At 44.0% G+C, this 542,023-nt stretch overlaps 2 protein-coding genes and 1 pseudogene across 2 annotated transcripts; all 3 read left to right on the top strand.

Moving 5' to 3' along the window:
* On the top strand, positions 59,863 to 243,179 carry ATP10A (ATPase phospholipid transporting 10A (putative)). The gene is made up of 21 exons (XM_018065847.1): positions 59,863 to 60,311; positions 136,739 to 136,943; positions 183,607 to 183,692; positions 192,071 to 192,177; positions 192,539 to 192,670; positions 194,184 to 194,314; positions 195,858 to 196,110; positions 202,954 to 203,171; positions 204,528 to 204,722; positions 206,499 to 207,066; positions 214,794 to 214,897; positions 214,976 to 215,102; positions 216,612 to 216,796; positions 227,948 to 228,257; positions 230,934 to 231,010; positions 234,420 to 234,545; positions 238,389 to 238,589; positions 240,901 to 240,981; positions 241,060 to 241,164; positions 241,553 to 241,740; positions 241,884 to 243,179. Exons 1-21 carry the CDS (start codon positions 59,863 to 59,865, stop codon positions 242,500 to 242,502), a joined length of 4,467 nt encoding a protein of 1,488 aa, XP_017921336.1. The 3' UTR covers positions 242,503 to 243,179.
* On the top strand, positions 244,443 to 348,770 carry LOC102191179 (annotated as a pseudogene).
* LOC102190462 (GPN-loop GTPase 1-like) lies at positions 350,043 to 351,748 on the top strand. Its single transcript, XM_005694915.3, is given in 1 exon segment — positions 350,043 to 351,748. A coding segment is annotated over 1 exon segment (1,125 nt). The 5' UTR covers positions 350,043 to 350,046; the 3' UTR covers positions 351,172 to 351,748.

Genomic DNA, 542,023 nt, shown 5'->3' with positions numbered 1-542,023 from the left:
AAGAGGGGCTGGACCCTTTCCCTCATTCTCCCAAGAGGAAGAAGCTTATTAAATGTCTTGAAATGGGCTGAGGAGACCCATCTGATCTGCATTGGCCTCTTGTCTTTACTCATCTTCTCTAAGCTGCAGTTCGTCCAGCCTCACCTTGGGATGTTCTCTGTTCTCATTTCACTGGCTACTGAAAAATTCTGAGGCTAATGTAGCTACACAATAATAGCTACAACTGCCTCTTCCACAGGCAGTTCATGGTCTTCCCACTTTTCACACTGTCCCCATCTTGCTCTTGCCCTTGACTTATATTAGTGCTGCTAATCCACTGAAACTTTGTCATATTATCAAGCCACCCTGCAATCTCAAAAACAGCATCTACTCTCTCCCCGGAATAGAGACCCTCAAGCAGGCACAATGGCTCTCAATTCTCAGAACCTCCTCAGGCATCACAGTGAGTACGGGAATTGACCCGTTTTTCTTTCTATATGCTCTGGGACTGAGGGTCACTGGGGGATGGGAACTAATTTTCTCAGTGAGCCTAGCTTCTCCAGCTGGTCTGTCAGAGTGCTACAGAATTTTATAATACCTTCTTACTTACATGAAGAACAGGAACAACTCTTTATCTGTCTGGCCAAGAGGAAGCCTGGGAAATTGTTGTTGTTGTTTTTTACATGCTCTATGTAAACCAATTAAATATGGGAGACCTAATCATCAGCAAGTTAATCTTCTAACTTTTAGGTAGAATTAACATGAGTGATTTGTAAATTCATTCTATATGTATTCAACATGGAGCAATGCTAGATAAATGCATTTAAAGACCTTCTTATTCATGCCTACATGTGTCCATAGAATTTTTTTTATTATAGTAAACATGCCTATTCATACCTTCCACAAAACAACATGCTGTATGGGGCACTGTGTCATGTACCAGACCACACATCATTTATCATCAAGTCTAGCAAGACTGACATGATCCTGTTTCAACCCAAGGGCAGCTTTTGGGGTTAAGGGCCAAGGAGTCCTAAAAAAAATTTAGCAATTTAGTCTATGAAAACAGCAGAAGAAGAGAATGAGAACATAATTAAAAGTCCTGTGTGCATCTCCATAAAACAAGGTCTCACACTGGGCTGGGCTTCCATGGATACCCAGCCTTAAGCTGTATCTCTCAGGGGTAAACTCTCAGTCAGGAAAAAGCCTGGGAGACAAGAGTTTCTGACCTCTATCACTGAGCTCATCCTATAAACCGCTTTCTCTTGCCTCTTTCTTTCCCTGCCTTCACTTGCCACTGCTTATGCCTTCTTAGCAGTATAAAGAACGACAACGATTAAGAGCACAGCTTCTAGAGACAGACATCTTGATTCCAGTTCCAGCTTGACCGCTTATTAGCTATGAGAACTGGTCATGTTACTTAGTTTCCCTTTGTGTTTTCTCATCTGTGAATAAAATGAGGATGCTATCCACCCCATTGGGCTATTGTGGGAGACTAAATAAAATCCATATGTTAAGTCCTAATGCTGGGAAACAATAATTATTACTTATCATTATTTTCCCTCTATTTTGTCTTCCCACTCTCTATTAGTTAGCTCAGCTACTGGAACAAAAACACCGCAGACTTGGTGGCTTAAACAATAGACATTTACTTCTCATAGTTCTGGAGGCTAGAAGTCTAAGATCATGGTGTCAGCAGGGTAGGTTTCATTCTGAAGTGCTTTTCTCTTGTCTTGTCAGCAGCTGGTCTTGTGTGTTTTCCCATGACCTCTTCTTTGCCTGCACACTGGATCAAGTGAGAAAGTGATTGATCCCTGATATTTCTCCTTATAGGCAGTCCTATGAGAGCACCACCCTTACGACCTCATTTAACCATAATTGGTTCCTGAGAGGCCTTTTCTCCAAGACAGACACACTGGTGTTAGAGTGTCAACATATGGATTTGAGGGGCACACAAACATTCACATATAACTATTCCTCCCCATGTCCACACTCAATTTCTTCGTTTACCCCCACTTCCTATACCTAAAGTCAAAACTAATTTACTAAATGGCTAGAAACTCTTGGTAAAAATTACCACACAGGTCAAAATCTCTGATGCAATAGAATGCTAGGTATTTCACAGTTTCTACCTTTTGTTAAAAGATATCCTCTGGGTTGGTCATGAGCTTGTGTTCTAGTTAGTAATGAAGAATCGTTTGCAGCACTTACCTATTTTGCAAACGACACTGCCTAAGACACTACCCCAAAACTCAGTGGCTACAAATAATAAGTGTGTCTTGTTCATACAGCTGGAATCAGGTACAGCTCAGAGACTTAGCCCGTGTGATTCTCCTGGCCTCAACTGGCCTCTCTTGTCTGCTGGGAGTAGATTGCCTCTTGGCTGGGGTTCTTTCTGGGCTTCATCTGGCTGGAGCAACTCATCTCTCCCGGTCTCATTTTCCATGTCTCTCACATCCTCCCAGCAGGTTTCCCCAGACATTTTCTTCCTGGAGGTGCAGCAGTAAGCCCATCTCCAGTCCTGGGAACAGACAACAGAAGGAAACACTTGCCGTGTCCTGGGAAGAATGAGGCATTATAGCCATTTTGCAACCTACCCCACCAAAGAGCATTTCACTACCTCTACCTCTCTGCTCCTTTTCACTTTAAAAATTCATAAGTTTACATTAGAGAGGGTATGTGATTACACATCGTGTGTGTTGGTGGAAAAGGTTTTATGTAACTCACCAAACTACCTTTTGAACACACAGACCATATTTTTGTAAATGAGACCATGGTGCCTATAAGAAAAAAGTCTTTCTTCATAAGGGTAGTGTGTGTATTTTGGTTCTTTGAGATTGGGTTGGTTTTTTTGTTAGGAAACATATTTAGAGAACGAGAATAATTTAACTTCATTTCTTACTGTTTCTCAAACTGAGAAACTTTTTTCTGGTATGCTGTATATCTCACAGAAGAGAGTATACGAATCTACATTATATGGCTGAAAAGTATCAAAAGCTCTTCTTGATGTATTGTTAATACATTCTAATCCTCTTCTAGTTTAACTTAGTACCCAGTTGTGGCTGAGAGTGAGGGAATATGATTCGGGGAAATTGAACTGTGAGGTGCTGCCACCTTGTGTGCTGTGCCTATCAGCATCGTTACTTCCCATTCTCATCTCTAGAATACTAACCAGAAAAAAAAAAATACTGCAATGGAGACATATTGTCCTTTTAAAGGAGGGGTTTCCTAATCCTTTTTGTGCTTGTGGAACTCTTCAGGAACCTATGGACCTCTCTTTAGAATAATGTTTTTAAACTATGAAATAAAATGATAGACTTAGAAACTCTAAATATAGGATTAATGAAGAATGTGTAATAAACTAGCATGTATACTTCATTAATAGGGCTTCCCTGGTGGCTCAGACGGTAAAGAATCTGCCAGCAATGCCGAAGACCCAGGTTTGATCCCTGGGTCAGGAAGATCATAGTAACCAGAAGATTTATATGGCAAAACCAATACAATATTATAAAGTAATTAGCCTCCAATTAAAATAAATTAATTTAAACTTTAAAAGATAAATAAAATAAATGCTCCCATGAAGTAAAAAAAAGAAAAGAAAGAAAATGACAAATGTACCATAAACCAGCGTGTATACTTCTTCATTAATAAGTAAATCTAGTGGCCAGTCTAATAACTACTGTGATCTCAAATAAGTAAATAGAGTAAATACATTTGAGATATTGATAAACATGTAATGTGATTTGAAGATGTGTGTCACAGGCTAATGCTATTATGGTTTGTTGCTTGTATTATACTTGAAGGAAATGCTAAACTATAGTTAAAAATTATTAGAAAATATTTTTATTTTTTCCTAAGTTGACAGACCACTTGAGTTCAAGCCATGGCCCATTTTGGATACAGAGACCCCAAATTAATCATTCCTGACTCTTAATATAGTTAATATTTGATCACTAAATAAGGAAATATTAGACATCAAAACTTCCAAAAACAAATTTTCATTAAGAACCTACAAGTCTATAGAAGTCTTCTTTGAATAAGGTATTTTTAAAGAAACAAAGAGTTATTTTTTTCCTCATAAGTATTATTTTCCTACGCCATGCTATAATCCGCATTTCTATAGTATAGGATATTTCTAATACTTTTATGCATGCATGTGTGTGCTCTCAGTTGTGTCTGATTCTTTGTGACCCTATGGACTGTAGCCTGCCAGGTTCCTCTGTCCATGGGATTTTTCAGGCAGGAATACTAGAGCTGGATGCCATTTCCTCATCCAGGGCATCTTCCCGACCCAAGAATTGAACCTGTGTCTCCCACTTCTCCTGCATTACAGGTGGATTCTTTTCCTGTAGGTCTACAAAATAGATGCTAGGTTTTATTTGATTTCGTAAGAAACTGACTACCTGGATTCTGATCCAAGACTTGTCTTTAATTGATTCAATGACCTTGCACATTTCTCTCCTTTGCCTCCCTCTTTCCTTCCTCCATTCCTCCCTTGCTTGTTCTCTGCTACCTTCCTTCCTTTTTCTTCCCTCCTTACTTTTCCCTGTTTCTTTGCTCCTCTCTCCCTCCTCCCTCTTCCTTTTTCTTTCTCTCTCCTCTTTATTTTGCCTTCAACAAACTTTTAATAAGAGACAAACAGGTGCTAAGAATTGTGCTAAACAGTGTGTGATGATCTAAGGGGCTTCACAGTTAATTATAACAGAGCATGATCCAGAGGCAGATTAACCACACACCTAAAGCAGCTTAAGCTTCTGTGTACAGCCACTCTCCTCTATATCTGCAAGGTCTGCGTCTGTAGATTGAACTCAGAGCAGATTGAAAATATTCAGGAGAAAAATCTCTTCAGAAAGTTCCAAAAAGCATAACTTGAATTTGCCATACTCTGCCAACTAATGATATAGTATTTGCGATCTATTTACAAGTATTTACATGGTAGTTATATTTCATTAGGTATTATAAATAATCTGGAGATGATTTAAAGTATACAGGAGGATGTGTGCAGGTTATATGCAAATACTACACCATTTTATATAAGGAACTTGAGCGTCTGTGGATTTTGGCATCTGTCAGGGGTTCTATAATTTGTTCCCCTCAGACACAGAAGGATGGCTGTCCTACTTTAATGGTTCCAAGGAGACTTGGCTGTGATTTTACATGTTTCTATAGTTTTATAAAATTTATAAAGTGAGAAATTTAAAGCACAATCAGTTAAAACCACTGTCTCTTTGAATCTCTACTTCCACTCATGTTCATTGCTTTATTTATTTTTTTTTAATTTTTTATTTTTTTTTAAATTTTAAAATCTTTAATTCTTACATGCGTTCCAAACATGAACCCCCCTCCCACCTCCCTCCCCACAACATCTCTCTGGGTCATCCCCATGCACCTGCCCAAGCAAGCTGCACCCTACGTCAGACATGGACTGGCGATTCAATTCTTACATGACAGTATACAAGTTAGAATTCCCATTCTCCCAAATCATCCCACCCTCTCCCTCTCCCTCTGAGTCCAAAAGTCCGTTATACACATCTGTGTCTTTTTTCCTGTCTTGCATACAGGGTCGTCATTGCCATCTTCCTAAATTCCATATATATGTGTTAGTATACTGTATTGGTGTTTTTCTTTCTGGCTTACTTCACTCTGTATAATTGGCTCCAGTTTCATCCATCTCATCAGAACTGATTCAAATGAATTCTTTTTAACGGCTGAGTAATACTCCATTGTGTATATGTACCACAGCTTCTTATCCATTCATCTGCTGATGGACATCTAGGTTGTTTCCATGTCCTGGCTATTATAAACAGTGCTGCGATGAACATTGGGGTACATGTGTCTCTTTCAATTCTGGTTTCCTCGGTGTGTATGCCCAGAAGTGGGATTGCTGGGTCATAAGGTAGTTCTATTTGCAATTTTTTAAGGAATCTCCACACTGTTCTCCATAGTGGCTGTACTAGTTTGCATTCCCACCAACAGTGTAGGAGGGTTCCCTTTTCTCCACACCCTCTCCAGCATTTATTGCTTGCAGATTTTTGGATCGCAGCCATTCTGACTGGTGTGAAGTGGTACCTCATTGTGGTTTTGATTTGCATTTCTCTAATAATGAGTGATGTTGAGCATCTTTTCATGTGTTTGTTAGCCATCCGTATGTCTTCTTTGGAGAAATGTCTATTTAGTTCTTTGGCCCATTTTTTGATTGGGTCGTTTATTTTTCTGGAATTGAGCTGCAGAAGTTGCTTGTATATTTTTGAGATTAGTTGTTTGTCAGTTGTTTCATTTGCTATTATTTTCTCCCATTCAGAAGGCTGTCTTTTCACCTTGCTTATATTTTCCTTTGTTGTACAGAAGCTTTTAATTTTAATTAGATCCCATTTGTTTATTTTTGCTTTTATTTCCAGAATTCTGGGAGGTGGATCATAGAGGATCCTGCTGTGATTTATGTCTGAGAGTGTTTTGCCTATGTTCTCCTCTAGGAGTTTTATAGTTTCTGATCTTACATTTAGATCTTTAATCCATTTTGAGTTTATTTTTGTGTGCGGTGTTAGAAAGTGATCTAGTTTCATTCTTTTACAAGTGGTTGACCAGTTTTCCCAGCACCACTTGTTAAAGAGATTGTCTTCACTCCATTGTATATTCTTGCCTCCTTTGTCAAAGATAAGGTGTCCATATGTGTGTGGATTTATCTCTGGGCTTTCTATTTTGTTCCATTGATCTATATGTCTGTCTTTGTGCCAGTACCATACTGTCTTGATGACTGTGGCTTTGTAGTAGAGCCTGAAGTCAGGCAAGTTGATTCCTCCAGTTCCATTCTTCTTTCTCAAGATTGCTTTGGCTATTCGAGGTTTTTTGTGTTTCCATACAAATCTTGAAATTATTTGTTCTAGTTCTGTGAAAAATGTGGCTGGTAGCTTGACAGGGATTGCATTAAATTTGTAAATTGCTTTGGGTAGTATACTCATTTTCACTATATTGATTCTTCCGATCCATAAACATGGTATATTTCTCCATCTATTAGTGTCCTCTTTGATTTCTTTCATCAGTGTTTTATAGTTTTCTATATATAGGTCTTTAGTTTCTTTAGGTAGATATATTCCTAAGTATTTTATTCTTTTCGTTGCAATGGTGAATGGAATTGTTTCCTTAATTTCTTTTTCTACTTTCTCATTATTCGTGTATAGGAATGCAAGGGATTTCTGTGTGTTGATTTTATATCCTGCAACTTTACTATATTCATTGATTAGGTCTAGTAATTTTCTGGTGGAGTCTTTAGGGTTTTCCATGTAGAGGATCATGTCATCTGCAAACAGTGAGAGTTTTACTTCTTCTTTTCCAATTTGGATTCCTTTTATTTCTTTTTCTGCTCTGACTGCTGTGGCCAAAACTTCCAGAACTATGTTGAATAGTAGCGGTGAAAGTGGACACCCTTGTCTTGTTCCTGACTTTAGGGGAAATGCTTTCAATTTTTCACCATTGAGGATAATGTTTGCTGTGGGTTTGTCATATATTGCTTTTATTATGTTGAGGTATGTTCCTTCTATTCCTGCTTTCTGGAGAGTTTTTATCATAAATGGATGTTGAATTTTGTCAAAGGCCTTCTCTGCATCTATTGAGATAATCATATGGTTTTTATTTTTCAATTTGTTAATGTGGTGAATTACATTGATTGATTTGTGGATATTGAAGAATCCTTGCATCCCTGGGATAAAGCCCACTTGGTCATGGTGTATGATCTTTTTAATGTGTTGTTGGATTCTGATTGCTAGAATTTTGTTGAGGATTTTTGCATCTATGTTCATCAGTGATATTGGCCTGTAGTTTTCCTTTTTTGTGACATCTTTGTCAGGTTTTGGTATTAGGGTGATGGTGGCCTCATAGAATGAGTTTGGCAAGTTTACCTTCCTCTGCAATTTTCTGGAAGAGTTTGAGGAGGATAGGTGTTAGCTCTTCTCGAAATTTTTGGTAGAATTCAGCTGTGAAGCCGTCTGGACCTGGGCTTTTGTTTGCTGGAAGATTTCTGATTACCGTTTCAATTTCTGTGCTTGTGATGGGTCTGTTAAGATTTTCTATTTCTTCCTGGTTCAGTTTTGGAAAATTGTATTTTTCTAAGAATTTGTCCATTTCTTCCACGTTGTCCATTTTATTGGCATACAACTGCTGATAGTAGTCTCTTATGATCCTTTGTATTTCTGTGTTGTCTGTTGTGATCTCTCCATTTTCATTTCTAATTTTATTGATTTGATTTTTCTCTCTTTGCTTCTTGATGAGTCTGGCTAATGGTTTGTCAATTTTATTTATCCTTTCAAAGAACCAGCTTTTGGCTTTGTTAATTTTTGCTATGGTCTCTTTTGTTTCTTTTGCATTTATTTCTGCCCTAATTTTTAAGATTTCTTTCCTTCTACTAACTCTGGGGTTCTCCAACTCTTCCTTTTCTAGTTGCTTTAGTTGCAGAGTTAGGTTATTTATTTGACTTTTTTCTTGTTTCTTGAGGTATGCCTGTATTGCTATGAACTTTCCTCTTAGCACTGCTTTTATAGTGTCCCACAGGTTTTGGGTTGTTGTGTTTTCATTTTCATTAGTTTCTATGCATATTTTGATTTCTTTTTTGATTTCTTCTGTGATTTGTTGGTTATTCAGAAGTGTGTTGTTCAACCTCCATATGTTGGAATTTTTAATAGTTTTTCTCCTGTAATTGAGATCTAATCTTAATGCATTATGGTCAGAAAAGATGCTTGGAATGATTTCGATTTTTTTGAATTTATCAAGTTTAGATTTATGGCCCAGGATGTGATCTATCCTGGAGAAGGTTCCATGAGCACTTGAAAAAAAAGTGAAATTCATTGTTTTGGGGTGAAATGTCCTATAGATATCAATTAGGTCTAACTGATCTAATGTATCATTTAAAGTTTGCGTTTCTTTGTTAATTTTCTGTTTAGTTGATCTGTCCATAGGTGTGAGTGGGGTATTAAAGTCTCCCACTATTATTGTGTTATTGTTGATTTCCCCTTTCATACTTGTTAGCATTTGTCTTACATATTGCGGGGCTCCTATATTGGGGGCATATATATTTATAATTGTTATATCTTCTTCTTGGATTGTTCCTTTGATCATTATGTAGTGGCCTTCTTTGTCTCTTTTCACAGCCTTTGTTTTAAAGTCTATTTTATCGGATATGAGTATTGCCACTCCTGCTTTCTTTTGGTCTCTATTTGCGTGGTATATCTTTTTCCAGCCCTTCACTTTCAGTCTGTATGTGTCCCTTGTTTTGAGGTGGGTCTCTTGTAAGCAGCATATAGAGGGGTCTTGTTTTTGTATCCATTCGGCCAGTCTCTGTCTTTTGGTTGGGGCGTTCAACCCATTTACGTTTAAGGTAATTATTGATAAGTGTGATCCCGTTACCATTTACTTTATTGTTTTGGGTTCGAGTTTATACACCCTTTTCATGTTTCCTGTCTAGAGAATATCCTTTAGAATTTGTTGGAGAGCTGGTTTGGTGGTGCTGAATTCTCTCAGCTTTTGCTTGTCTGTAAAGCTTTTGATTTCTCCTTCGTATTTGAATGAGATCCTTGCTGGGTACAGTATTCTGGGCTGTAGGTTATTGTCTTTCATCACTTTAAGTATGTCTTGCCATTCCCTCCTGGCCTGAAGAGTTTCTATTGAAAGATCAGCTGTTATCCTAATAGGAATCCCCTTGTGTGTTATTTGTTGTTTTTCCCTTGCTGCTTTTAATATTTGTTCTTTGTGTTTGATCTTTGTTAATTTGATTAATATGTGTCTTGGGGTGTTTCGCCTTGGGTTTATCCTATTTGGAACTCTCTGTGTTTCTTGGACTTGGGTGATTATTTCCTTCCCCATTTTAGGGAAGTTTTCAACTATTATCTCCTCAAGGCTTTTCTCATGATCTTTCTTTCTGTCTTCTTCTTCTGGGACTCCTATGATTCGAATGTTGGAGCGTTTCATATTGTCCTGGAGGTCTCTGAGATTGTCCTCATTTCTTTTAATTCGTTGTTCTTGTTTCCTCTCTGATTCATTTATTTCTACCATTCTATCTTCTATTTCACTAATCCTATCTTCTGCCTCCGTTATTCTACTAATTGTTGCCTCCAGAGTGTTTCTGATCTCATTTATTGCATTATTCATTATATTTTGACTCTTTTTTATTTCTTCTAGGTCCTTGTTAAACCTTTCTTGCATCTTCTCAATCCTTGTCTCTAGCCTATTTATCTGTGATTCCATTTTGATTTCAAGATTTTGGATCATTTTCACTATCAATATTCGGAATTCCTTCTCCGGTAGATTCCCTACTTCTTCCACTTTTGTTTGGTTTGGTGGGCAACTCTCCTGTTCCTTTACCTGCTGTGTATTCCTCTGTCTCTTCATCTTGGTTATATTGCTGCGTTTGGGGTGGCCTTTTTATATTCTGGGAATTTGTAGAGTTCTCTTTATTATGGAGCTTCCTCACTTTGGGTGGGGTTCTATCAGTGGCTTGTCAAGGTTTCCTGGTTAGGGAGGCTTGTGTTGGAGTTTTGGTGGGTGGAGCTGGGTTTCTTCTCTCTGGAGTGCAATGGAGTGACCCGTAATGGGTTACGAGACATCAAAGGTTTGGGGATAATTTTGAGCTGCCTGTATATTGAAGCTCAGGGGAGTGTTCCTGTGTTGCTGGAGAATTTGCGTGGTATGTCTTGTTTTGGAATTTGTTGGCCCTTAGGTGGAACTTGGTTTCGGTGTAGGTATGAAGGCATTAGATGGGCTCCTATTGCTTAATGTTCCCTGAATTCAAGAGTTCTCTAATGTTTTCAGGCTTTGGATTTAAGCCTCCTGCTTCTGGTTTTCAGTTTTATTTTTACAGTAGCCTCTAGACTTCTCCATCTATACAGCACTGATGATAAAACATCTAGGTTAAAGATGAAAAGTTTCTCCACATTGAGGGACACTCAGAGGGGTTCACTGAGTTATAAGGAGAAGAGAAGATGGAGGGGGTAGTTAGAGGTAACTGGAATGAGATGCGGTGAGATCAAAAGAGAAGAGAGCAAGCTAGCCAGTAGTCACTTCCTTATGTGCGCTCTATAGTCTGGACCGCTCAGAGGTATTTACAGAGTTATACGGGGAAGAGGAGAGGGAGGAAGTAGACAGAGGTGACCAGGAGGATCAGAGAGAGGAATGAGTAGGAGAGAGACAAATCCTGCCAGTAACCTGTTCCTTAGGTGTTCTCCACTGTCTGGAACACACAGAGATTCACAGAGTTGGATAGAGGAGAGATGGGGGAGAAAAGAGACAGAGGCCACCTGGTGGAGAAAAACGAGAGTCCAGAGGAGGAGAGAGTGGTCAGGCCAGTAATCTCGCTCTCAGGTAAACTGGGATAGTGAAGTTTGGGTTTTTAAATGTACAAAATTGACCACAAAAACCTAAGAGCAAAGATTAAAAATCTAGAGTAGAGGTTGGATTTTCAAAGATACAATATAAGAGAGAAGCAGAAGGAAAAAGGAAGAAAGAAAGAAAAAAAAAAGAAAGAAAGAAAAAGAATTATTAAAAAACAAATAAACAAACAAACAATCAAGAAAAAAAAAAAAGCCATCAACAACCATCCAAAGACTGTATATGGTGTTTGCCTTTAAAAAAAAAAAAAAAAGTCTTTTTAAAACAAACAAACAAACAAAAATATAGTAATAATAGGTTATAGAAATAAAAATTAGAGGGGAAATAGAAGACTTAACAATTAAAAAAAAGTTAGAAAAAAAAGCAAAAAAAAAAAAAAAAAGGAATGATTTTAAAAATATCTGGCCCTTTCTGGTGTAATGGGCCATGTGGGATCACTTCCAAGGTGGTTCCCTCTGTTTAACTTCTTCTGTTTGCTGGCTTTTTACTCTCGCTAGTTCAGTTGCGCTGTGGGGAGGGGGGCTGCTGCTAACAAATAGCACTGTCGTGTGCACGCAGTATCTCTGCCCAGCTTGACCTGTCCTTTCTCGTGGCGCACAAACCGCTCCAGCTCTAGGATGCTCAGCCGGGAACCGTCTGGGGCCGGCCCTAGGCTGCGTGCACTTCCCCGGTCCAAGCCGCTCAGGTTCGGCGCTCAGGCAGCCCTCAGAGTTACAGATTCGGCTGGAAATGCGCTTTGTGCCCTTCCCAGATCCGAGTAGCTCAGGAGTTTGGCGAGCGCGATCGCCGCGGCTTGTCACCTTTTCTGCCGCTGCTGCTCAGCTTTCTGGGCGGACCGCTGGCGCACCCCGTGCGGTAGATTGTGACTGTCCAGCACCCCCAGAAGTCTTAGCAAAGGAGCTTGCTTGCAGTTAGGTCCCGAGTCTGCAATTGCCCCTTTCCAGTCCTTACGACTCTGGCTGCCTGTCCCCGGCGGGGGATGGTCTGCAGCCGGCTTTTCCCGTTCCGTCCTTTGTTCTGTGCTCGGTCCTGGCGGTGTCTTATGTTTGAGCTTTTCGCGTGGTAGCTATCCCACAGTCTGGTTTGCTAGCCCACGTTAGATCGTTCTGGTTGCGCGTGGGGCGTTCCTGCTCGATTCTTACAAAGCGCTGCAGCCCGCGCCTCCCGCGCGTCCCTGCCCTGCCCCCACTTCCCAGTGGCGGATGCAGGCGTCTGTGCTGCTTTTCCGCTGGGGGAGTTACTGTTGGGCTTGTAATCTGTTGGTTTTAATTATTTATCTATTTTTCCTTCCTGTTATGTTGCCCTCTGTGTTTCCAAGGCTCGCCACAGACTCGGCAGGGAGAGTGTTTCCTGGTGTTTGGAAACCTCTCTTCTTAAAATTCCCTTCTCGGGACAGGCTTCCCTTCCCGGGACGGAGCTCCCTCCCCACCTCCTTTGTCTCCTTTTCGTCTTTTATATTTTTTCCTACCTGTTTTTGAAGACAATGATCTGCTTTTCTGGTTGCCTGATGTCCTCTGCCAGCCTACAGAAGTTGTTTTGTGAAGTTTGCTCGGCTTTGAAATGTTCTTTTGAGGAATTTGTGAGGGAGAAAGTGGTCTTGCCGTCCTATTCTTCCGCCATCTTTCCCTCTCCCCCCCAGACCTAGGTTTCCAATCAGAGCCCTGAAGCATTTAGGGTTGACCAGCCTCATGAAAATAGGCAGGCATCGGCAGACCACCCTCCCCTGTACTCCTGGTTCACGGCATCCCACAAGCCCGTCTTAGGCCAAGACCTAACTCTAATCATTTCTGGCTTTATCACTGTCCCTTTGTGGCTCTCCAGCTGAAACCGTGTAACTCAGATTGGGACAGGAGCCCATAGGCCTTTAACTGAGATTGGTTTAACTGTGTCCTAGTTTCAGGACTTAATGAAACTCAGGTTCTTGATGTCTTCTCACAGAAAGAAGTCAGTGAGAGACAAAGTGACAGATAAGAAATTGATTTAATTAGAAACACACTCCATAAACAGAGTTGGGTCATCTCCAAAGGCAAGAGTGGCCAGTAAGGACAATTTCTATGATCAATACAGATGGCGAACAAACACATGAAAAGATGCTCAACATCACTCATCATCAGAGAAATGCAAGTCAAAACCACAATGAGGTACTATTTCACGCCAGTCAGAATGGCTGCGATCCAAAAGTCTACAAGCAATAAATGCTGGAGAGGGTGTGGAGAAAAGGGAACCCTCTTACACTGTTGGTGCGAATGCAAACTAGTACAGCCACTATGGAGAACAGTGTGGAGATTCCTTAAAAAACTACAAATAGAACTACCTTATGACCCAGCAATCCCACTGCTGGGCATATACACTGAGAAAACCAGAATTGAAAGAGACATGTGTACCCCAATGTTCATCACAGCACTGTTTATAATAGCCAGGACATGGAAGCAACCTAGATGTCCATCAGCAGATGAATGGATAAGAAAGCTGTGGTACATATACACAATGGAATATTACTCAGCCATTAAAAAGAATACATTTGAATCAGTTCTAATGAGGTGGATGAAACTGGAGCCTATTATACAGAGTGAAGTAAGCCAGAAAGAAAACACCAATACCATATACTAACACTTCCCTGGTGGCTCAGAGGTTAGAGTGTCTGCCTCCAATGCAGGAGACCTGGGTTCGATCCCTGGGTCGGGAAGATCCCCTGGAGAAGGAAATGGCAACCCACTCCAGTACTCTTGCCTGGAGAATCCCCTGGACGGAGGAGCCTGGTAGGCTACAGTCCACGGGGTCGCAAAGAGTCGGACACGACTGAGTGACTTCACCTTCATCCAACACATATATATGGAATTTAGAAAGATGGTAACAATAACCCTGTATGCAAGACAGCAAAAGAGACACAGATGTATAGAACAGTCTTTTGGACTCTGTGGGAGAGGGCGAGGGTGGGATGATTCGGGAAAATAGCATTGAAACATGTAATTATCATATGTGAAACAAATCACCAGTCCAGGTTCGATGCATGATACAGGGTGCTCAGGGCTGGTGCACTGGGATGACCCAGAGGGATGGTACGGGGAGGGAGGTGGGAGGGGGTTCAGGATGGGGAACACATGTACACCCATGGCGGATTCATGTCAATGTATGGCAAAATCAATATAATATTGTAAAGTAAAAAAAAATTAAATTAAAATCCATGTAAATGGAAAAAACTTACATGTGCTTTGTTTTTGTAGATAAATGCCTAGAAGTGAAATATGACTTTAAAGGGTGAACATGTGTATGATACTTGGTCCATTTTGCCAAATTATTTCCCAGAAATATAATCTTTTAATGATCTACAACCACACAAACAGGATATGAAGCTACTGTTTTATCTTTCCTACACTCCTTGCTAGTGCTGGCTCTTATCTCATTTTTCCCCATCAATATTTGACATCTGCAAGATGCTTATCTTTCTTATTTGCATCTTTATATTTGAATAGATATTTCTTTATATTCGTCAGACTACTCTTTACCTTTTGTGTGTTTTGTTCATTTTCTATTCACTAATAGTAGGAATATTCAGCATTTTCCTTGATTTCTACTAAAATTTTTTTGGATAAAACTTACCTTCTACTCTCCCCCTTCAAATTCACATGCCTGCAATGTGGGAGACCCAGGTTCAATCCATGGGTCAGGAAGATTCCCTGGAGAAGGGAATGGCTACCCACTCCAGTATTCTTGCCTGGAGAATTTCACAGACAGAGGAGTTTGGCAGCTATAGTCCATGGGATAGCAAAGAGTCAGACACAATTGAGTGACTAACACTTTTAACCTGTACCAGTCTTTGCTCGCTCTTCTCAGAGGCCTTTAAGCTAACCCTGGCATTACTGAATTAGGTCCGGCTGCTGGCCACTCAAAAGTCAACACAAAACAGAGACAATACTGGTAGAAAGAAGAGTGGTTTTTAACCAAAGCCAGCAATCTAGGGGAGATTGTGGGCTCAGAGCTCCCCAGCAATCGCTTCTGAAGATTCTGCTCAGCCATGAACATTCTTAAAAGGAAAAAGAGAAGTTATCTCAGTTAATTATTGAGATGGGGGTCACAGTCATCGCCACCCCTACTGTGTATACGCTGGTAAGCGGGCTGTCAACTTCTTGTGATTTTTCATTAGATGCCATCTAGTTCAATTTGTTCACAATATTACTGAAGGGGAAGCTAGGGAAGAAATCTGGTCATCTGTTAAGTACTTATTCTTCATTTCTGCTTCTTTGATCTAGAGAAAGAACCAACAAGTTAGGCAAGGGGCAGTGTAATCACAAGATCTGAAAGGTGTGCTTGGGCCTCAGAGGAGTAGAGCATGGCCGGGGCGTGGGCTGCTGGTTTAAGGTTAATTACAATATAGCTCTGCTAAAGTGACAAGAAGACAGGCTTCCTGATGAGGGAGGTTTCCTGCAAAGAGCTCTTTCCTTTCCAAAGCTGTTTGCACTGAGGGTAAGCAGTACCTTTCTGAAGAAGGCAGGGGTGCAGACAGTTGTAAGGTGACAATTCCGTAAGTTCTGTACACTATGAGACTTCTTGCCCAGGTCTCCACGCCACAGCCCCTGCAGCTATCACTCCAGCATCTCCATCCATGACAACTCCCCATGTAGCAGAGAAGGCTGTGCCACTCACCCGTGTCCAGTTATAAAAGCTAAACCAAAGACCCATCTGAAATATTTTAAATTTATTTATGTATTTTAAATGAAACAAAGATGAATATTTTTAATGATAAAAGGTAACAGTAATAATTCACCAGGAAGATAGACATCATAAACCATTAGACAGCTTAACAACAAAGAAACGGATATATAAAACAAAAATCAGAAGAAATATAAGGGAAAAGAAAAAATATATAATCATAGTGAGACATAGTCATAGACTCATCTAAAATATTATCTTTCACAAATCAAAACTATAATAAGGTACCACCTCATACCAGTCAGAATGGCCATCAGTAAAAAAATTTATAAATAACCCATGTTGGATAGGGTGTGAAGAAAAGGGAACCCTCCTACACTGTTGGTGGGAGTGTTAATTGGTATGACCTTTATGGGAAAAGGTATAGAGGTTCCTTAAAAACTTTGGCCACCTGAGGCAAAGAGCTGACTCATTTGAAAAGACCCTGATGTTGGGAAAGATTGAAGGTGGGAGGAGAAGGAGACAACAGAGGATGAGATGGTTGGATGGCATCACCAACTCAATGGACATGAGTTGGGTAAACTTTGGGAGTTGATGATGGACAGGGAGGTCTGGTGTGCTGCAGTCCATGGAGTCAGAAAAAGTAGGACATGACTGAGCAACTGAACTGAACTGAACTGAAAAAACTAAACATAGAGTTGCCATATGGTCTACAGAAAATTGAAGATACCAAGGGAATATTTCATGCAAATATGGGTACAATAAAGGATAGAAACAGTAAGAACTTAACAGAAGCATAAGAGGTTAAGAAGAGGTGACAAAAATACACAGAAGGATTGTACAAAAAGGTCTTAATGACCCAGATAATCACGATGGTGTAGTTACTCACCAAGAGACAGACATCCTTGAATGTAAAGTCAAGTGGTCCTTAGGAAGCATCGCTATGAACAAAGCTAGTGGAGCCAATGTAACTCCAGCTGAGCTATTTCAAATCCTGAAAGATGATGCTGCTAAAGTGCTGCATTCAGTATGCCAGCAAATTTGAAAAACACAGCAGTGGCCACAGAACTGAAAAGTTCAGTTTTCATTCAATCCTAAAGAAGGGCAATGGCAAAGAATATTCAAACCACCACACAATTGCATTCATTTCACATTCTAGCAAAGCTATGCCCCAAATCCTTCAAGCTAGGCTTCAGCTGTACATGAACTGTGAACTTCAAGCTGGATCTAGAAAAGACAGAGGAACCAGAGATCAAATTGCCGACATCCATTGGCTCATAGAGAAGGCAAGAGAATTAAAAACAAACAAACAAATCTACTTCTCCTTCATTGATTATGTTAAAGACTTTCACTGTGTGGATCACAACAAACTGTGGAAAACTCTTAGAGAGGGCAATACCAGAGACCACCTTACCAATCTCCTGAGAAACCTGTATGCAGGCCAAGAAGCAACAGTTAGAACCAGACATGGAACAATGGACTCGTTCAAAATTGGGGAAAGAGTACGACAAGGCTATATATTGTCACCCTGCTTGTTTCACTCCTATGCAGAGTATATCCTTTGAAATTCCAGGCTGGATGAAGCACAAGCCAGGATGAAGATTACCAGGAGAAAGATCAACAACCTCAGATATCCAGATAATACCACTATCATAGCAGAAAGCAGAGAGGAACTAAAGAGACAATTGATGAAGGTGAAAGTGGAGAGTGAAAAAGCTGGCTTAACGACTCAACATTCAGAAAATAAAGATCATGGCATCTGATCCCATCACGTCATGGCAAATAGATGGGGAAACAAGGGAAACAGTGCCAGAATTTATCTTGTTGGGTTCCAAAATCACTGTGGACAGTGACTGCAGCCATGAAATTAAAAGACACTTGCTCCTTGGATAAAAAGCTATGACAAACCTAGACAGCATATTAAAAAGCAGAAGTATCACTTTGTTGATAAAGGTCTGCATAGTCAAAGCTATGGTTTTTCCAGTAGTCATGTACGGATGTGAGAGTTGGATCCTAAAGAGGGCTGAATGCCAAAATATTGATACTTTCAAATTGTGGTGCTGAAGAAGTCTCGAGAGTCCCTTGGACAGCAAGGAGATAAGACCAGTCAATCCCAAAGAAAATCAACCCTAAATACTCATTGGAAGGACTGATGCTGAAGCTGAAGCTCTAATACTTTGGCCACCTGATATGAAGAGCCAACTCACTGGAAAAGACTCTGATGCTGGGAAAGATTGAAGGCAGGAAGAGAAGGGGATGACAGGATGAGGTGGTTAGATGTCCTCACCAACACGATGGACATGAGTTTGAAAAAACTCCATGAGATGGTGAAGAACAGGGAAGCCTGGTGTGCCGCAGTCCATGGAATTATAAAGAGATGGACACGACTTAGTGACTGAACAATATGATTCAGTAATCCCCCTCTGGGGCATATATATGGATGAAATTGTAATTCAAAAATTACATGCACCCCTATATTCACAGCAGCACTATTTATAATATCCAAGACACGGAAATGACCCAAATGTCCGTGGACAGATGAACGGATAAAGGAGATATGGTACATATATACAATTTACTCAGCCATAGAAAGTAGTGAAATAATGCCATTTGCAGGGACATGGGTGGACCTCTAGATCATCATGCCAAGTAAAGCAAGTCAGAAGGAGAAAGATAAATACCACATGATATCATCTATGTGTGGAGTCTAATCTATGGCACAATGAACCTATCTATGGAACAGAAACAAACTCACAGACATGGAGAACAGACATGTGGTTGTCAAGGGGGAGAGAGGAGAGGAGAGGATGGATTGGGAATTTGGGGTTAGCTGATGCAGATTATTAGGTATAGGATGGAGAAACAGCAAGGTCCTACTGCACAGGGAACTGTTGCGGGGAGGGGAGCCCCTTTGAGGGCCTGAGACTTGTCTAACATTCAGAAATGTACTGTCCAAGGAGACGCTCATGTTAACAAAGCAAGAGACTTCACTGGGAAGGGGTACGCAGGTGGAGAACTGGGGAGAAAGGGAAGCCGGGAGAACTGCTCTGCCATGTGACTCGCAGTCTCGGGCTTTATGGTGATGGGATCAGCTTCTGGCTTGTCTCTGGCCCGTCATTCTGACATAGAGTCCTTCCTGGTGGTGCACATATCCCCCAACAAGATGGGTTCCAGCGAGGACGATTCTGGGAAGTTGCTGGGACATATGGAATGGCGTCTCCTCCCTTCTTTGGACTTTTCATGAGTTCTTCCAGTTGGTGGTAGCTTGTTAGTTCCATATTCCTTACCAGGACCTCCTGTTTACTCATGCAAATGTTTACTATGGAGCGTGGCCTGGTCAGGGGGTTTCAGTCAATGTGTCCCTTGGCAAAACTACATTCAATATTCTGTGATAAACTGTAATGGAAATGAATATGAAAAAGACTGTGTATGTGTATAACTGGATCACTTTGCTGTACAGCAGAAATTAACACAACTTGTATGTCAATTGTATTTCAATTAAAAAAAATTAAAATAAAATAATATATCACCCTTCAATAGCTGATAAGTCCCCTGAAGCCTGCCAAAGGCTTCTTTCCTGCTCACATGAATGAAGCTGTTGCTGCTGGTGCTGCCTCTATAAACCGAGTCAAGGGTCTCTGTCAGGACATTCTGAATTTTAATTCTTAGTGTCAGCTGCTGGGACCATTTATCCTAAGGACCTCCTCTTCAAAATTCCCTGAGGTGGCACCAGCTACTTCAGTGCTTGGCAGCTGAAGCAAGGAACCAACAAAGTTCTGTGAGTTGACAGGCTCAATTTTGTAGGGTAAGTCTCTCCAATGTCCATACCAGGAATGAAATGTTTTTGCCTCAGTTTGGTACAAGCCAATTTGTTTGATTGGGGCACCCTGTTGGAGAAGGGAAGTGTTGTTGGATTCTACTTGACTTGGGAACTGGTTTGCTGGTTTCAGTTTTGATTTTGTGATACATCAATATTAGGATATGTTTGTGCTGCGGGGGTTAGAATGTGCTTGTCTTTTGTCTTTTAGTATTATTAAACTTATAAACAGGGCTTCCCTGTTTATAGGGCTCACCAGTAAAGAATCCACTTGCAATGCAGCAGATGCAAGTTTGATCCCTGGGTTGGGAAGATCCCCTGGAGAAGGAAATGGCAACCCATTGCAGTATTCTTGCTTGGAGAGTCCATTGGCAGAGGAGCCTGGTGGGCTACAGTCCATGGATCACAAAAGAGTCAGCCACAACTTAGCAACTAAACCACAAACTTATAAAAATGGGAAATACTCCATCTACCCCAAAGGAGAGCCCTTTGAGGAGTATATGAAATAAATGGGCAAAATAGCCATGAACTTTTGACTAAGAGACATGATACACTATTGTAACAGGGAGTTAGGATTAGAAGAGTGACGGCCCCTGAATGGTCACTAAATTAGTGTATGATCTCACAATTAGAAGTGCTTTGGAAAAGAGCAGAGGAAAGAGATGAGAGTCCGTATGTAGTGTTTACGCTAGCGAATCAGGAGGAAAAGAAGTCAGAGGGCTGCCACCTTATGGGGCAGAAGTCTGAAAGGAAACCTGAAGGGGAAGCTGTTTGACAAGGGGAAGAGGGAGAAAGTGAGCACGGACATACTATTTCAGATTCTAAACCCTGGCCTGCTGCTGAGCAAGCAGGCTACACCAGCCCTTGTCCCAGCTGCTCCCTCCATGTATTCACTCCTTTCACCTCCTGTTTCACCGACCTGTGGGAACTGACTAGAAGTTTCTATGTTAACCCTGAGCACAGGGGCCTGGTTTAATAGCACCATCTAAGACTCTGATGCTGGGAGGAATTGAGGGCAGGAGAAGAAGGGGACAACAGAGGATGAGATGGCTGGATGGCATCACTGACTCGATGGACGTGAGTCTGAGTGAACTCCAGGTGTTGGTGATGGACAGGGAGGCCTGGAGTGCTGCGATTCATTGGGCAGCAGAGAGTCGGACACGACTGAGCCACTGAACTGAACTAACTGAAGGCACATCAGGGCCCCCAGTTTCGACCAGGAACCACTTCTGCAGCAGAGCAATTTCCCTTTTGCCAGGGTTCTGTTAGAGACCGAGGGACTGCCTTGGACTTGAAGCATCCCATTCTAATTTCCCCTAAGGAGCCTCGGGTAACAGACAGTGAGGAGCAAGTTGACTGACTTTTTAATAGGTACGAATAGCACATATTATGTGGTAAACACCAAAGTGGCACAGAAAACATCTCAGTCTATTCTGGTAATGAGAGTGCATGGAGAAGTTCAAAAGTGTTTGTTCTTACAACTTCTAGAATGCCAACAAGGGGACCTCACCCTGAAATATAGCTTCTTATACATGCAAGAGTATCCAGTCCCTGTGGGGACAAGATCCTTTGTAAATTAGATGCTCAAGTAATTTTTTTCCCAGAACAGTTTGACATGATAGTCTCACCAGAGGACACTTTAAGCCTACAAATGGTGGTCATGGAAATCCCAGAGAAGGAAACAAAGTCATCCTAGGAGAAACTTGCCTGCATATTTGAGATACAAATGGCCTATCTGGTCTTCTCATGAATCTTCACCTCTGCCATTTTTTTTAAATGCAAAGAGGGTAAATTAGAAATGGACTCATCAAGGGTAAGAAGAAATCCTAATTCTCTTTTCTGTAAATATTTAGCCATCTAAACAAGTAAGCTTGATTTGTTTCATTTGCCAGAAAACTAATTTTAATCCAACTTCTTTTGTAAACTGGTGGGTTTTACATTGCTATACCTGACTCAGGACTGAAATTTTGAAATAAGAACAATGAGGTATCTCTGTTTCTTTATGTTTGTATATGTCTTTGTCTTTGCATAACATTGCTGAGGCTACTTATAAATGAGCTCTATTTAATTGGCTTAAAGAAAAGTTCACTTCAGTTCCATTCAGTCACTCAGTTATGTTCAACTCTTCGAAACCCCGTGGACTGCAGCACGCCAGGATTCCCTGCCCATCACCAACTCCCAGAGCTTACTCAAACTGATGTCTAAGTCAGTGATGACATCCAACCGTCTCATCCTCTGTCGTCTCCTTCTCCTCCTGCCTTCAATCTTTCCCAGCATCAGGGTCTTTTCCAATGAGTCAATTCTTTGCACCAAGTGGCCAATCACTACCTTAGATGACCTGATTGTAAGCCATTCTTCAGCTTCCTAGGAGGCTCATGTGGGCCCTTGGGGTGATGGTAAGGATTAGAGAGGGTCTGCTATGCAGCCCACCCAGACAAGAGGTTGCAAATCAAACAATTCTAAATACAAGAGAAATCAAGCTAAGCTGGTTTCAGATTCATGTGAACTGGGAAATATTCAGTATTAAATAAATACCTGGTATCAATATTTAAGTTTGTTGACCTAATTGGTATACAACTGTCTTTAGAGTCATCTATATTAAGTAAAAGACTTTCACTGCACCTAGGTTTAATAGAAGTTAAATGAAATCTTGTTATATCTGTAACAAAATTTTCACAGGAAAAATAACTTGGTATGTTGAAACTTTAAAGTAAATGTAAGTGAGATAAGAGATTTTTCATAAGCTCTATAGGAATAATTATGTTTTGAAAATTATTTAAAATAACCTCTCTAGATTTTGGTAACTATTACTTGCTTCTTGGTTTTAAGAGTTTGGGATTCTAATTTAAATATTTAAGTAAAGCTACTGAAAATAATAAGACATTTCACTATACAGTAGGAAAGTGTCATACATGTTTTGAGTAAAAGGAATTTTATGCATGGTCAGTCTGAGATTGGATTAAGCTTAACTGAGTAAATGAATTGTTAAAAGTAAGCTGGTACAAAACTTGAATTTGGCTTTCTTTTCTGTTAAGGGGACAGTTCAGTTCAGTTCAGTCGCTCAGTCGTGTCTGACTCTCTGTGACCCCATGAATTGCAGCACGCCAGGCCTCCCTGTTCATCACCATCTCCCAGAGTTCACTCAGACTCACGTCCATCGAATCTGTGATGCCATCCAGCTATCTCATCCTCGGTCATCCCCTTCTCCTGCTGCCCCCAATCCCTCCCAGCATCAGAATCTTTTCCAATGAGTCAACCCTTTTCATGATGTGGCCAAAGTACTGGAGTTTCAGCTTTAGCATCATTCTTTCCAAAGAAATCCCAGGGTTGATCTCCTTCAGAATGGACTGGTTGGATATCCTTGCAGTCCAACGGACTCTCAAGAGTCTTCTCCAACACCACAGTTCAAAAGCATCAATTCTTCGGCGCTCAGCCTTCTTCACAGTCCAACTCTCACATCCATACACGACCACAGGAAAAACCATAGCCTTGACTAGACGGACCTTTGTCGGCAAAGTAATGTCTCTGCTTTTGAATATACTATCTGGGTTGGTCATACTTTTCTTCCAAGGAGTAAGTGTCTTTTAATTTCATGGCTGCAGTCACCATCTGCAGTGACTTTGGAGCCCCCCAAAATAAAGTCTGACACTGTTTCCACTGTTTCCCCATCTATTTCCCATGAAGTGATGGGACCAGATGCCATGATCTTCGTTTTCTGAATGTTGAGCTTTAAGCCAACTTTTTCGCTCTCCTCTTTCAGTTTCATCAAGAGGCTTTTTAGCTCCTCTTCACTTTCTGCCATTAAGGGTGGTGTCATCTGCATATCTGAGGTTATCGATATTTCTCCCAGCAATCTTGATTCCAGCTTGTGCTTCTTCCAGCCCAGCGTTTCTCATGATGTACTCTGCATATAAGGTAAATAAGCAGGGTGACAATATACAGCCTTGACGTACTCCTTTTCCTATTTGGAACCAGTCTGTTGTTCCATGTCCAGTTCTAACTGTTGCTTCCTGACCTGCATACAGATTTCTCAAGAATTAAGGGGACAAGTTTTCTCAAAATGTTGAACTGCCTTTAATAACAGATTTTAAGTTTCTTTACCTTTTAAGCGATTAGTTCTGTATTTGCCTTTGAAATCTTTTGTTGCCACTTTGGCTAATTAAGTAACAACTGTTTCACTGTGACCTATGTTCTTATCTGATTGAGTGTTCTAGGTCCTTTTGATATTTGGCCGGGGGGGGGGGGGGGGTTGAGGGGGGTACAAAACTTCCTAAATCAATTCTGTTGAAGTTCTTTGGGCTTCTAGCTGAAGTTGGAAGGCTTCAAAGGGCTCCTGAAACATCCCAAAGAAAGAAAGGCTCATTGGTATGTTAAATTACATGGGAAGTATTGTCAAATGAGTGTATTATATTAGGTTACATTGTATAGTAAATGTTACTAATATAGATATTCTTGAAGTTATATAAAGTTTCTAAAATTTGTACATGTCCTGATATAATGTTATAATTGTTATCTTGAAAGGTTAAGCTCCTTTGCCAAGAAGAATTGTAATCAGATCTTTAACCCTCCCTTTAAGAAACAAATATAAGTTTCTCATGCTAAGTCACTTTAGTCATGTCCGACTCTGTACGACCCCAGAGACGGCAGCCTACCAGGCTCCCCCATCCCTGGGATTCTCCAGGCAAGAACCCTGGAGTGGGTTGCCATTTCCTTCTCCAATGCATTAAAGTGAAAGTGAAAGTGAAGTCATGTCCGACTATTCATGACCCCACAGACTGTAGCCTACCAGGCTCCTCCATCCATGGAATTTACCAAGCAAGAGTACTGGAGTGGGGTGCCATTGCCTTCTCCTAGCCTTTAGATAATACCAGTGGACTGAGTAACAATAGAAAAAACTAATGGGAAGCCTGATTACTTCATCCAGATCAATGGGAATTAGCTACATGCAACTGAGTGAACTGACAAATAGGTTTTATAACTTACTGACTTTGGGAAATATACTAACCTTAATGTTCGTTTTCCAGAAAAAAAAAAAAAAAAAACAACCCTTTCTCTTATGCTGTAACCTGCATTGATAAAGTGTGTCCTTATAAACAAAGATGAAACATTGATCTTTTTCTATCTGACCATGCCAAATTTGGATCAGCTTCTCAGCTGGCTCACCTGCGGGCTTGATATTTTGCATATATGTTATGCACATGGATATATGGCAGGTGTCTGTAAGATATATACCCTCTTTCCTTACAAAGTGATGATTGGGAGGTTTTTTTGGCCTACAGGCCACTTGCTTTTTTCTGCTAGGAGCATTTCTAATGTCACAAGTGGAGTTAACAAATGAAGAGAAAGCACTGGGACCAGGCCAGTCTGCACCCCGTGCACTGGCCAGTCTGCCAGACCCTCGGAGAGCCTGGCTGCAGCCCTGAGGACTGGGCGGGTCGGCTCCTGGGGCCAGCGGGGAGCCTCCAGCCAGAAGGGCCCGGGCCAGCAAGGGAGCCTCCCACGGGAAGGTCAGTGGGGGAGCCCCACTCTGTGGTGACAAGGAGGACAGACACCAAGAGCCTGGGGGGAGTCCGGAGGCTGTCTTGATGGTAAGCAGCCCGCTGCATCACCGGTGTTTCTCGGGCTGTTTGAGCTCTTGGCAAGTGTGTGCTGTGAAGTCCACAGAGGTCACTGTTAGGTCTGAGCCATGCACCCCTCTAGTCAAGGTATGGAGCCAACTTCTCCAGGGCCAGCAGGACGGCTTCCTCCTTATTTATGAAAGTGAAAGTCACTCAGTTGTGTCGGACTCTCTGCGACCCCATGGACTATACAGTCCGCAGAATTCTCCAGGCCAGAATACTGGAGCGGGTATCCCTTCCCTTCTCCAAGGGAATCATCCCAACCAAGGAATAAACCCAGGTCTCCTGCATCACCGATGGAGTCTTTACCAGCTGAGCCACAAGGGAAGCCCATGCTTACTTATGGACTCAGATGATTCGGTCATGCCCACCCAGAGTGATCCCCTTTTCACTAATGCAAAGTGAGCTGATTCAGTTCAGTTCAGTTCACTTCAGTTACTCAGTCGCCAGGCTTCCCTGTCCATCACCAACTCCTGGAGTCCACTCCAACCCATGTCCATTGAGTTGGTGATGTCATCCAATCACCTCACCCTGTGTCATCCCCTTCTCCTCCTGCCTTCAGTCTTTCCCAGCTTCAGGGTCTTTTCCAGTGAGTCAGTTCTTTGCATCAGGTGGCCAAAGTATTGGAGCTTCAGCTTCAACATCATTCCTTCCAATGAACACCCAGGAATAATCTCCTGTAGGACAGACTGGTTGGATCACCTTGCGTCCAAGGGACTCTCAAGAGTCTTCTCCAGCACCACAGTTCAAAAGCATCAATTCTTCTGAGCTCAGTTTTCTTTACAGTCCAACTCTCACATCCATACATGACTAATGGAAAAACCATACCCTTGACCTTTGTTGAGAAAGTAATATCTCTGCTTTTTTTAGGGGCCTTGATTACATTCGCAAACTCTGTGTCATGTCATGCCGCGTCACACAGGTGCAGAGTGGCAGCCCATAGTGTTCCCCCGTGTGGCCCCGCCCCAGGGGAGGGCGTCCTGTAGAACACGTCGTGTAAAACACGCGTCCCTGGGGGACCGCTTCGGAGCCCCGCCCACCACACACCGCCTCACTGGTCTCCAGCTCCTGCCAGGGCCAAGGCTGACAGCGGCTCCTCTTCCGCTCTCAGGTGCCTGCAAGCAGGCCATCCTTCCTGCTTGAAAACAAAGACAGTCACGTGGGTGTTCAATGTGCAGACACTCAGAGCCTGTGTGGCCCCCACGTGTCACCTGTCGATAGACAGGAGGAGCAAGTCCAAACGCACACACGCCCCCGTCCTGCACAGTCTGCACCAGCCTGCCCTCCGCCCCCTCCTGAGGCCCCTGCAGGCTGAGCCCCAGCGCTGGCTGTGAGAGCCGAGCTGGGTCCGCACAGCTGCGGGCTGTGCGCTCTCCACCCCGGCCCGTCCACGCTGAGTAGGCTGTCCTCCCCGCTGAGCACTGAGGGTGGATCTCTTCCCCGCCTCTGTCAGGCCACGCGCCAGACACGAGAGAGGCAGCTGTCCTGAGACAGGAGGGCGGGAACAGGAGCTCTGGCGCTAGAGGTGGCGATGCAGATGCCAGAGGGAGCTGCAGCGAGATCTGAGCCCTGCCGATGGTTCACCGAAGACCCAGAAGAACAGCGGCAGGTGTGATTGAATATTCCTGTTCAGAGCCTCCCAGCCGTCTCCAAGGCAGCATGCACTTTTAATCCATCATTTCTATTAAGCAATGTCTGCATGTGGCAAAGGAAAAAATCACGTGATTCGATAGGGCCCACAGTCAAAGTCTTTCCTTCCTCGGACCACACTCCGTGGGGTGAGCACTGGTTGCTGGTTTTCAGGTCTTCAGAGGGATCACCCTTTATGTCGTTTTTGCTGTAAATCCTCAGAGATTTCCTCAGTGCCGGCTTCCAGATCTGCAACTTGGTATTCAGCCATTTCCTCCACCCCCTGTATTATCCTCATCTTTTATTATTAATGTATTATCCTCATCTTTTATTTACAATGTTTCTAAATTCCAAGGACTCATTCACGTTCTCCCATGATCCTTTCTCATAGCAATCTATTGTCATTTTAAAGCTGTATCTGCCTATAACAGTTACATATGCATTCTATATGTATATGCAACATGCATGTATATTGAATGCACACGTTATTATACTATATGCATATGTAGTTATGTGTGATTTATGCCTTCGTTTTCTATATACATATTATCTATGTGTATGTATACTTATACACATATTCAGTTCAGTTCAGTCACTCAATCGTGTCCAACTCTTTGTGACCCTATGAATCGCAGCACGCCAGGCCTCCCTGGCCATGACCATCTCCCAGAGTTCACTCAGACTCCCTCCATCGAGTTGGTGATGCCATCCAGCCATCTCATGCTCTGTTGTCCCCTTTTCCTCCTGCCCCCAAATTCCTCCCAGCATCAGAATCTTTTCCAATGAGTCAACTCTTCACATGAGGTAGCCCTTCCAAAGAAATCCCAGGGCTGATCTCCTTCAGAATGGACTGGTTGGATCTCCTTGCAGTCCAAGGGACTCTCAAGAGTCTTCTCCAACACCACAGTTCAAAAGCATCAATTCTTCGGTGCCCAGCTTTCTTCACAGTCCAACTCTCACATCCACACATGGCCACTGGAAAAACCATAGCCTTGACTAAACGGACCTTTGTTGGCAAAGTGATGTCTCTGCTTTTCAATGTGTTATCTAGGTTGGTCATAACTTACATCTATGTAATATGCTATGTACATGCACTCAATTAATAGTTGTATCCGATTACACACAATCGTCTATGTATTTTCTTCAGCTCTTTGGCTTCTCTGTCCTGCGTAATCAGCTTGTACATCTCACTTTCTCTGCAGTTGATAGTTTTCCTCACCTGTGGGGTTTCCTCTGCAGGGAGGCCTTCGGGGTTAGTACAGGTGGAGGTGGACAGGACAGACCCTCCAGGCTGGCCAGCCAAAGGCACTAGTATGTGGGCTGCTGCAGCCAGTTCCAGAAGGGCTGATCTTTGCGCTCACCAAGAGCCCGCCAGGACCAAGGCCTCAGCTAAGGGTCCCCTGCCTCACTGTTTAGGAGCAAAGGGTAGAAAGTAAGGACTCAGTGCTGCAGTGATCCCACAGAGTGATTCCCTGGAGCCCGCCACCGCCCCCGCCTCTATGCCTGGAGACCCTGCTCTCTCCTCCCCTCCAGCGGGGACAGCGCCTGCTGACCTTCAGCTATTACTACTTGGATCCTAGTTTGTAACCTCTTCCTGCTCAAACAATCTGACCCCACCTACGTTCTATCTCTCAAGATTGCCTCAAAATTCACAGCCACTGATGCCTCCTTCCCTGTGTTCCTGCATTTTTGTATTTTCTTACTTTTCAAAACTGTCTTTCCTGTCCTTTCAGTGGAACTCCCGCAGGAGGGGCAGAGCTGCCTGGGCCACACCTGCGGCACCAACCTCATCATGTCCTGCCAAGGCTGTCACCACCTTCTCTCAAGACGGACAGCACAAAGACCTGGACTTAGACGCTGCCTGAGGACTGAACGTTCTCATGCAATAGGAGAGTGGCGTTGCCATGCTTTCTCAAGGGGAGCAGAACCCAGGCCCCATTGTCAGATATTCTGATTCAGTTGATCAGGATGCGTTCAGGACTTCAGCAAGGGCACCTGGTCATCTGATGGCAAGGCTCAGAATAGCTTCAGGGAACCAGGCTATCCTGGAGATGGGTGATCTGGGTTTGACCCTCCTCCGTTACTTATTGGCCTTGAGAGAGTCAGTCCCGCTCCTCAAGCTGTATACAGAGGGAAGAGCAGCCCCTCCCTCCTAGCTTGAGTGGATAAGTAAGTGGCAAAGTGCAGCAGAGGACCAAGCAGAGCAGGAAGAAGCCCCTGAGGTACCAGTATAGCCCAGCTCCTGATCCCGTGGGGCTGGGAAGGGGAACGTCCGCTGGTGGCCCTGGACTGCAGCCTCTCAAGTGGTGGAGTTCAAGCTGCACCACACAGGCAGTGTCTTCATGAAACGTTGGAACATGAGGACAATCAAGTTCTTCACAAAGGGACTCGGGATCAATGCCACTTGGATCTTCCTGACAAATTTCCCAGGTCATTCTGGCTGATTCCTCCTTGGATGGCAGGCATCTTGCTGTCAGTCCTTTCAGCAGAATACCCATCTCTCACGTGCTCAGATAATTTGCAGTTGCTACCTACCATTCTGAGGAAAACTCCCTAGGTGCATTAGAACTATACATGATGAGGCCATCCAGCCTTTGATGAGGTTGGCTGCTTGTTTGGATGGAGAGACCATCTGCCTGAGGTGTGCGTCACCCTCACTCACACGCATGTGCATATGCTTGTCTAAGTGCCTTAGTATAACACAAGGAAGAACAAATCTGACTCCGTATTAGATTTGCTTCATTTATCCTGTTTGTATTCTATTGCTTCTGCTTCAAGTTAATCACTAAATGAACGTTGCCTATTTCCTGAAATATACAGGGTAACCCATTCTCAAGGTTCTGACCTGTGAGGATATAATGTTGTCCATTTATTTAGAAATAAAAAGTTGCAAAACAGAGAATAATATTTGTCTTGTTGGAGGTTTACAGGAACATCATGACCTGACCTAATGACAGCTTCCAGGACAAAGGATTCCTATAGTAAGAAGTTTGCACCAACCAGCCACACCCCTCTCTCACCTTGCCTTTTAAAATGCTTTGCTGAAACTCTTCAGGAGTTTGGAGTTTGGGGAGGCATAAGCCACCTATTCTCCTTGGTTGGCCCTGTGATAAAACTTTCTCTTCTCCAAACTCTGACATTTTCATTTGCTTGGCCTCACTGTGTGTCAGGTAACAGTGTGATGGTGTGCCCTTGATGGCACCTCACTTCTATTCAGAACCAAATAATCTTCCTTAACTACCTGTTCTTGGTAATAGGCATTTTCATTTTCTGTGCAGAAGAAACAAATAGCTACAGTGTTACTAACACTCATCTGCTATTAGAGACTTAGTAAGAATAGCACCTTCATCTTGAGGCAGACTTCCATGGTATTTCCAAAGATTTTGAAGTAAACTCTGAATGCTGAGTGCAAACTGAAGCCATACACAGGCTCTTACTCTCCTTTGAAAGATGAGAAGACATCAGTTGGTGATAAATCAAGTGATTAAAATGAAGTGGAAAAAGTTTGCCTTTCTGATCTAACATGAAGGTCAGTGGTTGGAAAAGAAAGCTTATTTGGAATATCAGAGAAGATGGGTCAGAGTTCATCTTGATAAATTTCAAAGGAAAAAAAAATGACCTTGATTTAAACTGTCAGTATATAGCTCTTCAAAAGAGAAGGGAGATTGTTTCAAAATACACCCTTCTTTCTTTGATCCTGCAGTGGAGCTGAAAGATGAAATACATCATAATAAAATGGATGTCAGTTTAAAAAATGTCTAGAAATCATGACTTTATCAGAGACAGGGAAGAAGGAAGGAAGGAAAAAGGGGAAAGGGAACTCACATTGAGTGTGGGGATTCTGAGAATCAAGAGTATTTCCTTCTAGCACACATGCAGGAACATGGAACTATGAAAAAACTACAATAATATGGAACTGTTTGTTTCCAACTCATATTTTCTGTCATTGCATTTCATATTTTAATGAACTTTTAGGAAAAAATTGAGTTTTGCGTTTCTCTTTTTCAAATCCTATGACCTCCCCTGCCACCACCCCCAGTGAATCTGGACGGTGAACAAAGCAGGGCTTCACCAGGAACACCAAGGCATCCTCCTCAGCCACAGGGTGCAGGGGTGCCAGAATAGCCCAGTCCCCTGTACCATGTATGGGACCCTGGTTTCATAGGTCACAGGCACCCTGGCTACCTTCTGTCCACCCCTGAGAGCGCTCCTGCTCCACTAGCCCCAAGGCTAAGAATGCGACCAAGGGAGGCTGCTCTCCCTGCATGAGAGTTTTGGTGTAGCTGAGTGCAGATCCTGAAGGCTTTTCACAATTCTTTTCCCATAGAAAACCGCTTCTCAGTACTCTGCTCTAACATTCTTAAATACACACGTTTGTCTGTTGATTTAGGGGGAAGCGCCTCACTCTGCTACATTGTTTTCTCCTCTTCGCTACCATACCTGGACTCAGTCTCCGAGGGCTCCTGGCTCTCCTAGCCATTGTTCTCCTGATCCAGTAAATGTTTGTTGCATATAATAACAGCAATAATACACGCTTCTTCAGATATAACAATGTATAAAGATAGCTATATACATGACCAGGTGGGATTTATCCCAGGTAGTCAAGACTGGTTCCAACACTAGAAAATCAGTTAATGTAATTCCTCACACCAAGAGATAAAAGAAGAAAAACTCATGTGACATCAATAGATGCAGAAAAAGCATTTGACAAACTCCAACACCTACTAGTAATAATAATTTAAAAAAACTTTCAGTGAACTAGGAATAGAGGAAAAGTTCTGCAACTGGATGAAGAACATCTACCAAAAATCCACAACAAATATTGTACTTACTAGGGAGAGACTAGAAGCCTTCCCAGGGAGACGAGGAACAAGGCAAGGTTGTTCCCTCTCACCATGTTTTTCAACAACACACTGGAGTTCTAGCTAGAACAATAATACAAGAAAAGAAAATACATACAGATTGGAACAAAGAAATAAAACTGTCTTTGTCTGCAGATGACAGTATCATCTATGCGGAAATTCTGACAGAATTGACAAAACTACTTCTGGATTAATACGTGCTTGCAGCAAGCTAACACACAGAAGTTGATTGCTCTCCTATATACTGGCAATGACCAAGTGAAACTCACATCATTTCGATTTGAGCTCCTAGTGCTTGAATTAAGATGCAGCTTCTCTTCATTTTCCAGTCACGGTGTTTCGTTTCTCTCTGTCCACTGCTCTCTACCCTGTCCCGTCCTCCAGCGCAGGCCAGGAGCCGAGGGCGCAAGGATGAGCGGCCCTGCGGCCTTCCCACCCACTCCCCCGGCAAGCAGCGTCCATCAGCAGGAACTACACACGGTGCTCACTTGGTCACCATCCGCCCGGAAAAGAGCTCCAAGTCAGGCAGTGATTTACTTATTACAGTCTCTAATGAAATGTGCCCTTTTATGATCAGTAAGTAGCATATCTTAGTAAAGTGCAATATATGTTTATAGTCTGAAGCACTGTATTTTCTCCTAGGAGACCAAGGTATTAAAAATGACATATTTTCCTCTAACTCTACAGAAGTTAAAAAAAAAAAAAAAAAAAAAAAGTGGATTCCTTTTGGGGAAAAAAAAAAAAGGACCCTGAGAATTTTAAGGTATAGAAGATGACATTTCTAAAAAGAATGTAGTTTTTAATCATACTAAAAGAGAATTAGATGTAACATGGAAAAATAAACAATTTGCTTGGTACCTGGATCGGGCCACAAGTTCTACATGCTGAGGGCCTAATTCTTTAGAATCATTACATTATTATAAAGAACACAGGTTAGATATAAAGTTACTCATTTAAGTTTATTTTAAAGAAGTCCAGACTAAATTTTCCTACTTTGGGCATGTACCATGAGAACTTTGAGTGTGAGTCTCAAAGGACTCTGAATTATTGGTGACATTTTAAATATTGTTTTTAACTAAAACAATATAGAATAGCTTAATCTATCTGAAATTGTTGTTTAGTCGCTAACTTGCCTCTGACTCTTTTGAGACCCCTTTAACTCCTCTGTAGCCCACCAGACTCCTCTGTCCATGGGATTCTCCAAGCAAAAATACTGGAGTGGGTTGCCATGCCCTCCTCCAGGGGATCTTCCCCACCCAGGGATCGAACCCCAGTTTCCTGCATTGCAGGCAGATTCTCTTTTGTCTGAGCCACCATTACTTGCTGTTTAGCTGACATGTATTTTAGACTAAGGAAATGATATTAGATAAAAAGCAAATTTGAGCAACTTTCTTATTTGAGTTCAAAATAGGTCATAAAGTAGTGGAGACAGCTTACAACATCAACAGTGCATTTGGCCCAGGAACTGCTAACAAATGTACCATGTAGTGATGGTTTGAGAAGTTTTGCGACGAACAGGATAGCCTTGAAGATAAGGAGCATAGTGGCTAGCCATCAGAGGTTGACAGTGACCAAATGAGAGCAATCATCAAAGCTGATCCTCTTTCAACTATGCAAGAAGTTGCCAAAGAACTCAATGTCAATCATACTATGGTTGTTTGGCATTTCAAGAAAATTGGAAAGGTGAAAAAGCTTGATAAGTGCCTCATGAGCTGACAAAAAAAGAAAATCATTGTTTTAAGTTGCCTTCTCTTATTCTATGCAACAACAGTGAATCATTTCTTAATCAGACTGTGATGTGTGATGAAAACTCGATTTTATATGACAACCGGTGATGATCAGCTCAATGGTTGGACAGAAAAGAAGCTCCAAAGCACTTCCCAAAGCTAAACTTGGAGCAAAAAATGGGCACAATCGCTGTTTGGTGATCTGCTGCCCATCTGCTCCACGGCAGCTTTCTAAGTCCCAGTGAAACTATTACATCTGAGAAGTATGCTCAGCAAATCAATGAGCTGCACCCAAAACTGCAATGCCTGCAGTCAACATTGGTCAACAGAAAGGGTCCAATTCTCTATGACAATGCCTGAATGCATGTCACACAAGCAACACTTCAAGAGTTGAATGTATAGGGCTAACAAGTTTTGCTGCACCTGCCATATTCACCTGATCTCTCACCAACCAACTACCACTTCTACAAGTGTCTTGAAAACTTTCTGCAGGGAAAGCACTTCCACAACCATCAGAAGGCATAAGGTGCTTTCTAAGAGTTCTTTGAATCCAGAAGCATGGATTTTTATGCTACAGAAATAAACAAACTTATTTCTCATTAGCAAAAATGTGTTGATTATAATGGTTCCTATTTTGATTAATAAAGACATGTTAGAGCCTAGCTATAATGATTTAAAATTCATGGCCCAAAACTGAAATTGTATTTGGACCAAACTAATATTATAAACCTTCCTTCTTTAAAGTAGGGTGGTATTGGAAAATGAAAGGGCAGCAGGACAATGAATCAGCATAAAGTCCTGAACCAAGGGGTGGGCCTTAGAAAGCATCACTATGAACAAAGCTAGTGGAGGTGATGGAATTCCAGTTGAGCTACTTCAAATCCTGGAAGATGATGTTATGAAAGTGCTGCATTCAATATGCCATCACTTTTGGAAAACTCAGCAGTGGCCACAGAACTGGAAAAGGTCAGTTTTCATTCCAATTCCAAAGAAAGGCAATGCCAAAGAATGCTCAAACTACCGCACAATTGCACTTATCTCACATGCTACTAAAGTAATGCTCAAAATTCTCCAAGCCAGGCTTTAGCAATACGTGAACCGAGAACTTCCTGATGTTCAAGCTGGTTTTAGAAAAGGCAGAGGAACCAGAGATCAAATTGCCAACATCCGCTGGATCATGGAAAAAGCAAGAGAGTTCCAGAAAAACCTCTATTTCTGCTTTATTGACTATTCCAAAGCCTTTGACTGTGTGGATCACAATCAACTGTGGAAAATTCTGAAAGAGATGGGAATACCAGACCACCTGACCTGCCTCTTGAGAAATGTGTATGCAGGTCAGGAAGCAACAGTTAGAACTGGACATGGAACAACAGCCTGGTTCCAAATAGGAAAAGGAGTACGTCAAGGCTGTATATTGTCACCCTGCTTATTTAACTTCTATGCAGAGTACATCATGAGAAACACTGGGCTGGAAGAAGCACAAGCTGGAATCAAGATTGCTGGGAGAAATATCAATAACTTCAGATATGCAGATGACACCACCCTTATGGCAGAAAGTGAAGAGGAGCTAAAAAGCCTCTTGATGAAAGTGAAAGAGGAGAGTGAAAAAGTTGGTTTAAAACTCAACATTCAGAAAACGAAGATCATGGCATCCAGTCCCATCACTTCATGGGAAATAGATGGGAAAACAGTGGAAATAGTGTCAGACTTTGTTTTGGGGGGCTCCAAAATCACTGCAGATGGTGATTGCAGCCATGAAATTAAAAGACGCTTACTCCTTGGAAGGAAAGTTATGACCAACCTAGATAGCATATTCAAAAGCAGAGACATTACTTTGCCGACTAAGGTCCGTCTAGTCAAGGCTTTGGTTTTTCCTGTGGTCATGTATGGATGTGAGAGTTGGACTGTGAAGAAAGCTGAGCACCGAAGAATTGATGCTTTTGAACTGTGGTGTTGGAGAAGACTCTTGAGAGTCCCTTGGACTGCAAGGAGATCCAACCAGTCCATTCTAAAGGAGATCAGTCCTGGGTGTTCTTTGGAAGGAATGGTGCTAAAGCTGAAACTCCAATATTTTGGCCACCTCATGGTAAGAGTTGACTCATTGGAAAAGACTCTGATGCTGGGAGGGATTGGGGGCAGGAGGAGAAGGGGACAACAGAGGATGAGATGGCTGGATGGCAACACCGACTCTATGCACATGAGTCTGAGTGAACTCCGGGAGTTGGTGATGGACAGGGAGGCCTGGCGTGCTGCAATTCAAAGAGTGCTGGGCTTTCAAAGAGTCAGACATGACTGAGCAACCGAACTGACTGAAGGACAAATGGAAAAACAGAGAATACTCTAAAAATGACTTCATAAGCCAGTAAGTAGAAGAATTCTCAAATGTTGTGACAGCTGGATAGCTATTTAAACAAGTAAAATGGGACCTATGTCTCACTCTCTACATCAGACTATACTACACATGTAACAAATTTACATGTAGAGTTTTCAAACTATTTAAGTTCTCAAAGAGAACAAGCGTAAACCTCTTTATCAGCTGGAGTAAGAATACCTCCCCAATTATGACTCAAAATTCAAAATGTAGAAGCAATGAAAGAAAATACCAAAAACCTTATGAAAAACCAAGATATATAGAGTGAAAATAGCCCTTAACCATATTAAAAGATGGGCTTCCCAGGTGGTGCTAGGGGTAAGGAACCTACCTGCCAATGCAGGAGACAAGAGATGCAGGTTCAATCCCTAGGTTGGGAAAATCCCCTGGAGGAGAAAATGGCAATGCCCTCCAGTATTCTTGCCCAGAGAATCCCATGGACAGAGCAGCCTGGTGGGCTACAGTCCATCAGGTTGCAAAAAGTCAGACAGGGCTAAAGCGACTTAACACACACAGCACATATGAAAGGATGGCCAACCTCACTCAAAAAGGAGAAATACAGGGAATGTGTGTGTGTGGAGGGTAACAGTGGTGCAATGGGTGAAGGGGGTCAACAGGCACAAACTTCCTGTTACAAAATATATAAGCCCTGGGGGTATGATACACAGCATGATGACTATGGTCAATAGTACTGTATTGCATATTTGAAAGTTGCTAAGAGTATATCTCAAAAGTTTACAAAAAATGTAATTATATCTGATGATAGATGTTAACTAGACTTATAGTGATGATCATTTTATAATATATACAAATATAAAATCATTGTATTATACACCTGAAGCTAACGTAACATTATATGTCAATTATATCTCAAGTGAAAAAAAAGAATTTGGAAAAGACATGCAAATAACATATTTTGAGATACAAGTTATTAATAGGGTTTGAATTCTAGGTAGTTGAGTTAAAATAACTAATGTAAAGATTATTTATATTGAGATAAATGTTGACATTCAAGTTCAAGATTTCACTTATATCATTAATCTGTATTTCTCTACAAAAGATTGTGTTTATCATATAAACATGATCAATTTCAATGAATTAGGAAAGCTGAAACATGCAACTCTAAAACTATACTGAATATATAATATAATCTTTCTTCAAACCAAGAGATATGTTTTCAAACAGAGGGAACTTTTTTTATTGTTCTGATTCCAACCTAAGCAGGGGTTGTTTCTAACAGGAGCAGTGAAGATTAGGCAAACACACCACCAGTGTCTTTACTTCACTCAAACTGGACTTCCCTAGTTGATCATGGAACATTTAGTATTGCTGAATCTGGATTCAACTGCAGAAACTTTTCCAACCTAGTGTTCAAGTGAGTCCCAACAATTCATCCCTTAGCACCTATTGCCATTCTCTGCTTTTGCAAATACAATCTTTAAATAGGAGAAGAAATCATAAATTGTCAGTGTATAAGCATTTAAGACCTCATAATTCTGAACAAAAGAAAAAACTAGGAGAAATACAAATGAAAACTAAGTTGACAGGAAGCAGCAAGGTCCTGTTATATAGCACGGGGAACTGTATTCAGTAACCTATGATAAACCATAATGAAAAATAATGTTTAAAAGAAAGAATGTGTATATACAGAGTAAGTCCCTTACACGTGAATGAGCTCAGTTCCAACAGCACATTTGTTAAGTCCAACGAAATTAGCTTAGGTATCCAGCTAACACAATCAGCTATATAGTACTATACTATAACAGGTTTACAATACTTTTCATACAAATAATACATAAAAACAGACACTGAAAATAAAGAAAACATTTCTAATTTTACAGTACAGTGCCTTGAAAAGTACAAGAGTACTGCAAATGGTACACAGGGCATAGCATCAAATGAACAGGCAAGAAGAGTTAGTGACTGGAGGAGGGAGAGGAGGTGGGAGATGCGAGAGCTGAAGGGTCACCAGCAGTTGGAGACGGGGGGCGATCTCCAGTGTCACACATGCCTGATGCTGATGACGCACATGTTCCTGTCTTTGAAAGTTCACAACTTAAATGTTTAATGTAGGGGACTTACTCTGTGTGTAACTGAGTCACTTTGCTGTACGGCAATAATTAACACAGCATTGTAAATCAACTATACTTCAATTTTAAAGTATTTTAGTAACTAACATATTTTTAAATTATTATTTTTTTGGTTGTGCTGGGGCTTTGTTGCAGGCACAGGCTTTCTCACCGTGGTGGCTTCTTGTTGCAGAGCACGTGCTCTAGGCACAGGGGCTGCAGTAGTTTCAGCATGCAGGCCCAGGAGTTGTGGCACACAGGCTTAGTTGCTCTGCGGCATGTGAGATCCTCCCAGACCAGGGATCAAACCTGTGTCCCCTGCATTGGCAGGCAGATTTTTATCCACTCTACCACCAGGGAAGTCCAAAAAAAATTAAATTGAGATACCATTTCTCATCTACTAAGTTGAGAAAAATACAAAAGATGGACAACAAATTGCTGGAATGACCACGAGGAAGCAGGCCCTCTCAAATATTCGGGATGTAATGCAATACAGGGAAATTTGGCAATCTGGAGCAAAATGACATATGTATTTACTCTTGATTCTACAATCACACTTCTCAGAATCTAAAGACACAGTTGCAAAAATGTGAAAAGATGTAGGCCAAAGGGTATTCATTGTAGCAAAGGACCAGAAATAGCCCACATGTCAAAGTAGCAGGATTGAATATACTATGTATACCCTGAAATAGTAAAAAAGAAAGAGGGCTCTGGGCAGTGGCTGTATTAGGGTGGTTAAATTATTCTCCTGACTTTCATATTGATTTAAGTAATTTTTCATCATAAAATCTTAAATACTATCCCTGCTTTGTTCCTCAGATTAGCCATGGAGGAAGGTCAATAGACCAGTTTCCTACTACTGAAGCGAGAGCCTACAGGTGGCCCATGCTTGTTCAGGCCCTTGCCTTCTATTTGGGAATATAGATGTTTCTAAATGTCTTCTATTTGGTAATATAGATGTTTCTAATATGGATGTTTCTAAACTTTGAAAGGCATTGTTGTATAAGACTTACCACCTGGCTGCATTACAGAGAAATATTTCATTGCCATCACAATTCTTTTCCACTCTTTAAATTTATGAGTCTGGCAGCCCTTCAGGCTTCCATAGGCAGTCTCCACTTCAGCTGGCATTGTCCCTAGATGCCTGCACACAGCCATGTGAATGTTGTTGCTATCGCTTGAGATACCTCTTGCCTTCTCAGCACTTCACATCCCCCAAGTCTGTTTCTGTGTCCCTAGGCAGCACTGCTCATGGGGCAAGGGTGCCAGAAATTCAGCAGGATTGTTAGATGTCATGTCACAAGAAAATACACATTCCAGTCATTTAGCACCAGAAAGCAACCTTGTAAATAAAAAGAACTAAGGGAGATTGTGTTTAGAAATAACAAGCATTAGGGAAATTGTTAACTGCTACTCATATGGGAGGTATGTTACATTAAAATCCCAGCCACATAGTTTCACCATTCCAAGACTTAATCCCTATAAAATCTGGCTTGGCTCAGAGCTTGGTCCACCCAATTTGTAACTGGTATGAATAAACACTTCCATGCTAGCCTAAATACATTTCCCTTATGCTACCTAACCCTTTATTTCTTCCCCAACTCAACAGAAGTAAATTGAAGGTAACGATTTTATTATCCTGTAGAAAATTCCCATCTAACTCATTAAAAAATATATATAAATGTATATATATATATATATCTTGGCCAGATGAACTGGTACATATTTCTCTGCACTGAAGATGTAAGAAAGATTCTAGAAGTGTAATAAAATTTGCCTTCTTCCATCCAAGATGAAAGCTCTTTGCACTCAGTGCCCAGGACTGTGAGGCAGCAATTAAACTTGCTGGTCATTTGGTCCAAGTTGGTCGATCCCAACCCGTAGGAGGGTGGCTGACTAAAAAGATACCAAACCCGGGATCTTCCTCTGTGAGCTTCTATCTCTGCAGCAGTTTCTCAGGATAAACTCTACCTTCAAACATGGAAGGGTCATCACGGGAGCAGAGAGAGGACATAGGCAAGGAGGTGGCTTTGGCTGTATCTCAAACCCTCCTTCTCATTCTAGAAGACCAAGAAGATCCACAGTTCTGACTTACAGAAAGAGTCATACATCAAAGCCCACCCACCTCCCCCGAGATAGAAAGGATGTGTATTTTCAAAACAAAAATACAGTGAACTAAGGTTAAAAATGATAAGGCACTGGAATTACCAAGAGGTATAGCAAACCACAAGATAACCAAAGAAGAACTCAGCTTTCTAAAACTCGAAACAGTAAACACTAGGAAATGTTACGTGCAAATTAGAACTTAGGTATTTAAGAAATCTGCTTAAGGTATTGGAAAATGTTCCAAAATGAAAGAAAAAAGTACCAAAGTCAGCTTTAAAGCATCAGAAGAAAGAAGCTAGCTGAGAAATCAACCGTGGGTAAAGCAAGAAGATAGTGAGTATCTGGAATGATGAGATCCATTTGGAAAAAAATGGCTACTGGTCATAAAAATGCATGTTAAGGCAACAAAAAGAAATGTATAACTAATAAATTAAAATATATATAAAGATAAAAATAGCAGGCTTTCAAGTGCCATGGAAGCTGGTTCTCTAGCGTATGTAAGTAGGCTCCACACCCCTTACCCTACACCAAGCAAGACAGAGCTCCCAGCTGCTGCACGGAAGAGGGAAATGGGGTAAGACTGAGTGGGAAAGAAACAGAACGAGGCTCCTGGGGAAGAGGAGTGGAGGGACTCGATGGGAGGTTTGAAACTTCCCCTCACTCATGTTGCCCCATGTTCCCCACCACCACCATCTCCCGTGCTGCTGTGTTCTCTGCCTTTCCTGACGGATGGGAAGGAGCAAGCCCTTTACATCCTAACAGACACCTGCGCGGTGAGACAGCATGCTGATATTAACCAGGGCATCCGCATGGTGAGATAGCATGATGATGTTAACAGGGTGTCCGCATGGTGAAAGAGCGTGATGATGTTAACAGGACATCCGCATGGTGAGATAGCATGTTGATGTTAACCAGGGCATCCACATGGTGAGAGAGCGTGTTGATGTTAACAGGGTGTCCGCATGGTGAAAGAGCGTGTTGATGTTAACCGGGGCATCCGCATGGTGGGACAGCGTGCTGATGTTGCTAGAAGGGCAACAAAGACCTAGCACTTATGTTCTGCAAACAGACTTCTGTGGCAGAGAAACGATCTGGTAGAGACCTCAGGGAAGCTCATTATGAAAAGTCATTGCTCTTTCACAATCCATCGCAGGCTTGACACAGACACCAGAGCCAAGAGGAGGAGGTGGGAGGAGAGGCCACAGTGTCTGGCCAAGGGGCATGGGGTGCAGGGAGCTCCTTCAGACCTTCTCTCGCTGGCTTCTTCCTGTCCTGACTTTTCCCCTTTTATTCAGACTTTCCTCACCTCTGTGTTCTGCTATCTCTCGGTCCTTTGACAGACAATATCATGTTGATGTGTGTGTGTGTGTATGTTTGCACACACATGTATGTGTTTAACAGCTTCTCAGCTTCTCATGCCTTTTTCCAACTGTCTCCCTTATTCACTCAGCAAATATTTATTGACATCATACTCTGTGCCTGTCATGGTTCTAGATGCCAGAGCTAGAGCCGTGAACATCAGACAGAGATTTCAGCCTCCTGTCTGCACAGACTTTATGTCCAAATAGGCAGGGGGCAGTGCAGAAAGGGCACACGATCAAACAGAAGCCGCGCACAAACCGCAACAACAGGTGACAAAGACGCCTTTGAAGTAAACCCAGGAGAGTGACTAGAGAGATGGCAGAGGGGATCAGGCAGGCGGAGGTGCGGGTGAAGGGACGGTCCCACCAGGACAATCCCAAAGTCAATAGAAGGTTTCAAATAGAAGGGTAACCTCATCTAACACACAAAGATCTTTCTGTGAAAATAGACCAGAGCGGTGGTTTCTGGGCCATCTGGCAGCAGGAGGCTAAGGCAGCATCTTCAGGGAGAAAAGGTGGCTTGGACAGGAATGCTGCAGGAAGGATGGCACAGGTGAGGAGAGCTGCTTAAGCTGTATTCTGAGGGGAGAACTTGTAGGCTGGGTAGCCAACTCTGTCTCTCCCCGAGCTCTTACTTGTGTTTTACTTTCTCAAAGTTTCTCTTTGTTAACTTTTAAAAAACAAAGATCTGAACTAAATGTTGTGCATTGATTAGTCTTTCTGGAGGTTTCATACTTTAATTTTAAATGCTTCTTTTGAGCATATTATAATTAACTAAGAATAAGAAATAAGCCTTCTTATGTCTGTGACATAACTGCTTTTTTTATTTCTATCTGTTGCTCAGTTTCTTTGATCAGTGTGCCAACAGCCGTTTTTCTTATTTTCCGTTCCTAATGAATGCACCTTTCTTTTCAGCATAAAGACATGAAAGATATTTTTATAGCTGCATGTTAAGGAAGTAAAAGGAAACGTAAGAGATGTGGGTGCAATCCCTGGGTCAGGAAGATCTCCTGGAGGAGGGCAAGGCAACTCACTCCAGTACTCTTGCCTGGAGAATCCTATGGACAGAGGAGCCTGGCGGACCTTAGTCCTTCAGTTCACAAAGAGTCTGACATGACCAAAACGACTCAGCCTGCAGGCAAGGAAGTGAGTGCAGCGACCGCTGCAGCTGCAGGGGACACCCCATCACACAGGCTGCAGCAGCCAAGTATCACTTCCCACACCTCACTGTACCATCAAGGCTCTTTGGAGAAATGGTTACTCCAGGGCTAAGGTAGGAAATGTACGAGATGAGTCTGGAATGCCATATTATCCAGGAGATGAGGGAAACTGCTAAGCACAACTGAAGTTACATCAAAAAGACTCAGAAATCAGCCTGAAGAATCCTCACGGACCAAATGGCTATCTGTAGTGATTGAACAACATCAGATATGTTGACATCTGTGAGTTAATTATGACACAAAACAAAAATACCAGATTGGTCATCAGAGGAGGATGCTATGGATCCAGCAAACTGTTCTGTCAGTTAGTTAATAGCACTAAAAAATATATAAGAAAAAGATTGACTTGAATGTCAATGTATTGAGAGGTCCTTGGGAAAGCTGATATAACTTACTTCACTGACAGGGGTAGTTAAACAGAGTTTGATTGCTGAGAAGACTCACAGAACCCAGTGGAAATGCTTGCAAATCTACAAGCTATTGCGGAAGAATCCAATGTATTTCATCTAACGCTACAGTGAGGACAGGTATCACTGATACATTTTGTCCCCCTGCAAGGCATCCAGAAAGATTAGCAGCAGTCTATGCCCCCTCTGAAAGGGCTACAGTCAGCACACCTTCACCATGTGATCAGGAAGCAGAAGGCTGGAGAGGCAAGTGCTAAGCCTGCTGACAAAGCAGAGCAAAGATGTCAGATTGGGAGGGTTAAGTGTAAAAGACCCCAGAGACCATGGTCGGGGGCAGAGGCTGACGACTATTCCATCATATGGAACTGTATTTCACTGCATGTCACATTGTGAGGTTTTCCAGTTTTTAGCTATTTTGAATAGAGTTTTAATCAACAAGTCTTTTTTGTGTGCACATATTCTCATTTCTTTAGGGTAAATGCCCAGGGTTAGAGTTGCCAAACACAGATGTTTTATGTATAATTATGGCTGATTCACGTTGAGGTTTGAAGAACACAGAAAAGTTCTGTAAAGCGATTATTCTTTCAGTAAAAAAATAAATTAATTTTCAAAACTGATCAAGTATTATTCCCAAGCGGTTGTCCTGGTTTTGCACCCCCTCCAGCGATGGTGGGGAGTCCAGCTGCCCAGCCTCGCGTTGTGCTGCCATGCCTTTCATGCGAGCCATCCTGGTGAGCGTGCAGTTGTACCACCTGGGCCTGGAGTTTTCTTTATGAGAACTTAATACCTTTCTTCAGTTTATACAGACATATTTGGGGTTCTTACTCATCTTGTATTAGTTTTGGAAAATTGTTTTCCAAGGAAATTATTCATTTCATCTAATCTGTTGACTATACTGGCATACAGTTATTTGCAATGTTTCCTCATCACTCTTTTAATGCCTGGATGTTTGTAGTGATAATGTAATCCTATTTAACGTCTGTTTTCTGTGCTATCATTGTTGTATATTTTAAATTCACTAAAGTTATAAACTTCGCAATAAATTGGTATCAGGTTTGCTTAAACAATAGTTTGCCTTCTAAAGATATTAAGAAATAAAGACTATTATGGAGTCTTGAGCATTTTGCATTTATTATACCCAATATATTTCATTGCCTTCTGCTGATTTGGATTTCCATCTGGTTCACTTCCCTTTAGGCTGAAAAATTCCTTTTAGTTTCTCTCTTTTTTAATTCAGGTGAGCCAGTGATGAATTCTTTAGGCTTTTGTTTATCTTAAACTCTGTTTATTGCCCCTATATTTTGACAGACTTCTGCTGGATATAGAATTCTGAATTGAGGGTGTTGGGTTTTTTTCTTTTTTTCCTTTCAGTGCTTTAGAATATTTATCTCCTGGTCTCCATTTTTCTAAAGAGAAGTATCTGTCTTTCATATCACACCTGTGTTTGTAATGCGTGTTTTTCTCTGGCTGCTTTCAAGATTTTAAAGATCTTTTTTTCTTGATTTTCAGTTTAACTCTGATGCCTAGTTATATTTTTCTTTTACGCCTCCTGCCTAGAGTTTTCTGAGCATCTTGTAAGCCCATGGAAGCTTATGCTTTTACCAGATTTGAGAAATATCTGGCCATAAATTTCTCAAATATTTTTCTTGCCCAATTTTCTTTCTGTCATTTTCTGAAATTCCAGTTATACATGTATTAGGCCACTGAATATTGTCCTAAAGATTAATGACACTGTACTTACTTTTAAAATCAATTTTTCTCTGTTATTCAGGTCAGGATAATTTATATTTACCTACGTCTGTATGTGCTGAGAACACTTCTGTCATTGTTAGTCTTCTGTTAAGCTCATCCAGTAAAATTTTCATTTCACATTCAAATACCATGGTTGAGGTTTTTTCTTCCACATCTACCGCTTCCCCTGTAGGTGTCAAACACCTCACCTCTGTTTTGGAAGGGCATACACATGACCTGTGCTATTTAACAGGATGAAAATCTGCTAGAACAGCTCTGAGCAAGCTCAACTTAGTAGTTGGACATAGGGAAAAACATTTTGCTGGGAAACTTATGATAGCGATTGAGCATAGCAAGTCTATACATCAAGGCAAAGAGCAAAATGCTGTTCAGTGGCATAGGGCACATATATGTTCTTCCAAAACACAGGTGAGGTTTTCGGTACCTGCAGGGGCAGCAGTGGGTGTGGAAGAGAAACTTCAGCTGGAGCATTTGAACGTGGCTGGAAGGAGATGATGCACTCTGGTCTGTCTCCCTGTTCAACAGGGGCCCCAGAGGATGGAGACAAAGCCCCACTCCAGCGTTTGTCTACTAGTATATCAACCACTGTTTGTTGCTTGTTTGCAACAAAATTAGGAAAAAAATGTGATGTCAACGTACTGCTTTCTTCATTGAGCAGGTTTTGTCTAATTAACAGTGAACCAGTTGATCTAGAACACACTTTAAGAAGCACAATGTGTCCTTGTAATCTTGATGGTTATAACAGTGTGTGATACATAGTAGGTGCTTAATAATTATTTATTCACTTTATGAAACAGTTTTCTGCATGAACTGGTTGATTTTTAGATTAATCATAAGAGGATTCAGGCCTTGTTGGGAAAGTAGTTCTCTTATAAGACAATCATTTTCTCTCAACAATTCCTTCACCAGTAAAGCAGCATATTACTTTCTGTATCTGACTTGAGATCCTGAATGTGGGAGATGTGGGTTCAATCCCTGGGTCAGGAAGACCCTCTGGAGAAGGGAATGGCAACCCTTTCCAGTATTCTTTGCATGGAGAATTCCGTGGAGAGAGGAGCCTGGCAGGCTACAGTCCCTGGGATCGAAAAGTGTTGGACATGACTGAGCGACTAACACTTTCACTTTTCATTGATCAGTCAACCTATTATCTATTTGGATCTAATGATCAGTCAAGTTATTATCTATCATAAAGATAATATGCTATTTATCCAAGCTTGAATTTGGTTAATCTACAATGTAAAATTTGGTGTCCTTTCTTTCTTCATTGCCTGCCCATCCTCTTATGGCCCAGTCAAAGCAAGCATTTACTCAGTAAATTGGTCTCACCTCTTCGGGGTTGCTATGGGTTAAATTGTGTCCTCCATCCCTGTCCCTAATTTAAATGCTGAAGCCCTAACTCACAGTAACACAGAATGTAACCTAATTTGAAAATAGCCGTTGCAGTGTAATTAGTTAAGATGAAGTCATACTAAAGAGGGTGGCCCTCACCCAAGATGGCTCCTGTCTTTATAAAAAGGGGAAGTTTGGAGACAGATGTGCACACAAGGAGAACACCATGCGAAGATGAAGGCAGAGTCTACAAGACGAGGAGTGTCAGAGAAGGCCAGAGCGCCGGCAGCAGCTGGGGGAGGCGGGGTCAGAGTCCCCCTCACAGGGCTCAGACGGAACTGATGCCGGACTTTCAGTCAGACTGGGAGATAGTACAACATCTTTCTGTACCCCAGGTTGGGGTGCTTTTTACAACAGTCTCAGCAAATTGATACATTTAGTTCAGATTTTTGTATTTTAAAAGTTCAAAAACAGAAACTGAGAAAGCAAAACAAGTGTAAGAAAATAATAGAGGAAGTTGTACTATACTCTTCAGTATTAACATCTTATATAGTACAATATCACAACCAGAAAATTAGCATGAATAGAATTCATTAACTTTATTCAAATTTCACCATGCCTTCATGTTTTACACGTACTCATGCGTGTGCATGTACGTATGTGTCTTTAATTCTATGCTATTTCATTGCATGTGTTCTGTTCAGTTCACTTCAGTTGCTCAGTCATGTCCAACTCTTTGCGACCCCTTGGACTGTAGCACATCAGGCCTCCCTGTCCATCACCAACTCCCGGAGCTTGCTCAAACTCATGTCCATTGAGTCAGTGATGCCATCCCACCATCTCATCCTCTATCGCCCCCTTCTCCTCCTGCCTTCAGCCTTTCCAGCATCAGGGTTTTTCCAGTGGAAAGCTGCACGTGTAGATTCATGTTTTCACTGCTACAGTCAAGATGCAGAATAGGTGCATCATGAGGACCCCTATGGATACCCTTTTCTAGCCAAAGCCACTTTCCTTCCTGCCTCGCAAACTACTGGCAAACACATTGGTTCTCCATCTCTAGTATTTCATCATCTCAAAAATGGAATGGAATCACACAGTATATAACGTTTTTCTTTGAGCAGAGAAAGGTTTATTTCAGAGCTGAGCAAGGGGAATGGGGGAGATCCTACTCAAAAGGCCCAAACTTCAGTAGGTACCCTGTAGAGATTGGCCCTGTTTTCACTATACATGATTCTCTTGAGATCCATCCAAGCAGTCATGTGCATCAATAGCTTATTTCTTTTATTGCTGAGCAATTAAATCCACGATGCAGAGGTACCATCATTTGTTTATCCATTCACCTGTTACAGGAATTTGGTTTGCTTCCAGTTTCCAGCTATTATGAATAAAGTTGCTGCTGTGAATATTTGTGTGCAGGTTTTATGTGAATGCAAGTTTTAACTTACTGGGGATAAATGCCTAAGAGAGAAATTGCTGAACTGCAGGGTAAGCACTTGTTTTGTTTTCTAAGAAATTGCTTTATTACATATAAAATGTGCCAAGCAATAATTTTGCTCAGTATCACTCATATTTTTGCTCTGTAAAAACAGTGATGTTCTGTATTCAGTCTTCTGAACCTACTATTTCCCTTAACATTAGGCTTCAAAGATTTCTCTACTTTATTTCACATATCTGCAGTTTATTTATTTTCTTAGCCCTGCCGTTTTTCACTTTGTGGCTATATTACTGTCCATAGTCAGTGGTGGAACAAGTTGCTTCAATTGTGAGCAAAGACACCATTTATAAATGAAATGTTCACTAGCAATTTTTTTTTTGATTCATTCATAGAGATCAGGGTGCTGGAATTTAAGGACTTTGAATGTGAAAATCCCAGATGAAATACCAAATCACTAATCAAAATGGATGTTCCAATATATAAACCCGCAAGTGACATTTAACAGTTCCTTCTAAGGAGAATATGGAGAAAAGGGAGCCCCACTACACTATTGGGGGGAATGTAAGCTGGTGCACCCATTATGGAGAACAGCATGCATATTCTTAAAAAACTAAAAATAGAGTTACCATGGGCTTCCCAGGTAGCTCAGCTGGTAAAGAGTCCATCTGCAATGCAGAAGACCCCAGTTTGATTCCTGGGCCAGGAAGATCCCCTGGAGAAAGGATTGGTTACCCATTCCAGTATTCTTGGGGTTCCCTGGTGGCTCAGACAGTAAAGAATCAACTGCAATGTGAGAGACCTGGGATCAATCCCTGGGTTGGGAAGATACCTTGGAGGAGGGCATGGCAACCCTCTCCAGTATTCTTGCCTGGATAATTCCCATGGACAGAAGAGCCTGGTGGGCTACAGTCCATGGGATCACAGAGAGTCAGACTCGATTGAGTGGCTAAGCACAGCATAGCACAGAGTTACCACACGATTGAGCAATCCCACTCCTGCGCCTTTATCTGCAGAAAAGTTTAATTCAAAAAGACACGTGAACCCCAATTTTAATTGCAGTGCTTTACAATAGGAAGCAACCTAAATGTTGCTAACCCTAAATGTCCATTGACAGAAGAATGGGTAAAGGACATATGGTACATATATAATGGAATATTACTCAGCCATGAAAAGACGGGTTACAATGCCATTTGCAAAAACAAGGATGAACCTAGAAATAGCACAGGGAACTATGTTAAATATCTTGTAATAACTTTTAAATGGAAATGAATCAGGAAAAAAATACATAACCGAATCACTTTGCCGTATACTTGAAGCTAACACAACATTGCAAATTAAGTATGTGTGCGTGCATACTAAGTCACTTCATTAGTGTCCAACTCTTTGTGACCCTATGAACTGTAGCCCGTCAGCCTCCTGTGCCCATGGAATTCTCCAGGCAAGAATACTGGAGTGGGTTGCTATGCCTTCCTCCAGGGAATCTTTCTGACTCAGGGATAGAACACATGTCTCTCTTGTTTCCTGCATTGGCAGGCGGGTTCTTTACCACTAGCATCAAATGGTATACTTTAATTTAAAAAATACTGATCCTCAAACATTTTAAGAATTGTTTGGCGTTAACTTTTGTCACTCACTTGTGTCCAGCTCTTTGAGACCCCATGGACTGCAGCATACCAGGCTTCCCTGTCCATCACCAACTCCTGGAGCTTGCTCAAACTCATGTCCATCGAGTCAGTGATGGACTCACTATCCAACCATCTCACCCTCTGTCATCCCCTTCTCCTCCTGCCTCAATCTTTCCCAGAATCAGGGTCTTTCCCAATGAGTCAGTTCTTCACATCAGGTGGCTGAAGTATTGGAGCTTTGCTTACTTCATTATTTATCTTCAGTTTGTCAAGTTGGAAAAAAAATCAAACTCCAGTTGGAGTTAGTTTGAAAACTGCACAAAATCAACAAGTTAATTTGAGAGGTGCATCAAGGGATATGGCATATCTATATTTATTTGGATCTTTCTGTATCACCTCTGTGAAAGGTCACATTGACCACATTCCAAATGTTCACATGTTCTTTATCTCTGACATGGGAATGAAAATCCTTCTGCCTCAGGGCAGGAGGATGGAGATAAAGTCTAGGAAGTGAGCAAAACAGGCTGAGCAGGTGGTACCTGCTCCCCAAACATTAACCATTATTGCTGCTATTGTTGGGGTTTGTTGCACTTATTTGCTTATGTTTCAAGCTGATTTTTAATATTTTTCATTCAGTTCAGTTCAGTCCCTAGTCATGTCCGACTCTTTGTGACTCCATGGACTGCAGCACATCTGGCCTCCCTGTCCATCAGAAACTCCCAGAGCCTACTCAAATTCAAGTCCATCACATCGGTGATGCCATACAACCATCTCATCCTCTGTTGTTCCCTTCTCTGACTGCCCTCAATCTTTCCCAGCATCAGGGTTTTTTAAAATGAGTCAGTTCTTCACATCAGGTGGCCAAAGTGTTGGAGTCTCAGCTTCAGCATCAGTCTTTCCAATGAATATTCAGGACTGATTTCTTTTAGGATTGACTGCTTTGACCTCCTTGCAGTCCAAAGGACTCTCAAGAATCTTCTCCAACACCACAGTTCAAAAGCATCAACTCTTCAGTGCTCAACTTTCTTTATAGTCCAACTCTCACATTCATACATAACTATTGGAAAAACCATAGCTTTGACTAGACAAACCTTTGTTGGCAAAGTAATGTCTCTGCTTTTTAATATGCTGTCTAGGTTGGTCATAGCTTTTCTTCCAAGGAGCAAGGATCTTTTAATTTCATGGCTGCAGTCACCATCTGCAGTGATTTTGGAGCCCCCCAAAATAAAGTCTCTCACCATTTCCATTGTTTCCCCATCTATTTGCCATGAAGTGATGGGAACAGATGCCATGATCTTAGTTTTCTGAATGTTGAGTTTTAAGCCAACTTCTTCACTCTCCTCTTTCACTTTCATCAAAAGGCTCCTTAGTTCTTTGCTTTCTGCCATAACAGTGGTGTCATCTGCATATCTGAGGTTATTGATATTTCTCCTGGCAATCTTGATTCCAGCTTGTGCTTCATCCAGTCCAGTGTTTCTCATGATGTACTTTGCATATAAGTTAAATAAGCAGGGTGACAATATACAGCCTTGATGTACTCCTTTCCCAGTTTGGAACTTGTTCCATGTCCAGTTTTAACTGTTGCATCTTGACCTGCATACAGATTTCTCAGGAGTCAGGTAAGGTGGTATTCCTATCTCTTTTAGAATTTTCCACAGTTTGTTGTGATCCACACAGTCACAGGCTTTGACGTAGTCAATAAAGCAAAAGTAGATGTTTTTCTGTAACTCTCTTGCTTTTTCTGATGGTCCAGCAGATGTTTGCAATTTGATCTATGGTTCCTCTACCTTTTCTAAATCCAGCTTGAACATCTTAAAGTTCACGGTTCACATATTGCTGAAGCCTGGCTTGGAGAATTTTGAGCATTATTTTACTAGTGTGTGAGATGAGTGCAATTGTGTGGTAGTTTGAGTATTCTTTGGCATTTCCTTTCTTTGGGATTGGAATGAAAACTGACATTTTCCAGTCCTGTAGCTACTGCTGAGCTTTCCACATGTGCTGGCATATTGAGTGCAGCACTTTCACAGCATCATCTTTTAGGATTTGAAATAGCTCAGCTGGAATTCCATCACCTCCACTAGCTTTGTTCATAGTGATGCTTCCTAAGGCCCACCCTACCTCACATTCCAGGATGTCTGGCTCTAGGTGAATGATCACACTATGGTGGTTATCTGTGTCATCAAGATCTTTTTTGTACAGTTCTTTGGGGTATTCTTGCCACCTCTTCTTAATGTCTTCTGTTTCTGTTAGGTCAATACCATTTCTGTCCTTTATTGAGCCCATCTTTGCATGAAATATTCCCTTGGTATCTCTCATTTTCTTGAAGAGATCTCTAGTCTTTCCCATTCTATTGTTTTCCTCTATTTCTTTTCATTGATCATCGAGGAAGCCTTTATTATCTCTCCTCGCTATTCTTTGGAACTCTGCATTCAAATGGATATACCTTTCCTTTTTCCCTTTGCCTTTAGCTTCTCTTTTCACAGCTATTTGTAATGCCTCGTCAGACAGCCATTTTGCTGTTTTGCATTTCTTTCCCGCAGGGACAGTCTTGATCCCTGTCTCCTGTACAATGTCACGAACCTCATTCCATAGTTCATCAGGCACTCTATCAGATCTAATCCGTTGAATCTATTTCTCACTTCCACTGTATAATCATAAGGGATTTAATTTAGGTCATACCTGAATGGTCTGGTGGTTTTCCCTACTTACTTAACTGAAGTCTGAATTTGGCAATAAGGAGTTCATGATCTGAGCCAGTCAGCTCCCAGTCTTGTTTTTGCTGACTGTCAGAGCTTCTCCATCTTTGTCCGCAAAGAATATAATCAATCTGATTTCAGTAATGACCGTCTGGTAATATCCATGTGTAGAGCTGTCTCTTGTGTTGTTGGAAGAGGCTGTTTGCTATGATCAGTGTGTTCTCTTGACAAAACTCTGTTAGCCTTTTACCTGCTTCATTTTGCACTCCAAGGACAAATGTGCCTGTTACTCCAGGTAGCTTTTGACTTCTTAGTTTTGCATTCCGTCCCCTGTAATGAAGAGGACATCTCTTTTGGGTGTTAGTTGTAGAAAGTCTCGTAAGTCTTCATATTATTCATTAGGTATCTTATATTTATCCTAAAGATAATGTCTATTGGTGATTCGTAACATTTTCAAATTGGCTTTTACTTATACATGAGAAACCTACTGATTATATATTTTTATCTTTGGGTGCAAACTGTGATGTTGCAAAGATCATAAACTGTGCCTTTTTCTTTTCCAAAGTTTATACCTATACCTAGTGCTATAGGGTGTATGCATACATACATACAGTTGTGTCCAACTGTTTGCAATGCTGTGGACCATTGCCCACCAGACTCCTCTGTCCACGGAATTCTCCAGGCAAGAATACTGGCGTGGGTTGCTATGCTTCTCCTCAGGGGATCTTCCCCATTCAGGGATTAAAGCCCATGTCTCCTACTTTGGCAGGTGGGTTCTTTACCACTAGTGCCACCTTTGAAGCCCAGTACTATAGGGCAATAAACTGTAAATAAACTATAGATAGTTGCTTTGCAGTTCTACTTTCTGATTTTAACTTCTTTTTCTAGCCTTATTGTTGTTTAGTCTCATAAGTCATGACTCTTTCTGACCCCATGGAGTGTGGCAGACCAAGCGTTCCTGTCCTTCACTATCTCCTAGAGGTTGGTCAAACTCATGTACATTGAGTCAGTGATGCCATCCAACCATCTCATCCACTGTTGTCCCCTTCTCCTCCTGCCTTCAATCTTTCCCAGCATGAGGGTCTTTTCAAATGAGTCAGTTTTGTGCATTAAGTGGTCAAAATACTGGAGCTTCAGCTTCAGCATCAGTCCTTCCAACGAATATTCCTTTAGAATTTTCTGGTTTGATCTCTGTACAGTCTAAGGGACTCTGAAGAGTCTTCTCCAGCACTACAGTTTTATAGCATCAATTCTTCCCCACTCAGCCTTCTTTATGGTCCAACTCTCACATAGTCACATAGCTTTGACTATATGGACCTTTGTTGGCAAATATTTTTCTGCACTATCTAGGTTTTATAACAGCTTTTCTTTCAAAGAACAAGAGTCTTTTAATTTCATGGCTGCAGTCACCATCTGCAGTGATTTTAGAGCCCAAGAAAATAAAATTTGTCACTGTTTCCCCTTTTTGCTCATCTTTTGGCCATGAAGTGATGGTGCCAGATGTCATGATCTTAGTTTTTTGAATGTTGAGTTTTAAAACAGCATTTTCACTCTCCTCTTTCATGTTCATCAAGATACTCTTTGGTTCCTCTTTGCTTTCTGCCATTGGAGTGGTATCATGTGAATATCTGGGATTGTTATTTTTCCTGGCAGTCTTGATTCCAGCTTGGGATTCATCCAGTCTGGCATATCACATGATATACTCTCCATATAAGTTAAATAAACAGGCTGATAATGTATAGCCCTGTTGTACTCTTTTCCCAATTTTGAACCAGTCAGTTGTTCCATGCTCAGTTCTATTTTTTCGTGACCTGATACAGATATTGCAGGAGACAGGGATGGTCTGGTATTCCCATATCTTTAAGAATTTTACACAGTTTGTGGGGATTCACATAGTCAAAAGTTTTAGCATAGTCACTGAAGCAGAAGTGGATGTGTTTCTGGAATGCCCTTGCTCTTTTTATGATCCAGCAGATATGAGCAATTTGACTTCTGGTTCCTCTTCCTTTTCTATATCTAGCTTGTACATCTGGAAGTTCTTGGTTCATATATTGCTGAAGTCTAGCTTGAAGGATTTTGAGTGTTACCTTACTAGCATCTGAAATGGGCGCAATTGTGCAGAAGTTTGAACATTCTTTAACATTGCCTTTCTTCAGGTTTGGAATGAAAACTGACCTCTTCCTGTCTTGGGGCTACTGCTAAGTTTCCCAACTTTGCTGACATATTGAGTGCAGCATTTTAACAGCATCATCTTTTAGGATTTGAAATAGCTCAGCTGGAGTTCCATCACCTCCACTAGCTTTGTTTTCAGTAATGCTTTGTTTGTAGTAATGCTTCATAAGGCCAACTTGACTTCACACTCCAGCCTTGTTGAACAAATTTAAAAGGTGTTAGTATTTTTTTTATACTATATTATGAATAAAAGTTAATCTATTTTGAAGTTTCAGCAGAGTTTGTCTGTTAGATGTTCTTCCTTGGGTGCTTTCGCAGGATGGATTTCTGAGGACAGTTTCGAGATCTTCTGGGGCTGATTAATATATTCAAAATGTTTTCTTGCAAACCATGTAACCCACAAGAGATTGATTTCCAAAATATACAAGAAGTTCATAGAGCTCAATATAAAAACAACAAACAACCCAATAAAAATATAGGCAGAAGATCTATGTGTATCTTTCTGCAGAGAAGACCTACAGATGGCCTAGAGACACATGCAAAGATGCTCAGCATGGCTAGTTGTTGCTGTTGTTCAGCCATTCACATTCCAGGGAGGTTCTCTTCACGTGGGCTATTTCCAGATTTCAGGTGTCAACATGTCCTTCTTGCATTGACTGTTTCTCAAGTAAGTTTAATTCAAAATAACCGATGTGCCAAAGTGGCATATTCTGCTCCCTCTCATCCCCAAGTAATTAACAACTAAACTCTTAAGTGTTACTCTTGGTTCACCTCACTTTCCTCATCCAAACTTCCAAACTCTTGGCCAAGCAATAAGCTCCACCCAGAAGACACGCTTGCTATTTTCCTGCTGTCCCTCCACTGCCTGGGTCTAAGCCACCTCCTAGTGAATCGACTGTCCTGCCTGCTCCCTCGGGGCTTGTAACTCATCTTCCATCTTTCAAAACGGAAAATCAGACTCTTTTGTTTCATGCCTCTGCTTGGGGCACGCTGTGACTTCCTGCTGGCCTTGAAGCAAATCCAGAGAAATCCATCCCTTCCAAAAGCCCAGGTTCAGCCTTGCTGTCCTCACCCACACCTCCTCTGTGACCTGATGTCCCCTGCTGGGCCTTCTGCTGAGCTGGTCCGTGTGCACTGGGTCACCCTGCCTGCTGAACCCTGGTTCCCGGACGGGCAGCCACCTACAGCGCCGCCCCCATCTAGGCTCCTCCTGCTTCAGGAACTCAGATTTCCAGCTGCACACCCCCAACTCCCTTCTCCCTTGCAGACCCCACCCAGGCCACCAGCAGAGCCCGCTTGCCTGAGCAGCCATGTCGCTGCCTCCACCTTGGCCACCCCCACCCAAGTCACCTCGAAGGTCACTGCCATGGCCTCTGACAGCCTCTCTGCTGCTTCCACCCCTTTGCGTCCTCTTCACACAAATGCCAATGATCTTTGCAAAGTTGAATCCAGTCCCATTAGGCTCCAGCCAATTCCCCTTCTCACTCAGCTAAAAGGCAGAATGCTCACCAGGGTCCTCAGCGCCCGCAGCAACCCAGTCCCTGGCATCACCAGGGCCCACCTGCGGGGTGTGGAACCCACTTTGTCCTGCACTTGGTGTCTCCTCCCCCAGACATCCATGTGGTGTCTTTCCTTGCCTCTCCTCGGGCTGCCTGGAGAAGGTCGCTCCGACAGCCCTAGCTGCAGGGAGCCGAGCACGCCACCTGTGGGTTCGCTGTGCCCGTCATGTCCCGTGCCGCCAGGTGAACCCAGCTTTCTGAGAGCAGGACTTAGTGGTGTGCCCAGAGTCTTCTTTAGGGGCTGACTCTGTCATAGGATACAGGTTCCAATACATGTGTGTGGGGTAGGGTTTTGTGACACCAGCCGGGTGTCCGAGAGTTCAACTCGATTCTGACACCATCTGCCTGGAGGGAATATGTGATCCCACAGGGCAAGGGCTCAGTCTCACAAGACCGTCCGCGCTTCAGACTCCAATCTCAAGTTCCCGTTTGTCAGCTGTGCTCCTGACAACAGCTCAGGTGCAGATTCTAGCCACAGACTGGCAGTTCAGTTGATTTGCTTGAGTGGCTCAAGAACTCCTTGAGTTCCACTGATTTGCTAGAGTGGCTCACAGAACTCAGGAAAACATTTTACTTACTAATTACCAGTTTATTATAATCAGATATAACTCAGGAATAGCCAGGTGGAAGAGGCACCGGGCAAGGTGTGGAGGAAGCACTGATCCACGCCCTTTTAAAGCCTTCGATGCTCCCAGAACCTCCACATGATCACCGTCTTAGAAGCTCCCCAAACCCAGTCCTTTGGGTTTTTACGGCAGTTTCATCACAGAGTCATGATTAAAACCTTAGGTTATTGGCGATTGATTCAACCCCCAGGCTCCCTCCCCTCCTCATAGGTCAGGGGGTGGAGCTGAATGTTCCAACCTCTAATCACAGGGATGGTTCCCTGGCAACCAGCCTCCATCCTCAAGGGCTTTCCAAAAGTCACTTAAGTAACATCAGCCCAGGTGTGGTTGAAAGGGGCTTGTTATGGATATCAAGACACATTGATAGCTCTTATCAATAAGGAAATCCTAAGGGATTTAGAAACTGTGTGCCAGGAATGGAGACAAAGGCCAAATGGTGTGGTCTTGTTGTTGTAGCAGACCAGGCCTCCCCGTTCCTCACCATCTCCAAAAGTTTGCCCAAGTTCATGTCTGTCGCATCGGTGATGCCATCCGTGGTACCATCACAGTATCACACTGCCTCTTCTACTAGAATGTTAGATTCATAAGACAATTCTCCCCGTGGCCTCAGTGTCTAGAACAATGCCAGGCACACACAAGGTGATGAAGAAGTATTTGCTGAGTGAGGACAATGAAAGACACTTTCCAGGGCCAACAACAGGGCCTCCTTAGAGCTTGAGGTCCAGACGGCCATCCCAGGAGTCCATCCAGGCCTCGTCCTGGCCTAGGAAGCTGAGTCTGAGAGTTCAGCTGACAGAAGATATCTGAGCCCATAACCCCTGCAGAGCCACCTATGAGAGGCTTATATACCACTGCACACATGTCAGAACAGAAGTAATTCCATGAGGTTTAGTGGATCACGCAGTGTGGAAACCTTCCAGGAGACCACATGAGCTAGGCCTTAATGGAAATACTGAAATGGGATTGATGAAGAGAGGTGGGAGAGGTTCCAGGCCTTCGGAGCAGTGTGACTCACAGAATCTTGGAACCTTAGAGTGGAATGTAGATGGGGATGAAGAAGGCCTGTTCTGAGGAGGGTAAGGAGACCTCTCCCTTGGGCCTGGTGGGGACGAGGGTGGGGCAGAGTCAAATCAGCAAGTTGGTGCCAGTTCCCCTAAGGGCCTCAAGAAACCTCTGCCTGAGGAGCCGGCCTTTGACTCTGTCAGCTCCCGGGTAAGGAAATAAAGCGAAGTAGTCAGAGAGGTCAAGTAACTGCTTTGGCCCCCTGGGGACTAACTGTAGCCTGGAGACTGGAAAGCAGGGAGGGCTGGGAAGTAAAGAGGGCCAGCAGGCTCTGGGACCTCGGCAAGCTGGGGGATGGAGGAAAATGCGGATTCGTGAGTTAATCACTGGAGACCCTGGAAGCTGTGGTTCTTGGTGGGCTGTTAATATTCAATTTGAGATGCCACTGGCCCACTGTGAGAGCTGATTTCTTTCTCGGAAAATGCAGGCACTTCAGTCAAGCTTTCTCTAATCTGGGCCTCTACACATCTACCCAGCAATGGAGGCAGGGAAGAGCCTTGATCTGTGACACAGACTTTCTTAATATCTGTCCCTCTACCTCCCTCAAGCTGGAGTCTAGTAAATACTGTGCTCCATGCCAAGGTTCCCTGTAGAGGTGTGAGCCCCTGGCCTGGCTGGCTGGAGTGTAGGCCAGGGTCTAGAGGTGAGGACCATCCAGACAGAGGGGCATGGGGAAGAGGTAAGTGATCTACACAAAGCCAGGAACGTGATTTGTCAGCAGGCACCCAAGGGAGGAACCCAGGCTGGGCCAGGCTGCTGAGTTGGTTCCCCGGGAGATGACAGAGCGCTCCGGCACAGGGAGAGACGTGAGGCGCTGGCTTGCAGGAGGAGGAGGAGGCGAACAGTTCCCTGAGTCCAGACAGGCAGCACCCAAACGTGCTCAGCTTGTTGTAGGAAAGGGGACCCCTTCCAGGGCCCGAAACTGGACTCTTGTCTAACACTCAGAAATGAATTGTCGGAGGAGACACATGTACTGACAAAGCAAGAGGTTTTATTGGGAAAGGGTGGAGAGCAGGAGGGTAAGGGAACCCAGGAGAGTCTCGGGTTTTATGGTGATGGGATTAGTTTCTGGGTTGTCTTCAGCCAATCATTCTGACTGAGTCCTTCCTGGTGGTGCACACCTTGTTCAGCCAAGATGAATGCCAGAGAGAAGGATTCTGGGAGGTGGTCAGACAAGTGGTGTCTCCTTTTGACCTTTCCCGAACTGTTCTGGTTGGTGGAGGCTTATTAGTTCCCTGTTCCTTACCAGGACCTCCTGTGGTAAAACAACTCATGCAAATAGTTACTATGGTGCCTGGCCAGGGTGGGCGGTTGCAGTGTGCTTCCCCTGACAGTCTCACCCGAATTCCCAGCCATGGTCTGCTGGGCAAGACATCCCTGCTTCTCACACTTGTGCTTTTAAAGGGGAAGACAGAGCCAGGGTCATCTTTGACCTGCGGGCTTGCCCGCTTGGGCCGCCGGACCTTATGCTGGCGCGGCCCCGCCCCAGGCGGCCCTCGCTGGCGCCTGGGGTCCTGCAGGGCGCCTTCTGACACTCCAGCCACTTCTGTCACAGCCGCCTGGGCCCTCCCCTCCCAGCAACCAATGCCCTGTCGTTGTCCGGGTCAGAGAGGCCACTTCAGAGCCAGAGCACAGAAGGTGTATTTTCGCCCTCACTGTTTACCAGAAAGGAAAAGAGACTGAAATAGAGCAAACCAGCCTCCCTTTGCTCAGCGAAATATTCCTCCCTTCAATTAAGGGGGAAAAAAAAGAATCCTATTTAGGGAAGTAAGGAAAGGCAGCGATGGTCATGGAAGTTCAGTCTAGTTCGCGCAAGAGGTTAGTGTAAACGGGCAGGGTAGCGAGGAGTTGTACAGCCAAAGAAGAATCCTCTCGGGGTCCCGGGGACAGATATCCTCGGTAAATGAGCTTTAAAACTCGGAGCATCGGTATGCTCTGGCCCATGTGCCTTTTGATTCTAGCTGGTTCCAGGAGGCGGTGCCAGCCGGGCCCCCAGACCATTCCCGGAGGGCCGCGGTGCCTCCCACACCCCGCCGTCTCCCGTCTCCTCTGGGGGCGGGGGCGCTTGCCGAGTCCGGGGCCCGCACTGATGCTTCCGGGAAACGAAACTAAGCCGCTCCGAAGTTTCTACCTCGGCCTCGGCTTTTGGTTTCCCGCTCTCCGCGGGGTCCCAGGCGGGGCGCGGGGCGGGGCCGGGAGTGTCCGGGCGGAAAGGCCGAGGCGGGCGCGAGGGCGCGGGGCCCGGGCGGCGGGCGGGGCGGGGCGGGGCGGGGCGGGGCGGCCGCTGACCGCGCTCCCGTGCGTCCCGCAGGCGGGGAGCCCGCGCCGCCGCGCCCGGGCCGCCGGCGATGATCACCTAGGAGGCTGGCGCGGGCGGGCGCGAGCGACGGAGCAGCAGGGCGCGGCGACACGCGGCCATGGAGCGGGAGCCGGCGGCGGCGGCGGCCGAGGAGCCCGGGCCCCCGGGACGGCGGCGGCGCCGGGAGGGCCGGATGCGCACCGTGCGCTCCAACCTGCAGCCGCCGCCGGGCGCCGAGGAGCCGGCGGGCAAGGGCGCTCCGCGGCGCCGGCTGCGCGGGGGCGCCCAGCACCTGGCGGACAACAGGCTCAAGACCACCAAGTACACTCTGCTGTCCTTCCTGCCCAAGAACCTGTTCGAGCAGTTCCACCGTCTGGCCAACGTGTACTTCGTGTTCATCGCGCTGCTCAACTTCGTGCCCGCGGTGAACGCCTTCCAGCCCGGCCTGGCGCTGGCGCCCGTGCTCTTCATCCTGGCTGTGACGGCCTTCAAGGACCTGTGGGAGGACTACAGCCGCCACCGCTCCGACCACGAGATCAACCACCTGGGATGCCTCGTCTTCAGCAGGTGAGCCGAGCGCGCTGCGCGGGGCGGGAGACCGAGGACGGCCGATGCACTCCGGGCGGGCGGAGGGTCGAGCCTCGGGGGGCTGCGGCCCGGAGCGCGGAGACCTGGAAGCCCTCGCAGAGGTCCCGGCGTGGGGTCCGCAGTCCCTGAGTGTCCCTCAGACGTCGCGTCTGAGCCTAGCGATCCCCGGGCTGGCATCCCGCGGCCGCCGGGCGTCCTCTTCCCTCGCGGCTCCTGCTTTCTTAGTAAAAAGGAGGGAAATTCCCTGGCGCCCCAGCTTCAAGTCCCAGCCCCAATCTTGTCCAGGCTCCGAAGGCCAGAGTGTTGAACGACTTAAGCAACCTACACAGGAATGATGTAAAGCTCGGTCTCAGATAACATCTCCTCTTGGGACAACAGAGTGAAACTGCCACTAAGTTCTGACATGCCAGGCACACATCAGATAAAAGGGCAGCGCCGTCCATTCCCTTTGTGAGCTGGGAGCCGGCCACCCAGCCGGGTGCCATCCCACGGAGCTGACTGTATAGTTTTAAAAAATTAACCCGTTTCCAGATGGAAAGACTGAAACCTTGAGTAGTTTTTCGAGTCTTGTGCGCAGTTAGACCCAGCGAGTGTACTTCTCTGGGTTCCTGCTCCTTCTGTCTCCCTGCACCTCCCTAAAGTTTTGGACCCTCAGGAGAGACCTGTCTGGGACGCTGCAGTCTCTTCTCTCCCTACACTCTCAAACCCCGAGAGCGCCTTGACCGCAGACCCATCTCGGAGCTGTGTCTGGTGTTAAGAGTCCACCTCACGGCCACACCCGTCCGGAAGACAGATGACCTCGCTCCCTGTCCAGAGCCGAGCCACTGTTTCCGTGCTGCCTTTCCTCAGCCTCTGTGTCCGGGCTGGTCCGGACCTCGGAGGTGAAGGCTGTTAGGCTTGGTCAGCCTCCAGGAAGCCCCTTGTACTCTCCCGGTTTTTCCTGCCTTTTGGGTTCGCTTTGAAGAATGCCTTTGAGTAACTCTGACCCTCCCGGCAACATTGATTGTTGTTTTACAAATTACCCTTGTTTTACAAATGAGTGACCGGGAAGTTCAGAGAAGTAACTTGCCCAAGTCCACACATTTCTATGTAGTGCTGCTAAAGTTTGATCCAGGTCTTCCCAACTTCATAGCTTTTACAGTATTCTGGTGCTTATGTTTTTTAAAGTTATATAAGGATCGCCTGAGAAGCTTATTAAAAATAACAATTTAATCGTGGGAATTAAAAAACTGAACAAACCAACAATTCTCAGGCTCCATCCAAACACATCTGACTGACTCATCTGGGTCTGGGCCTGGGGGTCTGAGTATTTAATGAGCACAGAGGTGTTACTTCTGTCACGGCCCACGTTTGAGTGATGCTGCCTGCTTGCTGTCAGGGGTGCCCGTTGGCGAGTCAGCAAGTGTGATGCGATGGGCAGGGCCGCGGGATTTCCTGGCTCCTGTTCCCCCGGCAGCTGGGGAGGGCGGGGGCACCCTAACCCAGAGGCCCTCAGTGCCAGCCTGCTGTGCTCTGTGTACCGCGGTATACTCCGCGAGACCCGGTGGGGCCCCAGGTTCTGTCTTTACACGTGTACCACTTCCTGTTCTTCCTCAGCTGCTACTCCTGTAGCCAGAAATACTTAGGCCTCCGGAAACCATTTATTTTCAGCTGACAAAGTCAATTGACCCTTATAACTACCGTCACCTCCAACATGCCCATGATCCCCCGCATTCCCCTCCTAGTGGAATCCCAGAGCGATCTCTGGTCTCCGTGACCTCGAAGGGCTTCCTGGAATTCGGAACCCTTCCCCTTCCCTGTGGACCCGCCTGTTCACGTTCTCTTTCCCTGACCTGGGTTCTCAAAAGGTCCTTGGTGGGGGTGGTGGGGAGGCCTCTGGGACAATGGTACTTTCAGGCCCCAGCGCCTCCCGGCTCCCAAGTTAAATTCCTTGAATGCTTTCTGGGGAGAGAATGGGCCTCCTTCCTGCGGAGGTTCTGTGGGTGTGAGACTGTGTCAGTTGTGCGCAGAGAGGAGGCCGTCTGCGGGAGAAACTCCTTCAGGCCCCAAAGTTTGGGATGGCAGTTTTCAGTTGTGAGTCATTTTATGTCTGAACCTCCCTGTCCTCCCCACCGTCAGGCTGGAGTTTGTTCAGGGTCTTTGGTAGCCACAGGGACAGGGACCCAATGCGATGCGCAGCTGGGATCTGTCCTGTGCGATGTCATTGCTTTGGTGGACATGGAGTGGGCCTTCTGTAAATGGTGTCTGTGCAGCGAGAGCAGACTTGAGTTGGAGAGGTGTGCCACTGTCTCTGGACAGTGGCTTATCTGGGATGCCCCATGTGTCCTGACTGCAGTGTGCAGTGAATTAGTTACTTGTACCATTATTTATGTGGTATGTCCCCATATCAGGGTCTTCCTTGATGGTTCAGTGGTAAAGAAAACACCTGCTATGCAGGAGACGTGGGTTCAGTCCCCCCAACTGGGAAGATGCTCTGGAGAAGGGAGTGGGAACCTACTCCAGTATTCTTGCCTGGACAATCCCATGGAGAGAGCAGCCTGGAGGGCTACAGTCCAAAGGCTTACAGAGAGTCGGAAATGACTGAGCACACACATGTGTCCCCATTACAGAGCCCTTCCTGCGTCAGGCTTCCTGGAAGTGTGGGTTCCTGGGTCCTCCCATACCACTCCCCGATCCTGAGCTGCTGAGCCTCTGGAGGTGGGAGAACTGGTGATCTGGGTTTGCACACACAGACTTGCGCAGAGGTCCTCTGTCTCCGTGGCCTGAGCCCATGGCATCATCTGGATCTCAGGCTGTGTTTGGGAAAACCCTCCTGAGCCACCGCAGTGGAACGAGAGCACAGAGGCTGGTGCTTGGGGCTCCGGTCCTGCCTGTGGCCCCAGCCCCGAGAAGACCAGGCGGCGTGGGATGGGGCAGGCACCGAAGTCCTTTTTGATCACACAGACCTTCCTGTGAGGGTGACGGCTGGCTGGTGAAGCCATCTCCTTCTGGGCACAGGTGGAAAGAAGAGGGTTACAGTCCCATCCCCCTTCCCTCCGGACGTGGCCTCAGATTTCTCCTGCTGTAGGGCTTGGACCGCGCTTTAGCCTCCAGGCCTGAGTGAGCCTCCCGCGGGGTCAGGCCTGGTGCCCCTGGGGCTGGGGAAGGGGGCAGCAAGTGACCGCGGGGCGCAAGGCTGGTGGGGCTGACGGGGGGTGGGGGGCAGGGACAGGGCGAAGAGCCAGCCAGGAGGAGGGCAGGGGTTCTAGTGGAGGGAAGGCAGAGCCTGTGATCAGAAGAGGGGTCAGGGGACACTGGAGAAGAAATGTTCCTGAGAGGGCATTTGCCCGAGAGAGGGGATGAGTGGAAGCCCAGGGTTCCAGGGCTTACCCACCTGTTCAGCCTCAGAGCAAGGGGGTTGCCGGTTAAAAGGAGCAAACCTCACCCCTGCCGCTGGAACCGAGTGAGCCTCAGCGGGGTGCAGGCTGAGGTGGGGGTCCCAGGCGGACGAGGCCCTGCCTGGCCCAAACTCTGCACGAGCCCCTGCCTCACCTGCACCCCGTTTCTAGCGTGTCAGTGGGTCCTGGCCCAGGTCCACACACCCCTCACGCCCCTGATCCTGTGGACCTGGAGGAGCCGGCACCTTGTCCTGTGGTCCTCACCTTCCGCCCAGCCCTACCTGCGTTCTTGGGTAACGTTTTCCCTTTTGCTTCTCTCCGCTTTGTGATGACTCAAACCTGGGTACCTTCCAGCGTCTGCCTCCAGGACGATGGCAGCAGCAGCATTTCTGCCTGAATTAGCCCGTGGTGACTTTTCCCTGAAGGTTTTGAGCTTCTGGGGCTCTGGCCCTTTGGTGTCTTGCCATCATCTTTTGGGAAAACAGTCAGGGCATGCCCTCATGCTTCTCTTGGAATTTAACTGTTTTCCCGTCCCTTTCCTTTGACTCTCACTTGACTTTCCCAGCTCACCAGGGGCACCTGTTCAGCCTGCTTACCCTGGGCTTCGCGGCTTCTTTTGTCAGAAGATCCTGAAAGGGACCCAACAGAGTTCCCCCATTGTTTCTGTCCATTTATCTTGTCTCGAACTTCCTTTCCTCCCTTTTCTGGAGAGTCCAGCTTCTTCCTCACCAACGGCAGAAACGTTTTGCCCCTGGGAAGCACAGCACCTTTGTCTTATTTGGAATGAAATATTTGAAGAAGCAGGTATACGAGACCAGTACAAGGCCCCGGGGGACAGGGATGCACCAGAACTACATAAGTCTTCTTGACGCAGGGATATCTGTCTGGTGTGCTAGGTGGGGGGACTCTTGAGGAATATTTGGACATTGCCATTCACGTGGTTTTTGGAAATAATTTTTCTTTGGATACTTTTTATCATAAATGGGGTCCAATTATAGGAAAAGAACCCTTCTTTCCCTAGAAACTTGTTTGCCCTCTGGAGATAGTCCTGTTCGAGGGAAGGTCCTTTTTATAGTTGTTAATGTGAGCCAACTGCTTTAGTGTGCAGTTGCACCATAACCTCCTGATATCCTGTTTTCGTACCTTCGTTTCACAGGTGAGGAAACTGAGCTTCAGGGCTTGATAGCTGCCTTAGGGCCGCCTGCTGGAAGATGGCAGAGCCATGGCCTGAGTCCAGGCTCATCCTGCTCTGACTCTCAGTTCATAGTTTTCTTGTGCTCGCCATCTCCACCCCCAAGAGCAGTATGCGTCATTTGAAAAGAAAAAAAACTTTACAATTTAACTCATCTCACAGTATTTTCTAATTTCCCTGATGGTTTCTTCTTTGACTCATTTTATTTAGGAGTGTTTTAATTTCCACATATTGGTAACTTCCCCCAATTTTTTTGTTTTTGTTTCCATTTTCATTCCATTCGCACAGATATAGAACAGTACATAGATAAGGAACCTTTGTGTCTCCATCACCTAGTATAATAGTTAGCACCTCATGACAGCACTGTTTCTCTGTATCCCACTCACTCCCTTCCCCCTTTTATACTGAAGCACATTCCAGACTTCAGGACATTTCTTCTGTAATATTTCAGCATTTATTTTTAGAAAAACTAGAACTTAAAAAAAAAAACCCTAAACTATCACACCTAAAGAATTAATTTTAATTCCTTAATATTATTAAATACCAAACCTGTATTCAAATTTCCACTTGTCTCATAAATGCCATATTTCTTTTTTTCGATTTGTGTGTTTGAATCAGGTCTCATTGCAATTGGCTGATCTGTCGCTGAGATCTCCTTTACTTCTAATTCCCTAGTAATTCCCTTTCTCTCGCTCTTCTTCCCCTTGCAACCTGCGTTATTTATCCTGGGGGGCTTCCCATAGCTTGAATATTGCTGATTTCTGTGGATCAGGTAACACATTCCTTTCCACTGTAATTCTTGTGAGGGGGTAGGTGGGTCTTGATGCTTTATCAGAGTTTCATCAGTTTTGATTTTTGAGGAGGAGCGATCGAACTGCACCTAGAGGTGGTGCACTTCCCTCTTAAGGGACATAGAGTTCCTTGGTCCATCTTTTTGTGATGTCAGCAGCCGTGGCGATCATTGACTACCTCCATTAATTTGCTGGAGGTTATGAACTGATGCTGGGCCTAATTCTTTCATTTATTAAATATTATTCATAATACTTTCATAAAAAGATACTTCCCTTCATCTACTATCTGGTTTCCCAGTGGTATAGCTCATAGAGAGAGATGTTTGATTTGGATCACTCACATCTTCCATTGGGAATTAATTGGCTTTTTAAAATGTTTATAAACTTTTTATTTTGAAATACTTTCAGACTTTATAAACAAGTTGCAAAAGTAGTATATCCTTAACCAACATTCCTCTTATTTTAATGTTTCACTTAGCTGTGTTACAGTGGTCAAAACTAAGAAATTAACATCAGCAAAAAGCTGTTAAATTAAAAAAATATGTATTTTTTATTGAAGAAATTAAAAGATGCTTACTCCTTGGAAGAAAAGTTATGACCAACCTAAATAGCATATTCAAAGGCAGAGACATTACTTTGCCAATTAAGGTCCGTCTAGTCAAGGCTCTGGTTTTTCCTGTGGTCATGTATGGATGTGAGAGTTGGACTGTGAAGAAGGCTGAGCACCGAAGAATTGATGCTTTTGAACTGTGGTGTTGGAGAAGACTCTTGAGAGTCCCTTGGACTGCAGGGATATCCAACCAATCCATTCTGAAGGAGATCAGCCCTGGGATTTCTTTGGAAGGAATGATGCTAAAGCTGAAACTCCAGTACTTTGGCCACCTCATGCGAAGAGTTGACTCATTGGAAAAGACTCTGATGCTGGGAGGGATTTGGGGCAGGAGGAGAAGGGGACAACAGAGGATGAGATGGCTGGATGGCATCACCGACTGGATGGACGTGAGTCTGAGTGAACTCTGGGAGTTGGTGATGGATAGGGAGGCCTGTCTTGCTACGACTCATGGGATCGCAAAGAGTTGGACACGACTGAGCGACTGAACTGAACTGAACTGATAGCTGACTTAAAATGTTTTGGGTGCACAACAAGATAATTTCGTTATACAAACATACATATGTTATTTTTGAAATTATTTTCCATCAAAATATTGACTATAGTTCCCTATGGTATACGGTAAACCTTTGTTGCTTCTTGCATATCTATTTTTTAATAAGAAATCTAGCATTCTATTCATACTAAGTCAAACAAGTGGAATCAAAATGTTGTAATTTTTTTAGTTAGGCAAAAATCCGTATGTTTTGTAAAATATATATATTATACACATTTATATATGTATAGAAAAGCTTTTCTACTACACTTGATAAAGTTTTGAGAAAGAACATCAAAAAAAAAGGAGATGGAGAAATCAGAGAACATGAACTAAATGAATAAGAGCACTGAATATGAAATATAAAAAGTAAAACAAGCTAGATAAAATTAGAAGATCATCATATAGTCTAGTTATTTTTAAGCATGACTGCTCACTGGAAACATCTGGAGCTGTGGAGAAAAAAGCAATACTTGAGCATTTGTATTTTTCAAAAAACTTCAAGATAATTCTGATATGCATCTGGATTTTAAAAAAGGATTACAGGTGTTTCTGTTAGATCCTAGTTTTGATGGTATGCAGTTCTATTATATTTCTGTTGACCAATCATGATAAAATGGTATTATGTGAGTAACAGTTACATAATCACAATAGTAAAAGGTATTTATCAGTTTTCACAATCAATAGCCAGAGAAAAAGTAGAAGATAATTACGATTGCAAGCCATAATGGGAATATGACCAGCTTAACAATGTGAAATAGTCACATACAGTTTGGAGGAGGGGTCAAGCAGAGCGGCGTGGCAAGCGGAAGTGCACACAGGTGCGCGTTTTCGTCCAGCCAGCCAGTCTGTGTTTTTTGGTTGATGCGCTTAATCCATTTTAAAGTAATTATTGATATGTATGATCCTATTACCATTTTCTGAATTGTTTTGGGCTTATTTTCTGCAGGTCTTTTCCTTCCCTTTTGTTCCTGCCTAGCGAAGTTCCTTTAGCATTTGTTGTAAAGCTAGTTTGGTGGTGCTGAATTCTCTTAACTTCTGCTAGTCAGGAAAGCTTTGATTTCTCCATCAAATCTGAATGAGAGTCTTGCTGGGTAGAGTGTTCTTGGTTGTAGTTTCTTCCCTTTCATCACTTTAAATATACCCTTCTGGCCTGTAGAGTTTCTGTTGAGAAACTCTGGCTTATAGAGTTTTCTGTTGAGAAATGAGCTGATAGCCTGATGGGAGTTCCCTTGTATGTTATTTGTCGTTTTTCCCTTGTTGCTTTTAATATTTTATCTTCGTCTTTAATTTTTGTCAGTTTGATTATTATGTGTCTCGGTGTGTTCCTCCTTGGGTTTATCCTGCCTGGGACTCTCTGTGCTTCCTGGACTTGGTTGACTATTTCTTTTCCCATGTTTGGGAAGTTTTCAGCTATTATCTCTTCAAATATTTTCTCAGGTCCTTTCTCTCTCTCCCCTCCTTCTGGGACCCCTATAATGTGAATGTTGTACTTTTAATGTTGTCCAGAGGTCTCTTAGGCTGTTTTCATTTCTTTCCATTCTTTTTTCTGTATTCTGTTCTGTGGCAGTGATTTCCACCATTCTGCCCTCCAGGTCATTTATACATTCTTCTGCCTCAGTAAATCTGTTACTGATTCCTTTAGTGTATTGCTCATCTCTGTTTGTTCTTTAGTTCTTCCAGGTCTTTGGTAAACATTTCTTATATCTTCTCCATTCTTTTTCTGAGATCCTGGATCATTTTCACTATCATTATTCTGAATTTTTTTCTGGAAGATTTCCTGGCTCCACTTTATTAGTTTTTTTTTTAGAGTTTTATCTGGTTTCTTCATTTGGAACATAATCATTTGCCTTTTTGTTTTGTTTAACTGTCTCTGATTGTGGATTTTGTTCTGGAGTCTGCAGGACTGTAGTTCTTTCTTCTTCTATCTACAAGCTCAGTCTTAAACCACACTTCTCCATCCAAAGAGGACTTGTTATTTTTTTCCAGTTTATTGAGATGTAGTTGAAATACAGCACTGTGTAAGTTTAAGGTGTGTAGCATAATTTGATTTACATATATTGTGAAATAATTACCATAACAAGTTTAGTTACTATCCATCATCTCAGTTCAGTTCATTTCACTTGCTCAGCTGTGTCCTATTCTTTGTGACCGCATCCATCATCTCATATAGACACAAAAAAAAGCAAAAAAGAATTTTTTTTCCTTTGTTAAGAACTCTTAGAATTTACTCTCTGAGCAGCTTTCAAGTATGCCTTACAGCAGTGCTAACTGTAGTCCTCATGTTAGCACTCTATTCCCAGTACTTATTTTTCTCATAACTGGAAGCTTCGATCACCTTAATCCATTTCTCCCACCCACACCTCTGGTAACCACTAATCTGATCTCTCTTACTATGAGATTTTTTTTTTTTTTTTTCAGATTCCACATGTGAGTTCATACAGTGTTTGTATTTCTTTGTCTGACATTTCATTTAGCATAATACCCCCATGGTCCATTTTTGTTATTGCAAATGGCAGGATTTCATATTTTTATGACTGAGTAGTATTCCATTGTGTGTATGTACCACTTCTTCTTTGTCCATTCATTGGTCGGTGGACATAGGTTATTTCCGTATTTTGGCAATTGTAAATAATGGTGCTGTGAACATTTGTTGTTGTTGTTGTTCAGTCGCTCAATCATGTCCTACTCTTTGCAACTTGATGACCTGTAGCACCCCAGGTTTCACTGTCCTTGACCATTTCAGAGTTTGCTCAAACTCATATCCATTGAGTTGGTGATGCCATCCAACTATCCCTCCTCTTCTGTCATCCCTTTCTTCTCCTGCCTTCTCCGGTCTTTTCCAATGAGTCAGCTTCGCCTTAAGCATCAGTCCTTCCAATGAATATTTAGGGTTGATTTCTTTTAGGATTGACAGGTTTGGTCTCCTTGCAGTCCAAGGGACTCACAAGAATCTTCTATAGCACCACAGTTCAAAAGCATCAAGGTAGGGGTATGGGCATAAGGTGCAGAAGTTTCTTTGACATAGTGTTTTCATTTCCTTTGTTAATATTCCCTGAAATGGAATTGTTAGCTTGTGTGGTAGTTCTGTCATTAATTTTTTGACGAATTTCCATACTGTTTTCCCATAGTGGCTGCACCAGTTTACACTCCTAGCACATTGTACAAAGTTTACTTTTTGTCTTCATCCTCACCATTTGTTATCACTCTTTGTCTTTTTTGATAATAGCCATTCTAACAGGTGTGAGGTGATAATCTCATAGTGGTTTTGATTTGCATTTCCCTGATGATTAGTGATGTCAAGCAACTTTTCATGTATCTATCGCTATTTGTATATCTTTGAGAAAATGTCTATTCAGGTATTTTTTTCTCCATTTTAAAATTTGATTCGTGGTCTTATTATTTTTAATAGAATTCTTTGGTAGCTTTCAATATGGGTGTGAGAGCTGAACTGTGAAGAAAGCTGATCACCGAAGAATTGATGCTTTTGAACTGTTGTGTTGGAGAAGACTCTTGAGAGTCCCCTGGACAGCAAGGTGATCCAACCAGTCCATCCTAAAGGAAATCAGTCCTGAATATTCATTGGAAGGACTGATGCTGAAGCTGAAACTCCAGTACTTTGGCCACCTGATGAGAAGAACTGACTCATTTGAAAAGACCCTGATGCTGGGAATGATTGAGGGTGGAAGGGGAAGGGGACAGCAGAGGATGAGATGATTTGATGGCACCACTGACTCAGTGGACATGAGTTCAATTAAGCTCCAGGAGTTGTTGGTGGACAGGGAGGCATGGTGTATTGCAGTCCATGGGGTTGCAAAGAGTCAGACACGACTGAGCGGCTGAGCTGAACTGAGTGGCTTTAGATGCCCAATATGTCTGTTCTGTTTTGTTGTGCTGTGGCCTGGCTGGATCCTCATCTGAAGGTCTTTCATTTTTGTGAGTATCTATTCTAGTTTTCATCCTTTCTGGAAGGAGTCAGGTGTCTCATCTGTGGGATGTGTTTGCAAGTATTCCATTATCACAATGACTGCCAGTCTTCCTAGGACTTGGTGTTCCTGGGCCAGCGTGGCGTATGGCATGTGCTGCCCTTGCCTCTGGATTGTCAACACCACTAAGAACCACCCTGTCCTCAAGACCAGTCAGGCCCATTGAAAAGCACTTTCGGAAGACATTTGTAAAAATGATTTTCTTTCTTTGTTTTACTTTTGGCTCTGCTGGGTCTTCACTGCTTTCACGGCCTTTCTCCAGTTATGGAGAGCCAGGGCTACGTGTTAGTTGCAGTGTGTGGGCTTCTTACCGTGGCTTCTCTTTGGTGCAGGGCGCAGGCTGTGAGGCATGTGGGCTTTAGCAGCTGTGGCTCCTGGGTTTTAGAGCACAGGCTCGGTGGTTATGGCGCATGGGCTTCGTTGCTCTGTGGTTGTACGATCTTCCTGGATCAGGGATTGAACCTGTGTCTCCTGCATTGGCAGGTGGATTCTTTAACCACTGGCTACCAGGGAAGCCAGACTGGTTTCAAATAGGAAAAGGAGTACGTCAAGGCGGTATATTGTCACCCTGCTTATTCGACTTATGTGCAGAGTACATCATGAGAAAAGCTGGACTGGAAGAAGCACAAGCTGGAATCAAGATTGCCAGGAGAAATATCAATAACCTCAGATATACAGATGACACCACTTGTATGGCAGAAAGTGAAGAGGAACTAAAAAAGCCTCTTGATGAAAGTGAAAGAGAAGAGTGAAAAAGTTGGCTTAAAGTTCAGCACTCAGAAAACTAAGATCATGGCATCTTGTCCCATCACTTCATGGGAAATAGATGGGGAAACAGTGGAAACAGTGTCAGACTTTATTTTTCTGGGCTCCAAAATCACTGCAGATGGTGATTGTAGCCATGAAATTAAAAGACACTTACTCCTTGAAAGGAAAGTTATGACCAACCTAGATAGCATATTCAAAAGCAGAGACATTACTTTGCCAACAAAGGTCCATCTAGTCAAGGCTATGGTTTTTCCTGTGGTCATGTATGGATGTGAGAGTTGGACTGTGAAGAAAGCTGAGCGCCGAAGAATTGATGCTTTTGAACTGTGGTGTTAGAGAAGACTCTTGAGAGTCCCTTGGACTGCAAGGAGATCCAACCAGTCCATTCTAAAGGAGATCAGTCCTGGGTGTTCTTTGGAAGGAATGATGCTGAGGGTGAAACTCCAGTACTTTGTCCATCTCATGGGAAGAGTTGACTCATTGGAAAAGATTCTGATGCTGGGAGGGATTAGGGACAGGAGGAGAAGGGGACAACAGAGGATGAGATGGCTGGATGGCATCACTGACTCGATGGATGTGAGTTTGAGTGAACTCTAGGAGTTGGTGACAGACAGGGAGCCCTGGCGTGCTGCAGTTCATGGGGTTGCAGAGTCGGACACGACTGAGTGACTGAACTGAACTGAACTGAACCAGGGAAGCCCTAGGGGACATTTTAAAGACAAAACCTATTCACATTTCTGGATTCCTTGACTTGGGAAGATTCAGGGGACCTGTGTGTCTGCCAGAGTCCCTCCCTTCACAGTGGGGTGGTCCAGCTTCTTGCTGAATTTCCATAAGGAGGGAGCCCAAAGTCTTGATTTGCACAAGACTTACCTTGCTATATATAGTGCACTGAGACTTTACAGGAAAATGGAGAAGCTATTTTGGTCTTTGGTTTTTTAGAATACACTTAGCTTGGCTTTCTATGTTTACTTATTTCGGATTTTCCCAGGGCACAGTTAGTATGCGTTGCCCCCCAATATACCCTCTGGTTATTCTTCCATTGGGGATAATGTATGTTGAAGTCCTTTGCCCAGAAAACTATTTTCATTAGGTAGTGATAAATTCCTTTGCCCATTTAAATTCAATCAGAGGCAACTGAAACCCCCTCAATGAGGTGATTCCCTCTCTAGCAGTAAAGTGCTGGGCAGGTGCATCCCTCTCTGGCTCAGTCTCCTGCTTTAAACAAGAGGGCAGACAGTGGCTGCTGGTCTGCGGTGGGGAGTGAGACACTGTATGAAAAGGCAGAGCCAAGGCCGGACAGGCGGGCCAGCGTTTGACACGGTTAGCTGCAGCTCAGCATTACAGTTGGGGCTTCCCTGCTGGCTCAGTGGTGAAGAATCCGCCTGCAGTGTGGGAGACCTGGGTTTGATCTCTGGGTTGGGAAGATGCCCTGGAGAAGAGAAAGGCTTCCCACTCCAGTATTCTGGCCTGGAGAATTGCATGGACTGTATAGTCCATGAGGTCGCAAAGAGTCGGACACGACTGAGCGACTTTCTCTTTCAGTGTTACGGTTGTTACAACTGCTACCGATGGTCATTGTTGCTAAGATCTTTTGGTCAAAATTCTCTTTTTTGTTTTTAATTGAAGTATAGTTGATTTACCATGTTGTATTCACTTTCATATATATGTATACATTCTTTTAACAATTTTTCTTAATGATATTTTACACTGAAGTAGATATACTTTTAGTCAAAACAAACACCTTCCTCATTTAGTCTGTGTAGTTTTATCCTCAGTAAATGGACCGATTTTTGAAAGCATATTCAAATACTGGAAGTAGCTTGCAGACTCCTATTGCTAACTTCATCAGTTCAGTTCAGTCGCTCAGTCGTGTCCGACTCTTTGCGACCCCATGGATTCCTGGTAATTTTGGGATGCTCCTGGTGGCTCAGGTATCTTCTTAGAAATACAGTTCATTGAAGAGGCCCTATAGGGACATGGTGATGTTAAGGCATTATTTGTTCAGATTAATAATTCAAAGGCAGTATATAAATCCTTTGGATGTAGTAACAAACCCTTTTTTAAAATTTTAAAGACATCAAATGAATTAAATTTGTTGACCTATTTGGTGATGTCTTTGAATTTCTCATTTTTGCTTATCAACCCTTAAATAAAAGACAAAACAAAACAGCAACAATTACAGTAGGTCCTGGGTTTTCCAAAGGAGAACAAGTCTTGAGCAGCCAGTGTGGCTTTCTCCAATGACATGCTTGCGGGAAGAAGAGGACTTTATGACCCTTTCTGACATCCCAGAGCTTAGAAGGATAGGAACATCCAGTTAGCTCAGGATCTGCCTTGATTTTTCTTCTGCATTAGGTTTCCCTGTTTCAGAAACTGACTTTCGCAGAAAGGCGCCAGGGTGTTCTAAGACAGGAAGGTGGGCTGAGTCTTCAAAGGCTGCCCCTTCCAAAGCCCTCTGGGTCCCTGAGCACCCCACCCCCATCTCCCTGCCTGTGTTTCTTCTTTGCCTTATCAGTGCTTTTCTGATGGCAACTTCTGTCCCTAAAGGACTCCAGTACATGAGAGCTGAATGAAATGGGGGGAAGCTCCAGCTGTCAGCGGGCACTTTTCAGGCCTTTTCTGTCCCACCCTGTGTTTTTGTGTGCTTCTCTGACAGCTAGAGAAAAGCAAGTTCAGGAGAGTTTAGTTTGGGTTCCAAGTTCTCTCCTTTGTCTTGGGACTCTTGGTGGCGTCGGTCAGCTGCAGATGGAGACAGGGCACGGCACACGCCCACGGATCTGTCCTGAGCTGCCCAGCCTTCCTGTCCTGCCAGCCTCCTTTGGGTGGTGCCAAGAGGCAGGGTCCCATCCAGACAGTGAGCAGGCAGAGGAGGGTGTCCCGGGCGTGCAGAGGGCGTGGCCCCTTCCCAGTCCCGCTGTTCTTCCAGCTCCGGCAGATACTCAGACGGGCCTCGCCCCTCACCCTCGGCCAAGTGGGAGTCATTTTCATTTCAGTCACAGAATCCATCCGCTCTCTCTGACCTAGTTGTCTTCAGGCCCGGTGGCTCAGGAAACCTGTTACTCAGAAAGCTCGAAGTGAATCTGAGGCAGAGACAGAGCAGGCAGAGAGTGAGCCAGGACGGAGGCAGTGTCCTTTAGGGATGCTCTCAGCTTTCGTCTTTCTGAGCAAAGAAGCCATCTGCAAACGCGTCCAAGCGGTTTGTTCTCTCTTCATTTGACAGCCTCAGGGTGCCCATGGCGTGTGTCTACTTTCTGAAAGAGTACTTGTATTATATAGCATGATAGTTTCGTAGATATGTCTTGCTTCTCATGACTAATTGGTGATTACCTGGGCCCTCACCTTTCATACTGCAGTTATCATTCTTTTATTGTCTGTCTATATTTTGCTGTGATACATTTTAGTCAGATCAGATGTGTGGACCATTCCCTGGCATAGTAACATTTTCCACTTAAAGTGTTTTTTTTTTTTTTTTTTTTTTAAGAAAGAAAAACTGTTGCTGTAAGTGGGGTGCACAGTCTGGCTCACTCCGTTGGTCTGGCTGCTGTGTTGCCGTCTCTGCAGGCCGCCCCGCGCCCACGCTCTGGCCCTTCACCCTGGCCGAGCCTGGGCTCTGCCGCAGGACGGTCCTTTGCTTCTGTGCACACTCCCTGGGGTGCCCTGCTTCTGGCCTGACTGTCCCCTCTGCCTCATTGATTCCTCTGTGCCTTCACGGGAGCTCCTGCACAGTGCTGCGGGCAGGGGGGTGCCCCGAGTGTGTCATTCTTGACTCTGATCCCAGTCACTGTGGACGGTGACATCCCTCCTTTTTCGGGCCTTTGCTATCCTTGTCTTTTTATTGACCGTATGCAGAAGCCTTGACATTGGGGCCTTGCACCCTGTGAGGGCGATGACTCCTCTGGACCAGCCAGTTCCTAGAGCGAGAGACTGGCCTGTGAGTGTGTGTTTCGTATGCAAAGTAACAATCCAGAGCCCACGCCCTACACGCCCTTTTTAAGAATAACCGTTGATTTATTTGACTCTGGCCCACAGGGTCTCGGTTGCCTGGTGTCTGGGACCTTTCCTGGCGGTGCACCGACTCTCTGATCAAGGCATGCGGCTTTAGCTGCTCCACGACATTTGGGATCTTAGTTCCCTGACGAGGCATCAAACCCGCATCCCTTGCACTGCAAGGTGGATTCTTAGCCACTGGACCACCAAGGAGTCCCTCTGCACACCCTGTTATGAGGCTGCCATGCAGACGGCTGGGGACCTACGCCCCAGAGCCAGTGATGTTGTTCTGGAGCTTGGTTACCCTGCCTGGCTCCGCCCTTCCCACGGAAACCACAGTGAAGGCTCTTGCCCGTGTTTCCCCCTCGCTCTTCTGCCTCTTGACTTCCCCGGTGCTTTCCCCACGGCTCCTCCTCTTGGGAACTGTGAGAGATAAAGTCCTTTTTCACTGGCAGTATCTCCTGGCCCACTGGCCTCCACACCTGAATAGCAGTGACCCTGCCTTAAAGCCTGTCTCCTTGCAGCCACTGTCTCTGGCCCCCTTTAACTTCCTTGTCATGTGCGCTCGACTTCTTCTCCTTAAATCGTCACTCCTGCTCGGTCCCCACCTCTCCCACGGTCTCGCCTCTTGGAACCTCTTGGTGAATCCCAGCATTACGTGCACCAGTGTGCTGAGCTGCAGCGCTGGCCCCTGTGTGGAGGCTACCGGTCTGCACTTGTAGCCCCAACCCCGGCCCTGTCGCCACCCTGGCCCTTTTCTGCAGGGCATGGGGAGCACTCCCTGCTGCTGCTCTTCGCCCGTGCAGCAGGGGCCCCTGCTCTGTGCCCTGCCTCCCTGCACGTGCTCTGCCCTGCTCTCGGGGCAGGTTGGGCGGCAGCCAGGCCTCTCCGTCCTTGCAGTGCTGCGGTGATGGGGCCTCAGTGTCTCTGATCTGACGAGTGGACTACTCCTCAGGATACCCGAGTATCTTCACAATAAATGCCTGTTGGTAGAATAACAGCCCCCTAGAGATGCATACATCCTGATCCCCAGAATCTAGGCTACATAGTGCAAGAGAATGAAGGTAGGTTGCAGATGTAATTAAGGTTGTGAATTGGCTAACCTTAGGATGCGGAGAGTCTTTCTGATTATTAGGGTGAGCCCTTAGTCTCATCACCACTCCTTAAAGGTACTGTAGAAGGAGAGGGCAGGGAGCTGCAGTGTTTGAGGGACCCGACTTGCTGCTGTTCGCTTTGACGATGGAGGGGAGAGCCCCGGCTTGAAGAGGTAGTTGGCCTCAGGGGGCTGGAAATGCAAAGGCACTGTGCCTGCCTGGCCCTCCTGCTGGAGCACAGCCCTCCCAAGACTTTGGTTTTATCCCCTAAGACCCAGGTCAGACTCCTGACCTCTAGAACTGTAAGATAACACTCTGGTGTTGATTTAGGCCGCTGAGTCCTGGTGATTTGTCACAGCAGCCACAGGAAATGAATGCATTTCTGTGGACAAGAGGATCTGGCAAACACCAGGTTCTTGAACCACTGCCTTTTGTGTCTTGCTGTTGATTTATCTAGTTTCAGGTAAAAACATCTGTGGTCATTTGAATCACTGAGAATATCTGACAATTTGCTGAGTGTGGCATGAAGACATGGTAGAATGGAAAATACGTATTTACTTATTTTTTCAGTTGAAATATTTAGTGATAAGACATTACACATGTCTCTAGCACTGTATACTTTTCAGAAATTTTTATGAATTTGTGTGGGAAGTTGCCAGCCAGCCCTGGCAGTGCAGTACTGGTAAATTCTTCAATGACACCCTGAGGAAATGGTAGCCCCGAGGGGGAGGCCTTGGCTCAGAGGGGATACACCTCAGGGGTGGGACAGATGGCCCTGGATCCCAGGTGGCACTACCAAGGGCTACCTACCGTGTGCTGGCGACGTGCTACCCTATATGAGCGTCCAGCGCCACCTTCATCTTGTGTAGGGTATGGATCAGGCTGCAGTTGTTTAGTTATTTCAGGTTTTTGAGAAAGTGTCGGAAACCAGAGAGTTATCCTGACATATGCCAGGGCCCAGAATTTACCAAGGGTTAATGACCAAGAGCATGTATGCTTTTTTAGAAAAGTTTAAGTGTTGTAATGGACATTCTTTTTAGTGTAACTGGTTCATTTGAGCAGTAATCTCCAAACATTTTTGATCTCACACCCTTATAAGTAGCAAACACTTGTCTGTGTGTACGGAAGGTAAACTTATTAACGTAAAAATCATAGACAGGCAATGCAATGCATGAATACATAGAGGAATGGATATATAGTAGTAAGGTAAAGAGCAATTACAATAGAAACTGTGGTATTCTTTGCCCCCAGTGATGGTGTGCTTTTGTGCATGAGCGCTGCCTGGAGTTTCCTCTTGTGGCTTCCTGTCTGTCTTAGTTCACTTGAGAGTATCACATGCGTTCAGATGTGCAGTCCAGTTCATTCTTGGGATTTCTCACATTTATCGAGGGCCATTGAGGGAGCTTCAAAGAGCCTCAGGCCCCACAGAAGGACAGTCCATCCGTGAATGCTGTGGGTTCTGTGGTGGTTGTGGCCCATGAGATGCTGGGTGTCTGGTCTCGTCCACTTCCTGGGGCGCAGACGGCTTGCCAGGTGACACTGGCCCGTCTGAGCCATGCTGCTCGGGCACCAGCCACCTGCCCTCCAGTGTTCTCTTTTCTGTGCTTTACCTTTAAAAAGCGCTTTTATTGTGATGAAATACATATGACATTTATCGTTTTAACCATTTCTAAGTGTACAGTTCAGTGGCGTTGATTACATTCACATTGTTGTGCGACCATCGTTACTACCTGCAGAAATTTTTTGTCTTCCCAAGCTGAAATTCTCCTCATTAAATAATAACTCATTCCTGCCTCCTGCAGCCCTTGTAGCCCACCAGTCTACTTTCTGTCTCTTTGACCTCTCATGACTGAAATCATACAGTGTTTGTCCTTTGTGTCTGGCTTATTTCACTTTGGCATAATGTCTTCAGGATTCATCCACATTGTGGCACGCATCAGAACACCCTTGCTTTCGGAGGCTGAGTGATATTGAGGGGCTATGTGTAGGCCCCATGGTGTTCTTTCATTCAGCTGGTTGGGTTGCTGCTACCTTTAGGTTTTTGGGAGTAATGCTGCTGTAAACATGGCTGTATAACCTTGAGCATCTCGTGCTTGACTTTCATGGGGGCAGTTTGCATGGATTTCGTTTGGATGCCCCGGTTTCCCGTGGTTGTTTTCATGTATTCAGGGTGGTGCAGTCAGGGTAGCACGAGCTGCAGGCCTTTTTCCCATTAGGTTTTGGGTGCTCCTGTGAGCTAAGGAGACTGCTTCAGCCCCTGACCTTCAGGTGGTGCTCCCACAGCCGGGTCTTCAGGAGCCTGACCCACGTGTCCACAGCACACTTGTCTGCCCACAGCGCACCTGCAGGCTTGGGGTGCTGCTGCCAGCTTGTCCTGGGTCCAGTGTTTCCTCTTGCTTCTGTCGCCTGGATATCATCATGCCCTTTATCTTTTTTTTTTTTTTTAATTAAAAAGAAATGGAATGCTTCGCAAAGTTGCATGTCATCCTTGTGCAGGGGCCATGCTGATTTCCTCTGGTCATCCCAGTTTTAGTATATGTGCCGAGGTGAGAGCCTGCCTTTTATCTTTGAGCTCGAGAACCCTCTCTGCTGCAGGGGGCTCTGCCTGCTGCCCTGCACAGCTGAGGGCTGGCTGCAGCACAGGTCACTGTTGCTGGTTCGCGGGGCGCCGTCTGCCGTCGGTGCGAGAAGGGCCTGCTGACTTCACAGGCTTGAGTGGGCCTAGCCGCCGCCTTTGCCACCTGTCTCACTCCACTTCTCTCTACTGGTGTTCAAAATCCCTACCTGTTTACAATGGTTCCCTGAGGTCAGAAACCGGGCGTCGTACAGCTCCTGAGAATCACCGGCCAAGGTCTTGCTCGCTGAGTCCCACTCTGTCACATGGAGGTCCCCCACCTCCCTGCATTGGGGGCTTTCTCCTGGGTCACTTTTGCCCCTTTAAAGGGGCCCTTATTCTGGACTGTGTCCCTTTTGGTCAGATCAGAGGCTTGTAGTGACTGGTGCCTGGAGGAAGGCGGGGAGAGCCCAGTGGACCTGCAATCTCGCTGAAGACAGGGAGGGGCTAAGATTGACCTGTGTCCGAGAGGCCGTCACACCATCCCTGCGCAGTTCCGTGTCTTGTTTTACAGATGGGCTAAGCCCGTCCCCAGAGGAGGAGGCTGCGGGTCCACAGCGCTGGTGGCTTCGCTGCAGGAGCGGGGCCCGCACGCCTGCCCTGTCCTCACACGTCGCCCTGCGGGGCGGTCAGGCCTGGACAGGGAGCCCCACCCGCAATAAGAGTCCGGGGAGTAGGGGGCATGGTGAGCGGATGGTGGGCTGTGCCAGCAAACTCACTGCATGGTTGTGAAGCCCCCCTGAAAGAGGCTGCTTTTAACCTTCTTTAACTAATAAGTAACTTCTCACTTTACCTACCTCTCCACAGTTTTTAGAAACATAAGTGTTTTTTAAAAAGAGAACAGCTTATTTTCCTTTTTGATTACCTAAGAAATTAATATATCCCTTTGAAAATAGGACATCATAAAAACAAATGTATTAGGGATGTGGATGGGTAGAAAAATATCTCTTAAGCTTCATTACCCTTATCAGGACCCTCAGTTTAGACCCTAAAAGTTCTATCATAATTTAACTTGGAGTTGGAGTTTATTAACCCTCCTTTTTGTAGAGGGTCCAGCTGGCTAGAGATGGGATGTACAGAGAAACTGAGATTTCTTTTATCTCAAGGTCATTTTCACTGAATGGGAAATTCAGTGAGTGGGCGAGGCCCACTCAAGGCCTGTGAAGTCAGCAGGCCCTTCTTGCACCTATGACAACAAATACACACAAGCGTGCACCTGTGCACACACACATGTGCGTGCACATCAGCTCTTTTAGGCAGCTGTGAATGAAGATAGCTTCTTTGAACATGCTTCCCTAAGCCCTGACCCCACAGGTCCCCGTCTACTCAGATCTCATGCTGGCATCCACAGTAGAAAAGGCCCTTCGAGGATGTTTAAGAAGAACTCATCTCCCAAACAAAGATAGGTGCCGGGCCCCCCACATGACACTCCCAGGTCTCAGCTCTCAGAGTCAGCCGCATCAAGGCCACAGCTCCTACCCCAGACCCACGAATTCCAGAAGCGATTTCTGGATGCCTTTTCTAGTTGATACCAGAAACTCTAAACTCACAAGCACTCAAGGGACACTATCAGAAAGGGCTGGAGTCTCCTTTTCACTTATCTCCTCCATCCTTGGGCTTTAAAGCACGGTTTTGAAGCATTTGTCTAAAACAACAATGTAACTCCCTCTGCCAAACTATGATAAAGCCCACCGCATTAGAAATGTGTTCAAGACAAATCAAGTGAGGGTGACACCTGACTTTCCTACCACTCAAATGAAATGAAGGCACTAAAATGTGAGAGACAAATGACGCAGAGCGCACAGGGATCAAAAACGCCTTTGCCGCACACATTGACATCATGTTTACTATTTCCCATCGGTCGCATGTCATAACATTACAATTTGAATGCTTTCAAATATGGAGAGAATTTTCCATTCAGTGAAAATGACCTTGAGATAAAAGAAATCTCAGTTTCTGTACATCCCACCTCTAGCCAGCTGGACCCTCTACAAAAAGGAGGATTAATAAACTCCAACTCCAAGTTAAACTACAATAGAATTTTTAGGGTCTAAACTGAGGGTCCTGATAAGGGTAATGAAGCTTAAGAGATATTTTTTTACCCATCCACATCCCTAATATATTTGTTTTTATGATGTCCTATTTTCAAAGAGATATATTAATTTCTTAGGTAATCAAAAAGGAAAATAAGCTGTTCTCTTTTTAAAAAACACTTATGTTTCTAAAAACTGTGGAGAGGTAGGTAAAGTGAGAAGTTACTTATTAGTTAAAGAAGGTTAAAAGCAGCCTTTTTCAGGGGGGCTTCACAATCATGCAGTGAGTTTGCTGGCACAGCCCACCATCCGCTCACCATGCCCCCTACTCCCCGGACTCTTATTGCGGGCGGGGCTCCCTGTCCAGGCCTGACCGCCCCACAGGGTGATGCGTGAGGACCGGGCAGGCACGTGGGCCCCGCTCCTGCAGCGAAGCCACCAATGCTGTGGACCCGCAGCCTCCTCCTCTGGGGACGGGCTTAGCATTCTGAGTTGGGCACTGAGTTGGGAACATCAGTCTATGTAACGGCAAAGTTCATCAGCTTCTTAGAGAAGGTATTCCCTTCCCTGCCATTTAATTGCATTTCTGTCTGCTCACTTGGAAGAGAGTTTCCTTCTTTCTCCAGTTTTCTGTTCTGAAATAGATGTCTGCAAAGGCGTGGCCCACTGGACTTCTCTACACGTGCTGATGTGGGTGTGGGTGGTGAGGAATGACTCAGATGCTTGGGCCACACTGAGGGCTGATGTGGCTGGGGGCAGGCCTTCTGCCCCTCAGGTTCACACCTCTCTGGCGTGAGTGTGGAGAAGGTTGTGTGAACAAGAGTTTGCACAGTTTTACTTTGTACCTCCACTCCAACTTTAAACTGGCACCTCCTGCAGCTGTTTAGAGCACTAGATTTTCAAATTCTGGACGGTAGAGGAAGGCAATTTTAAGAGTTAAATAAAACTACTTGATAATAGAGTTAGACTTTAGCTGTAAAAGAGACCTTTTAAAATCAGAGATGACGTTTGTGTCTGAGGCCTTAAAGATTATTGACAATTTTATATATAGATTATGTAAATTCTATTCATTACAATATGAAAATGATGTATTTCTTATAGAAATATCCCCCAAATACAACTAAATTGATGTTTTAGTTTCTCACTGTTCATTAATTATGAAAACAAAAATTGAAAAACAGAGACTTCTGGTTCCAGAACAAGATGGTGTGGATTCACTTTTCCTAACTCATCTCCTGCAACCAAATCCTGGAAATAATTCAACAGACCACAGTCAAAGAACACTAGGAACTGAAAGAAAGCAGACTGGCTGGGGACCTAAGAGCTTGAAGAATGGGAATCCTCAGTGAATTCTCCAGGTCTCCCTTTTATTGCCCATGTACTTCAGCCTGGGCATGGAGATTCCTGTAACCAGAACTGCCAACAAGTATAGACAAAGTGGAAAAGGCTCTGTTTGCCCACAGGTAAGCCCAGTGGACACCTAAGTGAGCCCCATCCCATACAAGGCACACGAAGGCACTGAAGGTGCCTACCGGAGCAGTGTTGGCATAGCTTGGGATGCCCTGTTCTTTACCTAGTCATATAAGGAGAGCCAGGCTACTCACCCGCACCAGTGGGAATCAGCCCAGCGAGGCCCTTCCACTCCCTTATCCCACATCAAAAATCCCAGAGTTAGCATCATACCCACAGTGAAATACTGATGCCTCCCCTCCAAAGAATGAGGACAAGAATGTCTGCTTCAACACTAATACTTGATACAGTACTAGAAGTTCTTGACACTGCAGTAAGATTCAAGAAGCAAAATGCGTACAGGTTGGAAAGAAATAATAAAACGTAATTTGCAGAAAATGTAAGTACCTATATAGAAAATACTAAGGAATATACTACCAAATGGGATGAGGTCAATCCTCATCCCAGATCCCCAGAAGGGTAGTAGTAAAGAATGTGCTTACCATCGGACAGTTGTACTCATCTCCCGTGCTAGTAAGGTTTACTTAAAATGTTGCATGCTAGGGTTCAGGATTATGCAAACCAAAAAATTCCAGATGTCCAAGCTGGATTTAGAAAAGGAAGAGGAACTAGAGATCAAATTCAATATTTGCTGGATCATAGAGAAAGCTAGGGAATTCCAGAAAAACATCTACCTCTGTTTCACTGACTATGCCAAAGCTTTTGACTGTGTAATAATAAACTGTGGAAAGCTCTTAAAAAGACCACCTTACCTGTCTCCTGAGAAACATGTATGTGGGTCAAGAAGCAACAGTGAGAACCCTGATGGAACACAGAACAACTGACTGGCTCAAGATTGAGAAAGGAGTACCACAGGGCTGACTGCCGTCACCAGTTTGTTTATATGCTGAGCTCATCATGAGAAGTGCCAGGCTGAATAAGTTAGAAGCTGGAATCAATATAGGCAGGAAAACCATCAACAACCTCAGATATGTGGATGATACTACTATAATGGCAGAAAGAGAAGACTAACTAAAGAGCCTCTTGATGAGGGTGAAGGAGGAGAGTAAAAGAGCCAGCTTAAAACTAAATGTTAAAAACAAAAACAAAAACAAAAACCAACCAAGATCATGGCATCTGGTCCCATTGCTTCATGGCAAGTAGAGGGGAGAAGGTGGAAGCAGTGACAGATTTCCTCTTCTTGGAGTGTAGAATCACTGTGGGTGGTGACTGCAGCCATGAAATGAGGAGACGTTTGCTTCTTGACAGGAAAGCCACGACAAACCTAGACAGTGTGCTGAAAAGCAGAGACATTGCTCTGTTGACAAAGGTCTGTATAGTCAAGACTATAGTCTTCCAGTGTCACAAACAGCTGTGAGAGCTGGATCATAAAGGAAGCGGAGCACTGAGGAACTGATGCCTTTGAACTATGGTGATGGAAAAGACTCCTGAGAGTTTCTTGGACAGCAAAGAGATGAAACCAGTCAATCTTAAGGGAAATCCACCCTGAATTACTCATTGGAAGGGCTGATGCTGAAGCTGAAACTCCAGTATTTTGGTCGTCTGATGAGAACAGCTGACTCATTGGAAAAGTCTCTCATGCTGGGAAAGATTGAGGGCAGAAGAAGAGGGCATCAGAGGATGAGATGGTTGGATGGCATCACCAATGCAATGGACATGAACTTGAGCAAACTTTGGGAGATGGTGAGGGACAGAGAGGCCTGCTGTGCTGCAGTCCATGGGGTCACAGAGTTGGACATGACTGAGCGACTGACAACAAAAACAATACTACCAAAACCAAATCAAACCAAACCCAACAAACAACAAAATGGTGTCTTAGAACTAATAAAGGAGCTCATGAAGATTGCAGCATATAAGACAAACATACACAAATCAATTATATTTCTACATACTGACCATGAACAAATCATAAGCACAATACCATTTATAATTTCTCCAAAGAAAAGGAAATGCTTTGATATAAATTTAACAAAGCTCATATAAGATCTGTATGCTAAAAATTGCAGAGTGCTAATGAAAGAAATGAAAAGAGATCTGGGTAAATGTGGAGACCATTCATGCTCATGAATTGAAGAAAGCACCATTATAGAGATATCAGTTATACCTACATTTATCTTTAGATTTAACACAATTCCTATCAAAATATCAGTGAAGTTTTTGTAGACATGAGCAAGCTTATTCTGATAAAAACCAGGTTGTAGAATAGCCAGGACAGTTTTGCAAAAGAATAAAATGGGAAGAATTCACTCTTCCCAATATCACTGTTTGGTATAGAGCTACAGAATTCAAGATAGTTTGGTATTGGCAAAGCGATAGTCACCAAAGGAACAGAGTAGAGATCTCAGAAATAAACTGACACAAATTAATTAATTTTTGACAAAGAACCAAAAGCAATTCAATGGAGAAAGTACAGCCTTTTAAAAAATTGTGTAGGGACAATTCAATAGCCATAGGTGAAAAAAAAAAAAAAAAAAAAAGAAAGAAAGGAAAAAACTCTGAGGTTGCCTTATACCTCAGGCAACAATTTACTCCAAAACAGTTATAGATTTAAATGTGATACTGTAAAACTTCCAGAAGAAAATATTAAAAAAATTTTTTTTCAGTACCTAGGACTAGACACAAAATTCTTAGACTTGATACCAGGAGCATCATCCATAAAAGGAGAAGTTGATAAATTGGACCTCATCAAAATTAAAAACATTTGCTGTGAGAAAGACCCTGTTAAGAAAAAAGGAAGACAGATTACAGACTGGGAGAGAATGTTTGCAGATCACATACTCAACAAAGCGCTTGTGTTCAGAATACACGAACTCCAAAAATTGAACGTTAAAAAATCTGATTTGAAAGTGGGCAGAACTTGAGGAGATATTTCACTGGAGAAGATATGCAGATGGCAGTAATGCACATGGAACAGATACCCGCATGGAAAATGTTCAGCATTGTTAGATAATAGAGAAATGCACATTCAGACCACCAGGAGATATTATTCAGACCACCAGACTGCACATCTGCCAGAATGGCAAAAACAAAAATGGTGATAGCACCAAATGTTGCCACAGATGTGGAGAAACTGGATCTCTCAAATATTGCTGGTGGGATTGTAAAATACACCCACTTTGGGAAATAGCTCTTAAAACCATAAATAGAATTTCTTTATGATCCCATTTCTCTTGGGCACTTACCCCAGAGAAATGAGAGCTTATTTTCACACAGAAACCTGTACACAAGTGTACCTAACAGCTTTATTCATAATAGTCCAAACTGGAAATAACCCAGATGTTTAGTGAGTGAATATTTAAACTGTGTTCCATCCACACCTTGGAATGCTACTCAGCAGTAAAATGGAATGAACTATTCATACATAACTACTTGAAAGGGCCTCAAGAACATTTTATGGAGTGCAAAAAGCTGATTTCAGAAGGAAACGTGCTGCACAGTCCCATTTATGCACCATTTGTCAGATAACATAATTATGGAACAGATTAGAGGTTGTCAGGGTTAGGAATGGGGAGGGTGTATGTGACTACAAAGAGGTAGCTTGAGGGAGTCTGGTGTCTTGATGTGTTTGTAAGAGGTTACGATTGGAAAATCACACAGAAGTACTCATACACCCACCAGAGCACTTAAAAGTGGTAAAACCTGTATAAGCTCTGTAGGTTATATCCTTGTCAGTTTCCTCATTCCGGTGTTGTATTCTGGTTATGCAGGAACGCAGGCTCTTAACATGGGGAGGCTGACTGAACTGGGCACGGGCCCTCCATCTACATTTCTTTGCAACTTCTTGTGACTCTAATATTAATATTAAGATAAAAAGTTTGAAAATGATTATTTTGTTATTAAGTACTATGATTATTGAATATGGAAAGGAGACACAGAAATTCAGGCCCTGTCCCTCGGTTGCTCTGTCACCGCAGGGGAGTGGGGGACGTGCTGCCTCCTCCTGGCGGTGTCCGGCAGTGCGCGTCCCAAAGGAGATGGAGCGCCGGGGGATCAGCTTCTCTGACAGGTGTGCGTACAACTGTATACCACTTGTGAATAACTAATAAATTTGGGCTTCCCTGATTGTTCAGTTGGTAAAGAATCCTCCTTCAATGCAGGAGACCCCTGTTCGATTCCTGGGTTGAGAAGATCCCCTTGGGGAAGCAATAGGCTACCTACTCCAGGATTCTTGGGCTTCCCTGTGGTTCAGCTGGTAAAGAATCCACCTGCAATGCGGGAGGCCTGGGTTCGATCCCTGGGCTGGGAAGATCCCCTGGAGAAGGGAAAGGCTGCCCACTCCAGTATTCTGGCCTGGAGAATTCCCTGGACTATATAGTCCATGGGGTCGCAAAGAGTTGGACATGGCTGAGAGACTTGCAGTTTCACTTTTCAAGGACAAAGAATCTTGCTCTTATTCCAGACCTGACTTTGAGGTGACTTAGTTCTCTGGTTACAAGGAAAATATAAAACACTTAGGGCTATTAGCTTCCATTAATGCCTGGAAATAGCTCCTAGGATTTTATCTCAGTGCCCTCTTATCTTACTGTTATGAGTAATTCGGATAATGCCGTTGGAAGGGATGTATTAATGCACACACCCTGGATTTGCTTATTAACCCTGTCTCAGTCCTGGGGGTGTCCCCACCATTTGCCTTTGAGATCACGATTGTGACAGGATATTGAGGGACAGCCAGTGTCTTCTAGAAAGAATGGGTCTTGGATAAAAACATACCATTTGTCACAGTTGGCACCTAAGTAAATACACATTTTTAACATATATACTGCAGAGGAATACTACACTGCTTGGGATGTTCCTAAAATTAACAAGCTTTCAGCCAGAGACATTCACTCCCAAGAGACAAGACATCCTGAACAGGGGCTGATGTTTTGCAGTCCTGTGGAAAGGGGAGAAAGTTCTCAATAGGAAATGCCTCCCAAAGCACCTTGATTGCTAACTGTAAAGAAAGGCTACTTCTAGAACATCTTGGAGGCCTGCCCAGCATTTCCCTGTTTGCTCAGGGGAAATAGGTTTTAAGGATGTGTTGTATCATTAATTAAGATATCATTAATTAAGAGTATTAACTCTCAAAGGGACGCTTCCTTGAAGAGGCCACAAGGGACACCATTGCAGAGGCATTTAAAGCTGCAGAAAATTGAAACTTGATCTATGTTTTACTAACAACCCCTGTTGTTGGATTAATAAGATTATCTGGAGGGGGAGGGAGGGATTGGGAATTTGGGATTAGCAGATGCAAACCATTATATATTAAATGGATAAATAGCAAGATCCTACTGTATAGCAGATGTTGTTGTTGTCCAGTCGCCCAGTCGTGTCCGACTCTGTGATCCTGTGGACTGCAGCATGCCAGGCCTCTCTCTCCCTCATCATCTCCTGACGTTTGCCCAAGTTCATGTTCATTGTATCAGTGCTGCCATCCAGCCATCTCATCCTCTGATGCCCTCTTCTCCTTCTGCCCTCAATCTTTCCCGGCATCATGGACTTTTCTAATGAGTCAGCTGTTCACATCAGATGACCAAAATACTGGAGTTTTAACTTCAGCATCAGCCCTTCCAATGAGTATTCAGGGTTTATTTCCCTTAAGATTGACTGGAGGAGGGAATGGCAAACCTCCCCAGTGTACTTGCCATACAAACCTCATAAACTATATAAAAGGACTATATAGAAAAGGGAACCATATTCAGCATCCTGTGATAAACCATAATGGAAAAAATAGGGAAAAGTATATATATTATATATATATTTATTTATATATATGTATAACTCAATCACCTTCTGTACAGCAGAAATTAACACATTATTAATCAACTATACTTCAATAAAGTAATTTTTAAAAATGTTATCTGTGCTAGAATGGAGATTGAAGGGCAGCCTTGAGCACAGAGCTGAGACCTGAGGCTCTTTGGAACACTGTATCATTTGGTTCAAGCCAGAGCTGCCTTGAGCTTTCACACTGTGGCTTGGGAATGTGTCGCCCAAGCCAGGCCTGGCTCTGCTGGGGAGTGACTCTGTCACAGGCCTGTTTGGAACTGCCAGTTCCAGGCTCTGGCTCTGGAAGGAAACTGAGGCTTGTGTGGGAGCTGAACTTGTTTGGGGCCCTGGGCATGTATTCCGTGCTTGCCTGCTGTGGGCAGCTGACTTGACATGAGAAGAAGAGTGCATTCCAAGTTGTCTGGTAGGCCTCTGAGAGTCTTATCGCTGAGTCATAAGCACTTTGAGTGTGTTGGTTTCATGCTGAGGAGTGAGTCTCCCAGTTTCTGTTATGTCTGAATCAGGCCAATTAAGAACCTACCAAACCTCAGGAAAACTGGAATGAAGTGAAAGGACCTTCCATGGGACCAGTTACATGGACCTTGGATGTAGAGTGAAGATGATCTGTCTGCTTCTCTGATGCCTACCCAGGAAAGTTAAACATGTGCGCCATCTGGCCTTTGACATCATCAGGGTTCTTCTCTTTTATTGGTTATATCCATCCACCCTTCCCCAAGTAGCATTTTAGTTGTTGTTGTTTGGTCGCTCAGTCGTGTCTGACCCTTTGTGACTCCATGGACTGTAGCACACCAGGCTTCTCTGTCCTTCACTATCTCTCAGGGTTTCTTAATGTCCATTGTATCAGTGATGCCATGCAACCATCTCATCCTCTGTCATCCCCTTCTCCTCCTGCCTTCAGTCTTGCCCAGCATCAGGGTCTTTTCCAATGAGTCAGTTCTTCACATCATGTGGGCAAAGTATTGGAGTTTCAGCTTCAGCATCAGTCCTTCCAATGAATATTCAGGACTGATTTCCTTTAGGATTGACTAGCTGGATCTCCTTGCAGTCCAATCTCATCCTCTGTCGTCCCCTTCTCCTCCTGCCCTCAATCCCTCCCAGCATCAGAGTCTTTTCCAATGAGTCAACTCTTCCCATGAGGTGGCCAAAGTGCTGGAGTTCCAGCTTTAGCATCATTCCTTCCAAAGAAATCCCAGGGCTGATCTCCTTCAGAATGGACTGGTTGGATCTCCTTGCAGTCCAAGGGACTCTCGAGAGTCTTCTCCAACACCACAGTTCAAAAGCATCAATTCTTCGGTGCTCAGCTTTCTTTATAGTCCAACTCTCACATCCATACATGACTGCTGAAAAAATCATAGCTTTGACTATACAGACTTCTGTTGGCAAACTGATGTTTCTGCTTTTTAATATGTTGTCTAGGTTTGTCATAGCTTTTCTTCCAAGTAGCAAGCATCTTTTAATTTCATGGCTGCAGTCACCATCCACAGTGATTTTGGAGCCCAAGAAAATAAAGTCTGTCACTGTTTCCATTTTTCCCGCCACCTATTTGCCGTGAAGTGATGGGACCAGATGCCATGATCTTCGTTTTTTGAATGTTGTTTTAAGCCAGCTTTTTCACTCTCCTCTCACTTTCACCAAGAGGCTTTTTTTAGTCCCTCTTTGCTTTCTGCCATAAGGGTGGTGTCATCTGAGGTTATTGATATTTCTCCTGTCAATCTTGACTCCAGCTTGTGCTTCATCCAGCCTGGCATTTTTGCATGATGTACTCTGCATATAAGTTAAATAAGGAGGGTGACAATATACAGCGTGGACATACTCCTTTCCCAACTCTGAACCAGTCCGCTGTTCCATGTCTGGTTCTAACTGCTGCTTCTTCACCTGCATACAGGTTTCTCAGGAGGCAGGTAAGGTGGTCTAGTTTTCCAATCTCTTTAGGAATTTTTCACAGTTTGTTGTGATCCACACAGTCAAAGGCTTTAGCATAGTCAATGAAGCAGAAATAGACTTTTTCCTGGAATTGCCTTGCACTTTCTATGATCCAACGGATGTTGGCCATTTGATCTCTGGTTTCTCTGCCTTTTCTAAATCCAGCTTGTACATCTGGAAGTTCTCAGTTAATGAACTGTTGAAGCCTAGCTTGAAGGATTTGAGCATGACCTTGCTGGCTTGTGAAATGAGTGCAATTGTGAGGTAGTTTGAACATTCTTTGGCATTGCCCTTCTTTGGGATTGGAATGAAAACTGACCTTTTCCAGTCCTGTGGTCACTGCTGGGTTTTCAAAATTTGCTGACCTATTGAGTGCAGCACTAAAACGGCATCATCTTTTAGGATTTGAAATAGCTCAGCTGGAATTCCATCACTTCCACTAGCTTTGTTCGTAGTAATGCTTCCTAAGGCCCACTTGATTTTGCACTCCAGGATGTCTGGCTCTAGATGAGTGATCACACCATCGTGGTTGTCCGGGTCATCAATACCTTTTTTGTATAGTTCTTCTGTGTATTCATGCTACTTCTTAATCTCTTCTGCTTCTGTCAGGTCCATACCATTTCTGTTCTTTATTGCGTCTTAGTACTTCTACATATTTTTCTTACACTCAGTAAATTTTACTTAAGGGTAACTGGATGACAAAATAATTCTTCTCTATAACCACCATTTCTCTGAAAGTTGAAGGCTATTTCATAGCTAAGGAAATTTATCGAAGTTAAAAAACTCAGTATGTTTGAGTTTTTAATATGAGTCTTACATCTGTATACATTAAGTGAGTGAAGTGCATTAATTCATTCAAATTACCTCTCTCAAATCTCTGGGGGGTGGTGAGCCCTCCTGGGGAGACTGTTCAATCACTGGAGAGATGCTTTTTCTGAGTGTGTTTGCTTCCCTAGGTGAATTTTTCCTCTTCTCCACTCCCCCTTTAGTGCCCTGGTTTGCAACCATCGCAAGCTTTGGGTCTCCTGTAAGGATTATCAGTGGAAAAGAAGCTTGCTTCCTGCTGGCTTATTCTTCTGATGACAGACTAGAACGAGGTATATCAAGGAAGGCAGTAGCAACTGAAAGGTACTTTCTCTAGAAGGCAGCTGGATCTGTAGTGTTTGTATTCAGAGGCATAAGCAGACGCAGTTTTAGCTTGGCTGCATTTGGGGCATAATGACAAAGTGATGTGGCATGTCACAGAAACACTGGGACAACTTCTGCCGCAGCTATGGCTGGAACCCCAGAGCAGTAGTTTCAGAGTGTGGTCCCTGGGCCAGCATCTTCAACATCACCTTGGAACTTGTTAGAGGTGCACATCCTAATGCCCTGTCCTCCAGCAGCTGCACCAGACTCGCCATCTGTGTGCTTGGTGCTGCCGCCTGCTGGGTTGGTGCATGGGCACCGGACACTGGTGCCCTCAGCTGTCTCCTTCCTTCTGACCTCCACATGGCCCAAGGGCAGTGCCCTCGCCAGGCTCTTCCTTCCAAGAGCGTCGTCAGCTAGTTCAGCCCTCCCTGCCCAGCTTACCTCCTGCCCGGCTCCCCTTTTAAGCAGGCCTGCTCTGTGACTCCCCCTTCAGTTTGCCCGAAGCCTGCCCCGCATCCTCAGCTGTTTCCTAGAAGTCCGCCCCGCTCCCCACTACTGACTGGCAGCCAACGTGATTTCCACCCAACTCCCTGTGAAGGTGTGTAGTTCCTAGGTCTTAGAGCTTAAAGAACAATGCAGTTTATGCCTTTCCTTCTTGTCCCTCAAGTCAGCATCATTGTCTGCACGTACAAAGCTCCATTCCAGGCGCTCTGTCGACATGAAGGTGAGACATTGCCCTCTGTCTTTAAGGGGCTTATAGCCAAGCCAGAGGAACAAGTGCTCACAGAGATGGCTTTGTTACATGTGTGGTTCTTTGCAGGTGACTCTGCCCTCACTCTACTCTTCTGAGTGTCAGGGATTATGATGGACCAGTTTCCTAGTGTTGCTATGGAGACCAGCTCCTGTGAGCCAATACTTCCAATGTAGGTGAGACAGTTCCTGGCACACGGTGGCACTGATTTATTATGCAGTTGTCTGAGAGGACGGGGACGATGATCAGCCCTGGTGGCACTGCCTGAGAAGACTTCTGGAAGTGGGGTTTGCACGGGGCCTTGAGGTTGTCTCAGTGTTTGAATAGATAGGTTCGAGCTTAATAAAATGTGTCTGAACTTGGTTGTCTTACGTTAGTGATGTCTATAGCGGTTCAGCCGACACCACAAATGTTAAACGCTGCTTTTTTAATGTTGGCACTGCCACCTCTGTGGTCAGGGCGTATTTCTTTTGCCACCACGCTTACAGGGTTGCTGATTCAGACAACCCTCTGGAGGGAGGTTAGAAAAGGAATAAAATTAGCAGAGGGTGCAAAAAGAGAGGCAGAAGTGAAGTGACGCAGTGGGAAAGGTGGGGCCAGAATAACGTAAGGGGTTTCAGGGAAGAAGGTGAGAAGAGACTGGGAAGGCAGGAGGGTGAGGTGGACTTGAACCCAGGATTCTGGATTGTGCTCATGCCTCAGAGGCTGCACTGATTCCTGCAGCCCAGGAAGCAGCTGCCTGTGCTCGTGACTGAGAACCGTGTCCCTGTCCTGACGCGTAGGGTCCACTTTGGGGGCTTGTTGCCCCTGTGGGGATCGAGGAGGCCATGGAAGAGGGGGGCCTCTTTTTATTTATTTTTAAAATTTTGACTGTGAAGTGAAAATAAATATAGCAGTACTCCACTGGCAACTGACTCTTCAGAAAATTGGGGATCCCATGGGAAAGCCAGCCTGAACTGGCCTTTAGCCGTCCCCCTTGGCTGATGTGAGACTGGAGTGTCCAGAGACACGGCTGTCCCGTCAGTGAGGTCTGAGAGGAGCACAGCCGTCATGCCCGGGTGCTTTGTGCTCTAGTTTCCTCTCTCTAGGCACACTAGCGGGTGCCCGTTTTTGTTTTACTTCCTGCTTTACATATAGTGTATGAAAGAGTGACTCTGATGCAAAGGAACTGTGCTTGGAAGAACCCTGGAACCCATGCAAAGTCGTTCCCATGATTGTGAAACAAGAAATGGAACCTGCCCATCTGCAACCTGGGCTATAGAGATGCTGGTGTGCGATCCCCCTGAGGGACCCAGTGTCCCCTCTCTGTGACATCTGTGCCTGCAGAAACGGACTCTGTCCACCCGGGAAGTGTGCGCGGCTCCATACTGTGGCTGCGGAGTCCAGACACAAACCGGGTGGCTTAGAACGATGGAAACTCACCCCCTCACACTCCAGGGGCCAGAGGCATGAAACAGAGCTGTTGGCGTGCCGGGCTCCCTCTGGAGCCTCCAGAGAGGGCCTTGCCTCTGCAGTTCCTAGTGGCTGCCGGCCATCCCTGGTTTGCCGTTTTTGTAGCTGCACAGCTGCAGCTTCTGTCTTCATCTTACCAGGGCTGTCTTCTTCCTGCGTGAGTCTCTCTGTCTTTGTTTCCTTTACAAAGGACAGCAGTCAGTGGATCCGTGCCCACCCTATTCCAGTGTGGCCTCATGTTAACTTATAAAGACCCTATTTCCAAATAACGTCAGGCTCTGAGGTTCTGAGTGGACGTGGCTTTGAGAACACTGTTTATTGCAGCGTAATTGCCATAGTCACTCACTGACACTTCTGAGTCTCTGTGGGCACGGTTTGCTGGTTTTTGTTTGTAAAGGATTCCATCTGAGTGATGAATGTGTGAGTGCTTTGTCACTCAGTCATATTCAACTCTTGGCAACCCTAAGGACTGTAGCCTGCCAGGCCCCACTGTCCATGGGATTCTCCAGGCAAGGATACGGGAGTGGGGAGCCATTCCCTTTTCCAGGGGATCTTCCCAACCCAGGGACTGAACCTGGGTCTCCTGCCTTGCAGGTGGATTCTTTACCTTCTGAGCCACCAGGGAAGCCCTTGGGTGGTGGATAATGAGTTGTGAAGAGCTGAGTGTGGTGTGGCTCTTTGGAGATCCCTGCTGGTGCTGGTATTCCGGGTCTTCACCTGAGCAGGCCGTGAGGCGGTGCCTGCAGGCGCCTCTGTCAGTGCAGGGAGAGTCTGCCTCACAGTTCTTGGCTCCCCACACCTGGCACCGTGCCTGGCATGTCGTATGGCTCGGAGCTTGTAGATAAATAGAAACTCAGAAAACACGGTACTTTAATCCATATGGTATTTGGAAAAAAATCCTTGAAGACACTCTGATTGCCAAGTATTTCGAGGATGTTGCTGGGTCAGCTTTGCTTTCGCATCTCTACACACTGACGTGTGTTTTTAGAGAACTCCTGAAAGTGGTTCCCTCCCCTATTAGGAGGTGCCCGCCCACAGCATTCCCTGGGAAAATGTCATCACGGAGATTAACTGTGTCCATGAATAAATCTGGCATTTTTTGGAGGGTGTATAAACACATGGAACTTGCTGCAGTTATAGTCATGACCCAACTGTGTGTAATTGCAGTGAGTACCTTATATGGGCGGGTCCCCACAGCCTGAGCCACAGGCAGCTTTGGAATGAGCTGGGCTTCCAGGGGCGGGGTGGGTGTGGGCAGGGCCTCCAGATGTCCAGACACCCTGGAGGGTGGTGGGTCCGGCCAAGGATGCAGCCTGTCTTCAGGAAGTAGGGGTGGTGGGCGGGGGAGAGTCTGGTTGCATTTCACTGTGAATTCGTCATGCACCCAGTTACAGTTTTGGCTTCAAGTGACTTTGCTGGATGGTTGGATGCAGGGAGTCTGGCACATGGGGAACCCTTGAAGCTGGAGGAGGGTGGAGGCTCCTTTGAGAGCACTGTCAGCCTGGCTCCTTGTTTTCTGGTATCTTTTGTACATCTGAGGAAATGGATTCCTTAGATTTAAAATGTTGACTCCTGTAAGCTCTTAGATACTGAAGGTCTTACCAGGTGACAAGCTTCCATAACGAATTTTTTCAAAAGCATAAGAGCTGGACCATAAAGAAGGCAGAGCACTGAAGAACTGATGCTTTTGAACTGTGGTGCTGAAGAAGACTCTTGAGAGTCCCTTGGAGTGCCTGGAGATCATACCAGTCCATCCTAAAGAAAATCAACCCTGAATACTCATTGGGAGGACTGATGCTGAAGCTGAAGCTCCAATACGTCGGCCACCTGATGCGAAGAGCCGGTTCATTGGAAAAGACTCTGTTGCTGGGAAAGATTGAAGGCAGGAGGAGAAGGGGACGACAGAGGATGAGATGGTCAGACAATGTCACCAATGCAATGGACATGAACTTGGGCAAACTTGGGGATGGTGGGGGCCAGGGAGGCCTGCTGTGTGCAGTCCATGGGATCACACAACTTGGCGATTGAACAACAACAGTGAAAACAAAAAGAGATACTCTTACAGTGTCTTGCCTTCCTGGGTGTGGGAAAATTACAGACAGAGTTCTTAGAGGACCAGGGACCCTCAACCCATGAAGAGAGAAGTGGACAGGTCCCACAGAATGATACCCGTGAGCAGAGCAGAGGTGTGGCGTCTGGGGACGTGTGCTGAGCTGAGGTGACGGAGGATCGGTGCGTGGAGGCGGCACTGCCCTCAGCGGCAGTTAAGCCCCTCGGTGCGACTGCGCTGTGGACGGGGACGGGCTCCCTCGTGCCCCTCTGCGTCATGGGCGGTCGCGGCCCCGCTGGTTTCCCTCTCCGTGCCCCTCACCTGATGGGTGGGTCCCGGCCCCCCGGGTGCCCCTCTCTGCGCCCCTCACCTGATGGGTGGGTCCCGGCCCCCCCGGGTGCCCCTCTCTGCGCCCCTCACCTGATGGGTGGGTCCCAGCCCCGGGGGTTTCCGTCCCCACGCCCCTCACCTGACCTCTTCATCCCCTGACTCAGCCGCCCTCCGCCTCTGTCCTCGGCGCACAGCACACACCCTCCATCCGGCAGCTCATCACAGTGATGCATAAAACCTGCCGACCTCGCAGGCTTCTGTGCATAAGCCCCTCACCTCGCCCGCACCCGAGGAATCCCTGGCGCCCCCTGCAGCCCTCTCCCCCAGCTGCTGCCTCCCCCTCCTGTCATCCCCCACCAACATCTGACCACACAGCCCGCGTCGGCTTCCAGGCTGGGCCCGCTTCCAGGCTCCAGCATTACGTCCTCGCGGAGCCCTCCTTGCCCCTGCCCCTGCCCTGTTTATCCCGACACCTCTCATGCGTGCACACGCTGCCTGTCTGGATCTTTGGTGTTTGGTAGCACACCCACCCCCGCCCCCTCGCCCTGGCCCTTAGAGTGTGAACTCCACAGGGTCCAAAGAAGAAAGAGCTCGGCTGGCCCCTTGAGGGGAATATGCCTGCCTCCCAAAATACAGTATATTTTAAAGAACAAATAATGGCAGAATGCTCATTAACCATTGCCTCACTTATTTAAGACTATTTTAATGGGTGCCCCATTTTTACTCGTGCACATATGTATGTGTTTGTATGGTAAAAACTCTTGTCAAAGTGGGTTTAGAGGGAACATATCTCAACGTAATTAAAGCTATTGAAAATTAAAGCTATGAAAAGCTATAGCCAAAATAATACTCAACAATGAAAAGCTGAAATCCTTCCTGCTGAAATCTGGAAAAGACAACTATGCCCAGTCTTACTTCTTGTGTTTAGCACAGTATTGGAAGTCCTAGTCACTGCAGTCAGGCGAGAAAAAGAGAAAAGTATCCACATTGGAAGAGAATAGGTAAAGTTGTCATATGTATATGACATAATGCTATATATAGAAAACTGAAGACTCCACACAGAAGCTATTAGAACTGATAAATTCTGCAAGGTAGTAGGATACAAGATTAAAACACAGAAATCCGTTGCATTTTTTTTTCCCCACTAATAAAGCATCAGTAAGAAGAAGGGAAAAAAAAAAAAATCCCTTTTAAGATAATATAAAAAAATACCTCTGAATAAATCTAACCAAGGAAGTGAAAGACTTCTATGCTGAGAACTATAAGACGTTAATAAAAAAAAAAATGAACATGATTCAAAGAAATGGAAATATAGCCCATGTTCTTGGGTTGAAAGAATTAATATTGTTAAAATGGCCATACTATCCAAAGCAGTCTACAGATTTAATGTGATCTCTATTAAATTATCCATGAAGTTTTTCACAGAACTAGCAAACAATCTCAATTTATATGGAACCACAAAAGACTCAGAATTACCAAAGCAATGCTGAGAAAAAAGAACAAAGCTGGAGGCATAACCCTTCTAGATTTCAGACAATACTTCAGAGCTGCAGTAATCAAAACAATGTGGTACTGGCTCAAAATCAGACATAAGGATCAATGAAACAGAATAGAGAGCCCAGAAATAAACCCACACCCATACAGTCATCTCATCTTCCACAGGAGAGGCAACAATACACAGTGAAGAAAAGGCAGTTTCTTCATGTAAATAATGGAGTTAGAACACTCCCTTCTTATACAAAAATAAAATGGCTTAAAGAGTTAAATATAAGACATGACATGAATATTCACTGGAAGGACTGATGCTGAAGCTGAAACTCCAGGATTTTGCCACTTGATGCAGAAAGAGTCAACTCATTGGAAAAGACCCTGATGCTGGGAAGATTGAGGGCAGGAGGAGAAGAGAATGACAGAGGATGAGATGGTTGGATGCCATCACCGACTCGATGGACATGGGTTTGAGCAAGCTCTGAGAGTTGGTGACGGACAGGGGAGCCTGGCATGCTGCAGTCCATGGGGTCGCAAAGAGCCAGACACGACTGAGTGGCTGAACAAAGAACAACTACTACATGATAAAGCTCCCAGAAGACAATATAGGCAAAACATTTTCTGACACAAACCATACCGAAGTTTTCTTAGGTCAGTCTCCAAGACGAAGAAAGCAAAAATAAACAAACGGGACATAATCAAACCTATAAGCTGTGTACAGCAAAGGAAAAGTGAAAGTGAAGTTGCTCAGTCGTGTCCGACTCTTTGCGACCCTGTGGACAGTAGCCTGCACCAGGCTCCTCCGTCCACGTCTAGGCAAGAGTACTGGAGTGGGTTGCCATTTCTTTCTCCAGGGAATCTTCCCGACCCAGGGATTGAAACCAGTTCTTCCCCATTGTAGACAGACGCTTTACTGTCTGAGCCACCTGGGAAGCAAAGGAAGCCATAAGCAAAACGAAAAGACAGTGGGGGAAAATATTTTTGAACAATGTGACCGATTTGGGCTTAATTTACAAAATATACAAATAAATCGTACAATAGAATATTTAAAAAAAATCAGCCCAGTCAAAAAATGAGCAGGCCTGAATAGACATTTCTCCAAAGAAGACATGCAGATGACCAATAGGCATATGAAAAGATACTCAACATCATTGCTTATTAGGGAAATACAAGTCAAAACTGCAATGCATTATCACCTCACACCAGTCATAATGACCATCATCAAAAAGTCTGTAAGTAATAAATGCTGGGTGTGGGTGCAACAAAGGGTGTGGAGCAAAGGGAACCCTCCTGCACTGTTGGTGGGAATATAAATTCATACAGCCACAATGGAGGACCGTGGGAGGTTCTGTAAAAGACTAAAAACAAGAGTTGCTATATGATCCAGCAGTCCCACTCCTGGGCATATCTGGAGAAAACTCTAATTTGAAAAGATCCATGCACCCTCGTGTTCATAGCAGCATCTTTTACAATAGCTGAGATACTTCCTACATGACCCTAGTGGTAAAGAACCTGCCCGCCAATGCAAAAGATACAAGGGACACTACACAGATTCAATCCCTGGGTCAGGAAGATCCCCTGGAGGAGGACACAGCAACCCACTCCAGTATTCTTGCTTGGAGAATCCTATGGACAGAGGAGCCTGACAGAGGAGCCTACTGTCTATAAGATTGCAAAACATGATGGAAGCAACTGAGCATGCAGGCAACACGTGGAAGCGACCTAAGTGTTTATCAGCAGGTGAATGGATAAGGAAAATGTGGTATATATACACAGTGGGATGTATTCAGCCATAAAAAGAATGAAATGTGCCACTTACAGCAACATGGATGAACCTAGAGATTATCATACTAAGTAAATCAGACATAGAAAGACAAATAGATGACATCACTTACATTTGGTATCTAAAATATGATACAAATGAACTTGTTTACAAAACAGAAAGACTCACAGTCACAGAAAACAAACTATAGTTACCAAAGAGGGAAGGAAGGGAAGGGATAAATTAAGGGTTTGGAATTAACATATGCACACTACTGTATATAGTGTGCATATGTTAACTATTAGTGCACAGGAAACTATATTCAATATCTTATAATGACCTATAATGGAAAAGAATCTGAAAAATATGAATATATATATATAAAAAACTGAATAACTTTGCTGTATACCTAAAACTAACACAACATTGTAAGTCAACTCTACTTCAGTAAAAACGAGGAGTATATTATTTAATGTCCATGTATGTTTGTGTTTTCCAACTTTGCATCAGTTATTGATTTTTAAGTTCATTCCATTGTAATTAGAAAACATAGTTGGTGTGATATCTATCCTTTGAATGAACTGAGTGTCGTTTCATGGTCTGGTCTGTGATCCGTGCTGTAGAGTGTCCCACGTGCATTGGGAAGACGTGTATCCTGCTGTCGTTGGGTGGCGTGTTCTGTAGTTGTCTCAGAGATCTAGCTCATTTATACTAGAGTCAAGTCTTCTATTTCCTTGCTGGTTTTCTGCTAGTTCTATTGACTATTGAAATAAGGTGTTGGAGTCTCCAACTCTTAACTGTTGGTATATTTCATCCTTCACTTCTATTAGTTTTTGCTTCATGAGTTTTGGACCTTGTAGTTAGGAGGATTTAAATTTGTTATTGTATGACTTCGTGACAAACTAACCCTTTTATCATTATAAAATATCCTTTAGGTTTAGCACCAATTTTTGTTTTAAGTTTTGTAGTCTAATATTTGTATAGCTAATCCAACTCTCTTTTGAGTACCATTTCCAAGTTACACATTGTCTGTGACTGTTTCGTACTCCTGTGGCAGAGTTAAGTTGATGGGAAAGAGATCTTACAGCCTGCAAAGCCTAGCAAATTTACTCTCACGTCCCTTGCAGAAGAAGTTTGCCAACCTCTGAAATGTGATAAATTAAGTAGCTATTTAAAATTTTTTTTGACATAGGAAAAGATCATAAAAGGAGTCAGCTTAAATTTTGCTTATTGCCATGTGGTTACTTTCAGAGCTCTTGTTGGTTTACGGTTGCTAAGTTGTCTCTGACTCTTTGTGACCCCGTGGACTGCAGCACGCCAGGCTTCTCTGTCCTTCACTATCTCCAAGAGGTTGCTCAAACTCATGTCCATTGAATCAGTGATGCCATCCAACCTTCTCATCCTCTATTGTCCCCTTTTCCTTCTGCCTTCAATCTTTCCCAGCATCAGGGTCTTTTCCAATGAGTCAGCTCTTTACATCAGGTAGCCAAGTATTGGAGCTTCACCTACAGCATCAGTCCTCCCATAGCTCTGATGTGTAGAATAAATTCATTGGAATGTTTGGATTGTGAGCTGTGTTATGCTGTGGCAATTTTTTTTTTTTTTTGCCGATTACCTTATAGAAATTAAGGATCAGTGATAGCTTAATTAGTTCAAGCAATATCTTTTTGTGCTCTGAATAAATTATATAGTTAGTTCCTTGAAAAAATATTATACTTGGAAACAATTAGTTCAGTCCCTTAAGGTTAAGCATTTGACATATTGTGTTTTGAATTTCTGACTCTAAGGAGGAGGAAGGCCTGTGCAAAGGCACTGACCCTAAAGGAGGACTCCTGGAAGAATTCTTCAGGATTCAGTGACTTTGCCTAATTTACGGTGAAAAGCAAAAATGAGTATGTTATTCCATCTAACGGAATGTACATTACAGGTAGAACTTTATCATCACTGTAGTGTTTCATTTAATTACAAAATTAAAAAAGACGCTTCAAATTCTTTAGCATCCTTCTTCTAAAGAGCCCTGTTTGGTCTTGTTCTCATTTTAGAGATAAGGACTCTGACCCTGGGAAAGATTAAATAATGTACACCCACCTAGATTTCCATCTGTGACTAGGTAAACTGATGGTTGAACCACAGCAATGAACAGTGTCATTCTTGCTATAACCTGGGTGGATTTAGAGAGATTGGAGAAAAGAAAAAGCTGATAGTGTGTGTGCATTTGGGCAGTTGTTCTTGCAAAGTAAATTATTTTATTAATTGTTTTTAGATACTTTTGTAAGATTATGTTAAGTGTAATTTCATTTCCCAAAATTAATAGTATTTTCATTTCAATAGTCTTCATGCTTTCAAAGTTGGATATTGATCTGTTAAGCTAATATATTTAGATAAGGACTTACTTTCCAATGGGATATGGACTACATTGTTTGTTAAAAGAATGAGGGAAGATTGCATTATATGATAGATTACATAGACTAGTAGATCTATCAGATTATATCTTTCAGATCTATCAGATTATCTATCAGATCTATCAGATTATCAGATTCTAAGGTGGAAGCTACAACAGAAATTCTCACACCCATTTTTATGGTAGGCTCTTCTGTCTAATGAGAATGATGCTTTAAAATGTGGAGAACTTAAATCTTTCCACATCTCAAAAATTCATATAGATAATACAAAAATACCAATTTTTCTCATTTAAAAAAATTGTTGTACTGCCATATCATTTCAGAAATGTGAAGCACAATAACTGATGTAGCAGGTTAGTGAGAGTAACCAAATCTGTAGCATGGTTGATGGTTACCTTTTAAATAGATATTAAAAGCATGGCAGTATTTTTGAAAATATAATACCAATGTATATTCTTAAAAAAACTTTGTATTTTTAAAGAAAATTCTGTATTTAGTTCATTCTTATTGTGCCCATCATTTACATAAATTTGAACTTTTGTCTTATATAAAACAAATTTATTCTTTGAAGTGAAGTGAAAGTCACTCAGTCGTGTCTGACTCTTTGCGACCCCATGGACTATACAGTCCATGGAATTCTCCAGGCCAGAATACTGGAGTGGGTAGCCTTTCCCTTCTCCAGTGGATCTTCCCAACCCAGGGATCAAACCAGGATCTCCTGCATTGCAGGTGGATTCTTTACCAACTGAGCTACCAGAGAAGCTCTTATTTTTATATTCTTTCGGCACAGTCAGAAAGGAAAAACTTTGAGTTCATTTAGTTTTTCGTATTTTTCCCCGTTTGTTTCAAACCAAAACCAGAAAAGCAATGTAAGATCTAGTTATTTTATTCATCATAAATTTTATTGCTCTGCAAGTTTTGTTCACCAACTTCAAACGTTTTAAATTCTAAATTTTAACAAAGATTGATAATAAAGGAACAGGTATATCTCACTTTTAGAAATATTTTAAGTTTTCTTGTAAGTTATTTACTTAAGTCATTCTAGATCCTCCATGATGGAAATTTCTGATTTAAAAAGATTTACATAATTTCCCTTCTTATCTTAAAACTCCTTCCATAAGACACGAATGTCAGAGTAAGCCTCAAATTGTCAAGCTACAATTGGAAAGATAAAGTTTGCTTACATTTGCAAGAGTTGGAACTGAAATGACCATCAATTTAAAGCATAAAGGTAAACAGACTAAAACAAAATGTGTTATCCTCAGCAGGGAAGCTTGTTGCTTGATAAAGTTAACATTTTCCTCTAAAGTGGCTAATAAATAAAACCAGCCTCTTAACATTTCAGACATAGTATCATTTTCATGGAAAAAGGTATTTTTCACATGTATAGAATATCTGATTATTACAGTAAGCTTAATAAAGGATGTTTGCAGAATTCACTCCTGAGTTTAGTTTTGGTCCATGTCCTGTAATAACCAGGAGAGATGACCTGGTGTGTTGAGTGAGAGTTGGAAGATGTGGACTCTAAGATTCTTTGCCATCGAGGACTCTACAGTGTAAAGAGCATCTGCTAATAGATAGCAGAGTTGGTGCACTGATGTTTTCCATCTTCTTCCTCCCAGCCACTCCTGAGTGTGAGAGGAGCTGGTTGGCAGGGCGGAGGGGAGTGCCCAGGAGGAGGATGTGTCCCCGGGAGGTGCCGAGCCTGCAGGCCCCAAGATGCTGTGATGGATGGCTCTGCGCTGCAGCGGCCAGCTGGCCCCTGGTTCCCATTTAGGTAGTACTAGCTGCATTTCCTGACAAAGTAGACATCGATGTTTTTATAAATTTTTGACCGCTGAGGGCAGTGGTTATTGTTGTCCAAGGTTTGAGACCTTGGCACTCCCATGAAACTGGTGTTCACTCTGTAGATGCTATTTTATTTTATTTTTTTCAGTTTTTAAAAAATTATTTTTATTTTATTTTATTTTTACTTTATAATGCTGTATTGGTATTTTAGAAGAGTCCGAAAGAGAACCTTGAGCAGGTTGCAGAGCCACAACCTCTCCTTGGTGCGATGAGAAACCAGTGCCGTTATGAAATGAGGAAACAGGCCTACATGTGCAAAAGTGGCTGCAGTGTGTGGCGGTCTTGTCACCTCTCTTGGTCCCCTCCGTGGTGTGCCACACAGATTTCTCCTGGTTTGGAATTCGAGGTTATGTTCGCTCATTTTGCATGTTGATCATCAGCTGATCAGTAGCCTCAGTTAATTGGGTTAGGTGAATAGGCATGCATTTCCATTCTGGTTTTTGTTTTGGTGGGGCACAGCTGCCTGTGTTGTATGGTATGTAACTTTCTGAGTGCCCACTGGTTTAATGTCAACTTGGTGGTGGGTGCAAGGGTGGAGAGAGTTCAAAGTCATCAAGCAGATTTTAGCAAACAGCAGAAAATTTCATTGGAATATCCTTTTTTCTTGAAAAGACATTCTAGCGTTTTGGGAGCACCTTCTTATATACTGTTCTATACAAGCCAGGTGGACATTGTGTTTGGGACGAATACACCTCCCACCACCTGTGGAGATATTTGTGCACAGATGTTTGGCTTTTAAACAGTAGTTGCAGACCCTGAGAAACTTCACAATGCCGGGCTGTGTGGCTGGCTCTGCCTATATCTACTGTCTTTCCTCAAATTTGGAAATACGGAAGTTTCCTCCTTTTATACACAAAATGCGTTCTCAAACCAGAAATAGTTCCACAGTGGCTTAATTTACATTTAAGAAGGCTTATTCATTTATCTTTTGAAATAACAGACTCCCTTCTCCCAGTATGAAGACGTGGAAGCCTTGGGTTACAGGGAAATAGGTATTTTCTACAGATGCTTAAAAAAATTCACAGGAAAATGAGGCCTGGGTTGGTGTGGTGGTGCTGAGGAAAAGGGCAGATGAGGATTCAGACTGCAGACTCGGAAGAGTTGCTGAGCAGCCGTCACCGTTGACGCCAGGCCACGCATGGGCACTGCTTCTGGTGCAGGAGGATTTCCACCCGGCCTGATGGTCCTTCTGCGCGAAGGGTTTCTGTTTCTTTTCCCAGAGTATAGATCTGCCTGAGATGAACTCTTTCCACTTTTCTACGTCTGAAAAAGTCTTCATTTCATTTTTGTTTTCAAAATATGTTTTCACACAGTATAGATGGACAGGTTTTTTCTTTCAGTACTTTGAAAGTGTAGTTTCACTGTCTTTTCTTGCTTCAGTGTTTGCAGTGACAAGGTTATCATTGTATATAATGCATTTTTTCTCTTTTTATGATTCTGTCACTGCTTTTTAAGCAGTTTGAATAGATTTGCCTGGGGCACTGTTTTCTTCGTGTTTCTTGTGTTTGGGATTTATCTAGTGTTTTGAACCTGTGAGTTATAGTTTTCATCAAATGTGGACAATGTTTAATCGTTATTTCTTCGTTTGTTTTTCTCTGTCTCCCTCACCCTGCCCCGACTCTATTTCAGGCAACTGTAAGTTTCTGCAGGAGTCAGACATGACTTAGTGACTAAACCACCACTATAAGTTTCCCAGAGCTAACTGGTGCTCTTTTTTATATCCTCCCATCTCTTATTTTTTCGTTGTATAGTTTCTATTTCTGTGTCTTTGGGTTCATTAATTCTTTTTCATTTATGATGTGGGATCTGCCATTTATCTCATCCAATGGTCTTTTCACGTCAGGCTGTAGTTTCAAGTCTAGAATTTGATTTGGGTCTTTGTTTTTAAAATATGTTCCCAATGTCTTAACAGTTTCATCTTTCCTCTAGTTTCTTGAACACGCAGATGAGTTGTCACAGCTGTGTTAATGTCGTGCTCATTCTATCATCTGTATCATTTCTGCATCTGATTTCATTGCTTGGTTTTTATCTTTTGTGACTGGTTTTATTTTTCTTCTTCTTTGCACACCTGTGGTTTTTCACCAGGTCCTGTTGTGAATCTCATTTTATAAGCCGTTGGACACTTTTGTTCATTTCGAACTAAGACTTTCTACCCCAGCTGGTGACAGCAAGGACTGTTCCTGGACCACTTGGAGCTTCTTGGAGATCCTTCTCTGCTTTTTTGCAGGTAGTTCTTTCGCTGGCCCTGGGTCATTTCCTTAGCAGAAGCCTCAGGGGACACTCCGTTGACCTCCCGAGCAGCTGGCCTCTGAGCAGCCCTCTCTGCGCTCTGCCCTCACACTGCCATAGCCTTTCTCTCCCAGGACCCTCAGCTCTGTCCCCCACTGCCCTGGGGAGACCGAGGTCTCTGCCTGGTTCCCCATCTTGTCTGCAACCCCACCCTTCAGACAATAAAGTGGGCAGGCATGGGGCTCACCTTGACTATTCCTCTCTCACAGCTTCTTTCGGTCCAGTGCCTGAAAACCAGTTTTTAAAATTGTATTTTGTCCCAGCTGCTTCTTTGTTTCGAACAGGAGAGTAAATCCTATACCTTTATTCCACTTGGTAAGAAGTAGAAGTGGACGATCATTTTTGGAGATGGAATTATACTTGTCTTTTCTAAAATTCCAGTGCAGAGATTAATAGTGTGTTTTGCTGCTGTTGCACAGCCAGAGAGCAAATAGTACAAGGTCTCAGAGCAGCATATTCCCCTGTGTTCAAAGAAAAATAAAGACAGCCCAGTATTCAAAAAATAGCTTGTTTTAATTTTAAGTGGAACAGAATGAGTATTTTTTCCTCAGTGTTCAAGTCAGATTGATTGTAGATAAATCAGAAGGCTTTGATATCATTAGCAAGGCATTCTTGCCAGCCTGGGGACAAATACAAGTGTTCTTGGAAAAGGTTTGTGGGTGTGCTTAGGGCTTCCTTGTTATTTTCCCTCCCTTTGAATGGATAAAGAAGCTTATTTATTTTTATAGTAATGTTTCCTCAAAGTGATTGTTAGCAACAGTAGAACATAACACTCTACATTTCAAAGCAGGAACACTTTGAGCTTTGCACTTGGCCCAGGGCATGATATCCAAATTACAGAAGTGTTTAACATGGTAAGAAGCTGAGTGAGGTTCCTGTTTCCTGACTTGTTTTTTAAGTGTGGTTGATACCATGCTCTTGTTAGAGGATAGTCAGAAACTGAGGACACTGGTGGGTTTTTAAACCGCCTCCTGTGTGTCAGTGTCTGCGCACGCCGGGTGGGCACTGTGGCTGTCACGCTGCCTCCTGTAACGGTTTGCTCTGCGTGCTGGGCACGTGTGTCTGCTCCAGAGGCGCCCCGCAGGGTGCTGTGCGCCCGTGCGATTGGCATCTTCCAGGCATCCTCAGGGTGGAGGCCAGGCCTGGGCAGGCCCGCGGAGGCTGGCGGGCGTTCCTCCGGCCGAGGTGCATCCAGGACCCATGTGCACTCTGCCTGCATTCCCGACGCTTGTGACGTCTCCGTGTCCCTGTGTCTCTTCCTCCCCACAGTCTCTCAAGTGCCTTTTGATTTTCTTTCTGATAAAACTTCAGAGGGCTTTCCCACTGATGCTTTGCTCTTGCCACAAACACTTGAGAAGTGGGAGGGGTGGTCGTGGGTACCATCCTGCCTTTCGGAGCTGGCGTGGTCTCTCGGGGGCGAGTCACTAGGGGGCTCCGGCAGCCCCGCCATGAGCATTGTCTTCCTCCTGTCTCTTCCCTGTCTGTCTCCATCTCCTGTCTCTCTGTTTCTGCCCCTCCTTTCTTCCCCTAGCCCTGCCTTGTGTCTTGGGGGGATGCTTTGCTGTCTCTCTGCCCAGGACCTGGCCAGCCAGCAGAGTTTTCCTCTGGCCTTCTCCCTCTTCATCCCCAGCCCCGTGTCTGCGGAGAGCAAGCAAGAGCCCGGGCACTCCTTGTCTGCCTGGGACAGCCTGGCAGCTCTGCTCCGGGTCCACACAGTGTCCCTGATGCTGACCTGCCCCAGCTCCTGGGTCCCACACAAACTGATCCCTCTGGGAGCTAATCTCACTGGACCCCATTGCCTGGTGGCCTCAGGGTGTTAATGGGTTGTAATGAACACAGAAGAGTGAAATTCCTGCTGATGTGGTCTCAGGGCCCTGTGACACCTGCTGGATGACATAGGTCCTCCACCTCATGTAGACACTCACTGTCATCACGGCTAGGAGACTTCTGACTTCAGTGCAGTTCACTCAGTCAGTCGTGTCCAACTCTTTGCGACCCCATGGACTGCAGCACGCCCGGCCTTCCTGCCCATCACCAACTCCCAGAGCCTACCCAAGCTCACATACATTGAGTCGGTGATGCCATCCAACCACCTCATCCTCTGTCATCCCCTTCTCCTCCCACCTTCAATGTTTCCCAGCATCAGGGTCTTTTCCAATGAGTCAGTTAGTTCTTCGAATCAGGTGGCCAAAGTACTGGAATTTCAGCTTCAGCATCAGGCTTTCTAATGACTTCAGGTCAGGGTCATTGATGCTTCTCTGCTTCTGTGAGGCTGCGGTTAAAGGGAGGGCTGTGCTGCACTCGGCTTCCAGACGTAACTGTGGTGCATCTTTGCGCAACTCTGGCTTTAAGGAAGAATTGCTGACCACCCAATGGTTGCCCCCTGGATCCCAGGAATGGTACTTTCTATGGAAGGCTTTTCCATCTGAGCCGAGCAGGCCTTGCCTTGTAAGACCTGGCCAGGACTGTTTGCACTGTTTTCAGACTGGCACAAACATTGCTTGCTGTAGGCAGGTAAAGCCCCGTGGACATAGAAGTTGAATTTAGATTGGCTGCTGTTTTCTTTGGGCATCTTTCATCGTGTATTTTTAAAAAGTATTTATTTGTGTTTGGCTGCATTGGATCTTAGCCGCAGCACACAGGACCTTTGCTGTGGTGCAGGGGCACACGGGCTTTGTTGCTTTCTGGCATGTGGGATCTTAGTTTCCCAATCAGGGATCGAACCTGCGTCCCCTGCATTGGAAGGCAGATTCTTAACCACTGGACCACCAGGGAAGTCCCCATCATGTATTTTTAACTTGCAAAACAGTCTGTGCTGAGAGCTCTGTTGGCATTGTTACACTTTGAAAACAAGCAAATATATATATATATACACACATACATATATGCATTTCCAGAACATCTTTCATTTGAAGAAACCATACAATATGCAGGTGAGAGGACTTGTCTGTCCTTGAACTGCCTGCGAGCAACCTTGAATTCCAAGCAGCGCACACTGATCGGGCTTGAGTCCTCCATTTGGTGATATTCCCTCCCTACCCTCCCCGCCCCGCTGTCCTGTTGGGTGAGCACAGACAGGAAATCAAGGAAATGTGAACTGGGTCCTTGGACTTTTGGCAGTGGGTCTCATTAGAAGTTGAACAGGGGATGAGTTCAGGAATGATTTTCTGGGCCTGACCTCCTCGTTTCTCAGCACCACCCCCCACCGTAACGCTTACAGGGCTTACAGAGAATTAGTATAAAGTGATGGGGAAACTGCCATCGAGCCTTCATCTCTAGTTGATAACTAGTTGAAGACTAGGCTCTAAATACACATTGTCATTTTTGGGGAAAAAAGTTACTTCAAAAATTAATTTCTTGCGTCAGGGGTTTACCGTACATGCCCTGGATCTGCTTGAAGTGCAAACAGTCTGCAGAGCGGGTGGCCCTGAGGCAGACCGCTCCTGTGTCAGCGGCCAGCCCAGATCTAACCACCCAGCTAGCAGCTCAGTGATGGCGGAGCTGAGAATGCAGGCCTGGGAAAGGGGGCCTGCCTGCTCTCCTTTCCTCATTTCTATTTCAGGATTTTTAGCAACAAGTCCTCGGACTTCCCTGGTGGCTTAGACGGTAAAGAATCCGCCTGCAGTGTGGGAGACCCAGATTCAATCCCTGGGTCGGGAAGATGCCCTGGAGGAGGGCATGGCAACCCACTCCAGTACTCTTGCCTGGAGAATCCCTGGACAGAGGAGCCTGGTGGGCTATAGTCCATAGGGTGGCAGGGGCAGACACGACTGATTGACTAATGCTTTCACTTTCCTAATGCTTAAATTAGAACGTGCTGCTCAAGTTAAATATGAACGGAGGTCGAGGAGACATCTTCCTGCCTCTCCACATCCGGGTGATGAGCACTGTTCTCCGCACGTGGTGCGTCTGTGGGACTGTGTGTGAGTCTGAGGGTTTCCCAAGAAGGAAGGGATAATGAGTGCAAATAAAAATGGTGAAAGCAGATATTTAATTATGTCCTACTTGAAGATAGACTTTACCATGAAAAAATAAAAAGCCATTCTTGTGTATATGCGCCTTGTGTTAATGTTAACTCGCAGCACATTTGTGTTCATTTGATTTTTCTCTTGTCTTTGGTTTTAAAAGAAATGTCATAATTTTGAGAAAGTCAGAGTGAAGTACGAGTCTTCATCCCTCTGCTGTGCAGCGATGGTCCCTGATGCCCTCCCATCCTGCTCCCGCTAGACTCTCTGGGAGGTGCAGGCCTTACAGACCGCCTCCTAAACCCATCTCTTGGGGGCTCCTCCCCTGTGACATGGGACCCACCCCATCCCGCACTCAGCAAGGCTCTCTTGGGGGCTCCTCCCCTGTGACGTGGGGCCCACCCCATCCCGCACTCAGTGAGGCGCTCTTGGGGGCTCCTCCACTGTGACATGGGATCCACCCCATCCTGCACTCAGTGAGGCGTTCTTGGGGGCTCCTCCACTGTGACGTGGGGCCCACCCCATCCCGCACTCAGTGAGGCGCTCTTGGGGGCTCCTCCCCTGTGATGTGGGGCCCACCCCATCCCGCACTCAGCGAGGCGCTCTTGGGGGCTCCTCCCCTGTGATGTGGGGCCCACCCCATCCCGCACTCAGCGAGGCTCTCTTGGGGGGTGGTCCCACTTCCCTGCTCCCCACTCTCCCATCTTGGCTGCCCAAAGTGCTCTTACTTCAGAGTGCAGACTGTCTCAGTGCTCAGGAAGCTTGTGCGGGGCCCTGGCTTCAGAGGACACGAGCAGGCACTCTCCCATGCAGCCGTCACGCCTCCCTTCCCTGCCACTGTCCCGCCTTCTGTAAGGACATTGTTGCCCACTGCCGCCCTCTCTGCACAGCCACATCTCGTGGCCTGTCAGTGAGCATCTCACGTCCTCCCACACATCCATCTTCCCCAAACCCAGGAAAGTCTAAGCTGATGTGAGTGCTCATGAATCCCCCAACCTTTAATCCTGAAACCAAATGCCAGCTCATCCAAGCAACTTCTCCTAGGTTCCCCCAAAGAATAGATAGCGTTTGACATAAAAATACCATAGTCTCAGGCTGGTAACCCAATAGGGGAAAATCCTGGCATAAAAATGCCTGAATTGGGAGTCACTAGTTCCTTATACAAATGGCAACCCACTCCAGTATTCTTGCCTGGAGAATCCCAGGGACGGGGGAGCCTGGTGGGCTGCCGTCTGTGGGGTTGCACAGAGTTGGACATGACTGAAGCAACTTAGCAGCAGCAGCAGCAGCAGTTGCTTATACAAGCAGTCTTCTCCTCTGGGGTTCAGGAGACAAATAGGAGAATGTTTCCATGGGAGTTGGTGGATCAGTTGTGCTGCAGTGTAGGTATCCCTCACTTTTTGAAAACTTATGTCCTAAGATAGTTGCTTCTTCATTTATGCCATTTCGGATCAGGAAAGGACACATAGGAATACCCTACTTTTAGATAGTGGGGGCAGTCTCCTTCCTTTTTTTGCTCATTTCACCATTAATTTATACTAGCTGCTTCATTCAGAATTCCCTGTAGCACAGTAAGACTATAGTGATACCTTGAAGAAAGCAAATGCTACAATGAGAAGAGACCCTATAACTGGGAAGTAACCTTGCCACCCAGGGGTGACTCATGGTGGAGTTATTTTCATATTGCGAAACAAAGGCCTTGTTCACATAGTACAGCAGGGAAACCAACAGTTAGATTAGGGACTGTCTGCTCTCAGCCTGCTGATATATTTGGCACTTGAGAAAGTAAATAGAACACATTTAACTTGCTGTTGCTGCTGCTGCTAAGTTGCTTTAGTCGTGTCCGACTCTGTGCGACCCCATAGACGCCAGCCCACCAGGCTCCCCCGTCCCTGGGATTCTCCAGGCAAGAACACTGGAGTGGGGTGCCATCGCCTTCTCCGATTTAACTTGCAGTATTATTTCAATAGTGATTGCATACTGCTCTTTTTCTTGGTAGTATGTTCTACTGTGGCCTTCCTCAAAGAAATCATTCAGTTGCACTTTTCACCTTCACCTCCACTATTAGCAAATTTGTGAAGACGTCACTTCAGAGTCCCAGCTGGCACCAGTAAGAGTTTTTCTCTTAAAAATATTTGGTTAATTAGGACTTCATTTAAAACCATCGCCCCACAAGGAAGGCTTGACCGCTGCAAGACTCTCAGAGCATTCATCCGTCCATCAGCAAAGCCAGCTCCACCCCTTGAGAGACCAGGCTCTGGCGGGGTGAGTAGTCGTCAGTGCGAGGGCCAGCCTGCTCTGTGCCCATGGCTGGCCGGAGGGTGAGGTGCCTGCGGGCAGCCTGCTCTGTGCCCATGGCCAGCTGCAGTGGGTGAGGAGCCTGCGGGCAGCCTGCTCTATGCCCGCGGGCAGCCTGCTCTATGCCCACGGCTGGCCGGAGCGTGAGGCACCTGCGGGTAGCCTGCTCTATGCCCATGGGCATCCTGCTCTATTCCCACGGCTGGCCGGAGGGTGAGGAGCCTGCGGGTAGCCTGCTCTATGCCCATGGGCATCCTGCTCTATTCCCACGGCTGGCCGGAGGGTGAGGCCCCTGCGGGCAGCCTGCTCTGTGCCCATGGCCGGCTGCAGTGGGTGAGGCACCTGCGGGCAGCCTGCTCTATGCCCACGGGCAGCCTGCTCTATTCCCACGGCTGGCCGGAGGGTGAGGAGCCTGCGGTTATCCTGCACTGTGCCCGCGGCTGGCAGGAGGGTGAGGCACCTGCGGGCAGCCTACACTGTGCCTGCCGCTGGCTGCAATGGGTGAGGAGCCTGTGGGCAGCCTGCTCTGTGCCCGCGGCCGGCTGGAGGGTGAGGAGCCTGTGGGCAGCCTGCTCTGTGCCCGCGGCTGGCTGCAGTGGGTAAGGAGCCTGCCCACCAGCCCTACCCACTGTGGGTGCTCCGAGCCCAGGTTCTTGGTCCCCTCGAGTGTCCAAGGTGCTCGGTGGGGGAGAAAAGATGGCATTTGGACCGATTCTTCCTGAAATATGTGACAATTCCACCACGTTAAGAAACAAGTAATGGGTGTTTCCCTGATCTCACAGACGAGGTGGCCCTTCTTTGAAACTCCTGAGCGCTTTTCCTTTGTCCGCCTTCTGTTACCTCCTGAAAGCTTACCTCCTAGCCAGGGTAGGGGCGTCTGTCTGATGGAGACTTGGATGCCTTGAAGGGTGGGCCTCAGTGGAAATGGGCCATTTAGATGCAATGAGAAAACACATTCTGTTCCTGCAGTTCTCCTGGTTTGGGGTCAGGGGCTTTCTTGGTTGGGGGGAGGGCAGAAAGTGCGTCAGGCCGGCTGTTCCTTCTGTATTATTAAATAATTAGAAGATAATTATATTTAGCGGTTTTCAGTTGCTTCTTCTCAAAGCAGTAAAGGGATTTTCTAAGAATTCAGGTAAGTGTCTTGGGAAAGCTATTTGAAACAATTAGCAGATGTGCTTGTCATCTTTGATTCTGAAATACCTTTCCCTCCAGTCTCTGCTTGGGAATTAAGGGTTTTGCAGGTTCTCTTTTTTCATTTTTAGTAAACTTAGAAACTTGTTTTCATGAAGCACATTGTGAAATGTTTGCCGATTCCTAGAGCTCGGTGAGTTTTGGAAAGGGTGGTAGTCCAACCTTCCTTTTGTAGCCTATGGATTTAGTGTTTCTTTGCGTCCTTTTCAGTCTGTGATCCCAGGAGGTGCTTGAGTGGGACGCGGCCCATGGGTGTTGAGCTCCAAGACTTTGACTTTTATCTGGGAGCTGCTCTTAAGTTTATGCATTATATTTCCCATCAAAATCTGTAAGTAGGCAGCTCATTGCTGTTCTAACCCCAAAATAGCACAAAAGTACATATTGGGTGTGCTGTACGGGGTGGGACCATTTTTGGTGAATGCTACTATTGAAACATTATGATAAAATGCTTTTTGTTCAGGAGGCAGCATCTCTTCTGCTGTATTGGAACCCTTGTACGGCAGGAGGAGCTCAGGGCAGTGCAGCGGGGGCCCCGGGGTCAGTGTGTGCTGGGCCTTGGCAGATGGCATCTGCACTGAGTCCTAGGACTCCACCGGCCGTTCTAAACTAGCTGGAGAAGTCCCACCGAGCGAACATCCAGCAGGTTCCTGTGGGCCTGTGCCTGGATGTGGAGGTTGAGTCCCTCGCAACTTTTTCCCGCATCTCATCACTGTTAGCTTGCCACACCTGCTGCGGGTGCCTGATAAGATTTCAAAAGAGAACTTTACTTTTCCCCCATTTCCCTCTTTCTGCTTTCCACACCCAAGATGTATTACAATTTGAGCAAATCTAAGAAGCCAGTACTTAAAATTGCTGGTATTTTTATAACATACTTCTAAAGGATATACCACATGTATTATTTAACTGTTTACACACTTTTTTTTGTTTTTTTTTACTCTATATTTACTGTTCAAAAGTGTGTACTGGAAAAAATCTGGTTTGATTCCCGAGGACAGTTCTGAGAGGTGACTCGCCTGTGTCATTAGCCATATTTCACAGATAATATGACTTACCTTCATGTTCATAGTAGTCGGGTGGCTAATCCAGGCACATGCACTCATTGGAGACAGAGGCAGGTTTGAACACTTCAGTCTTTGTAAACCTCAGGCTCTTTCTATTCGACTTCCACACATGCCAGCTGTCCTTTAGTATTTCTGTGTGTACCCACACACGTGTAGGACTGTGCACCCCCACACCTACAGACACACCACACACACGTCCTGCTCACCCACGTCTCGGGGCAGGGCAGCGTGAAGACAGAGCAGCCGTGTGGGTGCTGTTAAGGTGCACGTGGGCCCGCCTCCGGGCAGTCTGCGCCCCCAGTCTGCACTCGCAGAAGCCAGGACTGTGGGGGTCTGGGAATTGCCTTGTGTGGTCCAGGCTGAGAACACTTCCTCCTTGGGCTTTCCGAGTCACTGCTGGGTTTATCGAGCACCGCTGCTGTGCTTACTGTGGCTTGTCTTGGCCTTGCAGGCAGGACAGCAGCACTTTGGAACCTCAGGGTCACATCTTTATGGAATAGGTGCTGGGGACAAGGGCCCTTGAGAGTGGGGACTGAACTTCACCCACCAGGGGATACATTGTGGCCAAATCCTTATTCCCACCGACTATCTGAGGCAAGGCAGCTTGGGCTGTTTGTGTGGGTTTCATGGCAATGGCCAGTACTCCAGTACTCTTGCCTGGAAAATCCCATGGACGGAGGAGCCTGGTGGGCTGCAGTCCATGGGTCGCTAAGAGTTGGACACGACTGAGCGACTTCACTTTCACTTTTCACTTTCATGCGTTGGAGAAGGAAATGACAACCCACTCCAGTGTTCTTGCCTAGTGGATCTCAGGGACGGGGAGCCTGGTGGGCTGCCATCTATGGGGTCGCTCAGAGTCGGACACGACTGAAGTGACTTAGCAGCAGCAGCAGCATCACTCTCTTTCAGGAACTCTCCAGGTGGGCGCGTTGCTCTAGGGGTGCAGTCCTCATGTCTGAGGAGCAGAGAGGAAGCATGCGGATGTCCAGAGGGCATGAGGGCGTCTCAGGCCCCTCGCTCCCTGTCGCACCTCGTCCCCTAGCACAGAGCACAGCAGAACCAGCAGACGCAGAGTAAGTGAACAGCGAGTGAGCAAGTGAAAGGAAGGTTACCCAGTGGGTCAGGTGCAGTACAGGGTTCGAGGGACCATGCGGCAGATGTACCTGAGAGACAGGAAGTGGAGGGGAAGCACAGGCTACAGAGGCTTGGCCCGGTCACCTTCCCACACCATTGACTCCCCTTGACCACAGGCTGCTGTGTCTAGGGTCAGGGGGGGATTGTGTTCCTGTGGCTCAGTCTTGTCATGTGTCAGAAACTGTCTCCCTCACAAGGGTCCCTTGGCCATGAGGGCGTCAGATGGGAGCTGACTTCCTGGCACATCCCACTGAATAGTGGCCACACCCTCCTCACATTTAAAGTGAAGTCGCTCAGTCGTGTCCGACTCTTTGCGACCCCATGGACTGTAGCCTACCAGGATCCTCTGTCCATGGGATTCTCCAGGCAAGAGTACTGGAGTGGGTTGCCATTTCCTTCTCCAAGGGATCTTACCAACCCAGGGATGGAACCCAGGTCTCCCACTTTACCATCTGAGCCACCAGGGAAGTCCCATCACATATAAAATGCACTTTTACCTGACGCCTGTTCGTGACTTGTTTCAGGCAGCATAAAGCATTTGCTTTAGGACCTAAACACATCCAGTTTCTAATCCGCAGGACCTGTGGGATTTTCATGGCACAGCACAGTTAAGGTGGCTCATCAGATGACCTGCAGATAAGGAGATTATCTTGGCTTTTCTGGGTGGACCCATTATAATCCCAGGGATCCTAAGGTGGAAGAAAAAGTCAGGAGAGAGCCAGAGAGATGGAACTCAGTGATTCCCCTTGGCCTTGAAGGTGGAGGAGAGGTCACAGGCCAAGGAGGGTGTGGCTCTGGAGACTTGAAAAGGCAGGGAGACGGGTTCACCCCAGGAGCCTCCAGAACGGGAGGCGGCCCTGCTAATGCCTCGGCTCTAGCTCAGTGAGCTCAGTGCTGGGATTCTGACCTCCAGGTGACAAATTTGTGAGGCTTTAAGCCACTTTGTTTGTGTTAATATGTTACTGCTGCCAGAAGAAACTAGTTCTTGCTCCCAGGCTGTGACTCAGGGCATCCACACGACCCCGGCTGCAGTGAGAGAGGCGGCCTCCCTGTTCCCAGCCTGGTGGTCAAGGAGCAGAGCCCAGCTCTGTGTTGCAATGTTAAACCAGCGTGGCCTGAGCTGCAGAGATGGGCATATGTGATGTCTGTGTGGTGCACTTTGCCCGATTTCTGTTCTGTTCTCAGAGAACAAGCATCCAGATGGAGAGTTCCCAAATAACTTTTGGCCCAAAAGCAACATCTTACTGACTTGAAACAGGAAAATAACTTTGAAAGTCTCCCTGATGAACAAAGACGCCGTTGTGTGTGGTACTAGCCAGAGTCAGCCACGCGCCCCGGTCATGTGGCGCACGTGTTCCTGGTGCTGGTATAGGAGCGTGCCTGAGATCCCTCCCTTTGGAACACAGGGAGGGTCTTAGCCTTTGGCCCGGGCAAGTGGTGCTGCTCACCAGGAATGGAGGTGCGCTGCCGCGTGGCCTCTGTATCCAACATGTGGGGTTCAGAGGTCAGTAAGGGGGTGTTCCCCGTGGCTGTTGGAGGTGCCTCTTCTGCCTGGTGGTGCAAAAGGGCCGCAGCTGGGTTCACCGTAGGTGCAGCTATGGCAGGGTCCTTATAGAACAGAGCGATGGGATTTCCTTAGAAGAAGCTGTTCTTTTTAAAGTGAGCACGTTGAGGCCTGATGAATGGGGAACTAAGGGTGAGAGGCGTTGGCTGCCTGGGAGGTGAGTCTGAGCCAGCATTCCGAGGCTCCTCTGGAGACTTGCGCCCTGCGGAGCTGAGCTCAGTTCTGCACCCACTCTCCAGCCCCACAGTACAAACGTCGCCACTGTTGTCCCTCCTCTGCAGATGAGGACCCAGGCTCAGACACGCACCTGGTGGCACAACGCGAGAAGCTGACCCTGGGCTCCAGAAGCTGCGGGCTGAGTGGCCTAAGATCCCGGTGTGCACAGGATGGTACATGTGGCCGGATGCCCCCAGAGCACCTCTGTGCCCCTGGGGTCGCGGCACTCACCGGACTGCCCTCCCTGGCTGAGGGGAAGCCATCACCCCAAAGAGTTTTCGTTTGTTAAAATAAGTTCCCTAAGAGGGGACAGCTTTTCCCTTCACTCAGAGTGACGACTACACCCTCCTGTGTGTGGCCAAAGCTCTAAGGGGGCAGGGTGAGGATGGTGTGTCACCAAGTTACTCAGATCACAAGTGCGGACTCTACTTCTGTAAAAGCGCGTAGGCTCTGCTGTTGTTGAGATGCTAGGAATAAAATAAAACTGAAAAGTAAAGAGTTCAGTAAGGTGAGAGATAGTTAAAATAGACATGTAGTGGTGTTTGAAATAAAATGAACTGTATTCGGACACGTAGGAAGTCTCCCCAGCATCGCAGAGGGGCTGCCTGACACGTTCCCTGCGCGCTGACAGGGTCTGGGGCGGCCCTCGGGGGTGCCTGGTGCGGGTGCCAGCCAGTGTCAGGACACACCCGCTGAGCGGGGTTTTGTCTCCCTGATCTGGAGACTGTTCTCTTGGTGGGTGTTGGTCATCAGTCCCCTGTGGCCCAGGAGACCTGGAAGCTGTCTTCCCAGATAGGAATTACATTCTGTGGGAAGGAGAAAAGCCTTTCTCCTCCTGCCGATGGGAATCTGCTGTGTCCTGAGCTGCCCCCTCTGTGCCCGGCGCCTGCTGAGGGATGTCCGCAGGCGGGGGCAGCGGGTCGGCCCTTCTCCTGACAGTGACCTGCTCAGAGGTGTGCCTGGGCCTGGAGGTGCCTGTCGTAGCTTTCCTGGCAGCTGCTCGTGCCGGCGAGAAGCCTAATTCACAGGTGTGTGCCCTGTGAATTTTTTCCTGAAAAATGACATTTCCGAGTTACTAAAGTTTCAAGGGCCACTGAAGGAGTTAGGCGTCTGTCTAAGGTGAGTTTGAGTGAGTGCTGCTGCTCTTTCCACCCAGGAGGGCATTGTCCTGGGGCCCAGTTGGCACATCCCAGGGGCAGCAGGTGGGTTCCCGGCAGAGGACGCCTGTGCAGGGCACGTGTAGCTACAGCCACACCCAGGATGCCTGCCAGGCCGGGGGGCACATGCCCCCTGGAGAGAACTAGGGCGGTCTGCAGAAGGGTGAGTGCAGACCCTCTCTGAGGTGAGCCAGCCCCACATGTGCAGGGTCGGAGCCCCTACCCTGCCTTGGGAGCCCCGCGAGCTGGGTGTGGCCATATGCACATATGGGATCTGACGGCCGTGGTTGTGGCCATGTGGGTGAAGGAGCCTGTGACACTGTTCTTTGTGCATGTTCTTTGGCTCCAACACAAACCCTTTCCACAGGTCAAATTTTTCCCAGCGGATTTCATGACACGTGACTTCAGTTAAGGAATAACATGGCTAAAGAAACATTTCCGGTAATATTGGGCAGTAATATTAGTGCTGGTACTTATCTGGCAGTCTTTGGGAAAATAAGTATTACTATCAATAGTGGTAAAAATAATGACGTATTATTAAAGCCAAAATCAGAAATCGAATTCAATGATATTTAGACTGTTAGAGGGATAAGCAAAAATCCAAAAACATTAACATGATTTCTTTTCCTGTTTACAAGCCCTTTCAACCCCATATCGCTGAGGTAGGTTGCGGGAAGACCCATCTGTCCTTCATCTCAGGAAGCTCCATTGGGAGCACAAATTTGCCCCGGTTGCGTGTTCAGGACTGGACCAGCCGGTGGTTCTTCTGCTGCACGGCCAGTGGGGGTCACCCTGAGGTGCTCGGCCTCGTGGGGTGAGCTCAGCCGTGTGATGCTGAGGCACTGCTGAGGTGGGGGGACCCCCGGCTGGTTCAGCTCCTTGGAGGGGGTGTGCTTCTCAACTTTGCCCGTTTGTGTAGCATCCATCAAAAGATATTCTGAATGTAACACGTAACCTATTCAATTTCCCGAAAAAGAAAAAGAAAAAATTTTTTAAAATAAAGATAGACAAGATGTGTGTGTGTCTGTGTGTGTGTGTGTGTGTGTGTGTGTGTGTGTGTGTGTGTCTGGCTGTTTGCAACCCCTTGGACTATAGCCCGCCAGGCTCCTCTGGGCAAGAATACTGGAGTGGGTTGTCATGCCCTCCAGAGGATCTTCCTGACCCAGGGGTCGAACCTTCATCTCCTGTGTCTCCTACATTGGCAGGTAGATTCTTTATCATTTGTGCCACTTAATTGAGTAATTCCCATTTCTGAGCATTTTTGCCCCTAGTAACCTTAAACTGGAAAGCACAGGTTACTTTAGCTTCAGGCCTCCTTTCTCTGTGTGGTTTCGGAGCAGCTCTTCCCTCTTCTAGCCATGAATCTCGGGGTGTTGGCCTCACCCCTTTTGACTCTCAGCATCTTCGTTCTTAAAGTGGGAGCAGCCTGCCTCCTCAGGGCTCTGCAAGCACGTCTGGTGACAGAGACTCTGCACCTGTGGCACAAGGAGAAGGGCACCGATGGCATGGCTGAGCTCACTATGTGTTGCCCGAGGAGGGGGTTAAGTCTGTTCTGAGTTCCAGCACTGTTGATCGTTTTCAGAAAACTATTGGGTGAAGTCAGTTTCCTGAGGTTACTGCCACCATTATTGCGCCGTTCCTGGAGGCAATTGGGATTGGACTCCCAACCTGTGAGTTCTAGAGGTGTCTTCCATCACACAAACTTCATCAGAAGAAATGTCACTGGAGCGTAGTCCATATTTTAACACCCCTTCTGTTCCGGCGCTGAATCTTCTGAAGGACAGAGCTTGTTTGAGGTCATTCACTGTGCTTGCCATGACTGAGGGACATCTGCAATAAACAGATTGTGGAGAAATGTTACTGTGATGCTTTTTAGGAGAACTTTATGTGGAGAAGAGGTTGCTTGTGTGATTCCTCATTCCCCTTGGCAGGAGAACTAGCCTTGGTGTTGGTCAGGGAATGACCCGAAGGTCTGTGCTTCTCCGTAAGCCCTGGGAGGACTCCCAGCAATACAGCGGGAGCAGACACCCCCGACACCATACCCCAGCAGGTGGGAAAACTTCTGTAGCCTCTAGTCCCTTCAGAATGTCAAACGAGGGGACTTGTCGTGAGTAAACTCCTCATATTCAAAATTCAGATTCAGAGGAGCGGGGGCTCTGGCGAATCGGGGACCTGAAGTCAAACGCGTCTCCCATCCAGCCTGCGTGCTGGCTGGGTGGCCACGGGCCTCTGCATGCCTGGACCGGCCTGGGTCCATCCGGGTCCACGGAGAGCAGCCCAGGCTCTGCCGTAGGCACTTGGAGAAGAGCAACCATGAGCCCTGAGTGGGTCCCACAGGGCTGAGCATCTCGGAGAAAGCCTGAGCCCGCGGAGCTGCGGGCCCTCAGCGGGGATGGTGGCATGGTGTGTGCAGGGGGAGAGCTGACACTGGCCTCAGGCTGGTTCTCACTCACCCTGAGCCTGCGGGGCTGTTGGCCCTCAGCGGGACGGTGGCAGTGGTGTGTGCAGGAGGAAAAAAAACTACGTGGACAGACTTGGTCCATTCGGGCAGGTACGCTGACTCACCCAGTGCTCATTTCCCCATCCTCCATGTGTAGCTGGAATGCAGCGACTTAGGAAGTGGCAGAACCCACATGCTATGGCTTGAACTGTATCCCCAGAACCTCCCATGTTGAAGTCCTAAGCCCGTTATCTCAGAATATCCCTGGGCTAGGAAATGACAGTTGCAAACGTAATCAGTTCAGGTCATTAGGACAGGCCCTAATATAACATAATTGGTGTCCCAGTAAAAAAAGATAAATTTAGACCCAGAGACACACAGGGGAGAACGTCTCAGGACGATGGAGGCAGAGACTGGAGTGATGTTTCTACAAGCCAAGAATCACCAAAGACTTCCAGAAAACCAGCAGAAGCTAAGGGATGGACAGGGGGCAGGTGACAGAGTCTCTCTCACAGCCTTGGATGGAGCCAACCAGGGAGAGCTGACACCGGCCCCAGGCTGGTTCTCACTCACCCTGAGGCTGGGAGGAGGCTGGAGGGAGCTTCGTGCCCCCTGCTCTCCTGGGGCCTGCCTCACTGTCAGCAATGAGGACCTGCCGTCATTTTAGCAAGTAGAGCAGAGCCCAAACACGCCAACCAAGAACAGTGACCGTTCCTTCGCAGGGGCCTAGTGACCAGGGAGAGGACGGTGGTTTGAGCAGAGGGAACTCATACCCAGAGAAACAGCTGCTGAGGAAGGGACCACAAAGAATGACTCACAGGAGCTTAGGGAGCAGTGAACCTTCAGAGGGGAACTGGGGAGGACAGAGCTGAAAATAGGGACAAATCCTGTAAAAGTACCTAGGAGTGAACTGCACAAGAAGGCTCAAAACCTGCATGAAGACAACGGCAATATCTCTTTGAAGGATGTATTCAGTAAGCCCGCAGGAGGCTTCCCGTCGCCGTGGGTGGGAGAGTGAGTTCTCCAAGAAGAGGGTGCGTGTGTGTATGTGTGTGTGTGTGAGGGAGTCTGCCTGCAAGGTTCTCTTGGAATTGAATAAAATGGCTTTAGAGTTTATAATGCCCCGATATAGCCAAGGCTTTATTTATTCATTTGCCACCTGGCATGTGGGATCCTAGTCCCTGACCAGGGAATGAACCTGCGTTCCTTGCATCAGGAGCGCAGAGTCCTGACCCCTGGACGACCAGGGAAGTTCCAAGATATTTTTAGAAAGATGAAGCAGGAGGGACTTTTCCCATGGTTGGTGGAACCAGGGCTGCAGCGTGAAGCTCTCTGCGACCTGCAGGGGCCGGCACAGCCAAGGCAGGAAGCACGCGGCCTCACCAGCATGGCAGCCAGGGCCTGCCAGAGGGCTGCGTCCATGCAGGCGAGGGGGGCTCTCGGGGGTGCTGACCCCGCACACTGTGCAGTGGATCCCAGCGTCAGAGTGTGGACAGGAGAGAGATCGGATGAACCCCTGACACATGGCATTACATGTGAGCATTGTAGAGTGGGCATTGAAGTTCAGTGGGAAAGGATTGTTTAGTAAATAGTGCTTATCAGGTTGTCTGACTGGAGGAAACAGCCTTGAGACCCTCAGATTGTACCATATGAAAATGAAGATCAGTTTGTTTGAACACTTGGATATTAAACAAGAAAAGAACACTGCATTCACTCACTAAAACTGAAGAAGTAGTATGTCCAGTCTAGGAGCATGGGGGACTTTCTCAACGGGCCTAGAAAACTCACACATTTAACTATATACAAATTAAAACTTATATGACAAAATATACACAAGCAAACATTTTTAAAAAGTTGTTACAGAAAATTGTTTTCTAGGTAAAAGAAAAAGGGTTAATACTTTTAATACAAAAGCTCTCACAAATTAAGTTGTCAAGAATAGTATACAATAGGAAAAACAGCTGGAAAATAGGCAGTGAATTGCCAGAAGAGCAGGTTATGGGAGGCAGGCGGGAGCTATAAAAAGGTAATGTGTCCTGTCTGCCTATTAGACTGGCAAGGAGGCTGCAAAGGAAGAGAACGCAGCAGCTACTCTTTCCAGAAATGAGGGAGCGGGTACTCTTGGCTACCAGTGGGGAAATATGGATTGTTTTAGCCTCTTATGAAAATTGTTAAAAAACACCAAATCTCTCCCAGCTTTAAGGCATCAGCTGAAAGAATGTGGACAGTTTGCCCATTTTGTGAGAATGTCATACCAACCAGTGAATTAATGTAGAAGAAATGACCTTGGAAACTCTACAGGTTCCCCCAAAGTATTTTACATGCTTTACAAATGGGCAGTATTACTATTGAGATGAAGAGTCTTGCTCCCCACGGTCCTGATGTCTCCTGAGCTATTCTGAGACTGTCTCATGAAACTCAGAAAAGATTGCAATAGAAATGACTTGTCCAAGAAAAGTTTTGTAACTCAAGAGGTTGAGTTAAGAGGTTCCTAAGTGGTCTTGTTTTTTAGGCATCACTTTGCTGTCACAAGCTGGCACATCCCCTGGGAAAATTCCTTCCTTCCGGGTATGCTGTGTGACATTGCAGTGAATGATCGCATGGTCCCAGCATAGTCCAGTGTGGACTGGGAAAGTCAGCAGTCTTCACTCTAAAGAAGCCAGAGGCCCTGTAATCCAGGGCAAGAACAGCCAGCATCCTCTGACGTTTAGTACGAAATTCTAAATCCATTAGCATGTCTCACCGAAGGAGCAGCTGTTTCGGTTTAGGGTGGAAAGGACACATTCTGGACGTTACGCAACAGATTTGGGTCGAGTTCCCGCCGCAGAGTTTGCCACTTTTGCTTCAGTGCGGAGTCCTCACCCATATGGTTTCCAAAATATGTTGGTTCTGTAAGGGTTTACTTAATAACCCACTTTCCTGCATGCCCATCCGGGTGCCCGAAAGCAGTGGTCCTCCACCTGGGTGGTGTCTTCCCGGAAGAGCTAGGCTGATGGGATCTGTGGTGAGAGCCTCTGTGCAGATGGCCCTCTGTGGAAGGAACAGTCTGGCCCCAGACGCCAGGGGAACTGAAGCTTTGAAGCCATTGTCTCTCTCATTCTGGGCTCTTCCCTTCTCTGCCTGTTGTGTAATTGTTACGCACCAGGGTTCTTGGCCTCCTTGATCAATAGAAATTGATCCGAGACCAGACAGGAAATTCAGCAAAGACTTTATTGGGCCCCACTAGGGGAACGGCAAGCTGGCTCTTTATGTGGTGTGTTCAGGGGTATGGCTAAAGGGGTGGCTTAGGTGGTTTGCCCATCTTTGCTCCCACCCCCTGCTTTTGCTCCTGGCTCTTTGAAAGTGGCAGTTGTGAGTTTTGTGTTTTTTTTGTCTTTTTATATCTTGTCCATAATTTGCCCCAACTGCATGTATGTGGTTATTTTTAGTCCCTTATAGTTTCTTTTATTTTATAGCTCAAGGAGACATTTGTCCAGGTTCAGGTACTGCAGCAGAGGGTCCCAGGCTCCAGGCCTGTCTCATAAAGAGTCTATAATAAATTTGGGGTAATTTCAGAATATTGAGGGGTCTTTTTAAAGTGCTGTGAAAATTGTCTCTGTCTTTCTTTCTCCACGTCCCAGTGCCCACTCTCCCACACCGCCTTATTTGTCCACAATCTGAATAATGAATCCAGGGAAGGTTTTCTTATCCTCAAGGCACCAGGCCTTGGCACAATTATTCCATGAGATTCTTGGATCTCTTGCTGTGAACCTCCCATTGAGGGCTTGCTTCATGCTGTTTTCTCATTCATTCTGTTGCTTAAAAAAGCGTTAAAAAGTGTTGAGTAGCTCTCTCCTTTGAGAGCCAAAGTAGTTCTTTCCGAGGGCCATGGTTGGGAGACGTCGGCCTAGTTGGATTGTGTGTTTGGTTAGTTCTCTGGTTTTCTCTTTTTCTTGAAAATGTGTTCTGTGGAACTTTCTAGATACTTTACATTTGATTCTACCTCGACCTTGAACCATTTGGAGGAAAAGAACATGCATTCAACTGCATGCATGCATGATGACATTTCTGGCCAACTCTGTTTCTGTTGGCTTAGTCAATAAAGGACAACCTTAATTGGAACTTGCCTTTCTCACACATGGGATGTTTCAGCAGTAGGAGATGTGGTAAGCTGAGAGACCTGAGGCACTCTGACGTTTGGAAAGAGCGTTCTCTTTACAAAGGCTGTTCCGTGCAAGTGCCTCATACAGGATGCTGCGAGCCACCCGCCGTACTTTCTCTGTGACTCTGCAGTGAGCACTGCCCATACGGCGCCCCACGCCCCATTCCTTAACTGGTCTGAGAAGTTGCATCTTTCTAAGTTAACAAAACAAAATCCCAGCTCTTGCTTTAGTTACAAACAACAAAATAAATGTTAAGTGTAACTTTTCTGTTCATTTGTAGTGTATCTGATTTTATTAGTTAAAAAAAAAAATCCCTTCAAAAGTAACAATAGGGAGAAAATCACACCAAAATCACACAAAACTCCAACCGTGGGCCTGACCTGAGGCCTGAGGCTGACCTTGCTTTCTGCTGTGCTTCTTACTGGGGTGGGGTGGGGGGGGTGCTTTCTTCCGTGACGAAGGATGTGTGCCTGGGCACCCTCTATGGAGACCCTGGCCTCGTGCCAGGTGTCACAATTAGCTAGATCCTTCCGGAACCAGCTGCTTAGTACCACGTGCAAGTATTTTTGAGGGAGGGATTTTGCAAAAAAAGGGTGGGCGCCTTTGTGTAGAAGAAACTCACACTGGGGAACTGCTCTATTTGAAAGAGCTCTGTTGGTCCGCAGCCCATAGCCTCGCTGCCAGCAGTGTGAAGTGTGCCCTGCCCAGGGCAGGAGTGCCTGTCAGAGCCGCCACATCATCTGGAGCCGTGAGAGTGACTCTCTACCCAGCTCTGCTCACAGCCTGCCCACCGCCCTCAGCCCCAGGGGGACGCACAGGGGGTCCTGCCCACCAGCCGCATTGAGCACCGAGCCACCCCTCTGTTTGCCCAGGCTCATTGAGGCACACTGCCCAGTTTTAGCCAAGACGACAACATTGTGACTTTTGACTTTGGACACGGCCCCGCTGGTTGTTTGCAAATAGGCAGGTGCTTTGGCAGATAGACTGAAATGTTACTGGGTGGGGTGGTCAGACACCACATGCATCTGAAACCATCTGCCTGTCCACCCCCTTTCAAGCATAACAATATTTTATTGTGTTGGCCAAAAAGTTCCTTTGATATTTCAACTACAAATAAAAGACACATTTTTCATTTTCACCAAGACCTTTATTGAAAGTCTTCACCATTTTGCTCCACTACTTTTTCTGCTGTTTTTCAGACAACATCATAATTCCATCTTCCCAAAACTTTTTATCTTTCTGAGCAAAGAACTGTTCCAAGTGCCTTTTACAGTCTTCCAGGGAATTGAAATTGTTTCCATTAAAGAGAATTTTATAAAGACCAAAATAAATGAACATCAGAAAGTGCAACGTCTGGTGAATACTGCAGATGAATCAGAACTTCCCAGCCAAGCTGTAACAATTTTTGCCTGGTCATCAAAGAAACATGCAGTCTTGTGTTATCCTGATGGAAGATTATGTGTTTTCTGTTAACTGTTTCTGGACACTTTTATTTGAGTGCTGCCTTCAGTTCGTCTGATTGGGAACAGTATTTCTTGGGATTAATCATTTGGTTTTCCGGAAGGAGCTTGTAATAGAGGACTTGCCTTCTAATCCCTCCATATGCACAACATCACCTTCTTTGGATGAAAATCGGCCTTAGATGTGGTTGGTGGTGGTTCATTTCGCTAGCCCCATGGTCTCTTCCATTTCACATTACTGTGAAGTATCCAGTTTGCATTGCCTGTCATAATTTGTTTTAAAAACGAACATTTTTGGGACCATTAAGTGGAGAATCACATGTGGAAATATGGTCAAGATTTTTTTGATTAACTTGTGTGGAACTCAGACATCAAAGAGATGAACACAACCATGCTGTTGTAAATGATTTTCAATACTTGATTTGGATATTTTGAGTATGTCAGCTTCTCTCACACATGGTATAACATTGATTGTTCTCAGGGTTCTCATTGATTTGACCTCTGTCAGCTTCAACTGGTCTACCTGACCGTGGAGCATCATCCAGTGAGAAAGCTCCAGCACAAAACTTCACCAGCCACTTCTGACGTGTTTGATCAGTCACAGGACCTTCTCCATACACTGCACGAATCTTTCTTCTTTTAGCATTTCAGTTGCGTTTCTACCTTTCTTGAAATAATAAGCGTAATATGCCAGAAAAGTTGCTTTTTTCTTCCATCTTCATTGTTAAAATGGCTACATGAAAAATCAGTTTTGATAAGTTTTTTTAATTGCATGCTAATATGACAGCTGTCATAATTCGATCTTAACCTTTTGGACAACCCAGTATTTTCAGATCATATTGGTTTCTGTGCTGTATAATTTAAAAGAGAAGAAAAAAATGAGCTTTTGGCATAGAATTTTGCCAAATTGTCTTCCTTAAGCCACCCGATTGGGCTTCTCAGGTGGCTCAGTGGATAAAGAATCCATCTGCAATGCAGGAGATGCAGAAGACACGGGTTTGATCCCAGGATTGGGAAGATTGCCTCTAAGAGGGCACGGCAACCCACTCCAGTATTCTTGCCTGGAAAATCCCTAGCGGGCTGTGGTCCATAGGGTCGCAAAAAGTTGGATACGACTTAAGCGACGTAGCACACACGCAAGCAGCCCACACAATTGGGTGTATTTTCAAAAGGCCTCTGGGGCCCTGGAGGTGGGCAGATGTGGTCCTCACTGTGCCTCTTTCTGGGTGTGACTTTAGACAGGCCAGTCTCTCCATCCATGAGTGAGTATTAGGGCTCACTACCTTCTGAATGAGGACTGTGTGTGTCAATAAGTGCCCTGCATGCTGCTTGCTCCTGGTGGGGGCTGCACTTGGTGGGGGCTCCCCTCCCCTCCCACTGTTCTATTGTTAACATGATGTTAACATCATATGTTTGTGCTGACGGAAACCTGGTCTTGGCCTCTAGCTGGCGTTGGCTAAAAGTCTTGTCCCAAGCCTTTAAGCATTTGTGAACCTTGTAGAAATGGCCCACTTCTGGAAAACATTTCCCCATCTTGCAAGAGACTGAACTCTCACATAGCCAGGCAGGAAACATGCTTGAGTGGTAAACAGGTTTGGACAGGGAACAAGAAGGACCAGGGGTGTTTGGAACGGTGGCCTTTGATCTTAGGGGCTATGCCATACTCAAGTGTGTGCCACTGGAGGTTGAGGCACGAAAAAGGGAAGAAAAATACAGTGACCGTGAGCACACATTGGGTGACTGTTTGTCCAGGTACGATCACTTGGCAGTGGACAATGCAGCCTCTGAACCCCTGCCCGTGGCAGTGGGTGGGCTCCGGGGTCTTGGGTGCGTGTTCATCCCTGGGCTTCCAGCCCCCTCCCTCTGCCGGCCCTGCCTGCCTGCCCAGCCCCCTGCTGGCTTCCCCTGATGGACATTCCCTCCCTCCTCACTCCTGTCTGAGCTGATACTTATAACTGTTCTTTCTAGCCAGCTCTCTCCCCTGTAAACACCCTCATGGTGCCCATGGGTGGGGGTCCTTTCATCTTCATGCGAGAACCCCGAGGGCCTGTCTCTATCTCCCTTGGTCTTCAGAGCATCTCCCACCAGCACACCGCCACACCCGCCAGCACTTAGACTCAGAATTGCTCCCAGCTGGACTGTGTTCCATCCCGTAGCATGCCCACGCCAAGGTGAGGTCACTGGTCACAGCAAGGCTGGAGACCTGGACACCCCGGACTGACTCTTCTAATCATTTGTGGTGTCCAGTCATCACTTGTACAGTCAGACTCCCTTGCCAGATCTCTCTTTCCTGTTTCTGTGTCCCATGTCTCGTGATCTCTTTTGCTATCCCTTGCCTTAGCTTTGGTTTGGTCACTGCCCTTCTAGCCTCTCCCTAAATTCCACTCTTTAGTATAAGTAGTCCTCTTGGGGTGGGGTATGGGTTACCCTAAGATTTTTTTCATCCTTCAGGAGATAAATTCAGATTTTCCCTCTTCCAGTAGGCACTCCCAGATTGCCTAATCAAAACAAGTGTTCTTCCTCTCAGCCTTGAATTGTACTTAAAAATACAAGAATTGTACTTTCCTCTTTAATCCCTTGTTTTCAAGAGGATCTGCTCAAATCTTAAAAACCCTCCCATCTCTTCTTTTTCTTCCTCATTCTTTCCTGCCCATCCAAACCCAAGACACACTTCTTCATTGGTTGGTCTTGTTCAGGGAGAGACAAGTTTAGGGGAGGGAGACATCAAGGGAGGTGAGTGAGATGTGCTTTACTACCCCTGTACCCCCATCGCCAGCCCCTGAGCAGCATGTGGGCATGGTGAGGTAGAAAGGAGGTGGGGAGTTCCCATGTGTGGTTGTGAAAAGTATATGCAATTGAATTAAAGCCAGTATTTCTTGAAAATGAGAAAGGCTATGGTAAGATATGGCCACATAAAGTCAGACAGTGTGTCAGAAAGTCAAATACGTATCCAAGTTATAAGCATTACAGACTTCTCATTCATTTCCTAAATTACTGAGAAGTGGAAGAAGCAGGCATCTCCAACAGTAAGATGTCCTGGGAAGTGGGCTCCATGTATGCGGCATGGGTATTTCATGGAGACGTTTAGAACAGTGGGCAGCCTGCCTCCTGGCTCCAACTGGAATGGTCATGTCTTGTTACAAGGGAGGAGTCACCTGCTATGGGCAGAATCAGAAATCATCTTCCCCTCGCTCCTCCTTCCAGCCAGGAGGATGCGTATGTTCGTAAATCCATAGGCTGGGTTGGAGAGCAGGACAATGGCAACCCAGTTATTGTCAGGACTGTCCTTGTAGACGGAGGGGCAGTGGGTTACCAGGGATGTTAACTGGTTTCTCAAATTTGGAATCTATTGTCACCTTAAAAAAAAAAAACCAAAAGATATTCTTTTGCTGTTAGGGAAAATAGAACTCTAATAACCTAAATGCAAATTCATTTGAAAACAACACAGTAAAAATCAAAGTAAAGTTCCCTCAATTCCTACAAGTGGCTTAAAAAAAAACTTTATCAGTTTGGTTTTATTCCTTCTCTGCATTGTTACCAAGTCCAAGCTCATACTGCTTGCCACGGGACGGGCCATCAAACTGAGGAATGAATTGCTGTTGTTTGCAAAGCAGGCAGACCAAGGAGGTGACAGACTCCTGCTCCAAAGAACCATTTTGCCTGAGTTAGAAGTGAGGCTTCTTTTATGCTAAACAAGGAAGTAAAGTCAAACATTTCCTGGTCCTGTCAACCTCTCAAGGGGAGGTGTTTGTTTCTTTCTCCCTGTAGTCATTCACAGGTGGGCCTAGTCAGGATGTTTCCTGTGAGCAAAACAAAGGTATTTTAGCTTAATGCTCACATCTGGGAAGCAGGGTTTCCAGAGGTGGACGATTATCATTTAAGCTTACAGGCAACATCTGTTTAGTGGTTAACTTGAAGCAACAGCAACAGAATACAAAAGTTAAAGCAACAGATCACTATGGAGTCAGATTTGTTTTGCACATTACAGTTGAAGAGATTTATAAATACACTGTTGAAAAACCTTAGCCATTGCAGAGACAGGACCACAACTGGAGAGGGGCCATGAGTGAGGCTGAACTGGTGGGAGTTTTGATACATTTCAAAGCATGAATTATTAACAGTAGGTTTCTGAGCAGGAGTCCTTGAATCCAACGAGCTACATGAAAGTAACAAAGCATCTTCAGGCAAAAACATGCTTTTCAACTGCTTAAAATAATTCCTGTAAATCCTGTAACTCAGTTATCTCCTCTTATTGGAATTATTTTCTTAGTAATCTTAAAAACACAACTAGTACAAATAAATAGATTATCAGCCTAAACAACAGATCAAAAAAGATGAAGTGAGCTTAGAATTTTGTTTACTGCTTGTCTTTAAATAAAATTTGTCACTAGTCACTTTAATATTTCCTTATTTCTTCACCCCTGCATTGTACTGTTTTGCACAAAAAAGGCTCAGATAAGAACTGCAAAGCTCAGCAGGACTGATAATAAACAGGGTTAACTGATTTTCCCAGAAGAGGAAAGCTAATCATAGAACAGATCTTGGAAATTATTTAACACTTCACTTTACAGCTGAGCAAATAAGAGGCCAAGAGGTGAGGGCTTTGGTGCAGAAAAACCAGCGGCAGTGTGTCCCTTGAAAAGACTCAGGCCCCGTTTCAGCTCGGTCCCCTCCCCCCACTCCCCACCCCATCTCAGAAGAATTACAGTTTCCCACCAGTGGCCCTTAACTCTTGAACCCTTGGGGGCAGACCCCTCAGGACACCTGAGCAAGGCACTCAGCTGATCGGAAGGGCGGTTGTCATTCCCGTGGAGGGTCCCACTCTGTGTTTGAAATGGGATGATGTGGACTACATGTTTTCAGGTTTCCTGTCTTGATGTGTTATGCATACCCTCTGTTGGCTCCTTCTACTGTTGTTGGATTTTAAGCAGCTTTGCTCTGCATTATTTTCCTGTGAGATAGATAGTCTTTTTCTCAGTTGGGCGCCCCCTGATATCTCCGTCTTTTTCTCAGGTATTCTGAAGCTGAGTGTGGTTTTCTGGTTGGCTGCACCCTGCAAGGACCGCACCTCCGGGCAGGGAGCCGTCTCTAGCTCCTGCCTCTGTGCAGAAGATGGGGATTGTCTGCATTAGCTTTCTTCTGCTGTGTGACGAGTTACTATAAACCCAGCAACTGGAGACAACTTCGCTGTGTGCTGTTAGAGTTTCTGGGAGCAGGATGCAGGCACGTGCTGGCCGGGTACTCTGCCCTGGGCCTCGCCCGGCTGCGGTCCAGGTGTTGGCCTGACATGTCTCGTCTGAGGCCTGGTCCTCTTCCAGGCTCACTAGATCCTTGGAGTTTCACTCAGGTGCTGGTGGGCCTGGCCCCTGCTCTTGCTGGCTGAACACCAGCGCCCCCCTGGCTCTGGCCACGTGGCCCCTCCGTTGCTTGCTGCAGTTATGCGTCTGACTCGCCATCTCTGCTTGAGGTCCAGTGTACAGGGGTCCTATTGTTCCGTCAGGCCCACTCGATGGCCTCCCTGCTAATGAGCTCGTAGCCCACTGATGGGACACCTTCACTGCGCGTGTAGGAGTGACTCCTGCTGCACCCCAGCTGACTCGGGGGGACCGGCAGGGCACGCCCACCAGGGCTGGGGGTCTGGGGGCCATCTCAGAATCCCGCCAGCCGATGAGGCAGCCCCTGTGCTCCGTGCAGGAGTAACATCGGGCACGCTGTACGGGGCCACTTGTGCAGTAAGGTGCTGTAAGCAGATGCATAGTGTCTAAACCTTGTGTCTCGGGTGGATGCCCTGGCCGCTGGCAGTGTGCAGGTGCCTGCCTGGTGGAGGTTAGAATCCAGGAGTCCACAGGGCTCCCATGGGTGGTGTACACGCCTGAGACTTTTCCTGTACAGAAGGTGGCTGCGTGTCCTGTCCGCCTGACAGCGTCCACTGTGGCCTGAGGAAACAGAAGCTGGTCCTAAAGCATTTGGATGCTGCTTCTGGCATCAGTGCTCTTAGGAGGCCGTGTTGCTCTATCACTGGGGTTCGTTTCTGTCTTCCCTGCGGTGCTTCTCCTGTGCACAGGGGGGCCTGTGGGGGCAGGGGCCTGTGCAGGAGGCTCCCGGGGCGACGCCCTGGGTCCCCTGGCCCCTGCTGCCCCCCTTCCTGCTCTCCCAGCTCGGGGCGCCCCTCCAGCAGGAGTCAGGGGATGGACGTTGTCAGGTGCTGGTCCGCTCGCGCTACGGTGACAATGCACAGACGGGGCGGCTCACACACCAGAAGTTTATTCTCGTCCCATCTGGAGCTGGGCATCCCAGATAAGGCGCTGATAGGACCTCTCCCTGGCTCGTCCACAGCGGCCTCTCTGTGTGCTCATGTGGTCCCCCGCACGCACATGCCTAGTGTCTCCCCCTCTTAGAAGTGCCCTGTGACCTCATTTAGACTCAGTCACCTCTTTTAACGACCGTATGTCCAAATACAGTTGCTGGGGCTGCTTACATATAATATGTATGTTATATGTATGGTATCTGTTATATATGTGTAGACATATACATGTAATATGTAACATAGTATATACGTTATACAGTGTATGTTACTATATGATGTGTATATATACCTATAATGAAAATGAGTAAGAGTGACATAGGCAGGGATGTTACCAGGTCAGCATGGGGTGCAGGCTTGGTGCTGGAGCTCCCACTGGAGCAGTCGGTGGGGCCGTGGGGCTTGCATGAGGAGTCTTGGTCTGCCGAGGAGAACAGGCTCTGTGCCATATTCGGCCCCAGGTGCCTTCCCGGGTCCCTGTGAGCTGCAGGGCTTCTCTCCTTCAGGCCCAGAGCGGCCTGCTGCTGCTCACTTTGCTCTCATGCCTGTAGGCGTGGGGGCCACTCCTGCCAGGACGGGCACTGAGGTCTCGCCGTTGCTGTTTCCAGGACGGGGGTGGTGAGGGCTCCTCCAGACTCAAAGCCTCCACAGTAACTTTGAGAAGTTGCTGTTTTAAAGACGTGCTCTGCTGGAGTGGGAAAGCTAACGTTCTAAGATTTCAAGGCAGATGGACAGTGACTTCGCGTTTGATGAGTTCTGTAAATGGAGCGTGGTGAAGATAAACTGAGCCGGACAGGCCCCCCCGCCCCCCTGCCTCCCCTGGCCGCCTGTCCCCAGAGCAGGGGCCAGGTCTCCCGGCAGCTGCTGTCACTCTGGGCCGCCCAGCTCGCTTGGAGTGTACTGTTGCCTCAGGAACTGCACAGGGACATAGCTTCTGGATACTTTCTTCAGGAAAGGACACAGGCCCTTCAGATGCCTCTGTGCCTTCTGTGGGAAGCCGACAAAGGGTCCTGAGGTGGAAGAAAAACTAAGGAGCTAATGTTAGAATGTTTCTAATGGTAGAAAGTCAAAGTCTGACCTTCAGAAGAGAAAATAGGAACACAGATGATGTTTCATCTCTCAGTCCACTGGAAGGTGGTCAGACTGTGACAGCTAGCGAGCAGTGCCCTCGGGTGGGCTGGGGGACTGTCCAGCTGGGGGATGCTCATCTGAACAGTGTCCTGGCCTTGGAGGGGGTGCTGGCCCCAGAGCCCCATTGGGGGCTGCAGGCCACAACCCCCAGGGGGCGCTGTCTAGTGCTTTGCTCTTGCATTTGGCTTTTACTTTTTTTGATTTCAACAGTCATGTTTCCAAAAGTAAAAGCCATTAAGTAATAAACATGTACAAGAAATTACAAGAAATGAGTTTCGTAAGTTGCAAAATAATATCTTACAATTTAGATAAGCTGGTCAAGTATTATTTGAATACACACCATGTTTGATAGGAGAAGGCAATGGCACCCCACTGCAGTAGTCTTGCCTGGAAAATCCATGGACGGAGGAGCCTGGTGGGCTGCAGTGCACGGGGCCGCTAAGAGTCAGACATGACTGAGTGACTTCACTTTCACTTCTTACTTTCATGCATTGGAGAAGGAAATGGCAACCCACTCCAGTGTTCTTGCCTGGAGAATCCCAGGGACAGGGAAGCCTGGTGGGCTGCCATCTATGGGGTCACACAGAGTCGGACATGACTGAAGTGACTTAGCAGCAGCAGCAGCATGTTTGATAAAATTGTATTACGTCTCTTCCTCTTTTAATATTTGTATGTACACCTTGCATTTAGTTCTGAGGACAAAGTTGTATCTAATTTGTCTTTGTTGGCTCTGTAGCAACCAAACTACTGTGCTCCTGAATTAGAGGAATGCAAGAAAACAGAGGCTTTACAACAGCTTCTTCAGTTTTCAGCACCTGGGGCAGCTGATGCTAGGAGCCCCTGGACGTTTGCCATGGGTGCCCTCAGAATAAAATAGAAGTCTGACACTCAGGACTGGTCGCCAGAGCTCAGGAGTCGGGTGAGACCCAGACTCACTGCTGAATTGGTCTCTGGGAACTCAGCTGAGGAAGGTTACTTTATGAGAGGGGCCAGTGAGAGGGTGAGTGTGCAAGTGGAATGTGTTTTAGGGTTCTTTATTTTCCTGACAATATAGCCCAGAGGATTTTCTGATGCAGTTTCCTCATGAAGAATGACATCTTGAGATAGAGTCTTGGTTCTCTGCTTATTTATAAATGTGGACAAGATTGCCTCCAACGAACTCTTGAAATGTCCTTTGTAGGATTAATGAGCTCAATTTTCCAGAATAAAAAATCTAAGCAGAAATATACACATAATGTTTTTATCCTGCTATCTATTAACCATGGTAACTGACAGATGCTGAAAGCTGACTGTAGCGGCAGTGTTCCCAGTGATTATCCACTTCATCTTGAGTGACATGGGGAGGATCCGTTTGTGTGGGCTCCATCCTGCAGATGGTGCAGAGATTCTCCTATCTGTCTCTGTGACTTTGTCTTGTGTTGGGACCTCATAAAAGTGACATTGTGTAATAGCTGTCCTTTTCTGACTGACTTAGTTCACTTGGCATAATGACCTCCGAGTTCATCCATTTTGTAATGAGTCAGAATTTCCTTCTTTTTCATGGCTGAATAATATTCCACTATATTCCCTTGTGGCTCAGCTGGTAAATCTGCCTGCAATGTGGGAGACCTGGGTTCAGTCTCTGGGTTGGGAAGATTCCCTGGAGAAGGAAAGGCTACTCACTCTAGTATTCTGGCCTGGAGAATTCCATGGGCCACAAAGCGTCAGATAGGACTGAGTGACTTTCATTTCACTTCATGTGGGTTTATGACATTTTGGTCATCTCTTCATCTATTGTTGGGCATTTGGGTTGTTTCTACCTTTACGCTACAGGGAGTAATGCTTCTATGAACATGGGTAGGCAAATACCTATACAAGTCCCTGATTTTAGTTCTTTAGAGGTACATACCTAGGAGTGGAAAATTTAGTCATTTTATTTTTTTAAATTAAGTAATTAGTTTTGACCAGGTAATGGCAGTGGGATCCCAGTTCCTTGACCATGGACTGAACATGCAGCCTCTGCAGGGAAAGTGCTGAGTCCTAAGCACTGGACCACCAGGGAAGTCCCCAGGTTAACCATTTTAAAGTGAATAATTCAGTAGCATTTTGTATGTTTAGCGTTGTGCAACCATGACCACTACCTAGTTCCAGAACGTTTTAATCACCCCAAATGGAAACCTGTACCTAGTAAATAACTTCTCCTCATCTCCCTAACCCCTAGACGGTGGCAACCACGAACCCATATTCTATCGCCATGGATGCCTGTTCGAGGTACTTCATGTAATTGGAGTTACGCTGGTTGTGGCCTTCAGTTATCTTCAAGTGCTTCTCTTCAAAATAATTACTTTTTGGTCCCCCTGGGTCTTTGTTGCTGTGTGCAGACTTTCTGTAGTTGCGTCCGCGGGAGACGAAGATGTTCTTCATTGCGGTACATGAGCTTCTTGTTATAGAGCACAGAAAACTCGTCATGGCGCACTGGCCTAGGTTGCTCTGTGGCATGTGGAATCTTCTTGGACCAGGGATTGAACCCGTGCCCCCTGCACTAGCTGGCGGATTCTTACCTGCTGTGCCAGCAGGGGGCTCCTCAGCACTTCTTATTATGGAAAATTTCCACATGCGGAGGGTGGCACAGAGCGTTCACCGACCCGCCAACCAGATGTGGTCTCAGTCAGCTGCCGCCAACCATGTTAACAGCTGTGTCTTTGCCAGGGAGGAGGAGCAGTACGTGAACCGGTTCTGGAAGGAGATCCGCGTGGGAGACTTCGTGCGCCTCCGCTGCAATGAGACCATCCCCGCGGACATCTTGCTGCTGTCCTCCAGCGACCCTGACGGGCTGTGCCACATCGAGACAGCCAACCTGGATGGGGAGACCAACCTGAAGCAGCGCCAGGTGGTCCGAGGCTTCTCTGAGCTCGTAAGTGACCTGGTGCCTCCCGGGAACCGCATGCCGCTGTGTCTCCCGCGTGGGCCTCCATGCCTCTGGGCGCGTTCGTTTCCTGTGAGAGCAGGTCCGCGCCTGGGGCGGGGCCGAGGGTCTGGGCGTTCACTTCCGGTGAGAGCAGGTCCGCGCCTGGGGCGGGGCCGAGGGTCTGGGCGTTCACTTCCGGTGAGGGCAGGTCCGCGCCTGGGGTGGGGCGAGGGTCTGGGCGTTGGCTTCCGGTGAGAGCAGGTCCGCGCCTGGGGCGGGGGCCGAGGGTCTGGGGCGGGGGCCGAGGGTCTGGGCCGAGGGTCTGGGCGTTGGCTTCCGGTGAGGGCAGGTCCGCGCCTGGGGTGGGGCTGAGGGTCGGTGGCCCGCGACCCGCCGCCCGCCAGAGCCGCGACTGCCGGGGGTCGGGGAGCAGGCTGGCTCTGTGACTCTGGGTCCACTGTCCATGTCTCAGACTTGGAATGGCCTTCACCACTGGGAACACTTGGGCCTGGCCAACTGTTGGTGCTTATCTGCCTGTTGCTTTTGTTCTGACACAGCAGAAGTAGCGACCTGGCCGCAGCACGTGGCTTAGGATTCCTCTCCTCAGGGTTGTGTCTGAGGTCACCCGCATCCACCCGGGTCCATCTGCGTCACCGTCTCTGACTGGATCCTGTCTGGGAGGAGCGTCAGTCCAGCTCAGAAATTCTAGGCCTGTGAGGACTGAGAGGTAGAACCGGGGGCCGGGCCCAGCCCCGGTACCCAGCCGTAGCCCGTGGCGGAAAGCTCAGAGCCCTCAGGAGGCTCCCTCTGTCGCCCCGCAGGCCTGTGCAGAGGAGACAGGGCCCGACCTCAGGGGCCGTCAGGGAGCATGATCAGGATCATGGCGGCCCTTGTTCTGACACCGCGCTGCCTGTCTCTGCATGTGGCCTTGCCATCAAGGAAGGAAAGGTTAAGAAGCACCTGAGAGGATGTGCTCCTGCGTTTCAGGAAGAGCGCCACTGTGGGGCGTGGGGGTGGGGGGGGGGTCTCTTCCTCTGTCGTTGTCCTGTCTTCGTGAGCTACTACAGGGGAGCCAGGCCTTAGACTCAGCACCGAGGGGTTCTGGAGCAGTCGGCTTGTCTTATAGCCTGAGGTGTCCCTGGGGCAGTGTTGGCATCTGAAGTGCAGTGTTCATCGTGCAGGGTGGCTGCAGGGCATCCCTGGCTTCCTCTGTGAGTGTCCGTGCTGTTTGCCCTTGGTTCCTGTGCCCACCTTGACACACTTGCAAAGGGCCAGATGGCCTCCCACACCTTGGGGCCCCCGCCAGCCCTGGTGGCAGGACTTTCTGAACCTGACACTTGCTCACCTCCTGTGGACCCTGACTTCCTCACCGTGTCCGGACTGTTGTGCCCTTCCTTCCATCCACCACCCTGATTTCCTCGTTTCAGGTTCTTTTTGTGCCAAGAATGGTTTTGTGAGTTGCTTCAAATCTTTCTTGCAATGAGGCAAAGCGTACATAAACATCAAAAATGGTATTTTTAAGAACAGGATTGTCTCCTCCCAGATCAGAAGAGTTGATGGCAGGGCTTGCTGGGGACCCTTGGGGCCCAGCACTGGCCTGTCCAGTGTGCTTTAGCTTCCTCATTGATCGTGCTCCAGGGTTTGGTAGTAAGTGCGCAGGGCGAGTTTCCCCCTGCCCCATATTCCCCCAGGCCCCATGTGCCTCTGCTCTGAGGCCACCTGACTCCCAGGCCTAACCCAGGTCCCCAAAGCCCGCAGTTCCTGAGCCCACTCCAGGCTCCAGCCCAGCGTGGGAACCACCCCTGAGGTCAGCAAGGATGGGCTTGGATTGGAGGGAGGCGGTGACGACACAGTCTCCAGCTCCATCCTGGAGAAGCGGCCAGCGTGTGCAGAAGGTGCATGTAACATAAACAGATGCACCTGAGCATCTAATGGATGAAAGCTCAGACACTGTGGGATGATCTGGTGAAACTGCAGAACTGGAGAGCAGAATGGATCTGTTTGGATGGCGAGAGGGACAGAGCCAGGTAGGTGCATCTCCTTGGTCAGCTCTCCCGAGTGACTTTCTTGTTTCCCATCATCTGGTTTGTTCAGCTGCTAAACTCAGTGATATCTAAAAGCCTCCTCAACCCACTTTTTTCCCAAATGAAAGCTGGAACACCTTACTGCTCACTGGTGCTTTGTACAAATGTGTAATTTGTAAGATGGATTGGATGTTGAAATTCCAGGATGGCCACAGACAGATGCATCCTTGACCTACCTGCGTATGGCCTGTGTGTGCCTGCGGAGGCCAGTGGACCTGAGCCATAACCTGATCAAAATGGCCAAAATTAGGAACCTAAACCATTTTGATTTATTTAAAAAAAAATTCTTTATTAGCACCCAGATTCTTCAATATGCACACTCTAGTCCCTGTTATTAGTATATTTTTCCCCTTTTCTGTTTTTTTCTCCCCTTCTTTCCCTAATGTCCAGAGGCATTTTTCTGGTACCTGAATTTTTTTTTTTATACAGTATTATTCTGAAATATATGAACTTCCCCATGGAAGCCTGACAATTGGAAAACCAAGGTTCAGCTGTAACACTACAATGTCAGGAACATTTCAGTCCCGTATATTGAGGTGAGGTTTTCACAGATGGAGTCAGCTGGCGTCTCAGGCAGGTGAAAAGCATATTCCTGTCCAATACACAGTAATACTGTCCCAGGTTGATGACAGCTCTGTTAGAAGTGGAGGCCCCTAGGGGAGCTTAAATTAGAGCTATTTGAAAAACTTAGGTGAAGAATAAGAGAGGGCCTTGACAATCATGCAGGGTCTGGGTGCATCCACCAGGGTCTAGTGAGGAGGCAGAAACCACACCTGATTAAGGGCAAGTTTGATGTAAAGACAAAATTCCCCATGAGTGTTGCACAGTAAGAAGTAAAGTGACTCCCCAGAATGTAGAAGGGCTGACAGAACAGCCAGCAGTCCTGGGGCTGAGACAGCGTCCAGGGAAGAGGCCCTGAAGCTGAGCCTTGCTCTCATGGCCGAGTTCGTGGCCGTCCCTTGTAGGATGGTAGGAAAGCTACTGAGGCTGTCCCGGGGGTCAGCCCTCACGGGGGTAGGGAAGCCTTCTGCTGAGAGGTGCTGGGCATGGTAACTTTGGGATGCCAGGGCAGGTGCCATCCTCTGAAAGGTGCTGGGCATGATAACTTCAAGATGCTGAGGCAGGTGCCATCACTGAGAGGTGCTGGGCATGGTAACTTTGGGATGCTGGGGCAAGTGCCATCGCTGAGAGGTGCTGGGCATGGTAACTTTGGGATGCTGGGGCAGGTGCCATCGCTGAGAGGTGCTGGGCATGATGGCTTTGAGATGCCGGGCAGGTACCATCACTGAGAGGTGCTGGGCATGATGCCTTTGAGATGCCGGGCAGGTACCATCACTGAGAGCTGCTGGGCAGGATGCCTTTGAGATGCCAGGGCAGGTGCCATCACTGAGAGGTGCTGGGCATAATGCTTTTGGGATGTCTGGCAGGTGCCATCGCTGAGAGATGCTGGGCATGATGCCTTTGGGATGCCGGGCAGGTGCCATCGCTGAGAGATGCTGGGCATGATGCTTTTGAGATGCCGGGCAGGTGCCATCACTGAGAGGTGCTGGGCATGATGCCTTTGAGATGCCGGGGCAGGTACCATCACTGAGAGGTGCTGGGCATGATGCCTTTGGGATGCTGGGGCAGGTGCCATCACTGAGAGGTTCTGGGCATGGTAACTTTGGGATGCCGGGGCAGGTGCCATCGCTGAGAGGTGCTGGGCATGATGACTTTGAGATGCTGGGCAGGTGCCATTGCTGAGAGATGCTGGACATGATGCTTTTGAGATGCCGGGGCAGGTGCCATCACTGAGAGGTGCCAGACATGATGCCTTTGGGATGCCGGGGCAGGTGCCATCGCTGAGAGATGCTGGGCATGATGCCTTTGGGATGCCAGGGCAGGTGCCATCACTGAGAGGTGCTGGGCATGATGACTTCACGATGCCGGGGCAGGTGCTGCTGGAGTTGGGTGCTGAGGATGCCCCCCTCTGTGTGTGACTCCCGCTGCTGCTGTGAACGACCACCAGAGGTGACTCTCTGGACAGCAGTCCTGGGGGTCCCAGGCCTGTGCATGAGAGGGGCTCAGGATGGGGTACAGGGGGCAGCAGAGCAGGCTCCGGCCCCGGTCCCCCCGGCTGAGAGTCCCAGAGGACAGATGCAGTGAGTGGATGGCCAGCACCGCTCCAGTCCTGACGATGAGAGAGTGGCTCCTCTTCCCACCTTTTCCAGTTTCTGAAGTCGTTTATGAAGAGCTTGTTTGCCAGGAAAGATGCTGAGAAAGAGAGAAGTGGTCCACATGCTGCAGGGTCTGGGCATTTAAGGCGGTGGGCCCAGCCCCAAGAGGACCCAGGCCTGCTCGCCAACAGACGCTTGACACTGAGCAGTGAGGAGACACCCTTGAGGGGATGGGCTGGGAAAGAGCCTTCCAGAAGGCCAAGGAGGCATTCAGAAAGAGGCTGTGAACCACATTCTGAAGGCGAGGATGGGAGGGAGGGTCTGGGAGCCAGGGAGTGCTTTAGGCAGTGACACAGGTCAGATGATGTCTCAGAGGTGGACACAGCATTGTATTTACTGAAGAGTGTTCACCAAATCGTACAGAATTCAGAGGCTGGAAGCCTAGCATGATGACAGTGAGGTGGGGTGCACGTGTGGCCTGCCCAAATCCCCGGGTCACAGGACAGGGCACCCAGACACCTCCAGCCACCCAGCCGTCTCGGCTCTGGAGAAGGAAGCGTAGATATTGGCAATTCAAACCGAACATTTGGTTTAATGTTGGCGTCATGGAAGTTGCCTTGTGGTTAGGACTCCGTGCTTTCACTGCAGACAGCCCGGTGGTTCAGTCCCTGGTTGGGGAACTAAGATCCTGCAAACCAAAAATGAAAAAAAAAGAAGTTTGGGTCAAACTGTCAAATTGGCATTATCCACGAAATAAAAGGGACTCCAAGGCTGACCAGGAGAAGGCAATGGCACCTCACTCCGGTACTCTTGCCTGGGAAGTCCCATGGACGGAGGAGCCTGGTGGGCTGCAGTCCATGGGATCGCTAAGAGTCGGACACGACTGAGGGACTTCCCTTTCACTTTTCACTTTCATGCATTTGAGAAGGAAATGGCAACCCACTCCAGTGTTCTTGCCTGGAGAATCCCGGGGATGGGGGAGCCTGGTGGGCTGCCGTCTATGGGGTTGCACAGAGTTGGACACGACTGAAGCGACTTAGCAGCAGCAGCAGCAGCAGCAGCAAGGCTGACCGTGAGCTGTCCCAGCAACTCACATTTGTTCCAGCTTCCTGGGAGTCAGACTTTACTGTGCCTCTCCCGTTCATAGTAGTGCAAACATTTCCAAATCATATTTTTAAATACAAATTGTGAGGTAATGATGTTTTACACTTTTATAGACAAGAAACAGAACGGGACATCAGGAGGTTCTACCAAGGCCCGCTCCTCCTCCACTGCTTGACTGGGGAGAGCCTGGCGCCCCTGGGTCTGGCCACATGGGCTGCTCCAGGCCCGTCTGTTCCGGGCGTCTGTTCCTCCATCCTGCACGTTCATTCAGGTCTTGCAGTCCTGCCCGTGCAACTGCATCTGCACAGTCACTTCTGCAAAACGAGGAATTCCTTAGGCTGATGATTTCACAGTGATCATTTTTTTTAACAGATTCACTTTTGTGATGTTTCATTCTTGTAGCAAACATTTCCTGAGCACCTACTACATGTTTAATGCCATTCTAGGCACCCATCAAAATAGGCAAACCTTTTTCCCCTCGTGGTGAATAAGGAAATCGTGCAGAGGTGGACCAGAGCTACTACCGGGGATAAAGCAGCAGTCAGGGCCCTGCATGCCCAGTGGTGGAGTTTGGCAGAGGGTGGGGCCCCAAGGCACGGAAGGCATATGGGAGTCAGGGAGGGGCTGTCCAGGAGGGGACTTCGTGTGGGCTAGTTTCCTGGGAAAAACGTTCCTCTGGTTTGTCTCTTGGATGGATTGTTGCCCACACCCACGGGGCCATCTGCTTCCTGCAGCGTGGAGCGCTGATTGCGAGAGCTGTAGGAAGAGCTGAACCCACGAGCCTGCCCAAGTTCGCTCTGCCCAGGCGTGTGTGGGTGTGTGCATATGTGTGTGCATGTGTGCCTGGCACGTGCTCCTGATGACATCAGTGTGGAATTTCCTAGGCTGGAGAAAGTCTGAGAAGCACTACCTTAAAAAGTAGTGCTTTTAAAGTATACGTATACTTAAATATACATGTATCCATCCTCCCCCTAATGTCCAGACTGGCAGGATCCTAATCCTAAATCAGTGACATGGCTTTCCTTCCATTTATGCACATAGATTCGTCTAAAATCCCACCAGCATTGGGTGCCGGACTCTCTTAGGTAGTGACAAAGCTGAGTTTCCTTTAGGAGGGAGAGGCAGTCCTCCCCCAAGCTACTTGATAAAATTCAAGGAGCTGAGAAGGATAACCAAAATTCCAAATATGAGGAAACAAAATTAATATTTTTTGTTTCTACCTACACATGCTCCCCAAATTATCTCTATGGTAGGAAAACTAGGGGTGAAAGGGGGTTTGTGATATAGTTCTTGCAAGAAAGTTTCTTTTTCCTTAAGCTTTTCCAATAGTCTTCAAATTAGCTACATTCTCTGCTGTGAGACTGAAGAAGGAAACCATCTGTCATCAAACTGGAAAACAAAGACAGCTGGCTGGCTGTGTTAATTGGATCAGTTGATATCAAGACTTAACAAAAAGATTCATGGTTTTCTTTTACCATGAAGTGTAGTCATTAAGCTCATAATTTATTCTATGGGACATTTTTTTTAAAATGCTTGTCTATAAGTTGAGCTTTATTTTTATTTTTTTGAAAACTTTTTATTTTGTATTAGGCTGTAGCTGATTAAGTATTGTGATAGTTTCAGGTGAACTGTGAAGGGAACTCAGCCATATATATACAAGTATCCATTCTCCCCCAAACTCCCCTCCCATCCAGGCTGCCACGTAACATTGAGCGGATTCCATGTACAGTAGGTCCTTGTCAGTTATCCTTTTTAAGTATAGCAGTGTGTCTATGTCCATCCCAAACTCCCTAACTATCTCTCTGCCCATCCTTTATGCTGGCAACTGTAAGTTCTCTAAGTCTGTGAGTCCCTTTCTGTTTTGTAAGTAAGTGATTTGTGTCATTTCTTTTTAGATTCCACACATAAAAAGGATGTTGTATGATATTTGTCCTTCTCTGTCTGACTTCACTCAGTATGCCAATCTCTAGGTCCATCCATGTTGTTGCAAATGGTATTATTTCATTCTTTTTAATGGCTGAGCAATATTCCATTATATATATGTACTGTGGGACATTTTTATTCTCAAATTTAACATGCACATACTTTTGTTAAAGGGCATTAAATAGGTAAGAGGAAAGACTTTGAGAAAGAAAATTATTTTGAGAATAACTATATTTGGACTCAAATTTTAATTCTAGCAAGTATGGATATATTCAAAGCAATTCAGTTAGGTAGGTACTATAATTATCTGAGACATGCCATGTTTTACAGTATCAACTGTATTTGATTAATGGGGAATGTCAATTTGATTGTCTAATAAGATGCTTTGGTTTCTAATCCTGGTGGCTTTGCCATGGATTTTTTAACTTGAACCTGTGGTCTAACAAAGCAGACTTTACAGAGAGTGAAGCACTGTAATCTTAATGAAAACAGCTGAATGCCAGGAAATTGATAATATTATGCTTATGTGGAAGATTAATCGTAAAAGATCTTATTACAGTATATAAAAACTTCAACCTTGTGTTCATTTAAGTTTGTGTGTTTTGTATGGTTGGAAGTAGTTATTTCTTATTCTGGGAAAATGATAACTAAAGCTATAAGGTTTTCGTTCTATTTATGGTGGTGTATGGTGTGTATGGTGAAGTGTTTTTTGTGTTTTCATTGAAAAAATAATTTAATCTTTTTTCAGTTTTTCTAAATGTAGTTGAATTACATCAGTGATTGAAAGAAGTTTGAGGCTGTGTATGTATGTTTCTGGAGCAGGAATTACTTTACCAACAGCAGCTGGCAATGTGAGATCTTCCCAGTTGTCATAAGTTCCTCCTCATAAATGAATATGGATGTGTGTGTAGGTATGTGTGTATGTGTGTAGGCATGTATATGTGTCTGAGAGTGTGTGTGTGCAAAGTGTGTGTCCCAAAGAATAAAGCAAGATGATCTGAGCATGTCCAAGTTACCACTTTTAGCTATCTTCGAGGAGAGGATAAAAAGATTCTTTTCTGGGCTGAAATGTAGTGTTCCAGCAGCATGTTGACCTACAGGAGCTCACTCTTGAGGGGCCTGGGATTTTCAGTCTGATTGTTGATAATCTCTGTTCTCTGAATGCATTAGGCAGTGGTGCCCAGGCAGCCCCATCTCTGCACAGTGCTTGGTGAGCAGTTTATTTCTTGATGGGGTGTCATGCCTGCGGTCTCTCCCTTTCCCCTGTTTTCTGAGAAGAGCTACTGACAAGAGGAAGGTCCCTGCTCCCACAACATGAAACCAGTTGCCACAGCATTTGAATTTTTTGTGTCAGCCTCCTTTCGTCTCTGAATGTTTAAGAGTCTAGTTCCTCATTTCAAATAAAAGCAAAAATAAACAAATGGGACCTAATTAAACTTGAAAACTTTTGCACAAAGAAGGAAACTATAAACAAGGTGAAAAGACAGCCTTCAGAATGGGAGAAAATAACAGTAAACGAAGCAACTGACAAAGAATTAATCTCAAAAATGTACAAGCAGCTCATGCAGCTCAATTCTAGAAAAAAAATGACCCAATCAAAAAATGGGCCAAGGAACTAAACAGACATTTCTCCAAAGAAGACATACAGATGGCTGACAAACACATGAAAAGATGTTCAACATCGCTCATTATCAGAGAAATGCAAATCAAAACCACAATGAGGTACCATCTGACGCCGGTCAGAATGGCTGCTTTCAAAAAGTCTACAAACAATAAATGGTGGAGAGGGTGTGGAGAAAAGGGAACCCTCTTACATTGTTGGTGGGAATGCAAACTAGTACAGCCACTATGGAGAACAGTGTGGAGATTCCTTAAAAAATTGGAAATAGAACTTCCATATAACCCAGCAATCCCATGGCTGGGCATACACACTGAGGAAGCCAGAATTGAAAGAGACACGTGTACCCCAATGTTCATCGCAGCACTGTTTACAATAGCCAGGACATGGAAGCAACCTAGATGTCCATCAGCAGATGAATGGATAAGAAAGCTGTGGTACATATACACAATGGAATACTACTCAGCTATTAAAAAGAACACATTTGTGTTCTCGTGAGGTGGATGAAACTGGAGCCTGTTATACAAAGTGAAGTAAGAAAGAAAAACATTAATACATATTCATTAACACATATAGTCAAGGGTATGGTTTTTCCAGTAGTCATGTATGGATGTGAGAGTTGGACTGTGAAGAACGCAGAGCGCTGAAGAATTGATGCTTTTGAACTGTGGTCTTGGAGAAGACTCTTGAGAGTCCCTTAGACTGCAAGGAGATCCAACCAGTCCATTCTGAAGGAGATCAGCCCTGGGATTTCTTTGGAAGGAATGATGCTGAAGCTGAAACTCCAGTACTTTGGCCACCTCATGCGAAGAGTTGGCTCATTGGAAAAGACTTGGATTCTGGGAGGGATTGGGGGCAGGAAGAGAAGGGGATGACAGAGGATAAGATGGCTGGATGGCATCACTGACTCAATGGACATGAGTCTGAGTGAACTCCAGGAGTTGGTGGTGGACAGGGAGGCCTGGCGTGCTGCGATTCATGGGGTCGCAAAGAGTCGGACACGACTGAGCGACTGAACTGAACGGATATATATGGAATTTAGAAAGATGGTAATGATGACCCTATGTGCAAGACAGCAAAAGAGACTCATATATAAAGAACAGACTTTTGGACTCTGTGAGAGAAGGCGAGGGTGGGATGATTTGAGAGAATAGCATTGAAACATGCATATTACCATATGTGAAATAGATTTCCAGTCCAGGTTTGATGCATGAAACAGGGCGTTCAAAGCTGGTTCCCTGGGATGACCCTGAGGGATGCAACGGCGAGGGAGGTGGGAGGGGGGTTCAGGATGGGGGACACATGTACACCCACATGGCTGATTCATCTCAGTGTATGGCAAAACTACCACAATATTGTAAAGTAATTAACCTCCAATTAAAATAAATAAATTAATTTTTTTAAAGGCAAGGAAACCAATAGGGAAATACTGCAAAAATCTAGTCAAGAAATGGTAATGGCCTAAAATTAGAACAATAGTGGAAATGAACAAGATGAGTTATACTTAGGAACTGCTTAAAGAGCAAGATGAATAAGAATTTGTGATTAAGTGTGGTTTATAAAAAAAAAGAGTCTAGTTCCTCACTTCAGCAACAATTATTGGGGAAGTTATATAAAGCCTTTCGTCTGTGTGGGCTCCTCCGTGGAAGGCAGCGCTAGGTTCCTGCACTGGTGAGACTGCTTCTGAGTGTCTGGCCCCCATGCATGTGAACAGAGCAGGGGTCCGCATCCCCCTCCGCGTGGTCATTGTGGTGTCCTGTGAACCAGGCCCACCGGGGTTCTTGGCCTTCCCCAGTCAAGAGAAAAAGAGGCCGGACACCAGCCAGTCTTCATTGGAGCCCCTGCTGCAGCAGTGAGGGCGAGAACAAGCAACAGGCCCCTCTGCTCCCCCGAGGGGTGCTGGGCAAGCTGGGCCCTGTACGTTACTTCCTGTGTGGGGGTGGGGGATGTGTCCAGGGTTCGGGCTGGAGCGTTAGCACAGGTGGTTTGCCAGCCCTTTGGTGGTGCTGTGTGCAGGGGCAGGCACAGTACCCTGCTTTTGTCCCAACCCCGTGTGTTGCTGTTGGCTCTTTAGACGTGGCAGTTGATTGGTGGTGGTTTTGGTTTTTTTGGTCTTTTTGCATCTTGTCCATAATCTGTCCCAACTGTGCATGCACACAGTTATGTTTGTAACTTACAGGTTCTTGATATTTTGTAGATTGAGGAAACATTTGTTTAGGTGCAGGCACTGCAGCGACGGGTCCCAGGCCCCAGCCTGTCTGTCTTGCAGGGAGTCTGTCTGTAAGGGGAGGGGAGCTCTGCTACACTGTTACCCACTTGGGTGTGGATGAAACCATGCTCTTGACATCTAAAACTGGGTTTAAACCATATTGAGATACACTGGGGCTTTCCCAGCAGTGCCAATGAGTAACCTGTGCTGCGGAAGACACTGGGATCCTACCTAGCGGGACTGATGGGTGTCGTCACCCAGCTGAGGTCAGGCTGAAGTTTGTTGGTTTCCAGTAGAGCCGCTTGCTAGGTAGCAGCTGTGACTGGATGCCTTCCCCTCTCTGCCCCCTCTAAAAATGTGTCATTGCTAGCGACCAGGAATCCTCCTCTTCCAGGGAGTGGACTCTGAGCTACATCTGTGTGGGTTTTTGTAAGTTTAGTCCTGGGCCTAAGCTTCAAAATCATTCTTTGTTGTATGCACACGCACACCTAATGCTAATGCAAACAAATGTCCTTGTGTGAGTCTTGTGTCTTTGAGAAAAAAGGAAAAAATTTACTCTGACGTACTTCTGACGAGTGACCTTTCAGTAGCTCCTCCTGCCGGTGATTAGACGTGGGCCCTTTTGGGTGGTGAAGGCGGCCAGCTTCAAAGGCCTACAGATCGAGGTTTGTTTTGGAAGGAACTTCAAATGGCTGCTTCAGTCATCTGTCCTTGGTCGAGCGTTCTGGAACCTTGACCATCAGGCGGGAAGTCTTGTGAGGACGGACTTTGTGAGGCTGCAAGGGCGAGACTGAGGGGCATCCACCCTCAGCACTGGAGACTTCCTGGAGGGTCCCGAGTGTGGCACCCTGAGTAGATAATGCTGCGGGCAGGCTCTGCAGCCCGAGGTGCGCAGGGAAGTTGTGCCCACAGGGTGGGGCCCCGGAGCTCGGGTAGGACTTCTGTCTCAAGCTCCAGAGAGACCGGAGCCTCGGGGGGCTTGGATTCAGGGAGGGGTGCCATCCCGCACATCATGCCCCCTGGGAAGCTGGGAGTCCGTGACGGCTGCCTGGCCACCTGTGGACAGGAGATGCTGGCCCCGCAGGCCCCGGGACCGGGTTGGGGGGCCCCGGTCAGTGGTCAGAGAGCTGTGACATTTCTCGTGAGGAGCCCGCCCACACCCCCAGCCCTGCGTGGTGGTCCCAGCGGGCAGCGTGTGCCAGGCCTCTCTGTCACTGCTGCTCCTGATTCTCTCGAGGGAGGCGCAGGGACCCCTGAGTCACCCAGATCCCCTGTGGCACACAGCGCAGCCCGGCCTCTGGCTTAGTGCGGTCGGAGGGCAGGCGGGGTGCAGGGCCACCCCCAGGGAGCCTGGGCCAGTGCTGCGGAAGGTTCCGGATGAGGAGGCCTGGGCTGTACGCTGTGCCGCCTCTGGGCTCGGGTGGGGGGCAGCGTGGCCATGCTCAGGTTGGGCAAGGTGAGTCTGGGGTCCCACGGTGGCAGCGCCATACAAGACCCACCTGGGCTTCCTGCCCAGTTTGGCGCATGTTCTTCTGACTCCACTCCTGTGGCCTGAGAGGCAAAAAAGATGTTTGCTTTTATTCTAAGCAGAGGCAGCCATTCCACTGATTGCAGCTTCAGAGAAAAGGTCCGCGCTGAGCTGCTGTGGCAGGAGCGGGCGGCCTGGATACCCCTCCTTCTCGTACCGGCCCACGGCCCCGAGGAGCGCTCTGCAACCCCCCCTTCCCCCGCCCCCAAGTCATGGCCCCTCTGCGCTGTACCCAGTCCCAGGCTGGCCACCCCCAGCCGTCTCCACCCGCGTACAGGGTACCCACTGGGCTGACCCTGCTGAGGGCAGAGAGCTGCCCCAGTCTGAAGCTTCTGCAGCGCTAGGCCTGACTCCCGCTGGGATGCAGCCCCTCATGAGTTGTCACCTCTGTGGGGACACCCAAGGCCCTTCTGTGCACGCACTCGGGCTGTCCCGTGGGGTCTATCCCAAATACGTGCCTCTGAAAGAGAGCACCTCCCCTCCCCTTGCCTGCTTTCAGAACTGGGAACTCTGCCGGTGACATGCCTGGGGCAGTGGTCCCTGCAGCTCACTTTGCCAGCGCTGAACCACTTTCTACTCTGGTTGACCCGGACCCACCCTGGGGGTGCATGGAACCCCAGCACTCTGCCTGCCTGGGGTGGGGGAAGGCTCTGGGCTATCCACGCTCCCCGAGGTTCCCAGGGCCCTGAGATGAGAACACTGCCTTCCTCTCTCGCAGAGGAGGTGGTGGGTCCGGAGAACTGGTTGGCCCCATCCTGGCTCATGGCCGCCCCTGAAGCCCCCTCCTGTGTCTCTGCAGCTCCAGATCCTGCGCTCAGCCTGTGGGGGCTGGACCCACACTCCCCAGATGGCGCCTGGCAGGCCCTGCTCGCGCCTTCCTGGTGCTGCAGAGGGTCCGGCACGTCTCTCCCCTGAGGTCGGCCCTGGGTGCACTGGTGGCTGCAGTGCCAGAGCGGGAGTCACAGCCAAGTGACCTTGCAGCCTTCACCCTGGTGCCCGGCTCGAAAGCCCATGGCGACCAGGCATTTTAGGGCATCGCGGTGAAGTGAAGGGACAGCTCCCCAGGCCAGAACTTCATGAAGGAAACTGATCACTGTCCAAATACCCGACTAGAGTGTGCTCTGTGGTGGAGCAGCCGGGCTAAGGAAACTGCTGATACCAAGAAGCTAGGGGCAGAACGCGCGGCGTGTTTGTCTGTATGTGTCTCTCTGTACAAATGCACAGGTACAGGAGACAGAATTGTGCACGCACACTTGTATCTGGGGGCTCCATTCAAGGTTTGATTGGTGGGAGTTCTGCTGCTTTGATGTGTTGGCAAAAACCTCGCCAGGTTTTTGGGGGGTCTTTGAGGTGTGCCCCTCACCAGGCCATGGCCCTCGTCCCTCACTTTGCTCCAGGAGGCCTGCTTGAGCACGGGGTCCTGGGCAGGCCAGAGGACAGTGACCTCTGGGGTTCTGGGGCTGCGAGAAGGCTCTGCCTCTGAAGGGTCCATGTGCTGATGGGGAGCCGGGAGGACCACCCCCCCACACACACACACACAGGGGGTGGGGTCCACGTTGATGAGGAGCTGGGAGGACCCCCCCACACTCACACAGACACACACACGGGGGTGGGGTCCAGGTGCTGGTGAGGAGCCAGGAGGACCTCCCACCGACACACACACACATACACACACACACACACACGAGGTGGGGTCCAGGTGCTGGTGAGGAGCCAGGAAGACCACCCCCCCCACACACACACACACACACGGGGTGGGGTCCAGGTGTTGAGGAGGAGCTGGGAGGACCACTCTTCCCGCCCTGCCCACACCCCTCCTCCCCCCAACACACACCCAGGGTGGGACCCAGGTGGTGAGGAGCTGGGAGGACCCCCCCCACACACACACACACAGACACACACACAGGGGGTGGGGTCCAGGTGTTGATGGGGAGCCGGGAGGACCCGCAGGCACTGAAAGGCCCCTTCTTGTGCAGACGCGGCACTCTGTGTGCTGGGCACCATGATGAAGGCAGAAAGCACTCCCCCACTTGGGGCCGGCAGGCTCGGTGAGCTGCGCTATGGCTAGGGTGCGGTCACATGAGGCTGCGGCCTGACTGAAGCTGCCGAGGCGCCTCCCACCCTCCCGGCCAGGGCGCCCCTGCCCTGCCCGCGCTCCTTAGGCGGTGACCCCAGGCCTGCGCTCCTCTGCGTGTGTCAGCCCTGCCTGCCCTGTTCTCCCAAAACTCTCTAAGGAAAACCCAGTTACAGGCGAGGCACGCAGGGCTGGGGAAGCCTACTACAGGTTCCAGCCCCTCAGTCCACAGAGTAGAAGTGATGCCGACCATCTGTGGCCTGCAAAGCGGCACGTGTCTTCCTGACATGCCAGCTTTTCACCCGACAGGTGGTGGCTGGCTCGCCCCACCCTGTCTTCCTGACTCAGAGGAGAGCCCTGTTATAGGAGGGGCCACGGTCCTCAGAGGGGCTGGGAAGGAACATGCTGTGGGCAGTTGGTCCATGAAGGTGGCCTGGGCAGCCTTGGCCACAGGGAGTGCTGTGGAGAGCAGGCTTTGGGTTTTGCACTTCCTGGCTGGTGACCCAAGAGGGTCATATAATCTCTCAGGTCTCAGTTTTAGCACCTGCAAGATGGGCGCAGTATCAAGTCCTCCTCCCCTCCTGCCCCTGCCCGTGGCTGCCCTGGAAGGCCTCTGAGGGGGGCACGTGCAGCCCCTGTGGGCCTCTGCGTGCAGAAGAGCCTCATAATACACCCAACAGGTCTGTCCCAAGTGGGAGGCATTGCTTTGGGCTCAATGAGTCCAGAACGGCGGGAGAAAGCTGGAGAGCTGAGTGCTGGTGGGGGTTGTGTGGGGTCCTGAGGAGGCCTGGGTGCGACGTGGAGTCCAGGCCTGTGGGTCTGGGATGTGGGGTCTGCAGCTTTAACCTGCCTCCCTGGTTCAGGAGCACAGGAGTGGGTTGGACACACAGCATCCTGGGGGCTGCTCCTGACTGCTTCACAGGGCAGGGCTACATGCTTGAGAGGGGAAGCCCCAGTTTTTAGAAGGAATCCTTGTTCACATACCCAGCTATTGGCAGGTGCTCTACAGAGGAAGGGAGGATGCTGGCCTCACATGCTGGGGACTGTTAGGTTCTACCGGCAGCCCAGGAGCTGCGGTGCTGAGCTCAGCAGACGCGACGCCCTGTGCTGCAGTGCCAATGGCATCACCAGGGTCCACAGAACCGCCAGGGCTTTCTGGAAATGTTGTTCGTTGTTCAGTTGCCCAGTTGTGTCCAACTCTGTGTGACCCCATGGACTGCAGTGCTCCAGGCCTCCCTGTCCCTCACCGTCTCCGAGAGTTTGCTGAAGTTCCTGTCCATTGCGTTGGTGAAGCCATCCAACCATCTCATCGTCTGATGCCCTTTCTCCTTCTGCCCTGGTGCCCTGATCTTTCTCAGTATCAGCGACTTTTCCCATGAGTTGGCTCTTCTCATCAGGTCACCAAAATACTGGAGCTTCAGCTTCAGCATCAGTCCTTCCAATATTCAGGATTGGTTTCTTTAAGATTGACTGGTTTGATCTCCTCACTGTCCAAGGGACTCTCAGGAGTCTTCTCCAGCACCACAGTTTGAAGGCATCAATTGTTCAGCACTCTGCCTTCTTTATGGCTGAGCTTTTACAATTGTACATGACAACTGGGAAGACCATAATCTTGACTATATGAACCTTTATTGGCAAAGTGATGTGTTTGCTTTTTAACACAGTCTAGGTTTGTCGTAGCTTTCTTGCCAAGCAGCAATCATCTCCTGATTTTATGGGTGCAGTCATCATCCGTGGTGATTTTAGAGCGTAAGAGGAAATCTGTCACTGCTTCTACCTTTTCCCCTTCTGTTTGCCATGAAGCAATGGGGCCAGATGCCATGATCTGTTTAGTTTTAAGCCAGCTTTTTCACTCTCTTCCTTCATCGTCATCAAGAGGTTCTTTACTTCCTCTTCACTTCCTGCCATTAGAGTGGTATCGTTCACATATCTGAGGTTGTTCACTTCAACAGTACGTGAACCATGAACTTCTAGATGTTCAAGTTGGATTTAGAAAAGGTAGAGGAACCAGAGATCAAATTGCCAACATCAGTTGGATCATAGAAAAAGCAAGAGAATTCCAGAAAAATGTCTACTTCTGCTTTATTGATTACGCCAAAGTCTTTGACTGTGTAGATCACAACAAACTGTGGAAAATTCTTCAAGAGATGGAAATACCAGACCACCTACCTTACCTGCCTCCTGAGAAATCTGGTTGCAGGTCAAGAAACAACACTTAGAACTGGACATGGGGTAACAGACTAGTTCCAAATTGGGAAAGTAGTACATTAAGGCTGTATATTGTCACCCTGCTAATTTAACTTATATACAGAGTACATCATGCAAAATGTCGGCTTGGATGAAGCACTAGCTGGGATCAAGATTGCCAGAAGAAATATCAATAACCTCAAATATGCAGATGACACCACCCTATGGGCAGAAAGTAAAGAGGAACTAAAGAGACTCTTGATGAACGTGAAAGAGGAGAGTGAAAAAGCTGGCTTAAAACTCAGTATTAAAAAAACTAAGATCATGGCATCCAGTCCCATTACTTCATGGCAAATAGATGGAGAAACAATGGAAACAGTGGCAGACTTTATTTTCTTGGGCTCCAGAATCACTGCAAATGGTGATTTTAGCCATGAAATTAAAAGACACTTGCTCTTTGGAAGAAAAGTTATGACCAACCTAGACAGCATATTAAAAAGCAGAGATGTTACTTTGCCAACAAAGGTCTGTCTAGTCAAAGCTACGGTTTTTCCAGTAGTCATGTATGGATGTGAGAGTTGGACTATAAAGATAGCTGAGGGCCAAAAAATTGATGCTTTTGAACTGTGGTGTTGGAGAAGACTCTTGAGAGTCCCTTGGACTGCAATGAGATCCAACCAGTCCATCCTAAAGGAGATCAGTCCTGAATATTCATTGGACAGACTGATGCTAAAGATGAAGCTCCAATACTTTGGCCACCTGATGCGAAGAACTGACTCAGTAGAAAACACCCTGATCCTGGGGGAGACTGAAGGTGGGAGGAGAAGGGGATGACAGGATAAGATGGTTGAATGGCATCACCAACTTGATGGACCTGAATTTCCGGGAGTTGATGATGTACAGTGAAGCCTGGCGTGCTGCAGTCCAACGGGTCGTGAAGTGTTGGACATGACTGAGCGAGTGAATGAAACTGAAGGTTGTTGATGTTTCTCCTGCCTATCTTAATTCCAGCTTGTAACTCATCCAGTCCAGTCTTTCTCATGATGTGCTGAGCGTATAAGTTAAACAAACAAGGTGACAGCAGACAGCTCTGTCGTACTCCTTTCTCAGTCCTGAACCAATTGGATGTTCCATACAGGCAGGGTTCTAACTGTTGCTTCCTGACCTGCATACAGGTTTCTCAGGAGACAAGTAAGATGGTCTGGTATTCCCTTCTCTTTGAGAGTTTTCCACAGTTTGTTGTGATTCGCACAGTCAAAGGCCTTAGCATAGTTGATGAAACAGAGGTAGACGGTTTTCTGGAATTCCTTTGCTTTCTCTGTGATCCAAAAAACGTTGGCAATTTCATCTCTGGTTCCTCTGTCTTTCCTAAACCCAGCTTGGACGTCTGGAAGTTCCTGTTTCATGTAATGCTGAGGCCTAGCATGCAAGATTTTAAGCATGATCTTACTATGGGAGAGATGAGTGCAATTGTCCGATGGTTAGCACATTCTTTGGTACTACACTTCTTGGGAGTTGGGATAAGGACTGACCTTTTCCAGTCCTGTGGCCACTGCTGGGTCTTCCAGATTTGCTGACATATTGAGTGCAGCAGTTTGATAGCATCATCTTGTAGGGATTTTAATAGCTCTGCTGGACTGCCATCACATCCACTAGCTTTATTGACAGCAGTGCTTCCTGAGACCCTCCTGATTTCACACTCCACAATGTCTGATTGTGGGTGACTGACCACACCATTGCCTTATCCAATTCATTAAGATAGTTTTTGTACAGTTTTTCCATGTATTCTTTCCATCTCTTCTTGATCTCTTCAGCATCTCTCATTTCTGGAGATGCTTCACCTCAAATCCTAGGATGGCTGTAAAGGCCAAGCTTGCAGAGGAAAATAATCGAGAAACAAGACTTTATTTAAGTCTGCAGCCTCCTCTCAGGCATGTGCCGGTCATGCTGCAGAGCTGTCCTCTGCAGCTGGCAGGCTGGAGCTGGGAGCTCTTGGGCCGCTCGAATCTGAGGGCAGTGCCCAGTGGTTTCCAGTGTCACAGATGGGGCATCCTTGGCAGTGACCCATGTGTCTCAGCTGTCAGACATTAAGGATGGCTAAGATCACCAGATACGGCATCCTTGTTTCTGGAAGCCCACCATGCACCAGTGTTTACATCGGAAAAACTATCATATTTGCGTGTAATTCCTGGTGTTCCTAGGTCCTGGTCCAGAGGTTGGTGGGTGGAATCTTAGGCCAGGGAGAAATGCAGAGTACCAGGCCTGTCAGCCCCACAGAGGTACGATCTCATTTTGACAACATCACTGGGGGATTCAGGTCTGAGAAGCCAAGTGGTACTGATTTGCATGTGGAAGTACTTAGTTTTCTATTTTTATTTCCTCTGTTTTCCAACCCGAGTAGGATAATAATCAGTTTCTGTGTTCCTCTTGTTCTCCTGATGGAAGCAGATATTTCAGTAATTCACTAATTGACACTTTCTTTTGAGTCACAGATACAGATCACCTTCCGCAAAAGATGTGCCAGTGAGTGCCTCCGATGAGTGAGTGCCATGAGTGAATGATAGATGGTGTTTCAGAGGTGCTGTTTGCACAGCTTCTTTGGTCCGTGGGCCGGAGCCCCTGCTGGCCTGACCTGCTCTGCCCCCAGCTCTGAGCAGCGCCTTCTGGGCTCAGCCCTGGCACAGCGAGTGCGGGGCCCTGGGCTTCCTGCCCTGGCAGCCTGTCCCTACCCTTCCTTGGTGAGGGGGCCGTCTGCGGAGTCCTGGGGCCGCTCCTCCCGGAGCCGATGCTGCTGGTCAGGGCGCTACTTCCCCCGCCTGCCTGCTGCTGCCTCCTCCGAAGGGACACTTTCTGACGCACCAGGGCTTTTTTAAAAATTCATTTTGTATTGAAGGATAATCGCTCTACAGAATTCTGTTTTCTGTCAGACCTCAACATAGGTATACATGTGTCCCCTCCCTCCTGAACCCCCTCCCATCTCCCACCCCATCCCACCCCTCTAGGTTGACAGAGCCCCTGTTTGAGTTTCCTCAGACATACAGCAAATTCCCGTTGGCCGTCTGTTTTACATGTGGGAATGTAAGTTTCCCTGTGCTTTGAGGCGGCATTCCCAGCACGTCCCAGGCCTCCTTGCTTGGTGCCCCAGGTCCTCCCCGAGGTGTGCCCTGCAGTCCTGTGGGCTTCCTCTGCTCATGGTTCCCACCTCCTTTCAGGTTCTGCCCGTGGGCGGAATTTTGAATACCAGCTCTGTCCTCTGAGGCCTCCAGAAATATTGCAACACAAGACTGTTAATACAATGTATAACAAGCATTCTTGGCTTTTAAAGTTTAGAATGTAAGGACAAGCTATAGGCACACGGCACACCCTTGTGACCAACATGAATGCACGTGTGTGTGTGTGTGTGCGCGTGCACGCACAGGCAGACACACAGAGACCTGCAGTCTTCCCATCATGAGGTCCTGCCCCCAGAATCAGTACTTCTACCAGCTAGGTCAGCTGAATCTGAAAGGTGAGACCTTTGGCAGAGACCACCAAAGGCAGAACTGCTTACAGAAACTGTGTCCTTCCCAACTCTTGCCTGTTTTACACTGAGTGCTCTCAGGGCCGTGAGACTGTTTCTGAACAGTGTCTTACTTAGGTCCTGGGTCTTCCTGGTGGCTCAGACGGGAAAGAATCTGCTTGGACACAACTCAGTGACTAACGCTTTTACTTTCACTAGGTCTCTGGGAGTGCTCAGAAAAAGTGGCAGACCCTAAAAGGTCATGGTGCATTGTATTAGGGCTCTCCAAAGAAACAGAACCGATAGGCTAGATGACAGATAGGTGAATAATTAACCACCACCTGCATTCACTTCATATCTTGCGGGTTTCCCTTGGAGAGAGTGTGAACAGTAAAAAGGCAAACGGAGGCGGTTCTAGAACTCGTGCTTCAGTCCTGACCCCCACCCCCACCCCCACCCCTTTGAGCATGAACTCTTCTGCTTCTGACCTTGATTGATGGCCTGGGTGAGAGGACTCTGTCCTGGGGTCTTGCAGGAGGAGGTCTGGAGAGGTGGATGGGGGTGGAGTTGTGAACAGATTCAGGGGTCAGTGATGCCGGTGGGAGGGGTGTGGGAGCATGACGTGTTCTCAAGACCTTCACCAAGTCACTCACCCAAGCCATTTAGAAGTGGGCATCATTGTACCCTGAGGTCTCCAAGGCCCCTCTTGCCCCTGCTCTGAGACTGCCTTCTGTGACAAAGGGCAGGGACCCTATAGTGCTGTGGGTGGAGAGACAACAGGAATGGGCAGGCAGCTGTGCCCTGGGCATGACCCGTCCAGCTCCAGTGCCCGCTGGTGTGTTTTCTGGGTGCCAGGACCCCAGCATGGCCTCTCGGGTGACCCCCAGTGACCCAGGGGGTTTGGGTCAATCGCTTCTTCCGCTTAACAAAGGCAGCAGCTGCGACAAGGGATGCTGCAGCCTGTTGCTGCTTGGAGTGCGATGCGAGGCCTGATACACCAGGCCCTGGCCTCTGGTCGAGACAGGCCTCACCTGCCTCCTCATGCCGGTCAGAGGCCCAGCTTTGTCAGGAACAGAGCAGCGGAAGGTGGAGCTGGGCGGGGGAGATTTAAGTTAAACGTGGGCGACATGCGCCTGCATAAAGAAGCCAGCAGTGTGTGCTCCCTGGTGTGGCGGCTGCGGGCAGGAGCCCCTGGGCCACTTCAGAAGCCCTGGGCTCGGGGGCAGCGCTGTCAGCCCCAGCGGTGAGCTGAGCTGCTCACAGCAGAGGACGGGTGGGGATGGATGGGTGGTGGCCCAGAGGGGTCCGTGCCCAGAGGAGGGGCACCGTGGATGTCTCGGGAGCTTCCTCCAGGAAGGAAGGCCTGGGAGCCTCTGCAGGGTTCTTTCTGGGGCCCTGTCACTCCGCGTGCCGTCTCCCCTCCGGGAGGGGTGCCTTGGCTGGACCCCCATGGGCCTTCACTGCCTTGCTTACAGGGAGACCACTCACACCTGATGCCCTGTTCATTCTCACCCGTGAGGCAGCGTTACCATCATGCCCACTTCACGTGACGGAAGCAGAATCCTGGAAAGATGCTGTGATCCGCTGGCAGGCACTCGATTGGTGCAGGAGAGATTTGAGGTTCCCATGTGGACTTCACGAGCCCTTTGTCCTCCCAGAGGGGTCACTGGTTCCCAAACTTGGTCACTCCCCTTCGTTGCTGACCAATGCCTGCAAACGGCTATGTATGCTTGTCAGTTTACTTATAAGTCCAATTCTGTGTATTGAGTTGAACCGTTGCTGTTGTGTGGGGCAAATTACAACTGTAGTAATGCCTTAGGGGCATCATAGAATACAGAGGATAAATATTTCAGGATGAGATTTAAAAGGAGGATAAATATTTCAGGATGATGTTATAAAGGAGTCTCCACAGCACTTCTGGTCCTCACTTGCGGCCGTGCGGTGACTCTCGCTGGAGGCCGATGCTGGTAGAGAGCCTGTGTGAGACTGGCGTCCCTGTCACTGGTGGACCATACACGTCTGTGACAGGAGCAATCAGAGACCTGTGATCAGCTCCTTGCAAAAGAGGACATCTGTCTGAGTGCCAGGCACCCCCTGTCTTCCTTCTGCTTTGCACCTCTCCTTGCCTTTGATCTAGAGGAACCAGGTTCACTACCTGACTGTGCATGTGAGGGAACCTGATGGGGATTAAGTGCCTTGCACCACCAGCTGACTGCTCAGCAGGAGCTGAGGGTTTCCATCCTACGCCCTAGAGGAAAGATCCAGAAGTGCCCCTATTGCCCCCAGGGGCAGGGGGAGCAGGGAGGAGAGTTGCTGTTTGACTTCAGATCCTTGGATAAGGAAGAGGATTCTTTTCCTTGTTCAGGTTTTTCCAGCTGATGAGGATTATAGTCAGAAGGAGAGTGAGTGTTGCTAGCCCGTTAAGTCAGTATAAGCCCCGAGGCCGCTGCTGTTGACCTGCTTGACACCAGTGTTGCCGGGCGGAGGTGTGGAGGAGGCGCGTGAGAGCAGCATGCGTGGCACAGTTGTTCTTTGTCACCGGGGCCCCGTCTCCACTCCTTTGAGCCTTTCACCCCACTGACCTCAGGGGCAAAAGGGAGCATGTGGAGGGGATGATGCTTTGAAGAAACTGGACTTCCTGCCTCACTCTGCGGGGCCAGCTCCATGCCCGGTGGGCGTCCCAGTTTCTTCATCTGTGCCAAGTGGGTAAAAAATGCTCTCCTGGTCATGCTGTTGTAGGAACTGGAGACAAATTAAGACCTGGTTCTTGGCTTGCAACACGTCCTCAGCAAAAGAGAGGGCGCTATTTGGGTGCTAAGCAGATCTGCGCTGTGGGTGTTCTTGAGGGTCAGAAGTGAGTGGGAGCTGAGCTAAGCCTCCAGTTACAGAAAGGTTTGGAGGGACACGGAGAGTAGGCTGAAGCTGGTGGTGGAGACGCGGGGAGCACGGTGCTTGAAGGAAGCTGGAGGGCTGGTCCCGGAAGAAGGGTATCCCGGGGCTCAGGGACAGGGAGTTGCTGAGGGTGGCCTGGCTGTCTGTGGTCATCTGGGATGCGTCACGCTTACCAGCTGCTGATATTCAAGAAGTGAACAAATAAGCTCATGTTAAATGAATGATCTAGAATTGGAATGATGCCAAGTCCCAGTGAAAATAATTTATTTCAAGAATTCCATGTACTGGCAACTTAGGCTTGTAAAAGTAAAGCCCTTGATCAGGGCAGGTTCATTTTGTTGGAGAATGAAGTAAGTGTAGTTATTTTCTTTCAGAAACAAGTTTCTCCTTTCCTAAAATGAAAAGTATCCTTAGAGAAGTCAGATGACAGTATAGTACCTAAAGGACAGGCAACTGATTAAGTGGTTATTTTTACCTACTCTAAAAGACTCCTTCAAAAAATTAAAAATCAGAGAAAGTTACTATGCCAAACCTCTTCTGGAGAAGGCAATGGCACCCCACTCCAGTACTCTTGCCTGGAAAATCCCATGGACAGAGGAGCCTGGTAGGCTGCAGTCCATGGGGTCGCTAAGAGTCAGACACGACTGAGTGACTTCACTTTCACTTTTCACTTTCATGCACTGGAGAAGGAAATGGCAACCCACTCCAGTGTTCTTGCCTGGAGAATCCCAGGGACGGGGGAGCCTGGTGGGCTGCCATCTATGGGGTCACACAGAGTCGGACACGACTGAAGCGACTTAGCAGTAGCACTATGCCACTAGAAAAAGAAAATCCCCAGTTTTTGCTATTTAATTATCAGTTGTAAACTCTGCCCTTTCATTTCAAAAACGGCTTCACTGAGGTGCAATCAACATATGTTATATGTTGATGTTATATGTTATATGATGTTATGACATATATATATATTGTACATATTTAAATTGAACAATTTGAGTTTTGACAACATATGTTTATACCAGGGAAATGATCACCACAGTCAAGTTAGTGGACACATCGTCACTCCTAGAAGTTTTAATCTGTCTTTCCCATCCCTCCCTGAGTTCCTAGACCACCATTAATCTTTTAGTCATTATTGATCATTTTGGACTTTCTAGAGAATTACAAATGGAAACATAGAGTGTGTACTTTTTATTCTGGCCTTTTCCTCTTAGTACAGATATTTTGAGATTGATCCAAGTTGCTGTGTAATAATAACTTGTCTCTCTTCATTGCTAGTAGTGTTCCTTTATGTAGATGTGTGTCAACTAGATACCTTGATGCATTCATCTGTTGATAGACATTTGATTTGTTTATTGTTTCTGGTAGTTACAAATCAAGGTGCTGTGAAAAGTCATGTTTGGGTCTTTGTATGGAAATGTGCTTTCGTTTTTCTTAGGTAAATAAAATACGCAAGAGTGGAGTGGCACGATTTTATGGTAAGTGTATGTTACCATGTTAACTTAGAACTGCTGACTATTAATTGCTTTCCCAAGTGACTGCACCGTTTTGTTTCCACATGAGCGGGTGTTAGAATTCTGGTTCCTCCACATTTGGTGTGGTGAGTGTCAGCCAGTATTTTTGTTTTTCTTATGCTAAAATGTGTATAACATGAAAGTGTCATTTTTGCTGTTTTTTAAATGTACAGTTTAATGGCATAAATTTCACTCAGTGTTCTACAAACATCACCACTATCTAGTTCCACAACTTTTCATCACCCCAGACCGAGCTCTGTAATCATTAAGCTGTACCTTGCTACGCTCCCAGTCCCTGGAAACTTTTATCTGTCTTCTGCCTAGATAGTTTACCTATTCTAATTCTAAATATTTTGTATTAATGGACTAATACAATATCTGTCCTTTTCTGTCACTTATTTTACTTACTGTTAGGTTTCAGGTTTCATCCATATTGTAGCATATATCTGAACTTAGTTCCTTTTTATGACTGTAATGGATCATGGAAAAAGCAAGAGAGTTCCAGAAAAACATCTGTTTCTGCTTTATTGACTGTGCCAAAGCCGTTGACTGTGTGGATCACAATCAACTGTGGAAAATTCTGAAAGAGATGGGAATACCAGGCCATCTGACCTGCCTCTTGAGAAACCTACAAGCAGGTCAGGAAGCAACAGTTAGAACTGGACATGGAACAACAGACTGGTTCCAAATAGGAAAAGGAGGACGTCAAGGCTGTTTATTGTCACCCTGCTTATTTAACTTCTATGCAGGGTACATCATGAGAAATGCTGGACTGTAAGAAGCATAAGCTGGAATCAAGATTGCCGGGAGAAATATCAAGAACCTCAGATATGCAGATGACACCACCCTTATGGCAGAAAGTGAAGAGGAACTCAAAAGCCTCTTGATGAACGTGAAAGAGGAGAGTGAAAAAGTTGGCTTAAAGCTCAACATTCAGAAAACGAAGATCATGGCATCTGGTTCCATCACTTCATGGGAAATAGATGGGGAAACAGTGGAAACAGTGTCAGACTTTATTTTGGGGGGCTCCAAAATCACTGCAGATGGTGACTGCAGCCATGAAATTAAAAGACGCTTACTCCTTGGAAGGAAAGTTATGACCAACCTAGATAGCATATTAAAATGCAGAGACATTACTTTGCCAACAAAGGTCCATCTAGTCAAGGATGTGGGTTTTCCAGTGGTCACGTATGGATGTAGGAGTTGGACTGTGAAGAAAGCTGAGTGCTGAAGAATTGATGCTTTTGAACTGTGGTGTTGAAGACTCTTGAGAGTCCCTTGGACTGCAAGGAGATCCAACCAATCCATTCTGAAGGAGATCAGCCCTGGGATTTCTTTGGAAGGAATGATGCTAAAGCTGAAACTTCAGTACTTTGGCCACCTCATGCAAAGAGTTGACTTATTGGAAAACACTCTGATGCTGGGAGGGATTGGAAGCAGGAGGAAAAGGGGGCGACATTAGAGTATGAGATGGCTGGATGGCATCACTGACTTGATGGGCATGAGTTCGAATGAACTCTGGGAGTTGGTGATGGACAGGGAGGCGTGGCGTGCTGCAATACATGGGGTTTCAAACAGTCGGAGACGACTGAGTGACTGAACTGAGTATTCCATTGTTTGCCTTCGATATATAGCACTGTTTGTTCATTTGCTGATGTCACATGGGTTGTTTCTACTGTTTGGCTATGGTGAATAGCGCTGCAGTGAACAGTGGTTTGCTAGTATCTCTTTCAGTCTGGGTTTCCATTTCCTTTGGGTTTATTCTTAGATGTGGAGTTGCTAGGCCATGTGGTGATTATACTGGCAGGGGAGCATGGCAGGCCACAGTCCATGGGGTCACAAAGAGTCTGAGACAGCTGACCACAAGCACACACACACGGCAATTCTATGTTTAGATTTCTGAGGAACCACCAAACTCTTGTTCCACAGTGACTGCAAATTTTACATTCTCAACAGAAATGTATAGGGATTCCAATTTCTCTAGATCTTTGCCCATATTTGTTGTTTTCCTTAAAAAAATGATAGCCATCTTAGTAGGTATGAAGTGGTATTGCATTGAGCTTTTGATTTCCATCTTCCTAATGACTAGTGATATTAAGCATCTTTTAATGTGCTTATCGACCGTTTGTATATATTCTGTGGATAGTTGTCTGCTCAGATTCTTTGCCCATTTTTTAAAGAGGTGATTATTTTTGTTTCTCAGTTTTGATTTGCATATTCTGGATATTAAACCTTTATCAGATGTATGATTGCAAATACTTTCTTTTACTCTGTAGGTTGTCTTTTCAGTTCAATGATAATGTTCTTTCATTCACAAATTTTAAAATTTTGATGAAGTCCATTTTATCAATCTTTCCTTCTCTTCCTTGTTCTTTTGTTATCATATCTAAGAATTCATTGCCAAATGTAAGATCGGGGAGAATTATCCCCGTGTTTTCGTCTAAGAATGTTATGGTCTTATTTTTCTATTTAGATCACTGATCCTTTTTGAGTTAATTTTTGTATGTAGTGTGATATAGGGGTCCAACTTCTTTTTTTTTTTTTTGGCATGAGGACACCCAGCACCATCTACTGAAGAGATGAAGAGACCAGTTTTTCATATTGGATGAATTTGGCATTCATTTCAAAAAGTATTTGACCTTACATACAAGGGTTTTTTTCTGGACTCTCCATTCTGTTGACCTGTTAGTCTGCCTTTATGCCAGTGGTAAGCTTTGAAATAGGGATGTGTGAATCCTTCAACTTCATTTTTCTTAGGATTATTTTGGTTATGTGGCACTCCTTGTGATTCCACATAAATCTGAAAGTTGACTCTTCCATTTCCACAGAAAAGGTTGTTGGGATTTTGACAGAGACTAAATTGTGTCCATAGATTACTTAGCTTAGGCATCTTAACAATATTAAGTCAACAATGTTTTATATTTTTCACTATATAAGTCTTTTGTCTCCTTGGTTAGATTTATTCCCAGATATTTTATCCTTTTACATGTTGTTTTATTTAATTTCCTTTTCAGAATGTTTTTCCCTAGTGTATAGAAACAGCTGAACTTTTGTGTGTTGAACTTGTACTGTGTGACTTTGCTGAATTTATTAGTTATAGTACTTGAGGATTCCTTGAGACTTTCTGTGTATAGGATCATATCATAGGTCACTTTCCTAATAGATACAGGGCTATTCAGATTACCTGTTTCTTCAATGAGTATTGGTTGTTTGTGTCCTTTAAGGAATTACACCCTTTTATGTAATTTGTTGAATTTATTAACAGGCTTTCATACTTGCTCAATCCTAATACCGGTAATTTGTGTCTCTCTTTTTTATCAGTCTAGTTAGAAGTTTATCAGTTTTACTAAGGCTCTCGAAGAACAATCCTTTGATTTCAATGATTGTTCCCTATTGTTTTTCCTTTTCTTTGTAACTGATTTCCAATTTGATCTTTATCACTGTTTTTCACTTACTTTGTTTGTCAAGGTTCACTGTAAGTTCACTGAGTTAAAAACATTCTTCATTTCTTTTTTTTAATTAATTTTTTAATGAAACAAAGATGAATATTTTTAATGATAAAAGGTAAAATTCACAAAGAAGGTAGATATCATAAACCACCAGACACCTTAACAACAAAGAAACAAAGATACATAAAGCAAAAATCAGAAGAAATACAAGGGAAAGAAAAAATATGTAATCACAGTGAGACATTAACGTTTTTCTGAGAATATTTTATCAAGTATAGACAAAAATAAGAACAGGAGCATCTTGAATGATGTCATTAATAATTTAAATAATATATTTATTTTTAATTATTGATATTAATCATATCCTACACAATTATATTTGAAATTTTGTATCTTATATGTTATAATTAGATGTCCATAGGACATTTTAAAAAACTGGCAAAAAGATAAACATTACTAAATTTCAAGAAGTATAATTCATTTTTGTGTGTGTGTGATTCAGTTATACATATGCACATATATTAGTTTTTTAATTATTTTCCAGTACCAAATAGGTATTACAAGATATTGACTATATTTACCCTATACCATAAACCATTGCTGCTTGTTGCATATCTTTTTTTTTTAAGTTATAAATCTGACATTCTATTCATATTAAGTGAAACAAGTGGAATCAAAATGTCATAAAATTTTCAGTTAGGCAAAATTTCATAAGTTTTCTAAATATATGTTATACATATTATTTATATATATGTATACAAAAACTCTTCTGTTATGCTTGATAAAGGCTTGAGAAAGAACATCAAAAGAAGAGATGGAGAAATTGGAAAGCATAAACTAAATGAAATGATATCACTGAATGTAACATAGAGAAAGTGAAACAAACTATAAAAGTAAAAGATACTTATAGAGTCTGGTTGTTTTTAAATGTGGCTGCTCATTAAAAACATATCTGGAGCTCTGGCCAAAAAAAAAAAACCAAAAAAACAATACCTGGACATTTATATTTTTCAAAAAATTCCAAGATAATTCTGATATGCATCTGGATTTTATAAAGTGATTATAGATTTTATAGGTGATTATAGGATTTTATAAAGTAATTAATGGTAGTTTTGGTGATATAAAATTCTTCAGTTTTTCTGTTGATCAGTTGTGATACAGTGATATTAAGTGAGTGATAGTTATATAATCACAGTGTCGCAGGAAGGGGGACCCCCTTCCATGGCCCAGAAGTGGGCTCTTGTCCAACGCTCGGAAATGAACATGTGTCGAGGAGACACATGTGCTGACAGAGCAAAAGATTTTATTGGGAAAGGGCACCCGGGTGGAGAGCAGTAGGGTGAGGGGACCCAGGAGAACTGCTCTGCCATGTGACTCACAGTCTCGGGTTTTACGGTGATGGGATTAGTTGTTTGGGTTGTCTTTGGCCAGTCATCTGACTCAGAGTCCTTCCTGGTGGTGCACGCATCGCTCAGCCAAGATGGATGCCAGCAAGAAGGATTCTGGGAGGTGGTCGGACACGTGGTGTCTCCTTTTGACCTTTCCCAAACTCTTCTGGTTGGTGGTGGCTTATTAGTTTCTGTTGCTTACCATTGTGGTTATCTGGGTCATGAAGATCTTTTTTGTACAGTTCTTCTGTGTATTCTTGCCACCTTTTCTTAATATCTTCTGCTTCTGTTAGGTCCGTACCGTTTCTGTCCTTTATCGAGCCCATCTTTGCATAAAATGTTCCCTTGGTATCTCTAGTTTTCTTGAAGAGATCTCTGGTCTTTCCCAGTCTGTTGTTTTCCTCTATTTCTTTGCACTGATCACTGAGGAAGGCTTTCTTATCTCTCCTTGCTGTTCTTTGGAACTCTGCATTCCAGTGGGTATATCTTTCCTTTCCTCCTTTGCCTTTAGCTTCTCTTCTTCACTCAGCTATTTGTAAGGCCTCCTCAGACAACCATTTGCCTTTTTGCATTCATTTTTCTTGGGGATGGTTTTGATCACTGCCTCCGGTACAATGTGATGAACCTCCATCTGTAGTTCTTCAGGCACTCTGTCTATCAAATCTATAGATCTAATACTATGGATGGAGGTTTGTATAGTGGGAGGACTTTGAAGAACAAAGTCCAATACTTTGGCCACCTAATGTGAAGAACTGACTTACTGGAAAAGACCCTGATGCTGGGAAAGATTGAAGGCCGGAGGACAAGGCATTGACACAGGATGAGATAGTTGGATGGCATCATCAACTCAATGGACATGAATTTGAACAAACACCAAGAGATAGTGAAGGGCCGGGAAGCCTAGTGTACTGCAGTCCATGGGATCACAGAGAGTTGGTATATGACTGAGCGATTGAACTGAACTGATTCCTTACCATGACCTGTCGTAAGACAACTCTTGCAAATGGTTACTATGGTGCCTGGCCAGGGAGGATGGTTTCAACAGTGTACTTCCTGTAACAACTCCCCCACCACCCCCGCCCTCCCCAGAGACTTCTTGGAAACTGGGCAGAGGTCTCTTTTCTTCTGTAACTTCTTCCTACTGTGCATGGGCGTAGGCCTGCCTAGCAGAGCAGAAGTCTCTCTCTACCTGATCTGAGTTGAGGTGTTCTGTGCCTGAAACCTGCATTCACCCTTGTGAGAAAAGGTTTTAGCCTGAAACTGTTGCCCTCTGTCAGAGAGGAAATAGACAGGGGCCAAACAGGAGGCCTAACAGGATGGTCATCACTAGGCCCCAGAAAGAAAAGGCAACATTTTGGGTGAGGGCTGCAGGGTGTGTGACTTTCTTCTGATTGATTGGTGGTGAGGCAACAGAGCAGCGCTCCAGGAATCTTGTGCTCAGCCTGTAGTTACCATCCTCCACCTGGGTGGGGGCCCCGGTTCTGCAGAAGGACTCGAAGATCCTGTTATGCATATTTCTTGAGTAGGCACCAGGACCCTGCCTCAAGGCTATACCACCATTTGATTGCTCCGCCTCTGTTTCTGTATCCCCTCCCTTCCCTGATCAGCAAGTGTTTGAATCTGCCCTTTGGGAGTCAGGTCTAAGAGGCTGGATGAAGCCTGTAACCTACAAACAAGAGACAGGGAACACAGAAGGGATCTGTACTCCAGATCTCCATGGAGTCCTGCTCAGTTTTAATTCAGGGACCTGGGCAACTATGACTCTGATAACTTCCTGTCAAAATGGGGCATAGAGTTTGGAGAATAGACACTGAATTGGAAGTACTCCTGAATTCCAAGTCCTAGATATGAGTCTTGTATGATTAAAATCTCAATCTCTTGGTCTGCCATTTTGGTGTAACAGACCCAGTTAGAAGTAGTTGGAAGAGTGACAGCTGGAATCTTAATAAGTGAAAGTAAGTGAAATAAGTGAAAGTCGCTCAGTCATGTCTGACTCTTTGCGACCCCATGGCTATAGTCCATGGAATTCTCCAGGCCAGAATACTGGACTGGGTAGCCTTTCCCTCCTCCAGGGGATCTTCCCAACCAAGAGATGGAACCCAGGTCTCCCACATTGCAGACGGATTCTTTATCAGCTGAGCCAGGTTACTGGAGTGGGTAGCCTATCCCTTATCCAGGGGATCTTCCCAACCCAGGGATCAAATCCAGGGATCTGCAGGGGATCTACCCAACCCAGGGATTAAACCCAGGTCTCCCACATTGCAGGCAGGTTCTTTACCAGCTGAGCCACAAGGGAAGCCCAGAATGTTAATAAGACAAAATAAATCTCATTTCTTTTCAGAAGAATAGGCGTGAAACCCAGTCTGGACCTGGCACTTTGGGGAGACTTGTAGCCAGTTGCCTAGTTTTATAAAAAGTAAGGCTGTAGTTACCAGCTGCCTGCAGACATTGTTTTGAGAATGTCTGTGGCATCCAAGCCTGACACGACTCAGAAAGCAAGTTTTTAGCAGACAAGTATTGCTAGTCTGAAATTACACCCGTAGTATCACCTAGTTATTTTCTTGGATGTCTGAACCATAGCTACTCTATTTTGACTTTTAATTGTCAAATTCTCCTTAATAGCCAAAGCAGATGTCACCATTAATGATGTCAGTGTTTCTCTAGGTATGAGAACATACAAGAATTTGGACTCAAAATCTCCTGAAAAGATCTAGCTACCTGAAGGGCTGTTCTGCCAGTTTTTCCCAGAGCAGAGTGCCTGGTTCCTGATTTCCACCCTGAACTCCTGAAGTCCTTGCAGTGGCCATGGTTTAATCTTTGTAGAGGTAGATGCCAAGTGTCAGTGTTCAGTTGGCAGGCCCCCTTCTTGATTAAACTTGACCATGATTTTAAGGGGGGCATTTCATGACCGTTTCATCCCATGGTGCTGAGAATGTCTGTTCTCAAGTCTGGCAGAGATTTTGCTGACAAGCCACTCAATGTGCTGTTACTGGACTAGGCCATAAAGCAGTATCCAGAACTCTCTGGACCACCTGTCTTACTAGCCTCTTGGTCAAGGAAAGCGTTCCCTCTTGTTGCTTCTTCCCATATCTAGAGTTACACCGTTACCATCATCAATCTCATATGGAACTATATATTATTTTATCAGAGGCCTCAGTCACACGTTTGTCAGTGTAAGAAACAGCAATTTTGTAAAACAGGTGAAATACAAATAACATAGCAAGCAATATTAGTAAAGTCGTAAGTAAGAGTTAAGCTAAGAAGGTCAATCAGATGTAGCCCAGTATATCTCAGGTCATCTGACTTAGTCTATTCTATATGAATCTTTATCTTCCAGAGAAATTATATATTGGCACTGTCTATAAGTCACATAGCCTGGTTTCCTGATTATCCTTAGTATGATTTAATTGTTTCAAACATAGAGGAGGCTTTAAAACTAAATTACCATAGCCTGGTGTTATCTATATAAATCCATCCCATAATTGTGGGCGATTTTTTCCTTTACTGGAGCTTTGCTTGTTGCTCTGATTGAGCTTGAGTAATGGAAGAAAACTCAAATTTATGGCAGAGTCGGAGTGAAAGTGAAGTTGCTCAGTTGTGTCCGACTCTTTGCAAGCCCATGGACTGTAGCCCACCAGGCTCCTCCATCCATGGGATTCTCCAGTCAAGAATACTGGAGTGGGTTGCCATTTCCTTCTCCAGGGAATCTTCCCGACCCAGGGATTAAACCCAGGTCTCCTGCATTGCAGGCAGACGCTTTAACCTCTGAGCCACTAATTAGCAAGGTAAGGGGATCCCACCTAGTAATATCAATAGTGACCTGAATATGACAATTTTTCTTTTTAAGTAAATTTTCTTGGGGCCAACTAGTCTGAGCCTTAGAGTAGAGAAATTCACCAAGGGACCCAGAACTAGACACAGGTAATTGGATTGATTTCTAAAACTAGCATAGAATCAGGCCTATGATAGAAAAGCATTTGATTTATATGCAAAGGTCCAGGAAGTCAAGAAAACATTGCAAATTATAATATGAATCAGGTCCAGCATCTTGGGCAAACTGTCTACCTCTGATGTCATCTTCTTCCCGTCGTGGTATAGTGCAGTTTCTCCTGTTTGAGCATCATTTTAAGATAAGATCAGGTCAGCTGTCCTCTGTATAGAATAGTCTAGTGTAGGGGCCTTTGAAGTGGGAATTAATCCAAGGGTCAATTTCCCTTCAATTTCACTGTGCATGAGCCAGTTAAGAGTGTCTGATAAAAAGGTTCTTCCATCCAGGCTGGAGACAGCCCCTTAAATTATGTCTTTTTCCAGTCCTGGTTGCAGGTCATAAGGCATCTGATCTTTATCTAAAGAAAAATTACTGAGATAAGCTTCAGAAACAAACTTAGGGTGTTTTTAAGAATTCAGTTAAATTTAACATTAATATTGCATAACAGCAAAGAACTATCCAAGAAATGAGTCTTACTAGATACAAACCTCCATTAACAAACTGGGATTTAACATTTATTGAAACATCTTTTTCTTCTTAAAATTACCCTAATTTTTATCGAATATAACCATATTAAGGCTAGTGTGTTTGCAAATGAGTCTGCTCTCAATAAATTTGGCCTGATGATTTGTATAGCCATAACTGATCATAGACTTTTTGCTTTGCTGAAACTTTTGAGTTTCAGACTGAAGTTTTAAAATAAAACAAGGCTGGGAAAGTCATGCCAAAGGCTTATGACAGATTTCTCCTATCAAATCTAGGTGAATTCTTCCCTTTTCAAGTTTTCAAAAATTCCCTGAGTTTTCTATACCTGTTAGTTAGATAACCTTCCTAACTCATCTGATAAAAGTTATTGGAAACCTAAGAGTTTCCAATCTCTGGAGGAGTCAGATAGAAAATATAGTTGTTTTAATCTGTTTATAACATATAATTTTACCAGATTACTGGCATAACTAGTTTTAGGGAAAGGTTTTCCCTACTCCTGGAAAACACAGATTCAAACCTGTAATTTTTCAGCTCAAAACCATCAAAGTTGTAACCATTTTCACTGGTTTATTCAGTCCTTTTGTTGACTTTTGTGAAGTCATCAAGTTTCCCATTAGACTACCAGGACATATCAGAATGTTAGGAACTCCATATAACTTCTAGGATATCTATATTTGTAATATTTATCATACATTATAACCTGAGATGATTTACTACTCATTTGATAATATTTCCCTTATAATATAACCAACCAAATAAACATGATTAGTTTAATATCTCTCTTTGGGATGTTTCAGTGGCCCTCTGAAGAATCCCAAAGTTAGCTAGAGGTCAAAAGAACTTCCACAGAATTTGATTTAGGAAGTTTTGTCAAAAAAATCAATCAAAAGTGTTTAGAATATTTGGTCAGATTTAGTCAGTGCTGATGAGTGTATCACTTAGCTTGCTGCCATGTCATCATGGGCATATATACTGAGGCTTGAGGTCCAGTGAAAGTCAACTCTGCCATCTTGGACCTAGTTGGCTCTGAAGTCGATTCCACCATCTTGGATCTAGTTGGTTCTAACCAGTTTTCATATGTGTCATTCCTAACAAAATCCATTTATCCAGCTAATTGTGATCCAGTTTTTCCTGATCATGCATAACTCTTTTAAAATTTTTTTCATACCTTCTTCTACTGAAAACACATCTTAGTTTCCCTGAAGTATTTTCCATAATGAGGGACATTTCTTGTTGACAAAGTTATAATGAAATACAGTCTTAATTGACCTCTAGTAAACCTAGGTACAACAGAAGTATTATTGATGGTTCTAAAGACATGTTCACTTCATTTCAGTTGCTTTGTCATGTCCGACTCTGTGACTCTATGGACTACAGCATGCCAGGCCTCCTGTCCATCACCAATTCTCAGAGCTTGCTCGGACTCATGTCCATTGAGTCAGTGATGCCATCCAACCATCTCATCCTCCCGTTCCCTTCTCCTCCCACCTTCAGTCTTTCCCAGCATGAGGGTCTCTTCCAGTGAGTCAGTTCTTCCCATCAGGTGGCCAAAGCATTGGAGTTTCAGCTTCAGCATCAATCCTTCCAGTGAATATTCAGGACTGATCTCCTTTAGAATGGACTGGTTGGATCTTCTTGCAGTCCGAGGGACTCTCAAGAGTCTTCTCCAACACCACAGTTCAGAAGCATCAATTCTTTGGCACTCAGCCTTCTTTATGGTCTAACTCCCATATCCATACATGACTACTGGAAAAACCATAGCTTTGACTAGTGGAACTTTGTCAGCAAAGTAATGTCTCTGCTTTTGAATATCCTGTCTAGGTTGGTCATAACTTTCCTTCCAAGGAGCAAGCATCTTTTAATTTCATGGCTGCAGTCACCATCTGCAGTGATTTTGGAGCTCAAAAAACTAAAGTCTGTCACTGTTTCCACTGTTTCCCCATCTATTTGCCATGAAGTGATGGGACCAGATGCCATGATTTTAGTTTTCTGAATGTTGAGTTTTAAGCCAACTTTTTCACTCTCCTCTTTCACATTCATGTCTGTGTTACCAGGTATTAATTTAATGATATTGAGTATGGTGCCCTATCCCTGTTCTTGTTGGTTATCTATTTTATATATTGTAGTGTGTATATTTTAATCCCAAACTCCTAATTTATCCCATCCTTTCCCCTTTGGTAGTTCTAAATTTGTTTTCTGTGTCTGTGAGTCTCCGTTTTGTAAATGAGTTCATTTGTATCTTTCTTTTTTTAGATTTCGCATACAAACAATATTATATGGTATTTGTCTCTCTCTGTCTGACTTACTTCACTTAGTACAATAATCTCCAGATCCATCCATATTGCTACAGATGACATTATTCTGTTCTTTTTTATGGCTGAGTAATATTCCATTGTATGTATGACCCCCCCCCCCCATCTGCTTTATACATTCATCTGCTGATGGACACTTAGGTTGCTTCCATGTCTTAGCTATTGTATTAATAAATAATGCTGCTATGAACATTGGGGTGCATGTATATTTTTGAATTATAGCTTTCTCCAGATATATGCCTGTGAGTGGGATTGCTGGATCATCTGGTAACTATTTTTAGCTTCAGGATCATTGTAAATGTGGTGATTTAAAATCCCTATGAGCCTGATCCTAGTCTTGTTTTTATTGGTTCTTATTGCATGATGCCTTATCTTGTGTTATGATTGGTTATCTCTGAGTATGTGTCTGACATTGTATTTGGAAATTTATTTTTTATAAATCATTTGAGGACTAGTGTTTTAAATATACATATATGTGTGTGTGTGTGTGTGTGTGTGTATATATATATATATATTTTTTTTAAGTGAGACTCTGTTTTGTTCATTATCTAGGCGTTCCCGCAATCTGGAATGACCTCAATCCAATGCTAGGTGTTGATATTTTCTGAGCCACCCAGTTGACTCTAAGCTGGGGAGCAGTTTGCACAAAGGCTTGCTCTTTCTTCTGGTTCATTCTCTTTCTCTGGGGATCCATGCCCTTCTATTGGCAAATTCTGTGGTGGCGGAAAAATAGCCCCCAAGAGATGCCCAATTCTTAATCCCCTGAACCTGGAAACATGTTGTGTTATATGACAAAGGGAAATTAAGATTGCAAATGGAATTAAATTGGTTAATCAGCTGTCCCTGAGGTGGGACAGTATTGCTAATTATCCTAAACTATTGAGGCAGGCTCCTCATAATCACAGGAGCCTTTAGAAGTAAAAGAGAAGGCAGGACAGTGAAGTCAGATGCGGCATGAGAGAAGCTGTACATATAGGAATAGGGGCGGCCTCCGAAGCTGCAAGAAGGGCAGCGGCTGCTTTTCTTCTGGAGCCTCTAGAAGGATCACCACCCTCTGGACTCCTTGGGTTTAGCTCAGTGAGGCTCCTTTCCAACACATGATCTCCAGACCTGGAAGAGCGCACATTTGTTCCAGCAGGAGAAGGAAACTGCCTCAGGCCCTCCACTCACCACCGGTGTCACTGGCTCCACTTGAGACCAGAGGCTCCCCCGAGGGAAAAGAGGCCCCAGAGATCAATCTCAACTCCCCAGAGTTTCATCTTTTCTAGATTTGATTCTGCTTCACCTTCTTGTTTAACCTGTGACACCTTTGGGCAGACGTTTTTGATATTTTGGCCTGTGTTTCTGTTTGCTCCAAGCTGGACATCTGGTCCAAATTGCCTATCTTTCAAGTTGGACTTTTTTTTTTTTTTTCCATGAATTACACTGAGTGTACTGGTCTGGTTGTGCTTTAGAATTCCACATTTCTGCTGCCCTTTTGGTCATTTCCCAGGTTAGTGCAAGGGCTCCTGAGCTGGCCTCTTTTGATGTCCTCCTTCCTGGTTTTCTTCAACACCAGCAGTATGACTCTCTCCTAACATGGTTCTGCTTGGGAGCCACCCTCAGGACCCACTGGCTTGTAAATGCACGCCAGGCTTCGGTTCCCTGCCTACTGCCCTGTGAAGGGTGAGTGCCTCACATCACCCATCACCTACAGTGATGAAAGTTGGACCGGAGGCCCGTGGTAGGTGTGGATGAAAGATATCACCTGCCATACCAGTAAACAAAGGGCTGGTCCAACCAGCAAGCCATTACCTGGGGGTGGCGGACCCAAGGAAACCCAGGATGAAAACAGTGCTTGCCCTGCAGCCACCCCCGTATCTACCCCACAGATGCCCCTGAGGAAACTTCAGCATGGGAAAGCCCAGGATACTTAGCTGAGGTGTGTATCTCAGGAACCAATTCAGTGAGCCCAGACACTTGTATTTTTCCCATACATAGAAAAGCACTAAATTCCTTAACTTGAGATTTCTGGTTTTCTTTTGATGTTCTGACTCTTTTATTGCAAAAACTATTATATATCCTCACCTCCCCACTCCACCTCTTCAGAAAAATTTCTCAGGGTTATCTGAAATGCTGTGTCCTAGCCTTAAAGTCTTCAGACTGCTGCTAAGTCAACTTCAGTTGTGTACGACTCTGTGCGACCCCATAGACGGCAGCCCACCAGGCTCCCCCGTCCCTGGGATTCTCCAGGCAAGAACACTGGAGGGGATTGCCATTGCCTTCTCCAATGCATGAAAGTGAAAAGCGAAAGTGAAGTCGCTCAGTCGTGTCTGACTCTTAGTGACCCCATGGACTGCAGGCTACCAGGCTCCTCTGTCCATGGGATTTTCCAGGCAAGAGTACTGGAGTGGGGTGCCATTGCCTTCTCTGACTATCTGCCGAATAAACCATAACTCTTAACTTTTGCAAAATGCCAGGGTGAATGAATCACAAGCTGGAATCATGATTGCCAGGAGAAATATCAACAACCACAGACATGCAGATAATACCACTGTAATGGCAGGAAGTGAAGAAGAACTAACGAGCCTCTTTTTGAGGGTGAAAGAGAGGCATGAAAAAGCTGGCTTGAAACTCAACATTCAAAAAACAAAGATCATGTTATCTTAGTTATCTATGGGAAATAGAAGGGGAAAAAGTGGAAGCAGTGACAGATTTTCTTTTGGGGGCTCTAAAATCACTGCAGACCGTGACTGCAGCCATGAAATTAAAAGACACTTGCTCCTTTACAAGGAAAGCTATGACAAACATAGACAGCATATTAAAAAGCAGAGACATCTCTTTGCTGGCAAAGGTCCATCTAGTCAAAGCTGTGGTTTTCCCAGTAGTCATGTATGGATGTGAGAGTTGGACCATAAAGAAGGCCAAGCACCAAAGAATTGATGCTTTTGGACTGTGGTATTAGAGAAGACACTTGAGAGTCCCTTGGACTGCAAGGAGATCCAACCAGTCCATCCTAAAGGAAACCCATCCTGAATATTCATTGGAAGGACTAATGCTGAAGCTGAAGCTCCAATACCTTGGCCACCTGATGGCATCACTGACTCAATGGACATGAATTTGAGCAAACTCTGGAAGTCAGTGGAAGACAGAGGAGCCTGGTGTGCTGCAGTCCATAGGGTCGCAAAGAGATGGACAGGACTTAGTGACTGAACAGCAACAAGTCAACTTCTAGGTTGTGCATTTTTTCCAGTCCACATTGGAAAATGAGACTAGCCTGCCAACCGGCAGAGCAGATCACCTCGGCAGTGCCAATTCAGATGTGTTTTATGTGGTAGCACCATGTTGAATTACATACAGTTTCTTTTAAGAGGACTGTTTTAAAGAACAACCCTCATTTAGGTTTTGAAGTTGGTTTTCTATAAAAGCAACTCTATCGCTTAACTGTCTAAAGGCATAGCCAGCCCTTAGATACTCTTAACACGTTTGATAAAAGAAGAAAATGCACCTCTGCTGGCAGTGACAGCCTACAGTGACTGCATGGAGCATTTGTGGTGAGAGGGAAAGAAAGGCTTTTAATTTTAAGAATTCGGACTCAAACCCAGCACTCTGAGCCTCTACACTTGGCCTACAGCTTTGAGGCTTTTTGAATGTGAACCAGCAAGGAGGCCAGGGGACAGAGGATGAAAGGGGGGAAGGGAAGAGGGGCTGAATCTTGCACTTTTAAGTCAGATTTAACAAATGAAAGGCTTCCCAAAAACCTTCATATCCTTGTCATGAAAGACAAAGGGAGGTCCCCTTGATCTCAGGGCAGGTTACTTGTGGCAGGAAAATTTGCAACTAGAAAAAGAAGGTGGCAGCCCAGACAGGCCTGGATCAGGTCTTTACCAGCCGGCAAAGACACTGAGCTCAGGAAGCTTCCTGAGAGGCCCGCTGAGGCCCCCCTGACGCCTGTGTGCTGTCATCTGTTTCCCTGGAGACACTGAGGGTCAGGAGCTGCGGTGGCCTCAGAAAAGCTGCTGTGTGCGGGACTGCCCGCCATCCAGGGTCGCTCACGGGCTGCTGTTCCAGCCTCCCTGTGCCCTTATGTATCTGGGACGTGTTCAATGATACGGTCACACTACTGCAATTACAGATTAGCTACTTAAACGTGTTTTGTCATCATTTCTGCTGTTTCTGTTTGTATTGGGCATAAACTTGCAGCGTTACACTGAATATACGAAACAAATTGGAGAGAAGACTCTTTGGTTAGAATCATACATTTGACTTCTCCTGCCCCCAGGACCAGAGTGCCTTTAGTTTCATTCGTGTTTTTAGTTATTTAATAAAAACTGATCCATCAGGGTGATCCTGCTGTGTGCCAGAGGACACTGTGGGAGGCAATTTCTTTCTTATTTCAGGCTGATTGAAACTATTGATTTGGCAGTCCAGTTTTTGCAGTAAATAAGTAAATTCATTCATTCATCCCTTCATTCAGTATTGGGCCATCTGCCCTCTCTTGCATGCCCGAAGCACTGACAGGTACTGAAAATGGAAAGACAGAGCTGGCATAATTATTCATTCATTTGGGTTAAATGCTTTGTCTGAATTAATGCAGGTATTGTTCATCCATTGTCAGTAAGGAAGCAGCCAGATTATAGGCTATGAAGAAGTCTTTTGATATTGCTTCTAACTGAAATACTTGTAGAAGTATTTCACTTCTCCACATCTATATTCACACTTGTAGAAGAGGGACGGCTTTCCAGAACACAGAGAGGTCCCCCAGGCCTCCTGCCAGCCCCATCTGCTGCAACACGAGGTGCAGGATGTCTGGTAGGCAAGGGGTCCAGGCCTCCAAGGACTCAGCAGGGAGCACTGGGTCTGTTTGGAAGTGTGTGATACGGGAGATCCTTGAAAAAGAAGCATCTGTCACCCCTGGGCCGTGTATTCACCAGGCCCTGTGCTGGTCTGGGGGAAACAGAACTGTCCTCAGGGAATCCAAGGGCTCGGGAGGAGCCAGTGCTGGGGCCACACAGGCTCAGGGCAGCAGCAGTTGGCCTGCCCAGCCTCGGCCGGGGGACTGTCGCCTCCTGGAGCGCTGGGGTGGGCAGCCAGGTGAAGTTTGGTGGGGGCATGGAAATCCACGTGGAATGGTGTGGGCCTTCCCCAGGCCCCCGGGTGTAGGAATGGCTGCTGGGAGGTGTGGGGGCAGCCGGCAGGGAGCCCGCCGGAGCCCCCCGGAGCCCCCCGGGCAGAACGTGTCTGCTGCGTGGAGGTACAGACCTCGCCCTGCAGGGCAGCAGCCGTATAGAGGGACCAGCCTTTGAAGGCCACCGTGGGGTGGTGATGTTGGAGCTGGACGTGGAGGCGACCCCCTTGTGTGCAGGAGCATTGTGACAGGACATAGCACAAAGGACATCTTCAGGACAGAGTCCCAGAGGCGGAGACCAGAGGGAGCCTTGTACACGTGCCCCTGTCTGGGCTCCGGGCTCTGTGTGCCCTCTCCCTGTGTGCTTGCATCTGAGCTCCGTGTGCCCTCTCGCCTGTGTGTCTGCGTCTGGGCTCCAGGCTCCCTGTGCCCGCGTCTGGGCTCTGGGCTCCATGTGCCTGCATCTGGGCTCTGGGCTCCGTGTGCCCTCTCCCCTGTGTGCTCGCATCTGGGCTCTGGGCTCCGTGTGTCCTCTCCCCTATGTGCCCGCATCTGGGCTCCGTGTGCCCTCTCCCCTGTGTGTCCACGTCTGGGCTCCAGGCTCCCTGTGCCCGCATCTGGGCTCTGGGCTCCGTGTGCCCTCTCCCCTGTGTGCCCGCGTCTGGGCTCCAGGCTCCCTGTGCCCGCGTCTGGGCTCTGGGCTCTGTGTCCTCTCTCCCCTATGTGCCCGCTTCTGGGCTCCGTGTGCCCTCTCACCTGTGTACCCGTGTCTGGGCTCCGTGTGCCTTCTCCCCTGTGTGCCCACGTCTGGGCTCTGGGCTCCATGCGCTCTCTCCCCTATGTGCCCGCTTCTGGGCTCCATGTGCCCTCTCACCTGTGTACCCGCATCTGGGCTCCGTGTGCCCTCTCACCTGTGTACCCACATCTGGGCTCCTTGTGCCCTCTCTCCTGAGTGCCCGCGTCTGGGTTCCGTGTGCCCTCTCCCCTGAATGCCCACGTCTGGGCTCCATGCTCCATGTGCCCTCTCCCCTGTATGCCCGCGTCTGGGCTCCGTGTGCCCTCTCCCCCGTGTGCCCGTGTCTGGGCTCCAGGCTCTGGGTGTCCTCTGATCTGCCTCCTTTGAGACCACATTGCCCAGAAACCAAGGCACACATCCTCACTCCAGAAGCTCCATGGGGAGAGCCAGGCAGGCTCCTGCTTGGACACATGCTCATCCCAAAAGCATAGCAATGTAAACTGTTTAAAGAACTTCTTTTATGATGAAATATTATGTGTCTGCTTCAGTGGACTATAAATGCCCTTTTGCAGACATCACTGCTTCTGTTTTAAGGTGGAAAATGTCGACGTTCGCTTGTATGGGATATTCATTAGTAATCCGTTTAATGCAATTGGGAATCTCAGTATGGATAAGAGAATCTTCGTGATGAAGCAGGCGTTCATTCAGTGACTTCTCTGGGCACTGTTGAGTCAGACCCTGGCTCCCCTGTGGGGTTGACCTGGAACGTGGCCCCAGGGGTAGCTGGTCGGCCTGAGAGGGCGCCAGGCGTCAGGGACTCTGGAGGGTCTGCAGGGAGGGGTGGCCGCGCGCCCTGGGTGAGCTGGCTCACCAGGCTCTCCACTGCCCCGGTTTCTAGGGAATGCAAGCTCAAAGGCAGGGCTCAGGACTCTCCCCATATCACTGCCCTGCCTTCCTTTCCACCTGTTGAGGTCAAATCACTTGGTCCAAAGCAGCTTTGAAAATGTTTGCGGTAGAAACCATGAGCATAAGGTGCTTGCGGGGATGTGGAGACCGTGCGGTGAGCGCTGGCAGCACACTTGGCAGAGGCGTGGGCGCGCTGGGCACGGGGAGCGGGCGGCAGAGGCTGCCGCGTGACCCCTGCTGACCACGCTGCTCCTGCAGTGCCCCCGGCGCCAGGACCGCTGCGGTGGGGGGGGCGGGGGGGGGGCGGTTAGAATCATCTCTGCAGTCGTGGACCTGTGATTCCACAGGTCTCCAGAGACTTGAGAGCCGAGTCTAAATGCCAGGAGGCCCGCAGTTCTTGATCAGAAGAACCAGGAGTAGATCCTAGGGCTCCTGGTTTTTTTTTGCTCCAGTTTTGAGTGAACGATGCTAATTCTGCATCCAAGGGCATTGCTGAAGATGGGAAGGGGGTACATTTAATTGACACATGTTTTTGAAAACATTAAAACTTTAAGGCATGTTTGTTTGGCAATTTCTGTCGAACCAATTGTACACTTTTCTGGCTTATACATATTCATATATGTATATATATCATCTTTATATCTATGATATCTACATCATGTTTTCTTAGTAGTGCAAGGCAGTTTTGGCAAGGCTGCTGAGCTGGATGTCTGAGAAGCTGAGGAGCCTCCCTCAGTCACCCCCGGCCACGTGACCGTGGGCATGGTCCTTCATCACCCCGCATTAAAAATCGTTTGAAAATGGACCTCACTGTGGTGCTGTGAGGGGTGGTGAACAGCGTGTAGCTCGGTACGCGGCATTTAGTGAGCTCTCCGACGCTGCAGCTGTAGCTGACGAGCATGATGACGACGCCAGGGCTGCGTGTGTAGAGGCGTGCTCGGTGGCTTAAGCATGAGGGGCGCTATGTATGTGCTGGAGTTCCTGGACTTCTGAGCTAGGTGCTACTTGATGACTCATCTCTGTTCACAGTCAGTTCTCAGTGTTTGTTTATATTTGCTTTCTTTAAACTTTTTATCGTGGAACCCCTTTGTTATGTTGAACTGTTTGTTTTTTGGCCGTGCCACGGGCTTATGGGATCTTAGTACCCTGACATGCCCCTGCAGTGAAAGTGCGGAGTCCTAACTGGACCTCCAGTGAATTCCCCCATTTTAGCCATTTTTGAATGTGCAGTTCTGTGATATTAAGTACATTCAGAGTCTCATTCAGAGTCTTGTGCAGTTACCCCCACCATCCATCTCCAGAACTCTTTCATCTTCCCCATATTAAAAATATGGAGTTAGCATGCTTGGCATAGAATGGTGGACTGGACCTTCTGTCCTTGCTCTGGGGCTGGGTCAACAGGAGCTTGGCTGGTGGGTGACTTGGGCACCACCTTGAACACAGTTTGGCAGGAAGTAGATGGGTAAATGATTGGGTGGAGAGAATAATAAATATATTTCTTACATGGGGGTATTTAGAGATTGTCAGTTAAGTTGGAAACAATCAAGGTAAGTAGAATTTTCTCATCCAAAAGTGTGCTCCAGACACAAAACTCTTTTTAAATGGGAAAGTTAAAGATGGGCTCTATATTATATTAGTTTGTTAGGGCTACAGAGTGGCCTAAACAACAAATTTATTTTCTCGCAGTGCTGGAGGCCGCAGAGTCCAAGGTCGAGGTGTCCACAGCATTGCGCTGTTTGAAGCTCCTCTCCCTGGTTTGTAGATGGGTGTCTCTGCCCTCTTTCTTTTCAGTCATCCCTCAGCACACGCGCGCGCGCGTGTGTGCGTGTGTGCATGTCCACATGCTGGCAGATTCCCTCTTCTTAGCAGGACACCAGGCAGACCGCGTGAGGGATGAGGGCTCACCCTAATGATCCCATTTTGCCTTACTTACCTTTGTAAAGACCCTGCGTCCAAATGCAGCCACATCCTGGGGTACTGGGGATTAGGACTTCACCACGTGGATTCTGGGTGTGGGAGTGGGGAAAAACAGTTCAACCCAGAACAGTCTCTGCGGGTCCCTCCAGGTCTAAAAATCCTCCCTAACAAGCAGATGAAGGCAGGCATCCCGTGCCCTGGGCACACACATTCCCTAGGGCACAGGTTTATTGGTAGAACGTTACAAAGGCAGCTCTGACGCTCCAGAGACAGAATGTTCTAGTCTTTGAGCCATGCACGTTACATTTTTCTTCGAGAGAAAGAATCATAAACAGAGACAGAGTATTTTAAGTCCGCCCTCCCTGTCTGCCAAGAATAACCCTTGTGTGCTGGGGAACTCACCCCCTTCAGGGCTGTCCTGGGCGTTGCATCGGCAGAGGTCTGCTCTGGAAAAGGCAACTGCCTGGCTTCAGGAGGATCCACAAGGCCTGAAATAAACACACTCCTCCAAGCATAGCCGTACTCTGGAGCAGAGCCAGAGGGCATTTCAGTCCACGGAGAGAGGCGCCCATAGCTAATGAAACTTCAAGAAGAGTCTTTATAGTGGCGCTTTCTTTTCAGCTATGGAATTGAGCTACTACTCTGTAGTGAGTTCTTGCAATGTCCATGACACCCTGGAAAAGAGTCAGGCTGACTTTTGAGTCATTACCTTCACAGCGACCTTCTCTGCCAAGTCGGGGGCGCTGTTGTGCTGGAGTAACCGTTACCTGGAAGAGGGGTCACCAGTGTTTCTACCATCGCTCTGATGTTTGAACAGTTAACCTTTTTCTGTGATGCTAGGCTTGCGTGAGCCAAGACAGATCTTCTTCTTTTTTTTTTTTTTAACCACGTGGTGACACTTGATGGGTAAAAGAGAATGGCCAGTCTGATCAAAGCAAGCTGGTTTTAAAACTCTGTAGATGGGCCTCAGTAGTTTACACTGGAGGTGTGTCCCAGTGTCTCTGGTTCGCTGCCTGCCACGCACCCTTCTTGCCTTTTCCCTCTCCACACGCATCTCTCCACACGAGCCAGGTCTCGCTTCATCTCTTGGTGCCAGACTCTAAGTGAAGGGCTTCCTTTGTGGTGAGCTCTGATTTTTTCATCGAGCAGAAAGATAAATGATTGGCTTACACACAGATTATTTTAATGTTATCTGTGAAGAATTTTTAGAGCATGTTGAGGAAATGATATTTTTATCCTAAGCTCCTTTTTTTCAGATGGAAGCTGCTTCTCCGAATCCGTGTAGAAAGTTGGAAGGTGCTGATCTGTCTCAAGAAACGCAACTCATCCCTGCCCTCTTCTACCATATATGCTAAATTTACATTAAAGCTACCGTCCTGTGGGCTCACTGACAGCTGTCATTCACTGTAGAAACAAAAACGCACAGGCCAAGCACTGTGTGTGTGCACGCGCACGTGTGTGTGTGCACACACAGGTTACAAACAGAGTCCTTCATGAAATGCTGCCACTGTGGGTGGGAGACCAAGAAGCAAGTGACTGTTAGATGGACAAGGCTGACCCCAGATCTCTCTAATGTGCTCCTGCTATTATTTTAGGTCTCCGAATTCAATCCTTTGACGTTCACCAGCATAATCGAGTGTGAGAAGCCCAACAACGACCTCACTAGGTTCCGTGGGTGCATGTGAGTATAGACCTCTGCGTGGGCTTACCCTTCTGTTTGACAAACGGTATGAGTGTGTACAGTCGACCCTTGAGCAGCTTGCGGTGTGGGGTGCCAACCCCTGCCAGTGTCCATGGTGGATTGATCCCAGGACCTGCCAGGGTACCAAAACCACAGATTTTTAAGTCCCATAGTCTGCCCTCTGGATCTACACTTCCGCATCTGTGGATTTAGCCAAGCTTGGATGGTGTAATGCTGTGTTTACCGAAAAAAACCCTGCGAATAAGTGGAGCCACACAGCTCAAACCCATGTTGTTGGATGGCCCACGGTGTATAGTGTAAGGCAGCGTGTGTCTATGTGTGAGTGCAGCCTTTCAGGACTGTTGCCGTGTCCCTGAGCTTATGGAGCTGCTTGACAAGAGTCTGTCGGCAGTGGACACTGGTCAGATCCCCTCTGTCTAGCAGCCTGGGAAGGTGGAGGGTGAGAAACACGGTGACTGCACGTGACCCCATAAGTGGAAGCCCAGACGCCAGGCAGAAGGAGCCTGCCTGGGAGGTCATGCCTTCATTCATACTCTCAGCCACTGAACAAGTATCTGCTGAGCACCTACTATGTGCTAGGCCCTTTTTAAGGCTCTGGGGATAATGCAGTGAACTGAATACAAAGAAATGCCTTCCGTCTTGTTTGTTTCACTGTAGTCAGGGGAACACAGAGACATAAACAAAATTAAAAATCCTCGAGCATGTTAAATAAATAGTCCAGCTCCTTGCCCTAAAACAGAGAGACAAGAAAGGTAGATGAATGACATGGGGCCAGCTGCCTGGTGGTCCTTGTTGAAGCTGGGCTGGAGGCTGTCCAGGGGAAGTAAGGCCACCCTTGTGCTTCTGCAAATGGTTGGAAATTCCTGTAATCGAGTTGTGCAGGCCGTGGACAGGCGGCTTGGGGAAAAGGGAGGTGGGGGAGAACAGGGGTCACATGGACTTGTGGAGCTGCCACTGGCGGGGATGCCCCGCCGGGGGGCAGCTGTGTGGACCCAAGCCTGGGGCCGCAGGTGTGATGTGGGGAGCTGGGGCTTCCCGCAGTGTCCAGCTCTGCAGGGCCAGCTGCTTAGGATGCTGCTTAGAGGCTGAGGCGCAGCGTGGCCACCACGGACACGTGGGCAGGGCTGGAGCTCTGCTTCTGGAGGGGTTCCACTGCAAGAGCTTTTGGCATGCACTGGAGGCTTTGCCTGTGTGCATGCAGTGGGGTCCCCATCTTGTTGAGGGCAATGGGAGAGTCAGTGAGTGAAAAGTATGCACCATAAAGGGCAAGAGATGTTCATGCCTGCTGAAACTGCCAGTGCTTACCTGTTCTTGCCTGAGGATCAACTAGAACTTGGAAGGGTTAGATCACCCCTTAAAGGGCCTGGTTAAAAGAGGGTAAAACTCTTAAGAAAAATCCTAAAATGTCAGCTGTAAATTGGGGGGCAGATACTTAGGCCTCCATCTGAAAGTGGTCTTTTGTGGGTTTCCCAGCCCCTGTGCGTACCGCCTACCCCCAGCCCCAGACTTTGTACACATCACACCATCCTTGGCACCCAGGGCCCAGCGGGCAGAACAGAGCAGACCCTGAAGTGAAGGCGGTGGGGGCAGCCTCTAGGGAGCACATTCTGAGGGCATTCTTGCTGATGGGTAACTTTTGGTGACAACTCTGACCTCCTTCTCCAGGCTGTATCGCGGCCCTCCTGCTGTGTGGTGAGACCACCCACACACAATTGTTGCCTGCCCCAGACTGGGACTGGAGCTGGAGGGGCTTCAGCCCCTAGTCAGCAGCTCTCGGTTCTGCCCTCAGGAGCTCCCTCTGTGTTTGTTGGTTGTTGCTCGGTTCCTCAGTCGTGTCTGACTCTGCAACGTCATGGACTGCAGCACGCCAGGCTTCCCTGTCCTTCACCATCTCCAGGAGCTTGCTCAAACTCATTGAGTCAGTGATACCAGCCAACCATCTCATCCTCTGTTGTCCCCTTCTCCTCCTGCCTTCAGTCTTTCCCAGCATCAGGGTCTTTTTCCAATGAGTCAGTTCTTTGCCTTAGGTGGCCAAAGTATTGGAGCTTCAACTTCAGCATCAGTCCTTCCAATGGATATTGAGGGTTTATTTCCTTTAAGATGGACTGGTTTTATCTCCTTGCCATCCAAGGAACCCTCAAGAGTCTTCTCCAACACCATGGTTCAAAAATATCAATCCTTGGGCACTTAGCCTTCTTAATGGTCCAACTCTCATGTCCATACATGACTCCTGGAAAAACCACAGCTTAGACTATATGGACTTTTGTTGGCAAAGTATCTCTGCTTTTTAATACCTCTGTGTTAAACAGGGATATTAACTACATCTGGCTTTTACTGAGGCTGGCTGACTCTGAAGCCCATGCTTTCCAACAAGACAGAGCTGGTGAACTACTCTACTTTATTCATCTGTATAATAGGGAGAATCCAGGAGGCCCTTGTGTCATGGGTGCAGAGCTTTGTCAGTTTAGTATGTGGAAGGCTTTCAGAAGAGAGGGTGCTTAATAGACACTGGCTACTATTACGGTCGTTGCTTCTGGGTCAATGCTGTCATACGATAGAGGAGGGAGAGCCCAGTTAGCAGGGAGGCCGAGGGGAGAATTCGAATACTCCCTGGGGAGGGAGATCCAGTGGACGTGGACGAGCAGGCCGGCAGGAGGGCTTGTCTCCTATGTGAGGATCAGGGAAGAAACTGGTGGAGGAGAGATAGGAGTTGGGATTCCCTGCCTGTGAGGAGCTGGCGAGTTCATCTGGTGGAATGACCCAGCTGATAGAAAAAATGCATATGATAGGAGTTTGGGGAGTAGGAGCTGGATTTAATGGGTTTGAGGAGCCTCTGTCTGTAGGTTGTGTTTGAAGATGGCGACACAGCAGACCAGCGTGGGTCAGGGTCAGAGGGCATGAGAGGAAGGGAACAGACAGCGGTTCCCACAGCCGGGAGCAGGTGCCAGGGATGCTATTCCAAGGGCAGCGCGATGGGAGAAACACAGGAGCCCGGCTCAGGAGGAAGGTGGCCATGCCAGACTCTGCGGGAGCCCTGGAGGGAGGGTCCCGCTGCGGGGGCTGACGATGGGGACGGAGGAGGACTTCTGTTTCAACCACTCTTTCTAGAAACGGGTCTCGAAAAGGAAGGGCCAAGCCGGGAATGAAAGCCTCGAAAAAAGGAGGGACACTTGGTAGGGAGAGAGAAATAACAAAGGCCGGCTGGAGATCTCCAGGGGCCCTCCACGGGCGGGGACTGCGGTGACCCGAGAAGGGGTGTCCTGCGGCCCTCGCCCACCTGCAGCCTGAGCACCGCCCCCATGCCGGCCCCTGCAGCCTTTCTCGGGAAGACGCCTCCAGCAGCCAACTCAGCTGCCCAGGCGGACGCCTCCAGCAGGCACTCCCGCGTCCTCCTCGCTGGCGCCACCCAGTTACGCGGCAAGGGCTGCCGCCTCAGGGACCTCTCCCAGCCCTGGTCCAGCCCTGTTACCCTGTCACGGTTTTTCTCACTTTTCCCAACAGGCCGTCCTCCCTGCTGCTTCCACCAGAGCCTGGCCCACCCAGGTCCTGAGTGCCTAGACCGCCCCTGCAGCTGCGCCTTGCTCTATCTATTGGGCAGTATTTAGGATTTGCTACAAGGATGTCAGGGTGCAGATGGGACCCTCTCGTGGACAGGCCTATCCAGCCGGGGCTCTGGAGCTAGCTGTTGGCTGCGGTGTGTTGAAAACGCCTCCCTCTGTGACTCGGGCGGAGGTCTGCAGGAAGCTTGCTGGGGAGCGGGAGGCGGCTGAGCAGGGCCTCGGAGAGGGGCCTGGGCCCAGGTCCTGAGTCCTCCTCCAGGTCCTGAGCCCTCCTCCAAGCAGAAGGCGGGGAGGGGGCCTCTGCCTGCCTCTCGTCCTGATGCTCAGGCTTGGGGCTGCCCTGGACTGAAGAGCTGCGGCTTAGCCTCAGGGCCAGAGCCTCAGGGCCAGAGCAGCTGCGGAGCCAGTTCCCTGGTTTGTTGGCTTTCTTCGTCTGCCCCTGGCGGCCTGCCTTCAGCCCGGCCTCAGCTGCTGCCCTGTAGCCCCATTCAGGCCACCGGGCAGTCCAGTGGGTTTCACTCTTAATCCAAACGTGAAACCGTAGCTGTTTGCAGCTGGAGAGCTAACCTTGCTTGAGATTGTGCCAAGACACCCCCAGACAGAGTCCCAGCTCATCCCCTCCCCCTTATCCCCAGAAAGTTATCCTGGTTTCTGAACCTTGGCTTCCAGCAAATTCTGGACGGAACAGTGGCTGACAATGGAGTGAAAGACCCGCTGTGAGTTGGAGCACTTTGTGCCAGAGGGTGGGGTCAGCCGTGCGGTGCGGTCCCATTGGGTGAATGCCCACAGTAGGAACATCTTTAGAGGCAAAAAGGGGATTTGTGGTTTGCCCAGGGTTGGACGTGGGGGAGGAATGGGGAGTGACTGCCAACGGGTATAGGGTTTCTTTCTGATGAAAACATTCTAAAATTAGCTGCTAGGGATTACTGAAAAACTCTGTGAATATACCAAAAAACCTGGGCTTTACACTTTAAATGGATGAATTTCACAGTATATGAAACATAGCTCAGGCTTTTAAAAGCCTTAGGTGCCTCATTACTCCAGTGTGCTTTAACGCCCACTGGCTTTTATAACTCTATTTATTTAGTTTTGGCTGTGCTGGGTCTCACTGCCCTGCAGGCTTCCCTTCAGTTTTGGAGGAGGAGAGCTTCTCTCTAGCTGCTGTGGCTTCTCCTGTCGCAGAGCGTAGGCTGTGGAGCGCTCAGGCTCAGTAGTTGCGGCTCCTGGGTGCAGGCTCGGTAGCTGTGACACGGGGTTTAGTTGCCTTGCGGCATGTGGCATCTTCCTGGGTCGGGGATCACACCTGTGTCTTCTGCATTGGCGGGCGGGTGTTCTTTACCACTGAACCACCAGGGAAGCCCCTGCTCGTTGACCTGAATGCAGTCCCTTTAGCTGTGCATGTGTGTTCAGTTGCTCAGGCCAAGCGCCTTTGTCCATGGGATTGTCCAGGCAAGAATACTGGAGTGGGTTGCCGTTTTTTATCCCGGGGATCTTCCCGACCCAGGGACCAAACCCACTTCTCATGCGTCTCCTGCACTGAAAGTGGATCTTACTACCGTGACAGCTGGGAAGCCCCGTCCCCTTAGTGAAGCACTTACAAAATCCTCAGAGAGAGGAGCTGGAAATACTACCACTGCCCACCTTTTCCACTGCCCTGGGCCCTGGCGGCCCAGAGAGTTGCTGTGGATGTAGACTCTGGCCATGAGGGCTCTGCTCGCCCAACAGCCCCGGGGCAGAGTGATGGTGGCCTTTGAAGCCACCATTTTCACTTACTCATAAAGAATGAATAAAACCGAGAGGTTAGTTGGTTTTGTCTTCTGATTCAAGGTTCCATTTCCAGCTGTAAAGCTGGGCCCTGTTTCTTGTCCTAAGTCCTCCGTGAAGTGGGTTCTGGGGTCCCTGCCTGCAGACCACAGAGCCTGCGGGACCACGGGGGACCTCAGGATACTGGCCGCCCCCCAGGAGCTCTTCTGCGTGGCTCAGATTAAACGTTAAAGGATGTGTCCCTTTGCTCGGGCTGACATGGACCAGGTAGCTTAAACCACAGAAACACACTGTCTCACAGTTCTGGAGGCTGGAAGCCTGACATGCGAGTGTTGGCAGGACCGGCGTCTCCCGAGTTCCCTCTCCGGAGCGCACAGACGCCCACCTTCTCCCTATGTCCCCACACTGCCTTCACCCCTGTGTTTGACTCTGGGTTCCGAGTCTCCTGCTCTTACAGAGACAGCAGGCCTGTGGCGGTGGGACCCACCCATATGCCCCCATAGGCCCCCATATTAACTTAATCATCTCTTTAAAGACCTGACTCCAAGTGCAGTATTCTGAGATACTGGGGTTAGGACATGAACAAACGAATTCTGGGGGAGAACACACGTCAGCCCATAAAAAAGAGCTGCTGAGGGCAGTGTGCTGGGCTCACGTTGTCGTATGCATCTTCCCAGAGTCAGCCCTGAGCCTGCGGGACCCTGCCGCCCTCTGCAGGGACTTTCCCCGTCCGGAGACCGAGGCAGCCCTTTTGCTACCAAGCATGCCAAGTGACGCCATTCTGCAGCCTTTCTCCCTTTCTGGTGCAGGGTCATCACTTAGAGCACAGTCCTCATCATCGGTGTGTGCAGCCTGGAGCTGTAAACAGGCCGATGAACCTGCCGAGATCAGTTCTGGTCTGACTTGGTCTCATTAGAAAGCACAGTAGTTGCTAAAAGGTGTAGGTCATGTCAAAGGAAGCTTAATGGAATAAATGCCTTTTTCTTGCTTCTGTTGAGTTTATCTCTTGTTCTGAATAAACTTAACTGGTTTGGTTTAGATGACGTGTCCTTGGCTGCTGTCCTGAGGAGTGGTTTCCATGCCTGGCTGTTGCAGAGAGAACCGTGGTGGTGGAGCTGGGTTTTGTGTGTGACGTCTCCCATATGGGGGTCTCTTGACACCTTAGCTGGCACTGAGGTCTCAAGTCTTGAATCTCTTTTTAAAGTGAAACTTTACTCTGTTCTGGAATTGCCACAAGGCGGGTATTACACAGGGTTGGCTGCCCATGGGCCTGCACATTATTTTGCATGACTTCCGCAGAAACTGATGCTGTGATGGTAAATACCAGGTTTGCAGGAAATGTGTCCCTCAGCATGTGCTTTGGCCTTATCTTGTTTAGCTTCTTTTCTTCACTGTGAAATATTTTGATTTCCCTGGTTGTGAAGAATGTGGATTGTGTCTGACACGTCCTTCATGCAGGTGGCCAGGGACTGAAGTGGCAGGAAGTGCTGTTTGCTCCAAGAAAACACCTCCTGGGCTCCTTTTCACCTTGTTCCTCCCCAGACCAGCTCTGTTTCTGGTCAGTGGGTACTGTGCCAGGAGCTGTGGGAGGGATGGTACTTGCAGGGGTCTTTGATTGGTCTCCGGACCTCAGAGAAGGAGGCGGGGCTGCGGGTGGGCACAAGGGCTGGAGAGGCCTGTCCACCTAGGCTGTGAGCTGGTGGCTTTGTGGAAGGCGGGGGCTACTGCCTGCTTGACAGAGGTCAGGCTGCACCCCTGCTTGAGTTCTGGAAGCCTCCAGGGCCTCCCCTTGTGACCCATTCATCAGGCTCCTGGGACCCCCTCCACACCAGTGAGGCCCTAGCATAGGACAGCCTTGGCTAACAGGGCTGAGGGTGTGCCTGCCATTAATGGGTCAAGAAGATGAATTTAAAAAGCAGTTGCCTGAACTTTGTATAGTCTGAATCTAAATAACTCGTGCTCTGTCGCTCAGCATGTCCAACTCTTTGTGACTCTATGGACTGCAGCCCACCAGGGTCCTCCATTCATGGGATTCTTCAGGCAGGAATACTGGAGAGGGTTGCCATTTTCTCCTTCAGGGGATCTTCCCAACCCAGGGATCGAACCCACATCTCAGGTGACTCCTTGCATTGGCAGATGGATTCTTTACCACTGAGCCACCTGGGAAGCCCAATAAGCCAAATTATAAAATTGTCTCATGGAATTTATCACATCAAATTTAACATTTTGATGTTTCTAATGACCTTTTATAAGAAGAACAGAATGTAGACAGTATTGTTGAAACCAATGTGATCCCTTTTTCTAGAGAAATATTTGTACTTTGTGACAACATGAGGTGTACTGGTGAGCAGTGTTCTTTGTGGTGAGAAGGCCATGGGCAGAGCCCACCTGGCAGGGTCTTCCTAGGCAAGCTTCCCACCTCAGGCCCCAGTTTGGGCTCTGCCCTCTCTAAACTGTGGCCAGTCTCTGTGGTGACAAGCCTACAGTGGCCCTGCTTCCAATTCTGATGTGTGGGTCTTTCTCACACCAAGCAATTCTGTGACATCAGCTGGCTATCCCACAGTCTAACTCAATTCTGACACCACGCAGGGAGAGTATCAGATCCCATGGGTGACAGGCTCAGTCCTGTGTGTCAGGAACAGCCAGGCTCAAAGACCAAGTATTAGAACAGCAGACATTCCTAGTGCTCTTATCACTTAGGAAATTAAAGAATTTGGGGAGCTCTGTGCCAGGTACTGGGGCTAATTATTAGAATAAAAGGTTATTCTAGGAGCCCTGTGTCAGGTACCAGGAGCAGAGACGAAATTATACATTTCTTATTATTCCACAAAGCCCATGGGCAAAGTAAATAACAAACATCAGGCTCTGGGGAGGCTTCTAGAAGTTTGCATAGCCCCATCTCCGCTCTTGCCGAGACCCACTGGGCCCCTCCGCCCCTCCCCTGTCCAGCTCCTCGCCTGGGCCTGCCTTCCCTGGTGGCACTGCTTGAGTAGTGAGCACCCTCCTGACCCGTGCCAACTGTTCCCCTGACAGCATACATGGCAATGGCAAAAAGGCTGGACTCTACAAAGAAAATCTGCTGCTTCGAGGCTGCACCCTCCGAAACACGGAAGCCGTCGTTGGTATTGTCATCTATGCAGGTGGGTGCTGCATGTCACCCGTCTGGGACAGGCGCTGGCTTGCCACAGTGGGCTGGATGTTCCTGCACATGGCTCCCTGATTGTTTTGTTCTGTTCCTGATTATCAAAGTAGCATAAACCCATTGCAGGAAACCAGGAGAACAGAAGCAAAATGTTTGATAGTATCTGGACCGGGAGTGTTCTTAGCATGTTAGCCTGTTTCTTTCTCTGCATTGCCCCAAGGTGGTCACACATTTGAGCTGCATTGTGGAGCCCGGTTTTCTGACTGAGCTTGTCCCTTGTGGATCGCTGGATGGCAGCCTTCTGAGTCCATCTGTCCGCGCTGGCCCTGATGCATTGCTCTTCTCTGTCTGCCCTGCAGGACATGAGACCAAGGCTCTGCTGAACAACAGTGGCCCCCGCTACAAGCGCAGCCGGCTGGAGAGGCAGATGAACTGCGACGTGCTCTGGTGTGTCCTGCTCCTCATCTGCATGTCTCTGTTCTCAGCCATTGGTGAGTCTTCTTGGAGGGCCGTGAGGAGTGGGCACTGCTGGACGGCCCCCAGGCATGCCTGCCAGGCTGCCTCTGTCTCCTTCTGACCTGGTGCTCCAAATGATACACGTTTGTCCCGGGCTGGGACTCGGGGTGTTTGTCCCAGTGAGGCCACGTGGAGACGCCTCAATGCATGAGCTCGGCAAAGCGGTATTTTTGGAATGGGCAACTTCTTGGGTGGAAGGACAGCCTAATCACGTCTACTGTAATGATTCCAGTGGAAAAAGTGACACTGACCTTCTGACAGCAGGAATAAAGAGCAGCAGAAGCACAAATTCTGCTAAAAGGGACTCTGGGGAAACAGGGCAAACACTATTTGGGTTCTGGAAGGGGCTAGAGTTAGGCTGAGAGCTGACTCTGGCACCTGCAGCCTCCTGTGGCTTCCAGACCTCACCTGCCTGGGGGTGCCTGGCAGGCAAGCACGTGGTGCCTCCGGGCAAATGACGGTTGTGCCCCCGCTCAGCTGCCACCATGCCCAGGTGTGACAGGTTTCAGAGCCTATTAAAGGCACAGGTGTGTGGGCATGAAAGGGCTCTGTCATCAGCTGGGCACGGTGAGATCATGTGTGTTGCCATTGGCTTCTCAGTCTGTCGGACTTCCCTGGTGGTTCAGATGGTAAAACGTCTGCCTGCAATGTGGGAGACGTGGGTTTGGATCCCTGAGTTGGGAAGATCCCCTGGAGCAGGAAATGGCAACCCACTCCGGTACCCTTGCCTGGAGAATTCCCTGGATGGAGGAGTCTGGTAGGCTATAGTCCCTGGGATCCCAAAGAGTCAAACATGATTGAGCAACTTCACTGGTTCTTAGTCTGTGAGATGTGAAATTTGAATCTCCAAGCAGGGACAACAGGCAGTATTCAGAGCCTACTAGTGTGTTGCAAGGAGAAAGCAATGGCGTCCCACTCCAGTACTCTTGCCTGGAGAATCCTGTGGATGGAGGAGCCTGGTAGGCTGTGGTCCATGGGGTCACGAAGAGTCTGACAAGACTGAGCAACTTCACTTTCACACATTGGAGAAGGAAATGGCAACCCACTCCAGTGTTCTTGCCTGGAGAATCCCAGGGATGGTGGAGCCTGGTGGGCTGCTGTCTATGAGGTCGCACAGAGTTGGGCACGACTGAAGCAACTTAGCAGCAGCAGCAGTGTGTTGCAAGACACGTTAGGACACTCATCTCTGGGGTTCCTCACTGGCAGCTGCCCGCACACACCCAGTTCCCGCGTTGTGACCATGTGCTGTTGGGTGCCAGCGACGGGGAAGGTCCAGGGCAGAGTCCCAGTCCCAGGGCCTGCCTTCCAGCACTCTGATCACGGTGCCAACAGTACCATGGGCTTTGCTTTCTTAGGTGGCCAGTTGGGTGCACAAAGCCCACTGTGCTTGTGTGGAGTGACAGTCTTAAAGTGTTGCTGTGATTTGGACTAACACTACTCTTATTTCTCTATTGGGTGGATGACGTTTCTCTTTGAATTTTGCTACAGGACATGGACTGTGGGTGCAGCGCTATCAAGAGAAGAAATCATTATTTGATGTCCCTGAGTCTGATGGCACCTCTTTATCCCCAGTCCCAGCTGCAGTTTACTCGTTTTTGACAATGATAATAGTTTTGCAGGTAACAATACTAAGTTCCGTATGCCAGTTGCTTTAGCTTTCTGGTGAGAACTTCAAGTCACCGCAGTCTTCTAAGAACTTCCTACAGATTCTGCATCTGGGTGGAGCACAGATTGACCTGATGAATGTGTTGTCTTTTGTGTTCCACCTGACTTATCTAAAGGACCTTTCCTGGGGTGCTTTTCAAGTTAAAGTTCTCCTTTACTGTTCTTAAGATTCTTAGGTTCTGAGGGGTTGGTTTTTTGATCAGTGTTTTTTTTCACTCAATTACTTCTTTGAAAAGCCCACGTTTTATTTTAGTATAATTTTAAGATCAACAGACTAGTTATAAAAAATAGTACAGAGAGTTCTCACATGCCCCTCACCAAATGTGTCCTAATGTGAGTGTATTACATTTCCATGGTACACGGTCAAAACTGAGAAACCAGCTTTAAGACTGCCACAAACAAGATTCCAGACATTATTTAGCTTCTACTAGTCTTTCCACTGATGTGCTTTTTCTTTTCCAGGAGTCGTTTCAGGATATTACATTGCAGTTTGCAGCACTGGTTATTATTGTTGTTGTTGTTATCATTAGTTCCCCCTGCCTCCCAAACAAGTCCTCATCATTAACTGAGAAACTATGGCCCACCGGCCTGTGGGAGTGGCAGGGGCAGGGAGCATCTCTGCCACCCTCCTCAGGGAGAAAGAGTAAGCAGAAGGTTTAGCCTTTGCTTAAGGTGGGCTCTACTATCTTTTTTACATGTGCTTCACACAACGGGCAATAGTCTTATTTAACTTTCCAAATTAGTCTCCTTTTATGAATGCAAATTTTGTTCTAGCCTTGAGTTTGTACTGTAGTAGGCGTTGCATTTACATATGCTTAAGTTACCCAAAGAACCCAGTTAGTCAGGATTGATAGTCTGAACCCGTAAGTATCAGCATAATACGGTTACTCCACAAATAAAGACAAAATTGAACGTTGATTTTATGAAGGTTATTCTTGAATTGTCAAAGCATAACTGTGACTGTTCTTCTCAAAGCCTCTTGCCTCTGCTCTGTATTGTACAAGATCACAGAGACTGTCCTCCGGCACAGAACCCGCCTCTGAAAAGACTGTCTCTCCTGAACGGTGGGGTGTGTCTGCGGCACGGGCAGCTCCTGCCATCGGGAGCCCCGGCTCAGCCTGGGTGTGAGGTGACTTTGCTTTTGAGGACTCTGACTGTGCCATGTGTTTTGTTTCTCTCTCTCCTTCCCTAGCTTCTCTCACGTGCAACTTAGTAATATGAAAATGCTTGCTTCTATACAAGCCCTGGTTTCCATGCTTCCAGACATGGTAGTGGATTTCCTCTCTGTGGCACCATAGGCTGCCCTAGTTTAAACTCTTTGCCAATACTCTAATAGTCTAACAATACTGACTCTAAGCCAGCCTGTTTAAGCTCTGAAAGGTACAGTATAGTCCCTACTTACTTGCAGTTATAGTTATTTGTCATTTAAATTGAAAACGAAATCCCCAGCTTGCAGGTCCTCACTGTCATTCATTCTGTGTGCTTTGTGTCTCCTAGGTTTTGATCCCTATTTCCTTGTACGTTTCTATCGAAATTGTTAAAGTATGCCAAGTGTACTTCATTAACCAGGATATAGAACTATACGACGAGGAAACAGACTCGCAGCTGCAGTGCCGAGCTCTGAACATCACGGAAGACCTAGGGCAGATACAGTATATCTTCTCAGATAAAACGGGCACTTTAACTGAGAATAAGATGGTTTTCCGAAGATGCACTGTGTCTGGCATAGAATATTCTCATGATGCAAATGGTGAGTCTGGGGACAGGGCTTCCTGTCTGGGCAGGACCAGCGAGCTAGCAGAGCTGGATGCCTGTGCGCTTGTGTGTGTGTGTACACAAACAGAGAGCTTCAGGGATTGATTATTTTGCGGGGAGAGTAAAACAGAAAGGCTGTCAAAGCAACTCTGGACCAGCATCTACAGAAACGCCCTCTCTTCAGTGCTGATGACACCCTGCTCCCTTGCACTGTCTGGTGTGGTGGGCATCTGCTTAAACATTCATTTTCTGCCAGACAAGCAGAACCAAGGAGGGAAACTTCGAGGAACTCACATCAGAGGCACTCAGTCTCTCTCATACCAAGAGGCAAAGAGATGTTTCCTTTGCCACCCGTCTATTTCCTTATTATCAGCTGAAAATGCTCAGCAGAGTATTGGGCAGTCTATGCTGTGTTCTTTCCAATGAAATACAATGTCCCAGAGAGAAGTGTCACCTCTCTTTGGAATTTGGGCAATCAGTTCCTCCTCCCACCTGCTTTTTCATCCTCCCTCCGTCCCCTCTGAATGCACAAGGGAGTCATCTGCTTCCTATGTCAAGGAGTGACTGCAGCCCGCCACCCATCTGAATCAGGAGAGGGTCCCCGTACCACAGAAGTGTCTCTGGGGCCATCATGTCTCCCAGAGAGGGGGTACCTGCTCTGCAAGCAGGACTCCCCTTTGTGTCTGAAATGGCATCTCAGAACATCAAAGAAACCCTGCCACAGAAGCAGAAGCAAATACAGAACAGGGGAACAACATGGAGGCATAGGAAGCTGTTCTCTAGGGGCATTTGGTGGGAAAGATCTGTTGGAAGCATGGATATTTGTGACTTTTATAACATCAAGAATTATCATGATATTCATCATATTCTCCATGTTAAAATGAATCATATAACAGAAGGCATAGCTCAGTTCAGTCACTCAGTTGTGTCCGACTCTTTGCAACCCCATGGACTGCAGCACACAAGGTTTCCCTGTCCATCACCAACTCCTGGAGTTTATTCAAACTCACGTCCATAGATTCAGTGATGCCATCCAACCACCCCATCCTTTGTCATCCCCTTCTCCTCCAGCCTTCCATCTCTCCCAGGATGGGGTTTTGTTTTTGTTTTTGTTTTTTTCAAATGAGTAAGTTCGCATCAGGTGGCCAAAGTATTGGAGTTTCAGCTTCACCAACAGTCCTTCCAATGAATATTCAGGACTGATTTCCTTTAGGGTGGACTGGTTGATCTCCTTGCAGTCCAAGGGACTCTCAAGAGTTTTCTCCAACACCACACTTCAAAAGCATCAGTTCTTCAGCCCTCAGCTTTCTTTATATTCCAACTCTCACATCCATACATGACCACTGGAAAAACAATAACCTTGACTAGATGGACCTTTGTTGGCAGAGTAATCTCTCTGCTTTTTAATCTGCTGTCTAGCTTGGTTATAGCTTTTCTTCCAAGAAGCAAGCATCTTTTAATTTCATGACTGTAGTCACTATCTGCAGTGATTTGGGAGCCCAAGAAAATACAGTCTCTCACCATTTCCATTGCTTCCCCATCTATTTGCCATGGAGTGATGGGACTGGGTGCCATGATCTTAGTTTTCTGAATGTTGAGTTTTCAGCCAACTTTTTCACTCTCCTCTTTCATCAATCAAGAGGTTCTTGAGTTCTTCTTCACTTTCTGCCATAAGGGTGATGTCAACTGCATATCTGAGGTAAATGATATTTCTCCTGGCAATCTTGATTCCAGCTTGTGCTTCATCTAGCCTAGCATTTCGCATGTTGTATTCTGCATATAAGTTAAATAAGAAGGGTAACAATATACAGCCTTGACATACTCCTTTCCCGATTTGGGAATATTGCATTGTTCCATCTCCTGTTCTAACTGTTGCTTCTTGACCTGCATACAGATTTCTCAGGAGGCAGGTCAGGTGATCTGGTATTCCCCTCTCTTTCAGAATTTTCCACAGTTCATTGTGATCCACACAGTCAAAGGCTTTGGTGTAGTCAATGAAGCAAAAGTAGATGTTTTTCTGGAACTCTCTTGCTTTTTCGATGGTCCAGCAGATGTTAGCAATTTGATCTCTGGTTCCTCTGCCTTTTCTAAATCCAACTTGAACATCTGGAAGCTCACAGTTCATGTACTGTTGAAACCTGGCTTGGAGAATTTTGAGCATTACTTTGCTAGCATGTGAGATGACTGCAATTGTGTGGTAGTTTGAGCATTCTTTGGCATTAGCTTTGTTTGGGATTGGAATGAAAACTGACCTTTTCCAGTCCTGTGGCCACTGCTGAGTTTTCCAAATTTGCTGGCATAGTGAGTGCAGCACTTCCACAGCAACATCTTTTAGGATTTGAAATAGCTCAACTAAAATTCCATCGCCTCCACTAGCTTTGTTTGTAGTATTTCTTCCTAAGGCCCACTTGACTTCACATTCCAGAATGTCTGGCTCTAGGTGAGTGATCACACCAGCATGATTATCTGGGTCATGAAGATCTTTTTTGTACAGTTCTTCTTTGTATTCTTGCCACCTCTTCTTAATATCTTCTGCTTCTGTTAGGTCCGTACCATTTCTGTCCTTTATTGAGCCCATCTTTGTGTGAAGTGTTCCCTTGGTATCTCTGATTTTCTTGAAGAGATCTCTAGTCTTTCCCATTCTATTGTTTTCCTCTATTTCTTTGCATTTGTCTCTGAAGAAGGCTTGCTTATCTCTCCTTGCTATTCTTTGGAACTTTGCATTCAGATGGGTATATCTTTCCTTTTCTCCTTTGCCTTTAGCTTCTCTTCTTTTCTCGGCTGTTTGTAATGCCTCATCAGACAACCATTTTGCCTTTTTGCATTTCTTTTTCTTGGAGATGGTCTTGATCACTGCCTCCTGTACAATGTCACAAACCTCTTTCTATAGTTCTTCAGGCACTCTGTCTTTCATATCTCATACGTTGAGTATATTTATCACTTTCACTGTAAGGAATTTGATTTAGGTCATACCTGAATGGTCTAGTGGTTTTTCCTACTTTCTTCAATTTAAGTCTGACTTTGGCAATAAAGAGTTCATGATCTGAGCCACAGTCAGCCCCTGGTCTTGTTTTTCCTGACTGTATAGAGCTTTTCCATCTTTGTCTGCAAAGAATATAATCAATCTGATTTCGGTATTGACTATCTGGTCGTATCCATGTATAGAGTTGTCTCTTGTGTTGTTGGAAGAGGGTGTTCTCTTGGCAAAACTCTGTTAACCTTTGGCCAGCTTCATTTTGTATTCCAAGGCCAAATTTGCCTGTTACTCCAGGTAGTTCTTGACTTCCTACTTTTGCATTCCAGTCCCCTGTAATGAAGAGGACTTTTTTGGGGGATGTTAGCTCTAGGACGTCTTGTAGGTCTTCTAAGAACCTTTCAACTTCAGCTTCTTCAGCATTACTGGTCAGGGCATAAACTTGGATTGTTGTGATATTAAATGTTTTGCCTTGGAAACGAGCAGAGATGATTCTGAGATTTTTGAGATTGCATCCACCTATTGCATTTCAGACTCATCTGTTGACTATGATGGCTACTCAATTTCTTCTAAGGGATTCCTGCCCACAGTAGTAGATATAATGGTCCTCTGAGTTAAACTCACCCATTCCAGTCCATTTTAGTTCACTGATTACTTAAATGTCAATGTTCACTCTTGCCATGTCCTGTTTGACCACTTCCAATTTACCTTGATTCATGGACCTAACATTCTAGGTTCCTATGCAGTATTGTTCTTGACAGCATCAGACTTTACTTCCATCACCAGTCACATCCACAAGTGGGTGTTGTTCTCACTTTGGCTCCATCTCTTCATTCTTTCTGGAGTTAGTTCTCCACTCTTCTCCGGTAGCAAACTGGGCACCTGCCCACATGAGGAGTTCATCTTTCAGTGTCACATCTTTTTGCCTTTCAGACTGTTCATGGGGTTCTCAAGGTAAGAATACTGAAGTGGTTTGCATTCTCTTCTCCAGTGGACCACATTTTGCCAGAACTCTTCACCATGACCTGTCTGTCTTGCGTGACCGTACTGGTCTGGCTCATAGTTTTCTTGAGCTAGACAAGGCTAAGGTCCATGTGATCAGTTTGGTTAGTTTTCTGCAATTGTGGTTTTAATTCTGTCTGCCCTCTAATGGGAGAAGGCAATGGCACCCACTCCAGTACTCTTGCCTGGAAAATCCCATGGACGGAGGAGCCTGGTAGCCTGCAGTCCATGGGGTTGCAAAGAGTCAGACACGACTGAGTGACTTCTTTCACTTTTCAGTTTCCTGCACTGGAGAAGGAAATGGCAACCCACTCCAGTGTTCTTGCCTGGAGAGTCCCAGGGATGGCGGAGCCTGGTCGGCTGCCATCTCTGGGGTCGCACTGGGTTGGACACGACTGAAGCAACTTAGTAGCAGCAGTAGTAGCCCTCTAATGGGTAAGGATAAAAGGCTTATGGAAGTTTATAGAAGGCATAGGAACATATTCAATTTCTTTAATGTTTTATTTGCCACCCAGTAATATATGGTCAGGAACAGTGTCCCATCCACCCACCTGCCTCTTTCTCTGACTTGTTCCTTCCTGGACTCCTTGGACTTGCACAGAACAGCTTGGAGTCCTAAAAGCAGAACTCAGCCTGGTTGTGAAGGACTCAGAGGACGAGGTCTAAAGTCAGCCATTAAACTGGAACTGGGGCTCTGTGGGCAGAATTCCACATAAGATTACAGAAGGATTTTGAGAGTTGTCAGATACTTACCATAAAACCAGAGTGGTCCATCACCCCAGAAGACAGAGGAAAGCATTTCCAGGGAAGGTAAAAACACCCAGGTGTATCTGAAGTGTGTTTTAAAGAAGAGCAATGATCAGTGACCCCCGTGGCCAAGGTCCTCCTTAGTGGGTGCTGCCATGGTCTAACAGATCAGTAAAATGAATTCAGGTCAGTTTGGCTCTGAGCAGTGAGCCCAGCTCACATGCACTTGAACCGGCCACACAGACCATAGGCATGTCCCTCTCTACCTCGTATCCTGGTGACAGTGCAGGACGAGGGTCAAGTGTCAGCTGTCTCTTGTCCCCATCTTCCCTAAGGACCTTGAGGGCCTCACCAAAGCCACTGCTGCCCATTCACACAACACAGACATCAGCGGTGGCCTGAGGGACGGCCACTCTCAGGCTAATATCTACTGCTGTGGGAGTGTGGGCAGACCGGTGTGCCCCGGGAGGCTGACACCACACTCGTAGTGTCCAAGCCCAGGAACTGGACAGGCCCGGTCCTGGCTTTTGCCCTTCCCTGCCACCCTCTCAGCACCACACCACCAGGTGGCCGTGGTGTGGACTCAGGCAGTGTGTGCTGGAGTCTTTTCCTGGGATTAGGAGCTCCTGAAGTGGAATCCTGGGGTTGGCAGTTACACAGCCAGGCAGCCATGGGCAGGTGACTTCCTTTGACAGTCAGTTCAGTTGCTCAGTCATATCCAACTCTTTGTGACCCCGTGGACTGCAGCACACCAGGCCTCCCTGTCCATCACCAGCTCCTGGAGCTTATTCAAACTCATGTCCATCTACTGGCTGATGCCATCCAACCATCTCATCCTCTGTTGTCCCCTTCTCCTCCCGCCTTCAATCTTTCCTAGCATCACAGTCTTTTCCAGTGAGTCAGCGCTTTGCATCAGGTGGCCAAAGTATTGGAGCTTCAGCTTCAGCATGCGTCCTTCCAATGAGTATTCAGGACTAGTTTCCTTTAGGATAAACTGGTTGGATCCCTTTCGAGGAAGATGCTGAGTTCAGGGCCTGGCCCGCATGACAGCCCATGCCCTGGCAAGCCCAGATGGGGGCACCTCTCTCAGCTCCTCCCACAAGTCACCCCCAGCTGCCACCCAGCACCAGGCCTGCTCTGGAGGCCCTTAGTACTTGCTTGTGTTGGTCCCTGTGATGGTCTCCTGCTGCTCAAGCATGATGGAAGATGCAGAGCTAACTAGGTAAAGCTGAGAAGACGTGTTGAGAGCCCGCGTTAGCAAGCAGCCGCGTGGTGCACTTCTCTCTGATTCACAGCAGTCCTGGCAGCTTCAGGGACTCTTGCTCCCCGGCACCCCCTAGGGCTCAAGCACAGCATCACAGTCACCGGCCTCAGCGGAGCGCTGCCTGTTTGGGGGAGCTCAGAGGGCGTTTGTCCCCCGCTGCTCAGGGGGCATTCGTCCCCGCTGGACGAGCCCAGGAGGGTGTGAGCCTTCCCAGTGGGAAGTGCGCATCCTCATGGGGTGAGTATGGCACCCACTCCCCACCCGACCCTGAGCAGGGAGCCTCCTCAGGAGAGCACCCTTGGCATATCCCCAGAATTGCTATTTCTGCTTGACCGCAAAGCAGACGCTCAAGGTGTGATCTGCCCTGCGGGCCCAGTGAGCAGGTGTCCCAGTGGTCTCAGGATGAAGGTCCAGGCCTGGAGCCCTGCTGCTCTGGGGGCCTTCCAGCCCTCCTGCCCACCCACCCCATTCACACCGGCGCTGCTGGACAGAGGGGCCGTGTGTGACTCCATGCACATCTGCCTTTCTGTGGGATGGGACGCGAGCTTTGCAGCCTGTGGGCCTGGGCAACATCCTCACCCCTCATCCTGTGACCTTAACGAGCCGAGACTCTGTCTTCTCATCCGTGGAGTTGAGTTGAGAATGTAAGCCCTGTGGGTTCACTGAAGGGACATGTAAATGAGAATGGCCCTCGTCCCTCAGTGGAAACCCCTGTCAAACGTGGTCTCACCATCAGAGAGAAGAGGGAGAGGGCCTTGGGACACCCAGCGTGTGCCTCGTTGGAACCCAAATCCCTCAGTTTCACGCCTGGCCTCCCCACGAAGTGTGACTTGGTGTCCCTCTCTCCACAGCCCAGCGTCTGGCCAGGTACCAGGAGGCAGACTCAGAGGAGGAGGAGGTGGTTCCTAGGGGGGGCTCGCTGCCCCCACGAGGGGCCGCTGGGGGCCACCCGAGCACCCGAGCTGCCCACCAGAGCCAGAGCAGCAGGGCTCACCGGCGCACGGGCAGCCGCGCAGAGGCCCGGCGCGTCAGCATGCTGACCGAGCTCACGGCCTTCAGCAGCCCCATGGTAAGTCCTCCTGCCCTCCCGTGACGGCCCCTCGTCACCGGAGGCGTCTGCTCTTGCGTGTGGGGCTTCCTCTGTTCAGTCAGGGAGTGTTTTTCTGGCTAGGGTCTTCTCCCCACTCCGCGGAATGAAGCACTGACACAGCCGCCTTCTCAGGCTGGGAACTGCGAGTGACCGCTAGGATGGGGGATGCAGAGGAAGTCCGTCCTGCCCTGCGAGATGAATGCAACAGCAGGGCAAGATGACAGCTCTGAAAAAACCCAAGTTTAAGGAAAAGAGTCTGAATTAGATGAGCCCAAACCCATCCCTTGCCTTGTCAGCCACCCAAACATTTATGGACCATTCTCTGGTAGGGAAATTTCCAGAAGTGCATGAGTGACAACCTCTGAAAGATCCTTTCAGTGAGGGAGAATCTGTTCTGCTCATGTATGGTGGCCTTATTCTTTTATGTTCTTAGAAATCTGTACAGAAGGTGCCATAGAGGTCACCTAGACTCATGGTCGCCTGTTGGTGGGTTTGCATGGGGTATGTGACAGGGAGCTCTCAACCCAGGCAGCAGGGAGACTATGCTGGAAATCTCTCCCAGCCTTTCCTGATACCAGTTTTGGAGTCAGTACAGGTGAGAAATATTTGAAATGTTCCCAAAAAGGCAGACACGACTTGGCACCTAAACAACAATTCTTTGACCTAGGTAGTTCCTGATTTAGTGAAGAATCTCTGTGCATAGAAGCTTATCAGTATGTCATTTATATCAATAAAACAGTGAAGAAATATACCCAGTGATAAAGGAATGGTCAAATAAATTATGTCTGTTTTGAAGCTGTTTGTTAAAAAGTACGTTTTCAAAAGGCTGTTAAAGGCCTGGTAAAGTTGAGGCGATATAATGTTTTTGTAGAAATGGAAACTGCCATTTACATATAAAGTATTTTGATTAAAACATAAATGTATAGAAAAAAAGTCAAAGGAAAGGCAGAGAAGCATGTTTTTCAAAAAGTATATATTACTATGAGGTGGTGTAATAGAGACCTGCTACATTTTCCCTGCGATTCTCTTATTTCTCCTAATCTTTCTGAATAAGATATGTTACTTTGTAATATATATTCTTGGAGGTGTTATTTTATAAACAGAACATATATACCTTCTTATATATAAAAATATATGCATTGCATTTATAGACTGTATATTCTTATACAATTAAGATGATATATAATTTGTTATTATAAAGTGACAGGTGTGTGTGAGGTGCAGGTCTCTTGACAGCTTCCGGTAAAATCGAGGTGACCTAAATAGTCAAGCACCAAAGGAGCAGTGGGCCCGTCCCTGGATCAGACTGACCCCTGGCCTCTGTGTCCTCCTCAGGAGAAGGACGTAACACCTGACCCGAAGCTGCTGGAGAAGGTGCGCGAGTGCGGCAGGTGCCTGGCGTCCGCGAGGCACCAGGAGCATCCGCTGGACCACCTCTCGCCCGAGCTGTCTGACATTTTTGACTTCTTCATTGCGCTCACCATCTGCAACACAGTGGTGGTCACGTCCCCGGATCAGCCACGACAAAAGGCAAGTTCTGGAGCTTCCGTCCTGGAAGCCGATAAAGGCCTGGGCCTGGATGCAGTGTCTGTCTTCCTGAGAGGGAGCCTGGGTCACTGTGCACCACTCTCAGCTTTCAGGGGTGTACTGAGGGCTTCAGACAGGGCACACCAGCCCCGCAGCTCTGTGGGGACATCCCCAGACTATGGTGGGCGGACGCCAGGATTGTGGTCAAGAGGGAGAGGACAGCCAGCCAGAGACAGCTGCTGAGCCTGGGGTGAGATGGGCACAGAGTGTCCAGGTAGGGCTTGAGGCAGGGGGGCTGGGAGCTGGCCGCCTCCGTGCTGACCAGAGTCTCAGCGCGCAGAGGACAGGCTGGGGCCCAGGGAGGAGCCGCCTGGACTTGCACCGTCACTGTGAGCCAGTCCCCTCCTGTGTCTGACTCCTCTTCTGGGGTGTGGGGGCGATGGTGGGATTTAGGGAAAGGTCTCAGAGTGGGGTTTGGCACACAGGAAATATCCGTGATGCTAACAAAGGTGGTTAAAACAGCGGCATTCAGAAAGTGGTTGAGAATCAGTGGCAAGTTACTTAAGGTGGTGGAAACATAAAAACGCCCAAGTTGGGTTTTGTTTGGGTTAACATCAAGATTTTCTCCAAAGAGAGGAGCGTTTCATGTGTGAAAGGCGTCTCTTTAAGCCAAGCAGTCCTCCAGGAGGGAGGGTGCACCTAAGCATGGCTGAGCGTGTACAGCGAAACAACTCTAAGTGGACACACGTGAAGGTTCTTGGGTGAGATGCACACCGTAGGCCTGTCCCCTGACGTTGCCCCGACTCTCCCAGGCCCCTTCCTCAGTGCAGCCCTGCCAACAGGTTCTGCTGGTGAAGCTGCTGGGGGGTGACGAAGGGAGAACAGGGACCTCTTGCTTCTCTGTGGCGGCGGCAGCATGTTTGTCAGCAGTGGGACTCCTCCAGGCTTTTCTCACACCTCACTCACCTGGGGAAGCCCCAGGGGCCCAGTGGGTCTCAAGCAAATGGGCTCTGCCACTGAGAGACCACAAGCTTGTGCCGCCAGCCCTGGACGGGGTGGCCTCTCAGCAGCGTCTGCATCCCCCGGGGCCCTTCCGCCACCCTCCTCAGCTCCTCTGGAGCACTGTGCTTAAAAGGCATCTGGTTTCTAGGCTAGACCCTACTCGACTGACCCAGGTGTTGTTGCAGTTACCAAATAAGTAAGAGAAACTCCAATATGACTGAACAGTGTTGTGCCCACAGTCACATATGCATGAGCTCCATGCAGGAAGCAGACTCCTCAGACTGCATGTGAATATGTCTCTAGGAAAGATTCTTTGGGGTTTGGGAAATTTTGTGTAAACTTAAATTTTTTATGGATGTAATTCCAAAAGAATGTGTAAATTTTGTTACATGATTTTTTTAATTGGGGGGAAAAAAAAAAAAAGGCAGGGTCCATTCCAGGCAGTGGGAGGCCCACTTCTGGGAAGTTTCTGAAAAGCAAGGGAACTGTCATGAGGGGACAGTCCCAAAGTCTAGTCTTGGGCATCACGGGCCGCCCAGTGCCCCTGCCAGTCAGTCACATTCTGAAAGAAGGCATGTGGCAGAACCTGTGTTGAGGTGCCATGGAGAGCCAAGGGGTGCTCTCAAGGAAGACACGCTGGCTCTGGTTGCAGTTTTTAGAGGGAAATGGAAAATCCACGTTCAGCACCCCCTGGGAAAGTGGAGGGCAGCCCTGTGGGGGCTGGAGTGAGGCCTCTGGGGGGATGCCTCACCTACCTTCTGATTGTTGCCCTGCCAGGTGAGGGTGCGCTTTGAGCTCAAGTCCCCAGTGAAGACCATCGAAGATTTCCTTCGGAGGTTCACGCCCAGTCGCCTGACTTTGGGCAGCAGTAGCGTCGGGAGCGCGAGTGTGGCCGCCAAGTCCACACCCAAGGCAAGCCTTCTGTCTACGCTGGCCAACGACGGCGCGCTGCTCAGGCTGGAGGAGAGGCTGGGCGCCGGAACCCCGCGCCTCGCCAGCAACGGCTACAGCAGCGCGGCGGACGGCTGGGCCGCAGAGCGATCCGCCACGGGGCCGGAGCCCAGGGCGGAGCTGCGCTACGAGGCCGAGAGTCCCGACGAGGCGGCGCTCGTGCATGCCGCCCGCGCCTACAGCTGCGCCCTCGTGGGCCGGCTGCACGACCAGGTGTCGGTGGAGCTGCCCCACCTAGGCAGGCTCACCTTCGAGCTCCTGCACACGCTGGGCTTCGACTCCATCCGGAAGAGGATGTCGGTGGTGATCAGGCACCCCCTCACGGACGAGATCAACGTGTACACCAAGGGTGCTGACTCAGTGGTCATGGACCTCTTGCTGCCTTGCTCCACAGGTACCTGCACCCCGTGGGCAGCTCCCTGCTACAGAACCAGCCCTTCCACACAGCAGAGCTTCGCCTCTCTGGGTGGCCTTTTCCTGCTCTCAAGAGTTTGGGCTAGAATGGAGGGTGGGGGAGGATCCAGCAGATGGGGAGCTTTGGAACCTGAACTTGCCTCAGAACTTCTCTGAGGCCTGAAATTCATGTGGGTGAGGCCCTGCATCAGGTCTGACTCTGGGGATGAAGATTAAGAGTGTTTACACTAGAAGCCCCCAAAGGCTCCTTTCTGCCTCTCCTTGCCTGGACCTGGGGCATCTGTGAGGCCCCCGCCATGCTTCTTAGCCATCTGTGGAGTGACTTCAGCCCGCAGTGGGGCTGCTGGCCCCCGGAAGACTCGGGCCAGTAAGTCCCATCTTGGCTTCTTTTGCACTGGTTTGACTGAGTCCAAGCTCACTCTGCTCACTGCACGACAGGCCAGTGAATGCGAGAGAGGAGATGTGGAGGCAAGGAGTATGACTTTATTCAGAAAGCTGGCAGACCGAGAAGAGGGCAGATTAATGTTTCAAAATAACCATGTTGTTGGGGCCTGGATGCCAGGTTCTTTTATAGAACCAGAGAGAAGCAGTAAGGAACTAAAGTTGAAAGGCAGAATAGAGAGAGAGAGAGGAGAAGAAGTGAAGTATAAAGGGCCATTAGTCTTGCAAAAAGTCTCTGAGAACGGCCAGTATCTGGGAAGGGATGTGTTCATCTCGTCTTCCTTGCGTCCATTCACTGGTGGGCAGGGTCAGATGATCTCTCTTGAGCTGAACAAAGACACTTCAGTTTACCAGTTAGGCAGAGGGGCAGGGTCCTCTGGAGGCAGGCCATTATGTATGATTTTAACACCAAAAGCAACGAAAAGCAAGTCAAAGAAGTAGTGCCAACATGAAGTTAGAATTGACTTTTCCCTGCAACACTAGACTTCCATGTAACATTGAGGTTGAAAAAGAGTAGTTCAGAAACCACTGTTACAGAAGGTGGAACTTTGTTTAGCAGATGACTTGCAGAGGAGCTTCCCAGACCTCTCCACGTGGTCCTGCAGCCCCAGTGTAGCCTTCCTGCTTGCACCAGCCTCCGATGAGAAACAGAGCCTTCCATACATTGTACCATGGAGCAAACAGGTCAAATCATGGCGGTGCCCAAACCATGGCATTGAAAGGGGCACCTGAAAAATAAGCAGTTTCTATGGATCTCTGTCTTCCTCTGGGAATTTCCAAGCAGCGTGCCCTTCACATAGGTTTGGATAGGTCATAGCTACATACAGATGCCAGGCAATTTAAGATTTGGGATGTTCAGAGCCCCCAGTGGTTTTTCAAGAAAAGGGATGGCTCTGAGGTGGTCCTGAAGTTAGCAGTGACACCTTGACATTGTGCATAAATCATTCATCTTTCACTGTGGGAGTGGGGTGGGCAGGGTATGGAGCAGAGCAGTCCTGTATATGGCCAGGCTGCTCTACTTTGTGCAAGTAATATAGTGAGAGGGCCATGTGAGTGTCCAATACCTTCTTCAGAGAGCTCACAACACTTTTACGTAAAAGGCACACGGAGGCTCAGCTGACTGTGGATGGGCCCTGTGCCGTATTCGCAGGATGTGGCTGCATCTCATCTGCCCTGGCAGTACGTTGTGTGGGATCGGGTAGCAAGCAGGGACTCCACCCACCCGTTACCTACAGATCTCTGTTCAAATCCCAAGTCTACATTATGGGCGGGGGTGACCCTGGACATGTTACTCTCTCTGTGCCTCTTTCCCCATCTGTACAAAGGAAATCAGGATGCTGACCTCCCAGGAACCCATAAGCTGGATCCCTTCCCTTCTCTCTGGTTTCTTCTTCTTAAGATTCACTTACCTGAGGTTCAGTCCAGGTATCACTTTGTATGGAGATGTTGTGATGACTCCACCCTCCTCCAAGGGCAGGTGTAGAGGAGGGATGGGCAAGGTGAGGCAGTCACCACTTCTCCTTGCTGGGCTGGGGGGCGCTCAGCCTGCGCAGAAACATGTCAGTGTGGTGTGTGACCTCACCCCCATCCAGGGCATCCTGCCTTCTCTCACTCTAGTTTTGTTTGGACCACTGTAGCTAACAGCAGCATCACAGCCCCTGCTCCTTCCCTGGTGTGCAAGCTTCCGCTCGCCCTTTGGACAGCTGAAGCACTTTGTTAGTGTTAATTCCAGAGCCTCTCGGTTAGACATGTCTTTGTTCAAATTACAGTCAGAATCTGGAATAATACTATCACAATAATAGGAGTGAATGAAGTTTACAGGAGTAAATAACAGTAGTTATTCAAGATTAACATGACATTCAATGTCATCTTTCCAGGAAATTTAAATTCCTAAGCAAAGCAATGTAGGGCAGTGTTTTCCTTTCTTCACTTTTTTTTCATTATTGCCCCCTTAAGGAGTCTTTTAAGATATTTTTTTCCTAACTATTTCTCCATGGCATTTTAATGCCATGGATATGCTATGTATTTATTTATGTAACATACATATATCTGTGCTTTATTTGTAATATGATCCCCTCCCCCCCCCCCCCCGACCAAGGGACCAGTCTTTGGTCTGTTAAGGGGACTGTCTTCTCCATGGAGAGCACCGATCTAGAAGGTTAAGAGTGTTTCTCCCAGGTCCTATATCAGAGAGCTGACTGGGCTTGTAGTCAGCTTGCCCCAGGCAGGCAGATTTTCAACCACCAAACTGCCAGGGAAGTCCTAGATTTCTTTTCTTTTTTTTTTTGCCAGTAGTGTTAAGTGTATTCATCCAACATTATCTTAGAGGTCAGGTAACTAGCCTACTAATGAAACAAACGCAGCGGTAAATGCAGTACTGAGTTTGAACACAAGCTTATAGGCAGTTAGAAACATGCCACATATTTACAAGCAAGGGCAACCATGGCATGGGTTCCTCAGAGTGTGTAGAATTATCTAGTTCTACATACTATGTTTCTACATATGTAGGTTTTACCTATCTGACAAGTTTCTGTCATTATTACAGCAAAAGTCTTCTAAATCACTGTATAAATTAGGACATTTATGTTGATCTGCCTTGCACAGATCCTCAACTAATGAAACAAAATAAAGTTCAGGTAGTTTTAAAGACAAGTCAAATAATATTTTTCATTGTGGAAAACATTATTGTATTCTGTGAATCAGTGTACAAACACTGCAAAATAATACTCTAAACCATAGACTATTATATTACTAGTCTTTTGAGAAATATATCTGTAAATAGATCATGAAAGAACTTTAAGTTCAAGACACTTAAAGCATTTTCTTTAAAATGTTCTGTATATGCTTTCTCTATTATCAAGGCTTTATGTAAAACGTCTGACTTTCAGAAATTCAAAAGGATTTCCGTATATAAGTAAACACCTTGTGTTTTTAGGATGATAAAATTTTTTTTCTATGTTATAAATTGATTACTCTTTATGAGGTTTTGTTATGTGAAATTCTCATTTCAACACGTGATATTAAAATAGCCAAAACTATGATGAGTTTATTTTTATTTTTTATATTAATTTTTTCTTAATATATATATTTATTGAAATATAGTTGAATTATAGTGTTTCAAGTGCACAGCAAGGTGATTCACTTATACATATACACATATATTGTCTTTGAAATTATTTTCCATTATAGGTTATTATAAGATATTGACTATAGTTCTCTGTGCTATAGAGTAAACCTTTGTTGCTTGTTGCATATCTATTTTTTAAAATTAGAAATCTACCGGAGAAGGCAATGGCACCCCACTCCAGTACTCTTGCCTGGAAAATCCCATGGACGGAGGAGCCTGGTAGGCTACAGTCCATGGGGTCACTGAGAGTTGGACACGACTCAGTGACTTCACTTTCACTTTCACGCATTGGAGAAGGAAATGGCAACCCACTCCAGTGTTCTTGCTTGGAGAATCCCAGGGACGGCGGAGCCTAGTGGGCTGCTGTCTATGGGGTCGCACAGAGTTGGACATGACTGAAACAACTTAGCAGCATTCTATTCATACTAAGTCAAACAAATGGAATCAAAATATCATACATTTTTTAGTTAGTCAAAAATTTGAAGTTTTCTAAAATATGTATATTATACATATTATATATATATATGTATACAAAAGCTTTTCTACTATGCTTGATAAAGGCTTGAAAAGAACACACAAAAAGAAGAAGAGATGGAGAAATTGGAAAACATAAACTAAATGAAATGAGAGCACTGAATACGAAATAGAAAAAGTAAAACAAACTGGATAAAAGTAAAATATCATCGTATAGCCGAGTTGTTTTTAAACATGACTGCTCACTGGAAACATATCTGGAGCTCTGGAGTGAAAAAAAAGCAATGCCTGACCATTTGTATTTTTTGAAAAATCTTCAGATAATTCTGATATGCATCTGGATTTTAAAGAGTGATTACATGTTTTTCTGTTAAATGATAATTTTGGTGATATAGAGTTCTATTATTTTTCTGTTGACCAGTTATGATATAGTGGTGTAAAGTGAGATAATTACTTGATCACAATACTGAAAGATGTTTATCATTTATCACAATCAATAGCCAGACAAAAAATTTTTGTTTCATTTTAATTTTTTCGTAATATATATATTTATTGAAATGATTAACTTAACAATATAAACTGATCAACTTAACAATATAAAATAATTACATACAGTTTGGGGGATCAAACAGAGTGATGTGGTAAGTGCATGCATGTACATACAAGTTTTCATCCTCCCAGCCAGTCTGTGTCTTTTGGTTGGTACATTTAATCCCTTACATTTAAGATATTTAATTTAATTTTAATAATTTAATATGTATAATCTTATTAGCATTTTCTTAATTGTTTTGGGTTTATTTTATGTAGGTCTTTTCCATGTCTTGTGTTTCCTGCCTAGAGAAGTTCCTTTAGCATTTGTTATAAAGCTGGTGCTAAATTCTCTTAACTTTTGCTTATCTGGAAAGTTTTCAGTTTCTCCATCAAATCTGAACAAGAGTCTTGCTGGGTAGAGTATTCTTGATTGTAGGTTCTTCCCTTTCATCACTTTAAATATATCATGCCATTCCCTTCTAGCTTGTAGAGTTTCTGTTCAGAAATCAGCTGGTATCTTGATGGGAGTTTCCTTGTATGTTATTTGTCATTTCCCCCCTATTGCATTTAATATTTTGTATTTGTCTTTAATTTTTGTCAGTTTGATTACTGTGTGACTCGGTGTGTTCATCCTTGGGTTCATCCTGCCTGGGACTCTCTGTGCTTCCTGGACTTGGTTGACTGTTTCCTTTCCCATGTTAGGGACATTTTCAGCTATTACCTCTTCAAGTATTTTCTCAGGTCCTTTTCCTCTTCTCCTCCTGGGACCCCTATACTGCAAATGTTGGCACATTTAATGCTGTCCCAGAGGTCTCTTAGGCGGTCCACATTTTTGTTTCATTCTTTTTTCTATATTCTGTTCTGTGACAGTGATTTCCACAATTCAGTCCTCCAGGTCATCTTCCCATTCTTCTGCCTCTTATTCTGCTCTTGATTGCTTCTAGTGTATTATTCGTCCCTGTTTATATGTTCTTTAGTTCTTCTAAGTGTTTGGTAAACATTTCTTCCGTCTGCTTGATCTTTGCCTCCATTGTTTTCCCGAGATCCTGCATCATCTTCACTATCATTACTCTGAATTCTTTTTCTGGAAGGTTGCCTATCTCCACTTTATTTAGTTGTTTTTCTGGGGTTTGTCTTGTCCCTTCATCTGGGATATAACTCTCTGCTTTTTCATGCTGATTAACTTCCTGTGATGTGGTTTTTGTTTCAGTTATTGTGGTTCTGTGCTTCTTACTTCTTCTGTCTGCCCTCTGATGGAGGAGGCTGAGGCTTGTGTAAGCTTCCTGATGGGAGGGACTGGTGGTGGGAAAAACTGGGTCTTGCTCTGGTGGGCAGGGCCTTGCTCTAAGCTGCAATCCAATTATCTGCTGATGGGTGGAGTTTCACTATGGTAGTTGTTTGGCCTGAGGTAACCCAGCCCTCTTTTCGGGCTCCACGGTAGGGTTAATGGAGAACTCCAAGAGGGTTTACGCCCAGGGGGCCCTTCCTGGGCTGATGCTGCTAGTGCCCCCCGCCCTGTGGGGAGCCCCTGCTGACTCATGCCTCCACAGGAGACCCTCCAACACTAGCAGGTAGCTTTGGTTCAGTCCCCTTTGGGGTCACTGCTCCTTTCCCCTGTGTCTTGGTGCATGCAAGATTCTGCTTGTGCCCTCTAAGACTGGAGTCTCTTTTTCCCCGAGTCCTGTGCAAGTCCTATAGTCAAATCCCACTGGCCTCCAAGGTCAGATTCCATGGGGATCCCCAGTCCCTTTGTCAGATCCCCAGGCTAGGAAACCTGATGTGAGGTTCAGAACCTTCACAGCAGTGAGAGAACTTCTATGATATTATTGTTCTCTAGTTTGTGAGTCACCCATATGGCAGGTATGGGATTTGATTTTATTGTGATTGTGCCCCTCCTCCCATCTCACTGCAGCTTCTTCTTTGTCTTTGGGGTATCTTTTTTTAGCGGGTTCCAGCATCCTCCTGTCGATGGTTGTTCAACAGCCAGTTGCAATTTGTGTGCTCTCACAGGAGGAGATGAGCACACATCCTTCTCCTCTGCCATCTTGAACCAGAAGTCTGACAAGGTTCTTTTTAAAATAATGTCTAACTTTAATTTCTGTATTGAACATATATACTATTGACAAGTAGTAAAACAGGTGCTTGCTAAATCTAGTGGTGCATATGTTTTCTGGGCACCTCTTACTGGAGGTTGTTGGAGTAAATCGTAATGAAAGGTTGCTCCTGTGATATTCCTGCCTAATTAATTGGAACAAAATTCTGGCCGGCATTCCAGTTGCAGCCAGCTACAGTGAGACAGAATGGGGAGGGCCGCTGACTCCGAAACACACTCATACTTTTATCACACAAAAACTAAAGCGTCCTCTGACTTCTCACTAACAATTATTAACCTGAGAACACATTGGAGTTAAGAAGGTATATGTCACTTTGCCATAGATTCCACAGTGGTAAGGCTCAGGGTTAGCACTTCTGCTGTCTGGTAATAAACAGACAGGTCTGTTCTGCACCTGGATCTACAGAAAACAGGAAAGGGTGAATGTTTGGAAATCTCTTACTAGCTGATAGCTAATTTCATACCTTTTTCAAAATTATGGTTAAAGAAAACAACATAACCTTAGTTTACCATCTTAACCAGTTTTGAGTGTACGGTTCAGTAGTGTTGAATAATATTTGCATTGGTGTGCAGCAGATCTCCAGGAATTTCCATCTTGCAAAACTGAAGCTCTGTATAGCTCCTTCCTCCCCTCCTCCCCCAGCCCCTGGAAACCAGCTTTCTCTCTGAGCATGGTCGCTTTGTGTTGTTGTTGTGTTGTATCAGTCGTTCAGTCCTGTCCAACTCTTTGCAACCCCATGGATGGTAGCCCGCTAGTCTCCTCTGTTTGTGGGATTCTCCAGCAAGAATACTGGAGTGGGCTGCCATTCAGACTTGAAAATGCAGCTCTTTTTTCTCCCTGGATAGGAAAAGTTCCCAACTAGACCCTGATGGTGCTGAGCTCTCAGCTGTGGAAACCTCAGCAGTGACCGTCACTGCAGACTGATTTCAGCAGGCCCGGAGTCTGAGGGAACCAGGGCATTCCACTGGGCTCTATTGTTCTCACTCTTTTTTTTTTCTTCTTCTCCTATTTCCAACTTAGATGACGCCAGAGGAAGGCATCAAATGAAGATCCGCAGCAAGACCCAGAATTACCTCAACTTGTATGCAGTGGAGGGCCTGCGCACCTTATGCATTGCCAAGAGGGTGAGTAGGCAGCTCCACGGAGGGGCAGAGCCCCACAGCGGGGCGCGGCCCATGAGCTCATCAGTGGGTTTCACCCAGGTTCTGAGTAAGGAAGAGTATGCCTGTTGGCTACAGAGCCACTTGGAAGCAGAATCTGCCGTGGACAACCGGGAGGAGCTCCTCTTTCAGTCCGCCATTCGCCTGGAGACGAATCTGCATTTGTTGGGTAATTATGTTCTCAAGCCGGCTGGTGTCCTGTAGGGCGGGGTGGAGTTTGCAGCATCCCGGGCAGAGAGGTACCCTGGCTGTAGTCCACAGCAGCTCTGCCCACACTGGTCTTCATTAAGTACCCCCTGGTTTGACACTGGGCTTCCCTTGTGGCCCAGCAATAAAAAATCCACCTGCAAAGCAGGAGACCTCGGTTGGATCCGTGGGTCTAGAAGATCGCCTGGAGAAGGAAGTGACAACCCAATCCAGTATTCTTGCCTGGGAAATCCCACGGACAGAGGAGCCTGGCGGGCTACGGTCCAGAGGGCTGCAGCAGAGTCAGACATGACTCAGTGACTAAACAACAAAACAGCTGGTCTGACTCTAGCACACCCCCCGGGCGAGGCAGCTCCATTGAACATTCTCCTCTCTGGTCAGTTTTTGGGTCATTCCCTGTGCCACCCTTCTGGGTACCACGTAAGACTTTCCTCCCCTAAAATCCTGCTTTCCTACCAGAAATAGAGATAAGAAGCAAGGTTTCTCAACAACTGATGCTTAAAATGGTCTCTCTATCCCAGGAACAGTCAGAAACTGTTGGACTCATACAGGGCTGCCTTTTATGCATAAAAGTCAACTCTCTCATATCTTTTAATATAAAGGCACTAATCCCATTCACGAGAGCTCACTCTCGACCTAATTGCTTCCCAAAGGCCCCAGCTGCTTATGCCATTACCCTGGGGATTAGGGCACCAAGGGACTATGGACTTTTAGGAGGGATACAAACATTTTAGTCCATAGCAGCATCCCAGCACAGGGAACAGCATGCATGAAAGAGAAAGGCAAGGCTGACAAGGAGGCCTCAGGCAATGCTGCACTTCTAAAAGAAAGATGGAGACCATCTCACCAAGCTGGAAGCAGGAAAACCAGGCTGGCCTAGAGGACGCTTTTCTGCACTAAGTGGTGTATTTTTCCTAAAATACTGAGACTTGCACATGAAAAATCTGCTCCTTAATTTTTATGTTTGTGGAAAAAGCATCAGGATAATGTTGCTTTCAAGAAATAATGGGCCTCTGTGGTCTGTTTCAACAGCTAATGGTAAACACTGTTGAGAGCCATCACTGTGGGCTCATTTACCAGAAGCTTTCTGCAGGATGGATAAGCTTGAAAACTTTTCATCCCTCAGAGTATGGTCATTCTCACCATCTCCCCACAAGCTTTATTTCCAAGCTATCTGTAAAGTTAAAAGTTCACTGCATGTTAGGAAGCCTTGGAGGTGTTCTGTTCAATGTCCAGAGAATTAATGTTTAGTGCTCCCAGCTGTCCCTATTGTATGGAGTCGAGAGCTGGTGAAGGTACCCCCATATCCTGAATGAGGAATCACACCAGTGCTTCCAGAGAAGATGGACTTCAGCAGGGTCCAGTCTGCAGGGTGGGGCCAGGACCTCCGCTGAGCTGAAGTGTAGTATTCATGCTGGTCAGGGCAGGGGCCCGGAAGCAGGGCCTCACCTACACTGGTACCTTTGAGCAGGTGCCACCGGGATTGAAGACCGCCTGCAGGACGGAGTCCCCGAAACCATTGCTAAACTGCGTCAAGCAGGTCTGCAGATTTGGGTTCTCACCGGCGACAAACAGGAAACGGCCGTTAACATCGCTCATGCCTGCAAACTTCTGGATCATGACGAGGAAGTCATCACCCTGAATGCCGAATCCCAGGTGGGTGGATGTTAGGGAGGCTGCTTTACTGAGGCGATCCCAAACCCCCCAGCCCCAGAGAGGAACAGGAAGGAATGTCTTCCATTTCTGGCACTTGCTGTGAGGTGGGCCTTTGTTCTTCACCTCTGTTTATACCTGTGTTGTTTTTCTTATTGTCTTGGAAGATATGGGATTTGCTGGGACTTCTCAGGAACACATCTGAGCTTCATAATGCAGAGTTCAACCAGCTTTTTCCTGAGCTACTGTCCAGCCAGCAGTATCAGAGTGTCTCATGATCTTTCATGGAGCTAGGGCAGCTGTCCATTTGGCATTGGCATTCCCAAGACGGCACGTGTTAACTCATTAATGCCCCAGCACCACTTGGGTTGTCATCCCTCACCTCTGTTGACTGAAATCCCCCCATGGAGAGGGTGGGTCTCTTCCCACAGGCTCTTCCAGAGTGACTCTTCCTTGGAACATCTCCTCCAGGGGAAGAGGAAGTCCAGCCTTTATGGATCATGTAGGTATCACACTTAAGATGTGCCTTATCACAGAGTTTTCACCTTTGTTTTCTCCTAAAAGGTTTATAGTGTAGCATCTCACCTTTAGACACAATCTGTTTTGTGTAGAATTTTGTGTATAATGTATGAGGTTTACATCAAACTGTGTTTTTCTGCATGTAGCTGGCCAGTTATTCAGGAACTGTTGGTAGACAGTTTGTCTTTTCTCCACTAAATTGACTTTACACCTTTGTTGAAAATCAGTTGTTCCTATTTGTTGTGTGTCTATTTTTAGATTTCTGTTATGTTCCATACCTGTATCTATCCCTTCTTCAGTACCATGCTGTCTTGTGAGTTTTTAAATAAGTTTTAAAATAAATAAGCAGTATTTTGTTTAATCTTTAATCCAATTTTCTGTTGATGGGCGGGGCTGTGTTCCCTCCCTGTTGTTCTACCTGAGGCCAAACTATGGTGGAGGTAATGAAAGATAATAGCTGCCTCCTTCAAAAGGTCCCATGATGCACTGCTGCACTCAGTGCCTCCATGAGCAGAAAATTGGATTAAAGATTTACTGAGCATGGCCCCGCCCATCACAACAAGACCCTGTTTCCCCCTCAGTCAGTCTCTCCCATCAGGAACCTTCCATAAGCTTCTTATCCTTCTCTATCAGAGGGCAGATTAACCAATCTATTAAAACTATTAAAACTAACCAAGCCTTGTCTAACTCAAGGAAACAATGAGAAAACCACATAGGGCCACTCGAAATGTACAGGACATGGTGAAGAGTTCTGAAAAAATGTGGTCCAAGGAGAAGGGAATGGCAAACCACTTCAGTATTCTTGCCTTGAGAACCCCGTGAACAGTATGAAAAGGCAAAAAGATAGGACACTGAAAGATGAACTCCCCAAGTCTGTAGGTGCTCAACATGCTACTAGAAATCAGTGGAGAAATAACTCGAGAAAGAATGAAGAGACAGAGCCAAAGCAAAAACAACACCCAATTGTGGATGACTCGTGATGAAAGTAAAGTCCAGTGCTATAAAAGAGCAATATTTCATAGGAATCTGGAATGTTAGGTCCATGAAATTGGAAGTGGTCAAACGAGATGGCAAGAGTGAACATCAACATTTAGGAGTTAGTGAACTAAAATGGACTGGAATGGGTGAATTTAACTCAGATGACCATTATATCTACTACTGTGGGCAAGAATCCCTTAGAAGAAATGGAGTGGCCATCAGAGTCAACAGAAGAGTCCAGAATGCAGTACTTGTGTACAGTCTCAAAAATGACAAAATGCTCTCTGTTCGTTTCCAAGGCAAACCATTCAATATCACAGTAATCCAAATCTATGCCCTGACCAGTAATGCTGAAGTTGAACAGTTCTATGAAGACCTACAAGACCTTCTAGAGCTAACACCCATAGAAGATGTCCTTTTCATTATAGGGGACTGGAATGCAAAAGTAGGAAGTCAAGAGCTACCTGGAGTAACAGGCAAATTTGGCCTTGGAGTACAGAATGAAGCAGGTCAAAAGCTAACAGAGTTTTACCAAGAGAATGCAGTTGTCATAGCAAACACCTTCCAACAACAAAAGAGAAGACCACACATGGACATTACCAGATGGTCAATACTGAAATCAGATTGATTATATTCTTTGCAGCTAAAGATAGAGAAGCTCTATACAGTCAGGAAAAATGAAGACTGGGAGCTGACTGTGGCTCAGATCATGAACTCCTTATTGCCAAATTCAGACTGAAATTGAAGAAAATAGGGAAAACCACTAGACCATTCAGGAATGACCTAAAGCAAATCCCTTACAATTATACAGTGGAAGTGACAAATAGTTTCAAGGGATTAGATCTGATAGAGTGCCTGAAGAACTATGGAAAGAGGTTCATGACATTGTACAGAAGGCAGTGATCAAGACCATCCCCAAGAAAAAGAAATGCAAAAGGCAAAATGGTTGTCTGATGAGGCCTTACAAATACCTGAGAAAAGAAGAGAAGCAAAAGACAAGGTAGAAAAGGAAGGATACACCCACTGGAATGCAGAGTTCCAAAGAACAGCAAGGAGAGGTAGAAAGCCTTCCTCAGTGATCAGTGCACAGAAACAGAGGAAAACAACAGACTGGGAAAGACCAGAGACCTCTTAGAGATACCAAGGGAACGTTTCATGCAAAAATGGGCGTAATAAAGGACAGAAATGGTACAGATCTAACAGAAGCAGAAGATATTAAGAAGAGATGGCAAGAATACACAGAAGAACTATACAAAAAAGATCTTCATGACCCAGATAACCACGATGGTGTGATCACTCACCTGGAGCCAGACATCCTGGAATGCAAAGTCAAGTGGGCCTTAGGAAACATCATTGCGAACAAAGCTAGTGGAGGTGATGGAATTCCAGTTGACCTATTTAAAATCCTAAAAGATTTTGCTGTGAAAGTGCTGCACTCAATATGCCAGCAAATTTGGAAAACTCAGTAGTGGCCACGGGACTGGAAAAGGTCTGTTTTCATTCCAATCCGAAAGAAAAACAATACCAAAGAATGCTCAAACTACTGCACAATTGCACTCATTTCACATGATAGCAAAGTAATGCTCAAAATTCTCCAAGCCAGGCTTCAACAGTATATGTGAACCGAGAACTTCCATATGTTCAGGCTGGATTTAGAAAAGGCAGAGGAACGAGAGATCAAATTGCTAACATCCGTTGGATCATTGAAAAAGCAAGAGAATTCCAGAAAGATATCTACTTTTTGCTTTATTGATTATGCCAAAGCGTATGACTGTGTGGATCACAACAAACTGTGGAAAATTGTGAAAGAGACAGGAATAGCAGGCCACCTGACCTGCCTCCTGAGAAATCTGTATGCAGGTCAGGAAGCAACAGTTACAACTAGACATGGAGCAACAGACTGGTCCCAAGTTGGGAAAGGAGTACATCAAGGCTGTATATTGTCACCCTACTTATTTAACTTATATGCAGAGTACATCATGAGAATTGCTGGGCTGGATGAAGCACAAGCTGGAATCAAGATTTCTGGGAAAAATATCAATAACCTCAGATCTGCAGATGACACCACCCTTATGGCAGAGAGAAGTGAAAGAGGAGAGTGAAAAGGTTGGCTTAAAACTCAACATTCAGAAAACTAAGATTATGGCATCCAGTTCCATCACTTCATGGTAAATAGGGAAGCAATGGAAAGAATCACAGACTTTATTTTGGGGGCTCCAAAATCACTGTAGATGGTGACTGCAACCATGAAATTAGAAGACACTTGTTCCTTGGAAGAAAAGCTATGACAAACCTAAACAACATATTAAAAAGCAAAGCATATTACTTTGCCAACAAAGGTCTGTCTAGTCAAGGCTATGTTTTTTCCAGTAGCCATGTATGGATATGAGAGTTGGACTATAAAGAAAACTGAGCATTGAAGAATTGATGCTTTTGAACTGTGGTGTTGGAGAAGACTCTTGAGAGTCCCTTGGACTGCAAGGAGATCCAACCAGTCCATCCTAAAGGAGATCAGTCCTGGGTGTTCATTGGAAGGACTGATGTTGAAGCTGAAACTCCAATACTCTGGCCGCCTCATGCAAAGAGTTGACTCACTGGAAAAGACCCTGATGCTGGGAAAGATTGAAGGCAGGAGGAGATGAGGAAGAGATGGTTGGATGGCATCACCGAATCTATGGACTTGACTTTGAGTAAGTTCCGGGAGTTGATGACGGACAGGGAAGCCTGATGTGCTGCAGTCCATGGGGTCGCAAAGAGTTGGACATGTCTGAGCAATTGAACTGAACTGATTTTGTCTCAATTTCCAAGTGTTTGGAGTTTTCCTATTGGCTTTCTGTTATCGATTTCTATTTTACACCTACTCTGTTGATTTCTGTCCATTCTTGTCATAGAATATGCTTTTTTTCAATTTTTTTCAATTATTTTTTTATTGACGGATAATGCTTTACAGAATTTTGCTGTTTTCTGTCAAACCTCAACATGAATCAGCCATAAGTATACATATATCCCCTCCCTTGTGAGTGTTCCTCCCATCTCTCTCCCCTCTAGGTTGATAGGGAGCCCCTGTTTGAGTTTCCTGAGACATACAGTAAATTCCTGTTCGCTATCTATTTTACATATTGTAATGTACGTTTCCGTGTTACTCTTTCCATACATCTCACCCTCTCCCCTCTCCCCATGTCCATAAGTCTATCCTCTACATCTGTTTCTCCATTGTTGCCCTCTAAATAAATTCTTCAGAACCATTTTTCTAGATTCCATATATGTGCATTGTGCGTGTGTTAGTCGCTCAGTCGTGCCCGACTCTTTGCGACCCCGTGGACTGCAATCCACTGGGTTCCTCTGTCCATGAGATTTTCCAGGCAAGGATACTGGAGTGGGTTGCCATTTCCTTCTCCAGGGGATCTTCCCAATCCAAGGATCGAACCCAGGTCTCCTGCACCGCAGGCAAATTCTTTACCGACTGAGCTACAAGGGAAGCCCATTAGAATATGATATTTATCTTTCTCTTTCTGACTCACTTCACTCTGTATAATAGGTTCTAGGTTCATCCACCTCATCAGAACTGACTCAAATGTGTTCCTCTTTATGGCTGAGTAATATTCCATTGTGTAGAATGTGCTTTTTATAATTTTTATTTTATATTCATTTTATTATAATTTTTTAAATTTTAATTGGAGGCTAATTACAATATTGTATTGGTTTTGCCATACACCAGCATGAATCCACCGTGGGTATACATGTGTTCCCAATCCTGAACCCCCCTCCCACCTCCCTCCCCGTACCATTCCTCTGGGTCATCCCAGTGCACCAGCCCCAAGCATCCTGTATCATGCATCAAACCTGGACTGGCAATTCATTTCACATATGATACTATACATGTTTCAGTACCATTCTCCCAAATCATCCCACCCTCGCCCTCTCCCACAGAGTCCAAAAGACTGTTCTACACATCTGTGTCTCTTTTGCTGCCTTGCATACAGGGTTATCATTACCATCTTTCTAAATTCCATATATCTGCGTTAGTATACTGTATTGGTGTTTTTCTTTCTGGCTTACTTCACTCTGTATAATAGGCTCCAGATTTATCCACTTCATTAGAACTGATTCAAATGTATTCTTTTTAACAGCTGAGTAATACTCCATTGTGTATATGTACCACAGCTTTCTTATTTTAATGACCCAGGCTATGGTCTTTCTTGGTGAATGTTCATATGCACATGGAAAGAATGTATGTTTTGTAACGTTGTTGGCTGGTGGATCAATTAACTCCTGTTGAGAGATGGTACTTCTTCTGTAATAAGAATTGGAAAACTGCCTTATGCCTCCAATCCAGCCTACTACCTGTTTTAAGAGTCCCTTGGACTGCAAGGAGATCCAACCAGTCCATTCTGAAGGAGATGAACCCTGGGATTTCTTTGGAAGGAATGATGCTAAAGCTGAAGCGCCAGTACTTTGGCCACCTCATGCAAAGAGTTGACTCATTGGAAGACTCTGATGCTGGGAAGGATTGGGGGCGGGAGGAGAAGGGGACGACCAAGGATGAGATGGCTGGATGGCATCATGGACTTGATGGACGTGAGTCTGAGTGAACTCCAGGAGTTGGTGATGGACAGGGAGGCCTGGTGTGCTGCGATTCATGGGGTCCCAAAGAGTCGGACACGACTGAGCAACTGAATTGAACTGAACCTGTTTTTACGGTGTTGTATTTGAACACAGCCTTCTCTGTGTTTTTATATACAGTAGGCTGTGTTCATGCTGTAATGGCAGTGTTGGGTAGTTGTCACAGAGACTGAACTACCTGAAAAGCCTGAAATAATTTATCCTGTCCCCGAATAGTCACTCCATATATTTTTTTATTTTTAAATATAAATTTATTTTAATTGGAGGTTACTTTACAATATTGTATTGGTTTTGCCATACATCAACATGAATCCGCCACAGGTATACATGTGTTCCCCATCCTGAACCCCCCTGCCTCCCCACTCCCCGTACCATCCCTCTTGGGTCATCTCAGTGCACCAGCCCCAAGCCAGGTTTGATGCACTCCATATATTTTGATTTCTGTTTGCATGGCACACTTTATTTGATCTTTCCGTTTTTAATCTACCTGTAGCATTACATTTGAAATGAAGCATTGTAATGTAACGTAATGTGACATTACATTTGGACAATAGGTCATGTTTTCATATATCAGACAATTCCTTTTAACTGATATGCTTAGATCATTTACATTTATTCTAATTATCAATATGTTTGGATGCAAGTCTACTATGTTATCTTTTGTTTTATTCTGTTTTTTATTTTTCTATTCTTTTTACTACCTTCTTTTGAGCTATTTGAACATTTTTTTAGTATTCCATTTTAATTTATCATATGTTTTGACATCACTTAACCTTTTTAGTGTATTTATTAGGCTTATACTATGCATATTGGAGAAGGAAATGGCAACCCACTCCAGTGTTCTTGCCTGGAGAATCCCAGGGACAGGGGAGCCTAGTGGGGCTGACGTCTGTCGGGTCGCACAGAGTCAGACACGACTGAAGTGACTTAGCAGTAGCAGCAGCATACTGTGCGTATGTAAGCTGTCAGTCTACTTCATTCCTATCAGTGGAGTGAAGAAATCTTATCACTCCATGTTTCCCTCAACTCTTCCTGCTAATGTTGTAGGTATCTTATATATTACAGTTGCATATATTGAAATCTTCATCAGATGATATATACTTTTTCCTTTCAATCTAAAAGCGTATTTTAAAGACATCAAGAGGAAAAGAATGGTCTGTTATATTTACTTAAGTTAGATTATATTTACTTAAATTAAATTATATTTGCAATTTTTGCTGCTCTTCTTACATTTCTATTGTTTCAAGTTTCCTTGTGGCACAATTCCCCTTTCCTAGGGGGAACTTCTATTTTTTTAAATTTTGTATTGGGGTACGGCTGATTAATAAACTATGTGATAGTTTCAGGTGAACAGCAAAGGGACTCAGCTGTAGATATACACACATCCATTCTCCGCAAGTGCCCCTCCCATCCAAGCTGTCACATAACATTGCCCAGAGTTCCATGTGCTATACAATAAGTCCTTGTTGGTTATCCATTTTGAGTACAGCAGTGTGTTCGAGCCCATCCCAAACTCCTAACTTTATCTGTTTTTTAGAGTAGGTCCGCTGATGGCAGATCCTCCTGCTTTTCTTCATCAGAGAATGTCTTATTTCACCACGTACCTAGTGAGAAATCAGCAGTCATTTGAACCATAGCTAATGAATCATTATCTGGCTGCTTTCCAGTGTTTTCTTTAGTTTTAGGCAGCTTCATTATGATATGTTTGGGCATGGATTTCTTTTGATTTATACTCTGGTATTTGCTAAGCTCCTTGAATCTTTGGGGCTGTGTCTCTCACCAGATTTATTAAGTTTTCAGCCATTATTTCATCAAACGCTTTTTCTGCAGTGCACTTTCTCCTCTTCTTCTCAAAGACTGATGACATGTGTTTTGATATTTTCTCAAGGGTCCCACAGGCACTCTCCAGTTTTTAATTTTTTTTCTCTTGTTCAAATTGGATAATTTCTCTTGTCTTTGGGGTCACTGGCTTTTGCTTCTGTTATTTCTGTTCTGCCACTGAGCTCCCTCAGTGGGTTTTTTAAATAAACTTTTTATATAGGATGGTTTTAAATTTACCAAAAGAATTGTGAAGATAGTACTATTTCACCTACACCTAATTTTGCCTATTATTAACATCATTGCAATTAATAAATGGATATTGGTATACAGTTGCTACTAAAATCTGTGCTATATTCAGATTGTCTTAATCTTCATCTTGTCATCCTTTTTATTTTCCAGAATCTCATTCAGGACCCACATTACATTTAGTTGTCATGTCTCCTCAGGTTCTTACTGGCTACAACAGTTTCTCAAGCTTTCTTTTGGATGACCTTGACAGTTTTGAGGATAGATACAGTTAGATGTTTTGTATGATGTTAGAATGTCTTATATGGGAAATTGTCTGATGTCTCTCTCTTGATTAAAGTTACGAGCTTTGGGGAAGAAGACCACAGACAAAAGGTCATTTTCATCATTTCGTCACATCATGTCGAGAGCATATTCTATCAACGTGGCATATTACTGTGGATGTTAATTTTGTCTGGTTTTTCCACCATAAGCTAATTCTTTTCACCCGTTTCACACTGTCCTCCTTGAAAGAAAGTCATTGTGCATAGCTCACACTTACAGAATGTGAGGTTGTAATATCCCTCCTTGAGCACAGAGAAATTTCATAAATTATTTATGTAATCCAATGATGGATACATAAGTGGAATCCAGTGAGCTTTACATTTTGATTAATGTGTTTTGGGGGTTCTGAAATTTGTATTTAATTATTCTTTATATCTTATGTTTTTTGCTGAGACTTTCTATTCATTTCTAGACTTATTTCTTACTTATTGGAATACTTTTTAATGACTGTTTCACAGTCTCTTTCAGATAATTCCAGTATATATGTCATCTTGGCATTGACTTCGGTAGATTTTCTTTTTCCACAGCACTGAGAATTTCCTAGCTCTTTATCTGCTGATAAATTTGGAGTTGCATTGTGGGTATTTTAAATGGCATTCTGAAAATGAAACTGACAGTTGCTCAGTCATGTCCGACTCTTTGCGACCCCATGGACTACACAGTCCATGGAATTCTCTAGGCCAGAGTACTGGAGTGGGTAGCCTTTCCCTTCTCCAGGGGATCTTCCCAACCCAGTAATTAAACCAGGGTCTCCTGCATTGCAGGCAGATTCTTTACCAGCTGAGCCACAAGGGAAGCCCAAGAATACTGGAGTGGGTAGCCTATCCCTTCTCCAGGGGATCTTCCTAACCCAGGAATCGAACAGGGATCTCCTGCATTGCGGGCAGATTCTTTACCAACTGAGCTGTCAGGGAAGCCCCAAATGGCCCTCTGGTCACTTTAAATTCTGTGGAGAATGTGTATTTTTTTAAGGCAGGTAATCAGTCCTCTTGGGTGCAGGCTGCAGGCTCCCAACAGCCTCGGGGCGTGGGGTTCAGTGTCACTTTTGTTTAGCCTTTGCCAAGCTGTTAGAATCTGTCTCATATTTTTGCCCAGCTCCCCACTCGTAACAATGGTCCACTTCTTTCTGATTCTCTGGGACTCCCTCTGGCTGAAAGGTGGGTGAGTTGCCTTGATCTGCTTTGTGTCTCAGCACTGACTTCCGGGGCCAAGGTGGTGGCCGGACAGATGGAAGGAGGGCAGCGACCGCCTTGCCGTCTGGGCCGCAGTTGGTCTGAGAGGAGGGACGCCTCCCTCAGAGTCCCCGGCGACAGGTGGCCCGGCCACCATGGCTGTTCCTGCTGCTGCCCTGGGGCAGAGTCGCCTGGCGCTGGGTTCAAGAGAATTGAGGAAAATAAATAAAAATGGGGTTTCCTCCCTCTGCCCTGAGCATGGAAAGTTCTCGTTTCTGGTTTTCAAGCCAGAAGTAGAGGTCTTCTCGCACTGAAGCTTTCTTGTCTTGCTTCCAGCTTCTGTCCAGACATCCCGTGCTTAGAGTACCAGTCTCCTTCCCTAGCCTGACTGCTGCCGTTTACTCTGAGTCCTCAGCGCCACTCGGTGACTCTGTCCGGGTGCCACCGCGGGCTTCCAGGGTGGGGGCAGGATCTGCTCGTTCTGTCCTGCCTTGCCAGGGCTTTGTGTTAGGACCTGGGCTTCCGTAGCAGTTTTGCACTGGGGTCCCGCCTTCTCCATAAAGCCTCCCCGGGCACCGCCGCCCCCAGCCCCACCCTAGAGCAAGGCTCCCGTCTCCTGGTATCTGGCACACTGCGCATTCTGCTCAGTGACTTGCTGTGGTCGTGTGGTGTTGTGTGTGTCCCGCTTCTTGGTCCATCACCCAAAGTCAATGGCTGCATCTTTTCAGGCTTCTGTTCTCTGTCTCACCCACTTTTCTCAATAGAAAACGTGCTCAGTAAGTGCTCATTGGAAGCACCTGATTCCCACAGTGCCATGTGGGAAGCTGCTCACTAACCTGGGGCTCTCTGTCCATGGAGGAGCAGGAACCAGTGGAGTTCCTGGAGTGTATTCATTCTTAGAAACACTTGTCCCTCCCATGCCTCTGTGCCCTGACCCTGCGGTCTCCCCAGGAAGTTTCCCTATCCTTTCTGGGACTCAGATACAGCTTTGGAAGGGTACTGCCAATTCAAAGCCTCAGAAATTAGGCTTTTTTTTTTCCTGGTCAACTGGAGAGCTTAAAGATACTCTGATTACACTTCTTTGGAAGCTAATCACAGCAGAAGCTCTCCTTGGTAGCTCTAGGAAACAAGAAGTTCTGAGTAAGGGCCTCTGAGGACCGTGGGGAAGTGCCTGGAAAGCTCCCATGGTCTGACCAGCCAGCAGTTCCACCAGTCTGGCCAGGCCTCCCAAAGTGAAGATGCTCTGTGCTAAGCTCTATGTGGTAGAATGGAATCAAGTAGAATCTTAATAGGAACCCTAAACCCACCCAGACTCTTTCATGCTGAAAGTTGACCACTTCCCCTGACTTCCCAGGTGCAGGAGGGTGCCCTTCTGGGCCAGGACTGCAGCCTAGGTCCCGGAAGAGTCTCAGATGTGTTGCTGTGGTGATGTCGATGAGTGACCCATGCATTCCGCTTCTGTCCACTTCAGGAGGCGTGCGAGGCCCTGCTGGACCAGTGCCTGCGCTACGTGCAGTCCTGCAGCCCTCAGAGGACCGCTGGCAGCCTCAGCGTGGGCTTCGCCCCACTCTGTTCACCCTCCGAAGCCACCGCCTCTGGCCCCAGCCTCGTGATCGATGGGAGAAGTCTGGCCTACGCCCTCCAGAAGAACCTGGAGGACAAATTCCTCTTCCTTGCTAAGCAGTGCCGGTCTGTCCTTTGCTGTCGCTCAACCCCCCTGCAGAAGAGCATGGTGGTGAAACTGGTCAGGAGCAAGCTCAAGGCCATGACCCTGGCCATAGGCAAGTATCCAGGCCGGACAGCCTCCTCCTGTGCAGCTGCCTCCTCTTGAAGCATCTTGAATTTCCTACCCCTTCCATACTATACTCTAGGGTGGGAAAACGTTTTCTTGCTCTTTTTCCTATTTATAAAATCACACTCAGTGCAATAAAATTAGCAGTCTGCTCCAAATATAAAGCTTGGATTTGAAAGCCGCAAAATACACTAGCAACAGATATAGCTACATATTATGAAGTCAGTAATTCAGTGTCAAATTAAAAAGTTAGAGCTTCTTACTGTCTCCGGGGAGACAGGAGAGTCCTGTCCTGTGGCTTTGGCCTCAGCAGAGGCCTGACCCCAGGCCAACTTAGGAAGAAGGCCCTTTGTAGGTGCTTCTGATGGCCGTGAGCCACCTGGGGTCCAACTTCATCGCACTTTGGGACCCAGAGACTCCATGGTGATCTGAATTCCCATCACTTCTTGTCTGCTGAACTTTGTTTCAAGTGTTACTCAGTTGTGTCTGACTCTTTGTGACCACATGGACTGTAGCCCACCAGTGGACAGGCTCCTCTGTCCATGGGATTCTCCAGGCAAGAGTACTAGAGTGGGTTGTCATTTCCTTCTCCAGGGGATCTTCCCACCCAGGCATCAAACCCAGGTCTCCTGCATTGGCAGGCTGATTCTTTACCATCTGAGCCACCTAGGAGATGATTTTGTTTCAAGACCAGTGTCTTAATTTTAAAACATTCCTCCTAAGCTCTGAATAGCTGCTGAATTTTCCATAATTTCCTTAAGGACTGTGTGTCTGATGGTGGCTTTTCCTTGCAGACTGCGAGCCTGGCGAGCCTCCTGGGCTCCTCTCCAGTCTGCACCCGCACCCACCTGTCTCCACACCCACTCTGATTCAAGTCCAGTTTCCAGGGAGGTTCAGGGACGTGGCAGCCCCACCTGCTGGGGAGAGCTGGGAGAGACTGCAGGTAGCCTAGGAAAAGGGGTGGTCCCCAGGATTCCCCGATATCAAATAGTTTGGTCTTCCTGCATATAGAATGCACACTTGAGTGAGAGCTTGCTCTGAAATAAAGCTTCCTCACCAATCAGTAATAATTGCCATATTTTCTACAGGAGGTCTGTGGTAGCACCCCCTTGGTGATGTAGGAATTGCCACCCTGTCACCTCATCAGGACAGTTGAGGCTGGTGATGGCCCTAGAATGGTTGTCATGGAGATGGACCTGTACATCCCCAGGGCATGGTAACTGCTGAGGGGGGTTGAGTGTGTGTTCACCCACAGCCCCCTGGTTCCAGCTGAGATAAGACAGGCCGCTCTTCTAGGATGGCCCCTCTTTGGGGAGGCTGTCTCAGGACCACCTTTGCCCTCATGTGCCCAGACAGGCCTTTAGGTCTCTCTGAGCAGGTGTTGGAGGCAGAAGCTGAGGAGTTTGAGTCCGGGTCTGCACCCTCACCGGTAACTTTACTCCTCCGTGCTCCAGCCTCAGCCGTAACAGGAGGTCAGCGTCCCCCAGTGGGCCAGGTGTGAGAGTCTGAGCATGATACAGCACATTCTCACTGCCTGGTCAGGGCCCGGCTCATTCAGCCGCCGCATCACTGGTGTGTGGCATTCAGTTAGGAAACTGGGGAAAGAAAAAGGCTGGTCAGAAAGAAAAAAACAAAAAAGAATCTCAAAAGGGAAAGGAAAGGTAAAGACCCATCAACTTTTAGCTCATTTCTTTCTATGAGTTAAGGCATGAATGTGACCTAGACCTGGGCATCTAGCAGTTAATAACCCCGAGAGCATCATTGCCCACACATCTCATTTTGAATGGGACATTCTGGGAAGAGCTGTAGAGGTTATTGCTTCACAGAATTTCAGTTGGACAAATACTGACTTATTCTCCAGATTGGGCCCTCTGCAGTAAAGAACAGAGGAATCACAGAGGAAAGAAATCCATCCGAGTCACTCTGACTTTATATACCTATACTTCTTACATGTTTGAAATGGGGGAGGTATTCTGTGATGTGGGCCCTTCTGCCGCCCTCTTCCAAGAACAGTCACTCTCACTGAATGATAATGACTTTTAAGTCTCCGGTTGTCTTTCCCCAAAAATGTTGAGAGCTCTGACCCTCGGCTTCTACACACTTTCTATCAGCATTTTGACTAAATACATAGATGGTCTCCTTAATTACATGCTTAGAGAGCCCAAGGGTGGGCACAGTAACTAACAAGCTAGCCAGACTTGAGTGTGCCGAGTTCCACAGTTTGCTGGGCAGAATTCAACCTTTGTTCAGTTTAGAAAACCGCTCACAGGAGTATGAATGGAAGTAGCCTTGACTGCCGTGTGACAAAGCCTAGAGGGTCAGGAGTAACAGTGAAGGCAGTGATCCTGTTCTGTGCTAGGTGCTCTGTGAAGGGCTCTACTGGTGTCTGAGCCAGTAGCTTGGAACGTGTCCTAACTGGAAAGGGGCGCTGGCTGCTGCTCTCTCAGATTCTTCCTGGTTTGGCTGGTGGGTCCAAGCCTCCCACCAGGTTTGTTCTGACTGCATAACCCGGCTCCCCTGGGGCAGGGACTGCACTGCCTCTTCCTCACTCCTCCCTAGGCCTCTCCACAGTTCCCAGCTCACACCACAGTCCTGGGAAGATCCATCAAGCCTGTTTAATCATGTACATCTCCGCTCATGATTCTCCCTGCCTGTGCTGTTCTAGGAGACGGAGCCAATGACGTCAGCATGATCCAGGTAGCAGACGTGGGCGTGGGAATCTCAGGCCAGGAGGGCATGCAGGTAAGGACAGGGGGCTGTCCTGGGCAACCAAAGGGCTCCCACTGTGAGCCACGCTGGGCTCCCTCTGAGCCGTCCTGCAGAGCTGAAGGCTTGGATCTTGATACAGCTGGTGCTCACCTGCTGCTAAGCTGGCAGTAGACCAGGTGGCAGGCGGCTCTTTGTGTTAGTGAAGCTGTGCAGTGAATGTGCCGTTAAGTCTGTTTCTGTGGAAAGGTGGCCTGGAGTGGGTTGTCTCTGCAAGGCATTTTTTATTGCTCCTGAACATCAGTGATACCGTGGGCTTTGCTATAGGACTGTTGTGTCTTGGTGTCACCATGAAGATGGAGGAAAGCCGTCCTCACTCATGTGGAAATTCATCTGTGTTTTTCATTTGCCACTGTGTTGGTTCTCTGCACATGACCCAGATGATGAATAAACGGTTCATTACAAATGTACTTCTTTGGGATGTAGCAGTTCTACATTTGATTAAGTTTGAATCACAGTATTTTTAACTTGATGGAGACTTTTGGGAACAGTCTATCCAGTTGTCCTCTTTTAAAAATCAAGATGTTGCTCACTCTTTGGTCATCGGTTGTTCATTGGTGTGTTCACCGTGTAACTAGCTTTAGAGCACACATGTGTGTCATGCTTGTGGAGGTTCATTGATTTTCTCACTTGACACTGAAATCACAGTTTGATGGAAAGTCCTGAGCCAGAAGCACAGTCGCTCCATCCCGGGCTCATCCTCAGCACATAACTCTCCTGTGCCTCGTCTGACCTGGGTTATGTTACTATACATGTTTTCTTCCTCCATAAAATGGAAAATGGAACCCAGTTGGGACTCATACTTGCCCCTCCTCCCAGTGACATCACATGCTGCTGCTGCTGCTAAGTCGCTTCAGTCATGTCCAACTCTGTGCGATCCCATAGACGGCAGCCCACGAGGCTCCTCCATCCCTGGGATTCTCCAGGCAAGAACACTGGAGTAGCTTGCCATTTCCTTCTCCAGTGCATGAAAGTGAAAAGTGAAAGTGAAGTCGCTTAGTTGTGTCCAACTCCTAGCGACCCCATGGACTGCAGCCTACTGGAGTGGGTTGCCATTGCCTTCTCTCTGACATCACATGGGGGAGCTCAAAAATGTCTGTTGAATGAATGAGAAAAATAGTTAATTCCATCTGATTTTTTCAGCATGGCCTCCTTTGCACTCATTTCCTAGAATGAAAACTTACCCAGGGCAGTTCTTGTAAACCACACGTGCAGAGAAATGCAGCCAGTGAATCCACTTTGTATCAGGGTCTCTAAGATTGAGCGTGCTGGTGAGGAAGGACATGAGCTGTATCCAGTGCAGGGCCTCAGGGCAGGAGCCAGAGGATTCAGTGAGCCATGAAGGAGGTGTGGGGATCAGCCTCATTGTAGGGGCATTACTGAGACTCAGCTTTGATTGGACATGACTTCTGCATGGAGTGTCACTGGATGCTTCCGGATTTACTTGAAGTTATACTTCTTTATTGAGGGCGCATTATGTAAAGTGATGGTAAGACTCGACACTTTCTCCTACTGTTCTAAGGGCTCAGGTTCCCCAGGGGAATGTGGCCCTGTTTGCTTGTTAGTCCAGTAAGCAAGGGGACGTCGTGCAGAGCTCCCTGGAAGACACACTGTGTGGGCGCTGTGGCTGTAGGGACCTGAGGAGTCCAAGCTGAGTGTCTGAGGAAAAGTGATGGTAGTTGCAGCTCCCCAGCTCAGCCAGGGTGGAAAAGGTGTCCCAGGCAGGGGAACAGAAAAGACCAAGGCGATTCTGTCACTCTGAGACACCCAGTCTTTTAGGAGTCATGTGGTCGACCATGTTTGTTGAGCACCCCATGGGTCAAGTGGTGACTGGGAGCCAGGGCTGCAGGTGATCACAGTGTCTAGCATGCAGGGTCTCGGGGAATATTCAGAAAGATCAGAAAGGGAAGGTAGAGAAGTATTCTGACTTAAACCAGGGATCATAATTGAGTTGTCGTGAGTGCTGTGAAAGAGCAACACGAGTTTCCCTGCTGAGGATGTGATGGGAGGCCCTGCCCAGCTGGGAGCACTGGGGAGGCCACCGTGATTGGGGGAGCGAGTGGTATGTTCAGGGTGTGGAGGCGGGAAGCTGGGCCGAAGGGTGTGGGACAGGCCAGCAGGGCCTGGAAGGAGGGGCATACCTGCGGTTCTCAAGGTCGGGGCTGCTTCCCAAACACCCCCGGGGCTTCTCCTTAACTCTGACTCAGCATCAGCCCTTCACAGGGACCACATGTGACGGTATCTGTCTCCAAGTCTGTGTCTGGAAACCAGAGGGTCTTAATACATGACTTTTGAGAGGAAGAATTGTGGAATAAACAAGGGAAGAAAAGATGCACAAAACCCTTAAGGCTCCCACATACTGACAGGAAGAGGGGTAAAGATACTGTTTGCTTTCAGATCCTTACTTTTGGGTTCAGAAAGCAGACATTCTAAGGCTTCATTCTTTTCTGTCACGTGTAATGATGTTACTCTATTTCACAAATGGGACGGTATCATCACCTGCTCTTTTCGGAGTGATATTTAAGGGAAGTCTGTAAAATTTGAAAAGCAGACTTAAATGTTTGTGTGGAACAACCTTCAAAGATAAGCAAAAATGTATCTTTGACATTTTCATGGATTTTTCCCCAAAATAATGAAATTCATTCCCAAATAATGATGTATTCCAAGTTATTTTGGACGCAGACGTTGTCATTAGGATGGCACTGTCTGGCCCAGTTAGTTTAATTGTGTAGAATGTGGTGCTCAGTGAGGTAAAGGCAAGCTTCCTCCCCCAGACTCTTTCCTGTCTGCAGAGGAAGCCTGCCATCCATCCCACTGTCCTTTCAGGCCGTGTCCAGTGCCCTACAGTGGGCATCCTGAGACTGGGCTGGTTGGCGGGCAGGGCATCCATGGGCCTGGCCTTGCTCATCACCCGTGGCTCTTGGGGAGAATGACCTAGAGGACACCTTGCAGGACAGCTGTCTGTCTGTCCCTGAGGCATACCTAAGGGGCAGCTTTGATTCATCTTTGGGTTGGGATCCTAATATGATTTAGATGAATAAAACATCAGAGAATGGGAAAAAGCAGGGAAACTTCATACATCTCCATATTTTTTTTAGTTTGCGTAAAATAAAAAAGCATGGGAAAGAAAAAGCAAAAACTTTACAAATCCATCAATAACATATATTTGAAATCTTAAATATGTCCTCTAGAGCAGTATCCCTAAACTAGAGTGTGGTCGATATTGGATTTTTCTTAAATGCAAGCGTTCATCCTGGAGACAGTGGTAACAGCCAGTTCAGACTACATTTCTGCATCCCCGTTGCGCCTTGTGTTTGGGGGGAGTTAAGGTGGACCTCAGGCACAGTGAAGCAGCACCAACAACTGGCGCTCTCTCCCTCTCAAGGCAGTGATGGCCAGCGACTTCGCGGTGCCCAAGTTCCGATACCTCGAGAGGCTCTTGATCGTTCACGGACATTGGTGCTATTCCCGGCTTGCCAACATGGTGCTGTACTTCTTCTACAAAAACACAGTATGTATTTGATGCCAGTGTCAAGGATTTTTGATGTGAAATCTGTGAGATTCACAGGACTGTTAACTGAACGTGGTCTGTGGGCCATCCCACAGCCTCCCGTTGGTTCTACCCCACTTGGCTTCTGTGGATTTTTCCCAGGCTGGTCTGCCCTTGCACCCTCAGTCTCAGAAATCTTAACTTACTTGCCACTCTGAGCATGGAAACAGGTAGATCCAAGGAGGAAGTCCACTTGCAGCTTTATAATAGGTAGAGTGACTGTGGGGTCCTGGGGTTTGCATGAAGTCCTCAGTTAGTGGGTGATCGAGGCTCCTTTCTGCCTCCGCCCAGCTGACTCCAGTTTCTAGGCCCTTTACTGCTCTGTCCCTGCCTCTCTCAGGAGTGGTCTCCTAGGATGCTCTGATCGGTGCTCTCTCAAAGCACATGGGCTCATCTGATGAGTGGAAGTGTGGTTGGCAGTCTTGGGTCAGCATGAGAGGATTTGGCTGGGCTGTGACCCTGTTGATAAGCAGGCTGTTGAGATTGCCCACCGTCTTTGAGAAGCCTTTCCTCGTCCCCTGACTGCCATGAGTGTACATATGCCTATGGCTGCATTGTTGCTTCTGTGTTTATTCATCAGCCACAGGCGTCATCACGTTTTACCATAGTTTCCTATTCAGGAAACTTCCACACTAGACACTGACACTCCTCTACAGCTCTGCTACACACCTAGCCCGCTGCACCGTCTCAATAAATACATGAATAAAGTACTTTTGCTTATAAATCTAGGATTACAGAACCAGTCAGTGAAGTAGTGAAATGGTAAAAATGGCTCAGAGGTTAAAGCGTCTGCCTCCAACGCAGGAGACCCGGGTTCGATCCCTGGGTCGGGAAGATCCCCTGGAGAAAGAAATGGCAATCTACTCCAGTATTCTTGCCTGGAGAATCCCATGGACAGAAAAGCCTAGTAGGTTACAGTCCACAGGGTTGCAAAGAGTCAGACATGACTGAGCGACTTCACAAACAAACAAACCAAACTGATTTCATAGCAGTTTGTTTATTCAGATACAAATAGACTTTGATATAGCAATTATGACATTGAAGCTTTGGGCCCAGGTTTAATGAAGTAGAAATAAATGGCAAAAATCACGCCCACCCTGGGCCAGTAGGAGGGGGCTGCCACTCTCTGTGCTGGCAGGTAGACCCCCCTGGGGCCCGCTCATTCTGTACTTGACCTTTCAGTTAGGCTGTGCGCAGACCTACTTGGCTCAAGACAGTTCTGTTTCTTCAGAGACTCTGATTCAGGGCCCTGGTCTATTTCCTGCTGGCCCTAACATTTAATTCTTAGTTCCGTCACTATTGTGTCCTTGGCAGACAGCTGTGTGGCAGCAATAGCCTCCACGATGGACCACATGGCCATCTCAGGACCCTACCCTTCTTGTGAGGTATAGACAGTCTGCTGAGAACTTGCTGGATTGCTGCTTGTCCTTCGTGCCTCTGATAGGAGGCAAGGAGACAAGTAAACTCTTGAGGTAGCTGACTCTTGAGAGTAGTCCCGTAGATCTGCCCTGCTGGATCCATAGCTCCAAAGTCAAGAGCATGTCTAATTCTATAGGTTAGGTCCTGGAAATTAATTCAGATTGGGTTCTCCCTGGGACTCAGTCCATGCAGGGCTGTGCTGTGCTGTCCCTGACCTCGTCAGATCCCCTTGCTACTGACTGCCTGGCATTGCCTCCCCACACCACCCCCTCCTCGCACAGAGTTGCAAACCGAGAGGCTCCCAGCTCCCGAAGGGGTAGGTGGTGCTTTGAGCAAAGGTGAGTGGGGCTGGGCAGGCTGGAATTCCAGCCCCATTTCTCTGTCATTAGCTGTGTAATCTGGAGCGAGTTATTTGCCTCCTTTGGATTTTGTTTTCTTTATCTGAAAACAAAACAGAACATAGGAATTGAACTCTGCTCTCCTAATTCCTAACAAAAACTTCTCAGACTGAGGGGGAGGCATTCAATATTTCAGTTGCAGAAGAGACCCAGAGTGGCTACCGGAATGGACAGTGCCTCCTGTCTGCTGCAGCGAATCTGTCCACGAGAAGGGGGCAAGGAAGGAGAAGGGGCCTCTTTTGATTCTGTGTCAGATGCAAGGCCTCTGTGAACAGGCACTTAATCTACTTGAGAAGTTCAGAAATAATCCCTCTGCCTCCCAACTTGAGAAATTCATTTGTTTTCAGAATAAGTTCACCTGCCTTCCAGTAAGGAGTAGAGAAGGAAAGTTTCCATAGCAACAGTGGTTTGAGAAGGCTTTGGGTAGTACATGAAAAAAAAAAAAATCTCAATTATCTAAGTACTTTTTCTCCTCTTTGACTCCACTTGTTTACTGATGAGTCACTAAGCTGCACCTGAAGAGATAGAAGAGCCCTAAGCAGGTGTGGATGTGAAAAAGGGAAGAAAGTTAGTGAAGAAACCAAGTCTGTCCATTTTCAGGGTGGAGGGGAAGCGTTGCATTAGGGCGAAGACTGAAACAAGGTTTGGAAGATCTGGGTCACTAGAGGTGTTACCAGTGTAGACTGTCTTTTTTTCCTGATCATTGGAACAAGCCATTTTTTAGGTCAAGAAACGTCTCTGAGCTCTACCTCAAAGAGGTTAAGTGACTGCCTCAAAGTCAGAAATGTGCACAGCAGCAGCTCCAGAACCCACCCCAAGCCACTGTCTGCGGTGTCCAGCAGAGAATTTTCTTCCTCCGTTGCTCCTCTAGGCCAAGACCCCCGAGTGGCTGATCAAGATTGGTTTGTTACTCATTCAGTGACCACTGTCCAGTCATTTGACCCCTTGGACCTTAGTTTCCTTTCCTCTAAATGGGGTGAGCACGCCGGCCTTGCTTGAGCCTCAGATGAAGGAAATAGCTGTTCTGACAGTAACAGCCACAGATGACACTTAGCATCTCAGCATGTAGGGAGCTCTTGTGAGTGCTTCAAAGTGTATTAGTCATGAATTCTCACCGCAGCCCACAGCTGAGTGCCACTGGTGTGCCCATGCCATGGACAAGGTCACTGGGGCACAGAGTGGCTAAGTTCTCTGTGCCAGCTTGCATAGCTGGTAAGTGTCGGAATGCCTTGTAGTCACTAAGCTGCCAGCCCCTGTCCTACCCCGCCACCCCCCATATAGCATCAGGATGTTCAGTGACCAAGTAATAGTGGGAAGAGGCTCACCCAGGTCCTCACACTGGGCATGGGAGGAGGTTCCTCCATCTCTCTGCACCTCGCTTTCCTGTTTGGGATAGCCATAGGGACCAGCAGGAATGCCTGTAGCTCACCCGGACAGCAGAGTACCCAGCGGAGGCCAGGGCTCAACGTCGTGATTAGCACCCTGCTTGTGTGTGCGTCCTCCCCTCCACGAGAGTCAGCAACTGTACACTGTTCCTCATTAAAGAGAGGAAGGCAGCATCCAGGGTGTGGTCCCAGAGGAGCACAAGGAAAGAAGCCTGGCAGTGGGTGATGTACCCAGCTGGCCCTCTTGACTTGAGCCCCCCTAGACCCCGCCAAAGCATTATTTTGTTTTCTTATGATCTGTGGCCCTTTGGCCACAAGACTGCATCCCTCCGAGGGCTGTTGGTGGGAATCCCCAGCTGCTGTTGCTGCCCTTCGGATGCCGGAGGGATGCAGGAGGGGAGGGACAGACGGGGACCAAGGTGAGAGCCATCTCTGGAGACAGTCTCCGCGCACAGATTCAGTCTTTCCAGCCAGACTCTGCCAGCCTCTTGGCCGCCTGGGCCAGGAGTCTGCAGGACGGCGGCCCACGGGGCGGCTCTTGGCCCCTGGGACGGGACTCCGTGGGCAGCTGGGAACCGCCGTCCCACCCTTTTTGACCACAGATGTTCGTCGGCCTCCTGTTCTGGTTCCAGTTCTACTGTGGCTTCTCCGCGTCCGCCATGATTGACCAGTGGTACCTGATCTTCTTTAACCTGCTCTTCTCGTCGCTCCCCCAGCTCGTGACTGGGGTGCTGGACAAGGACGTGACGGCCGACGTGCTGCTCGCCGAGCCGCAGCTCTACCGGAGCGGCCAGAACATGGAGGTGAGCCCCAGCCCGCGCCGCCCTTTCCGTGGACACCCTGGGCCGACAGCAGGGGAGATACCGTATGAGATCACTCAGATGTGGAATCCCAAATGCAGTTATTTACAAAACAGATTCACTGGTTTTGAAAACAAACTCTTTTGTTACCAAAGGAGAAATATGGCATGGAGGGGTAAATTGGGAGCTTGAGACCTTAACGTACACACACTACTACATATAAAACAGATCACCAGCAAGGGCCTGCTGGGTAGCACAGGGAATTCTACTTGGTATTTTGTAATGACCTATGGGGTGAAGAATCTGAAGAAGAATGTGTGTGTGTGTGTGTGTGTATAAAACAGAATTACTTTGCTGTATGCCTGAAACTAACACAACATTGTGCAACACTGTACAACTATACTCCAATAAAATTTTAAAAATAAAATCTCAAAAAAAAGGACACTGGAAGAGTTAAAACTCTAGACTCTGACCAGTGGGAGGAAAACAATGAATTCTGTCTACTTGACTGCAGTGGATTTAAGTAGAAAAAGTTGATTGGTTGTGATGGTATCAGGGGTGTATGTATGGGCCCACACTCATCAAAATGTTTACATTAAAAGTGTGTGTAGTTTCTGTATATCAGTTTACCTAAAGCTTAAAACAAGAGAGAAAGAAAAGGCTTTTGAAGCTCTGCACGCATGTGTGCTAAGTTGCTGCAGTCGTTTCTGACTCTTTGCAACATTATGGACTGTATAACCTGCAAAGGTCTACAGGATTCTGCTCCTGGGTTCTCCGGGCAAAATACTGGAGTGGGTTGCCATGCCCTCTTCCAGGGGCTCTTCCCTCACCCGGGATCGAACCCACAGCTCTGTGTCTCCGGCACTGGCAGGCGGGTTCTTTACCACTAGAGCCAGCTGGGAAGCTCTTTTGAAAATATACCAAAGTGAAAACTGTCTTTACACTAAGAGGTTCCAGGAGCCCAAGGAAAGCCCATTTGGAATCCAAGTCACGGACATGTGGGATGACTGTAGGAAGAACAGGGATTTTTCTAAAACATCCCCTAAAGAAATGTTATTTCCTTTGAATAGGGATTAATGAGAAGATAAACCCATGGGGAAACCCTGGGAAAACCAAGTGAACACAAACAGATAGTGTAAATACATGTTTCCATCAATATACTGCGTAGATTGGCATGCTGACTCCCAGCTGTCCCTGCTGGTCAGTAAAGAAAGCCACGTCAGTGCTTCTCTTGGGCTGATTGGAATTATACATGCGCCCAGGGAATAGAGCCCCGCATCTCCCACAGTGGTCTCTAAATAATTCATAACTGATTTACTGAAGCGCTGACTTCCCACCAGGCTTCCCAGGTGGTGCAGTGGTAAAGAATCCACCTGCCAGGTGGATGGAAACACAGGAGAGAAGGGTTCAATCCCTGGGTGGAAAAGATCCCCTAGAGTAGGAACTGGCAACCCTCTCCAGTATTCTTGCCTGGAAAATTCCCTGGACAGAGGAGCCTGGAAATCTGCAGTTTGTGGGATGGCAAAGAGTCAGACACAGCTGAACTACTGACTTCCCATGGGCAGCCTGGGACGGGGGCTACCGAGGGAAGGGTAGATGAGGGTCTCTGCTCGTCACCTGGAGGCGCTCGTGTACTCAGCCAGGTCTCACCTCCTAGGTGAGTTTGTTCTGGGGACTAACAGGAAGGGGCTGCCTTTGCTCAGTGCTTGGTAAACGCTCGTCTCGTCTGCTCTGAATGTCCTGTGGGCCAGTGCTCGCTCTTGCAGCTCAGAACTCAGCAGGGGCAGATAGAGACGTGGGCACCCAGACAAGGAAGACTTGATCTGTCCATTTCAAAGTCATTTTTGTCTTTTCTATGCAGCTAATTGATTTTAACATTAGGAGACATCTGTGATTTGTTAAAATAACTAATTTTTAAGAAACATTCGAGGGGGTCCACCAACAGAGGGAAGCAAAGCCCTGACAAAGTAGAGGGACTGAGGCTGGAGAGGCTGCCAGAATTCATGCTCTAGTCCCTGGCTAGGGAAATGCCTCGTGGGATTTTAGAATGCATTTCCTCTTTGTCCTGTTGTAACGGGCCTTGCAGACCCAGATGCTGTCAGTGACCAACTCAGCCTCAAGGGCCCTTGTGGAGCCTTTGCATAGTGTTTTTCCACCAGGCCCAAGCCCCTGGGACCTCCCTCTCCAAGGCCTGAGTTAGCAAGTGTCCCTGGGGTGCCCGGCTTGTGCCTTCACGGCCCCCAGGGGGGACTGGAAAACCGTGTGAAGAGATGAGGCCGTCCCTGTAATCCCTTCGCTTGTTCTTGTGTCTCAGGAATATCGGCCTCGCACGTTCTGGCTGAACATGGCCGATGCTGCCTTCCAGAGCCTCGTGTGCTTTTTCATTCCCTACCTGGTAAGTCGGCCCCTGGCCAGGCCTTTCCCGCCAGCTTCATCCGGGCATGCGCAGGCAGATGACCCCGCTGTCTTTCAGGCCTACTACGACTCCGACACAGACATCTTCACCTGGGGCACCCCCATCACTGCCGTCGCCCTGTTCACGTTCCTCCTGCACCTGGGCATCGAGACCAAGACCTGGGTGAGAACCGTGGGACTGACCCAGAAGGGGGCTGGTCTGTGAGCCCTCACTGATGTGCCCAGTCCGTGAGCTTGAGCAGGGTTTTGTGAAGCCAGCCTCTCTGTGATGAGAACAAACCGGGTTCCCGGGCTGGCCACCTGGACCCAAGCCTGGGTGGGGGGCAGCTCCAGCCCAAGCCCGTGCCTGTCCTGGGCAGCGCTGGGCTCCTGCCTCCTCCACCCAGCTCTGCTTAACCCTCCTTCCCCTGGCCCCTAGCTTCCATCGCCCAGCCTGTGTTCACGCCAACCCACCCTGTTCCCGCTGTGCCTCTGAGAACACTGCACCTGCTCTGGGAAGACCAGTGCACTTGTGTCGAAACAGAAGCCCTGTTTTTCTCTTTACCCCTCAGACCTGGCTCAACTGGACGGCTTGTGGCTTCAGTGTCATTTTATTTTTCACCGTGGCTTTGATTTACAACGCTTCCTGCGCGACGTGCTACCCTCCCTCCAACCCCTACTGGACCATGCAGACGCTAATGGGCGACCCCGTGTTTTACTCCGTTTGTCTGCTAGCGCCCGTGGCTGCTCTGCTGCCCAGGTAAGTGTCTGGGACAGTGGCCTTCAGGTCCCACATGGGCTTGGAAAACACTGTCTTTGCTGTGCTCCTGCACCATTCGAGTCTCAGAAGCTCAAAGGCTTCGTGGCAGCAGTAGCTGACTGTATTCTGTATGTTCTTTCCAGGTTGTTTTTCAAAGCTCTGCAGGGGACCCTTTTCCCTACCCCACTGCAGCTGGGACGCCAGTTAGCCAAGCGGTCCCCCGGGAAATTCAGGGCTCCCAGAGAGACCTCTGTTCGGGGGCACATCCCGGGAGAAGCAAGGACCAAGCCACCGGGACAGAGGAGCATCAGTGTGGCGCAGGCCGTCTCCCGGGACTGCAGCTCACGCGTGTCTCGGGGCACGTGGCAGCCGGCCTGCTCCCCCGAGGCTGGCGGGGAGCCCAGCGCGGTGGACATGGGCGTGCCGCGGAGGGAGGGCACCCTGCCAGACAGGCTGGGCAGCCAGCCCTCGCGGTCCTCCTCGCCGGGGCCGGTGGCCGTGGAGGGCTGTCCAGGGGGTTCCAGGATGAAACCCATGAGCGCCAGCCGGCCTGCCCCCCTGCCGTCCGTCTTCAGCGTGCCCAGCCTCAGCTCCCTCAACTGGATGTCCTCGCTGTCCCTGGTCGGCGGGCTGGGCAGCGTCCTGCAGTTCTCCCGGAGCAGCCTGCCCATGGACAAGCATGACGGCGACTTCCTGCCCAGCTCCACGCCGCCCGAACGGGACCTGTGTGGCTCGAGCGGGCAGACCACAGACTGCTTCTAGGACCCCCTTCCAAGAAGCACGGCTGGCGGTGCAGAATGAAAACCTTGAAATGCTCTTTTTTTTTTGAAAGATGTTACTATTATTTATGTTTATTATTTGCACAGAGTTCTAGTGAGGTATATTTTATATGTTTCTGAGGCTGACACAGGAAATGAAAGGTACTGAAAAAAGAAAGTTTATTTTTAAAAATTTTTAAGTAGAGTATACTGAAAAGAAAAATAAGAGCTTTATCTTATATAAAAGTTTAAAGAAGAGAGACACTTGAAAAGGTGTGTTTATATTTATTTTCTCATCTCATTTTATTAAAGAAAACGTGGTCTGTTTGGTTTGCTTCAGTGTGTGTGACCTTTGCTCTCCCTGAATGTAAACATGTATGAGCACAGTGCGCCCCGGTGGGGAGTGTGGATGGGGTGGAGGGAGGTGACGGGCACACGCATGACTTTGGCGGAGATCCTCACTGTCTGTCTGTCAGTCCCACCACTAGGAGGGTTGGGTCTCTGCTTCACCAGCAAAGGGAAATTGAAAACTCTGGGAAAGCAGACAGACACAGAATTCATTCCAACATTCATTTCTATGCAGGCATTTGGTAAAGATCACCTGTAGGTATTATACTTCCTATGAAGGTTCTTGCCTGTTAAAATCATAATAAGCAATAAACAGCCTTCACTTCGCAAAGAGATCATGTCCGGTTGCCACTGTTGTGTGATGTTATTAATATGTTACCTAATGTTACTAAAGACCTGTTTATATGCCCAATACATAGGCAGGCCAAACAAACCAAAATGTTGGAGTTCGGAGCAGAGAAATGTTTACTGCCAGACCAAGCAAAGAGATCGGGTGGCTTGTGCTGTGAACACCCCTAAGGATTTCCACAAAACGTTTTTAAAGGCCAGGTGAGGAAGGGGCATCCCAGGGTCTGTGATCAGCTGTGACAATTCCCTAATTGGTTGATGGTTATCAGTCCTTAGGTGCCAGAAAGTCTGGAGGCTCGTGGTCATCAAGCAGTTCATTTCTTCCATCTGGTGGTCGTTCCAGCATCTGAAAAACTCAGGAAATATGCATCAGATACTATTATTTAGGTACTTCAGAGATTAGCTACAGCAGAGGATATGGGGAGGGGTCCATCCCAGGAAGACCCCGTAGGGTCCTGCTCTTTGCTGCACTAACAGAACATGTTCTGAGCACTCTGGGACACTTCTTCATGGCCGGTTCTTCTAGATTCCATGAAGGAAACAGCTGGGTGACATGCAGGCTGCACACTGGGACATTGACACGGGCTGTACCAGCACCAGGCATCAGCACCTACAAGACGCTTCCTGCCAAGAGGCTGGGCTTTTTACCTTTTTGTCTTATGAGTCACTACTGCCATCTCTCTAAACAGAGAAAAAGGGAAGGAAGAGATGATAAGAATTTGAGGCAGCTATGTATTATTTCCTCTTCAGAACCCTCTCTGGCTCTGCCAGCCACTGTGAGTTGCCTGCTTGCTCAGCCTGGGGTGTGAAGTGAGCAGGATGTGCTCCTGCTCAGGGCCCCGTGGAGCTTGTTCCCGAAGCAGCAGTGTGCGGAGGTTGGAGGATCTCAGGACTATGCAGTTTCTGAGCATAGCATACCAGGTAGAATGGCATTTCCAGTGTATGTGGCTCATTGCACGAGGCAGGAAACATGCCTCATCTGGTCAGATGGAAAGGAAGATGGCTCGTCTGCAAGGCCAGAGAAGTGGGCCCCGAGGCAACTGGACACGCAACTCAGACCTCAGGTTTCCCTTTCCTTCCGGTGCTCAGCTCTCTGAGGTCAGCGTGATCCCAAGGCTGGCTCTATTCCTGGTGATGACATGGCTAGAACCATCCCAGGGCAAGTGCTCACATTGTGCTCCAGAGGGGAGAGGACGTCACTCTCCACATACTGAGCAAACGTTTTCTGGACCTCTCCTGGGTTGCAGGATGGCCGTAAGCCAATTACTCGCAAATTGTGGGGAATGTCCTGATGGGTTCCAGGCTGGAGCTAGGAGAGAGGTCAGCTTCCCTCCAACTACCAGGGCTGCATATGTGGATACTCAGTAATATCTGAGTCTGTTAGAGGGGCAAGAGAGGAGAGGAAGGGGAGGAATTTCAGCAGCCATCAATGCCCAGGACTGAAGGTGATCCCATTTCATTCATCCCCACCCCCATGCCCGAGGTTACTTCATCTGTTTTTAGAGCAACACATATGAAAAGAATTTCCTTGGGAAGATGCACACTGTATTGTTTGCTCAATTAAGGATTGTTAATACAAAGTACAAGAACTGAAGTGAAGTCGCTTAGTCATGTCCGACTCTTTGCAACCCCATGGACTATAGCCTACCAGGCTCCTCCATCCATGGGATTTTCCAGGTAAGAATACTGGAGTGGGTTGCCATTTCCTTCTCCAGGGGATCTTCCCAACCCAGGGATCGAACCTGGGTCTCCCGCATTGTAGGCAGACTCTTTACCATCTGAGCCACCAGTATCTGAGAATTCAAACATCTCAACTTGCAGACTTTCCTGCCCTCACAATTGCCTTCTTTCCAAAGACATCTTAATGTGACTTCTCTGGTGGCGCAGTAGATAAGAATCCATCTGTGATGCAGGGGACACGGGTTTGATCCGTAGTCTGAGAAGATGCCAGAAGCTGCAGAGCAACTGAACGCATGCACCACAACCGCCTGAAGCCTGTGTGCCCAGAGCCTGTGCTTCCCCACAACAGAAGGCACCACAGTGAGAAGCCAGCACCCCGAAACAGAGTCGCCCTGCTTGCCAGGACTAGAGGAAGCCCCCACAAAGCAGCAAAGAGCCAGCACAGCCAAAAATAAAAGACGTTTTACCTCCATAGATACTTCCTCCTGAGAAAGGAATGATCCAGAAAGACAGTTTGTGACTATGCCTATCAAGGCCATTTCAGAGAAAAAAAACATCATAAAAGGCATTGGCTGTTAGCTGCCCAAAGGATAAGGAATGTTTCTAGAAGCCTACAGTAATACATCGCAAGTAGCTAAGTTTAGTCTCAAATAATCATCCTAGGGATGAACTCCATGATTATCTCAAAAGAGCCCTGGGAGGACTTCGCTGGTGGTCCAGTGGTTACGAATATGCCTACTAACGCAGGAGACCTGGGTTCCATCCCTGATCGGGGTAGGTCCCACGTGCTGCAGAGCAACTAAGCCCATGCCTCACAGCTACTGAGCCTGTGCTCTGGACCCCTTGTGCCACAACTACTGAGCCCCTGTGCTGCAACTACCGAAGCCTGCGCGCCTCGAACCTGCGCTGTGCAGAAAGAGAAGCCACCACAATGAGAAGCCTGTGCGCTCAACGGAGAGTAGCCCCTGCTTGTCGAAAACCTGGAGAAAACCCACTGGCAGAGATGAAGACCCAGTGCAGCCAGAAATAAATAAATTAATAAATGAAGAGTCCTAGGAAATATATGTCATGTCACCCAATCCTAGTCACAAATCCAAAATAAGGAGGCTGCCTCTGCTCTTGGTGACAAAGTGGCTGGACCAAGTATTTGACATTGTCCTGTTGGACTCTGTGACCCCTTGAACTGTAGCCCACCAGGCTCCTCCGTCCATGGGGAGTCTCCAGGCAAGAATACTGGAGTTGCTATGCCCTCCTCTAGGGGATCCCCCCAACCCAGGGGTCAAACCCAGGTCTTCTGCACTGCAGACAGAGTCTTTACAGTCTGAGCCAAACCAATTTCAAGTTCTTGGAGGTCAGATCTTGTGTCATTCTTACACCCTCAACACTAGCACAGAACCTAATTCTTAGAAGACACTCAAGAAATGTTTGATGACTCCAAGTACTAACGTTTATGCTAAAACACTAAAGGCACTCCTTAGAAGGTTAGAAACAAAGGAAAGTTTCTTGTTATAATCCAGTATTATTTAATATTTCCTGGAATTTTGAGGTAATGCAATAAGATATGAACTTTTAAAAAGAATGAATATTGGAATTAGAGGCCAAATTATCATTCCTTACACATATTGAAACTCTGCACCTCAGATGCAACTTGAACCCACCGGCCAGGACTTGAACCCAGCCAAAACCGAGACTGGGACTTCAACACACTGTGTGTGTTGAAATCACACTCCTGGTCTCAGGACTTACTGAAGCTCAGGTTCTTTAATGTCTCATTGCAGAAAGAATTCGGTGAAACACAAAGTTATAGGTAAGAAGTGGATTTATTTAAAAAGATACACATTCCATCGCAAAAGGTGAAAATGGCCTTGGGAGAAATAAACTTCCCAGACAGAAAGCGGGCCATCTCAGAAGAAAAAGACCCCGAAATATGGAGTGATTAATTTTTATGTGCTGGTTAATTCCATAGGCTGAGTTGGAGGATTATTCCAACTATTCGAGGGAAGAGACAGGAATTTCCAGGAATTGGGCCACTGCACACTTTTTGACCTTTTATGGTCAGCCTGGAAACTGTCATAGTGTTGGTGAGTGTGTCATTTAGCTGATGTGTTACGGTGAGCATATAGTGAGGCTCAGAGTCTACCGGACGTTGAATCCTCTACCATCTTGGACCTAGTTAGTTCTCACTAGTTAATTTCCTCAATGTCGTTCTTTTAAAGGTTGTATTCTGCCCCCTTCCCCCATCTTTCATTCCCCTCTCAGAAATTTTACTCCCATATTCTTATGGGAAGTAGAGGGTTAACAGTCTATCTTCTGTAACCACTTCACATCTGACTAGCACATCAATCCCACTGGTCAGGGAGTAAAAATCTCTGGATGCCTGATCTAGGGGTCCCAGGGAAAGACAGCTACTTGTTTTAACTCTGTGTGGGCTGGAATCCTTTCATAGCCATCATCTTGATATGCAACTGTTACAACTGTTTCCTTAGCCTTCTTATGAATCTTCTTGATGATGAAGCACTTTTTGTAACAGCATCAGAGTACAAAAATAGCTATCTATAAACCACAAAAGACTTAAAAGATAGGGCTAAATACCTGATTACAGTATAATCTATAAAAGAAACTTGGTTGCAATAACCAGAATTATGAATGATTACATTTAAATTAACATACCCAATAATCCCAGTTCAATGTATTTCTTTGAGATACCTTAGGAGCTCTCTAAAGCATCCCAAAGTTAGCTGAAAATCAAAAGAACTTTAATTAAAAATTGATATTTGGGAAGTTTGTCAAAAAGTTTTCAAAAACTTAGTTAAATAAGATCATAAGTCACTATGAGAAAATACTTATCTAACCAAAGTTAGAAGAGCTCTCAAAAGCAAATACAGACAACTTAAAGGCAAAGAAATTAACATAGTCTCTTATCAAAAAGGCATTTCAAGAGAACTTTGGAGAATGCAAATCCAGTCTTGCCCCAGCTCTGTCCCAACAAAATCCATCTGCCTATCTAAATTTAATTCAATCTCAGAAAATCCAGATCGTTCACAATTCTTTTTTCAGTATTTCTCTTATTCCTCATACCTTCTTTTATTGAAAACATACATTTTGCTATCCTTAAATGCTTATTTCACATGAAGTTACTTTTCTGGATGACAAATTTGCAATAGGAATAACAAACTTGACCTTCAGTAAACCTAGATACAGCAGAAGTATTACACTTAACATTATTGATGTTCAGTTGCTCAATCGTGTCCAACTCTTTGAGACCCCATGGACCCATGCCAGGCTTCCCTATCCTTCACCATCTCCCAGAGCTTGCTCAAACTCATGTCCATTGAGTCAGTGATGCCATCCAACCATATTATCCTCTGTTGTCTGTCCCCTTCTCCTCCTGCCTTCAATCTTGCCCAGCATCAGAGACTTTTCTAAGAAGTCAGTTCTTCGCATCAGGTGGCCAAAATATTGGAGCTTCAGCTTTAGCATCAGTCCTTCCAATGAATAGTTAGGACTGATTTCCTTCAGGATTGACTGGTTGGATCTCCTTGCAGTCTGAGGGATTCTCAAGAGTCTTCTCCCACACCACAGTTCAAAAGCATCAATTCTTTGGTGTTCAGCCTGCTTTATGGTCCAACTCTAACATGCATACAAGACTACTGGAAAAGCCATAGCTTTGACTGCTGCTGCTAAGTCACTTCAGTCGTGTCTGACTCTGTGCAACCCCATAGATGGCAGCCCATCAGGCTCCCCCATCCCTGGGATTCTCCAGGCAAGAACACTGGAGTGGGTTGCCATTTCCTTCTCCAATACATGAAAGTGAAAAGTGGAAGTGAAGTCGCTCAGTCGTGTCCGACTCTTCGCGACCCCCTGGACTGCTGTCTACCAGGCTCCTCCATCCATGGGATTTTCCAGGCAAGAGTACTGGAGTGGGGTGCCATTGCCTTCTCCGATAGCTTTGACTAGACAGACCTTTATCAGCAAAGTAATGTCTCTGCTTTTTTATACACTGTCTAGATTTGTCATAGTTTTCTTCCAAAGAGCAAGCAACTCAATATTGTGGCTGCAGTCACCATCTGCAGTGATTTTGGAGCCCAAGCAAATAAAGTCTGTCTCTGTTTCCGTTGTTTCCGCATCTATTTGCCATGAAGTGATGGGACTAGTCTATGCTAAAGCCTTTGACTGTGTGGATCACAATGAACTGTGGAAAATTCTTACAAAGAGATGGGAATACCAGACCACTTTATCTGCCTCCTGAGAAACCTGTATGCAGGTCAAGAAGCAACAGTTAGAACCGGACATGGAACAATGGACTGCACACTTAACATTGATATTATGGGAAAATGTTAAACTACCAATCTTAAGCTGGCTTTAATATCGATATCAGTTCAGTACTGAGTATTTCCCAGATCTCGTGAACCTGACATTCATTTTGGCTGGTTTTCTTTACATTTATAAGTATTTATGTAATATAAGCATTTAAGTTTAAACCCAATTAAATAGAGCCATTTTATCAGTTTTGACAATACCATACATCTATAACGCATATACAGATAAGTACAAATAAAGACTCATAGCTCAGTCAGTAAAGAATCTGTCTGCAACTCAGGAGACCTGGATTCAATTCCTGGGTTGGGAAGATTCCCTGGAGAAGGAAATGGCAACCCACTCCAGTATTCCTGCCTGGAGAATCCCATGGACAGAGGAGCCTAGCAGGTTACAGTCCATGGGGTCACAAGAGTCAGACACGACTTAGTGACTAAACCAAACCAAAGACCTCATTACTCCCATCTCAAAATTTCAGCCTTGAGTCATGTACAAAAATGTAAAACTCATCAGTTGCAAAAGAGATTGCATTCAAATTGGGCAGATGGAACAAATCAAGGTCACCTAAGATGACTAAACTCTTTTTATCAATGTTTACAGAAAAGATACTTGGGATTTCTATTTATCCTTGACAAGTCAATTTCTAAATTACTTTGCTCTCCTTTTCAAAATTTGTATTTTAAAATATGGAGGAGATAAAGTTTCCTGTAGAAGACCAGGTAGAACATTTGTGTCTCAAATACACAGGCAAATCCTCCTAGGATGACTTTTGTACACTTACGGCCAGAAAAATAAAATTTTTCTTTTCTTCTTTTTTTTTCCCCCTCAAACAATTAGGTTACCAACTCAGCAATATCAAATGACTGACACATTCATTAATTTATATTGTAATGTTTTGTAGCTTCCCCTCTAAATTTTTATCAGGATTGAAATATCAGCTATGGTTATTTAGTTACATTAAGCACTTCCCATTTTGGTAATTTATTTACAAACACTTTTGAGCATCTTACCTGCTTTATGAAATATCTGCTTTATAATTAAATACTCTATAGCCCTTTCAAATTTAATAAACACCACCTGGATATCTCTGGCCAGGTCTGGAACCTTGATATTCCATATTTCATACTAAAGCTTCCATTTCAGCTCCAGATTTAATCTGTTGCTTTCCACTTTCTGTTAGAGTCACTTCGTGGTAAGAGTGTTTTCCTTGCCCTTTAAGAAGCAGAGTGGCCCCTAACTTAGTTAATAAATCTCTTCCAATTAATGGGTGGGACAATCAGACACAAAGACAAAGGAATGTAAAAACAGCTAGCGTATTACTGAAAACTGAATAAACCAATTGAAACAAATCTCCAGTCCTGGAGTATATGGCCCAGATGGGGTATTGGTCAGGATTGATGTGGCCTGACCCATTTCAGACCCAAGGCTGAGGTGATGTCTTTTTACACGCTATCCAAGAGTTGCTCTTATGTCAAAATCCACCGTGCAATTTGGTCAAGATTTGCACTTAGAATTTTAGATGATATCCCTTCCAAGGTAATCTCTTAACCAGATGTTACTGTCTGAAAAACTGCCACAAAGGAATGATGCAGAAGGTGTTCTCTGTGGTGTCATCAATGAGCAGGAGCTGGCCTAGCCACAAATTCAAGAATAAAGGGTCAGCACTTGTCAATAAAAAGTATAGCTTGGCAGCCATACAGGTCTTCAGGGTTTAAGAAAAGAAGAAAATGAAACAGGAATAAATATAGCATATAAGAGGGAAAAACCTCAGAGTCAAGGAGAAGAGTATAGATTATCAAATCCTGCAGTGACAACACGGTCTGGGACCTGCTGTGAGATGTACTCAAGCACAGCCACTCCATACGTCTTTCTGCAGCAAGCCTTGCCAATTGCCATCTTTCCTCTGCTCAGTATCTAGGTTTCCAGTCAGAGGCAAAAGCATTTGGGGTTGACCAGTGCATCAAAAATGGGCAAACCCTGGTAGAGCATCCTCCACAGTACACCTGGTTCTTGGTGTCCCATTAGCCTTCTAGGACCAAGACCTAACTCTCAGCATTTTCTTACCTTATCACTGTCCCTTCGTGGTTGCCAGCTGAAACCATGCTCCTCAGATGGGGCTTGAACCCATGGGTTGGGACTCAAATTTGGCCGTGACTCAGACTGGGACTTGAATCCACTATCTTTTCATTGAAATCACACACCTAGTCTCAGGACTTATTGAAGTTCAGGTTCTTTATGTCTCTTGGCAGAACGAATTCAGTGAGACACGGAGTGATAGGTAAGAAGTGGATTTATTTAGAAAGAAACACATTCCATACACAGAATGCAGCTTGTATCAAAAGATGACAATGCCCCTGGAAGAAACACACTCCCCAGACAGAGTGTGGGCCATCTCAGAAGGCAAGAGCCCCCCAAATATGGTTTGGTTAGTGTTTATGGGCTGGGTAATCTCATAGGTTAACGAGTGGGAAGATTACTCCAAGTAGTTCAGAAAAGGGGCAGGGATTTCCAGGAATTGGGCCACTGCCCACTTTTTTATCCTTTATGATCAGCCTCGGCACTATCCAGGCATTTGTGATTGTGTCCTTAGCATAACGAGGCTTAAGGACTACTGGAAGTTAAATCTTTTCCCCTCCTGGATCTAGTTCATTCTAACCAGTTTTTATCATGACCTATGGCAAAGAGTTGGACACCACTGTGCAACTGAACTGAACTGATGGCTATGTCATTCTTTTAAATGTTGGGCTCTGCCCCTCCCTCCTGTTTCAATATGGCCGTTCAGTTCAGTTCATTCAGTCAGTTGTGTCCGACTCTTTGCAATCCCATGAACTGCAGCACACCATGCCTCCCTGTCCATCACCAACTCGCGGAATTCACTCAGAGTCACGTCCATAGAGTTGGTGATGTCATCCAGCCGTCTCATCCTCTGTCATCCCCTTCTCCTCCTGCCCCCAATCCCTCCCAGCATCAGGGTCTTTTCCAGTTCTTCGCATGAGGTGGCCAAAGTACTGGAGTTTCAGCTTTAGCATCATTCCTTCCAAAGAACACCCAGGACTGGTCTCCTTTAGGATGGACTGGTTGGATCTCCTTGCAGTCCAAGGGACTCTCAAGAGTCTTCTCCAACACCACAGTTCAAAAGCACCAATTCTTTGGCGCTCAGCTTTCTTCACAGTGCAGCTCTCACATCCATACATGACCACTGGAAAAACCATAGCCTTGACTAGACGGACCTTTGTTGGCAAAGTAATATCTCTGCTTTTCAATATGCTATCTAGGTTGGTCATAACTTTCCATTCAAGGAGTAAGCGTCTTTTAATTTGATGTATGAAATATGGCTGTATACCCCTAAAATTCAAATAAATGAACTAAAAGGTTCTCAGGACTAATAAGAGAAAGCAATACCTGGACTAACTATGAGGAGAAAGTTCAGTAGCTCAGTCGTGTCTGACTGTCTGCGACCTCGTGGACTTCATGCAGCATGCCAGGCTTCCCTGTCCATCACCTACTCCCAGAGCTTGCTCAAACTCATGTCCATTGACTTGGGGATGCCATCCAACCATCTTGCCCTCTGTCATCCCCTTCTCTTCCTGCCTTCAATCTTTCCCAGCATCAGGATCTTTTCCAATGAGGCAGTGCTTGACATCACCTTGAGAAGGAAAAAAAAAAAAAACCTCACTTTTCTATAGAACATAATGAGGGAAAGGAAAAGTTCTCATTCACCAATACAACACTAACACTGACAAAAATTTAAGTGTCTAAGAATATTCCCAATAAATATAAAGACAATCTACTAGAGCTTAGGAAGACATTAATCAAAGTCTCAACTATTCTAAGATTTACCTCATTTCTAGGTTAGAAAACCAAGGATCATAAAAGTATTGCATTTGAAACACAATTCATACAGCCTTTAAAAATGTTTAGGTTTTTTTTTGTTTCTTTTCCTTGTTTAGGTATGTTTGAAATGAATGTGAGAAACACACTCACCGGCCCCAAACCAAGGGATGGACTCGGAGACATGAAGCACAATGAAACCAAAATTTTAATGATAGTCTTTTCAAGATTGGGTGTCTGGTGGGCACAACCTAGGCACACCCAGGTTGGGTACAACAAGCCCTAACGTGCAGGTCCCTCCCCTTGGTTCCTCATTGGCTGGGTACAGTCTTTCCAGACATTGCCTAAGTTTCATTATTTCTTTATAAGTTATCCTTTTTTCCCTTCCCAACCTATATCTACATTTTTCAACAAAGACTTTCTTGCTGGTTTATTCCTTCCCTCAATATCCTGTTTGTTTAGGGACCCTCCTGGTGCATGAACTGGGTCACATCTGCAAGTTGTTAGGCAAGTTTAGAGCCTAATGACTTTAGGGCACAGGCAATGGATGGAGTCCTATCTCTTTAGGATCCAGTCTGATCTCTCTCCCCCAACCTCAACTTTATCTAAAGAGTCCAGGCCTCAATTTTATCTACAGAGTCCAGGCTTCAACTTTGTCTAGAAAATGGACCACTTCAGGTTTCTATTTCTTACAATTAATAGAATGGATCTAGAGTTTTTCAGGGAAAAATATCAAAGAATATTCTACAAAATAAAAGTAATGGAGAAAATAAATAGTAAAATATAAAGTGCTGATACTTAAAATAGTGTAAAAGTAATTCAGGAAAATGTACATAAACAGAACTGACTAGAAATGACAGAAATGTACCCTGTTATATGCAATAAGTTAGTGAATGGTTTAGGAAAGGATCAGTAATCAATGAGAAAAAGAAATGGATACTAAGTCTCACTGGTAACTGGTCAACAATGTGGAAAAATAATTTATTCTTATGTCCATATCAATAAATTCCACATAAATTTTAAATTGTGAGGTCAAACCACGGTAAACTTGGCAGGAACTGAAATCACCCGTCCTCAGACTTCTGAAGAGAGAGCCCTTGGACACATGTGGCAGGTCCTGGGGTCTTGCCTGCCCTGTGGTGAGGGCACTTGCCAGCTTCCTTTTCCCGTAGGCTGGCTGAGCCTCAGCAGAGCCCCACACAGCTCCTTTCTCAGCCTTCTTGATTTCACATTTGTCCGTTTTAGATTTGCAAACACTGTTCAATATTATTATCTGGCACCTGGACTGTTCAGGATACTGCACCCTACAAACATCCCTTAGGCTTACTGTGATATTGTGGTTTATAATAAGACAAGTATTTGGTCTTCCTCCTGTTCCTAACACCTAACTCCTAAAACTCTTGGAATTTCCTGTGAAGAGAACAATAAGGTATTTTTGTTGTGCCTGTTTCCTGGATCCCAAGGTTAGGAAGTCTGTTGGAAAACCTAGAACTTTCTCAACAGTGCAAGAATTTCTTTGGTATAATTGTTCTCCAGTTTGTGGATCACCCACACAGCGGTTCTATAGTGGGGCTAATGGCGACCTCCTCTGAGAGGACTTAGGCCACATGCCACATCTCCCAGGACTGCTGCTGCCCCTTATGTCTCTGCAGGAGACCTTCAAACACTCAAAGGCAGGTCTGGCTCAATCTGTTGTGGGAGTCACCTCTCCTTTCCCTGGGTTCTGGTGACCCAAGATTTTGTTTATGCCCTCCAAGCATCTTGGCAAGTATGAGGTTTGATATTAAATGTGATTGCACCCCTCCTACCATCTTGATGCGGCTTCTTCTTGGCCCTTATACATGGGGTATCTTTCTTTGGTGGGTTCCACCTTCTCCTGTCAATGGCTGTCCAGCAACTATCTGTGATTTTGGTGTTCTCACAGGAGAAGGTGAGCTCACGTCCTTCTATTCTGCTATCTTAGTATCAGATGCACCGGGAAACCAAAATGTTCATGTGACTTGCCTTATTATGATACTCACTTTATTGCAGTGGTCTGGAACCAAATCCACATCTCCAAGGGTCTGTCTGTATTTTACATACTGCAAAAGAACACACAAACATCTGAGAAAGTCTCTAATATTAAAGCTAGAGCTCAAAACAAACAGAGGAAGGCATACTGAGACCATTTACCTCAGATTGGGACTTGAACCCAACCAAACGCCTGCATGGGATTTGAATCCATGTGGCTGGGACTCAACCCAGCCAAAACCCATGGTGCCTGGATTCAGGACACAATGAAGTTTATGTTCTTAATGTCTCATCTCAGAAAGAATTTATTGAGGGACAAAGTGATAGGTAAGAAGTGATTTATTCAGATTCGGAGAGGAACATACTTACAGACAAAGTGTGGGCCATCACAGAGGGTGAGTGCAGCCATGAAGTGTGTCACGGTTAGTTTTTATGGGCTGGGTAACTTCATAAGCTAATGAGTGAGAGGATTATTCCAACTATTTTGGAAAAGGGGTGGAGATTTCCAGGAACTGGGCCACTGCCCACTCCTTGGTTTTGATAGTGCCTCGGAACTGTCATGGTGCCTCTGGGTGTGTCATTCAGCTTGCTGACTGAGGTCTATTCAAAGTGGAGTTGTCTGTCATCCTGGATCCATTTGATTCTAATCAGTTAATATTGTGTCCTTGGTCTATGTCATTCTTTCCAAGTTGTGCCCTCTTCCCTCCTGTTTCAATACTATCCCTACAAAGACTGTCCATCTATGAGAAATAACAAGCTGTGATTAAAGTAATCAAAAAAAGGAAAGAGGTTTTAAAAATGAAAAGTTCAATAACAAATTTAAAAACTCCAATAAGTAGATAAAGTCAATGAAATATCCTAGAAAATATTGATAGGTTTAAAATATAAAGATGAAAATAGGAGAGAAAAGAGAAAAAAACTAAGGCTTAAATGCCAGAGGTAAAACACCTGACCACTAGGTGTCAATAGAATAATATAAGAAACTTTGTCCCAGTCATAAAAAAGGAATGAATTTGAGTCAGTTGAAATGAGGTGGATGAACCTAGAGCTTATTATCAGATTGAAGTAAGTCAGAAAAAGAAAAACAATTATTGTATACTAATGCATATATGTATGGATGTGAGAGCTGGACTATAAAGAAAGCTCAGCACTGAAGAATTGATGCTTTTGAACTGCGGTGTTGGAGAAGACTTTTGAGAGTCCCTTGGACTGCAAGGAGATCCAACCTGTCAATCCTAAAGAAAATCAGTCCTGAATATTCATTGGAAGGACTGATTCTGAAGCTGAAAATCCAATACTTTGGCCACCTGTTGCGAAGAGCTGACTCATTTGAAAAGACCCTGATGCTGGGAAAGACCGAAGGTAGGAGGAGAAGGGGAAGACAGAGGATGAGATGGCTGGATGGCATCACTGACTCAAAGGACATAAGTTTGAGTAAGCTCCTGGAGTTGGTGATGGGCAGGGAGGCCTGGCGTGCTGCGCTCCATGGGGTCGCAAAGAGTCAGACACGACCTACGACTGAACTGAACGCATATATATGGAATCTAGAAAGATGGTGCTGATGAACGTATGCGCAGGGCAGCAGTGGAGACACAGACATGTGGACACAGCTGGGGGAGGAGACGGGGTGAACTGAAAGACTAGCACTGAAACACACACACCACCATGCATAAAACTAGATAGCCAGTGGAAACTTGCGGTGCAACACAGGGAGCTCCAATCTGGCGCACTCTGACAGCCTAGAGGGAGGGCTCGGGGTGGGAGGAGCATGGGCCTCAGGACAGAGGCCACATATGTACACCTACGGCTGATTCATGCTGATGTATGGCAGAGACGAACACAATATTGTAAAGCAATTATCCTCTAATTAAAAATAAATTAATTTTAAAAATGGAAGGGACATGAGGATTCTCATAGACCGTTTGGTGGGACTATAAATTGGTGCAGTTACTATGGAGTACGGTATGGAGGTTTCTTTAAAAAATGAAAAATAGTGCTACCATATGATCCAGCAATCCCATTCCTGGGCATATATTTGAAGAAAATCATAATCCAAAAAGATAAATGTACATATATATATATGTAATACTGGAGTGGGTAGCCATTCCCTTCTCCAGGGGATCTTCCCAACCCAGGGATTGAACCCGGGTCTCCTGCATTGCAGGCAGATTCTTTACCAGCTAAGCCACCCGGGAAGCCCAAGAATACTGGAGTGGGTAACCTATCCCTTCTCCAGAAGATCTTCCAGAGTCAGGAATCAAACTGGGGTCTTCTGCACTGCAGGCAGATTCTTTACCAGCTGAACTGCCCAGAGAAGCCCATATATATATAAATATATGCACATATATATGCATATATAATGGATTACTCAAGCATAAAAAGGCAAAATAATGCCATTTGCAGCAATATAGAGAGACTTAGAGATTATCCCACTAAATGAAGTAAATCGGACAAACAAAAATATATGCGATCACTTATATAATGGAATCTAAAAAAGTGATACAAATGAACTTGTTTACATAACAGAAAGAGACTCACAGACATAGAAAACAAACTTAGTTTTACCAAACAGGAAAGGCAGGTAGGAGGAAGGATAATCTAGGAGGCTGAGATTAACATATACATACTACTATACATAAAATAGACAATCAACAGAAAAAGAAAGTAAAAGTTGCTCAGTCTTGTCCCACTCTTTGCGACCCCATGAACTATAGCATGCCAGGCTTCCCTGTCCTTCACCAACTCTCAGAGCTTGCTCAAACTCATGTCCATTGAGTTAGTGATGCCATCCATCAATTTCATCCTCTGTTGTCCCCTTCTCCTCCTGCCTTCAGTCTTTCCCAGTGTAAGATATAGTTCAGGCCAAGGAAGAAAAGGAGAGACGACCTCAACCGAGGTAGGTTACCCATATACAGGCAAGGAGAGGCGACAGTTGGCCTAATGACCAAGCTGAGCACGAGAGGGATCAGGGAGGCTTCATATTTAAAGGGAGGTTTGTGGAAGCGATAAAGGAAACAGTAGTCAGGCAGGATGTTTTGGGTAATCTTTAGTTGCGATAGCATTTGTAGTTGAGCCGGAGGTGGGAGGTTTTGGGCAGGGGGTGATAAGTCCTCTCGTCAGGGGGTGATAAGTCCCAGGTAGATGCAACAGGCCCAGAGCATCAGGGCAGGACTTATAGTTCATTTTGTTTTTTTTTTTCCCTCTGAAGTCAGATGATTCAGCAAGGGCCTTTGAGACCATTGTTTTCTTTTCTAGGCCCAAAGACTCCTTCACCCAGCATCAAGGTCTTTTATAAAGAGTCAGTTCTTTGCATCAGGTGGCCAAAGTATTGGAGTTTCAGCTTCAGCATCAGTCCTTCCAATGAATATTCAGGACTGATTTCCTTTAGGATGGACTGGTTGGATCTCCTTGCAGTCCAAGGGACTCTCAAGAGTCTTCTCCAACACCACAGTTCAAAAGCATCAATTCTTCAGTGCTCAGCTTTCTTTATAGTCCAACTATACTGTCCATGAAGTTCTCCAGGCCAGAACACCAGAGTGGGTAGCCTTTCCCTTATCCAGGGGATTCTTCTCAACCCAGGGAACAAATCCAGGTCTCCTCCATTGCAGGCAGATTCTTTACCAGCTGAGCCACAAGGGACGCCAAGAATACTGGAATGGACAGCCTGTCCCTTCTCCAGCGGATCTTCCTGACCCAGGAACCGAAGCAGTGTCTTCTGAATTGCAGGCTGATTCTTTACCAACGGAGCTATCAGGAAAGCCAACTAGGACCTACTTTATAGCATGAGGAGCTCTACTTAGTATTTTGCAATAACCTATGTGAGAAAAGAGTCTGAAAAGAAATATATATTATATATAACTGAATCGCTGTGCTGCTGCTGCTGCTGCTGCTGAGTCGCTTCAGTCGTGTCCGACTCTGTGACCCCATAGACGGCAGCCCACCAGGCTCCCCCGTCCCTGGGATTCTCCAGGCAAGAACACTGGAGGGGGCTGCCATTTCCTTCTCCAATGCATGAAAATGAAAACTGAAAGTGAAGTCGCTCAGTCGTGTCTGACTCTTTGCGACCCCATGGACTGCAGCCCACCAGGCTCCTCCACCCTGAGATTTTCCAGGCAAGAGTACTGGAGTGGGGTGCCATTGCCTTCTCTACTATATACACCTAAAACTGACACAATATTGTAAATCAACTATACTTCAATTTAAAAATGACTTTTGGACTCAGAGGGAGAGGGAGAGGGTGGGATGATTTGGGAGAATGGGAATTCTAACATGTATACTGTCATGTAAGAATTGATTCGCCAGTCCATGTCTGACATAGGGTGCAGCTTGCTTGGGGCTGGTGCATGGGGATGACCCAGAGAGATGTTGTGGGGAGGGAGGTGGGAGGGGGGTTCATGTTTGGGAACGCATGTAAGAATTAAAGATTTTAAACTTAAAAAAAAAATAAAAAATTAAAAAAAAATAAAAAAAATAAAAAAAATATTTTTAATCTAAATTTTTGCAAAAGTCATGTTTAAAAAAGGAAGAGACATGAGTTTTCAGATTGAAACTATTCATTATGTTCTTAGAAAATTCAGAAAGATTACCAACATGAGTCACATCAGTAGGGAACTTTACCACTTTAGCTATAAATGAAAGGATGTAAACATCTCCAGAGAGGGGGGAGAAAAATGAGTCATTGCAAAAGATTGAATACAAGGATAGCCCCAAACTTCTAAACAGCAGCATAGAGAGCTGAAAAGCAAAGAGGGAGTGCTTTCCAAATTCCAGGGGAAAATGATTTCAACATTTGAATTTCATGATCAGTCAAACCATCAATCAATTATGAGTGAAAATAAGAGCTGAAAGATCAAACAAATTACCTCGCTTACACTCTTGCTAGGAATACTACCGAGAGGATTCCAGCCAAAAAGGGAATCAGTGAAAAAGAGACATCTGACACAGGAAGTGGGAGGTGGGGGACTCCGGGGACAGTGGGGAAAGGCCCAGAGCATATGTGCAGCCTCCGGAGGCAGTAGGATTTGTCTTCTAGAAGAGATGCCTCCAGGGGGCAGAACAGTGGGGGAGTGCTGTGCGGGGGAAACAGGCGAACAATAGGAAGCCCTGGCTTGAGGCATTTCCCATCACTGCACTGGGCAGCTTCTCCTGATGCTGATATCAGGCTCCCAGCACCTTGGCTTTGTTGCTCTTGAGTCGCTGAGTGGTATCTGACATTTTTGCAATCCCATGGACTGTAGCCCACCAGACCCCTCTGTGCATGGGATTTCTCAGGCAAGAATACTGGAGGGAGCTGTCATTTCCTGACCTAGTGACTACACAACAACCTTGGCTTACAAAGCTCCTAAAATTCCTGAATATTTAATCATTAGCTCTCTCAGCTGCTAGAAGCTGGTACCAGCATACTGCTGAACTGATAACTCACTAGTTTGTAATTGTGTGGAAAATAGTATGCAGAGATATTAGACTGTCCTGTCAGACAGAATAGAATGAATTCAGGATAGAGCTACAGAGAGTACAGTCAAGTGAAAAATGAGCAATTATTAACTCTAAGAAATTATATATAGATATTTTTAATTAGAGGATAATTGCTTTACAATATTGCCATGGCTTTTGCCATACACCAGCGTGAATCAGCAGTAGGTGTACATACGTCCCCTCCCTCTTGAACTCCCCTTCTTCCTCCCTCTCCATCCCACCCTGCTAGGATTTCACAGAGCACTGGCAGTGCTTTTTAAGTTGTACAAGAGGCATGGTGCTTCCCTAGGAGCGTAGTGGGCTCAGTGTTCACAACAGAATGTTAACAGTAAAATCAGATCGAACAGAAATGACAACAGATAGGAAGAATGGGAGCAAGACGGCTATATATGCTAAATGCGTATTTCCTGTCAGGCAACAGTTGGAAAATGCTTCGTTGTTGCTGCTGTTTAGTCACTAAGTCGTGTGTGACTCTTTTGCAACCCCGTGGACCATTGACCATCAGGCTCCCCTGTCCATGGGATTTTCCAGGCAAGAATACTAGAGTGGGTTGTCATTTCCTTCTCCAGGGGATCTTCCCAACCCAGGGACTGAACCCACAGTACCTGCATCTCCTGCCCTGTCAGGCAGACTCCTTACCACTGAGCCACCTGGGAAGCTCTGGATATTGCTTAGAGGAATAAATAAATAGCAGTGTAGCAATGTAAGCAATTCTACTGGTTCAGAGAAGCAGTGTTGAAAGTGGTTACATTTGCAGAGTCCAATCTGACTTCCCTGGTGCCTCAGGCGGTAAAGCGTCTGCCTCCAATGCGGGAGACTCCGGTTTGATCCCTGGGTTGGGAAGATCCCCTGGAGAAGGAAATGGCAACCCACTCCAGTATTCTTGCCTGGAGAATCCCATGGATAGAGGAGCCTGGTGGGCTGCAGTTCATGGGGTCACAAAGAGTCGGACACGACTGAGTGACTTCACTAACCTCATGTAGACAGGGAGGCTTTCTTAAAGCCTCCTGCTTTTAAGCACTATTCACAGTAGCCAAGATGTGGAAACAACCACATCTTTTATATTCATTGACAGATGAATGGATAAAGAAGATATGATATATATACGGAATATTACTCATAAGGAGTAATAAGGAATATTACTCAAGGAGTAATTTCCTTTGTGTACAGATAGAGAAGGTGCGGTACATAAAAAGGAAGTGGTACAAAACTGCTAGGCCAGCCGGGTAGGACTTAAATCAAATCCTTTATGAATATACAGTGGAGGTGATGAATAGATTCAAAGGATTAGTTCTAGTAAACAGCGTGCCTGAAGAACTATGGAGGTTCATAATATTGTGTGGGAGGCAGCAAACAAAGCCATCCCAGAGAAAAAGAAATACAAGAAGGCAGAGAAGTTGTCTGAGGAGGCTTTGTAAATAGCTAAGGAAAGAAGAGAAGTGAAAAGCAAGAGAGAAAGGAAAAGGTACCTAAATTAAATGCAGAGTTTCAGAGAATAGCAAGGAGAAACAAGACAATAAACAATGCAAAGAAACAGAGGGAAAAAACAGAAAGGGTAAGAGATCTTGAAGAGATCTGTTCAAGAAAATTGGAAATATCAAAGGAACGCTTTATCTCAAGATGGGCACAATAAAGGACAGAAGTGCTAAAGACTTAACAGAAGAAGAAGAGATCAGAAAGAGATGGAAAGAATACACAGAAGAACTGTACAAAAAAAGATCTTAATGAGCAGGATAATCACGAGGGTGTAGTCTCTCACTCAGAGCCAGACATTCTGGAGTGTGAAGTCAAGGGAGCCTTAGGAAGTACTGCTGCCAATAAAGCTAGTGGAGGTGATGGAATTCCAGCAGAGCTATTTAAAATCTTAAAAGATGATGCTATTAAAGTGCTACACTCACTATGTCAGCAAACTTGGAAAACCAGCAGTCGCCACAGAACTGGAAAAGGTCAATCCTCATCCCAATTCCCAAGAAGGGTGGTAATAAAGAATCCTCAAAACACGGAACAACTGCACCCATCTCCCGGGCGAATGGGCTTCCCAGGTAGTGCTAGTGGTAAAGAACCTGCCTGCCAATGCAGGAGATGTAAGAGATACATTTTCGATCCCTGAGTCAGGAAGATCCCCTGAAAGAGGACATGGCCACCCACTCCAGTATTCTCGCCTGGAGAAGCCCATGGACAGAGGAGCTTGGCAGACTACAGTCCATCAGTCCATAGGATCGCAAAGAGTAGGACACAGGTGAGGCGACTTAGCATGCATCCATGCACATGCTAATAAAGTTATGTTCAAAATCCTCCAAGCTAGGCTTCAGCATTATGTGAACCAAGAAATTCCAGATATTCACGTTGAGTTTAGAAAATGCAGAGGAACCAGAAATCAAAATGCCAACATTCACTAGATCATAGAGAAATCAAGGGAATTCCAGAAAAACATGTACCTGTGTTTCACTGACTACGCTAAAACCTTTGATTGTGTGGATCATAATAAGCTGTGGAAACTCTTAAAGAGATGGGAATACCAGACCATCTTGCCTGTCTCCTGAGAAACTGGTATGTGGGTCAAGAAGCAACAGTTAGGAGATCCAACACAGAAGAGGAGTAGGCAGATGTGGAGCTCATCTCTCTCCACAGATACATCAGGAATACACCTCCAGACACAGAAGATCTTGCAGAACACCATCTGAGAGTGGGCAAGAGGACTTAACCACCAGAAAAGAGGATACGGAACCACGCAAAACTTGGCAAGACAAACGAATGAGGACAAAGAAAATGAGAGTGAGGAGGACTGGATCTGCGCCTGGCGGGGGAGGTGAAGCAGGGGTCAGATCCCCACACTGGGGCATGTGTTTGGGATAGAGGTGGAGCATTTGAGGCTGTTGGAGCGTGAAGCAGCTGATCTGTGACAGTCTGAATGGAATCACACCTTCAATCCTAGCCGCAGCCATACATACCCCGGGAAGGGACACGAGGGGACTCCCCTAGAAACCTCAGTGGCTGGAAGCTGGAGCATAGAGATTAGAGAGCAATCCCCGGCAAGCTCTGCTGTTGACTGTGGGGAGATGGCCCTAGGGGACCTGAGGGAGGTGACAACAGTGGGAAATGCTTGTGAAGGAAAGCCAGGCAGAATGGAGGCAGGGCGATTCTGCTGAGTCACACACTGTGGGAGGGCCAGCACTCAAGTCTCTCTCTCCCCACAGGTCAGCACCTGGCAGCTGAAAGACCCCAGAGAGGGAGGTCCTTGAAGCACCTGAAGGGCCAAGCAATAGAGAAGAATTCCAGCCAGGGTGGACCTGTAAGTGTTTGATGTGCTGAACAAAAGAGAAGGACCCTAGCTAGGGTGGCCCCTTAAATGCCTGAACAGGCCAAGCAACAGAGAAAGACCAGCCAAAGAGGCCCTCTGATTGCCAGCTTCCAGAGCCTTGTGGGTCAGCTGGTAAAGAATCCGTCTGCAATGCGGAAGACCTGGGTTCGATTCCTGGGTGGGGAAGATCCCCTGGAGAAGGGAAAGGCTACCCACTCCGGTACTCTGGCCTGGAGAATTCCATGGACTGTATAGTCCATGGGGTCGCAAAGAATCGTACACAACTGAGTGGCCTTCACAGAGGGTAGAAAAAGACTCAAATAGGTCCATAGCTCCTGTGTCTGAGGCAGTTTGTGTCCCTGCACACTTGGCACCCCTAGGGTAACTATGATCCAAGAATCTCTGCCACCCTTATGCTCAATCCTGCCGGGGGCAGAGCTGCCAGAAGCTAGAAAAACCCATAACAGCCACATACCTCCTGTAACAGTAGCCACCAGCATCCCTGCATATCTGGCATCACCAGGGTCCCATGATATGAGCTCCTTGATACCTCCATGCTTGATCCCCACTGGAATAGAGTGGCCAGAGGCTGGTGCTGCCAGGACCCCTTCAATCCAAGCAGCTTCACCACCTTCAACACCTGGTCCTCCTAGGCACAAACCCAAGTCCTCCAGGGCAGCGTCAGAAGCAATCCCCTGTGGACGACTCACACATAGAAGTAGCAATAAAACCACAATTGATACCCAGGGGCAGTGTGACTAAGGAAGAGAACCCAAAATATTTGAATAGTGGTAGCAATGGCACACCACTGCAATACTCTTGCCTGGAAAATCTCATGGGTGGAGGAGCCTGGTAGGCTGCAGTCCATGGGGTCTCGAAGAGTCGGACATGACTGAGCGACTTCACTTTCACTTTTTACTTTCATGCATTGGAGAAGGAAATGGCAACCCACTCCAGTGTTCTTGCCTGGAGAATCCCAGGGATGGGGGAGCCTGGTGGGCTGCCGTCTATGGGGTCACACAGAGTCAGACACGACTGAAGTGACTTAGCAGCAGCAGAAAGAGTTCAGTTCAGTTTAGTCGCTCAGACGTATTCTATTCTTTGCAACCCCATGAACCTCAGCACACCAGGCCATCACCACGTCCATCAGCAATTCATGGAGTCCACCCAAACCCATGTCCACTGAGTCGATGATGCCATCCAGCCATCACATCCGGTGTCGTCCCCTTCTCCTCCTGCCCTCAATCTTTCCCAGCATCAGGGTCTTTTCCAATGAGTCAGTTCTTCGCATGAGGTGGCCAAAGTATTGGAGTTTCAGACTCAACATCAGTCCTTCCAATGAACAACCAGGACTGATCTCCTTTAGAATGGACTGGTTGGATTTTTTTGCAGTCCAAGGGACTCTCAAGAATCTTCTCCAACACCACAATTCAAAAGCATCAGTTCTTAGGGGCTTAGGTTTCTTTATAGTCCAACTCTTACATGCATACATGACCACTGGAAAAACCATAGCCTTGACTAGATGGACCTTTGTTGGCAAAGTAATGTCTCTGCTTTTCAATATGCTGTCTAGGTTGGTCATAACTTTCCTTCCAAGGAGTAAGCATCTTTTAATTTCATGGTGGCAGTCACCATCTGCAGTGATTTTGGAGCCCCTCAAAATAAAGTCTGACACTGTTTCCACTGTTTCGCCATCTATCTGCCATGAAGTGATGGGACCATGATCTTCGTTTTCTGAACGTTGGGCTTTAAGCCAACTTTTTCACTCTCCTCTTTCACTTTCATCAAGAGGCTCTTGAGTCCTTCTTCACTTTCTGCCATAAGGGTGGTGTCATCTGCATATCTGAGGTTATTGATATTTCTCCTGGCAATCTTGATTCCAGTGTGTGCTTCCTCCAGCCTAGCATTTCTCATGATGTACTCTGCATAGAAGTTAAATAAGCAGGGTGACAATATACAGCCTTGATATACTCCTTTTCTGGAACCAGTCTGTTGTTCCATGTCCAGTTCTAACTGTTGCTACCTGATCTGCATACAGATATCTCAAGAGACAGGTCAGGTGGTCTGGTATGCCCATCTCTTTCAGATTTTCCACAGTCTGTTGTGATCCACACAGTCAAAGTCTTTGGCATAGTCAATGAAGGAGAAATAGATGTTTTTCTGGAACTCTTGCTTTTTCGATGATCCATCAGATGTTGGCAATTTGATCTCTGGTTCCTCTGCCTTTTCTAAAACCAGCTTGAACATCTGGAAGTTCACGGTTCACGTATTGCTAAAACCTGGCTTGGAGAATTTTGAGCATTACTTTACTAGCGTGTGAGATGAGTGCAACTGTGAGGTAGTTTGAGCATTCTTTGGCATTGCCTTTCTTGGGACTGGAATGAAAACTGACCTTTTCCAGTCCTGTGGCCACTGCTGAGTTTTCCAAATTTGCTGGCATATTGAGTGCAGCACTTTCATAGCATCACTTTTCAGGATTTGAAATAGCTCAACTGGAATTCCATCACCTCTGCTAGGTTTGTTCTAGTGATGCTTCCTAAGGCCCACTTGACTTCACATTCCAGGATGTCTGGCTCTAGGTGAGTGATCACACCATCATGATTATCTGGGTCATGAAGATCTTTTTTTGTCCAGTTCTTCTGTGTATTCGTACCACCTCTTCTTAATATCTTCTGCTTCTGTTAGGTCCCTACCATTTCTGTCCTTTATTGAGCCCATCTTTGCATGAAATGTTCCCTTGGTATCTCTAATTTTCTTGAAGAGATCTCTAATCTTTCCCATTCTATTGTTTTCCTCTATTTCTTTGCATTGCTCGCTGAGGAAGGCTTTCTTTTCTCTCCTTGCTATTTGGAACTCTGCATTCAGATGATGGGTATATCTTTCCTTTTCTCATTTGCTTTTCATTTCCCTTCTTTTCACAGCTCTTTGTAAGCCCTCCTCAGACAGCCATTTGGCTTTTTTGCATTTCTTTTTCTTGGGGATGGTCTTGATTTCTGTCTCCTGTACAATGTCATGAACCTCCATCCATAGTTCATCAGGCACTCTATCAAATCTATTTCTCACTTCCACTGTGTAGTCATAAGGGATTTGATTTAAGTCATACCTGAATGGTCGAGTGGTTTTCTCCACTTTCTTCAATTTCAGTTTGAATTTGGCAATAAGGAGCTCATGATCTGAGCCACAGTCAGCTCCTGGTCTTGTTTTTGCTGACTGTATAGAGCTTCTCCATCTTTGCCTGCAAAGAATATAATCAATCTGATTTTGGTGTTGACCATCTGGTGATTTCCATGTGTAGAGTCTTCTCTTGTGTTTTGGAAGAAGGTGTTTGCTATGACCAGTGCATTCTCTTGGCAAAACTCTATTAGCCTTTGCCCTGCTTCATTCTGTACTCCAAGTCCAAATTTGCCTGTTACTCCAGGTGTTTCTTGACTTTCTATTTTTGCATTCCAATCCGCTATAATGAAAAGGACATCTTTTTTGGGTGTTAGTTCTAGAAGGTCTTGTAGGTCTTCATAAAACTGTTCAACTTCAGCTTCTTTGGCATTACTGGTTGGGGCATAGACTTGAATTACCGTGAGATTGAATGGCTTGCCTTGGAAATGAACAGAGATCATTCTGTCGTTTTTGAGATTGCATCCAAGTACTGCATTTGGGACTCTTTTGTTGACTATGATGGCTGCTCCATTTCTCCTAAGGGATTCCTGCCCACAGTAGTAGATATAATGGTCATCTGAGTTAAATTCACCCATTCCAGTCCATCTTAGTTCACAGATTCCTAGAATGTTGACGTTCACTCTTGTCATCTCCTGTTTGACCACTTCCAATTTGCCTTGATTCATGGACCTAACATTTCAGGTTCCTATGCAATATTGCTCATTACAGCATCGAATCTTGCTTAGTGGTACAAATTGCAGATTAAATCCACACAATAATCTAGGCAGACTTTCTGTCTGTGGAATATGTTAAAGGATAATGAGAGTTCTGGAAAAAGAAAATGAACTAGCACTGGCAGATGTGGACATTAAAGGCAAGAACACACTGGAGTCAGTTCAGTTCAGTCACTCAGTCGTGCCCAACTATTGCAGTCTCATGGACTACATGCCAGGCCTCTCTGTCCATCACCAACTCCCAGAGCTTGCTCAAACTCATGGCCATCAAGTCAGTGATGCCATTCAACTATCTCACCCTTTGTTGTTCCCTTCTCCTCCTGCCTTTTATCTTCCCCGCATCAGGGTCTTTGCCAATGAGTCAGTTCTTCCCATTAAGTGACCAAGGTATTGGAGTTTCAGCTTCAACATTAGTCCTTCCAATAAATATTCAAGGTTGCTTTCCTTTGGGATTGATTGGTTTGATCTCTTTGCAGTCCAAGGGACTCTCAAGAGTCTTCTCCAACACCATAGTTCAAAAGCAACAATTCTTTGTGCTTAGCTTTCTTTATAGTCCAACTCTCACATCCATACATGACTACTGGAAATACCATAGCCTTGACTAGACAGACCTTTGTTGGCAAATGTCTCTGGTTTTAAATATGCTGTCTAGGTTGATCATAGCTTTTTTTCCAAGGAACAAGTGTCTTTTAATTTCATGACTGCAATCACCATCTGCAGTGATTGGAGCCCAAGAAAATAAAGTGTCTCACTGTTTCCATTGTTTCCCCATCGATTTGCCATCAAGTGATGGGACTGGATGCCATGATCTTAGTTTTCTGAATGTTGAGTTTTAAGCCAACATTTTCACTCTTCTCTTTCACTTTCATCAAGAGGGTCTTTAGTTCTTCTTTGGTTTCTGCCATAAGGGTGGTGTGACCTGCATATCCATGGTTATTGATATTTCCCCTGGCAATCCTGATTCCAGCTTGTGCTTCATCCAGTCCAGCATTTCTCATGATGTACTCTGCATATAAATTAAAAAAGCAAGGTGACAATATATGGCCTTGACATACTCCTTTCCCGATTTGGAACCATTCCGTTGTTCCATATCCCATTCTATCTGTTGCTTCTTGACGTGCATACAGATCTCTCAGGAGGCAGGTAAGGTGGTCTAGTATTCCTGTATCTTTCAGAATTTTCCAGTTTGTTGTGATCCACACAGTTAAAGGCCTTGGCATAGTCAATAAAGCAGAAGTAGATGTTTTTCTGGAATTCTCTTGCTTTTTTGCCAATCCAATGAATGTTGGCAATTTGATCTCTGGTTCCTTTGCCTTTTCTAAATTCAACTTGAGCACCTGGAAGTTCATGGTTCATGTACTGTTGAAGCCTGGCTTGGAGAATCTTAAGCATTACTTTACTAGTGTGTGAGATGAGTGCAATTGTATGGCAGTTTGAGCATTCTTTGGCATTGCCTTTCTTTGGAATTGGATTGAAAACAGACATTTTCCAGTTTTGTGGCCACTGCTGAGTTTTCCAAATTTGCCGGCATATTAGGTGCAGGACTTTTACAACATCATCTTTTAGGCTTTGAAATAGCTCAGCTGGAATTCCATCACCTCCACTGGCTTTGTTCATAGTGATGCTTCCTAAGACCCACTCACTTGACTTCGCTTTCCAGGATGTCTGGCTCTAGATGAGTGATCATACCATCGTGATTATTTTGGTCGTGAAGATCGTTTTTGTTCAGTTCTTCTGTGTACTCATGCCAACTCTTCTTAATATCTTCTGCTTCTGTTAGGTCCCTATCATTTCTGTCCTTTATTGAGCCCATCTTTGCATAACATGTTCCCTTGGTATCTCTAATTTTCTTGAAGTGATCTCTAGTGTTTCCCATTCTATTGTTTTCCTCTATTTCTTTGGACTGATCACCAAGGAAGGCTTTCTTCTCTCTCCTTGCTTTTCTTTGGAACTCTGCATTCCAATGGATATATCTTTCTTTTTCTCCTTTGCCTTTAGCTTCTCTTCTTTTCTCAGATATTTGCAAGGTCTCCTCCAGCAATCATTTTACCTTTTTCCATTTTTTTTTTACTTGGGGATGGTCTTGATCACTGCCTCCTGTACAGTGTCATGAACCTCTGTCCATAGTTCTTCAGGCACTATATCAGACCTAATCCCTTGAATCTATTTGTCACTTCTAGTGTATAGTCATAAGGGATCTGATAAAGTCATACCTGAATTGCCTAGTGGTTTCGCCTACTTTCTTCATTTTAAGTCTGAATTTTACAACAAGGAGCTCATGATCTGAGCCACAGTCAGCTCTCAGTCTTGTTTTTGCTGACTGTATAGAGCTTCTCCATCTGAGGCTACAAAGAATATAATCAATCTGATTTCAGTATTGACCATCTGGTGATATCCATGTGTAGAGTCGCCTCTTATGTTGGAAGAGTTTTGTTTTGTTTTTTTTTTTGACTAGTGCATTCTCTTGGTAAAACTCTGTTAGCTTTTGCCCTGCTTCATTTTGTACTCCAAGAGCAAATCTGCTTGTTTCTCCAGATATCTCTTAACTTCTCACTTTTGCATTCCAGTCCCCTATGATGAAAAGGACATCATTTGTTTTTTTTTCTTTTATGGTGTTAGTTCTAGAAGGTCTTGTAGGTCTTCATAGAACTGTTCAACTTCAGCTTCTCCAACATTAGTAGTTGGGGCATAGATTTGGATTACTGTGATATTGAATGTTTTGCCTTGGAAACTAACAGATCATTCTGTCGTTTTTGCAGTTGAACTCAAGTATTTCATTTTCGACTCTTTTGTTGACCATGAGGGCTACTCCATTTCTTCTAAGGGATTCTTGCCCATAGTGGTAGATATAATGGTCATCTGAATTAGATTTGTCTGATCACATCCATTTTAGTCCACTGATTCCTAAAATATTGATGTTCACTTCTGAAAGTGAAGGTCGCTCGGTTATGTCTGACTCTTTGCGACTCTGTGGACTATACAATCCATGGAATGCTCCTGGCCAGAATACTGGAGTGGGTAGCCTTTCCCTTCTCCAGTGGATAGCCTTTCTCTTCTTCAGTGGATCTTCCCAACCCAGGAATCGAACCAGGTCTCCCGCATTGCAGGCTATCCATCTGAGCTATCCATCTCCTATTTGACCACTTTCAATTTACCTTGATTCATGGACCTAACATTCCTTGGCCCTATGCAATATTGTTCTTTACAGCATCAGACTTTACTTCTGTCAACAGTCATATCCACAACTGGGCATTGTTTTTGCTTTGGCTCCGTCTCTTCATCCTTAGTGGAGCTCTACTCTTCTCCAGTAGCATATTGGGCACCTACCGAGCTGGAAAGTTCATCTTGTGTCATATCTTTTGCCTTTTCATACTGTTCATGGGGTTCTCAGGGCCTCCCAGGTGGCCTGGTGGTAAAAGAGAATCCACCTGCCAATGCAGGAGGTGCAAGAGACACTGGTTCAATCCCTGGGTCCAGAAGATCCCTGAAGAAGGAAATGGCACCCCACCGCAGTTTTCTTATCTAGAAAATTCCATGGACAGAGGAGCCTGGTGGGCTCCACAAAAGAGTAGAACTCTTTTGGAGGAGTTCTACTCCTCGCAAAGAGTCAAACATGACTGAGCGACTGAGCACACACATGGGGTTCTCAAGGCAAGAATGCTGAAGTGGTTTTCCATTCCGTTCTCCAGGGGACCATGCTTTGTCAGAACTCTCCACCATCTTGGGTGGCCCTGTATGGCATAACTCAGAGTTTCATTGGGTTAGACAAAGCTGTGATCCATGTGATCAGTTTGGTTAGTTTTCTGTGATTGTGTTTTTCATTCTGTCTGTCCTCTGATAGATAAGGATAAGAGGCTTGTGGAAGATTCCTGATGGGAGGAACTGGCTGTGGGGGAATCTGGTCTTATTCTGATGGATGGGGCCATGTTCAGTAAATCTTTAATTCAATTTTCTGTTGATGGGTGGGGCTCTGTCCCCTGTTGTTTGGCCTGGGGACGAACTATTGCAGGGGTAATGGCAACCTCCTTCAAAAGGGCTTATGCCAGCACTGTTGTAGTCAGTGCCCCTGACCCCATGTCAGGCCACTGTCAACCCACGCCTCTGCCAGAGACTCCTGGACACTCACAGGCAAGTCTGGCTCAGTCTTTTGTGGGTTCACTGCTCCTTTCTCCTGGGTTCTGTTTCCCACAAGGTTTTATTTGTGCCCTCCAGAAGACCGTTTCCCAGTTCTGTGGACGTGCTGTAATCAAATCCTAGTGGTCTCCAAGGTCAAATTCCCTAGGGGTTCTCAGTCCCTTTGCTGGATCCTCTGGTTGGGAAATCTGTTGTGGGTCCTAGACATTTCAAAACATTCCAAGAACTTCTTTCGTATAATTTTGCTCCAATTTGTGGGTTGTGTGCTCGGTGGCTTTATGGTGGGGCTGATGGCAACCTCCTCCAAGAGGACTTACACCACACCCGGAGCCACACCCGGAGCCTCCCAGGTCTGCTGCAGCCACTGCTGACCCGTGCCAATGCAGGAGACACTCAAACCCTCAAAGGCAAGTCTGGCTCAGTGTCTGTGGGGTCTCTGGGTCCTGGTGTGCACAAGGTTTTGTTTGAGCCCTCTGAGCATCTCTGGTGGGTATGATGTTTGATTCTAAATGCGATTTCACCCTTCCTAGCCCCATCTTAATGGGGCTTCTATTTTACTCTTGGATGTGGGGTATCTTTTTTGGTGGGATCCAACATTCTCCTTTTTTTGCCTCTCTTCTTTTCACAGCTATTTGTAAGGCCTCCCCAGATAGCCATTTGGCTTTTTTGCATTTCTTTTCCATGGGGATGGTCTTGATCCCTGTCTCCTGTACAATGTCACAAACCTCATTCCATAGTTCATCAGGCACTCTATCTATCAGATCTAGGCCCTTAAATCTAGTTCTCACTTCCGTTGTATAATCATAGGGGATTTAATTTAGGTCATACCTGAATGGTCTAGCGGTTTTCCCTACTTTCTTCAATTTCAGTCTGAATTTGGTAATAAGGAGTTCATGATCTGAGCCACTGTCAGCTCCTAGTCTTGTTTTTGTTGACTGTATAGAGCTTCCCCATCTTTGGCTGCAAAGAATAGAATCAATCTGATTTCAGTGTTGACCATCTGATGATGTCCGTGTGTAGAGACTTCTCTTGTGTTTTGGAAGAGGATGTTTGCTATGACCAGTGCATTTTCTTGGCAAAACTCTATTAGTCTTTGCCCTGCTTCATTCCGTATTCCAAGGCCAAATTTGCCTGTTACTCTGGGTGTTTCTTGACTCCCTACTTTTGCATCCCAGTCCCCTATAATGAAAAGGACATCTTTTTTGGGTGTTAGTTCTAAAAGGTCTTGTAGGTCTTCATAGAAACGTTCAACTTCAGCTTCTTCAGCATTACTGGTTGGGGCATAGACTTGGATTACTGTGATATTGAATGGTTTACCTTGGAGACAAACAGAGATCAATCTGTCATTTTTGAGATTGCATCCAAGTACTGCATTTGGGACTCTTTTGTTGGCCATGATGGCTACTCCATTTCTTCTGAGGGATTCCTGCCCGCAGTAGTAGATATAATGGTCATCTGAGTTAAATTCACCCATTCCAGTCCATTTTAGTTCGCTGATTCCTAGAATGTTGACATTCACTCTTGCCATCTCTTGTTTGACCACTTCCAATTTGCCTTGATTCATGGACCTGACATTCCAGGTTCTTATGCACTATTGCTCTTTACAGCATCAGACCTTGCTTCTACCCCCAATCACATCCACAGCTGGGATTGCTTTTGCTTTGGCTCCATGCCTTCATTCTTTCTGGAGTTATTTCTCCACTCATCTCCAGTAGCATATGGACACCTAATGACCTGGGGAGTTCCTCTTTCAGTATCCTATCATTTTGCCTTTTCATACTGTTCATGGGGTTCTCAAGGCAAGAATACTGAAGTGGTTTGCCATTCCCTTCTCCAGTGGACCACATTGTCAGACCTCTCCACCATGACCCGCCCATCTTGGGTTGCCCTGTGGGCATGGCTTAGTTTCATTGAGTTAGACAAGGCTGTGGTCCTAGTGATTAGATTGACTAGTTTTCTGTGAGTATGGTTTCAGTGTTTCTGCCCTCTGATGCCCTCTTGCAACACCTACCATCTTACTTGGGTCATGTATGGATGTGAGAGTTGGCTGAGCACTGAAGAACTGATGCTTTTGAACTGTGGTGTTGGAGAAGACTCTTGAGAGTCCCTTGGACTGCAAGGAGATCCAACCAGTCCATTCTAAAGGAGATCAACCCTGGGATTTCTTTGGAAGGAATGATGCTAAAGCTGAAGCTCCCGTACTTTGGCCACCTCATGCAAAGAGTTGACTCATTGGAAAAGACTCTGATGCTGGGAGGGATTGGGGGCAGGAGGAGAAGGGGACGACAGAGGATGAGATGGCTGTATGGCATCACTGACTCAATGGACTTGAGTCTGAGTGAACTCTGGGAGATGGTGATGGACAGGGAGGCCTAGCGTGCTGCCATTCATGGGGCCACAAAGAGTCGGATATGACTGAACAACTGAACTAAACTGAACTGAACATTCTCCTGTTGTTGTTCAGCAGCAAGTTGCAGTTTTGGAGTTCTTACAGGAGAAGATGAGCACACAACCTTCTACTTGGCCATTGCTCCTGTATAGGGATGGGGTCCCCTAGAAAGCGCAGTGGCTGGGAGCTGGAGTGTAGGGATTGTGGAGCAATCCCAGGGTAAGGGTTGCTGTTGACTGTGGAGAGATGGACAGAAGTGATGTGAGGGAAGAGATTGTCGTGGGAAATGCCTGTGGAGGAAATCCTGGCAGCATGGAAGCAAAGTGATACTGCTGAATCATGTGTTGGGGATGGAGGCATCACCATCATTACCAAGATAATGTCAATCATGGAGGGATGCTCAACATCACTAATCACTAGGGAAATGCAAATCAATACCACAATGAGATATCATGACATGTCCCCTGTGAAGGCTAGTATCAAAATAAAGCATAAAACATTAGGTGTTGGCAAGGATGTGTAAAAACTGAAATGTTTGTGCACTGAAGTAGGAACGTAAAATGCTACAGCCAATGTGGAAAATAGTATGATGATTTCTAAAAAAAAAACCTAACTGTGATTATACCCAAAACGGTTGAAAACAAGGATGCAAACAGGTATTTATGCACTCATGTTCATAGCAGCATTATTCACAATAGTCAAAATGTGGAAGCAACACTAGTGTCCATCAATAACATCAATAGATGAATGGATAAGCAAAATATACAATGGAATATTTAGCTTGGTTCAGTTCAGCTGCTCAGTCATGTCCGACTCTTTGAGACCCCATGGACTGTAACACGCCAGGCTTCCCTGTCCATCACCAACTCCCGGACCTTGCTCAAACTTATGTCCATTCACTTGGTGATGCCATCCAACCATATTATCCTCTGTTGTCCCCTTCTCCTTCTGCTTTCAATCTTTCCCAGCATCAGCATCTTTTCCAAGGAGCCAGTTCTTCACATCAGGTGGCCAAAGTATTAGAGTTTCAGCTTCAGAATCAGTCCTTCCAATGAATACTCAGGACTGATTTCCTTTAGGATGAACTGGTTTGACCTCCATGCAGTCCACAGATGGAATATTATTCAGCCTTAAAATAGAAGGAAATTCTGATGCATTCCTTATATCATGGATAAATTTTGTAGTCATTATGCTAGGTGAGATAAGCCAGACACAAAAGGACAAATACCTTATTGTCCCAGTTACGTGAGGTACTTAAGAGTAGTCAGATTCATTTGGGGGAGGGGAGAAAGGGCAGTTATTTAATGGGTGCAGAGTTTCAGCTCATGTTCTGTAACACTATGTTTCATATTTAACTGAAGACAATTTTTTATAATAGGCAGATATCATTTTGATCTTTGACATCAGAATATCAGCATCATCTCACATCAAGAATCATAGCTATGTCCCTGAGGTTTTTACCACATTTTTTGAAATAAGGGCACAAATCCACTGGCTTCCTGATGATAAAAATGCTAGCTTTTTTAAACACATGCAATTTGATCAAGCATTTATAGGCAGATTCAGTAAAAGGATCTCCATATGCGGTACACCTTGAACATTTCAATATTTTTAGAGATTGTCCAAAATTCTCTTCTTTGGCCTCTTCTTATTGAATCACACCTTGAGAGTAAGGCTGAAAAGAACATATTTTTTTTAAAAAGGAAGTACAACTTTACATTCTACCATGTAAAAAGGGGGATGTGATTCTTGGCTACACGCAAAAATGCAGTTTCATGTTTATCCCTTTAAAATGAAAAGTGAAGTCACTCAGTCGTGTCCGACTCTTTGTGACCACATGGACTGTAGCCTACCAGGCTCCTCCTTCCATGGGACTCTCCAGGCAAGAATACTGGAGTGGGTTGTCATTTCCTTCTCCAGGGGATCTTCCTGACCCAGGGATCAAACCTGGGTCTCCTGCATTTCAGGCAGACACTTTAACCTCTGAGCCACCAGGGAAGCCCTTTAAAGGTGCATTCTTAAACATGACCTTCTGCTGGAGATGCCTGTGTGTGCTCTGCCTGAGCGGGAGACACCAGCTTGCAGCCTTAGGCCCTGTACCCTGGCCTTCCACCCTGCATGTTCCACATCCACCAGAAGGCACTGGAGTTGAATAGAAAACCCTGGCATTCAGTGTTTTCTCAAGTGCCAGTCAGAATAAACCAAAGTCCCTGATATACAACATTTCTTCTGGGTTGTGCACAGGGCCCTGCTAAGCCTGTCAGTCCCCTGAGTGAAAACTCCTGCTTGAATGAGAGGCATGGACTACTGTGAACATGGATGTCTCATGCGGAGCCTTTCTGCTTCTCTGTGCAACCTCTCTGCTAGCCATCCCTCAAAGGAGTCAGGGCAACTGCCCCCCTTGTTCCCTCCTTCTGCTCTGAGGGGTCCCCAAAAGTGGCCAGGTCCTAAAATCAGAGACCCAACCTGAGGCTATTGAAAGATTTCTTTAAATAAGGATGTACTCCTTAAGATAATAGTCCCATATTTTTGTGGGAAAAAAAATGTTTACAGATATGCTATATATGCTTACAGATATTATAATCACAGTTTATAAATTATTTCCATACATTCTCAACCTATTATGTACTGCAGAATATTAAGCATGTTCCAGGAAAGTAGTGGGGAGGGAATATACCTGGGGAGGCTTTTATTAATTCTCACCTATACGCCTCTCCCCCCCACTCACACCCAACAGCAGTGAGAGCTCTATAGTGTGATTTTAATTCCACTGTTTAAATGGCAATGGTGTTAATTTGAGTCCCTTTAGACACAGGCCTAAATGTCTGTGACTTTTCATAGTTTTCACTCTGGTTTTCATAGTTAAGTGAAAGTGAGAAGCAACCCTCTGTATTCCCAGCACTAAGTATGTTTTTACACACATTTTTCATTTCTATCTAATCTCTAAAGCTTTGGAGGCAGTGACTGGTGGTGGGGTAGGGGTAGGGACCCAGGTTCATTAGATCAGTTATGTCAGGTGACACCTACACATTACAAAACTAAGTTAGGCAACATCCTCAAATACTCCTTAGAAAGTAGATAGCTATCTAACTGGTTCCTATAGATGGACTACCTTATTTCTCACAGAAGACTGTGAGTTATATTCTAATTTTTTCCTTTTCCAGATGAGGAAAATTGAGGCCAGAGGAAGGTCATCAACAACAGCAGGTGGGAGAGCTGGGATCTGAGCCAAAGAGATAGACGATGGTATTCTGGCTGAGGAAAAGCTCAAAAAATATTAACTAATTTCCACTTAGAGGTTAAGAATGCTACTTTTATTGTACATAGACAAACGAAGTTAACTCTCCAAAGTGGATTTGTTGTCTTCATTCAGCCTCTCAGTCGTGTCTGACTCTTTTCGACACCATGGACTTCCCTGGGGTCACCAGGGTCAACAGGCCTCCCTGTCCATCACCAACTCCCAGAGCTTGCTCAAACTCATACCCATTGAGTTGGTGATGCCATCCAACCATCTCAACCTCTGTCGTCCCCTTCTCCTCCTGCCTTCAATCTTTTCCAGCATTAGGGTGTTCTCCAGTGAGTCAGCTCTTTACATCAGGTGGCCAAAGTATTGGAGTTTCAGCTTCAGCATCAGTCCTTCCAATGAATATTCAGGACTGATTTCCTTTAGGATGGACTGGTTGGATCTCCTTGCAGTCCAAGGAACTCTCAAGAGTCTTCTCCAACACCAGAGTTCAAAAGCATCAATTCTTCAGTGCTCAGCCTTCTTTATGGTCCAACTCTCACATCCATACTTGACTACTGGAAAAACCATAGCTTTGACTATACAGACCTTTGTCAGCAAAATAATGTCTCTGCTTTTCAATACTCTGTCTAATAACAAATGAAGCAACTGACAAAGAACTAATCTCAAAAATATACAAACGATCTTCTGCAGCTCAATTCCAGAGAAATAAATGACCCAATCAAAAAATAGGCCAAAGAACTAAACAGACATTTCTCTAAAGAACACATACAGATGGCTAACAAACACATGAAAAGATGCTCAACATCACTCATTATCAGAGAAATGCAAATCAAAACCACAATGAGGTACCATTTCACACCAGTCAGAATGGCTGCGATCCAAAAGTCTACAAGCAATAATAAATGCTGGAGAGGGTGTGGAGAAAAGGGAACCCTCTTACACTGTTGGTGGGAATGAAAACTAGTACAGCCACTATGGAGAACAGTGTGAAGATACCTTAAAAAGCTAGAAATAGAACTGTCTTATGACCCAGCAATTCTACTGCTGGGCATATGCACTGAGGAAACCAGAATTGAAAGAGACACATGTACCCCAATGTTCATCGCAGCACTGTTTATAATAGCCAGGACATGGAAACAACCTAGATGTCCATCAGTAGATGAATGGATAAGAAAACTGTGGTACATATACACAATAGAGTATTACTCAGCCGTTAAAAAGAATACATTTGAATCAGTTCTAATGAGGTGGATGAAACTGGAGCCTATTATATAGAGTGAAGTAAGCCAGAAAGTAAAACACCAATACAGTATACTAATGCATATATATGGAACTTAGAAAAATGGTAACGATAACCCTGTATGTGAGACAGCAAAAGAGACGCAGATGTATAGATCAGTCTTTTGGACTCTGTGGGAGAGGAAGAGGGTGGGATGATTTGGGGGAATGTCATGGGAACATGTATAATATCATATAAGAAGTGAATCGCCAGTCCAGGTTCGATACAGGATGCTTGGGGCTGGTGCACTGGGATGACCTTGAGGGATGGTACAGGGAGGAAGGTGGGAGGGGGGTTCAGGATGGGGAACATGTGTACGCCTGTGGTGGATTCATGTTGATGTGTGGCAGAACCAATACAATATTGTAAAGTAATTAACCTCCAATTAAAGTAAATAAATTTAAATTAAAAAAAATACACTGTCTAGGTTTGTCATAGCTTTTCTTCCAAGGAACAAGGGTCTTTTAATTTCATGGTCGAAGTCACCATCTGCAGACCCTCCAGAGACACTTGGAGAATGCAAACAAAACCTTGTGTGTACTAGGACCAAGGGAAAGGAGCAGTGACCCCCACGAGAGACTGAGCCAGACCTGCCTAAGACTGTTTGAGTGTCTCCTGTGGAGGCACGAGTCAGCAGTGACCTGCGAGGGAACGGGGCTCTGGCTGCAGCAGACCAGGGGGGCATGGCATGCGGCATCAATCCTCTTGGAGGAGGTCACTACTGGCTCCACTATAGAGCCTCCGAGCTCTATGGAGCTCAGAGACAACCCACGAACGGGGAGAACAATTATACCAAAGAAGTTCATACCCTGTTGTAAAAGTTCTAGGGCCCACAACAGATTTCCTAACCAGCGTATTGAAAAGCAGAGACATTATTTTGCTGACAAAGTTCTGTATAGTTAAAACTATGGTTTTTCCAGTAACAAAGTCATTCAGTCGTGTCCGATTCTTTGTGACCACATGGACTGTAGCCTACCAGGCTCCTCTGTCCATGGGATTTTCCTTACAATAGTACTGGAGTGGATTGCCATTTCCTTCTCCAGGGGATCTTCCCGACGCAGGGATCGAACCCAGGTCTCCCGCATTGTAGACAGACGCTTTACCATCTGAGCCACCAGGGAAGTCCTTCCTAACCTGGGAATCCAGCAAAAAAAAACCTGAGAACTCCCAGGGAAACAGACTCTTGGAGGGCGCAACAAAGCCTTGTGAGGACCAGGACTCAGAAAAAAGGAGCAGTGACCCCACAAGAGACTGAACCATACTTGCCTGTGAGTGTCCAGGAGTCTCTGGCAGAGGTGTGGGTCAACAGTGGCCTGCCGTGGGGTCAGGGGAACTGACTACAACAGTCGTGGGGGCCTTGGCATGCTGGCATGAGGCCTTTTGAAGGAGGTTGACATTACTGCCATTACCCCACCACAGTCTGGCCTCAGGTTAAACTACAGGGAGGGAACACAGCCCACCCATCAGCAGAAAATTGGATTAAAGATTTACTGAGCATGGGCCTGACCACAGAGCAACACCCAGTTTTACCCACAGCCAGTTCATCCCACCAGGAAGCTTTCACAAATCTTTTACCCTCACATATCAGAGAGCAGACAGAATGAAAACTACAATCATGGAAAACTAACCAAACTGATTGCATGGACCACAGCCTTGTCTAACCCAATGAAACTATGAGCCATGCTGTGTAGGGCCACCCAAGATGGACAGGTCATGGAGGAGAGTTCTGACAAAATTGGTCCCCTGGAGAAGTGAATGGCAAACCACTTCAGTATTCTTGACTTGAAAACCCCATGAACAGTATGAAAAGGCAAAAAGATAGGACACTGAAAGATGAACTCCCCAGGTCAGTAGGTACCCAATAGGCTACTGGAGATCAATGGAGAAATAACTCCAGAAGGAATGAAGAGGCTGAGCCAAAGCAGAAACAACACCAGTTTTGGAAAGTAAATTAAAATAATTTAATTACTTTTTATACGATGGAATATTGCTCAGCCAAAAGAAGAATGAAATGATGCCATTTGCACCAACATGAATGGACCTAGACATAATCATGCTAAGTGAAGTAAGTCAGACAGAGGAAGATCATTATCATATGATACACTTACATGTGGAATCTAAGCATGATACAAGTGAACTTATTTACAAAACAGAACTAGACCCGTGGACACAGAGAATAAATTGTGGTTACCAAAGGAGAAAGATAGCAGGGCAGATAAATTAAGAGTTTGGGACTACCATATGTACACGACTATATATAAAATAGATAAACCACAAGAACATACTGTACGGAACAGAAAACTATACTCAATATTTTGTAATAGCATAAAGTGGAAAAGAATCAGAAAAATAATAGATATATATGCATAACTGAATCATTTTGCTGTACACCAGAAACTAATACAATATTGTAAATCAACTGTGTGTGTGTGTGTTAGTTGCTCAGTCATGTCAGACCCTTTTTGACCCATGGACTGTAGCCTACCAGACTCTGTTCATGGGATTTTTCAGGCACAAATACTGGAGTGGGTTTCCATTACCTTCTCCAGGCTCTCTTTCCAACCCAGGAATCGAACCCATGTCTCCTGTGTCTCCTGAATTGCAGACAGATTCTTTACCTGCTGGGCCATTGGGGAAGTCAATACAATGTTGCAAATCAATTATACTTCAATAAAAAAAAGTTAATTTCTTTGTACATAGAATAAATTTATTCTCTGAAGTAGATAAAGTAAATTAAAATAATTTAAAGGTAATACTTTAAAGGGTTCCTCAGTGGCTCCTAGTCACCAGAAAGACCAAACCATGCTTAGAAGCTTGGAATTTTTCCATCCCACACCCTCACTTCTCTAGAGAGGATAGAGGGGCTGGAAATGGAGTTAAAATTGATTCTGCCTACGTGAGGAAGCCTCCATAAAAATTCTTAAAACATGGTGTTTGGAGAACTTGTTGGTTGGTGAACATATTTGTGTATTGGGAGGGTAATGCACCCCAGGCTCATAAGACAAAATCTGTGCTTGGGAAGCTCCCAGAACTCGCCAGAAGTATTTCTTCATCAGGCTGTTTATCTGTATCCTTTCTCATGTGCTTTAATACACTGATGTAAGCGAATGTTCCTCTGAGTTCCATGAGCTGCTCACTCTAGCAAATTCATTAAATGAGGAAGGGGTTGTGGGAGCTTCGGACTGTAGCCCAATCGGACAGAAGTTGTGGGCAACCTGGGAACCCACTGCCTGAGATTGGCACCTGAAATGGGGATGGTCTTGTTAAACTGAACGATTCACCCATGGGCTCTGATGCTATCTACTAGTATATGGGGTCATGTAGGACACCACATACTGAGTTAAGCTGTAGGACACTCAACTGGTGTTTCAAAGTTGCTTGGTGAGGGGAAACCCATATGTATGGTGACCAGAAGCCCCAGATGTGACATTATCTGCATAGGGGGTACAGGAGACATGCAGGAAGGAAAGGTTGGGTGTTTTCCTAACATCATAAGATGTGCCCCTTATTAATGTATTAAATAAGCTGGCACCCAGTTTAACAACTCCAGCAGTTCTGCAGAACTGATGCTTGTATCAATATTTCATGATAACTATACCAACCATGGCTGTAGTTGGGCTTCCTTTGTAGCTCAGACAGTAAAGAATCTGCCTGCAATATGGGAGATCTGGATTCAATCCCCAGATTGGGAAGAGCCCCTGAAGGAGGGCATGGCAACCCACTCCAGCATTCTTGCCTGGAGAAGCCTTAGGGACAGGGGAGCCTGGCAGGCTACAGTTCATGGAGTTGCAAAACGCTGGACATGACTGAGCAACTAAGCACATAGCACACCAACCATAATGTAAATGGAAATAGCTAATTGTTATTGGGCAAAAAAATAATTTAGGGTTGCCAAATAAAATACAGTATTGCCAGTTAAATGTGAATTTCAGATAAAAAACAAATAATTTTTTAAACATAAGTTTGTCCCAAATATTGTATGAGAACCTACTTTTACTCAAAAAATTATTTATTATTTATACAAAATTCTACTATATAGCACAGGAAACTATACTCAACTTCTTGTAATAACCTAAAATGGAAAAGAATCTGGAAAACATTCTTATATATATAAGAAATACATATGTATTTGTATAACTGAATCACTTTGCTGTATACCAGAAATAGACACAACATTGTAAATCAAATATACTTCAATTTAAAAATAGATCAAAAGCCACATACACATGTTGCTTATCTGAAGTTCAGATTTAACCCCGCTCTGCTCCTCTCCACTGCTTTGGTGTCTGGGACTCCCTTGCTGGGACTGTAGGCCCCCCTCCACATCCTGGGAGTGAGGGCAGCCCTGGGAAAGCTGAACTTCAGAGTCTCTTCTGCCAACCACGTTACACCTCGCAGGAACTTGATGAGCCCACTGTCTTGTTTGGTGGCCTTCACCTTTGGATTCCTCATTCAACTGATGTGCACCTTCCTTTCCAACTAAAACCTGTGCAAGGGGCAGAGGGTTATGTTATTTATGTTTAAATAATTTCCCTGATAGCTCAGTTGGTACAAAATCTGCCTGCAATGCAGGAGACCCCAGTTCGATTCCTGGGTGGGGAAGATCTGCTGGAGAAGGGAAAGTCTACCCACTCCAGTATTCTGGCTTGGAGAATTCCATGGACTGTGTAGCTCATGGGGTCACAAAGAGTTGGACACGACTGAGTGACTTTCACTTTCAACTTTTAAACATAAATATGTCCAAAATACTTACTGGGTTAGTTAGTTAGTTAAAGTTGCTCAGTCGTGTCCGACTCTTTGCGACTCTATGGACTGTAGCCCACCAGACTCCTCAGTCCATGGGATTCTCCAGGCAAGAATACTGGAGTGGGTTGCCATTTCCTTCTCCAGGGGATCTTCCCGACCCAGGGATCAAACCCAGGTCTCCCTCATTAGAGGCAGACACTTTAACCTCTTAGCCACCAGGGAAGAGCCTACTTACTGGGCTGGGTGCTCTTTTTCTCTCCCAGTCTGGCTCTCCAAGGACTGGTCCTGGACCTGGGACGAGGGCTATGGGAATCTTTAGGATGTGTCCTAATCACCCTGCTGCCTTGCTCAAGAGGTGAAGTGCACTCTCCTAGGGACCCTGACCTCATACGAAAGGGACTTCAGGGGTGCAGAACTTTAAGGTAAATCTGAAGACTTAATGTTTAGGTTTTGTAAAATGTCTCTGTTACATATATGTGAAGCAAAAGAAAACTCGGCAGGCACATGAGGGACGGGTACTTTGCTGAGTTAGAGGAAGGATATATTCCATAAGTCTTTTTTCCTAACTTCCTCTCTGCCTCTCCTGCTACCCCAGGTCTTGTGAATGACAGAATTTAGTGTAAAGGCCACCCATCACCCTTGGCATGCTAAGCTATAAAGGAAGAGAATTTAAATATCCCAAGAACACAGTAATGAAACATCACTAGTGAACAAGATAGTGATAGATTCGCTATCACCCCATGAGTGTCCAAATTTATTACAAAGAAACACGTTTATGGGAGTGCCAAAATCACAACTGGCTGGTGAACAACCATCTATTGGAGGACATTGGAACCCACAAGAAAAAAGTTACCCCACGTCCTAAGGTGACCCACTAACTGGAGAACAATAATTCCAAAGAAGTTCTCCCACTGTAGTGAAGGTTAGGAACCTCAAGTCAGGCTTCCCAGCCTGGGGACCCAAAAAAGGGACGGGGAATCCCCAGGGAATTTGACCTTAAAGGCCAGTGGGATTTGATTACAAGACTTCTGCAGGACTGGGGGAAACAGACTCCAGTCTGGGTGGGCACAAACAAACCCTTGTGCACACGAAGACTCAAGGAAAGGAGCAGTGTCTCCACAGGAAACTGAACCAAAACTACCTGCTAGAGTTGGAGGGTCTCCTGTGGAGGCATGGGTTGGAAGGGGCTCACCATGGGGACAGAGGGACTCACAACAGCAGTCTGGGAAAGTCCCCTATGGTGTAAACCTTCTCAGACGTTGCCATCAACCCAGCCATAGAGCCCACTGATACCAGGGCTGGGTCGCCTCAGACCGAGACACTATCAGGGAGTAAGCACAACCCCACCCATCAGCAGATAATTGAATTAAAACTTTACTGAGAAAGCCCTTAGTTTAAACATTCTTTGGCATTGCCTTTCTTTGGGATTGGAATGGAAACTGACCTTTTCCAGTCGTGTGGCCACTGCTGAGTTTTCCAAATTTGCTGGCATAAGGTGCAGCACTTTCACAACATCATCTTTTAGGATTTGAAATAGCTCAACTGGAATTCCATCACCTCCACTAGCTTTGTTCGTAGTGATGCTTCCTAAGGCCCACTTGACTTCACACTCCAGGATGTCTGGCTCTAGTGAGTGATCACACCGTCATGGTTATCTGAGTCATGAAGATCTTTTTTGTATAGTTCTTCTGTGTATTCTTGCCACTTCCTCTTAATATCTTCTACTTCTGTTAGGTCCATACCATTTCTGTCCTTTATTGAGCCCATCTTTGCATGAAATGTTTCCTTGGTATGTCTAAGAGATCTTTAGGCTTTCCCATTCTATTGTTTCCCTCTATTTCTTTGTACTGATCACTGAGGAAGGCTTTCTTATCTCTCCTTGCTATTCTTTGGAACTCTGAATTCAAATGGGTATATATCTTTCCTTTGTTCCTTTGCATTTAGCTTCTTTTCTTTTCTCAGGTATTTGTAGTTCAGTTCAGTTCAGTCACTCAGTCATGTCCAACTCTTTGCGACCCCATGAATCGCAGCATGCCAGGCCTCCCTGTTCATCACCATCTCCCGGAGTTCACTCAGACTCACGTCCATCGAGTCAGTGATGCCATACAGCCATCTCATCCTCTGTCGTCCCCTTCTCCTCTTGCCCCCAATCCCTCCCAGCATCAGAGTCTTTTCCAATGAGTCAGCTCTTCACATGAAGTGGCCAAAGTACTGGAGTTTCAGCTTTAGCATCATTCCTTCCAAAGAAATCCCAGGGTTGATCTCCTTCAGAATGGACTGGTTGGATCTCCTTGCAGTCTAAGGGACTCTCAAGAGTCTTCTCCAACACCACAGTTCAAAAGCATCAATTCTTCGGCACTCAGCTTTCTTCACAGTTCAACTCTCACATCCATACATGACCACAGGAAAAACCATAGCCTTGACTAGACGGACCTTAGTCAGCAAAGTAATGTCTCTGCTTTTGCATATGCTATCTAGGTTGGTCATAACTTTTCTTCCAAGAAGTAAGCGTCTTTTAATTTCATGGCTGCAGTCACCATCTGCAGTGATTTTGGAGCCCAAAGAAATAAAGTCTGACACTGTTTCCACTGTTTTCCCATCTATTTCCCATGACGTGATGGGACCGGATGCCATGATCTTCGTTTTCTGAATGTTGAGCTTTAAGCCAACTTTTTCACTCTCCACTTTCACTTTCATCAAGAGGCTTTTTAGCTCCTCTTCACTTTCTCCCACAAGGGTGGTGTCATCAGCATATCTGAGGTTATTGATATTTCTCCCAACAATCTTGATTCCAGCTTGTGTTTCTTCCAGTCCAGCGTTTCTCATGATGTACTCTGCATAGAAGTTAAATAAGCAGGGTGACAATATACAGCCTTGACATACTCCTTTTCCTATTTGGAACCAGTCTGTTGTTCCATGTCCAGTTCTAACTGTTGCTTCCTGATCTGCATACAGATTTCTCAAGAGGCAGGTTAGGTGGTCTGGTATTCCCATCTCTTTCAGAATTTTCCACAGTTGATTGTGATCCACACAGTCAAAGGATTTGGCATAGTCCATAAAGCAGAAATAGATGTTTTTCTGGAACTCTCTTGCTTTTTCCATGATCCAGTGGATGTTGGCAATTTGATCTCTGGTTCCTCTGCCTTTTCTAAAACCAGCTTGAACATCAAGGAGTTCACAGTTCACGTATTGCTGAAGCCATGCTTGGAGAGTTTTGAGTATTACTTTACTAGCTTGTGAGATGAGTGCAATTGTGTGGTAGTTTGGGCATTCTTTTGCATTTCCTTTCTTTGGAATTGGAATGAAAACAGGTATTTGTAAGGCCTCTTAAAAAACCATTTTGCCTTTTTGCATTTCTTTTTCTTGGGGATGGTCTTGATCACTGCCTCCTATACAATACACATGGAACCTCCGTCCAACAATACGTGAACCATGAACTTCCAGACGTTCAAGGTGGATTTAGAAATGACAGAGGAATCAGAGATCAAATTGAAAACATCCTCTGGATTATCAAAAAAGCAAGAGAGTTCCAGAAAAACATCTACTTCTGCTTTATTGAGTACACAAAACCCTTTGACTGTGTGGATTAAAACACTGTGGAAATTCTTAAGAGATGGGAATACCAGACCACATTACCTGCCTCCTGAGAAATCTGTATGCAGGTCAAGAAGCAACAGTTAGAACTGGACATGGAACAACAGACTGGTTCCAAACAGGAAAAGGAGTACGTCAAGGCTGTATATTGTCACCCTGCTTATTTAACTTCTATGCAGAGTACATCATGAGAAAAGCTGCACTAGAAGAAGCACAAGCTGGAATTGAGATTGCCTGGAGAAATATCAATAACCTCAGATTTGCAGATGACACCACCCTTATGACAGAAAGTGAAGAAGAACTAAATAACCTCTTGACGAAAGTGTAAGAAGAGAGTGAAAATTTGGCTTAAGAGATGGGATGGGGAGGGAGGTGGAAGGGGAATTCAGGATGGGGGGACACATGTACATCCATGGCTGATTCATGTCAGTGTATGGCAAAAGCCACAACAATATTGTAATTAGCCTCCAATTAAAATAAATTAATTAATTTTAAAAAAACTGACTTAAAACTCAACATTCAGAAAACTAAGATTATGGCATCTGGTCCCATCACTTCATGGCAACTCACTGGGAAAACAATGGAAACAGTGACAGACATTATTTGGGGGGAGCTCCAAAATCACTGCAGATGGTGATTGCAGCCATGAAATTACAAGATGCTTGCTGCTTGGAAAAAAAGCTATGACCAATCTAGACAGCATATTGAAAAGGAGAGACATTACTTTGTCAACAAAGGTCCATCTAGTCAAAGCTATAGTTTTTCCACTGGTCATGTATGGATGTGAGAGTTGAACTATAAAGAAATCTGAGCACAGAAGAATGATGCTTTTGAACTGTGGTGTTGGAGAAGACTCTTTAGAGTCCCTTGGACTGCAAGGAGATCAGACCAGTCAATCTTAAAGGAAATCAGTCCTGAATATTCATTGGAAGGACTGATGCTGAAGCTGAAACTCCAGTACTTTGGCCACCTGATGTAAACAGCTGACTCATTGGAAAAGACCCTGATGCTGGGAAAGACTGAAGGCAGGAGGAGAGGGGGATGATAGAGGATAAGATGGTTGGATCACGTCACCGACTCAATGGGCATGAGTTTGAGTAAGCTCCAGAAGTTGGTGATGGACAGAGCAGCCTGGCGTGCTGTAGTCCATGGGATCACAAAGAGTTGGACACGACTGAGGGACTGAACTGAAGACCTTGATGAATTATTCTTTGACTTAAGGGAATGTTGTGGCTCTTTTGTTCCTCTATCCAGACCACTAACACTTTCTCCATCTAAGTGATAAAACTGTGTGGTTTTCTTACTATTTGTGTGTTCACTGGAACAGTACTTTTAACCTCTCTTAAGAACTTTTCCTGCGCATTTACAACTTGGCTAACTGTTTAGCATAAGAGGTCTACTACTTCTTGGCCTATATTGGATTTTGGCATGCCTTCCTCAGTAAGCTTAATCATTTCTAGCTTTTGATTTGAAGTGAAACATGCAACTCTTCTTTCACTTGAACACGTAGAGGCCATTGTAAAGTTGTTAATTGGCCTAATTTCAGTACTGTTGTGTCTTAGGAAATAAGGATGTCTGAGGAGAAGGAGAGAAACAGGGGAATAGCTGGTCAGCAGAGCAGTTAGAACACACATAGCATTTATTAATTAAATTCACTGTCTTACGTGACTGTATTTCAAGGTCCCCCCTCCAGAAAAGAATTATAACTGTAGCATCAAAGATCACTGACCACAGATCACCATAACATGTATAATTTAAAAAGATTTGAAATATTGCTAGAATTACCAAAAGTGATAGAAGCAAGAAGTGAGCAAATACTATTGGAAAAAATGACGTCTAAGACTTACTTGATACAAGGTTGCCACAAACCTTCAAATTTGTAAAAAATGCACTTATCTATGAAACACAAAAAGCAAAGTGCAATAAAAGAAGACCTGTGCATACACCGCTGAAGATCTGGTGGGAGCTAACAAGGTTCTCCTTAAGCTGATTGAGCTGACACCTTACTGCTTCAGAGGAGCCTCTGACTCAGAGACACTGCATGTCTTCATGCCAAGGCTATTTCACTTCCACAGAAAAGAAACGTCTAGTCTGTGGTCTGCTTTCTCTTTTTTATGTTCAGTCTTTCTCTTTATTGACTCCCTTTCCTCTGAAAATGTGCTTATCCCCCTCATTCCCTCAAGCTCTTCTTGCCTCTTTCTCTTCTTATGTTATATTTTGAAAATCTTCCTTGGAGACAGACATTAAGTTTGCAAAGACAGCACAACACAGTTCCTATTTACAGTGCAGCACAGAAGCTAGAGCCAGGCGATGATTCCAGACAGGGTGGGAACGCCCATACAGACGGTCACATGGGTCTCCAGAGCCAGGCGATGATTCCAGTCAGGGTGGGAACACCCATACAGACAGTCACGTGGACCTCCAGAGCCAGGCGATGATTCCAGACGAGGTGAGAACACCTGTACAGATGGTCACACTGGCCTCCACATCCAGGTGATGATTCCAGACAGGGTGGGAACACCCATACAGACTGTCACACTGGCCTCCAGAGGCAGGCGATGATGCCAGATGGGGTGGGAACGCCCATACAGCTGGTCACATGGGCCTCCAGAGCTAGGCAATGTTCCAGACAGGGTGGGAACACCTGTACAGATGGTCACACAGGTCTCCAGAGCCAGGCGATGATGCCAGACTGGGTGGGAACACCCCATACAGACAGCCATATGGGCCTCCAGAGCCAGGTGATGATTCCAGATGGAGTGGGAATGCCCGTATAGGTGGTCACACGAGCCTCTAGAAGCAAGACCAGCTGAGGGAAACAGGTGCAAGTGGCCTGGAGAGGACAGTGTGAGGAAAGTTCTAGAGAGAAATGCTCTGTGAGGTGATTCAGGAGAGTAAGGAAGCAGGGCCTCTCTGAAGAGTGAGAAGAGCCCATTCAGAATCCTTTGAAGAACCTCAGCCTTTTTGCTATGTCTGCCTCCAACCCTGCACTGAAATCACTCTTGCAAATATACCGAGAATTTATCATCAGCCAAATGGATGTTTTTTTCAGATATATTTCTGCAGACTCCCCAGCAGGCTGGAGGGTAGGCTGGGCCCTGCTTCCAAGAGGCCTTGCCCCCTCAGCGTCCTGGGTGCTCTTCCCTGCCCTCTCTTTGCCAGCTTGCTTCTGAGCCTCCTCAAGCGTGGTGCCCTCCTCCTCGGCCCCACCGATGGCCAGCCCTTCAGCCCCCACTGAGATGACTGGACCGATGGTGAGGTGCCTCACCCACCAGGAAGGGCGTGAGGGCCTGGGCACCCCAGCCTGGCTTCTCCCGTGATGCTCTGCTCCACCAACAACCTGTCCTGGAGCCTTTCACTCTGTCAACTCATGGAGCAAGGTATTCGCCGAATCCCATTCACTTTACCTCAGGAATGTCTCTCAAAGCCATCATTATTTTTCCACTCGGCATCATAGGAGATGCAGAGACTTCCTCCCTATCTGCTGTCACCAGGACACCAGCGGAATTATTTTTCTGAAACACAATTCTGGTGTCCCTTCCCTGTCTTATAGGGCATCCCACAGCAGAGTTCAATCTATGGAATGTGGTTGAGCAGGCCCTTTGAGCCATCCACATGGTTTCAGACACATATGAAAGGCCGGGTAACCTCATGGTTTGGGAGACGAAATGGAGAAAGGACCAGGTCAGCTCAGCAGAGCTGCCCCCAGGGCAAACCTGTGACTCATGCATCCGCCTCAGGTGTGACCACTCTGCCTCCTGACTGCATCCTGTTATTAGTGCTTGAGGCGGAGGTTCTGCCACTGAAGGAGACACTGCCCGCAGAGACCATGCCAGTGAGGTGGGTGTTACCAAGCGGGATACAGAAACCTCGTTGTTTCAAGCCCCTGCAATCCTCAAGATATTGTTACTCAGTATAGCCCAGCCTGTCCCAATAGACACATCAGAGAAAAAACAGATCTGGACAGCAGTTAAAGTGGTAAAATTAGAATTTACTCAGGAGCTATGGCAAGAAGGGAAAGGAGACATCAGTACAGAACCAGGTGCAGTTCTGAACATAGCAGAGCCAAGGGCCTGTTGGGGTCAGAGGACACAGTTACTAACAGGAGACAACGGTGGGGAGATGCTGGTGAAACCAGCCTTATAGGATCCTTGCTGAGGGCATGCCAGATGAAGCAGAAGTCCTTGGGAGGTGTGTGCTGGGGAGGGGGGTGGCAGGGTGGTTGATGAATCTGGTGAGATTTCAAGTGTGACCAGGTGTTGAGGGTGGGAGATGCTGGCTTAACTGACCGATCAGTCATCTTACTAAAATCTGGCCCTTAGGATCATGCCAAACGGAGGGCCTAGGTGAAGAAGAGCTCAGAATTGCCAACGGGAGTTTGGCCAAGCAGAGACTGTCAGTACGCCTTGTTTCCCACCAGTAACACTTGTCAGCCTCGCTCTGTTCTCCTCTGGTAAAGTCCTTCTCCCTCCATGTGTCGTTTCTCCCCTTGAAATTCCCATGACAGTTGAGCCTCCTCGCAGTAGCATCACCCCTTGTACACACTTCACAGGGCACTTTTCACTCTGAACTGCAATGAGCTGCTTCCTGACTATGTAACCCTGTCCCCGCAACCCTCGCCAAGAACCCTTCTCACTATCAGCACTCGAAGGGCTTCCAAGTGTAAGAAGTCCTCTTCTTAAGCACCGTCTCAAAGCCTCTGCTCAAAAGTTTCTATTTCATCCAATTTTGCTGATCAACTTCTGAAGCCTTCCTCAATTACTTCTGGAAATTTGTAGTCAGTCTAAAACTTGCTGTCAAGTAAATCGTTTTTATTTTCAAACAAATTGAAAGTATTAAAAAAAAATCTGGGCTTACATAATGGATTGTTGAGGGGAGGAAACATGATGCACATACAGTTGTTTTCTTCACCCCAAGTTCTTTCTGGAAGCTTTCAAGGCTCTTGCAACACATGGCCTGACTGTTCTGTGAGGGGATGGAATGCGTTTACTCCTTCTTGTTTCCAGGCAGCTAGCACAGCGCCCAAGGTGGAGCAGGTGCTCAGCTGATATTCTCTGAACTGAATTTAGTGAGTTTGAAAACAGTGCCTATGAAAATAAAAATCCTGCTTCCTTTTCACTCCTAACTGCTCTGTCCTTAGCAAAGTCTTTCTTATTCTTCAACTTCTGGAACCAAATACAGGGAGGGCACTCTCTATTTGTTTTGAAAATGGTGTACTGAGTGCCTTTGGGAGCTACAATAAAAGAAGGAAAAAGAGGGAAGGGGAGGAGGGGGGAAGGGAAGGGGGAAAGAGGCAGCGAAGAGAGACAGAAGATGAGGCTGACAATAATGCACAACAGAAAACTGAGGGGAAAGTGTTAAGCATCACTACCCAGGCTGATAAGTCTCACGGCGTGAGCTCGGATGTGCAGGGCCCTCATTATCTACAGCCCTGCAGGGCCCTGGGAGCTAGTGCTCCCACCGCGGTGATGACGGGGACAGGCAGGGACAGCCAGGCAGCTGGCCCAGGACTGAGGCTCTGAATGGGAGCAAGGGCAGCCTGACCCAGGAAGTGCACTCTGTGGGTTCTGACACCTCCACTGCTCCAGAAATGAGGCTACAGTTGCCAGGTTCTGGCTTCCAGCTGGAGGTTCCAATCTGCAGCAGAGAGCCTCATCATCCTGGAAGCTGGCTCACCCACCCATCTCTAAAGATGAAGAAAATGCTGGTACCATCTTTTGAACTTCCATGCCTGTAGCCAACCTCCCTCATCCCCCTGCCCCATCCCCACCCCTGCCGCAGGCCAGCCTGCTCCAGCTGGTCCTGGGGTGGCTGGCAGAACTTGTTCTAAACACAGGGCCCAAGGCTTGCAGTGGTCCATGGAATTGAGGAGAAGCAAGTGGTCACTCCCAACTTTTGCTTTTACTGAGGTATACTTTTCATACAGTAAAATGAACAGATTTTAGTGAACAGTTCTTTAATTTTTTGTAAAGACATAACCATACTCCGGAGGTCTCCACTTGCCTACCCTTATCACTGAACAAATTTCTGTATCTGTTCTTGAATCTCAGTTTGGTGTCTGACTTCTTACCAGTGAAATATTTTGAGGTTTATCCATGTTGCTAATGTGTATCAATGGTGCTATTCTTGTTGCTGGTTTGTGTTCCATCCCACGATTATGTCATCAGTTCTTTCGATGATGAACATTTCGAGTTTTCCAGTTTGAAGCTATGATAAACAACCTGGCTAGAAATATTTCTGCACAGCTCTTATTGGGAGTGTGTATTTTTATTTCTCTTAGGTCAGCACCAAAGTGACACTGCTGAGAGATGGGGTGATAGGGTAAGAATCCATCAAACTGCTTTCCAGAGGGGTTGTGCCATTTCACACTCTCACCAGTAGTGTGTTAGTTTCCAGGCTGATCTCAATCCTAGCCAGATTTTGGAGTTATAAGTCTTTTCAACTTTAGACATTCTAGTGGTGTGAAGTGGTATCTCATAAGGTCATTGACATTTTACTGATATGTATGTTATCGACCTCCTATTTGTATGTTCAGTAGTTATTTGTTTACTACCTTCTATAAAGTATTTACTCAAGTCTTTTGCTTAATTTTCAAAAGAGAAATTAAGTTCTTTGTCATTGAGTTGTCATAGTTCTTCATGTATTCTAGATACAAGTTCTTTGTTGAATATGTATTATAAATATTTCATCTCCTTTTGGGTCTTTTCTTCTTTGTGGCTCAGCTGGTAAAGAACCCACATGCAATGTGAGAGACCTGGGTTTGATCCCTGGGTTGGGAAGATCCCCTGGAGAAGCGAAAGGTTACCCACTCCAGTATTCTGGCCTGGAAATTTCCATGGACTGTATAGTCCATGGGGTCACAAATAGTCAGACACGACTGAGCGACTTTCACTTTACACTTACAGTTTTTGCCTCCTTGAAACATTCTTGCTTTCAAACAGGGGCAAAAGCAAGGGCCGCTTTGCTTCTAGCCTCTAGCCCATATGATCCAGTGGCTAGGACTCTTGGTTTCCATCCAGGTTACCAAGGTTTAATTTCTAGGCAGGGAACCAAGATCTCTCTTCAGGACTGCCCATTGCTACCCTCTGAGATCACTCCCACTGGACTGGTAAACTTGGACAGTCAGGGGTTAAGTGGGCAGGATTCCCCTGGGAGGAGGGGTTTGGTGGGGAGGGAAGGCACTGCGGCAGACAGAGCATATTCTTGGCTATTGTATCTCTAGTACACAGAGATGATGAGATCTGAGAGACACTTGCAGAAATCAGAAGGAACTCTAGAAACTGGACCGAATCCCAGAGGGAAGGGGGAGTTCATTTGACATCAATGGTCTGCCACAGATGATGGACTTGATTTCTCCTGAATGCCATGTGCCTTGAACTAAAGTGTTGAATAAACAAGTCCCCATTCAAGATAATTGAGATTGAAGACAGTGAAATTCAGTTTTTGCTTTTGTTTTTAGTGTGGGAAACACAGAGAGAACTTCACAGGAATAAACCCACAAGACTAGTGTGTGGAGACCTGTCCCTGACTGCTGTTTCAGAAGCAGTTTGGTTTTGACCACTGGGACCTAGGAAAGATAAAGCTCAGAAGAGTTAGCCAAAAGAACGCTGCCATGGGTCCATCTCAGTGTTTCAGGAGAAGGTCCACAGGCTAAGGACTGCAGTGTCTTCATGGTGAGCTGCGGACAGCTCGTGGCATCTTCTTTGTCTCATCATCATCCATAACTTTCCATACAATCACTGAACCTTGCTGTTGGTTTGCAGATCTCTCTTCTCCAAGACTTGCATTTGATTGGAAGGAAAAAGCTAGGGGGAATAAACATCTTCATGTTTCTTCTTGGGCTGTTGCAGATAAACAAATGTGTATCAAGAAAGGGCCATCACTCCCTTCTCCCTGATCTTTCCTGGGTGGGCCTTCTCTCTCTGAGAGGAGAGATGGTTTAGGACAGAAGCCATTTCCTGAGAAACACTGTAGAAAAAACAAGTCCTTTGAGTCCTTGCTTTGATTCCTGCAAGTGGTGTGATTTTGTATGACCTACTTAACACAGAGGTCATGATGTATCCCCATCCATAAACCAGAAGTAATTATATCTTTACCTGTTCAGGAGAATTACTGTAAGGATGAAATGAAATCATTTGGAGATGGACTGTTTCATGGGACCCACACAGAAATCACTACCAAATCCCTTCACCTATCAATCTATCTGTCCCACTTCTTTCTTATGTGTGTGTGTATATCCATCCATCCATCTGTCCATCAGACTCTCCATCTCTCTACTTACCACTTAGCTCTCAGTATCAGGCAGACAACAGACTCCAGACTCTGGGATGATGTATCAGCTACCTAATGGCATCACTGACCCAATGGACACAAGTTTGTGTAAACTCCGGGAGTTGGTGACAGACAAGGAGGCCTGGAGTGCTGCAGTCCATGGGGTTGCAAAGAGTTGGACACGACTGAACGACTGAACTGAACTGAATGGCATAAAACTGCCACCCATGGTCAGAGGACTTACTACAAGTGGAAGCAATGTGATTAATTAACTGTTTGGCAGGTATCAGGGAAAAAGTTGCCTCAATGGTTATCAGACCTGGGATGTTTTAGTGGCTCTGGGGGATTTGCTGAAGCACCGCTTTTCACTGTGTCTGCTGGTCTACAAATCCAGTTGACTGCTTCCCCTGGGTGCTGATGGCTTGGTTTAAGAGTTCACTCCCAGCTGGGGAAGGAGTAGGTGGGGCGACACTTCTGTGCCTGATGTTGAATTGGGGAGAACCGCTGCCAAAAAGGCCTTCATGGCAATTTTTAAAAGATGACAAACCCACAGGCACACTAAAAAATCACCATATATCACAACTTTTCTGCAATACTTTCAGAATTTATGCTAAAAAATAATCCTCCAAAAGAGAGCACTTATTCAGTGGCAAAGTTGGTTAATAGTTAACTGTCTCCCTCCATGTAACAGTGATGTTGCTGCAGGGGCCTGAAGCCTAAGGCTCTCCTCTCCTTGCTCTTTCTCTGTCCACATCTTTCCCGTACCTACTTGGAATAAGCTTCTCTTCTGTGCACACAGCAGAACTGTGTATTGTTCCTTATAACCAGCTGCTTCTCTCTTAACCCTCTTCCTAGGGGAGGTGAAACTCTTATCTTTCAGAGTCCTTCTCTTGCCCTGTTTCATCTGCTGAACTGTTCTATTTGATCTTGTGTCCTGTCAAGAGCTCCATCAAAGGACTTCTGCATCAGGTAAGGTCAGATGCTGCCCAGGAAGCAATTCTTATTCAGTCCTGATTGCCTGTTACAATCACCTGGGGGCTAAAAATATCCACCTGCCCAGGTGCCCTGCAAACTCCAGATGGGGCCTGCTAAATTCTAGAAACTCTGTCCTGTTCAGCCCTTCTGTCTTTGTGCTTAACCAACCATGGTTTCTGCCAACAAGACAAACATGTCCAACATGAAAATGAGGTTGCATTCATTTTCAAATTAAGGAGAAAAAATAAAGTGAGTAGAAAGAATTTTCTAAAATTTAAAAATTTTCCTACAAGTTTTCTTAAAACTTTCAAGTCTTTAATACTGCCTATGTGAATTAGAATACGTTGTTGCTCAGTCGCCAAGTTCTATCTGACTCTTTGCAACCCCTTCAACTGCAGCACACCAGGCCTCCCTGTTCCTCATCATCTCCCGGAGTTTCCCCAAGTTCAGGTCCACTGAGTCAGTGATGCCATCCAACCATCTCATTGTCCATCACCCTCTTCTCCTTCTGCCTTCACTCTTTCCCAGCATCAGGGTCTTTTCCAGTGAGTTGGCTCTTCACACCAAGTGGCCAAACTTTTGGAGCTTCGGCTTCAGCATCAGTCCTTCCAATGAATATTCAGTGTTGATTTCCTTTAGGATTGACTGGTTTGATCTCCTAGCTGTCCAAGGGACTCTCAAGAGTCCAACACTACAGTTCAAAAGCATCAATTTTTCAGCACTCAGCCTTCTTTATGGTCCAATTCTCACATCTGTACTTGACTACTGGAAAGATCGTAGCCTTGACTATATGGCCCTTTATCAGCAAAACGATGTCTTGGCTTTTTAATATGCAGTCTAGGTTTGTCATAGCTGTCCTTCCAAGAAGCAATTGTCTTCTAATTTCAAGGCTGCAGTCACCATTTGCATTTATTTTAGAACCCAAGAAGAAGAATTAGAATATAACTAAATATATTGGTTGATTTGCTTGCATTATGTTTTATTATTTTACATGAGATTAAAAACTCTTCATGATGTTAGAACCCCATATGCTCAGTCAATGGAACACATTTGCAATGATGCTGATACTTGCTTCTGGATAGGATACTGGTCAGGGTCCTCTAAAGAAATAGATCCAACAGGATGGAGGGAGGGGTGAGGAGAAAGAGAAAAAGAAATCCACAGGGCAGGCCTAGAGATGCAGGGAAGCGTTGATGCCGCAGTTCATGTCCAAAGGCCTTCTGAAGGTTGAACTCTTTCTGGCTTAAGGACAGTCAGCCTGATCTTTCTTGAGGCCTCAACTGATTGGACAAGGCCCAGTCACTCCAAAGAGGGATATCTACTTTATTCAAAGTCTACTGATTTAAAAGCTAACCTTATCTAAAAAAAACCTTCACAGCAATATCTAGACTGGTGTTTGATCAAATGTCTGGGTGTCATGGCCCAACCAAGGTGACACATAAAATTACCCATCACAGATAGAAAATGCATGTGCCTCATACATTACACTCCGAGAAACTGCCTCTGAGTGGGGGAGGAGGGGTGAATGTGTGGGAAGCTACCACCTAAGCTGTGGAGCCCAGGAGAGACCAGAAGAGCTGGAAGGTGCCGTCGGGGGGTGGGGAGGAAAGGAAGGCGGGCCACAGCCTTGCCTTGGAGGGAGTGCTCAGCAACACCAAGGGGCTGCCTTCCCACCCACAGAAGGTGGGCTGTGAGGTACCTCCCAGGAGAGCGGAGGCAGCTCCACCAGCGTGGGGTCCTCTGGAAGTCATCACCACACATTCGCAGGTGGTGGTACTGTGATTTTCATCCTCATCTCACAGGTAAAGTTGCTGAAGCACAAAGTGAACCCACCACCCAGGTGCACACAGGAGCCACATGAAGATCCAGGACCAGGGCGAGGGCTCCTGCTCCACAGTCAGAGATGCCTTCCCTCCTCACCATTCAGCCTCCCTCTGCATGAGAGTGAAAAGAGCCCTAAGAACTCGAGGCTGACATGGTCGAGACCTTGGAGGAAGGAAGTAACAGCTACAGTCTTTTCTCACTCAGCCCTAGTGTCTCAGCAAGGAAAGAGAGCTGCCTTTCCAAGCCCAGAAAAAGGCACCCACTTCTGTGCTTGTTGGCATTAAGGGGAGGATCATTTGTCCTGTATCACTTGACAGATTGTGGCTTCAGCGAGAAGATACTGATTCCTCCATACCTGGCCACTCCCCATCACTGGAAATTTCCGAGTGATGGTTTCCCTTTCTTGCAGAGGTCCATTTCTTCTTCTCCAAGTCTATACACCAGCTGTCCCAAATGAGCACATCTTGGGGAGGACAAGCGTGGTGGCAGCAAGCCGAGGGGAGGCTTCCTGGGGACTCAGGAAAGTGGGAGCTTGTGTCCCAGCCAGCGCAGCTTCTCTGCAAACAGCAAGTGCCAGGGGAAGACCAAAAAATGCTCTTCACTTTGACAGACCAGCCTGTCTTGTGTTTGCTCAGGGGCTCTCTTGAGTCAGCAGACCTGGTGCTCTCCTTGACACCCATGCACCCACACAGGGAAAGGGAAATAGTCCATTGAAATTGGTGCTCTAAAAGCTCTTGACCTTTGGCTGCTGCAGAGGTTTGGATGCAACTGGGGGGGAAGGGGTGCCGCCTGGTCACTGGGATTATAGGTGCAGCCCAGTGAGGAGTGCACCCCATGGAGTGCAGCATCACTGTCCTGAGAGCTTGTCAGCCACTCGGGTGGAACTCTGTGACCACCCAGACCTGCTGGCTCATCACCCGCCTTTCCACCGGTGGTGAGTTTGCATGTGGAATTTAAGAAATACAGTTCTAAAGGGGAGCAAACCTGTTGCTTCCTCAGAAGCAGGTGGTGATGAGGGGAAGCTCAAAGCAGGCGCACACATCAGTTTCAGGAAGCCAGGGAGCAAAGCAGCACAGTCAAGTCTCCTCTGTCCTCTGCCTGTGCCCTGGGGCCGCGGTCCTGCTGGGAGGAGAGCCAGGGCCCCAGGGTGGGCATGGGACACCTCGTGGGTGCTCAGGCAGTGTTGGGACTTGTGCCAGCTCGGGGTGCCCCTGACAGCCCATCGCCTCCCTCAGCCCTTCCCCTGCTTTGGGTGAAGGGTATGTTTCCATTAATTTGTCAACCGTCATACACACTAGTGATTCCTAAATATGCTGCTGACCTCTCCAGTTGGTATCCAGATGTAATGATTAAATGACCACTACAGCAGTGCTTCAAGGAGGGGTGTTCTCAGAGGGCTCAGGTGGAGATGAGGGGAAAGGTGGGGTCAGGAATGGTTGTTGGCTTGTGGAAACCCTGGTGGAGAAGAGGCTGCCACGCTGGCTGCAGGTGTGACCCTGGGGCCGGCTGGCACTCACTAGGCTGGGCCTTGGCTCAGAGGGATGTCCCTGCGCTGACCCTGCCCTAGCCTCCTCCCTGCCCTGATGCTGTGAGTCTGCCTTCTTGAGACCACTGGAAGGGGAACTATCGATGCTGGCAACAGTGTCTGCAGCCAGAAAGACAGGACGGCTGTCCAATCTGCAGAGGCCACAGTCCTGCTGGGACTGTTCTCAGGTGGAAGACAGGACCTGTGGCTCTGGGAGCCTGAACCTTGGCCCCTCTCAGCGGACAAGTTATCCTGAAGGAGGACAAACAGGACTTTCAAGAGGGAGGGCCATACCCAGGGACCCCACAACCACACCTGCCTTCTGGATTTGGTGGACTCCTGGGAATGCCAGACCAGAGTCACAGGAAAGAGGCAACATGTGCCTTTCCCCTAGGTCCTGTGGTCTGGGTGATGGGATTGAGGCTACTCTGGGACTTGGGACTTGGCTACAGATGCCAGCCTCCCCGGGCAGCACAGGAGACCAGGAGGCCTGTCACTTCCAGCGGGGGCCGCAGAGCCTCAGGAGGATGTGCTGCAAGAAAGACTGTGCACCCTGGGATCTGTGCACCCTCCTTGCGGCCACCTTCTAGAACGTCAGACTGTCCATGAGAGACTCAACCTCACCCACCTGTGTGAGGAGAAGGCAGCCTTTCTGAACGGCGAAAGAAGAAAAAGCAAAGCATGTTTTGGCATACGCACTGTCTCAGCCGTGCCCTGTCTCACACATATGCACAACCACATAAACACATATGCTCACCCACATTGACATACTCACCACGAGTCACCCAGACAGCTCCATTGAGAAACCACATGCCATCCGGTCCACACGTGCTTCCTGAGGCCCCCTGTGGCAGTCAGACAGTGAATGGCACTCCCGGAAGAACGCAAAGGTGAGGCCTGGGGTCTCCAGAGGCTCTGCACTAACCGCATATGAGATCATGGAACTGGGCCCTGTGTGCATGGAAGCTGAAGGTCTGGCTAAGGGGGTGGTTCTGGCCCTACAGGGCTCAGGCTCCTTAACTGACTCAAGCTGACAGAGATGGGCGGGGGAGAATGCAGAGCAAGACCCTTCTGCCCAGAAGTGCCCTGAGGCCCTGCCCAGAGGGAGGGTGCTGAGTGCCTGGCCATGGCTGGCCTAGTTCTGCTTCCCAGGAGTTCCAGTCCTCAACTTTGAGAAAGGTGGCTCCTGGGTTAGGTTCCATGGTGGACAAATACTGAAAACAGTAGCCACTCAACTCTCCCGACTCTTCTAGGGTCACAGGGTGTACTCAGCAGAAATGTAAAACATTTTGCAATTAAAATGTCAGATTCCTACTGCAAAAACAACCTAAACAAGGTCCACGCAATCTTTGTGCTAGAGCTGGTCTCCCTCCTGGACCATGAAGCCCAGCTACAGTCACTAAGATGAAAATGTGGGAGCAGCCAGAACTGTCAGCAATCAGACACCTGCCCCTTCACAGGTGGAAGTCCCTCCCTTGGGCAGCCCTGCCTCCCAAACCATCCTTCTCAGCTTGACACCTAAAAAGTATACTTAGGGAAATTGGTGGTGACTTAAAAAAAATCTCCTCTTGCCTTCTTGGTTGATCTCAAATGGGCATCCTATCAGGCATAACAAGGGCTTGCGTGACGCCGCAGTCTGCTGCCCCTTTGCTACCTTGCAAGGTGGTGGACGTGTAGCTTGTCCTGCTCCTAGACTGCAAAGCTCAGCTTCCCCTCCAGGATCTGCCCATTGTGTGCACTTGTGTGAAGCAGGGATTCATAGATGAGCATCAGGATAGCAAATGTGTTGCTCCACATTTTTCCAACAGAGCTGTCCTTTAACCAGGATCTCTACACTGGGCCAATAGTGAGATCCTGAATTTAAGGGAGGATATTGTCTTTTGCATCGGAGCATCAAATGCTGTTCAGTTCAGTTCAGTCGCTCAGTTGTGTCCGACTCTGCGACCCCATCAATCGCAGCACACCAGGCCTCCCTGTGCATCACCATCTCCCGGAGTTCACTCAAACTCACGTCCATCGAGTCGGTGATGCCATCCAGCCATCTCATCCTCTGTCGTCCCCTTCTCCTCCTGCCCCCAATCCCTCCCAGCATCAGAGTCTTTTCCAATGAGTCAACTCTTCGCATGAAGTGGCCAAAGTACTGGAGTTTTAGCTTTAGCATCATTCCTTCCAAAGAACACCCAGGACTGATCTCCTTCAGAATGGACTGGTTGGATCTCCTTGCAGTCCAAGGGACTCTCAAGAGTCTTCTCCATCACCACAGTTTAAAAGCATCAATTCTTTGGTGCTCAGCCTTCTTCACAGTCCAACTCTCACATCCATACGTGACCACATCACTATTATGGACCAGAAAAGCTAAAATAAGCTAATGGACCACTGCAAGCCTTCTAACCTATTTATAAGCACCCCTCCCCCCATGTCTGCCTGATTGTCACTTCCTTTGTGACCACTGGGGTCACACTGGAGCCCTTGTTATGTGCGATAGGTTTTCTAGGTGGCGCTAGTGGTAGAGAACCCACCTGATAATGCAGGAGACTAAGAGAAACACATTCCTTCCCTCAGTTGGGAAGATCCTTTGGAGGAGGGGATGCAACCCATCCAATATTCTTGCCTGGAGAACCCCATGGACCGAGGAGCCTGGTCCATAGGGTCGCGCAGAGTCGGACACAACAGAAGTGACTTAGCACACGTGCATGCAGAATTTTTCTAAAAGGAGCTTTGTACTCATTACAGAAACTCAGAAATTTAGATTTTACCTATTCTTGAGCTTTTGAACTAAAAAGAGGGGGGAAACGTCAAGGGAAGACATTGTCTTTTGCTTTGAAGCACCAAGCACTATTACGTCGTCACTATTATGGACCAGAAAAGCTAATATAAGCACACTGCAAGCCTTCTGATCTATTTATAAGGCCCTTCCTGTCTCCCTGATTGTCACTTCCTATTATTTCAAAGTCACCTTTGGTCTCAGTTTGTATAATACCAAGAGCTGTATAATACCATCCTGCCCAGGAACTTTTATTTAGTTCTTGATACTGTCCAAGTGGTGGCTTTTATGAACCGTGCTGACAGATCCAGCCTTCCAAAGGAGCACAGATTTAAAAGGAGCCTGAGACACAAAGGGAGCGTGCTGTCACAGCCCTTTCCTTTGCTAGAGCTGCAGGGGTGGGGCCTGGGGGCAAGCTGTCCCCGCTGCTGCTCCCTGGCCTTTCTCTCATCCTCGCATGCCTCCTGACAGCCACAGGGCAGTGAGGCTGGTCCTGGTGGATTTTCGCAAAGAAGGAAAAGGAGCCCCGCATGCAGCCTTGACCTGTTTCCCCTCCCCCTTCCCCACCCCCAAACAGACAGGCCTGCAGAGAAGCCAGGTGCCCCTAGTACCTCCACACCCCTCCCTTCAGTGCACAGGCAGAACCCCAAGCCAGAGCTGACCCCAGGATCCTAGAGATCGCACTGGGCCATGTGGTCTCTTTCTTCCTGAGACCTGTTGGTGACCTCATTTGAGCTGAGTCCTGTCTGAATCTCAGCCATCTGAGCCTGCAGGTCATGCAGGGCCCATGGGAAAGGGTCTCCATAGCCTCTGGCCTCCATTCCCCTGCCCACATTTTCTCTCCCATCCTCTTCCCAGGGGCCTAGGTTTCCTCTGATATTTTACAGAAAGGGTTATAATTTTATATTCTGCATTTAATAAGCTTTGTTTTCCTCCTTTCGTTAGCACTAATTAATTTTATCTTCACAAAGACATCATCTGTGAGGCAACATGCAAGCAGGGACCCTTACCCCCATTTCACAGATTGGGACCTGAAACCAGGAAAAAAGGCAAACATGCTAAGACCGCACAACGAGGAGGAGCCAGGATCTCCACAGTTTCAGGGGACTTCAGAGCAGCGAATATGCAAGGCTTTCCTCAGCCTGCACTGCTTTTGTCATGAAAGTAATGCCCACTCATTCTGAATTCAGAATATCTTGGTTGTTCTAAATTTTCTCATTTGGCAGGCAATGAAAGAACAATCACTGTCTAGGGAAAGTACACACATTTTTTGTTTCTTTTCATTCAAAAAACCTCCTTTAAAAAGGTTACGAATCCCTGAGAAGGGCCAAAGTAGGGTGTACATTCTGCCACTTGTACACAACATAATTCTCAGGGCATGTTTGCATGCTCAGTCATTCAGCCACGCCTGACTCTTTGTGACCCTATGGACCATAACCCGTCAGGCTCCTCTCTCCATGGAATTTCCAGGCAAGAATACTGGAGTAGGTTGCCATTTCCTGCTCCAGAGGATCTCCCAGACCTAAGGATTGAAGCAGCATGTCCCCTGTCTCCTGCATTGCAGGTAGATTCTTTACCACTTGACTACAGGTAGATTCTTTATGACATTTGTGGTAGGAGGGGTGCAATCATGATAAAATCAAACCCCATACCCACTGGGTGGGCAACCCACAAACTGGAGAACAATAATACCAAAGAAGTCCTTGCACTGTTGTGAAGGATCTAGGACCTGGGGATCCGGCAAAGGGACCGGAAATCCCCAAGGAATCTGACTTTGAAGGACAGTGCGATTTGATTGCAGCACTTATGCAAGACTGGGGGAAACAGAGACTCTCAGAGGACACAAACAAAATCTTGTGTGCACCAGGACCCAGGAGAAAGGAGCAGTGACCCTACAGACACTGAGGCAGACTTGCCTGTGAGTGTTTCGAGGTCTCCTGTGGAGGCATGGGTGGAAGCGGCCTGCCATGGGGACAGGAGGTGTGTGTCCTTTTTGGAGGTCACCGGTGGCCCTACCATTGAGACTGCACACTCTAGGACTGGGTCGCCTCAGGCCAAACAACCGACAGGGAAGGAACACAGCACTACTCATTAGTAGACAAATGGATTAAAAATTTACTGAGCGTGATTCAGCCCACTAGAGCAAGACCCAGTTTTCCCCACGGCCAGTCCCTCTCATCAGGAAGCTTCCACAAGCCTCTCATCCATCAAAGGACAGACAGAAGAAGCAAGAACTATAATCCCGTTTATGACAGTAGCATTAAAGTTGGGGGAAGAATATTCAATAAAAGTAGGTTGATATAAAGAAAAGGCTGGTAGGTATGAGAAATGGAGTATTTCTTGCCGTATCAGTAAGCAAGGATGTCACAGTCGTCAGTGATGCTAGCCCTCCTGTTATCCAGCCGCTTTTGCCTGCAGCCACTCCCTACAGTGAGCACTGAGGAACTCAGGAAGTGAAGCACAGGATGCTGGCTACAGACAGCTGAGGAGCATATAAAAGGAATGATTTCTGTGAATCCAGACTCTTGCATCTTCCCATACATAGAAAAGGGCTAAATTCCTTCACTTCAGAAATCTTGTTTTCTTTAATTCACAAAAATACTTTCGATGTTCAGACAACCTGCTCTTTGTTGCAAACTTCTGTATAATCTGACTCCCCCCCTCCACCTCCTTGTGGCAGTTTTCTCAAGGTCATGTGAAATGCTGTCTCCTGGACTTGAAGCCCTAAAAATTCCCACCGAATAAAATATAACTCTCAACTTTTAGGTTGTGACCAATTTTTTTTAAGTCAACAAGTGTTCTGGGAGAGTGCTAATTGCAGGAGTAAAGGATGTTTGTCCAACCCAAAGCTGTCTGAGCTAGGCAGTCAGGATGTTGAAGAGAGAATCACTGATAAATGAATGAAATCCATTACAAATCATCAGGTGTAAGGCGCCTCGTACAAATGCGTCCATGTGAGGTTAAGACAACCGTCAGAAGCTGAGAAGATCCCTACCCTGTGATTCTCACAGTCCCTCCAAGAAGGGCCCCATGAGGACAATGCAGCGGAGAAGCCCTGGGGCAGTCCTGCCAGTTATTCCTCTCCTCCCAGGATCCTCCTCTCCACAGGCCCCTGGGACTGCCTCCTGCAGTGGTGGCAAGACACTCTCCCCATGTCACCACGTGAGGGCCACATCAAGGGGAAAACCTCTCTCTCCTAAGAGCGTGCCATTCTCACCATTATTAGGCTTCGAAATCCAAAATTCATTCTGAAGAGTTGTAGTCTTCAGAGCTATTCAAAGTTTGAATGCAGATCTCCACCAGGTGTTCCAGTGGATTTCATTCATGTGGAAAACTTGATGCTGGTTGGGCCAGAGGAAGGACTAAAGTAAGCAGAAATAATAAAAGCAGCTCTACCTGTACACACCCACAGACCCCTGCCTACAGGAGCAGGCGCAAAGAGTCACAAAGGTCCAGCCCAAAGTAGCAGGGCTGTAAGGACCAGCCTGGTGGAAATCTGTGCCCCGTAGTTACAGAGTGCAGCCCAGAGGAGCAGCAGGCGGACCAGTTGAGGAGACGCACAAAAATCCCAACAGAAGATTCTTTTGCTGCCTGCTGGGTTCCCAAGTGACTGAAGCAGGCTTACAGTTTACAAAAAGCAGGCTAGCCTTTAAAATTCTTCCTTTCTTGCTTTGTAACAATGAAAATATGAGGTGGAGCTTTGTTATGAGTTGACTTGCTCCCTCTCTCTATTTACGCATAGAAATCCTACTGTCAAAACCTGAGCATCTTGTCTACAGTGACCCGGGGTGATTAGCAAAGATGAGGTCACTCTTGAGTGGGGTGGGCCCCTCAACCAATTTGACTGTTAACAAAAAAGAACACCACACGAAGACAAAGAAAAAATGAACACAAAGGGAAGGAGATGGAGAGAGACACAGGGAGAAGAGGCTGTGGGCAGACCAAGGTCTCAGAAAGAACCAACCCTGGTCATACCTTGATCTCAGACTCCTGGTCTCGAGAACTGTGTGGCAGTATCCTTCTGCTGTTTAAGCTTGCCCATCTGTGGCAGCTCCTAGCCCACAAGTATATGCTTCATGTAAATTCTTTATGATACACCTGAAGAAAAAAAACTTTTAATTTAAAACAGAAGACAAGTACAATAAAAAAAATTGCCTGAAATGCAGATGACACCACCTTAATGACAGAAAGCAAAGAGGAACTAAAGAGCCTCTTGATGAAGGTGAAAGAGGAGAGTGAAAAAGCTGGCTTAATACTCCACATTCAAAAAATGAAGATCATGGCATCCATTCCCATCACTTCATGGCAAATAGATGGGAAAACAATAGAAACAGTGACAGACTTTACTTTCCTGGTCTCTGAAGATGGTTACTGCAGCCATGAAATTAAAAGACACTTGCTTCTTGGAAGGAAAGCTATGACAAACCTAGACAGTGTATTAAAAAGCAGAGACATTACTTTGCCAACAAAGGTCTGTATAGTCAAACCTATTGTTTTCCCGGGAGTCGTTAACAGATGTGAGAGTAGGACCGTAAAGGAGGCTGAGTGCTGAAGAATTGATGCTTTCGAATCATGGTGCTGGAGAAGACTCCTGAGAGTCGCTTGGACAGAAAGGAAATCAAACCAGTCAATGATAAAGGAAATCAACCTTGACTTCATTGGAAGGACTAATGCTGAAGCTGAAGCTCCGATACTTTGGCCAACTGATGTGAAGAGACAGCTCATTGGAATAGACCCTGATGCCGGGGAAGATTGAGGGCAGGAGGAGAAGGAGGCAAGAGAGAATGAGATGGTTGAAAGGCATCATTGACTCAATGGACATGAGTTTGAGTAAACTCTGGGAGATAGTGAAGGACAAGGAAGCCTGATATGCTGCAGTCCATGGTGTCACAAAGAGTGGGACATGACTGAGCAATTAAACAACAACAACATAACTCAAGGATACATTTCCATCACATAATCTAAAATTTAAATAAATTTCTTTCCAAAATACCCTTGACTGAGAAACTTTATTCTGGTATATGCTGTGCAAAAATGGATTAGACACAGTGTCTCTTTCAAGAGTTTATTCAGGTATAATTGATGTACAATAAGCTTCACACACGTTAAGTATACAAACCGTAAAATTGTAAACCATGAAAGTTGAGCACAACCAAGACAGTGAACAGAACCATCTCTTCCAGAAGTTTCTTCTGTTACCTCTGCAATCCTATTCCTGTTCCCTTCCTTCCTCTCCTCCAGTCCCAAGAAACCAGTGATCTGCTTTCTATATTTTCTAGAATTTTACATAAAAGGAATTATGGCATGGCATTTTTATATTCGCTTCACTTCTTTCAGCTTAATTATTTTGAGATGTTTTTCTACTATGAGCTTCAGTTCAGTTCAGTTCAGTTCAGTCGCTCAGTCATGTCCAACTCTTTGCGACCTCATGAATCGCAGCACGCCAGGCCTCCCTGACCATCACCAACTCCCGGAGTTCACTCAAACTCATGTCCACCGAGTCGCTGATGCCATCCAGCCATCTCATTCTCTGTTGTCCCCTTCTCCTCCTGCCCCCAATCCCTCCCAGCATCAGAGTCTTTTCCAATGAGTCAATTCTTCGCATGAGGTGGCCAAAGTCCTGGCATGTATCAATAATTCATTCCTGTTTACTGTTGAGTAGTAGTCTATCGTATGGATATGACTTTATTCACTAATTTCTTGACAGGCATTTGCAACATTTCTAGTTTTAGGCTATCCAAACGTACTGCTGTGAACATTTGTGCGTTAAGTCTTTGCAAGGACAAAGGTTTCTTCTCTCTAGGGTAAATATCTAGGGGTGGAATGGCTGGCTCATGTGGCATGTGTTTAACTTTTTAGAAGGTCACCAGATGACTTTAAAAAATGCTATAGCTTGTTATGTGTCCACCAGCAGTGCATGAGTGTTATGGCTGTGCCACACACTTGCCAGTGCTTGTAAGGGCCACTCTGTTCTCATACGTGTGCAATGGTGTCTCACTGCACAGTGCAGGAACTTTGGTGTGAGCCATTCCCCAGAGCCTTATGATGGAGACCCTGTGGAACCAGGATCACAGGTAAATGATGGACCTGCCTTTGCTAACGAATGAAGGAACAGTGAAGATAATGCTAAAAAGCGTGATGCCTTTCTTTCTGACACACGAAATAAACTCTAGGTGGATTACATCTGCCTGTTAAAAATATGTCTGGATAAACAACAAGGTCCTACCATATAACACAGGGAACTATATTCAGTATTCTGTGACAAACCATAATGGAAGAGAATATGAAAAAAAATATATATATATATATAACTAAGTCACTTTGCAATACAGCAGAAGTATCACAGTGTTGTAAATCAACTATATGTAAATAATTTTTTTAATATTTAAAAATTTCAGGTAGAAAGAACTATTGTTTGTTCCATAGCAAAAATATGCAAATGTCCTGGGCTCCAGTCACACGGGGCTGCTGACCATCCCTGGGGATACTGAGCCCTTGTACATGTCAGCAGCTTTGCCATATGTCTCTGCCAAGAAGTGCTTCCCTGTATTATCCACCTCCAACAACTCCTCCTCACTCTGAAGGATCCACAATGAATAGGTGCCTCGTCCCTGTGAACCAGCTGTTAACTCCCAACCTGTGTGTTCTTACAGTACCCGTCACAGTGCTTGAAATGAGCAGGTTATAGGTGCTGGCCTCCATGCACCTGTGAGTCTCTGCTGGGTGTAGGATTTGCATTTTGGGGGACTGTGTTCCTGGTACCCAGCACAAAGCAGGAACCAACCAGTGTGTGCCTAATAAAAGGAGGAAGCATGTGCTTGTGCTTAAAACACACAGGACGTTGTAGTGGGTAGCCATCCAACCCTGAGTGAGTTTAGCTCACTGTCACAGCCCTGCACTGTCACAACCCTCCCTATCACAAGCCCAGACCCCCTGACTGGGCACTCCCGGCTCCACCTCCCCTCAGGAAATCCATGGGTTGCTGTTGAGATCCCCAGGCCCTTGACTGATTCGTCAACATTCGTGCCTTCCTGGAGTTGGCAGCTTTGCTGGCCAGCCCTAGTGTGCTGTGATATTACTGGGTACTTTTAATTAAACATTACCTAATGCCAGGACATCTTTTTTGGGTGTTAGTTCTAAAAGGTCTTGTAGGTCTTCACAGAACTGTTCAACTTCAGCTTCTTCAGCGTTGCTGGTTGGGGTATAGCCTTGGATTACTGTGATATTGAATGGTTTGCCTTGGAAACAAACAGAGATCAATCTGTCATTTTTGAGATTGCATCCAAGTCCTGCATTTGGGACTCTTTTGTTGACCATGATGGCTACTCCATTTCTTCTAAGGGATTCCTGCTTGCAGTAGTACATATAAGGGTCATTTGAGTTAAATTCTCCCATTCCAGTCCATTTTAGTTCACTGATTCTTAGAATGTCGATGTTCACTCTTGCCATCTCTTGTTTGACCACTTCCAATTTGCCTTGATTCATGGACCTGACATTCCAGGTTCCTATGTAATATTGCTCTTTACAGCATCAGACCTTGCTTCTATCACCAGTCATGTCCACAACTGGGCATTGTTTTTGCTTTGGCTCCATCCCTTCATTCTTTCTGGAGTTATTTCTCCACTGATCTCCAGTAGCATATTGGGCACCTACTGACCTGGGGAGTTCCTCTTTCAGTATCCTATCATTTTGCCTTTTCATACTGTTCATGGGGTTCAGTTGACTCACTGAAAAAGACTCTGATGCTGGGAGGGATTGGGGGCAGGAGGAGAAGGGGACGACAGAAGATATGATGGCTGGATGGCATCACTGACTTGATGGACGTGAGTCTGAGTGAACTCCGGGAGTTGGTGATGGACAGGGAGGCCTGGCGTGCTGCGGTCCATGCGGTCGCAAAGAGTCGGACACGACTGCACCACTGAACTGAACTGAACTGAATGCCATGACCTAAGAGTGGAAAAACAGAGTAGTAGTTTCTATGAAAAACAATTCCAAAGCTTTGGAAAGACTCGGTAATTGTAAATCATGAAAAAGAAAATAACGTTTCATCATGTGTGCATGGGCGAACTCTTCAAAGATGTGAGAGGGAGCAAAATTCCATAAGAATCTGCATTTACAGTCGTGTGTAAATGTCTTAGTTTCTCACATCACTTTAAATAAGCTGAAATTGGTCTGTATAGAGATGTTATGGCTGTGTGTGCTTTGGACAGGAAATGTGGATTGAAAATTATCAAATCAGATGATCAGCATGTACATCTACATATTTAAATTTCAAGCTAAAATAAAATGTTATATGTATATATATATATTATTGTTGCTTCTTCGGTTGCTAAGTTGTGTCTGACTCTTTGTCATCCCATAAACTGCAGGAAACCAGGCTTCCCTGTCCTTGACTATATATTAACATATACACACACACACACATATATAGGTAACGTACATATGTGTATATATATATATAGGGCTTTCCAGGTGGTGCTAGTGGTAAAGAACCTGCCTGCCAATGCAGGTGGAGAAGGAAATGGCAACCCACTCTAGTATTCTTGCCTGGAGAATCCCATGGACAGAGGAGCCTGGCAGGCCTTGGTCCATAGGGTCACAGAGAGTCGGACACAACTGAAGTGACTAAGCACACACGCCAATGCAGGAGACTTAAGAGATTTGAGTTTGATCCCTGGGTTGGGAAGATCCCCTGGAGGAGGAAATGGCAACACACTCCAGTATTCTTGCCTGGAGAATCCCATGGATGGAGGAGCCTAGCGGTCTACAGTGTAGGGTTGCACAGAGTTGGACACGGCTGAAGCAATTTAGCACATATGCATGCATATATGTATATATGCACATGTATGTGTTATGTATACACACATACATGCGCTTCCATATATACACATTTATATGCATAAGTGTATATGTATATTTGTGTGGGCATGAGTGTACAGGTGTTTTATATATATATATATATATATACACACACACACACATATATACACTTACATATATACACATTTGTATACATGTGTATATATGCACTGGAGAAGGCAATAGCACCCCACTCCAGTCCTCTTGCCTGGAAAATCCCATGGATGGAGAAGCCTGGTGGGCTGCAATCCATGGGGTTGCTAAGAATCGGAAACAACTGAATGACTTCACTTTCACTTTTCACTTTCATGCATTGGAGAAGGAAATGGCAACCCTCTCCAGTGTTCTTGCCTGAAGAATCCCAGGGATGGTGGAGTCTGGTGGGCTGCTGTCTATGGGGTCGCACAGAGTCGGACATGACTGAGTGACTTAGCAGCAGCGGCAGCAGTATATATGTATGTTTGTGTGGGCATGAGTGTACATACACACACAATGTATAACGATTTTCCACTTTAATATATGATTAAATGATTTTGGCTCTTTACTTACAAGCTACTTGTCTTATATGTGTTAGATAAGAGAGCTCTTACTAAATACATAATTTATATAAATAAATACACAATATATAAATACAGATTTTAAATATTTATGTGTATACATTAAATATTATACTTCTGTGTAAATATATTTTGTATACTGAATACTTTTTTGCATATAGATGAGTAGTGTATAAATTGAACACTTGTTTTTGCTTTTAATTTTTATTTTGCTTTGGAGTATTGTTGATTAACAATGTTTTGTTAGTTCCAAGCGTACAGCAAAGTGATTTCAGTTATACACATACATGTGCCTATTCTTTTTCAATATTTTGTATTTTGTATTTTAGTGTTTGTAAATCCATGGCTGATTCATATCAATGTATAGCAAAAACCACTACAATATTGTAAAGTAATTAGCTTCCAACTAACACAAATAAATTAAAAAAAAAAAAAGTATTTCCTCCTCATTTCTAGGATAGATGGCTATAGCTGCTGGATTCCCAGGAAGCCAGCTCTGAGGTAGAGTCAGATAGGGAAAACCTTTGGGAGCATCGCCTGTGCAAGAGAGACAGGAAGCTGGATCAGGAGAGGAGGAGCTGGGATGAGAAGAAGCCGAGCAGCGCAGCGGTCCTGGGTGCGCTGGGCTTGTAGAGGTCGTTGTCATCCCAATGGGAAGGAGGTGGCAGGGCCTAGACCTGCAGCAGGAAGTGGGCTGTGCAGCGGGGTGAGGCCTTTGGGGAGTCATCGAGCTGGGAGGCCCTGCTGCCAAGGGGCTGAAGGCTAGAAGCTGACTGCCCTCAGCCCCCCTGAGGTCAGGCAGTGAGCCTCGATGCAGAGATTCCAAGCAGCACAGCCCAGGATCCACGGCAGGAGTGGTTGGCTTTGTTCTAGAGTGAGTCTCCTCCATCACATGGAGGGGATTCCAAAGTACTTACCAGAACGTGCCTACATTCTGAGTCACTTCGGTCGTGTCCCACTCTTTGCGACCCTATGAACTGATCCTGCCAGGCTCCTCTGTCCACGGGGATTCCCCAGGGAGGAACACTGGAGTGGGTTGCCATGCCCTCCTCCAGGGGATCTTCCCGACCAGGGAGGGAACCCATATCTCCTGTAGCTCCTGCATTGCCGGGGAATTCTTTACCGCTGAGCCACCAAGGAAGCCCGCCTACCAGAGCACCTGGATGGAAAACTGGTCCTTTCCTTATTTTCATGCTGTTTCTCTTTTTCTTCATCTCAAAATGTCACAGAGGACAGATCCGTCCACCAGTGGTAAGCATGCTCTAGGGAAGAACTTCCTTCTTACAAAGGGGCTGAAGAATATTCGGACTGAAACCTCACAGTACCCGCACACACAGTGACACACACATAAACACATACACTCAGACAATGCAAAGTGGCTCTGCTCTGCTAACGACACACAGATTCTTACATGGAGCTGGGAGGAGGGAAATTCTAGCCTCATAGCTCTTCATCCTACTCAAGGATTCCATGAGTCCACAGTCTTAGAGAGGAGTGGCTGCCCCACTGTTGGGTGGGAGACAAAGTTACAAATGTTGAAAGCCTGGTAATAGGCCTGGGTGGGAATTTTGGTTGCATGAGACAAGTTTCTTTCCCTCTCTGAGCCGTTCTTTCTGTTTCCCAGCTCTATGCAGTGAACAGTGAGATCATTCATACTAAAGTGCATGCTGCCCGGTGAGAGCCAAGTTTAGAAAAGCAGTTGCTATATTGTCAGCTACTGTTTGTCTTCAAGTATGCTCAAATACATAAATATGTGTGTGCAGAAAACCAAAGTGAACAGTGGTTATTACTGGGTGGGGAGATTACGGGTGAATTTTTTTCACATAAATTGTTCCCTATGAATTTTTTCAAGAGATATTACACTGGTATTCAGAAAGAAAAATAATTTAAAACATAATTAATTAAGGTTAAAAATCATACTGTTTTCTGCAGTGGGCGAAGCCAACAGAAGAGTCAGTTTTGTGGCCTGACTCCCCACCTCAGGAAAGAGAAATATCATGAAGGCACTTTGACTAGCAGATCTCAGAGAGGCCGGATTACTTGCCTTAGCTGTGGAACAGTGGCTAACATCCTACAGGAGACAGGGCTAATGTTTTCGGGCCCCAAGTCATCAGGTGAACCCACACTTTTCCCCCAGCTCATTTATAAGTTTCAGCACCCAATTACTTCTCTTTTAAGAAAAAACAAATACAATTTATTCAAAGATTGGCACCACTTAGCCAGCACAGAGGAGGCCACCTGCTGCTGCCATTGGAATGGTCTGGCCCCAGCAGAGCTCTCTGGTCATTGTGTGACCTCAGCCGTGCTCTCGGAGGCTGCCTAGGAGAAGTGCTGGGTGTTCACACGGGGCTGCCAAGCTGTGTTGGGAACTCCCAAATCCTGAGATAGTGAGGACCATGAGGTTTCATACCTCGAAATTTGGACAAGCTTGCCTTGAAGACCACCTCTGTGCTGAACCTATGCAACTTTGCAAAATGCATTCTGTAGCTCGGATTGGAAGCCGCAGCCTCACTCCAGGTGCCCTCAGGTCTCCGGTTGTCCCCACCTTCCTCCTTGTTGTTGCTGTTCAGAAGCAGCTCAGTTGTGTCCGACTCTGTGCCCCATGGACTGTAGCACACCAGGCTCCTCTGTCCTCCAAGTTCTTGCCTGGAGAATCTTCCTCCCTAGGCAATTCATAATCATGTCACCCCACCTTTCCTTCTTTTTTTCTTTTAAAAATTTGAGGTCATTTTCCTCTCTTCCAATTGCCTTTATTTTTTTTAATTTAACAAAACGTACTTCTAGTAAAAAGTGACATAGTAAAAAAAAAAAAGAAAAAATCATAAAAGTTAATGGTTTGCTACCACTTACATGCCCTCACCATTTCATCCAGAAGTTGAAGGTATTCTCAAAGTTGTCATGTCTTCCCTAGGAGTCAGAGTGTAACCACCTAGGCCGACACATTTTTATTTCATTCATTAACATTTTGTTCCTTTATGATGATGATCCTCTGTTAACTTCTGGTTGTTCAGAGAGGGAATCATCATACAGCAGCATCCCCTCATAGGCCATGGTCTAGCTGCTCACACCCCATGTTTCAGATTTGTGCCACTCAGGACACCTGGAGAGACATTGATTCTGAAGTGCAAGAGAAGCTCTGAACCAAGCTGCAGAGGGCAGTGGTTGGCTGGAGGTGGGGGTGGGGGGAAGAGTGGGCACACCCTTTTGCTCTACAACTGTTCATAGATGCAGGTTGTGAGTTTATGGAGACTGCAAGACCACTCACCCGGTATCCTCATTTGTATTTATGAAGTCTTCTTAGAAATAGTTTTCTCTGAAACTTCAGCAATGTAAGTTTGAAGGGTTTTCTTAAAGTCATACCACCTTGGGGAGCGAAAGAAGGAAATTAAGAGAACTAAACTGTTTCCAGACTGTGCTTATTTCAAACTATCTTAACCTTTAGAGTCTCATGTCTCCTCCCTTGTCCCTTGCCCTGTGCTGGAGGCCTTACCCTACTACTTCGTCAGTTAAACAGGCAGGGAAGATGGCTGATGTTGTGAGCCTGCAATCCGCCTCTCAGTCACTGCTGGATGAGGCTGGGGCTCAAAGCCACCTTCCTGCAGGGTTGGCACTTTCCAGAATCATCACTTCCTTGGGGGCAGCTCTTCATGTCATCAGCCATGAGTCTGAGGCCACAGAGATGACCCAGTGATCCAGAGTGCCAGACAGGTCATGCAGAGCTGGCACAAGGCCACAGACAACACCGAGTAACACCAGATGGGCAAAGCAAATACTGCTTCTGGTTGAAGCCAAGTTTTGCATGCATGCCTCAGGGTTTATGGTAATTTTACCCCAGAGTTGAACTCAGCTGTTCTCCACTCCACCCTCAGTCTCTGAGCCACACTGTACCTGAAACCAAAGACATGTACACCCACTTGTACCCACCCCATGCTATCCCTCAACTTTGGGTTCCCTTTCCTGTAGCCCCAAGCTCCACTTCCTTCTGCCGGAGCTCCTGCTCTGGGCTTTTCTCTCCAGTCTCCCATCCCTGTTCCCTATAGAGCGAGGCCTTCCTTCTTCTTGTCTGTCCCCTTCTCAGACATCAGAGGAGCCAGTGATGAAGAGTGTCAGGAAGGAGGATGGCCAGGTTGGAAGGAGCAGACGATGGGTAGGAGAAGTCAGGATGGAAGCAGGAAGGATGCAGGGCATGCCCTGGGGCACAGCGAATGACGCTCCCCAGGCCTGTCCAGAGGTATCCATGTGCCCTGAACCACGGTTTTATGCTTCCTTGGTTAAGTTCCTGACAGTTGACTCACAAAAGCATTTGTTGGATTCAATTCTAAGCAAAGTAAAAGTGGGAGAAGCCTTTTTTGCAATATAATCGCAGTGAAGCAGATGACAAATGGTGAGTACAGGGAAATGCTGAATCACACATTTGCCCCATGAGCTCAAATGTAAACCCATGGAAGCTACCCAGGTGTTCATGGATAGGTAAATGAGTAAAGAAGATGTGTACATATATACAATGGAATACTACTTGGCCATGAAAAAGAATGCAGTGCTGCCATTTGTGGCAACATGGATGGACCCAGAGATTATCATACAAGTGAAATAAGTCAGACAGAGAAAGACAAATATATCACTTAGTGGGGTCTAAAAAAATAACGCAAACAAGTTTATTTACAAAACAGAAACAGACTCACAGACATAGAAAACAAACATGGCTACCAAGGGGGAAAGTGAGGAGGGGAAGGACAAATTATGAGTTTAAAAATAACAGACACATTAAGAGATACACTGAAGTGAAGTGAAAGTCGCTCAATCGTGTCCTACTCCTTGCGACCCCATGGACTGTACAGTCCATGGAATTCTCCAGGCCAGAATGCTGGAGTGGGTAGGCTTTTCCCTCTCCAGGGGATCTTCCCAACCCAGGGATTGAACCCAGGTCTCCAGCATTGCAGGCAGATTCTTTACCAGCTGAGCCACAAGGGAAGCCCAATATATACATGTGAAGTGAAGTGAAAGTTGCTCAGTGGAGAGATACACTACTATATTTATAATAGATAAACAACAAGATCTTACTGTATAACACAGGGAACAATATTTTGTAACAATAATGAAAAAGAATATATATTTATATATATATATATACACACACATAACTGAATTGCTTTGCTGTACACCTGAAACTAACACAATATAATAAATCACCTATTTGTTGCTGTTGTTCAGTCAAGTTGTGTTCGACTCTCTGTGATCCCATGGACTGTAGCACACCAGTCTCCTCTGTCCTCCACTATCTACCAGAGTTTGTTCAAATTAATGTCCATTGAGTCAGTGATAATATCTAAATATCTCATCCTCTGTTGTCCCCTTCTCCTCTTCCTTCAGTCTTTCCCAGAATCAGGGTCCTTTCCAATCAGTCAGCTCTTCAGATCAGATGTACAAAGTATTGGAGCTCCAGCTTCAGTATCAGTTATTCCAATAAATATTCAGGGTTGATTTCCTTTAGGATGGACTGGTTGGAACTCCTTGCAGTCCAAGGGACTCTCAAGAGTCTTCTCCAGCACCACAGTTTGAAAGCATCAGTTCTTTGGCACTCAGCTTTCTTTATGGGCCAACTCTCACCAAGTGTACAAGACTACTAGAAAAACAAAGTGATCTCTCTGCTTCTTAATATGCTGTCTAGGTAATGACAACCTACTCCAGAATTCTTGCCTGGAGAGTTCTATGGACAGAGGAGCCTGGGAGGCTACAGTCCACAGGGTCGCAAAGAGTTGGACACGATTGAGCACGCATGTGCTGATGAGGCAGCAACAATTGTGGGGGCTCACCAGGGACTGTCCGAGGAACTTCCAAGGAACAAGGGTCTTTTAATCATCTATAGTTATATTTTAAAAAGAAGTTTTAAAAAAGTAAACACAGACTCCAAATGATTTTTGCTGTGCCCTTCACAGCTAGACCCTCAGCGAGCCCCTGCCCAGCATCTTCAGTCCTATAGACTATCTTGTCTCCTTCTCAGGTCTAGACATTGTCCCTTTTTACACTTTGCTTACTGTGACTTACCAGCCCCTTGTTTTCCAGTATGTATCCCTGTGACTACTTGCCCAAGATGGTTCACATAGAACTTGTAGTCAGAATCCTGTAAGACTATTTCCCTGGAAGCAGCTTCAAGAAGAATCCAGGTATGAAAGGAAACATTTCCACTTAGCAGCACCTTCCAATGAGACATCATCCACCACAGCTGCTTTCAGCTGTGAACTGTGAACTCCCGACAGCACGAAGTATTTACTCTAATGCTGTGCTAAGAGTCCTAACCAAACTCGTGCTTGGCTTGCAACTGCACTAGGTTGGTCCTTGAAAGTGACCTCAGGCACTGTGTTGAGTCTTTGCTCAAGAAAACACAATGCTGCCAAACCCTAAAACGTTCATTATCTCAACCCACATTGCCAAACCACTTTCAATAATTCTTCACTTAACCCTTTCTGCAATTTCCCGTTTACTCAGAGTCCCGAGTCTCCTTTTTGGTTCACCTGCCAGCAGGTGAACAGGAAGCTTGTGGGCCCCAGTAGCTGGTGAGGGTCTGCTGCCAACATGCAGGCCAGGATGGAGAGAACTTGGCTTCAGAGTGGGCAGGACCCCTAGGAGCTGGGCAGCTGGCTGTGGCTGAGACTCTCTGGAAAGAAGAGAAGACAGACTGACAAGCCCGCTGTATATGCCACTGAGCCCACACCCAGGCACAGAACAGCTTAGCCTTGCTGCCAGCCTGGGCCTGGTCAGGGAAAACTGATCATGGTCTTGGCAGATTTACCACCTCAGAAAATCACTCTTTCCTCTCTAAATTTTAAAAAATGTTTTATTTTTTCCCACAGCTTTTTTAGAATATATTTATTTTTAAATTGTGGCAAAATACATATATCATAAAGTTTACCATTGGAATCATTTTAAAGTGTATGCTGTAATGAGTTTCAATACATTCACACTGTTGTATACCCACCCCCTCCAGCCATCTCTCAAAAGTTTTCATCTTCCCTGATTGAAATTCATCCCCATTGGACACAAATTCCATTCTTTGCTCTCCCAGCCCTTGGCAACCACTAGCTGACTTCTCCTTCTGTGAATGTGACTATTCTAGTGACCTCACATGAGTGCAATCAAATGCATATAAATTTTTGATCCTTAAATAAAGGAAGTAGGAGAGTGCTTATGCTTAGGGCCAAAGAATCTAAATGAGCAGGGTGCTGGGTAGACATCGCAGTCCCTTTCTCAGTACTGTCTTTCATATTCCTAAGATACATGCTTGCTCATATGCATCTGTAAGTTTGACTGTCTCAGACTGAGAAGCCTACAAGGCTTGTCACTGTGATCGCTACATTCCCAAGTCCTAGTAAAGAGCCTGGCACACAGCAGGGGACATGGAATCGTGTGTTTCCTAAGCTCTTGAACCCAGACATACTTTCCCCAGACGCATCCAGCTTCCACCAAGCTCTCCGCACCCTTCTTGTCCATAGACGGGCTTTCTGCACAGAACAGAAAAACACTTTGTCTTCTCTTGCTACATTGCCTCGTGAGAGTTGCTGTGAAGTACTAGATGAGGCATTTCTCATCCCTGCTGCCTGGTCCCATCTCTGCCCTAAACCCACAGGGAAGCATAAATAACTCTCTTTCTAAGCTGGAATGTTTCCAAATTGCCACAGACAAGTTAGTGAAAGGCAGGAGTGCCTGCTAAGGAAATGGACTTCATGTGAGAGAATGAGCCTCAGAGTATGCAGGGAGCCCATCTAAACAGTGACGGGGAGGGCCATGTCTGCTCATCCCGCATGGCTGATGGGCACTAGGCTGCACTTTGGGGATGACTTTCAAATCATTAACCATTAATTTCAACCTAAAGAGGTTCAGGAAAATGCCTGGAATAGTCAGCTCAAGTCACAACTCACTTCCACTGGAGATGGACCTTATAGCCAACATGTCCAAGTCCTCACGTTTCTGCAAGGAAGGGTCAGGTGCTAATGGAGCAGGGCCCTGATCATGAAACTCGAGTGCAGAGAAGGTGGTCAGAGAGTCTAGGGCTGGACTGCGGGTTCTCCACTTGACACAAGGGAAAAAAGCAAGTTTGGAGGAGGGTGGTTGTTAAACCATGTGGCAAGGCCAAGGTCTCAAATCTCAGAAGAGTACAGCACCTAAATGTCCATCGACAGATAAATGGATAAAGTTGGGCTTCCTTCATAAGGCAGTCTGTAAAGAATCTGCCTGCAATGCAAGAGACCCAGGTTCAATTCCTGGGTCAGGAAGACCTCCTGGAGAAGGAAATGACAACCCACCACAGTATTCTTGACTGAAAAATCCCACGGACAGAGGAGCCTGGCAGGCTACAGTCCATGGGGTCGCAAGAGTCAGGCATGACTTCGCTACTAAATCACCACCATAAAATAGAATGAGATAATGCCATTTACAGGATGGACCTGGAATGATTATACTAAGTGAAGTAAGTCAGAGAAAGACATATATCATATGATATCACTTATATGTGGAATCTAAAAAAATACAAATGAGGTTATATACAAAACAGAAACAGATTCACAGACACAGAAAACAAACTTATGGTTCCCAAAGGAGACAGGTGGGTGGGAGGGTTAAATTAGGAATTTGGGAATTATATGTATATACACACTTGTTGCTGTTGCTGTTCAGTTGCTCAGCAGTGTGCCACTCTTTGTGGCTACATGAAGTGCAGCATGCCAGGATTCCCTGTCCTTCACCGTCTCCCTGAGGTTGCTCAAACTCATGTCCATTGAACCTGTGAAGCCATCAAACCATCTCATCCTCTGTCACCCCCTTCTTTTCTTGCCCTCAGTCTTTCTCAGCATCAGGGTCTTTTCTAATGAGTCAGCTCAAAACAACAGGTGGCCAAAGTATTGGAGCTTCAGCTTCAGCACCAATGGTAATTATTTTCTCACATTCTGAGGGCTATCTATTCATTTTGCTTATAGCGTCCTTTGCTGTGCGAAAGATTTTAAGTTTAATTAAAATCTGTTTTCTATCTCAGTTTAAATAAAACTATTTGTTTATTTTTGCTTTTATTTCTATTACTCTAGGACGTGGGTCATAGAGGATATTGCTGTGATATACACTGAAAGAATGTTCTGCCTATGTTTTCCTCTAATAATTTTATAGTTTCTGTTCTTATACTTAGGTCTTTAATCCATTTTGAGTTTATTTTTGTGGATGGTGTTGCGAAGTTCTCTAATTTCATTCTTTTCCGTGTAACCACCTAGTTTTCCAAACATCACTTTTTGAAGAGGTTGTCTTTTCTCCGTTGTATGTTATTGCCTCCTTTGTCAAAGGTAAGGTGCCCATAGATACTTGGGTTTATTTATAGGCTTTCTATCTCATTCCATTGATCTATATTTCTGTTCTTGTGCCAGTACTATATTGTCTTGATGACAGTGACTTTGTAGTATAATCTGAAGTCAGGAAAATCGATTCCTCCTGCTCCACATTTCTTTCTCAGGATTGCTTTGGTGATTCAGGGTCTTTTGCTGCCATACAAATTACAAAATATTTTGTTTTAGTTCTGTGAAAAATATCATTGGTGGTTTGATAGGGATTGCATTGAATGTGTAGAGTGCTTTGGGTAGTATATTCATTTTCATAATATTAATTCTTCCAGTTCAAGAACATGGTATATCTTTCACCTGTTTGTGTCATCTTTGATTTCTTTCATCAGTGTCTTATACTTTTATGCATACAGACCTTTTGTCTCTTTAGGTAGGTTTATTCATACATATTTTATTATTTTTGCTGCAATGGTGAATGGGATTATTTCTTTAATTTTATTATCTGATTTTTTTGTTGTTAGTCTATGGGAATGTAAGGAATTTCTGTGTATTAATTTTGTATCTTGCAACCTTTCTAAATTAACTGATTTGCTCTAGTAATTTTCTGGTGGCATCTTTAGGGTTTGCTATGTAGAGTATCATGTCGTCTGCAAACAGTGAAAGTTTTATTTCCTCTTTTCCAATCTAGGTTTCTTGTATTTCTTTGTCTTCTCTGCTTGCCATGGCTAGAACTTCCAAACCTATATTGAATAACAGTGGCAAGAGTGGGCACCCTCGTTTTGTTCCTGATCTTAGAGGACAGACATGCTTTCAGTTTTCCGCTATCTAGAATAATGTTTTCTATGGATTTGTCATGTATGGTTTTTATTATGTTGAGGTGAGCTCTTTCTATGCCTGCTTTATGGAGACTTTTTAAAAAATCACAAATAGGTATTAAACTTTGTCAAAAGCTTTTTCGGCATGTATTGAGATTATCATATGATTTTTATTTTTCAATTCATTAATATGGTATATTATTAAATCACAAGCATTGATTTGTGTATATTGAAGAATCCTTGAATTCCTGGAATAAACCCCAATTAATTATGTTGATTGTCCAGTTTAATGTGTTGTTGAATTCTGTTTGCCAGAATTTTGTTGAGGATTTTTCCATCTATATTCATCAGTGATATTGGTCTGTAATTTTCTTGTGGCATCTTTGTCTGGTTTGGTATCATGATGGTGGCTTTATAGAATAAGTTTGGGAGTGCTCCTCCCTTTACAATTTTTTTGTAAGAATTTGAGCAGGATAGGTGTTAGCTCTTCTGTAAACATTTGATAGAATTCACCTGTGAAGCCATCTGGTCTTGGGCTTTTGTTTGTTGGGAGATTTTTGATGACAGTCTTGAGTTCAGTGCTTGCGGTTGATCTGCACATGTTTTCTATTTCTTCCTGGTTCAGTCTTGAAGGTTGTACTTCTATAAGAATTTGTCCATTTCTTCCAGGTTGTCATTTTTATTCTCCTATAGTTGCACATAATAGTCTTTTATGATCCTTTTATTTCTGCGTGGTCTGCTGTAACTTCTTTTTCTTTTCTAATATTATTGATTTTAGTCTTTTCCCTTTTTTGTTGAGTTTGACGAATGCGTTGTCAATTTTATTTGTCTTCTCTAAGAAACAGCTCTTAGTATTAATGATCTTTACTAGCGTTTTCTTCACTCCTTTTTCATTTATTTCTGCTCTGATTTTTAATGATTTCTTTCCTTCTACTAACTTTGAGGTTTTTTGTCCTTCTTTATCTAGTTTCTTTATGTGTAAAGTTAGGTTGCTTTATGTTTTTTTTCTTTCTTGAGGTATAATTGTATTGTTACAAACTTCCCTCTTAGAACTGCTTTTGCTGCATCACATAGGCTTTGAGATTAATGATCAATTGGAAAGAAATAGAGGAAAACAATAGAATGGGAAAGACTAGAGATCTCTTCAAGAAAATTAGAGATACTAAGGGAACATTTCATGCAAAACTGGGCAAAATAAAGGACAGAAATGGTACAGACCTAACAGAAGCACAAGATATTAAGAAGAGATGGCAAGAATACACAGAATAACTATACAGAAAAGATCCTCATGACCCATATACTCATAATGGTGTGATCACTAACCTACAGCCATACATCCTGGAATGCAAAGTCAAGTGGGCCTTAGGAAGCATCACTATGAACAAAGCTAGTGGAGGTGATGGAATTCCAGTTGAGCTATTTCAAATCCTAAAAGATGATGCTGTGAAAGTGCTGCACTCAATATGCCAGCAAATTTGGAAGTGGCCAAAGGACTGGAAAAGGTCAGTTTTCATTCCAATCCCAAAGAAAGGCAATGTCAAAAATGTTCACACTACAGCAAAATTGCCCTGGTCTCACATGCTAGTAAAGTAATGCACAAAATTCTCCAAGCCAGGCTTTAACTGTACATGAACTAAGAACTTCCAGATGTTCAAGCTGGAATTACAAATTACAGAGGAACCAGAGATCCAATTGCTGACATCCACTGAATCATCAAAAAAGCAAGAGAGTTCCAGAAAAAACATCTACTTCTGCATTATTGTCTATGCCAAAGCCTTTGACTGTGTGGATCACAACAGACTGTGGAAAATCTGAACGAGATGGGCGTACCAGATCACCTGACCTGCCTCTTGAGAAACCTGCATGTAGATCAAGAAGCAACAGTTAGAACTGGACATGGAGCAATGGACTGGTTCCAAGTTAGGAAAGGAGTACGTCAAGGCTGTATATTGTCACCCTCCTTATTTAACTTATATGCGGAGTACATCATGCAAAATGCCAGGCTGGATGAAGCACAAGCTGGAATCAAGATTGCCAGGAGAAATATCAATAACCTCAGATATGGAGATCATACCATCCTTATGACAGAAATTGAACAAGAACTAAAGAGTCTCTTGATGAAAGTGAAAGAGGAGAGTGAAAATGTTGGCTTAAAATTCAACATTCAAAAAACTAAGATTATGGCATCTGGTCCCATCATTTCATGGCAAATAGATGGGGAAACAATGAAAACAGTGACAGACTTTTTTTGGGGGCGGGTGAAGGAGCTCCAAAATCACTGCAGATGGTGATTGGAGCCAAGAAATTAAAAGACACTTGCTCCTTGGAAGAAAAGCTATGACCAACGAAGATAACATATTAAAAAGCAGAAACATTACTTTGCCAGCAAAGGTCCATCTAGTCAAAGCTCTGGTTTTTCCAGCAGTTATGTAAGTATTTGAGAGCTGGACTATAATGAAAGCTGAGCACCAAAGAATTGATGCTTTTGAACTATGATGCTGCCCCTTGGACTGCAAGATCAAACCAGTCACTCCTAAAGGAAATCAGTCCTGAATATTCATTGGAAGGACTGAAGTTGAAGCTGAAACTCCAATACTTTGGCTACCTGGTATAAAGAACTGACTCCTTGGAAAAGACACTGATCTTGGAAAAGATTGAAGGCAAGAGGACAGGGGGACAACAGAGGATGAGATGGTTGGATGGCATCAGTGACTCGATGGACATGAGTTTGAGTGAACTCTAGGAGCTTGTGGTGGACAGGAAGGCCTGATGTGCTGCAGTCCATGGTGTCACAAAGAGTCAGACACGACTAAGTGACTGAACTGAACTGATAGGTTTTGGGTCATCACGTTTTGTTGTCATTTGTTTTTAGGTATGTTTTTAATTTCCCCTTTGCATCTGCCTGAAATTGCGTCTGCCTGAAATGCAGGAGACCTGGCTTTGATTCCTGGGTCGGGAAGATCCCCTGGAGAAGGAAATGGCAATCCACTCCAGCACTCTTGCCTGGAGAATCCCATGGACGGAGGAGCCTAATAGCTACAGTCTATGGGGTTGCAAAGAGTTGGACACGACTAATCAACTTCACTATTTCCCCTTTGGTTTCTTCAGTAACCTGTTGGTGATTTAGAAGCATATTGCTAATCTCCATGCATTTGTGTTTTTCATAGATTTTTTTCCCTGTAATTGATATCTAATCTCATAGCATTGTGGTCAGAAAAGATGTTGGATATGATTTGAATTTTCTTTAATTTCCTGGGATTTGAATTGTGTCCCAAGAGGTGATCTGTCTGAGGGATCGTTCCATGTTTACTTGAGAAAGAAGTGTATTCTGCTGCTTTTGAATGGAATGTCCTGTAGATATCAATTAAACTTATTTGGTCTAATGTGTCATTAGGGCTTGCACTTCCTTGTTAATTTTCTGTCTGGATGATCTGTCCATCAGTGTAAGTGGGGTGTTAAAGTTCCCCACTATTATTATGTTACTGTCAAATCCCCTTTTTGCAGCTGTTGGTGTTTGCCTTATGTATCGAGGTGCTTCTATGTTCAGTTCAGTTCAGTCGCTCAGTCATGTCCGACTCTGCGATCCCATGAATCGCAGCACGCCAAGCCTCCCTGTCCATCACCAACTCCCAGAGTTCACTCAGACTCATGTCCATCGAGTCGCTGATGCCATTCAGCCATCTCATCCTCTGTTGTCCCCTTCTCCTCCTGCCCGCAATCCCTCCCAGCATCAGAGTCTTTTCCAATGAGTCAGCTCTTCGCATGAGGTGGCTAAAGTATTGGAATTTCAGCTTCAGCATCAGTCCTTCCAATAAACACCCCAGACTGGTCTCCTTTAGGATGGACTGGTTGGATCTCCTTGCAGTCCAAGGGAGTCTCTGGAGCCAATTATACAGAGTGAAGTAAGCCAGAAAGAAAAACACCAATACAGTCATCCTGCTTATTTAACTTATATATGGTTCTATGTTGGGTGTATGTATATTTATAATTGATCCTATTATCATTTACATTATTGTTTGGGGTTTGTTTTTTTCATGTCTTTTCCTTTTCTTCTGTGTCCTTTTCTTTTCCTTCTTTTATGTTCCTTAACATTTGTTATAAGTCTGGTTTGGTGATGCTGAATTCTCTTTCATTTGTCTGTAAGGCTTTTGACTTCTCCATTGAATCTGAATTAAATCCTTGCCTGGTAAATAATCTTGCTTGTAGGATTTTTCCTTTCATCTGGTTAAGTATATCCTGCCACTCAGTTCTATCCCGCACCTTTTCTTGTAATAGGCCAGCTGCTAACCTTATGGGGATTCCCTTGCGTGTTATTTGTTGCTCTTCCCTCGCTGCTTTTAATATTTTTATATGTGTATAATTTTTGTTAGTTTGATTATTAAGTGTCTTGGCATTTTTCTTCTTGGGTTTATCCTGTGTGGGACTTCCTGGACTTGTGTGGCTATTTACTTTCCCATGTTAGGGAAGTTTTCAAGTATAATCACCTCAAGTATTTTCTTACACCCTTTCTTTTTGTCTTCTTCTTCTGGAACCCCTATAACTTGAATGTTGGTGTGCTTAATGTTGTCTCAATGGTCTCTGAGACTGTCTTCACTTCTTTTCATTCTTTTCTATTTATTCTACTCTGCTTCAGTTATTTTCACTATTCTATCTTCTATCTTACTTATCCACTCTTCTGCTTCAGTTATTCTGCTATTTGTTCCAGCTACTGTATTTTTTATTTTAGTTGTTGTGCTGTTCATCAATGATCATTTGTTATTTAGTTTCATACATCTCAGAGAATGAGATGGTTGGATGACATCACCAACTCAATAGACATGAGTTTGAGTAAACTCCAGGAGTTGGTGATGGACAGGGAGGCCTGGCGTGCTGCAGTCCATGGGGTCACAAAGAGTCAGACTCAACAGAGTGACTGAACTGACTGACCAACTGAGTCCTTGTAAGTCCTAGTTAAACATTATTTGTATCTTCTTAATCTGTGCCTCCATTTTATTTATTTGTGCCTCCATTCTATTTCTGAGATTTTGGTTCATTTTTACTATAATTACTGTGAATTCTTTTTCAGGTAGACTGCCCATTTCCTCTTCATTTGTTTGGTCTCATGGATTTTTACCTTTCTCCTTCACCTGCTGCATATTTCTTTATCTTCTAGTTTTGTTTAACTTACTGTTTGGGGGTCTCCTTTCTGCAGGCTGCAAGGTAATAGTTCCTCTTGCCTGTGGTATTTGCCCCCAGTGAGCCTTGTGTAAGCTTCCTGGTGGGGAGAAGTTGTACCTGTGTTCCGGTGGATGGACCTGGATCTTGTCTCTTTGTTGGGCCGTGCTGCATCCAGTGGTGTGCTTTGGGTTGGGCTGTCTATGAGCTTAGTATAGCTTTAGGCAGACTTTTCGCTAATGGGCAGGGTTGCATTCCTATTTTGCTAGCCGTTTGGTATGAGGCATCCAGCACTAGAGCTTGCTGGCTGTTGAGCTCTAGGTCTTAGTATTGAGATACAGGCTTCTGGGAGAGCTCTTACCAATTAATATTCTGTGGAGTTGGGAGTTCTCTGGTGCTTCAATGTTCTGGACTCGGGTCTTCCACCTTGGAGGCTCATACCTAACCCCTGGCTAGAGCACCAAGAGCTTGCAAGCCACACAACACAAAGGAAAAGGAGGAATAATAATAATAATAATAAAGCAAATAAACAAACAAACAAAAAAAGTGGAGAGAGAAAACCCCAAGACTAATGGTAAGAGAAAAGCTAAATAGCCAAAAACACACAAAGAAATACACTCAGAAAAAGTAAGAAGAGGAAAAAAAAAAAAAAGAAAGAAAAAAGAGGAAACAAAAAATAAGAGAGTAATCAAATTAATAAGACAACCCATAAAGGAAAACAAAACTAAAAATTAAACTAGCAAAAACGAAAAATGAAGAGGATGACCCAGAGAGATGTTATGGGGAGGAAGGTGGGAGGGGGGTTCATGTTTGGGAACTGACCTGGCCCGAAAAAAAAAAAAAAATGAAGAGGAAATCAAACGCAGAAAACAAACCAAAAAAAAGGCAGAGAAAACATAAAGCAAGCAAAAATACAATGAAAAGGAAAAAATCTAAAAACAAAGGAAAAGTTACCAAACATCAAAGAAGCACAGTAAAAATAGGAAAATATAAAATATAGTTAAAATAAGATTCAAGCAAAAGAAAAAAGTAAAAAAATAAAATTAAAAAATAATAATAAAAAAGAAAAACATGGAAAAAGGCAATATAACAAAAAAGTACAGTAGAAATAGTAAAATTAAAATCAAAATATATTTTAAAATTACAGCATAAGAAATAAAATGGAAATAAAATAAAGATTAAAAGGATAATAAAAAGAACATCAGTAGAATGGAAACATACACATAGAGAGAGTAGTAGGAAGAAGAATATTTTCCTGTAGCTTCAACTGTCAGTGCCCTTACCCCCACAGTGAGCCTTAGCCTACCCAGGAAGTCCTTCAGTATTTCTTGGAAGGTCTCTGGACCTGCTGTGCACAACGTGGGGCCAGCTCAGGCTCTGATCTGGCCTTATGCGCATGTGCTTGACTCCAAAATCTGCAGTTGCCCCCAAGGTGCATAGCCTCAAATGTGAGAACACACATTGTCTAGGGTTGGGAAGATCCCCTGGAGGAGGAGGCATGGCAACCCACTCCAGTATTCTTGCTTGGAGAATCCCATGGACAGAGGAGCCTGGCGGGCTGCATTCCATGGGGTCACAAAGAGTTGGACACGACAGACTGAGCGACCAAGCACACAGCTGGTAGACGTAGAGGTTACCAAGTCAATTGCGGGAATTTAACCTGTTGCTCCTGCAGCTGCACATGAGACTCTTCCTCTTCCTTGGTCACACTTCCAGAACTCAGTTTCAGTTTGGGGCCTGCCTCTCTTTGTGTGCTGTCCTCTGATGGCTGTTCCCCACCCAGACGAGAGGGTTGAAAGCCTGGGGCTCAGTGGCTCATTCAGGCCAGGCAGAGGGAGTGATACGGCAGTCCCAGTCGGAATGTGTGGGGAGTGCCTGTGGTGGCAGAGACTGCCAGGGAGTTGCTACAGCTTGAGGTGGGCCTTGTGTTCTCCTGGGGGAGTCGTACCTGGACCGAGGGATGCTCAGCAGTGCCAGGCTGCAGGCTTCTGGGAAGCTGTGGGTGGTGACCTGCACTTGCTCACAGGTTTGTGGCAGACGAGGCATGTGTCCTGCCCACTTCTGAACTTGGAGATAGCAGCCAAGGTTTGCACCGCCTCTGGAGCCTATGTAGATGGTACCCTTTTGTCTGTGAGTGCATGGAGTTAGAGGTTCCTGGGCTGGCCCTCCCTTTCCATGCATCCCAAGACAATGACCTCTTGCCTGTCCAGCAAGCCCAGCCTTTTCCCTGGACTCCCTCAGGTGTGTTATGTTAGCACCCCCAGGCTGTCTTCACAGCAGTCAATCCCCATCATCTCCCTGGGTTCTGACCTCCAAGGTCTATGCCTCAGCACCCAGCCGCCACCACCCTGGCAGGCATGCAGACAAATGTCTCATACTGAGGGGTGTTGGTTGGCACCAACATCTATGCAGAATTTTCTCTGCTTTGCTCTCCACATGCCTGTTGCTTCACTCTCCTCTGAGGCTCTGAAACTTCCCCCTGTCCCTACCAGTGAGGGGATTTCCTTGTGTGCAAAAATTTTTCCTCATTCACAGCTCCCTCCTAGAGGCACAGGTCCTGTCTGGATTCCTTTGTCTCTCTCTCATTTTATTTATTTTTACATTTCTTTACCCTACTCTGTTATGTGGAGATTATCTTACCATTTTGGCAGTCTGCCAGCATTCAGGAGGTGTTCTGTAGGAGCTGTTCCACATGCAGAGGTATTTTTGGTGTATTTGTAGGAAGGAAGGGGATCTCTGTGTCTTCTCTGCCATCCTGATGGCCTCACTTTTGTTTATTTTATATATTGTAGTTTACATCTGTACGTTTCTATTTTGCAGCCTGTTGTGACATGTGAAGTTGCTTGTGAGGTGCCTGTGGCACTTACAGAAGAGAGACAGAGAGTTGGGCAGAAGAGAGACAGGGATAGCCTCTGTATGGGAGGAACACAGAAGCAGAGGAGCAGACGGAGGTCAGAGGGACAGAATCTGCTGGTTTCCCAGAATCTATCCAGCTTAATTGGAAAGCAAAGCCTACCCAGGAATGAACGGAGGTGGCTGGAAAATGTTCTCTCTGTTCTGATTACAAGGGCTGGAAAGGCACTGGTGAATTGGGCTGACTGCAAAGAGAGTGTACATGTCGATAGCTACTGGGTAAGCAATTTGATCACATGTATTTAGAACTTTGATAATGTTTATACCCTCTGCCCAGGAATTACTCTCTTAGGAATTTATTCTAATACACATTTATTGAAATACATTTAACCTGGGAAAATTATACACAGTTCAATAAGGAAAAATCTTCCAAGTTTCCAAATGAGGAGGTGCTTTGCAGCTTAAAGATTATTTTGCTTTGGAATAATAATTACAAACCTGGTAAAGAGTTAGACAGATACATATTCCCATTTGTCCATCAGAATCCTGGTCTGTACCTGTGACCTGGGAGAATTACTATGGGGATGCCTTTCACTGTCACTCCACTGTAGTGTAGCAACTGCACAGAGATGGCCATGAAACTTTACGTGCTTTTTAAACTGGGACTCTCTGGGAAACTGGCTCTGATTATATATAGCATCTGCCAATTTCTGTGGTGTAAATACTTCCACTGTGGCTTATATCAAGCTACAACACGAGGTCCCTAAAGATGGGTTTGGGCTGGAATGAGCACAGTCACTCTCCTGAGCCATCCCAGAAAACTCAGCCCACTTCTGGGGAAAAGTGACACTGTGTGGTGAGGACTCCACAAGGCCTGTCTTTGTGTTTGGAGGTAGCTTTTTGCTCTTCTCAGTTTTGCAGGGGCGAGGAGGGAGTGTGACATCCACTAGGCACCATCCCTAGAGAGGGCAACCCCTGCATTTGAGGCCATCAGGGGTTGAAGGTTCCTGCTGCTCTTTGGGGAGGGGGTGCCTCTGTGCTAGATTTCCTTGTTGGTCCAGGATGTGCTCCCTGCCTCATATGCCCCACCTCACCATATGCCCCACCTCACGACAACAGGGCCAGCTCTGATCGCTGGCCTTGCTCCTATCCTCCCAGTCTTCCAAGGATAACAGGGACAGACTGGCTCCTTGAGGGACATTTAACAGTATACAGAACAGGAAACAGGTCTTAATGGAGAGGAAGGACAAGGAATCACCGAGCAGGGGGAAGCTGCAGGAAGCACTGGGTGTTCTTGTGCCATCCTGTTGGACAGAAGTGGGATGTAGATGGCCAGGCCCAGGAATCTAAGTTACTGACAAACTTCACCATCCTGTGTTTTCAAGGGATGCAGCCTCACCATGAATATGAACTAAGTGGAAACCAGAGTGACCACATCCTTGTCTGTCCTTGTCTGTCATCTTGTCTGTCATCCCCACTGGCTTCTGCTTCTGAGCTGCAGTCACAAAGCCCATCACAGCCTGAGCCATGAGCAGAGCACACCTGGGTGGGGATCCTTCTTGGTGTGGCCAAAGTGTCTGAAGGTATTTCCAAACTCAGATTATATTTTCATACTGCTATGATCTGAATTTTATCTCTCCTCAAAGTTCATATGCTAAATCCAAATTCTCAAGGATGATATCATTAGGAGGTGAGATCTTTGGAAGGTGATTAAACTATAAGGATGGAAGGGACAGACTGGGATCTGATGGGATCCCAGGGATGGGATGGGATTTTTATAAAAGAGGCTCCAGAGAGATGTCTCAGCCCCTCCATGTGAGGACACAGCAAGAAGGTGCAGATTACGAACCAGGATGCAGGCTCTCAGCAGATCAAGATCCCACCCACACCTTAATCTTGGACTCCCAGCCTCCAGAACCATGAGAAATAAACTTCTGTTGTATATAAGTCATCCACTCTGTGGCATTTTGTTATAAAGCCCAAAGGGATTAAGACACAGACATTCATTTCCTCACGGAATATTTATTAAGCACCTACTAGGTGCTAGGCACAACTGTGGGCACTCAGGATACCCCAGTTAACAGTAACAACAAAAAATAAATAAAAATTCCTACCTGTGAAGATCTATTTTTTTGCAAAGAGAAGACAGACAATCAATGATGTGCTATGTTGAAGGTGGTCAGTGCTTGAAAAATAATAGAGCAGGGCAAGGGGATAGAAGTACAGTCTGCCCTTGGAGTCTGTGTGTTCCTCTCTGCAGATTCAATCAACTTTGGATAAAAAAAATATTCTGGGGAAAAAAAAAAAAAGAACTAACTCCAGAAAGTCCAAAGAGCAAAACTGGCCACATGTAGCAGTTATTTGCATTATATTTACAACTATTGGCTTCCCTGGTGGCTCAGAGGTTAAAGCATCTGCCTGGAATGAGGGAGACCCAGGTTTAATCCCTGGGTCAGAAAGATCCCCTGGAGAAGGAAATGGCAACCCACTCCAGTACTCTTGCCTGGAGAATCCCATGGAGGGAGGAGCCTGGTAGGCTACCTTCGCAAAGAGACTGAGCGATTTCACTTCACTTCACATAGTATTCATAGTACTTACATTGTATCAGATGTTATAAGTGGTTATGTTGTTGCTGTTCAGTTATAAAGTCATCTCCAACTCTGAGATCCCATGGATTGCAGCAAGCCAAGCTTCCCTGTCCTTCACTGTCTCCCAGAGTTTGCTCAGATTCAGGTCCATTGAGTCCATGATGCTATCTAACCATCTCATCCTCTGATACTGCCTTCTCCTTTTGCATTTAATCTTTCCCAGCATCGGGGTCTTTTCCAATGAGTTGCCTCTTTGCATCAGGTGGCCAAAGGATTATTCAGGACTGATTTCCTTTAGAATTGACTGGTTTGATCTCCTTGCAGTCCAAGGGATTCTTAAGAATCTTCTCTGCACCACAATTCAAAAGCATCAGTTATTCCCCATTCAGCCTTCTTTATGGTCCAACTTTCACATCCATACCTAACTACTGAAAACGAACAAACAAACATAGCTTTGACTATACTAACCTTTCTCAGCAAAGTGATGTCTCTGCTCTTTAATATGCTGTCCAGGTTTGCCATAGCTTTCCTTCCAAGGAGCAAGCATCTTTTAATTTCATGACTGCAGTCAGAGTCTGCAGTGATTTTGGAAACCAAGAAAATAAAATCTGGTACTGTTTCCACATTTTTTCCTTCTGTTTTCTGTGAAGTGATGGGACAAAAGGCCATGATCTTAGTTTTTTGAATGTGGAGTTTTAAGCCAGCTCTATCACTCTCCTCTTTTAGTCTCACAAATTTCTTTAGTTCCTCTTCACTTTCTGCCATTAAAGTGGTATCATCTGCATATCTGAGATTGTTGATATTTCTCCCAGCAATCTTGATACCAGCTTGAGCTTCATCCGGCCAGCATTTCATTTGATGCACTCTGCATATAAGTTAAATAAGCATGGTGACAATATACTACATTGACATACCCTTTTCCCAATTTTGACCCAGTCCATTGTTCCATGTACAGTTCTGTTACTTCTTGACCTGCATGCAGGTTTCTGAGGAAACAGATTAGGTGGTCTGGTATTCCCATCTCTTAAGAATTTTCCACAGTTTGTTGTGATCCACACAGTTAAAGGCTTTAGCATAGTCAATGAAGCAGAAGTAGAATTTTTTTTTCTTGAGTTCTCTTACTTTATGATCCAATGAATGTCGGCAATTTGATCTCTGGTTCCTCTGCTTTTTATAAACCCAACTTGTACATCTGGGATTTCTCAGTTCACGTACTGTTGAAGACTAGCTCAAAGATTTTGAGCATAGTCCTGCTAGCATGTGAAACGAGTGCCATTGTATGGTTGTCTGAACATTCTTTTGCATTGCCCTTTTTGGGGATAGGAATGAAAACTGACCTTTTTGACCTTTTCCAGTCCTGTGGCCACTGCTGAGTTTTCCAAATTTGCTGGCATATTGAGTACAGCATCGTCTTTTAGGATTTGAAATAACTCAACTAGAATTCTATCACCTCCACTAGTTTTGTTCATAGTAATGATTCCTTAAGGCCCATTTCACTTCCCACTCTGGGATATCTGGCTTTAGGTTAGTAACTACACCACTGTGGTTATATGGGTTATTAAGACTTTTTTGTATAGTTCTTCTGTGTATTGTTACCCTTTTCTTAATCTCTCTCACTTCTGTTAGGTCCTTACTGTTCCTGTCCTTTATTGTGCCCATCCTAGATAAGTAATCTGGAAACAGTTTATAATATATGGTAGGATGTGCACAGATTACAGGCAAATATCATATCATTTTATAAAGGGAGTTTGAGCATCCACGGATTTTAGCATCTTTATGAGTGAGGGTTGGGGGAGAGGGTTCTGTGGGTACTGAGAGATGAATGTACTTGATGGGCACCAGGGAGGAAATCCAAAACTCTCCCTAATTTTTCCCAGCAATCAGCCACATAATTTAGTGGACTAATGTATTGGTCCAGTCGGTCTCCAGCACAGAGCCCAGTGGGTCCTGTTCCTACATTCACACTCCCATGTCTGCATCCAAGTCTCACTGCTGTGGAAAGTAAGTCCTCTCTAAAGGATTTACCAGAATGTCCCAATGGCACAGGTCACTAGGTCCCTGCGAAACAGACTCCCTTCCTTGATGAATGAGACAGAAATCCTGGTCCTGACGGGGTTATATTTGTGATGGAAAGATGCAAACTGTCCCAAACATGGGAGGAAGGGTTGGAGACAGCTGAAGGTTCTGGAGTGTGTGGAAGGGTATGTGGAGGGGAGGAATGTCAAAGGAAATGCTACAGAGGAAGATGAGCATTCCTCAGGTAGATGAGGGAGACAAGGAGCTTCCAGCAAAGGAAACACTCGAACACTTTCTCCATTCTTACCTGATCACCTGCAGATGGTCAGGTCCCCATTTACCTTGTCCACTCCCTCTTTAGTCCCTACAGGATGAGGACAGTCAGTGCTAGGTAAATACTTATTATGAGGAAGAAGAGAAGGAAAAACACAATGAAACACCCTTCAGCGGGGAGACAGGCTAGTCTGGTAGAGCTGAGGTGGTAAAACCAAGGGAAGAGGTGAAATTAGAAATTCAGGGGAGGCAGAGGCAAGAGTAGGCCTGGTGTGCTGTAGTCCATGGGGTTTCAGAGAGTCAGACACAACTGAGCAACTGAACTGAACTCAACTGAACAGAGAGGCAAGAGTCTGGTGTGGCATAGTGAGGAGCTAGGCTTCATTCTGAAGGAGTGATGGGAACTCTTAGAGTATTTTAAGAAGGAGAGAACACATGGTTGGTGTTACATATTAGAAAAATTGCCCTGGAAGTGGTAGGCCTGATGGACATGGAGCAGAAAAGGTAGTTGGAGGGTTGGACAGGATATGTGCTTGCAGACCAGCTTAGAAAACTTGGGAAAGCTGGAACAGCATGGCACATTGAGCAGGGTGGACAGGCCAGGCAGGCAGGGGTGGAGGGAGGGCAGGGTAGAAAGAAGGCATGTCATATTGCTTAAAGATGCGTTATGTTTCTTCAAGAATCAAGACTGCACGTTGAAAATATTTTTTTTCATCCATCCTAATTGACATTTCTCCAATTACATTTTTTTCAGGTTAGAAATTTGTGGTAAATTAAAGGAAAACACCAACTTAGTGTGTGCAAAAGGATCCCAACAGTGTAATAGAACTGTGTTAGATCAGTCCCAGTGAAATTGCAGAGATCTAGCCTACACTCTGCTCTGCACCATTCCTCTCAGGCACTGCGCACAGAAAGATGTCCCTCTGTTCTGACCATGGTGTAGGCTCAGTCCACTGTAGATTTTAATGGCAGGGCTCTGGGTTAGCATCTGTTCCCACTCAGACTTGGAGTGAGAGTAGCCCTACCTTTTACATACTCTAAATTCTCTTTTTGTTGTTGTTTTTCTGAGCTTCAAAATTTAACATGGGAACTTGCTTGTGAGCTTCATTACTCTTGTTCAAATTGGACTTCTGCTCATGAAGTTCCTTTTTATATCAACAAACAGATTCCTCAGGAGGCCAAAAACAAACCTGGACTTGACTACCTAGCAATATTATGTTGGCTATATGATGGTAAACTGGTAATCAATTTTCCTCCCAAATTTTTATTATGAAAAACTTAAACATAAAGAAGAAATGAAAGACTACTACAGTGGACATTCACATATCCACCAACAATATTCAATATTCCACACTTTGTCACGTGAACTTCTCTACCTAACCTAGCTGCACTTTTTTTGGACTTATTAGAAAGAACGTTACACTACTTTACCTCTTCAGCATGCATTTCTTGGGGAAAAAATGATTCTCTATGACTACAATAGCATCAGTTCAGTTCAGTTCAGTCACTCAGTCATGTTCAACTCTGCAACCCCATGGACTGCAGCATGCCAGGCTTCCTTGACTATCACAACTTCCAGAGCTTGCTCAAACTCATGTCCATCGAGTTGGTGATGCCATCCAACCATCTCATCCTCTGCCGTCCCCTTCTCCTCCTGCCTTCAATCTTTCCCAGCATCAGTGTCTTTGCACCCTACTCCAGTACTCTTGCCTGGAAAATTCAATGGACGGAGGAGCCTGGTGGACTGCAGTCCATGGGGTCGCTAAGAGTCGGACACGACTGAGCAACTTCACTTTCACTTTTCACTTTCATGCACTGGAGAAGGAAATGGCAATCCACTCCAGTATTCTTGCCTGGAGAATCCGAGGGATGGGGGAGCCCAGTGGGCTGCTGTCTCTGGGGTCGCACAGAGTCGGACACGACTGAAGCGACTTAGCAGCAGCAGCAACAGTTTTTCACATCAGGTGGGCAAAGGATTGGAGCTTCAACTTCAACATCAGTCCTTCCAATGAATATTCAGGACTGATTTCTTTTAGAATGGACTTGTTGGATCTCCTTGCAGTCCAAGGAACTCTCAAGAGTCTTCTCCAACACCACAGTTCAAAAGCATCAATTCTTCAGTGCTCAGCCTTCTTTATAGTCCAACTCTTACATCCATACATGACTACTGGAAAAACCGCAGCTTTGACTAGACAGACCTTTGTTAACAATGTAATGTCTCTGCTTTTTAATATGTTGTATAGGTTGGTTATAACTTTTCTTCCAAGGAGCAAGCATCTTTCAATTTCATAGCTGCAGTCACCATCTGCAGTGATTTAGGCGATCCCCACCCCCCCCACCCCCCCCCCCCCACACACACAAAAAGATCTCTACGTTTTTCAATGTTTCCCCATCTATTTGCCATGAAATGATGGGACTGGATGCCATGAGCTTAGTTTTTTTAATGTTAAGTTTTAAGTCAGCTTTTTCACTCTCCTCTTTCACTTTCATTAAGAGTTTCTCTTCACTTTCTGGCATAAGGGTAGTGTCATTTGCATATCTGAGATTATAGATATTTCTCCTGTCAATCTTGATTCCAGCTTGTGCTTCATTCAGCCTGATATTTCTCATGATGTACTCTGCACATAAGTTAAATAAGCAGGGTGACAATATACAGCCTTGAAGTACTCCTTTCCCAGTTTGGAACCAAACTGTTGTTCCAGGTCTTCTTGACCTGCATACAGATTTACCAGGAGGCAAGTAAGGTGGTCTGGTATTCCTTTAACAGCATAATTACACTTAACTTTAATTCTCTAATATCATCTAAATCTTCTACATATTAGCATTTACCAATTGTCTCTAAAATGTTTTCTAATTAATTAATTTGTTTTAATTGGAGGCTAATTACTTTACAATATTGTGGTGGTTTTGCCACACATTGACATGAATCAGCCATGGCTGTACAAGCGTCCCCCATTCCAAAACCCCTCTCACCTTCCTCCCCACTCCATCCCTCTGGGTTGTCTCAGGGCATTGGCTTTCAGTGCCGTGTTTCATGCATCAAACTTGGACTGGCAATCTATTTCACGTATGATAATATACATGTTTCAATGTTATTCTCTCAAATCATCCCACCCTCGCCTTCTCCCACAGAGTCTAAAAGTCTGTTCTTTACATCTGTCTCTTTTGCTGTCTCACATATAGGGTCATCTTTACCATCTTTCTAAATTCCTTATATATGCATTAATATACTGTATTGGTGTTTTTCTTTCTGACTTACTTCACTCTGTATGATAGGCTCTATTTCATCCATCTCATTAGAACTGATTCAAGTGTGTTCTTTTTAATAGCTGAGTAATATCCCATTGTGTATATGTACCACAGCTTTCTTATCCATTCCTTTGCCAATGGGCATCTAGGTTGCTTCCATGTCCTAGCTATTGTAAACAGTGTTGCAATGAACACTGGGGTATACATATCTCTTTCAATTCTGGTTTCCTCAGTGTGCATGTATGCCCAGCAGTGGGATTGCTGGGTTGTATGGCAGTTCTATTTCCAGTTTTTCAAGGTATCTCCACACTGTTCTCCACAGTGACTATACTAGTTTGCAGTCCCACCAATAGTGTAAGAGAGTTCCCTTTCCTCCACACCCTCTCAAGCATTTATTGTTGGGCGGCTGTGACTGGTGCACTAAGCATGGGCGAGAGGAGCTACCCCATGTCCAAGGTCAGAGGCAGAAGCCAGGAGGACCCCATGCCCGAAGGGCGGCGGCCAAGAAGAGTAACCCCACGTCCGAGTTCAGGGGCAGCAGCTGAGAGTGCCAGGCTGCGACAGCACAGGAACAGCCGAGAGGAGCCACCCTGCGTCAGAGGTCAGGGGCGGCGGCTGACGGGAGCAACCCCATATCCAAGGAGCAGTGGCTGTGTGGGTACAGGAGGACCTAGAGGAGCTATCCCACATTGAAGGTCAGGAAGGGCAGTGGTGAGGAGATACCCTTTGTCCAAGGTAAGGAGCAGTGGCTGCGCTTTGCTGGAGCAGTTATGAATATACCCCACATCCAAGGTAAGAGAAATCCAAGTAAGATGGTAGGTGTTGCAAGAGGGCATCAGAGGGCAGACACACTGAAACCATATTCACAGAAAACTAGTCAATCTAATCACACTAGGACCACAGCATTGTCTAACTCAATGAAACTGAGCCATGCCCGTGGGGCAACCCAAGACGGGTGGGTCATGGTGGAGAGGTCTGACAGAATGTGGTCCACTGGACAAGAGAATGGAAAACCACTTCAGTATTCTTGCATTGAGAACCCCATGAACAGTATGAAAAGGCAAAATGATAGGATACTGAAAGAGGAACTCCCCAGGTCTGTAGGTGCCTAACATGCTACTGGAGATGAGTGGAGAAATAACTCCAGAAAGAATGAAGGGATGGAGCCAAAGCAAAAACAATACCCAGTTGTGGATGTGACTGGTGATAGAAGCAAGGTCTGATGCTGTAAAGAGCAATAGTGCATAGGAACCTGGAATGTCAGGTCTATGAATCAAGGCAAATTGGAAGTGGTCAAACAAGGGATGGCAAGAGAGAACATCGACATTCTAGGAATCAGTGACCTAAAATGGGTTGGAATGGGTGAATTTAACTCAGATGACCATTATATCTACTACTGCGGGCAGGAATCCCTCAGAAGAAATGGAGTAGACATCATGGTCAACAAAAGAGTCCAAAATGAGGTACGTGGATGCAATCTCAAAACCCACAGAATGATCTGTTCATTTCTGAGGCAAACCGTTCAATATCACAGTAATCCAAGTCTATACTCCAACTAGTAATGCTGAAGAAGCTGAAGTTGAACGGTTTTATGAAGACCTACAAGACCTTTTAGAACTAACACCCAAAAAAGATGTCCTTTTCATTATAGGGGAGTGGAATGCAAAAGTAGGGAGTCAAGAAAAACTCGGAGTAACAGGCAAATTTGGCCTTGGAATGCGGAATGAAGCAGGGCAAAGACTAAAAGAGTTTGGCCAAAAGAACACACTGGTCATTCTTCCAACAACACAAGAGAACACTCTACACATGGACATCGCCAGATGGTCAACACTGAAATCAGACTGATTCTATTCTTTGCAGCCAAAGATGGAGAAGCTCTATACACTCAACAAAAACAAGACCAGGAGCTGACTGTGGGTCAGATCATGAACTCCTTATTACCAAATTCAGACTTAAATCGAAGAAAGTAGGAAAACCACTAGACCATTCAGGTATGACCTAAACCAAATCCCTTATGATTATACAGTGGAAGTGAGAAATAGATTTAAGGGTCTAGATCTGATAGACAGAGTGCCTGATGAACTATGGAATGAAGTTCGTGACATTGTAGAGGAGACAGGGATCAAGACCATCCCCATGGAAAAGAAATGCAAAAAAGCAAAATGGCTGTCTGAGGAGACCTTACAAATAGCTATGAAAAGAAGAGAAATGAAAAGCAAAGGAGAAAAGGAAAGATATAAGCATATGAATGCAGAGTTCCAGAGAACAGCAAGAAGAGACAAGAAAGCCTTCTTCAGCAATTAATGTAAAGAAATAGAGGAAAAGAACAGAATGGGAAAGACTAGAGATCTCTTCAAGAAAATTAGAGATACCAAGGGAACATTTCATGCAAAGATGGGCTCGATAAAGGACAGAAATGATATGGACCTAACAGAAGCAGAAGATATTAAGAAGAGGTGGCAAGAATACACGGAAGAACTGTACAAAAAAGATCTTCACGACCCAGATAATCACGATGGTGTGATCACTCATCTAGAGCCAGACATTCTGGAATGTGAAGTCTAGTGGGCCTTAGAAAGCATCACTATGAACAAAGCTAGTGGAGGTGATGGAATTCCAGTTGAGCTATTTCAAATCCTGAAAGACAATGCTGTGAAAGCGCTGCACTCAATATGCCAGCAAATTTGGAAAACTCAGCAGTGGCCACAGGACTGGAAAAGGTCAGTTTTCATTCCAATCCCAAAGAAAGTCAGTGCCAAAGAATGCTCAAACTACTGAACAATTGCACTCATCTCACATGCTAGTAAAGGAATGCTTAAAATTCTCCAAGCCAGGCTTCAGCAATACATGAAACATGAACTTCCTGATGTTCAAGTTTGTTTTAGAAAAGGCAGAGGAACCAGAGATCAAATTGCCAGCGTCCACTGGATCATGGAAAAAGCCAGAGTGTTCCAGAAAAATATCTCTTTCTGCTTTATTGACTATGCCAAAGCCTTTGACTGTGTGGATCACAAGAAACTGTGGAAAATTCTGAAAGAGAGGGGAATACGAGACCACCTGACCTGCCTCTTGAGAAATCTGTATGCAGGTCAGGACACAACAGCTGGAACTGGACATGGAACAGCAGACTGGTTTCAAATAGGAAAAGGAGTACATCAAGGCTGTATATTGTCACCCTGTGTACATCATGAAAAATGCTGGACTGGAAGAAACACAAGCTGGAATCAAGATTGCCAGGGGAAATATCAATAACCTCAGATATGCAGATGACACCACCCTTATGACAGAAAGTGAAGAGGAACTAAAAAGTCTCTTGATGAAAGTGAAAGTAGAGAGCGAAAACATTGGCTTAAAGCTCAAAATTCAGAAAGCGAAGATCATGGCATCCAGTCCCATCATTTCATGGGAAATAGATGGGGAAACAGCGGAAACAGTGTCAGACTTTATTTTGGGGGGCTCCAAAGCCACTGCAGATGGTGATTGCAGCCGTGATATTAAAAGATGCTTACACCTTGGAAGAAAATTTATGACCAACCTAGATAGCATATTCAAAATCAAAAACATTACTTTGCTGACTAAGGTCCGTCTAGTCAAGGCTATGGTTTTTCCAGTGGTCATGTATGGATTTGAGAGTTGGACTGTGAAGAAGGATGAGCGCTGAAGAGCTGATGCTTTTGAACTGTGGTGTTGGAGAAGACTCTTGAGAGTCCCTTGGACTGCAAGGAGATCCAACCAATCCATTCTGAAGGAGATCAGCCCTGGGATTTCTTTGGAAGGAATGATGCTAAAGCTGAAACTCCAGTCCTTTGGCCACCTCATGCAAAGAGTTGACTCATTGGAAAAGACTCTGATGCTGGGAGGGACTGGGGGCAGGAGGAGAAGGGGACGACAGAGGATGAGATGGCTGGATGGCATCACTGACTTGATGGACATGAGTCTGATTGAACTCCGGGAGTTGGTGATGGACAGGGAGGCCTGGTGTGCTGTGATTCATGGGGTCACAAAGAGTTGGACACATCTGAGCGACTGAACTGAACTGAACTGAACTGAGACTTTTTGATAGCAGCCATTCTGACGGGGTGAGATGGTACTTCATTGTGATTTGCAGTTCTCTGATAATGAGTGATGTTGAGCATCTTTTCATGTGTTTGTTAGCCATCTATATGTCTTCTCTAAAGAAATGTCTGTTTAGTTCTTGGCCCATTTTTTACTGGCTTATTTATTTTTCTGATATTGAGCTCCATGAGCTGCTTGTATATTTTTGAGATTAATCCTTTGCCAGTTGCTTCATGTGCTCCTATTTTCTCCCATTCTGAATGCTGTCTTTTCACCTTGCTTATAGTTTCCTTCATCTTGCAAAAACTTTTAAGTTTAATAGGGTCCCATTTGTTTATTTTTGCTTTTATTTCCATTACTCTGGGAGGTAGGTCATAAAGAATGTTGCTGTGATTTATGTCAGAGAGTGTTTTACCTATGTTTTCCTCTACGAGTTTTATAATTTCTGGTCTTACATTTAGATCTTTAATCCATTTTGAGTTTATTTTTGTGTATGGTGCTGGAAAGTGTTCTAGTTTCATTCTTTTACAGGTGGTTGACCAGTTTTCTCAGCACCACTTATTAAACAGATTGTTTTTTCTTCATTACATACTTTTCCCTCCTTTGTCAAAGATAAGGTGTCTATAGGTGTGTGGATTTACCTCTGGGTTTTCTATCTTGTTCCTTTGATCTATATTTCTGCCTTTGTGGCAGTACCATACTGTCTTGATGACTGTAGCTTTGTAGTATAGTGTGAAGTCTGACACATTGATTCCTCCAGTTCAAATCTTCTTTATCATGATTTCTTTGGCTATTGGAGTTTTTTTGTATTTCCATACAAATTGTGAAATTATTTGTTCCAGTTCTGTGAAAAATACCATTGGTAGTTTGATAAGGATTGCATTGAATCTATAGATTGCTTTGGGTAGTATACACATTCTCACTGTATTGATTCTTCCAATCCATGAACATAGTATATAAAAGACAATAAAAGTTGTCCAATTTATTGGTATATAGTTGCTGATAGTAGTTTCTTATGATCCTTTGTATTTCTGTGTTTTCTGTTGTGATTTCTCCTTTTTCATTTCTAATTTGGTTGATTTGATTCTTCTCCCCTTTTTTCTTTATGAGTCTGGTTAATGGTTTGCCTATTTTCTTTATCTTCTCAAAGGACCAGCTTTTAGTTTTACTGATTTTTGCTACAGTCTCCTTTGTTTCTTTTTCATTTATTTCTGTTCTATGTTCTGCTCCATCTATTTGTGTCATCTTTGATTTCTCTCATCAGTGTTTTATAGTTTTCTATGTATAGGTCTTTTGTTTCTTTTGGTAGATTTATTCCTAAGTATTTTATTCTTTTTGTTGCTATGGCAAATGGGGTTGTTTCCTTAATTTCTCTTTCTGTTTTCTCATTGTTAGTGTATAAGAATGCAAGGGATTTCTGTGTGTTAATTTTATATCCTGCAACTTTACTATATTCATTGATTAGCACTAGTAATTTTCTGGTGGTGTCTTTAGGGTTTTCTATGCAAAGGATCATGTCATCTGCAAACAGGGAGAGTTTTACTTCCTCTTTTCCAATCTGGATTCTTTTTTATTTCTTTTCCTTCTCTGATTGCTGTGGCTAAAACTTTCAAAACTATGTTGGATAGTAGTAGTGAGTGGGCACCCTCATCTTGTTCCTGACTTTAGGGGAAATGTTTTCAATTTTTCGCCATTGAGGATAATGCTTGCTGTGGGTTTATCATATATGGCTTTTATTATGTTGAGGTATGTTCCTTCTATACCTGCTGTCTGGAGAGTTTTTATCATAAATGGATGTTGAACTTTGTTAAAGACTTTCTCTTCATCTGTTGAGATAATCATATGGTTTTTATCTTTCAATTTGTTAATGTGGTGTATCACATTGATTGATTTGTGGATATTGAAGAATCCTTGCATGCCTGGGATAAAGCTTACCTGTTCATGATGTATGATCTTTTTAATATGTTGTTAGATTCTGTTTGCTAGAATTTTGTTGAGGATTTTTGCATCTATGTTCATCAGTGATATTGACTTGTAATTTTCTTTTTTTGGGTATCTTTATCTGGTTTTGGTATTAGGGTGATAGTGGCCTCATAGAATGAGTTTGACAGTTTACCTTCCTCTACAATTTTCTGGAAGAGTTTGAGTAGGATAGGTGTTAGCTCTTCTCTAAATTTTTGGTAGAATTCAGCTGTGAAGCTGTCTGGTCGTGGGCTTTTGTTTGTTAGAAGATTTTTTATTACAGTCCCTACTCCTGTGCTTGTAATGGGTCTGTTAAGATTTTCTATCTCTTCTTGGTTCAGTTTTGAAAGGTTATGCTTTTCTAAGAATTTGTCCATTTCTTTGAAGTTGTCCATTTTATTGGCATATAGTTGCTGATAGTTTCTTATGATCCTTTGTATTTCTGTGTTGTCTGTTGTGATTTCTCCTTTTTCATTTCCAATTTTGTTGATTTGATTCTTCTCCCCTTTTTTCTTTATGAGTCTGGCTAATGGTGTGTCTATTTTCTTTATCTTCTCAAAGAACCAGCTTCTAGTTTTGCTGATTTTTGCTTCCTTTGTTTCTTTTTCATTTGTTTCTGCTCTAATTTTTATTATTTCTTTCCTTCTACTAACACTGAGATTCTTCGTTTCTTCTTTTTCTAGTTGCTTCAGGTTATTTATTTGTTTTTTTCTCTTGTTCCTTGAGGTAAACTTGTATTGCTATGAACCCTCCCCTTAGCACCGCTTTTACCGAATCCCATAGGCTTTGGATGGAGAAGGAAATGGCAACCCACTCTAGTATTCTTACCTGGAGAATCCCAGAGGCAGAGGAGCCTGGTGCCATCTATGGGATCTCACAGAGTTAGACACAACTGTAGCAACTTAGCAGCAGCAGCAGCATAAGTTTGGGGTTGTCATGTTTTCATTTCCATTTGTTTCTATGAAAATTTTTATTTCATTTCTAATTTCTTCCATGATTTGTTGGTTATTGAGAAGTGTGTTGTATAGCCTCCATATGATTGTATTTTTAATAGTTTTTTTCTCCTGTTGTTGACATCTAATCTTACTGCATTGTGATCAGAAAAGATGCTTGAAATGATTTCAAATTTTTTGAATTTACCAAGGCTAGATTTATGGCCCAGGATGGGATCTATACTGGAGAATGTTCTGTGTGCACTTGAGAAAAGGGTGAAATTCATTGTTTGGGGGGAAAATGTCCTATATATATCAATTAGGTCTAACTGGTCTATTGTATCATTTAAAGTTTGTGTTTTCTTGCTAATTTTCTGTTTGGTTCATCTATCCATAGGTGCAAGTGGGGTATTAAAGTCTCCCACTATTATTGTGTTACTGTTAATTTCCCCTTTCATACTTGTTAGCATTTGCCTTATGTATTGAGGTGCTCCTATGTTGGATGCATACGTATTTATAACTGTTATATCTTCTTCTTGGATTGATCCTTTGATCATTATGTAGTGTCCTCCTTTGTCTCTTTTCATGGTCTTTACTTCAAAGTCTCTTTTATCTGATATGAATATGGCTACTCCTGCGTTCTCTTTGCCTGCATTTGCATGAAACATGTTTTTCCAAATATTCACTTTGAGTCTGATATGTCTCTTGGTTTGAGGTGGGTCTCCTGTAGACAGCATATATAGGGGTCTTGTTTTTGTATCCATTCAGCCAGTCTTTGTCCTTTGGGTGGGCTTTCAACCCATTTACATTTAAGGTAATTATTGATAAGTATAATCCCATTGCCATTTACTTTGTTGTTTTGGGTTTGAGTTTATAAAATTTTTTTATGTTTCCTGTCTGGAAAATATCCTTTAGCATTTGTTGAAGAGCTGGTTTCATGGTTGCTGAATTCTCTCAGCTTTTGTTTGTCTGTAAAGCTTTTGACTTCTTCATATTTGAACGAGGTCCTTGCTGGGTATAGTAATCTGGATTGTAGGTTTTTCTCTTTCATTACTTTAAGTATGCCCTGCCATTCCCTTCTGGCTTGAAGAGTTTCTATTGAAAGATTAGCTGTTACCCTTATGGGAATCCCCTTGTATGTTATTTGCAGCTTTTCTATTGCTGTTTTTAACATTTGCTCTTTGCGTTTGATCTTCATTAGTTTGTTTAATACATGTCTTGTTGTGTTTCACCTTGGGTTTATCCTGTTTGGGACTCTCTGGTTTTCTTGGACTTAGGTGGCTGTTTCCTTCCCCATTTTAGGGAAGTTTCTAACTATTATCTCCTCAAGTATTTTCTCATGCCCTTTCTTTGTGTCTTCTTCTGGGACTCCTATGATTTGAATGTTGGGACATTTAACATTGTCCCAGAGGTCTCTGAGGTTGTCTTCATTTCTTTTAATTCTTCCCCCCCCCCCGCTTCATTTATTTCCATCATTCTATCTTCCACCTCATTTATCCTATATTCTGCCTCAGTTATTCTACTGTTGTTTCCCTCCAGAGTGTTTTTGATCTCAATTATTGCATTATTCATTATTGATTTACTCTTCTTTCTTTCTTCTAGGTCATTCTAGGTCATTATTAAATATTTCTTGCATCTTCTCAATCCTTGTCTTTAATCTATTTATCTGTAACTCCATTTTGTTTGCAAGATTTTGGATCATCTGTACTATCATTATTCTGAATTCTTTTCCAGGTACACTCCCTATCCCCTCCTCTTTGGTTTGGTTTGGTTTGGTGAGCATTTATCATGTTCTTTTACCTGCCAAATATTTCTCTGACTTTTCATTTTGTTTATATTTCTGTGTCTGGGGTGTCCTGTCTTTGGCTGGAAGTTCATGGTTCCTCTTTATTATGGAGCCTGCCCTCTGTATGTGGGGTTGGACAAAGTTTCCTGGTTAGGGGAGCTTGCACCTGTGTTCTGGTGGGTAGCTGGATCTCTTCTCTGAAGTGAGTTTTAGGGTGTCTATAGCTTTGGCATGGCTTTGGGCAGCCTTTCTTTTAATGCTCAGGGCTGTGTTCCTGTTCTACTGGAGAATTAGCTAGGTATGTCTTACTCTAGAACTTTTTGGCTCTTGGGTGGAGCTTGGTTTCAGTGTAGGTATGGAGGCTTTTGGGTGAGCGCTTGTCAATTAATGTTCCCTGGAATCAGGAGTTCTCTGATGTTCTCAAGTTTTGGAATTAAGCCTTCTGCCTCTGGTTTTCAGTCTTATTCTTACAGTAGCCTCAAGACTTATCCATCCACACAGCACAGATGATAAAACTTCTAGGTTAATGGTAAAATAATTCTCCACAACAAGGGACAAACAGAGAGGTTCACAGAGTTACATGGAGAAGAGAAGAGGGAGGAAGGAGATATAGGTGATCAGGAGAAGAAGGGGAGTCAAAAGAGGAGAGACCAATCTATCCAGTAATAAGTTTCCTAAGTGTTCTTCACAGCCTGGAACACCTAGAGAGATTCATGGAGTTAAGTAGAGAAGGGAAGGGGGAGAGAGGAGATAGAGGTGACCTGGGGAAGAAAAGGGAGAGTCAATAGGGAAGAGAGTCAAACCAGTAATCATGCCCCTAAGTGAAAATGGATACTGAAGATTAAATTCTTAAAGGTACAAAATTGATAATAAATATCAAAAAGCAAAGATTAAAAATCCAGAGTAGAGTTTAGACTCTCAAAAATACAATATTAAAAATGCAAAACAAAACCAATCACAAAAATTGTAATATATATATATATATATATATATATATGAAATTTACATTAAAACTAGGGTCTTTTTAGGGGAGGAGTGAGGCCTATGGAGAGCTGCTGCTGGTGTGGTTGCCAGCAGGACCTGCTGGGTTTCACAAGTGCCTGTCTTCCATTCATTCATCCTTTCCATGCTGTGCGCATGCCTCAGAGAATGAAAATGGATCGAGGTCTGTCTGTTCTTCCGAGTCTTTACCCTCTGGAAGATTTCACAGACACAGTTTATTGGAAATAGAAACTTAAACTTTCAAGTTAATTTTCCATTTGATTTTCTCTTTATCTCTTCTACTGGCTTCCCTCCCAATTTAAGAAACCACCCCTACTCCGAATCCCCCGCCTACAGTAGAAGAGAAAACAGAATCTAATCAGGAAGTTGCTAACCCAGAACACTAAACACCCTTCACAAAACAGATGGGCACTCTGGTGTTTTTAAAAATGATAAAAGCAAAACTTGGCAAGCAAACCTTTGATTGATATCCAAGTTTGATATTGTTGAAAACTTTTGGGCTCTGTACAACCATATCCAGTTGTCAAGTAATTTAATGCCTGGCTGTGACTACTCATTTTTAAAGGATGGTATTGAGTCTATGTGGGAAGATGTAAAAAACAAATGAGGAAGACGATGGCTAATTACTCTGAACAAATAGCAGAGATGAAGTGACCTCGATTGTTTTTGGCTAGAGACACTGGTGTGCCTTATTGGAGAATCTTTTGATAACTATAGTGATGATGTATGTAGAGTTATTGTTAACATTAGAGCTAAAGGTGATAAAATAGCAATATGAACTACTGAATGTGAAAACAGAGAAGCTGCTACACACATAGAGAAGATGTACAAGGAAAGGTTAGGACTTCCTCCTAACCTTCTAAGCTACTCAGAGTGGCTCCACCACTAAAAATAGGTTTGTTGTTTAAGAAGACACCTTTTGAATATTCTCATAGGAGACTGCCTCAAGGAATTGAGATTTTGGAGCTGAACCAAACCCTCTTCAAAAGAAGCGTGGACTGTATTTAAATTTGATTTCCACCTAAATGTGACTAAGATACAAGAGAAGTCTCATTTGCCTTTGTCTTGTACTTCTGTGTCCATATTTTCTTTTCTTTTCTTTTTTTTTTTTTAGAGTGTCCATTATCCCAATCAAAGAATTACAGTACACATCATCCCCAGAATCCATAAATGTATTCCTGGTCCACTCTGTAATAGCTTAATAAAATTAACCATTACAAACACATTTGCCCCATCTACAATATTTTAAAAAAAAAAAGAGCTTTCATTTCTATTCCTGACAAGAAAATGATTTTGTTTATGTTCCATTGTATGCAGGAGCATATTTTGTTGGTTTGAAAGAGTATGATGCATACAGTTTTCTGGCAATTTTCTTTGTTTCTTTTTACAGCATTATCTTTGCTATACTCTTGCTGATGGCTGCTAGATTTTAATTTATTTTTTCCCACGTGATAAGATTAGTGATTCTGATTTCAGTTTTTTCATTTGTTTTGCTTTAGTTTTTCTTTCTCATGTAACATTGGTGAAGGATTCAGAAATATGACACAAAAGTGGAATAAACATCAATTTTGTGCATTCTTTGGTAACTTTCTTTTGTAACTTAACTAAAACACTTTGCTAAAAACTTATGCATTTCATTCAAATCAGTGATCTATGTTTTTGTGATTTCCTAAACTTAATTGTGGAGTATAAAAAAATGTAACATCATAATTCATTCCTAATTAGAATTAGTATGTCTGTTTTTGTATGTTTATGCTGTGTTTTAACACTTTGTATTACTTAAGTTATTTTGTTTTGGTTAAAAAATTGGGTCAAGTAGAAAGGCAGTCCCAGTCATATTAAGACAGTGTATGAAACTGTAAATAAAATGTGTACAGTGAATTTTCTTTTGGGCAGCTAGAATTGTCCTTTTATTTCTCCATCTCTGTAGCAAGAATTTGTACTTATTATTGCAAGGCAGCCTCTATTGTGTCTTCCACAGGAGCAGCATAAGTTTGGAGCATAAGTTTGTTTATTTTGTTTATTTTAATTTTTAATAAATTGAATAGGTAGCATCATAAAAAATAGGGTCTTTTCTTTTGCAAGGTAATAGGTTATAAATATGAAAATTAAAGGAGTAATAAAGAACTTAAATTTTTAATAAATTAAAGTGATAGTAGTAAAAATATATCTAGGAGGAACAAGATGGCCACGCCCACAGCTGCCACGGAATCTCAAGCTTCAGGGGGTCCCCGGCCCCCAGCGTGTCTGTTGGTGTTGGGAATGGCGGGGTCCGGGAAAACCACCTTTGTACAGAGGCTCACAGGATATCTGCATAGTCAAGGGTTTCCACCTTATGTGATCAACCTGGACCCAGCTGTGCATGAAGTTCCCTTTCCTGCCAATATTGACATTCGTGACACTGTGAAGTATAAAGAAGTCATGAAACAGTATGGACTTGGACCTAATGGTGGCATAGTGACCTCACTCAATCTCTTTGCTACCAGATTTGATCAGGTGATGAAATTTATTGAGAAGGCTCAGAACACATCTAAGTATGTCTTGATTGACACACCTGGACATATTGAGGTATTCACATGGTCAGCTTCTGGGACAATTATCACCGAGGCCCTGACATCCTCGTTTCCAACGATTGTCATTTATGTAATGGACACATCTCGAAGTACCAACCCAGTGACCTTCATGTCCAATATGCTCTATGCCTGCAGCATCTTATACAAAACCAAGCTGCCTTTTATTGTGGTCATGAATAAAATTGACATCATTGACCACAGCTTTGCAGTGGAATGGATGCAGGATTTTGAGGCTTTCCAAGATGCTTTGAATCAAGAAACTACATATGTCAGTAACCTGACTCGTTCAATGAGCCTGGTGTTAGATGACTTTTACAGCTCACTCAGGGTGGTGGGTGTGTCTGCTGTCCTGGGTACAGGTTTAGATGAACTCTTTGTGCAAGTTGCCAGTGCTACAGAAGAATATGAAAGAGAGTATCGTCCTGAATATGAATGTCTGAAGAAATCACTGGCCAGTGCACAGAGCCAGCAGCAGAAAGAATAACTGGAACGCCTCCAGAAAGATATGGGCTCTGTAGCCTTGGACACAGGAACTGCCACAGGCAGCTCATCTCTTGTGCTGGACCCTGCTGATTTGATCCTGACCCTGGGAACTTTGGATGAAGAGGATGAAGAAGCAGACAGTGATACTGATGATATTGACCACAGAGTTACAGAGGAAAGCCGTGAAGAACCAGCATACCAGAATTTTATGCAAGAATCAATGGCACAGTACTGGAAGAAAAACAACAAATAGTTTGTAAAGTTCAAAATTTTGGAACTCTGTGTGAAGGACCATCTTTATCTCTGACTTGGGGCTACAATCTATAAAGGATGGATTTGTTCAGCATAGCAGTTTGTCTTACTAGTGAAACTTCCTGACTCTGATGAAGACAGGAATAGATTATTTGGACCTGCTAATTCCCATTGGCCTTCCCCTCGGATTTATGCAAGGAAGCATATTCTGTTTTTGGACACTGATATCCCTTTGAGCCACAAGTTGTATCATTTGAACTCATCTACTTTTGCTACTGATGGATGAAACAGAGAACTCAGTAGGCTGGATCTCCAGGCTCTACTTCCCAAGCATTTGCCTTTGAACTTGCACCATGAGTTCCCTTCCTTTTTATCAGAAAGGGTGAGAGGAAACAGGAGCTTGTCCAGAATGACAGTGGAGTCTCCTTGGCAACCAGTCAGTGTTGGTATGAAATGTGCCTCCCACTGGGGAGCTCATTAGAGAACATCAGGTTCACTGAAGAAAGTGGGCAACACATAGTAAGAATTTTACTTTAGATGGTGGCTTAGATAAAGAGTTTTTAATTTTCAAAAAAAAATATATCTAGGAATTTCTCTGGAGCTGTTTTGGGCAGTGTGGGATCAGTTCAGTTTCAGATAGTTCCTTGTTCCAGCTTGTGCTTGTTCTCAAGCATAAGCTCCTTTAGTCAATGTTAACGAGAGGGTTTTAATCTACATCCGTCGCTTCCAGAGCAGTTCCCTCTTCTTTGTTTATTTTGGATCCTCTTTTTGCAAGTCTCTTCAGTGTCTAATTTCTGCCCTGACACAAGGCGGCAAAGTTGGTCACTTATTTAGGCTCTCTTGTTCAGTTGTGCTGTGGGGAGGGAGGAACACTGCAAACAAATATCACTGGTGTGTGCGGGGAGTGCTCGCAGTGTCTTGGCCACAGTGGGTTTGCTCCCACTCACAGGGCGTGTGCTTCCCCAGTCTACACTGCTCAGGCTTCAGGTTGCTCTGCAGGGGAACTGTCCAAAGTGGGCCCTGGGTTTTGTGCACTTCCCAGGTCTAAGCCACTCAGGTTCAGGTTCTTGGGTAATCCACAAGGGCACAGACTCAGTTGGGCCTGCGTTTTGTGCCCTTCCCAGGTCCGAGCAGCTCAGGCGACCAGGTGCTTGGTGAGTGTACTGTTGCAGGTGGTCCCTACATCTCAATCACCTCCCCAGTCCCAGCCACTTTGTTTCCAGGGTGCACCGTGAGAGCACTGTCTCAGATGTGATGTGTATCTCCTCTGGGGAGCTTATCTCAGGCTGTGACCCTACTGGCAGATGTCAACCGTCTAGGATCCCAGGAAGATGTGGTTAGCAACTGGGAGCTTGCTCACAGTTTGGTGGAGGATGCCAGTCTTTGAGGCTGAGATTGCAGCAGCCTCTTGCCTTCTAGCTCTGGGAGTGGCTCTCCTACCTCTCAGCCTCCAGCTGGGGTGGGAGGGAGTGAGGGGTGGAGGGGCCTGTATGCAGCTGGCTAGCTCTCCTTTGGTACTGGATCAATCCTTTGTTCTGTAAGCAGGCCAGTGTGCACGTTAAAGCCTTTCGCGGGAAAATTCTCTTTCTTTTCTCTCTAGCAATCCCACAGTTTGGGTTGCTGTCTCACGTTAGCTCCCTCAGATTGTCCTCAGGGCACTCAGGCCCGGTCCTTATCCTAAGCACTGATTATGCAGCCCATGCCTCTCTGTCCAGCCCCCACTCCCAGGTGGCATACAGAAGCGTCTGGGCTAATTCTCCACTGGCCCTTGTGGTTAGGTGTGTATTCTGCGGGTTTTTTTTTTTTTTTTCTTCTCCCAGTTACATTGCCCTCTGAGAGTGCAAAACTCCCTACAGACCCGCCAGTGAAAGGGTTTCCTGCTGTTTGGAAACTTCTCCTCCTTCACGACTCCCTCCCCAGGACGGGTCTCTGTCCCTAACTCTTTTGTCTCTCTTTTTGTCTTTTATATTTTGTCCTACCTTCTTTTGAAGAGATTGGGCTGCCTTTCTGGGTGCCTGGTGTCCTCTGCCAGCGTTCAGAAGTTGTTTTGTGTAAGTTGCTCAGCATTCAAATGATCTTTTGATGAATTCATGGGGGAGAAAGTGGTCTCCCCATCCTATTCCTCCACAATCTTGGGAGGAATCTGAAATATTTTTTTATAGCTCAATTAAAAAAATGTAGATGCAACCAAGATTGACATGTTGCATTTGGTGACTGCACCTTCTCATTCCTTTTTGATCATGATATTTGGAAGAGACCAGGACAATTGCCTCATGAGATGTCCAAGTTCTGGATTTGATGGTGATGTCATTTGTGGCATCATTTGACACTCTCTTATAAACTAGAAGTCAAAACAAAAGGTGCACTTGGATTTAGTGTAGACATTTCCACCAAGAATACTTTAACTTGGCTAAAATATTTCCCATTTTAAAACTGTGCCAAATTGGGTTTGACAGCCCCAAGAATACAATAAGGTCATGTTGTAGCCATGTTGAACATCTTCCTGACTCCTTTGTCTGTGTCTGAGTGTCAGAACTATGGTAAATTACTTCACTGAAAAATCCATGAACATCACCACTGTTCTAGGTGGTGGAACAGTGCAGATATGGATTCCAAGATGTTTTTGAATCAAAATAACCCTGAAGCTTCAGTTTAGCACTTTAGCTTCTTGAGTTTTCTTTAGCAATGACACTCACATTGTCATGTAACTAGCACCAACATCCATCTGTCTTCCAACTGCTCAGCTTCCCAAACTAAAACTCTGTACCCATTAATGGACAACTCCCCATTTTCTTCTCACTCCCCAGCTCGTGGCAACCATTCTGCTTTCTATCTCTATGGGTTTGTTTTCTCTAGGTACTTCGCATAAATGGAATCATACAATATTTGTCCCTTTGTGACTGGCTAATTTTCACTTAGCATAAAGTTCTCAGAGCTAATCCATGCTGTAGCATGTACCATTCTATTTTAAGACTGAATACTATTCCATTGTATGTATAGACCACATTTTGTTTATCCATTTATCTTTTGATGAACTTTTGAATTATTTTCTTTTGGCTATTGTGAGTAATGCTACTATGAACATAAACGTCCAAATGTCTGTTTGAGTTCCTGCTTTTAAATCTTTGCAGTATATACCTAGAAGTGGAATTGATGGATTTTATGGTAATTTTATTTTTAAAAAAAAACTTATTGAGAATAATCATAACCTTTAAGTGTGGCAAATAAAAGTATGGTGAAATTTCTATACATAATATTAAAGAAATCACAAGGACAATTTACACATTTTAGTTAAGGTCACATTTTCCTCAGGTAAATAGAGTCTGTGAAGCAGCTTCTTGATCTCAGTTTCTGAGACCAGCATCTCAGTGATTGGTGCATAATCTTCATAAGGACCCATGTAAATGCTTCCAAAGTGGGCCCATCTGCAGGGAATAGTCCAGGCAGATGGACAGTGAATTATGAGAACCAATAGAAGAGATGACAAAAACATTCATCAAAGCTGCCAGGTCCAGCAATGTACAAATTCCAGAGGTGTTATTAATAGGATGAAAGGAAGTAAATTTTACCTACTGGTTCAGATATGCTAACTCAGGGAGAAATCATGCTGACTTTGAGAATGCAACTCTCTACGTTATACTGGCCATCTTTTTTTTTAAATTATGGCAACAGAGAACTCAGCATGTCAGAAACTGGGCCAGTCTCTCTCTCTCTCTCTCTCTTTTTTAAATTCATTTTTGTTTTTTACTCAGACTAGTCTGAGGGAATTTACTCTTTTATGTTGCTGGAAAAAGGATTTCTGAAGGAGGAGAAGAAACTGAAATCTGAAGGAGGAAAAAAATAACAAAGAAAACAAAAGAAATGGAGATGAACCAGCATCTAATAAGTAAATGGATAGCTTTATATGTATGTATATGCCCTGTAAGTATCTACTTCTCTGGAACCAGTGGGTTCCAATGACAGCAGATACTCTGAAAACTGTCACTGGACTCTGCAGCAGGAAGGTAGGGAATAATCAGCCAGTCCTCTGCATGATCAAGGTGGGGGGGGGGTCCTAAAACCCAGGGACAGGACAGGGAAGGCCAGCAGCCGGCCTCTGCAAATAGGAGAAACTGAATTATTCACTCTGGAAAATAGAGTCATCCAGAGATCATGAACTCCTTAATGCAAAATTCAAACTTAAATTGAAGACAGTAGGGGAAACCACTAGATCATTCAGGTATGACCTAAATCAAATCCCTGAAGACTATACAACGGAAATGACAAATAGACTCAAGGGACTAGATCTGACAGAGTGCCAGAAAAACTATGGATGGAGGTTCGTAACAGTGTACAGGAGGTGGTGACCAAATCCATCTCCAAGGAAAAGAAATGCAAAAAGGCAGTGGTTGACTAAAAAGGACTTACAAATAGCTGAGAAAAGAAGAGAAGCAAAAGGCAAAGGAGAAGAGGAAAGACATACCCATCTGAATGCAGAGTTCCAGAGAATAGCAGGGAGAGATAAGAAAGCCTTCCTAAGTGAACAATGCAAATAAATAGAGGAAAACAATAGAATGGGAAAGACTAGAGATCTCTTCAAGAAAATTAGAAATACCAAGGGAACATTTTATGTGAAGATGGCACAATAAAGGACAGAAATGTCATGGATCTAATGGAAGCAGAAGATATTAAGAAAAGAGAGCAAAAATACACAGAAGAACAATATAAAAAAGATCTTAATGACCCAGATAACCACGATGGTGTTATCACTCACCTAGAACAAGACATCCTAGAGTACAAAGTCAAGTTGGCCTTAGGAAGCATTAGCACAAACAAAGCTAGTGGAGGTGATGGAATTCCAGCTGAGCTATTTCAAATCCTGAAAGATGATGCTGTGAAAGCGCTGTACTCAATATGCCAGCAAATTTGGAAAACTCAGCAGTAGCCACAGGATTGCAAAAGGTCAGTTTTCATTCCAATCCTAAAGAAGGGCAATGCTAAAGTATTCAAAGAGATGGTTGGATAGTATCATCGACTCAGTGGACATAAGTTTGAGCAAACTCTGGAAGATAGTGAAGGACAGAGAAGCCTGGTGTGCTGTAGTCCATGGGGTCACAAAGAGTTGGACACAACTTGGGGACTGAACAACAACAAGAGATACTTTGCTCACCCAGCTTAAGATCTGAGAATCTGGGGTTAAGATGTTCTCCAGACACAGTGCTCAGGGAGCTGTTGACCCATATACCATCCCAACAGAACTCTGATTCTCCATGAACAGCAGCAATCACCAAGCAGGACGTGAGTGGCTGAGAAGGAGGACTATAAACAGAAGTCACTTCAGCATGAGAGAGCTTCCTCCTGAGGCAAGACTAGATCACAAACACCAGCATGGCCTTCTTCCACTGTTTTAATTTTCACTCCATTGCTCACCACGTGGATAATAGCTGGAGTCACACAGAGGAGCTTCTGTTCACACAGATGCTGCACCATCCACAAGCCCCTTCACATGCCACTTTTTCTGCCATATAGAATCAGCAGCAAAGACCAGATGGGGCCCTGCATACCTTTTCAACAAAATTAGACACCCTTTTGCCTTACTGTTCCTGCTCTTCTTGACCCCTGGCTGTCAGTGCTCTTTCAGCCCTGGGGACCATCATAGCATGGAAACTCAGGTCTAGGGAACAAGGCTGAGTGTCTGCTGCTGGGGTCCATGATGCCCAGGATACTGGTGGGGACAGATGGGGCTTGACTCAGTTCCGTTCTCACCGTGCTTCCTCCCTCCTCAGCAGCTGCTGCTAACACTCCCTTAAGCTCTCCTGGGAGACAACTGGCTACACTGTGGGCCCATGTCTCTCACCTCACTCTGGTCCTAGGCACAGATGCACTGGACAAAAAGCCCTTCTGCAGAGGTCATCTGCATGACTTTTTATATCAAGTGTTACAGCATCTCCTGAAGAGGGCCTTAGTGTAGAAAATGAGGCGCACAATTGGGCACATGACAGTTGCATGCATAGTCCATGTAAATTGTCCTTGATGTTCTCCCAGCGACCACTCAGGTCACGTGTAGCACTGGGATCCTTTTTGCGAAGTTCAGGCCTAGAAACAAGTGATCTCTGGTTTGTTCTTTCTATATATCTGTTCATTCCCTCACATCTCTATCTGAGAAACGATGGCTGGGCTCTGAAACTCTGCCTTGCTTCTGCAGTCTCTCTCAGCTCTGGATAATGAGATTTGGATGTACTGGAAGACTTTCTTTAAAAATACCTGCAGTACCTCCCTACAAATCATGGTCCATTAACCTGTAACTGCTTTTGGAACATCCCAAGGCTCACACAGAAGCTTTATTTTCTAAGGTGCTTAAACTTATATGATTGGAAAGAACTATATAGACAAAGAGTACTCAGTTGCTCATTTGTATCCTACTTTTTGCAGCCTCATGGACTGTTGCTGACTAGACTCCTCTGCCCATGGAATTTTCCAGGCAAGAATACAGGAATAGGGCCATTTCCTACTTCAGGGAATCTTCCTGACCTAGGGATCATCTCTTGCATCTCCTGCATTGGCAGGCTGATTCTTCATCACCATACCACCTGGGAAGCCCGCACACAAAGGGAGAAGATGCTAATGCTAGCACAACTTTTTTGATTCAGTATCCATAGTCAGAACCAACATTTATAACCCAAATTATTATAAATGTTTCTGTGTAATTTTTCCCAACTATAGAAGTAATAAATTGTTCTAGCAATGATAAACTGAGCAATTCAGACCAGCTCTTGTTCTAGGAAAAACTAAACTATCTGGATGGTGCTAAAACATATCATCTTAAAAACATCCAAGAGTTAAATATGTGGGCATGCTGTCACTTCAGTTGTGTCCAACTCTTTGTGACCCTGTGGACTGTAGCCTACCAACCTCCTCTGTCCAGGGGATTCTCCAGGCAAGAATTCTAGAGTGAGTGGCCATGCCCTCCTCCAGAGTATCTTCCCAACCCAGGGATCGAAACCAGATCTCTTATGTCTCCCACATTGACGGGAAGGTTCTTCACGACTAGTGCCACCTGGGAAGCCCCATCCAAGAGCTAACTAGAGTGTAAAGAACCATTCAGACCACACTTTAAAAGAAGACACAAACCAGAAAGGGTAAGCCAAAGACTCAAAGGTATTTTCCCCTAGGAATCTTCTCTATACACAAACAGCAAGAAAACTGATTTTTAGGTCAGAAGGAATTCAAGTCAAAACTCCAGGCCTCCTAAAATAAGACTGCAAATAGACTACATCGACACAGAGTCAGGGCTCTAAAGGCCAACACTTCCAGGGTGAGAGTGAAGTGGACATAAATAAACCTGTGCCTAGACTTGCAGCTTGCCTTTGATCTGTCTATGTGCCAAAGGAACCTCAGGCTTTGAATAGGATATAAGGAGTCCTCGCTGAGAAGTACATCCAAATCCTGACACATAAATAGATGCTGCATCCAGAAATTGGAGTACTGTCTTACTATTAAAAGACATTGTGCTGGAGAGTAAACTCCAGGATATATCTTTTAAGGGAAAAGAAAGATGGGAAAAATCTGTCCCATGTAGCAAGCTTCATTTATTTGGTAAGCGTAGAGGTAAAATATATACATATTACATATAGTATATAGGTATATGTATGTATATGTAAGCTTCTATTTTTGAATACAAAATAAACAATAGATTGTTCTCAGTTTAGTGTGTTTTACAAATTTGACTTTGGGGTTATATGTTTTCTCCAACTGAGCTATTTCAAATCCTAAAAGCTGATGCTGTCCTAGTGGTGCACTCAATATGCCAGCCAAATTTGGAAAATTCAGCAGTGGCCACAGGACTGGAAAAGGTCAGTTTTCATTCCAATCCCAAAGAAAGGCAATGACAAAGAATGTTCAGACTACCACACAATTACATTCATCTCACACACTAGTAAAATAACGCTCAAAATTCTCCAAGCCAGGTGTCAACAGTACATGAACCGTTAACTTCTAGATGTTCAAGCTGAATTTAGAAAAGGCAGAGGAACAAGAGATCCTATTGCCAACATTTGTTGGCTCATCAAAAAAGTAAGAAAGTTCCAGAAAAACTTCCGCTTTATTGACTATGCCAAAGCCTTTGACTGTGTGGATCAAAATAAACTGTAGAAAGTTCTTAAAGAGATGGGAATACCAGACCATCTTACCTGCCTCTTGAGAAATCTGTATGTAGGTCAAGAAGCAACAGTTAGAACCAGATATGGAACAGTAGACTGGTTCCAAATTGGGGAAGGAGTACATCAAGGTTGTATATTGTCATACTGCTTATTTAACTTATATGCAGAGTACATCATGCAAAATGCCAGGCTGGATGAAGCACAAGCTGGAGTCAAGATTGCTGGGAGAAATACTAATAACTTCAGATATGCAGATGACACCAATCTTATGCAGAAAGTGAAGATCTGAAGAGCCTCTTGATGAAAGTGAAAGAGGAGAGTGAAAAAGTTGGCTTAAAGGTCAAAATTCAAAAAGGTAACATCATGGCATCCAATCCAATCACTTCATGGCAAATAGATGGGGAAACAATGGAAACAGTGACAGACTTTATTTTGGGGGGTGCTCCGAAATCACTGCAGATGGTGACTGCAGCCATGGATTTAAAAGACGATTGCTCCTTGGAAGAAAAGCTAAGACCAATGGTGACAGCATATTAAAAAGCAGAGACATTACTTTACCAACAAAAGTTTTTCTAGTCAAAGGTATGGCTTTTCCAGTAGTCATGTATGGATGTGAGTTGGACTGTAAAGAAAGCTGAGCACCAAAGAATTAATGCTTTTGATTGGTGGTGTTGGAGAAGACTCTTGAGTCCCTTGGACTGCAAGGAGATCCAACCAGTGACTCCTAAAGGAAATCAGTCTTGAATATTCACTGGAAGGACTGATGTTGAAGCTGAAACTCCAATACTTTGGCCACCTGATGAGAAAAGCTGACTCATTTGAAAAGACCCTGATGCTGGGAAAGATTCAAAGCAGGAGGAGAAGGGGACGACAGAGGATGAGATGGTTAGATGGCATCACTGACTCAATGGACGTGAGTTTGGGTAAACTCCAGTAGTTGGTGATGGACAGGGAGGCCGGCGAACTGCGGTTTATGGGATCACAAAGAGTCGGACACAACTGAGCAACTGAACTGAATTGAACATTTTATTGTGCCCTAGTGGCTCAGTGGTAAAGAATTTGCCTGCCAATGCAGGATAGGCTGGTTCAGTCCCTAGGTCAGGAAGATTCCCTGGAGAAGAAAATGGCAACCCATTCTGGTACACTTGCCTGGGAAATCCCATGGACAGAGGAGCTTGGAAGGCTGCAGTCCATGTAGTTACAAAAGAGTTGACATGACTTATCAACTAAAAAACAACAGCAATTCTGTTTCATTAATCATTATCTCTATTTCTATGACAATACCATGCTGTTTTGATTACTGTAGCTTTTTAGCATTGTCTGAAGTCTGGAATGGTTATGCCTTCAGCTTTAGATTTTTGTTTTGTTTTTTGTTTCCTGATAGCTTCGGCACGTCTGGTTCAAAATTGGGAAAGGAGTAGGCCAAGGCTGTACACTGCCACCTTCTTGTTTAACTTATCTGCAGAGTATATCATGCAATATGCCATGCTGGGTAAGTCACAGGCTGGAATCAAGATTGCTGGGAGAAATATCAGTAACCTCAGATATGCAGATGACTTCAATCTTATAGCAAAAAGCAAAGAGTAACTAAAGGCCCTCTTGATGAAGGTGAAAGAGGAGAGTGAAAAACTGGCTTAAAACTCAACATTTAAAAAACAAAGGTCATGGCATCTGACCACATCACTTCATGGCCAATAGATGTGGAAACAATGGAAACAGTGACAGACTATTTTCTTGGGCTCCAAAATCACTGTGGATGGTGATGGCAGCCATGAAATTAAAAGACATTTATTTGCTCCTTGAAAGAAAAGATAAGACAAACCTAGACAGTGTATTAAAAAGCAAATGTATCATTTTGCCAACAAAGATTCATATAGTCAAAGTTATGGTTTTTCTAGTAGTCATGTATGGATATGAGAGTTGGGCCATAAAGAAGGCTGAGCACCAAACAATTGATGCTTTCAAATCGTGGTGCTGGAGAAGACTCTTGAGAGTCCCTTGGACTGCAAAGAGATCAAACCAGTCAATCCTAAAAGAAATCAATCCTGAATATACATTAGAAGGACTGATGCTGAAGCTGAAGCTCCAATACTTTTGGCCACCTGATGCAATGAGCTGACTCATTGGAAAACACCCTGGTGCTGGGAAAGATTGAGGGCAAGAGGAGAAGGGGATGATAGAGGATATGATGTTTGGATGGCATCATCAACTCAATGGACATGAGCTTGAGCAAACTCCGTGAGATAATGAAGGGCAGGGAAGGCTAGCATGCTGCAGTCCATGGCGTCACAAAGAGTCAGACAACAACTGAGCAACTGAACAACAACAACGACATGGTTTAAGGAGATTCATATGGGTGCCAAGTAGACAATGGGTGAAATTGTGATGGATAATTTTATGTGTCAACTTAGATGGATCATACTACTCAGATATTTGATTAAATAGCTGGATATTTCTCTGAAGGCCTTTTAAGGATGAAATTGACATTTAAATTGATAGACTTTGAGTAAAACAGATTACATGCCAAAATGTTAGTGGACCTCATCCAGTCAATCAAAGCCTTAAAACAAAGACTGACTCCCCCTGAGCAGGAAGAAATTCTTCCAGATGACTGTCTTTAGGTTTGAACTGAAACCCTGCAAATTTTGGACTTATCAAACTTCACAATCACATGAGTCAATTCCTTATAATAAATATCTTTATATGTGTGTGAATGTGTGCAAACACACATCCTGTTGGTTATGGAGAATTTCCTAATACACTAGAAAATCTCGCTAAAAGAAGTGAAAAAGATTGAATAAATGGAGAGCTATTCCATGTTCATAAGATTGAGAAGATCACATTGTTAGGATTTCAATTCTTGCCGTATTGCTTGGTGAATTCAAATAAATCCTGCTAGTTTTTGTTCTTGTGAAGAAAATAGACAAATTCATTTAAAAAAAAAGTATGTGAAAATGGAAAGGAACTAGAAGAAACAGCACATTTAAAGAAGAAAAGCAAAATTCAAGAATTTAAAGATGTTTTAATGTTACAGGAATTCAGATAGAGTGGTAGTGGAAGGAAGATGGATAGAGAAAAGCATAACCCATACGCAGTCTAAAAATAGACACAAACATGACTTATGCCAAACGTGCCACTGCTAGTCAGTCAGAAACAGATGGTGTTTCTAATAAATAAATCAATTAGCTATCTGTTTGACAAAAATAAACCTCAACTCCTATCTCACATTTTAAACAAAAGTTAATTCAAGATGGATCATTTATCTCAGCATAAAAACTAAAAAAACCCTAGGTTTTAGGAGAAAGTATAGTAGAATTTCATAATGCTATAGAAAGTACAAACCACAAAAGAAAAATATGGCAATTTGGACTCTTAAAATCAAGGCCTTTTGTTCAACAAAGGACATCATTAAGAAAAGGAAAAGTCAAGACAAATGGAAGACTATATCTGCAATAAATAAACATGATAAAAGACTCATCTAGAATGTATAAATAATTCCTATGAATAAATAATAAAAATATGAACAACTCAAATAAAAATGGGCAAAAGACTTGAACATGCAGTTTACAAAAGAGTATATCCAAATGCCCGATAATCATATAAATCAATGTTCATCATCATTACTCATCAGGCTTCCTTCAGTTCAGTTGGTAAAGAATCCATCTGCAATGCAGGAGACCCCAGTTTGATTCCTGAGTCAGGAAGATCCACTGGAGAAGGAATAGGCTACCTACTCCAGAATTCTTGGGCTTCCCTTGTGGCTCAGCTGGTAAAGAATCCGCCTGCAGTGCGGAAGACCTGGGTTCAATCCTTGGATCAGGAAGATCCCCTGGAGAAGTGAAAGGCTACCCACTCCAGTACTCTGGCCTAGAGAACTCCATGGACTGTATAGTCCATGGGGTCGCAAAGAGTTGGACACAACTAGGCGACATTCACTTTCACTTTCACTATCATTACTCATCAGTGAAATGCAAAGTTTGGCAATACCAAGTACTGGTGAAGATTCGAGGCAAGTTACACTTTCATACTTTGATGAAAAATAAGCTGGGTCAATAACTTGAAAATTTGTCACCGAACACCAGGTTGAACTCCCTGCATCATACAGCAAACTCCCACTGCGTGTCTGTTTTACATGGTGATGTACATGTTTCAGTGCTACTCTTCAGTTTGTCCCACCCTCTCCTTCTCCTGCTGTGTCCACAAGTCAGTTCTCTCTATGTCTCTATTGCTGCCCCACAGCACCATTTTCTTAGTTTCCATATACATGTGTTAATATATGATATTTGTTTTTCTCTGTATGACTTACTTCACTCTGTATAACAGGCTCTAGGTTTATCTACCTTAGTTCAACTGACTCAAATTCATTCCCTTTTATAGCTAAGAAATATTCCTTTGTGTGTGTGTGTGTATACCACAACGTCTTTATCTATTCATCTGTTGATGGGCATCTAGGTTGCTTCCAAGTCCTGGATATTGTAAACAGTACTGCAATGAACATCAGGGTACATGCGTAAAAGTATCTTACATCTTAACTGAAGTAATTGCTATCATTTTCACTCAAGGAAAATTTTCCTTGAGGAAATTTTTCAGTATGTCGAGAGCTCAGGTTTGCATCCATTTCTGGCTTCTCAAGCAGGGAGAAAAACACAGCTATGTGGGACTGACAGCAGCCACAAGCCAGCTTTGACCATGAAAGTATGAGTATAGTCCTAAGTATTCCAAGACAGATCTTGCTGGCACCCACATTGGTCTATTCTGAGGAATCTTTTAAATAAGACTCCTGGCAGCAGGCCCCTGTTGTTCAGTTGCTCAGTTGTGTCTGACTCTTTGCAACCCCATGACTGTAGCACACCAGGCTTCCCTGTCCTTCACCATCTCCCAGAGCTTGCTCAAACTCATGTCTTTTCAGTTGGTGATGTCATCCAACCATTCCATCCTCTGTTGTCCCCTTCTCCTTTCGTCTGTGTTTCCCAGCACCAGCACCTTTTCAATAAGTTGACTCTTCACATCAGGGGGCCAAAGTATTAGAGCTTCAGCATTAGTCCTTCTAATGAATATTCAGGGTTGATTTCCTTTAGGATTGACTGGTTTGACCTTCTTGCTGTCCAAGGGACTCTAAAGAGTATTCTCCAACACTACATTTCAAAAGCATTAATTTTTCAGGGCTCAGCTTTCTTTATGGTCCAACTCTCCCATCCACACATGACTATTGGAAAAGCCATAGCTTTGACTAGATGTACCTTTGTCAGCAAAGTGATGTCTCTGCTTTTTAATACACTGTCTATGTTTGTCATAGCTTGTCTTCCAAGTAGCAAGCATCTTTTAATTTCAAGGCTGCAGTCACTGTCAACAGTGATTTTGGAGCCCAAGAAAATAATCTTTTACTATTCCTATTGTTTCCCCATCTATATGCCATGAAGTGATGGGATAGGATGTCATGATCTTTGTTTTTTGAATGTTGAGTTTTAAGCCAACTTTTTCAATTTTCCCTTTCACCTTCATAAGAGGCTCTTTAGTTTCTCCTTGCTTTCTGCCATAAAGGTGCTGCTATCTGCATATCTGAGGTTATTGATATTTCTCCTGTCAATCTTGATTTCAGCTTGTAATTCATCCAGCCTGGCATTTCACATGATGTACTCTGCATATAAGTTAAATAAACAGGGTGACATTATACAGCCTTGCTGTGTTCCTTTCCCAATTTGGAACCAGTGTGTTGTTCCATGTTTGGTTCTAACTGTTGCTTCTTGACCTGCATAAAGGTTTCTCAGAGGGCAGGTAAGGTAGTCTGGTATTCCCATTTCTTTTTTTTTAATTTAAATTTATTTATTTTAATTGGAGGCTAATTACTTTACAATATTGTATTGGTTTTGCCATACATCGTCATGAATCCATCATGGGTGTACATGTGTTCCCCATCCTGAACCACCCCCCCCACCTCCCTCCCCATCCCATCGCTCTGGATAATCCCAGTGCACCAGCCCCAAGCATCCTGTATCTTACATCCTGTTTCTTTCAAGAATATTCCACCGTTTATTGTGATCCACACAGTCAAAGACTTTAGCATAGTCAGTGAAGCAGAAGTAGATGTTTTTCTGAAATTCTCTTGCTTTTTTCTATTATCCAACAGATGTTGGCAATTTGATCTCTGGTACCTCTGCCTTTCTAAATCCAGCTTGAACATCTGGAAGTTCTTAGTTCACATACTGTTGAAATCTAGCATGGAGGATTTTGAGCATGACCTTGCTAGCAGGCGCAATGAGTGCAATTGTGTGGTAGGCCCATGTGCCTCAGAAATATACCCTGAGTATATATTCAAAGCAGTCACTGGCCCCATCTCTCTGAATGCTGTATCTTTGTGTTCTTGGTAATTCAGTTATTCTTCAAATTATTCTTTACATGAGCAGCCAATGAATCCAATTTCCTAAATAAAGATTTACAGGTGTCCTTCCTTATGAAGACATAATGACTATAGGCTTGGTTGAGTGTGTTTGCTATCCTCAAAGCACCTGGAAACATCGTCCACCTTCTAAATGTGTATGCCAGTGTTCAGTTTTATCCAATGACAGTGACTTTCTGTACAAGTGGCACACTATATTCACAAGAAAATATGCAATAGAGAGCAGGCAAAAATCAACCTTTGGGAATTCTCCCATATATCTGCTTTTCCCAGCTATCTTCAGAAATACATGTATGCATGTGCAAACCTGACTTAAAAAGAGCAAGATTTTGTGATGTGCTTTCCAGATGGTGTATCAAGTAATGGTTATGTAGTGGAATTTAGGACCATGGAAAGAACTCTTATGCCTCCAACATTGCTCATTTAATTTCTATCATCTGTCCCCACACTGGCACTGTCTCATGTATGTTGCCCTCACGTTCCCCTTAGTCTGGATAGCCTGCCAGGTTGCTGACTGGAAATGAGCTTGCAAACTTTAGTCTCCCTCACAGAGCTGACAACTCACATAGAAACACACAGGGTACTGATTTAAGAGCTCTTGTGGGTCCTTCTAGAATTCCCACTCCCTAGTCAAAGCTATGGTTTTTCCAGTAGTCATGTATGGATGTTAGAGTTGGACTATAGAGAAAACTGAGTGCCAAAGAATTGATGCTTTTGAACTGTGGTGTTGGAGACGACTCTTAAAAGTCTCTTAGACTGCAAGGAGATCCAACCAGTCAATCCTGAAGAAAATCAGTCCTGAATATTCATTGGAAGGACTGATGCTGAAACTGAAACTCCAGTACGTTGGCCACCTAATGTGAAGAACTGACTCCTAGGAAGAGACCCTGATTCTGGGAAAGATTGAAGATGGGAGGAGAAGGGAATGACAGAGGATGAGATGGTTGGATGGCATCACCAATTCGATGGACATGAGTTTGAGCAAGGTCCAGGAGTTGGTGATGGACAGGGAGGCCTGACGTGCTGCAGTCTGTGGCATCGCAAAGTGTTGGACATAACTGAATGACTGAACTGAACCAAATCTTAATTTTTTAGCTCAATCCACTTGGGTAAACTTGCTTTTATTTTAGCATTGTGCATATGGAGTTTCTGATATCTCCTTCTTATCTGCTGTTGTATAGGTCTTTTAAGAGGAAGTCTTTTAAAAATTAAAGTAGTTTTGTTATTAATGATGATACGGTTTATATATTTACTTATTAGTCTGTATAAACTACAGACAGGAGACATTAAGCTGAGCCACTTGTGAGAAGAAATCTGTCTGGCTGCTTCCTGCCAGGATGCTGCTGACCCTAGGGCAAGAAGGATATGCAAGAGGATTTGCCTTGTCCATGGTGTAGGTAAAGCTATGATCCCAGAAACACGAATGAGCCATTCAAGGGTCACAGCTGAATGGTTCCAGGGTTGCCCCAGAGTCAGGCACACTGGACAGGTGTACAGCCAGGTGTGCCATGTGTGACATCTGAGGCTGAATGAATCTGAGCCCTGGATCTTGTTCCTGGACTGGAATCATGTGAGCCTACAGGGCAGAGTCCCAGTGATGGATGCCATTCCAACACCTGCCACTCCCCTTCTTGGCTCACATCTGTGTCCGTGAGTTCAATCCCTCATTGTGGATATGCAATAATGATAATTAACCAACACTGCATATTTTCTAAGTTAAGAGACATTATTTTTTAGATGAACTTCAAGTTCACCATATAACTGAGGGGAAGATACAGAGATTTCTGTACACATATGCCTCCTACTCACACACATGTATAGTGTCTACCATTAACAACATCCCCCACCACTTGCTACAATCCATGAACCAACAGTACCACATAATGATCACTCAAAGTCCATAGTTTACATTAGGGTTTACTCTTGTGGTGTACATCCTATGGGTTCAACAAATATATGGTTCCATGTATCCACCATCATAGTATCCTACAAAGCAGTTTCATTGCCCTAAAAATTCTCTATGCCTCACCTATTTATCTCTCCCCCCAACTCCTGGCAATCACGGATCTTTCTTACTCTCTCCATAGTTTGTCTTTAACAAAATGTCATAGAGTTGGAATCATTTAAAGTTTTTTCAAATTGGCTTCTTTCACTTAGTAAAATGCATTCAAGTCTCCTCCATGCTTTTTCACAGCTTGATAGTTCATTTGTTTTCAGCACTGAATAATACTACATTATCTGAATATATTTGGGCTTCCCAAGTGGCACTAGTGGTAAAGAACCTGCCTTCTAATGCAGGAGATGTAAGAAATGCGGGTTCAGTCCCTGAGTGGGGAAGATGCCTGAAGGAGGGCATGGCATCCAAATTCAGTATTCTTGCCTGGAGAATCCCATGGACAGAGGAGCCTGATTGGCTATGGTCCACAGGGTCCCAAGAATCAGACATGACAGAAGAGACTTAGCATACATGAGTGAATCAGTTTATTCTTCTCTTCATCTACTGAAGGACATCTTGGTTGCCTTCAAGTTTTGGACAATTATGAATGAAACTTATATAAACATTCAGCTGTGGGTTTTTGTGTGGACATAGGTTTTCAGTTCCTTTGAGTAAATACCAAGGAGCACAATTGCTAGATTGTACAGTATGAGAATGTCTAGTTTTATTTTTTAAATTTCCCCAAACTGCCTTCCAAAGTGGTTGTATCAGTTTGCATTCCTATTTACTAGCAATTTTAACATACAGAGAATTCTCAGATATACTGTCTCATCCAATCATTAAGATAAACTCATCAAGTGATACAATTAACCCAACTGCATGACTGGAAATGGTGGCTCTGAGAGTAAGGAAATTCCCTCAGGGCCACACAGACAGGGTGAGCAAACTCTCTGAGAAGTAAGTCTTAATAAAAGTTAAGCTTGATGTAAGTTATAAGGCGAGAGACCTTACAAAAATGGAGGGTTGACCAAAATTTAAGGAAAATGATGCAAGGAGATCCATAATGCAAGGAAGAATTAAAGAATAAACATACAGAGACAAACTGCAAAATTACTGAAATTAAAAATACTCTAGAAGGAATCAATAGCAGAATATCTGAGGCAGAAGAATGAATCAGTGAGCTGGAAGATAAAATGGTGGAAATAACTTCTGAAGAACAGAATAAAGTAAAAAGAATGGAAAGAACTGAGAATAGTCTCAGAGACCTCTGGGACAAGATCAAACACACTAACATTGAATTTTAGAGGTCTCAGAAGAAGAAGAGAAAAAGAAAGAGTATGAGAAAATTTTTGAAGAGATTATCATTGAAAATTTCCCCAACATGGAAAAGGAAATAGGCAATCAAGCCCAAGAGGCACAAAGAGTCCCATACAGGGTAAACCCAAGGATAAAGATGCCAAGACACATACTAATCAAACTAACAAAGACTAAACACTAAGGAAGAATATTAAAAGCAGCAAGGGAGAAGCAACAAGTAACATACAAGGGAAACCCCATATGCTTAACAGCTGATCTTTCAGCAGAAATTCTGCAGGCCAGAAGGGAATGGCAAGATATATTTGAAGTACTGAAAGGAAAAGTCTACAACCAAGATTACTGTACCTGGCAAGGATCTCATTCAAAATTGATGGACAAACAAAAAGCTTTTCAGATGAGCAAAAGATAAGAGAATTCAGTACCACCAAATCAGCTTTGCAACAAATGTTAAAGGGATTTATATGGTCAAGAAATACAAGAGAAGAAAAAAGATCTACAAAATCAACCTCAAACAGTTAAGAAAATGGCAATAGGAACATATATATCAATAATTACTTTAAATATAAACGGATTAAATGCTCCAACCAAAAGACAGAGACTGGCTGAATGGATACAAAAGCAAGACCCATATATATGCTGTCTATCAGAAACCCACTTCAGATCCAAAGACACCTATAGACTGAAAGTGAGAGGATGGAAAAATATATTCCATGCAAATGGGAAGCAAAAGTAAGCTGGAGTAACAATCCTCATAGCACACAAAATAGACTTTAAAATAAAAAAGATTACAAGAGATAAGAAAGGACACTACATAATGATCAAAGGATCAATCCAAGCAGAAGACATAACAATTGTAAAGAAATGGAGTAGTCAAAGAATGCTCAAACTACCACACAATTGCACTCATCTCACACGCTAGTAAAGTAATGCTCAACAAGCTGGTTTTAGAAAAGGCAGAGGAACCAGAGATCTAATTGCCAACGTCCGCTGGATCATGGAAAAAGCAAGAGAGTTCCTGGAAAACATCTCTTTCTGCTTTATTGACTATGCCAAAGCCTTTGACTGTGTGGATCACAATCAACTGTGGAAAATTCTGAAAGAGATGGGAATAGCAGACCACCTGACCTGCCTCTTGCGAAACCTATAAGCAGGTCAGGAAGCAACAGTTAGAACTGGACATGGAAGAACAGACTGGTTCCAAATAGGAAAAGGGGTACATCAAGGCTGTATATTGTCACCCTGCTTATTTAACTTATATGCAGAGTACATCATGAGAAGTGCTGGACTGGAAGAAACACAAGCTGGAATCAAGATTGCCGGGAGAAATATCAGTAACCTCAGATATGCAGATGACACCACCCTTATGGCAGAAAGTGAAGAGGAGCTAAAAAGCCTCTTGATGAAAGTGAATGTGGAGAGTGAAAAAGTTGGCTTAAAGCTCAACATTCAGAAAACAAAGATCATGGCATCTGGTCCCATCACTTCATGGGAAATAGATGTAGAAACAGTGGAAACAGTATCAGACTTTATTTTTTGGGACTCTGAAATCACTGCAGATGGTGACTGCAGCCATGAAATTAAAAGACGCTTACTCCTTGGAAGGAAAGTTATGACCAACCTAGAGAGCATATTGAAAAGCAGAGACATTACTTTGCCAACAAAGGTACATCTAGTCAAGGCTATGGTTTTTCTTGTGGTCATGTATGGATGTGAGAGTTGGACTGTGAAGAAAGCTGAGCACTGAAGAATTGATGCTTTTGAAATGTGGTGTTGGAGAAGACACTTGAGAGTCCCTGCAAGGAGACTGCAACCAGTTCATTCTGAAGGAGATCAACCCTGGGATTTCTTTGGAGGGAATGATGCTGAAGCTGAAAATCCAGTTCTTTGGCCACCTCATGGGAAGAGTTGACTCACTGGAAAAGACTCTGATGCTGGGAGGGATTGGGTGCATGAGAAGAAGGGGACGACAAAGGATGAGATGGCTGGGTGGCATCACTGACTCGATGGACGTGAGTCTGAGTGAACTCCAGGAGTTAGTGATGGACAGGGGGCCTGGCGTGCTGCGATCCATGGGGTTGCAAAGAGTCGGACACAACTGAGCGAGTGAACTGAACTGAACTGAACTGACCTGATGCACCCAACATAGAAGCACCTCAATACATAAAACAAACACTAACAGATGTTAAAGGAGAAATTGACAGTAACACAGTAATAGTAGACTTTAACACCTCACTCACACCAATGGACATATCATCAAAACAAAATTAATAAGGAAACATAGTCTTAAATGATACATTAGATGAGATGGATCTCAGTGATATTTTCAGGACATTACATCCAAATGCAGAAGAATACACCTTCTTCTCATGTGCACATGGAACATTCTCCAGGATAGACCATATCTTTGGTCACAAATCAAACCTCAGTAAGTTTAAGAAAATTGAAATAATATCAAGTATATTCTCTGACCACAACACAATGAGACGATATAAATTACAAGAAAAAACTATAAGAAATACAAACACATGGAGATTAAACAACAGATTTAAAGTAACCAATAGGTTACTGAAGAAAGCAAGAAACAAATGGCAATGAAAACACAACTCAAAACGTATGGGATGCTGCAAAAGCAGTTCTAAGAGGGAAGTTTATAGCGATACAACTCTACCTCAAGAAACAAAAAAAACATCAAATAGACAATCTAACTTTTCACCTAAAACCACTGGGAAAAGAAGAACAAAAAAGCTGCACAATCAGTAGAAGGGAAGAAATCATAAATATCTGAGCATATATAAATGAAAAAGAAAGGAAAGAAACAATAGTAAATATTAATAAAACTAAAAGCTGGTTCTTTAAGAAGATAAACAAAGTTGACATGCCTTTAGCCAGACTCATCAAGAAAAAAAGAGAGAAGAATCAAATCAACAAAATTAGAAATGAAAAAGGAGAAGTTAAAACAGACAATGCGACCCAGAGAGATGTTATGGGGAGGGAGGTGGGAGGGGGGTTCATGTTTGGGAATGCATGTAAGAATTAAAGATTTTAAAATTAAAAAAAAATAAAAAATAAAAAAATAAAGCAAACAAACAAACAAAAAAATAGATAATGCTTAAATACAAAGGACTATAGGAGACTATTATGAACAACTATATGGCAATAAAATGGATAATATGGAAGAAATGGACAGATTCTTAGAAAAGTTCAATCTTCCAAGACTGAACCAGGAAGAAATAGAAATTATGAACAGCCCAATTACAAACATTGAAATTGAAGCTGTGATTAGAAATCTTCCAGGAAACCAAGGCCCAGGACCAGATGGCTTCACAGGAGAATTCTATCAAACATTTATAAAAGAGCTAATGCCTATCCTTTTAAAACTCTTTCCAAAAATTGCAGAGGAAGGAACATTTCCAAACTCATTTCACAAGGCCACCATCACCCTGATACCAAAACCAGACAAAGACAACACACACACACACCCAAAAGAAAACTACAGGCCAATATCACTGATGAACATAGATGTAAAAATCCTCAACAAAATTTTAGCAAACAGAATTCAGAAACACATCAAAAAGCTTATATACCATAATCAAGTTGGGTTTATTCCAGGAATCAAGGGTTCTTCAATATACATGAATCAATCAATGTGATACACCATATTAACAAATTAAAAGATAAAAACTATATGTAATCTCAATAGATGCAGAAAAAGCCTTTGACAAAATTCAGCACTCATTTATGATTAAAACTCTTCAAAAAATGGGCATAGAAGTAACCTACCTCAACATAATAAAGGCCATATATGATAAGCCTACAGCAAACATTATTCTCTATGGTGAAAGACTGAAAGCATTCCCTATAAGATCAAGAACAAGACAAGGGTGTCCACCTTCATCACTACTATTCAACATAGTTCTGGAAGTCCTAGCTACAGCAATCAGAGAAGAAAAAGAAATAAAAGGAATCCAGATCGGAAAAGAAGTAAGCTCTTACTGTTTGCAGATGACATTATACAGTACATAGATAACCCTAAAGATAGTATCAGAAAATTACTAAAACTAATTAGTGAATTTGGCACAGTTGCAGGATAAAAAAATCAATACACAAAAATCACTCACATTTCTATATACTAACAATGAAAAATCAGAAATAGGAATCAATCACATTTACCATTGCAACAAAAAGAATTAAATATTTAGGAATAAACTTACCTAAGGAGTCAAAAGAACTGTACACAGAGAATTATAAGACATTAATGAAAGAAATCAAAGATGACATAAAAGATGGAGAGATATTCCATGTTCCTGGATAGGAAGAATCAATATTGTGGAAAAGACTATACTAACAAATGTAATCTACAGATTCCGTGTGATCCCTATCAAATTACCAATGGCATTTTTCACAGAACTAGAACAAAAATTTTCACAGTTCGTATGGAAACACAAAAGATCCTGAATAGCCGAAGCAGTCTTGAGAGAGAAGAAGGGAGCTGGAGAAATCAACCTTTCTGACTTCAGATTATACTACAAAGCTACAGTCATCAAGACAGTATGTTACTGGCACGAAAACAGAAATATAGACAAATGAAACAAGATAGAAAGCCTAGAAACAAACCCATGCACCTATCAGTTCAGTTCAGCTCAGTTCAGTCACTCAGTCATGTCCGACTCTTTGTGACCCCCTGAATCGCAGCACGCCAAGCCTCCCTGTCCACCACCAACTCCCGGAGTTTACTCAGATTCATGTCCATCAAGTCGGTGATGCCATTCAACCATCTGATCCTCTGTCATCCACTTTTCCTCCTGCCCTCAATCCTTTCCAGCATCAGGGTCTTCTCAAATGAGTCAACTCTTCGCATCAGGCAGCCAAAGTATTGGAGTTTCAGCTTCAACATCAGTCCTTCCGATGAACACCCAGGACTGATCTCCCTTAGGATGGACTGGTTGGATCTACTTGCAGTCCAAGGGACTCTCAAGAGTCTTCTCCAACACCACAGTTCAAAAGCATCAATTCGTTGGCACTCAGCTTTCTTTATAGTCCAACTCTCACATCTTTCTACTCTCACATTTTTCTACTGGAGAAACCATAGCCTTGACTAGATGGACCTTTGTTGACAAAGTAATGTCTCTGCTTTTTAATATACTCTCTACTACTACTACAACTAAGACGCTTCAGTCGTGTCTGACTCTGTGCAACCCCATAAATGGCAGCCCACCAGGCTCCGCCATCCCTGGGATTCTCCAGGCAAGAATACTGGAGTGGGTTGCCATTTCCTTCTCCAATCCTTGAAAGTGAAAAGTCAAAGTGAAGTTGCTCAGTCATCTCCGACTCTTAGCGACCCCATGGACTGCAGCCTACCAGGCTCCTCCGTCCATGGGATTTTCCAGGCAAGAGTACTGGAGTGGGATGCCATTGCCTTCTCCAATATGCTCTAGGTTGGTCATAACTTTCCTTCCAAGGAGTAAACGTCTTTTAATTTCATGGCTGCAATCATGATCTGCAGTGATTTTGGAGCCCCCCAAAATAAAGTCTGACACTGTTTCCATTGTTTCCCCATCTATTTCCCATGAAGTGATGGGACTGGATACCATGATATTCGTTTTCTGAATGTTGAGCTTTAAGTCAACTTTTTCACTCTCCACTTTCACCTTTATCAAGAAGCTTTTTAGTTCTTCTTCACTTTCTGCCATAAGGGTGGTGTCATCTGCATATCTGAGGTTCTTGATATTTGTCCCGGCAATCTTGATTCCAGCTTGTTTCTTCCAGTCCAGCACTTCTCATGATGTACTCTGCATAGAAGTTAAATAAGCAGGGTGACAATATACAGCCTTGACACACTACTTTTCCTATTTGGAACCAGTCTGTTGTTCTATGTCCAGTTCTAACTGTTGCTTCCTGACCTGCATACAGATTTCTCAAGAGGCAGGTCAGGTGGTCTGGTATTCCCCTCTCTTTCAGAAGTTTCCACAGTTTCTTGTGATCCATACAGTCAAAGGCTTTGGCATAGTCAACAAAGCAGAAAGAGATGTTTTTCTGGAACTCTCTGGCTTTTTCCATGATCCAGTGGATGTTGGCAATTTGATCTCTGGTTCCTCTGCCTTTTCTAAAACCAGCTTGAACATCAGGAAATTCACAGTTCACATACTGTTGAAGCCTGGCTTGGAGAATTTTGAGCATTACTTTACTAGCATGTGAGATGAGTGCATTTGTGTGGTAGTTTGAGCATTCTTTGGCATTGCCTTTCTTTGGGATTGGAATGAAAACTGACCTTTTCCAGTCCTGTGGCCACTGCTGAGTTTTCCAAATGTGCTGGCATATTGAGTGCAACACTTTCACAGCATCATCTTTCAGGATTTGAAATAGCTCAACTGAAATTCCATCACCTCCACTAGCTTTGTTCGTAGCGATGCTTTCTAAGGCCCGCTTGACTTCAGATTCCAGGATGTCAGGCTCTAGATGAGTGATCACACCATCGTGATTATCACGGTTGTGAAGATCTTTTTTGTACAGTTCTGTGTATTCTTGCCACCTCTTCTTAATATCTTCTGCTTCTGTTAGGTCTGTACCATTTTTTCCTTTATCGAGCCCATCTTTGCATGAAATGTTCCCTTGGTATCTCTAATTTTCTTGAAGAGATCTCTAGTCTTTCCCATTCTGTTGTTTTCTCTATTTCTTTACATTGATCGCTGAGGAAGGCTTTCTTGTGTCTCCTTGCTATTCTTTGGAACTCTGCGTTCAAATGGGTACATCTTTCCTTTTCTTCTTTGTTTTTTGCTTCCCTTCTTTTCACAGCTATTTGTAAGGCCTCCTCAGACAGCCATTTTGCTTTTTTTGCATTTGTTTTTCTTGGGGATGATCTTGATTCCAGTCTCCTGTACAATGTCATGAACCTCCATCCATAGTTCATCCAGCACTCTGTCTATCAGATCTAGTCCCTTAAATCTATTTCTCACTTCCACTGTATAGTCATAAGTGATTTGATTTAGGTCATACCTGAATGATCCAGTGGTTTTCTCCACTTTCTTCAATTTCAGTCTGAATTTGGCAATAAGGAGTTCATGATCTGAGCCACAGTCAGCTCCCGCTCTTGTTTTTGCTGACTGTATAGAGCTTCTCCATCTTTGGCTGCAAAGGATATAATCAATCTGATTTCAGTGTCAATCGTCTGGTGATGTCCATGTTTAGAGTCTTCTCTACACATAGTTGGAAAAGGGTGTTTGCTATGACCAATGCGTTCTCTTCAAGTCCAAATTTGCCTGTTACTCCAGGTGTTTCTTGACTTTCTACTTTTGCATTCCATTCCCCTATAATGAAAAGGACATTTGTTTTGGGATGTTAGTTCTAAAAGGTCTTGTAGGTCTTCATAGAACTCTTCAACTTCAGCTTTTTGAGGGTTACTGGTCATGGCATAGACTTGGATTACCGTGATATTGAGTGGTTTGCCTTGGAAACAGAGATCATTCTGTTGTTTAAGAGACTGCATCCAAGTACTGCATTTTGGACTCTTCACTGACTATGATGGCTACTCCATTTCTTCTAAGGGATTCCTGCCCACAGTAGTAGATATAATGGTCATTCACCCATTCCAGTCTGTCTTAGTTCACTGATTCCTAGAATGTCGATGTTCACTCTTGTCATCTCTTGTTTGACCACTTCCAATTTGCCTTGATTCATGGACCTAACACTCCAGGTTCCTATGCAATATTGCTCTTTACAGAATCGGACTTTACTTTCATCACTAGTCACATCCACAGCTGGGAATTGCCTTTGCTTTGGCTCCATCTCTTCATTTTTTCTGGAATTATTTCTCCACTCTTCTCTAGTAGCATAATGAGCACCTACTGACCTGGAGAGTTCATCTTTCAGTGTCCTATCTTTTTGCCTTTTAATACTGTTCATGAGGTTCTCAAGGCAAGAATACTGAAGTGGTTTACCATTCCCTTCTCCAGAGGACCACATTCTGTCAGACTTCTCCACCATGACCTGTCCATCTTGGGTATCCCCACATGGCATGGCTTAGTCTCATTGTATTAGACAAGTCTGTGGTCTGTATGATCAGATTAGCTAGTTGTCTGTGATTGTGGAAGACGGTATGGAGATTCCTTAAAAAACCAGGAATAAAACCACCATATGACCCTACAATTCCACTCCTAGGCATACATTCTGAGGAAACCAAAATTGAAAAAGACTCATATATCCTACTGTTCATTGTAGTGCTATTTACAATAGCTAGAGCATGGAAGTAACCTAGATGTCCATCGACAGATGAAAGGATAAAGAAATTGTGGTACATATACACAATGGAATATTGCTCAGCCATAAAAAGGAATGCATTTGAGTCAGTTCTGATGAGGTGGACAAACCTAGAACCTGTTATGCAGAGTGAAGTGAGTCAGAAAGAAAAATAAATATCATATTCTAACATATATATATGGAATCTAGGAAAATGGTACTGAAGAATTTATTTATAGGAGAGCAATGGAGAAAGAGACATAGAGAATAGACTTATGGACAGAGAATAGACTTATGGACATGGGGAGAGGGGAAGAGATGGTGAGATGCATGGAAAGAGTAACATGGAAACTTACATTACCCTATGTGAAATTGATAGCCAACAAGATTTTGCTGTATGGCTAAGGAAACTCAAACAGGGGCTCTGTATCAATCTAGAGGGGTCGGATGGGGTGAGAGATGGGAGGGAGTTTCAAAAAGGGAGAGGGTATATGTATACCTATGGTTGATTCAAGTTAAGGTTTGACAGAAAACAACAAAATTTTGTAAAGCAATTATCCTTCAATGAAAAATAAATTTAAAAAATGTCACCTCACAGAAATCAAAATCCCAAACTGGTATCATTTACAGGAGTGAATCCAAGTTCTGCATCATAAGATGCAGAAACCATACACTGAAAATTCAATATATCCACTAGCCTGGAGCTCATGAAATTTGAAGGGCAAACATGGGACCATCCTGTTGAGACACTTCTGAATTCCAAGGCCATAGGTCACACAAAGAAAATCCTCTCCATTCAAGATAACAAACACTCAGGGAGCAAGCAGCAAGGGAATTGGTTGTTCTCACCACCACCCCCACCCACCTCAGCAGGGGCCCCAGTAAAGGCTTGCTTAAAAACAAACAAACAAACAAAAACAAAAACAAAAACTTCCTTGGCCTCAAAAACCACACAGTATAAAATCCAAACACATTACCCCCTAATGGAATTTTACCCATCACATTAGTAGTTTCCACATTTTCACAAAGCAGCATATTAAAAGGGGGTGAATGGTATCTTTCAATTTTGCCAATAAGAACTTAATTTTTAAAAAGTATCCTTTAGTGCCACCACGATTTGATTAGAGAGAGAATATTTTACCACCAAAAAGTAAGGAGGACATTATCTCAACATGATTATATTTTGTTTCTGCAATTCCATTGTCCTGCTTTGTCTGTTTTGACAAGGGCCCATGAAAACTTCATCAGTTCTGGGTACCACACAGGGACTGGCACCTGGGGACTATTGCTTAGGAGTTTTGTTTTAAATTAAAAGACACACACACACACACACACACACACACACACATATATATATGCTTGCCTGCAAAGTTGCTTCAATCACTCTTTGTGATCCCATGGACTGTAACCCACCAGACTCCTCTGTCCATGGGATCCTTCAGGCAAGAATACTGGAGTGGTTGTATGCCCTCCTCCAGGCGATCTTCCTGACCCATTTGTCTTATGCCTCCTGCATTGGCAGGTGGGTTCTTTGCCACTAGTGCCACCTGGTAAGCTTATATGTATGTATGTATGTGTATATATATATATATATATATACACACACATACACATATAGCACATGTGTATGCAAATATATGTGTGTATAAATATATGTGCATATAAAATATGCACACACACACACATATAACCATCTATCTTCAGATGGCAGTAAAAGGACCAGGGGTCAAGTAGGTTTCCTTGCTCAAGGCCACATTCTAACTATGGGCAGTCTGCCTGGATCTCAGCACACTGCCTCACACACTATGTATGTTGGATGCCGCTGCATAGCCTGCTGTATGCATACTCATGAGCCCATGCACGTCCCTGACACATGGAGGCAGCAGCCCCACGGACCTCTGTGCTCCTGTGCACATTCCTGTCTAGACGTGGAAAATGCAGCTGGTGCCTGAGCCTTTTCTGCAGGCCGGGCAGCCCCCAGTGCTGGTGCACCTCCTGCTGAGGCAGCAGAATCATCATGCTCCCTGCGTCCTCCTCGTGAGTGCAAAGCACAACCCGTCACTGCCTTTGGCAGCACACACTTCCTACTGGAAGAAAGTCTGAAATGATCCAGGGAAAGGGTGCATAGACGGCTGGGTGGGAAGATGCCCTATTCTATTATCCCCTTGCCACTCCAGTTCTTTCTTCCAAGCAGTGCTGTTTTTCACTGGCTTTCTGAGCTAACAAGGAAAAGACAGGGAGAAACAGGAAATCCAAACTGTCAACAAGGACTGGGGAGAAGGAGGGTTACTCAGATCCTTGGCAGGAGATGAGCTCAGCCAGGAAAGTGGAAACATAGCCAGCGCCCTCATGATTCAAGGAAACATTGGTAGCAATAGAGAGTGGGGACTTGGGGGACAACTGGCTATTCCAGCAACCTGGCAGCTGGGATCAGAAGCTCCTGGAGCTAGAAGGGATTGGGAGGAACAGAAGCAGCTTGAGGAACCCAAGCTGACCAGTCCTGGGCAGGTCAGGCATGGTCTCACTCCTGAGCCCAGGGCCCTCTCCAAACTGCCTCCTTGGGGAATGTGTTCACTCCAGCTCCCTCGTGAAGCTATCCTTAAGTGATGTCCCACGACTCACAGTCCTGATCCCTGAGTCTAAATGTGTACAAGCAAGCCCCTAGAAAGAGTCTTATTTTCCAGGATTTGAGAAGCACTGTTCCACCTCCCCGTAACACATCACTAGACATATTTCTTATTCTTATGGTTTCTGACAGATATTTTATTTTCTCTGCTTTGGCACCTTAAGCAGTGGTTCTTGACTCTTTTTCTGCTCCAATTTAGTTTGAGGAACTAAATGGGATGGGACTCTACAAAAGAGTAGGTAAATGTTTATAACTGATTCACTTTGCTGTGCAGCAGAAGCTAACATAATATTGTAAAGCAACTATATTCTGATAAAAATGTATTTCAAAAACAAGGAGGAAGAAGGTAGCCCTCTCCCCCTCCCCAGTTTTCCTTTGATTATAAAACTGTAGCTCACTAAGTTCTCGGGGTAGCATTCTCCTGCCCACTCACCTGAAAACCTCAAAATGCATCCTATTCTAATAAGTCACTTCTTATCTATCACTTTGAAAAGTGAAAAGTGTTAGCTGCTCAGTCTTTTCTGGCTTTTTGTGACCCCATGATCTTGCCTCTCACTAAATTCTTTCTAGGCTGACACATAAAGAACCAGAGCTCCTCATAGTCCCTTGAAACCCATTTCTGGGGTTTCACATCCAGGGCAGGATCTAGAAGTTCTAGGAATTCTTGGTCCCCTTTCATTAGGGGTCTCCAGGAGAAGGTCTGTTCTGACAGAGAAGGGTCCTCTTTCCTGGACTGCCCTAGACAACAAGGCTGCCCCATCTCCTTGAGCCCACCAAGTTTGAAGTATTTATTTGCAACCTTAATAAAGGCAAGACAAACCGAAAAAGAAACTGGTTTTATGAATGACAAATTCAATTTCTCACAAGTTGACTCTTCTCCAGCATGACTTTTTGTGAGCATCTTCTGAGATCTCACATAGGCACCACTCCCTTGAAGAAGGCTTCAGGAACTCCCCAAGACCGCCTCCCACCCCATGGCCTCTGTCTGCGCTGCTGGGAGGCTGAGGTCTAACAGTTGTTTACACATCGGCAGCCCTTAGAGACTGAACACCATAAGCATGGTGGTGGCACAGAGCAAGGTCATTCATCCTGCATTCACTCCTGTGTCTGGCATACAGCAGGAGCCTCTAACTAAATATTGGCAGATGACTAACTTTCTTGTGCCTTTTACATCTTCATAAGTATTATATCCCTTATGATAAATCAAAACAGGCAATATGTGTCTTCCTAGCATACATGCATGTGTGTGTACCAAGTAACTTCAGTTGTGTCCAACACTCTGCAACCCTATGGACTATAGCCTGCCAGGCTCCTCTGTCCCTGGGATTCTCCATGCAGGAATACCAGAGTGGGTTGCCATGCTCTCCTCCAGGTGATCTTCCCTCCCCAGGGATTGAACCCACATCTCTTGTGTCTCCTGCATGGGCAAGCAGATTCTTTACGAGTAGTCCCATGGGGGAAACCCTCTACCATGCATAAAGTGAATTGAAGTCGCTCAGTCATGTCTGACTCTTTGCCGCTCGATGGACTATAGTCTGCCAGGTTCCTCTCTCCATGGAATTTTCCAGGTAAGAACACTGGAGTGGGTTGCCATTTCCTTCTCCAGGGGAACTTTCTGACCCAGGGATTGAACCCAGGTCTCCTGCACTGCAGGCAGACTCTTTACCAACTTCATGGAGGTGGGTCAGAACACCAAGTGATGGCTATGTCCCATCCTTTCAGCTGCAGGCTTTGAGAAAATAAGTGAAGACCAACCAAATGAGAAAAGCAAAAGCTATAGCAAAAGAGTCAGTGAGTCACCATGACCTGAATTTGCCAGAGACTCAAAGCCAGGCAGAAGAGGAGAAGAGATTTAGAATGGAAAACAGAGAGGGCTTCAGGGGTGGCTTATTGGCCTGGGGAGACTGTGGGTTCACTGGAAGTGGGGTGTACTGTGTGGTTGCATAAGGGTACATATTTGGTTTTCTCTGGATGGTTCTGAATTGGAACTGGGGACAAAAATTAGGGAAACCACCGGTTATTAATCAAGGCCTGGCCAATTTTAGCCAGCTGATTGTTACAGAAGTTGTGCAGCTTCCTGGGTTGTCACAGTAACTAGAGATGGCAGGCTGGACTCCAGCAAGTCTGACTGAGAGCAGGCTGCTTCTTGGGCTGGTCCCAGTCTTCCAGGGCCTTGGTTAGTTAAGCTGTGGTTCCAAGTTTTATTTTTACTATATGATCCGGTCTTTGTTGCCAGGGTCCAGCCCCAGTGGATCCAGAGTATTTCGAAGCGGGGACAGAGTCAGCGATTGAAGAGAGATTAATTAGAAATTTAAAGAGAGATTAGAGAAGAATGATGTAGCGAAAAAATAGAGGAGAAAAGAGACTGATATTCCTTGGTTTACACGGAAAGCTAATAATGTCTCAAGACAAGAAACTTGCACCATCTACGTTAGGCCACAGGCACCCGCTTGAATAGCGGAGGGTGTCCCTCCTTGGGCTCCCTCTCGCATGGGTCTTAGAAGCTCAGGCAAATAAGTAGACATGGAGAGCCTCTGTGTTCCAAGGGATCAGCCTGAAAAGGAGAGGGAGTGAGAGGGGAAAAAGAGAGAAAAAGAGTCGACACGGGGGAGGCCAAGCTTGTGCAAACCCCCCATAACTTTATTTCCAAAAGGTGCTTATATATCCTAAGTTTTACATAATGGAAGATACAGAGTCATTCAGGGGCAGCAGTCCTGACCCTTATTGATACCAGGCTTTCTTTCTGCATATCTTTCCGTATACAAAAGGTCTCAGGTGATTTACATTATCTTCTGGCCAAGAGGACCATTAACACTCTATGGCTCTCTTCCTTGGTGAATGTTAATCTCATTTCCCCTGAAGTGTTTTTCTTTAATCTGCATCAACCTCAAAGCACCAAATAAAGTTACATTCCTGTAGAACAAAGGTGCAGTGGGTTATAACAAGGTACTTAACTCAAAGATCTATGTTGCTACTTGTTTTTTCTATATACCAACTACATCAACAAATAAAAGATATGAAAATTTGGCAGCAAGTATTGGCTCAACAATGAAACCCTTAATCAGTCCTATTCTAATGATTTTGACTCCTCAGAAGCCCCTACATTCCTAGGATGTTTTATGCTTCCTATGCCTCTTGCCATCAGGAGGCTGTGAGCAATCACATGCGCAGTTGTAAAAGGTCCAGACAGACCTGTCAGGCAAGTTAGAAAGCTACCAGAGGGGTTTGAGCTGAGACACTCCTTTTATATGCAGGAGACTGTTAGCTGGAGCTCTAAGTTAACTTTTTCCAGAAAAAGGTGGTGGGGGATAGCCCCCTGTTAATGTCAGAGGAGTTGGTGAAAGGCATAATATAGTAAAGCAGACAGATTTTGTTTCTGGGGGTATCTGCTTGAGAAAATCCAGGGGAGGGCCCTAAGGCCTGATCCTGCCTTTGCGTTTTGTCAGGCCCCCTTCCTCATGACCTTTGCCATGGGCGGGATTCCCCATGCTGGCTTCCGGCACTTTGTCCCTTTCTATTTTCAGTTTCTCAGTTTGGAATCACTAATATGAACATGCTGCTCAGAGCCACAGAATTAGGTAGCTGAAAGAAAACCTAGAATCCTCTGCTGCAGCCCCAGTTGTGTGAATACACACACACACCTCTGTCTCCATGATTCAGGAGGATGTTCTCTCAGGCAGCCTCTCTTCCAAAAATTACATAAAATCCTCACACATCCGGGTATGTCCACAAAGGCAGACAAGCTATCCTAAATGAAAGTTACTTCTCCATCATCACAGCTTTCTTAAACAGGGGACAGAATTCAGCACTTCTTGGAATATATTCTCTCACCCAACTCTGCATTCACTCCATTTAAATCCCACGGTCTTTTCCAGGAGTCCTGTATGTGTTCAATCAGTCCTATTCTAATGCAGGTTTTCGGGAGTGACTTCTCAGAAGTCAGACGGGGCTCTTTTTGGTCTTCTAGTATCTGTCTTTGCAGACAAATTTCGAAATCCATAAACACAAGAGCTACAAATTAGCTTGTGAAACCCATAATCAAAGGCTGTGGATTCCAGGCACTAACACAGCCAAGGCTAGTCTGTGCTCATCCCAGCACTCCTCTCCGGGCTCAAGCCAGTCCAGATGCACTAATTGGGCCAGCACCGCGTGGTCCCTGCGTCCTTGGTGTTCCCAGACGCCAGCCACCAGCTCTGCTATTTTCCACCCCCTAGCGCTGCGGTCTGCGCGGCGGTGCCAGAGATCTAGCCCAAGCGTGTCCCACCAGCACCACAGGGATGCAGACCCACCCCGCTGAGAGAAGGCTTTCTGTAGCTCTGTCCACTCCCTCAGGCCCCAGTGAATGTGCAAGCTGCCTAAGAGAGTCTGTATTATCATTTCATTTTAAACCGATTTTATCAGACTCAGAGGGAGAGGAACAGGGGAGTAGAAGGGCTCTCTCCCACGGGGGCCTGCCTAGTTGCAGGGCTGGGCTTTCCCAGGAAGGGTCAGCACTAGGATTCTCGCCCTCCCCAGTCAACGAACCCTGATTGCCAGTCTACCGATCTCGCTCATACAGGCAGTGTTCCATCGGCCATCTGGAGGTGCCCTTGATAATGAAAGGTTTTTGTTGAATCACGGCGCTGGGATTCTTGGCCACCGGAGGAGAAGAATTCAATCCGGGGCCAGAGACGAGGTTTGATCATTCAGAGCTTTTGTGTAATAAAGTTTTATTAAAGTATAAAGGAGATAGAGAAAGCTTCTGACATAGGCATCAGAGGGGGGCAGAAAGAGTACCCCCTTGTTAGTGTTAGCAATGAAGTTATATACTCTCCAATGAATCCAAAGAATGTCTGGAGGTTGTAAAGATCTCACCAGACCTACTCCCATAATTTACATTTTAAGATAACAGAATTAGCCAGAAGATTTAATCCAGAGACTGTCCTCAAGCAGAATACATTGTTGCTATATAATCCTTGTAAAGAGCATATCTACTCCCACAATTTACAGAATTAGCCAGAAGGTTTAATCCAGAGACTGTCCTCAGTCAGGATACATTATTGTTATATGATAAGGCAAAATGATAGGATACTGAAAGAGGAACTCCCCAGGTCAGTAAGTGCCCAACAAGCTACTGGAGATCACTGGAGAAATAACTCCAGAAAGAATGAAGGGATAGAGCCAAAGCAAAAACAATACCCAGCTGTGGATGTGACTGGTGATAGAAGCAAGGTCTGATGCTGTAAAGAGCAATAGTGCATAGGAACCAGGACTGTCAGGTCCATGAATCAAGGCAAATTGGAAGTGGTCAAACAAGAGATGGCAAGAGTGAATGTCAACATTCTAAGAATCAGCGAACTAAAATGGACTAGAATGGGTGAATTTAACTCAGATGACCATTATATCTACTACTGCAGGCAGGAATCCCTCAGAAGAAATGGAGTAGCCATCATGGTCAACAAAAGAGTGTGAAATGCAGTACTTGGATGCAATCTCAAAAACAACAGAATGATCTCTGTTCGTCTCCAAGGTAAACCATTCAATATCACGGTAATCCAAGTCTATGCCCCAACCAGTAACACTGAAGAAGCTGAAGTTGAATGGTTCTATGAAGACCTACAAGAACTTTTCGAACTAACACCCAAAAAAGATGTCCTTTTCATTATAGGGGAGTGGAATGCAAAAGTAGGAAGTCAAGAAACACCTGGAGTAACAGGCAAATTTGCCTTGGAATGCAGAATGAAGCAGGGCAAAGACTAATAGAGTTTTGCCAAGAAAATGCACTGGTCATAGCAAACACTCTCTTCCAACAACACAAGAGAAGACTCTACACATGGACATCACCAGATGGTCAACTCTGAAATCAGATTGATTCTATTCTTTGCAGCCAAAGATGGACAAGCTCTATACAGTCAACAAAAACAAGACCAGGAGCTGACTGTGGGTCAGATCATGAACTCCTTATTATGAAATTCAGACTTAAATTGAAGAAAGTAGGGAAAACCGCTAGATCATTCAGGTATGACCTAAATCAAATCCCTTATGATTCTACAGTGGAAGTGAGAACTAGATTTAAGGGCCTAGATCTGATAGATAGAGTGCTTGATGTGCTGGGAGCCAGTGTGAGGAACTCCGCCCATGGCAAAGGTCATGAGGAAGGAGGCCCGGCATATGCAAAGGCGGGATCGAGCCTCAGGAGACCACCTGTTCCCGAGCATCTACCCCCAAAACCAGAGTCTGCCTGCTTTACTGTGTTATGCTTTCCACCTACTCTTCTGACATTAACAGGGGGCTCTCCCCCCAACACCTTTTTTTGGAAAAAGTTAATTTAGGGCTTTTAGATAATAAATCTCCTGGGCATAATAAGAGTGTTTCAATCCAAAAACCCCTCTGATGGCTTTCTAGCCTGCTTGCTGGACTCTTACAGCTGCGCATGTGATTGTTTGCGGCCTCCCGACTGCGAGAGGCACAGGAAGCTTATAACATCCTAGGAATATAGGGGCTTCCAAGCAGTCAAAATCATTAGAATAGGACTGATTAAGGGTTTCATTTGTTGAGTCAATACTTGCTGCCAAGTTTTCATATCTTTTATTTGTAGATATAGTTGGTATATAGAAAAAACAGGTAGTAGCCCTGGCATTAGCAACATTAGATCTTTGAGTTAAGTACTTTCTTTGTTATAACCCATTGCACCTTTCTTCTACAGGAATGTAACTTTATTTAGTACTTTGAGGTTGATGCAGATTAAAGAAAAAACACTTCAAGGGAAAAAAGAGTTTTCTGGTTGATAGACATTTATCTAGGAAAAGAGCCATAAAAATGTTAACAGGCCCCCTGGCCAGAGGATGATGTAAGACACCTAAGAGCTTTTGTATACATTTATGTGAAGCAACTAATTTTGATAAAGGTCAGGTCTGCTGACCACACATGACTTTGTATTCTATCTCTATTATAACAAAAAGTATATAAGCAAACCTGGAAAATAAAACGGACCAGTTTCTGGAAAGACTGGTTTCCCCCATGTGGTCTATTCTCATTCTCTTCTTTTCTGGCTGAATTCCCATCTGGAGCATGGAGGCTCGCCATGTCTACTTACTTGCCCTGGCTTCTAAGACCCACGGAGAGGGAGCACAAGGTGGGGCACCCTCTGCTATTCAAGTGGGTGCCAGTGGCCTATGTAGATGGTGCAAACTCCTCGTCTTGGAGTTTTATTGGTTTTCCACATAAACCAAGTTATTCAGCCTCTTTTCCTCTACTTATTTTCCTACTACACTATTTCTTTCTAATCTCCCTCCATATCTTTAATTAAGCAATTAATTCCTCAGATGCCAATGCCGTCTCCGCTTCAAATTACCTGGATCCACCGGGGCTGGACCCCAGCACTGATGAACTATGGAAAGAGGTTCGTGACATTGTGCAGGAGACAGGGATCAAGACCATCCCCACTGAAAAGAAACACAAACAAGCAAAATGGCTGTCTCGGGAGGCCTTACAAATAGCTGTGAAAAGAAGAGAGGCTAAAAACAAAGGAGAAAAGGAAAAATATAAGCATCTGAATACAGAGTTCCAAAGAATAGCAAGAGATAAGAAAGTCTTCTTCAGCAATCAATGCAAAGAAATAGAGGACAAGAAAAGAATGGGAAAGACTAGAGATCTCTTCAAGAAAATTAGAGATACCAAGGGGACATTTCATGCAAAGATGGGCTTGATAAAGGACAAATATGGTATAGACCTAACAGAAGCAGAAGATATTAAGAAGAGGTGGCAAGAATACATAGAAGAACTGTACAAAAAAGATCTTCATGACCCAGATAACCATGATGGTGTGATCACTCATCTAGAGCCTGACATCCTGGAATGTGAAGACAAGTGGGCCTTAGAAAGTATCACTACAAACAAAGCTAGTGGAGGTGATGGAATTCCAGTTGAGCTCTTTCAAATCCTGAAAGATGATGCTGTGAAAGTGCTGCACTCAATATGCCAGCAAATTTGGAAAACTCAGCAGTGGGCACAGGACTGGAAAAGGTCAGTTTTCATTCCAATCCCAAAGAAAGTCAGTGCCAAAGAATGATCAAACTACTGCACAATTGCAATCATCTCTCATGCTAGTAAAGTAATGCTCAAAATTCTCCAAGCCAGGCTTCAGCAATATGGGAATCGTGAACTTCCTGATGTTCAAGCTGGTTTTAGAAAAGGCAGGGGAACCAGAGATCAAATTGCCAACATCCTCTGGATCATGGAAAAAGCAATAGAGTTCCAGAAAAACATCTCTTTCTGCTTTATTGACTATGCCAAAGCCTTTGACTGTATGGATCACAAGAAACTGTGGAAACTTCTGAAAGAGAGGGGAATACCAGACCACCTGATCTGCCTCTTGAGAAATCTGTATGCAGGTCAGGAAGCAACAGTTAGAACTGGACATGGAACAACAGACTGGTTCCAAATAGGGAAAGGGGTACGTCAAGGTTGTTTATTGTCACCCTGCTTATTTAACTTCTATGCAGAGTACATCATGAGAAACTCTGGACTGGAAGAAACAAGCTGGAATCAAGATTGCCTGGAGAAATATCAAGAATCTCAGATATGCAGATGACACCACTGTTATGGCAGAAAGTGAAGAAGAACTAAAAAGCCTCTTGATGAAAGTGAAAATGGAGAGTGAAAAAGTTGGCTTAAAGCTCAACATTCAGAAAACGAAGATCATGGCATCCGGTCCCATCACTTCATGGGAAATAGATGGGGAAACAATGGAAACAGTATCAGACTTTATTTTGGGGGGCTCCAAAATCACTGCAGATGGTGACTGCAGCCATGAAATTAAAAGACACTTATTCCTTGGAAGAAAAGTTATGACCAATCTAGATAGCATATTCAAAAGCAGAGACATTACTTTGCCGACTAAGGTCCATCTAGTCAAGGCTATGGTTTTTCCTGTAGTCATGTATGGATGTGAGAGTTCAACAGTGAAGAAAGCTGAGTGACGAAGAACTGATGGTTTTGAACTGTGGTGTTGGAGAAGACTCTTGAGAGTCCCTTGGACTGCAAGGAGATCCAACCAATCCATTCTGAAGGAGATCAGTCCTGGGTGTTCTTTGGAAGGAATGATGCTAAAGCTGAAACTCCAGTCCTTTGGCCACCTCATGTGAAGAGTTGACTCATTGTAAAAGACTCTGATGCTGGGAGGGATTGGGGGCAGGAGGAGAAGGGGACGACAGAGAATGAGATGGTTATATAGCATCACTGAGTCGAGATGTGAATCTGAGTGAACTCCAGGAGTTGGTGATGGACAGTGAGGCCTGGCATCCTGCAAATCATGGGGTCGCAAAGAGTCGGACACGACTGAGCGACTGAACTGAACTGAAGACATGTATAGAAGGAAAAAAGTTTGTCCTTTCTTCCTCTTTGAGAATTCCAGACCCCTCTCTCCTTGGGGACCCCTAGACTTCTTATCAACCTGCCTAGGAAATGACTCTCTCAATAGGTGGAAGCCGTCCCCTCCCCTCGCCCTCTTGCCTCCTGAGGCTCCCCATACTGTGTCTGAAGGCGTTCCCTCAGCACTCAGATCAGGGGCCAAGCTCTGCCCCAGCCTGACCTGGAGGCCTGCACACCACAGTTTTGGCTATGGTCTGCTGTGGAAACTTAACTGTCCAAGTCAAATATCATTGATTGGGCAAACAAAACCGGATTGTGTCATGTCCTCTAAGGTCATTTGGAAATGTTTTGTGAATTTGCTACCATTTTGCATGATCAAACAAGTGATAGTTTGTAGGCATAGATTGAGATGGCCTATGAATTAAAAGGATTGGAAAAGACTCTGATGCTGGGAGGGATTGGGGGCAGGAGGAGATAGGGGACGATAGAGGATGAGATGGCTGGATGGCATCACTGACTTGATGGATGTGAGTCTGAATGAACTCTGGGAGTTGGTGATGGACAGGGAGGCCTGGTGTGCTGCATTTCATGGGGTCACAAAGAGTCGGACACGACTGACCGACTGAACTGAACTGAACTGAACTGAATAGGTATATAATTTTTGGCCACACCCTCCCCAGCTTGTAACATCTGAGTTCCCCTGACAAGAGATTGGAGGGCACCCTCCGCAGTGAAAGCACAGAGTCCTAATCGATGGACTGGGAGGGAATTCCCTAAACAGTTTTGTACTGTGTTTCCAACAAGCCAGATTTTATTTTTAGATATTATATTACTAGATCTAGGGACCTAGAAGGCAGAGGAAAGTTGTATGTCGGTGGGGGGTTGGCAGGAGTGTTACAGTTATAGAATGTAGGGTTGGTAACAGCAGCAGATAAAGATGCCAAGGAGCCTTTGCTCCTAATTCCTGCTGTGTCTGAGACCAGACTGGGTTGAGGGCTCTGGCAGAATTTGGAGATAATGTGGCAAACCACTTTGTACTTTCTATTCTCCAGAAATTTAATGACTAAAAGGAAAGACTGATGGAGGGATATTTGGTCTCCATATGCATGAGTGTTGGAAACACATGGGCAATAATTCTGTTTAAGAGAGATGATCTTGATGCATGAAAACAAACACTGTCAAGCTGGCTACATAATTTGTATGGTGCAATCCAGTGGTTAAAAATCCATTTGCCAGTGCAGGGGACTTGGGAAAATTCCTGGTCCTGGAAAATTCCATGTGCTGCAGGGCAGCTAAGCCCAGAGAGCCACAACTACTGAAGCCCGTGTGCCCTAGAGCCCTGTTCTGCAACAAGAGAAGCCACTGAAGTGAGAAGTCCATGCACCACAATTAGAGAGTAGCCCCTGCTTGCCTCAGCTAGAGAAAGCCTGTGTGCAGTGAGATCCAGCCAAAAATTAATTAAGAAATCTGTGCTACCCAATGCAGAGTGAAAGAGGTAGAGAACCACACCCCCCTCCATTAAAAATTATTTAGAATTTCAAGATGGTGACAGGAAAGTTTTTTTTTAATTTAAATTTATTTATTTTAATTGGAGGTTTTAAATCTAGGGTGGACTTTGTGTGACTACCCACATCACAGCCTGTGAAAACACCCTAGAAGGAATAGAATTGCTAGAAATGCAAAGAATTCACCAGTGTGACCACAGTGTACTGTGCTATGCTTCAGTTCAGTTCAGTCACTCAGTTGTGTCCGACTCTTTGCGACCCCATGAATCACAGCACACCAGGCCTCCTTGTCCATCACCGACTCCCAAAGTTCACTCAGCCTCATGTCCATCGAGTCAGTGATGCCATCCAGCCATCTCATCCTCTGTCGTCCTCTTCTCCTCCTGCCCCCAATCCTTCCCAGCATCAGAGTCTTTTCCAATGAGTCAACTCTTTGCATGAGGTGGCCAAGGTACTGGAGTTTCAGCTTTAGCATCATTCCTTCCAAAGAAATCCCAGGGCTGATCTCCTTCAGAATGGATTGATTGGATCTCCTTGCAGTCCAAGGGACTCTCAAGAGTCTTCTCCAAAACCACAGTTCAAAAGCATCAATTCTTCGGTGCTCAGCCTTCTTCACAGTCCAACTCTCACATCCATACATAACCACTGGAAAAACCATAGCCTTGAGTAGATGGACCTTATTTGGCTATGCTTAACAGGTATCAAGAAGCAGTTGTGTTCAGAGAAATATTCTATCAGCTCTAGGGAGAAACGTAAAGTAAGATTTATGCAAAGTAAGATTTATTTCAAGGTATGTTCACCAGGGAAATATGCTTCTGCTGAGATGTCCCGTTGAGGGTAACATCACCTGTCTTCTTCCTAGTAGTCCAGGGGAGACTGCATGTATGTGTGTGGCCAAGTCCCTTTGCTGTTCACCTGGAACTGTCACAACATTGTTAATCAGCTATGTGCTGTGCTGTGCTTAGTTGCTCAGTCATGTCTGACTCTGTGACCCCATGGACTGTAGCCCACCAAGCTCTTCTGTCCATAAGGATTCTCCAGGCTATACCTGAATACAAAATGAAAAGTTTATAAATGAAAAAAAAAAAGAGGACACACACCAAATCACTGAAATAGTTTTATCTGTTGCTTTATTTTTTTAGTATTTCAAAAGAATATATTTTCTAATTCTAAAATATTAAAGCGCCCTCTTCCAAAAAAAAGGTGAGGTATGGCAAGAAGAGAGGGATGAGACTGCCACTATGAGTGGATGCAAAGAAGCCTTCCCTATAAACTCACTCCTACCTAGAAGTTTCCAGAATTTTCTTATACCTCCAAATGCTGCTGTTCTGTTCTGATGGTAGCAGTTTTTCAATAAGCTGATAGAAAGAGCTAACATGGGTGCATTCTAATGCTTATTCCCAAAAGAGCAATGGAACTTGCTATGTAGTCTCTGGTCTTTCATCTAGTGTGTTAAAGATGGATTCTGAAATACCCTATTGCATTTTGTTTATACTGATACAAAAGGCCCATTTCTGCACATCGATTATATGCAGAAAGCAACTTGGCTTTAAAAAGTATTGGGGCCATTGCCTTTCCCATAATCAAAAACATGAGAACAAGAATTTAGTTTAAAAGAATGGAAAAAAGCCAATTGCAGGAACACAGATGAAAAGTTTATTAGTATGATAGAGATTATCATACTAAGTGGAGCAAGCCAAGAGGAGAAAGACAAATATTATATGTAGAATCTAAAATATGACACAAATGAAGTTCTTTACAAAACAAAAATCAACTTATAGACAGAAAACAAACTTATGGATACCAAAGAGGAAAGAAGAAGGAGAAATAAATTAGGAGGTTGGAATTAACATATATACACTACTATATATAAAGTAGATAGCAAACAAGGACCTATTGTATAGCATGAGGAAATGTACTCGATATTTTTAATTGCCTATAATGAAAATTAATCTGAATATATATATATATGCATTACTGAATCACTTTGCTGTACACCTGAAACTAACATGATATTGTAAATCAACTATACTTCAACTTAAAAAATTTTAAAAATTTGTTTAAGAAGAAATTGGCAAATATTGGCTCTTATAAATGTATGAAAAAATTATGCAAATAGTTTACTTTTAATACCTCTTAAATAGCTAAGCTAAACCTCTGAGCTAAAAGCTTCCTTTAGATCACTCATCACAGCTGATGGTGGAAAGTCCAAATACCTATTTCCCTCCACAGCATTTACTGAGCAGTCATTTATGAAGGTTTCTGAGAAATGATGAATTCTCACTTGGCTGCTCACTCTGGAAGACTGGATTTTGCTAAGTGGACAAAAAAGTTGAAAGGTATTTATAAAGGTCTGTTGGAGAAAACATTATAAAGATGAAAAGCTTATTTGTTTATGTCAAATGTCTTCATGAGGTTCATTGCTCAAAGTAAACATCCAAGTGGACAAAGGTGGTGACCCATCATCAATTTCCAGGCTGTTTTTGAGAATCTCCTGCTTCTGACAATAAAATATTCTTGATTTCATGCTTTATTTCACCTGATACTTCCTGGCTCAGACTTTGTGTTAGTTTAGAGAGGAAAGAGGCAAAGTAGTAATGGAACGAGCAGGTAGAGGGTCATGGGATTAAAAGAGGATCTGAAAGGAAGAAAGTATTCAGATTTAGAATCTGCCTGTGATGCAGGAGATAAGGGTTCGATCCCTGGGTTGGGAAGTTCCTCTGGAGAAGGAAATGGCAACCCACTCCAGTATTCCTGCCTGGACGATTCCATGGAGAAGCCTGGTGGGCTACAGTCCTTGGGGTCGCAAAGAGTCAGACACGACTGAGCGACTAACACACAAAGAGGCCAAGAAACAATCATAATAATGGCAATTAAGCTATAATACTTACCCTGTCAAGCATTTTTAAACATTGTTATCCCCATTTTACAAATGAGGAAACTGAGGCAAAGATAGCTTAAGTAACTTGCCTAAAGTAATGGGCAAGTAAGTGGACAGGCCAGGAGGTAGACCTGGACATTCTAATCTAAACCACCCACTGCCCCCACCCTCAATCTGGGATCGCAGCACAGAGTTCTAGAATGTGATGAATGAAGAAAAGGATTTGTTTCCAACCCAGCTGAAATGTCAAAGACTGAGAATTTTAGTCCCAGATGGAATTTTTAAATGTCAGTACTTGATTACTTCTGGTCCCATCAAAGCAGAGCAACCCCATTGCTCCCAAGTCTTCCCCTCACAACTGTAAATCCCTGGATGTAACCCAACAAACGTATCTGGGAGGGCTGGCAAGTGGGAGAAGTGTTGCTGCTCCCCAGCGTCCTGGTAGGGCTGCAGAGCTTCCCCTGAGCCACTGCAAGCACAGACACAGAGAGCCTTGAGCAGGCTGGCCCTCCAAGCCAATAGGCAGGAAGGCCGAGCTAAGGATGGAAAATCATTTGGCACTATCCATCCTCCATCAGCCAAGTGCCAAGGGAGAGAACTGCTCCTTCCCTGGCTTCATTTGGTCTTCCACCTACTCCCTGCACCATGGAGCAGGTGACAATCCTCCTGTCATGGGGCTGAGTGGTGAGCTCACTCTCTTACCAGAGACATGGGTGGACATCAATTTCCCTCACCAAAATCTCTTCAGAATAAGCTGTCTGTCACTTTTCTGATGACTCAGACAGTAAAGAATCTGCCTGCAAAGCAGGAGACCTGGGTTTGATCCCTGGGTCAGGAAGATCCCCTGGAGAAGGGAATGGCAGCACACTCTAGTATTCGTGCCTGGAGAATCCTATGGACAGAGGAGCCTGGAAAGCTGCAGTTTATGGAGTCACAAAAAGTCGGACACAGCTGAGTGACTGACACCCCAACAGTGTGAGTCAGTCCTCTGCTTCCCTCCCCTCAGGCCAACAGGGGCTGAGCTTATACCACCACCTCCTCAACTTTCAGGCAATGTGCTGGTATGTCATACAATGTTTCACCCAGAAGGGGTCAATAGCAGAAGGAAGGCTGAACTTTCACCTACATCCCCACAGGGAAGCAAGTGAGTCAGTGTGCTCAACTTTTGTAGTGAAGCATTGGCAGGGCTCAGTGGAAAGATGAATACAGCAGATGAGTGGATAAGAAAGCTGTGGTACATATACACAATGGAGTATTACTCAGCCATTAAAAAGAATACATTTGAATCAGTTCTAATGAGGTGGATGAAACTGGAGCTGATTATACAGAGTGAAGTAAGCCAGAAAGAAAAACACCAATACAGTATACTAACACATATATATGGAATTTAGAAAGATGGTAATGATAACCTAACCCTGTATGCGAGACAGCAAGAGACACAGATGTATAGAACAGACTTTTGGATTCTGTAGGAGAGGGAGATGGTGGGATGATTTGGGAGAATGGCATTGAAGCATGTATAATATCATGTAAGAAACAAATCGCCAGTCTAGGTTAGATGCAGGATACAGGATGCTTGGGGCTGGTGCACTGAGATGACCCAGAGAGATGGTACAGAGAGGGAGGTGCGAGGGGGGTTCAGGATTGGGAACTCATGTACACTCGTGGCAGATTCATGTTGATGTATGGCAAAACCAATACACTATTGTAAAGTAAAATAAATAAATAAATAAAAAAGAAAGATGAATACATACACCCAGGAGGATGTTGCACCTCTGTGTTTCACCTCTACAGGCAGATACCTGCTAAAAGGGAGGGGGGTTCAGGATAGGGAACACGTGTATACCTGTGGTGGATTCATGTTGATGTATGGCAAAACCAATACAATATTGTAAAGTAATTAACCTCCAATTAAAATAAATAAATTTATATTAAAAAAAGATGATCATGTAGGATCAAGTCTCATAATATCCCAAAAGGCTAGGATACAAGTGAAAGTCATGCATCAAACTGAGAACTGGGAGGATAGCAACATGAATGAGAAAAGGCAATCAACAGACCAAAACCAAATGTTGAAGTTTCCCGACAAGGATTTTAAAGCAAACATCATGAAGATGTTTTAATAAGCATTTACTGATTCTCTTGAAATAAATAGAAATGGAAAATTACAGAAAAGAAATAGTTATCTTAAAAGTATCAGGTACAAATTACAGAACTGAAAAAATATAATAACTAAAATAAAAAGCTACCTGGATAAATTTAATAGCAGAGTGGAGATTGAACTCAGGCCATGGCAGGAGAGTTCTGAGTCCTAGCCGCTCGACCTCCAAGACCAGTAGCCAGTGACAAGGCCTTGAGCTATCAGCTTTTTAGAAATAAATTCTCATAAAGAGACAGAAAGCAGTGAAACAAGTCAAGTGTTTATTAGGAGGAAAATAGTACATGTGAATAGCCACATGTAGGTGGACTCAGAGAGAGCCGTGTCCTCATGGCTGTTTGAATCATTTATGTGAGGCCTTTCTTCCAGGTTTCCCTTGGCCAGTCATCTTGCTTTACCTGACAAGATCCGTTTTCAAATTAAGGCTTTGTTGACTTGTTCCCCAAGGTTTGACACAGATATTTTTTGGATGGGGGGTATTTGTCAGTCCCTCATGCCTATAGATTCAAGAAGTTGAATGAACCTCAAGTAAGATAAAGCCAAAGACATGCCAAGACACATCATAATTAAATGTCTGAAAACCTAAGACAAAGAGAAATCCTCAAAGCTTCAAAGCAAAGGACATGTTGCTTTTAAGGGAAAGTAATTTGAATAACAATGGATTTGTCCTCTGAAGTCATAGAAGCCAAAGTGAAGAATTCAATGTGTGAAAGCCAGAACTGTAAAACAGCAGGGCTGTTCTTGCTTTTGTCAGAGTAGATGCCACGTTCCACCTGCTCACCTACCCAATTCTTACCTCCCACCAGCAAAGAATGTCACCAAGACCTCTTTACAAAACATAAGATTTAGTCAAGCACTTTTACACAAGTATCCAAAAATATAAAATTTCAAACCGTCTCCATTTCTTTTTTCAAGATCTGCTGTTCCAAGTGACTTTCATTCATACTTTAATATACCAACTCTATCTCATGCATAGTGTCATATACAATGAATATGGAATCGATAGAAACAACACATTGGACAATGAGCATAGTGCTTCTCAGACTTTAATTAGCAAAGCAGTTCCTGAGTCTCTGCTAATTCAGTGGGTCAGGATGGTGGTAGAACTGAGAGCTGAGTCTGATTTACTTTTTTTGAACAATCTGCCTGTTATTTAAATGTAGAATTAGAGTTTTATTTTACTTACTTGATTTTGTATTTTTAAACCCAGTAAGGTGAGAAGCATATACAAATTAGGAATAATCCAAAATTGAAGCAAAAAGCCACAATTGGAAAAATAAAAGTGGTCTTTCTTTGATATTAACTGTATAATATAAACCTATCAACTCCATATAAAAGTTTTACCAACAACAAAAAAGGCTGTATATATTTTTGCTACAATTTATACCCTTAGTTCATTACTTTAATGTCAACAATTAAATTAAAATCTCTTGAAAAGTTGTTATCATGATATTTTTAATTCCATAATATCAGTATCTTCGATTTTTTATTGCATAATTTTCTAATTTTATAATGCAATGTTGCTTGTTCCTATGTACTTTTAGCTTTACTGAGATATAATTGGCAAATACAGTAATAAGATATTTAAAATGTACATTGTGATTTTTCAGTGCATGTATGCATTATGAAAGGATTCATCTCATCTGCTTAGTTGACACATCCATCACTATATATCTTTGGTGAGAACATTTAATTCTACTCCCTCGGGGAATTTCAATTATACAATACAGTGTTATCAACTATAGTTGCTCAGAACTTATTCATTGTGTAGCTAAAATCTGTACCCTGTTGCAAAGGCAGTACAAACATCTCATGCACCATTAACCCAATTTCCCCAAATGGTCATATCTTACATGATTACAGTGTAAAAAAAGTCCAAGAACTTGACATTGATATGATGTTAGCATATAATCCATGTCATTTTACTGCATATGTGCATTTCTATAACCATTATCACACAGAAGAGACAGAATTTTTCCATTACTACCAAGATAATTTTTTTCCTACATTTTGCTCACCTGTAGTTTGTTTGCTATTTCTATAATTTGCTCTTGTTTCAAGAATATGATATATTAATAAATGGTGTTATATGGTATATGTAACCTTTTGATGTTGGCTTTTTTCACTCAGCACAATACGCTTGATATATATCCAAGTTATTATATCAATAATTCATTCCATTTATTGCTAAGTAGTATTCCATAGTATGGACTTATTCTAATTTGTTTATCTATTCACCCATTAGAAATATTTTTATTATTGCCAAATTGGGGCTATTACAATATTGTAATATTGCTAAAAACAATATGTGCAGATTTTTGTGCAAATATGTCTTTAATCCTCTGAGGTAGTATATATCAATTTTTTAAAGAAATTGTCAAAGTGTTTTCCATAGTAGTTGTACTATCTTGTATTTCTACCAGCAACATATGAGAAATTCAGTTTCTCTACATAAATTGCAGGGTTTGGTATTGTCACTTTCCCCCCCCCCCTTACTTTAGCTGTTCTAATAGGTATATATGTGCATGCATGCTAAGCTGCTTCAGTTGTGCCCAGCTCTTTGCTACCCTATGGACTATAGCTCACCAGGCTCTTCTGTCCATGGGACTCACCAGGCAAGAATACTGCAGTGGGTTGCCATGCCCTCCTCCAGGGATCTTCCCAACACAAGTATCAAATCCACCTCTCCTGTGTCTCCCGCATTGGCAAACAGGTTCTTTACCACTAGTGCCACCTGGGAAGCCCAGTAAGTATGTATTGATATCTAATTGTGATCTTAATTTTCATTTCGCTAATAGCTTATGATGAAAGTGAAAGTTGCCCAGCCGTATCCGACTCTTTGTGACCCCCATGGACTGAATTCTCCAGGCCAGAATACTGGAGTGGGTAAACTTTCCTGTCTCCAGGGCATCTTCCCAACCCAGGGATCGAAACCAGGTCTGCTGCATTGCAGGCAGATTATTTACCAGCTGATCCACAAGGGGAGCCCAAGAATGCTGGTGTGGGTAGCCTATTCCTTCTCCAGCGGATCTTTCTGACCCGGGAATCAAACTGGGGTCTCCTGTGTTACAGGTGGATTCTTTACCAGCTGAGCAATCAGGGAAGCTCCTAATAGTTTATGATGTTGAACATCTTATGTGCTTATTTGCCATCTATATATATCTGTATATCTTTTTAAGTGAAACATCTCTTCAGGTCTTTTGCTCATTTCCTGACTGGTTTCTTTGTCTTTCAGTATTGCATTTTAAATATTCTAGATATGATTCTCTTGTCATACACATGATTTGGGAATACATTCTCCAGTCTTTACTTCATCTTATATTTTTAACAAGGTATTTCCCAGATTTAAAAAAAAATAAATTTTAAGAATTTCTATTCATCAATTTATGTTTGCAATACCCTACAACTTCGCTGAACTCAGTTCTAGGACTGTTTAGTATATTCTCTGAGATTCACAATATAGACAATGTCTTACACAAGTAGAATAGTTTTATTTCTCCCTTTCTGATGTGCAGAGCTTTAATTTCTTATTCTTACTTTATTGAGCTGGCTAGAACTTTGAGTACTATGTTGAACAGCAGTGGCAAGAGTGAACATCTTTACTTTGGTTTCAACCTTAGAAAAAGAATTCAGTGTTCATCATTACAGATGATATTAGTTGCAACATTTTGTAGATGATTTTTAATAAGTTGAAGAAGTTCCCCTCTATTCCTATATTTGTGAAGGTTTGTAACAAAAAAGTGTATTGAATTTTGTCAGATGCTTTTTTGCCTGAATGACATGATCATGTGATTTTTCTTCTTTAGTTTATTGATATAATAATTTTCAAATATTGAACAAACCTTGCATCACTGGAATAACTCCCTCTTGGTTATGGCTTATAATGCTTTTATATATTGCTGAAATACATTTGATAATTTTAAAAGAATTTTTATGTCTATATTCATGAAGGATATAGGCCCGTGACTTTCTTTTTGAGCTGTGTTTGCTTTTTGGTAGCAAGGCAACACTGGCTTTATAATATAAGCTAAAAAAATTTCTAAAAAATATTGCGTAGAATTGGTATTATTTCTTCATTATGTTTTCAGTAGAATTCTGCAGTAAAATAATCTGTACCTAGAAATTTGTTTTGGGGACATTTAAATTATGAGAAAAAGCAAGAGAATTCCAGAAAAACACCTACTTCTGCTTTATTGACTACACTAAAGCCTTTGACTGTGTAGATCACAACAAACTATGGAAAATTCTTCAAGAGATAGAAATACCAGACCACCTTATCTGCCTCCTGAGAAATCTGTATGCAGGTCAAGAAGCAACAGTTAGAACTGGACATGGAACAACAGACTGGTTCCAAATAGGAAAAGGAGTACATCAAGACTGTATATTGTCACCTGCTTACTTAACTGGTATGCAGAGTACATCATGTGAAATGCCAGGCTGGATGAAGCACAAGCTGGAATCAAGATTGCCAGGAGAAATATCAATAACCTCAGATAGGCAGATGACACCACCCTTATGGCAGAAAGTGAAGAAGAACTAAAGAGTCTCTTGATGAAAGGGAAAGAGGAGAGTGAAAAAGTTGGCTTAACGCCAACTCAACATTCAAAAAACAAAGTTCCCAGCATCAGGTCCCATCACTTCATGGCAAATAGAAGACAAAAGAGTGACAGTCTTTATTTTCTTGGGCTTCAAAAATCACTGTAGATGATGACTGCAGCCATGAAATTAAAATATGCTTGCTTCTTGGAAGAAAAGTTATGACCAACAGAGACAGCATATTAAAAAGCAAAGGCATTACTTTGCCAACAAAGATCCATCTAATCAAAGCTATGGTTTTTCCATTAGTCATGTATGGATGTGAGAGTTGGACTATAAAGAAAGCTAAGCACTGAAGAATTGATGGTTTTGAACTGTGGTGTTGGAGAAGACTCTTGAGAGTCCCTTGGACTGCAAGGAGATCCAACCGGTTCATCCTAAAGGAAACCAGTCCTGAATGTTCATTGGAAGGACTGATGCTGAAGCTGAAGCTCCAATACTTTGGCCACATGATGCAAAGAACTGACTCCTTGGGAAATACCCTGATGCTGGGAGGGATTGGGGGCAGGAGGAGAAGGGGACGACAAAGGATGAGATGGCTTGATGGCGTCAACGACTCAATGAACATGGGTTTGGGTGAACTCCGGGAGGTGGTGATGGACAGAGAAGCCTGGCATGCTGCATTTCATGGGGTCGCAAAGACTCAGACATGACTGAGCAACTGAACTGAACTGAAAATTATGCTTACTTTTCTTAATAACAATGCTGCTGCTGCTGTCATTTCAGTCCTGTCCGACTCTGTGAGACCCCATAGACAGCAGCCCACCAGGCTCCTCTGTCCCTCAGAATCTCATGGCAAGAATCCTGGAGTGGATTGCCATTATCCTTCTCCAATGCATGCATCCATGCTAAGTCACTTTAATCATGTCTGACTCTATAATAAGGCTATTCAAATAATTACTTCACTTTGGGTAAGTTGTGGTAGTTTCATACGGTCTGTATCAGATTTTGGTTCTTCTGATTTTCCCAGTTTTTCTGTTTTAATTTTATTGATGTCTTCTTTTATCTTTATTATTTTCTACTTATGCTTCAGTTCAGTTCAGTTGCTCAGTCATGTCCTACTCTTTGCAACCCCATGAACTGCAGCACTCCAGACCACCCTGTCCATCATCGCCCAGTTCATCACCCATGTCCTTTGAGTTGGTAATGACATCTAACCATTTCATTCTGTCATCCCCTTATCTTCCTGCCCACAGTCCTTCCCAGAATCAGGGTCTTTTCAAATGAGTCACCTCTTTGATGCTCACCAAAGCATGATGTGGCCAAAGTATTGGAGTTTCAGACTCAACATCAGTCCTTCCAAAGAACATCCAGGACTGGTCTCCTTTAGGATGGACTGGTTGGATCTCCTTGCAGTCCAAGGGACTCTCAGGAGTCTTCTCCAACACCACAGTTCAAAAGCATCAATTCTTCAGCTCTCAACCTTCTTTATAGTCCAACTCTCACAACCATACATGACCACTGGAAAAACCATAGCCTTGACTAGATGGACCTTTGTTGGCAAAGTAATGTCTCTGCTTTTTACTATGCTGTCTACGTTGGTCATAACTTTCCTTCCAAGGAGTAAGCGTCTTTTAATTTCATGGCTGCAATCACCATCTGCAGTGATTTTGGAGCCCAAAAAAATAAAGTCAGCCACTGTTTCCCCATCTATTTGCCATGAAGTGATGGGACCAGATGCCATGATCTTCGTTGTCTGAATGTTGAGCATTAAGTCAACTTTTACACTCCTCTTTCCCTTTCATCAAGAGGCTCTTTAGTTCTTCTTCACTTTCTGCCATAAGGGTGGTGTCATCTGCCTATCTGAGGTTATTGATATTTCTCCCGCCAATCTTGATTCCAGCTTGTGCTTCTTCCAGCCCAGTATTTCTCATGATGTACTCTGAATATAAGTTAAATAAGTAGGGTGACAATATATAGCCTTGACGCACTTCTTTTCCTATTTGGAACCAGTCTGTTGTTTCATGTCCTGTTCTAGCTGTTGTGTTCTGACCTGCATACAGATTTCTCAAGAGGCAGGTCAGGTGATCTGGTATTCACATCTCTTTCAGAATTTTCCACAGTTTGTTGTGATCCACACAGTCAAAGGCTCTGGTATAGTAAATAATGCAGAAATAGATGTTTTTCTGGAACTCTCTTGCTTTTTCAATAATCCAGCGGATGTTGGCAATTTGATCTCTGGTTCCTCTGCTTTTTCTAAAACCAGCTTGAACATCTGGAAGTTCATGGTTTACGTATTGCTGAAGCCTTGATTGGAGAATTTTGAGCATTACTTTACTAGTGTGTGAGATGAGTGCAATTGTGCATTAGTTTGAACATTCTTTGGCATTGCCTTTCTTGGGATTGGAAAGAAAAATGACCCTCTCCATGGCCACTGCTGAGTTTCCCAAACTTCAGAGGCAGTGGCTGAGTGGAGATAACCCTCATCCCAGGTAAGGAGCAGCAGCTGCACTTTGCTGGAGCAGCCGTGAAGACATACCCCATGCCCAGGGTAAGAGAAATCCAAGTAAGACATCAGGCATTGAGAGAGGGCATCAGAGGTCAGACAGACTGAAATCACAATCACAGACAACTAGCCAATCTGATCACACGGACCACAGCCTTGTCTAACTCAATGAAATTAAGCCATGCCGTATGGGGCTACCCAAGACGGACAGGTCATGGTGGTGAAGTCTGACAGAATGTGGTTCATTGGAGAAGGGAATGGCAAACTACTTCAGTATTCTTGCCTTGAGAACCCCATGAATAGTACTTCTGCTTACTTTGAGCTTATTTTGGCCTTTTTGTGATTTCTTACGGTGGAAGGTTACATTATTGATTTGACTTTTCCTCTTCTCAAAGTACTTAGTGATATAAATTTCTCTCTTCTTGCTGAATAGCTGAGTTTCACAAATTCTCATGTGTTCTATTTTCACTTCTATTCATTTCATTTAGTTGCTAAGGCATGTACGACTCTTGTGACCCCATGGACTGTAGACCACCAGGCTCCTCTGTCCAGAGGGGACTGCCTGGGATTCTCCAGGCAAGAATACTGGAGTGGGTTGCCATTTCCTTCTCCAACATTTATATTAAGTTCAATGTATTTCTAAAATTTCTATGAAATTTCTTCTTTTATAAAATATATTTATTTATTTTTAGCTGCACTGGGTCTTCATTGCTGCGTACAGGCTTTTCTCTAGTTGCACCCAGCAAATGGGGGCCACTCTGTAGTTGTGGTGCATGGGTTTCTCATTGTGGTGGCTTCTCTTGCTGTGGAGCACTGGCTCTTGGGCACGTGGGTTCAGTAGTCGTGGTGCACAGGCTTAGTTGCTCCACAGCATGTGGACTCTTCCCAGACCAGGAAACCAACCTATGCATTGGCAGGCAGGTTCCCATCCGCTGGACCAATCGTCTCAACATCTGTTGCTGTTTTGTCAACTAATTCTGGGTAATATTCTAAAGCTTTGTTGTCATTCTATTGACTATACCACATCCTCATCAGAAGTAAATTCTATTTCAAGAAATCACTTTCTTTGCTCATCCATAAGAAGAAAATTAAAAATTTATCTTTATATTATAGCAATTCAGTCACAACTTCAGGGAAGTCTGAAATTTCCTCTTTAGCCAGCAGAATATTGAGGAGTGTGCTAGGTTTTTTTAGGTCTTCAGGTTTTCCTGTTACCTCTCTGTTATTGATTTATAGTTCTATTCTCTTGTGGTCAGAAAACATACAGCTACACTTCAGTTCCAGACCACCAAAATAAAACCAGTATTGCAGAAAAGGTAGTCATATGAATATTTCTGTTTTCCCAGTACACACAAAAGTTGAGCTTATGCTATTCTGCAGTCACTTAAGTGCACAATAGCATTATGTCTAAAAAATGTATATATATACATATATATATACAAATTTTAAAATATTATATTGCTAAAATGTACTAACCATCTGAGCCTTAAGCAAGTCATAATCTTTTTAATGGTGGAGGATCTTACCTTGATGTTGATGGCTGCAGACTGATCAGGGTGGTGGCAGCTGAAGGTTTGGATAGCTGTGACAATTTCTTAAAATAAGATAATAGTGAAGTCTGCTGCACAAATGATTTCTTTGCAGCGTGCCATACTGTTTGATAACATTTTATCCACAATAGGACTTCTTTCAAAATTGGAGTCAATCGTCTCAACATCTGTTACTGTTTTGTCAACTAATTTTAGGTAATATTCTAAAGCTTTTGTTGTCATTCCATTGACTTCACAGCATCCTCATCAGAAGGATATTCTATTTCAAGAAATCACTTTCTTTTCTCATCCATAAAAAGAAAATTAAAATTTTATCTTTAGATTGCAGCAATTAAGTCACATCTTCAGGCGCCACTTGTAATTCTAGTTCTTTTATTTTCCACCACATCTGCAGTTACTTCCTCCCCTGAGGTCTTGATCCCCTCAAAGTCTTCCATGAGGGTAGGAATCAACTTCTTCCAATCTCCTGTTAATGCTGATATTTTGACCTCTTCCTATGAATCACAAATATTCTTAATGGCATTTAGAATGATGAGTCCTTTCTAGAGATTTTCAATAGACTTTTCCCAGATCCACTGTCTATGGCAGCTACGGCAGCTACAGTATTTCTCAAATAATAAGACTTGGAAGTTGAAATTACTTTTTGATTAATGGGCTGCAGAATAGATATTGTGTTAGCAGGCATGAAAATAACATTCATCTCATTGTACATCTCCACCAGCATTCTTGGGTGACTAGGTACACTGTTGATGAGCAGTAATATTTTCAAAGGGATCTTTTTTACTGAACAGTAAATCTCAGCAGTGGGCTTAAAATATTCAGTAAACCACTTTGTAAATAGATGAGTTGTTATCTGGGTCTTGTTGTCCCATTTAGAGCACACAGGCCAAGTTAACAGAGTAGATTCAGCGTAATTCTTAAGGGTCCCAGGACTTCCAGAATGATAAATGAACATTGGCTTTGAGTTTAAGTCACCAGATACTTTAGCCCCTAACAAGAGAGTCAGCCTGTCCTTTGGAGCTTGGAAGTCAAGCATTGACTTCTCCTCTCTATGAATTTTAGATGACATCTTCTTCCGATAGATAGATAGCTGATTCATCTACATTGAAAATCAGTTGTTTAGTGTTGCCACCTTCACTAATTATCTTAGCTAGATCTTCTGGATAACTTGCTGCAGCTTCTATATCACAACTTAGTGGTTCACACTTTATATTATGGAGATGGCTTCTTTCATGCATATGAGAATGGTTTCCCCTTCATTTCAGAATATTTTCATTGGATATACAACTCTGGGTTTAAAATACTTTTCTTTTAGTACTGGAAAAATGTTGCACCACTTCCTCCTGGCCTCCGTGGTTTCTGATGTGAAATGAAATCTTCGAGCATTTGAATTGTTTTCCTCCTACACATATGCATCATTTTTCTCTGATTGCTCTCAAGATTTTTTCCTTGTTTTTCAGTTTCTATTGTTTTACTATGGTATAACTTGCATAGACTAATTTGGGTTTATCCTGCTTGAGGTTCCCTCCATTTAATGAATCTCAATGTTTATAGTGTTCGATGTTTACAAAATTTTCAGATATTAATTCTTCCACTCACATTATATTCTTCTGGGACTCTGAAGACACAAAGATTGAAATTATTTTTCTTATAGTCTCAAACGTCCATGAGGTTTTTTTATTTTTTCAATATGTTTTTCCCTATATTGTTCATACTGAGTAATTTCTTCTCTTCAGTCATCAAGTTCATTGATTCTTTTCTGTCTCCTTCTTACTCTGCTGTTGGGATATTCCTGGGTTTTGGTATAAGTGATTTGTTTATTGAAACTTGGATATTTTGGTTATCATGTTATGAAACTGTGGATCTTATTTAAACTTTCTATTTTAACTAGCTTTCTTTGACATCACTTTTGCAGGGGAAGAAGGGCAGCCACCTCATTCCTGTCAGATGGGAGAAAAATACAGATTTATTACTTGGCCTCCACTGACACCTGAGGAAATGACTATCCTTTACTGCAGGCTATTTGTGGGAGTACCAGAGGCCATCAGGCTTCTACTCGTACATCCCTAGCTGGGAAGGAGTGGGACATCTTGTTAGTGACCCTCCTGTGACCTCCACTGAAACTATGTGTGGATGTGGCCTTCATACCACTGAACATCTGAGAAAGTTCTGATTCTTATCTAGGCTGTTTCTGATGCTAGCCCCTTATGGAGGGGTAGAGTTGCTTCCTCAACACTGGATGAGTCAAAGTGGAAGTCTAGGCTCCCTATATGGTCTCCACTGACACTGTCGGGGAGTGGTGAGCTGGCTCGCTGCTTGGCCGTCCTGACATCACTCTGGTAGGGGAAGAGTAGTTGGAATGCAAGTGAAGAAACCTAGACTCTTCATTCTATATTTGCTAGTGATGGAGGGGTTGAGGGGGTCTCACTTTTTTTAATTTAAATTTTGTAGTGTGTGGCCACAGTAGAGTGTTTATTTTCTAAAAGTTTTTGTTCTGGCAAGGTTCTAATTCTTTGCCTAGAAATAAAGTTTCTTTCATGGTTTTTCTGTGACAGTTGTTGTTTCTGGGTTTCCAGCATCTCCAGTTTTTAGTCTGGGATATATGAGGCAAAAATAAAAGTCAAGTAACTAACTATCATGTTACCTTTGCTGAGTTTTAAGCTGTGCTTAGCAAAAGAAAAACAGAAACATTTATCTATCCCATCATTCAAGAGATGGAAATCATCAACTGATTGAGATTGACTGACCAAAAATGCCAAGGTAATTCAATAGGGAAAAGATACTCTTTCCAATAAATGGTGCTGGAACAAATGGACATCAAAATAAAAACTAAATCTTGGCCCTTACAACACTGTATACAAAAATTAACTCAAAATTGACATTAGACTCAAATTTAAGAGCTCAAATTACAATATTTCTTGAAGAAAAACAAAGACAATATTATGTTGTTGGTGGTGGTGTTGTTCAGTTGCTAAGTCATGTCCAGCTGTTTGAGACCTCATGGATTGCAGCTTGCCAGGCTCCCCTGTCCTTCACTATCTCCTGGAGTTTGATCAGACTCATGTCCATTGATAGTCATTGATGCTATCTAACCCTCTCATCCTCTGCCACCATCTTCTCCTATTGCCTTCAATCTTTCCCACAATCGGTATCTTTTCCAATGAGTCCACTTTTTGCATCAGGTCGCCAAAATATTAGAAATTTAATTTCAGCATAAGTCTTTCCAATGAATATTCAGGACTTATTTCCTTTAGGATTGACTGTCCTTGCAGTCCAAGGGACTCTCAAGAGTCTTATCCAGCACCACAATTCAAAAGCATCAGTTCTTTGGCATTCGTCCTTCTTTATGGTCCATCTCTCACATCCATACATGACTACTGGAAAAACTATAGATTTTACTATATGTACCTTTGTCAGCAAAATGATGTTTTGCTTTTTAATATGCTGTCTAAGTTTGTCATAGCTTTCCTTCCAAGGGGAAAGCATCTTTTAATTTCATGATTGGAGTCACCATCCACAGTTGATTTTGGAGCCAAAGAAAATAAAATCTGTCACTGCTTCCACTTTCCCCCCTTCCATTTGCCATGAAGTGATGGGACCAGATGTCATGATCTTGTTTTTTGAATGTTGAGTTTTAAGCCAGCTTTTTCACTCTTCTCGTTCACCCTCATCAAGAGGCTGTTTAGTTCCTCTTCACTTTCTGCCATTAGAGTGGAGAATATTTCAGTAATTGTGAATTTGAGATTTAGTGGATACAATACAAAAGTCCAAATGATAAAAGAAAAAAAAATCAGTAAGTTGTTTTCATTCAAAGTTTTTTTCTAATTTAAATTTATTTATTTTAATTGGAGGCTAATTACTTTACAATATTGTATTGGTTTTGCTGTACATATTCAAAGTTTTAAAAAATTTTTGCTCTTCAAAGATAGTCAAAAAATGAAAAGTTCATCCAGGTCTTCACAGACTTGTATCTAAAAATCTTTTATTTAATATATACAGAACTCATAACTTAATAAGAAAAGACAAACATCCCAATTAAAAGTGAGCAAAATATTTGAGCAAATACTTCACCAAAGAAGATACACAAATGGCCAACATGCACATGGAAAGATATTCAGCATCATAAATCACAGAGAAATGCAAATAAATATTACACAGAGATAGTACTACATACTCACTATAAGAGCAAAAATAGAGGGAACTGATCACAGCAAGTGTAGGCAGGCTGTGAAGCAACCAGAACTCCTCATACACTGCTGATTAGAAGGAAAAGTGAAATAACCACTTTGGAAGACATTCTGGCTATTTCTTTAAAACTTCAGAATGCCCGATCCCTATGACCCAGAAATTCAACTCCTAGGCACTTACCCAAGAAGAATGAAAGCAAATGCTCACAGAAAGAAAACGCAGAAACATTCACAGAAGCTTGTTTATAATAGACCTAAAGTTGAAATAACCCAAAGGTCCATCAAGAGGTGAACAAATAAAATAATGGTGCATCCATATGACAAAATGGAAGTGAAGTTGCCTTCATAGAAAAGGGGGAATTTATTGCTAGAAGAGGCAAGAGGAGGTTTACCAAGAAACATGAAGAAATTTCTGTGGATGGATATGCTCATAATATAAATTTAGCTTGTTTTATCAGCCTCATCAATTTGTACAATTTAAATTTGTGCAGCTTAATATTAGTTTATTATACCTCAATAATACCAACTCTAACATAGTTAGTTGTGTGTTTGGGCTGAGGATTAAAATGTGACAACATGCAAAGAAATTAACTAAATGTTTCATGTCTCTTTTGATTTTCATTCTCCTCTTCCTCTGCTCCTTCTCCCCCCCCCCACCCCCTCTCTCTCTATTGGAGATTCAGTAAAGTACAAGAAGAATGTATTTTCCTTTCCTTTTTGTGGGATCTGACAGAATGGTCTGAATATCACAGATAATACATCAAAGTTGAAACAACTATGTCAGTGAGAGCTCATTTGTTATATTGGTTTATAATAGGAGTCACAGAATAAGCAAAACATCACTGTTAGGACTTAGTCTTTTATTAAATCATTTTAATTTAAGAACTTATGTTTCCCTTTTCTCACTTTTAATTCCTTTCTGCTGACTTAACTTCCTTAAATCCTCATCTTCATTTTTCTTTCCATTTCTACATCTATGCTGCTAGGTTCTATTGGGGCTTGTCTTGAAATCCTTTTAAATTACTCATGCTTGGTCTATTTTCCACATGCTTGTCACAGTAGATTTTAAACAAATAACATTTAACCTTACAAAATGGTGCTAATATCTTATTCACTGCCATACAGCCTTTTGTACCAACCGTTCATTCTTCTCTTTTTTGTGTTGTCCTCTCTTGGCTGTTCTCTACTTCCTAGTGAAGCATCAGATGGATGTGCAGATGCCCTTTGAAACCACAGAAAACAGCAGCATGTGGGAGGAAGGACAGTGATTCATTGGCCCATGAATATCAAGTTCTAAAAAACCAAATGAGTTTGCTTTTTAATATGCTGTCTAAGTTTGTCATAGCTTTCCTTCAAAGGAATAAGCGTCTTTTAATTTCATGGCCACAGTCAGCATCTGCAGTGATTTTGGAGCCCAAGAAAATAAAGTCTGCCACTGTTTTCACTGTTTTCCCATCTATTTGCCATGAAGTGATGGGATCAGATGTCATGATCTTAGTTTTCTGAATGTTGAGCTTGAAGTCAACTTTTTCACTCTCCTCTTTCACTTCCATCAAGAGGCTCTTTAGTTCTTCTGTTTCTGCAATAAGGGTGGTATTATCTGCATATCTGAAGTTATTGATATTTCTCCCGGCAATCTTGATTCCAGCTTGTGCTTTTTCCAGCCCAGCGTTTCTCATGATGTACTCTGCATGTAAGTTAAATAAGCAGGTTGGCAATATACAGCTTCGATGTATTTATTCCTTTTCCTATTTGGAATCAGTCCATTGTTCCATGTCCAGTTTTAGCTGTTGTGTCCTGACCTGCATACAGATTTTTCAAGAGGCAGGTCAGGTGGTCTAGTAGTCCCATCTCTTTCAGAGTTTACTGCCGGGGTCCAGCCCTGGTGGATCCAGGGAATTTGAAGCAGGGACGGAGTCAGCGAGGAAAAACTTATTTATTTAGAAATATAAAGGAAGATTAAGAAAGAATAATGTAGTAGGAAAATTAGTGGAGAAAAGAGGCTGAATAACTAGGTTTATGTGGAAAACCAATAAAGTACCAAGACAAGGAACTTGCACCGTCTATGTAGGCCACCGACAGCCCCTTGGATAGCAGAGCGTGTCCCGCCTTGGGCTCAGTGTTCCAAGGGGTCAGCCTGAAAAGGAGAGGGAGGGAGAGGGAGAGAGAGAGAGAGTGGACACGGGGGGAGCCAAATTTCCAAGAAACCAGTTCGAGAAGCTGGTCTGAGAAACTGTTCCATCCTTTATTGTCCAGGAAAGCTTTTTATACTTTTGGTTGTACATAGAGATCAAAGGATAATACAAAGTTATGCAGCATCAGCAGCCCTGATTCTTATTGAGACCAGGTTTTCTCTCTGCATACCTAGCTGTATACACAAGTTTAGGTGATTTAGGTGATCATCTTTTGGCCAGGAGACCTATTAACATTTTACGGCCCTTTTCTGATAAGGGTCTGTCAACCAGAAAACTTATTTGCCTCAAAAGTGTTGTTCTTTCCAAAGTCTGGTGCCACTCTCAGAAAGCACTAATTAAGGTTACATTCTTACATAGCAAGGACACAACGATTTATAACAAAGAAAGAGGAGTACAGTGATTTATAACTAAGAAAAAGTTCACTAACTCAAAAGTCTAGTGTTGCTAACATTAAACCTACTATATTCCTTTTCCTATATCTAATTACATTGACATAGAAATTACATTCAGGTGCCTAAAAGATAAAGAATACGGGGGCTTGGCACCAGTCATTGACTCAGCAGTGAAACCCATCACCAAAATAATTCTTCAGCTCAGTTCAGTCGCTCAGTCGTGTCCGGCTCTTTGCGACCCCAAGAATCGCAGCATGCCAGGCTTCCCTGTCCATCACCAAAAACTGGAGTTCACTCAGACTCACGTCCATCGAGTCCTTGATGCCATCCAGCCATCTCATCCTCTGTTGTCCCCTTCTCCTCCTGCCCCCAATCCCTCCCAGCATCAGAGTCTTTTCCAATGAGTCAACTCTTCGCATGAGGCGGCCAAAGGACTGGAGTTTCAGCTTTAGCATCATTCCTTTCAAAGAAATCCCAGGGCTGATCTCCTTCAGAATGGATTGGTTGGATCTCCTTGCAGTGCAAGGGACTCTCAAGAGTCTTCTCCAACACCACAGTTCAAATGATCAATTCTTCAGCTCTCAGCCTTCTTCACAGTAAAACTCTCACATCCATACATGACCACTGGAAGAACCGTAGCCTTGACTAGACGGACCTTAGTCAGCAAAGTAATGTCTCTGCTTTTGAATATACTATCCAGGTTGGTCATAACTTTTCTTCCAAGGAGTAAGCATCTTTTAATTTCATGGCTGCAGTCACCATCTGCAGTAATTTTGGAGCCCCCAAAAATAAAGTCTGACACTGTTTCCACTGTTTCCCCATCTATTTCCCATGAAGTGATGGGACCAGATGCCACTATCTTCCTTTTCTGAATGTTGAGCTTTAGGCCAACATTTTTCCTCTCCACTTTCACTTTCATCAAGTGGCTTTTTAGTTCCTCTTCACTTTCTGCCATGAGGGTGGTGTCCTCTGCATATCTGAGGTTCTTGATATTTATCCCGGCAATCTTGATTCCAGCTTGTGCTTCTTCCAGTTCAGCGTTTCCCATGATATATTTGGCATATAAGTTAAATAAGCAGGGTGACAATATACAGCCTTGATGTACTCCTTTTCCTATTTGGAACCAGTCTGTTGTTCCATGTCCAGTTTTAACTGCTGCTTCCTGACCTGCATACAGATTTTTCAAGAGGCAGGTCAGGTGGTCTGGTATTTCCATCTCTTTCAGAATTTTCCACAGTTTGTTGTGATCCTACAGTCAAAGGCTTTGGCATAGTCAATAAAGCAGAAAGAGATATTTTTCTGGAACACTCTGGCTTTTTCCATGATCCAGTGGATGTTGGCAATTTGATCTCTGGTTCCTCTGCCTTATCTAAAACCAAATTGAACATCAGGAAGTTCACGGTTCACGTATTACTGAAGCCAGGCTTGGAGAATTTTGAGCATTACTTTACTAGCATGTGAGATGAGTGCAATTGTGTGGTAGTTTGAGCATTCTTTGGCATTGCCTTTCTTTGGGATTGGAGTGAAAACTGACCTTTTCCAGTCCTGTGGCCACTGCTGTTTTCCTAATTTGCTGGCATATTGAGTGCAGCATTTTCACAGCATCATCTTTCAGGATTTGAAATAGCTCAACTGGAATTCCATCACCTCCACTAGCTTTGTTTGTAGTGATGCTTTCCAAGGCCCACTTGACTTCACATTCCAGGAATTCTGGCTCTAGATTAGTGATCACATCATCATGATTATCTTGGTCATGAAGATCTTTTTTGTACAGTTCTTCTGTGTATTCTTGCCACCTCTTCTTAATATCTTCTGCTTCTGTTAAGTCCATACCACTTCTGTCCTTTATTGAGCCCATCTTTGCATGAAATGTTCCCTTGGTATCTCTAATTGTCTTGAAGAGATCTCTAGTCTTTCCCATTCTATTCTTTTCCTCTATTTCTTTACACTGATCTCTGAAGAAGGCTTTCTTTTCTCTCCTTGCTATTCTTTGGAACTCTGCATTCAGATGCTTATATCTTTCCTTTTCTCCTTTGCTTTTTGCTTATCTTCTTTTCACAGCTATTTGTAAGGCCTTCCCAGACAGCTGTTTGGCTTTTTTGCATTTCTTTTCCATGGGGATAGTCTTGATCCCTGTCTCCTCTACAATGTCACGAACCTCATTCCATAGTTCATCAGGCACTCTATCTATCAGATCTAGGCCCTTAAATCTATTTCTCATTTCCACCGTATAATCATAAGGGATTTGATTTAGGTCATACCTGAATGGTCTAGCAGTTTTCCCTACTTTCTTCAAGTCTGAATTTGGTAATAAGGAGTTCATGATCTGAGCCACAGTCAGCTCCTGGTCTTGTTTTTGTTGACTGTATAGAGCTTCTCCATCTTTGGCTGCAAAGAATAGAATCAATCTGATTTCAGTGTTGACCATCTGGTAATGTCCATGTGTAGAGTCTTCTCTCGTGTTGTTGGAAGAGGGTATTTGTTATGACCAGTGCACTTTCTTGGCAAAACTCTATTAGTCTTTGCCCTGCTTCATTCCTCATTCCAAGGCCAAATTTGCCTGTTACTCCAGTTGTTTCTTGACTTCCTACTTTTGCATTCCACTCCCCTATAATGAAAAGCACATCATTTTGGGTGTTAGTTGTAAAAGGTCTTGTAGGTCTTCATAAAACCATTCAACTTCAGCTTCTTCAGCATTATCAGTTGGGGCATAGACTTGGATAACTGTGATATTGAATTGTTTACCTTAGAGATGAACCGAGATCATTCTCTCATTTTTGAGACTGCATCCAAGTACTGCATTTCAGACTCTTTTGTTGACCATTATGGCTACGCCATTTCTTCTGAGGGATTCCTGCCTGCAGTAGTAGATACAATGGTCATCTGAGTTAAATTCACCCATTCCAGTCCGTTTTAGGTCACTGATTCCTAGAATGTCGACGTTCACTCTTGCCATCTCTTGTTTGACCACTTCCAATTTGCCTTGAATCTTGGAATTGACATTTCAGGTTCCTACACAATATTGCTCTTCACAGCATCAGACCTTGCTTCTATCACCAGTCACATCCACAACTGGGTATTGTTTTTGCTTTGGCTTCATCCCTTCATTCTTTCTGGAGTTATTTCTCCACTTATATCCAGTAGCATATTGGGCACCTACTGACCTGGGAAGCTCTTTAGAAAAGGCTCTATATCTTTAAGATGTTTTAATCTGTGTGCCTCTCACGGTTGGGGGGCTGTAAACAATCACAAGTTGTAAAAATCTCTAACTGTCAGGCAAGTTAGAGAACCATCAGAGGGGTTTGAGTTGAGACACTCCTTTTATATGCAGGAGACTGTTAACTGGAGTCTAAGCTAACTCTTTCCAGAGAAAGGTGGTTGGGAATAGCCCCCTGTCAGAAGAGTAGGTGGAAAGCATAGCGCAATAAAGCAGGCAGACTCTGTTTTGGGGGGTAGATGCTCAGGAAAAATCCAGGGGTACCCCTGAGGCCTGATCTCAGGCTTTTCTTTTTGCCTGGCCCCCTTCCTCATGACCTTTGCCACGGGCGGGATTCCCAATGCTGGCTCCCAGCAGTTTTCCACAGTTTGTTGTGATCCACACAGTCAAAGGTTTTGGCATAGTCAATAAAGAAGAAATAGATGTTTTTCTGGAACTTTCTTGCTTTTTTGATGATCCAACAGATGTTGGCAATTTGACCTCTGGTTTCTCTGCCTTTTCTAAATCCAGCTTGAACATCTGGATGTTCTCGGTTCATGTATTGTTGAAGCCTGGCTTGGAGAATTTTGAGATTTACTTTATTAGTGTGTGAGATGAGTGCAATCATGTGGTAGTTTAAGCATTCTTTGGTATTGCATTTCGTTGGGATTGGAAGGCAAACTAACCTTTTCCAGTCCTGTGGCCACTGCTGAGTTTTCCAGATTTGCTGGCATATTGAGTGCAGCACTTTGACAGCATCATCTTTCAGGATTTGAAATAATTCAACTGGAATTCCATCACCTGTACTAGCTTTGTTCGTAGTGATGCTTCCTAAGGCCCACTTGACTTCACATTCCAGGATGTCTGGCTCTAGGTGAGTGATCACACCATCGTGAGTATCTGGGTCGTTAAGATCTTTTTTCGTATAATTCTTCTATGTATTCTTGCCACCTCTTCTTAATATCTTCTGCTTCTATTAGGCCCATAACATTTCTGACCTTTATTTTGCCCATCTTTGCATGAAATGTTCCCTTGGTATCTCTAATTGTCTTGAAGAGATCTCTAGTCTTTCCCATTCTATTGTTTTCCTCTATTTCTTTGTACTGATCACTGAGGAAGGCTTTCTTATCTCTCCTTGCTATTCTTTGGAATTCTGCATTCAAATGGTTATATCTTCCCTTTTCTCCTTTGCTTTTCACTTCTGTTTTCTCCTCAGACAACCATTTTGCCTTTTTGCATTTCTTTTTCTTGGGGATGGTCTTGATCCCTGCCTCCTATACACTGTTACAAACCTCCATCCATAGTTCTTCAGGCACTCTATCAGATCTATATTTCAATTAAAAAAAATCAGCTATACTTCAGTTTAAAAAAAAAAAAGAGAAAAAAATTTCCTTTCTCTGGAACGACAGTAGGACCATCTGAGTCCATGTTCATTTCAGACCTTTTAAAGATTTCAAAAGATAGATAAAGGCTATATCATACGAGTATATTTAATAACTTGTAGGAAGTCTTAACTCATTATTTAAAAAGTCATATAAAGATCTCTATGTAAAATTCTGAAGGTGACCTCAGGTCACTTGTGAGAGAATATAATTCAATTGGGGTCCCTCCTAGATCTCCTCTATCCTAATTTAATTACAAAGTTTTTGGCTTAGAACTGTTTCTTGTTGCTTGTGATAATGATCAAATCATTGGGCATTTGCTTAAATCATTTAATGACCATGTCTGTCAATGTTACATCCCATACCTGTTGCCTTTCTTTATTTAAAAAGCATGAGAATTAATTGGATAACTCTCAGAAAAATGCCACGTTAACAACAAACTTAGCACCCTTCCGAAAGAAGTGATCTCTTCACATGATGTTTGTCTGAGCTTCATGATCTTTTGGTTCTTGTTCCAAAGCACCAGGTAGAGGCTGATTTAAATGATTTAAATGTTCAGAGGTCTCTGATGATTCTGAGATTCCACATTTCTTTTAAAGTTCATGAAAGATACTAGCTGCTGTAAGACACAAACAGAGAAAAGATCAAACAGCAAATGAGAAAAACAGAGAACCAAGAGGAAGGGCCATGAGGAAGAAGGGGAGGGAAAAAAAGACCAAAAACAGGGGAAAAGTGGGCACTGAACTCAAGAGATTGATGGGAAGAGGAAAGGAAAGGTAAAAACAGGATGAGAAGAATGTTTGAAGACTGAGAACTTGAAATTTGATATGGGGCCTGTTCACTTCAGTTCAGTTGCTCAGTCTTTCCTGACTCTTTGTGATCCCACGGACTGCAGCACGCCAGGCTTCCCTGTTCATCACCAACTCCTCGAGCTTGCTCAAATTCATGTCCATCAAGTCGGTGATGCATCCAACCATCTCATCCTCTGTTGTCCCCTTCTCCCCCCACCTTCAGTCTTTCCCAGCATCAGCGTCTTTCCTAAGGAGTCATTTCTTCGCATCAGGTGGCCAAAGTATTGGAGTTTCAGCTTCAGCATCAGTCCTTCCAATGAACATTCAAGACTGGTTTCCTTTAGGATGAACTGGTTTGATTTCCTTACAGTCCAAGGGACTCTCAAGAGTCTTCTCCAACACCATGGTTCAAAACCATCAATTCTTTGGTGCTCAGTTTTCTTTATAGTTCAACTCTCACATCCATGCATGACTACTGGAAAAACCATAGCTTTGACTCGATGGACCTTTGTCAGCAAAGTAACATCTCTACTTTTTAATATGCTGTCTCCGTTGGTCATAGAGTTTTTTCCAAGGAGCGAGCATCTTTGAATTTCATGGCTGCAGTGACCATCTGCAGTGATTTTGGAGTCCAAGAAAATAAAGTCTATCACTGTTTCCATTGTTTCCCCATCTATTTGACATGAAGTGATGGGACCAGATGCCATGATCTTCGATTTTTGAATGTTGAGTATTAAGCAGCTTTTTCACTCTCCTCTTTCACTTTTATCAAGAGGCTTTTTAGTTCTTCTTCACTTTCTGCCATGAGGGGATACAAGGCCAAGAAAAATAAAAAATCAGATGGCTGGTTTAGGAAGAAACCAGTGGGTGACTGGGTAATGGAAATGTACCATTGGCTCCTAAGTAGACTAGGGATCCTCATTAGTTCCATTTCAAAGGCCAGCAGCACAACAGATAGATGTGTTCTCTTTGCCTTAGATGCCACTTACAGCCTGACCCAAATGAAACAAAGAGGAGGAATGAGATTCTTTCCCTTTGAGTTACATTTTACCAAACCCTGGCTCATAGCCCAGATCTTAGAAATAGGTCATCTTTGATAAAGCAATACAGCCTGCACCCATAGAACACGTCTGAAGATCTGGCTAAACTAGAGGGATACAAAGCAAAAACAATAGGGATATGCAGTCAGTCATTCACTCAGTCTGTATCCTACAAGTAGTTCAGGGCATTGCTTCCTTTGAATAAATTCAGAAAGAAGTGCTTCTGCTCCTACTTCAACTCAGGCATTGGGAGGTGGAAGGTCAACCTAAAGTTTTTACAGTTACTTATGAAAGTGGAAAAGGAAGTCAAGGTCCTCAGTTCTAAGCTATGATTTTTTTTTTCCCTTTTCCTTTCGCCTTTCTTCCATCCTTCCCTCTCTTCCTTCTTTTCCTCCTTCTTTCCTTGTGGCCTTTCTCTTCTTTTTAAAATTAATCAATTCTGTCTCACCACAGACTCATGCTCAGTTTAAAATCACCACCATCAATTTATCCACTTCATGAAAAATCTCAGAGAATTTTGAGATATCACCCTTGACTCCATGTTACCACCAGGAAGACTCCTTCTCAGTGTTGTGAAATACGCAATCTAAATTATCCTTGTGCTCCAGAAGCTGGTGTGAAAAACATGTTGAAAACCCAGGGTGAACAGTCCCACTCCAGTCCTGCCTGTTTATACTCTCATCTGTGGAGGGAAGATTTATTCTTTGAAGTAGATGCTACTCTACTTCATGAGACCAAATCCTTGATTGAAATGAGAGGTGGGGAGAAAAGATGGGAAGTACTATGATGACGATCAATTACCTAAGCACTGAGAAACTAGTTGATCTATGTTTTGTTTGCCACTTTATATAGTTTTTATGCTTCCCATTGTCCATTTTTATCCAATGTCATTATCAAAGACATCATTTCCTTGCCCTACTTCTATATCAATGCAAATGTTTACTGATTCTCTCTTCTATCTAGGACTCTGTTACGCTGATTTTGTGGTGAATAACTGAGGTAAACATAAGAAGTTCTCTGTTTTTGGAGTATCAGAAGCAAATTCCAAATGCAAATTTCTGGTGGATCAAGTTAAATTTAAATAAAGAACCAAGAAACTTTTAACTTTTCAATTCTGGTAAAAGAGTCTAAAAATTTTTTAAAGACTTAAAAGGAAATGATAGTTTTCAGTGATCCTAGCACTACCACTCATTCTAATATCATGTTTCTTTGTGGTGTCTACCAGAGACCTGGCCCAAATCTTAAAAGTTGAGACTGACTCTGTGGAGAAGCTCACTCAACATCATCTCCCCACTAGTCTCACTCATTCACCACTACTACACAAGGGCAACTTTTCTGGCAGAGGAACATGTTTACCTGTTGCAGATAGTGTGGGAGGAGAAAAGCATCCCTAATTAACAGAGCAGACATTGCTGGTGTCACCATTTCCCCCTCTCTGTCTTTCCTGCCATGCAGCTGAGATGCATAGAGCCTGGCAACACTCTTGTGACTATAAGAGAAAAACCAAGAGAACGACAGAGACACAAACTGTGACCTGGAAATTCTGAACCATTGTCAGCAGCTGTCTACTTCCAGATTCCTTTTTCATTGAGAAAAAAAAAAATTCTTAATTTGTTTAAAAAATGTTAAGGGCAATGCTCTGTAAATGGCTTAGTACAATCACTCTTAAACTAGACTTCCAAGCATTAAATACCAACATCATGATATTCGTGGATCTGTGTGAAAAGTCAGGATTTCTTTTAGTGATCCAGAATTGCAGTATTTTAGATATTACTGACATTTTCCCTTTTATTTCAAAATAATCTCACACTGGAAAAATACTTACACTTGTAATTTCTTCCTAAACTGATTTATGCAGTCTCAATTAAAATCCCAGCAAATCCTGAAGGTCATTGATAATCTAATTCTGAAATCTAAATGGAAATGAAGAGTCAAGAACAGTTAGGACACTAAAAACAAACAAAAAAATGAGGGAGAATTTCCTTTTGCACATTTAGTAATGTACTATAAAGCTGAAGTAGTTAAGACAGAGGATAGACAAACTAATGAAGCAGAATAGACAGGCGAGAAATAAACCAATGCATATTGTAACACTTGATTTTTGAAAAACTGGTATACAAAACAATGAAAAAAGGATCATATTTTAAATAAATGGTGCTGTCAACTACATATCCTTTTGAAGAAAAAAATTAAAGTAGACCCTCCTAACACAAGAATCAAGTTTCAGTATATTGTAGACCTAAGTAGAGAAGACAAAATAATAATCATCAAGAAAGTAAAAAAAGAAGACGTTTTCATGAACTTGGGAGTGGGATAGTATTTCCTAAATAGGACACAAAAAGGGCTAATCATACAGGAAAAGATTGATAATTCAAAGTACAATCAGATTGAGTGAAAAAGCAAGCCAAAAACTGAGAGAAGATATTTGTAATTCATGTAGCCCACAAAATAATCATACCCAGAATATCAAAAGCACTCCTAACAAATCAATAAGAAGACAGATGAGTCAAGTGAAAAATAGTAAAGTGATTCACACTGGGATTTCCCAAAAGATTTATTGTTCCAAATGGACAGTAATGTATGAAAAGGTTCTCAACTTCCCTAGTAACCAGGGAAGTGCAAATTTATAGAAAAGAGGTTGACCATAAGTGTTGGGTAGGATATGGAGCATAAATTATCATCAGATTGGAAACTATCTGGCATCATTTCTTTGAGCTGGAAATAAGTATTCACTATGGCTAGTGAATATTTTGGAGAGCAAATGGAGGCTCTAACCAGTTAGGATGTCAGGACAACAGGCATAAGTCAGGACTGTCCCAGGTAAATCAGGGTGTATGTGCACATCAGTTGCAGTGTTTTCTCTCACCACATTCTCTAGTAATGCCACTCACAGAAACATCAAAACACAGGCTCAAAAGGTGCAGTGTAAATAAAAGCACAGAACTGGGTACAATTCAGACATCTGTCCACTTAGAATGTATACAAAAAATCATGGTGTATTTACACAGTAGAATACTATAGTAATGAATCAATGAACTAGAGTTACAGAATGAGCTCACATCATGGTGACGGGGGAAAATGCAGACACAAAAAACAGCTTACAGTGTAATTTCAGACAACACAAACTATAATGCAAAAAATTAGGATAGTGTTAATGCAGTTAGCAGAACCACAGCTCCCCACATCTGTGCATATATAAATATGGCTAAAGGGACACTACGGATGTGGTTAAGGAGCCCTAGGTGGGGATATTTTCCTGAATTATTCCACAGACCCAATATAATTGCAAGTGTCCTAAAACATGAAAAAAAAGGAGATAACCGAGTCAGAATCAAAGAGGTTGCAACAGAAAGAGTCAGAATGATGTCATGTGAGAAACACTCAACTGAACATGGCAATGGCTTTATGCATGAAGAAGGAGCTATGACCCAAGGAATGCAAGTGGCCTCTAGAAGTTGGAACAGGAAAGAAATGGATCCTCCCCTAGAGCCTCCAGACAGGAAGGTCGTTCTCCCAACACTGTGATTTTAGAACTTCTGACTTTCATAACTATAAGATAACAAACTTGTGCTACTTCAAGCCACTGTGTTTGTTATGATCTGTTATAATAGCAATAGAAAACTAAGTAGATCATTTCTGAAGGAGGGAAGGTACGGGAAGGAGGTTTGGGGTGTTGTGGAAGCATTCTAGTTTTGGATTTAGGTGCTCCTGAGAAACTTTTGTTGAATCCTACATTTGTTTTGTGTGTGCTTTTTTCCAAGTGTGTTATCTCTGTCCTTCGGTCTCTCTCTCTCTCTCACACACACATATACACACAAACACTCCACTACTTAATGAGGAAAAGAGGCAAGATACTCAGAGCCACTGCCACAAGAGGCTCACTGCCTGAGGCATATATTCCATGCCTAGGAAGACACAGTTTCCTCAAGGATTTAAACTAGATGAAAGCAGCTCAAACTTGCCTCATAGACAGAAGAGTGTGGATGCTTCACTTCAGCGCCTCCAGCAAGTGACTACCTCATAAGAAGATCCAGATAATGCTGTTAAAGTGCTGCACTCAATATGCCAGCAAATTTGGAAAACTCAGTAGTGGCCACAGGACTGGAAAAGGTCAGTTTTCATTCCAATCCCAAAGAAAGGCAGTGCCAAAGAATGCTCGAACTGCTGAATAATTGCACTCATTTCACATGCTGGCAAAGTAATGCTGAAAATTTTCCAAGCCAGGCTTCAATAGTATGTGATCTGAAAATTTCCAGATGTTCAAGCTGTATTTAGAAAAGGCAGAGGTACCAGAGATCAAACTGCCAACATCTGTTGAATCATAGAAAAAGCAAGAGAATTCCAGAAAAACACCTACTTCTGCTTCATTGACTACGCTAAAGCCTTTGACTGTGTGGATCACAACAAACTGCAGAAAACTCTTAAAGAGATGGGAATACTAGACCATCTCACTTGCCTCCTGAGAAACCTCTATGCAGGTCAAGAAGCAACATTTAAAACCAGCCATGGAACAACGGACTGGTTCCAAACGGAAAGAAGGCTGTATATCGTCACCCTATTTATTTAACTTATATATGGAGTACATCATGAGAAATGTTGGATGAAGCACAAGCTGGAATCAAGATTGCCAGGAGAAATATCATTTACCTCAGATATGCAGATGACACCACCCTTATGGCAGAAAGCTGAGAGGAACTAAAGAGTCTCTTGATAAAAGTGAAAGAGGAGAGTGAAAAAGCTGGCATAAAACTCAACATTCAAAAAACAAAAATCATGCTTGCTCAAATTCATGTCCATTGAGTCGGTGATGCCAACCAATGGACACAGTGACAGACTTTATTTTCCTGGGCTCCAAAATCACTGCTAAATGTCACTGCAGCCATGAAATTAAGACACTTGCTCCTTGGAAGAAAAACCATGATAAGCCTAGACAGTGTATTAAAAGAGAGAGACATTACTTTGCCAACAAAGATACATATAGTCAAAGCTATGGTTTTTCCAGTGGTCATGTATGGATGGGACAGTTGGACCATAAAGAAAGGTGAGCACCAAAGACTTGTTGCTTTTTAAATGCTGTGTTGGAGAAGACTCTTGAGTGTCCCTTGGATAGCAAGGAGATCAAACCAGTCAATCCTAAAGGAAATCAGTCCTGAATATTCATTGGAAGGACCCATGCTGAAGTTGAAGCTCCAATACTTTGGCCACCTTATGTGAAGAACCAACTCACTGGAAAGACCCTGATGCTGGGAAAGATTGAAGGCAGGAGGAAAAGGGAACAACAGAGGATGAGATGGTTGGATGGCGTCACTGACTCGATGGACATGAGTTTGAGCAAGCTCTGAGAGTTGGTGATGGACAGGGAAACCTAGAGTGCTGCAGTTGGTGGGGTCGCAAGGAGTTGGACATGACTGAGTGACTAAACAACAACAAAGACGATCCAGAGTCTTGTCTTTCTGTTTTTAATTGGCTCCCCTCTGTAGGAAGTCTGGTTGAAGTGCCCCTCACACATTAACTCCCAATGGCCAATGCAAGAGTGTGGATATTCTCATTTACTTATTTATTTATTGGCTGTACTGGGTCTTTGTGCTGCACGGGGGCTTTCTCTAGCTGTGGCAGTTGGGGGCTATTCTGAGTTGTGGTGCTCAGGCTACCCGTTGACCAAGCAATGAGGTTTCTTTTGTTGAGGCTCAGGGGCTCTGAAGCACTGGCTCAGTAGTTCTGACTCACAAGCTTAGCTGCCCCATGGCATGTGGGATCCTCCCCACAGACCAGGGATCAAACCCACAGGACTTTTTACCACTGAACCACCAGGGAAGCTCTTGGAATTTTTTTTCCACTTTGGGATCTTTTACAGGAAATCAGCACTTAAATCTCAATTTAGCAACAAAATAATAACTGCACTGTGTTTGCCACATCGGTTTCTAAATACCCAGCTCTGTGAAAATCACCTGACTCATGTGCATTCCACATAGAAGATACCAAAGGGGAAGGTTCATAAGAGGCCATTCTTATGAACCAGAGGAAGGCACACAAACAGGAACTAGAGAGCATTATGCCACGGCCACTGGCCCACTGAAATAAACTCAAAATATAAAAATTATAAACATTCAGATAGGACATGAGATATTGTGTATTGATAACAATAAAGGGATTCTCTGGCCTAGCATAATTCTCTTGGGAATTTAAGAAGCTTATTTGACAGAAGACTTAAAAAGGACGGGAGGTCTTTCCATTTGCAGCCAAATGTTTCCTACATATCATCCTGGTTCCCTGCTGAGTATTGTCAGTATGTGCATGAAATGACTGTGCTGACCCATTGCTTCTGTTGGGAACTAATTACAGGTAAGGAAGTTTGGGGGGTTCAAACTCTTCATCACATTTACTCCCACAGAACAAGGTCGACGTATAATAGTGAAAAAAATGGATGCCATTTGCGATATAATGAAATGCAGTGGGGAAAAGTAAAACCTGATACTAATCAATTGCATCATTTCAGTTAAGTAAAATATGTACACCTTGTACACAGAAGCTAGGGAAAAAAGCATAACTGAGATGAGTCCCATATGAATTAGGAGATATCAGATGATTAGTTTTTATAATTTTGACACTACTCGAAATTTTCTTATATTTACAGTCAAATAAACATAAAAGATGTATTGCTTTATAAAGAGATGTTATCATAAGATTTATTTCAGTAACAAGCCCCCCATTTGCAAAATAATTTAATGGCAAACATTTAAATTAAAAAAAGAGTATTTAAGGTGTGCATATATCACATACAATAAGGGGTATATGTCCCCTGCCCAGGTCTGTAAACAGAGAATCTGACAGGAGTAATACTCTAGCCATCACACACTTTGCTGTTAAGTTCCAGAGCTTCAATACATTGTTTGGGATTTGGGGGAAAGACATCTGCTTATCTTGGCTTGGCCTGTTCTCTCTATATTTGGCGCTTAGGAGAGAATTGGGGACTGTATCATTTGCGACACACAGTGGAAAATGTGCTTTTATTGCCAGCAATGGAGCTGGCAAATTTTCTGTAAGCACTCTCGTCCAAAAGGGAAAAAGTCCTGTTATGATACACACTATATGCTCCGACTACCTGTAGAATTCAAAAGGGACAAAAGGACTCAAGTCAGCAGATGTGCTTTGTAATGCACAGCCAGCTCTGTAAATATGTTGACACTTTTCTGCAGGGAAATGAAGACAGCCCTGTGGAGAGGTGTTTCCTGCTCACCCTCTCTATTCAATGGCCTGATGTTATTTTTTATTGACTGTGTGGAGGCTAATGGCATGATTGCCTTCAGGAAATCAGGAGCATAATGTGGAGGATGGAGAACTAATTGGCCAATATGCAAGCAAAGTGCCTATGGCCAGCTCCTTCCTAAACAGCCAGAAGAGAGACCACAAATCAAAAAGAAAACAGTGCAGGAATTTCTAGGTCCCTTTAAAAATACAGGGAAAGCAGTCGTAGCTTAATGAGCACCAGCCAACTATTTTAGATCTGAGGGGTTTCCTTCTTAGAGGTCAATTCAGTGAAATGAATGTGAAAATGTAGACTTTGTCAGGGTGGGCTGGCTGGGTGCTGTGTTCCTCAGTTCCTCACAAGCTCCCAGCTGAGGCTGTATTATGAAGATGTTAAGTAGGAGCTCGAAAAACAGCCATAATACTAAACAATAATTTTTTTTTAAGTATGAGGCATTTCTTATGGAGAAAAAAATGAAGATATTTTGAAAATGTGCTTAGACACAAAAAATGAAGAGGATTAATTACCCAGAGGTGGGATTGCTGGATCACATGGTGGTTCTATTTTGAATCCTCTGAGGAACCCCCATACTGTTCTCAATAGGGTCTTTTTTTTTTTAATATTTACTTGGCTGCATCAGGTCTTAGTTGCAGCGTGTGGAATCTTTTGCTACATTATGAAGAGCTTTTGTTGCAGCACACTTATACTCTAATTGTGGCTTGCAGGCCCAGTAATTAAGGCTTGCAGGCTTAGTTGATCATAAGCATATGGGATCTTCGTTCCCCAACCAGGAATCAAACCTGTGTCCCCTGCATTACAAGGTAGACTCTTAACCCTTGGGCCACCAGGGAAGTCCCTCTTCACAGGATGTTGAGATTTCTACACACCTTGTTCACTGCAGCACTGTTCACAACAGCCACAGTGTGGAAACAACCTAAATGCCCATCAGCAGATGGGTAGATAAAGAAAATGTGGTATATAGATACATGGAATATTATCCAGCCTTTAAAAATAAGGGAATTCTGCAATATGTAACCACAAGGATGAAACTTGAGGACACTATGCTCAGTGAAATAAGCCAGTAACAGAAGGACAAATGTTGCAAGTTCTACTTACATGAGGGATCTAAAGTAGTCAAATTCATAGAATCAAAGAGTGGAATGGTGGCTTCCAGGCCTTTGGGTGCTGGTGGGGGAATGGGGACTCTCTAAGCAAGAGGCATAAAATTTCAGGCAAGCAGGATGAATGAGTTCTGGAGACGGGCTGAACAGCTTCATACCTGAGACAGTGACTGTATTGTACAGTGGAAAGTGCATTAAAAGGGAACTCTTGTGTTAACTGGTTTTACCATGATAAAATACAATTTAAAGGAAGGGAGGGAGGGAGGATAGGAGGGAGAGAACAAGGGCATGCAAGAGAGAAATTTAAGTCTTATGATGGAGAAGCTTGTGGGTTGTCTCTGGGGAAAGAGCAAATACAGGGAAGGCCAGTGGGGCTCCTATGGAAATGCTGAAAGGGAGCTGACATGGAGAGCTTCCTCCAGGGCCTTAATTACCATGTACCCCCAGTGCTGTGTGCCTTCAGTCACTGTGGTGGATCGCTCAGAACCTACAGAGGTTTGTCAAGGCTGTCCCTTTAAATCCACCTCAGAGTTCTCCCCAGGAGTCTAACTTCTTTCCACTGAAGGTTGAGTTTCTTTTCTTTTCACACCAGCCTGCAGGACCTATCCTCTGCAAGGCAAGAAAAGAGGGTCAGGCAGAGAAGTGCTTATTTCAGCCTCTGTTTTGGCTCTTTTCAAAGGAAAGAAACAAATAGATAAGATGAAATGGACCCAGCATGGAATAGATTTCAAATGGCATCCTAAAATAGGAACAGATTGTACCTTATCTGGGTTATAGAATTCATGTGTTTAAAATTTTTTTTTTTAATTCTATAACTACTTGAAAATGTGAGGAGAAAAAAATCCATTTCTCTCACAGGCTTCCCTCACCAAAGGCTCTATAGTTCTTTGCTTTTCATCCACATTTGGCATACATTTCTGAAACTTCATGGGTGGTACAGCCCCCCAGAAATCAGAGATGAACAGAGAATAGACAGTCAATTTATGTTGTCTGTGGCTCATCTCCTCTGAAAAATGGAAAACATACCATGCTGTCTTGGGTCAGACTGGCTTAATTATCCAGCAATCTAAACTGATTGTGGACCCAGCAATAATAGACTGGACCCTGAAGGGTCTGCCGAGATGCCCAGAGGCAATGTGCTGGTTGGTAAAAAGGACAGGAGCTGGAAGAAAGGATGGTTGTATTGAGAGGAGATGTGAGTCAAACTCATGTGATGGGCCAATGAATCTGCACATTGCTGTGTCACATGGGCCTTTCCTTTCTGCCCCTCCGTGAGGCTCCAGGACCACCATTTTACACTGAACTGGGATTTACCCAGCTACTGTATGAGACAGCCTCCCGCATCCCACACCTGTCCTTGCTGTTGCCCACCAATCACGTTGGCGTGATTGTTACATTTTTACTTACCAACATCTTCTTGGCTTCCTTGCCCATCTCCTTCCCCGATTTCCATTTTATTAATAACTTTTCTTTGTTCCCATATTATTCCAGCTGGTTTGGAAGCTATATATCCCATTTGTATTCTTTGAGAGATTATTTTCTACTGTTTAACATGATTATTTAACACAATAGATGTCTCACTTCTGGTCCCACAGAATATAAGACTCTCAGACTTTGTTCCCTATAAAGTCTTATCATCTTCTATAGTTATTGCTTCCTAATATTTTAGATTTACCACCTTTTAAAAATCTATCCAGATCAGGCTTTAATGTTATTATTTACTACATATTTGGATTTTCCAATATGTTCATGGAGTTCTTTCTTCATCATAGTTTTCAGTGTTCCACTCTCTCCTTTTCAGATGAATTTCTGTTTTTGCTGAAGTTCAAGCTATAGTTTATATATATATATATATAATATATATATAGTATACATATATATTGTGTATATATATAGAATATATATTTTTATATATATTCTATATATAAATATATATATTCAAATGGAGACTTGTCTAGCATTCACACTTGAAGAATCTCTATGCCTGAAAATACCTTTTGTGCCCAGCAGTTAGTTTTGCCCCAGCAATTGTAAGGTCTGATTCCATTTTCCTTCTTGAATTTCTAGTTGGTAATCTTCTAATAGCCACACCTTGAAAGCTCACCTGCCTCCTTTCACCAACCTGTCATGTATCTCAGTGGTTTTTCTGATTTTCTCTGTTTTTAAAGTTTAAAATCCACTACAATATATCTAGGTAGGGATTTGCTTTCATTCATTCTGTTCAAGACTAAGTGCATTCTTTTTCTTAATATTCTCTCTTTCCATGATCTCAATTCTCTCCTTCCCAGGTCTCTTTTAGATATTAAATCTGAGTCTTAGGATGCAATTTCTCCCATTTGTGTTGTCTGCTGACCCTCCTTCATATATAATTCATTTCCTCCTATACCTTGTCACTATTTTATTGTGACTGCATACTCAGTGGAGACAGTGTTCTCTGGCAGTGCACCCTGAGCACAGAGGATTCTTTCAGGATTGTTTTGTGTTCATTCTGCTGCAGTCTAACAAGTTACAGCTCTACCTTCAAAAACACCACCACCTTTACCTCCATCCCTGCCAAGCCCATCACCCCCATCACCACCACTGCCACTGCCTCTACCATCATCGCTACCTCTACCACCTGCCCCTACATCACCACCTCTACCCTCACTCCCACAAAAGTCACCACCATCTTGACCACCTCTCCTTCCTCTACAACCACCAACACTTCAAATACCAGCAGTTTCACCAACATCTCCACCACCAGCACTAGTGTTTCCACTGTCACCTCCACCCAAACGTTTCATTCTTTGTGAGTGCAAAGAAAACCGAGATACACTAAGTTGTATGACATAAGAAATCTTTATCACTCCTGGTTAAGAAGGAGTATAACAACTAATGTGGTGCTAGGTCAGAAATTGATGGAACTATGACAAGAGACAGGTAGAGTCCAGCCCTGAGCAATGAGGATGACAAAAACAGTGATTAAATTAGGGGTGAAGGGAATACTTACTAGGGGCTTTCCAGAGGTAAGTTTCAGCAGTACAGGCCAGTAATATTTGATATAACGTTGATTGAGTGAAAGAAAAAATGGACATAGATACATATGTTCTGTGATATGATGTTAAGCTGGAACTGCTTTCATCTTAGTTTCAGTTGAAGAAAATAGAATAAAATGGCAAATACCCTTATAATCTAGACTGATGTGCCAAAGCACCAATACTGAACTTCCTAAGTGATTTTAAAATCAGTTCTGCTAGCAGGAATCCTTCACCTTTCTACTGGCTATGAATGTCTACCTCTAAAAGGAGAGAAAAAGAGAGCATTCCTGTGAGGATATTAGGGTGCTCCTCTCTATCTCATGGGAGCAGAAAGAAGTTTTATCCCCCCCATCTCTTGCCAAGTGAGAGGTGCTTGGCACCAAGGATATCATAGATAGCATATATCTTCTGGAGTCTGGGAGAAAAGGACTTACTCAGGAAAGAGGTTGTATGTTCAAAAACCTGAGATGAGTACAAGAGAGAAAGAGGTCTCTCATTTGCTTATTTGGCCAAGTTGCATGGCTTGCTTGCAGGATCTTAGTTCCCTGACCAGGGATTGAACTTGGGGCAATAGCAGTGAGTGACCTGAGTCCTAACCACTGAACCATCAGGCAATTCCCTAATAGAGGTTTCATTGAGAGCAGCTTACTCTTCCAAAGTGCCCCTTTCCCAGGGACTAAGCATGGTTCCACAGAGGCAACTGACATGAAGCCACCTGAAGGACACTTTGCCCAAGAAGGACACCTGGAGGGGTAAAATGACCTAGAAGAGGATCATAGTGGAGGTGGTTGAGAAGCTCAGAGAACAAAGCTCTGAAAGTGACTGCCCTGGATGCGTGTCCTACATTACAATATGCTCTGAGATTTCTCTAAGTTAATACAGAATCACCCATGTCAGCAAATTCAGTTCAGTTCACTCGCTCAGTCGTGTCTAACTGTTTGCGACCCCATGAATCGCAGCACGCCAGGTCTCCCTGTCCATCACCAACTCCTGGAGTTCACTCAGACTCACATCCATCGAGTCCGTGATGCCATCCAGCCATCTCATCCTCTGTCATCCCCTTCTCCTCCTGCACCCAATCCCTCCCAGCATCAGAGTCTTTTCCAATGAGTCTTTTCCAGAGTCTTTTCCTCTTTGCATGAGGTGGCCAAAGTACTGGAGTTTCAGCTTTAGCATCATTCCCCCTCCAGAGAAATCCCAGGGCTGATCTCCTTCAGAATGGATTGGTTGGATCTCCTTGCAGTCCAAGGGACTCTCAAGAGTCTTCTTCAACACCACAGTTCAGTTCAAAAGCATCAATTCTGCGGCGCTCAGCCTTCTTCACAGTCCAACTCTCACATCCATACGTGACCACAGGAAAAACCAGAGCCTTGACTGCAAAGCACAAGTAAAACACCAAACACCAAAGTGATACATGCAGCCAGGCAAGTAGTGTGTTTTCTATCACCCTGGGGCACAACCCTGGAGGGGTCAGAAATTAGCTCTTACCAAAAATATGAGGCCCCTGCCCACTCTGCCGACTTCCAAGCCTCAAGCACGTATGAGCTCTAGCTTGGATGGAGTTCACAGAGTTGACTTCTACACAAGATTAGACATTTTAATTATTGAAACTGTTCTAGGTATGGTCCGAGGACATATCACAACAGAAACACATTCAACTGTTCTCAACAAGAGAAACGTGTGAGCAGTGAAATGTTCAGACCTAATTCTGAGCATAGTGAACATAAGAATCTATTACCATAGACAAAGTCAAAATAGAACGTCTCTTCTCTCAGAAACATACTTGATAAGGAGCAAAAACCAGATGGTTTTTTTTTTTTTTTGGAAGGAATTGTACAAAAGAGAATTTCTTTTTCAATCAGTAGGAAACAGGGTACATCTGTATGTAGAGCTGCATGTTTTATGCATCCTATCAATAATAAATAAAAATGTAAATCAAGCAGAAGAAAGCCTGAATCATCATTTTAATGTCTCTATACAAATGGCATTACAAAACTGATCAAAGAACATGTAGTCAAAAATGCAGGAAACAAATATGATAGAGGTATGACAGGGAGTTAACAGAAATATGATATTTTACTGGACTTTGTGATACTTTTTCCAGCTTCTTTAAATGCATAATTTGTTTAAATTTATTTTCTCATTATAAACAAATATTCTCTTTTATGCCTAATTTTGTGTTTATAATTTTCTATTCTGTTAATGAAGATTACAAAAATAATATGAGTTTCAGGATTTCCAAAACTTGGATCCATCCTGAATAAAAGCACTGTAGTACATGAGGTATTATATGATACATTTTCAAATAAAGAAAAGAGGTTACTATTCAATAGAAGAATATTGAGTAAAGCTTCAACAAAAACATCTGCAACCTTCTGGACTGATAAGTAGACCCTGGCCTGTAGCCGTTGGCAGAGAAAACCTGCATCCAGGCAGTTGCATCTTGCATACTACAGGTCCATCAGGCACCTGTATATGAGTTAAGTTGTTATAATAATTCTTCACACCAGCCATGCACACACCAAGCTACAGTGCAATTTTGTCTAATGTTTTAATTAGAAATGAATGCCTACCTTATTTTACTGTAAAATCAGCACTTTAAAAAATAAAGACAGAGTTTATTTAAATAGATAAAAATAATTTTATGTACAAAACATGGAGATACAGAGGGCTTATCAATGATCAATTTTCCTTGACTTTATTCTTTTCTAAACAAAACATTCTTTTCTTATATTGCTCCCAGTTCTTGGTTCAGTTGGAATGTCTACCACATTGCTCTGAATCATTGGCTCAGAATCATTGAGAAGCAATCCTCTTTAACAACGCTTGGATTGAGATAGTACAGTCTGTATACATACAACTTAAATAATGGCTGAATTGGACCAAATTATCTTTCAGTTCAGTTCAGTTCAGTCACTCAGTCATATCCGACTTTTTGCGACCCCATGAATCGCAGCACACCAGGCCTCCCTGTCCATCACCATCTCCCGAAGTTCACTCAGATTCATGTTCATCGAGTCAGTGATGCCATCCAGCCATCTCATCCTCTGTCGTCCCCTTCTCCTCCTGCCCTCCAATCCCTCCCAGCATCAGAGTCCTTTCCAATGAGTCAACTCTTTGCATGAGGTGGCCAAAGTACTGGAGTTTCAGCTTCAGCATCATTCCTTCCAAAGAAATCCCAGGGCTGATCTCCTTCAGAATGGACTGGTTGGATCTCCTTGCATTCCAAGGGACTCTCAAGAGTCTTCTCCAACACCACAGTTCAAAAGCATCAATTCTTCGGTGCTCAGCCTTCTTCACAGTCCAAATGTCATATCCATAGATGACCAATGGAAAAACCATAGCCTTGACTAGACAGAGCTTTGTTGGCAAAGTAATATCTCTGCTTTTCAATATGCTATCTAGGTTGGTCATAACTTTTCTTCCAAGGAGTAAGCGTCTTTTAATTTCATGGCTGCAGTCATCATCTGCAGTGACTTTGGAGCCCCCAAACATGAAGTCTGACATTGTTTCCACTGTTTCCCCATCTATTTCCCATGAAGTGATGGGACCAGATGCCATGACCTTCGTTTTCTGAATGTTGAGCTTGAAGCCAACTTTTTCACTCTCCTCTTTCACTTTCATCAAGAGGCTTTTTAGTTCTTCTTCACTTTCTGCCATTAGAGTGGTGTCATCTGCATATCTGAGGTTATTGATATTTCTCCCGGCAATCTTGATTCCAGCCTGTGCTTCTTTCAGCCCAACGTTTCTCATGATGTACTCTGCATATAAGTTAAATAAGCAGGGCAACAATATACAGCCTTGACATACTTCCTTTCCTATTTGGAACCAGTCTGTTGTTCCATGTCCAATTCTAACTGCTGCTTTCTGACCTGCATACAGGTTTCTCAAGAGGCAGGTTAGGTGGTCTGGTATTCCCATCTCTTTCAGAATTTTCCACAGTTGATTGTGATCCACACAGTCAAAGGCTTTGGCATAGTCAATAAAGCAGAAATAGATGCACTCTCCCACATGTGTGTGCTCTCTCTCTCTCCCCTTCTCTCTATCTCCCTCCCTCATGCCCTCCTCCACTCTCTTCTCTTTGAGTCTTTGGGTTGGCATGCCTTTATGCTTCAAGGATGGATTCTCCTGCTATCTTCTAAATAAAATAGAGCTGTAACACTGATTTGCCTAAGAGCTATAACACAGTTTGTCCAAGACCCAAGAGCTGTGACGCATCGAGGGCTTTAATGTCTGTCACTCCAAATCTTTGTTGTGATGAGACAAAGAACTGAGGAACATACACTTGCGTGACATCTATGGTGCCATGACTCGGGTTTAACCTGGCTGAAATAACCTCTGTGTGGAAGAGGCCAAGCACAGCAGGAGCCCAACTCAGTGAAGCTCCCGCGCTAGAATTGGAAGGTGAAGAAACCTAGCACAGGGGAGGGCCCATCGTGCTGGAAACCGGGACAGTGAAAAACAAACTCAGCAGAAAGGTCACGTGGCCCAGTCTCAGATTCCAGAAGACCTCCGGTTAAGAAACCTTGGACCACCGGACAAAACCTTGAGAGGGATTGTCAGAAGATCCTCTGACCAATCCTGAGGAAATCTGGTATACTGATGAAAGCAGCTTTGTCTTGCATGGAAAAAGAAGAGCTGGGTATGCAGCAGTCTCCAATTTTGAGACCATAGAGGCTAAGCCTCTGCCACCAGGTACTTCAGCCCAATTAGCTGAGCTCATAGCCCTGACTCAAGCTTTAGAGCTGGGAAAAGGAAAAAGAATAGCCTTTTACACTGATTCCAAGTATTGCTTTCTGGTGCTACATGCATATGCTGCTATTTGGAAAGAAGTCCCCAGTCAAATATGGTGATCAGCTTCTTTGACTCCTGGAGGCAGTCCATCTGCCCACTGAGGTTTCAGTCTCCCACTGTAAAGGACACCAAAAAGGGAGCACAGAAGTGGCATGAGGGAACCAAGCAGCTGATCGGGCGGCTAGGAGAGCAGCATTACAAAACCATGACCTAATAGGGGTTGCCACCCTAGTTCCACAGACCAATTTGCCAAAACCCCTTCATATACTGAAGGTGAGACTCTTAAAGCTAAGAGTGAGGGCTTTCAAGAAGATCATATGGGGTGGTTGCAAAAGGAGGGACTCCTTTTTCTACCTGGGAACCTCCAATGGAATTTGGCTAACTCCGTACATGCCACTACTCATTTAGGAGAAAAGGCCCTCCAAAGACTACTAGAAAGGTCCTTCAGAGGAATAGGCTTCCAAACAACAATAAGACAGGTGGTCTCCTCTTGTCCCACTTGCCATTTAAACAACCCCCAAGGAGCTCGAGTGGCTGTGATGGCACACAGAGCGTGGGCGGTTGCAACGGTGCACAGAGAGTGGCCGAGAGGAGCTACCCATCGTCCGAGGTCACGGGCAGAAGACAGGAGGACACCATGCCCGAGGGGCAGCGGCCAAGAGGAGTTACCTCACGTCCGATGTCAGGGGCAGCAGCCGAGAGTGCCAGGCTGCGATAACACAGGAACGGCTTAGAGGAGCTACCCTGAATCCGAGGTCAGGGGCGGTGGCTGGGAGGAGCTACCCCACGTCCGAGGTCAGGGGCAGTGGCCGAGAGTACCAGACTGCCAGAGCGAAGGAGCAGCTGAGAGGAGCTAACCCCTACCCGAGGCCAGGGGCAACACCCAGGAGGAGAAACCCCATGACCAAGGAGCGGTGGCTCCGCAGGTGCAGGAGGGCCTAGAGGAGCTATTCCACGTTAGGGTCTAGAGGGGCAACAGTGAGGAGATACCCCTCATCCAAGGTAAGGAGCAGCGATGTGCTTTGCTTGAGCAGCCTTGAAGAGATAATCCAAGCCCAAGGTAAGAGAAACCTAACTAAGATGATAGGTGTTGCAAGAGGGCGTCAGAGGGCAGACACACTGAAACCATAATCACGGAAAACTAGTCAATCTAATCACACTAGGACCATAGCCTTTTCTAATTCAATGAAACTAAGTCATGGCTGTGGGGCCACCCAGGATGTTAGGGTCATGGTGGCAAGGTATGACAGAATGTGGTCCACTGGACAAGGGAATGGCAAACCACTTCAGTATTCTTGCCTTGAGAACCCCATGAACAGTATGAAAAGGCAAAATGATAGGATACTGAAAGAAGAACTCCCGAGGTCAATAGGTGTCCAACATGCTACTGGAGATCAGTGGAGAAATAACTCCGGAAAGAATGAAGGGATGGAGCCAAAGCAAAAACAATACCCAGCTGTGGATGTGACTGGTGATAGAAGCAAGGTCCAATGCTGTAAAGAGCAATATTGTGTAGGAACCTGGAATGTCAGGTCCACGAATCAAGGCAAATTGGAAGTGGTCAAATAAGAGATGGCAAGAGTGACCATCGACATTCTAGGAATCAGCGAACTAAAATGGACTGAAATGGGTGAATTTAACTCAGATGACCATTATATCTACTACTGTGGGCAGGAATTCCTTAGAGAAATGGAGTAGCCATAATGGTCAACAAAAGAGTCCCAAATGCAGTACTTGGATGCAATCTCAAAAATGACAGAATGATCTCGGTTCGCTTTAAAGGCAAACAATTCAATATCAGAGTAATCCAAGCCTATGCCCCAACCAGTAACGCTGAAGAAGCTGAAGTTTTACGGTTCTATGAAGACCTACAAGACCTTTTAGAACTAACACCCCCAAAAGATGTCCTTTTCATTATACGGGATTGGAATGCAAAAGTAGGAAGTCAAGAAACACCTAGAGTAACAGGCAAATTTGGCCTTGGAATACAGAATGAAGCAGGGCAAACACTAATAGAGTTTTGCCAAGAAAGTGCACTGGCCATAGCAAACACCTTCTACCAACAACACAAGAGAACACTCTACACATGGACATCACCAGAGGGTCAACACCGAAATCAGATTGATTCTATTCTTTGCAGCCAAAGATGGAGAAGCTCTATACAGTCAGCAAAAACAAGACCAGGAACTGACTGTGGCTCAGATCATGAACTCCTTATTACCAAATTCAGACTGAACTTGAAGAAAGTAGGGAAAACCACTAGACCATTCAGGTATGAACTAAATCAAATCCCTTATGATTATACAGTGGAAGTGAGATATAGATTTAAGGGCCTAGGTCTGATAGACAGAGTGCCTGATGAACTATGGACGGAGGCTCGTGACATTGTAGAGGAGACAGAGATCAAGACCATCACCATGGAAAAGAAATGCAAAAAAGCAAAATGGCTGTCTGGAGAGGCCTTACAAATAGCTCTAAAAATAAGAGAGGCGAAAAACAAAGGAGAAAAGGAAAGATATAAGCATCTGAATGCAGAGTTCTGAAGAATAGCAAGAAGAGATAAGAAAGCCTTCTTCAGAGATCAATGCAAAGAAATAGAGGAAAACAACAGAATGGGAAAGACTAGAGATCTCTTCAAGAAAATTAGAGATACCAAGGGAACATTTCATGCAAAGATGGGCTTGATAAAGGACAGAAATGGTCTGGACCTAGGAGGAGCTGAATATATTAAGAAGAGGTGGCAAGAATACACAGAAGAACTGTACAAAAAAGATCTTCACGACCCAGATAATGATGATGATGTGATCACTAATCTAGAGCCAGACATCCTGGAATGTGAAGTCAAGTGGGCCTTAGAAAGTATCACTACAAACAAAGCTAGTGGAGGTGATGGAATTCCAGTTCAGCTATTTCAAATCCTGAAAGATGATGCTGTGAAAGTGCTGCACCCAATATGCTGGCAAATTTGGAAAATTCAGCAGTGGCCACAGGACTGGAAAAGGTCAGTTTTCATTCCAATTCCAAAGAAAGGCAATGCCAAAGAATGCTCAAACTACCACACAATTGCACTCATCTCACATGCTAGTAAAGTAATTCTCAAAATTCTCCAAGACAGGCTTCAGCAATACATGAACTGTGAACTCCCTGATGTTCAAGCTGGTTTTAGAAAAGGCAGAGGAACCAGAGATCAAATTGCCAACATCCTCTGGATCATGGGAAAAACCAGAGGGTTCCAGAAAAAACATCTCTTTCTGCTTTATTGACTATGCCAAAGTCTTTGACTGTGTGGATCACAATCAACTGTGGAAAATTCTGAAAGAGATGGGAATACCAGACCACCTAACCTGCCTCTTGAGAAATCTGTATGCAGGACAGGAAGCAACAGTTAGAACAGGACATGGAACAACAGACTGGTTCCAGATAGGAAAAGGAGTACATCAAGGCTGTATATTGTCACTCTGCTTATTTAACTTCTATGCAGAGTACATCATGAGAAACTCTGGACTGGAAGAAATACAAGCTGGAATCAAGATTGCCGGGAGAAATATCAATAACCTCATTTATGCAGATGACACCACCTTTATGGCAGAAAGTGAAGAGGAGCTAAAAAGCCTCTTGATGAAAGTGAAAGAGGAGAGTGAAAAAGTTGGCTTCAAGCTCAACATTCAGAAAACGAAGGTCATGGTATCTGGTCCCATCACTTCATGGGAAATAGATGGGGAAACAGTGGAAACAGTGTCAGACTTTACTTTTTGGGCTCCAAAATCACTGCAGATGGTGACTGCAGCCATGAAATTAAAAGACGCTTACTCCTTGGAAGAAAAGTTATGACCCACCTAGAGCATATTCAAAAGCAGAGACATTACTTTGCCGACGAAGGTCCGTCTAGTCAAGGCTATGGTTTTTCCTGTGATCATGTATGGATGTGAGAGTTGGACTGTGAAGAAGGCTGAGCACCGAAGAATTGATGCTTTTGAACTGTGGTGCTGGAGAAGACTCTTGAGAGTCCCTTGGGCTGCAAGGAGATCCAACCAGTCCATTCTGAAGGAGATCCACCCTGGGCTATCTTTGGAAGGAATGATGCTAAAGCTGAAACTCCAGTACTTTGGCCACCTCATGTGAAGAGTTGACTCATTGGAAAGAACTCTGATACTGGGAGGGATTGGGGGCAGGAGGAAAATGGGACAACTGAGGATGGGATGACTGGATGGAATCACAGACTCGATGGACGTAAGTCTGAGTGAACTCTGGGAGTTGGTGATGGACAGGGAGCCCTGGTGTGCTGTGATTCATGGGGTCGCAAAGATCGGACACGACTGAGTGACTGAACTGAACTAATGAGTTAGTCTAGGCAAATGACTTAAAAAATTCAGTTTAATGGAGAAGACATGATTAAAGGGACAGTCTTCCAAATATATAGCTACTGGGGAGATTAAAAGAAAAATGGAATGAAAAAGGGTGTTTTCACACTTAAGCAATGAGGAGGAAATGGAGAGACAGGGGAAAAAATAACTTTGCTTGCAAAACAAAGGATAATCACCCCAAACTGGAAGTAATTTAATTGTCTTTCAACATCCACTGACTAAACAAACTGTGGTACATCCACACAATGGAAAAATCAGTTCAGTTCAGTTGCTCAGTCGTGTCCGACTCTTTGCGACCCTATGAATCGCAACACGCCAGGCCTCCCTGTCCATCACCAACTCCCAGAGTTCACTCAGACTCATGTCCATCGACTCCGTGATGACATCCAGCCATCTCATCCTCTGTCATCCCCTTCTCCTCCTGCCCTCAATCCCTCCCAGCATCAGAGGCTTTTCCAATGAGTCAACTCTTCGCATGAGGTGGCCAAAGTACTGGAGTTTCAGCTTTAGCATCATTCCTTCCAAAGTAATCCCAGGGCTGATCTTTATTTATTTATTTATTTATTTTTATTTTTACTTTATTTTACTTTACAATACTGTATTGGTTTTGCCATACATTGACATGAATCCACCACGGGTGTACATGCGATCCCAAACATGAACCCCCTTCCCACCTCCTTCCCCACAACATCCCTCTGGGTCATCCCCATGCACCAGCCCCAAGCATGCTGTGTCCTGCATCGGACGTAGACTGGTGATTAAATTCTTACATGATAGTATACATGTTTCAATGCCATTCTCCCAAATCATCCCACCCTCTCCCTCTCCCTCTGAGTCCAAAAGTCCACTATACACATCTGTGTCTTTTTTGCTGTCTTGCATACAGGGTCATCATTGCCATTTTTCTAAATTCCATATTTATGTGTTAGTATACTGTATTGATGTTTTTCTTTCTGGCTTACTTCAGGCTGTATAATCGGCTCCAGTTTCATCCATCTCAACAGAACTGATTCAAATGTATTCTTTTTGATGGCTGAGTAATACTCCATTGTGTATATGTACCACAGCTTTCTTATCCATTCATCTGCTGATGGACATCTAGGTTGTTTCCATGTCCTGGCTATTATAAACAGTGCTGCGATGAACATTGGGCATACACACCGAGGAAACCAGAATTGAAAGAGACACATGTACCCCAATGATCTCCTTTAGAATGAACTGGTTGGATCTCCTTGCAGTCCAAGGGACTCTCAAGAGACTTCTCCAACACCACAGTTCAAAAGCATCAATTCTTCGGTGCTCAGCCTTCTTCACAGTCCAACCCTCACATCCATACATTACTACTGGAAAAACCACAGCCTTGACTAGACGGACCTTAGTCGGCAAAGTAATGTCTCTGCTTTTCAAGATGCTATCTAGGTTAGTCATAACTTTTCTTCCAAGGAGTAAGCGTCTTTTAATTTCATGGCTGCAGTCACCATCTGCAGTGATTTTGGAGCCCCCCAAAATAAAGTCTGACACTGTTAAAAAGAAATGAACTGCTAATATTTAGAATAATATGAAATGTATGTCTAAGTTAGAAAAGGTATCACCATGATAGACCCAGGCAAACTCCAGCTCTTTCTACTTTCCATGATTCAGTTATTCCTATACTACCAGCATATTTGCTTGCCCCCTTTATGTACCACCTTATATCTACCCATCATTACTTAATACTTTCATTTAAATCAATATCTTTAAATTCACTGGTTTGCTGTGCTAGTTATATTTCTTCAACAAACTTCAATGTAAATATATGATTTAAATATATATTTATTTGAATAACAATGAAAATAGCCAGAAACAATGTTAAGAAGGGATGATAGACCACTGATTCTTAATAGATCCCCCTAAAGATAATTTTCCACAGTGTATTGTGATCCACACAGTCAAAGGCTTTGGCTTAGTCAATAAACCAGAAATAGATGTTTTTTTTGGAACTCTCTTGCTTTTTCTGGAAATTCATGGTTCACATATTGCTGAAGCCTTGCTTGCAGAATTTTGAGCATTACTTTACTAGAGTGTGAGATGAATACAATTGTGCAGTATATTGAGCATTCTTTGGCATTGCCTTTCTTTGGCATTGGAATGAAAATTGATCTTTTCCAGTCCTGTGGCCACTGCTGAGTTTTCCAACTTTGCTGGCACAGTGAGTGAAGCACTTTCACAGAATCATCTTTCAGGATTTGAAATAGCTCAACTGGAATTCCATCACCTCTACTAACTTTGTTCATAGTGATGCTTTCTAAGGCCCACTTGACTTCACATTCCAGGATGTCTGGCTCTAGATGAGTGATCACACCATCGTGATTATCTTGGTTGTGAAGATCTTTTTTGTACAATTCTTCTGTGTATTCTTGCCACCTCTTCTTAATATCTTCTGCTTCTGTTAGGTCCACACCATTTCTTTCCTTTATTGAGACCATCTTTAAATGAAATGTTCCCTTGGTATCTCTAATTTTTTTGAAGAGATCTCTAGTCTTTCCCATTCTGTTCTTTTCCTCTATTTCTTTGCATTGATCTCTGAAGAAGGCTTTCTTATCTCTTCTTGCTATTCTTCAGAACTCTGCATTCAGATGCTTATATCTTTCCTTTTCTCCTTTGCTTTTCATTTCTCTTCTTTTCACAGCTATTTGTAAGGCCTCCTCAGACAGCCATTTTGCTTTTTTGCATTTCTTTTCCATGGGGATGGTCTTGATCCCTGTCTCCTCTACAATGTCACGAACTTCATTCCATAGTTCATCAGGCACTCTATCAGATCAAGGCCCTTAAATCTATTTCTCACTTCCACTGTATAATCATAAGGGATTTGATTTAGGTCATACCTGAATGATCTAGTGGTTTTACCCACTTTCTTCAATTTAAGTCTGAATTTGGCAATAAGGAGTTCATGATCTGAGCCACAGTCAGTTCCCGGTCTTGTTTTTGCTGACTTTATAGAGCTTCTCCATCTTTGGCTGCAAAGAATAGAATCAATCTGATTTCGGTGTTGACCCTCTGGTGATGTCCATGTGTAGAGTCTTCTCTTGTGTTGTTGGAAGAGGGTGTTTGCTATGGCCAGTGCACTTTCTTGGCAAAACTCTATTAGTGTTTGCCCTGCTTCATTCTGTATTCCAAGGCCAAATTTGCCTTTTACTCTAGGTGTTTCTTGACTTCCTACTTTTGCATTCCAATCCCGTATAATGAAAAGGACATCTTTTGGGGGTGTTAGTTCTAAAAGGTCTTGCAGGTCTTCATAGAACCTTTCATTACTTCAGCTTCTTCAGCATTACTGGTTGGGGCATAGACTTGGATTACTGTGATATTGAATTGTTTGCCTTTAAAGCGAACCGAGATCATTCTGTCGTTTTTGAAATTGCATCCAAGTACTGCATTTGGGACTCTTTTGTTGACCATTATGGCTACTCCATTTCTCTAAGGAATTCCTGCCCACAGTAGTAGATATAATGGTCATCTGAGTTAAATTCACCCATTTCAGTCCATTTTAGTTCGCTGATTCCTAGAATGTCGATGGTCACTCTTGCCATCTCTTATTTGACCACTTCCAATTTGCCTTGATTCATGGACCTGACATTCCAGGTTCCTACACAATATTGCTCTTTACAGCATTGGACCTTGCTTCTATCACCAGTCACATCCACAGCTGGGTATTGTTTTTGCTTTGGCTCCATGCCTTCATTCTTTCTGGAGTTATTTCTCCACTGATCTCCAGTAGCGTGTTGGGCACCTACTGACCTGGGGATTTCCTCTTTTGGTATCCTATCATTTTGTCTTTTCATACTGTTCATGGGGTTCTCAAGGCAAGAATACTGAAGTGGTTTGCCATTCCCTTGTCTAGTGGACCACATTCTGTCAGACATCTCCACCATGACCTGCCTATCCTGGGTGGCCCCACAGCCATGACTTAGTTTCATTGAGTTAGACAAGGCCGTAGTTCTTGTGTAACCAGGTTGTCTAGCTTTCCGTGATTATGGTTTCAGTGTGTCTGCCTTCTGATGCCCTCTCACAACACCTGCCATCTTACTTGGGTTTCTCTTACCTTGGAGGAGAGGTATCTGCTCACGGCCACCCCTCCTGACCTTGAACTTGGAGTATCTCCTCTCAGCCCTCCTGCACCTGCGCTGTCGCCTCTCCTTGGACGTGGCGTTGCTCCTCCCAGTACCTACCCTAACCTCGGAAGTGTGGTACCTCTTCTTGGCCACCACCCCTGACCTCTGATGTGGCGTAGCTCCTCTCGGCCGCTCCTGTGCTGATACAACCTGGCACTCTTGGTCGCCGCCCCTGACCTTGGGCTAGGGGTAGCTCCTCTCGGTCGTGCTTCTGTGCAGTCCGTCGCAGCTATATCCTCCTCTTAACAGTAATTCCTGCACAAGGCTGTTTCACATCCATAGTCTAAAGTAGACCTCCTCAAAATCTAAATGCAGTTGAGCATAGATGCCTGGCATTCTCATACTGTCAGTTGATTTCAGAACAAAAAATTAGGAAAATGTTTTTTCTTTTGTATGTGGTTGTATTATCTCTGATTCCAAGTTCAGCCACTACCTTGTAAATAATGTGGCTGGGACACAGTTCCTGTCTGTAGTGAATAATATTGATATTTGCCCTTTAACTGATAACTTTGTTGACACCCATTCATTATAATTTCTAAGAATAAACTCATCTAGCTGGGTGTGGAATGAATCCTTCCAAACCAAAACAGTGTGTTTCCAATTTCTCACCCAGTAATTTGCTCTTTCTTACGAGTTATAATTTTAATGTGAGAAGCAGAATCAGTGTCAGTGAATTTCACAAGGGAAAAATAACAAAAGTGATATATTCCAATTAGCTGCTGCTTAACAGGTTCTAATTCAGAAGATTGAAAGGCAGTAATATTAATGTAGGAGATGCGGTAAAGAACATGTTTGCAAATGCAGGTTTGATCCCTGGGTTGGGAAGGTTCCCCGGAGGAGGAAATGGCAACCCACTCAGATATTCTTGCCTGGAGAATCCCATGGACAGAGGAGCCCAACAGGCTATAGTCCGGAGAGTCGCAAAGATTTGGACACGACTGAAGGGATGTAGCATGCATGAATGCAGGAGATAGATAGGCTCCAGATTAGACATTTACAGCTAGCCTCCTATTTGCCTCCTATTTCCCAAGACAAAGGATAGGTAGGCTCCAGTTGAGAAATTTACTAGCCTCCTGCTTACATTTCCTGATACAAGAGGTAGATGGGCTCCAGCTGAGGCATTTACAGTTAGCCTCCTGTTTGCCTTCTGAAATGGAAGTAACAACAGAAACAGGGTAAATAGCCAGTGTTTGTCTCTTATAAATACCTTAATGCAGAGACAAGATGGCGAAGGAATAGATGGACGTGGAGTTCATATCTTTCCTCAAATACATCAAGAATTCACCTTCAGACACAGAAACACCTGCAGAACATCAGCTGAGAGCAAGCAGTAGTACCTGAACACCAGAGAAGAATATATAGAACCACACAAAACTCAATAGGATGAACGAAGTAGGGGCAAAAGAGGAGAGTAAGTATGACTGGACTTGCCCTTGGCAGGTGGGGGAACTGAAGCAGGGGTCTGATCCCCACATCAGGGCAATTGTTTGGGACAGAGGAGAAACATTCGAGGCTGAGAGTGAAGCAGCTGATCTATAACAGTCTAAATGGAAGAGAATCACACAGACAATCCTTGCCACAGTCATACATATACTCCGGAGAGCAATGTGGGTCCCCTAGAAGGCACAATGGCTGGGAGCTGGAGTGTAGGGATTGTGGAGGAATCTAGGGTGAGGTCTGCTGATGACTGTGTGGAGACAGCCCGAGGGGACAGGAGACAGGAGATTGTAGTGGGAAATGCTTGTGGAGGAAAACCAGGCAGCCATGGAGGCAAGATAATACTGCTGAGTCATGTGTAGAGGGTGGAGCCATCATGTAGCCTCTCTATCCCCACACACCAGCACCGGGCAGCTGAAAAAATAGAGAAACTGGCCCTTTAATCACCTGGTGCAGGGAACAACAAAGTAGGATGCCAACCAGGGGGGCCCTTTAAGTGCCTGAATGGGTGAAGCAACAGAGAAGGGCCAGCCTTCTGATAGGCCTTCTGATCACCAGCTGCCAGAGGCTAGAAAAAGTCTCTGATAGGGCCATAGCTTCTGCAGCTGAGGCAGTCAGTGTTCCTGCACACGTGGCACTGCCAGGGTCCCCACGACCCAAGCAGCTGTGCCACTTTTATACTCAATCCTCACTGGGGAAGAGCTGCCACAGGCTAGATAAAGCCCTAATAACACCAGATCCCCTATGACAGCCACCAGCACTCCTGCATAGCCAGCATTGCCAGGGTCCCCATGATCCAAGCAACTGCACCACCTCTATGCATGATCCCCACTCAAAAGAGTTGCCAGAGGCTAAGAAAAAATCCTACGTCCATGCATGGTGGGTCATTTTGGTCATGTCTGACTCTTTGTGACCCTGTGGACTGTGGCCTGCTGGGTTTCTTATCCATGGGATTCTCCAGGCAAAAATACTGGAGTGGGCTGCCCTGCCCTTCTTGAGCACCATATTTCCTGCTGCCCTAGCTACCTGCTACCCTGAGTACCAAGTGCTGCCAGGGCCCCTGTGACCTAAGCAGCTGTACCACCTCCACACCTGGCCCTCACTGGAGCAGACCCAAGTCCCCCAGGGCAGCCTCAGGAGCAAACCCCTGTGGATGACTCATATGCAGAGGTGGAGATAAAACCACAATTGAAACCCAGGGGCAGTACAGCTAAGGAAGAAGACCCAAAACCTTCCCACCACCTGTACAAGTTGCAGATTAAATCCACACTATCAACTAGGCAGACTAAAGGACAATGTGAGTTTCCATAAAAGAAAACGCACTGGTTCTGACAGTTGTGTACGCTGGAGACAGGCCACACAGGAGTAGGACCAGATTAGTCTGAGCTGCTTCCACAGCAGGTCCAGAGACCAGCCCAGTGTTGGAGGGCATCCTAGGGAGGTGAGGTGGACTGTGACTCCCAGCGAGGGAAAGGACTCTGACAGCCAAGATTCAAGAAAAACATTTATTATTCTTATATTTTGACTTGTTATGTTGTTGCTTCTGGATTATTTTTTCTTTTCTTTTTTTCATTTTATTTCCTTTTCTCCCTTTTCCTCCACTCTGTTGGTACAGCTGTTGATTTTATTAGTACTATTAAATCTATTTAAGCGTTTTAAAAATCACACTTTTAATTTCTTTTATATACTTTTGCCTCTACAATAGCCTTTCATGGTTCTGTGGGGTTTTCCTATTTTTCCCTTGTTTTCTTTTATTTTTTCCACTTTCTTTTACTTTTTAAAATTTTAAAATATATTATTATTTTCCCTACACTTACTCTTTTTTTTGTTTTTTTCTACTCTTCTTTTCCCATTGTAATCTTGAATATATTTAAGTCTTCATCTACCTCTATTTAACTTTGCATTTTTATTCTTTCTTTTCCTCACATGTTTGTTAGTTTGCTTGGTTTTCATTGCTTTTTTTCCCCCCAATTGGCACCTTACTATAGCTTTTTTTTTTTCCAATTTGTGCTTTAGTTATTTTTGTTTTTAACAGGTGGATATCATTTTTGGTTTCCTTTGTTCACTGGGTCAAAATATTGTACTTTATTTTTTTTTTTTGACTATTCTGGTATTGTTAATCCTTGGAAGGAAACTTATGACCAACCTAGACAGCATATTGAAAAGCAGAGACATTATCTTGTCAACAAAAGTCCATCTAGTCAAGGCTATGGTTTTTCCAGTGGTCATGTATGGATGTGAGAGTTGGACTATAAAGAAAGCTGAATGCAGGATGTTTTTAGGAACAGACATTATGATCTCAGTCCTTGCATCTCCTCATATCTAGAGAAGCACTTCAGATCTAAAGACACATATAGACTGAAAATGAGAGGATGGAAAAATATATTTCATGCAAATGGAAATCAAAAGAAATTTGGAGTAGCAATCCTCATATCAGACAAAATAGACCTTATAATAAAGAATAGTACAAGAGATAAGGAAGGATACTACATAATGATCAAGGGGTCAATACAAGAGGAAGGCGAACAACTGTTAATATGCATGCACTCAACATAGGAGCACTTCAATACATAGGACAAACATTAACAGACATAAAATGAGGAATTGACAGTAACACAATAATATTAGGAGACTTTAACACCCCCTTGCACAAATGGACAGATCATCAAAACAGAAAGTTAATAAGGAAACACAAGACTTAAATGACATATTAGACCAGATGGATCATTGCTATTTTAACGACATCCCATCCAAATGCAGAAGAATACACCTTCTTCTCACGTGCAGATGGAAATTCTCCAGGATAGACCACATCTTAGGTCACAGATCAAGCCTCAATAATTTAAGAAAATTGAAATCATATCAAGCATCTTTTCTGACCACAGAACTATGAAGCTAGATATAAACCACAAGAAAAAAAATTGTAAAAACCACAAACACATGAAATCAAACATTACATTTCAAAATAAACAGGTTACTGAAAAAATCAAAAGGGAAATAAAAAAACTTCTAGAAGCAAATGACAGTGAAAACACGACAACTGAAAACCAGTAACGACAACAACAACAAAACAACCAAAGTTGGCAGAAAGAAATCATAAAGAGCAGAGCAGAAATAAGTGAAAAAGAAGTTATAGAAACAATAGTCAAGATTAATAAAACTAAAAGCTGGTTCTTTGAGAAGATAAACAAAATTACAAACCTTTAGCCAGATTCATCAAGAAAAAAGAGAGAAGAATCAAATCAATAAAATTAGAAATGAAAAAGGATAGGTTACAACAGACATTCAGTTCAGTTCAGTTCAGTCATTCAATCGTGTCCCCATGAATCGTGTCCCCATGAATTGTGACCCCATGAATCTCTGCGACCCCATGAATCGCAGCACACCAGGCCTCCCTGTCCATCACCAACTCCTGGAGTTCTCTCAGACTTGCATCCATTGAGTCAGTGATGCCATCTAGTCATCTCATCCTCTGCCGTCCCCTTCTTCTCCTGCCCCCAATCCCTCCCAGCATCAGTCTTCTCCAATGAGTCAACTCTTCACATGAAGTGGCCAAAGTACTGGAATCTCAGCTTCAGCATCATTCCTTCCAAAGAAATCCCAGGGCTGATCTCCTTCAGAATGGACTCCTTGGATCTCCTTGCAGTCCAAGGGACTCTCGAGAGTCTTCTCCAACACCACAGTTCAAAAGCATAAATTCTTCAGCACTCAGCTTTCCTCACAGTCCAACTCTCACATCCATACATGACCACAGGAAAAACCATAGCCTTGACTAGACGGAAATACAAAGGATTATAAGAGACTACTATGAGCAATTAAGTGGAAAAGCTATCTTAAAACTCAACATACAGAAAACTAAGATCATGGCATCCAGTCTCATCACTTCATGGAAAATAGATGGGGAAACAATGGAAACAGTGACAGACTTTATTTTCTTGGGCTCCAAGATCACTTCAGATGGTGACTACAGCCATGAAATTAAAAGACACTTGCTCTTTGGAAGAAAAGCTATGATCAACCGAGACAGCATATTACAAAGCAGAGACATTACTTTGCGAAAAAAGGTCTGTCAGTCAAAGCTATGGTTTTTCCAGTAGTCATGTATGGATATGAGAATTAGACAATAAAGAAAGCTGAGTGCTGAAGAACTGATGCTTTAGAACTGTGGTGTTGGAGAAGACTCTTGAAAGTCCCTTGGACTGCAAGAAGAACAAACCAGTCAATCCTAAAGAAAATTGGTCCTGAATATTCTTTGGAAGGACTGATGCTGAAGCTGAAGCTCCAATACTTTGGCTACCTGATGTGAAGAGCAGAGGAACCAGAGATCAAATTGCCAACATCCGCTGGATCATGGAAAAAGCAAGAGAGTTTCAGAAAAACATCTCTTTCTGCTTTATTGACTATGCCAAAGCCTTTGACAGTGTGGATCACAATCAACTGTGGAAAATTCTGAAAGAGATGGGAATACCAGACCACCTGGCCTGACTCTTGAGAAACCTGTATGCAGGTCAGGAAGCAACAGTTAGAACTGGACATGGAACAACAGACTGGTTCCAAATAGGAAAAGGAGTACATCAAGGCTGTATATTGTCACCCTGCTTATTTAACTTATATGCAGAGTACATCATGAGAAACGCTGGACTGGAAGAAACACAAGCTGGAATCAGGATTGCTGGGAAACATATCAATAACCTCAGATATGCAGATGACACCACTCTTATGGCAGAAAGTGAAGAGGAACTCAAAAGCCTCTTGATGAAAGTGAAAGAGGAGAGTGAAAAAGTTGGCTTAAAGCTCAACATTCAGAAGACAAAGATCATGGCATGTGGTCCCATCACTCCTTTGGAAATAGATGGGGAAACAGTGGAAACAGTGTCAGGCTTTATTTTTTGGGACTCCAAAATCACTGCAGATGGTGATTGCAGCCATGAAATTAAAAGACGCTTACTCGTTGGAAGAAAAGTTATGACCAACCTAGATACTATATTCAAAAGCAGAGACATTGCTTTGCCGACTAAGCTCCGTCTAGTCAAGGCTATGGTTTTTCCTGTGGTCATGTATGAATGTGAGAGTTGGACTGTGAAGAAGGCTGAGCACCGAAGAATTGATGCTTTTCAACTGTGGTGTTGGAGAAGACTCTTGAGAGTCCCTTGGACTGCAAGGACATCCAGCCAGTCCATTCTGAAGGAGATCAGCCCTGGGATTTCTTAGGAAGGAATGATGCTAAAGCTGAAACTCCAGTCCTTTGGCCACCTCATGCGAAGAGTTGACTCATTGGAGAAGACTCTGATGCTGGGAGGAACTGGGGGCAGGAGAAGAAGGGACAACCGAGGATGAGATGGCTGGATGGTATCACTGACTCAATGGACACGAGTCTGAGTGAACTCCGGGAGTTGGTGGTGGACAGAGAGGCCTGGCGTGCTGTGATTCATGGGGTCACAAAGAGTCGGACACGACTGAGCAACTGTACTGAACTGAACTGAGCTGAACTGTGAAGAACTGACTCCTTGGAAAATACCCTGATGCTTGGAAGGATTGAAGACAGGAGGAGAAAGAGACGACAGAAGATGAGATGTTTGGATGGCATCATCAACTCGATGGACATGAGTTTGAACAAGCTCTGGGAGCTGGTGATGGACAGGGAAGCCTGCAGTCCATAGGGTCACAAAGAGTAGGACATGACTGAGTAACTGAACTGAACTGAGCTAATATGGCAATAAAATGGACAGCCTGGAAGAAATAGACCAATCCCTAGAAAAATCCAATCTTCCAAGACTGAACCAGGAAGAAACAGAAATTATGAACAAGCCAGTTACAAGCACTGAAATTGAAACTGTGATTTAAAAAATCTCCCCAAAAAACAAAAGTCCAGGGCTAGATGGCTTCACAGGTGAATTCTATCAAACATTTAGGAAAAAAGTAATCCCTATCCTTCTAAAACTCTTCCAAATAGTTGCACAGGAAGGAACACTTCCAAAAACCTTCTGAGGCCAGAATCACCCTCATACTAAAACCTGGCAAAGAAAATATAAAAAGAGAAAATTACAAACCAATATCATTGATGAACATAATGCAAAAATCCTCAACAAAATCCTAGCAAACAGAGTTCAACAACACATTAAAAAGCTCATGCAACATGATCAAGTTGGGTTTATCCAAGGGATACAAGGATTATTCAACATAAACCAATCAATGTGATACACCATATTAACAAATTGAAAGTTAAAAAACATATGATAATCTCAATAGATTCAGAAAAAGCCTTTGACAAAATTCAGCACCCATTTATAATTATAAGAAAAGAATTCTTTAAAAATGGGCATAGCAAGAAACTACCTCAACATAGTAAAGACCATGTATAATAAACCCACAACAAACATTATTGTCAAAGGTAAAAAACTGAAAATATTCCCTCTAAGATCAGGAAAAAAACAAGGGTGCCCACCCTCACTACTATTATTCAACGTAGTTTCGGAGTCCTTGCTACAGCAATTGGAGAAGAAAAGGAAATGAAAGGAATCCAGATCAGGAAAAAAGAAGTAAAACTCTCACTGTTTGCAGATGACATGATACTGAGAGGGAAATTCTTAGGTTGATAAGAAGTCCAGGGTCCCTGAGGAGGAGAAAGGGGTCTGGGGCTCTAGAGAAGGAGAAAAGAACAAGTTTTTTCGCTACATTCCTTCATCTTAATCACATAAAACCTTTTTTTCTTTAAGCCCAGAGCTGATGATTACACAACGAAGCTACTCATCTTAAACACTCTACCAATGATTATATAATAGCAATGTATCCTGCTTTCTCCTTCTTGGGAACCTTCTGACTAATCCTGTCATCTTAAAATGTATATTATGGAAGTGGGTTTGGTAAGATCTTTCCATTGTTACTTCTAATCTTATTAATTTAAGATGTATGTTGTGGGAATGGTTCTGGTAAATGTATATAAGGCCTTGATGAGACTAGCGAGGGGGGCACTCTCCACCGCCTTCTGATGTCTGTGTCAGAAGATTTCTCTGTACCTTTTCACTTTAATAAAACTGCTCCACAAAAGCTCTGAGTGATCAAGCCTGGTCCCTGGTCCTGAAGCTAAATCTTCTTCTTTGGAGATCACAAATCTGACATAGTTCACCATAAGCTATCAATGCTATATGTAGAAAACCCTAAAAATATATATCAGAAAATTATTAGAGCTAGTCAGTGAATTAGCAAAGTCACAGGCTACAAAGTTAATACACAGAAATCACTTGTATTTTTATATACTAATAATGAAAAATCAAAAAGAGAAATTAAGGAATCAATTTCATTCACCACTGCAACAAAAATAATAAAATATTTAGGAATAAACCTACCTAAAGAGACAAAAGAGCTGTATGACCTGGAGGGATGTATGGGGAGGGAGGTGGGAGGGGGGTTCAGGATGGGGAACACATGTATACCTGTGGCAGATTCATGTTGATGTGTGGCAGAACCAATACAATATTGTGAAGCAATTAGCCCCCAATTAAAATACATAAATTTAAAATATTATGAGAAACTGATAAAAGAAATCAAAGATGACAAACAGATGGAGAGATATTCCATGCTCCTAGGTTGGAAGAATCAATATTGAGAAAATTATTAGACCACCAAATGCAATCTACATGTTCCATGTGATACCTATTAAATTACCAATGACATTTTCCACAGAACTAGGAAAAAATTTCACAATTGATATGGAAAAAAAAAAAAACAAACCAAGTAGCCAAAGCAATCTTGAGGAAGAAGAATGGAGATGGAGGAATCAAGCTTCCTGACTTCACACTATATTACAAAACTACAGTCTTCAAGACAGTATGGTACTGGCACAAAAGCAGAAATATAGACCAAGGGAACCAGATAGAAAGCTCAAAGATAAACCTACACATCTATAGGAACCTTACTTTTGACAAAGGAGGCAAGAATATACAATGGAGAAAAGACAGTCTCTTCAATAAGTGGTGCTGGGAAAACTGGACAACTATGTAAAAGAATGAAATTAGAACACTTCCTAACACCATACACAAAGATAAACTCAAAATGCATTCAGTTTAGTCACTCAGTTGTGTCCAACTCTTTGTGACCCCATGGACTGCAGCACGCCTGGCCTCCCTGTCCATCACCAACTCCCGGAGTTTACTCAAACTCAGGTCCATTGAGTTGGTGATGCCATCCAACCATCTCACCCTCTGTCATCCCCTTCTCCTCCTGCCTTCAATCTTGACCAGCATCAGGGTCTTTTCCAATGAATCAGTTCTCATCAGGTGGCCAAAGTATAGGAGTTTCAGCTTCAGCATCAGTCCTTCCAATGAACAACCAGGACTGATCTCCTTTAGGATGGACTGGTTGGACCTCCTTGCAGTCCAAGGGACTCTGAAGAGTCTTCTCCAGCACCACAGTTCAAAGCATCAATTCTTCGGTGCTCAGCTTTCTTTATAGTCCAACTCTCACATCCATACCTGACTACTGGAAAAACCATAACCTTGACTAGATGGACCTTTATTGGCAAAGTAATGTCTCTGCTTTTCAATACGCTGTCTAGGTTGGTCATAACTTTTCTTCCGAAGAGTAAGTGTCTTTTAATTTCATGACTGCAATCACCATCTGCAGTGATTTTGGAACCCCAAAACATGAAGTCTGACGCTGTTTCCACTGTTTCCCCATCTATTTTACATGAAGTTATGGGACCAGATGCCATGATCTTAGTTTTCTGAATATTGTGTTTTAAGCCAACTTTTTCACTCTCCTCTTTCACTTTCATCAAGAGGCTCTCAAGAAACACCTGGAGTAACAGGCAAATTTGGCCTTGGAGTACAGAATGAAGCAGGGCAAAGGCTCATAGAGTTTTGCCAAGAGAACGCAATGATCATAGAAAGCACTGTCTTCCAACAAAACAAGAGAAAACTCTACACATGGACATCACCAGATGGTCAACACTGAAATCAGATTGAATATATTCTTTGCAGCCAAAATGCATTCAAGATCTAAATGTAAGACCAGAAACTATAGAACTCTTAGAGGATAACATAGGCAGAATACTAGATAACATAAATCAAAGCAAGATCCTCTATGACTCACCCCTAGGTATTGGAAATAAAAATAAAAATAAATAAGTGAGATCTAATTAAATTGAAAAGCTTTTGCACAGCAAAGGAAACTATAAACAAGGTGAAAAGAAAACCCTCAGAATGGGAGAAAATAATAGCAAGGGAAACAACTGACAAAGGATTAATTTTCAAAATATAAAGCAGCTCATACATCTCAATACCAGAAAAACAAATAATCCAATCAAAAAGTGGGAAAGAGACCTAAACAGACATTTCCCCAAAGAAGACACAAGCTAACAAACACATGAAAAGATGCTCAACATCACTTATTATTAGAGAAATGAAAATCAAAATTACAATGAGATATCACTTCACACTGATCAGAATGGCCATCATTAAAAGTCTACAAACAATAAATGCTGGAAAGGTTGAGGAGAAAAGGAAACCCTCTTGTACTATTGGCAGCAATATAAATTGATATAGCCACTATCTTCCACTGTCTTCCATGGAAGACAGTATGGAGAGTCCTTTAAAAACAGAATAAAATCACCATATGACCCAGAAATTCCACTACTAGGCATATACCCTGATGAAATCAAAGTTGAAAACGACACATGTACCCCAGTGTTCATTGTGGCACTATTTACAATAGCTAGAACATGGAAGCAACCTAGATGTCCATTGAGAGATGAATGGATAAAGAAACTTTGGTACATATATACAATGGAATATTACTCAGCCATAAAAAGGAATGAATTTGAATCAGTTCTATTGAGGTGGATGAACCTAGAGCCTATTATTCATACAGAGCAAAGTAACTGAGAAAGAGAAAGGTAATATGTCAGTTCAGTCCAGTTCAGTTCAGTTGCTCAGTCGTGTCCGACTCTTTGTGACCCCATGAATCGCAGCACGCCAGAACTCCCTGTCCATCACCATCTCCCGGAGTTCACTCAGACTCACGTCCATCGAGTCAGTGATGCCATCCAGCCATCTCATCCTCGGTCATCCCCTTCTCCTCCTGCCCCCAATCCCTCCCAGCATCAGAGTCTTTTCCAATGAGTCAACTCTTCACATGAAGTGGCCAAAGTACTGGAGTTTCAGCTTTAGCATCATTCCTTCCAAAGAAATCCCAGGGCTGATCTCCTTCAGAATGGACTGGTTGGATCTCCTTGCATTCCAAGGGACTCTCAAGAGTCTTCTCCAACACCACAGTTCAAAAGCATCAATTCTTCGGCACTCAACCTTCTTCACAGTCCAACTCTCACATTCATACATGACCACAGGAAAAACCGTAGCCTTGACTAGACGGAGCTTAGTCGGCAAAGTAATGTCTCTGCTTTTGAATATACTATCTAGGTTGGTCATAGCTTTTCTTCCAAAGAGTAAGCGTCTTTTAATTTCATGGCTGCAATCACCATCTGCAGTGATTTTGGAGTCCCAAAAAATAAAGTCTGACACTGTTTCCACTGTTTCCCCATCTATTTCCCATGAAGTGATGGGACCGGATGCCATGATCTTTGTCTTCTGAATGTTGAGCTTTAAGCTAACTTTTTCACTCTCCTCTTTCACTTTCATCAAGAGGCTTTTGAGTTCCTCTTCACTTTCTGCCATAAGGGTGGTGTCATCTGCGTATCTGAGGTTATTGATATGTTTCCCAGCAATCTTGATTCCAGCTTGTGTTTCTTCCAGTCCAGCGTTTCTCATGATGTACTCTGCATAGAAGTTAAATAAGCAGGGTGACAATATACAGCCTTGATGTACTCCTTTTCCTATTTGGAACCAGTCTGTTGTTCCATGTCCAGTTCTAACTGTTGCTTCCTGACCTGCATACAGGTTTCTCAAGAGTCAGGCCAGGTGGTCTGGTATTCCCATCTCTTTCAGAATTTTCCACAGTTGATTGTGATCCACACAGTCAAAGACTTTGGCATAGTCAATAAAGCAGAAAGAGATGTTTTTCTGGAACTCTCTTGCTTTTTCCATGATCCAGCGGATGTTGGCAATTTGATCTCTGGTTTCTCTGCCTTTTCTAAAACCAGCTTGAACATCAGGGAGTTCATGGTTCACGTATTGCTGAAGCCTGTCTTGGAGAATTTTGAGCATTACTTTACTAGCATGTGAGATGTACTAACTCATATATATGGAATTTAGAAAGATGGTACTGATGAAATTTTATGCAGGGCAGCAGCAGAAACACAGACATAGAGAACATACATGTGGACATGGCAGGGCAGAGAGGAAAGAGAGGGTGAGATGTATGGAGAGAGTAACATGGAAACTTACATTACCATGTATAAAATAGATAGCCAATGGGAACTTGTTGTATGACTCAGGAAACTCAGACAGGTAGTCTATAACAACCCAAAGGGGTGAGATGGGGAGGGAGATGGGAAGGAGGTTTAAGCAGGAGGGGACATACGTATACCTGTGGCTGATTCATGTTGAAATTTGGCAGAAACCAACAAAATTCTGTAAAGCAATTACCCTTCAACTAAAAAATAAATAAACTAAAACACACACAGCTTAAGGTAATAGTCATGGCAAGGACAAAGAGGGAAAAAGCCTGTTTGAGTAAAGGATTAAGAGATCTCCTTTCCCCCACTTGTGGGACAAGGGAGATACCACACAAGCCGAGAATGGCTCCTTGTGGATCAAAATCAAGTTAGAATGCCTGGCCATAATGAGTCTTGCTCCTCCCAGAAGCCTTCACTTTGAGATCCATTTTGGCTGAGGGGTACATATGCACCCCAGGAGAGGGACCCAGGGTAGGTCAGGTGTGAAGAAAGAAATCAGATAATTGGCCTGAAGGAAGACAAAGGCCTAGAAGAACTGATCTATATAAATGACTTAACTGCCTCTTTACCATGCTCTTCCTCTCTAGGGCCCTTCCTGGATATATTTTGCAAGACTCCCCACAATCTTTCTCTCAAGGTGTGCATTTCTGCCTTGCTTCTGTCTTAACTAAACAAACTGCTTCTTTGTGTGCACTCCCACTTATTGTTGTGCTATGTCTCTAATAATAAACTTTGTACCTGCATTTATAGTTTCTGCCTCTGTGACAAACGCATTTTTCACTGGGGGCAAAGATCCATGGAAAAATAGCTCCCAGCCTCTAGATCAGCAAGGGCTAGTGGCTGGGATTCCTGGTTCTCATCCAGTATATCCAGGTTTAATTCCTGGGCAGGAACTTAAGATCTCACTTCACTCCACTGCTTGCTGCTGCCTCATTGAAATCAATATCACTTAACCATCCATTCTATTCTAGCATTGTTAAGGGATTTAAGTTCTCTTTACATTGAAGAGTGAAGTATTCACAGCAAGAGAGACCAACTCAGAAAAATATTCCAGTTATGTTACATTTGAATGCTTCAGAGATGACCAAGAAAGGCAATATTATGGACTGAATGTTTCTGTACCCATCAAATTCACATGTTAAAATTCTAACCTCTGATATGATGATATTAGGAGGTAGGGCCCTTGCTGGGTGATCAGGTCATAAGGTGGAGCCCTCATGAATAAGATTCATTTCCTGTACCTTTGAGGTTCTTTGGCCTAAGAATTAAATTGATGTGAGTCAGATTAACAGGATAATATCAAACAAAAGTTGTATACATGGGACAGACCCAGGAAATCTGAGGAACTCAAGCAAATGATTGAAGTCCTCACTTTAAATACCATCTTCAATTAAAAGCAACAAAGGATTTGGGCAGCAGGAAGTAGGGGTAGATGTTTGGAACTTCAAAGGGGAGGCAGACAGTTGACATGGAGATGGAAACGGAAATATTTTGTAAACAAGTATTTGTTGGGACAGGCAGAGACAGTGCACTGGTTGATGAGTAAAGAATCAGTCCCTGGCTCCTTACTTCTTGAATGATAGACTTTGCTGCAGCTGTGAGAACACCTTTGAAAGAGATAACCCTATTTCTCCAGTAAAATGTTTAAGATACCTAAAGAAGTCACTGGGTTTCCCAGGGAAGTAAGGCATTATGACTCTCTGCATTAGCTTAGGACATGACCGCAAGTTTTGTTGATCACAGAGGCTGCATACCTTCCCCAGGCAAAGCTGCATGCATGCTGTTCACCCTGTCCTATTCAACCCTGCATCTCCAAGACTGAGAAAATGGCCTGACACATGATTTGTTACTTAGTCCAAGGTAGCTCTGTTCACTGCACAAGAAGCCAATGAATCTGAGGGATGAGGTGTTAAGGCAGGGAATATGACTAAATTTGCAAAGCCAGTGGACCAAGAAGATGGCGTTTAATGTCTGAAAATAACCATCTTCTCCGGATTTGGATGCCAGGTTCCTTTATGAATCAGAGATTGGGGGAGATGTGTAAACAAAGTAAGAAGACCATTTAATTCTTGCAAATATCTCCTAGAATGGCAAGCTTCAGGAAGGGGGATGTGTTAGTCCCTTCTTTCTTACAGTCATTCACAGGTGGGCAGAGTTAGATTACCTCCCTGTGAGCTAAATAAAGGTTGTTGAATATAGTTCCCTGAGCTATATACAGTATGACTGTTACAGAGAAGCCAATTCTGACTCCATGTTGGAAACTGTTTCTTTGGTTTGCATTTTGTTGCTTTTGTTATTAAAATCATACATAATAGCCTGCCTCAGCAGACCCTGACCCTTTCTTTGTTCAGCTCATAGATAATGTAACCTTGCCCACCTATTAATGTTGTTTTTCAGTCATCCAGTCATGTCTGACCTTTTGTGATCCCGTGGACTTCAGCACTCCAGGTCTCCCTGTCCCTCATCATCTCCCAGAGTTTGCCCAAGTTCACGTTCATTGCATTGGTGATGCCATCCGGCCATCTCATCCTCTGACACCATCTTCTCCTTATGCCCTCAATCTTTCCCAGCATCAGGGACTTTCCCAGTGAGTCACCTATTCACATCAGGTGACCAAAATACTGGAGTTTCGGCTTTAGCATTAGTCCTTCCAATGAGTATTCAGGGTTGATTTCCTTTAGGATTGACTGGTTTGATCTCCTTGCTGTCCAAGACTCTCAGGAGTCTTCTCCAGCAACACAGTTCAAAGGCATCAGTTCTTTGGTGCTCTGCCTTCTTTATGGTCCAGTTCTTACAACTGTGTGTGACCACTTCTCAGGGCCACCTATTAATAGCTACAACAAAAAGAAGAGATTAACACATCTTTCCAAAGGCGGGCCCTTCCTGGATATATTTTGCAAGACTGAAGACCCTTTTTACTTCCTCACTGCCTCTCCCTGTCTATTCTGCCTTCAGTTCTTCATTGCTTCTCTCTCTCTGACTCTTTAAGAGACCCTGGCATCCAGACCCCAACAAGATGGATATTTTAAGATATTAGCCTGCCATCTTCTCAGTCAGCCAGCTTTCCGAATAAAGTCATATTACTTGCCTCAACAACTGGTCCCTCAGACTCATGGGCCTCTTATGTGACAAGCAGAGCAAGCTTAGACTATCCACCCTACATACAACAAAGGCATTGATCCTTTACTTAACAGAGAGATGTGTAGAAGAGGGTGGCCAGGAGAAGCCCCTCCTCTCCATTTCTAACTATAAATGAAATGGATCAGGAGTGACTCATCTCCTAAGGACATTAAGGAAAGCTATCTGACTCACATGTGTTTCGAGGGGATGGGGAGGGTGGGATGGGCAGGTTCTGGTTCTGGGTCTCACAAGTGGGCTCCCTGGGGCTGCATTTCCCTCTCTGGGTGTCCTTGGCTATTGCTAACAAACAAGGACTGGACCAGTTACCATACCCACCTGGGTCCCAGGCATGAGAATGGTGGCAGCATCTGGCCTTTAGGAGCAAGTCATGGCAGGACATATTGGCTTCTCCCTGCAATTTTTCCTCACAGAAAGTCCTTAAAGAAAACTACCATTTGGAACCCAAAGAACTAGCCACTTGTCACCCATGCACTTTTCACTTTCCCATACTGCAAGATGCATTGGGGCAAATATGTCGCATGAGGAAAAGGCATCTGGTAGGATTTGTCATGGGCACTTACCCCCAGGTTACCATCACAACCACCACTGGCCAGAGAGAGTGAGAAGCTACAGCTGAGGCAGAAACATGTGTGCAAAGGCCTCTGAGCCAAGCTTGAGGAAACAGGAGACCTGGGGAGGGTCAGTGCCTGTGACAGTCCGGGTATTAGCCTGGCCTAGTTGCTCTGGGGAGAAGGAAATGGCAACCCACTCCAGTACTCTTGCCTGGAGGATCCCCTGGACAGAGGAGCCTGGTGCAGAGTCAGACACGACTGAGTCACTGACACTCACACACACAGTTGCTCTGGATCCCACAGTTTGAGTCAGGTTTTGTCCCATTTTAGGGGAACAATTGGAGAAGGAAATGGCAACCCACTCCAGTGTTCTTGCCTGGAGAATCCCAGGGATGGGGGAGCCTGGTGGGCTGCTGTCTATGGGGTTGCGCAAAGTCGGACACGACTGAAGCGGCTTAACAGCAGCAACAGCAGCAGCAGCAGAATAAATAGCACTACCCTAGTGCACCAGCATTAACAAGGTCATAAGCATGACCCACACCTCTAAACCCTTGATTGTTACCAAGAAAGTCATTTGAGCACAGACTTCAGCACATCCCACACCCCAAACCCTGCTGGGTCTCCAGGAAAGGTGCATTTTCAGCTGGACTCACAACTTCCTCTGTTGTTACGTAGGGCTGAATATTGACTGCAGACATTTGATTCCAATTTAATTATCTTTTTCAAGTGCAGCTTGGGTTTGACAGGCATCAGGAAAGGCGAGTTAATCACAGGCATCTGCTCATTAGCATATTCTTCCCTTAATAACCGCGGTGCTACCACCGCAGCTGTGCTGGCCCCACAGGTGCAGCATGAAGAAGGGGCTCTGGAGGGGCTTCAAGAGAGGGCTCGGTTGCCTGGGGGCTGGCAGAGCTCATTCAAAACTCTTCTCAGGGTCAAGGGCAATGCCCAGGAGTACAGAGACCTACGTCTGCCAGGCTTGAAGAGGAAGTTGTTCCCAATGCCCTTAGGAGGAGGGGGAGGACTCCAGGCCCACCCCCATCTGTATTTGCAGCCCCAGGGAGCCCACTTGCTCCTGTTCTCCTGGTGCTGAGAAGAGCCAGCCTCATCAGTTATCCTGTTGCTCCACCTTTGATCTCATGGTTAAAAATCTTTTGATTAAAATACACACACACACACACACACACACACACACACCAGACACACACTTTAAAATAGTTTCAAGATATAGAGAACAAACTAGTGGTTTCCACTGAGGAGAGAGAAGAGGGGAGGGGCAAGATGGGGGTATGGGATTAAGGTGTAGAGACTACCATGTTGTCTGTGCTAGGTCACTTCAGTGTGCCCCACTCTTTGCGATACCATGGACTGTAGCACCACACCAGGCTCTTCTGTCCATGGGATTCTCCAGGCGAGAATACTGGAGTGGATTTCCCTGCCCTCCTCCAGGGGATCTTCCCAACCCGGAGATCTAACCGGCCTCAATTACGACCACTGCATGGCAGGTGAGTTTTTTATCAATAGCACCAGATGGGAAGCCCCCGTGGAAACTACTATGTATAAAATAAAATAAATTACAAGTATATACTGAACAGCACAGGAAATATAGCCAACATTTTATAATAATGTTTAATAGAGTATAATTAATATATTCATTCAGTATGTTGTACACCTGAAACTAAATAATACAGTAAAGTAAACTATACTTCAATTGAAAATAATCTTCATGTCTGGCTTTTTCCCACATGTTTGGTGATTCCTGGGGAACCCTGTTATCTCTTGCCTGTTCCTCGTGGTTACTACAGCTGGCCTCCTAACTCCTCTTCATCTCATTTTCTGGTCATTGATTCAATGCCTCATCCTGAAAGTCTTCCTTTCCGTGCCTCACTCCTGTCTCTTGATTCCTTGATCCTTTAAAAAGGAGTAGCTGGGATTTCCCTGATGGTCCAGTGGTTAAGACTCTGCACTTCCACTGCAGGGGACACAGGTTTGATCCCTGCTTGGCCCCACCTGACCTTCCTGAGCTCATCTGCCATTACCCCACATCCCACACTTGTGGGATGCACAGGGGGTCCTGTCGTTTGGCAACAAGCTACTTGAAGATAGGATGTTTTGATTTACTCATCTTTCCTTCCTCCAGAATGCTGGCACAGCTCTGGGAACATAGAAGGTTCTGAAGCCCACTGGCTGAATGAAGGAATGGATGAACAAACTGCTGGGGTGTTTGTCCACTGCATGAGAGTTTAGGAGTCAAAAAAAGAGGATGGATCCCAGGCTGCTCCCCAGGCCCATGGTTCTTGTGAGGAACCCAAACCTCTTCTGGAGAAGGCAATGGCACCCCACTCCAGTACTCCTGCCTGGAAAATCCCATGGACAGAGGAGCCTGGTAGGCTGCAGTCCATGGGGTCGCTAGGAGTCGGATATGACTGAGCGACTTCACTTTCACTTTTCACTTTCATGCATTGGAAAAGGAAATGACAACCCACTCCAGTACTCTTGCCTGGAGAATCCCAGGTCCCGGGAAGCCTTGTGGGCTGCTGTCTATGGGGTTGCACAGTCAGACACGACTGAAGCGACTTAGCAGCAGCAGCAGCAAACCTCTTCATTAGCCATGTTACCTTTTGAACACAATTGCAATAGTTTGCCATGGTTTAGGAAAAGAAAGATATTCTAAGCTTTTGTAAGTATTGTTTAAAGTCATCCTGGCTGTCAAAACAGAATAATTATTATAATTATTATAATTATTATGATATATTATAATTATAATAATTATTCAGTTACCTTAATAATTCCTGGTTTTGGACCAGCTAAATCAACCGTGATGGTTTCATATAATAAAATGTTTACACAATTATTTTTAAAAATGAGGAAATATCTATATAAACATATGGAAAGATCTTCCAAATTTTATTTTTAATGAACAAAAAGGAACCAAAATAGATGTAAATATACTTCTATTCATAATAATTTAAAGAAGAATATAAATGCAGCTAGAAGACTGCCCTGGAATATGACCTCTAAGAGCAAAGGTCACATTTACTTTATACTTTACTGTGCTGTTTTGACTTCTTTTTCTATGATAAATGTATTTTACTTTTATAATAATTTTGAAAACTATTTTTAAAGATTCTCTTCTTAGTGAATAGTATGTGAATAGAATGTAGCTATCACCCCAGTAGAATCTGTGTAGGACATAGGGTCCTATCTGACACTGTGACAAGGCAGACTTTGGTTGTTGATGGAGAAATGGCTATGTCTTCTGTATTTGTTTTCCATGGCTACTCTAACAAACTGCTGCACACTTGGTGGCTTACAGTAGCAGAAATTTATTCCTCATAGTCCTTGAGGCCAGAAACATGTAATTGATTTCACTATTATAAAACCAAGTTGTCAGCAGGTAACCTTCCCTCCTGGGACTCTAGGAAGACTCTCCCCCAGTTTGTGATGGCTATTGGCAATCTTTGGCTTGTGCTGCATTACTCCAATATCTGCTTCCCTTTCCACATCACCTTCTCCTCTTCTATCTGTAGTTAAGTCTCCCTGTTTCCCCTCTTCTGAAAACATATGCAACTGAACTTAGGGCCCACTCCATAATCTAAGATAATTTTCTCATCTCTTGATTGCATCTCCAAAGACCCTTTTTTCAAAAAAAGCCAATTATGTACCAGTTATAAGGATTAGGATGTGGATATCTTTGGTAAGGGCAGCCATTTTTCAGCCTACCACATCTCCTGTTTTCTAGAAGACAGGTCCAAGGGCATGCATAAAGTCATTCATGACTTCCACAAATGTTTAACTGCCTGCTCTATCCAGAAACTACAAAAACTGGGACCATGGACTTCAAGGAGTTTGGAGATCATCGTAGAAGGGAGTGAGCACAAGTGAACTTCCATAAACTAGCACCCCCACCCCAAATTTCCTGGAAAGGGGCAGCTTCTAACTCTAGAGGGACCATGAAAAGGACATCTGATTGAATGAAAGTCATTGCCCCCGCTTCCAGCACAACAGAAGGTGACCAGGGACTTTTCAGTCATCTAGCAAAGGAAGGTGCAAGAGCTCATCTTTGGTTTTTCTGGGGCTAGTCAGTCATTTCCAACCTAAAGGGGCTTCATGTACCCAATCATTATTAAAGGGAGCCAGCTACATGCTGGCTTCCCTTCACACCTTCCCATCCTGCAGGGGCTGATAGATGCCAAGGTTTAAAAACCACAAATACTCAGGGCTCATGTAAGTATGGGATTTTTATTTCATCTAAAAAAAATCACTGTACTCTGTGTGGGGGCGGGGTAGCGGGGGGAATGAGAGTTCTGAACAGGATCTTATTATATCCCTAGCAACAGTTTGCTATAAATAACAGTGCCCTGTTGTTTTATTTGTGATTAATAGCCCAACGTTCTCACAAAAACATTGCCCTTGCTGGTATCTGGATTTCTTATTTGCAGTGGGCCTGGATGATTCCACAACCTTTCTCTTAATGCAAATTGGGTACTCAGTGCTTTAAACAAAAGAAATGCTTCCTCTTACTACACACATAGGCTATGGGATCAGAGCTGCAGTATTCATGGCCATAAATTTCTTATCGCTGGTCAAATATTTAACTTGCATCTTCATTAATTATGGCAAATGAAGATTTACTCTGAGATTCTGTCATTTGTACTCTGCACCCCTTCTGATACCTACCCAATGTGAAAACCAGGAAATTGATGCTCATGTATGACTACAACAATGCAACTCCACTGGGCTTGGCATGTCTCTCTCTTTTTTAAAAAATATTAATTTATTTGGCTGTGCTGGGGCTTAGTTTAGGCATGTGGGATCTTTGTTCCCTGACCAAGGATTGAACCCAGGCCCTCTGTTTTGGGAGAATGGAGTCTTAGCCACTGGACTATAAGGCAAGTCCCAATATGTCTCATTCTTTACTTCATCTTGGGAGGTAGGTATTATTCTTCCCATTCTGCAGTTGAGGAAAGTAAGGTACAGATCTATTCAGCAGATTTTCAAGTTCAGAGAGTGAGTCAGTGGAAAATGTAGGATTGGAGCTGAATTTCAATTCAGTTCTAACTTGAAGGCCCAGTTTCTCAATCATTACCCCTACTGCTCCATCATCAGTGGTCAGAAGAACCCATGGGAAATGCGATTCCCATTCTGTAATAAGAATAAGGAAACTGAGATCCAGAGAAAATAACCTATTCCTCACTCTTTGAGTGGGAGAGCCTGATCACCTCACTTTACAGAAGGAAGAACATGTTTCTTCCAAGACAGAAAATATGCCTAATACTTAGTGAATAATTATAACTATAATATCAAGTGCATAATTTTAGGAAGTCTTCATTGTCCTTAGGGCTACTTCCAACAAAACCCTGGAGGTATAGTATAACTAGAGAATTACGAGCATTTTGTGGCAAAAGTTGACATAATATATGCATCCTATAGGTGTTAGCTGACTGATTAAATTCAGTCAGCCTTCTCATATCTGTAGATGCAGAGCCCGCAGATATGGAGGGCCAGCTGTAACTGACTTGAGCACTCATGAAGTTTGGTATCCATGGAGGGTCCTAAAACCAATCCTCTGTGTGTATCGAGAGGTGATTATACTAATAAAGCATTAAGTACCACAGGATGGAGGAGCAGTGAACCTTTCTCAACAGCAGGGTCTGGTAACCATGGAAACGAAGGTGGCCATTAATCCACTCACATTACTCCCTGATCACATGCTGAGTGCTGCTTCTCTGAAACAGAATCAGATTACAGGCTTCTCTTTACCTGCCTGTGAGTAGGATGTTTTTAACATTCAAACAGGAAAAGACATATCTGTGCTCTCCAAGGAAATGGAATTTTATAAAGAAAAGATGCTTCCACATAGGATTCTGGAAGTGAATTACATCAAGAACAAAACTTTCCACATTAGATAAGAAGTCACTTTCCCCGAGATCTGAAGGGGTGAGCAAGTATAATGGGCACTTGATTTATAGAAGGACATTTGGGGGTTACAGGTAGCCATAGTGAGAGCCTGGAATAGGCAGAGGGATACAAGCTGAAGGCTTTTGACTATGAATTTCCACATTATAAGTGCAGCAAAGATAAAGGGTTGGAGGGAACCTCTGCTGTTAAGAATACACCCCAGCTTGTTTTCAAAGATGGAGTAGGAATACTCTGAACTACCTTCTCTCCACAAGCACACCAAAATTACAACTATGTACAAAGCAACTATCCCTGAGAACAACATGATGGTTAGCAGAAAAGATTTTCCATAACTAAAGATATAAAGAAGGAACCGCACTGAGATGAGGAGGAGAGGTAGTGATGCATATCCATTAGACCTACACCCCTGGATCAGTGACCCACAAATGGGAAGAATGTCATAATGGTGATAGAGATCCTGTCCAAAGAGCAAAGAGTCTGAACTCCATATCAGGCTCCCTAGTTCAAGGGTCTGCACTGGGAAGATGAGTACCCAGGATATCTGGCTTTGAAAACCAGCTGGGCTTATGTTTAGGGCTTATGTTAGTGAGAGCGCTATACAAAACATATACTCTGCTCTTAAAGCACCTGCAAATTCCCAAACACACCCCAAAGTCCCAAAACAAAGACAGTAGTTTGAAGGGAGCCTGAGTTAGACCCATTTGCTGATCTTGGAGAGCCTCCTAGGGGGAGAGGTGATGGCAGCAGCCATTTTGGGGAGTCCATTCTTCCACAACAATATCATCACTGGCAAGTATCATTTGGGAATCTTCCCTCAAGTGTCAAGGGCTTAGCTGCCAACCAGCAGGCTGCACCAGCCCTAACAACCCCCGATCATGTAGGAAGTCACACAGATAACTCAGCCACACACCCCAGTGGGACAACACGAGCCTATGCCTCTCACCCAGGTCAAACAGACAGCCATTTGGAGACACTGCCTTGCTTGCCATAGATCAACAAATGCCCTTGCTGCCCTGGGACACACAACCAACTAAACAGGAAGTCCATTGCACTCTTCCACCACATGAGGCACTGCCGGGGTCCAGCCCCGGTGGATCCAGGGAATTCGAAGGGTGGATGGCATTGGAGTGGAAAGACTTGTTTATTGATTGATATAAGATTAGATTAAGAAACTATAGTGTAGTAGGAAGATTAAGTGGAGGAAGAGGCCTGAATAGCTTGGTTTATGTGGAAGACCAATAAAATTCCAGACAAGGAATTTGCACCATCTACGTTGGGCCACCGGCGCTCACTTGAATATCTAAGGGTGCCTCACCTTAGGCTCCCTTTCGTGCGGGTCTTAACAGCCAGGGCAAGTAAGTATACTTGGTGGGCCTCTGCGCCCCAGGTGGAGATTCAGCCTGAAATTAAAGTAAAGAGCAGAGGAAGGGAAAGGGAGAGAAGAAGAGAGAGAGAGACACGGGGGGGGCCAGATTCCCAAGAAACCAGGCCGAGAGACTAGTCCGAGAAACTGGTCCGAGAAACTGGTCCGAGAAACTGGTCTAATCCTTTATTGTTCAGAAGGCAGATTTTTGTTGGGGTACATGCTTAGGAATTTCCAGAGGGGCCCCTGAAGTCTGAGCACGCCTTGCATATGTCAGCTTCCTTCCTCATGACCTTGTCACGGGCGGGATTCCTCACACTGGCTCCCGGCAAGGCACAGTGTCACTGTCAGCCAGGCAAGTAGCAAGCCCTATCTACTAATGTGGCCATAGTAGTCAGTCCTGCCACAGCAGAAGGGGGCATGCAGCCTACATAGGGAGCACCTCAAAACATACAGTTTTGGTGACCAGAGAAGAGCATGCTACAAGGCCCCATAGCATGCTTCTTACACGAGAAAGAAAGAAAGAAAGAAAGAAAGAAAGAAAGAAAGAAAGAAAGAAAGAAAGAGAAGTCACTTAGTAGTGTCCGACTTTGCGACCCCATGGACTGTAGCTTACCAGACTCCTCCGTCCATGGGATTTTCCAGGCGAGAGTACTGGAGTGGGTTGCCATTTCCTTCTCAAGGGGATCTTCCTGACCCAGAGATTGAACCCAGGTCTCCTGCATTGCAGGCAGACGCTTTACCGTCTGAGCCACCAGGGAAGTTCAAACATAAGTTCCTACATATGCCACTTATCAAAAATTGGGAAACATAACTTGCCAACCTAACATGTAGAAATATACACAGAAAACTGGGCAAAATCAGGAGACAAAACCTTAGAAAGAAGAACTAAATGAACTAGAGATAAGAAATCGACTTGCTAAGGGTTCAAGACTGAACTGAACTGAAGGGTTCAAGATAATGATCATGAAGATACTCAATAAACTCAGGAGAAAAAAAACCCAGATGAACACAGTGAGAATTTCAACAAAAAGTTAGAAAATAGAAACCCAAACAGTACTGAAGAATATTATAAATGATAGAAAAATACACTGGAAGGGATCAACAGTAGATTACATGATAAGAAAAAATAGATCAGCAAACAGGAAGACAGAGTAATGGAAATCACCCAAAGTGAACAGAAAAAAAGGCCTCTGGAACAATATCAAGCATGTTAACACTCACATTACAGGGGTCCTAGAAGGAGAGGAGAAAAAGAAAGAGGCTGAGAACTTATTTGAAGAAATAATAGTTGAAAACTTTTCTAACCCAGGGAAGGAAATAGACATTTAAGTCCAGGAAGCACAGAGAGGCCACAAAAAAGATAAACCAAAAAGATTCACATCAATACACATTAGAAGTAAAATGGCTAAAATTAAAGATAAAGAGAGAAACTCAAAACCAGCAAGAGAAGAGCAACTAGTTACATACAAAGGAACTCCCCTAAGAATATCACATGACTTCTTAGCATAAACTTTGCAGGCAAGAGGAGAGTGGCATGATTATTCAAAGTGATGAAAGGAGAAAACCTACAACCAAGAATACTCTACCTAGCAAAGTTACCATTCAGATTTGAAAGAGAACTAAAGATAAACAAAAGCCAAACAAGTTCAGCACCACTAAACTGAATCTATAAGAAATAATAAAGGGACTTCTCTAAGCAAAAAAGAAAAGCTTACAACTAGAAATATGTCCCTGGGATTTCCCAAGCAAGAATACTAGAGTGGTTTGCCATTTCCCACTTCAGGGGATCTTCCCCATCCAGGGATTGAACTGGCATCTCTTATGTCTCCTGCATTGGCAGGATTCTTTACCACTAGTGCCGCTTGGGAAGCCCCACCACTAAACTTAATATACGAGAAATGTTAAAAGGACTTCTCTCAGCAGAAAGTAAAAGCTTACAACTAGAAATGTGAAAAATTATTAAAGGAATCTCACTGGAAAAGGCAAATACATAGTTTATAAAAAGCTAAAGAAGAGTAACAGTACTAGTAAAATCTATATCCACAAAACAAAAAGATGTACAATAGTATGTTAAAAACATTAAGTAAAAGGGGGATTTCATGGGGTTGCGAAGAGTCGGACACGACTGAGCGACTGAACTGAACTGAAAGGTGGATTGGAGTAAAACCGTTGACTGCTTTCAAACTTAAAAGATCATCAACTTAAAATAATCACATATATATGTAAGTTGTTACAGATGAACATCATGATAACCACAAGTCAAATACCTGTAATAGAAACACACACACATGAAAGAAAGGAATCCAAACATAACAGTACAAAAAGTCATTGAATCACAAGGCAAGAGAGCAAAAGAAGAAAGGATTAAAAATAACTACATCAACTAGGAAACCATTAATGAAATGGCAATAAGTACATACCTGTCTGTAATTTATCCAAATGTAAATGGACTAAATGCTCTAGTCAAAAGACATAGAGTATAGTATTTTTTAAATAAGATAAATATATCTTAAATTTAAATATATTTTTTAAATATATGCTACCTACATGAGACTCATTTTAGATCTAAAGACACACATAGACTGAAAGTGAAAGGATGGAAAAAGATATACCATGCAAATGGAAACACACATACAAAAAAAAAAAAACTGGGGTAGCATTACTTATATCAGACAAAATAGATTTTATTTTTTTATTTTTTTAATTTTAAAATCTTTAATTCTTACATTCAAAATGGCAGAGTAGAAGGATGTGCACTCACTTCTTCTTGTGAGAGCACCAAAATCAATTAACTGCTGAACAAGCATCAACAGAAAGACACTAGAACCCACCAAAAAAGATATCTCACATCCAAAGACAAAGGAGAAGCTACAGTGAGACAATAGGAATGGTGCAATCACACTAAAATCAGATTCCATAACCACTGGGTAGACAACCTGGAAACTGGAGAACATTTACACCACAGAAGTTCTCCCTGGAGTGAACATTCTGAGCCCCACATCAGGCTTCTCATCTTGAATATCTGGCAACAAGAGTAGGAATCCCCAGAGAATCTGACTTTGAAGGCCAGTAGGATTTGATTGCAGGCCTTCAATAAGACTGGGAGAAACAGAGACTCCAATCTTGAAGAGCACACACAGAGTTTTATGCAACCCAGAGGAAAGGAGCAGTGACACATAGGAGACTGAACCAAACCTACCTGCTAGTGCTGGAGCATATTCTGAAGAGGCAGAGGGGGGTGTGTGTGTGTGTGTGAATATGGCTCATTGTGGGGCCAAGAGCAATGGAAGCAGGAGATCAGGGATGTACTTATTGGTGTAAGCCCTCCCAGAAGCCTTAGCCTGTAGGCTCCAGTGCTGTGTTACCTCAGGCCAAACAACTAACAGGGAGGGAACACAGCCTCAAACATCAGCAGACAGGCAGATTAAAGTTTTACTGAACATAACTTTACCCACCAGAGCATGATCTAGTTCTGACTACCACCAGTCCCTCCAATCAGGAAGTTTACAAGAGCTTTTAGATAGTCTTATTCACCACAGGGAAGACAACAGAAATAAGAAGAGCTAAAACCCTGCAGCCTGCAGAATGAAAACAACAATCACTGAACATGAGACAAAATGAAGATGCAGAGGATTATGTCCCAGATGAAGTAACACTCTCATTCAAATTTGACAGAGAAATCAAAAGCTTTACAAAAAGCAAAAGTTAAGTGAAATCAGCAGTACCAGATTAAATTTACAACAAATGCTTAAGGAAGTCCTCTAAGTGGTGAAGCCACTAGCAACTCAAAACAAACAAACAAACAAACTTGTACATATAAAGACTACTATATCAAAACCTCATGGGAATAGCAAACCAAAAAGCTGCAATAGATACACACACAAAAGAAAAAAATCAACCCAAACCCAACACTAAAGATGACCATCAAACCACAAGAGAAAAGAAAGAAAAACGACCCACAAAGCAAAACCCAAAACAATTAAGAAAATGGCAATAGGGATACAAATATTGATAATTACCTTAAATGTAAACAGATCAAATGTGCCAATCGAAAGACATAGACTAAATGAGTGGATGCAAAACCCATATATATGTTGTCTACAAAAGACCCACCTCAAACCTAGGAACACATACAGACTGAAAGTCTGGGGATGAAAGAACATACTCCATGCAAATGGAAATCAAAAGAAAGTTGGAATAGCAATACTCATATCAGACAAAATAGATTTAAAATAAAGACTGTTACAGGAGACTAAGAAGGACACTGCATAATGATCAAAGCATCAAGCCAAGAAGATAAAACAGTTATAAATATAGAAGCACCCAGCATAGCCACACCTCAGTACATAAGGCAAATACTAACAGTCATAAAGGGAAAGATCAACAGTAACACAATTACAGTGGTGGACTTTACCATTTCACTTTTACTAATGGACAGATTAATCCAGACAGAAAATCAATAAGGAAGTATAGGCTTTCAATGACACATTAGACCAGATAAACTTAGTTGATATTTATAGAGCAATCCAGCCAAAAGCTCCAGAATACACACTCTTCTCAAATGCACACAGAATATTCTCCAGGATTGACCACATGCTGGGAAAAAAGGTAAGTCTTGGTAATTTAAGAAAACTGAAGTTATCAAGAATGGAAGTCATCAAGCATCTTTTCTGATCACAATGCTATGAAACTACAAATAAACTATAAGAAAAAACTATAAAACACAAACACATGAAGGCTAAACAATATGCTAATAAACAGGCAATGAATCACTGAAAAAGTCAAATAGAAAATTAAAAAATACTGAGAGACACATGAAGATGAAAGCACAATGATTCAAACCTATGGGATTCAGCGAAAGCAGTTCTAATGAGGAGGTTTATAGCTATACAATCTTACCCTAGGAAAAAAAGAAAAATATCAAATAAACAACCTAACCTTACACCTCGGAGAAGGCAATGACACCCCATTCCAGTACTCTTGCCTGGAAAATCCCATGGACAGAGGAGCCTGGTAGGCTACAGTCTATGGGGTCACAAAGAGCAACTGAACAACTGAGCAACTTCACTTTCACTTTTCACTTTCATGCATTGGAGAAGGAAATGACAACCCACTCCAGCATTCTTGCCTGGAGAATCCCAGGGACAGAGGAGCCTGTTGGGCTGCCGTCTATGGGGTCACACAGAGTCAGACACAACTGATGTGACTTAGCAGCAGGAGCAGCAGCAGCAACCTTACACCTAAAGCAACTAGATAGAGAAGAACAACTGAAGCCTAAAGTTAGTAGAAGGAAAGAAATCATAAAGATCAGAACAGAAAGAAAAGAAATGAGACAAAGAAAACAATGAAGTGAAAATGTGATTCTTTGAAAAGATAAGCAAATTTGGTAAACCTTTATCCAAACTCACCAGAAAAAGGGAGAGGACTCAAATCAATAAGATTAGAAATGAAAAAGGAGAAGCTACAACTGACACCACATGATTACAAAGGATCATAAAAGATTACTGCAAGCAACTGTATGCAAATAAAATGGACAACCTGGAAGAAATGGACAAATTCTAAGAAAGGTAGAGCCTTACAGATATGAACAGACCAATCACAAGCACAGGAAATGAAACTGTAATCTGAAAACTGCCAACAAGCAAAAGTTCAGGACCTGATGGCTTTTCAGGTAAATTCTATCAAACATTTAAAGAAAAGCTAACACCTATCCCTCTGAAACGGTTCCAAAAAACTGCAGAGCAAGGAAAACTCCCAAACACATTCGTTGAGGCCATCAACACCCTAATACCAAAACCAGACAAAAATATCACAATAAAAGAAAATTACAAGCCAATATCACTTATGAACATACATGCAAATGTCCTCAACAAAATACTAGCAATCTGAATCTAACAGTACATTAAAAGAGTCATATTCCATGATCAAATGGGATTTTTCCTAGGATTTTTCCATATCTGAAAATCAATCAGTGTGAGATGCCACATCAACAAATTGAAGATTAAAAACCAGAATAAGCTTTTGACAAAATTCAGCACTCATTTATGATTAAAACTCCCCAGAAAGTGGGCATAGAGGGAACATAGCTCAACATAATTAAGGCCATATATGACAAACCTACAGCTAGCATCATACTCAGTGGTGAAGAATTGAAAGCATTTCCTCTAAAATCAAGAATACTACAAGGATAAGGATAAATTTTGCCACTTTTCCTCAGCATAATTTTGGAAATCTTAACTATTTTCTTTTTTTTCAAAGAGACAGAAACAAAAGGAATCCAAATTGGAAAAGAAAAAGTTAAACTGTCACTGTTTGTAGATGACATGATACTATACATAGAAAGTCCCAAAGACACTACCAAAAAACTACTAGAACCCATCAATGAATTATGTAAAGTTGAAGGTTACAAAATTAACACACAGAAATCTGTTGCATTTCTACACACTAGCAACAAAAGACCAGAAAGAGGTGGGAATGTAGATTGATACAGCCACTTTGGAAGATGGTATGGAGATTCCTTTAAAAACTAGGAATAAATCCACCGTATGACCCAGCCAACACACTCCTAAGCATATACCCTGAGAAAACCAAAAGTGAAAAAGACATGTATCCCAATGTTCATTGCAGCACTACTTACAATAGCTAGAACATGGAAGCAACCTAGATAGATGCCCATCGACAGATGCATGGATAAAGAAGCTGCAGTACATATATACAATGGAATACTACTCAGCCATGTAAGGAATGCTTTTGAGTTCTAATGAGGTGGAAGAACCTAGAGCCTATTATACAGAGTGAAGTAAGTCAGAAAGAGAAATATAAATATCATATACTGGTGTATATATATGAAATCTAGAAAGATGGTGATGATTAACTTATCTACAGGGCAACAGTGGAGAAACAAACACAGAGAATAGACCTATGAACATGTGGGGGGGAGGAGAGAGAGGATGAGATGTGTGGAAAGAGTAACACAGAAACTTACAATACCATATGGAAAACAGATAGCCAATAGGAATTTGCTGTATGACTCGGGAAACTTAAACATGGGCTGTGTGACAATCTATAAAGGTGAGACAGGAAGGGAGATGTAAGGAAGGTTCAGGAGGGAGGGGACATGGGTCTACCTATGGCTGATGCTTGTTGATGTTCAACAGAAAAAAAGAAAATTCTGAAAAGCAGTTACCCTTCAATTAAAAAATAAAATGGCCAAAAAAAAAAAAAAGACCAGAAAGAGAAATTCAAGAAATATACATCTCATTTACCATCACATCTGAAAGAATAAAATACCCAGGAATAAATCTATCTAAAGGAGACAAAAGACCCACTTTCCAAAAATTATAAGAAGCTTTTGAAAGAAATCAAAGATACAAACAGAAAGATATGACATGCTCATGGATTGGAAGAATCAATGTTGTCAAAATAATGATACAATCCAAGGCAATCAATAGATTCAATGAAATCTCTATCAAATTACCAGTGATATTTTTCATGATACTAGAACAAAAAACTTTCAAATTTTGAATATAGAAACAAAAGGACCTTAATAGCCAAAGAATTCTTGAAGAATAAAAACAGATCTGGAATAAAGAGGCTCCTTGAATTCAGACTACACTACAAAGTTACAGTCATCTAAAAGGTATGGTACTGGCCCCAAAATAGAAATATAGACCAAACACGATAGAAAGCCCAGAAATAAACTCATGAACCTATAGTCAATTAGTCTATGAAATAACTTAGGGAGCATAACTACACAATAGTGGAAAGGTAGTCTCATTAACAAAGGCTGGCAAAATTGGACAGTTACGTGGAAAAAATGGAATTAGATAAATCTTTAACATTCAGTTCAGTTCAGTTCAGTCGCTCAGTCGTGTCTGACTCTGCGATCTCATGAATTGCAGCACGCCAGGCCTCCCTCTCCATCACCAACTCCCAGAGTTCACTCAGACTCACATCCATTGAGTCAGTGATGCCATCCAGCCATCACATCCTCTGTTGTCCCCTTTTCCTCCTGCCCCCAATCCCTCCCAGCATCAGAGTCTTTCCAATGAGTCAACTCTTCGCATGAGGTGGCCAAAGGACTGGAGTTTCAGCTTTAGCATCATTCCTTCCAAAGAAATCCCAGGGCTGATCTCCTTCAGAATGGACTGGTTGGATCTCCTTGCAGTCCAGGGGACTCTCAAGAGTCTTCTCCAACACCACAGTTCAAAAGCATCAATTCTTTGGCGTTCAGCCTTCTTCACAGTCCAACTCTCACATCCATACATGACCACAGGAAAAACCATACCCTAGACTACATGGACCTTAGTCGGCAAAGTAATGTTCTGCTTTTGAATATGCTATCTAGGTTGGTCATAACTTTTCTTCCAAGGAGTAAGCATCTTTTAATTTCATGGCTGCAGTCACCATCTGCAGTGATTTTGGAGCCCCCCAAAATAGTGTCTAACACTGTTTCCACAGTTTCCCCATCTATTTCCCATGAAGTGGTGGGACCAGATGCCATGATCTTCGTTTTCTGAATGTTGAGCTTTAAGCCAACTTTTCCACTCTCCACTTTCACTTTCATCAAGAGGCTTTTTAGTTCCTCTTCACTTTCTGCCATAAGGGTGGTGTCATCTGCATATCTGTGGTTATTGATATTTCTCCCAGCAATCTTGATTCCAGCTTGTGTTTCTTACAGTCCAGCGTTTCTCATGATGTTCTCTGCATATAAGTTAAATAAGCGGGGTGACAAGATACAGCCTTGACGTACTCCTTTCCCTATTTGGAACCAATCTGTTGTTCCATGTACAGTTCTTACTGCTGCTTCCTGACCTGCATAGAGGTTTCTCAAGAGGCAGATCAGGTGGTCTGGTATTCCCATCTCTTTCAGAATTTTCCACAGTTTGCTGTGATCCACACAGTCAAAGGCTTTGTCATAGTCAATAAAGCAGAAATAGATGTTTTTCTGGAACTCTCTTGCTTTTCCCATGATCCAGCAGATGTTGGCGATTTGATCTCTGGTTCCCCTGCCTTTTCTAAAACCAGCTTGAACATCAGGAATTTCACAGTTCACATATTGCTGAAGCCTGGCTTGGAGAATTTTGACCATTACTTTACTAGCATGTGAGATGAGTGCAATTCTGTGGCACTTTGAGTTTTCTTTGGCATTGCTTTCTTTGGGATTGGAATGAAAACTGACCTTTTCCAGTCCTGTGGCCATTGCTGAGTTTTCCAAATGTGCTGGCATATTGAGTGCAGCACTTTCACAGCATCATCTTTCAAGATTTGAAACAGCTCAACTGGAATTCCATCACCTCCACTAGCTTTGTTCGTAGTGATGCTTTCTAAGGCCGACTTGACTTCCCATTCCAGGATGTCTGGCTCTAGATGAGTGATCACACCATCGTGATTATCAGGGTCGTGAAGATCTTTTTTGTACAGTTCTTCTGTGTATTCTTGTCACTTCTTCTTAACATCTTCTGCTTCTGTGAGGTCCCTACCATATCTGTCCTTTATCGAGCCCATCTTTGCATGAAATGTTCCCTTGGTATCTTTAATATTCTTGAAGAGATCTCTAGCCTTTCCCATTCTGTTCTTTTCCTCTATTTTTTTGCATTGATTGCTGAAGAAGGCTGTCTTATTTCTTCTTGCTATTCTCTGGAACTCTGCATTCAGATGCTTATATCTTTCCTTTCCTCCTTTGCTTTTTGCCTCTCTTCTTTTCACAGCTATTTGCAAGCCCTCCCCAGACAGCCATTTTGCTTTTTTGCATTTCTTTTCCATGGGGATGGTCTTGATCCCTGTCTCCTGTACAATGTCACGAACCTCATTCCATAGTTCATCAGGCACTCTATCTATCAGATCTAGGCCTTTAAATCTATTTCTCACTTCCCCTGTATAATCATAAGGGATTTGATTTAGGTCACACCTGAATGGTCTAGCGATTTTCCCTATTTTCTTCAATGTAAGTCTGAATTTGGTAATAAAGGAGTTCGTGATCTGAGCCACAGTCAGCTCCTGGTCTTGTTTTTGTTTACTGTATAGAGCTTCTCCATCTTTGGCTGCAAAGAATAGAATCAATCTGATTTCTGTGTTGACCACTTGTGATGTCCATGTGTAGAGTCTTCTCTTGTGTTGTTGGAAGAGGGTGTTTGCTATGACCACTGCACTTTCTTGGTAAAACTCTATTAGTCTTTGCCCTGCTTCATTCCGCATTTCAAGGCCAAATTTGCCTGTTACTCCAGGTGTTTCTTGACTTCCTACTTTTGCATTCCAGTCCCCTATAATGAAAAGGACATCTTTTTGGGGTGTTAGTTCTAAAAGGTCTTGTAGGTCTTCATAGAACCGTGCAACTTCAGCTTCTTCAGCATTACTAGTTAGGGTATAGACTTGGATTACTGTGGTATTGAATGGTTTGCCTTGGATTCCTACCCGCAGTAATAGACATAATGGTCATCTGAGTTAAATTCACCCATTCCAGTCCATTTTAGTTCGCTGATTCCTAGAATGTCAACGTTCACTCTTGCCATCTCTTGTTTGACCACTTCCAATTTGCCTTAATTCATGGGCCTGACATTCCAGGTTTCTATGCAATATTGCTCTTTAAAGGATCGGACCTTGCTTTTATCACCAGTCACATCCACAACTGGGTATTCTTTTTGCTTTGGCTCTATCCCTTCATTCTTTCTGGAGTTTTTTCTCCACTGATCTCCAGTAGCATATTGGGCACCTACCGACCTGGGGAGTTCCTCATTCAGTATCCTATCATTTTGCCTTTTCATACTGTTCATGGGGTTCTCAAGGCAAGAATACTGATGGTGGTTTGCCATTCCCTTGTCCAGTGGACCACATTCTGTCAGACCTCTCCACCATGATCCGCCTGTCTTGGGTTGCCCCGTGGGCATGACTTAGTTTCATTGAGTTAGACAAGGCTGTGGTCCTAGTGTGATTAGATTGACTAGTTTTCTGTGAGTATGGTTTCAGTGTGTCTGCCCTCTGATGCCCTCTTGCAAACCTACCATCTTTCTTGGGTTTCTCTTGCCTTGGGCGTGGGGTATCTCTTCAAGGCTGCTCCAGCAAAGCGCAGTCGCTGCTCCTTACCTTGGACGAATGGTATCTCCTCACCCCCGCCCTTCCTGACCTTCAACGTGGGATAGCTCCTCTAGGCCCTCCTGCGCCCGTGCAGCCACTGCTCCGTGGATGTAGAGTAGCTCCTCTCGGCCACTGCCCCTGGCCTCGAACATGGGGTAGCTCCTCTCGGCTGTTCCTGTGCCATCGCAGCCTGGTACTCTCGGCCGCTGCCCCTGACCTTGGATATGGGGTAACTCCTCTTGGCTGCCGCCCTTCAGGCATGGGGTCCTCTCAGCTTCTGCCCCTGACCTCGGACATGGGGTAGCTCCTCCCGGCCTCACTTAGTACGCCGGTCCCAGCCACCCGCACTTAGTACGCTGGTCACAGCCACCCACGCTTAGTGCGCTGATTGCAACATGTATATTTTTCATCAAAAAGATTTATACTTCTCATCCAAAAGATGAGAAATAGAAAATGTTGATGAGGATGTGGAGAAGACAGAGCCCTTGTTCATTGCTGGTGGGAATGTAAGTTGGTACAGCCATTATGGAAAATAGTATGAGTATTAAACATAGAGTTGTCATATGACCCAGCAATTTTATTTCTGGATGTTTACCCAAAGAAAACAAAACCAAACCAATTTTAAAATATACATGCACCTCTATGTTAATAGAAGCATTATTTATAATAACCAAGATATGTAAGCAACGTAAATCAACAGATGAACAGATGAAGACGTGATACACATGTGCAGTGAAATATTACTCAGCCTCAAAAAAATAAACTCTTGCCATTGGTGTCAGCATGGACGCATCTAGGGAGGGTATTATGCTAAGTGAAGTAAGTCAGATGGAGAAAGGCAAATATTGTACGGTCTCATATGTGAAGTAAGAACAAAACAAACAAGCATATGAATCCAAAAAAAAAAAGACTTATAGGAACAGAGTACAAATGGGTGATTACCAGAAGGGGAATGCAGTTGAAGGAGGCATGAGATAAGTGAAGGGGATTAAGAGGTATAAATATCTAGTTACAAAATAAGCCACAGGGATGTAATACACAACATAAGGGATATGGTCATTGTAATAACTTTGTATGTGGAAAGATGGTTACTAGACATATGGCAGTGATTATTTCAAAATTTATACAAGTGTCAAGTCAAATCACTGTGCATCTGGTCCCATCACTTCATGGCAAATGGATGGAGAAAAAATGGAAACAGTGACAGACTTTTTTGGGGGGTTCCAAAACCACTGTGGACAGTGATTGCAGCCTTGAAATTAAAAGACATTTGCTTCCTGGAGGAAGAGCTGTGACAAACCTCAGTTCAGTTCAGCCACTCAGTCATGTCTAACTCTTTGCAACACCATAGACTGCAGCATGACAGGCTTTCCTGTCCATCATCAACTCCGGAAGTTTACCCAAACTCATGCCCATTGAGTTGGTGATGCCATCCAACCAATCATCCTCTGTCATCCCCTTCTCCTCCCACCTTCAATCTTTCCCAGCATCAGAGTGCTTTCTACTGAGTCAGTTCTTTACATCAGGTGGCCAAATTATTGGAGTTTCAGCTTTAGCATCAGTCCTTCCAGTGAATATTCAGGACTGATTTCCTTTAGGATGAACTGGTTGGACCTCCTTGCAGCCCAAGGGACTCTCAAGAGTCTTCTCCAACACCACAGTTCCAAAGCATCAATCCTTTGGTGCTCAGCTTTCTTTTTTTTTTTTTTTTTTTTTTTTTTGTGACTATAATATAACTTTATTTATTTTTTTTTTATTTTAAAATCTTTAATTCTTACATGCCTTCCCAAACATGAACCCCCCTCCCACCTCCCTCCCCATAACATCTCTCTGGGTCAGCCGTAAAAAAGAATTCATTTGAATCAGTTCTGATGAGATGGATGAAACTGGAGCCGATTATACAGAGTGAAGTAAGCCAGAAAGAAAAAAACCAATACAGTATACTAACACATATATATGGAATTTAGGAAGATGGCAATGACGACCCTGTATGCAAGACAGGAAAAAGCTTTCTTTTTTTTAATTTAAATTTATTTATTTTAATTGGAGGCTAAATACTTTACAATATTTTATTGGGTTTGCCATATATCAACATGAATCCGCCATGGGTGTACACGTGTTTCCAATCCTGAACCCCACTCCCACCTCCCTCCCCATACGATCCCTCAGCTTTCTTTATAGTCCAATCCTCACATCCATACATGACTACTGGAAAAAACAGTAGTCATGTATTGACTAGACAGACCGTTGTTGGCAAAGTAATGTCTCTGCTTTTTAATATGCTGTCTAGGTTGGTCATAGCTTTTCTTCCAAGGAGTAAAGGTCTTTTAATTTCAGCTGCAGTCACCATCTGCAGTGATTTTGTAGCCTGAGAAAATAAGGTCATCCACTGTTTCCCCATCTATTGTGACATTGTACAGGAGACAGAGATCAAGACCATCCCCATGGGAAAAAAATGCAAAAAAGCAAAATGGCTGTCTGGGGAGGCCTTACTAATAGCTGAGAAAAGAAGAGAAGCGAAAAGCAAAGGAGAAAAAGAAAGATATAAGCATCTGAATGCAGAGTTCCAAAGAATAGCAAGAGATAAGAAAGCCTTCTTCAGTGATCAATGCAAAGAAATAGAGGAAAAGAACAGAATGGGAAAGACTAGAGATCTCTTCAAGAGAATTAGAGATACCAACTCCAGCACTCTTGCCTGGAAAATCCTATGGACGGAGGAGCCTTATAGGCTACAGTACAGGGGTCGCAAAGAGACACAACTGAGCGACTTCACTTCACTTCACTTCACTTCAAGGGAACATTTCATGCAAAGCTGAACTCGATAAAGGACAGATATGGTAGGGACCTCACAGAAGCAGAAGATATTAAGAAGAGGTGGTAAGAATACACAGAAGAACTGTACAAAAAAGATCTTCATGACCCGGATAATCATGATGGTGTGATCACTCATCTAGAGCCAGACATCCTGGAATGGGAAGTCAAGTCGGCCTTAGAAAGCATCACTACGAACAAAGCTAGTGGAGGTGATGGAATTCCAGTCGAACTATTTCAAATCCTGAAAGATGATGCTGTGAAAGTGCTGCACTCAATATGCCAGCACATTTGGAAAACTCAGCAGTGGCCACAGGACTGGAAAAGGTCAGTTTTCATTCCAATCCCAAAGAAAGGCAACGCCAAAGAATCCTCAAACTACTGCACAATTGTACTCATCTCACATGCTAGTAAAGTAATGCTCAAAATTCTCCAAGCCAAGCTTCAGCAATACGTGAACCGTGAACTTCCTGATGTTCAACCTGGTTTTAGAAAAAGCAGAGGAACCAGAGATCAAATTGCCAACATCCACTGGATTGTGAAAAAAGCAAGAGAGTTCCAGAAAAACATCTATTCTCTGCTTTATAGACTATGCCAAAGCCTTTGACTGTGTGGATCACAATCAACTGTGGAAGATTCTGAGAGAGATGGGAATACCAGACCACCTAACCTGCCTCTTGAGAAATCTGTATGCAGGTCAGGAAGCAGCAGTTAGAACTGGACATGGAACAACAGACTGGTTCCAAATAGGAAAAGGGGTACGTCAAGGCTGTATATTGTGACCCTGCTTGTTTAACTTATATGCAGAGTATATCATGAGAAACGCTGGACTGGAAGAAACACAACCTGGAATCAAGATTGCCAGGAGAAATATCAATAACTGCAGATATGCAGATGACATCATCCTTATGGCAGAAAGTGAAGAGGAACTCAAAAGCCTCTTGATGAAAGTGAAAGTGGAGAGTGAAAAAGTTGGCCTAAAGCTCAACATACAGACAACGAAGATCATGGCATCCGGTCCCATCACTTCATGGGAAATAGATGGGGAAACAGTGGAAACAGTGTCAGACTTTACTTTTTGGGCTCCAAAATCACTGCAGATGGTGACTGCAGCCAAGAAATTAAAAGACGCTTATTCCTTGGAAGAAAAGTTATGACCAATCTAGATAGCATATTCAAAAGCAGACATTACTTTGCCGACTAAGGTCCGTCTAGTCAAGGCTATGGTTTTTCCTGTGGTCATGTATGGATGTGAGAGTTGGACTGTGAAGAAGGCTGAGCGCCAAAGAATTGATGCTTTTGAACTGTGGTGCTGGAGAAGACTCTTGAGAGTCCCTTGGGCTGCAAGGATATCCAAGCAGTCCATTCTGAAGGAGATCAACCTTAGGATTTCTTTGGAAGGAATGATGCTAAAGCTGAAACTCCAGTGTTTTGTCCACCTCATGAGAAGAGTTGACTCGTTGGAAAAGATTCTGATGCTGGGAGGGATTGGGGGCAGGAGGAGAAGGGTACGACAGAGGATGTGATGGCTGGATGGCATCACTGACTCGATGGACGTGAATCTGAGTGAACTCCGGGAGTTGGTGATGGACAGGGAGTCCTGGTGTGCTGCGATTCATGGGGTCACAAAGAGTCAGACACGACTGAGTGACTGAACTGAACTCAACTGAACTGATGGGACCAGATGCCATGATCTTAGTTTTCTGAATGTTGAGCTTTAAGCCAACTTTTTTTATTCTTCTCTTTCATTTTCATCCAGAGGCTCTTTAGTTCTTCTTCACTTTCTGCCATAAGGGTGGTGTCATCTGCATATCTGAGGTTATTGATATTTCTCCCAGCAATCTTGATTCCAGCTTGTGCTTCATCCAGCTCAGCATTTCTCATGATGTTCTCTGCATGTAAGTTAAATAAGCAGGGTGATAATATACAGCTTTGATGTACTCTTCTTCCTATTTAGAACCAGTCTGTTGTTCCATGCCCAATTCTAACTGTTCTTTCCTGATCTGCATACTGAATTCTCAAGAGGCAGGTCAGGTGGTCAGATGGTATTCTCATCTCTTTCAGAATTTTCCACAGTTTGCTGTGATCCACACAGTCAAAGGTTTTGGCATAATCAATAAAGCAGAAATAGATGTTTTTCTGGAACTCTCTTGCTTTTTCGATGATCCAGTGGATGCTGGCAATTTGATCTCTGGTTCCTCTGCCTTTTCTAAATCCAGGTTGAACGTCTGGAAGCTCATGGTTCACATATTGTTGAAGCCTGGCTGGGAGAATTTTGAGCATTACTTTGCTAGTGTGTGAGATGAGTGCAACTGTGCAGTAGTTTGAGCATTCTTTGGCATTGCCTTTCTTTGGAACTGGAATGAAAACTGACCTCTTCCAGTTTTGCGGCCACTGCTGTTTTCCAAATTTGATGACACATTGAGTACAGCACTTTCAAAGCATCATCTTTTAGGATTTGTAAAAGCTCAACTGGAATTCCATGATCTCCACTTATTTTGTTCATAGTGATGCTTCCTAACATCATTGAATAAAATATTAAAAAGCAAAGATATCACTTTGCCAACAAAGACCCATTTAGTCAAAGCTATGGTTTTTCTAGTAGTCATGTACAGATGTGAGAGTTGGACCATAAAGAAGGCTGAGCAGTAAAGAATTGATGCTTTCTAACTGTGGTGCTGGAGAAGACTATTGGACAGCAAGGCAATCAAACCAGTCAATTGTAAAGGAAATCAGTCCTGAATATTCATTGGAAGGACTGATGTTGAAGCTGAAGCTCCAATGCTTTGGCCACCTGATGCGAAGAGCTGACTCATTGGAAAAGGCCCTGATGCTGGGAAAGATTGAAGGCAGGAGTAGAAGTGAGACAGAGGATGAAATGGTTGGATGGTATCACTGACTCAATGGACGTGAGTTTGAGCAAACTCCAGGAGATAATAGTGAAGGACAGGGAAGCCTGGCGTGCTGCAGTCCATGGGGTCACAAAGAGTCAGACACGACTGAGCGACTGAACAACAGCAACAGTGCATTACACCTGAACTAATATAATACTATCAACTATATTTCAATAATAAAAAGAAAAAGTAACAAACCACACCAGGTAGAAGAACAGCAGTTTCTAGTTATCTTTCTTCCTAAATATTCCTTGTTTATGGGTGTAATTTAATAAAATGAACTGTCTCCTAAAGACATGAAATTTAGTTACTCTGAATGAATGGAGAACAATGAGCTTCAAAGTGTTGTTCTGTACTGCTTGGGGTTCTAGCTGCATATCAGGAGTCACCATGCCTTACTTGGGAGCTTCCAACGGGGTGCAGACTCTTCGGTGACTCACAGAAAACATGCAGGCATGCATTCATTCAACAAGTATCTATTGAGTGCTTACCAAGGGCCTCCCTTTAAACAGTGAAAATGGATGCCTTTGTTCAGTAAAGTTATGGCAGGCAGGCAGGAAATACTGGCTAGGGAGAGGAGTCTACAGCCTCGGTAAAATCAGCAAGCCTGCATAACTATCCAAAGCTGTGTTATGAATATGAACTCTTCCTATACAGTTAGTATATGGTTAGGGCTTAAGTATAAGGTCTTTGGAGACAAATGATCTGCCTTCAAGTCTTGGCTCTGTCACTTATTAATGTGTGCTATTAGGCAAATTGTTTACCCTGTCTTAGACTTCTGCACAATTGGGAATGGGGTAATAATGCTTATCTCATAATAACAATTAACGGTGTAAAGCATTTAGCACAGCGTCCAGCCTGTCTGAACAATAAAGTTTACCCATCTATATTAATATTAGCAAGGATTGGAGCCAGGTAGAATGGACTGAGACTTTTTTAAATATTTGTTTTCCTACACTATGTGTCCCTAGACCCTCCAGTTCTGGCTCCAAGAGAACTGGCACGCCCAACCTCATGTAAGGCAAGTTTCATGCAACCAACCTCTACTGTTTGAGGGGGTGTTAGAGAAGCCTTCAGACCAGAACAGCTGGATGTGTGACTCAGCATTCTGAGAGGTGGGATGAGCTTATGGCTGAGGCTTCATGCACTAAAAGGACTGGCACATCATGCACCCACACAGCCAAAACTAGGACAGCTCTTCATATGCAGGGACTGCTAAGAATCGGCCAGGTGAAGCACCTAGGAAACAGTTGTCACAGTCACCATGATCATCATCAGCATCATCACGGTCAAAAGGCAAGGAGAGCTTTACAGATCAATCCTGCAAGACTCATAGTGTACAGTTTACCCCATGATATATATATCATATCACAGATGCTGCCAAGGATTTCGTTTTTTTTTTTTTTTTTTTTTTGTAATTTATTTATTGGCTATGCTGGCTCTTCGTTGTGGCCAGGGTGGACTTTCTCTAGCTGCTGCAAGCTGGCTTCCCTTGTTGCCAAACAGGAGCTTGAGAGCACAGGTGTACTCCGCAGCTGTAGTGCACAGGCTTAGTTGCCGCACAGCATGTGGGTCTTACTTCCCCAACCAGGTATCAACCTGTGTTCCCTGCATCAGAAGGTGGATTCTTAACCACTGAACCACACGGAAGTCCCTTTGTATGTTTATTAAGAAGGCCTTAATGAATTCTTTGGAGTCTCACTTAGAGCTGCTAAATTATACCTTATTCAGTAGAGTACATGTGCAACAGGGCACAAGGTACTTCCATGAATGGCATCCCATTTGATTCTGCAACCAATTTTAACTTAAGATCTGGTAACTAGTAGCTTCTTTTTACCTTTCTCTCTTTCTCCCCACTGGATGCCAAGTTCAATAGATATTCTTGTCCCCCTAAGTAATTTTGGTTCTTGGCACCATTTGGTCATGAAACCTCCTTTGTGTTACACTTTCCAGTACATAACCACTCACTGTCAGCTACCAAGCAGCAAAAATAGCTTCTGAACCCAGGGGAAAAATTCAAACTGTCATCCTCTGAAAGATTCTGAAATATCAGCTGCTTCTGACTTTACTGCAACCTACAAACAGGACCAATGTTTGACCAACAGTCTGTCCATCCTGGGCTCATATCCTATATCCTCAGGTTTGGGCAAGAAAGCAACCAACATCTTAATAGAGTTCCCTTTAAAGCCTTGATATCTTTATCCTCAGAGCACTTTGATAATATTCAAAGGAACTCATTGTTGGAAGGAATTTGACTGTTATTCATTGCAGACCCTTTGCAATATTTAAACACTTTGGGGTATTCATACCAGGGAGATAGGTAACTAATGATAACGCAGTTTGAGTAAGGTTAAGTTTTCCCAAACAGAGGAAGATCTAATCCATCCAACAGCCCTTTGGTGGTACCTGGTCTTCTACCTCTCTGAGGTCCTCATCAGCGTCACACCTAACTTCCTTTCTGGTACGCGCTGCTGTTTCCATTTTATGTGTAAACAGTGACATCTGGTGGTGAAAACATAGAAGTGTTACCAAAGCTGATTGAGATTTAGTCCAATTCAGTTCAGCTAAGTTACTCAATACTGTCCTACCCTTGCGACCCCATGGATTGCACCACGCCAAGCCTCCCTGTCCATCGCCAATTCCCAGAGCCTACTCAAACTCATATCCATCGAGTCGGTGATGCCATCCAGCCATCTCAACCTCTGTCATCCCCTTGTCCTCCCGCCTTCAATCTTTCCCAGCATCAGGGTCTTTTCCAAGGAGTCAGCTCTTCGCATCAGGTGGCCAAAGTATTGGAGTTTCAGCTTCAGCATCAGTCCTTTCAACGAATATTCAGGACTTATTTCCTTTAGGATGGACTGTGTCTCCTGGCAGTCCAAGGGACTCTCAAGAGTCTTCTTCAATACCACAGTACAAAAGCATCAATTCTTTGGTGCTCAGCTTTATTTATAGTCCAACTCTCACATCCATGCATGACTACTGGAAAAATAAAAGCTTTGACTAGACAGACCTTTGTTGGCAAAGTAATATCTCTGCTTTTTAAAATGCTGTCTAGGTTGGTCATAACTTTTCTTACAAGAAGCAAGTGTCTTTTAATTTCATGGCTGCAGTCACCATCTGCAGTGATTTTAGAGCCCAGAAAAACAAAGTCAGCCACTATTTCCACTGTTTCCCCATTTATTTGTCGTGAAGTGATGGGACCAGATGCCATGATCTTCGTTTTCTGGATGTTGAGCTTTAAGCCAACTTTTTTACTCTCCTCTTTCACTTTCATCAAGAGTCTTTTTAGTTCCTCTTCACTTTCTGCCATAAGGGTGGTGTCATCTGCATATCTGAGGTTATTGATATTTCTCTTGGCAATCTTGATTCCAGCTTGTGCTTCATACAGCCCAGCATTTCTCATGATGTTCTCTGCATAGAAGTTAAATAAGCAGGGTGACAACGCTTGGGACGTACTCCTTTCCCAATTTGGAGCCAGTCTGTTGTTCCATGCCCTGTTTTAACTGTTGCTTCTTGACCTGCATACAGATTTCTCAGGAGGCAGGTCAGGTAGTCTGGTATTCCCATCTCTTTCAGAATTTTCCACAGTTTGTTGCGATCCACACAGTCAAAGGCTCTGGCATAGTCATTACAGGAGAAATAGATGTATTTCTGGAACTCTCTCGTTTTTTCAATGATCCAACAGATGTTGGCAATTTTATCTCTGGTTCCTCTGCCTTTTCTAAATCCAGCTTGAATATCTGGAAGTTCACGATTCATGTACTGTTGAAGCCAGGCTTGGAGAATTTTGAGCATTACTTTACTAGCGCGTGAGATGAGTGCAACTGTGCGGTAGTTTGAGCATTCTTTGGCATTGCCTTTCTTTGGGATTGGAATGAAAACTGACCTTTTCCAGTTTTGTGGCCACTGCTGAGTTTTCCAAATTTGCTGGCATATTGAGTGCAGCACTTTCAGAGCATCATCTTCTATGATTTGTAATATCCATCTACTTCTGCTTTATTGACTATGCCAAAGCCTTTGACTGTGTGGATCACAGCAAACTGTGGAAAATTCTAAAAGAGATGGGAGTACCAGACCACCTGACCTGCCTCTTGAGAAACCTGTATGAAGGTCAGGAAGCAACAGTTAGAAGTGGACGTGGAACAACAGACTGGTTCCAAATAGGAAAAGGAGTACGTCAAGGCTGTATATTGTCACCCTGCTTATTTAACTTCTATGCAGAGAACATCATGAGAAACGCTGGGCTGGAAGAAGCACAAGCTGAAATCAAGATTGCTGGGAGAAATATCAATAACCTCAGATATGCAGATGACACCACCCTTATGGCAGAAAGTGAAGAGGAACTAAAAAGCCTCTTGATGAAAATGAAAGAGGAGAGTAAAAAAGTTGGCTTAACGCTCAACATTCAGAAAATGAAGATCATGGCATCTGGTCCCATCACTTCATGGGAAATAGATGGGGAAACAGTGGAAACAGTGTCAGACTTTATTTTTCTGGGCTCCAAAATCACAGCAGATGGTGATTGCAGCCATGAAATTAAAAGATGCTTACTCCTTAGAAGAAAAGACCAAAGAGTCTTTATGACTAACCTAGACAGCATATTGAAAAGCAGAGATATTACTTTGCCAACAAAGGTCCATCTAGTCAAGGCTATGGTTTTTCCTGTGGTCATGTATGGATGTGAGAGTTGGACTGTGAAGAAGGCTGAGCGCCGAAGAATTGATGCTTTTGAACTGTGGTGTTGGAGAAGACTCTTGAGAGTCCCTTGGACTGCAAGGAGATCCAACCAGTCCATTCTGAAGGAGATCAGCCCTGGGATTTCTTTGGAAGAAATGATGCTAAAGCTGAAAGTCCAGTACTTTGGCCAACTCATGCGAAGAGTTGACTCATTGGAAAGAACTCTGATACTGGGAGGGATTGGGGGCAGGAGGAGAAGGGGATGACAGAGGATGAGATGGCTGGATGGCATCACTGACTCGATGGATGTGAGTCTGAGTGAACTCCGGGAGATAGTGATGGACAGGGAGGCCTGGCGTGCTGCGATTCATGGGGTCGCAAAGAGTCGGACACGACTGAGCGACTGAACTTACTAAAATTGGGTATTGGACTGGAATTCTATCACCTCTACTAGCTTTGTTCGTAGTGATGCTTCCTAAGGCCCACTTGAGTTCACATTCCAGGATGTCTGGCTCTAGGTGAGTAATCACACCATCATGATTATCTGCGTCATGAAGTTCTTTTTTGTACAGTTCTTCTGTGTATTCTTGCCACCTCGTCTTAATATCTTCTGCTTCTCTTAGGTCCATACCATTTCTGTCCTTTTTGTGCCCATCTTTGGGATTTAAGAAAGATGAATTTCTGAGTTTTTTCACCATAGCCTTCTCTTTGCCAGGACACTCAGAATAGAGGTGCATACCTGATGTCCATAGAGATGCTATTCTGGAACATCACACAATTTAATTATGACAATGAATGCACCAATAATTAAAACAATTCTTCGTTTACCGGATTCATTATCCTAGTTTCAACCTCTAATTCTCTCCATATGTGATAGTTTTCCCATGGTAGATGCCCACTTGGTTTCCCCGAGGGACTCTGTTACCAGCACCCACCTCATCTCCTCACAGTTCAGTCATCATGAGTGAATTTTGTCCCCTAATTGTTTTTCAAACGAGGTTGTTAAAGAGTGCCACCAGGGGTAAAGGATAAAGGATGAAGCTTGGTATCTCTGGGGGATTAACAGTGAACTGTGGGAAATGTGCCCGCTGAGGGCTGTCTTTGCAACAGTGCCCCCAGCAGTGCTGTGTGCCAAGATGAAGCTCTGCTTTCCGGGGAAATGTCAAGAGCCACAAAGCAGCGTGCCTTCCATTCGAAGCAGAACAAGACAGTTTTCTTGGCCAAGCTAGCCTCATGGCCAAACAGTCCTGTGCAGCTTGAGCCTTAAAGAAAACCAAAAATGTTTTGCCATATCAAGCTATACATCTGCTATCAGATATCAAAGTTTGTATTAAAATAGGAATTCCTGGAATTTGCTCTGGCTTGAAAGAAAAAGTCCAGCTCCACAGAAGGACTGTTCTAGGCTCATGGCCCTCTGTGACTTCCCTGAGTGAAGTGCTGCTAAGGAGGCAGCCCCAGAACCCCTTTTGGTCCCATGTGCCTCTGCAGCCCCCTCACCAGACACCCACACCTCCAGTCAAACAGTTCCCATCCACCGTTGCTCATCTCTCAGATGCACCCCTGCTTGTGTTGGCTTCTAACGCCACTCCTCGAGGCCTCAGGTGGCTCCAGGACTACTGCAGTTCTCATACCTAGGCTGCCAACCTCCACCCCCACCTTGACAAAGAGGTTTCCCAGGGTGCCAGTCTCCTACCCTCATTACAATGTTCCCTCTGCAGAGCATCCTCATGGGTCACACTGCTCAGGTGTTGCACTAAGTCCTCCAAACAAGACCACACGATGGGCATCATTTCCTTCAAGTTACAGGCATGAGAATGGAGGCTCAGAGAACAACATATCAGTGGTCACCACTGTAAAGATAGTCAAGATTCCAGCCTGGATCTGTCTTACTCTAAAGAGCATGCTTTTCCCAGTAACACCATGTCATGGATTTCCCCTGCTATAAAACCTTACATGGACCAGCCATCTACCTTGGTACTTGAGTCTTCAATGGTCTGGCCTTACCTTATTTCTTTAACCTTGCTCCAGCACTTCCCCTTCACTAACATCCTCAAGTCCCACACAAGTCCAGGCTTCCTTTGCTCATCTGGAATATCCTAGCCACCAGATCATCAGCTCTGCATATTTAGCAAGACCTCTGTGATTCCCCAGGAAGAGTTCACTCTTTTACAAACTCTTTCACAACACTTGTTTACTCTCCCTTATATTATATAGCTGTTCCTTGGTATCTCTGGGGGATTCATTCCAGGAGCTAATTCATACCAAAATCCACAGATGTCCATGTCCCTTTTATCAAATAGCATAGTATTTGCAAATAACCTAGCACACCCTCCTAAATAGTTTATTTGTTTATTTAGGCCATGCTGCCCATTGGCATGTGGGATCTTAGTTCCTTGACCAGGGATTGAACCTGTGCCTCCTGCAGTGAAAGCATGGATTCTTAACCCCTGGACCATCAGGGAATTCTCTCCTATATACTTTAAACCACCTCTAGATTACTGATAACACCTTATACAATGTAAATGCTGTCTGCATAGTTGTAAACACAATGTAAAGGCTATATAAATAGTTGCTGGCATATGACATATTCATTTTGCTTTCTGAAATTTTTTTCAGACATTTTTGATCTGCGGTTGGTTGAATTCATGAATGAGGAATGTGTGGATACATGAATGAGGAATGTGAGGACCAATTGTAATCCTCTGTGTAGAGGTTCTCCCCTAAGTGGATTCTGAGAACCTTTGGAAAAGAAGGAATTCTTAATTTTTAATATTTCTGTGTGGCCTTTAATCTTTAGCAAAGGTATTTGTTGTTGGTTTTGTTCAGTTTCTCATTTGTGTCCAACTCTTTGTGACCCTATGGACTGCAGCATTCCAGGCCTCCCTGTCCCTCACCGTCTCCTAAAGTTCGCCCCAGTTCATGTCCATTGCATCGGTGATGCTATCCAACTATCTCATTCTCTGAGGCCCTCTTCTCTTTCTGACCTCAGTCTTTCTCAGCATCAGGGACTTTTGAAACTAAGCCAAAATCAGCAAATATTTGCTCAATAGATGAATGAATGGTGGATAAGTTAATAAGGAAAGAATGTATTTGTTTAAGTTATTATCTCTCAGGATGCACAGAAATATATTTATTTGATTTCAGACATGCAAATAAGAGACCAATTATGGTATAGTAGAACAATATTGTTTTGGAATAATAGTAAATGATTACTAATTATTATTTTATATCAATGCTTTGTCTCTATCATTAGACTAAGTCTATAAGTTTCATGAGGGCAGGAACTACATTTAGATACAACTACATCTACTGAACAAATTAGGAGCCTGTCACTGATTTATCACCATAAAGCGGGAGCTCTTGCTCATCACAGAGGGAGATCTAATCTACTAACCCAAGCTGCTTGTTAGAACCCCTGGGAAGAAGCAGAACTCCCAAGAACCCAAACTTGGTTTGGCTATGTAAGCCCCTCTTGGGTCTCAATTTTCTTTCTGAAAATAGGGATGGGCATATCTGTCCCATGAACTGCACTGTGGAATGAATGGGACAATGACATGCATCCAGCACACAGTTAGGAGGGCTCCCCAAGAGGCAGCTGTTGCCCCCCTGCAGCAACAGTTATTCATGTCTCAGTTTCCACCTTACTGGTGACTTGCTGGTGATGACTGTACCTGGATGGTCTTAGAGTGGTCACCAGGCCTTGCCAAAGTAGAAGAACATGGACTTCTGATAAACTCAAAGTCAACCTATAGGCAATTCTAATAGAGAAATCTAATTAATTGCAGTTTTTAAAATATGACAATGAGGTCTAATCTAAAAGAGGATTCCATAAGTATGATAGAAAAACCAGAATTAAGCACACTTATGTATGGTCAGTTAATTTATGATAAAAGAGTCAGGAATATATAATGGGGAAAGAGCAGTTTCCTCAATAAATGGCTGAAAAAGCTAGGTAGTTACATACAAAAGAATGAAATTGGACCACTTACACCAGGCAGTAAGTTCCTTGACATCGATCTTGGTGATGAGTTTTTGGACTTGACACCAAAAGCAAAAGTGACAAAAGCTAAAATAAACAAGTGGAACCACATCAATCTAAAAAGATTCTGCAAAATAAAGAAAACAAAGTGAAGAAAATCTATTGAATAAGAGAAAGCATTTGCATATTACATACATGATAAGGAATAAATATCTAAATATATAAATAACTCATATAATTCAAATGGTAAAAAAGATTCAATTTAAAAATGAGAAGATATGAATATATATTTTTCCAAAGAAGACATACAGATGGACAAAAGACACAGGAAAAAATGCTAACCATCACTAATTATTCAGGAAATGCAAGTCAAAACCAAAGTGAAATGTCACCTCACACCTGTTGTTGTTGTTCAGTCACTCAGTCATGTCTAACTCTTTGTAACCCCATGAACTGCAGCACACCAGGCTTCCCTGTCCTTCACTATCTCTGGAGTTTGCTCAAACTCATGTCCATTAAGTTGGTGATGCTATTGATCTATCTCATTCTCTGTCACCTACTTCTCCACCTGCCTTCAATCTTTCCCAGCATCAGAGTTTTCTTCCAATGATTTGGCTCTTCATATCAGGTGGCCAAGTATTGGAGCTTCAGCTTCAGCATCAGTCCTTCCAATGAATATTCAGGGTTGATTTCCTTTAGGATTGACAGATTTGGTCTCCTTGCAGTCCAAGGGATTCTCAAGAGTCTTTCCCAGCACCACAATTCAAAAGCATCAGTTCTTCAGTGTTCAGCCTTCTTCATGGTCCAACTCTCACATCCTTACATGACTACTGGAAAAACCATAGCTTTGGCTATATGGACATTTGTTGGCAAAGTGATGTCTCTGCTTTTTAATGATGTCTTTTCTTCACACCTGTTAGAATGGCTATTATCAAAAAGATAGGAAACAACAAATGTTGATGAAGATGTAGAGTAAAGGGGACACTTATGCACTGTTGGTGGGAATGTAAATCGGTGCAGCCACTATGGAAAAATCTATGGAGGTTCCTCGAAATATTAAATATAAAACTACCATCAGTTCAGTTCAGTTCAGTCACTCAGTCGTGTCCAACTCTTTGCGACCCCATGAATCGCAGCACGACAGGCCTCCCTGCCCATCACCAACTCCCAGAGTTCACTCAGACTCACATCCATCGAGTCAGTGATGCCATCCAGCCATCTCATCCTCTGTCGTCCCCTTCTCCTCTTGCCCCCAATCCCTCCCAGCATCAGAGTCTTCTCCAATTAGTCAACTCTTCTCATGAGGCGGCCAAAGTACTGAAGTTTCAGGTTTAGCTAGCATCATTCCTTCCAAAGAAACTACCATATGATATAGCAATTTCAATGCTACATAACAAAAACATTGATTTTAAAAGATATATACACACCTTCATGCTCACTGTAGCATTATTTACAATAACCAATATATAGAAACAACCTAAGTGAAAGCTTCCCTGGTAGCTCATATGGTAAAGAACCTGCCTGTAATTCAAGAGATGTAAGAGACATGGGTTTGATCCCTGGGTCAGGAAGATCCCCTGGAGAAGGAAATGGCAACCCACTTGAGTATTCTTGCCTGGAAAATTCCATAGATGGAGGAGCCTGGCAAGCTACAGCTCATGGAGTCTCAAAAAGTTGGACACGACTGAGCAACTAACACACACACGTGTCCACCAGTGGGTGAATGGATAAAGAAAATGCGGCATAGATAGAGAGATGTAAGATAGATGTGTGCATAGATGCTAAATCGCTTCAGTTGTGTCCGACTCCATGGACTGTAGCCTGCCAGGCTCCTTTGTCCATGGGATTACCCAGGCAAGAATATTGGAGTAGGTTGTCATGCCCTCCTCCAGGGGATCTTCTGAACCCAGGGATCGAACCCACGTCTCTTACATCTCCTGCATTGGTAGACAGTTTCTTTACCACTAGTGCCACCTGGGAAGCCATAAGATAGATAGATATAAGTGTTATTCAACCATGAGAAAAAAAGAAAATCTTTCCACTTCCAACAGCAGGGATGGACTTTGAGGGCATTATGCTAAGCAGAGAAAGTCAGAGAAAGACAAATACCACATGATCTCACTTATGTGTGCAATCTAAAACAAGACAAACCAAAACCTTGTGGATACATAGAACAGGTTGGTGGTTGTCAGAGACAGGAGTGGTGAGGTGAGTGATGGAGGTCAAAAGATAACACTTCCAATTATAAAATAAATGTCATGGAGGTGTAATGTACAGCATGGTGACTAGTTAATAATACAGTGTTGCATGTTTGAAAGTTGCTAAGAAAGTAAGTCTTCAAAGTTCTCACCAGAAGGAAGAAAATTTTGTAACTGTGTATGATGATGGATATTAACTAGACATATTGTGGTCATCCTTTTGCAATATATTCAACCCATGATGCTGAAACTAACATAGTGTTTTGTCATACATCAGCATATAATGTTATACCTCAATCACAATAAATGAATAGTACATACATACGTACATACAAGAGAATCCCATAGACTTCAAATTAAAATCCTCATTTAACCCCTTATAATCCTACCTTCCTCTGCCCATAATTAAAATATTATATTACATTACATTACAAAATGGTGCTTTAAAGACACTAGAATGCCTAAATACTTCAGGGTGCCCTCGTCTCCCTCCAAGATATTCCCTAATAGCATAGCTCCACGAATGGCATAGCAACTCTGCACCCACAATGCCCAGATCTATCCAGGTACCACAGGCCAGTGCCCTCTGCTCCTACAAACCAGGCATCTTTGCAGAGGGATGGCACCAAGCGGCAGCACAGCCTGAAGGATCCTTCCAGCTCCTTAAGCTCAACTGTGCAGAAATATGATTATTTCCACAGACTAGCCCTCAGTAACTTCTCCTCACCACAAATGATACTAGAAACAAAAAATCCATGCCCTTGTGGGCATGGAATTAGAGACATCCATCCCAGGGGAAGGACCTGGTGAGCATTTGCAGTAGTGATGTATTCTCCACCATGAGGACTGTGACAGAGATGCTCTGGCTCCAGCACAGACAAAATGACCTGGAGTGGATGAACTTGGTTCCTGCAGGCTCACCTACTGTATCGTCAAATCATCAAACAAATGTTCATGCTTTTCTTTAAGCAAGGCTGGAGAGGATATTGTTGACATGTGGAGCATCCTTAAAGTATCCGCCCCCTCCAGCCAATGTTTGGAGACATGCACTAGGTCTGGTGACTGGGAACAGGGCATGGCTCATTACTTTATTATGTCATCCAAAGCACAAATGTTCAGAAAAGGTGTACATACATACATATACATATATATATATATATAGAGAGAGAGAGAGAGAGAGAGACATATGCATTGTTGTTCAGTCACTCAGTCTTGTTTGACTCTTTGCGACCCCATGGACTGCAGCACGCCAAGCCTACCTGCCCATCACCAGTTCCCAGAGTTTACTCCTCATGTCCATCGAGTCGGTGATGCCATCCAACCATCTCATCTTCTATCATCCCCTTCTCTTCCTGACCTCAATCTTTCCCAGCATCAGAGTATTTTCCAATGAGTCAGTTCTTCACATCAGGTGGCCAAAGTATTGGAGCTTCAGCTTCAGCATCAGTCCTTCCAATGAACACCCAGGACTGATCTCCTTTAGGATTGACTGGTTGGACCTCCTTGCAGTCCAGGGGATTCTCAAGAATCTTCTACAACACCACAGTTCAAAAGCATCAGTTTGTCAGCACTCAGCCTTCTTTACGGTCCAATTCATATGACATATGCGTACATGCACATAGACATACATACATATACATACAAATAAACATATGTGTGTGTGTGTGTGTATATATATGTGTGTACATATAGCCTGTATACTTTACCTAAAGAGGTTGGTGGTGAGAGAACTTTGTTATAATAGCTTGGAGTGATTTTTGGATAATTTTTTTTTAATGTCACCATTCCACTTTACATTTTTCTCAGTACAGTGACGTTGGTGATGTTACCAAAGACGACAGAACAGTACATGCTGATCACTCAGAGTCACTTTGTCACCAGATATAGAAATGACTTTTTCAAATTCCAGCTATAATAATCCCAAACCTCTAGTGAGGAAATGAATCATCGTCACCGAGAGTAGAATTGTCTGTTGCTCTTCATTGATCATAAACAGGATCTCTCCTCTGCAGACTTCCTCGGGGGTGGGCCTGATGCTGATCACATCACTGCTCAGTGTCTTCCCTTCCTGCTGCCCAGAGTCTTCTGGGTCCTCCACCAACAGCACTGCTAAGAGACAAGACCAGGGAGCTCCCCAAAACTTTTGGAAGGAGTAACTGTTCTTTCCTTTCTCTGAAATTGTGAGGGCAGGCTGGCTGCACTACCTTCCTCCATAGCAAATGTCAGCACACCTAGACGAGAACAGTGGGCAGAGAGCAAACGAGAGGTGCCATGGGAGCCAGCCTACCCCAGGAAAAGGTTCTTTACCAGCTGAGCCACAAGGGAAGCCCCAGGGAAGGTTCTGAGAACACCTCGAGACTGCTTTACTGGAGAGCTCACCCTGGGGAAGCTCAGCCCCACTCCCAGTCTTTCACTCAGGCAGTGCCCTTTGATGGCGGGGCAATCAAGACTTCATCTTCAGAGAAGAAACCTTAAAGGAATTCCTCCCAAATGGTCCCCTTCCCTAATCTGGTATAAATGAATGGAATAACTGACTAATTGAGTGAAGGGAGGAGAGCAGGAGAAAGCAAATCAACTTTTGGTTTTGTGGACACCAAATTTCAAGAAAGAAAATTAGAACTGAGCTCTATAATGACCCCAATCTTTCTTTCTTTAGCAGGGCAAGAATAAGGAATAAAATAGCCTCTATGTTCAGAAGTCACCCATCCAAGGGAAACAAATTCTGTCGTGCACTTTTAAACCAGTTAATCCCACTGTTGGTGCTGTAGTCATGTCACGCCCAGGGTTGAAGGCTCCTGTCGGTGGGCGTTGGTGACATGCATGCTTTTCCTGCTGCTGCTGTCTCCCAAGCAGCATGAAATGAAACACATTTCACTTCATTCGGCCTCTCCACCTGTCCCCCACCTCAGAGAAGAGGCTATTGCTCCAAGGCTGGTTCTTAGAACTTTGTAACTGAGAATCTGAGAATGGAAAGAGAAATATAGTGTCTGAGGGGCTAGACGAGAAGGAAAAGGCCGAGAAAGACTGAAGAGTGAGAATGAAAGGAAGAGAGGAAAGAGCCACCTTTGAAGAAAGTGTAGGGAGAGGTGATGATGGAGGAACAGTGGGCCATCAGAACATGCGGAAAAGGGGGAGGTAGTAAGGTGGGCTTCCTGTGGATTGGTAGAGTAACTCTTTTTTTCATGCTTTTCAAGAGGTGAAGATTGGAGTTTCTTCTTAAATTTATATGTTTTGTCAAGATTGCCATTCTTTGAATGTGACTTCATAGAAAGAACCTTTAGGATCTTTCTAACCTAAAGGTTAGGTTCTAAGCTAAAGAACCTAAAGGATCTTTAGCTTATGAAATTTTCTTAGTTCTAAGCAAGCCATCTTATCTTAAGGCTAAAAAAAAACTGAAGGTCAGAGAGGTAAAATCACTGGCTTTAAAAATGCAGGACAACCTAGCAACAGAACTTCTGCTATTAGCCCAGTAGAGGTTTTACTACCCTCTGCTAAACATGTGCTTCTTCCTAAATGCACTCACACACAGCAACCTCTGCTCCTCCACAAACCTTCCTTACTCTTTAAGTCTTATTGAGCAGAAAGTCTCTTCAGCAGAAAGAAATTAAACTTCTGAAGAGAAAGCATTCCATCACAATAGAAGATGTGAAATTGGGTTCTGGGGCTGGGAGTTAGCAACCCTGCCTCACAACTACAGAGTAAAGGCAAAATCTTTCCTCCGGGAGGCAAGCAGAAGTTGAAAGGAAAGGACAGATGGTTATTTAAAATATCCCTGTTATCTAAGTAGGTCTCACATTTCATCCAACAGATGGCAGTAGCAACATACTTTTTATTATTTTTGTTGTTGTTTTTGGAAAAGTAATGTCACTGCTTTTTTTTTTTTTTTTAACTTTATTTTACTTTACAATACTGTATTGGTTTTGCCATACATCAGCATGAATCCAACACCGGTGTACATGAGTTCCCAATCCTGAACTCCCCTCCCACCTCCCTCCCCATACCATCTCTCTGGGTCATCCCAGTGCACCAGCCCCAAGCATCCTGTATCCTGCATCAAACCTAGACTAGCAATTCATTTCTTACATGATAGTATACATGTTTCAATGCCATTCTCCCAAATCATCCCACCCTCGCCCTCTCCCAGAGTCCAAATGTCTGTTCTATACATCTGTGTCTCTTTTGCTGTCTCACATACAAGGTTATCATTATCATCTTTCTAAATTCCACATATATGGGTTAGTATGCTGTATTGGTGTTTTTCTTTCTGGCTTGCTTCACTCTGTATAATCGACTCCAGTTTCATCCACCTCATTAGAACTGATTCAAATGTATTCTTTTTAATGGCTGAGTAATACCCCATTGTGTATATGGACCACAGCTTTCTTATCCATTCATCTGCTGATGGACATCTAGGTTGCTTCCATGTCCTGGCTATTGTAAACAGTGCTGCAATGAACATAGGGGTACACGTGTCTCTTTCAATTCTGGTTTCCTCAGCGTGTATGGCCAGAAGTGGGATTGCTGGGTCATAAGGCAGTTCTATTTCCAGTTTTTTAAGGAATCTCCACATTGTTCTCCATAGTGGCTGTACTAGTTTGCATTCCCACCAACAGTGTAAGAGGGTTCCCTTTTCTCCATACCCTCTCCAGCACTTATTGCTTGTAGACTTTTGGATCACAGCCATTTTGACTGGCGTGAAATGGTACCTCATTGTGGTCTTGATTTGCATTTCTCTGATAATCAGTGGTGTTGAGCATCTTTTCATGTTTTTGTTAGCCATCCGTATGTCTTCTTTGGAGAAATGTCTATTTAGTTCTTTGGCCCATTTTTTGATTGGGTCATTTATTTTTCTAGAATTGAGCTGCATGAGTTGCTTATATATTTTTGAGTTTAGTTGTTTGTCAGTTGCTTCATTTGCTATTATTTTCTCCCATTCCGAAGGCTGTCTTCTCACCTTGCTTATATTTTCCTTTGTTGTGCAGAAGCTTTTAATTTTAATTAGATCCCATTTGTTTATTTTTGCTTTTATTTCCAGTATTCTGAGAGGTGGGTCATAGAGGATCCTGCTGTGATTTATGTCGGAGAGTGTTTTGCTTATGTTCTCCTCTAGGAGTTTTATAGTTGCTGGTCTTACATTTAGATCTTAAATCCATTTTGAGTTTATTTTTGTGTATGGTGTTAGAAAGTGTTCTAGTTTCATTCTTTTACAAGTGGTTGACCAGTTTTCCCAGCACCACTTGTTAAAGAGATTGTCTTTTCTCCATTGTATATTCTTGCCTCCTTTGTCAAAGATAAGGTGTCCATAGGTATGTGGATTTATCTCCGGGCTTTCTATTTTGTTCCATTGATCTATATTTCTGTCTTTGTGCCAGTACCATACTGTCCTGATGACTGTGGCTTTGTAGTATAGCCTGAAGTCAGGCAAGTTGATTCCTTCAGTTCCATTCTTCTTTCTCAAGATTGCTTTGGCTATTCGAGGTTTTTTGTATTTCCATACAAACTGTGAAATTATTTGTTCTCGTATTTCCGTACAAATTGTGAAATTATTTGTTCTAGCTTGATAGGGATTGCATTGGCTCTATAGATTGCTTTGGGTAGTATACTCATTTTCACTATATTGATTCTTCCGATCCATGAACATGGTATATTTCTCCATCTATTAGTGTCTTCTTTGATTTCTTTCACCAGTGTTTTATAGTTTTCTATATATAGGTCTTTAGTTTCTTTAGGTAGATACATTCCTAAGTATTTTATTCTTTTCATTGCAGTGGTAAATGGAATTGTTTCCTTAATTTCACTTTCAAAAATACAATATTAAAGAGAAGAAGAAGAAGAAAAAAACAAAGTCACAAGAATTATTAAACATGTATATATATATATATAAAGTTTGCTTTTAAAATAGGGTCTTTTTTGAAAAGTAATAGTAGGTTATACAAATGAAAATTAAAGGAGAAATAGAGGACTTAAAATTTTAAAAATGTTAAAAAAAAAAAGAAAAAGAAAAGAAGAAAAAAACAAACAAAAAAGAATGATCGTAAAAATAGTAAAGATATATCTAGGACTTTCTCTAGTGTTGTTGTGGGCAGTGTGAGGTCAGTTCATTTTTGGATAGTTCCTTGGTCCGGCTTATATTTCTCAAGATCTATAGGCCCCTTCCTATGTAGTTGGTACTAACAACAGGGTTTTAATCTATTGCACCTGTCACTTCCCAGGTGGTTCCCTCTGTTTTAGCTTCTTCTGTTTGCTGGTCTCTTCAGTGTCTGATTTCTGCCCTGACAAAAGGAGGGCAGTGGTGGACACTTTTTTTAGGCTCACTTGTTCAGTCCCGCTGTGGGGAGGGAGGGATGCTGCAAACAAATAACACTGGTGTGTGCTCACAGCCACGCTGGGCCTGCCCCCCCTCATGGCACACACAGATCAGGCTCTAGGTTGTTCCACCGGGAACCATCTGAGGCCTGCCCTGGGCTGCATGCACTGCCCAGGTCTAAGCCGCTCAGGCTCAGGCACTCAGGTAGTCCTCAGACGTGCAGACTCGGTTGGGCCTGCGTTTTGCGCCCTTCCCAGGTTCTAGTAGCTCAGGTGTTTGGCGAGCATGGTCACTGCAACTTATTGCCTCTCCCATCCCTGTTGCTCAGTTTTCTGGGTGTACAATTGGCGCGCCTTCTCAGGCGGATGATGACTGTCCAGAACCCCAAGAAGTCTTAGCAAAAAAGCCTGTTTGCAGTTTGGTAGTTAATGTCTCTCTGGGGCTGCGATTGCCCCCTTCCGGCCCTTCCAGCTCTGGCTGCCTGTCACCGGAGGGGGATGGTCTGCAGCTGGCTAATTCTGTTCCATCCTTTGTTCTGTGCGCGGTCTTGGCGGTGTCTTATGTTAGAGCTTTTTGTGTGTAGCTATTCCACAGTCTGGTTTGCTAGCCCAAGTTAGTTCGCTCTGGTTACACTCGGGGCATTTGGGCCCGAGCCTTAAAAAACAATGCAGCCTGCACCTCCCTGCCCAGCCCCTGCTTGCTAGTGGCGGATGCAGGTGTCTGCGCTGCTTCTCTGCTGGGGGAGTTACCGTTGGGCTCATAATCTGTGGGTTTTAATTATTTATTTCTTTTTCCTCCCTGTTATTTTGCCCTCTGTGCTTCCAAGGCTCGCCACAGACTCAGCAGTGAGAGTGTTTCCTGGTGTTTGGAAACTTTTCTCTTTTTAAGACTCCCTTCCCAGGACGGAGCTCCCTCCCTACCTCTTTTGTCTCTTTTTTTGTCTTTTATATTTTTTCCTACCTGTTTTCGAAGGCAATGAGCTGCTTTTCTGGGTGCCTGATGTCCTCTGCTGGCATTCAGAAGTTGTTTTGTGGACTTTATTCAGTGTTGAAATGTTCTTTTGATAAATCTGTGGGGGAGAAAGTGGTCTCCCCGTCCTATTCCCCCACCATCTTAGGACCGCCTCCCTGCAACATACTTTTTAAATAAGTACGTAGATGTCCAAAGTTCAGAAGAAAAAAATTACCAGTAAAATGAGATGTAAAATCTTTCTGTCTTCATCAAAAACCAAGTTCCAACCATCCTTCTTGAAGTAACATGGAATTAAAACAAACGAACAAGAGCAATAAAACATAGCTATCTAACCACTACTAGATAAAATCAACAAACCCCTTTAATAACGTTACTGATTAGAAATTATGAATAACAGTTGCTTTTGTGTTTTGCTTTTGTTAGAAAAGTTAGAGGTAGTCCTACATCCCTTTGTCTGATGAATTTACCTAGACTTAAGTGAATGGTTAAAAATAGTTTCAGTATTCCATACGCTAGCATTCTTGAAGGGGTAAAAAAAATGGAACCCCTTGGTTGCTAACAAGGGGTTATTATTAAAGTATCACCTGATTCTTGTAGTTTCTTATACTATGAGCATAACTAGTTTCAGATTGAGAAAGTGTTTGTTAAAAAGCAGTGTCTCTTTCTCTCCCTTGGGGTTTTGTTGTTGTTCAGTTGCTAAGTTGTGTCTGATTTCTTGAAATCCCATTGACTGCAGCATGCCAGGCTTCCCTGCTGCTGCTGCTGCTGCTGCTGCTGCTGCTGCTGCTGCTGCTGCTGCTGCTGCTAAGTCACTTCAGTTGTGTCCAACTCTGTGCGACCCCATAGACGGCAGCCCACCAGACTTCCCTGTCTCTGGGATTCTCCATGCAAAAACACTGGAGTGGTTTGCCATTTCCTTCTCCAATGCATGAAAGTGAAAAGTGAAAGTGAAGTCTCTCAGTCGTGTCCGACCCTCAGCAACCCCATGGACTGCAGCCTTCCAGGCTCCTCCGTCCATGGGATTTTCCAGGCAAGAGTACTGGAGTGGGGTGCCATTGCCTTCTCTGGCCAGGCTTCCCTATCCTTCACTATCTCCTGGATTTTCTTCAGATTCATGTCCGTTGAGTTGGTAATGTCGTCTAACCATCTCATCCTCTGCCACCGTCTTCTCTTTGCCTTCAATCTTTCCCAGCATCAGGGTCTTTTCCAGGAGTCAGCTCTTTGAGTCAGGTGGCCAAAGTGTTGGAGCTTCAGCTTCAGCGTCAGTCCTTCCAATGAATATTCAGGATTGATTTTCTTTAGAATTGACAGATCTGATCTCTTCCTTGCTGTCCAAAGGACTCTAAAGAGTCTTCTCCAGCACAACAATTTAAAAGTATCAGTTCTTCAGTGCTCAACCATCTTTGTGGTTCAACTCTCACATCCATACAAGACTACTGGAAAAACCATAGCTTTGACTCTATGGACATTTGTCAACAAAGTGATATCTTTGCTTTTTAATATGCTATCTAAATTTGTCATAGCTTTTCTTCCAAAGAGCAAGTGTCTTTTAATTTCACGGCTGCAGTCACTGTTCACCGTGATTTTGGAGCCCAGGAAAATAAAATCGGTTACTGCTTTCACTTCTTTGCTATCTATTTGCCATGAAGTGATGGGACTGTATGCCATGATCTTCATTTTTTGAATGTTGAATTTTTAAAATTTATTTATTTTAATTGGAGGCTAATTACTTTACAATATTGTAGTGGTTTTGCCATACATTAACATCAATCAGCCATGGGTGTACATGCGTTCCCCAACCTGGACCCCCCTCCCACCTCCCTCCCCATCCCATCCCTCTGGGTTGTCCCAGTGCACCAGCCCTAAGCACCCTGTCTCATGCAATCAAACCTTGACTGGTGATCTGTTTCACATATGATAATATACATGTTTCAACAGTATTCTCTCAAATCATCCCACCCTCGCCTTCTCCCACAGTCTGAAAGACTGTTCTTTATATCTGTGTCTCTTTTGCTGTCTTGCATATAGGATCACCATTACCATCTTTCTAAATTCCATATATATGCATTAGTATATTGTATTGGTGTTTTTGTTTCTGACTTACTTCACTCTGTATAATATGCTCAAGTTTCATCCATACCGTTAGAACTGATTCAACTGCATTCTTTTTAATGGCTGAGTAATATTCCATTGTGTATATGTACCATAGGTTTCTTATCTACTCACCTGTTGATGGACATCTAGGTTGCTTCCATGTCCTGGCTATTTATAAACAGTGCTGTAATGAATTGGGGTACATGTGTCTCTTTCAATTCTGGTTTCCTCAGTGTGTATGCCCAGCAGTGAGATTATTGGGTCATATGCCAATTCTATTTCCAGTTTTTTAAGAAATCTCCATACTGTTCTCCATAGTGGCTGTACTAGTTTGCATTCCCACCAAAAGTGTAAGAGGGTTCCCTTTTCTCCACACCCTCCCCAGCATTTATTGCTTGTAGACTTTTTGGATAGCAGCCATTCTGACTGGCATGAAATGGTACTTCATTGTGGTTTTGATTTGCATTTCTCCAATACTGAGTGATGTTGAGCATCTTTTCATGTGTTTGTTAGCCATCTGTATGTCTTCTTTGGAGAAATGTCTGTTTAGTTCTTTGGCCCATTTTTTGAATGGGTCATTTATTTTTCTGGGAATTGCACTGCAGGAGCTGCTTGTATATTTTTGAGATTATTTTTTTGTCTATTGCTTCATTTGCTATTATTTTCTTCCATTCTGAAGGCTGTCTTTTCACCTTGCTTATTTCACCTCACATATTTCCTTCATTGTACAAAACGTTTTAAGTTTAATTAGGTCCCATTTGTTTATTTTTGCTTTTATTTCCGTTACTGTGGGAGGTCGGTCATAGAGGATCCTCTGTGATCTATGTCGGAGAGTGTTTTGCCTATGTTTTCCTCTAGGAGTTTTATAGTTTCTGGTCTTATATTTAGATCTTTAATCCATTATGAGTTGATTTTTGTATATGGTGTTTGGAAGTATTCTAGTTTCATTCTTTTACAAGTGGTTGACCAGTTTTCCCAGCACCACTTGTTGAAGAGATTGTCTTTTCTCCATTGTATATTCTTGCCTCCTTTGTCAAAGATAAGGTGTCCATAGGTGTATGGATTTATCTCTGGGCTTTCTATTTTGTTCCATTGATCTATATTTCAGTCTTTGTGCCAGTATCATACTATCTTGATGACTGTAGCTTTGTAGTACAGTCTGAAGTCAGGCAGGTTGATTCCTCCAGTTCCGTCCTTCTTTCTCAAGATTGTTTTGGCTATTAGAGGATTTTTGTATTTCCATACAAATTGTGAAATTATTTGTTCTAGTTCTCTGAAAACTACTGTTTGTAGCTTGATAGGGATTGCATTGGCTCTATAGATTGCTTTGGGTAGTATACTCATTTTCACTATATTGATTCTTCCAATCCATGAACATGGTATATTTCTCCATCTATTTGTGGGTTTTTTATTTTATTTCTTTCATCACTGTTTTATAGTTCTCTATATATAGGTCTTTTGTTTCTTTAGGTAGATTTATTCCTAAGTATTTTATCCTTTTCATTGCAATGGTAAATGGAATTGTTTCCTTAATTTCTCTTTCTGTTTTCTCAATGCTAGTGTATGGGAATGCAAGGGATGTCTGTGTGTTGACTTTATATTCTGCATCTTTACTATATTCATTGATTAGCTCTAGTAATTTTCTGGTGGAGTCTTTAGGGTTTTCTATGTGGAGGATCATGTCATCTGCAAACAGTGAGAGCTTTACTTCTTCTTTTCCAAAAATTAAAAAAAAAATTTTTCTTCTCTGATTGCTGTGGCTAAAACTTCCAAAACTATGTTGAATAGTAGTGGTGAGAGTGGGCACCCTCATCTTTTTCCTGACTTTTAGGGAAATGCTTTCAATTTTTCACCATTGATGATAATGTTTGTTGTGGGCTTATCATGTATGGCTTTTATTATGTTGAGGTATGTTCCCCCTATTCCTGCTTTCTGGGAGGGGGAGTGGTTATCATAAATAGATATTTAATTTTGTCAAATGCTTTCTCCTCCTCATCTGTTGAGATAATCATAGGGTTTTTTCTTTCAATTTGTTAATGTGGTGTATCACATTGATTGATTTGTGAATGTTGAATAATTCTTGCATGCCTGGGATAAAGCCCACTTGTCATGATGTATGATCTTTTTAATATGTTGTTGGATTCTGTTTGCTAGAATTTTGTTAAGGATTTTTGCATCTATGTTCATCAGTGATATTGACCTGTAGTTTTCTTTTTTGAGGCATCTTTGTCAGGTTTTGGTATTAGGGTGATGGTGGCCTCATAGAATGAGTTTAGAAGTTTACCTTCCTCTGCAATTTTCTGGAAGAGTTTGAGTAGGCTAGGTGTTAGCTCTTCTCTAAATTTTTGATAGAATTCAGCTATGAAGCTGTCTGGTCCTGGGCTTTTGTTTGCTGGAATATTTCTGATTACAGTTTCGATTTCTATGCTTGTGATGGGTCTGTTAAGATTTTCTGTTTCTTCCTGGTTCAGTTTTGGAAAGTTGTACTTTTCTAAGAATTTGCCCATTTCTTCCAAGTTGTCCATTTTATTGGCATATAATTGCTGATAGTAGCCTCTTATGATCCTTTGTATTTTTGTGTTGTCATTTGTGATTTCTCCATTTTCATTTCTAATTTTGTTGATTTGATTCTTCTCCCCTTGTTTCTTGATGAATCTGGCTAATGGTTTGTCTATTTTATTTATCTTCTAAAATAACTAGCTTTTAGCTTTGTTGATTTTTGCTATGGTCTCCTTTATTTCTTTTTCATTTATTTCTGCTCTAATTTTTATTATTTCTTTCCTTCTAACTAACCCTGGGGTTCTTAATTTCTTCCTTTTCTAGTTGCTTTAGGTGTAGAGTTAGGTTATTTATTTGATTTTTCTCCTGTTTCTTGAGATAGGCTTGTATTGCTATGAACCTTCCCCTTAGCACTGCTTTTACTGAATCCCATAGGTTTGGGGTTGTTGTGTTTTCATTTTCATTCTTTTCTATGCATATTTTGATTTTTTTATTTCTTCTGTGATTTGTTGATTATTCAGAAGTGTGTTGTTTAGCCTTCAAATGTTTGTATTTTTAATAGTTTTTTTTCCTGTAGTTGACATCTAATCTTTCCATATTGTGATCAGAAAAGATGCTTGGAATGATTTCAATTTTTTGAAATTACCAAGGCTAGTTTTATGGCCCAGAATGTGATCTATCCTTGAGAAGGTTCTGTGTGCACTTGAGAAAAAGGTGAAATTCATTGTTTTGGGGTGAAATGTCCTATAGATATCAATTAGGTCTAATTTTTCTATTGTATCATTTAAAGTTTGTGTTTCCTTCCTAATTTTCTGTTCAGTTGATCTATCCCTAGGTGTGAGTGGGGTATTAAAGTCTCCCACTATTATTGTGTTACTGTTAATTTCCCCTTTCATACTTGTTAGCATTTGCCTTACATATTGTGGTGCTTCTATGTTGGGTGTATATATATTTATAATTGTTATATCTTCTTCTCAGATTGATTCTTGATCATTATGTAGTGTCCTTCTTTGTCTCTTTTCACAGCCTTTATTTCAAAGTCTATTTTATCTGCTATGAGTACTGCTACTCCTGCTTTCTTTTGGTCTCTATTTGCATGGAATATCTTTTTCCAGCCCTTCACTTTCAGTCTGCATGTGTCCCTTATTTTGAGGTAGGTCTCCTGTAAACAGCATATATAAAGGTCTTGTTTTTTTTATCCATTCAGCCAGTCTTTGTCTTTTGGTTGGGGCATTCAACCCATTTGTATTTAAGGTGATTATTGATAAGTATGATCCCATTGCCATTTACTTAGTTGTTTTGGGTTTGAGTTTACAAACCTTTTCTGTTTCCTGTCTAGAAAAGATCCTTTAGTATTTTTTTTAAAAGCTGGTTTGATGGTGCTGAATTCTCTCAGCTTTTGCTTATCTGTAAAGCTTTTGATTTCTTCTTCGTATTTGAATAAGATCCTTTCTGGGTACCATAATACAGGCTGTAGGTTTTTCTCTTTCATCACTTTAAGTATGTCCTGCCATGCCCTTCCAGCCTAAAGAGTTTCTATTGAAAGATCAGCTGTTATCCTTATGGGAATCCCCTTGTGTGTTATTTGCTGTTTTTCCCTTGCTGCTTTTAATATTTTTTCTTTGTGTTTGATCTTCACTAATTTGATTAATATATGTCTTGCGGTGTTTCACCTTGGGTTTATCCTGTTTGGGACTCTCTGGGTTTCTTGGACCTGGGTGGCTTTTTCCTTCCTCATTTTAGGGAAGTTTTCAACTATTATCTGCTCAAGTATTTTCTCATGGCCTTTCTTTTTGTCTTCTTCTTCTGGGACTGCTATGATTCAAATGTGGGCCATTTGACATTGTCCCAGAAGTCTCTGAGGTTGTCCTAATTTCTTAGTTCTTTTTTCTTTTTTTCTCTGTGCTTCATTTATTTCCACCATTCTATCTTCCACCTTGCTTATCCTATCTTCTGCCTCAGTTATTCTACTGTTGGTTCCCTCCAGAGTGCTTTTGATCTCAGTTATTGCATTATTCATTATTGGTTGACTCTTTTTTATTTCTTCTAGGTCCTTGTTAAACATTTCTTGCATCTTCTCAATCCTTGTCTCAATTTATCTGTAACTCCATTTTGTTTTCAAGATTTTGGATCATTTTTACTATCATTATTCCGAATTCTTTTCCAGGTAGACTCCCTATATCCTCCTCTTTTGTTTGGTTTGATGGGCATTTATCATGTTCCTTTACCAGCTGAATATTTCCCTGCCTTTTCATCTTGTTTAGATTTATGTGTTTGGGATGGCCTCTCTGTATGCTGGAAGTTTGTGCTTCCTCTTTATTGTGGCGATTCCTCCCTGTGGGTGGGGTTGGACCAGTGGCTTGCCAAGGTTTCCTGGTTAGGTAAGTTTGTGTTGGAGTTCTGGTGGGTGGAGCTGGATCTCTTCTCTCTGGAGTGCAATGAAGTGTCCAGTAGTGAGTTGTGAGGTGTTGATGGGTTTGGTGTGACTTTTGGCTGCCTGCATTTTAATGCTTAAGGTTATGTTCCTGTGTTGTTGGAGAATTAGCTTTCTATGTCTTGCTCTGAAACTTGCTGGCTCTTGGGTGGAGTTTGGTTTCAGTGTAGGTGTGGAGGCTTTTGGATGAGCTCTTGTCAATTAATGTTCCCTGGAGTAAGGAGTTTTCTGGTGTTCTCAAATTTTGGATTTAAGCCTCCTGCCTCTTGCTTTCTGTCTTATTCTTACAGTAGCCTCAAGACTTCTCCATCCATACCGCATTCCTTTTGAAGAGAATAGGCTGCCTTTCTGGGTGCCTGGTGTCCTCCGCCAGTGTTCAGAAGTTGTTTTGTGGAATTTGCTCAAATGATCTTTTGATGAGTTTGTGGGGGAGAAAGTGGTCTCCCTTTCCTATTCCTCTGCTATCTTAGGACTGCCCCCAAATGTTGAGTTTTAAGCCAGCTTTTTCACTCTCTTCTTTCATCTTCAGCAAGAGGCTCTTTAGTTTCTCTTCACTTTCTGCACTTTCTCTTCACTTTCACTTTAGCATTCTAGTAATGCTACCATCTGCATATCTGAGGTTGTTGATATTTCTACCATCTATCTTGATTCCAACTTGTGATTCATCTGGCCTGGCATTTCATATGATGTACTCTGCATGTAAGTTAAATAAATAAGGTGGCAAGATACAACCTTGTCACACTCCTTTCCCAAGTTTGAATCAGTCCTTTGTTCCACGTTCTGCACTTTTGAAGGATAATTTTGCAGGATGCAGAATTGGTGACGTCATTTTTCTGATGGATCTGAAAAGAGTTGTTGAACTTTTCAAATTTGTTCAGTTCTTCCCTTCCTGTTGAGCTTTCCTAGTGGCTCAGCAGTAAAAAAAAAAAAAAAAAAAAAAACACCTGAAATTCAGGAGAAGATCCCCTGGAGGAGGGCATGGAAACCCACTCCAGTATTCTTACCAAGAAAATCCCATGGACAGAGGAGAGTGGCAGGCTACCATCCATGAGGTCATTAAGAGTCGGACATGACTAAAGCAACTGAGCATGCACACATTTCTTGTTGTTAGAATAGATTGGTGACTTCTAAGCTCCTTACACAGAAGTTCCATGTGGTTTTTATTTTTTTTATTTTTTTAAAATATTTATTTATTTATTTGGCTACACCAGGTCTTAATTGCAGCATGTGGGATCTTCAGTCTTCATTGCAGCATACAGGATTTTTTAGTTGCAGCATGTGGGATCTAGTTCCCTGACCAGGGCTTGAACAGGGGCCCTCTGCATTATGAGTGCAGAGTCTTAGCTGCTGGACCACCGGGGAAGTCCCCATGTGGTTTTTAAAATGCTGTTTTTCTCTCATAAAAACAATTTAATGATAGTTGACTCAGTTCACAAATCTCTGTCCTCCTAAATGTGCAGAAATATTCCTTGGACAGCCTAACCCAAAGAGTGGGCACTGACTAAACTGAATGGGTCAGAATCCCCACCCTAGGGATTAAGTCAGAGAAAGTCACTCTCCCCCTATCTCTCACCTCCTTGTCAAGGGTCAAAACAAAAATTCATCTCCAGTGATTTTTTAAAACTTTTTATTTTTACTTTATTTCACTTTATAATACTGTATTGGTTTTGCCATACATTGACATGAATCCACCACGGGTGTACATGCGATCCCAAACATGAAAAAATTATGGAATGCTTCATGAATTTGTGTATCATCCTTGCACAGGGGCCATGCTAATCTTCTCTGTATCGTTCCAATTTTAGTATATGTGCTGCCGAAGCGAGCACTCCAGTGATTTTTTTAAATGAATTAATAATTTAAAAAAAGAAAGAAAGAAAGAAAAAGAGATGCAGGATAGATTTAGGATGATTTTCCTGTTCTTAGGTCAGTGCAAACCTTCACCCCAGCTCTACATCCTTATAACAGATTAACCTTTTCTACTCAGCTTCTCCAAGAAAATTTCTGTTTCTTACAACCAAGAAGTCAAATTCAGTGAGTTTGAATCTATCCATAAATTAAAGTGGGCATGAATACCACATTTCCATATTGCTAAGCTAGTGGAAAAGTCATCCACTATCTGGGTAGCTCCAAGGTCCAGGGTCTTCCCTAGCCCCAGACAGTGGGAAAGAGCCAGCTGCCAAGACCAGAGGATCCAGGGTAGCCACACACACAACCCCAGGAGCACCAACTGTCTGAAGTCAATGGGACAATGGGAGTTGTGAACACAGATTGTGTGGCCATCAAATGAACTTCTCTGGAGAGAAAGCAAGAAGACTGTTTCCCAGAAGAAAAATCATTTCCAGAAGGAAATCAGAGGGCTTTTTCCAACTGGGATCTGAGTAATCCTGAGGGTAAGGGAGTGCAGTTGCCCTCGGTTTTGCTGAATCTGCAGAAATAAGGGATATATCATGGCAAGTCACATGCAAGAAGAGAATTCTAGTGAACTACAGGGGACTTACAGCATCTTGAAGAGCAAAGGTTTAGAAAAATATTGTTGCAAAGAGACCACAGAGTAAAACCTCTCAATCCCAATGCTCTAGGCACTGTTTCTCCTCTCTCGGGTCAGATGTGATCAGCCAGGGAAGGGGATGAGGAAGAGGTCAGTACATGGTGACACCACTGTGCAGGCTGTGGGGTCTCTTTCCATCCAGCCTCAGTCCAAGGTGCGGACACTTACTTTAAACATTCATTAGTGTTTGGTTACCTAGCAGTATTTCCTCCCTCCGTTTCAACGGGCAGAGGGGCCTTTAGGCATCAAAAATGCTGGGAGGCTCTTTTCGTTTTCATGAGAGCTTCACACTGATTGAGTAGGTCACTCTTGGTGTCTGGGTAGTAGACTCACAGAAAAGAGCACATGTTAGTACTTCATGCCTTTTTAATGCTGGATAATTTCCATTGTGGGGATATACCCCATTTTTAAAAACCTATTCATCATTTGATATACATGTGGTTGTTTCCAACTTTTTTTTTTTAGTTCTTGTGTTATTTTCATTATTTTTATTTTTTATTTTTCTTTATTTTACTTTACAATACTGTATTGTTTTTTATTGCTATTAATAACACTGTTTTGAACATTAATGTAACATTTTATGTAGATATGTTTTTATTTTTTATTTGTCATTTTTCTTGTGTACATATCTGAGAGTGAAATTGGAAGGTCACATGGAAATTCTATGGTTAGTATTCTGAGGAATTACCAAATTGTTTTCTGTACTATTTTAAATTGCAGCAACAATGTTTGATTCCAGTTTCTCGTCATCCTTGCCAATACTTGCCATTGTTTTCTTTTCTTTATTTTAAGCAACTCAATGGGACTAAAAAGCCTCCTGATGAAAGTGAAACAGGAGAGAGAAAAAGTTGGCTTAAAGCTCAACATTCAGAAAACGAAGATCATGGCATCTGGTCCCATTACTTCACGACAAATAGATGGGGAAACAGTGGAAACAGTGTCAGACTTTATTTTGGGGGGCTCCAAAATACTGCAGATGGTGATTACAGCCATGAAATTAGAAGATGCTTACTCCTTGGAAGGAAAGTTATGACCAACCTAGATAGCATATTCAAAAGCAGAGACATTACTTTGCCAACAAAGGTCTGTCTAGTCAAGGCTATGGTTTTCCCAGTAGTCATGTATGGATGCCAGAGCTGGACTGTGAAGAAAGCTGAGCTCTGAAGAATTGATGCTTTTGAACTGTGGTGTTGGAGAAGACTCTTGAAAATCCCTTGGACTGCAAGGAGATCCAACCAGTCCATCGTAAAGGAGATCAGTCCTGGGTGTTCTTTAGAAGGACTGATGTTGAAGCTAAAACTCCAATACTTTGGCCACCTCATGCGAAGAGTTGACTCATTGGGAAAGACCCTGATGCTGGGAGGGATTGTGGGCAGGAGGAGAAGGGGACGACCGAGGATGAGATGGCTGGATGGCATCACCGACTTGATGGACATGAGTTTGAGTGAAATCTGGGATTTGGTGATGGACAGGGAGGCCTGGCGTGCTGCAATTCATGGTGTCGCAAAGAGTTGGACATGACTGGACAACTGAACTGACCTGAACTGAATGGGACAATCTCATTGTGAACTTGATTTGCATTTTCCTAATGAATAATGATTAATATTGTTGAGAATAGTTTCATGTTTTTATTGGCAATGCATATATCTTCTCTAGGCTTCCTTAGTGGCTCAGTGGTAAAGAATCTACCTGCCAATGCAAGAGACACAGGTTCAATCCCTGATTTGGGAAGATCCCCTAGAGAAGGAAATGGCAACCCACTACAGTGTTCTTGCCTAGGAAATCCCATGGACAGAAAAGTCTGGTGAGCTACCATCCATGTGGTCACAAAGAGTTGGACATGACTTAGTGACTGAACAACAACAACATATCTTCTTTGGAGAAATGTCTATTCAAATCCTTTATCCATTAAAAAAAAATTGGATTGGCTTCTTACTGCAAATTGTAAGATTTCTTTATATATTCTGGACACGAAATCATTAACAGACATACAATTTACGAATATAGTCTCTCATTCTGTGGGTAATATTTTCATTTCTTAATGATATTCTTTGAAACATTAAACATAAAAGTTTTATTTTCATGAAGTTCAAATTAAATTAGTATTTATCCATGTCATTTGTGAATTGAAATTGTTTTACGTTGTCCTGTATACTCTGGACACACTTACTTTTCTTTCTTTTTTAAATTATAAGATAAATTTGCATGCTGTTTCTTAAAATGTAGCTGATGTACAATATTATATAAATTAAAGGTATACAATATAGTGATTCACAAGTTTTAAAGGTTGCACACTATTCGTCGTCATTATAAAATATTGGCTGTATTTCCTGTAATGTACAACTTATACTTGTAGTTTATTTTATACATAATAATTTGCATTTCTTAATCCCCTAGCCCTATATTGCCCCCCCCACTTCCTCACCCCATTGGTAATCACTAATTTGTTCCCTATATCTGTGAATCTGCTTCTTTTTTTAATTATATTTACAAGTGTGTTTTATTTTTTAAATTCCATATATCACAAATACTGGGACAATATTTGTCTTTCTCTGTCTGCCTTACATCACTTAGTATAATACCCTCCAAGTCTTTCTATGTTGTTGCAAATGGCAAAATTTCATCTTTTTATGTCTCACTAGTATTCCATTGTGTATATATACTACATTTTCTTTATCCAGCATGTTATGGACACCTAGGTTGCTTCCATATCTTGACAATTGTAAATAAAGCTGCTATGGAAACTGATATACAGGTACTGCTATACATAAAATAGGGACTTCCCTCATAGCTCAGTCCATAAAGAATCCACCTGCAATGCAGGTTCAATTCCTAGGTCAGGAAGATCCCCTGGAGAAGCAGATAGCAACCCACTTCAGTATTGCCTGGGGAATCCCATGGACAGAGGAGCCTGGCAGGTTACAGTCCATGGGGTTGCAAGAGTTGGACAGGACTTAGCGAGTAAACCACCATATATAAAATAAATCACTAACAAGAACCTGCTGGATAGCACAGGGAACTCTACTCAATACTCGGTAATGGTCTATATAAGAAAATAATCTTAAAAAGAGTGGAGACATGTATACGTATAACTGATTCACTTTACTGTACACTTGAAACTAACACAGCTTTGTAAATCAACTATACTCCAATAAAAATTGTTTTTTCAGTTCCTATGAACACTTGGATGCATGTATCTTTTTGAATTGGTGTTTTTGTTTTTTCAGATATATACCCAAGAGTAGAATTGCTGGGTCATATGGGTCTCTTTCTTCAATAACTGCTGAGGGCAACACCGCCAGTACAATGCTGAATAGCAGTGGTGAGATTAAACATCTTTGTCTTGTGCATGATCTCAACTGGAAGGCGTTCAGTCTTTCTGGTAGCTGTGGGGTTTTCATAGGTTCCTTGATTAGTTAGAGGAGTTTGCATTCTGTTCTTTGTTGAAAGTTTTTTCAAGAAAGGATGTTGAATTTTATCCAATGCTTTTTCTGTGTCTATTCAAATGATTGTGTGGGGTTTTGTCCTTTATTCTATTAATGTAATATGTTAATTAATTTTTAAATTTTAAACCAACATTACATTCTGGGGAAAAATCCCACTTAGTCACAGCGCATAATCCTTTTAATCTATTGGTGGATCCAGATTGATAGAATTTTTCGAGAACTTTTGTGTCAATATTCCTGTGATGTCTTTATTTGGTTTTAGTATCTGGTTAATAATTGTCCTTTTAGGATGAGTGGGAAAGGTTGTGTTTTTTGTCTTTATTTATTTTTGAATAGTTTGTGAAGGAAAGGCAGTATTTTTTGCATATTTGCTATAATTCACCAGTGAAGCCATCTAGGCCTTGAATTTTCCATGTAGAAAATTTTTAAATGACTAGTTCAACATTTTTACTTTTTAATAGGCCTATTTACATTTTTGATTTATTCCTGAGTCAGTTTTGGTATATTGTGTCTTTCTAGGAATTTGTCTGTCTCATCTAGTTTATCTTATTTATTGGCATATAGTTTTCATAGTGTTCCTTTATAATGATTCTTATTTCTGTAAGTTTGTTTCCCTATTATAAAACTTGACTCTTCTCTCCTTTCTCTTGCTCAGTCTAGCTGATGGTTTTTAAACTGGGTCTATCTGTTTCATGGCGTTGTTCAAGTGCTCTACTCTCTTGTTGATCATCTCTCTACTTGTTCTAAGCATTATTGAATGTGATACTGCAAAAGAAGCCTCAAACTATTGTTGGATATCTGTTTCTTCATTCTATTCTGTAAACCTTGCTTGTACTTTAAGAGTTTTTTTGATTGTGGTCTGTTATATATTTGCATGTATAGTTAGTATTTGTGTGTCTTATTGAGGGATTAACACTTTGTCAGCATAAAATATATTTCTTTGTTTTTAGTAACAAGCTTTGTCTTAAAGTCTATTTTGCCTGTTGTTGGTATAGATACCCCAGCACTATTTCAATTATTGCCTGATTACTATTTTGACCGTATACATATTTCCACCTTTTCATTTTCAATCTGTTAGACCTTTGAGTTTGAAGTTTCTCCTGTAGACAGAATAGGGTTAGATTGTGGGCTTTTAAATTTTTCTTCCAGGCTTTCCTTTTTTGCTTGGAGTGTTTAAGTCATTTTTATTTAATGTAATTACTGAAAGGATCACAACAAACTGTGGAAAATTCTTCAAGAGATGGGAATATCAGATCAGCTGACCTGCCTCCTGAGAAATCTGTATGCAGGTCAAGAAGAAACAGTTAGAACTGGGCATGGAACAACAGACTGGTTCCAAATTGGGAAAGGAGTACGTCAAGCCTGTGTATTGTCACCTTGATTATTTAACTTCAATCTCAGAATACATCATGAGAAATGTTTAGCTGGATGAAGCACAAACTGGAATCAAGATTTCTGGGAGAAATATCAATAACCTCTGATACGCAGATAACATCACCCTTATGGCAGAAAGCGAAGAACTAAAGAGCCCTTTAATGAAAGTGAGAGAGGAGAATGAAAAAGTTGGCTTAAAGTTCAACATTCAGAAAATTAAGATCACGGCATCTGGTCCCATCACTTCATGGCAAATAGATGGGGAAACATTGGAAACAGTGACAGAATTTTTTTTAGGGAGGCTCCAAAATCACTGCAGATGGTGACTGCAGCCATGAAATTAACAGATGCTTGCTCCTTGGAAGAAAAGTTATGACCAACCTAGATAGCATATTCAAAAGCAGTGATATTACTTTGCCAACAAAGGTCCATCTAGTCAAAAGTATGGTTTTTCCAGTGGTCATGTATGGATGTGAGAGCTGGACTGTGAGAAAGCTGAACGCTGAAGAATTGATGCTTTTGAACTGTGGTGTTGGAGAAGATTCTTGAGAGTCCCTTGGACTGCAAGGAAATCCAACCAGTCCATCCTAAAGAAAATCAGTCCTGAATATTCATTGGAAGGACTGATGCTGAAGCTGAAACTCCAATACCTTGGCCACCTGATTTGAAAAACTGACTCATTTTGAAAGACTCTGATGCTGGGAAAGATTGAAGGTGGGACAAGAAGGGTTCGACAGAAGATCAGATGGTTGAATGGATACCACTGCCTCAATGGACATGAATTTGAATACGCTCTGGGAGTTGGTGATGGGCAGGGAAGCCTGGCATGCTGCAGTCCATGGGGCTGGACACGACTGAGAGACTGCACTGAACTGACTGAAAGGGTAAGATTTATGTCTGCCATTTTGCTCTCTGTTTTCTATGTTTTATGTGGGCTTTGTTCCTGTACTCTTTCATTACTGCCTTCTTTTATATTAACATGTATATATTTTCTAATGTGCCATCTAAATCGCCTTGTTGTTCTTTTTACTGCATATATTTTAGTTATTTTTAAGTGATTAATAATCTGATACTTTAAAACAAACTCATTCAGATGAATATCAACCTAATTTCAATAGCGTGCAAAAGTTTGCCCCATTGTAGTCCCACTCTCTCTCTCTTTTCATTATTATCATATAAATTACATTTTTACCTTATAATCTCATCAATACAGTTTTATAATTGTTGCTTTATGATATTTTCTTCTAAATTAGGTGGGGAAAGGAGTGTTACAAATTCACATGGATTCAAGTTACTATCAAGTGTTTCTTAATTTTAGCTGAAAGACTCCTTATTTCTTGGAGAGCAAATCTGCTAGTGATGAACTCTCTTAGTATTTGTTTACACATGGTTTCCTTAATTTCTCCTTGGGTTTTGGAAATACTTTTGCTGTATGTGGAATTCTTGATTGACAGTCTTTTTCTTTCAGCACTTTGAATATGTCACTTCACTGTCTTGGTTTCTTACTGAGTCTGTCATTAAACTTATTGAGGATCACTTGTATGTGATGACCAATGCGTTCTCTTGGCAAAACTCTACTAGCCTTTGCCCTGCTTCATTCTGTACTCCAAGGCCAAATTTGCCTGTTACTCCAGGGGTTTCTTGACTTCCTACTTATGCATTCCAATCCCCTATAATGAAAAAGACATCTTTTTGAGGGTGCTAGTTCTAAAAGGTCTTGTAGGTCTTCATAGAACTGTTCAAGTTCAGTTTCTTCAATGTTACTGATTGGGACATAGACTTGGATTACGATGTTGAATGGTTTGCCTTGAAAATGAACAGAGATCATTCTGTCATTTTTGAGATTGCATCCAAGTACTGTATTTCAGACTCTTTTGTTGACTATGATGGCTACTACATTTCTTCTAAGGGATTCTTGCCCACAGTAGTAAATATAATGGTCATCTGAGTTAAATTCACCCATTCCAGTCCATTTTAGTTCACTGATTCCTAAAATGTTGGCTTTCACTATCACCATTCCCTGTTTGACCACTTCCAATTTGCCTTGATTCATGGACTTAAGATTCCAGCTTCCTGCGCAATATTGCTCTTTACAGCATTGGACTTTGCTTCTGTCACCAGTCACATCCACAACTGGGTATTGGTTTTGCCTTGGCTCCATCCCTTCTTTCTTTCTGGAGTTATTTCTCCACTGATCTCCAGTAGCATATTGGGCACCTACTGACTTGGGGAGTTCATCTTTCAGTGTACTATCTTTTTGCCTTTTCATGTTGTTTGTGGGGTTCTCAAGCCAAGAATACTGAAGTGGTTTGCCATTCCCTTCTCCAGTGGACCACAGTTTGTCAGAACTCTCCACCATGAACCGTCCATCTTGTGTGGCCCTACATGGCTTAGTTTCATTGAGTTAGACAAGGCTGTGGTCCATGCGATTAGATTGGTTAGATTTCTGTGATTGTGGTTTCAGTCTCTCTGCCCTCTGATGCCCTCTCTTGGTGTCTACCATCTTTTTGGGGTTTCTCTTACCTTGGATGTGGAAAGTTCATTTCTGAAGTGTTCATTGGAAGGACTGATGTTGGAGCTAAAACTCCAATATTTTGGCCATCTGATGTGAAGAGCTGACTCATTTGAAAATACCCTAATGCTGGGAAAGATTGAGGGCAGGAGGAGCAGGGGACGACTGAGGATGAGATGTTTGGACAGCATCACCAACTCAGTGGACATGAGTTTGGATAACTCCGGGAGTTGGTGATGGACAGGGAGGCCTTGCATGCTGCAGTCCATGGGATTGCAAAGAGTTGGACACGACTGAGCGACTGAACTGAACTGAACTGTATGTGATGCATCATTTTTCTCTGTCTCAAAAATTCTCTTTATCTTTTAACAGCTTGACTACAATATGTATCAGTGCAGTTCAGTCGCTCAATCATGTCTGACTCTTTGCGACCCCATGAAATGCAGCACGCCAGGCCTCCCTGTCCATCACCAACTCCCAGATTTCACTCAAACTCATGTCTATTGAGTCGATAATGCCATCCAGCCATCTCATCCTCTGTCGTCCCCTTCTCCTCCTGCCTCCAATCCCTCCCAGCATCAGGGTCTTTTCCAATGAGTCAACTCTTCACATGAGGTGGCCAAAGTATTGGAGTTTCAGCTTTAGCATCAGTCCTTCCAAAGAACAGCCAGGACTGATCTCCTTTAGAATGGACTGGTTGGATCTCCTTGCAGTCCAAGGGACTCTCAAGAATCTTCTCCAACACCACAGTTTAAAAGCATCAATTCTTCAGTACTCAGCTTTCTTCACAGTCCAACTGTCACATCCATACATGACTACTGGAAAAATCATAGCCTTGACTAGATGGACCTTTGTTGGCAAAGTAATGTCTCTGCTTTTGAATATAATATCTAGGTTTGTCATAACTTTCCTTTTAAGGAATAAGCGTCTTTTAATTTCATGGCTGCAATCACCATCTTCAGTGATTTTGGAGCTCCCCCCCCCACCCCTGGCAATTAAATATGTATAGGTATGTATAGGTATCAATATGTATAGGTATCAATTTATTTCCATTTATCTAATTTGATATTTAGGGTGTATCCGTAAGTGCTTTTCATTAGAATTTGTAAGTCTTTGACCGTCATTTTTTTCAGATATTTCTTTTACCTTTTTTCCTTGGTTCATTCCGTCCGGGACTCCTATTGTGAACATGTTGGTAGTCCTTTATGGTTCCTACAGATTTCTGCAGCTCTGTTCATTTTCTTTTCTATTGTCTTACTTTTACTCAAACTGGGTGACTTTAGTTGCCCTATTTTTCAAGTTTATTGATTCTTTCTCCTGTCACCTTAAACCTGAAGTTGAATTTCTCAAAGAAATTTTTTCATTTCAATTTTTTATGAATTAAAAAGTGTATGCATTTTTAAGCTACAGAACTTCAATTTAATCCTTTGTTTTATAATTTCTATTTCTTTATTAAGATAGAAATTTGGTGAGACATTGTTCTCATACTTTCTTCTCATTCTTCAAACATGCTTCTTCCATTTTTTTTTTAGCATATCTGTAATTGCTGCTTTAAAGATTTTGCTTAGTAAGTTCAGCATTGGGGCTTCCTCAGAGCAGTTTCTATTGACTGTTTTAGTCATGTATGGGTCATACTTTCTTATTTCCTAACATGATTTTGAAACTTTTTGTTTTGAATTGATAATTTAAAATAACACAATGTGGTAACTTTAAAAATCATATTCTTTCCTCTCATGTGCCAAATTTATTATTTTTGCTGTTTGTTGCGGCTCTTCATTAATTTAGTGACTTCATGAAAATATTCTGTAAATTCTGTATTCCTTGTAGTATGCAAGGAATATTGTATGCAAAATGTCGTATATGCAGGCGTGTGTGTGTGTGTGTGTGTGTGTGTGTTGGGGAATGTCTTCTTTCAAAGTCTGGCAGTTTGCAACTCTTCCTTAGCCTTCACTGAAAGATCTCAAGGTCTTTCTTGAGCATGCACACGTGCTTTCACATGTGTGCACATTTTGGATCCCCTAGAAGAGAGTTTTTTAAGACCCCTGTGACATCTTTACCTTTGTGACCTTGATCTTCCTTTTAAGTTTTGGCCAGGTTCTTTTTGCCCCAATTTGTACTGCAGTGTTGGGTAGTTGCAATGTTAAATACATGCTGCTATTTGTTTTTGACAAATGCCTTGAGAATAGGGCTTTCCCATGGAATAGAGCTCCAAGTCAGGTCAAATAACAATAATACTCTGAGAAATGGAAGTTTTCCAGGAAACTGTGAGACAAATGATACAGTGATACTACTCTGAGGATGGGACTTTTTAAGGAGCTCCAAACCTAGTATAATCATAAGGGATTTGATTTAGGTCATACCTGAATGGTCTAGTGGGTTTCCCCACTTTCTTCAATTTATGCACAATTGCACTCATCTCACATACTAGTAAAGTAATGCTCAAAATTCTCTAAGCCTGGCTTCAGCAATACGTGAACTGTGAAATTACAGATGTTCAAGCTGGTTTTAGAAAAGGCAGAGGAACCAGAGTTCAAATTGCCAACATCCGCTGGATCAACAAGAAAGCAAGAAAAATGTCTATTTCTGCTTTATTGACTATGCCAAAACCTTCGACTGTGTGGATCACAGTAAACTGTGGAAAATTCTGAAGAGATGGGAATACTAGACCACCTGACCTGCCTCTTGAGAAACCTCTATGCAGGTCAGGAAGCAACAGTTAGAACTGGACATGGAACAGCAGACTGGTTCCAAATAGGAAAAGGAGTACGTCAAGGCTGTATATTGTTACCCTGCTTATTTAACTTATATGCAGAGTACATCATGAGAAACGCTGGGCTGAAAGAAGCACAGGCTGGAATCAAGATTGCCGGGAAAAATATCAATAACCTCGGATATGCAGATGACACCACCCTTATGGCAGAAAGTGAAAAAGAACTGAAAATCCTCTTGATGAAAGTAAAAGAGGAGAGTGAAAAAGTTGGCTTAAAGCTCAACATTCAGAAAACGAAGATCATGGCATCTGGTCCCATCATTTCATGACAAATAGATGGGGAAACAATGTCAGACTTTGTTTTTTGGGGCTCCAAAATCACTGCAGATGGTGATTGCAACCATGAAATTCAAAGACGCTTACTCCTTGGAAGGAAACTTATGACCAACCTAAATAGCATATTCAAAAGCAGAGACATTACTTTGCCAACAAAGGTCCGTCTAGTCAGGGCTATGGTTTTTCCAGTGGTCATGTACGGATGTGAGAGTTGAACTGTGATGAAAGCCGAGTGCCAAAGAATTGATGCTTTTGAACTGTGGTGTTGGAGAAGACTCTTGAGAGTCCCTTGGACTGCAAGGAGATCCAACCAGTCCATTCTAAAGGAGATCAGCCCTGGGTGTTCTTTGGAAAGACTGATGCTAAAGCTGAAACTCCAATACTTGGCCACCTCAGGTGAAGAGTTGACTCATTGGAGAAGACTCTGATACTGGGAAGGATTGTGGGAAGGAGAAGAAGGGGACGACAGAGGATGAGATGGCTGGATGGCATCACCAACTTGATGGACATGAGTTTGAGTGAACTCCGGGATTTGGTGATGGACATGGAGGCCGGCACGCTGCAGTTCATGGGGTTACAAAGAGTCAGACATGACTGAGCGACTGAACTGAAACCTCATATCCCTCCTTCAGTAGCTGCAAGGTTACTGGCTTTGACAGCTACTGTGGTTGTACGGCAGCTGGTTTTCACATTTACTGCCCAGCTACGTGCTGGGAGATAGGTTCAGCTTACATCACAAAATGTAAAGCCCTGCTGCTCTTATGCATTTTCAGCAGTTTTTCCTGCATAAATCCTCCTCAGTTTAATGCAAAACTCTGGTTAATTTCAAGAGTTCTTTTAAAGGTTGATTTTGACAATTTTTGTCAGTGTGCTCATCACTTTTTTGGAGAGATACATTTGCAAAACTCCTCACCTTACCACTCCAGAAGTAAATTTTTAATTTGATGAACTGTAAAAGAATAGACCCACAAAGAGCATATGTTTTCCTTAATAGAAGTTTATTGAGTGGCTAATATTTGCTGGGCACTGGGTTAGGTCCTAGAGACTTAAATGTGGGAAAGAAATAACACTTGCGCTCAGATGTTCACCATTTACAAAGAAAATGGACATATGCATGGAGATAAATGAGCTGAGGAGTTCTGAAGGGCCTCTGAATCAGGACTAAAGGAGCAGTAGTCTGGCTAGGGAATGGAGTAAAGGGACTAACAAGTCCACTCTATCTCCATTTTGTGCAAGCTAGAGAATAAGAACCATTCTTTTGGGACACTGTGAGTCAATTTGCCTATGGAACTTTGCACACATTTTTTAAAATTTTTTCATTTTATTTCTCTTTATTTCCATCTAGAGGATAACAAAATTCTTCAAATTAAAAAGTCTACAATATACCTTGATCAGAACAGCAGAAAAGAACCAGTAGGTGCATAAAAAAGAATTTATTTCATTGCTAGACTTAGAGAAGACAGAAACCTCAAGAATAAAGAGTGGGTGGCAACAGCTGTAGAATAAAGATAGAAAAGGAGAAAAGATAATGGGTTTAAAGCTATGTAATGTAGAAAATAGTGCTTTGGTTTCAGCCATGTTGGGGCATTTACTCCAGGAATTACAGGCCAAGGTACCTGTGGTTCTCTGATTTAGAGGTCCATGTGTCATCTGATTTCATTTTGAAGTGATTTCACTTTCACCAATTCAACATTGTAAAAAGATGTGTTTCTTTTGTCACAATTTGATGGAAAGTATATCTGCATTATCATAAAAAGACCAGGCTATCCTTTCCTCAGTACAAATTACATTAGGTGCAATTACAGAATGTCCTGAGTCCAGTTTAATCTAATAAACACCATCTAACAGTAACACAAACGCTGTGGGTTTACCTAAGGGTTCGTAGAGGAAACTTGATTTCTCTCCTCTGGAATGTATCCAGTTTCCCTACCTATGGCCTTGTTTGTACCTGGAGGCTGTACTTGTGGTCTGGTACAAGCTGAACTGATCCCATTACTGACCTGTGTTGATCCCAAAATAAACTATAAGATGGAGACAAAATTTTGCAGAAGCATGACAAAGAAATTCAAATGCTATGGGAGGAAAAAGTTGGGAGATAAACACAAAGCCAGAGTCAAGGCTGGAGGCCACCCTGGGGGTAGTCCCTTAGTCTATTTAGGTCACTATAACAAAATATCAGACATCAGATGGCTTATAAGCAATTAAAATTTCTGGAGTTCCAGAGGCTAGAAATCTAAGATCAGGACACTCGCACAGTCTGGTTCTGGTCTTGCAAATACATTTCTTGCTATGTCCTCACATGGTAGAAAGGAAGGGAGTTCCCTTGGGCCTTTTTTATAAGGACATTAAAGTCACAATTAACATAAATCCTTCATGACCTAATATCCTCTCCAAAGTCCCCACATCTTAATACCACCTTATTGGGCTTTTGGAATTAACATGTAAATTGGGGCAGGGGGGAAATACATTTAGACGATAGCAGGTAGAGACAGAAATAAAACTTTCCTTGAAAATAGCATCATTCTTCCATTTTCAGACTGGAAAGCACACTATATTGCAAATGTCTTCATAGACCCCTCAGGGACTCTAATACAGATGTTGACAGGTGGTTATGGATTCTTATTTATCTAGAGCAAAACTTCATTTCTTATTTTAAACTAAAGAACAGAAGATAAATTAATAAAATGTTTAATTTATGTAATATTTAAGAGGCATGGTTTTATGTATTTCTAATACCCTCCAGGGCTATCAAGATTTTCCTCTTCTCTCAATTTTTTCTTTAAGCAAAATTCACTGCAGAATAAGCCAGGTGACGCGGTGGTGACAAACAATGCCCCAGATCTGCACAGATCACACACAAAGGTTCCTGCTCATTTACATCACTATCACATGTCCTCCCAGCCCTGCGGGGGCTCTGCTCTGAGCTGTCATCATCTCCACTCTGGGACGTGGGCTGATGGAACAGCTGCCATCTGAAACATCATCAGTGATCACGACAGGGAAGAGTATGAAGCAAGCTCCTCCTGGCTCTCAAAGCTTCCGCCTGTAAGTGACATTCATCATTCCTGCTTGCTTCTCATTAAGTAGGTGAGTCACAGGGCTAAGCTGAATCTCAAAGCAGCCCTGGATGTTGTGGAACAACATACAGCCAGTCTACCACACACACAGTTACACAGTCTGTCCTATGCCACATATACTGGGGCTTCAGCTGTACAACTACAGCCAGACATGGCTTTTCTCACAGGTTTACAGCCAGGGAAACAGAAACAAGAGCCCCCATTCTGCAGAGACGTGCCCGCAAACCTGGTGAGTGGGCAGAACCAGAAGAGGCTGCCATCACGGCAAGTGGCCCCACCCAGGAAGCTCTTTTGTCCTCATATGCCTGCACCCCATCCTCTCCTCCAAGACAGGTGGTGGCCCAAGCTGAGTCTTATTCCACTCCCTCAGACATCACTAAGATGGAGTGGGAGTCCCAGCACCAGCAGATACATCAAGAGACCAAAGATTAAAATATAAGTGATTTGGAACCACAGGTTGGAAAAGTAAGCCAGAACTTGAATGCTAAACCTAGACAGGATGACTGCCTCCTAAAATTAGTTTTTAATAGGACTCTGAGTCTCCTAACACTATAGATAAAGTGTCCAAGGTACAATAAGAAAAAGTCACCTGTCAGGCCAAGAACTAGGAAAATCACAGCTTGAGTGACAAATGTCAATGAACTGACATTAACACTAAAAATGAGTAAGATGTTGGAATCATCCAATAAGGATTTTTAAATAGTTGTTATAAAAATGCTTCAAAAATCAATAACAAACGCAATTACAAAAATTAGCAGATAAATAGGAATTATAAAACAGAAACAAATAAAAATTAGAAAAATTAAAAATATAATTGCAGAAAATTTTTTAAAACTCACGTGTGTGTGCCTGTGTGTGTTCAGTCATGTATGACTCTTGGTGACCCATGGGTTGTAGCCCACCAGGCTCTTCTGTCTATGAGATTTTCTAGGCAAGAATACTGGAGTGGGTAGCTATTTCCTATTCCAGGGGATCTTCCTGATCCAGGGACTGAACCCACATATCTTGCATCTCCAGCATTGGCAGGCAGATTCTTTACCACTGCACCTCCTCGAAAGCCCTTTCTGTCTTTGGGGTACCAGAAAAAGAGGAGAAAGAAAGTGGAGTTGAAAGAGCAAATGAAGAAATAATAACTAAAATTTTCTCAAATTTATTGACACATACAAACCTCATGGAGGGAGGAGCCTGGTAGGCTGCAGTCCGTGGGGTTGCAAAGTCGGACATGACTGAGCGACTTCACTTTCACTTTTCACTTTCATGCATTGGAGAAGGAAATGGCAACCCACTCCAGTGTTCTTGCCTGGAGAATCCCAGGGACGGGGGAGCCTGGTGGGCTGCCGTCTATGGGGTAGCACAGAGTCGGACACAACTGAAGTGACAGCAGCAGCACAAACCTCCAGACTCAAGAAGCTGAGTGGATCACAAACAGGACCATTTGTAAGAAACCCATGTAGAAGAAAAAGGGGAAAAAATATCTTGAAAGAAGCTAAAGAGAAATGATGTGTTGTTATCTGGAGGGAAAATTATACAAATGATAGTCGAGTCTCCTGAAATCAATTCAATTCATTCGCTCAGTCATGTCTGACTCTTTGCAACTCCATGGACTGCAGCACACCAGGCTTCCCTGTCAATCAGCAACTCCTAGAGCTTGCTCAAACTCATGTCCATTGAGTCAGTGATGCCATCTAACGATCTCATTCTCTGTAGTCCCCTTCTCCTCCTGCTTTCAAACTTTCCTAGCATCAGGGTCTTTTCCAAGGAGTCAGTTCTTCAAATCAGGTGGCCAAAGTATTGGAGTTTCAGCTTCAGTGTCAGTCCTTCCAATGAATATTCAGGGTTGCTTTCCTTTAGGATTGACTGGTTGGATCTCCTCGCTGTCCAGGGGACTCTCAAGAGTCTTCTCCAACACCACAGCTAAAAAGCATCAATTCTTCAGAGCTCAACTTTCTTTATGGTCCAACTTTCACACCCATAATGACTGCTGGAAAAACCATAGCTTTGACTATATGAACCTTTGTTGGTAAATTAATGTCTCTGCGTTTTAATATGCTGTCTATGTTGGTCATAGTTTTTCTTCCAAAGAGTGTGTGTCTTTTAATTTCATGACCTGCAGTCACCGTCTGCAGTGATTTTGGAGCCCAAGAAAATAAAGTCTGTCACTGTTTCCATTGTTTCTCCTTCTATTTGCCATGAAGTGATGGGACCAGATGACATGATCTTTGTTTTTAGAATGCTGAGTTTTAAGCCAACTTTTTCACTCTCCTCTTTCACTTTCATCAAGAGGCTCTTTAGTTCCTCTTCACTTTCTGCCATAGGGTGGTGTCATCTGCATATCTGAGGTTATTGATATTTCTCCTGGCAATCTTGATTCCAGCCTGTGCTTCATCCAGTCTGCCATTTCACATGATGTACTCTGCATGTACGTTAAATAAGCAGTATGACAATATACGGCCTTGACGTACTCCTTTTTCTATTTGGAACCAGTATGTTGTTCCATGTCCAGTTCTAACTTTTACTTTTTGACCTGCGTAGGTTTCTCAGGAGGCAGGAAAGGTGGTCTGGTATTCCATCTCTTGAAGAATTTTCCAGTTTGTTGTGTTCTCTTGCTTTTGCTATGATCCAGCATATGTTCACAATTTGATCTCTGGTTTCTCCACCTTTCCTAAATCCAGCTTGAACATCTAGAAGTTCTTGGTTCACAGACTGTTGAAGCCTCACTTGGAGAATTTGGAACACTACTTTGCTAGCATGTGAGATGAGTGTAATTGTGCGGTAGTTTGAACATTCTTTGGCATTGCCTCTCTTTGGGATTGGAATGAAAACTGACCTTTTCCAGTCCTGTGGCCACTGCTGAGTTTTCCAAATTTGCTGGCATATTGAGTGCAGCACTTTCACAGCATCATCTTTTAGGATTCGAAATAGCTCAGCTGGAATTCCACCACCTCTACTAACTTTGTTCGTAGTGAACAAAGGGGGCTTCCTAAGGCCCCCTTGACTTTGCATTCCAGGGTGTGTGGCTATAGGTGGGTGATCACATCATCATGGTTTTCTGGGTCATTAAGGTCTTTTTTGTATGGTTCTTCTATGTATACTTGCCAGCTCTTCTTAATATTTTCCTCTTCTGTTAGGTCCATACCATTTCTGTCCTCATCTTTGCATGATATGTTCTCTCGGTATCTCTAATTTTCTTGAAGAGATCTCTAGTCTTTCCCATTCAATTGTTTTCCTCTATTTCTTTGCACTGATCACTGGGGAAGGCTTTCTTATCTCTCCTTGCTATTCTTTGGAACTCTGCATTCAAATGGGTATATCTTTCCTTTTCACCTTTGCCTTTGCTTCTTTTCTCAGCTATTTGTAAGGCCTCCTCAGACAACCATGCTGCCTTTTTGCATTTCTTCTTCTTTGGGATGGTTTTGATCACCACCCCGTTCACAATGTCATGAACCTCTGTCCATAGTTCTTCAGGCACTCTATCTATCAGATCTAATGCCTTGAACCTATTTGTTAGTTTCACTGTATAATCATAAGGGATTTGATTTGGGTCATATCTGAATGGTCTAATAGTTTTCCCTACTTTCTTTAAGTTAAGTCTGAATTTTGCAATAAGGAGTTCATAATCTAGCCACAGTCAGCTCCTGGTCTTGTTTTTGTTTACTGTACAGAGCTTCTCCATCTTTGGCTGCAAAGAATATAATCAATCTGATTTCAGTATTGACCATCTGGTGATGTCCATGTGAAGAGTCATCTCTTGTGCTGTTGGAAGAGGGTGTTTGTTATGACCAGTGTGTTCTCTTGGCAAAACTCTTTTAGCCTGTACCCCACTTCATTTTTTATTCCAAGGCCAAACTTGCCTGTTACTCCAGGTGTCCCTTGACTTCCTACTTTTGCATTCCAGTCCCCTATAATGAAAAGGACACCTTTTTTGGATTTCTTTCTTTGGTTTCTCCTAGAAGGTCTTGTAGGTCTTCATAGAACCATTCAACTTCAGCTTCTTTGGCATTAGTGGTCGGGGCATAGATTTGGGTTATTGTGATATTGAATGGTTTGCCTTGCAAATGAACAGAGATCATTCTGTCATTTTTGAGATTGCACCCAAGTACTGCATTTCAGACTCTTTTGTTGACTATGAAGGCTACTCCATTTCTTCTAAGGGATTCTTGCCCACAGTAGTAGATATAATGGTCATCTGAATTAAATTTGCCCATTCTGGGTCCATTTTAGTTCACTAATTCCTAAAACATCAATGATCACTCTTGCCATCTCCTGTTTGACTACTTTCAATTTACCCTGACTCGTGGATCTAACATCCCGGTTCCTATGCAATAGTGCTTTTACAGCATCTTTCAATTTACCCTGACTCATGGATCTAACATCCAGGTTCCTATGCAATAGTGCTTTTACAGCATCAGACTTTTCTTCAATCACCAGTCAAAAGCATTGTTTTTGCTTTGGCCCAGAGCCTTCTCCACTCTTCTCCAATAGCATATGGGCACCTACTAACATGGAGAGTTCACCTTTCAAAGTCATATCTTTTTGTTTTTTCATACTGTTCATGGGGTTCTCAAGGCAAGCATACTAAAGTGGTTTGCCATTCTCTTCTCCAGTGGAGCATGTTTTGTCAGAACTCTCCACCATGACCCGTCTGTCTTGGGTGGCCCTACATGGCATGGCTTAGTCTCACTGAGAAACTATGAGCCAAAAGAAAGTGGCATCTTTTCAAGCATTGAAAGGAAAACAATTTAACCACAATTATATCTGGGAACACTATCCTTTAGGAATGAAAAGAAAATAAAGACTTTCACTGATGAAAGGAAGCAAAAAGAATTTGTTGATAAGCAGACCTACCCTCTAAGGCCAGCTGAAGTAATTAATCAAACAGAAAGGAACTGATGAAAGAGGGAATCTTTGAGGGTCAGGAAAGAAGGGACTACAGAAATAGCAGAAATGTGTATGTACAGTGAACTATTTTGGGTTCACTATAAGTGGGTTGTATAATGGGTTTGTAAAGCAAGTTTGATAGTTGAAATAAAAATATTAACATCACCTGATATTCAAGCCAATGAAGTTTTACAAAAGAGAAAGTGAAGAGATCTGGATGGACATGAAACTCCAACTCCATGGTTAACACAAAGTACCATGTTGATACTAGTGGACTGTGATGTCACATATTTATATTGTAATACCCAGAGCAACCACTAAAAAAAACCACAAAACTATACGAAGAAATATACTCAAAAACACTGAAATTAAATCAAGATAGAATTTTTAAAAACTGTTCAAGTAACACTAGGAAGACAAGAAAAGAAATAAAGGAACAAGAACCAGAGAAACAAACATAAAACTGGTGGGTTACAGTCCATGGGGTCACAAAGAGTTGGATACGACTTTGCCTGTGTGTACTGAACTGTAACTTCCTCCAATTTTAAAGGAAAACTGGAGAAAGAAATGGCAACCCACTCCAATGTTCTTGCCTGGAGAATCCCAGGGATGGGGGAGGCTGGTGGGCTGCCGTCTATGGGGTCGCACAGAGTCGGACACGACTGCAGCGACTTAGTAGTAGTAGTAGTAGTAGTAGTAATAAAATGGCTGACTCAGGCATCAACATGTAAATATTTACCTTCAATATAAATGGTTTAAATACAGCAATAAAAAGAAGTTGGCAGAATACATAAAAATAGCATAACCCCTTTAAAAAGTTGCCTTTTTATATGTTGCCTCGAAGAGACTCATTTAAATATAACACAGGTAGCTTGAATGATTATATATAACCCAGGGTGAATGATTAAAAGAAGCTAGTTTATCCATACCCTGGATAACTCTTCAACAGTTAAAAGGAGCAAATTATGTATATTTGCAGTGACTTGAATGGATCTCAAGAGAATTATGCATGATGAAAAAAAACCAATATCTTATTTCACATACCATATGATTCCATTTTCATAATTGTTTTGAAATGACAAAATTTTAGAAATGGAGAGCAGCAGTGGTTACCAAGGCTTAGGGGCTGGCGTAAGAGGTGGGGAAATGGGGGTGATGGTGGAGAATGTGGTTATAAACGTGCAACATAGGGGATTCTAGTGATGATGAGGCATTCGGTATCTTGACTGTCATGGTGGATGCACAAACCTATACAAGTACAGTGGTTAAACTGCATAGAACCAAACACACACACTCACACACACACAGGCTTTCCTGGTGGCTCAATGGTAAAGAAACTACCTGCAATGCAGGAGACCCAGATTCAACCCCTGAGTCTAGAAGACTGCCTGGAGAAGGAAATGGCAACCCACTCTAGTATTCTTGTGCGGAGAATTCCATGGACAGAGGAGCCTGGCCGACTACAATCTATGGGGTCACAAAGAGTCAGACATAACCTAGAGACTAAACTACCACCACCACTACCAAACATACACACGAATGAGTACAAGTAAAACCAGGAAATCTGAACTAGTTGGTGGATTTTATCAATGTCAATATCCTGGCTGTGATATACTATAACTGCAAAAATCTTATCATTCAGAAAAACTGGGAAAATGAATATGGGAGTCTCTCTGTATTATTTCTTATAATGAATTGCATGTGAATCCATAATTATGAATCCCCACCACCCCCACCCCCTCCTTGCTCCCTGCTTCCACTCCCCTCCCCACAATAAAGCCCTTCTTATTTAAAAGGTGTTTTCTCTTGGGAGTTCACACCTCTTTCATTGTCCCTGCCCTCCCCCATCAGGCATCTATGCTCCAGGAGGTGGGTCTGAGCCAAGGGTTTGGCCCCTTTTTTTACCCTCGGTTCTAGGTTCCGTGCTGATCTGGCCCTTTGGTTCTGAGTCAGCATGAGCTGGCTCTTTAAGAGCTGCAGTGTTACCACCACAGCCCTGACTAAGCCCAAATTTGGCAAGGCTAGAGAGAAGGAAAGAACAGAGAGAGAAAGCCAAGACAGCAGGGAGGCAGGGCTGAGAATAAGGATTTAAAGCCAAAGCGGCACCAAGCACCAGAGCTGCTTTTACAGGTCTTTCAGGGCTGCTGGCTCCATTCCTGGCAACAAGAAACAACAGAAGGACAGACACTGTTTGTTCAGCCACATCTTTGTGACTAATTATAACCTTCTGCATTAAACTGTAGGCAGCAGGGACATAAATATAACGTTCGGGACAGGCAGAAGGTATGTTTCCCCTCAGGCCACTTAAATTCTCCAGGAGTCAAACAAGTTAGATCAGTGACTTGGTGTATATGTAACTATGTAACTATGGTCTCTTGCAGTACAGACACTGATATCAAGCAAGGGAGACCCAGGCATCCCAGGGAGACCCCCAGGAACATGGGCTTTTCTAAGCTGTTTGTAGCTACAGCCTGCTTGCCCCCAGCACCCAAGAGGAGGAATGGACAAGCAGATAAGAGAGAAGCGGAAGCATCATTGGCCCTTGAAATGGCGTGTCTCCTTCCAAAGATACAGAGATTTTTGTCTCCTAGTCTCCTGTCCTTAAAACCTTTCTTGTTCCCCTTGTTCTTCTTGTCTTTTTTTGCTGGTGACTTATCTCCCCAGTCTGCTGCTGCTAAGTCGCTTCAGTCATGTCTGACTCTGTGCGACCCCATAGACAGCAGCCCACCAGGCTCCTCCGTCCCTGGGATTCTCCAGGCAAGAACACTGCAGTGGGTTGCCACTTCCTTCTCCAATGCATGAAAGTGAAAAGTGAAAGTGAAGTCGCTCAGTCGTGTCCAACTCTTAGCGACCTCATGGACTTCAGCCTACCAGGCTCCTCCATCCATGGGATTTTCCAGGCAATAAAGCAGACTTTTTTAATCCTACAGCTGCTTCTTTTCCAGGCTATCATCCCTTTCTTGTCTAAAAATTTCTGGAGGAAGTCATAAGGCTCTGCTGTTTTGATTTTCAGAATGTGTGCTAAGTATAATTTGACCCTTGGAGGACCTGCACAGCTTTGTTCATCTTTTCTTGTCTAAAGTGATTGTTCCAATCATGTGCTTCAAGCCTGGACACCTCTGCCCCTTCCACTTTTATCAAATTGCCTGTCCTCCTAGTTTTGTAAAATGATTGAAGACACCCAAGGAAAGCCTTCCCCCTCTTCTCTTCTCTCCATCTCACCTCATGTATTCTTAGCTCCCCCAGTTTTTCTCCTTGCTTTCCTTTGCAGGCCAGCCTCCATGTGGAGAATCCCCCACCAACTTCCAGCGTCATCAGTCTCACCCTCACACCCTCTCCTTCCATCTACCACCAACATCCCACAAATCAGGGCCCTAGCAGCCTCCACTCCTCCAACTTTGACTCCTGAGCCCTCAGCAGAGAGTTTTCCCCTCCCTCTGATGAACAGCTGTCCTCAGCATCTCTCATCACAACATCAAAGCCGTTCTCTGGCCTTGCTGCCTCACCTGCTGCCGATGCTTCCTAGCCCGGTCTCCTGGGCACGTCTCGGCTCTCACAAGTTTTCTGATGACTGTGGCTTCTTCTCCACTGTTTTATTTCTTCCTACAGATTCCAACTCATATTCAAGTTCTGTTCTCAAGAATTTCCCCCTTTCGTGTGTGAATTTCCAGGAAACTTCAGAACTTCCATAGCGACTTCGGGCCTGGCTCTGAGTCCATCTCAGTTTCTGGTCTGTATCTCTGATCCAGTCCCTAGTTCCCAGTTCTTTATTGGGCATCACCCTCTGGATTGCTCTTTGGAAATGCAAGTCCTTGGTGTCCAAGTCTGAATTCACCACCTTTCCCCCAAACTCTTTCTTACTCTATGAATCCTATTTCTATTCCCATAACCAAATCTGGGATCTTCCCACCTCTTTCTCTGTGTATCCTTGGGCTAGCACTATGTCTTTGTCACTCCAGTCCAGGCATCTAACACAAGGCTTATTACAGAGTAATGATATTCAGTACATTTATGAATGATCCTTTGTCCTCATCTGATCAGCTATTAGATCTTAGCAATGGGAACAGTTCATTACCAGTAAATCAGATTAAACGTATGAAGGGCCTGGATTGCGTTAGCAGTGGTACTGGAAACTGCAAAAAGTATCAAAGACTTACTAAGAATTGACTTGTGTATGCCTTAAGTTCCTCTGTCTTTTCAGTGTTATAGGATGATAACTGTAAGCATATAGTAAGTAAGCCGTTATCTGTTTTTTAATGCTCATTTTATTTCATATCCAACCAATCTATTAAAATCCCAGGAGAGTGATTCTTATGGGTTTTCTAGCCTTGTTTAGCAATAACAGTCATTTACTTTCCTCTTTTGAATATGTCTCATTTCTGTTTCATTTGTATTACATTTCAAAACAGTCCTGAGTAATGAAACAACAAAGTGCATAGCCTCACCCAGAGTGTCTCATCTGCTAAGAAAGCATCTTGAGGGACAGATCTAATGATTTGTTAAAGTCTTTGTTGTGGGCTGTGTGTATGTATGTACTTTAGGTATCTAGATAGGCTGAGCTTAAAAAAAAAAAAAAAGACTTTTTAAAGGGTCTCTTCAAAATAGAAGTTAAGCCCCATCAACATTTAACATTGTTAGGAACACTGATAATGTATGCTGTATACATTATTACCCTGTTGGATATTTTTATTGCTAGTAGATTTACATCCCCAGAGAAGGAAAGGTAAATGCAGCAAAAATGAGAATCTCGTAAGTACTGCACTTGGGAGCCAGGGCAGCTCATGCAGGGTGCTGTAAGCCAAAGCCCGCAAACCCAGGAACCCTTCACTTCTACCAGGACCCCGGGAACCAAGTGGGCAGGCAAGGAAGGTCTTGCTCTGATATCCAAGTGACAAGCTGAGAGGAGGAAGCAGGGAGAGGGCATCGTGGTCCAGACAGCAGCAGTGCAAAGGTCCTGAGGCAGCACAGAGCTCTGCATGTCAAGAAACTGTAAGAAAGCCCAAGACTGTAGGGCAATAAATGATGGGAAACAGGACAGAGCTGTACAAGGGGGATAGCAGACTAAGTCATGCAGGACTCTGTGGCCTTCATTAGAGGGTTTAGGTTTGGGTTGGGGTTGTTTGTTTTAAGGGAAACAGAAGTATGTGTGAAGTGGTGGGGACACATACTGGATGTCAAAGAACCAAAGAGTGAATGAGGGTGAAGGAATAGACTCAACATGGGCTTATTTTTTTTCAAGAGATCTTGGCTATAAAGGAATACAGAGGAAAGAGGCTGAGCAAGGATTCTCTTTTTAGTGGGGAAAATTTGAGCATACTTAACAGACCAAGAGATGAGTCAGTAAAAATAAAATGAATGCAGAATGGAGATTCCCTCTCTAGGGAGCAGAAAGGATTTCTCAAAGAAAACCCATACTCTGTGTGAGGATCCTTGAGGTGCTAGTTAAAAATAAAAATACCCATGCAATGCCCAACATCTAATAAATTTGATAAGAGTGATTAAGAAACAAAAGTCACAAACAATTCTAAGATTCCCAGTTTGAGTGGCAGGATCAATAATTAAATCAGTAATCAGCACTGGGTATAAGGGACACGAATAACTTGAACAGGAAGTGTCATGAATCTGGGTTTGGATGTACTGAACAAGCTTTGAACCATGAATGCAGGTTGTGAATATGTATCAGGAGCTTAAGAGAGAGATGTGAGCTAAGGCTACAGATTTAGTGTAATTGAAGACAGAAGAGAGCATGTCTTAAAAGCTTTAAAATAATAAGATGAAAACATCATATGACTATTTACCTAGAATATTCACTTTCCCTACAAAGGTCCATCTAGCCAAAGCTATGATTTTTCCAGTGGTCATGTAAAGTTGTGAGAGTAGGACCATAAAGAAGGCTGAATGCTGAAGAACTGAGACTTTTGAATTGTGCTGGAAGTGAAAGTGAAAGTCGCTCAGTAGTGTGGGACTGTTTGCAACCCCATGGACTATACAGCCCATGGAATTCTCCAGGCCAGAATACCTGAGTGGGTAGCCTTTCCCTTCTCCAGGGGATCTCCCTACCCAGGAATTGAACCGGGGTCTCCTGCATTGCAAGTGATTCTTTACCAACTGAGCTATCAGGAAAGCCAAGTGGCACTGGAGAAGACTTACTCTTTCTCAATATTTTGGCCATGTGATGTGAATAGCCTACTCACTGGAAAAGACCTTGCTACTGAGAAAGATTGGAGGCAAAAGGAGAAAGGAGTTGCAGAGGATGAGATGGCTAAATAGCATTACCAATTCAATGAACATGAACTTGAACAAACTCCGGGAGATAGTAAAGGATGCAGAAGCCTGGCATGCTACAGTCCAAGGGGTTGCAAAGTGTCGGATAAGACCTAGTGATTTAACAACATTCAGTTAGAAATACTTTTCATCTTGTTATCTAGCTCATTATCATAAAATCGCTAGCTCTTCATGATTTTGTCCAGCTCCCCAGTGGGACGGCACCAGGACTCTATGGTCAGCTTAGAATTTGGAGCTGGATTCGTGCACCTTTAGGAGCAGGGAAAAGTACAGCCCCAGTTGTGGGAGGAGAGGTGGGAGCTGGCGAGGACAAGGTAAGTTCCACAAGAACGGAGGAAAACAAGCACTTAGCTAGTGCAGGAGAGCTCTTCTCCCCACCTGTCTGGGCATTTCTCTCAATGCATGCATCAGATTTTTTGACTGCATACTGGTTTCATATTTAACCAACTAATGAAGAGCCTGTTTATACAGACAGGATTGGTTAGGATCTTCTCAGGACTTAAATGGGCCTGACTGAAAATTAAAGGTCTCAGTTCCTAGAGCTGAAGTGTCCGTGGAAAGGAAGAATTCATAATCTTTCCATCAAGGACTTTTTTTTCCCAACATTTTCTGCCAAATTTAAATGCACTGTTAATGTGGCAGTGTATTTTCTATTAAGTGACAAAATATGGAAACATTATATCTGGTTTTCATACTATATTTATTATTTCAGTTTCTCAGAAATGTTTCTAGAAAGAAGAATCAAAGCAGTAATTTTCATTATAGCCTTTTTTCCTGTATTTTTATTTTGTTTTTAAACCATTTTATTGAAGAATAATTGACATATAAAAAGCTATACATATTTACTGTATACAACTGGATGAATTTGGAGATAGGATACACCTATGAAACCATAATCACCATCAAGGCCATAAACATACCCATCATTTCTTCTTTCGTTCTTTTAATACCATTATAAGTTTTTGTGTTACCAACACTTAAGGACTACTCTTTTAGCAGAGTTTAAGTGTACAACATACTATTGTTAGCTGTAGGCACAATGCTATACAATGGTTTTCCAGAACTTACTTATTTTGCATAACTGAACCTTTGTAGCCCCTTTTCTAGATGAACTTGTGATAGCTCTCCTCCTCTTTCTAGTTTTATTCCATTACCAAAAATCACATTTAAAAATAACCAGAGGGTTTCACTTAGAATCATTTATCATTAGAAATTTTGGGTAAAAACACATTATTTTTTCTGGTAAAACAAGACAGAAAATGTCTTATGAATCCAGAACTGCCTATCCAATGTTGTCACCACTAGCCATATGTGGCTGATTAAATTTAAGCTATTTAAAATAAAATTAAAGCTTCAGTTATTCAGTCTCACTCACCACATTTCAAGTTCTCAGTAGCCATAGGTGGCTCATGCTGCTCCATTAGACGCTGCAGAGGCAGACCATATCCACCATCTCAGCTCACTGGACAGGGCCACTCCAGACACCACTTTTAACCGTGTGTCTCTACTTAGGTCAGTTACCTGGGAGGCTTGGGTCACGTCACATTGTGGAGACTTTGTCCGATGCTCCTCAACCGTAGCTGTACAGCAGAGTCACCTGGGGAGTTTTTAAAAAGGATTAATGCCCAGGACTCACCCCTAGAGATTCTGATTAACTGATCAGAAAGGTGCCCCAGGCACCAGCATCTTTTAAAGCTCCCAGATAATTCTAATAGGTGGCTCTGCTGCTGCTGCTGCTAAGTCACTTCAGTCGTGTCCAACTCTGCGCAACTCTAGCCCTACACAAAATGTGTATGTGGTAAATTCAAGTTAAGTGGAATATCAAGAGCATTTGTAACGAGGAAAGACCATCAGCAGGAATAGCATTGATAATAGAACTACCAGACAGAAAATGTTCAAGAATAATGAAAAACTGAACAACTTTCCTGGTGGTCCAGGGGTTGCAACTCCATGCTCCCAATGCGGGGAGCCTCGGTTCAATCCCTGGTCAGGAAAATAGACCCACATGTTGTAACTGAAACCTGACACAGTCAAATGGATAAATAAATACTTAGGAAAAAAACATTATCAGTCAATGGGACCTAATAAATACCTGGGCTTCCCAGATGGTGCTAGTGGTAAGGAACCCACCTGCCAATTCAGGAGAAGTAAGAGACACTGGTTCCATCCCTGGGTCGGGAAGATCCCCTGGAGGAGGGCATGGCAACTTACTCCAGTATTCTTGCCTGGAGAATCCCCATGGACAGAGGAGCCTGGTGGGCTACAGCCCGTAGGGTCTCAAAGAGACAGACACGACTGAGGTGACTTATTAGCACGCACGCACACAATAGATATCTATAAAATATAATGATGAATAATAACATAATGATCAATATGGACAGAATACAGATGGCCCCTGACTTAACAATAGTTTGACTTACGATTTTAAAAACATATTTATTTGGCTGCTTCAAGTTTTAATTGCAGTGTGAGAGGGCTTTCCTTGTGGCACGTGGACTCTCTAGTCATGGCTTACGGTCTCAGCGGTTGCAGCTCAAGGGCTTAGCTGCAAATGGCATATGGGATCTTACTTCCCTCACATCCCCTGCGTTGCAAGACAGATTCTTAATGGCTAAACCACCAGGAAAGTTCCTCTGACTTACTTTTTTTTCAAACCATGATGCAGAAACTATACATATTTGGTAGAAACTGTACTTCAAACTTTGAATTGTGATCTTTTCCTGGGCTAGTGATGTGCATTAGGACACTCTCTCATGATGCTACGTGGTGGCAGTGAGCCACACCTCCCAGTGAGCCACATACTCCTGAGGGTAACAGCCTATACAGAATAATAATTCTGTTTTTAACTTTTGCTATAGTATTCAATAATTTACACGAGATATTTGACCCTTTACTATACAACAGGATTTATGTGAGATAATTTTGTCCAACTGTATGATAATGTAAGCATTCTGAGCACATTTAAATTAGGCTAAGCCAAGGTGTGTTGTTCAGCCGATTAGATGTATTAAATGCACTTATGATATTTTCAACTTACAATGAGTTTATCAGAATATAACATGGTAACACATCCACTAAGGTAGCCTATAGTCTACCTTGGGGGTATTGATTCTGGGATTCCCCCACCCCCACACAAGAGATACCAGTATCAAAGGATGCTCAAGTCCCTTATATAAAATTGTGAAGTATTTGCATATAACCTAGAACAGCCTCCCATGTAATGTAACTCATCTATAGATTACTTATAATACCCAACACAATGTAAATGCTCTGTAAATAGTTGTCAGCCCATGTGGCAAACTCAAGCTTTGGTTTTTGAAACTTCTGGAATTTTTTCCTTTTTCTCAAATATTTTTGATCCGTGGTTGGTTGAATTTCCAGATGTAGAACCTAAGCAAATGGAGGGCTGAATGTATATCCTGGGTCATAAAACAAATCCCAACAAATTTAAAAGAATCAAAATCATGCAGAGTATATCTTCCAACCATAAAGAAATCAAACTAGAAGTCAGTAACAGAAAGATATGAGGAAAATCTCCCAAAACTTGGAAATTAAACAACACTTTCTTAAATAATCCATAGATGGAAGTGGAAGACTCAGAGGAAATTTTAAAAATACATAGAACTGAGCAAAAATAAAAGTACAACATGTCAAAATTTGTTGAATGCAGCTAAGCTATTGCTGAGGGAAATTTATAACACTAAGTGAATTGAGGTAAATAGTTCTCAAATCAATAATAAGCTTCTTAGTTCAGTTCAGTCACTCAGTAGTGTCCAACTCTTTGCAACCCCATGAATTGCAGCACACCAGGCCTCCCTGTCCATCACCAACTCCCGGAGTTCACTCAAACTCATATCCATCGAGTAGGTGATGCCATCCAGCCATGTCATGCACTCCTCCTCTTGCCCTCAATCCCTCCCAGTATTGTGGTCTTTTCCAATGAGTCAACTCTTCTCATGAGGTGGCCAAAGTATTGGAGTTTCAGCGTTAGCATCAGTCCTTCCAGTGAACACTAGGACTGATCTCCTTTAGGATAGACCTACCTCAAGAAATTAGAAAATGAACAAATAAGCATAAAACAAGCAGGAAAAAAAAAAAGAAATATGAAAGCCGAATCCAATGGAAATGAAAACAGAGAAACAATAGAGAAAATCAGTAAAACAAAAAGCTGGTTCTTCGAACACTTCAACAGAATTGACAGGCTTCTGCTAAGACTCACAGAGATAAAGAGAAAGAAGATAAAATTACCCACCTCCAGAATGAAGTAGGGAATATCAGTACTTTATCCTGATCATGCTATTATGTCTATTCATATAAGAACTTACCCACGGGGGAAACTGTGTGAGAGGATCTCTCTGTACTTTTTTTTGCAGTTTGCTGTGATCTGCAATTATTTCAAAATGTTTTTAAAAATTGTTAATAAATAAATAAATTTTAATTTAAAAAAATAATAAAAGTTGTATGAAATTCCAAAATATTTGAAAATAAAATAAGAGCAGTTGAAGATTAAAAAACTTTAGAGAAAAGCAAATTAATTTTCTTCATTTCTTTCAATTTATCTAGCTCATTAAAGACAGTGATATGTAGGCTGCCTCCATTCCTGGGAACTGCCTTCCAGCACAATTCCTGTCCACCAAAAACAGGAGACTGAACCCTGAAATACAGGGCCCAGAGGAACCCCAATTCTCCATGTATAACTGTCTCAGTCGAAGTGGGTTCCCAGGACAGAGGTATCCCATCCTCCCATATGAATGCCTCAAAAAGCGTTAGCTACCAGAAAATTGTGTAGTAGCTCTTGTAGGCCATAGATCTTACAGTTTAGCAGCCGGAAGGAACAATGCCTGTCCCCATCCTTAGGAAGTCTGAGGGCAAGCCCCATCTTCTTGGCCAAGCCCATTCCCCCAGCCAAATGGTCTTGCAGGTACTTCAGCTGAGACAGTTATACATGGAGAATTGGGGTTCCTCTGGGCCTTGTGTTTCAGGGTTCAGTCTTCTGTTTTTGGTGGACAAGAATTGTGCTGGAAGGCAGTTCCTGGGAATGGAGGCAGCTTACGTATTTAACCAGCTAGGTTAAATTTGATCTTGCAGAGGTGGCTTCCTGCTGTAGCAATTATTGGCCAAGCCTTGGACAAGATGCCGCGATAATATGATGATCAGTCAGCCCTTGTCTGTGTCCTGGAGGATGAACAATCACATCAAAAAGACAGAAGGAGGAATAATTACAGCTTGTGTTTAGTTTCAGAGAGAAATGTGTCCCAAAAAACAATACTAAAGGGTTTCTTAAAGTCCCCACTGGAAAACAGAGTGTTCCCTGCTATGAGGTGTTTTGAGGTAAAAAAAGCAAAGCACCTCTAGTCAAATAACTTAGTGCATTTCCAACAGAACTGATTAAAAGGTACTTCTTTTTTCTTTTTCTTTTTTTTTTTTGATTGAAGTATAGTTGAATTACAGTGTTGTGCCAACCTCTGCTATACAGCAAAGTGACCCATTACATACATACATTCTTTTTAATATTCTTTCCCAGTATGATTTATCACAGGGTATTCAATATAGTTTACTGTGCTACACATTAGGACCTTGTTGTTAATCCATTCTAAATGTAATAGTTTGCATCTACCAACCCCATACTCCCAGTCCATCCCTCTCCCTCCCCCTACCCTTGGTAACCACAAGTCTCTTCTCTACGTCTGTGAATCTGCTTCTGTTTTGTAGTTAGGTTCATATGTGCCATATTTTAGATTCCACATATAAGTGATATCATATGATATTTGTCTTTCTCTTTCTGACTTATTTCGCTTAATATGATAATCTTTAGTTGCATCCATGTTGCTGCAAAAGACATTATTTTGTTCTTCGTGACTGAGTAGATTTCATTGTATATATGTTTTCACATATTCTTTATCCATTCTTCTGTCACTGGACACTTAGGTTGCGTCCATGTCTTGGCTATTGCAAATAGTGCTACTATGAACAGAAGAGTGCAAATATCTTTTTAAATTATAGTTTTGCCTAGGTATATTCCCAGGAGTGGGATTGTTGGATCACATGGTAATTATATTTTTAGTTTTGTGAGGCACCTCCATAATGTTCTCCATAGTGGTTGTATCAATTTACATTCCCACCAACAATGTAGGAGGGTTCCTTTTTCTCCACATCCTCTCTAGCATTTGTTATTGGTAGACTTTTTAATTATGGCCATTCTGACCAGTGTGAGGTGGTACCTCATTATAGTTTTGATTTGCATTTCTCTGATAATTAGTGATGCTGAGCATTTTTTCATGTTCCTACTGGTCATCTATATGTCTTCTTTGGAGAAATGTAAAGATACCTGAGGACCTCTCAGGACCCACTGTGAATGTCCCAGTGAGCTTTGAATGCTACCGTCACTTTTACTTGACAGAATCTACCCCCGGTGCAACCCAAGGGCTATTGGTGAGGAAAGCACAATTTGGAAGACACTGGAGGACAACTCCAGGGTCTCCACAGGGTTCCCTCACACCTGAGCTTCTGGTCAACTTGTCTATGGGAGGAGCTTAGTGGTATCAGGCCAATGAGATATCTACCTGCATTGAGAAAGCAATTCTTTCTTTTTTCAAATCAGCAACTATATTTCACCTACATATCACAGCAATAAACCCTGAAATGTCAGGATTAAAAGATTGTTTTAAATGTAGTCCTATTCTCCTCCTGAACCCAGAAATAGTGTAATGGCCACTGAATCTATTTAGTCGTTAAAACATTGGTTGAACTCATTCTTTCTGAAATTTTATTAAATCTGTCAGTAGGTAGCGGGAGGGGGGTGGTGTCTGCAAATAGTACTCTTTGAGTAAATAAACTGTTTCTCAGGAGGGCCCGAGAAAGAGGCCCTCCTGTTGATTTTGTCATGACTTTAGCGTCAATTGTGAGGAAGCTGTCTACGGCCGCACCAGGATGATCAGTAACCCTTCAGAGGTCCATCAGACCCGTGGGCATC

This window comes from Capra hircus, chromosome 21, assembly GCF_001704415.2.
Source record: "Capra hircus breed San Clemente chromosome 21, ASM170441v1, whole genome shotgun sequence".
In the NCBI taxonomy this organism is placed as follows: Eukaryota; Metazoa; Chordata; class Mammalia; order Artiodactyla; family Bovidae; genus Capra; species Capra hircus.
Note: the sequence above shows the minus strand (reverse complement) of the source record. Positions and strands in the feature narration are given on the sequence as shown.

Excerpts from the sequence above, each read along its gene's own strand:
- ATP10A (XM_018065847.1), top strand. The coding sequence starts at position 59,863 with ATGGAGCGGGAGCCGGCGGCGGCGGCGGCCGAGGAGCCCGGGCCCCCG. Across the intron at positions 192,178-192,538 it reads TGGTATTGTCATCTATGCAG|GACATGAGACCAAGGCTCTG; the intron begins GTGGGTGCTGCA and ends TCTGCCCTGCAG. Across the intron at positions 192,671-194,183 it reads GTCTCTGTTCTCAGCCATTG|GACATGGACTGTGGGTGCAG; the intron begins GTGAGTCTTCTT and ends ATTTTGCTACAG.